Source organism: Mauremys reevesii, linkage group 18 (assembly GCF_016161935.1).
Source record: "Mauremys reevesii isolate NIE-2019 linkage group 18, ASM1616193v1, whole genome shotgun sequence".
Lineage (NCBI taxonomy): Eukaryota > Metazoa > Chordata > Testudines > Geoemydidae > Mauremys > Mauremys reevesii.
In genome coordinates, this window is record NC_052640.1 from 12,968,875 (window position 1) to 13,385,483 (window position 416,609).

At 44.8% G+C, this 416,609-nt stretch overlaps 6 protein-coding genes and 1 non-coding gene across 39 annotated transcripts; all 7 read left to right on the top strand.

Moving 5' to 3' along the window:
* The first annotated feature begins 2,396 nt into the window (after nucleotides 1-2,396).
* On the top strand, nucleotides 2,397-113,211 carry MMP17 (matrix metallopeptidase 17). 2 transcript variants are annotated; one of them, XM_039504439.1, is made up of 10 exons: nucleotides 2,397-2,570; nucleotides 80,742-80,874; nucleotides 84,466-84,592; nucleotides 96,655-96,938; nucleotides 98,768-98,944; nucleotides 99,082-99,181; nucleotides 102,845-102,927; nucleotides 107,806-107,958; nucleotides 110,738-110,995; nucleotides 112,630-113,211. In XM_039504439.1, the coding sequence occupies exons 1-10, from the start codon at nucleotides 2,433-2,435 to the stop codon at nucleotides 112,959-112,961; spliced, it is 1,785 nt and encodes a 594-aa protein (XP_039360373.1). In that variant the 5' UTR covers nucleotides 2,397-2,432; the 3' UTR covers nucleotides 112,962-113,211. The 2 variants fall into 2 exon arrangements, with proteins under 2 accessions (XP_039360373.1, XP_039360374.1); XM_039504440.1 differs by lacking the exon at nucleotides 2,397-2,570 and adding an exon at nucleotides 76,204-76,324.
* Nucleotides 113,212-121,847: 8,636 nt separating this feature from the next.
* On the top strand, nucleotides 121,848-250,988 carry ULK1 (unc-51 like autophagy activating kinase 1). Of its 5 annotated transcripts, XM_039505105.1 has the most exons (30): nucleotides 121,848-122,668; nucleotides 147,544-147,951; nucleotides 148,489-148,587; nucleotides 149,416-149,508; nucleotides 149,598-149,639; nucleotides 170,078-170,110; nucleotides 171,897-171,933; nucleotides 181,232-181,405; nucleotides 184,202-184,275; nucleotides 190,027-190,128; nucleotides 198,626-198,684; nucleotides 203,315-203,397; nucleotides 207,797-207,847; nucleotides 215,151-215,239; nucleotides 217,207-217,369; nucleotides 218,693-218,753; nucleotides 220,148-220,237; nucleotides 224,933-225,058; nucleotides 228,999-229,150; nucleotides 230,511-230,594; nucleotides 231,309-231,571; nucleotides 232,418-232,602; nucleotides 233,560-233,675; nucleotides 234,273-234,416; nucleotides 236,686-236,873; nucleotides 240,728-240,906; nucleotides 241,103-241,221; nucleotides 244,039-244,196; nucleotides 245,202-245,337; nucleotides 247,982-250,988. In XM_039505105.1, exons 3-30 carry the CDS (start codon nucleotides 148,498-148,500, stop codon nucleotides 248,035-248,037), a joined length of 3,147 nt encoding a protein of 1,048 aa, XP_039361039.1. In that variant the 5' UTR covers nucleotides 121,848-122,668; nucleotides 147,544-147,951; nucleotides 148,489-148,497; the 3' UTR covers nucleotides 248,038-250,988. The 5 variants fall into 5 exon arrangements, with proteins under 5 accessions (XP_039361039.1, XP_039361037.1, XP_039361035.1 ...); XM_039505103.1 differs by having other exon boundaries at nucleotides 147,544-148,587; XM_039505101.1 differs by lacking the exon at nucleotides 147,544-147,951.
* Nucleotides 250,989-269,761: 18,773 nt separating this feature from the next.
* PUS1 (pseudouridine synthase 1) lies at nucleotides 269,762-288,232 on the top strand. 7 transcript variants are annotated; one of them, XM_039505525.1, is made up of 7 exons: nucleotides 269,762-269,914; nucleotides 270,184-270,360; nucleotides 271,811-272,029; nucleotides 273,501-273,638; nucleotides 274,619-274,721; nucleotides 274,988-275,685; nucleotides 279,050-279,463. In XM_039505525.1, exons 3-7 carry the CDS (start codon nucleotides 271,820-271,822, stop codon nucleotides 279,098-279,100), a joined length of 1,200 nt encoding a protein of 399 aa, XP_039361459.1. In that variant the 5' UTR covers nucleotides 269,762-269,914; nucleotides 270,184-270,360; nucleotides 271,811-271,819; the 3' UTR covers nucleotides 279,101-279,463. The 7 variants fall into 7 exon arrangements, with proteins under 7 accessions (XP_039361459.1, XP_039361462.1, XP_039361463.1 ...); XM_039505528.1 differs by having other exon boundaries at nucleotides 270,184-270,356; XM_039505529.1 differs by having other exon boundaries at nucleotides 270,184-270,318.
* Nucleotides 288,233-296,272: 8,040 nt separating this feature from the next.
* Nucleotides 296,273-330,952, top strand: LOC120386327 (E1A-binding protein p400-like). Of its 10 annotated transcripts, none has more exons than XM_039505516.1 (29): nucleotides 296,273-296,406; nucleotides 298,753-298,927; nucleotides 299,019-299,155; nucleotides 300,084-300,270; nucleotides 301,823-301,989; nucleotides 302,991-303,160; nucleotides 304,372-304,536; nucleotides 308,094-308,267; nucleotides 309,760-309,830; nucleotides 310,218-310,516; nucleotides 311,170-311,372; nucleotides 311,468-311,637; nucleotides 312,690-312,886; nucleotides 314,198-314,309; nucleotides 315,062-315,205; nucleotides 316,226-316,378; nucleotides 317,154-317,237; nucleotides 317,868-317,996; nucleotides 318,530-318,574; nucleotides 318,664-318,817; nucleotides 319,486-319,730; nucleotides 319,971-320,147; nucleotides 321,359-321,495; nucleotides 324,255-324,333; nucleotides 326,031-326,232; nucleotides 326,412-326,527; nucleotides 328,648-328,831; nucleotides 329,354-329,469; nucleotides 330,077-330,952. In XM_039505516.1, the coding sequence occupies exons 2-29, from the start codon at nucleotides 298,814-298,816 to the stop codon at nucleotides 330,137-330,139; spliced, it is 4,194 nt and encodes a 1,397-aa protein (XP_039361450.1). In that variant the 5' UTR covers nucleotides 296,273-296,406; nucleotides 298,753-298,813; the 3' UTR covers nucleotides 330,140-330,952. The 10 variants fall into 10 exon arrangements, with proteins under 10 accessions (XP_039361450.1, XP_039361446.1, XP_039361449.1 ...); XM_039505512.1 differs by lacking the exon at nucleotides 296,273-296,406 and adding an exon at nucleotides 298,471-298,570 and having other exon boundaries at nucleotides 324,258-324,333; XM_039505515.1 differs by lacking the exon at nucleotides 296,273-296,406 and adding an exon at nucleotides 298,471-298,570 and having other exon boundaries at nucleotides 318,664-318,790.
* On the top strand, nucleotides 312,046-312,183 carry LOC120386533. Its single transcript, XR_005589769.1, has one exon. It is a non-coding gene; the product is annotated as a small nucleolar RNA SNORA49 (small nucleolar RNA).
* A 1,684-nt stretch (nucleotides 330,953-332,636) lies between the features above and the next one.
* On the top strand, nucleotides 332,637-396,859 carry LOC120386326 (E1A-binding protein p400-like). Of its 13 annotated transcripts, none has more exons than XM_039505501.1 (56): nucleotides 332,637-332,770; nucleotides 333,465-333,599; nucleotides 334,177-335,530; nucleotides 337,724-337,834; nucleotides 342,029-342,116; nucleotides 342,521-342,628; nucleotides 343,344-343,732; nucleotides 344,067-344,369; nucleotides 345,120-345,305; nucleotides 347,097-347,237; nucleotides 347,348-347,426; nucleotides 347,689-347,741; nucleotides 348,423-348,480; nucleotides 349,623-349,712; nucleotides 350,771-350,878; nucleotides 351,644-351,837; nucleotides 352,399-352,576; nucleotides 353,917-354,053; nucleotides 354,477-354,646; nucleotides 355,477-355,651; nucleotides 356,236-356,372; nucleotides 357,561-357,747; nucleotides 358,898-359,064; nucleotides 360,916-361,070; nucleotides 361,606-361,842; nucleotides 362,896-363,060; nucleotides 364,138-364,305; nucleotides 368,235-368,329; nucleotides 369,154-369,452; nucleotides 371,164-371,366; nucleotides 371,462-371,631; nucleotides 371,846-372,042; nucleotides 373,315-373,426; nucleotides 374,038-374,181; nucleotides 375,143-375,301; nucleotides 375,575-375,658; nucleotides 376,339-376,473; nucleotides 376,570-376,614; nucleotides 376,705-376,858; nucleotides 377,768-378,009; nucleotides 378,621-378,794; nucleotides 379,026-379,073; nucleotides 379,760-379,896; nucleotides 380,488-380,544; nucleotides 380,647-380,725; nucleotides 381,414-381,617; nucleotides 383,790-383,835; nucleotides 383,937-384,046; nucleotides 385,246-385,450; nucleotides 386,888-387,054; nucleotides 387,472-387,681; nucleotides 388,024-388,219; nucleotides 390,565-390,695; nucleotides 391,319-391,477; nucleotides 392,794-392,871; nucleotides 394,399-396,859. In XM_039505501.1, exons 3-56 carry the CDS (start codon nucleotides 334,211-334,213, stop codon nucleotides 394,669-394,671), a joined length of 9,417 nt encoding a protein of 3,138 aa, XP_039361435.1. In that variant the 5' UTR covers nucleotides 332,637-332,770; nucleotides 333,465-333,599; nucleotides 334,177-334,210; the 3' UTR covers nucleotides 394,672-396,859. The 13 variants fall into 13 exon arrangements, with proteins under 13 accessions (XP_039361435.1, XP_039361438.1, XP_039361441.1 ...); XM_039505504.1 differs by having other exon boundaries at nucleotides 381,414-381,551; XM_039505507.1 differs by having other exon boundaries at nucleotides 369,154-369,329.
* A 1,709-nt stretch (nucleotides 396,860-398,568) lies between these two features.
* On the top strand, nucleotides 398,569-415,133 carry NOC4L (nucleolar complex associated 4 homolog). The gene is made up of 15 exons (XM_039505809.1): nucleotides 398,569-398,738; nucleotides 399,457-399,577; nucleotides 401,365-401,471; nucleotides 401,945-402,052; nucleotides 402,289-402,438; nucleotides 403,065-403,164; nucleotides 403,968-404,002; nucleotides 404,088-404,138; nucleotides 405,541-405,652; nucleotides 406,504-406,564; nucleotides 407,727-407,837; nucleotides 409,256-409,419; nucleotides 410,727-410,809; nucleotides 411,877-411,990; nucleotides 412,709-415,133. Exons 1-15 carry the CDS (start codon nucleotides 398,628-398,630, stop codon nucleotides 412,823-412,825), a joined length of 1,545 nt encoding a protein of 514 aa, XP_039361743.1. The 5' UTR covers nucleotides 398,569-398,627; the 3' UTR covers nucleotides 412,826-415,133.
* Nucleotides 415,134-416,609: the final 1,476 nt, after the last annotated feature.

A 416,609-nucleotide genomic window follows, 5' to 3' on the forward strand; every position in this document is an offset into this window, starting at 1 on the left:
GGCAGGCCCGCGGCATGGGAGTGAATTTCAACCTACAGTTGGCTTGAACAAACTGCAGCAGAGAGAACCAAATGGGCTAGGGTGACCAGATGTCCCGATTTTATAGGGACAGTCTTTTTCTTATATAGGCTCCTATTGCCCCCCCACGCCGTCCTGATTTTTCACATTTGCTGTCTGGTCACCCTAGGGCAGACAGTAGGTGGTGAGAGCCATGGAGCCAGTGGCCTAGGAGGTAGAGAAGATGGGGGCTGGGACACTCGCAAGCTCATCCCCTAACCAAGAACTGAAACGGCAAGTGTCCTCATCAGCCAGAAATGAGGCCTGCAGCCCTGTAAAAATGCTACTGACAGAGAGAGGAACCAAAGAGTGAGGAGATGTTACCTGCCTCCCTGGCTCCACGGTCTATGTCCTTGGATAAGAAATGAAAATGGATGGGAAAGTAGAGGGAGGCGGCTCCAGCAGGCAGGAAACTTTCCATTTACATCAGCGGGCTTTGGCTTGGGCCGTATATTTTGGGTGCCCGATGGTTTTGTAACTGTTCCTCTCACTAAAGAAGGGCAGACCTGAACAGGGCGGGACGTGTGCAGCCATTAGCAGCACTGCAGCCGTTCAGAGCATTGTCTGTGGGTTGTCAGTGCTCAGGGCCCTAATACTGAAGAGTGGAAAAGAAAGCAGATCCTAGGCCAAGAGTGATGCTGAAAAGACCCTTTAAGAGTTTAGCCTGGAGCAAGTATCTCCTGCCCTGCAAGAATTTAAATTATTAAAATTAATTTGTACATGTGCATCAGAAACATGGACGGTTCGTTCTGTCTAGAGAGAGAAAACAGAAGCTGTTAAATCTAAGTGAGAGGCCACCTCGTGTTCTGATTTAAGTTACTCTCCCTCTGGGAGAGTCAAATCCTGTTTCTTCTTTCCTCACCTCTGCACCCCACCCAGACATACCCTCTGTAAACAGCTGGCTTTGGAAATGAACCACTGGGATGTTTGAAAGGTATTGCACAGATCTTCCTTTTCTAGCAGGCTCTTTCCTTTGTATATTCATCTTTTCAGCTGTTGATCCCAAAGGAAAGTCAGCAACATTCTCCTCCTTTTTACAAATGGGAAACTAAGGCACAGAGCAGGGAACTGACTTGCCCAAGGTCACCCACCAGGCCAGTAGCAGAGCCAGGGCTGGAATGCGGGTGGCCTGACTGCCAGCTCGGTACCCTCAGTGCTGGACTATTCCACCTCCCAAGAAATTATATGATTGCTTTTATCTGATAGGTAACAAGGCAACTCATTATTTACTAATAAGCACAGACTCCATGATCAGTGCTGTAGGTGGCATAAAAATAAGACCTACCCAGCACTGAACATTTGCTATCTTGGTGTCTAATCAGATACAGGGATAGATACCGGTTTTATATGGTGCTTCTCTAATCCACCCTCCTTCCTCCATGGAATCTTTGCTCTGCACAATACCCAGTGGGAAAAATGCCCCAAACAAACATTACTTTTCGTTATTACTAGGACAGCACATAGCTGCAGCAACCCAGATTGGGGCCCCACTGCGCTAGGCGCTGCACAAACTCCCAGGAAGACACACTCCTGCCCCAAAGATCTCTCAGACTGCAGAGACAAGACAGACCAAGGAAGAAACAGGTGCACCGACCTATGAAGAGCCTGGGCCCCCGTCCCCTGAGGCCAAGGGCAAGAGAGTTGCAGTGGGCCTGTGATCCCAGGACTTGCCCAAGGTCACACAGGAAGCCTGTATGGGCACCAGGACCTGAACTCAGCTCTCCTCAGCCCTTAACCCCCAGGCAAGTGCAGCCTGATCGCGCCCCGTCCCCCCGAAGTGCGGAGAAGTGGCTAGGGGGAGCCTGCGGGGGTTTCTCTTCGGACTGAGCCCTCAGAGCCGGGGGAGGCGGAGAAGCCGGCCCTGCTCCCGGCCTCGGGGGCTCGCTATTGCCGCGGCTGCACCGAGGCCCGTGCAGGGTCGCAGGAGCCCCGCAGACCCCCCCCCCCCGCCTCCGCGCGCGGGGGCCCCCCGCCGCCCAGCTCCGAGCCCCGCCCTTCCCGGGCGCCGCGCCGCTCCGCCCCTCCTCCCTGCGCGGCGGCGGGGCTCGGGCTGGGGCTGCGGCCAGAGGCGGCGGGCGGCGGAGCAGGCGGGGCGGCGCTGCGCTGCGCTGCGCTGCGCTGCCCCGGGGAGGGAGGCGCGGAGCCGGCGCTGAACCGCGGGGCCCGAAGCAACTTCCCGGAGCCCGGCGGCGGCTGCGCCCGGGCTGGAGAGCGGCGGGAGCCGGGGAAGTTGGAGCCCGCGGAGGAGGAGGAGGAGGCGGCTGCGCGCTCGGATGCCGCCCGCCGCCGCTGTGCCCCCGCAGCTCGCCGGAGCCCGGCCGCGGGAGCGGCAGCGGGAGGCGGCGCAGGACTAGGCGGGAGGGCGGGACGGAGGGATGCTGCTGGGCACCGCGGGCGCCGGGCAGAGCGGGGGGCTTTCCCGGGAGATGTTTCTGACCGTCGCCCTCTGGCTGGCTTGGCAGGAAACCTTCGCGGCGCCGACCCCGACGGCCGCTGACCTGAACCTGGGAGTTGTAAGTTGCCGCCGCGCGGGGTCCCCGTGGTTTCGGGGTGCAGCCTGGGGCGTCCATCCCCCCCAAAGCCCGGCTGGAAGGGGGGAGAGCGGGGATCGGGGCTGGGCTGGGCCAGGGAGGGTGAAACCGCCTCTTGGGAACAGGCTGCTTATTCTCTGGCGCAACCATTGTACCAGGGAGCTGAGACTCGCGTCTGTTTCCCGGGAGGATGGAGCCTGGCGCTGGGGAGGGACCGTGCTTAGCTTGGGGCTGGAGGAGCAGCGCGAAGGGCTCACCATGGCTGCTGGAGCTTGGGGATCAGGGTGCAACTTGCCAGACAAGCTCCTTTGCTGCCTCTCTCCTCAGAAACTGCAAAGGAAGCTGGATTCCCCCCAGCCTTAAATCTGGAAACTGAAATAATCACCTGTTTCCAGTTTCTGCGCCCCGCAGATGTATTAGTCCATTAATATTAGTAGCCCGCAGGGAATTTTGACAGCAAAGTATTGCTAAGATTGACATTGGACTCTCTGGTTCCTTTAGGAGAGGCTGTTCTGGTTTGGGATTAAAATATGTAAATAAACGCCAACCACCAAATGATAATCGTGAAAATATGTATTCTGAGTAGGAAACCCCCCAACAGGCTGAATCTCTGTAGAGACCGCTTATGCTTCTCAATGGATCCTACTACAAATCAGATGCAAACAGAGGATTTGGTTGAAATGATCTATCACAATCCACGCTGGTTTTTGCAGCCAGGCTTCCTGTGCTATGCTCTGTCCCAGGGACTTGCTCGTTTTCCGCGGTACAGCTAGGAACCGAAAGCTCTTTAGTGGCAGGCTGGGAACTGCCCCTGCTTGATCACTGTGCTGGCACTTCCATGGCAACTTAACATTACAGCCTCTAAAGAGGGAGCCAGACTTTTCTCTTGAAGAAAGAAAAGTTTATTGTGCAAGAGGCTAGCCTGGGCTCTGTAAAAGAAAGCACATATCAAAGAAGGAAAAAAGCCACGCGATTGGATTCGGTCCAGGTTGCTGTTAGGAAAGTTAGGACTTAGATCAGGATTCAGTGATAGATCCTGGAATTGGTTTGTACTCTCCAGCTTTAGGCAATTCAGTGACTGCTGTGTCGAGATGCTGCCTCGCTCCTGGGCACTGCGGCCAGGAGGGGGCGAGGGGAACCTTTCAGCATAGCAGTTCTTTCACAAGGATGGTTTAAACAAAACCGTATACCAGGAACTTCGTGATCATTGTTATTTGTTGTAAAGCCAGGAGTTGTGATGGAATCACAATCCAGGCATTACTGGTGGCTACTTCTGAGCACCTGTTTTATGATCCAGAAGGGATTTGTCCACATCGGTTCCTCGGACAAGAGCCACCCAGAAAGCAGGTGTGAAAACAAAGTGCTGCTGCACAATCATTGTGCATTAGCGGTCACCTCTATCCAAGTGCTAAAGCTGAACTGAATATTTAATGTAAGTGTCAGATGGGTGGGTACACTGCATCCCAAGAGAGCTGAATCAAGCATGTTCTGTAAACTAGTCAACCTGATTTTTTCCCCCTTGCTACCGTATGTGTCACATGGAGCTCTTATGAGTTAAACATTGTGAGAGAGAGCTGCTATGCTTAACATGGCTTAATACTTATTATGGCTGCATTTAAACCTCTGAGGTTTACTTGTTTGCAGCTGATCTTGGATTGAAAACCAGCTACAATGTGCATTCAAGAACTCAGATGCCTTGTGTGTACATAGAAATTCACTCTCCTTGAATCAGTGTCTCTGACCCATTAGAATTCATTTAGTGATGCTGCAAGCCAGTGTCTGTGACATTCAGACTGCTTCGTGGCCATGAATTGTGGGATCCCCGCAGACACAGGGTGTGCAGAGATGTGATGTGAGGACAACCCCCTCAGATGGAACAAATTATTGGGTACTACGCTTTTTAAAAACAATCCTCAGTTAAGCAGGGGAACATCCGCTAGATGATCTAAAATGGGTCTCTTTCTGACTTCTCCCCTCCAATGTGTGTGCCGCTCCCGTGGCCAGTTGTGAATGTGCGGCGGATCAGTCTCCCTGGTGTTGCATCACTGATGGAATTAAGCAGAAGTCTGAGTATAAAGACGGCTTTTGTTTATTCCCAGTAATCAGCAGCGAGAAGAAGACAGTTCTTCAGGGGGTTGTCAGGAAAATCCCCCTGTTTGAAGTGGACACTTTAGGAAGATTTATTTGACATCCACTCTGTGCAGCAAATAAGAAATTAAGGGTCTAGGAGGCATTTTGACCAAATATTTGAAAACGAGGAAACATGAAACCATGGCGATAGAAAGCACCACTAACCTTTGACAAATCCCCCCTGCCTCTCCTCCCCCAGCAACTCTGCAGTAAATACAGCACTGTGTCAACAGAGGTGTTCCGTTCCCTCCTCTGCAAATTGTAGCTAAAAAGGCATTTCCAGGCGGACCAAATTGTGAAGCTGAGTGGGATGCTCCAATCTAGTGCTGCTATACAAAACAGGGGCCAGATTAACTTCGGCAAAACCAAAGAGGGCTATAATTCAGAGGCAGAGCTTGCTAGAGTACTGTCCACAGCAGTCTGATATCGAATGATGTTTACTACTGGAATATCCTGCCCTGTGCATGAATCTAGCTTGGTTGCGACGTATTTTTATTATTATTATTATTATTCTCTGTTAGCTAACCTCACAAAGAGAGGGAGGAATGAATGAGGAATTGAAATTGTCCTTCAGTATGAAGAGGTTGTTTCTGAAGTTTGACACTGATCATTTTGACCTGCTCCACCCTTTTAAATATATAAAAAAAGACTGTATCTGATGCAGTGTCTAAAGCACAGTTTATATATTAATTACTCACGGCTCTGTGGTCATTTGACTTGAGATCCTCTGGCATCACACATGCAAAAACGTTACGTATGTCAGAAGTAAAGCGGGTACCAAGATTTTCTTTTACTTCAGGGGCTTTGAATCAGGCACTAAGAGCGAGATGTCTGCAGACCTTGATTCCCACGAAGGCCTGCTTGGTAAACCTGTATGCTAAGGGGGTTGACCTGGAGACTTATTGGAGATCCTGCTGTTTTAACAATTCGGCGCTTGCTGTTAAAAGCCAGCTCCTGGCAGCTGGGCCGTGTTATCATGTGCTGTGGATGCTGGAAAGTCGTCACAGAAGCTGTCTGCTGGGACAAGCTGTGTATCAAGTTGGGCAAAACATGAGTGCCTTTGAACTGGATTGATGTCCAAACAAAGCACGGTTTGCAATATCCAACCTGGCAGTGGGGGCTGCTGCAGCGACCGTGATGTCCCTAGGGTGTGTATCAGGGACCTGCCACAGAGCGACACATTAAACGGGAGTTCCAGCAACGCTGTTAGGTTTGCAGATGCTCCCGAAATCTACAGTCGTGTCCCAAGGGGGCCATCTGTTATGTCGGATGCTCCGCTTTGCAGCTGTCTCATGTGCTGGCTGCTCTACCTTGTCAATGGAAAGAGTTCTCTCTCTTTGCTGTACATTCAGTGTCATCCTGTGTTGTTTCCAGGGAATTTGTTCCAGGGGCAATGTAGACATTTGCATTCATTAACTGAGGCCTCCTCCTCCTCTCCTCCCCCCATCCCCACCAAATGTTCCTTTGTTCCCATGGCAGGCAGGACTCCTGTTTCCTTTGTTCCTGCTTTCCTGCTGAATGACCCTTATGTGGCATAGAGCTCTTCCAACTAGCAGGGCTCTAATGGGCACACAGGTTTCTCTGTGGATGAGCTGAAGAATGGGTAGGGGGAAGGAGAGGGACGGAGTGAACTAGCATTCTGTGCAGTGCATTCCTCCAGCACTGTTTTCAAAGCAAAATCTGCATCAGAGTGCATGGGAAGAAAGGGGCTGGCTCTTTGTCTCTGAAAGGACCCGTCTGACTTCAGAGCTGCTCAGGCAGATCGCACAGCAGCAGCAATTCTGTGGCTGTCACCATCAGACATCATCCTTCCCTTCTTTTGCCAAGCATCTCTCTCCCCGCTGCCTCCCACTGCAGATACAGCCTTTGCCATGCTGCTGCGTTTAAATGCAGGTTAAAGGCGGCAAGGTCTCCATGGCACATTCATTTTACGGCCCAAAGCTCGAGATGGTTAGTCATTAACCCCAAAATAAAACCCACCCCCTAGTACCGAAATAGGCTACGCTATAGTTCATGTTACAAGAAATCAACATCCTCCTGATCTGCTGTTGCTGCTAATGGGAAAGTACATGCAAGTTAGGGCTGCATCCTGAACTGGCAAATCTTCCAGGACAAAACCTCTGGGAGAGCCAAAACAATAATGTGATCTGTCTAACAGCATATGGGGAAGAGCTTTGCTTGCCCTCCCCTACCATTGAAATTCCTGCTTCTCTTTGACAAGTCTTCAGGTCAGACTCTGACAGTGTGACTAGCTGTGATGATTTAGTAGAATAGAAGAGGAATTTCTGAGATCAGGATAAACCCTGTATGCAGAGAATCATTCTTTTGGGAAATCTGGAGATGATCTACTGATCAGGGCAAGACCTGTCCAAATAACATGATGGAGGGGGTGGCAGTGTATTTATTTATTTTATATTATTATTATTTTGAGAGAGAGTGTTCCTGCTTGTTGACTGCCAGTGACAGGGTTGAGTTCTTCATGTCAGCTGACATATTATTTCATTCCAGGTTCCAAGTATTTCTTCAAAGGATGTTAGGTTTCCATGTAAGAACATAGACACTGGCGACATTTTAAGGTACCTCTTGAAGCCAAGGTACAATGCAGACTACATTAGCTTGACAAAGGGTTGGCTGGGAGCTTTCCAGCAGGCCGTCTCCTGTGAAAGCATTTCATCTGGTATTAACACTCTGGCTGGCTAGAACTGCTACTTCCTTTTTAAATTTGAGACCATCCGCCCTCAGATTCTGTAATGCAATTTAGTCCTGTGCTCAGTCGCTATTGTGGGCCCAGCAGTTTGAATTACTGGTGGTAGTTAAGCTAAATTACTCAATATAATGAGACTCTGCTTTTAGTGATGGTTCCAAGCCAGTGCGTGGAGCCGTGGTGTTGGCAGCTTTCCAGCAGTTCTGGTGAAGGGATCTTGATGGGTATTCATTAGACTTGCCCCCTTCCCCGGCTGTCTCTCTCTCTCCTCGAGCATTGAATGTGAAACACCAAGGGCCAAATCTGGAGGCCGTGTGAGAAGTGGTGTAAGTGCTGCCTTGACCAGCTGCACCTAAGGGAGTCAGGGTAGTGTAACTGACACACAGAAGGGGCTGGAGGAGATAGGCACAGTAGGAAAATCAGCCAACAGGAGGTGTAAGTTAAAATAGACCCCACCTGATTCTTCCCAGCACACAGTGCTATTACCTTATGCTTTGCTCTGCCCCCTTTGGATTGTAAGTTCCACCACCATAGGTCCACTTGTGTATGTGTAACTGACACCACCTTACACGTCGCCTCTGAATCTGTCCTCAGGCTCCTTGGAGTCATGGGGTTAAAATCCCATCAGGGTCCAGGCAGTTTTTCCCCAGTGGAGATAAATGGAATTCCATTCCTGCGTGTGTGTGAAGAGGAGACTTTTGGATAAGCCCTCACCAGCCAATGTCCGGCTTGTGTAGTGTGGATAATTCCCTGTCTCTTTTAATAAGAGGTGAGCTTTGCACTGACTTCCATGGCTAACATTTCCTTTTCTTTCTCGGCCCTGCATTACTTGGTGGCTTCATGTCTATGGGTTTGTCCATACACGTGTGTTCACTTTTCCTAACGTGCTTTGGGAAACTGCTGTATCCGTGTCAGTTGTTGTTTTAATTAGAAAGCTATCTGGCTCCTTTGTCATTCTCCCTCATTAAATTGTAATTTAATGTGGAAAGTGAGTGTGTAAAATACAGCACCTTCTGACTCAGCAGATCTCCATCCCCTATCATCAGAGGCAGATCTTGCAGTGCCAGCGCAGCTCAGAGAGAATCCTGTAATACCTTGCACATCATCTACAGTACTGATAACTCCACTCCAGTTAATTACACCTCTGCCAACCCATTAAAGGGTATGGATTTGACACAAGTGTGACTGAGGGTGAAAATGGGATTGCATGGCTGTAACTGAAGTTCCGATTTGGCCTGCAGGTGCTTTATTACTGGTGAGGCTATGTGAGAGTTTGTGCGTCATCAACAAGATGTCTTCTTTATTTCTAGCCTCTTTACAACAGGGACTGGGGTTGTACAGCTTTTGTGGAGAGAGTAATTTGGCCTGCAAAGCCTTTATTTTTGGTGATGCTGCAGGAAATGAAAAGTACCCAGATTGACTCTCAGATTCCTGATTGACTTCACAGGGCTGGCATTAGCAAAAAAAACCCTTACTTGTAAAGTAAGCACATCTGGTGCTCAAGTCACAGAGAGATGGGAAACGTGGGGCACCATGCTGCCATCTGGGTTTAAAAAGTCACTTTTTAGAGTAGAGCTGCACTTAAAAGTGAAAGATTTGGAAGATCAGAAAACAATCCAAGGTCTGGCAGTAACTGTTTTCCTACAAATGCTTTCTTTAATCAAAATCACTTTAAATGGGTAGATTTGGGAGTTTCAGAAGCTCTTCCTGTGCATCTGTCTGTGTGTTCTTTGTCCCAGTTTTTTACGAGGATTGTCTCTGATTTCTGGGTCAGAGAATTAAGAGATTTGATTTTATAGATATATAATTATATATATAAAGAAAAACACACAAAGTTAACCCCAGTGAGAAACAAATGGTTTAGCACAGAAGTGTTGGGATCAGGAGAAGAAACCACTGAAGTCAAGCAGGATTGGAGAGTTTTAAATGAATGTAGTGTGAAATTGTATTTGATGACATTTCTGGTCAGGGAAGAGACCTGGGATGGAAAACAAGAAGTAAATACTGAAGTTCACCAAGGAACGCAGTCTTCAGGTGAGACTCTGACAATTTGACTAGCGGTGATGATTTAGTAGAATAGAAGAGGAATTTCTGAGATTAGGATAAACCCTGTATGCAGAGAATCATTCTTTTGAGAAATCTGGAGATGATCTACTGATCAGGACAAGACCTGTCCAAATAGCATGATTGAGGGGGTGGCAGTATATGTATTTATTTTATATTGTTATTTTTTATTTTATTTTGAGAGAGAGTGTTCCTGCTTGTTGACTGCCAGTGACAGGGTTGAGTTCTTCATATCAGCTGACATATTATTTCATCCTGACAATATTGATCTTTTGCGTACATGAAAGCAATCTTGTCAATGTCATGAGCCTTTTGCTCGAAGGTGATGGACACCTCTGAGTTGTATCAGCTTGTCATGTAGCGAGCCCAGAATGACATCTCCTTTCTGTGTAACTCACGGCCATTGAAGAACATCTGACAACCCAGGCTTTCCATGACGCCACATGCTCAATTTATTCTGCGCTCAGGCGTGTTTTACAAGACCACCTACAGCTGGGACCTAAACAGACCGGTTGCCACAGGAGATGAATTGCTAGTTTGATTAAATGTGGCTGGCTGGCGCTAGCAGATTTCCCCACATGAGGCAATTCTGCAGCTTCTGTTGAAGAAGCAAAAGGGCATTTGCAGGGGCTTGGGCTTTATAGTGAGCAAACGCCACCTGGTATCAAAGGTCGCTGGTGCATAGGGCCCAGGGTGGATCATTCTAACTTCTCTAACATGAAAGCAGCACAGGCCATTTGGTGCAGGAAAGGATTCGGCCTGCTTGCATGGGGTTTAAACACCCTTTCTTGGTCTTACTTTTCTGTTTTACAATAAAGTGGACAGAATGTCCAGCTTCTTCAAGACCCAAATACCCAGGGCTTCCCAAAGTGCAGTGCAAAGACAGGAGACCTGGCTAGCTTCAGCTGAAGGCGTGAGAAAGCACTTGCAACTCCACCTGGAGTTTGGTGAGCTGCAGGTTCTTGGCCCCTCTGAGGATTTTCCCTCTGGTGTATTGGAGGGAGGATTTAATTTCCCAACAGCTGTCAGAGACAGCCTTGCCTGCAGATCAGACCAGACAACTGTGGTTTGATCTCTAGACAGAGAAAGAGGGGTACCCCCTGTTGTGTGGCCAGTCACTTTCAGGGGTCTGAATATCCCATCACTGGAGGATTCATTGTTTCTTACAGAGGATATTTCACCTCGAAGCCCCAGAGATGGCAGGTTGCCGACAGATCAAAAATGAAGTTCAGAGGTTACTGCCACCTCTGGTTTGCTTAATGGACTACATTTCCCGGAGATTCCCAGTGCAGATCTGAGATAATGCTTGGCCCAGAGTGACCAAGAGAACACTCTACCTGCAATGCACTAGGCTGGGGTCTGAATGGGGTAAAGGAAGGGTGGAATAAGATGGGGAGAGGAGAGACGCATGCACATCTCTTGTAAAGGAAGGTGCTGGGCACATTGGTCTGGAAAGTTATGCTCCTTAATAGGCAGCTCCAACTAGCTCCAAAATACAGGCACTGTAATGAATCAGACTCTACTGCTAGCTCTCAAGCTTTCATTGTATAGCTGCCAGTGGATCCCTCCTAAACATCTCGTTCTCCTAAACGTCTCGATCATTCAGGAGTTCGGTCCCTGCCATGGCAGCTGCTTAACAGCACCCATCGGGACCATGCAACCGTTTAGGACAAGATGGACAGCACAGCTACCTCGAACTGGAGGTGGAATGCAGAATGGAATTTCCCAAGCTGTCGTTTAGCCAGGACACTTATGCTATGATTTCCACTCATGCATTAAAGTGACACAGTCGTTGCAGAGTGTCGTGGCTGGTACTCCGTTCCTGAACGCGTACGGTTACTAAAGTGCTTTGGGATCTCTCAGGGTGAACGTTGCTATAGAAGTGTATGTTCTGATCAGTATTATGACGACTAGAGACGGATCCCACTCAAGCCCCCAGACCCAAATACCTTTGAAACATGAGGGCTTGGGGGTGGGATTTGGAGTCTAACTTCCTAGCTTGGTCCTTTCTCTTGACTATTATTGAACATGAGTAAAACAAACTGTGTCCCTGCCTGTGTCATACGAGCAGACGAGCCCCTTTCCCACCAAATCAGCTCCTCTTGTTGAACACTTTCCAGAGCTCCGGGCGGCTGAATACATTCTGCTCTTTAGCCCATGAGTGGCTCGGAACTGGCCATTGCTCTGGGAGAACTCCCATTATTCCTGAAGATAACCGTGATATGCTCTCCCAAAGTTGTGTGTTTGGCTGGGACAGGGAATGGCCAGCTCCCGTAGAGCACTAGAATTGTTACAACATTGTTGTGTTTGCTTTGGGGGTGGGGCCCGATTTTAGTTTTCCTTCAGCACGATTGGTTACAGAATGACAGTGGGTGAGGCACCTCGAGAAGCGTGTTTGCTTCTTTGATAAAGTCTCTGCATTACATTGGCTTTTATTTTTCGTTTGTTCTGTTTTGCTGCTGATTTGTAAATTCCCCACTCCAGACAGTCTGTACCATTCCACCCTTCATGTCGCTGATGCACTTTTTTTTTTTTGTTCAAAAAGCCAAACAGTAAATTGGGTTTGCAAAAGGGAAATCCCTGATAGAGGCGTCTGCGAGTCGACAGCGTGTTTTGTGTAAAAACACAGCTAGAGAGGCTGGTGGGGTTTGTATTTTAGACAGCGTTTTATTAACGCTGCGGCAATTTACATTTCAGACTCCCCCCAGGAGATTTCTGAGATAGACAACAGCCTGGTATTGCTATAATCAGCAATGAAATGCAAACCATCCTCCTCCTTCCCCTTGCTGTGGATACATGTCACACTTCAACCAAAGAATGAGTAACGTGGCTGGTAATTACTCTGTTTAGGCATTTCTGGTACGCCCATCACTGTCGTATCAAGGTTCAATCAGTGTCCCGCATAGTCTAGATAATTTAAAAGTGTGGGTGGCGGGGGAGGGAAGTGCTGTGCCAGTTGAGAGTTCCACGCAACACCCAAGGGGGACGGGCTCTTGGATTAAGGTCTCCAAATACAGAAGTCTAAAGCATCACCTTTCTCCGAATGTGAAATCCTGAGTGCCAAGCATGCTGCTTCAGAGAATGAGAGGAGTCATTCTACATGGAATCCACGTTTCCAGTATCTAGCTGCATCTTCCAGCAAGCACTTAACCTTAGAGGGCCCCTCCCGATGAAAGCATTTGGTTCAGAGGACGGTTCAATCCATCGCTAGACAAGTAGGTAGATTTATACATCTTCTGCGAACCCCAGAACATCTGGCCGGTTCCAGCAGCCTATGCACCAATCAGTCATGTCCCTGGAGCTAGAAAGCTTTCATGGTGTATCATCTCCCTAACCCCAAGTGGGAGATCACGACAATTTATTGTGTATATGAGGATTTAAACGATCAACATATTGCATCTAGACAAAGTGAAACCCAAATGAGAGGCGGTTACTGTACATTCACTTCGCAGGATTATATATCTTGGCTATTGAGACCTTGTTTTCTTCCCCTCCTAAAGTCACAGGAGTGTCTAGGTCTGTTTATGAGATAACAATTGTCTGTTTTGTTGTTTGTTGTGTTTTCATGGTTATTATAGGAGTAATAAAAATTACTCTAAACTAGCAAACTGCAGTTGTTTTTGCGCAAGTCCATGTCTCTTAAAGCATCCAGGGCTGACTTTCAGAAGTATTAAGCACCTTCAGCTAAATCATCAGTCAATGGCAACGGCAGGTGCTCTGCACATCTGAAAGTCAGCCCATCCTACCTTGAACCGTGTTAAGAAAAAATAAAGTTTTGGGGAGCTGCTGCCAAGTTTCTGTTTAGGGCTGATTTCTAAGCACCTGAGAGTAGGCATGTGTAATAGAAACACTGACCTCACTGCGGGATCTGTGGTATCAGTTAACCTGCTGTTGTGAAGAATGATCTTAGGCAAGTGTTACATGTGGCAGGAGGAGAACGAGCAGGAAGAGAGTCAGTTCAAGCTGAGCAGCCCCGGGTCCCTTTCTCTAAAGCGGGCTGGAGAAACCAATACGACACACAAGGGAAACTGACTAAACACGTGACTAACACTGAATCCCTCTTCACAGCGATGTGGCGGAAGAGGGTGTGTGACTCCTAGTCCTGTAGGAGGGCCTGGAATCATGGAAATGGAGGGCTGGAAGGTGACCTCTAGTGCCACCCCCTGTGCTGTGGCAGGACGAAGAAAACGTAGGCCCTCTCTGACAGGTGTTTGTCCAACCTGTTCTTAGAAACCTCCAGGGATGGGGATTCCACAGCCTCCCTTGGAAGCTTGCTGCAGTGCTTAACTACTTTTACAGTTAGAAAGTTTCTCCTAATATTCAACCTAGATCTCGCTTCATGCCGATTAAGCCCATTACTTCTTGTCCTACCTTCAGTGGACATGGAGAACAATTGATCATCGTCCTCTTTATATCAGCCCTTAGCATATTTGAAGACTTTTCAGGTTCCCCCTCCCCAAGTTGTCTCTTCTCAACCTTTTATTTTTGTTGCTCCCTTCTGGACTCACTCCAGTTTGTCCACATCTTTCCTAAAGTGTGGTGCCCAGAGCTGGACACAGCTCTCCAGCTGAGGCCTCACCTGTGCTGAATAAAGCAGGACAATTACCTCCCATATCTTACATCCAACACTCCTGTTAATACAGCCCAGAGTGACATTCGCCTTTTTCGCAACTGCATCACATTGTTGACTGAGGTTCAGTTTGTGATCCACCATAACCTGCAGCTCCATTTCATCAGTACCACCACCCCACCAGTTAGTCCCCATTTTGTGGCTGTGCATTTGATTGTTCCTTCCTAAGAGAAGCGCTGTGAATTTACCTTTATTACTGTACCATTTTGTGTGCATGTCCGTGTGATCTGGATAACTCTTCCCTTTTGGTAATCCAAGCTATGACCCCTGATGCAACGGAGCTGGGCTTCCTGGCACACAGGTGATATGGGCTCCCTGCCCCCAAACCCTTGTGCAGTAGGGGCAGAGATGTGGTGGGAGGGGAATAATCTCACAGTAAGTTTACAGACATGGTTGTTTAACCTTGTGGTAAAGTGATGTCCTTATTAGAGCACCGTTGTGGGAACCTGTGTGCTGATGTCTGGTTTGCATTAAGTATATAGCAAGATTAAACCAGCTGCGTTTACCTTTTGCACACACCAGTCTTGTGTAAATCTGTGCCAACCACTGCCGTCCACATGCTGTGTAAACACCATCTATTATGCTGAGCCATCTCTTTTAGGCTGCACTCCACTGTTTGTCTATTATTTGTGGATGTTGTCTGATCAGGCCCATAGCTCTTCCCAGTTTAAATGTCTCCATGAGTCAATGCTACGTTAGTCCTCTCTCTCTGTGCTCGCTCAGTGGCTGAGGATGCAGTAAATAAACAAAGGTTGCAGGACCACTTGACTTCCACAGCTCCCTCCGTCTGCCTCATCATAACTCTGCCAGGGGGCACAGGGGTTCTCCCTGGGGCCATCAATCCCCATGTCTGCAGATAAGCAGCTCCCTTTGCCTCTCTTTACCCTGCACTGATGCTTTCGAATGACAGCATCAAGAACCTGAACAAGTTTTTGCTTCGTAGCTTGACTGTACGCGGGAACAGGCTGTCTTTTGGCGGCAGCTGTTTGAGCAGGCAATCCCGCTGTAGACTTCTGCCTCTAATGCAGTAGTACCCAGAGGCTCAATAAAGTGTCAGGGCTCCATTGTGCTAGGCTCTCTAAAAGCATATCACAAAATGACTGTTCCTTCCCGAAGAGCTTACACCCCTTAGGCCATGTCTACACTGGGGAGGTTGACCAGCATAACTATTCTGTTATAATTTAGCTATTCTGGAATAGTGTCCACACAGGGAGATATTCCGGAATAGCTATGTCAGTCAGTTTCCCTGTGTAGACAAGGTTTAGGTCCCCCTCCTAACCATCCCTTATGCAGCCACCTCTCAAACACATCTACCTTCCAATGTGACTATTGTACTCTTGACTGCAGAGTGCTCCCTTCACCCACAGGAGGACCCAGCATAACTCTGCTCCCGTGACCATGCTGTGGTCTGTGTTTTACTTTCATGCTCATGTTGTCTCAGTGCAGCCGTGGATGTCAGAATTCTCTTGGGAAATGTAATTGTGTCAAATAAGCAAAGGGTCCCTTTAGCAGAGGATCAGCTGAAACGCTCGGATGCATTTTTACTTCTGTATTGCGTGCACCTTTAAATTCCTGGCATGAAAAGTTTAGTGGTTAGGGACCAGGTTCAGTTCCCTGGTCTTGCACAGACTTCCTGTGTGACCTTAGTCAAGTTATAGATCCTCTCTGTGCCTCAGTTCCCCATCTGTATAATGGGGATAATAGCACTGCCCTACCTCACGTGTAGAGAGAATAAATATATTGAAAGATTGTGAGGTGCTCAGATTTAATGGTAATGGGGCCATTATCTAGGGTAGGTAGAGTTCAGCAGTCATGTTGTTCTGAGAGCTCAGTGCCAGGAGACTTATTCTGTGCTTTCTCCTGGAGATTTAGTTCTTGTATTGTTCTTCCATTAATGGAAGTCAGACTGGGAAAGTATCTCTTTGTGCCTGGTGAAACATAACACACACTCTGTATTTTAGTGGGAGATAATCACATTGTAATGCAATGAATTGCTTTAAAAATAAGCAATGCACTAGCCCTTGAAATAGAAACATACACTTAAGTATCAAGATAACTTTGACTCATTTAGCAGCCAGTGTGGAGCAGAGAAGTGCAAAATGTACAAAAGGCTGCGGAGCAGGACACCTTAAATTAACATGGCAACACGCGGGCCCTGGCTAACAGCTGCGAATAGCATCACAGGCTAGCAGAGGCCTGCCATCTAAGCCGGAGATGTGCCAATTGCTGTGCCATTTGTCCAGGCTTTAATGCCAATGAAGTCCATTGCCCTGGCTCTGTTTTGTGACTTTCATCCCAGCTGTACAGCCATAGTGTGCATTAGGGGGTCGACCATGTGGATTGGACTGGGTTGCCCTGGAAATACATCGCTGTTGGTAGTGCTCAGACAGTTATTCCCATTGCAGGCTCTTTATTCAGAATGAATGAAAGTGTGACGTGAAGGCTCCCGCAGCAGGTAGGGCTTGGCAGAGGGAAAGAACAGCTACTGCTGCAATAAAGTGTAATAAAGCTACTCTGCACCCAAACAAAAAGCGAGAACTGAGTTTTCTTCAACAAAAGGTTCTTCAAACCAATGGTCTCTTGCAGCTTTTTGCCTTGAAAAATGTAGTTTAACTCCTGTGCCATCCCCGTCTGTATACCATATAGAGGCAGCTTGGTTATTTCCAATGGGCTGTGTTCTATGTTCTGTGTCCCCCAACTGGTTAACTATAGACTAAACATTTTCAGAGCATAATCTGCCTTTTGCATACCTGTACTCAAATCCAAATAGGTAAGCCCCTGGTTCGCTCTCTGCCCTGTCCCAGTTCTGAATTAGCCCTTTGGGGTTCTGCCAGGCCAAAGGGCTTTGGATCCATCTCAAGGAAATCTTTGCTGGTTTTGCCTCTGTGTCAAAGGAGGGAAAGCGACTTTCTCCACATTCTTCAAGTGACCTGTGGAACAAATCTCTATTGATGTTATGTTGGTGCCCTCTTGTGGAAACTACAAGGACATCAGGCTAATTCCTCATGTGCAGCTTCATTCATGATCTAAAATCACTGCCTCCATGCCAGGAAGTTTGGGATTGTTGTGCATAAAAGAACCTGTCACCCAAACTCAGATTGGTAAGTGAGATCCGCTCCTGGTGGAATGAGAAAGCAGTCTTTGTTTATCAGGTCTCAAACGCTTTCCCCCTCCTGTTATTGTGCAGCCGTGTGAGCTGGGCTTCCACTCCGTCCTGGTAGGAATCCAGATCTCCCATCACGCAACAGCTCCAGACCTGGCAGCACAAGGTGGAATGGACCTTTGGGAAGAACTGTCCGCGATGGTAATGAGAGGCCTTCGAGGAGTACAGGAATGTTGTACTGTCTCTGTCAAGGCCAATTTTATCTTCATCCTTGGAGACTTTTTGCGTCATTTGGTTTATGCTGGGTGAGAGAAATGGTCTGAGTGCAGATCTGCAGCCAGGGGTCTCTGGGTTCAGATCCCACCTCTGATGTAGGCTCCCTCCGTGATCCCGGACAAGTCGCTAAATCTCTCTTAAGTGGGGGTAGTAATACTTGCCTCCTAGGGGTTTGTAAAGTGCTGTATAAGGGCTCAGTATTGTTAGTTATTCTGCAGTAATCTCAGAGCCAGCCAAATTCCCTCACTCTACTCCTTAGCAAATTGCTTCAGTAGCAGCGCAGCCTCTTTGAATCTCCTCCGTAGCAGTGTATGCTGGTGCTAGATGCACACAGGTATTTTCCCATTGTTATTACTACAGTCAGGGCTATCTTTTCCACACAGACCACCCAACCCTCTCTCCTCTGCAGTAAAGATTCTCTCTGCCTGACACAGTCAAAGTGTCAAGCTAACTGTCTGGCCTGCTCTTGAAAATGCCATTTAATACAACGCATCCCCCTCGGAGTCACCGAGTTAGAGCCCACGGTAATGGAGCGCGAGTTCACTCATTCCTGCATCCTCGGTCCATAATAAAGAGCATGCGCCTCCGTCCTTCCAGTTAGCCAGCAGCCGGCCTTTTTGTCACGCTCTGTGCAAGCTGCCAGGGGAGTATTTCAAGTGTAAAGAACTATAATTAATAGCTGGCACAGTAATCAGCCTTCTGGTGACTGGATATCTTCTGACCCTGCAAGTCAACTGGCTTTTAGCCTCAGTCACATCTGGCTGGCAGACAAAGCTCTGTACCTCAGGGGAAGTGATTCCCTGATTGCCAACTGCCATCACGAACCTCCTCGGTCAACCTCCTTATTCCTCTTTTCATGCTCTCGGATATCTAGGAGAAACGCTGTGTAGCCCTCACCTTTTATCTGATCGCTTGTCTCCTTCCTCTCTCTCAGTAACAGCATGCTCTCGGCTCCAGAAGTGTGTCTAGCTTTGCTCTCTGCATCAACTCCTGTCCCCACAACCCTCCAGAATTAAAGGCTAATGTTTTCTTTCTAGATTCCCCTTCACAGCTCCCATTCAATGCATTAATCTCCTCCTCCTGGAGGAGATGGTGCGGGAGCTACATCTTTGGGTCTATTACGGAGCTTTAAAAAGAACAGGAGTACTCGTGGCACCTTAGAGACTAACAAATTTATTTCAGCATGAGCTTTCGTGAGCTACAGCTCGCTTCTTCGGATGCATAGAATGGAACACACAGACAGGAGATATTTATACCTACAGAGAACATGAAAAGGTGAAAGTATGCATACCAACAGGCAGAGTCTAATCAATTGAGATGAGCTATCATCAGCAGGAGAAAAAAAACACAACAACTTTTGAGTGATAATTAAGATGACCCATAGAAGGTGTGCGGAGAACTTAACATAGGGAAATAGATTCAATTAGTGTAATGACCCAACCATTCCCAGTCTCTGTTTAGGTCTGAGTTACTTGTGTCTAATTTGCATATTAATTCGAGTTCAGCAGTCTCTCTTTGGAGTCTGTTTTTGAAGTTTTTTTGTTGCAAAATTGCCACCTTCAAGTCTGTCACTGAGTGGTTAGAGAGGTTGAAGTGTTCTTCCACTGGTTTTTGAATGTTATGATTCCTGATGTCAGATTTGTGTCCATTTATTCTTTTGCGTAGAGACTGTCCGGTTTGGCCAATGTACATGGCAGAGGGGCATTGCTGGCACATGATGGCATATATCACGTTGGTAGATGTGCAGGTGAATGAGCCCCTGATGGCGTGGCTGATGTGGTTAGGTCCTATGATGGTGTCACTTGAATAGATATGTGGACAGAGCTGGCATTGGGCTTTGTTGCAAGGATAGGTTCCTGGGTTAGTGTTTATGTTGTATGGTGTGCGGTTGCTGGCGAGTATTTGCTTCGGGTTGGGAGGCTGTCTATAAGCGAGGACTGGCCTGTCTCCCAAGATCTGTGAGAGTGAGGGATCATCTTTAAGGATAGGTTGTAGATCTTTGATGATGCGCTGGAGAGGTTTTAGTTGGGGGCTGTAGGTGATGGCTAGTGGCGTTCTGTTATTTTCTTTGTTGGGCCTGTCCTGTAGTAGGTGGCTTCTGGGTACTCTTCTGGCTCTGTCAATCTGTTTTTTCACGTTAGCAGGTGGGTATTGTAGTTTTAAGAATGCTTGATAGAGATCTTGTAGGTGTTTATCTCTGACTGAGGGATTGGAGCAAATACGGTTGTATCTTAGAGCTTGGCTGTAGACAATGGATCGTGTGGTGTGTCCTGGATGGAAGCTGGAGGCATGTAGGTAAGTATAGCGGTCAGTGGGTTTCCGGTATAGGGTGGTGTTTATGTGACCATCGCTTATTAGCACAGTAGTGTCTAGGAAATGGACCGCTTGTGTGGATTGGTCTAGGCTGAGGTTGATGGTGGGATGGAAATTGTTAAAATCACGGTGGAATTCCTCGAGGGCTTCTTTTCCATGAGTCCAGATGATGAAGATGTCATCAATGTAGCGCAAGGAGAGTAGGGGCGTTAGGGAATGAGAGCTAAGGAAGCGTTGTTCTAAGCATAGGGGTTCTCCAGCTTGTCTTCATTCTTCCTGGTCTCTTCTGGAGAGGTGGGTTCTCACAGTAATGTAAACAGAGGGCAGAGGACACTGTACCACTGGTAGAGGGTGCAGCAAGCACTGCCGTCTCCGAGAAAGCAGAAGGGTAATAATTCACAGGAGATCTGGTGTCAAATCCTGGCTCTGTGTGATGTTTGCTGAGTCACTTCATCTCCTGTGCCTCTGTAAAATTAGGGATAATACAATTTCCTTTGTCCATTTAGACAGCAAGCTCTTCAGGGCAGGGATTGCCTCTTATTATAGGTTTGTGCAGTGCCTAGTCTGTCGTCATATGCCCCCCACTGTGGTATTTGAGCACCTTATAATACCCCTGGGAGGTAGGGCAGTTCACAGATAGGGAACTGAAGCACAGAAATACTAAGTGACTGGCCCAAAGTCACTCAAGAAGCCTATGCCAGAGTAGAGAACGGAACCCTATTTTCTTCACTCCTACACTGTTTCCCTAATCACTGGGCCACCCATCCTCATGCTCAAAGAGGTCCTGACATGGGCTGAGGCCTGCCACAATGAAAATACAGTGAAACCCCGCTATAATGTGACCTTTGGGGTCCAAAAAAATCCCATCGCGCTAAATAGCAGGTATAGCAGGGTTTCAAATCAGTCAGGTGGTCCTCAAAACAGTGCATTGAGGTGCACACCTAGTGCCCCTGGTGCCTAGTGTCCAGCAGGGGAGAGAAGCTGTGGCCCCCCGCCTGCCGGGGACAGAGAACTCTGGGGCTGCGGGCGCCAGTGCTCTCTGTCCCCGGCAGGTGCGGGGCCGCGGCTTCCCTCCGGCTAAAAGAGGAGCCGCGGCTTCCCGCCTGCTCGGGACAGAGAACTCCGGGGCTGCGGGCTCCGGTGCTCTCTGTCCCCGGCAGGTGCGAGGCCGCAGCTTCCCTCCAGCTACAAGAGGAGCTGCGGCTCCCAGCCTGCCTGGGACAGAGAACTCCGCAGCTGCGGGCTCTGGTGCTCTCTGTCCCCGGCAGGCACAGGGCCGCGGCTTCCCTCCCGCTTCAAGAGGAGCCAGCAGCCTCGGAATTCTCTGTCTCCAGCAGGTGCGGGGCTGCAGCTTTTCTCCCCTGCCATGGTGTTGGGGACCATTGGTACAGTATCATACTGTACCTTAAAAGGGAGCCAACCTGCGATCGCGTTATATGTGATTTCGTGTTATGACGGGGCGCGTTATGGCGGGGTTTGACTGTAACTTGTCTGTGACCGAGTGCAGGGCGTTAAGAGGTGAACAGGCACTCTGATCACCCCGACACCTGTTTGTTCCCTCAGCAAGCACACATTCATTCCCCCAAAGAAAGCTAATTGGAGTAATAAAAGGTAATTAGCTAATCAGGCCAGTGGGCTGATGAGCCAGTAGCCCATCAGGGCAAGAGTGATAAAGAGGCACAGGAAGGAAGTGCTGGGAAGAGGAGAAGAGAGAGCAAAAGCAAGCAAGCAAATAAGCAGTATTAGCTGAGCCCGGTCTCACAGAGGCCTCAGGGAAGGAAGACCTCTGCTCCTCTCAGGTCCCGAGGAGAGGGCTAAAAGCTATGGTAAATAGTACTGTCGCATGGAACTGTGAAGGTATTGGTGGAGGGCAGGACCGGCTCCAGACCCCAGCGCACCAAGCGCGTGCTTGGGGCGGCGTGCCGCAGGAGGGCGGCAGGCGGCTCCGGTGGACCTCCCGCAGGCGTGCCTGCGGAGGGTCCGCTGGTCCCGCGGCTTCGGTGGAGCATCCGCAGGCGTGCCTGCGGGAGGTCCACCGGAGCCGCGGGACCAGCAACCACCAGAGCACCCCCCGCGGCGTGCCACCCTGCTTGGGGTGGCGCAATTCCTAGAGCCACCCCTGGTGGAGGGAACTCAAATAAATGGCCCAGTGGATACACAGCCAGTGAAGTTTGAGCTGGTTTCTGTGGGGCTAGAAGGCAGGAGTGGACTGTGCCCTGCTACACTGTCATAAGACCTTGTACTCGGATTTGTAGTGAAATTGCTGTTTTAGCAGGGAGCTTGTCTGGGTGCATGGCACTCTGCTGGGAGAGCGACAGGAAACGGCTCTTTACCCAGGCTGCTGCTAGGATGGAAGAAGGAAAGCTACATAGCACTCTCTCCACCTCCAATGGTAGACTTAAACCTAATAGGAAGCTAATTTGCAGCCAACTCCCAGCAAATCACCTGGGGACGTTACAAGGCACTCGAAGCTGTTCAGAGGGCAACCAGGGGAAGGAATCCTATACTGTGGCCTGCTGCAAGTGCAATGCATAACCTCCAGGCCAGGGGAAAGAAGCCCTTCCTCATGTGGGTGACAGAGCAGTCCCCGGGGAGGTACATGAGCCAAAGTGCAGGGAGAGCAGCGCGGAGGGGATCTGCTACATTTGCAAAAATCGGACAGCAGCCATTTATTATAAAGCAGAGTGACTATCCGCCGGAGTGACTGGAAGACTGAAATCATCATCATAACTCATAAACAGAAAGGAAGAGGGAGAAAAATTGTCCAGCAGCAGCATCTGGTCCTCCGCAAGGCAGACAGGTGAAATTAAAGGGGGAAGATGGGAGCCTTTTATTGGGCGAATGTTGCAGTTACAGTGCCAAAGCATTTTAGGTGCCTGCAGGTCACCTGTCCGTGTCGTCATGAAGTAGGGACCCAGGGGTCTGTTGGGCAAATGCACTTCAAGAGCAAAATTGCTTTTCTGTGACGTCCTGGAAGGAGGCGCTCAAGCCATCCAGGGATGATGATAAAAAATGACCCCTTTTTTGGACTGGAGCAAAACAAAGATGCAAGATGTATTGCTTGCTGCCATCACTAAAATGCCTCTTTCATTTCCTTTGGACCAAAATACTAGGGCGGGAATTTCCATCTCACTATTGGCCCCATATTTCACTAGCTGTTTTCCAATGTACGTTTCTTAACAGGACTGCTGCGGGGCTGCCACCTGCTTCTTGGGTTTGGGGGTTGTTTCCCTTTTAAACTGGGTTCAGAGCAGGGAAGTGGTGAGCTGCATTCCAGTCTCAGCTTCCTGAAGCGTTGGCCAGAGGAAGAATATAACAATTGCTATGGAGATTCTTTCAGCCTCATCCAGATGGGGCCTCAGCAAGACAGTTCTTATAGTTCTGTGACCTGATTCTGTGCTGCATCTCTCAGCCTCAAGGCATTTGCTGTAAAGGTGGCTATTATTTGTATCATAGGAACTACTAGAGCTCCCAGTGAGATGTCTCCCGTGCTAGGTGCTGTACAAACACATCATGAAAAACGGCCCCAAAGAGCTAACACGTCAAACAGCCAAGGCAAGGAGAGGACAAAAGGAGAAACAGGCAGGAGATCTTTCAGCCTCCTGGATTCTGCCTGGTGTGGAGTGAAGAGCAGCAGGGCTGCCCCGGGGGGGGCAAGTGGGGCAATTTGCCCCAGGCCCTGGGCCCCACAGGGGCCCCCATGAGAAATAATATTCTATAGTATTGCAACTTTTTTTTTATGGAAGGGGCCCCTGAAATTGCTTTGCCCCAGGCCCCCTGAATCCTCTGGGCAGCCCTGAAGAGCAGCCCAGGTACCACTCTTAACTCAACCTCTACACCGCAGCCCACTGCTCAGAAGAGCCAAGGCGGCTCAAAGAAAGTGAGCTGGATTCTGTGCAGTATTGGGCATCATCAACAGGACTGTATACTCCAGTCTCTGCAAGACCATTGGAGGACTGGATCTCATTGTAGGACAAACGTGGTTGCAGAGGTCTAATTCAGGGAGGGCCTAACTTGGCCTGCAGAGCCTTTACTAAAGTTGCCTGAGCTGCGGATACATGATGCAGGAGGTGTAGCGTGTCATCCACAGCTTTGTCCCTTCTGTTCCTCCTGTGCAGGATTGTTCCACTTGTGCAGAGCCATTAAAATTGGACCAGCATAGGCGACAGCAGAATCTGACCTGCAGAATCTTTATTCCAGGGGATGATAATGCATGAGAAGGCGAGAACCCAGCTTGACTCTCAGAGGCCAGGACAAGTGTGCCCAGCTAACAGTCAGGAAAAAATATACAGCTTTGCTTGTCAACTGAGCTCCGTCAATTCAGAATCTCCTGGAGAGAGACAGTAAATGCGGGATGCTAACAAGCAATGTCAGAGCTGGCCTGCATGATGCGCTTGCTCCAAAGCCCACCGGAGTCATTAGGAAGAGTCTTGTTGACTTCAGTGCACTTAGGTAGAAGTGTACTCTTCAGGCCTGAACCAAAGCTACAGTAGAATTGCAGGCTAGATGCGCCTTTGCTGAGCTCAGAGGTGCAAGAATAACGAGGAGAAGGGAATTTCTACTCTCAGTGAGTCCACAATGTCCAAAAGGCAAAACCAAGCACCGTCCGCTTGAATCTTCTTGGGCCAGAGAACTGCTAGAGTTACGGCACAGCCGGGGGCTGTGGCAGGAGCAAGAACTAATCTTTGAAAGAACAGAGACTGAAGCAGCTGCAGTCCAAAGCTTTAAGAGCTCTCCTGCCATAAATAAATACAGCAACTAAACAACATGCCAGATACTCTGCCCTCGTCTGATGGGACACTAGATACACTAACATAATGGTTTAATACTCTGGAAGAGCTTCAAAGCCCCATAAAGCTAATGCATGCAGGGGGAAGAGGAAGCAGTTGGCTGTTACACTACAAAACAAGATTATAGAAGATGTACAGGGCACTAAACAATAGAGTGGGAAAGTGCTCGAGAATCGAATTACAGTTCATAATATTTTCAATCTGGAAGCACCCGAGGGAAGGGGAGGTCATTGTCTATTGTACAATGGAGGTTGGCTGCACAGGAATGCGGGAGACTTGGAGTCATGCCCCCAGGCGCTAGTCTTGGCTCTGCCACTCACTCACTCTGTGATGCTGGGCACATCACTTAACCTCTCCGTTCGTCAGTTTACTCATACACTAGTAGTGCAGAAGTAATAATATTCATCTCCACTAGGGTTCTTTAAGGGCTAGGGTTAGGGCAGGCAAAGTGCTAAATGACACACATTTCACACACACACAATTGCAGGTGCAAAGGCAAGAGGACAGTGTAGGAGGAAAGCTATTTTCTTCTCTGTATTGTACTCAAGTTCTCCACTAAGCCCCAGTGTCTGCTGGATGCAGGTGGGTGAAATGAAAATAAGATTTCATGATAACCTGGTTACTTGTTCTAGGAAAATGGGTGAGAAATGAGTGTGGATCTGGCAGACCTCTGTGAGCATGGATGTCTTAGGAAGAAGCTCTGTTTGTACCAAAGAACTCTTTCCCCATGCAAGAAAGATGAATCAAGGCCAAATTATATTATCAGCTTATGTTTTACCCCCACCAGTCATGTTCTCAGCCACATGTGTGAAATTATCTTTACTTGTGCACAAATGCTGTGGCCTTTACGGCGTTCATGAAATTAGAAAGCTTTTATTTTTCAAAGCCAGATTTTTTTTGTCAAATCATAGCAGCTAATCCATAAACACATGGAGCTTGTGAATATTTTAGAAACTTCCTTGAGAGTCTGTAGGTTATGCCTCACATCCATCCTCCCCTAGAGTCATTACAGTACAGAAACCACTTTTCATGCTGGCAGAAATGGAATCTGGCGTTTGCTGAGATGAAGCAGCATTTCTGCCTGCAAAAAAATTAAAAGAGGGGGGCAGGTTTTGAAAAAATCCTAATAACTCAATGTGCTGGAGAGTACAAAGGAGAAAAGCTGCAGGTTAACATGCTGCATCCTCGACTTTAAGTGGGTCTCAGTGAATTCCTGGGAGCCAGGAGACTTCCCTTCTGTTCTTGGTTCTGCCACTGACAGTCTGCGTGTCCTTTGGCAAATCAGTCAGCATTGCTGCCTCCATTTTCCCATCTGTAAAATGGGATAACATTACTTCATTTCTGCTGTAAAGTCCTTGGAAGTGGACTGACATATTATTGTTATTTATATTACAAGCTTCTAAAAAGCCCCAGTCAGGATTGGATGCCCATTATGCTAGCCGCTTTTTGGAACATGGGAAGACGTGTTCCTTGCCCAGGAGCCAGGTCAGCAGAAATGTCAATCTGTTTTTCTGAGTGTGGTGCCTGCTGAGAAGTCTTTGCACAACTCACGCTCTACAGGAGCCTCTGTCATGGATCTCCTGATCTCCTTGCATATTAAAGGTGTTCTTGGGTGGTTTGTTCATGGCTTCTATGCAGGGCCGGCTCCAGACCCCAGCGCGCCAAGCGCGTGCTTGGGGCGGCGTGCCGCGAGAGGGCGGCAGGAGGTTCTGGTGGACCTCCCGCAGGCGTGTCTGCGGAGGGTCTGCTGGTCCCGTGGCTTCGGTGGAGCATCCGCAGGCGTGCCTGCGGGAGGTCCACCGGAGCCGCGGGACCAGCGGACCCTCCGCAGGCATGTCTGCAGGAGGTCCACCGGAAACGCGGGACTGGCGACCGCCAGAGCGCCCCCTGCTGCGTGCCGCCCTGCTTGGGGCGCGCAAATCCTAGAGCTGCCCCTGCTTCTATGGAATCCTCTGGCTGTCTTAAGTTGGTTGGTTTGTTCTCCTTCAATCCCTCGTTGCAGACACACACTCGGCTTTCTAGCTGAGGAGGTCTGGAGGGAGGCTTATTTCGGAGGCATAGTTCCACAGTTGGAGAGAGAACTGGTGGGGTGACTCCCTTCTGCAGCAATCCCCACCTGGGGCTTGGAGCTGGGCCCAGCAGTCAGAAACCGCTCTGGCACGGAGTAGCAGAGAGCGCCGTGTCTTGCCACCAGACCACCCTGCTCTTTGGCTATGTCTACGCTACAGACTTCTGCTGTCATCGCTATGTTGGCCAGGGGAGAGGGAGATGGAGTGATGTCTGATCGACATAGCTGTGTCAGCAGAAGCCCTTAATGTAGACTGCAAAACCGCACTTTTACCAGCATCGCTTGTTTTGCCCATGGAGGGTGGTTTTACTCATAGACTTTAAGGTCAGAAGGGACCATCATGATCATCTAGTTTGACCTCCAGCACATTGCAGGCCACAGAACCTCACCCACCCACTCTTGTAATAGACCCCTAACCTCTAGCTGAGTCACCGAAGTCCTCAAATCACAATTTAAAGACGTCAAGTTACAGAGAATGCACCATTTACTCTAGTTTAAACCTTCAAGTGACCGGTGCTGCCCCAGGACAAAGTGCAACTTAGCCATTATAGCTGTGTCCAGACTGGGAGAACTTTGCTGATGATGTATCAGTATTTCTATAGTGGTACTGCACCCCTAATGCGGACATGGCCGTAATCTTTCCTCCTCTCCCCCTACTCACCAGCGCAACCTGCCTATCACCTCCTCCCTTTAATAGCTAGAATGGTGTTTTACCTCTGGTATTCTGTGCTCCACACAGGATTGTCTGCTACCAAAACTTCTCAGTGGACTGGTGGGATTGGCAGTGTCCTCTGATTATTCCCTTTCACTCCCCTGCCCCCGCTTCTCTAGAACTTGTCTCTTGCTGGCCCAGACAGATGCCTTTGTCCAGGCGTTAGAAGCTGTCTGCTTAATTTCTTTGGTGAATTGGCAGCTGTAGGGCCCAGACTGGACAGCTAGGGTGAGGGGAAAAGAAAAGAGGGGAATTGCAATGGCTGCAGCAGCTGGTGGGGGAAGTGAAATAGTTCAAAGGCTCTCTGAAGCGTTATCAGGGCTTTCTCAACAATCTTGCTTCAGCAACTGGCTGTCCCTTCTCAAACACCTTTCGTGGTGCTGCTATCTCAGCTTCATGGCTAAATGTCCTGTGTAAACAGAAGAACAGAGAAGGATAAAGCTCTGGGAGGTATGGAGCAGGGTTTGCCACCTTACTGGCACTGAATATTGATTATAAATATAGCTCCTAAGTTTCTTATGATTAAGGCTACGTTTTAGTCACAGGTATTTTTAGTAAAAGTCATGGACGGGTCACGGGCAGTAAACAAAAATTCATAGCCCGTGACCCGTCCATGACTTTTACTATATACCTCTGACTTAAACTTGGGCTGGGGGCTGCTGGTGCTCTGGGGAGATGGTCTGGGGATGCGGTGGGTGCTGGGGGGGGGTGGCCCAGGACCCCCGTTGGGGCGGGGGGGTTGGCAGGGTTGGCAAGCTCCCTACCTGGCTCCTACCAGCATGTCCCTGCAGCTCCTTGGGGGAGGGGCGGCCAGAGTGGCTCCGTGCGCTGCTCCCTCCACAAGCACCAGCTTTGCAGATCGCATTGGCCAGGAACTGCAGCTGTGGGGAGCAGCGCCTATGGGTACGGGCGGTGTGCGGAGCCTCCTGGTCCCTCTGTTTAGGAGCTCCAGGGACATGTCAGTGGGAGCCAGGGAGCTTCCCCCTCAAGCGCTGCCCTGCATCCCAACTCCCTGCCCTAGCCCTGAGCCCCCTCCCACACACCCAGACTGCAGCTGCTGCTGCTGGCCCAGGGGCTGCCTGGCTCGGGCTGCAGAAGTCACAGAGGTCACGGAATCCGTGACTTCCATGACAGACATGCAGCTTTACTTTCAATATATGTAACCCCTTTGAAGACACTGTTCCTGAAATACCACAGTGAGCATGTAGGGGATTTACACAACACTACAGCAGCAATGGTGGCAAAAGTTCATGTCTCCATTTCCCAGATTACCTGGGTCCAGGGTGAAGAGAGACCCGGCTAGCAACAACCATTCATAAGCCAGAGCTCAGAGAGAAAGGGTTTGGCTTTACTTTTGGGTTGGCTGCGTTTAGGGTGTAGCAGAGAGAAAAGCATGGCAGCCCGGGAGGACCCTTCTCCCCTCCACATTCCTACTCAAGAGAAGACTTTTAACTCCTTTTGGGATGTCTGGCACATTGAACGGTGTCATCACAGCAGAGACCAGAAACCCAATAGGCTAAGGAGAGTCTGTGATGAAGTGGGAGTCTTCTTAATGTTTCCTCTGAATACTGTGGGGGTGCCTCAGTTTCCCCTATGCATTTCTTAAGTCTCCACTGTGCATAAATGGCTGACACTTTGTATCCTGGCTACAAATGGCTGGGGCCCTTCTTCTCTGCAAGGAAATAGCTAAAGGTGAACAAAGAGATCAGGTGACCTCCTGGCCTGGGAAAAAGACAAAGGCCAGAAAGGAGGGGCTGGAGGGAGTCTTTCAGTTTGGAGCTGGCTGGGGATGGGAAGTGAGGGCAGATGGGGTTGTCTGCCTCGCTGGGCCCCAGAATGGACCTGGCTGAGGGGTCCGGTTCTCAGTACCTACAAGCTCTGTTTTAGACCATGTTCCTGTCATCTAATACACCTCTGTGTTACTGGCTGGCTAAAAGTCACGTCCAACTGCGAAGCAAAATGGGGGTGCGTGCAGGACCCTCTGGCTTCCCCAGGACCCCGCCTGGGTGGACTCGCTGTGAGAAGCGCACGGAGGGGCATATGCTGAATGCTCCAAGAAGAAACCCAGGAAGGTGAAGCCGTGTAAGCTTCTTGCCCTGAAGATGGTCTGCTTCAAGGGAGAGGAGGCTCCCCAAAGTCCTAACTGGCTTTGTGGGGAGCAGTTCCGGAGCATCACCCGGGGACTCCGTGACAGAGTCACAGTCAGACTACCAAGAGCCAGCCTAACTGCACATTGGGATCCTGACCAGAGAGCCACAAGAATGATCTGACCATCCTTGGTGTGGATGCTTTGTAAGAAAAAACCCTGTTTAGTTTTTTAAGCCAGCACTGATTTCAGCTCTGCCCCACCCATCAACAACTGAGCCTAAACTCACTATTTGCCTAGGCAGATGCTAGAAGGGACACAGTGTTGTTTGAACTGGTGGTACTTTTGGGAGGCGTGGAGATTATGTACTATCTACCATTTTACGACCCTGGGAATTGCAGTAGATATTTTCTTTTTGTGTGCTCTGACTGACATTTGTCTGGATGTTAAATATTTTCCCAAGGGACAAGCCCTCTGTGTTCTGTGCACTAAGAGGGGTTTCCTTGGGTGGAGACACCAGGCACCTTTATAGGTGAACCCAGGACCCATAACCGTGAGGAGAAAAGGGAAAAGGCTGCAGCCATGTTTCAGGGCTGGGATTACATATTTTTAAATGCCAGCTTCTGGGTCCTTCCTGTTCACTAGGTAACTGTATAAATACTCCCTGAGTCTAAGGAGTGTATTGACCCAGGGCACTTTTATTATTGCATGAGTATTATACTAAAAAGCGCTCTTCTTCCTGTGAGCACTGCCTCCTAGGTGCCCCGGTTTGACTAGTAACTATTCCACACTCCTTGTCTGCATGCCCAGTACAAAGATGGCCACCTTGGATTCTAAGCCACGCTGTCCTTGATTGCAGTAGTAGACAATTCTTTGCATAGTGTCTCTTGCCACCTCCTTGTTGCTTCTTGAGGGCAGCAGTATGGTCCAGGGGATAGGTGATGAGAGTGGGAGTCAAGAGACCTGGCTTCTATTCCTGGCTCTGCGGTGAGACCTTAGGCTCGTTCCTTCATCTCTGTGCCTCAGTTCCTCCATTTCAAAGTTGGGTATGAGCATGTTTCTTTCCCAGCCTGCTCCTTTTCCCTTCTTCCATCACCAGTCTCTTTCTCCCTCCTCCAAGGAACCCATATTCAGTGCAGGGTTTGGTAGCTGTGCAGTAATTAGGGCATTTTGTGACGTCTGATAAGGCCTATATTTAACAGGCTACAATATACTTTATTTACTTACATTGTACGCTCCCCATCTTATTATGACAAATGATAAATAGCAACATTGGTGCCACAGCTTTGAATTCCTTCATTTTCATGCATGTAAATTCTCCACCTAAACAGGCTGTTTGTATTCCCTCATATCAAAGGTTTGTAACACTCACAGAGTATGCATCACTGTATCAATTAAATGTATCTGTTCCCTGCCACAAATGGAACAAAGCAGAGGTCAGTGATAAGACGATGTTTGCAGGTCTCTACGAGTACATTGTTTTTAACATACAGAAATAGCTGTGTTGGAAGAATCAAAAGGCACAGAAAGAACAACTGATGAGATGAGGGATTGGGGAGTGCACGAAACATTCGTCTTTCATTAAGACTTATATTGAGTCTGTTATATAAAATAACTAGAAATATCCCTTCCCCACCATGCTGTCTGTCTCCTCTGAATTGTGTGAACTGCTGCAGAGTCTCTGAGGTGGAGATGTCCCCAGCAGCGTATCTCCCCATGTATTATGGTATGGTGCTGCTGTTTTCCTTTCAACTTAAAGCTTGTTATGCATCTAGATTTTCATATCAGAGAGATGCAGGGAAATTGCTATATGCTCATCATAATAATGGCCTGTGTTGTGTAGCAGCTACTATCCCAAAGGAGCCCAGTGCAGTTTACAAGCATTACGGCACCATTTTCACCCACCACTGGAATGCAACTCCTTCCAGGGTGGAGTTGGGCAGCTGTTCCTAGTACACAGTAGGAGTTTAGGACCGGGAGTGACCAAATGCTGGAGGAGTTGAAGGTGGACAGGTGGAATAGCATGTCCCACACTGGAATTGGGCCAGGAAAGCAGGGCTATTGCTCACCCTCTTGCCAGGAGTGACATGGGGCCTTTATAAATGGAGAATTAAAGACTCCACCCTAGGACATGCCTGACAAACAGCCCCACCAATAGCACGGTGACCCCTGGCACCAGGCTGAGATATCGATTCAACGCTGCCTTAGAAGCAAGAGCGTCGCTTCTGAGTTGCCAGCACCACTCCTGGAAATAGTTTCATGATCAATCAAACTAACTGTTTTAAAATAGCGACTTTTAACGTTCAGCTGCGTTTGATGGAGAAAATTGCTTTGCTCTTTGGAAGAAGAGCTTTCCATTAAACCAACACTCACTCACTCAAGCTAGATGATGGCGTCTCGCTGTTTCGAGGGTTGCAGTGGTCTTTGCTCAGTTATACATCCCCATGGCCCTTTTCGTCTCTCCACCAAAGCTCCTCTTGCAAGAAAGTCATGTGCAGAGGCAAAGGTGCAGATGCTTTTATGGCGCCTCCATTGATCTGTACCTGGTTTTGATGTCTTGACTGGAGGAGGAGGCTCAGAATAGACTAAAAGACCATGTTAATCATAGAATCGTAGAACTGGAAGGGACTTCAAGAGGGCATCTAGTCCAGTCCCCTGCGCTCAAGGCAGGACTAAGTATTATCTAGACCATCCAAGACAGGTGTCATCATGTAATATAACATCCCTGACAGGTGTTAACGTAAGTGTGCTTCTCTATTCTTTTAATGAGGAGGCAGGTGTGTGTCTGTAGCATCAAAGGTCTGCTCACCCTTCCTTAATGGAAGAAAGCGGCACCATTGACAGAGTAAGGACTATGGGGTTGTCTCCCAATTCTTTGTGCTGTTGACATGGATTCTGAACAGGGAGATGCTCATTGTTTGTTTCTAAGAGTTCTATTCCTGACTCTCGGGAGCAAGGCACCCATGAGCCTATGTATGACAGCTCTGTGTCACCTGAGCCCCTCCTGAGGATAGGTGGCCCAGTTGTTGAAGGGTGGGGGGGAGATGGTGCCTGGAATGGGTGAAGAATTCATGAGCTCCCCACCAACCACGTGTCCCTCCGCAGGTTCTTGTACCTTTCCTCACAGGGCAGCATTGACCCCCACTGAGCAGCCCCGGGGGTTCTGAGAAAGAGCACCTGCGTGGGAGGCACTGGGATACTACAGTGATAAGGAGCCATTTAGGAATCTGGCTCTAGGACCAGGATGGGTTCTGGCTCAAGCCCAGCTCCAGCAGGAGACGGCTCTGCCAGTTATTTATTTCTGTTCGAAGAGCAGAATGGTATCTTCCTTCTCCTGTTGGAGCTGCTGCCTTTCCCTCCCACAATGCTTCGGATCCCTTCTGGTGAAATCACATTTTACTGCTGGATTATGGGTGTGCTTAATTTTAATTCCTTGCCCCTGCTGTTCTGAGCCTGCTGCAGGGCAAAGGTCTCTCTCATTACCGTGTGGCTTAGACTCTGGCATGCAGCTGTGCTGCTCTCCCTGCTTTTTCAGGAACCTGCCAGAGCTCTGGGGACTGCCTCCCCATGGCTGTTCTCAGAAATAATTGTCAGGCTATTTACTGCTGACCTACCAATAATCTGTCCTTCCTAATGCAAGCGTATTCAATCGGTGCTCTGTGATCTGCACTGGTTGCCTATGGGCCCTGGGGGAACTTTTAGGTACTGTTTTCAGTGGTGGCTCCAGGCACCAGCGCTCCAAGCATGTGCCTGGGGCGGCAAGCCACGGGGGGCACCCTGCTGGTTGCTGTGAGGGCGGCAGTCAGGCTGCCTTCAGCGGCTTGTCTGTGGGAGGTCCGCCGGTCCTGCGGATTCAGCGGCAATTCGGCGGTGGGTACGCTGAATCCGTGAGACCGGGGACTTCCCGCAGGCGCTCCACCAAAGGCAGCCTGTTTGCCATGCTTGGGGCGGCAAAAAAGCTAGAGCTGCCCCTGATTGTTTTTGACTTATAAAGGCCTAAATGGCCCTGACCTGTCTACCTGAGAGACTAGCACTCTCCCAAGCCATATGACAGCAGCTGAAATCAGCAGAGACACTTGGGCTGGAGTCCCAGTGGTATAAACTGCTGGCAGGGCCTTTTCTATGAGGGATTTGGAATTCATTCCCCATCTTGGTCTGAAGCAGCCTGAATCTGATGTCCTCCAGGGCATGCTGCAAAGCTAATGTGAAAAAAGTGGGAGAAGGGGAACTGATATATATGGGGAATTGATTTGGATTTTTAAGTTGCCTGGCTCACTGCGGGTGGGTTATATTGCACGGTCATTCTGCACTTGAGCTGTACTATTTGCGATGTATTCTGTGTTGAGAGCGCCTAGAAGGCATGGATGGATGCCGTTTTTGAAATGTTTGTATCCATCTGTAATAGCATCTGAGCTGTTGTCTCTTAAGGATCTGCCATGCTGCTCCATTCCCATGAGCACACGTTCTGCGTTTCCAACTTAACTTCTGGTTTTGGTGCATCATGCCAAAGACAACCCACAGATCAAACCAACGCTAGGATAAACTGGCCTGTATGAGTCTGAGATGTGAGGCAGCAAGGTCTGGTTTCCAGAGTGGGAGATTTTTCTGCTGTGGAAAAAAACTAATGACGGTTTACCAGCCCACATACAAAATCTGTTTGTCGTCCCTTCACCGTGATGGTTGGTAATTGAGATTTTACTCACCCAGCACAAAATCTGACTCATTGTGGGTGGGAGAGGTGAGGAGAATTTTCACAAGGCTATTTGTGTTCCATTCGTGACTTACCCACTGACTCACTGGAAGCCTGATCTAATGCGCATTGAAATCCTTTGGAGTGGTTCCCTGTGTGGCCTTCAGGAAAGTCTCCTAACTGCTCTGCTTTGGTTTCCCCATCATTACAGTGGGGATGAGACCGCTCCCAAATGTGTAATAAAGCACTTTCAGCTTCTCAGATGGAAGAATCCATGTAAGAGTTGAAGTATTCATGTTTTTCCAGTGCCTTTGCAGGGTCTGTCAGCATGCAATGATCTAGCACTTCAACCAATGTGGGAGTAAATAGGATGTCAGAGCTGCTAACTCTATACAACACCTAATGGAGCATTCTCCTTTGGCTGACGCGGTAGCAGCCTGTGTTTTATGGAGCAGACGTCTGGGACTTCTCCCTGTGTGGTTAGCCGGTGGCAGTGGTGCCTGGCTTAGCATTGTTGTGCACTGCATAAGAGCTTCCCTGTGAAAAGCTATTTCTCTTTTGCTAACACATAACGTAGGCCCTGAAATATTATGGAGAGGGGCCTCCTAGATGTACTTAAGATAGGTTCAGATTTGCTGTAGATGTAAATGGGTGAAACTCCATTGAGTTGCACCCATTTCCACCAGCAAAGAGCCTGGCTGTTAATTTTAGTAACTCTTGCTTGCTCTGCGTCTCCGGGGCTGCGCATTAGCTTTTCTAGGTGGTATTTCATTCTTAAGGCACAACGATCAGCTATGTGAGCTAAGACTGCGAACAACGATCTGCACAAGGGCTTTGATGTGGAAAACTGGAGAATATTCAAAATAGCGCAGGGAACGAACTACAAGATGAGGGGGCAATTGGAAAGGGGAAGCCAGAGCATTTCCTAGTGGTTCACGTTTTTTGTTTTGTTCGAGCGGCTCCATAAGTCATGACGGGGGATAAAGCAGCAGCTGCTGAGATTCCTCTTAGCTACTTGGTGCTGGCAGGAATGGCACTTCCCTGGACTGGCAAACAGGCATGTGCTGAGAAAAATCCGACTGCTGCCATCAAAGGTTCAGGGAGTGCTGCTATGAATAAGTATTTTCAAGGCTCTGTCACTTATCTGCGCCTTCTAGTCAGGCAATAGATGATTCTTTTTGAGCTGTGGATTCCTAGAGGGGAGCCTAGGCAGAGAGAGAAGCTAATTGATATGAATCGTGCGTCTTGGGCTAAGCCATAGGGAAGTGAGCGCTGTCCAAGAGAGGCACAGAAGGTATTCTCTCACTGGCGCGCTGTTCAGTCCTCCTAGAGTACAGGCTGGATTTCCTCTTCTTCTGTCTTCTCCTTTATGTGCCCAGTTTGTGCCTTGTATGGGGTATGTCTACATGAAAGCTGGGAGCGCTCTTAACCCAGTGCACAAAAATAGCTGCATGGATTATGAGTATGAACCAGAGGGGTGCGAGGGCTTGTATTCAGGCAGCTAGCCCAAGCTGGCCCCGTACTGCAAAGTCCGTGCTGCTGTTTTTAGGGCACTAGCTCAAGCAGAGCTAACACACGTCTGTCTGCCGAGGCTGGCGGGTACACTCCCAGCTGCAGTCTGTGCATACTCTCTGGGAAACTGCTTGCACTGCAGGGAACTTTCCCCTGGCACTTTACTTACCCAGCTGAATTTCAGCTCTGAAATGACAGGAGTCACAGCCGTGACGTATCGTTCCTTTTAAGCTTCAAGACCTGATTTCATCCACAGAGACACCTGGCCCGTGTCTGCAACGGCAGCATCCGATATAGGTTAAGTTGGCATCTCGTAGAATGGTATGTTCTCAATCAGATGTTTTGCAGCTCACCTTTAATTATTGCCATTTATTTGCAGCTCACCTTTAATTATTGCCATTTATTGTGACTTGACACATAAAGCTGCCTCAGGGTCATTTTATTACACACACACTCACACACACACACACACACACACACACACACACACACACACACACACACACACACACACACACACACACACACACACTCACACTCTTTTGTCTTGCTTTTTGTGTTTACGTTCAAAATACAATGTCTTGGCCTCCCTGGTGTTGCTGGAAGACATGAAAGATGATGCGATCGCGACATTGCACTAGACTGAAGCTTTAGCTGCAACGTACTTCTCCCAGATTCCAGCTGTAAAGGGGATATTGAGTCAGACTCTCCGAAAGCTCTCGCTTCCTCTAGTTTAAAAACTTGTTTTAACTCTGCCAAGCAGTTCATTGCTTAGAAGGCCAGAAGTGACCCCTGTGATCAGCTAGTCTGACCTCCTGTATAACACAGCCCATAGAACTTTCCTGAATGAATTCCTCTCTGAAATACAGAAGATCTTTCAGAAGAACATCCAATCTTGATTTATAAATTGCCACCACAACACAATACTCCAATACTTAATTCCCCTCACTGCTAAAAATTTGCATGTTATTTCCAGTCTGAATTTGTCTAGCTTCGACTTACATTGGATCGTGTTAGACCTTTCTCTGCTAGTTTGAAGAGCCCATGATCAAGTATTTGTTCCCCATGTAGGTATTTATAAACTGTGACCAAGTCACCCCTTAATCTGCTCTGTCTTAAACTATACGGATTGAGCTCCTTGAGCCTGTCACTGTAAGGCATATAGAGAAGGCACTACCTGTAAGCACTGTCCACACTTCTACAGCTGATGACTGGGAAAATACAACTCAAGTTTCAGCCTGTTGTGGGTCTTTATCCCTCTCTAGTCCTCGGGGCCCCTCAAAAAACAAACACACGCAGGGGCCTGAGATTCCTTAAATCTGTAGGATACAAAAACAGGCAAGGGAGGGAAAAACATCTTATGGGCAAATCCTTGAGGTTGTCACCATAAAGGAGTAAATCCTTTCCCCATTGATAAGGGATTACCAGAATAGCACTAAACCAACTGTGGGCTCTTGCCAACAGGCCAGTCCTGATTCACTCTTTTCTCGGTGCATGGTTCATACCCACCCAGTCTGCCCTCTGCAAGCACGCCTCACTTCTGCTTAGACCTTTAGTGGCTTTGCGCCAGCCGCGGGAAATGTTTTGTGCCAGCACATGTGACATTTCCAGTTCTGTGGCTCAAACAGACTTCAGCTGTCAATCTAGCACCTTCCCCAGGCACTTACATGATTATTGTTTAAACTCCTTGCTTTGCCTTGGTTGTAATTTGTGTGTTCCGATTTCCACCATTGCTTTCCTTGCTCGCATCAATCATTGCAGGACTGAATAGTCTACAAAATAGCAGCCTGTCTTATTGTAGTTCCTGACCCACACAGAGCTGTGCATGTGCGCTGTGCCAGGAAGGAGGGTGCATGGGCTTAGATTAATTCATATGCTGGGCCTACAGGAAAGTGAACAGCTGGGAAGACTGGTTACAGCACCCCATTGCCCAGAGATTGCAAGGTGTGTAGCTCCTCCTGCTGCCTAGGGCAGGAGATATGTGGAGGATGGGGCTGGAAGGACAGAATTGCAGAAATCACTCTTAGCCCGAAAGAAAAGAGGAGATCCAGAATCTGCCCTGGAGCTGAAACGCAGCCTGCTGTACATCAGGGTCTGGTGTCATATTGCTGGTGTTAGAGACGAGGGGCCAGATCTTCACCTGCTTGATAAGTTGGTGCTGCTCCATTAAAGTCGGTGGAACTATGTTGATTTACACCAGCCGAGGATCAGGTCTGAGATCAGTACTTGTTGTGGCCGTCCTTGATAGGGTAGCGAAACGTCAGTAATAACATCTGTGCTATTCTTGGTATTCCGGGAGTTGTTCCATGGCGTAACCCACCCCGCAGCACTCAGCTCCACCCAGTTCAGTGCAGTGCGTACAGCGGCCATCCAAAGGACTGGCCAAGATCAATTCTCCAAACATGGTCTTGAACTGAAGGTGAAACAAAATTGTCCTGGGTATGATCACTGCAGGTGGGTGGGAGGAGTGGCCAAGAGGTGTGGTTCTCTGTACAGGTTTCAGTGCATTTCTTCATTTGTTTGATTCTTCCTTCCTGGTCTCCATTTGACTGACTCTCTTCCTTGACTGTGTTCGTTTGAGCTCCTGCTATAACTCAGCCCTGAGTGCCCCTGCTCCATGGCCTGTCTGCTATAGAGCTATCTGCCCAGAAGAGCAGGGAAGACTGGGAATGAACGGGGGAGTAGCGTGTGTTCCCAAAACAAAGAGGTTTCATGCTGTTCTCTCTCACCTGCATTGTGTGTCTCTCTATTCCAGACTGACGTGGAACAAAGTACGTTCCTGTGACTTGATTAAAGCAGCTTGCCCCATTGCATGCTGGCGTTTAAACAGAAAATTAGCTTTCCAAGCACTCCTGTTGAGAATAAATAGTCTGTCACGATGTATTTGCTGATAGCTTGAACATGATTGACTGTGACAGCGGAGCAATCTGCATAAACTGTAAATCCAGATCCAGAGAACATCCTTTTCCAAAAGCAACACAACCAAATTTTGTTTACACAGCTGATCATTCCCTCCCCAATACGGCATTCCCACCGGAGCCAGCGTTGGTGGAAGAGCATGGTATGCAACAAACTCCTTGGAAAAGGCATTTGCTCTGCAGATGTGTGTTTGTAGGTCTCAGGAAATAGCACTGCACGTAGCGTTGGAATGACATTTGGCAATAGATCGACACCACTGCAAACTCCAGCCAGTTTTTCTGAGATTCAGGCTTGACACAATATAAACTTGAAATAAAGCTAAATCGTCACAATTAAAAAACCAGCTAAAATGAAATAGCCTGGGATTTTAATACAGAATGAAACACTCCGACCTTCTCTGACCTTACCCCCAACACCTCTTTCTCCACTTGGTTTCCCAGTAGGGAAGACCAACTATTTCCAGTGTCTGCTTGACTCATTGGGCAAATGCTGATGTTTTCCATCTCAAAGAGGATGTCTAGTTTTCATTTGGGAAGTTAGTGGGGAGAGAGGGAAAGGAACCAGCTGGAGGGACTCAAAGAAGCAGAGGAGGAATTCGGGAAGGCATGTGAGATGTTGGGGGAAGGTATCAGGGGAACAGCAGAGGTAAGTCGCTAGGGAAGGCAGGAAGTAGCTGCTGGGTCTGGGATGGAGTCAGGGAAATGGCAAAGGGGAGTTGTGATGGTATTTGGAAATGTAGTGGGAGGCCACAGTGGCGTCTGGAAGGGCCTTGGAAACTGCAGAGGGGTGTCTAAAGTAGTAGTAATTTAAATCTAATGTCACTGCACTTAGCACAGGAGACAGCACTGACTGTAAGGAGTGGTGGTGACCTCCTGGGGTTTGTTTAATGTTGGGTGTGCAGACTCCTAAAGTAACTCTGAATTATTTTTCTGGGCCGCATTGCCTAGAGAAGAGGGAGTCATGGTGCCAGGAGCCCTCAGGGAAAGGGAGGGTGCAAAATTAGGTTCTGTAAACATCCAGCCAAGCCAACGTTCAGGAGACAGCACAAGACTTTCAGAAAGCTGGCTTAGGTCTGGAAACTGTTGTTCTTCCCCTGTGTTGTTCAGTTCTTTTCCAGACAGCTCCCAGTAGTGCTGGCAGTCTGCATTACACATTTTGTAAGCTGCATTACAAGTGGATCCACAATGCCCTTGATAATTCAGCTGAATTTTATAACCTCATGAAACTGGCCAATCAGCCTGATATTTAAAGTTGATTGTATCTGGCTCCTACCATGGATTTTGAAAATATCAGCTTGGCAGCTTCTTTAAATGTTAAAGATCAGGGATACTGTATAGTGCCAAAAAGAAGGCACATGCAGGAGATAATTTGTGCTATGTGTGAACTCGAATGCAGAAATAGGTGGTGTGGAGGGACAGGGATAAAAATGGTGAAACAAGCATATTTCTTTTTCATTCATGTGTGTGGCAAGCAAAGAGTTTTATTTTTTTTCTCTTGCAAGTTTTCATGATGGAAGATCGTAAGTGTTGATTAATTGCTGCAGAAGATACACAGGGTCACAGTTTAAATCTGAACAGTGAGCATCTTTCATACTGAGGGAAGCTTAAATCTCTTGGCTTTGACACCTCAGCAATCCCTCATTGGGATGATTAGAAATGTGGAGATTGGCGCACTGAGAAGCTGGCATTAAAGACGCCTGGAACAGCTCTTTATTCATCCTTGTAAGGGCTCGTCTGGGCACCCAAGTGTCTCATTCGTCCATTCTCCTTTCGTTCGGGTACAGCTGAGAATTGGCTTTTCCACATCAGAGCGGGGAGCGCTTTGGAACCAGATTTCTTTCTTTTGATTAATTTTGAATTGTTTTATGGGCTTTAAGAAAAGGCCAGGCAGAGAACAAGCTGAGGACAAGCAGGAGGGGGAGGGCAGAAAGGAACCGAGAGGGAGAATGGTCCTGTAGTGATAGCGACATGTCGATAATACCGTCTCTGCAATATGCTGTATGTTTGTGGCTGACCTGCAATAGTGTACAATCGGTGGCTGTCGCTACGTGGATATGCACAAGCTGGGATGTGGTGAAGGTACAGGGAACAGTGCTAGCCGTCACGGCCAGATAGAGTTGCAGGCAGCACACCATGTACCCTTTCAAATGGCAGCACAGCCCCTCTTCAGCACACACAGTCCCAGGGGCATTCCCATTAGTCCCAAAGATGCACATGGCCCCGCCTCATCCTCCCACAAAGCAGACCGTGTCTTAAAGCCATACTCTGGCCTTTAATTGTAGCAATCACCTGCTTGTAAAAAGTAACCTCTGTATCTATTCTCCTGAGCGATGCTCTTCCTAGAGTTCTCGCTTCTCTGGTCTAATCTAGAACAGGGGGAAATTCCCACTTAATTACAGCAGCTTTGATTTCGCCAGCCTGCCTTTCCTTTCTTGCTCTCGGATCTTTTACATTCCTGCAGCCAAAGAGAAGTTCGTCCCAAGAGAATAAAACCACTCCCACTCCTCCCAGCCAAGGGTCTCCTCATTCATCCTGCAGGAGAGGAAGGCAGTCAAGGGGATAATACCCATCACTTCATCTGAAGGTCACAAAGGGCTTTGCAAACATTCATTAATTTAGCCTGCCAACACCACCGAGAATAGTAATATTACCTCTTACTGCTGGGTAAACTGCATCACCAAAAATGAGTGAGTGCCAAAGTTCCCACAGCGAGACCTTCTCAGAGCCTCTGATACCATGGTGATGGGCATGGTATAAAAACCTAGCTGCACAGGCACAGGAGTCTTGGCTTCCTGTCCAGCCACTAGGCAATGCTTCCCAAAACTGCCCCTGATGCTGCTCAGAAAAACATACTCCAAACATCATCCTCGCTGTTACGTCTCGATTCTGTCCTTTTGGGTCTGCTCTTATCTCTAGGCTCCCATGTCACTCACGTATCTTAGATTTACTTTCCAAAGAGAACGTGCCCTCGCTCCAAGACAACGCGTGTAAGACAATGACTGCACCGATTGCATTATTGGGCACTTGTTTAAGAAACTACTTTGTGCTGCTTTTTTATATCTGTGTCCAAATGCTTTTAAAAATTCAAGCTCGACCAGAGCCTTTGGTTCAGAGGGTGCTGCTTTGTAAATCTCTCCAAGCGGCGTGGCCGCCGTCATTCCGAGCATCATCGCAGCTTTGCCCCAGCCGGTCTGCTCTGCCTCTGTTTTCTGACCTCCTCTTTCCCCACTGTTAGACACAGGGCTGCTGCGGCTGCTGTCATGAAGGAAAAACACTTTTGTTCTTTAAATCTTTTATAGAGTCGAGGTTTATAAAAAATTGAACACAAGCCTTTAGGGAGCAATCGCTCTGCAAACTGTCCAGCAGACCGGGAGCTTGGGCACATTTGGTTCAGGCAGAGACAGCTGTCGTTGGGAGGATGGCGTTGGCTTTTTCAGCCTGTCACCTCCCGCCGCTTGGACAGCTTTGCACCTGTCTGGTTCTAGAGAGACGGGGCTCCGTGCGACTGACATCTGGCTGGTGTTCATCCAGGAGTAGCCTCTGACGGGTGATCTGCAGGCCTAATTGTCCCTAGCAGATTTTTAATTCCTTTCAGAGCACATTTTTAAGAGGAAAGTTTTTATTTTACAGAGTCTATAAGTTGGGGTCTTGAAGTCAGTGGGAGCTGAGGGCTCTTAGTACCCTGCAGGAGCAAAAACTGGTACCCTCTGACTTTTTAAAAAAAAACCAACCATCTGCTCTGTGTTCAGCCCCCACTGGCCTACAGTGGATCTACATTCGTATCCAGGGAATGACAGTTCATTCCCGCTGCACTGCTGGGCTCAATTCTTTATTTAGGCAAGCGCATAACCCTGAAGAGGGAAGCCCTCTAATTAAGAGGTTCAGCAGCAGCACAAGCTTTCTCGTGCTGCCTCGTTAGCACCTATCTTCCTTTCACCGGGAAGCGGCAGAGGCCCCAGTTCTGCAACCAGCTCCATGTGTGTGGATCTCAGTGCCCAGACAGAGCCCCACTGATGTCCAGGACTCTTGGGGAAGTGCGGCCCAAGAGGTTCTGTTTCTGTGCTTATGCACAGAAGCTGCCAACCAAGATGCAAGCTGTCCTGGGGATTTCTGGGTCCCTGGATCCATCTCCAGGACCTTGCTCTACACTGGAATGTGCCTCTCCCTTCTCTTAAACCCATGGTTTTGTGACTATCCTTTGGCTTGGGAAGGAGTTGTTGTTTTTTAAGACATGAGAAGTCAAACTGATGAGCCGGAAGACTTGCTAGCCACCCCTTCTGTGTCTAGCAAGCGCTGAGCTGGCAGAACAAGAGGCTTATTTCAGCGTGTAGGGAAAGCTGGCTGTTGCTGAGGTGCTGAAATCTCGTCTTGTTTATTGCTTTAGTGCTCCTGTTAGAGGAGAGCAGGGTCTCTGTTTAGAGAAGATTTCCTTCCCCCTATTAGAAATGTCGTTTTGGTGTGGTAGAAAAAAGGGCCTTTGAAGGGGAAACAGAGATTGGTGTGGACATTTCTTCTTCCCAGAGCACCAACCTATTAGAAACATAAGCTGCCGGGGGAAAAAAAAAATTGGGACGACACACCGGATTTTAATTTATCACTGAGTAAGCCTCAAGCAGCGCTAGGCGATTCAGGGTCTGCTGTGTTTGCAGCCAGCAAGCAAAATGGACTCCTTTTGGGAGACAGCTCATCATTAGGCTGATTATATAAATTACTTGGCCAGTATTAAGTCCCTCCTGAACTTGGTCTTGAAGCAGTGAGATGCAAATAGATGCTTAGCCAGCATATCATTGATTACCTACAGCACTTGAAACTACTGCACGTTTAATACCAGCCGTGGATTTTAATATATCCTGTTCCTTACAAAACCAGAATTTGCCTCAGTGCATGTCATTATTTCAGACCCTACAGGAGGCACAATACAGATTATGCAGGAATTGCCATGTCCTGCAGTACAGTATTATCTGTTACACAGACAAGGATGGGGATCGACACCACTGTGACGCTGGCTGACCAGGTCATGTCAGAGTGTATTCAGGTCAATTCACTTGTGTATTAGTATAGATCAGAGTGATTAGTGTTTTGGGTGTTTAAACTTCATAAAACGAATGGGATGTTACATGCATTGTTTTCACTTCTCTGTTTCTGTTGTAATGTAATAGCAAACATTTACATTGTGTGTATCCCTGTAATGAAATAACTCTCCAGACATCAAAGAAGCCTTGGGGAATGCTAAGGAAGGACTTTATCAGAAAAGGTGCTACAGTAATTCCAAAGTAGATGGCCATTGTGTTGATGACCTGAGGTGAGGGGTATTCCTCACGGATTGTCATCACAGGAAAAGCCCATGTGGGTAGAGAGACTTTCTGTGTGAAGATACTATAAATGTGAATTCAAAGAAAGACCCTTTTTCTTTAGGCTGTTTGGATTCTAACAGGACAGAATAACTGAATGAGAAGACAGAGATCCCCAGAGTTACTTTGGGTAGCCCTGAGAGTCTTTTGGGAAACTGACAGATTACTACATCTCTGCTACCATTTCGAATTACTGGCTGACTCACCTGTACATATATTTTACCTGCTTTATCCTCTCAGTAACTTTCATTCTTTTTTTCTTAGGTAATAAACCTATAGTTAGCAACAAAGAGTCCACAGATCCAGATCTTTTTACAGATCCAGACTAACACGGCTACCCCTCTGATACTTGAAACCTATAGTTAGTTTACTATAAAATTGGCTGCTAGCATTGTCTTTGGCGTAAGATCTGGAGTACCAATTGATCTGGGGTAAATGCCTGGTCTCTTGAGACTGAGGGAAACCTGATGTGGTTTGATTTGGGGTTTTAATAACTTTTATCACAAAGTTCAGTTTGTCTGGGTGGTCAGAGAGAGTCAGGAGAGGCTAAGGGGACTGTCTGTGGCTCCATGGTAAGACTGGTATAGTGATCCAGGAATTCACATTTGTTACTGGCTTGGTGAAATCTAATTATAGGCCACATGACCAGTTGGGGGCTCTGCCCTGGTTTTCTGACGGTCTGTCCTGAGATAGGCACTCACAGTTATGAGCCACTCGAGACGGCATGACAGTCGCTAAAGCTTTGTTTCAAAGGGTGAAGATGCTGTTTCCCGCTCTGGATTACTGTACATCTCCCTTACCCTAAGCCCCCATTTCTCCTTGTGTATTTGTACATTTTGCATGTACAGTTCTCCTCACCTTCCAAAGGTTTCAGAAACAGCCAGTGTCCTGCGGAGAAGCATACTGGTAACTGCACGTTGCTTTGCCTTCAGGGATCCTAGTGCACTGGACTAAATTTGTATAAAATAAAAAGTCTTCTAAGTTGGTATTTGTGTGTGTTCTGCTCTGGAATTGCCTGTGTCTTGCCGCTTTCAAGACCCAGTGCAAGATTCATTTGTTTAAGCCGGGCTTCCATGAATGACTCAGAAGCACAAGGGTGAGGAGCCAAAGATATTTTCCTTAGAAGATAGCCACCACGTTTGATTGCACTCAATAGCTTGCCTTAGAGGCCCTGATTCAGCAAAGCGCTGAAGTGTGTGCTTAACTTTAAGTATGTGAATGGAGCCTTTCCTGTTCAGCAAGCACCTGTGCACAAGTTCACGTTCCACTGACCTCAGTGGGTATGTCTATGATGCCAAAAAAAAAAGAAACACGGCGCCGAGTCTCAGAGCCCAGGTCAATTGAGTCAGGCTTGCAGGGCTAAAAATTGCAGTATAGCTGTTCAAGTTCGTGCTGGAGGCTGGACTCTGAGACCCAAACCCCGCTTGGGGTTTCAGAGCCCTGGCTCAAGCCTGAACATCTACAGGGCGTTTTTTAGCCCCACAGCATGAGTCCAGCGAGCCTGAATCAGCTGAGCCGTGCTAGCCACGGTGCTGCCCTGAATCTTATTTCAGTGGGTCGTAAGCACACGTTCAAGTGCTTTGCTGTATCAGGAACAAAATGAGATCTCTTCCACCACTGGGCATATATAATTCCGATCTATAATTTTGTTAATATGGCCCCTACATGCTATGGGAATAGATGCAATAGAAAAACATATAGGGTAGAATCCTAGCCGCATTGAAGTCGGTGGCAGAACTCCCATTAACTTCATTAGGGCCAGGATTTCACTCACAGATTTGTGTTTAAACTCTTACAATCAATACAATTTTCTTGAAGAGAAGAGGTGTGCAGGTGCATGAAAATTGAAGATGCAGTGCTGCATTCATTCAGTGTAATTAGGAGAGCTCACAAACATCATTAGAAACACTGCTAATTAATTAAGCCTAAACTACTCACAGACTCAGAGAACAAGATCTACTTCTCATATGTGAGTAATGGAGACCTCACTTCATAACATTTAGCAATGGGTTCTTCCTGCCGTCTGCCTGCAGTGGGCTGTCGTGCTCAGCAGATGGTGTCAGCAGTCAAGGCCCTCCCTCAATGCCTCTTTTCTCCTACTTGATCCAGATTGACACACTGAAATGACTGGGAGAGGCTTTTGAGACTGAATTTAATGTCCCAAGTGGCAAGAGAAGTTGAGCTGGGATGGTTCTTGGTCAGACCAAATCTGTGTATGTGGCACAGAAATCCAGATGGCAGAGGGGAACCATAATGCCAAATGTGTATTTCCTCTCTCACTTTCCACCCTTCTTACACTGGCCAGACGATAGCCTTATTAAGCAACCAGAAAGTACAGCTATATTCTGCAACAATGGCCTGAAATACGACACCCTACAAGGGTATCCCTGTAGTGTTTGGAGGGCTTGGGGGGAGTGCTGTAGTACTTTCTAAAATAAGGGCAGAATGTTTGTTTTGTCAGCCGCAAGTGGAGCAATACTGGCTGATGGATGTAGAAGGAGCAGGCAAGAGGGGGTGACTAAGAGCTAGTCTACACTACGAATGCTTTGCTGGTATCACTATGCTGGCAGAGTCCTTTAGTGCAAATGAAGCATAAGCTGGGAGAAAATCCTTCCGTTGGCATAATAATACACCTCCCCAAAGAACATTAGCTACACCGACAGAAGCACTCTTCTGCCGGCCTAGCTTTGTCTACACTGGCTGCAGGGGAGAGGAGGGGTTGCCGACATCGGCTAGAGGGTGTGTTTTTTCACACCTCTGACCCGACCACATTTTGTAGTGTAAACCTAGCTTCAGCTGGTGCTCTTCCAGAGAAGCTGCTCATCTGATGCTGTCCCCGGGAAGAGCAAACTGGCCATAACTACTGCTGCCCACGTCATTATTAATTAACTAGTTAAAAAAACAAAGGGAAAAACTGGGACTCTCATGCAAACAAGCTTTCTTGGGTATCTCCTGGACACTCCAGGCTAATGCGATTCTTATTCCTAATTTAATTATTGACTGCCGAGAAGTGTTTCCCATTTCTGCATCTGGTCCCAGCTGGAATCCAGAAGCGCAGAGGTGAGTGGGGAAAATGAAAAGAAGTTTAATCTGCAAACATTTGTTTTTCCTTTAACCCGAGAGCCCCTAGTGACGCTATAGCTTGCAAAAAGAGCTTCCAGTTTCATCTTCCATCACCTCTCAGCAGTGGGAGAATAAATTAAGCTTCTTTAACCTTTTCTCCTAAGGACCAGTAACAAAAGGAATCTTGCTGGAAAGTCCATTTATCACATAACTTTAAAATATGCCTGTGCACATAGGGGTCTAGGCGGTTGCTAATCAGAAGCCTCCAGGGACCCTTGCACCAGATTCCCTCTGCTGCTGCCCCACTGCCTCCCTAACCAGCCATCAATCACTTTTCGTTATCCCATTATGTAGTTCCCTCCTTTTGCCCTGCCAGGCAGTGCTCCACAGGTGACCTTGGGTCATTAGAGTAGGATGTGACCAATCACACAGCAGCTCAGGGAACAGTGGAAACAACACGTTAGGAGAGTTTTTCCTGCTGTCCAACTCAAGTGGGTCTCATCTCTAGCACATTTAAAAGGCTTCGCATACTCTGATATTTGCCTGCAGCTCCATGAAAACTCCCCTCCCCAAGTCTTTTTTATTTTTTGTTTTTTCCTTACAAGAAGGGTGACCGGGTTTTGCAAGTGGGGCACACGGTTCAGTGGGAGAGGTCAGATTGTTGGAAGCACTTCGGTGTTAAATTGATCCAGGTGACAAAAACGTGTCCTCCATTCCTGTTAGCTGCATCTAGGGAAAGCATGCCTGCCCTCCAGGGCCAGATTAGATGTTACTCTTAAGCATTTTACTCTCCAGGAAACAGTAGGTTTATTTTCTTATTTTCTTTGGTTACATCAGTATCTTCACATATGTCGTATTCCACAGCAGCTTGTTTTAATTCTCATTCCCATCAGCAATGTAACCATCACAACTGCCCCCTTCCCTTTTGGGTGCCTAACTCATTTCCCAGCCCATGTGAGCTGCAGGAAATTGCCTGAGAGGGAGCTTAGAACTTGTTCATCAAAAGCTTTGGGAGCTTTCTGAGCAAGCCAGGGGCAAAGACTCGAGTGATCTCCTACTTTCCCAGGAGATCTGGTGGAGGTGTTTGTCATTCTTAGGCCAAAGCTGCATCCAACTCCGCTCTTCTGCCTTTGCTTCTCCTACAGCCGTAGTGATAACACTTGGCATTTGCACAGTGCTCTTCATCCAGAGCTCACAGCACGTGATAAGCCTGGATTCACTGTGGTCTTGCATCTTGCGTCGTCAGCTGCCCTGGGGCAAAATGTGTGGGAAATGCTACCGTTCTGATTTGATACAGGTGACACATGGTGCAAAGTAATGGAGTGTCTGTGCTGCATCCAAGGGGCTTATTGTCCCACCTGGGCCAAACTCTCAGCTGGTGTAAGTCCTTTGGCATCAGTGGAGCTTTGTCAACATTGAATTTGGTCTCTTGTGGGTCAACAGATTCTTGCTTTCTTGGCCTGCTAGCTTAGTGCAGTTTTAAGCTGATTCTCTTGGAATATGGGGCCAAGTTCTGAAAAATTCAGCACCCACAATCAGCGATAGCCTTTCCAAAGAGCTCAGAACTCAACGTACCAAGCCCTTCTGAGTACAGAGCCAGAGAGGTCACAGGGGGAGCTGCTGGGCACTGAATTCTTGCGAAAAACTGGCCCTTACCGTGTTTCCTTGAAGGTCAGTTCACTCATGGCTTCCCTTTTAACCTGCACTTGCTTTAGAGATCCCCGTAACCCATCTCTCCATTTGCAATTTCCTGTTTACATATATCTTCCTTAATCTCTCTCTCCCGCTCCTGCTTCTGTTCTCTGCTGACACTTGGCCTTTCTTATCAAGCTGCCTGTGATGTTCCTTTTCAGTGTATGTGATGCTTTCTTTGCCCCCTCGCTCTTCCTGTTAATCATCTTCCTGGTATGCAGCTTCTTGGCATAAACCGTCTCTTTAAAAGGTTACCTTATGGAGCCTGCCCACAGGAATACCCAGCTGAACCAGTCCTGGGGGGAGCTTCACTGTCACTCCAAACTCTCATAGCCTCAAGACAACTTAAACGCTTCTCTGTACTAAACTGCAACTGCCTGCAATAAAGTCATTTATGACATGAAGTGCACAAAAGTCCATTAAAATAAACCCTGCTGAGCTAGGTGGGCTGGTGTTACTGTGTGCTTCCAGCTGGTGTCTCTTTGTAGTCATTGCTTTTAGTCAGATTGTTCTGGTGCAATTTAATCTGAATACATTTTGTTCTGTTCCTCCCACTACGCCCATCCATCAGGAGAGGATGAGCTGTTCTGTGGCATGCTCGTGCTCCTGGCGAGTGCAGGTGGTGGCTGTGATTCACTCTTGGCTTTGCTGCGCGTGCTGATGTGGAATTGTAGAAACTGTTCACCGGCAGAAGCAAACACTTGCCTCCTTCGTCCCCTTTCAGTGGGTGCAAGTCCCCGATTGGAAATGGTAGCCCTGGGCATTCAGATTCGGGGGGAGATCCTGGCCCCACTGAGATCCATGGGATGTTTGCTGTTGACTTCAGTGGGAACTTCACGCCTGGGATCTGTTTTGCATGCAGCTATTTTCACTCCCATTTCCCACGGAATCCGACATACCAAACCCCTTCTTAGGGCAGAAAGACACAGATTGCAATTTGAGGTGGTTTTCAAAGGAAAGCCTAATTGTCCCCTATGGTGACCAGTGGATCCTGTGACCTCTTATTCACAGAATATCTGGGTTTTTTCCAAATTTCTATTTAATAGTATTTTAAAATTAATCAAAGCATGTGCCCATTCCAGGACAAAATTCTTCAGAGCCTCACCCACACCCTGCTGTGGTGACAACTTATTTAGGTGTCGCACACAAGTGTGTGCATTTTGCATACTAAGCCAAGAATCTAAATTGGAAAAGAAATTGAAGCGTAAATGAGTTAATGAAGGGACATTAAGAAATAAGAGCCTGGCACTCTCTCTGTCCCTGCCTCAATCTTGATGAACACCATTTGTGACACCTCCTTTATTGACCTTGTGCAGAAGAAGCTGTGCTGGGTCAGTGTCCAAGAAGAAATGCTCTTTCCCTAAATGCTTTATTCTGCATCTAGCAGGGGAAAATGTCGCGGTGTCACTGTTCAGAAAGCCTTCAAAGAGGCAGGGACAAATCTCTTATTATTGACAGTGTTGCAAGGTTTGGAAAGAACAAAACTTGAAAGGATTTTGACATTGAATATGGTCCAGATCCTGCTCTCAGTTACACTATTATAAATCCAGTGTAACTCCATTTACATCTGTGTAATTGAGAGTAAAATAAAGTCTTTTAACTTTTGCCTTTCTTTTGCATTGCTATTAGAATGTCTCTTATCACAGATGTCTGTAATACTAAATACAGTCGTGCTTCTTATTCAAGGTCCTTACATGCAGCCCTCCTCATATTCTGATCTGCTCTTTCATTATATAACAGGTCTTCTGCTATACTCATCCGGAAGTCATTTGGGATGCTCTAATGACAGGGAACTTATTTCAGCCTTTTCAGGGAACTCAGTGAATCTAATATTTTGGCTCTGATTTGATTCTTCAGCCTCTCCACTCTATTACTTAACAATTTATTTTCTTTCTGTGATGGCTGCACAGAAACTGTTCACTTGCACATTTTTTTGAACGGACAGTTCCCCTCCCCTCAGCTCCCTCTTATTTGAGTCTTCAGAATAACCAAGGATTCTCAGATGAGGATGCCCCATCCCTATCATATGTGCTCAGATACCCAAGGAGGGATGTGCTAAAAAAACCTAGGTAGAAGTCTGACACCAAAATATGATCATGTTGTTTTGAAGAGGGAAATTATAGGTAAAAAAAAGACCTAATAATATACATCCCAAGAGATAATGTGTCATGGTGTTGTATGTGGTCCCTAACTTTGCACCTGAAAAGCCACATGTATCTGTGAGAACTTGCCATGGTTCACCTGGGGGTCATCCCCAAATAAGAATAGGCGTGGTGATTATTATGGCCTCCTTATATTCCTGAAATGTTCCACCTTATTCATACAGCTTCAGGGAGAGAATCTTTTGGGGCCATCTCCCTTCTTTACATTTGGAAATTATAACTGTTTGTTCATTACTGCATAAACTCCCTCCATTTTAATCAGTTAAATAATTCCTAAGGATGGTTTCAGGAAAAGAAGGTCAGTACAGACACTTAAAAAATACCTCCTCCTAAGACTAAAGTTTAGGAATTTCTCTGGAGCCCATTATTGTTTGCAATGTTGTTGTACCTGTGTTGGTTCCAGGGTATGAGAGAGACAAGGTGAGTGAGGTAAAAATCTTTTATTTGGCCAAGTTCTGATGGTGGAAAGGGACAAGCTTTCGAGCTTCTCGGAGCTCTGTGATGCTGTATGATTAAAGATGACCATTTATATAATTGATATTGCCACTGTTATACAATTGCAAAAAATCTTGCATGCACCGTGTAAGGTGTCTGTGGAAAAGTTACCATCTATTGAGTATGATAATCCTGAATAAATCCATGTATCATCTTTGTATCTAAAGTTATGAATATTGGCTATGTATTTATCTCTCCAACATGTGTTTTGTTCCTGGCTTACCACCCTCCAGATAGTTATCTAGCCCTGATGTAAATCTATGTGTTGATAGCTCATTAAGGACACTCTACTCTCACCATGGGTCATTGAAAAAACTCATGCCATCTCATAGGCCTTTCCTGTGGAAGCCTCAGACAATGAGTAGCCACCCCCTGTGATTCAGCAAAACATGTAAGGACATGGATAAACACATGTGACCCTGGACTCCATCTTCGGCCAGTAACTTTCCGTGCACCTGGGCTGTGGGCTTTGGCACTGTAAATTTCCAGGCATATGGCAAGAAATATAAAAAGACACTTGAGACACCTCCATTTTGCCTCCTCCTGCTCTAATTCTCTGGACTGTGGATTTACAACTAAAAGGAGCATCTTGAACTATGAAATGAGGACCTCCCAATCTTCTGTAAGTTACCAAGAGACTTTTGCAAGCCAGCAGTCTGTCCATCACTGCTACCAACCTGATATAAGGCCTTTGCAATCATTTGTATGTCTATGATCTATGAACCATCTATAACTCTCTTCTTTTATTAATAAATCTTTAGTTATTTTACTAAGGATTGGCTGACAGTATGATATTTGGGTAAGATCTGAGATACATATGGAGCTGAGGATAAGTGTCTGATCCTTTGGGATTAGTAAGAACCTCACATATGGTGAAATAGGTTTTCAGTAATCTCTCACTATCTTAGACTTTGTCATCTGGATGGGTGCCAAGGGCTGGAACGCCTAACGGGGACTGTATTTGACTCCTGGTTAACCAGTGTGGTATTGCAGAAGCTCTTTTGTTACTGGCTTGGTGAATCCAATGCTAGAATAAACCACCAGCTTTGGGGATTGTCTCCTCTATTTCTTGCAGTCTTCCCTGAGTGTGGCCTTCTCAGTATAGTCCATCCCAGGCACTCGGTCAGATTTGGCGTAGTCGACAGGATCCGCATGATCACAGGTCAGTTGGGTTTTGGATCAGAACCCCCACACTAGTCAAATTTGAAATTTGATATGGAGAATTTTGGTGGTTAAAGAATACTAACGACGGGTGAAACATGGTCATGAGCGGAATGTGACTTGAAGCTTAAACAATTATGTAAAGAAAGAAAAATAACTCTTAAAGAGGACATTTCAGATCAGAAAAGAATAGATTTGCTTATAGACGGTGTCCAGAAAGCAGAGTCTTCATCTTCACCTGCCCCAGATACAGCAGAACTGGTCAGAATGCAAGTGGTGAAAGACAAGCAGCATCTTGAGCATGAAGAAAAACTGGCAGAACTTCAAATGAAGGAGGAAAAGGAGGCTGAGCAGGCAGAGGAGAGAGGAAAAAAAATTGCAAATAGAAAATGGCGACTGGCTACCCCTTGAATAAAGCAGCATGCCCTCTGTTATCACATACACTTGGTGCCTAATTCTGCATCAGTAAAGTAAGTAGGTGCCTTAGCATTGATTTCAATGGGCACTGGATCAAATTAAAAACCCGAGAGAGCAGCATGCACCCAGATACTTCAGCCTCTCAAATGAGTGATCAGTAGCAATCAAGGTACATAGAGCCACACCAAGGCACTGCAGCCAACAAGAACAGAATATATATAGGATTTTTTGTACCAGATAAGACCATTGGTTCACTGAGTCTGGTATCTTATCTCTGACAGCAGTCACTGTCTGATGCCTCAAGGTTAAATGTGCTTTCCTCTCCCCACCAATAATGCACCTAATCAATTAGGAAATACTGTTTATGGAAGAAAAATTCCTTCCTGGCCCCTGTCAATAATTAAGCCCTGATGCAAGACAGTTTATTCAATGTCTTTTTTCCCCGTTCCATTATGTTTGTATCTTTTAAAAAAGATATTCTTGATGGTCATAAAATTATCCAGTCCTTTTAAAAAAGTCAATATTTGCTACTTAGTGGAACCATGAGCCTACATACAGGCTGGAAAAGATTCAAACGTTCACTAGTTGAGCTGAAATGCATTCGTCCACAGAGTACTTATGTAATGTTACTGTCCTGGCTTGCAATGAGTTCTGTCTGCAAAGTCTCTCCTCTCCAAGGGTGAATCTGGATTTAAAAAAACATGATTTGATACATTTTCCTTTATTGTTTCATAGGTCTTAGGACTTATGGATTGTCCAAAGTGAAGCAAGGTTTTTGACTGTAACAAAAAAACAAACAAAAAAAAGTCCACATCGCTAAGAGGATTGGTAATGGAGATAGATTCAATTATCTCTTCTAGGTTGTCTATTCAAATCTAGCCCATCTCTGTAGTACAGAACCCGACTGTCTGATAGCTGTTTGGCCAGTATGAAATGGTTTTGGTCTCATTCCGATTCCCACCTCTTTATAAACCCTGCCTACATCTGGCACTGATTGGCAGTCTTAACAGAGTGGCCTACGGTTGCATGTGTCACAAAGTTTGAACTCACTTCTCACTGTCTAGCAGAGTCCCTTCAGCTCAAAGTTGTGGGGGAACCTTGCACTGTTGCCACCATGCGTACTTGCTCTGTAGCTAAATTAGAGGATTTAATTCACCAGGGCTGTCCGTCTGGCTCCATTCATGAGCATTCAGTCCACACATACGCTGTATTTAGGAGAGCGATGAAACAAAGATGAGCACGTGTATTGGCATGCTGTCATGGTAGCAGTGAAACAAGCTACCTGCATTCAGGAGCCAAAGCTACTGATCTGAGCTAGAGATTTTGGCATCATCCTGTGTCCTGGGCATGTGCTGTTCAGCAGCAGGGGCCTCCTGAATCATCCAAAAACAAGGAAGGGGCCTGTTGTCCCATTTCCAAGTTGCCAGAAAGCTGCTTAGGAACCTTCAGCAATTCCCAGACCAATCCTGACTCTCCAGTTTGCACTCTGTGGAATCTGCTGAGGTGCTTTGACCTTTTCCAGCCTGTATGAATTCAGCCCACTGCATCAACATGTGAGAGGAAAAGAGAAGCTGTTGATAATTAAGACTGCAATTTGGTCATGGAGGTCACGGAACTCGCAGATTCTGTGACTCCGTGACTTCAGCCAGCGCCATCTGGGAGCTCCAGGGTCTTCTGCCGCCTGCAGAGGCAGGGAGCTGCGGGATATCTCCCCCACGCCCAATGGCAGGAGCCCCCTGCAGCTCCCAGCCACCACAGGTGGCAGGCGGACCCCCCGCAGCGCCCTGCCACCACAGGCGGCAGGCAGGATCCCCACAGCTCCCCGCCACCATGGGCGGCAGGCGGGATCCCTGCAGCTCCTGGCTACTGCAGGAGGCAGAGTGGACCCCCACAGCTGGGAGCCACCTGTGGAGGGGGCCCCTGGAACTCTCTGCCCACAGCTGCCCAGGTTCCTCATTTTCTCATGGATATTTTTAGTAAAAGTCAGGGACAAGTCATGGGTTTCCATGAATTTTTCATAATTGCCCGTGACCTGTCCATGACTTTTACTAAAAATATCCATGGCAAAATCTTAGCCTTATTGATAATATAAGACAGATGCATTTTAGTTTAAGAGCAAAGGAGGGGAGCCGCAGACTACCCAGATTTCAGCATGACAGCATATCGTTCCTGTGTTGCCTGGTGCCTATCAATTTAATTGCCCTGCTACCATCAGTTCACTCAGTATCAATTGTTACATGGCTGATCACAGTACAATCATTTGCTATTTGTGCCACTGTCCCCTGTGCTTCCTTCATGTTCCATTAGTGCAGCAGTAGCTAATGGACGAAGTGATACCAGTAAAATCTCAAAAGTCCCTGAGAGTCCTAGCTCTGGCTCAGAGCTTACCCTCTGCTTGTTAACCTTGAGACAAGAGTGCCGCCTTTCAAACATCAGTCATGTGTTTCCAGCAAAGCAGTGGGGCTTCCCCCCGCCCCACCTTGCTGGTCAATAAAAAGCATGAAGTAGGAAGGGAAAAAGCCTCCACAGCAAAGATAAAAGCTTTGAGTAGGCCCACAGCCCTGCCTCAGACTGCGATCATGTCCCACATCTCACAAGACTGGCACAGGAAATCCAAGCTAGATCCAGGTGCTATAGAAAGCAGGTTTCCTAGTTCACTAGTTCACCCTCTTCCCCTAGGGTCTGTACCAAATCAATGCCCTGCCTGTCACTGTGCTGCTTGGGGATGCTATCTGTCACAGGAGTTATACCGCAGAGCGTATGCCCTTTTACGGTCATTAAAAATCCCCTGGCTTATTGTGCCAGTGTGCGGGAGCTAAGCCTGATGCTCTAGCTAAATTTTACTTTCGGTGCACCTCTACCCCGATAGAACGCGACCTGATATAACATGAATTTGGATAGAAAACAGTAAAGCAGTGCTCCGGGGGGGGGGGCTGCGCACTCCGGCGGATCAAAGCAAGTTCACTAGAACGCGGTTTCACCTATTACACGGTAAGATTTTTTGGCTCCCGAGGACAGCGTTGTATCGAGGTAGAGGTGTAATTACATGGGCTTGTTAGACAATGAGAGAAGAAAGGGCTGGTGGGAGGGGAATTGTGAAAAAAAAATGGTTTTCACAGCCGGTTGGGCTTCGTCAACATTTTCTGACCAGTTCTAGTAACTACATTCCCTATGTCAAAACTCCCTGCTGGTTTCAACTGGCTGATTCGTTCTCTTTCCAGTCCTGTCCTAGACTGTTTGCTAGCATTGCTGTGTGCCACTGAATGGATGTGACGTGCCATCCAGTATTTCTCCCTAAAAACTGTTACCGTGATTATGAATGAGAGGCAGTGAAAGGGAGTACACAAATAAGAACTTGCTTTAGACTGCCTCATGGGAAGGGTCAGTACAGTGAGCAGATAAAGAAATAACAGGGATTCAATGAGCGGCAATGGGGGATCTGGGTGTAAGCTGGATCCCGCTACACACTAGGAATAAACCAGGTCCTTGGGCTATAGCTCTGGCTAATACTGCTTCTTTAAAGCCAAGTTACAAGTGTCATTACATCAGCTTGAGCAGAGTGGGATTGTTATCTAGCAGGAGTGGAATGTGATTGTCATGGAGAATTGCCCTGCATTACTTAAAGCACCCCAATGAAACGGAAACTAGCAAGTTAAGACTCCCTGATTGAGTCTGGTGTAACTTGGTCTGTGCGAAGGTGAAGTGGGAAACGGAGAGATGGAGAACTGGGAGGAACCTAAGCAATGGTGGCCAGGATCTTGTAGTCAGCAAGAAGAGACGTAGGGCTCCCCCACAATACACAGATTTCTCTGGCGCAGTCTTCTGGTCCTTTTCAGAGGAGGAGGGCACTAGAGAGTTGCTGCTCACTCTCGCCTGCAAGATTGAAACTTTCCGTTCCTCATCAGTTTGGTAAATCATCTGTAAGTTAAGAGGTTTATATGTGAAATTGTCATGTATCCAGAGAGCAGCCAAGCTGCTGACTCGGTGAATGACCTCACCAGAGCTCACAGCTTACCCCCAGCCACGCTCTCTGACTGTGTTATTGTTGGGAAAGACTTATTGACAATCCCTTTATCTCAACACGCTCAATGCAGGCAAACAGGAGACGGTGTGAAGCTGGCCTCCATTCAACTCCATCGCTTCCCATTTACCTAAGATTGATTATCTGGAGCTGAATTTGTGTACTCTCCTTATTCAGCATCCCATTCATCAGAGCTGGCAGGTAGGCCTTGCTTCAGGTGCAGATTTAACTTGGCTCCAGCTATACCAATTCCCTATAAAGTATTCATACCCAGAAGTGTTGCACTATTTCACTTGGTTATCTTGGAGGAGGGGGCGGGGGAAATCCTGGTTCCATTGACTTAAATAAAGGCAGGAGTTCACCCCTGGAGTTTCATTTTAACACAGGAATGAACCATTTACCAGAAGCTCTTGATTTGCTTACTTCTCCCTCCCCCCCCCCCGCCCCGTGTTGTAAAATAGAGCAAACCACAAGATTGTCTAGTAACAGAAAATATTTAGAATGTTATTGTCTAGCTCTCAAAGCCACGGTGAGCAAGTGCCATTATCCCCATTCTACAGATGGGAAAACAGAAGCGTGGAGATGTCAATTGACTTCCCCAGCATCACATCACACAGCAGACTAATGAAAAGCAGGTTTCTTACTCCCCAGTACTTCAGAGGTGAAGGCACCACCGAAGGGATACACAGTAGAAATAAAATAATCTGGGTGTCAGAGCAAGAGCTGTGGAGAGAATGTAAGTCTGTTTCACAGAAGGGTCTGAGTTTGGCAAACTGGTTTGGTTCTCATTTGGAATGAAAACTGAACACTTCAAAATTTTCTGCAAAACAAAAATAATTTTAAAAGTGGTTTTGGAAATGTTTGTGACCTTTTTGAAACATTTCCGAGGTTCCCCGTGCTGCCCGGAGCCCTGCCTAGTGGGGGAACCCAGGTGCAAGGCAGCTCTGGGAGTTCGGTATAGGAACTAATACAGTCCCCAAGGCAGCTGCTTGTCAAATAGGCTGGATGGCAGGCGGGAAAGATCAGGGGGCTGTGAAACATCCCTTTGTTCAGAGTCTGCTTTTTCCTGTGTATGTCGCTCTCAGCTCCCCACCGGTGCTGTACCCAACGCTGCTCTTTCAGCTGGAAGCAGGACTGCTTGCTTGCTGGAAGGTGGTGTGTAGATAAGTGGTTCTCTTTGCTTCTTCCTTACTGTCACTAATCTCTTTTCAGACTCCCCCTGTTTTCTTGGCATTTTCTCCCTGCCCTTTTCCCACAACTCTGCCTATGGACCAGAACCTTGGCCTAAAACCCTTAACGCCCCTTTCAGGTGCACTGATGTTATTCCCCTCGCGTTCCTAAAGCCTGGCTGTCCTGAGTCCAACAGTGGGAGTTGTTTTGAGGGGACAAACCGTGAAGGGTTATTCTTCAGTTTAGCTCCTAATTAGTTGGGAAAAGTTGGTTCGGACCAAACATTTGAAACATTTTGTTCTGAAAATGTCAAAATGAAATGTTTTTTGATTTTTTTTAGAATTTTTTGATTTGTTGGTTGGGGTTTTTTTGGATGAAACTGATACAAATTTGCAAAATGTTTCATTGTTGCCAAATCTGCATTTTTGGCGCAAAAAAAAAAGAAAAGAAAAAAAGTTTCATCTGAAAACTTTCGCCCAGCTCTAATTACGAGTCTCGGATCAGGAGTTCCTGGCTCCCACTGATCTGTTCCCCCATTTCTCTAAGAACTTGCTTCTCTCACAGGTATTTCTCTATTGACCTTCCAAACAGGCTCCGTTAGTCCTTCCCAGTAACAATCTCAGTTATTATCTCACCTAATAAAACTGCCCATTCATGTTCCTGGAGTATCAGGGGTTTTCTGAGCCAGCAGGAAGTATCCTGAAGTGAGACACTCCAGTTTCTAGATCATTGGAAGTAGATTTGATGGCAAATATTAGGTTATTCCAGTCCAGTGCCTTTAGTTGTCATTTTAGAGTAAGTCTGAATCCAATTCTCCAAATGATTCTCTTGGTATTCAGGGCAAGAGACAGCAGGACTGGACAGTTGGCTTCTGGATAGTTAACAAATGGAACATGATTTAGAGAGCCGAAGAGGATAGCAACCCATTCAGGTTGTTGTGGTGCACGTCTGAACCTGATAGTTACTTTGACATTTGCAGTCAAGGGCTTGGCTACACTGGAGAGTTGCAGCGCTGGTGGAGGCTTTACAGCGCTGCAACTTAGTAACTGTCCACACCTGCAAGGCACATCCAGCGCTGCAACTCCCTGGCTGCAGCGCTGGCTGTACACCTGGTCTGCTTGGGGTGTAACGAGTGCAGCGCTGGTGATGCAGCGCTGCTCGTTAAGTGTGGCCACACACCAGCGCTGTTATTGGCCTCCAGGGTATTAGGAGATGTCCCAGAATGCTTTTAACTAAATTACTCTTTGTTTTGTTATGATGCCTCTCTTTGTTTTGTTGTGAACTCGGGGCTCCGGGAGCTGCTTATCTAAAAAACAAACACAGCTCTTGTTTGCTGTGATCAATCTGTAACTGACTGTGAATAATCAATTGAGATAACCCACTACCTTACTGTGAATGAGGCAGGCAGGGGGATGAATGTCTACAACTTAGTGTTTGCTTGAGGAGAGAAACAGCGGGGGGAGGGGGAGAAAGGGAGTCCATTGGAGCAGCTGCTTATCTGGTGTGCAGGCTATTTGCAGTTAAGAGTGAATGAGGGGTCGAGGAAATTTTCAGATTTTGCAAGGCAGGGAGCTGACACACAGTGTAGGCTCCAAAAATCCACTCTCTCTCTCTCCCCCGCTCCCTGTAACACTCCACCCCACCCCCCTCTTTTGAAAAGCACCTTGCTGCCACTTGAATGCTGGGATAGCTGCCCATAATGCACCACTCCCAACAGCGCTGCAAATGCTGCAAATGTGGCCACACTGCAGCGCTGGTAGCTGTGAGTGTGGCCACACACCAGCGCTTTCCCTACACAGCTGTACGAACACAGCTGTAACTCCCAGCGCTGCACATCTGCAAGTGTAGCCAAGCCCTAGACTGTTGACTAGAGCCGATGTCATGAAGCTGGAGGAGTAAAAATACATGGACATTTCTTTCAAAAACCAAACAAACATGATCTGAATTAAATGTATCCAATTTACCAGCTGGATTTGCTGCTCCTCAGTGCTTTTCCATGCATCCTTCTGCATTTCAAATTCTGTTTAGGTAGGAATGCAAAGTACTTCTCTGTTTACTGAGTTCGATTTGTATCATCTGATCAAAAGTTCGCCTGCGGCTTTGCTGAGCAGAATAAACAGCCGGCAAGGGACTGCAGGGTAAATTCCTGGATACACCTGAAACAGCACAACAGCCTTCTTCAGTGGGCACACAGCACCAGCTATCAGGAATGGGAGTCATTGCCCTTATTCTCCCACTACCACTAAAAAACTGAATTCTGGTGGCAAGGAAGGATATGGTTTTAGCAGACCACCAGCCCAAATAAAGATGTGCTTAGCTTTTGTGCTTTCACTGTAAGGGTTGCAGATATAAAAAAACAGTGTGAAAGGAATTGAGGCTGAGGATTAAAGGAATGTTTGCTAGCTTGAAAGTGTAGATTAGTTCTTTTGCAGTACACTGTACTTGTCTGGGAAACTTAATCCCGATATCTGCCAGTCTCTAGATATATATTTACATGTAATACGTATAATAAAGTCTGGCTGTTTGTGTGGAAAGGTGAGGGATGTCCCTAGCTGTCTGACTGCGTCAGCACCAGGGAGGATTCAGTGTTCTTTTCTTCAGCAGAGCTTTCCAAATGTACAGGTTTCATAATCTCTTTATGTCATCATTTGGTACCTGCTTGAGGGAATGGTGATCATTTTGCATGGCTGCTCCTCTTCTCAGCCATACATGTATGGAAACAGGAGGTGGATCGGGGGTGGAGGAATGTGCTCATTTCCTCACCAGTATCAGCTGGAGTTTCCTTCGCTATGTAAAATCACACTCAAAGGACCTAATTCCGAGGGCATTTAACATCAATGATGATAATAGGGTTCAAAAAAGAACTAGATAAATTCATGGAGGATGGGTCCATCAATGGCTGTTAGCCAGGATGGGCAGGGATGGTGTCCCTAGCCTCTGTTTGCCAGAAGCTGGGAATGGGCGACAGGGGATGGATCACTTGATGATTATCTGTTCTGTTCATTCCCCCGGGGCACCTGGCACTGGCCACTGTCAGACGACAGGATACTGGGCTAGAATGACCTTTGGTCTTACCCAGTAGGGCCATTCTTATGTAATTACCTTCTGTAAAAATCTGGATTGCAGTCAGCGGAGCTGCCTGGTGTAAGGAAGATCAGAATTGGGTCCATGAGCTCCTGTGTACCCTGCGACTATATGGATTACAGGCCTGTTGGGACAGAGCCTTCCTTTCTCTTATAAATGTGTGCTGTGCCTAGCGCAATAGGAGCCTGATTTCTGATTGGGGCATCCAGGTGCTACAGGAATACACATAACAATGAAGACTTAGGTGTCTTCTAAGCATGAGGATTCCTATAGATGTGGAATTTGATGCCTGTTTCTAGACGGGCACAGTGGAGAGAGGAGGCCGTTTAAAGGACGCTTCACCCAAGATTTGACCCAGGCTGTTCCTGGCTTGTGAAAAAGGGCCATGGACAGCTGATGTCGCTTCTGACCAAAAAAGCCAACACTTTGTTCAGAGACGGAATCTTCCATTCCTCCTTCAAACACGCAGTCGTCCAACCAACACTGAAGAAACGGATGCTTCAGTACTAGCCAATTGTTGCCAAGTGTCAAACCTCCTATTCCTGAACAAGCTCATAGAGAAGTAGCAAAAGGCCATGCAAGCTCATGTAACGCAAACTAACATTCTTGACCAATCTGGATTTAGGTCAGGGCACTGAAGCCGCGTTAGTGGCACTGATGGATGATCTGCTCCCGTCAATGGATAGAGGACAGACATTCATACTCATCCTGCTGGACTCTTCACAGCATTTGACGCTGTTGACCATGAGATACTGCTGTCTCACCTGAGAGAGGCGGCAGGAGTCCAGGGTAATGGGCTAAAATGGGTTGAGTCCTTTCTGGAAAGATGGTCATAATGAGTGATGATGGGAAACTGCAACTCCACTACTAGACCCCTTACTTCTACTCCTTTTTAACATCTACTAGATGAACTGGTCAACATGGACTCAGGTGCCATCAATATACAAATGACACACAGCTCTACCTATCCTTCACCGCATGCGACCATGCCATTACCACCCAGATGGGCAGTACTTGGATGAGAGCAGCTCATGGATAAAGAACAGCTGGCTGAAGCTGAAGTCAAGCAAAACAGAGGATGCTGATGGGCAGAGGGAAGTATTTTGAGATGTTTGCAGACAAGGTGCAGCCTCCTTTAACTGTGAATTAACACATTCACAGTTAATCAGTTCAGTCTGTAGTCGAGGACTACTTTTGGATTCTTTGCTGATGTTGAGCTCTCACAAAGCAACAGCCGCAAATCATGTTTTTTCTCATTTAGGAGACTCCATCCCATCCCAGCAGATGAAGACCTGGCCTCAGTTATTCATGGCTTCATCACCTCTCTGCTGGATTTGTTTACTAATTGCAGAAGGTTTCATGTCCAGATGTATCACATGGCTCTACAGCCATGAAACCTGCAATTAGTAAACTCCAGCTAGTACAAAACACTGCAGCACATCTCATCAGCAACACAGGCTACTGCGAGCACATCACACCTGGTCTCTACACTGTCTTCCCAAACAATTTTGAAGCAAGTTCAAGGTCTCGGTCCGTATCTTCAAAGCACTCCATGGCTTGGGCACAAGATACCTAAAAGATCATCTAAAGCTCTGGGACAAAGACCATGGTGACTACTTCCCTCCTCTGGTACAGTGGAACTCTCAACAATAAGAGTAAATCTTGTCTGTGCAGGAGACAAAACTTTCTCCAGAGGTTGTCTGAGACTGGAATTAACTCCCCTATGAACTAAGGACCATCACAAACCTCACCACTTTCTGCTCCAAGTGCAAGGAACATTTCTTTGACCTCGCCTCTTCTAATATAAACATATAACAACAAAACCCTACCAAAAGGAGACACTCCGACTGCACACTTATCTCCCTCTGGAGAGAGGACGAGAGAACAAACAATGTGTGATAGATGTGTAGTCACAGAGCTTAATGCACCACAAGAAAGTGCTCAGATACTACAAGATGAGTGACGCATAAAAACCGACATAGGAATAGAATAGAGGCTTAGCAGGTTTGACACCACTATTTGCAGATGTACATGACGCTGGATGATAGGCTACCTGGAAAGTATGTTATGGCACTGCTAACAATAACCAGTAATGGATTTTGAGTCATGAGCATGTGGATCAGCTAATCCAAACCCCACGTGCCTTCCCTTTCCTTTGAAGGGTGAGGCAATATAGAAGGGAAAGGGAATCCCCCCCGGAAATAGACATACTACCTCAGCTATGGGAGTTCTGAACCAAATCCCACTCACCCCCCACCAGACTCCCTGGAAAACCATGACTGAACTCACGGCTTTACTTTTACAGTCCAATCCAGCCCTATTTAGCCTGATCCTGGCCTTAACTGTAACTTCCTTGGTGCTCTAAAATCCACCACCTTCTGAGACAAAAGAAGCCCAGAGGTGCCTGGCAATACTGTCTGTGAGTACGTATGGCCGGCTAGCACTTCAGCTGGAGACTGACTTTGTTTTTGACAATGAAAGTTTAGCTTCTGGAGAATAAGATGGCACCACGAGAGAGGTGCTGGCATGTCGTACTGGTGCATACCAGCTGAATCTAATCCCTGAATGTGGGTAGCTTTAGTACTGAAATGGGAAAAGGCCCTTGAAATGAGGGTCAGTTGAGAAGTGTTGTGGTATTGAGGACTGGGCCTTTAAGGGCTGAGCTTCGCAGACAGAGAGTTTGGGCAGGGTGCTGTGAAGCAGCATCTTAAGCACTGAGTGATCACTCACCTCCACAGGTAGGGTTGTTGTTTTTTTAAACTGTCTTCAGGCAGTCCATGGGATTTGGGAACTGATTTTCCTCTTGCTTACCTGGTGTAAATCAGGAGTAACTCCTCTGAAGTCAATGGGATCACATTAGTGCAAGTCTGGGGTAAGGTGTGGAGGAGGGAGGAGAATGGGGAGGGAGGAGTAAAATGAGAAGGGGCTATAGGCTCTTTGGGACGGGACCATCTTTTTGTTGTGTGTTTGTACAGCACCTAGCACTACGGGGCTCTGGACCCATGACTGCGGCTGCTAGCCACTACCACAGTACAAATCATAATAACGGATAACAAATGGTGGGGGGAGTGGGAAATCTAGGACAACGGAGGAGTTGAAAGTATTAAAAGAAACCCAATTTTCCTTCCACCCGTTTCTCAGCCAGTCTTGTGTCTCTCTCTCCCCACCTGCATTTTAAATGTGAATATTTAATTTAGAACGTCCGTGTAACAGCACTACTGCATTGAGAGTGCGCTTTGTTAACCGGCTAAGGAACACGTCCTGGGCTGAATAAACTGAGGTCAACGGTGGCGGTGGCTACAGGAAATGAAGGCTTCAGTGACTGGTGTTTTGCTTCCATAAAGGAAACCAAGGCGAATCTCTTTAAAACAGGAGTTATTCCTCTGCTGCTTCCCGCTCACTGCAGCTGTCTGTGGCTAGAGCGCGAGGGGCAGGTCAGCCTCTGGCAGCTGACTGGCAGCTTATTAAATTGATACTGAGTATTTCCCTGTTGGAGATGCACTCTTAGCAAAGAGGAGAATAAAGATTCTTCTCAGAAGAAAGGGCTGAGTTACATGCAGCAGCCTGTCTCCCACCGACAGCAGGGAAAAAACAGTCCTTCCAATATCCTTTCAGCTGCTTGGTGGCAGGCAAGGAACATGTTAATTGAGCTTAGAGTGCCCAGATGTCCCGGTTTTATAGAGACAGTCCCGATTTTTGGGTCTTTTTCTTATATAGGCTCCTTTTACCCCCACCCCCGTCCCGATTTTTCACTCTTGCTGTCTGGCCACCCTAATTGAGCTGTACTGGGGCTAATAAATAATGGAATGACTGAAAGAGGGAGGCATCCCTTTGATCAGCAATGCAATAAGGTCAGACCTGCCTCCACTAGCACTTGGAATCATAGACTATCGGGGTTGGAAGGGACCTCAGGAGGTCATCTAGTCCAACCCCTTGCTCAATGCAGGACCAACCCCCAGACTGCACTTGGGATTCCTGGGACGCTTTCTGCTAATAACACAAATAGAGCTGACTGGTCAGGTGTGAAATACCCACAAGCCTTGTCTGCAGTTGGGTTGGAGGTGACACCCACTGGTGCCCAGCCCAGCACCATTACCAACCCCTAGTGTAGACAGACAAAGCCGCTAGAAGCCAGGGTTTGCACGGCAGCAGCTTACCCCTACTTGAAACCAAGTAAGTTGTACCGGTGCAAATCATAGCTTATAGACGATGCTTGCGCTGGCAGTACTGGTGGCTGAAATTGTGACAATTCCCCATAGCAGACAAAGCCCTATGCATTCCAAATCCACAACTTTGAATCCTAATTCCAGGACCTTTCATTCTTCTGGGTTGTTTCAATGAGACATTAAAAGAGTGTGCTCCTGGCTCTGTGTGGCCAGTAAAGTTTCATGGACAGTTCTGATAAAAGGAAAGGGTTTGTCCCAGTGTCCTTGGCTAACACACATACACTCACTCTCTCTCCGCTCTGCCTCCTTTCCCCCTGCTCTGTTGCTTTGTGCCGGCTGGTTGCTGCTCTGCGCCGTACCGCAGTGAACTTATACATATTTCAGTGATGTTGTGTAACTTTATCTTGTTTGTAAAGCCCTCAGGGGTGACAGTGTCTATAAAAAAGTACATTTATTATTATTTAAATTTGCAATTGGGGAAAAAACAAATGAAGTGCTGGTAAAAGCAAATTTTGCATTGTACTGTTCTGATGGTTTGCAGAAATCAGGTACTGTGCATTTTCCCCATGAGTGATTAACATTACAGTCTAGATTTTTTTTTTTCTGTGTTCTGGCTACTTTCTAAAACATTGTTTCAGGCCACAGTTAGGTCACTCCCAGTACGTGATCTCATCAAATAGTGGAGTCTTCCTTAAAACATCAGAGAGATGTCACAGTACCAGGTGCTGATTAGTCATTGCAAATCATTTATTTGACTCATATCTCCTCCCTTTCCCCCTCTGTTGGCAAATTATCCACCAACAGGTCATGATTCAAATGAATGTATTTGCAGTTGTTCTGTGGATCGTTTGTGTGAACTAACATTAACCTATGGATTGTTCACAAAGTGGTTTCCAAAGGTGCTTGTTGCTCATTACTTGCATTGTCTGATCGCTCAGCTGAGTCATATGGTGGTGGTGTTTTCCCTTCACCAGTTACCCACAACATCAATAATCATTCCAAACTCCTATGCCAAATATAGACAGAGCTTTTCCGAAGCACCACGCGAGTCCCATGTCCAGGGTGGCTATTTCGTAGCCCTAACCATTGTGACGCTGTGGCTTTCAGCACATGGTCTTGTGAACAAAAACTCACTCGTTGGGATGTTTGCTGTTAAGAGGTTGTGAATGCCAGTGAGGCCAGTTAGCGGGGTTTTATTCACAGGAGGGCTTGCGAATGTTTTTGCGAAAGTCATGTAGGTCTGGGGCCAACAAACTGGGCCTGATCCTTCACCTAAGGGCCTGATCCTTCATTTCATGCCCAGGAAAACTTCTGGTTCATTTGCTTGTGTTTTGGATCCTCAGTGTTACCACGTCAGTACTTAAAACTAAATGGGATGGTGCAGCTCAGAAGCACTAAGGCCTGATCCAAAAGCTGTTGAAGTCAATGGAAAGACTCCCATTGCCCTTGATGGGCTTTGGATCCGGTCCTAGTAGAGAACACAGTACTAAGAGCTTTGAATTCATGGGTTGTATAGGATTGCCGAGTTCCCAGACACTGGTTCTGTTGTAGGCATGAAGGGGCTCCTGAAAGAGAAACTCTGAGCCATCAGTGCCATCTCATGCATCTGCTTAAATAGCTAGGCCACATATGGGATCGTCATAAAGACTCTTCTGCTTAGCTAGAATGCTACTGAGTGGGGAGGCTGCTGGCATGAGGAGAAGGAAAGAACCCTGGGTTAGTTGCTGAATAGGGTAGGAGAGTGGTCCCCAGCCTCGCTGAGCAATTGTACTAGCCTACCACAGTGGCGCTGTGAGTGGGAGGACAGTGACCTCAGTGCCAGAGGTAAAAACCTCAGCCGCATAGACCAGTGGTTGAGAACCACTGACAGGATGCTGAAGGGCCAGAGAAAGCTTTGCCAGCCCAGATTCTGCTGCAAAGAGGCACCTGATATAAAAGCCTGACTCCCTCCTGGAGGAGGAGACGTCAACTCAATAAATGTTCAAGTAAATAAGGTTAGTGAGTGATTTGCTGTGATACATCGTAGACAGTTCAGCTAATTCCTAAAGCTGGTTTAGTAACCAGAGCTGATGGACCTGGAACTCGTCTCAGCGAGGGTGGGACGGAATAAAGATCAATATGATTGTTCACCATTTGCATTTCCTTCCTTCCCCATTTATTGCAGACAAATCAGCTTTTCAGGTCCAAATTACAGATGGGCAAACTTGTTCAGAGAAAACAAAACCCCCAAACCTCACCCAAATGGTGAACTGTGTTGTTTATTCCCATCGGCAAGGGCTAATTAGCATTTATTTAGTTTAAGATACTGATATTTGCATGCACTGGAACTGGAAGGTAGAAAGTGTTTGGAAGTTCACTGACGAGCCTGTTCTTGTTCTCCAGCCCAATTCTGAATACTTCAGTTAGGTTTGTATATTTCAGTTCGGCATCTAAACCTGTGCTTACCTAGACGAACCAGGCCTTGAGAGAGTCACTCCTGTTGGGCATTGCTGGATAGTTCAGTACTTGAATTCTTGAACTCTCCACATCTGGGGTCACGAGCTCTGCCTTGCTGGGCTTCTGGCTGCAATAAGGGCTTGGAAAGCACCTGTAACTCCCCAGCCAGAGATTTTCCTGATGGGGGTGGGGAATCCCCTGTGGGGGTAGAGTTAACATAACTGTCTTCTCTCTCTCTCAAAGACACACCCCAACATCCATCCGTAGTGGAGATGAGCAGGCAAGGGGCATGGCTGGAGTATGCTGTGCTCCCGCTATGCTTATCTAGGAAGTGTTTCCTGGAGAGCTGTTTCTTTCTGGCACAGTTTACAGCAGCCCCTGGGCTGCTTTAAACTACCCCAGGGCTGGTGCCAAATTGGCCAGAGGATCAGGAAGCCACAACCAGTCCCTCCCCCACCCCTCCGGGCTGTGCCCAGCAGAACTTGGGCAGAGCAGTGACCCGTGGCCTTGGTTTCCAATGAGGCCAATGGAATGTGGTGTTAGGTTTTCAATGTGGGTTCAGTGGGCAATGCTCTGCCCTCGCTTACAGGCCCCCAGATCTGGTTGGCAACGCTGAATTCAGTGGGTACATGGTTCCCCTTCTCAAGCATCTAGTTCTGGCTGCTGTCAGCAACAGCATAGTGGCTTAGATGGACCGTGGGTCTGATTCTGTATTCTTACATGGAGCTGTTACAGGACGCGGAGCTCTTGGTGCAGGGGACAAGTCCTCTCCTTTTCCAGAGGCTCTTTCTCCACTCTCCTTGAATGTAACCCTGGCGCCCACAGATCTAGAATTTGATCCGATGTCCTTTACTGGTGAGTTCAGGGCCTGGCTCAATAAATCTGACATTGTGCTCGAGGGAGTGTGTGGGGAGGAGGGTTAAACTACGAGGTAAGTATGAACCCGTTTGACTGACTTTCAAAATGGTAGTTGGGATGTGGGCCAGCCCTGGACTCCCTGCTCTCAAGAAAGGAGCCCAGGCAGCAGAGAGAGGACGAGGGAGAAGGTCTGCGAGCTAGGGCCACGTCCGCAGTTCTGAGATCACCTGGAAAAGAGACCAGTGTTGATGATGTCTCGTCATTTTCAGTCTTTTTATGGTTGGGAGAGGAGTCACTCTCTCCCCTTCTTTCGTTGCTGCTGCTGGAGCACCCTCTTGTCCCTGGCTGCCCTTGGCGTCCCCTCCCACACGGAGTACATGCAAGGAGATTGCACACTGGCTTGTTGATATAAATGAGGTTTGAATGAGCCTGTCAATTAACCTGAAAATTACAATGATCAGTTACACCAGGCTCAGCCCTGGTGCCAGGAGGTACAGGTGCTGAGAGGTATTCCTGAGACGGGATCCAAACTCTTCTGCCAGCAGTTCCGTACCATATGTTGCTATAGTAATTGCTTATTTTTTTTATTGAATGGAACAATAAAGTGTTGTCTAAATCCCAGCCAATGGCATGAGTGCAAGCTGGGCTGCCAGAAGGCTACACTGATGTATGTGCAGCTTCATTCTTGATGAGAGCATTAAACCCCCTATTTCCTAACAAACAGCTGCCTTTGCAGGCATGAACAGGGAAAGACAAAACTCACTCCGTGTTTGTCATAGCGATGGCTTCCAGAATATACACGGTGACCGTTTAAAGCAGGGGTGGGCAAACTTTTTGGCCCGAGGGCCACATCGGGGTTGCGAAATGGTATGGAGAGCCAGGTAGGGAAGGCTGTGGCCCCCAAACAGCCTGGCCCCTGGCCCCTATCCACCCCCTTCCACTTCCTACCCCCTGACTGCCCCCCTTCAGAACCTCCGACCCAGCCAACCCCCCCTTCCCCTTGTCCCCTAACCGCCCCCTCCTGGGACCCCCCGCCCCTAATTGCCCCCCTGGGACCCTACCCCCTATCCAACCCCCCTGCTCCCAGTTCCCTGACTGCCCCCCTGACCCCTATCCACATCCCCACCCCTGACAGGCCCCCTGGGACTCCCACCCCCCATCGAACCACCCCCTTCCCTGTCCCCTGACCACCCCATCCCGGGACCCCCTGTCCCCCAGCCCCTTTCAGAATGTGGCCTGCGAACATGGGTGGAGGACTCAGGAAGAGCAGGGGCAGCCGTGCAGCCGGAGAGAAGCGGTGGTTTCCCCTTCAAAGTGCTGCTTCTCTCAGGCCGGCCACGCGGCCACCCGGTGCTCCTCCTGAGTCCTCCGGCCTGTGCTCGCGGTTCTCCTGCTGCCCGCACCTCCCACCTGCTCCCCTGAGGCTGTGGGTGAGCCTCCCTCCCTGCCCTACCCCCACCCTCACGGGAGGTGCGCTGGTGCTGATCTGCCCAGCAGCGCAGTGAACTGAGGCTGCAGGGGAGGGGCCAGGGGCAAGCCTCCCAGCCGGGAGCTTGGAGGCCGGGCAGAGTGGTCCCGTGGGCTGGATGTGTCCCACAGGCCGTACTTTGCCCACCTCTGTTTTAAAGTCATGAGCCCAGATTCTCTGTAGCATCCAGGGCAACTGTCAGGGAGCAGATTGCAACTCCCAAATTCCACCTTGGTATAAGCTAGAGCAGCCCCAAGGCTGCTGTAACTTACAACAGCTGTCAGTGGTCCCCAAGAAACTGTCCACCAGCCTGGGGACAGCCAGAGCACAGATTGCCGTGGCCACTTCTCCTTCCCATCCCTGACATTGCCCCTTCCCTGAAGGCTGCAGGAAAGGTGGTATAGGAGCTGGCTCTATGAGTGCTAGGGGCTCTCCCACACGGGGGGGAGGGTTATCTCCAACTGGAGAATTATGAGCAAGGTCTACTCCCTTTCCACAGACAAGGCTAGAGAAGCTGGCCCATACAGCCTGTCACCCAAACAAGCCTGCTAGTGAATTGTTGCAAACACGGCTTCAGGTGAGCGCAGTGCAGTGGGAGCAATTGCCTGGTTTTATACACTTGTGATGCAAGATCAAGCATGTTTATCTGACTGTTTACATAACATCCCATGACTATTTCAGCAGAATGTGCGCTAGGACTTCCCTTTTTAAAAAGCTAAAATGCTGGCCTAAGAAATTACCACTATGACAGCCAGCATTAGGCGTACCGAGGGCTGAGCAGACATTATCCACGGAAACTGCTTTTTGATGGGAAACTGGGGTTTTTGACTAAGAGGACTCTTTCATCGAAAGTCTCTGCTTTCTGTGGGAAATTTACTTTTTGGAGGGGAGGGGGTCAAAATACCCAGTGGCCTGAAAATCAAAATACTTAGGTTTTGGGCTGAAATTTTTCAGTATTTTGAATTTCTGCCAAAATGTAGACGTTTTCTGGCTTTTGCCAAAACTTTCCTCAGGGAGGAAAGAAACATTCAATCCGTTCTAGGTAATCCCCTTCCCCCCACTAAATAGTCTCCCCTCCCTGCCCCCGTAATAATAATACCACCACCCTGAGCTAGCACTTCTTCTCAGTAGATCTCAAAGTGCCTTACAGAGAAGGTCAGCACCATTATCCCCACTTTACAGATGGGGAAAATAACGCTCAGAGAAGCCCAGGGTCAGTAACTCAGTAGCAGAGCCAGGAATGGAAGCCAGGTCTTCCCAGTCTAGTGCACTGCCCACTAGGCTACACTGTCTGCCTTTTTGGGGTGGACATTGTCTATAATTTCTAGTTCAAAGGCATTAAATCCCTTCCTTTCTTTGACTCATTGAGAGAGAAAACTTCCTTCCCCCTTGGAGACCAATTCTCAGCTGACTGTGTGTGTGATGCAGGGTTTTCACCATCTGCCTAAGCATCAGGGACCAATTCTCTGTTGCCTTGCCCCATGTGTAATCATTGACTGCAGTGAAAAGTGGATGTAGAATGTTCCTAATTCGCAACAGTCCTGCTTTATGCCCATTTTGCACTGCTGTAAATCCCTCTTCTAGGTGCAGGGCAACGTAGAATCAGGCCGCAGGTATTGGTCCTGCCCTCAGCAGGATGCAAGAGCTGATGGATGCAGCCCAATCCGATCATGTATGGCAAACCTTGCGTTCCAGTCCCGGCTGCCCACAGCTGCCAGCTAACAAATGAGCAATGCTTCAGTCGCTGTGTTCTCCTTGCCAGTTCTTCACTGATGGGGATGTACCATGTGCAACGGCATCAAAGGATGCTATGTTATACTACGAATGCTGGCACGGGAGCTGCTGTCTTTCAGAATTGTAGGCTATGCCCTTCTGCATCACCACTGTTGTTAACCTAATTGAATGTTTAAAAGGGAAAAAAGAAATCATTAGCAGTTGCATTAATGGCTACACAGAATTCTGTGTGCTGTATTAGCTTGGATTAAACGGCTGTTTGGATTCAAGTGAACTCCTCCAGCATGAGCTAATGGAATTGCTCCTTCAGTTCAGCAGCAGATGCAGCCAAATTCCTGGTCCTAATTCAAGCTGCAGTGTCTCCTCCTAATGAATTAATCAACTGATTATGTGCATATTATATCATATTAGAGAGGTGTGTCAATCTTTGGATGAAAATTATTGGTGCTTGTGTGGCTTGAAAAAACATTACCTCGGGAGAACATGTCCCTTGGGAGAAACACAGCATCATACCCTTTGCTATAATTAATGGGCATTGTTCGTAGGGTCATTTGGTCTCACAAAACTCATTTGAAAAAATTGTTAAGAAAAATCCAAATAACTGAAAGCAATTTCCCTATAATTAAGGGTTTGGGGTTTGTTTGTTTTTTAGCTTCCACTCTTTAACTGTAGCATTGGAGATAAAGTAAATCCTGAATCGGGCATTTGTACTGGACATTTAGGTTGTTGTAGGGTTTGTTTGTTTTTTTTTACTCTTGTTGGCCATTAATCTTTTGAAAGCAAGTATCTGCATTTTCTTCTTCTGTGTTTGAAAAGATAAGGCACTGGTAGCTTTCAGTGCCTTTTAAGGCATTTGTTTTTCATTGTCTTGTTTGCAAGCAGTTTCTTACTGAAATTTTGCTTGGGGAGAGAGAGAGAGCTGTATGAATAAATGATTTTTTAGTTCTCTGGCTGTTTTGAAAAGTAAAAAAATTATATATATTCATTTCAGGTCAACCCGAAACAATTTTTTTTTTCAAAATTTTCAATGAACCAAAAAGTGAAAATAAAATTAATTTAGACTTGTTTCTTATCAAACTGTTGATTTTTTTTAAAATAAAATTGAAGTAAAATTTGAAACAAAATGTCTTTTGGGATCAATAAATCTAAGCATTTGGTTTTGGAAATGTTGAAATGAAACTTCCATTTTTTCAGATTTTTTTTCTAAGTTTTTTCCAACTGGAACAATTTGATGAATTTGACACAAATCAGTGTTTTGGCTGACTTGAATCTGCATTTTTGTCTGAAAAATTTCATCCAGCTCTAGAAAGAGGGGGCAGAGTTAAGGAGATTGGAGAGTCCTAAAGTGCTACTTGTTGTTTGTTTCTTTTCCTATTGCCCTTCTCACCTGGAATCATTTGGAGGAAGGCAGAGGGGGAAGATTATGTTTCAGAGCTTTATTGACTGACATATATATTATATACACATAGAAATAGCACCATAACTGCAATGCATCAAAGGAGAGTTTTATTAACTGCTTAACTGTTGCAGAGAAGAGCAAATACATCAAGCAGACACAAACTGCTGTGCTGCCAGATGTTCTTCACATCCTGATGTTCTTTTGATTTTAATAGCATCCATTTAATGCTTTGGTGTTTGCAGATGCTAGAATAAGCTACCTGTTCAAGGTATCAGCACTGGCAGGTTTTAAGAAGCTTTGGATATCTGGCTTTCAGGAGCATTGTCAAAGCAAATAAATAAATAATTCTGGGAATGAGCATCCTAGGAATGCTATTAAACAGTGGGACTGAGATTGGGATTGGTCATAGATATCTGCTAGTCGAGACGGAGTCTTGTTTGTGTAGCACTGGGGCAGGCTGCTGGATTGTACTTTAAGGATGCTGGTGTGGATTGCATGATTGTTTCTCGTCTTGAAAGTGAGTTCTGTTTCTCATTCTATCCCAGCAAGCAAAATTGTCTTATAAATACGATGGAGGTATGGGAGTACCTGGGTGTTCCAGTCACAAAGGTATTTTTAAAAAGTCCTGAACTCTTTGGTACTCCTTACAAAAGCAAAGCTTCGGTGCTCACGTGCATGTGAGACGAGTGAAAGGCAGCCTTCTCCAGGGAGTGGAATACTTATATATATGTCGTGTTGCTTCCTACATATGCAAACAAGGAACTGAGTCAGCACGCACAGCCTTGATGGTATCCCCTTTAAATGAATCAAAACAACAGGTAGCTTGGTTAATGTTTCAGGGATTCATGCAATAATGTATTAGAGGTGCTGTTTGGTAGAGCTTTTCATAAAATATTAACAAAATGAAGCGTTGAGCCGTAAAACATGTCTCGTCTCAAAGCAGGATGAGTGAAAATATCCATATGATCCCCCAAAGAGTAATTTATCATGCGAGATTGGTAAAGGTAAGTATAAGTACCCAGGCATATTATCTATGGGTACCTCTGCACGTATGGCAGCATGCAGAGTACAGACACTGCATGCCCAGCTAGCATGGGTATAAATAGCAGTGTAGGCATGGCTTAGGTGAATAGTGTCTGACAGGCCTGAAATCCCTACACAGCTTTCTACATGCCCAAGAAAGGGCCTGCAAGGCTAGAACCTGGGACCGTGGGCTGCTGGTGCTTCCACATCACCTCTGGAAGACTCCTTTAAAGCTAGGTTCGGCAGGAAGTACCGCCCGCCAGGGCCTGAGTGGCGGCTCTCACAGCCCACTGATTGGCTGATACTAGTATTTATACTGGGAGCCAGCATGGGGTGGTGTCTGAGCAGCAGCATGGACTGCCTGCCCACTTCTGCTCCAGACCCTGCTTGCTGTAGACCTTAGTCACTGGCTTCTGCCCCTGGTTTGTCTTTGACTTTGCTGTTCAATTGCTGTCTATCACCTGGTGCCCATTTCTGGTGTCCTGACCTGGCTCCACTCTGATCCTGTTATTTGTCTGCCACCTGCAACTTGGTGCCTGACCCTGACTTCCTGGCATTCTGACCCTTGACACCCTCACCTCTACATGGCTATTCTGGCAGGGCAGAGTCCTGCTGCTTCCCCGCTGCAGTGAAAGACTGGCTGTTCCAGAGCCTTTCTCCACTGCCTCCCCACCTGCCAGAGCTTTTCCCTGCAGCGTGTAGCTACTGGGGTAGTGCCTTTACTCTATGCTGATGTAAGTGCAGACACAGCTGATTGTAGGATTGTTCAGAGGGTTTCCCCAAGTGCTTTGCAGGCAGCATATGTACAAGCATCATTTCACACACCTTCATCTTGAAAAGAACCCACTTCTGCAGTGGAAGTTGGCAACTGTTTAACAACTGCACTGTAGTCACATGTAAAAGTTTAGGACAGGAAGTGAAAAAACAATCCCATGTCCAACTCAAACTGCAGATAATCTGTTCCGAGAGCTTTTAAACACAATGTGACAAAGGGTAGGAGCATTACTTGGTCCTTAATGTGCAAGGGCTTAAATTCAAGGGAGTGTCCTCTTCTTCCCTTCCCATCCCCTAGCTGTGCTCAGGGGAAGAACTATACACGGTAGAGGGCAAGGGTCTTGTGCTTCAGACACTGGAGTAGTACTCAGGCAATCTAGGTTCAGTCCTTTGTTCTGTTGCAAATGTCCTGTCTGATATTGGCTAATGTCCTTCTCCCTGAATTAAGTCCCTACCTATGCAATGAGGATAATAATACTTCTCTTGTCAGGTTACATGGACTGTAAGCTCCTCAGGTCAGAGGTTGGCTTTTACCGTGTGTTTCTAGAGCACCAAGCACAATGGGACCCTGACTTTGGTCAAGTCCTCTTGGCATTATTGTAATCATAATCCTACAAGAGGCTGCTTAGGAGACAGAACGGAGAGAAGGTCAGATTCATGATGCAGATGAACATTTGGGTCAGGGAAGAAGATTTTTCTGTTTACTTTTCTGGTTACGCTGGATTGTAATGGCCACCCTCTGACCCTCAAGGATCAATCACAAAACCAAGCAAAACCTTTTTTGGGGCTGTCGGGTGATCCCACCAGGAAAACCACAGCGTTGAGAAATCATCCATAAAACAATAATAATCTTTACATCTGTTTCAAAATGAAGCATCTAATTGTGCTGCAGAGCAAAAGGTAAAAATAAAACTAAAGTATACAAGAAATGGAAGTGCCGTTCTAAACTGAACATTGACTCTACCAAGGGCATTGTGAAGTTTCATGTTTACTGGGATCATCTTTTTGTTCTCTGGTTGCACGTGCCCTAGCACAATGGGGTCCTGCTCCATGACTGGGGCTCCTATGCTAAATGTAATAATATTGTCTGCCCTTATCTTTCAGGTCAAATCAGTTTACAAGTAAAAGGATCTGAGAGTCAAGCAGGGTCTTCCCCTGCCTTGTACATTGAAAAAAAAAATCCTGCAATTGGAGCTTAAACCAGGCTTTGCCCCATCTGACTCTCCCATGTCTGTGCTGATTCTGCAGAACCAACAGAAATAAAAAGTAATGAAAACTTATTTTTAGTTAATAAAATGAGTGGTTCAGACCCTGGCAGCATCCTGGATGCACCCAGGAATCTGTGGAATAACCATAGTCACATTATTAATATAGTCAGTCACCTTTCCAAAAAACCCTGCATTTTAAACTGCGGTTGCTTTAAAACATCTTTCAGTAATGTATTGGTCACCAACCACGGCAGGATATGTAGGGGAAGAATACATTAAATCAAGCCAGTTAAAAATTATAGCATTTTCCTCCACCCTCAAAAAACATACTGAACCTATTGCCACAGAAGTGCTTTATTAAACTGTATCCCAGCAGGAACTGGTATAAAAGACGACACTTCTAAACCAAAACCTGAATCCTGATTCTAATGAAGTACTGTGCTCTGCGGAGGATGGGAAAACAGTCACCTATAAATAAGTAAAGGCTGAAAAACACGGAGGAGGAATTAAAATAAGGGTCCTGCCTTAATTCCATCTTCATTAAAGGTCTGCTGTCAAATACATTTTTAAATATAATGTAGCCTCTCCCACCCCTGCTCCTCATTGTTGATAATGTACCCTTTCAGCTCTTTCCCAATTAATTCCATATTTCCCAATTTGAGGGAAGCATATTTTGTCCTTGCTCCCAGAGCAGAGCGAGGGTGATCGCATTGTGGCAGTGACAGCTGGCTGGGTAGCTGGGATCAATCAGAAAACAGATTGGGATTGTTTAGATAGTTGCCGCTTCCCCAATCAGCCCAGCTTTTAGATCTGCAGCTTTTAAGCCCTTCTTGCCCCTGCCACAGCCCTCTCCTGGGCTGTTTTAAGCCCCAAAGGGCAGGAGTGGGTAACCACCCCGCTACACACCCACAGCCACAAAGTTGTGTGCCCTTTTCTTTGCCTTTCATCTTCCAGTGCATTCTCCAGGAGGGCTACAGGGAAGCTGATTTAGTTAGGTCTGCAGTGTACAAAAGGTTCTGCTACAACTAGAGGATAAATGACACTGTCTCCATGGCTGTGGAGGGAACCAAATTAAACCCCACGGTCCCTGGCAGTCAATGGGCTGACATAGGGCTCCATGTCACAGGCGATTTCTCAGGAGCAATTTGTGTAGCTAATTGCTGTCACCAATGTTTTTCCTATGCAAAGGGACAAATAAAGCAGCAGGAGCAAACACTGATGACAGCATCCAGCCCGGCTTTCAGACCACACTTACCAGCAGATGGGATAAGCGTTAAGTCTGTGGTCTTTGGTAGCTAATACGTTCCTAGCGGTTGAGTTACTTGAATCTGGGAGCTACATTTAAACAATGTGAAAAAAGCAGCATAAGCTATTTTCCCTATTCTAATACTGTGCAATGGCGTTAAAATGAGCCAACTGAAGGCAAGGAAATAACTGACTAGCCAGAGAGAGACCAGGAACCAGAGGCCTGGCTCTTGGAAAGAAATAGCTGCTTTTGCTCTCATAGCAAGCACATGAAAATCTACAAGGGAGTTGTGTAAGTTTGAGCCCACTTAACCCAGTGCATTAATAGGGGCTTGAGAACTCTCTGTCCTTGAAGGGTGTTGGGAAACTGGGTAGCCAAGCATCAGTGGTAAGCAGATATTGACTCACAGCATTAATCTTACCAAAATAAGTTAATGGCATATTGACCAAGGTAAACGCCTAAATCAATGTCAGGCCTTAGTGGCTTGGTAGATCAATATGTCTTTTGATACTGATAAAAAACACACAGGAGTCATGTATTCACAGTAATATAAAGTTCTTCTCTGCAGCTCCTTCTGCATTGACCGGAGACAAGAATGGGAGTAAATGGAAGGCCTCCTTGGAGATGATCAGGCACTGGGCAGAGAGGTGGCGGTTAGGTTTCTTATGGGCCATACTACTCTAGATTATAAAAAATATATGGGCTTGACTCTAAATACATACACTGAGGTCACTGGCAGAGAGATGGCTAAACATAGAGGGAGGGAGATGGGCGTAAACCCATCCACCCTTCCTCTTAAATAAATAAAAATCAGGACTGTCCTCTGAAAATCATGGGCAACTCTGAATGGTTTCGTTCTCCTCCACTGAACAAAGATTGACTTTTTCTTGTGCAGCAAGAGCCGGCGTAGCTGCCACTCATTTATACAATGTTCAGTCTGTGCCCCATTATTACCAACCATTTTCATAGCAAGAACACGGCACAGCTTTGAGAATCGAGTTTTTACATGTAAGCTTGCGGTAGAGGGCTCGTTCATTGCTTCTTGGCATGTGGGCACTAAACTGGTGGCTCTTGGTTTGGTTTTAGTTATTTCTTGGCAATGAGATGGAAGATATGGGGCGGGGGGGGGTTAAGAGCATTTAGTGTTCCTGCAAGATGCCAGAATGGCAGCTCTGAAGTATTCTTTTTGTCCTCCCAATAGGAACAGTACACACAGCCGCCCTGCCAATGGGCTTTAACTCTGTGCTAAAGGTAGCGGCTGAGAGGGGAAAGTCAATTTTCATGGACCATTCAGTTCTTGGTCTTTCTGCTGATCTTGCCAATAATGGGAATTATAGCTGTAATGGAAAGTTCTTCATTAAGAGCCGGACGCAAAGCCCATTGGAGTCAATGGGGGACTTTCCATTGACTTTGGCTCAGGCCCTCGGGAATGTACGAAGACTCCCAAATTCATTTTGCATAGGTGACCAAAGAACCAACCACTTCTGGTCAGGGGAAGGGTTGAACAAGTAGCCTAGACTTGAAAGGCTCCCTGTGCCATTATCAATGGGATATTATATTTTTATAATACACACACAAAGGCCATTGGTCTCCTGGAAATGGCCATTTTAGTGTGGCTCAAATTATTTTTGGCCTAAATCTGTTGAACAGTTTCCCATTCTGTGGCTCTTGATGCCTCAGAAGAAATCTAAACCCCTCTTTCTGTTTATAAACCATGCTGCTCATTTCTCACTTTGGTGACATTCTTGTTCATGTGTCCCTGTAAACTGATTAGGAGAGTTGAGGAGACGCTCTTTCAGTGTGTGTGACAGGATGGTTTCCCCGGAAGCTCATTATAATTTTGTGTCTTCCAGCGTTTCCTCTGTTTAAGCTTTGGGCTCATCGGCTGGGGGTCTTGAGTGATTGCGGCTACTCTGAGAGCTGCCTGGAAATTTAGCTAATTGGTAATCATTTCATAAATTGCCACCTGGTTCCTATTAAGGAGCCTGATCCAACTCCTACTGAAGCCCCCATTGACTCCATTGACTTTAACGAGAGTTGGGTTGGGCCCTAAATCAGATGATGGTGAAGATGAGATATAAAACCGCGTGAGCCTCTAATCTCTCTTCAGTGGAACCCACCAGCTTTGGTTTGCTTGAGTCTCAGTGAACCTCAGTGGCTGGTTTGCTTCTCATGGTTTTAATGATTTGAGGTTCCAAAACTCATCACGAAACTCGGAACAAAACAATTCAAATCCAAGTGAAGTGCATCGAATCCGAAAACACTGGGCTGGCTCCACCCCACCCATGGCTCCCTAGCACCTCCCCACCTGCAGACATTTTCAGGGAGCAGATGAAGGCCCTTGTGCCCATCTTCAATCACTGGAGCCATGCCTTCTCCACATCTGCACTGTTTGGGGCACTAGCCTGCCACTCCCCAAAACCCCAAGATATCTTCCTTGGATGAACTGTCCGTTCCAGGTCCCACGGCTGCCTCTCCACTTTCAATCTACCCTCTTTCCTAGGCTTGAGATGTTCCCTGAGTGCCCTCCTGGTAAGAAAGCCCCAGTTTCCTGGTTATCAGGCAGTGTTTTCTGGGATGTCTCAGGCCCAAGAATAGAATAAGTCAGTAACAAGAAGGCAGTAGCAAGTCCCAGTGGAGTAACTGAGGCCCTGTTGCTAAAGGAAGGGTGAATAGGCAGGCAGGCAGAAGTTTTATCCTGAGGATGTGGAGAGGAATGGGTCTACCTTGCCAATTCTAGCACCATCCAAACACTGTAGAGGAGAGGGTGGGACCCCAGGGAGCCTAACTCCTGCCCCAAAGTCAGTACTATGTAGAGATGAAAAGCGGGTGAGTTCTATTTCGCTCTTTGTTATTCAGCTCCATTAATCCTCAGCAAGTCTCCCCAAACAGGTCTCTGATAACAACCAACAGGTCCAAAGGGAGACTAAAAGATAGCTGCATAGGCTCATTTTTTTATCTGCTGTTGCCATGATCAAAGATAGCTTGCAGCCGGATGGGAAAATTAAATGTCAGCATTGGAATGCATGAAGGTCACTGGATTCCATTACTTAAGTAATGTATACACATCCATTCTGACACATTCATTTGTTAACACGGACCACAAAGTTCAATGAGGAACTCAGGTGTAGACATGTAAATGGGAAAGACATCTCCATGCGGAACCGATGGGACCTTCAGACCCTGTCATTCTATCTTCTCTTATTTCCCCCTTCTCCTTGCTTTACAGGACTGGCTGACTAAATTTGGCTACCTGCCTCCTCCAGGCCCTGTCACAGGACAACTGCAGACCCAGGAAGAGCTTGCAAAAGCCATCACAGCCATGCAGCAGTTTGGAGGCCTAGAAGCAACAGGGATACTAGGTCAGTCGGAAACAAGCACTTTCTTCTTCTGTTTCATTTTGATGATCAGCTGCAGAGATGTCTCTTAATAAGATTGGGGAGGGGGGTGCGTTCTCCTATACCACTGAGTCTGCAGAAGGATAACTGTGCCGGTCCCAGGAAGATCTAATGTGTGTGCAACAACGTACGGCCCAGTTTGCAGTTATAAGGCGTAATTACATGGCTCAGGTGCTTTGTTGCCTTGCGTTTTCAACAACCTGAGGCGGGCAATTATTTCACTAGGCCCACGTGCCCAGGGGGGGTCGTATTGTGCTCAGAATAGCTCTCGGTGTGTTTTAAAAAAAGGAGAGAAACCATCAGAACTGCTGGGTTTTTTGAATCATTGATTACATCATCCAATTGAGGAAAAAATAGCTAATTAATCGCCCAGCTCCGTATGTTGAACTATTCTATTGTTATCCTTCTTTTTGACACAGGGGTGGGGGTGGAAAGATTGTTTCTAAAAGACCGACTCACGGCTGTTCTTTTTGTCTTTTTCTCCTGCTCATTATCCTTGTTTGCATTGAATTATTTTTGAAGACAGCTAGGTTTTTTGGCTTTTCTCTTTGCTAAGAAAGCCAGAGCTATTGTCAGGCTCTCAGCCTCAGCAATTTGCAGCTGCAGAAGGATGGGCTCATGGCTAAACCACGGGGTTTAGGGGTTTGGGATTCTATTCCTGGCGACTCTCTGCATGACTGGAGGCAAGTCCTTAACCTCTTTGCGCCTCGGTTTCCCTTTCTGTGACATTGGATTCGTTAATGCTTGTGAAGCGAGAGCCTCAGAAGGAAGGAATTATAGAATTATGAAAGATTAGTACTGTTGTTGTTTAGATACTGTGACACTGAGCACTCCTGTGTATCCTAGTGTTCTTCCACCAAAGTAGTTGCTCTAGTTAAAAACATAACAAGTCAATTATTTTCTTGCCTTATTTATTCCCACCCAAAGCAGTTCAGAGTCTTACCATAAGGTTCACCACACCTGAGCCCTCCGACAGACTTCTCCCTGAGCTCCAGAGATGAGATCTAGGAAACTGATCCAGCTCCTGTTGAAGTCAATAAAACGACTTCTTTGGAGTTCTGTGGGAGTTGGATCAGACCCCCGAAGTGCAAGTTGGAGTTGTCCAACCCTTTGCAAGTCCAGGTTGGCTGAACCCTACTCTTGCAATGTTGGGACTGGGTCAAGTGCATTCCCATCCAGACAGTTCAATCAGCCCCACGAAGAATTAGCAGTAGGTGAGCATCAAATAATTCCATGGTGAAGTTTGGTCGACATAAGCACACACAAGACCGGGGCTGGGATTTTCAAAGTCGGTTCTGCTTTTCTCTGAATTAATTTGCTTGGCCCTAATAAATCTTCTCAGTGGTTTTCATTTTAAAAAAGAGGGGGTGGGGGGAGTATCATTGTAACCCTCCTCAAGTCTCTTTGTCTCTCCCTGCCTGCCCACAGTTCTTATGCATAGAAGCAACCTGCTGTGGTGAGGTCAGTTTGCTTTCACTGCTTTTATTTAGGAGAGAGTTAGCGAGAACCTGCTAATTAGCAGGCTCTCCTCCTTTGCCAAGTCCAGGCTGTGTCTTGGCAGCTCTCGGCAAGTCCTGCTCTGTGCAGCTGCTTCCCATGTCATTTAAACAGCTCTCTGTCCACGTTTCTTATCTCATCACTGAGATGCTTGCTTTCCATTTTTAATTAAATACATGTAATTATCTTTCTTTCACATCTTATCAGAAACACTGAGAGGCCCGGGAGCAAGGTGGGTTTCTTGGTTTGGGGTTTCTTTGTGTGTGAAATTATGAGCATAGTTTAAAATGGACTTCACAGTCTTTTCCTTGTGAATTGGGGGTTTGTGTTTTGGGATTTTTGTTTTAAATAAAAATATTTAATTTCCCTTTTTTTAAGAATAAAATTGTAAGGCCAGATCTGTAAATTGGTGCGTCCACAGAGTCCTGCTGGTTGAGGAGCCAGCCCTTGACAATTTTATTCCATTCCTAATAAAGAAACTTACTAATGAAGAAAAGAACATTAGTATCTTGCAAATCAATTTCCAGTCCAACACGACTATGGTGTATTTGTATGCAAATACTATCCTGCTTTGCCAGGGGAATGCTGGGAATCCAGATTAAAGAAGAGACTAAGGGCCTGTCTACACAAAGCAGCAATGTGCTCTACGGCGGTGTGATTTCTAAAATGCTGTGAAGTGTTGCGCACTAACTGGTCCACGTAGACCGTGCAGGTGTGAACCAAAAGTTCCCTGGTGCACTTTAACGTAGAATACCGGGAAGAAATGTGCTGTCATCATTCTACCCTGGTGCCGTTTGCCAAAGGGCGTGCATTATGAACAGGGCACCAGGGGCGACAAGGCTCTTGGTTTCCTATTTCCCAGTTTTGAAAATAGTACATAGCCAGTGTTAAGGCCAGGCCTAACCCATGCATTCAAAGAGGCCTCCCATTCCCGATACTTTTTTGTACCTTGCTTGCTAACTGCCTTGCTAACAGCTTGGCTCCCCCCACAACCACCCCCGTAGGTGATTCTTGGGAAAGATAAACCGGTCCTGCAACAGCATTTTTGCTCCAGTTGTGTCATTTTGGAAAATGAGACTTTGTCCTCATTTTGGGACTTGTTAATGATTACTGCTATCCTGTTTAAGGTGGGGTTTTGGGGGGCGGGGTTTAATATCCATAGCATTATAGCAATGCAATCCGCTCTATGATTGGGAACATTCAGTGTCAGCACACACAACTATTCCAGCGTGTGTGTGCGTGTGTGGAGGTGGGACATGGCCTCAGCTGCACATCTGTTCCTAATCAACTACACCTCTACCCCTATATAACGCGGTAAAGCAGTGCTCCGGGGTGGGGGTTGCCCGCTCTGGCGGATCAAAGCAACTTCGATATAACGCGGTTTGACCTATAACGCAGTAAGATTTTTTTGGCTCCCGAGGACTGCGTTATATCAGGGTAGAGGTGTATGAAGAACCTTGTTAATATCAGCCACCCCCTTGCGGGACACATCCCCTCGTCTCTGCTGCCAGGCCGCGTATGGCACTGGATCGATTGTTTGGGGGGAAGAAAATGGCACCCAGTGCGCCGTAGAAGATCTAGAAGTAGAGTCATCAGTGCTATTTTCCCCATATAGTTTCTTTAGGCAAGGGAGAGATTTCCCACTCCCTAACCCAGCCCAGGTTGCTGGGCATTTCCAACCATGTTAAAAGTTACAGTCTGGATCAATACAGTTTTAAAAGCCTACAGCCCTGTGGTGAGCAAAGAGTGAAGATGGAAGAGCATTCCCTTCTAAGTCAGGGAGAGATTGAAATGGCTGCAGGCGTGTTTTAAGGGGAATGTTATCACTGCTGCATTGCCACCGTTTGCCTGATAAGCCCACCGCATTGCACGAAACCGAGGCGTCTGTAATGCTCATTCCCTCCCTCCCCTGTGTTCCCCTCAGTGTCGTAAGGAAAGGAAATTAATATTTTTAACACCCGGTTTCACCCTCTGAAAGCGGAGACGTTAGACCAATTTCCATCACAGTATTTCAAGGCGCTTTTTGTGTGTGTGTGTGTGTTCTTCTTTGAAATCTAGATGAAGCTACACTGGAATTAATGAAGACACCTCGTTGCTCTCTCCCTGATCTTGCTGAGTCAGAGACCAGGAAGAAGCGGCACACTCAGGCTGTGACAAAGTGGAATAAAAGGAACTTATCTTGGAGGTAGGCCTTCATCTTTCACTATTTCAGTGTCACAATGAGGAATCGATCATAGACAGAGCTGAGTTAAATAAGGCTTGCAATGAGGTGGAACATGGCTGTGTTACAATGTGTTCTTTCGCACTCCCAGACCCCATCAAGCCAGGTTTTTAAACTATTTTTCGCACCTGCCCTACTTGCAGTCTCGATTCCCAGTCCTACAGCAAACTGCAGTCGCAAACCCATATCTGATAGGTCTGACCCAGTGAAGTAGCTGGGTTTCTTTAGCCAAGTTATGGCAGTTGGAGCTTATTTGTCTTGAATGCTTTGGGTTCCCGGCTTCCCTTTGTCAGACTCCAGCAGGTTTGGACCTGCGCGGATTCTCCTCCTGGTGGAGAGAGGAGGATGTATGAGCCTTTTTTGGACCCACAGATGATCTTTTCCCCACCCCTTTCTCTCCCTTTTTTAAAAACCATGTGTAACCCACTCAGTGTGGCATTGTGTCTTCCCTCGAGAGGTTGAGGAGCCTGCTATGGCCTTTGTTAATGGAGTCTTTTAGCCAAGGCACCGTTTAGATCCAGAAGTCCCAGGTTCGAGCTTTGCTGTTGATAACCCACCCTGGGGGCATGATATTACACGTATGGGATGCTGTTTACCTGTCTCCCCTGGTGGGGACTGGAAGCCTTGTGAGCCTTTTGGGACCCATGGATGATTTCTTTCTCTTTCCTCCCCCACCCACCTCCTATTCTCTCTCCCCCTCAAAGACTATGGATCATGCTGACTGTTCTTCAAACCATGACCAAAGAGAGCTGGATGCTGCTTTCTCTGGTCATTGATTTGCCTGTAAGGGGTTGCTGCAGAGTCAAACTAGCTGATCCTGCTATCCCAGAAACTCGAGGTCGCAGCTTGTAGAGAACTCCCTGTTAATAAGGTCCAAGCTGAAAGGCACCAAGCCAGATTTAAACTTTGAGTCCACACGTATTAGTGTAATCATTAGCTTTCTGGAGGAAGCCCATTCAGTAATAATGTACCTTGACCCAGCTACTGCAGTTGACAGGTGTTGAAACAGTGGCCTTAGGTGGAAAATTGCTTTATTTTTCAGCATTATCCAATGGGGATCTTATTTTGAGGGGTGATCTAAATAACTAGCATTTAGCTGTTAACTTCAGCATAAAAAGCTCGTGGAGAGATTCTAAGAATGGGACCCTAAGGTGTTGCTATTAATTAGTTCTTAGTGATCAAGTGAAGACCAGTGGGTGGAAGAGTGACCTCTTCTGGTTACCCAGTATAAGAGCCCAGAATCATTTGAGAGCTATCTGTTTAAGAGACTACCTTGCCCCTTAGCAGTTAAGATGAGTGCCTGGGATTCTCTTGATGTCTGTTCCAGACAAAGAAATTCTCTTTGAGATGAATCAGTGGAGCTTTCTGCCTCAGACATTCTGCCAGACTCTCAGGGCCAGACCCTCAGCTGGTGTAAATTATGGAGCTACACCAGAGGTTCTGACTCTGTTTGGTGACCTTCATGGCATGTACCAAAGCATCCTGGTACCATGAGTCACTAGCACTGGGTTAGAGTGGGGAATGTAGAGAGGCAGTGGGCCTAAGTCAACCATTCAGTTGACTTGACCTGTCTGGCACGTGTCCATTTCAGATTCATTATGAGGTTTTGTGATGCATGCGCAAAGGAGTCCATAAAAAGGTGTCACTGGGTGTGTGTCTTGAAATGGTTTAATGTTGGTGATATAAAACTTCCATCTCCTGGCAACTGGGTTAGACTTTTTCTCCTTCTTCTGCTCCTTTCCAGTGGTTTTATGTTCAACGGGGTTGTGTTTTAGGTTTGGAGGTTACCTGATCATGGGAGAAGCTATGGCCACACAGAAATGATTATGTGGTATTTATGCCCAACACTCAAGACTGGCATTAAAATTTACCAGCCCGGGCACAAAATTCACTTGCCTTTTAATGAAAATATGCTCACGCATCCAAAGAAATGGTGAGGCAGGATAAACAGGCCCGTGGGAGTTGTGCGAGGCTGCCCCACGGAGGTGCCTTTGGACTCCCCAGAAAGGGGCATCTGATATATTTTGTGATGATGGAAAAGCAAAGACATCAAGTTTAAATTGTGGAAACAAGATTTGAAGGTGATGCCGGTAAATCATGTCTCTATGTGATTTATTCTCTGGTCCCTCCCCAGGTGCCTCTGTGCAGCCAAACCCAAGCAGTTAGAGGTCTCAGAATAATGGGATAGGTGCTGCATACAACTGTAGGTCCGTACATATGCGTCCTTCCAAGATATAGCCCACATGGTAAATTTCCAGCAGAATAAGACACACAACTCACCCTATTTTCAACAAGATTTTGGCTGGAAAATGTAACCTTACATAGTTACCAAGACACTCAAAAAGTGTAATGCGATCAAGCTTGGAATGAAATAAGTTCGGGATTTATTTCTGATTTTTTCTGTTGAAATGACTTTAAAAACAATATTAACTGGAGCCCTGTTTCCCACAGGATAGCTCGTGTGGATCAGGCAGGGGAACTGGGGGTTGGTCTGTGGGGTAACAGTGCCCTCTGCTGGTGCTAGCCAAAGTTAATTCAAATGTCAATATGGCACAAGAGAGGATAATAGGGGTTCATCATAACTGATAGTAATTAGAGAAAGGAACAGCGTGTGTTATCATCTGCTGCCAGTTTCCTGAAGGATATTCCCCCCTGATTTTCAGCCTAAATGTCCCTTTGTTTAATATCATTTTATTACTTCCAGTTATACCTTTATTGAAGGACAACTCATATAGGGAATTTCCATAAGGAACTGCGATTGTTGCACTCTTCCCATAATGCGTTACGTTTCTATTGCACTTTGCACCAATGCTGCACGGTGAGTTAGTGATCAGTGATGAAAGGACTTGTACTAACTTAAAGGGACTACGTGGGCCCAAAGACTTAAAGGTGTTAACACGACTCTGTTACTGTCTAGCACTGAGCAGGGTGAAACAAGGTTTGAGGGCTGGTATACGCAGACCTTAGCTTGCTTAGTACCATGGCAAGCACACTGCCAAAGTTTGGAGATTTATGGGTTGGGATACGTGAAAGAAAAGGAGCTAAAGCACATTTTAAAGCCTTTAAAACTGAAATGGAATGATTATATAAAACAAACTTAACCAAAACCTATCAATGTTCTTTTTAAAAAAGCTAGCCTTTTACTGCACAGCCTTGCTTGGGGCGGGGAGAAGGGGGCGAGTTTTGTAGCTTAGTTCTGAGATGTGAAGGATGGTGTCATGACCCATGGGTCTCAAACCCAGGCCCATAAGACTGCTGAGAGCAGCCCCACTCCAACACTCCACCAAGCAGGCTGCTGAGACTAGCACTCCTCAGATACACGACACCCAACCCCAGTGGAAGGCTCTGCCCCGAGGTTTGGTTGGCAGAGTCCCAGAGTGGCTGATTGGCCCACTGGCCCTACTTAATCCAACAGCAGGCACAAGAAACCGAACTGGGTTGCACCATGCTGTGGACTGTGTGTGTCCTTGACTTGATGTCCTGGCCTCTGACCCGTGGTTCCCAACCTCCAGTTTGTCACCTGCCTCTGGTTCCCCCCTGGTGGTTCTGATCTCGTGTTTGTCTGCAGCTTCTGACCTGGTATCCTGACCCAGCCAACTCTTGACTCCTGTCTTGCAGCCTCTGGTTCTGACTACTAGGTCTGGCTACCCACCATCCAGCCATGACAGATGGTCACTTTCTCTGCTTTTGACAAACAGAAAAGTGTGAGGGGAGATAGTAAAGACGGGGAAATATGGTTTTTGTTGATATTCTTGAGGTCCTGGGTTGACAGGTCAGCTGCGACAGCAGTTGCTCTGGGTTCTGGCTCATCTCCCAGTCCGGGGTCTGGGACATTATCTGGCTGGTCTGGTCTCTCTCAGGCTGAGCAGAGCTGCATGGGCTGTCTTGTCTCATTGTGCTGGTGCCGTGTGGTAAGTCGTAACAAAAGAGAGATGGAGAGACACAGCATAGGAGGAAAAATAGTGGGGCAGAAAGGAATATGCAAGGGAAGGGGAGACAGAGCAGGATCTTGCGTATCTCTGGCTGGAGTCTTTGCTGGTGTGGTGCTGAGGTCTGGGCTTCATGGTAATACAGTGATTTCCGGGGTCCAAAGGCAAAGTCCCTGAAGTGGTGTGGTGGCCTGACAGCCTTCCTCCTCCTCCAGAAATCCCAGTCAGTCCTTGGCTCCTACTGAAAGAGACGTGATGAGCGGAATAGTCCAGCCTCTCATTATTTAGCCCACCAAGGAGGTCTAATTTTCAACACACCAGTTCATTGATTTCCAACCCCATGCTTCTCTTCATAGATTCCAAGGCCAGAGGAGATCATTGTGATCATCTGCTCTGCGCAGAATGTTCTTTCTTCTGTTTCCTGGGCATGATTGTCACACAGTCCATCAGTTATATCAGCAGGCCTCTTTGTTTGGACTAATTCTGTTTTTCTGTCTCCCTTTTGCACCTTCTTCCTTCAGCATTTATTGTGATGTGTTGTTTGAACATTTTGTAAACTTTTATTCACTTTCCCACAGCTGAGCTCACAATTAGGGTAAATTTGTAGACCTACTCCTTACAATAGGACTCTGAAATCCTCGACCCTGGTTATAATGCTGTGCACTTTGACAGCATCTTGTGACACTTCACAAGTATCCATTGATTAATCCCCAAACACTCCTGTGAGGTAGGCATTATTATCCCTATTAAACAGATGGGAAGACTGAGTCACAGACAGGGAATTGACTTGACCAAAGTGGCACGGCTGGGAATTGAATCTTGATCTCCCTGCTCAGCTCTGACCTTCCTTCTCTCTGGGTGTCAGTGATAACAAAACCATAGTGTTAAAACTTAATAAATGATGTCAAGTATCAGAGGGGTAGCCGTGTTAGTCTGGTTCTGTAGAAGCAGCAAAGAATCCTGTGGCACCTTATAGACTAACAGACGTTTTGCAGCATGAGCTTTCGTGGGTGAATACCCACTTCTTCGGATGAATCCGAAGAAGTGGGTATTCACCCACGAAAGCTCATGCTGCAAAACGTCTGTTAGTCTATAAGGTGCCACAGGATTCTTTGCTGCTTCAATAAATGATGTGTGGCCATGATTTTTATCCTCCTGTAAATACATAATCTCCACCTCCTATTAGCAGACAGCTATCGCAGGCAGTGCAATTCTGAGGGAATGTTGCACTTTTGGACTAATTAAAAGTTATTTTTTAAATTCAATTTTAAATATATTAAAATAGTTCTCCATGTCCACTGAAGGTAAGACAAGAAGCAATGGGCTTCATCTGCAGCAAGGGAAATTCTGGTTAGATATGAGGAAAAACTTTCTAACTGCAAGGGTAGTTAAGATCTGGAATAGGTTGTGGAATCCACATCACTGGAAATTGTTAAGAACGGGTCGGACCAACACCAGTCAGGGATGGTCTAATTTTGCTTGGTCCTGCCTCAGCGCAGGGGGCTGGACTTGGTGGCCTCTTGAGGTCCCTTCCAGCCCTGCATTTCTATGATTCTGCTCAGCTTTGGCTTCCTGTTCCGGGGGGACACCCAAGGAGAGCAGTAATCACCCGGAAACACACTGTTTGTTGCTTCTTCCCCTTTAAATACAGGGCACCTGACAGCAAAGAAAAGCCGCCCAAGCCCAGATCTATACATTTACCAGGCTTTAGCCTGTAGTAGCCGAAATGTCACCCCTACGTTGAACTCGTCCGATCTTTACTTAAGGAGAAGTCCCAGGCGCTGCATCATCAAAGCCGTGCAATCAGGATGCTTCTGACCAGAGCTATGACATCTATAGGAAAGCAGGGGACACATCACAGGGGGGAAAGTCAGAGCCCCCCTGGGTACCCAGAGTCTGAGCCTAATGAAACATCTTCGGAAGGGCTGGGTTAGGCTCGGATCACTTTCTGCTCAAACAGGAGCTGAAAGACGCGGCGCTTGTGGGCTTCTTTTTCTGAGAGATGATTGAACTGGTGGAAATGATCAAAGCCCCCAGCCTTCAAGCTGCTCCGTGGTGCTCTGCACAGGGGCCAGGGCTAAGCCGTGGTGAGCAGCCTGGCTAATCCGTGCTGTATGAAAAGAGACAGTTTTACCAGGGTTTGGGAATAGCCTGCAGCATGTTATTTAGGGGAGAGGGCTGGGGGGACGGAGTGTTCACTCTTAAAATTCAAAATGAAATAGGATTCTCATCTTCAAGATATCGCCATGACCTTTCACCTCTAACGGTGTCTGCCCCAGTTGCTGCTAGCCAGTGATAGTTAAGTCTGGGACTTGTGGAGACCCATAGTTTAGTATTCTTTGCATGCAATTGAATGCACACAGCAGGGTGCATAGTCTGCACAGGCTTCACCCAGTTGCATGTGCAGATGGCCATTTAGGCATATATCTGGTGACTTGCATGCACCGAACAGAGAGGGGTGGAAAGCCAGCTGAGAGGTGTGAAAGGAGAAGAGGGAGGCAGCTCATTACATGAAGAGGCTATTCCAGGAACAGGGGGCAACCTAAAACATCGTAGAATTGCCCAGGAAGTAGGACATAAAGGGGAAAGGAGAGAATGGAGCAGGAGATGGGGAGGAGGGAAGCGACATCGCCCAATGGGAAACAGAACAAGTGTGAGAGAGACTGGAACCTGGAGCAGGGCTGGCCCGGCGGGTTCTTTAGCAGTTTGGTGCAGTAGTAAAAGAAAGAGAAGCAGGCACTGGAAGTAAACAAGGCGGAGTCTGCCAGGAGTAAGCCCCGCCCCCACTGTCTCTCTCACACACCTGCCCACCAGCTCATGTCTCCATCAATAGCAGTTGTTGCCTCTCTTCTTTTCTCTCTCAACGTGCTGGTCTCCTTTAATGCACTTCGTTCAAAATCTCCTCTTTGCTGGGCCATGGCGTTCGAGGCAGCAGGGCCAGAGGCACAATCAAAGGAAGCCGCTACAAGCCCAGCAGCACAGTCCATTAATGTGCTACTTGTTCTCCTGAGTCTTCCTTGTTTTCTCATCCTGACTTTGTTGGCCGAGTTTTGAGCAAGCGCTGAACAGCTGCTGATTTCGCTGCAGCAGCAGTGGGGCACTCTCCAAGGGACGTGCAGATGCATAAGCCAGCTGCTCTGAAGTACCAAATAGAAAGGTGAGGCAGATGCCAGCAAGCTGGAGTGAGTTCTCAGAGGCTGCAGTGCTTTATAGACATCGCACGCCACAGGCAGCACCTGCACAGCCTATCGCTGCACTGTATGAACCCCGTGGAGCAGAGAGTACGTGCCTCTCATGGATGGGACTTCTGCAGGTGCTATAACTTACAAGGAGAAAGATCAGCTTCTGTGGCATGCTTGTCTGCTCTGTGAGATAGCAGTGAGTGAATGCTGGGACAAGGTTTGCAAAGAGCTGTAGTTCAAGTACAAACCCAAATCGCTCTTGGTTTCATCCAGTACAGCTCCTCCTTTCTCAGAATGAATCCAGGGAATCCAATCCCACTTGCCTGGGAAACAGGCGGTAACGTTTTATTTTACCAGTATCTTTTCCCTAGAATCAGTTATCTCCCGTGCTGCTGCTCATTCTGGAGCCAGAGGATGCCTTCTGGTCATCTATTTGTATTAAAGCAAAATAACAAAAGTGACACAGGGATGGTGTGAGGCTGAGATCACTAACCTTTGTGAGGGGCTATGAGATCCTTGGTTGAAAAGTCTATGGAAATGCAAAATATTGATAGCGGTAGTTTGCAGCACTATTGTGAAATATATTGTGTTTACCTCTCTGTACGCACATTGTCCAGCCAACGACCAGGTAGAACACAGTGGAATGAATGTGGCTTGTTGTGCTGCTGTTGCTAAGATGCAGAACTACCGGGGCATTGTACGCTCTACCGAGCATGACCTCTGGGCAGCTGGGAAAGTGTCATTTTCTAGTTTTAGACTATGAGCATATACAGTCTCAATTTACAAAAAACAAACCAACCCACCCAGAATCAATGCTTGTTTATCAGGCAATCCATAGTCTGTTATGTTTGGTGATTACCAACATTTAATTTATTTCTCTCTAGCTTCGGAGTTGCCCAACATGAAGGAGTGTTTCATTAAACAGGAATTGATTTTTCATACTGCACTAATATTCTTTCCCTTTCGCCTTCACATGAATAAAAGAACCCAGGCACCAAAATGATGATTAGAATGGACACCTCCTGACCTCAGGCAGAAATGTGTCAGTCACATTTGGATCTGTTTATTAACTGACTCAGAGACAGACTGACTAAGGGATGGACTGGCTGTGGCACTCTTCAGCTGTAGATCGCTGGTTCAGTTCTGGCCCATGCTACTAGCCCTTGGCAGGCTTTAGACTGAGAGGACTGTCTGGTGGCTCTTGTGAAATGAGTTAGTCGTGTCAGGCTGGCTCTGAGTGGACGTGTCTGCAGCGCACTGGCTGCCACCGTAGCAAATTGGCGTGAGCTGGCAGTATCGTCAGAGAGGCGAGACACACAGCATAGCCAAGGCCTTTAAAAGTGACTAGTGATGTGGGGTACCCAACTTGAAACACCTTAAAGAAGCCTGATTGTGCCAGAGGGCTGAGTACCCAACTTCTGAAAATCAGGCCCTTTCATGTGTCTCAAGTGAGGCATCCCCAAATCCCTGGTCGCTTCCGAAAATCTTGGTCAATGGGAGTTGAACGACCCTCCTGTCCCCGTCGGTGGACATATCTTGTCATCCTGGAGGCATGTGGGCCGCAGATGGAAGCAGCTACAGCCCCTCTGCAATGACTTCACCAATCTAGCCTCCTCATCTTATATTGTCCTTGGATCATTGTCTCTAATCTCTCCACCGCCCCACTACCCATTTCTAAGAAGGGCTGGAGATAGGCCAGAGCCTGTTCAGAGTTATTCAGTTGAATCAACAATGTACTAGTGCATAAATGTAGATGACCATGACTGTAAGAGCTTGTCTACACTGCCTAGCCTTGGCTGGTGTAGCTGTGCCAGCAGAGCCCCCTAGTGGAGATCCTGCATAAGATGGCAGAGAGAGCTTTTCTGCCAGCATGGCTATACTGTCTCCCCGAACGACTTTAGCTATGCCAGCAGAAGCACTCTTCTGTTCACATAGTTGTGTCTACATGGTTTTGGGTTTTTTTGCAGGTACAGATATGTCAACTAGAGGTTGTAATTCTTCAGTGGAGGTCCTGGCAGTTTCCCTAACGTAGCCCCCAGGTGAATAGGTATGATGGGAGTTGCCTGACATGCGCATTAGGATGCTAAATAGTTGCAAGGCAGGAGGAGAACTCAGCTCTCGTGGTGATTGTGACAGTAGAAGAAAGCCTTGCAAATGGATAATGAGTGGGAAAGCAAACCATCAGCTGAATGAAGGGGTGAATATTTACAACACAAAGCCCATTCGGAATTAATTCAGTGACTGCAAATGAATTTTTTAATTGGATCCTTAGAGTTGAGTACAAATGGATAATCTCCTAGTTCGGGAGCCTGTGCGTCCAGAAGATAAGAGATTTACTTGCATTGCCCAAAGTGAAATAGTGTAAGAGTTTGCAATGACCTGTCCCTGGCTATACTGTATGAGCCAGGGGTAGGCAACCTATGGCACGCATGCTGATGGCGGCACACAAGCTGACTTTCAGTGGCACTCACACTGCCCGGGTCCTGGTACTACCGGGGTCCTGGCCACTGGTCCTGGGGGCTCTGCATTTTAATTTAATTTTAAATAAAGCTTCTTAAACATTTTAAAAGCCTTATTTACTTTACATACAACAATAATTTAGTTATATATTATAGACTTATAGAAAGAGACCTTCTAAAAACATTAAAATGTATTACTGGCACGCGAAACCTTAAATTTGAGTGAATAAATGAAGATTTGGCACAGCACTTCTGAAAGGTTGCCGACCCCTGGTATGAGCACTAGGCTTACAGTGTTGGAATGATATTTGTCCCAGCTGTTGTTCCATTCGGTTAAAATTTGAGTTTGCCTCTCATGTCCCCAGGTGTAATATCCCATTTGTATTTAGCATCACTTCTCTCCTGCCCTGTATGCTTACATTACTGTCACACATCACAAGGCATTTCTGTGTGGTAGCTTTCAGCTTGAAGGACTGTCAAGAGGCTGTTACCGGCAAGAATCCTAATAAAATACAGCGTGTTTAGAGCAGGCAAACCTATTCCCTGACTTGTTTGTTTTAAATTGGGATGTAATGGCACATGTCTGTAAGGTTCCTTTTCATTCCCCCCACCCCCATGAGAATACACAATATTTTTTCTGTAGGACAGCAGTAGCCAAGGAAACCCTAAGATTGCCCGGCTGTAAAAGTAGCAGTGGATAATAAAACTCATTCCGCAAGGAATCCCCACCAGTTCATGAAGAAAATCCTATTGTTAATGAATCACTAACCCTAATAATTAAAGGGGCCGTGTGGGTTAGTGAAGAGGGGCACTGAACTGGGAGTCAGGAGACCTGGGTTCAAGTTCTGCCAGTAACCTGCTGTGTGACCGTGAGCAAGTCACTTCACTGCGCTCTGCTCCCACTATTTGTCAGGTACATTTTTCAAAAGGGCCTAAGTGACTTAGGTGCTTTTGAAAATGATACTTAGGCTCCTAAGGCATCTAGGCATTTATGAAAATGTTACCCATCTCGTCTTTTAGACTTTAAGTTCCTTAGGGCAGTGACTGTCATTAACTTCCCCATTGATTTACATGGAGCAGCTTGCAGGATTGGGGTATGTGTATGGTTCTTGGGCGAGGGTGACCAGATGTGGCATTTTAATCGCTAATAACGTGTGTGCCTGCACATAGCTATTTATTCAACTCCCATTGGAAGTGAGAGGGGACTGGCTAGGCCAGTGGCCTGTTGCAGGAAGGAAAACCCCCATGTCCCTTCCTAGCTGGACGAAGGAATAGCTGGAATTTACACAATCGCGCCAGTTTTACATGGTTCCACCAATGTACTGTAAATTGGTGACTGATCAATTATTCACTGTCCCAGCCCCTAGGGTTTGGAACCTGCTCTCCCTAGGTAGCTGTCCCTGGCAGCCTCTTCCCACTATTAGCAACAGGCTGAAAACACATCAGCTCTTCTGTTCATGAGTTTATACCATACCCATCACGGCAGGATCTCTGTGAGAGGTGAATTTTAATCTTACCCCTGTGTTTATACTGTGCAATGGTTTAATAGTGGACGCGGTTCTTTGGCCTGTGTTTATACAAGAGCTCAGGCTAGAGGATTGTGACGATCCCTTCTGGCTTGAAAAATCTATGAGTCTATGAATATTAAATGTTTGTTTTTCTTTCTTGCCCTGACTGCTTTAATTGTTTGTGCAGCTCCCTGGGTGCCTTGGTCGGTGTGCTGGTACCCTAGAGATAAAATCACTATTATTATTGGAGGGCAGAACGTGTCAAAACATTTCCAGCAGAATGATTTTTCCCTTGGACAGTACTGGTTCGATGAAACTTTTGCGCAAAGTATCAATATAGATTAAATTTGACCCCCAAAAATCAAGGCATCTTGTTTCAGTAAGAGCAAAGCATTTCATTTCAACATCATTTCAGATTTTATATTTTGTTAAATTGATTGTATTCTACATTTTTTTTTTTTTGGTTTTGCAGGAAATTTCGGAATTTTCACTTTTGTTCTGCTTTGGGATGAAAGGAAATTTTGCAATGTTCTGCAGAACCGAAATATTGAGTTTGACCAGCTCTACCAAGGGCTATCTGTGAAACACGGCCCCTTGCAGAGTAGTGTTCATTCTTGTATTTTCCATAGGATGTATCTACTGGAGGGGGTAGGGGGAGGGGACGACACAAATTCACACTAAGTTTCCCAGGTCTGACATTCCACCTACAGGTGGGAGAACCAACAATAGAGCTTTGTGTTTGTCAGTGATTGCCAAGCTATGGTCCATGGACCACCAGTCATCTACAGAGCCCTTTCTGGTGGTTTGTAGAATAGACTAAGGATTTGGGAACTAAGAGGAGGATGAGTCCTGGAGAGGATCATGAAACGATCGGCAGAATGAAAGAGCTGGACAGCCACTGATATTGATTGTTATTTTCATATCTTTGGTTTCTCTTTTCTATCCCAGAGTCCGCACCTTCCCCAAAGAATCCCACCTGGGCCATGACACGGTCCGCGCCCTCATGTACTATGCCCTGAAGATCTGGAGTGACATTACCCCGTTGAATTTCCACGAGGTGGCGGGTAACAACGCTGACATACAGATAGACTTCTCCAAAGCGGACCACAATGATGGGTATCCCTTTGACGGGCCTGGCGGAACGGTAGCACACGCTTTCTTCCCCGGAGACCATCATACCGCAGGAGACACTCATTTCGATGATGATGAATATTGGACCTTCCGATCATCAGGTACGTCAGAGTAAGAGAGTGGGAGCAGAACTCATGAACTCCCAGACCCTCCCTTTGTAAGTATTTATGTCTCTGTTATGGGCATCCTTTGGGTTTGGGGGTCCTGTGTACATCCCTCAGGGCCCCAGAGACCTCTGTTCGCTCCCTTATGTCCCCAAAGGCCAGTAACTTGTTTGTCCATCCATGGGTCCAAGTCAGGGAGGAAACTGTGGTAGTATTCTCATTTCTCCTCATAATCCCTCACTTGCCACACCTATATAACCCAGAGTTCCCATCTGCCAGTCCCACAATCCCTGTCTCGCCCCACCCTGCTGCTCTCTGCCATGGGGTCTCTGAACTAGTAAGTGATGAGGTTGGTTGGGCTGCCTTTGAGTTCACAGGACTCCTGAATCCTGCTCCGTGGAGGCTTCAGTGGCAAAGCTGTGAGTTCTGTGGCACCAGTGCTGGCATGCAGAGAACACAGCTGCAATTCAAGCCCTGCTTCCACTAGGGTGACCAGATGTCCCGATTTTATAGGGACAGACCCGCTATTTGGGGCTTTGTCTTATATAGGCGCTTATTACCCCCACCCCCGTCCCGATTTCTTCACACTTGCTGTCTGGTCACCCTAGCTTCCACCCAGTGAGATTTGCAGGGATCTGCTTGCAAAGCCCATCAGCAGCACTCCTACACTATGGAAGAATGAGGAGTAAATAGGAGCCCACTGAAAAATAGCCCTTGCCCACTCACTTCCCCCCTCTGCCTTCCAGTCCTGCTCTCCCAGACAGACTTTGCCTTCAGGTTCACGCCTGCTCTTCCGCTCCCGGCCCCACTAAATGACCAGGGACTTGGATCTCCTCTACTTACTGTCGTCAATGTGCATTTGTGCAAAGTAGACATAAAATGTCACCTGGTCAGAAGGTTGCTTTTCCACCTACTGTGCACAGGTGTCCCCTCCTCTTCCCCCTGCACACTTTTTTGCACTTTACTCCAAACAATTTGTTCACCGGTCTCTTCCTCTTGCCCTGCCCATGCTCAGACTGGGTCATAAAGGCAGCCCTGGGGACACATACACCGACATCCTCCCAATGCACTTGAGCCCCCGGATAAGCTGTGCTGCAAGCTGCGGTGGCGTGGGCAGTTACTGCGGAACCCTTTCGTGCTTTTTCGTAAGGGGAACTGGGCAAACAGCTGAGATTTCAAGACGGCTAGTCAGGCAGGACCATCTGCTGCCTGCATTAGCCACAGGGTGCAGAACCTGATCCGGAACAGCCTCGTCATGTCTGACTCCGCTGCTATACATCTGCTAATAAAGGCAACCTGTGTGGAGCCTGTGACTGTATCTCGTGACAATGAACCTGGGACCCTCCAGTGTCCCTGTCCCAGTACTGAACAAAATCCTTACATTGGCCTTATCTATGCAGGGGCCTCAGAGCTTCAGGGCCGTGCTACGCTAGGTGCAATGCCAAGGCCAACAGTGCAGCGGGTGGGGATATCCAGCTGGCAGCAACACCAGCTCTGGCAGATAGGGCAGTGCTGGCAGTGTGGTATCTGTCAGCTGATGGATATCCCCATCCGCTCACTGTTAGAATTAGACGCAGGTACTTTGGCCCAATGCTGTAGCGAAAGCACTTCCTGTCTGTAAATGTGTAGACCACTGAGGGCCGTCTGATCAGAGACTGCCTCTCCCAGGGAGCTGCCCGCTGATCTCCCATAGACTCTGAGTCTCCGGCTCCAACCATTCGACCTCAGTCCCTCACACTGACACACACGTGCTGAATGCCCACCACTGCCCAAAGTGTGATGAGCACGCAGTGTTATTTTGATGCTGATGATGACTTTATTTTCAGATGCCCATGGGATGGACCTGTTTGCTGTGGCAGTCCATGAGTTTGGCCACGCTATCGGCTTGACTCACATCTCTGCCTTAGAGTCTATCATGAGACCCTATTACCAGGGACCGGTGGGGGATCCCCTGAAGTATGACCTGCCTTACGAAGACAAAGTCAGAATCTGGCAACTGTATGGTTAGTTCATGCCCCCGTGAGTGGGTTTATGCTTCACTTCATCAGCAATGGCTCGCAAAGTCAGCTCTTCTCCGGGATGCACTGTCTAGCTATTGGTGGTGGTGTGCCCTCTAATGCTTCCTTGTCTTTATTCCTAGGAGTCAGGGATTCTGTGTCCCCAACAGCCAAGCCTGAAGTAACCAAAACTGACGACCACCCTGTTCTGCCAGAGCTGCCAGAGAACCGCTCCACTGTGCAGTAAGCAGAAGTGCCACCAATGTCCTTGTGAAGAGTCACCTGAAGCCTGGGTGTCTTCTCAGACCATGGGGTGGATACTTCCCTTCAGCTGTGGTTGAAGCAGGGAGTTAAAGCCAGAAGAAGTGGGCAGAGGGGTGACTCCAATACATGTCCCCTCCCCGCCCAAATCATGGCTAGTTACCAACCATGGGGTTGGGGATTTTCAGATTGGGAAGGGGGAGGGAACCAAAGGAGCGATTTCTACATACAGGGCTCACTCTCATGGGGACCCACTAGATTTCTGAGTGTAGATTCTGAGTCCAACTCTAGAACAGCCTTGTTTGCTTGCTCGGGGTAGATGTGTGAAGTGCAGTGGCTCCTAGCAAGAACCTTTGAAGAATCGTGTGCGGTGCTTTCCCCAAAAGGTGCTAATTCTTCCAGCCTGGGAACCACTGAGGTCCAGTTATTCTGGCCACTGGTGTCCTGTTTGCATTCTTTGTTATTACCAATCTCTGTGTAATGTGCGTCCAGAAGAGTTAAAAGTGGCCCAAGGATAAAACCAGTGTGGGTAAGAAGCTTAATGAGATGTTAATCCAGGACTAGAACATAAATAAGGAATTCAGGGTGTGCTGGGGAATTTTGTAGAAAAGGGAAAAGTGCTGCTTATTAAGGAAAAAGCACAAGATGAATGTCATTCTTCCTGGGTATCCAAACTCTCACCTATGCTTGCGTGTGTGTGGTATTTTTATTTAAAGAGCTGGCTAATTGGCAAAGGCCCAGATCCACAAAGGTAATTCTGCCCCTAACATCCATTGATTTAATGTAAGTTACCCTTTTGGATTTGGGCCAAAGCTTATATTTCATTTTGGATTTTCAGAAAGTGCTGAGCACCGACCATCTGAGAACTGGGGTCCTTTACTTTTGCTCTAGTTGGGTACCCAAAGTCGCTAGTCACACGTGAAAATCTAGGCTTTATTGTGTGTATTTCAAACAAGAGTATCCATGGGGTGGATCCAAATTTGGTCTACTGTGTGTAAAAATATCTTCATGACGTTTTTAATTAAATGAAACCGTTTATTTTATGTATGAAGCATTTCTCTTCAATGTTGGCATCAACACTGGGAGAATCAGATCGTGAAACTCACTGGAAAGAGTATGAAATTGACAAGTCTAGTTTCACACTCTTAAATTGGGGGAAGAGCAGAGCTGTAATGGAAATAACATCAGGGTGAAAAGTCAATTAGACTTTTAAAATTCTTTAATTTTAACGACTGAAGATGTTGCTAAGAACTCAGGCAGAGGTTGTTTTAAAAATATATGGGGCCAGATGCTCAACTGGCGTAAATCAGCATAAATCCATTGACTTCCATGGGGATACACTGAGTTTATAGCAGCTGAGGCTCTAACACAGGATTTTAACTTTGACAAGTGTCTCTTGAATAATGAATAGGCAGAGGAATAGATAATCTATGAGGCAAGACAGCTCTGGGCAGCATATCAGGGGCACGGAAACCTTCTCTCTGCTGGTAAAATCCACTCAGAATTCATGAATTACGATTATGCAGTTGATGCAACCCAGCATGGCCTCAGGGGCTTAGTTATATTTGGAGGGTCCCTTGGATAACTGAAGTGGCATCTTTAGATTTCTGCTTTGTTCCTTAGAAGCAGGGTGATCATTGGAAGCATGCAAGGATATTCTTTTTTTTTTTTTTTTTACCATGAGGATGAGCAAGAGGCTTTCCTGGGAACGGCCTTTCTATGGAGAGTTTCCTGAATGCTGGTAGGGCTGTCAGACTGTGGGGATATGGGGACAATGCTTTATTTAGGATGTGCCCTGCAATGGCATAATTCCATCAATTTACTGACCTGGGTCAGAATCGTGCGGTGGGCTTTTCCTGATAAAGCCCCCGAAAGGTAGGGTGAAAAGTATGAAAGCACGAGGAGGTTCATGCTGAGAGATTTCATCCTCCTCACAGTGTGGGTGGGCTGGGTGCTGTATTAGTCATGTTGACTTAGATACCCTCTGCAAAGCTGTCATCATAATGGGCTCGCAGATTCCGTCTCTCCTGGCATTTAAAGCAAATCCCATGTAATGTTTTGTGTGCATGTGTGCGTGCCATCCTCTAGTGATTGAACCACAGAGAGGATAAGGGACCTACTACTACCAGTGAAGGGAATTTTCCTTCAGGTCAAGTAGTAGAGGTCTATGTTTTCGGAGCTGAAAGACAAGGGTTCTAATCCCAACTCCTCTGGGGCAGGTGTTTTATTTAGCTAGTAACGATGGTGTCAGAAACCCAAAGATTTGTTACATTTCTAGTGGCACAATTGTATCAGTTGCGTTTGTTGCTGTGATGCTTTGAAAGAAGGGAGCTGGTTCTTCCCCTTGGCCACACAGCACTGTATCACTAAGGTGAAGTCTGTTTTATAGAGTCAAAGGGTGCTCAGATACCAGGGTGAAGCCTTGGTTGGGCTCAGACATGTGGCTGGTGTATTATGTAGGGATTGAGAAGTTGAGAAGGACAGTGCCAGCAGTCTGATATGAAGTTCTTCTAAAAGCAAATTAATTAAAAAATTGGAGATATACCTATCTCCTAGAACTGGAAGGGACCTTAACAGGTCATTGAGTCCAGCCCCCTGCCTTCACTAGCAGGACCAAGTACTGATTTTTGCCTCAGATCCCTAAGTGGCCCCCTCAAGGATTAAACTCACAACCCTGGGTTTAGCAGGCCAATGCTCAAACCACTGAGCTATCCCTCCCCCCAATTAGATTCATGCTTCCCTGTCATGAAGAGCAGCTGATCTGTATACGGTTCACAAATCCTTTCTTTGCTCTCTATCAATCATTGTACAAGGGCTTTGTTACTCTTTAAATTCTTCATACCCCCCGTGGCCCCACCTTGTTAAAACAGGATCTCAGCCAGGCCAGTCACTATCTGGGCATTCACCATCTGGACCCCCGACCCCCTTTGTTTGGTTTCTGTTACTCTCTCATGGTGCGGCTGTGACCCCCAGCAGCTCAGAGTCTACGTCCAGAGTTCCTGGTTGCTGAAGTCACTCTTGTCAGCCTGGGTGCTTTTTGTTCAGCGAGTATCTTGCAGTACCCGGGTAGGGGGCCCAGGTGGGCTCTCAGACACACCCCGGTGAAGCTGGAGTAATAGCTTTGCCTGCACTGGAGTTCCTCTGGCTTTCCAGAGGGGCTACAGAGAGCAGAATCTAGCTCCCCGTCTCCTTGGCTCTTGGTGATGATCTCACGTAGAAAGGGAGGGTTGTGTCTGCCATGGATTCGTTTTGTAGAGAAAACGGTCTTAAAGCTACCGTTTGTCCAGGAAAGCTTTTCAGAGCCTCTGCCTTGGAAAATCCCCTGTGCACAAGGCTGGGTTCACAGCAGGGCTGATTTGGGGGTGGGAGCAGGGACCCGCCAAGCATTAGGCCTCTGTGACCTTCTGCATCATTCCTAGTTATAGCCATGTCCCATTGAACCCCTCCATCTCGACAGCCCAGGGCTGCAGATCCCAGGTCTGTGTGCACTGGGGAATTGTCTTCAGCCAGATGAGCCAGTGCAGTGAGTGGGAGGGGAATTGCTGCTTGCCTGGGGGAGCAGTGCCCAGTCCTGGGAAGCTGGAGAGCCCTGCTCCTGGCTGCAGGGGTGGGGCTGCCACTCACATGAGTGCTGTCTTTCTGCAGGCTCAGAAGAGATGTGCCCAACAGGTGCAACACTCACTTTGACGCTGTGGCTCAGATCAGAGGCGAGGCTTTCTTCTTCAAAGGTAAGCAGCTGCTTTCCTTGTAACTGCTTAGGTGACCTTTGCCAAGCCGAAGCTGCACGTAACTCTGCATTATACAGCTGGACTCCATTCATGCAAACTGTTCAGTCTACTCTTCTCTTTGAACCTGGTCTCCAGGAGAGGGATAGCTTTGCCAAGACGTCCGGGGCATGGAGTCAGGGTATTGGTTGCAGCATTAGGTTCACATCCAGTAGTATTGGGTTTGCTCCAGAGCTGCCTGCCAGGGCTTGATTCTCATTCACACTGAGGCCACTTTACACCGTTGGGGCAGCATAAAGGACTCTCAGAACTTTAAGACCCTCTACCTACACCCACCTTCTGGCCCTGCTGGAGCAGTATAAAGAGGCCTTGGTGTAAATGAGATCCGTTAGGATCACCACCTGGCTCGAAACTAGTAGGATAGACATGTTTTTCAAAAAGGATGCAGCAGACGTAGACGAGACCTAGAGACGGGCGTTGGTGACAATGAAACATGTAGAGACTTCCAGATGAGCTTTTGTCGTTCACAGGTGCTTAAAAAAGCCTCCTCCCCCCCACCCAAAAGACAGAAGTTTTGCCGTGGCAAGTGGCTGTGTAAACGGCTCGTTGTCGGCAGGACACTCTCCTGTCGACAACGCAAACCCCGCTCATAGGGAGCAGAAGTATTTTGTCCACAAAAGGGCTGACAAGCAGCATTTACACTGCCTGACTTTTAGTGACACGGCCGTGTAGACAAAGCCTAAACGAGGCCTGCTTGTTTTAGTGAGGAGGTGAATGAGGGTCGTGATAGAGGTATACACAATAGTGAACGGTAAATCAGGCACTTCTGCTTACCCAAGAACGAAGGGGAAATCCGGTGGAGTTAAGAGACAATAAATTTAAACTGACTCATAATTAAACTATGGAATTCACTGCTGCTAGACGCTAAAGAGGCAAAGAATTGAATAGGATTCTAATGAATGATTAGGAATGTATGTAAACTGTAAGAACATCTGCAGTTACACTCATTGGGTGGTAAGGCCCTCAGGACTTCAGCCAATCACCGACTGCCTGGAGCTCAGAAGAAACTTCCATTTCCTTCCCCCTTCATCCTGCCCCCAGTCATGTTTTTGCATAATTGCCCATTATGGGGGTTTTGCACTTTGCTCTGAACCAGCTCTCAGTGGCCACTGTTAGAGACAGGATATCATCAATGTCTGCTATGCCACTATTTGCGCTGTTCAACCAGACTCTCCAGGATTTCAAAGTGCCGAACTGAAACTGGCATTTGCAGTATCAAAGTACAAATCTGGGTCCATCTGAGGATTGAGAGAACAGCCGCAGATCACTCTGACTTTTGTCCTGAATGCCTTCAACTTCCCTTTCCGCCCACGCATCACGTTCCTGGTTCCACATGCTGTGCATGCACCATCATCCAAAGACGACAACAGATGCACAAAATTACAGTACCATCTGGTTCCATGTTTACTGAACAGTTGCTGACAGTGTATCTCCAGGGGTGACAGGCTGTCTAAGAAAATCCTGCCAGTGCCTCCTCAGCTGTACAGAGTCCTTCTCTGCCTGGTCTCCTGGGGGTTTCTTTGCCTTTGAGGTGGAAAGGTCCCCGACTGAGGCCACTGTGATGCAATGCTTCTTCGGCAACCATTTGTCCAGAACTGACTCAACTGATCTCCTAGGGGAGAAGAAAGGCATCTCCTCATTGAGATGATAAACAGAAACCAGGAGAGTTTACAGCATCTCCATTGAAACATGTCACTACCAGGTGGAAGGAGGGAGGGCATCCAAAGAGGGAATGAACAAAAGCATTTGAAGATGCCTGTGTCGCTGAGGCAGCACAAAGCAGAAGATTATGTTCACACCGTGGGGCACTCTCTCTGCAGACGTCTTTTTCTTTCTCACTCCTGCACACAGTTGCTGGCTCCAACAAGGCAGCAAGGAAGAAAGGGAGGTAGGAGAGGAGAACTAGAACAAAAAACCAAAAGAGAAATCCTCCTCATGGTTTGTTTCTGGCATATATTTGTCATGTGTGTGTTTCTTCTGGCGAAGCAAGGGCAGATTTAAAGGGCCAGATCCTTGGCTGGTAGAAATCTGTATAGCTCCATTGGCATCAATTAGCCAGGTCCTCAGCTGGTGTAAATCTCCATAGCTTCAGTGACGTCAATAAGCAGGTCTGGGTAAACTGGCATAACTCCATTGATTTCAATTTACCTTAGCTCAGGATCTGGCTCAAAAGCTATAGATTGGACTGAGGTAATTAATTATCACCTCTTGTTGGGCGGTTCCCAATTCTGAGGCAACAACTTGTCAGAACCGCATACAGAATGCCACCAAACAGTCATGTGAAACCTGAAGTAACACCACATAGGGGGCAGGTTTCTATGCAGTCCCTCCAACTGGTGCAGTTCAAATGCAGAGTGCATCGTCAGTTACCCAGCGTTCCTGTGGACTTTAATGGAATTGCAGAGTTCAGGACTTCTGAAAATCAGACCACTTCGATGTAGGACCCTCACTTTAGGCAGCCCAAGTTTTAACCTTTGGCCCACCTATATAGTGTGTACAGAATGTTGCCAGAGGCATCCAGCGTGCGGAGAGCATTTCACAGCTGGAATCAAAACCACCAAGCATCAGAAAAAGCAGAATCCCTTCACTCACATGAATGGGGACTTACCACGATCTCTATGAATTGAGGGAGGTCAGGAAGGTCCATCTTAACCTTGGTTTTCATGCTTACATTTCAATCTGCCAGGCTTGGGCTGGTCTTACATCAGGCTCTCTCACCATAAATGAAATCATTTCACTCTGTACGCTAATGACCGTTCTTGCCCAGGATGGCCTGGGGATAGTCAGAGTCAGTGCGGTGCTTCTGCAGGCAGACCTGGCCACGGTGAGGTGATAACATGAGCTTCGTGGGCAAATGGGAGCCATTGTATTCAGAATTCACTGCTACCTAAATTGCTACGTTTCTGATGCTCCCGATGGCCTCTTGGAAATCATCTTATTCCTGACTTTGAATTCAGATTGAAAACTGGCTTCTTGCAGCCGCGCACCTGCTGAGTGCATCAATAGGGAAAGAGAGCTGCTAAATAATACAAAGTGGTGGGGTTTCTCCCGTTATGTCAAATTAGCACCGAGTGCTTTTAACTTTCGATGCATTCCTATTAACAAAGCAATTATGCCAACCATATTTCTTCTGAAAACGGTGAAACTCTGGCATATTCCAGTGCAAGCCTAATTTGAGATGCAAAGAACATCTTTATTTAATTACATGTGTTTCCATAAATGTACAACAGCCACACAGTTTGAATACTAGATTTGTAATGATCTTAAAAGAATTTGTAATTACTGCCTTTCCTAACAGTTGAATGTATTATTCAGACATAGATTTCAGTCATATAGAGCAAATAGGCAAAATGCAGCAGAAGAATAAGTATGTGATATAAATCCTTATAATTGTAATTAAAAAATCCCCACGCTGCAGATGTTTAAGTGTTGGAGTTTTGCCTCCTGCATTATTAGGCTAAGATCCAATTTCCATAAAATTTTGAAAGTTGGTGTCACAGTCTGCCTGCTCTGTAGAAATGTTGTTGAATGTCTTGAATACAAATCTGAAAAAACGTCTTGGACCTTGCTCATTTCCCAAGGGGATCCCTGCTATGCTGAAATGGATATGCATAACCTCACAACAATAGCTTCTTGGGAATGGGGTTACTAGAGAGGAGACTGAGGGGAGATAGGGTAGGTAATCAGCCTGCTTCCTCCAGCTCAGAACTCACGCTATAGAGATCCCAGGGGCACATGCATTCATGGAATGTGCTGCAAAACCACAGAAATTCAGGTGGAGAGTTCCAAACGTGCCTAAGGGAATTAAGTACCTAACTCCCATTGAATGGGATTTGGTAATGTAACTGCCTGATGCACCTTTGAATATCCCAGCCTTAAACATGTTCCCCTTCCAGCAAACATTGGTTGGGACGGGAAGGGAAGATCAATGTGATTTCTTGCTGAGCCCCAGTTCCTAGGGCGCAGCTTCGCTGAGGTCGCTGGAGCTGTGCCCTTTTACACCCGCAGAGAATTTGTCTCGTTGTAACATTTTGGGTGAGAAGGAGGCCACCTTCTCAATATGTCTTGGAATGGCGCACAATATACATCAGTTGTGCCTCCTTTTCAGCTCTTCCTTTCTTTCTCTGTATTTTTTCTTTATTCCTCTCACTCCTCCGTTCCTACCCCTTTATAAAAGCAACTGGATTTCAGATCACCTCTTCCTAGTACACAATATGGGTTGGTTGAAGAGGGATGTGCAAAATATTCAAACACTTGGAGGTCAGGGTCATGGCAGAGCAGCAGACAGTCGTAGTCACTGTTTGCTAAAGCAATTGGCGGTGTGGGGAGAGGGAAAAGCTCCAGATACTTCTGTCTCTTCAGAGACTCTCACTTGTTGGGCTAGTCTGTGGTCTGATCTAGCCTGGTTTTAGCTGCCTTTGTACTCTTTGTCTCAGGTGCTCAGTTGCTGGGTAGTACTGATGCTGGTACTGATGCTGAGGCAGCATATTCGGCCCTGGAGGGAAGGAGAGGAAATATCTCCTGTCTCCCTGCAGAATGTTCTCTGGGGCAGCATGGATGCTCTTAGTAAAAGATTCATTTATCAGACAGAAGGACGGTGACTGTAATGCAGAGTCTGGAAGTGGATTTTTCCTTATGGCTCAGTGTCGGGGATATGGGAGCCATCCAAGGGATGGAGAATAAAAGAAAGCAAGTCGTTTCATAGTTTCCACCTTATGTACTTTGTTTTCTACTATCTCCTGACTCCAACCCACAGCTTTTTCCTCCTAGCAAACGGGTGTTATGGCGTGATTCATTAATGTTCAATCTGTATTCATCTAGGCAAGTACTTCTGGAGACTGACTCGCAATAAACACTTGGTCTCCCTCCAGCCAGCTCAGATCCACCGTTTCTGGAGGGGTCTCCCCCTCAACATGGACAGTGTGGACGCGGTGTACGAGAGAACCAATGACCACAAGATCGTGTTCTTCAAAGGTAAAAGCAAAAACATTGTTAAAGGGACCACGCATCTCTTGCTAGTATCTGTGGCTTTAGTATCTAGTAGCTTTAAACTCCCACTAGTCCTGCAGGCAAGGAGGAACTTGGTGTCTTTCAATGGAATTTGCCATGCTGGACAAATAAGCCTCAGTGTGGCAGATGAAATGTGAGGGTCCCAAGCAGGGGCGGCTCCAGGCACCAGCGCAGCAAGCATGTGCCTGGGGTGGCAAGCCACGGGGGGTGGTGTGCCGGTCGCTGTGAGAGTGGCAGTGAGGCAGCCTTCTGCGGCATGCCTGTGGGAGGTCTGCCGGTCCCGCGGTTTTGGCGGTAATTCAGCGGTGGTACGCAAAGGCGCGGGATCAGCAGATCACCCGCAGGAACGCCAACGAATCCATGTGACTGGCAGACCTCCCGCAGAAACGCCACCGAATCCGCGTGACCAGCAGACCTCCTGCAGAAACGCCGCCGAAGGCTGCCTGACTGCCATGCTTGGGGCAGCAAAGAACATAGAGCTGCCCCCGGACCCAAGTGTGTCTGCTGAGGTGTTCCACTGAGCTCCTGGGTCATAAACTGCCATGAACCCACCATTACAAGGCTAATACATATTAGGCTGCTATTAGAGCCACTCAAAAAGCAACAATTATGTTTGGTTTTTAAAAAAAAATGAAAAAAAATCACTTTCTCAAATAGGACCAGCTGGAGTAGCAAACTGCTTTTTTTTCCTTAAACAAGTGCTACAATTCTTAGAATCATAGAATATCAGGATTGAAAGATCTCAGGAGGTCATCTAGTCCAACCCCTTGCTCAAAGCAGGACCAATCCCCAACTAAATCATCCCAGCCAGGGCTTTGTCAAGCCTGACCTTAAAAACTCCTAAGGAAGGAGATTCCACCACCTCCCTAGGTAACCCATTCCAGTGCCTCACCACCCTACTAGTGAAAACGTTTTTCCTAATATCCAACCTAAACCTCCCTGACTGCAACTTGAGACCATTACTCCTTGTTCTGTCATCTGCCACCACTGAGAACAGTCTAGATCCATCCTCTTTGGAACCCCCTTTCAGGTAGTTGAAAGCAGCTATCAAATCCCCCCTCATTCTTCTCTTCTGCTGACTAAATAATCCCAGTTCCCTCAGCCTCTCCTCATAAGTCATGTGCTCCAGCCCCCGCATATTCTTTTTCTTTCCCTTTATACTTAATTGAATGAAGATGGATTTTTAATTCTTCTGTCCTAACAGGGCCTACCCTGAGCATCTTGCATGTGAAACATTCAGTGTTGTTGGAGGCACTTGGAGGAATTTGCTGGCTGTGTGCATCAGGTTATAGTAGCTAAGCTGTAGAAGGGCCCTACGAGTAGTGTTAGCTAAGGGGAGAGCTCTTTCAGCTCAAAGAGTTTGGGAGTTGAAGAGCCAGGATTCTAGCCCTGGTCCCCAGTTGTGTGTGATTTAGCTGAGAACCGTTTCTGTCTGCAGTGCACCGATTCATTACAGTAATTCAGTAAACGATGTTCCACCTTAGTGACTAGGCATTAGGTTCGGTTCACATTTCTGAAGTGTCCTCCATGGAAGAACTAAATGTACCTCAGGCCCGTTCATTCCAGGTATTATGCCTGCTGCCAGTAGTTGCTCTGTTAGTTTGAATTTAACTAATTAGCAGTTTCCCACACTCAAAACTGTGGCTGTGTCTCCATTGTGTAATTACTGCACCCAGCACTGAAACTGGGTCTGTGATGCTTTTAGAGAGCTGGTCTACTGGATAACTCGAAAAGGAGCAGCTGTGCTAAGCTTCTCTCAGTTGGAAATTGCTTTTTGCGTCTCTAATGTCCCACTTTGCGTGTGGTAAATTATTGATTTCGGAAGTGCTGAATCGTAGAGGTGAGGTTGCAGAAATGGATTATCCTCCATAATGGGTCCCACACACACTTCTGCACCCATTAAAGCTTTTAAGGCCTCCCACATACTGCCGAAGCATTATTTTCTCAGATGGAGAAATCCAAAATGGCTGCCATGGACTCCACAAGGACCCTGCCAAACCACACAGCTATTGAAAGAACAATATCAGAGAGGCAAACAATCCATAGGTCCAATTATAGATCCTGGGCCAGATTCACTCCTTTGAGCGCAGGGCTTGCAGTTTGTACCCTCTGTGCACATAGGAGCAGCTGCACTAGAGCATGGTCTGTATGGATTCCCCTGTGGGAGAGCAGCCAAACACTATGGTAATGGAGGCCGTATAAGTACCCAAGATAGATAGATCTCTCGAGACGCCATGTGCCCTTCCTACCACATGTGCAGGTCTTTCAAATCCAACTGAATGAATGCACAGAAACTTGGGGGTGTCGCCTACAAAGTGGTGCGTACGTGCGTTAGTGTTAAAAGTTGAATTACAGACAGAACTTCTCCATTGGCCCTCGAAAGCTCTGTGTGGCTTTTTATTTCTAACAGTTATTGTGTGGAAATCAAAGGGGATGACGGGGTGGGAAATTAAATGGCATAACCGCAGATGACTAGCCTCAGACTATACAGCAGAATCAACATGTCTGTGTCCTGGGACCTAATGCCCCCAGCCGCAAAATAGCAAAGGCTGGCTGTATCCAAGTGGCAGTTTGACACAAACAGCATTTTCCACAAGAAGCAGATTCCTCAGCAGGTTGTTGTTTTTGTAGTTCCCTTTCTGGAGTGCCGTGAAATCGAATCTAGGGATTGTCACAGCAGCAGATCATGGAGTGTCACCTGAAGCAGAATTGATATTTCTACCTGCCTATTTCCTCTCCGCAGGAGACAGATACTGGGTGTTCAAAGACAATAACGTGGAGGAAGGATACCCTCGGCCAATATCGGATTTTGGCTTGCCGCCGGGAGGCATCGACGCTGCTTTTTCCTGGGCCCACAATGACAAGACTTATTTCTTTAAGGACAGTCTCTACTGGCGCTATGATGACCATGAGCGGAGGATGGATCCCGGCTATCCTTCCGAGACCACTTTGTGGAAGGGCATTCCAAGCACGTTAGATGACGCAATGAGATGGTCAGATGGTGAGTCAGTGCTAGCTTAGCAGAGTTCGGTTTGGGGTTTTTTTAACCTAAGGCCTTGTCTTTACTTAAAAATGTTGTGGCTTTAACTAGACCAGCATAGTTAAATTGGAGACAAAACAAAGGCATTAGTGCAGACACAGTTATACTAGCTTATGCCCATGTAGCGTATTCTGTTTCAGTAAAGCAAAATAAGCGATAGCAATATAAAGTGTCTTATCCCAGTGTAGCTGCATCTACAATAGGGCTTTTACCAGCATAACTATTCTGGCAAACAAAAATCAGATCCCTTACCAACATAATTATGTCAGTAAAACTTTTAAAAGTGTAGACTGGACCTAACACGCTATTCCAGCAGTGTTGCACCATTATCACTGGAGTTCTCATGAGACCTTGTGAGTACAGCTGTGAAATCTCACCATGATGCAGTTTTACTCAATGGGAGACAGAGATGTTATCACAGGAATCTTGTGGTCAGTCTTGCAAGTTGTTGCTCAGTAACTGGACAAGGAAGACCTTGGATGGGAGACCTCAGAGGTAAAACTCCAGTAAGATATGTTGAGGACCAGGGGCGGCTCTAGCAATTTTGCTGCCCCAAGCAGGGCGGCACGCCGCGGGGGGCGCTCTGGCGGTTGCCAGTCCCACTGCTCCGGTGGACCTCCTGCAGACGTGCCTGCGGAGGGTCCGCTGGTCCCGCGGCTCCGGTGGAGCATCCGCAGGCACACCTGCGGGAGGTCCACTGGAGCTGCGGACCAGCGGACCCTTTGCAGGCACGCCTGCGGGAGGTCCACCGGAGCCGCCTGCTGCCCTCTCGCCGACCGGCGGAGCGCCCCCCGCAGCATGCCGCCCCAAGCACGCGCTTGGCGTGCTGGGGCCTGGAGCCAGCCCTGTTGAGGACACTCTGCTCTCTGTCAAAACTGTGCTGTATGCATACATTAGTATCAATACCAACCAACGCGCCACATGATATTAAAGGACATGAGGCTTTGGACATAACAATAAACTCCTGATCACTTTGGTCATCTCAGGGCATTTTTGCAAAAGTGGAGCATGTGTTCCAGCATCCTAGACAAATCCCAGGGAAGGTAACTCTGTTCTGCTACCCCCATTCCCCTGGTGCTTTGATAGGATAGGAGATTCTTCGCATGTTTTGCACTGCCAGTCTGGGGTATGTCTAGACTCCGAGCTGAGGGTGACACTCCCAGCTCCAGGAGGCACATCAACGTATAGGCCCTTCTGTCAAGTTAGACATGTGAGGCTTTGCCCATCTTCCTCCCCCACCATAACTGGGCCTTTGGCACCAGGGCTGGTGAGTCCCCCACCCCCCGACTTGGCCACTGTAGTATCATAGGCTAAAAGCCAGCCCTGTAAACAAACAGGTGGCACCATGTCCCTGCCTACTGTGCTGTCGTGAACAAGTGCAAGTGGACAAAAACTCCATTACTCCTGGTGGAGTTGTGCCTGCTCCCGTCAGCTCAGTAACAGGACGTGTGTCACTGCTTGATGTGTAAAGCATGTCTAATAAGTAGCTGTTACTGCTGTGTCCAGCTGGGTGTGCTGCCATGGAGACTAGTGACAGAGAGCCCCTCCCAGAGCTCATGCCTGCTAACCCTGCATGTCTTCCCCCCCACCCCCAGGTGCAACCTATTTCTTCAGGGGCAAGGAGTACTGGAAAGTGTTGGACAATGACCTGGAAGCAGAACCTGGTTACCCTCAGTCCATCGCCAGAGACTGGCTGGTGTGTGGGGACATGCAGTCTGATTCTCCAGACTCGGCAGGGAGCAGCAGGACTGGGGCGCGCTCCAAGCAAGGGCAGCACGACGAGAGCCGTTCGGAAAACGGCTACGAGGTCTGCTCATGCACCTCCTCCTCCTCAGATTCCCTCTCGGCCCGCCTGGCGTTCAGACTCTCAGCAAGCCTTGTGCTAGCAAGTGTGTGGACAGCAGCGGTGGCTTGCGCAGCACTATGACATCCAGTAACATGGACGAGAAGACGTTGCGGTGCTTCAGGGACTGGTGGTGGATAGAATCACACCATGCTACACTGTTACAGCTGAAACAAACATGCCTAGGAACATGGCAGCGAAGGTTTCAAGTTCTCCATGAGAAGTGAACTGGGTTTATTTTTATTTTTTAGTTAAAGATCTAATAATGGACTGTGGGTTCTGCACCTTCTTATCTCCCCAGCCAGCTAAAGAATAAAGACGTTGCTGAATATTAGTTACAGAGGTTCCATAGAGATGTAACACTCAGGTGGAGAAGGCCTGGATACATTGAAAGGCGACTCTGGTTTCATGACAACAGACCAGATAGTGGTGAAACCCCATGGTTATTCCAGGAACAAAAGCAGCCGTGGTGTAAGGCTATGGGAAAGATGAAACAGCTGTGCTGACATTCAGTAATGTAACATGCATCTTGAATGGATGTATGAGATAGAATGGCATCCTGACTGCACTGGCCTTGACTGCAAAGTGGTACATTTCACAAACAAATCTACGCTGCCAGCTGATGTCAAGCTAACTCATGCCAGTCTCTATAGATCAGAAACATATTTGCCTTTATAAAGGACGTGAAGGTCACCTTTGATTCCAGATGTTTAAATGTAAGGGCTTCTCTGTTAAATCTTGGCCATACAAACATAGATACCATGGTCAGCAGCCGGTATCGATCCCCCCTATCTTGACTGCTCGAGCTAGAGTAGCTCTTTCAGCTCTGAGCAAGTAGCAGGCTGTTATAAGCACTGAGTGCAGTCGTTCGGCTGAGATGCAGTTACACACACGAAGCCAGTGTAATCCACAAGCATCTAACTTTTCTGCTCCCGTTAATTCTATTCTAGATGTATTTCATGATCAATCGGTGTATACAAAAATCACATTCGTTTAAGGCTTCCTTTGAAGGATCTGTGAGGGACTAAACTTGGAATTGTGGATACACGCGCTAGTTTTAAATGTATTTTCAAATAGCAGGTTCTGCTTTTTGGATGGCTTCTTATATCAGCCAGACGCCATTATGATACCATCAGTTGTGAATCAATTATTCTATATGCCACTGTCACTGTTTAATTTGGCACCATGAAATACACTAAGGGAGAAGGAAGGGGATTAATTGTTTTAAAGTGGGGATCTTGCTCTGTAAAAATGACATGACAAAATTCCATGTTTGTCTCTCTTTCACTTACAGATCCAGTTTGCTCGGTTCACAGGTAAAAAGATGGTTTTCTAACTGTCCCCAAACTCTACATGGGACCGGAGAGTCAAGCTGGGTTCTCTCTGGCTCCTGGACCAACACTTGTCCCCCTGGCTCAGAGGAAGTGTATTATAGATGTACATATGTGGAGCTCCTATGGTTGGTTGAAATGGTTTAAATTTCACACGTTCCATCAAAAATGTTATTGGAATTTTGAGCCAAAAAAGAGTGAAAGATGTTCAGTGAAATCGTCACAAAACTTCTCTCCCCTCTTTCCCACCCCCCACATACTTTAGACAAACTTTAGAGCTAGCTGAAATTTCTAAGATATGGATGCTTGATTAAGTTTATAAGAATTTGAAGACTGGATGAAATTTCAGAATTCAAAAATAATGATGAAAAGCTTTTCACCATTTTTTCCTTCAGTTTCTTTTACCTGTTCTAGTTGCACCTTACCTCCATGTTGAGATCACGGTTCTCCTTTGAGTGAGTGTGTACTTTGTACATTGCAGTGATAGTGTGTGCACCCAGTGTACTTGAGTTGGGAGGCACGTGTGCTTGTGTACATGCACGCATGCCATCAGTGGAATGTATATGTACACAACACATCTTGAAGGACAACAGTTACTGTACAGGTAAATAACCCCTTCTTCCTGGTGGTGATATGTGAGTGAGAAGGAGCCAGCTTGACTCTCAGATCCAAGGAGAACTTGAAGGGCCACTAGATTTTAAAAAATCCTTTAAACTGTAAACTGAGCAACTTTGGTGTTGAATTACACTGCTTGGAACCCTCTCGCCCTCCAAAATTGTGATCAACTATTTCACTGGGGGAAAGTGGGGGTTGGGACCCAAAACAATGTGATAAAAATTAGAAATTTTCCACTGGCCCTAAGTCTGGAGCCAGTGAAAGACAGTCACCATGGAACCCCGCAATGTCAATTTTCAGAGTAAAACACTTTTAAGGGAGCCATTTTCAAAAGGGTCAAGCCCTGGCCTACCTCTGTTCCCACTGCGATCAACATTGAAAATTGCTCTTGAAAATCCACCTAAGAGCCTCTTCCATGATATTTCCTGGAAGAGACTCTTTATTGAAAAAAACCAAAAAGCAGCACTAGTTTCCTCTAACTTCCAGATTAATTTAAATGATGAAACATCTCTTCCAAAGTCTTTTGGTCATTGGCCTTTCTCTCTCCCCCTTCCCATGTGGATCACGCTGACAAGTAATTCTTCTCTTCATACTAGCCACTATGGTGGCACTGAACGGGCTGGTGTCTTTCGGTGGCCTAACGGGAAGCTGGATAAGGAATCTAAGGGGTGACTCTCACACACTTGGTGCCATTTTGGGGTCAGTGAGTGTGGTGTTAAATGGGTTATATTAACTCTTTCAGGGCTTCAGGGAATGGTGTGGCTTGCGGGGAGCAATGTCCACACAGCTACACCAGATTGTTTAGTTCTTGGTGGTTTTACTGTGGTAAGTCCCTCACCTAAGGCTCTTCAGCAGAGTAGGCAGTCACAGGATAAGAGGGAAGGTCCTCTCACGGATCGGTAACTGATTCAAAGGTAGGAAACAAAGGGTAGGACTAAATGGTCGGTTTTCACAGAGGAGAGGGGTAAATAGCAGGGTCTCCCCAAGAGTCTGTACTGGGACCTGTTACTGTTCAACATATTCATAAATGATCTGGAGAAAAGGGTGAACAATGAGGCGTCAAAGTTTGCAGACGATACAAAGTTACTCAAGGTAGTTCAGTCCAAACCTGACTGTGAAGAGCTAGTAAGGGATCTCACGAAACTGGGTGACTGGGCAACTAACTGGCAGATGAAATTCAATATTGATAAGTGCAAAGTAATAAACAATGGAAAACATATTTTCAACTATCCATACAAAATGATAGGGATCTAAATTAACTGTTACCATTCAAGACAGAGATCTTGGAGTCATTGTGGATAGTTCTCTGAAAACATCCACTTGATGTTCAGTCAAAAAAGCTTGGAAAAGGGATCGATAATAAAACAGAAACTATCATAATGCTGTTATATAAATCCATGGTACACCCACACCTTGAATACTGCATGCAGTTCTGGTCACCCCATTGCAAAAAAGATACATTCAAATTGGAAAAGGTGTTGAGATGGGGAACAGAAATGATTAGAGGGGTGGAACAACTTCCATACAAGACTGGGACTGTTCAGCTCAGAAAAGAGATGAGTGGTGGGGAGAGATGATAGAGGTCTATAAAGTCATCACTGATATGTAGAAAGCGAATAAGTAAGTGCTATTTGCCTCTTCACATAACACACGAACTAAGGGTCACACAATTAAATTAATAGGCTGCAGGTTTGAAACAAGATAAGGAAGTCCTCCTTCACACAACGTACAGTCAACCTGTGAAACTCATTGCTAGGGGATGTTGTGAGGGCCAGAAGTATAACTGAGTTCCAAAAAGCATTAGATAACTTCATGGAGGACAGGTCCATCAGTGGCTATTAGCCAAGTTGGTCAGGGATGCAACCCCATGTTCTGGGTGTCCCTAAGCCTCCAACTGCCAGAAGCATCCGCGACTGGCCATCAGAGACAGGATACTGGGCTACATGGACCATGGATCTGACCCAGTATGACCATTCTTATGTTCTTAAGTCCCTTTCCCTGGGTGTACACTGAGCAGCTGAGGGCACCTAAAGGAACTGAATTAGATCCAGAGCTGGTAAACAATTCCACACCCAAAGAGCTGTCAAAATGGTGGTGCTACTGTAATTCAGCAGCTGTTAATGGACCCTAAAGGTGTGGGTTTGCCAGCAGCTGCTGGTACATGTTATGTTTCTCTGCCCTGCACATGCAGCATCGAGTTTATTAAAAGCCAACACAAAAATCACGCCTCCCCCACCCCTTCTCCCCAAATGCCAGGCCTCGGTTAATAGCATGACACAGGGACTCGGAAGCAGGCTGCAGCATCCATTTGGGCTCATATTGTAACACTTTATCTTTGCAACATTGCTGCTGCTCTGGTCATATCCCAGTCTGGGGCTGCTGCAGAAGGAGAACAAAACAAAAACAAAAACCCCACCTTGTTCAGAACAGACTAGCATGTAATATGGGCTGGAAATCGTCATCGCCAAGCTTGGGAGGCTCTGTGAGGGCTGCTTCTGCTGGAGAACCACAATGAAAGAGGAAGCAGTACTTGACAAGGCTCATTTCCTTCACAGCAGGAGGTTCCTTTGGTTCACTTGAGCCACAGCCCCGAAGCCACTTTGTTTTTTATCTTGCTAGGCACTGATGGGCCATTGGTTTCTAAATTACCAACCACATTTGTTTTGAAAGGGCCAGGCCCATTAGTCTGCACCTCCTGTGATTAGCTGGTGGCTAGTGCTACAGCAAGGTTCATGTGGAGCCTAACTGTATAGAACTGCTGGTGTTTCACCATCACAAAGATCTTAACTTTGCTGGGAGGAGACCTCCTGGTTTGCAGACTTCCTTGAGCTAGCATTGTTATTTTCCCCCTTCCCCCCGCCCTTTGGGGCTGGATGCAAATCCCACTGGAAAATCGATGGGAGTCTTGGATCAGACTCCCATGGAGCTATGTTGGGTGCCTTTTTCTAGAGTGGGAACAGGACACAATTGCATCCGGACAAATTTAAAAAAAAAAGCAAATGGTCACCTTGTGTTTGCCCATCTGCTGTTTGCATTTTTAAATATTCACAGTGATTTGCAAAACGGGACTGTTTTTAGCCATTATAATGCAGTGTGATTTTACGGGACACTGGATGTGAACACGTTTCATGGAAACCTCCTGTTAAACCATTAAATATCCTTTTTAAAAAAAAATGTGTGTGGCGGGTCCCTCCGTCAGGTAAGGTCGTCTCTGAATTGTCATTCCTTAGGAAGGACTTCTGCCCTCAGATGGATTCTGCACCATCTCTCTCTGTGCGGCTGCGCTAAAGCCCCCGGGTTCTCACAGATTCTTCTTCCAGTGATGGTCCCTGTGATGGGTTGCCCCCACCTCTGGGGTGCCACCTGATGTTCTGGGGTACCACTGAACCTGCCTGTTCCACCAGCCTGGGCTCCCTCACCCTCTCCTGCTGAGCCAGGCCCTCACGCCTCCTCCAACACACATGCAGGTAGCAACCTGGTGGGGGGCGGGGGGTGTTCAACCCGTCACAGCGGCGTAGTCGGCAGGACAGTGTAAGGGAGCCCAGGCTGGTGGAACAGGTAGGCTCAGTGGTACCTCAGTACATCAGGTGGCACCTTGGGGGGAAGGACACAGTCCCTCTGTGTATTCCACCCATGTGGTGCCAATGCATGGCATTTCCCTGAGTCTGGAAGTGTTTTCTAGCAGTGTCTGTTGTCCTGCACATGCATAGTGAGTCTCCTCGTGCTCTCAGCTGAGGGTATAAGAGAGAGTGCGGGTGGCTGCCACTCCATTTGTGTCATACTGCCGCATGGCCTGAGTTGGAGCCCCCTGTTCATCTCCCTCTTAGTCTGCTAAGAGGGTTATTCCTGCTTGTAGATATTGTGTAGAGAGTCTTAATAGTTCTAGGGTTTAAGTTGTACAGTAATAGCATAGTGGTAGCACAGACAGAAGTGATGTACCAGCCTGCACCAGGAAAGCCTTACGTAGAGCCTACTGTCACAGTGACTGGCCAAACCCACCAGGCAGTGGACAAGTTCACCTACCTTGGCAGTACACTGTCAGGTGCAGTCACATTGATAATGAAATCAACGGCAGAATTGCCACAGCAAGTGTGGCCTTTGGCAGAGTATGTGCAAATGTGTCGGAGTGCAGGTCGTTGAGGCCACGTTTCTACCCATCATGAAGCTCCACTCTCATTAATGTGATCTTCAAACATGACCACAGGATTATGGAAGATCACTGGAGGCTGGTAATGGGATACTTCTTGGTCACTGGTTCAAATTCAGACAGGGTCAGTGAGGACTGAAAACGGTTACCAGCTGTACAGTAGCTGATGTGAAAGGAGCTAGTGGTCCCAGGCCAGTTCTTCGTGAGCAGATGGCCACAGCACAAAAGTACCATAATTAGCACCCTCATTGGCCGGCAGAGGAGAAGCCAAAATTTCACCCCAAATGAGCAGGGATCTGCACAGAGTGGGGAGCCCTTACGGAGCGGAGCAGAGGCATAGCGATGGGAACGCTATACGGCCACTTTTCCCGTTACATGCATAAATCAAGAATGTCAGGGCTAGATCTGTGTCCCGCACACGTCCCCTGTATATCACTAGAGCGGCCATAATGGGGGGGGGCCTGCAACAATCCAGGGAATTACTCCCCCAGTGCAGGTAGTGCTGTCCTGTGCTGCTCCCTCTCGCCGTCCTGAGTGTAGGGCCATGCTGGGAGTATGGCCACAGTGCTGGGATGACGGTCATTCAGGGCTATAGCGTGTAGATAGAATGCTATTAGGTGGAGACGCTCTGAGGCCTGCCCTATATATGCCAGGGGGGTTGTACTGGCCCCCAGTTCAGGCAGAAGCCAAGCTGCGCAATGATGGTTTAAAACTATCTGGGCACTGGGCTGCACCATCTCTGTGTAAGCTCTCTGGAGGCACAGCCCAGACATCAGTGCTCTCACTCCAGCACCTGCACTATACACTCACGTTAAAACAGGGGGTCTCAAACTGGGGGGCAGGAGGGTCACGAGGTTATTACATGGGAGGGGTGTTGCGAGCTGTCAGCCTCCACCCCCAAACCGCACGTTAGCGCCAGCATTTATAATGGTGTTAAATATATAAAAAAGTGTTTTTAATTGCTAATTGGGGGTTGCCCTCAGAGGGTTGTTTGTGAAAGGGGTCACCAGTACAAAAGTTTGAGAACCACTGCTTTAAAACAAACATTTGGTCATTAAACGATGGGGGCCCTTCACGTCAGATGGACTGGATCCCCTTAAAGCGACGCCCCTTGACAGACGCAAGACGCCTTTAGGGGGTCGTGACTGAGCGGGCCAAAGCTGCCCTTTGGAGTTGGATGCGGCACCGTTATTATTTCTGTGCAAAAGTGCTCGGTGCATTACAAGTCACAAAACGAAGCCAGAGCCTGTCCAGAACAAAGCCGAGGCAATGGCGGGTGGCCAGGGCCGGAAGAAGGAATAACTCAGAGAGTTTTCTCCTTTTTATTTCAGTTCTTTGTTAGATTCACTTCTTGTGAGCCTTGTGGAAGAAGTGAACCTTATAGAGGGACTTGCATGTGGAGGAAGGACTGGGTGAAATCCCCACATGCAGGATTTGCTGGCAGGTAAATAGTACAATGCCATGCTCCTATCTAGGACTTTCTATTTGTAGATAGCCATGTATTTCACACAAATATTAGTAGCTTCATTTTAGAGCTAGGGAAACTGAGGCAATGTTGATTTGCCCTAAGTCACCCAGCAGGCCAGTGTCACAGCTGGGAGTAGAGCCTAGGTCTCCTGAGTCCAAACCCAGTGCCCTGACCATCGCCAGTCAATACGTTCTCCCATTTAATGGCATCTTTTTCAAATGGCAAATACGTCTCTTGATTTAAAATGCATGTTAAAAAAATTCATGCCATTCACAAAAGTGCACTGGAGCCTTAATGAGCCATCTGCCACTAGCTGAGAATGGGATAATTACATGTGGCAGTTTTGAGAATAATTGCACGTTTATCACAGTTTGATGCGGGAACACACCTGGCATCCGATGCCCAGGAATTCTGACTATTTCCTGTAATGCCACATGGGGGCAGCAGAGACAGCATTATGCAGTTAATGACTGCAGTTACTCTGTGGGAAGAAAAAGTCTTTTAACAATATAGAAGTAAGGAGTTGGACTACACAGAGCCTCAAAGGTACTTAGGTGCTTAAGGAGTTAGGCATCTAAATAACTTTGCGGCTCTGGGTCTGAATGCAGTGAACCAAAGAAATGTGTTTGTTTGCAGGAGGGAGTGAAGAAGTGAGGTTTTTTACCCACGAAAGCTTATGCCCAAATAAATCTGTTAGTCTTTAAGGTGCCACTGGACTCCTTGTTTTTGAGGATTTCATAAGGCTTTTTAGCAAGAATTTAACACTGGAAGATGGAGAAAGTATTCATAAGTTCTAATTCTTCCCCAAATTGTTCATCAGGTGCTCTATTGCCTGGGACACCGGGTTGATCTCTGCAAATGAAACCTACCAATTAGAATCATGGAATAATATTTATTTTTCACTATCATGTCAAAATGATTTTTTACTATTAAAAAAACCCAGAGAAACCTACTGTATAATGTATTTGTCCCCTTAGCAATTAGCTGGGTCACAGCCTGGAGCTTTGTGATGTTGGAAATATACCATTTTGGGGAGTTAATTTAGTGTCGCTGTCGCGTGTTCCCAAGTGTTCTAGGAGACAGCGTTATTTAGCCAATGCCCATTCATTTTGGATGGAAGCTGAGAGTCCTAATCCTTTAAGCAGTTTTCAAAACTTCAGCCCACCACACTCTCGTTTAATACAAGAGCTGCTCAAAAGCTTTCATCTCTTATTTGCTTATTTGTCAGCTCAGCTAGCGTCTAACATTGAGGAGCCAATGGATGTAATTGGACCCAGAGAGCTGGGATGAGACTTGTTTTTTTTTAATTTGCCGGTTCAAGTCATGTGACATAGCTCAGTGGTACAAAAGGCTAATGACCCACCCTTCCCAGAGGGCAGTAACTACTGGTCTCTGCTCCAGAGAGCTGGGGGAAGGGCTAGTTATCATGGCAATGTGTTTTAAGAACTTTTATTTCAGTGAAAACCATTTTTTTTTGTCATCTAGTTTAAGAGAAAGTTCCCTTGCATGGTTCTGAGTCCAACTAGCAACTGCCCTGGACTTTAGCTGAGAGCTGGAAGGTGAAAGTGGCTTGGCATAATAGCCCTTGTTAATGGTAGAGGCAGCCAGTCTTTGTCATTGGCTGTGCTGAATGAAATGCAGCCATTTAAGCAAACAACATCAAGGCTAGAAATGAGTTAGGCAGTTAAATTGCTCCCAGCTCTCTAGTCAGAGGTGCCAATGCAACCCAGTGTGGGATGCCACATACCAGAGCCAGCAGGTTTTTGTCTCAGGACTTCAGTCCATTGGGGTTTTCATGGATTTTTGTTGTGCTGAAAAGCTCTTGCCCAGCTTTGCAGACCACCCTGCCCTGTTGAGGTCACAACTTGCTTGGGCCGCCACCCTCTGTTCTCACAGCTGCCCCGGAACCCTCCTTCCTCTTTAAAGTTCTCAGGAAGGGAGCAGTACCCCAGGGGCCTGTACTCTCCCTACAGAGGAGCCTATAAGCCAGCTTCCAGGCCCAGTGCTGCTATTAGGAGCAGGAGACCTCCTGACTGAGGGTGGCAGAAGGGTGCGGGAGGTTTTTCCCCTCCTAGAAGATTCCTTGTAAGCTTGACAAGGGGAGAGGGTCTCCTAGGCAGCTCCCAGGTGACTCCCTGAAGCTCCTAGGATGGGGAGGAGCTGCTGTCTCTCAAGGAGGGACTGGAATAGAAGCATGGGGAGACACCCAGCCGCTCGGAAGACATCAAAGGTAAGGGGGTGAGGTGGTGTATGGGGGAAGGGAAGTCTCTCTTGGGAAAGGCGGGAGAGGGAGTGGAAGCTGGACGATCCTATTGGTGAACCTAGGCCGAGCTTTGGGCTCTCATCAGGGTTCGCTTAGAGTAGGCTACACTCTTTGGGGTGTCTCTTTGTTTGTGGGGTGCCCAGGGCAATGTTTTTGTTAAGTGCCTAGCACCACCAGGTGTTACCATAAAACTATTAATAGAGCTGAGCCCCAAATCCCTTATTTCTGGTTTTCAGACCCCCAACCCACTGTAAACAATGACTTTGCCCTGAAGGTACCTCCCTGAGAGAAGCGAGGACATGCATCTGTTATACCCAGAGAGGGAGGTGTCACAGACTCACAGATCGTGCCCACTCGTGGCCCCGTGTGGTCCATGGGGGGTGCCCCTTCCAGTGTGCCCTTCTCCATGTAAACAATGACTCCCCCTCCCAGCCTAGGCATTAGGTTCATTGCAAACATTTTGCCTGGCCTCAGTGCTGAACAATAGCAGCACAGCATTTTTAATCTTGATCGTGTCCCTTTCTCAACAATGTATGAATTATTAGCTAGTTTTATCAGGACTTGTGCTCGCCCCTGCAAAAACAAGGCTCAGCCTCTTAGAAATAACTGGGTAACGTGGGTTCAGCAAGAGCAAAGTGCCGCACGATGAGACAGCTTTGCTGTAGAGAGGGAAAAAAGAGTTTGCAAACTTTGCCCAGAGTTGCATCAGGGTTCAGGGGTACATGCTGCACAATGTGTGGTAACCTGTGAGCAGCCTTTATCTGATGAAATGCAGACTCCGGGGAAAGCCCTCTCCACTTTGCATATGCCAAAGCAAACATGGCATGAGCTGCAGAAAATAGGTGTGTCCGGGGAAGTTGGAAATGAAAAGGTCTCTCTCGCTTTGATGCAACAAAAGCCTGAAAATCATTTATGCCCAATTCAAAACAAGTGATTTTTGGAAGGGAAACAAAGTTTTGGCAAGTTGTTTTCATGCATGATCCATGCAGAAATGAGTAAAAAGGGAAAGTTTCATGATGAATTTCAGCTAAAGAGCAGAAAAGTAACAAACACCTCAAAGGGGTGGTGGCCGTACTGTGCTTTCATTCACAGGGAGGAAGGGCAGCGTTATCACCAAGCTACAATTCAGGCAGTGACAGTGCTTGTTCCCCTCGGCTAAGATATGTCCTCACCCTGATCTGGAAGAATGAAAAGGAAGTTCAGGCTTCATGATTCTCTCTCTCTTGGGTCTTCTAGCAGGAAATATCACTCTATGCTGGTTGTAGCACTGGGTTTTCCTGATGTGGACACTTGCCCATCAGGACTTGCCCTGAGGCACCAAACTCATTTCACTCGCCATAAACCACTCACAGGCACTTACATGATGATACGTTACGGCCCCTGTTCTAATGTTTGCTGGTCAATGGCACAGTGCTCAGCTGCACTGAAAATGTGCTTGGAAGAACATAAATGTTTGGCAGCAGTGCTACACAACGCAGCTGGCTTTTTCTCTCAAGGCACCAGTGTTCCAGAGGACAACCTCCCACCCTTTGTACCTCCCTGTCTTATAGTGGGGGTGGTAGCCAGAGAATAAGTATTGGCCTGCGGTTAGAGCACAGGCCTGGGAGTCGGGACACCTGTGTTCCATTCCTAATTTTACCACTGACTTGCTCCGTGGCCTCTCTCCTGTCACTTAACTTCTCTTTAACCTCAGTGTGCTTGTCTGTAAAATGGGTTGGGTAAAACTTGCCAACCCATAGTGGGTGCTGTATGCTTTAATGTTTCTGTAGGGGATAAAAGGCGCACTGGGGTCACAAATCCATAGGACCTGTGCTATGCCCCAGCTTTTAAACTTGGAGGAACCCCTTCAGTCTGTCAGACCCACCAGGGGTCCTACTATTCCGTAAGGGTCTGTCACGCAGCCTCAATACCTCCAAGACTGAGCCTCTGGGCTCCAGTTTCACACCTTGAGCTCTGCCCAGTGAGTCCAGCTAAGAGACTCCCAGTCAGAGCCGTGTATGCTCTTCAGGGACCAGTGCATCTCAGCCAGTATTTGCAGTGACTTCAGGCAGCCTTTTTCCAAACAGAGTAGGGTTTATTAGTCAACTGGCACACAGCAGCGGGAAGTCCTTTGGTTAGCACAGAGAACTAAAGGTTACGATACAATCTGTTCTGGCCATGCCACTGTTCCACCCAGCCAAGCTGCTCCGGGCTCCATTCCTGGCCCCCTCCCTCTGTCTTTGTCAGGCCAAGGTGAGAGCCCCAACTCTCTCCAAAGGGAAGCCCTTAGCCCAGCCACCTGACACCTCTCCCCTTTGTTCTCAGGCCGGGGCTTTTGCTTCCCTCCCGCACCAAGAGGTGAGGCAAAACCTCCTCCTCCTGGTTTGTTGGTTGCTAGGTGTGAGCGGCTTGGCTGTTGGGGTTCCTGTCATTGACATGGGGTCGGTTTTAGCCAGTCCTTTAATGACCCATTCATTCCACCCCACACCGCTACATGACACGCCCACCTCATGTCCTTGCTCTGCTCCAATAAACCGGTTAGCACTGGGAAGCAATGCAAAGTACAGAGGGAAACTGAGGCACGCGTAGGCTTCATAAAAATATTACAGAAAATCCCCACTTCCTCACACAGCACGTGAAGGCAAAGCACTGGGCTTTCAAGGGAGGCGGGGGCCCTAATCGTCATGAAATCTGGGCACTTAGATTCCTTTATGAAAATCCTGGCCTAGATGTTTGGAAGCCCATATGTGCCCCCGGCATGCTGGGTCCTGTGATCTCTCACTCCAAGCACTGGCCGCTGAGGAGAGGGCCGTGAGGAATACCTTTCATTTGTCCACCACAGCACTGGAAAATCATTGAAAAAAACGTAAAATCTACACCCCTGCCTATGCCAGGAGAAACACATAAGATTTTACTTGGCTATCACATGGGGGAAGGGAGGGGACGCCATGCCCCAGGTGAGTGGAGTTTTGCAAGGCTAATATGCATCATATACTGAAATGTAAACACCAATCACTGAAACATATGGCTGATGTTTGGTCCCCAGTGGCCACTCTGACTCCAGGAAACAATATCAGCCACTAGACTTTCTTTCTAGCAGCTCCCCATTTCCTTCCCCCACTCCACACCGACGCAGGCTTGTAGCTGCTCTAGGAAGCCTGCCTCGAAATATTTTCATTCTAGCAGCATGAGGCACCAAGGCTGGCATGTTATTCTTAACCCTTGGGTCGAGGAAGGTAGCGGTGATGTAATGGAAAAACGTTGTCATGCTGCATACCCTTACCGTCTGTCATTGCCAGGTTTGAAATATGGCTCATCTGTCAACTTCCCGGGCGTGAGCGGCATGGTCTCTTTCAAAACTTTGTTTCCACAAAGGCGAGTGCCAGCAGAGTCTCTGGTCAGCTGATCGGTCACTGGCATGAGCTGGTTTTCCCTGGCAGCAGAAGGGAACCTTTTCCATCAATTGCAAAGTCCAGGCTGAGTATCCCATACGCGGTCCAGCCAGGAGTCACCACAGGCTTCTATACTTCCCATAAGCACACCACTGCGTCATTCTGCCAGCCACTTTGGTCTGGACAAAATGAAGCGATTGTCGCTGCACTGACTGACGTGTTTACTGCTCCCATATGAGGCCATCCAAGCATAACGTATCTCCTTCCAGGAGAATCTGAAGAATGACTCTTGGGTGGGGATTGCCTTCACAAGTTTCTGCCAGAAGATGTTCAGTGCTCCTAATCCATTGGTGATTCATGCCTTGGCAGGTTCGGCAAGCTGAACTGCCCTGACAAATTTGTGAAGATGCCACCTTACGAGGTTCTAAGAAATAGCACCATTTGTCATGATTGCAAACTGATTATGGGAGACAAGTAGCTTGCTGCTCCCATGTCAAGCTTTGCAAGAATGTTGAGTTTTTATATAACTCCTATGCCTGCCTCGTTTCCAGAGCCACTAAGGACAGTCAAACAAATATTTCCGTATAAATGTCATGGAAACGTATAGTCAGGTGTTTGTCCACTTGTCCTTGTGACAAATGTGTATGTGAACTCTGTCTCAAAGCTTGTTTAGATTAGGCTAGAGTGACGCCGTACCATGCAGGTATGTAAGGTTAAGCTTGTGTGGGTGTGAGCTTGATATTGACAGTGCAGAGAAAGGGCTGATGTCATTTTTCTTATCTGGCTTCCCAAAGAACCTCATTTGAACCCAATTTATTACGCCTGCCCATGGGGTGGCTGTGAAGTACTGCTCCACAAAATGCCTGGAGCAACTGAAACGTTGAAATCAAATCAACTGACTTGCGAAGATAAAGGAAACCTGGCAGCTTTGGTTGCTGTCCTTGTCCCCACCAGAAGAAGCTCCAGTACAGTAGAATGTCCATCTTATTTAGCTATCGCATCCGTCTAGAGTTTGATACGATACACGTCGCCATGGGGTAGAATCGCACATCCTGCTGTCTTTGCCGCTTAGCAGAGAACGGACGTTTTCACCACAGGGAATAAGTGTGTTAGACCCAGTGTCCTGACAAAATTCCCAATCAGGTCATTACATTCTGCTAACAGGAATCCCCCTGCAGGTTCAGCTGGATTCTGTATTGGTTACTTTCCGGCTTTAACTGTTCTGCCATATTGATGGGTAGTGTTAAGTACCTGGTGAGGGTGAAATGAGCCCCCCTTCTCATTGTGAGCAAAGGTGACCTTATCCCAGAGCTAGGATCTAAACCTGGATCCTAAACCCAACTTGTAGGGGAAAGAGAGAGTTCCAGTCCAGTGCTCAGGTTTGGCCTCCTCTCTAGCTGTATGGCATTGAAGCTAGGTTCTGCTTCTACTGAAGATAAGGGATTGTTGCAATTGATTCCAGTGGGATAATGATCGACCAAGTGCTTTGAGATCATTGGATGAAAAATGCTATAGAGGGCCAAGGTAGTAGAATTTATTAAGGAAATAAATTACACATATTAGACTCCACCTCAAAGAAAACTCAATGAGCATGTGGCATCTAAGTAAAGGCAGTGAGTTGGACTGGCATCGATGTGCTGTTGAATAGTTTTTCTTTCCTTCCAAGCAGCATTTATTTAACTAATAATCTGAAGCACAGAATTTTATTTTACTTTTTTTTAACAAGTAGCCAAGCAAGACCCAAAGTTCACCAGTCAATGAAGCAGTGCACCCTGGAGCAGCATGAATTGTAAGATAAAGGATTAGAGCCTGACTTTGTAACCTTGTAATTAATGTAAATCGCAATTTACGTAAATCTGATTAGTTCAGGATGCTCTTGTTATGTCTGGAGTAAAAAGTAATTAAGGGCTCAGAAGTGAAATAGGGGAACAGCATCTCCTTTTCATCAGCAGCTAAATTCAGCGACACAAACGGAAGAGCAGAGTGGCAGCTGGCTGAGAGAGAAAACGACATGCACTGAAGTTCCCCAGCTGAGGCCCATTCTCGCCTAATGTACATGGGGAAAAACCTATGTAGGGGAGAGGCAACTGTGAATCTTAACCCATGGGATTTCCTTTTAATCCTTCCCTGCGGTGGGGCTTACCAGCTTGTGAAGAAGCCAGACATTTACCCTTGGATGTCCTGCAAGCCAGTCAGATTTTTCATGGGCTTTTTTTGTTGCCACAGGGCGCCACTAATGGGACCCAAATAACATGAGATCAGGTCTTATGATGTTATCTTAATTCCTGGGTGGTGGGAAAGGCCAGATCTTGCATTGTGCTTTGTGGACAAGGATTGTCTCCTCCTTGTGTTTGTACAGTGCCTGACACAGTGGAGTCCCAGTGCTGACTGCAGCCTTTAGGGGTCACCCTAATGTAACTGTTTGATGATAATGGGTATGTCTATACTGCAATAAAACACCCCCTGGCTGGCCCATGTCATCTGAATTACACGAAAGGAGTCTCTGATGTCCGAATGGTGGTAAGCCTGGACATTCCTGGAGTAAGACCAGGAGGGCAAAGACTTCAGCTCATTTATTCATGCCAGAGCAATCAGTCAGGGAAGGCAGTTGTAGTGTCTGGTCAAGCTGCCTGCCACATACTCTAGCCACTTCACACAGGATGCATTCTGACCATGCAAGTCATTACATTAGGTGATGTCATACACAGTCCTTCATCCCATGCAAGGTGAGTGCTGCCTAATGATTAGCACAAGGGATGGGGAGTCACAACTCCTGCTACTATTCTTGGCTCTGCCACTGACTCACTGTGTGGCCATAGGCAAGTTACTTCACCTCTACGTGCCTCAATTTCCCTGTGTGTAAAATGGGGATAACGATACGTCCCCACCTAGAGTTTGTTTAATGCAAATTAGACGTGACTCACCGGCTTATGGCTAATTGCAAAAGTGGCTTTCAGCTGGATGGGATGGCAGTGACCCCTGAATTATTGCAGGGGCTTGTTTTTAGTTGTTTTCAAGGCAGCAAACCCCCCCCCTGAGCTGGGAATTTGATTGGCTAGAGTTTTCCTCCTTTGTGCCATTCTCTGTGATAAATGGCCATCCTTCATCCATGCACTGATGAGCATCTGGGACTAGTCACTGAACCCAGCAACCAGCCCTGGCTCTAATCAATAGGATCCTATCAATCCTCCAGCTCTAATGAAAACAAACACAAAGCACTCACATGTACACCACCGAAACCCTGCCAGCAAGAAAGCGGAGTTTCATATTCTCTTTCCATTCAGGCAATAAACGAAGAGCTTAAACAAAGTCTGTTGGTTTTCATTTCACAGTCCCTCTAAGGCAGATAGCCTAGAATTAAGTTAGATTTTAATTGGGGGAAAACAGGATTGTTAGAAAACACTGATCAAAGACGTCAACATTCATTTAGTTTTAAACTATCATAAAACAACATCGGAGCTTCTTGGGTTTAATCGTAGCAGGGCTTCTGTGCTGTGCTTAATGTGTAGCTGCATCTCCCTCCTGCAGCCTCCAGCTCACTGCTGTGATTTGCATCAGGCTAACGTGGAATACAAGTTGTCAGCCTGGATGAAAATATTTCTGCTATAAGGAAACAAAGAGACTACTACTCTGGGTTTCAATTGACCGCGCCCTTCGAAAATACCGCCTCGGTGCTTAAATGGGACGGTGCCAAGTTCCATGGACTTTGGGCAGCTACCTCTCTGAGAGTCCTTTGAAAATTTCGGCTTTAGTGCTTGACATGAATGAATTACACTTCAAATCACTATGTAACGGTAGCAGTTCTCCTCACTTTACATCCCAGTAAATGGCAGCACAGCGGGGTGGAAGGTTAGATTGTGAATGCCTTACTCACATTGGTGAGAAGTTACATGCATGAGTAGCCCCACTGAAATCAAGGGGGTGACTCCTGAGAGTCACAGGGCTCAAAATCTAGCCCTAAATGATTTGCCCCAGGACAGCCAGTGAGTCAATAACAGGGCCAGGCATAGAACCCAGGGGTTTGACTGCCCCCATACCCTAGCCATGTCACATAAATCGCTTGAACTTGTTTTTAATATAGCAGGACACGTACAACAGCAGCCTGGGCAGTGATTCCGATTTTCATGGCATTCCCTAGTAACGATAGCCTGTTAGATCTGGCAACATTCAGGAGCACACGGACAGAGCTTGTTGTAGTTCCTGCACAGCTGAGATTTTCACACCGTTTACGTAAGAGAGCAGCTCTGTGATGTAAGTTAGGCAGCTGTCTGGTATTCTGCTGTCTCATCAATTAAAATGGACCCTGGGCAATTAGATAGTGCAGTCATTAATAGGGCACCTAACAGTATGTATTGTTTCTCTATAGCCATAGCTAAAGCAGCCCACCGTCCTGGAGGCACAGATTCTGCTCTGTCACGCCACTGTCACTGAGAGTGGGCTCTGGCCCAGGTATTTCATACGTGAGGAGGGACTTGCTTTTCCTTGAAAAGAAAACAAACAAAAAAATGCTCCCAAGTAAATACCAGTAATGGCGAGTCATCTCATCCCCTCAGTGATGAGAGGTGATGACTGGGCCTTGGAGCATCCAGCTTGGGAACAGGGAACCATTTCCCCTTCTTGAGGAGAGAGCCCCTTCAGAGGATGAAAGGTCTGGGAGTGAGGCCAGGTGGTCAGCAGAAAAGGAGCTGCTGAATCCCCATAACACTCCTGGCCTTCTGTCAGCATTAACTTGTTGTCTTTTCCCCTGCACGGTTAGCCCTGGGGAGGAAATGGCTCCTGGGAGCTCCTGGCAACATGGCTACTGCAAAAGCCAGGATGATGGGGTGCTAGACAGAGAGGAACTAGGGGAGCAAGGAGTCAAGACAACAGCAGCTCTACCAGGAATCCATGGGTTGAAGATCTGTAAACTCTGCCCAGTTCCATAGGGATGGTAGAGAGCAAACCCTCTTTCCAATGGAAGAATCCAAAGCAGGGCTGGGCAGGAATGGGATTTGCCATTTTGTGGGAATTTCTGTGATTTACAATAATAAGAGATCCTGAAACAGAACAAAGCCAGGCAATTTAGGAATTTCCTGCAAAATGAAGTGTTTGGGGGGGGGGGGAATATAATTGAAACATTTCAGGCTGATTTTCACCTTTCCTTTTTACTTTTTAAAAAGTTTTTATATTACAAAAAAATCCTTTCAAATAGTCACTTTTTTCACAAAGACATTTTATCCGAATGGACATTTTGGAAACACCTAGATTTCAACAAAAACAACATAGTCAAAAAAAACCTGTTTTGGTGAAAAATTCCTGACCAGCTCTAATCCCTAAGAAATGCTGAAAATTTGGACTTGGGAAGTTTCCTTACCAAGAGGCAACAATAACTTGCACAGGAGAACAGTAGGACCGGGTGTTGCTTCATGAGAAGAACCAGATGGCTGTGGGAATTGTTGGTGGCTTTGTCCACTCTCGGTCACTATTCATGCTCAGCCTAGGTCAGTAGTGACTGAAAGGAGTTACTGGCTGGTGGCCATTTGGAAGAGCTCAGTCCAGCTCTGAGTGGACAGGTGTTCACTTCTGAGCTGCAGATTGGCTGTTGTGGCTGAGAAGGCAACCGATGAATACACACGAAGACTCGTATAAGTTTAGCAACGATCCCTCCAGGGCAAGACATGGCGGTGAGGGTAGGAAGCTTTCACAGTACGGAGAATGTGTCACAGACAAGCTAGAGTCCTTCACAAGCCCAATCATTTCTTTACAAATAAATAAATAAATCTTAAGGTTAAAGCAAATCCATTATTACACCGGTTAGCTTTATTAAGTCTCTTTAAAAAGAGCCGGTCAGTAACAGCTCTTGCAATCAGCTCGAGGAGTAGTTAGAAACGTTCTGGAAAACCGCGTGTACAAAGCAAACCCATTACAATGAGCTGCCTGATAAGCCGCATTATGCTTTAATAATGTTAGTGTCTAAACATCAAAGAGGCCTCGGTATCATGGATAATAGTAAATATTAACCAGGTGCGTTATAAGTATGCAAAATAATCCCAGCCCTTGACTTTGCACAGATTCAAAATAAGTATTACGTTGGTTTTAACTGTTGCACGTTGTGGACTTTGAGCGTGTGTCTACATTAGCTTTATTCACCTAAAATTCTCTCTCGTTGCTCCACCAGTGGGAGCTCTAGTGTACAACTGGCATTTTAACCATCATGTTGTCTCTTATCTAAATTTGCTACCACCAATGGGGGTGGGAAATGTAAGCAAAAGAAGTTGAGTGCAGGCAAAGCCTGAGGCCAAAAGAACTGGCAGGGACCTGCTGGAGAAATGTGAGGGGTTGGAAGACCAACCACCGAATATTGCGCAGAACCTTATGAGTCTTGGCGAGAATTCTAAATAATTAACAACCACTACAGTGCGTAGTAATAGACTTACCTGCAAATGGATGATGTCGTGCTGGTTACTCAAGAGAGGCTGATATGTTTCCAGTGTGATGTAGAAAGCATGGGTGCATTTTGTGTCATGGAGGCATATGTACCTGGGATGACTAAATTATATTGTGCTACATAACGTATTGAAATTCCTTTCCCATAAAGTAGATGCAGTTAGGGCCTGATCCAAGCCCCTTTGAAGCCAATGGGCCCTAAGTCACAGAAAATATGTAAAATCTAGCAGACAACTCTCCCATATACGCTATGCTGTGTATGGAAATAATGACTTAACTGTGTACTCTGATTCACAGAAACATTAGCCAAGATGGTCAGGGATGTAACCCCCTGCTTGGGGCAACCCGAAACCTCTGACTGCCAGAAGCCAGGAAAGACAGGGATAGATCGCTCAAAACTGCTCTGTTCTGTTCACTCCCACTGAAGCTCTGGCGTTGGCCACTGTCACAGACAGGATACAGGGCGAGATGGACCATTGGTCTGACCCAGAATGGCAGTTCCTATGTACACTTCCATTATTATAAATCAGTGCAATTTGTTCAAGTCTCTGTATGCACATTCTTCCTAACTAGTTAGTATTAAACCCCTTCTACAGGCCCAATCACACTGTTAAATTTGATTGCCACTTCTGGGGGTGTGCTGTAGCTATCATTTTTAGTAACATCTGTCTTTAAATTATTATTTTATTATTTGCATTTTGATTGTTTCATGTCAATTATAAATATATTTCCAATGTCTGGGTTTATTTAGAGCCAGGAAGGAAAAATATACCTGTACTGGGTACACTACATTAAGTTATATAACGTACAGATATTCTATTCCTATGAAATATACATGGAGTAATTCTCTGTGAGGACTGAATTAATTAAATAAAAAGTAAATATGTTAAATGTGCAAAGATATAATCATCCTCTCTCTTATTCATATATAATTATATGGATAAGAGCTATGTGCATGAGAGACTAAGAAAAAATGAGCATGTGTTTTGAATGGACATTTGTCCTACTCATGTATAATGACATACTCCATGTAAGTTTCATAGGAATAAAATTTCTGTCCAGTATGTAACAATATATGTTAACCAGCACAGGTAGATTTTTCCATCATGGCATTATCAAATCTGTCCTTGAAATATAACGTATGAAATATACATGTAATCACTGTGACATAATCAATTTAAAGTCAGATGTGATACTAAGCACAATAGCGGTCATCAAACAGATCCTCTTCTGGTGTAAACTGATGTAGTTACGTCCATTTAGGTGTGGATCTGGCCTAATATTCAGACTAGGCTCAGCATTCCTCATACACTTTCCCAACCCGATTCCTGGTTTCCTGCACTGTCCACTTGCATCCATCTGTTGTGGAGAAAAAGCAAGCAGGGATTGCACAGCAGGGCACCTGAACTCTCTGGCCCTCTAGCACCCTTGCGAAGTGGCAAATACCAGCACACACGAATGCTGCTAGGCATTTCATGTCTAGAGACCAGGGAGGCGTGTGTGCATGTGTGTGTGTGTGTGTGTGTGTGTGGGCAGTGCCGTAACAAGGGTGAGGCGAGTGAGGCACTTGCCTCGGGCGCACAAAGCTGAGGGGCACAGAAAACGACAAATTAAGTTTTTTCATTCTTATTATTTTATGAAAAATTATAATCCTATAATATGCACATTGCGTCATGACAAATGTACAATGTAAATGGAAAATAACTAGAATACATCCTACAGTAATGATAAAGCATTGGTTCTCAAACTGGGGGGCACAACCCGGTTATGGGGGGGGGGGTAGTGAGCCCCGACCCCGGCGCGCAGCTGCAAGTTGTGAGCCCCGACCCCTGTGTGGAGCTGCGGGGCTAAGAGCCTCGACTGCTGCGCCGGGCTGTGAGCTCCGACCCCAACAGGGATGCGTGGCTGCGAGCCCCGACCCCCCCAGTTCATGATGCACTATGATGCACACCTTATTAGTTGATTTTGTACTCGGCTCTTATGATCTATTATCATTATTATTCTTGCTATTTATGTTTTTTTTTAACAAAGTAACTACTATGAAATTATATGGAGGGGGGAGGGTGCACTTTTATATTCTTGCCTCGGGCGCAGAAATAGCTAGTTACGGCTCTGTGTGTGGGGAGGGGGCGGGGGGCTGGCCAGTGGGAGCACAGCTCAGGAGTGAGAGGGACCAAAAGAGTAGGACAGAAAGATAAACTCTCCACAGGGATGTTCCAATGTCACTGAGATTGCTGCATATCTCCTATAAGGGCTTGGCTGCACTGGCAGTTTACAGTGCTGCAACTTTCTCACTCGGGGCTGTGAAAAACACCCCCCTGTGCGCAGCAAGTCAGACAGTGCGCCAGCGCTGGGAGCTACGCCCCTCGTGGAGGGAGGTTTTTAGAGCTCTCTGCCGTGATTACACCAGCCACGTTAAAGCACTTTGACATTGCCGGTGTAGACTAGTCCTAAGACCCCATCCTTCCTGAGGAGAAGATCACTGTTGTAATATTTGGGCCTATGAATTTACCCTAAATGTGAGCTCCATGGCGGGAAAGGGAATAGAAGTTTGCAGACTGGACAACGGGATGGATCACTCAATAATTGCCCTGTTTTGTCCATTCCCTCTGAAGCGTCTGGCACTGGCCACTGTTGGAAGACAGGATACTGGGCCAGATGGACCTGGGTCTGATGTAGCGTGGCCATTTGTATGTTAATGCGGAAACATGCAAAAGGAAGACAAAAAGACTAAATTAGTCCAAACCAAAAGGCCTTCTGATATAACCCAAGGACTGTATAAAATCATGTCTCATAAACAAGAGAAACCATGAGACCAGCAATCTATGACCCAAAATCAGTGTGTCAGAAATTAAGCCCAACTGGACAAACTAATAAGAGGATGGGCTATTCTGCTACTTCCTTTTGGGGTCCTTAAAAAAAGAAACTTGGGGAGCACTATTGGTGACGAAGGAGGCTATGTTGCTGGCTGACTAAAAGAAGGGAAAGGAGCAAGATTTATGATCATAGCTGCCCCCTGCCATCTTTTGGGATACCGGGATCCACCCTCATGTCATTGGGCCTCTGTTGTCCTGATCTGAAAAATGTCTTGCCAAGAGAGGGACCCAGGAGTTTGTCACTTCCACTGGCTTCAGCTAAATCCCAACTACCAAACCATCACCTGGGATGGGAGACTTTGTCACCCCACCCTCTTCGTGTGTCCTTTTCCTTCCCATCTCTTTCCTATCCCTCTCCTTTTTCCTTCTGTCTAGTAGAAGTCTGGCTTAGCTGGCCAAGACTGTATCTTTTGCAACACTGCTGTGAGCCAGAAAGCCAGCTAAATGCAATGCCCTAAACAACCCGATGCTGGTACAAGTGTGGCAAATCTCGGAGTGGCTGATAAGATGCTGTGCTGTGCCTGTTTTTCCCAGCAGTCAGGTTGCAAGTGAAGGACGCACCAAAAAAACAGACGCTAGGGCTGCATGGTCTGTCTTTGCTGTTCTTTTCTCTCCCTGTTTGTGAGCGTTTGTCTTGTTCTGTCTTCTAGGCAACAGGATTGGACGTTAACAACAGCAGCTCCTGCCCAGCTCAGCTAACTTCTAGGATGGTTATGACCATCTTTAGTAAGAGAATGGTGGGTGGGGGGAAGGTTTCTTTCTAAAAACTCTCCCCAGCTAATGGGGGCAAGGGATGTTGGTAAAATAAAATCATTGCTTTATACTTTCCATTTCAAATGCTTTAACCTCCCCTACCCCCGCCACTTTTCTGTATCTTTAATGAAAGATTAAAAGGATGTTTAATGGTGCGTTTCCCGTGGTACTAAGCAAGCTGAGGTCTGTTTACTAAACCCCAAACCTTGTTTAAACTGTGGAACGTTGGAGAGTGACCTTTAACCCTTTGGGCCCATCTATTCCGTCGAACAAACCTTGCAGAGTTTTCCTGGCTCTCTAGCTCCAGGGGGTTTTTCACAGCACGCTAGGACACCCCTACCCCTTGCCCTTTCCACCCCCTTTCCATTAAATGAAGGAGCAAGTCCATCAGTTAAAGATGAGGAATGGGAAGCAGGACTCCTGGATTCTATTCCTACCTCTTTCTTTGACTTACTGTGTGATCTGAGGCAAATGACCTAACCCAGACCTGCAGAAGCGCTCTGCATAAGCCTGAAAGCTCATCTCTCACCCCAGCAGAAGTTGGTCCACCCATCTTGTGTGTCTAACCTGTGTGTCTCAATTTACCTACCAGCAAAATGGAGACAATAATGGCTGTCGTCCTAATTCATTTTAATTTCAGAGATGCTGTAACGTCTCCATTACTTGGAGTGTTTAAATCAAAACTAGATGTCTTTCTAAAAGACAAGCTCTAATTTAACCATGAGTTATTGGGCTCATTTAGATACTACTGGATGACATTCTCTCTGGCCTGTGCTATGCAGGAGATCAGACTATATGATCCGATTAGTCCTTTCTGGTCTTAAAATCTAATGGGTGACTGTAAAGTCATTGGAGTTCATTGGATGAAAGATGCTCCATTATTTTTTAAACATATTAAGCTTATTAATAAGAATATTTTTCTAACATAAACCATGAGAGCTGCAGGAAGTTATACCAGAGAATCCCATTCTGATGAACTACAGATGAATGTTATCGTTTAAAACCAAAAAGACCTTGTGAAATAAGTTATTTTCGCTTTTACCCACCAATCTGTTATAGTTTTAACTATATCCTCCCCAAACAACCATCACCCCCAGCTTCCTGGAATGGAAACTCCCTAATAGTTTGCCATCAGTTTGTGAACCGAGCCTTTGTGATCACTTAACCAGAAATGTCTGCGATATTTTACATGGGAGATCTCTCATGCATCCGGTGTTTGCACGTGGCCCATTGTCACGTTACCTACAAGAGCACTCAAGCAAGGAGCTGGAAGGCCAGATTGGGGCTGGGTACTGCAAGAAAGGGAGCAAGGAGCCTCCTTACCACCCTGAAGTTCCTGGTGTTGGGGGGCGGGGGGGGGGGGGGAATTTGCTACAACTGAACTTCTTGTGCTCAACTGATGTCAACGGCTGTTCAGGACTGTCTGCTAGGTGCTTATCTGGCCACCATTACCATTGTATCTGAATGTCTCACAAGCCTTATTGTATTTATCCTCACCACACCCTTGAGGTAGGGCAGTGCTATTCTCTCCATTTTAGAGATGGGCAACGGAAGCACAGAGAGACTAAGGGCTTGTCTACATGGGGAAATTTACTGGCATAATTATACTGCTCTTCTATTCTATTCTATTCTATTCTACATAGGTTTTTATACCACACTCATCACCATAGTATCCGATTGCCTTCCAGTAGTGCATTAAGCAATGCTATTATATCTCTGCTATCGCTATCCCAGTATAACTCTTTGCATGGACACTTGTATTCCACAGGAAGTGTGTCCATATGAAGAGTTACACGAAAATTTGTAAATGATTTTTGGATCCTCCGGCATGAAAAGTAGTAGTACATTTAAAAAAAAAAAAAGCTGCTGCTATTGACAGAATTGAGAGTCTTTGCTTTCATTTCATTTTTCTACTTTTGGTTATGTAGATATATATTGCAATTAAGCTTTGAAATAGGGGGAAAAAAAGCTCCACTATTAATCACATCACCTCAGCATAAGGCTATGTAGTAAGTTAATAAACTAATCATCCAATGGGTTTATTTTCTGGCCTTTGTTAGCTTAATTCATGAGTGTCAGACCATTTGGCTAACATTTAAATGTGACTCATGGGAAGCATCCACAGTCCGTGCCTTTCTGAATGATCTTCCAAACCAGTTCTGCCAGTCCTGCAGTCTTCCAAATGTCTGGAAATACATTAACTTAATTGCATCAAACAACATTTTGCAGTGTCAATTAAAAACAAAGTCCTCTGTTGGGCAACAGGAGGGTTGACTTGGCCAGTCAGCAGGGCAAAAAGTGCAGTGTGTGCTCCCACTTGGGAGTGTCAGGACTGGCAATAGCTCTCACAGCACTGCGGTATGTCTACACTTAAAACGCTACAGTGGCACAGCTGTGCTTCTGTAGTATTGAGTGTAGATACCATCTGTGCAGATGGGAGGGATTCTCACACTGGCAAAGGAAATCCACCTCCCCGGGAGGTGGTAGCTAGGCGGATGGAAGAATTCTTCCGTCAGCCTAGTGCTGTTTACACCAGGGGTTAGGTCAGTAGCTACATCTCTCAGCGGAGTAGATTTTTCACACCTCAGAGAGACGTAGCTATAGCGACGTATATGCCTCATGTAGCCCAAGCCAGAGCAAAGAACTCTTTCCAAATACTGTATTCGATGGATATAGCCTCTCTTTTGGGTTGCAATCAGATAATTATTTTCTTAAATGTATTAGCGATTGGAAAGTGTTGGCCACATAAATCTCGGTTCATAGCTTGTTGCATTTGAAACGGAAGCTATTTGGATGTTGTTTTTCCGATGCCTGCTTGGATGAATGTGACTCTTGTCTACCCTGCCCCGCAGTTTGGACTATAGAGATGTGAACAGCAGTGTGCCCCAACGTACTGTGCTGTAACTTCCCCATGTGGATGCTGTTTTAAGAGGATTACATAAATACGAACTAGGAACCTTTTAGTTTGCACTTGCAGCATCCACAAGGGAGAGTTATGGCAGAGCACTTTGATGTATGCTGCTATTCAGACCCCATAGTCCAAACTGCAGGGCAGTGTACTCGAGCCCTTAAAATCAAGTTTATTTATGTTAGTGATATTTTGAGGTCCCAGTCAAGATCAGAGCCTCACAGCATGAGGCACTGTCCATACACAAGTGAGTGACAGTCCCTGCCTTGAAGAACTTGCCATCTAAATAGACAGGACAGATGATGGAGGAGTATTATTATCTCCATTTTACAGATTAGGAATGGAGGCACAAAGAGATTAATTGACTTGCCCAAGGTCACACAGGAAGTCTGGAGCAGAGCATTGACACCAGATCTCCTGAGTCCCAGGCCAGTGCTTTAGCCAGCTTTTACATCTGGGCACTGCCACAATAACACATTCAAATATTCACCTTCCAGGAATATTCTCCAACAGCCACATAAAATGTGCAGTTTCTGCCAGCAAACTCGTTAGCTAGAATATTCATGGGGAAGTGAACAAATATGGGGAATTCATTCAAAAATTCAAACTGAACCTCATGGGCATTTTTTTCTACTTGTTCCTTGCATGAGACTGGCGTGTGCATGTGACCCCCCAGCCTGTGGAGAACACAGTGTTTTAGCTGTCCCTAGTGGACTATCATGAAGTAGGTCTGCAATCTCAATATGTCAAGTACTGGAGTGGCCACTGCTCCCCTTAAGAATCTGTTCCACAGCCTAATGGATCCAATAGTCAGTAGACTTTTTCTGATATTCAACTTAAATATTCCCCTTCTTAATTATGGGCCCATCCACCCCCCTCGGTATGTCCTTGTTTAATGCTAGAAATTCTCTCCCTCCTGGCTATTTTACATTCTTCATAGCCATTTACCTATGCAGAAACTAGGGATGGAAAAGATGTATTGGCTCACTGAATGCCCCAGAGGAACATGGTGAGGGATTGCCTTGTGACACTCAAAATACTGCAGTATTTTGCAGTAATCACCCAAAACACAGCAGTATTGCTATTGTAAACAACAGTGTCTGGGACAATGACTAAAGAATGCTGCTGCGCTTTCTTACATTTAAAAACACCCTTTAGGCAAAGTTGCAATGAATTGTTCACCTACTGCATTGTATACTCCTTATGCAGGGGTAGATTAATATTCAGTGAACCTGGCTAAAGATTCTGGCTTGCTGGCTGTGGACCCCCCCCTTCTCTGAGTACACTAGAAAGGGCAGTCAAATTTCTCAAGACCTATCCTTGTTTTGGCGCTTCTCTTGTGAACGTACTTGGCGTGCAAGGTTTTCCGTGACATTTCTATGAGGAATCTGGTCCTTCATAGTTGGAAAGATAATTGCTGCAAGTGGGGGTCCAAAATGAGATAATGGGGCCCTGATTTTCAGAAGCACTGAACACCTACAGAACCCACTGTTTTCAGTGAGAGCTGTGGGGGCTCAGTACTTCTTAAAATCAGGCCCTAAGGATAGATGGGGATCCTCTGACTTCTGTACAGGATCCTGAAGAAACCCCAAGGACCACAAGAACATCAGGGCCTTTGTGGCTTAATTATTTATTGTTTGATCAATCGGTCTGGTGTTGAAAGGCAGCGGGGAGGAGTTATCAATAACCCTGCAACCTAACCACACCAGGGAATCACCCGTAACAGCTTCCCTTACTCCTCGGGTCTGCCCAGGAGCTACCAGCCTTTGCACTTGTGAAGTAAGGTGGGACTCCACATAACTAGATTGTGAACTCCGTCCTCCATTGACTTGAATGGGGTTACTCACATGAGTAACTGCTCACCAGTGGGAATAAGAGGGTCCCAATCCTGGCCTTAAATAAATAAGTTGAAGACAAAATGTGGAAGCCTGTGAATAACTTAGCCACAGTGGAGGGGGAAGCACTTGGATTTACTAGCACGTGTTTCATGTCCCCCCTCTCCCCATTAACCCGAACTGAGAAGACAAGCCCAAAGCCTGCTGAGTAGGTGGATGACCTTGAAAGCGGACAAGAAAGCCACTGTCACTATGCTCACGTGCACTGACAGTCGGCTGTGTGCACAGCGATCCCTGTCTCCTTCCAGGGACGGAGTGGAAGCACTGCATTCATAACATTCAGAGTGAGATTATCGGCTTAAAACATCTGCCTCGGGGATGTGATCGTCCCCTCTGTAAAAAGCCCAGGTGTCTTGGCTCTACAGTCTGCCTGCAGAAAGGAAGAGGTGGTGGTTGTTTTTAAAAGTTTGGGCCCTCCTGTGGCTTTCTTCTGAAAGTGAGTTGGTGGAAATGAGAGAGAGGAGGTGGGTGAGGTAAGACATTTTATTGGCCCAACTTCTGGCAGTGAGAGAGACAAGCCTTCCTACACAGAGCTCGTCCTCAGGCCTGGGAAATGACACACTTCTCACCGTTGATTTATAGCAGCAGGTATCTGACTGAAAACAAGGCCAGTGCAGACTGCCCTAAGAAGCCTCTCCTGTTTAGAATATCTTCCAGCCTCCATGCAGTGTTTTACTGTCACAAGGCCCCATTTCAGCAGCCATTGGACATGGAAGGAGGTAGTTGTGGTTTCAAGGCCCTCCCAAGCTTCTCTGCAGAACACTCTTGGGGGCTGAGGAACAGTTTGTGCCAATGTTCTGCAACCCTCTCATGAGGAAGGAGACAACCACTGGTCATAGAAGCTTTGTCTAAACGGGTCACCCCACCTCCCACTAGGCAGCTGGGTCTGACATTATCTGGAGCTAAAGAGACGCCCAGGTCAAACATTGACTAGCCCTCCTATGAGCTCTCACACATGAGCTGAAGCATGACGGTCACTATGGCATTTGCCACCCTGCCATGAGGCAATCAGTTATTTTTAAGCTGGCTGCAGCCTGTAACAACATCCCCATGAACACACGGGTCAGCGATGGGGATAGAGCCTGGGACCTTCAGCACAAAAGGCCCTGATCCAGTGCCCACTGAAGTCAGCAGAAAGACTCCCACTGACTTCATTGGGCTTTGGATCAGGCCTCCAAAACCCAGGCCTCAACCATTTGGGCTTAAGGACTGCTATTAACTCTTCCTCACATCTCTGAGATCCCCAACGGGCTTTGCATGGGGATGGGAGGGGACAGTGATTGGCCCCTAAGGATGAAATGGACTCTACTGTATTTATTAGCAACCAGTTCTGAGCAGCCCTGTAATGAAGACAGGTTGGTGACAGACAGGTCTATTCTCCTCAGGAACATATACTGCGCCCTTCCATCAGGAACCTCACAACAAGACCCTCAGATCTGAGGGAAACTGTGTTCATTTCTGCAACATTTAGTCTCAAATTGGCCAGAAAGTTGACTGCTTGAAGTCAAAGCTTTTCACTCTCTCTCCTTTTTATCTGCAGACCTTATAGTAACAATTGGCTATTTGAAGACAGGTTTAGGTACTGTGCATGTTAAGAGTTTTGAACACCAAGCAAAGCCTAGGGCCTGGAGCCTTTGGAAAGCATCTGACTCTGAAATGCAAAAGGAACGCAGGAAACCCTCTGCCAGGACACCTCACTGACTACATAAAAACACTGCCTTCAATAATTCAATAATTGTGTTCGCTGCAGGGGAGGGGGAAATTATACAGCTCAGACCTACCCAAGCCGGCTCATTGATTCGCTAGTTAAATCTGTCCACAGAATTGATCTGTCCACAGCATAAGTAAATCCAGGGTGTATTATATGACGGTGCTGTGGAGGTACACAGGGAGCATAAGCCGCTCTTTTATGTGTAAATAACACTGCGTACCATAACCCTCTAACCACTATTAGAGTAATCAGTACCTGAGAGTAATCAATACCCAAGTTGCTGCAGGCTTAAGTTCACATACTCTGTTCTCTGGTACTGTTATCCCACATTTAAATCAAGATATTTCAGGGGGAAAAAAAAACCTCATTTAGCTGTAGTATGGGGGCCTAATTCTCTACTCTGTTACGCCATTGAAGGCCCTCGAGGGCAGTGGCCAAAAACGGGTGTACCAGAGTCTCGACTCAGGGCCTGTATGTTTAAGATAAAGGCATTTTGCGGGCGTTATGAAATGTTATTTTTTCAGGTCTCAAGAAGGCCATGAACAAACCCTGTACCGACAGCATGCACCACTAAAGCAAGCATACAATGGGAACCTGTTCCCAAAGATCCAGATGCGTTTGCTAATTCAGAACTCTCCAGGAACAACACACGAGATCAGAGAGCAGTGATATGATCTTGTGTGCTCTGGTGTGCAATTCTACTGAAGTCTGGGTTTCATCCTGATATAACTGGGATCAGAATCGAGCCTTATCGACACCTGAGACAGACAAGACTAATACATTTCACTTTCAGGAAGTTATTAATGAAATTCAACATAAAATTGGCTTTCATCCCATTACTTTTAGCTACCCTCCCTTCTACCATTCATTCCTCATCCTTTTTGGTGTTTACAGACTTCAGATATCATAGGCTTTTCTCCCTTCCCTCTGCTAAATTGATGCTCAGTCAAGCTCTGCATATTCATCTTTTTTACTCCTTCCTTATAAATCTGGCAGATGTTCCAGCATTCAGACTTAATACTGGCTTTGTTAACATTTAAATTAGGATTAAAATGAAAATTTGTATTAGGAAGAGACAATAATTTGAGTTCCAATAGTTTCAGGGATGGCAAATCCCCCTGACAGTTTGCTTACTACTGTTCCTAAGGTCAGCCTTCACTGTCTTAAGTTTTGAAGACAAATGCTGGTCATTTAATTTCGATAGATGTTAAGCTCTTAGGGTAGAGACTGCGGCTTGATTTGTGTGCATACAGTGGTTGAGTGCTAGCACAATTTAAATGATAATACCTGGAAACTGTTATCATCAGGTAGGAAACAACGTAATGATTCCCAAGGCTTGTTTTAAAATTAAATCCACTGTTGCTGAGAAGCTACAAAAAAATCAATGTTGCTGGTTCTCTCTCTGGGCTGCATTAAGAAAGCTTTTTCTGAAAGGATTTATCAAACCCAGAGTGAGAAGAGAGAGGCCAATTCAAGTTTAAACCTATTTCAAGAGCACCAGCAAAGACAGACACAAGCGGACACACACAATACAGATTTACTCTAGCCATTAAAACATTTCTTGTCTCCTTTTATATAGCACTTGTATTAGGTTCTTAATTTTCTTTGAAGTGTAACTGTGTATGAGTCTTTTCAATGCACCATAAAACTAAAGACCTAACCGCCTGTGATAAATAGAGATCCTACCATACTTTTTTCAACAGCAGACATGTTAATTGTGATGTGCTGACTAATTTCCAGTTTGGGTAATTTAAAAATTTTCTATGTCGTTTCAAATTGATAAAGAATTCTCCACTTCCTGATTGAAACTTTTGCATCGTGCTTCTGTGCATTGTTAAACTGCTGCTATGTTCTGCAACAGAGGTGGTTTCATTTTAGTGGTAAATGAAGAAATTCCTATCTATATTGTCTGTAAATCACATTGTTGCCAACTCTCATAATTTTATTGGGAGTCTTACGATATTTGTTTGCTTCTTTTAAAGCCTTAGCCGCTGCAATCAAGCAATTGGATATGAATCTCAGTGTGCTTGGTTGCTTGCTTTTTTTCAAGTAAGTTTCTCATGGTGGCAGAGGAGAGCTTAAAAATGTGAACCAAGTGCACTCTACAGATTCAGAAACCAGAAAGCAAATAAAAAGAATCCCAAATGTATTATTATTAAGTAGGGCTGTCAGGCGATTAATCTCACTGTTAAACAATAATGGAATACCATTTATTTAAATATTTTGGATATTTTCTACATTTTCAAATATATTGATTTCAATTACAACACAGAATACAAAGTGTACAGTGCTCACTTTGTATTTATTTTTGATTAAAAGTGTTTGCCTGTAAAAAAACAAAAGAAACAGTATTTTTCAATTCACCTAATACAAGTACTATAGTGTAATTTCTTTATCATTAAAGTTGAACTTACAAATGTAGAATTATGTACAAAAAAACCTGCATTCAAAAATAAAACAATGTAAAATGTTAGAGCCTGCAAGTCCACTCAGTCCTACTTCTTGTTCAGCCTATCGCTCAGACAAACAAGTTTGTTTACATTTGCAGGAGATAATGCTGCCCACTTCTTGTTCACAATGTCACTTGAAAGTGAGAACAGGCATTCTCATGACACTGTTGTAGCTGGCGTCGCAAGATATTTACGTGCCAGATGTGCTAAAGATTCATATGTCCCTTCATGCTTCAATCACCATTTCAGGGGACATGTGCCTATGCTGACGACTGGTTCTACTCAATAACAGTCCAAAGCCATGCGGACCTTCGCATGTTCATTTTCATTATCTGAGTCAAATGCCACCAGCAGAAGGTTGATTTTCTCTTTTGGTGGTTCGGGTTCTGTAGTTTCCGGTTTGGAGTGTTGCTCTTTTAAGACTTCTAAAAGCACACTCCACACTTCGTCCCCCTCCGATTTTGGAAGACACTTCAGATTCTTAAACCTTGGATCCAGTGCTGTAGCTATCTTTAGAAATCTCACATTGGTACCTTCTTTGTGTTTTGTCAAATCTGCAGTGAAAGTGTTCTTAAAATGAACAACATGTGTTGGGTCATCATCTGAGACTACTATAACATGAAATATATGGCAGAATGCATGTAACAGAGCAGGGGACATACAATTCTCCCCCAAGGACTTCAGTCACAAATTTAATTACTGTATTATTTTTTTATCAAGCGTCATCAGCATGGAAGCATGTCCTCTGGAATGGTGGCTGAAGCATGAAGGGGCATATGAATGTTTAGATATTTGGCACATCAATAACGTGCAATGCCAGCTACAAAAGTCCCATGCAAATGCCTTTTCTCACTTTCTGATGACATTGTAAATAAGAAGAGGGCAGTATTATCACCTGCAAATGTAAACAAACTTGTTTGTCTTAGCAATTGGCTGAACAAGAAGTAGGACTGAGTGGTCTTGTAGGCTCCAAAGTTTAATATTGTTTTGGTTTTGAGTGAAGTTATGTAACAAAAAAAAATCTACATCTGTAAATTGCACTTTTATGATAGAGATTGCACTACAGTACTTGTATGAGGTGAACTGAAAAATACTGTCTTTTGTTTATCATTTTTACAGTGAAAATATTTATAATAAAAAATATACACTTTGATTTCAGTTAAAACACAGAATACAATATATACGAAAATGTAGAAAACAGCCAAAATATGTAATTAATTTCAATTGGTATTCTATTGTTTTACAGTGCAATTAAAACTGTGATTAATCGTGATTAATTTTTTTTTGTTAATCACGTGAGTTAACTGCGATTAATCGACAGCCCTATTTTTAAGCCAATCTCATGATTTTGGGGCCTGACTCGTGATTTTGAATGCCTGGGTTTGGCAATCCTGAAATTACTCTGTAACATACATTCTGGCTTGAAGGCTGTATTGGTACAAATCATTACCAAGATTACACTTTAAAATATTATCTTCCCCTTGTAATCCTCATTAAACATTTAATAACTTTCCTGGATGTCCAGAAACACAAGTTATAAATTAAAACCTGGGCTTAGCATATGCTTTCATTTTCTCAGGGATTTATATACAATAAACCACCTGAACTGTCTAGCAGCAGTCGAATTCAGTAGAAAGAATGTCTTTGAATCATATATAGGGCCTGATGCGCCAAGGTACTGAGTGTTCTCAACTTCCACTGACTACATTGGCAGTTGAAGGTGCTCAGCAACATGACTGCATGTTGACACAGGATTCTGAGAACAGTGTTTGCATAATAGCACAAATCTACCCTCAGGAGCAATGCAACCGTCATGTTATCAGCTTGTGTTGTGACAGAATGAAATATCAACTGGACCAATGACCTCTTCATGCACCATCCTTAAAACAGTTACTTATGGAACATTTCTTTATCCCTGAAAGCACATACAAGGCCTTGGAATGACATTGCATCCTCTTTCACAATCAAAATTGAAAGAAGTGTTTGTGGGGTATAATCATGGGATATTATTATTGTGTTTGGAATATGTGTATGATTGTTATTGAGGTTCTGATTATTATTATATAGCACCAAAAGTGTGCCAAGTGTTTTATAGACAACTAAGAGCTGATATCCTGTAATTGATACTGTAGGGGGTAGACCCCTATGCCTTGCCACAGTGAGTAGACACAACTGGCTGAAACTTTTGGGAGGAGGTGTGAATGTTCAAAACTTTCCTGGAGTTAATCCATTTTGAATGATTGAAACATATAATCTGGTTTCATAAACTAATTGGTTCAAATAGCAAAAATCACTGGGGGGAGGGGGGCGGATCTCCTCTGTGTTAGACGGTTGCAAGCAGTAAAACTTGGAGCCACCGATGGAATAGCCTGTGACAAGGTGATCACTGTAGTGTCCATCCTGGTACCAGGCGCATGTGTGCTCTGGCATCCCTGTTCACATGTCTCCTCAGGTGATGTGCTGCTAACTCCCGGAGCTGAATGGAGCAGCGTGCGGCTGTCCTGGGCAGGGTGACTCACAGCTGGCGGCTGCTACGGGCTGTGTCTTTAAATGTGTCAGCTCAGCCCCTTCGCCTTAGGCTGCTGCTGCCGCCGTCTCCGCTCCAACTCCCCCACCGCGCCTGCGCCCCGGCTGCCGGAGCTAGGACTCGCCTCTCGTCTCCTGCGCCCCGGACTCCGCAGATCTTTTGTCTGAGGCTGGGCAGCGGCGGCGGCTCCCCGGATCGCTCCCGGCCAGCGAAGAAGGAGCCGGAGAACCCGTGCAGGGCATCGGATCTCAGGCGCCGGGCGATTCTAGGGGTGACCCTAGCACCGCTGGCTCCTGTATACAAACAAATGGGGGGAGGAAGGCAACTCTTAAGGTGGACTTGCTATTAAGGTGGAAATTTTTTTTAAGGTGGACTTGCTCTTAAGGTGGATTTTTTTAAAGGTGGAATTAATTCTTTTTGTTGTTTTTAAAGCGGACTTGCTCTTGCATCAGCGGCTTTGGGGTGGGAAGGGCTGGGATTTCATCATGGGTAGAGGTTCTTAGCACAAAATCGGCAGGACAACTCCTCTTGATATCACTAGGCTGATAGCAGGGGATGGGAAAGGCCGGTTGTTAGGGAACAGACGTCTCTCCAGGCTCTAACAATGACTAAACCCCAATCCTTCTCCAGGAAAAGGCAGCCCATGGAAGAAGAAGAGGTGGGAGTGAAAAGCCAGATGTTTAGTTGCCGAGAGGTTGATAGAAGAGAGACTTTACTTTTTCAACAAGTCTCCAGCTCCTGATTGTTCTTAAGGAGGGGGGTGGGTGGGTTGTTTTTCGTTTTGTTTGTCATTAATTTTGGTTTTTAAACTCTATCAAATATTATTTACTACCAACCACCTCTCTCGGACATACACTGGAAATGCAAAAGGATAAAGACATGGAGACTGTAGGAAAGTTTGAGTTCAGCAGGAAAGATCTGATCGGACATGGAGCTTTTGCTGTTGTTTTCAAAGGGAGACACAAAGAGGTAAATAGTTTTTTCTCTTTTGTCTGTTTTTTCCACGTCTTAAAGTGGGGAGGGTTTACCCCTCTTTGTCTGTGGTTGTCCCTATGGTTCTGTACTGTTGTCTCAAATTAAGTTAGTCTGTGTATTGTTTTGTTTATTACAAAGCTCCCCAGATAGGTTTGTAGCTAGGTGCCATGTAAATGCATATGCATTATTATATGTTATTGAGGGACACGTATATGAGCAGAACCCTTGAAAAAGTCTTTCTTTGTGGCTGGCCAAAAAAAGAGTTTTACAGTCAGCAACATACGCAGCAGTGAACTATCAATATTGGGTTGTGCTCTGATGTCCCATAGAAACATAATAGATCAAAATAATCTGCCCCCAAACCAGTTCAATTTCTGAAGTGTATTTGTGTTTATTAAATGTATGGCTTTTAGAGGAGGGCTGTTGTGGGTTTTGGGGTTTTTTGGGGATCTGTTACGGTTAAATAAGAGGATACAGTCAATCTGTGGATTTTTCATCATTAAAGCTCAGGATAAGCCCTGGTTCCCAGAATCCATTTATTTGCATTGCTTAAATAAGAGGATAACTGTAGTATAAAGTAATAAGAAAAACCTAAACCTTGGGAGTTTTCTTTTTTGAGCTGACCAGTCTAATTCAGCAAAGGGCAAGTCTGAACAAGTACAGGGTATGTACTGGGATACTGAATTAGGGCCCTTTACCAATGCTCTGTAACCCCTTTGTCAGACATAATTGTAGTCGGGGAGAGACCCTGGTTTCTTAATGCCATTTAATACTGAAATTGACATTTATCTTTTAAACTATGCATACACATTTAACTTTCAGAAACCTGGGCTGGAGGTAGCTGTAAAGTGTATTAACAAGAAAAACCTTGCAAAATCTCAAACGCTGCTGGGGAAGGAAATCAAAATACTTAAGGTAAAGGCAGAAACTACTTTTTCTCTCCGAAGCTCTGTTATATATACGCTGTTATTCCTAGTTTAGCATTCCTGTCTTGTTTTTTCTAGGAACTGAAACATGAAAATATCGTTGCCTTGTATGACTTCCAGGTAATATGTCTGATTACATTGAAGTATTTGAGGGTTGGGGGACATTGGGTAAAAAGTGTAGATCTTAGGATGTTTGGACAGATGTTCCACTTAGAGCCTACTTATATTAGGAAAAGTCTCCCCTTTGTAAGACACGGAAATGTACTAACATGACCAAACAGATCACTTATATTGTATTCCAGATCACAACACTCTGATATAATTGCTGGGGAGGGTGGGGGGGACTTACTTTGCTAATGTCCTTAGATGTTGTGCAGTGACGTTTAATTCATGGTTAATATGTTAATGCGTGTTTCCTGGTGGCATTATAAACACAAAAATACAATCATTCTTTTTGGCACTCCTGCCTTTTTTTTTTTTCTTTTGGAGGGTGCACACACGTTCCCTGTTACACGATAATTTGAACGTATATAGGGTATAGAAGAGGGATGAGGTTGACTTTGTGGGCTATGTTTTGTTCAGTGGATCCTATAAATTGCAGTAGACTTATTTTTAGAAGGTTACTGCTTCCTGTAAAGTTGTTTTTACCCTCCGAGGTCAGCTCTAAGGATCGCTCCTAACAGGCAAGCCCTGATCCTAAGAGACCATTCTGAGGTACTCTGATTATAAAAACCAGCTCTGCTAGGCAGCCCGCCCCCCCTTCTTACTGTTCTTTGGGACAGGTTTTATTGCACACATTATTTATTATTATTTTAGTGACAGTAGATTCTCAATAGATTGGAATCCTTTTGTGTACCTATGCAGTTAGATCCTAGCATGGGAGAAGTCGGAATGTGTATTTCCAGCCTAACCTCTCTTGTTTGGGAATGACAGCTTTAGTTGGTGCAATCAGACCGCGCAGCACCAGGGTTGCTGTTTTTGTTGCTTATCTGTGGTTCAGTATGCTAAGTGATGTCACGTGGCCTGCAGGCCTCCTTGTTTGTTGACATTCGTCCTGCCCTCCTTCATTGGTGCAGCCAGCCTTTTGCATCACTGTGCAACGAGATCCCCAGCTGGGTGGTAGAGGCTGCCAGCAATGCCTTCTGGGAGCTATAGTCTGCATTCCTCACTTGGTATTAGTGCTCTTTTAGGCAGGACTACATTACCCACCATGCATCTTTCTCTGCTGGGAGAGGGGTAGATGCTGCATAGGGGAGGTTGTTCTGGGTCAGGTACAGTACTCGGGAAGGGAAGGGTTTAATGCTTGCATTTTTTTTTAAAGGCAGATGAGCATGGATTTTTCAGACCCTGTTTTCTGGGGGTGGTGTGTGGGAGTTGGGAATAGGATTAGTTCATGGCAGCATGTCTTGTTAGGGTGACCATAAAATCGGGACAGTCCCGATATTTGGGACTTTTTCTTATATAGGCTCTATTTTACACACACACACACACACACACACACACACACACACACACACACACACACACACACACACACACTGATTTTTCACACTTGCTGTCTGATCACCCTTTGTCTTGTGCCAAGAGCCCCACTGTCCTGAGAAGCCTGTTTCTTAAACCTGTACAGGATGTGGAGATGGTTGCAAAAAAGTCTTGCACAGTCACGGTGTGTGTGAGCTCTTTCAGTCTGTAAAGCTGCAGTCTTGGAGATGCAGAGATACTAAAGGAGGCAGAATTGGGGGTCGGGGAGAGGTTGCCACGGGGAAGTGGGATCCCTAATTTTGTGTGTGTGCAGTTCTCCATTTGCACTCCCTGCACCCTAATTACTGGTCCTGCCTCTAAATGTTCATTGCTGCAGTTCTCATTTCCTTACATCATTGCATTGCAGGGTTGACCTCTGTCACCAACATTCAAAATGTTTTTGTTTAGCTCCTGCTCCCCGTAACTTCCTGGTGTGATAGAATGGAGGGGTCCTAAATAAATGTCTTTGAAAGGAGAAATTGGAGTGTGGTGGTTCTGCACCCTGAATGGGAACATTTCTGACTGGTTGTATTTCTCTGAGGGCAAACTTGATTGCTTCATTTTTATTTCCCTATGAAAACAGCCAACTGCAATTACTTGCACTTTTATTTCCCTGAAGCATAAAACTGAAGATACGTTTCCCTTACTTTAGTATTTTTGGCCTTCGCTACTGTGAAGCTATAAATAGTTTTTGCTAGTCTTCCTGTTGCTCTGTGGCTTTTGTTTCAGTTGCATTGTTGTAGTATTATTTTGTTTTTGTTTTTTTAATTATTCCTCCTCTCTGCCACCCATGTCACCAGTGGCTTCTTTAATTCTTACTCCTGTACACTCAAGGAAATGGTTGAGAAAATCACAGAGGGTGTAGGTTAGTGATTGCACCCAAAGCGGATATTTTCGGTGGTTTTTTGCTTGTGAAAATAAAGCCTGATGTAATACTAGATTTCTTCTACAGTAACACTGAGTAACTCCATCAGGCTTGCTTATGCCTATTCCCTGGCGCCGTTATTTACCCCCTCTCCACCTTCAACCCAGAAAACTGCTGCATTCAGTCCTTTTTGCACAGAGCTTTATGATATTGGATCATGAATAATAATAAGAAGTTTACTGGCATGACATTTGACATAGGTGAATATTTAATGATGCATAAGGAGACCGTATCTGGGCTTTTAGGAGCTGTGAGGGGAGTGTCTAACTGTAACTTCATTAAATTGGAATGGGCTCATAAAATGAAAAATATGTTCCAATTATTATGTGCTCAACTATCATTGATGTGCTCAGCATGGTCCAGGGATCCCAGTGAGACAGTCTCTGCACAAGGAGGGGATGGAATTGGGTTTTATCGAGTTTTGCCTTAAACATACTCATTTGTGAGCACGTGCAGAATGATCTGAGCTGCAAACCTGTCCTTGGAGCAATAAACAGTTGGAGAAGTTGGATTTTGGGTTTGCCCTAAATCAAACTATTTCTCCCATTGAATGATCACAGATTCTTAGCCCACCTTTTGGAGAGAGGTGTTTTGGGCACTAGCTCTTGGGAGACCTGGATTCAAGTCCCAGCCTGTCACAAACTTCCTGTGTGACCTTGGGCAAGTTGCTTAGCATCTCGGTGCTCCAGCTCCCTATATGTAAAATGGAGATAACAGCACGTCCTGTTCTCCCAAGAGTGTGGAGGCACTCAGAAAGTACTATAACGAATGCAATATAAATGCGTGGACGGGGAGAAACAGAGAGCGCTTTTACAGTGGAGAAAGTACTGTAGTTTGTCTCAATGATCTTTCAAGACACACAGATTTTTGCTCCTGTTTAAAACCTCTAGGGGAGAGCGTCCCTTTCATTATCTTTCCAAAGCCCACTCATTTTATTGACCACCATTTCCTGGCTCCAGCTGCTTTCAGAAAACTTCGCTTGTGTCTCTGTGCTTAAGCCATGGATAGACCTTTTGTGCTGTTACCCTTTTACCTTTGTCCAATGGAGTTCGAACAGAGGTGCCTAGTGGCGCATCTGGTTTATAGTATATGCTGCCAGTCTGCTGATGTATCCTAAAAGCCTCATCAGATAGGAAATAGAGGTCTTCAGGCACTTTTTAAAGAGGGCAGAACGGGGTGTCACTCCTCAGGGCTGGAGGGAAGGGCAGTCTAAAGAGACAAGGATTTGGAGATAATGATGGCTTAGCGGCATAAGGATCAGGATTGGAAATAACTAGGCTCCTTAGAACCAGGGCTTCGGCCCCCATGTGTGGATCAACTCAACTTCCTCTGTTTGAGGCTAATAAATTGAAATCCATGTAACTTGCTAGATGGGGGAACCTGTGTGATGAGACCTTTGGCCGTGGCTACATTCAAACATTTAAAGCGCTCCCGCAGCAGCGCTTTGAAGTGTGAGTGTGGTCGCGGCGCCAGCGCTGGGGGAGAGCTCTCGCAGCGCTGCAGGTACTCTACCTCCCCGAGGTGATTAGCTTACAGCGCTGGGAGCACGGCTCCCAGCACTGGGGCACGGTTTACACTGGTGCTTTTCAGCGCTGTAACTTGCTGCGCTCAGGGGGGGTGTTTTTTTCACCCCCCTGAGCGAGAAAGTTGCAGCGCTGTAAAGCGCCAGTGTAGCCAAGGCCTTAGAAACTGGGGGGATGAATATTCAGCTGTGGTGAAGGAGCAGTTGAGAGGAATGGGAGTGGTTACGGTGCCTCTGAGTCTGCCTGATCTTGGGAGTGCTCTGTCCTGGGCTGCTTCCTGCCAGCACTAGTTTAAAGTGCCTGCAGGCTGTCGGCGGTGGCTGGGGTCACTAGGACACAGGGAAGCGTGGGTTGTGCCTTGTCCCCTGTGCCAGCTGCTCGGAGCGGTGGTGATGTAGGTGTTGTGCCACCTGAAGGTTTCCCTGTGCTGGGGTGATTTTCCTTGTCAGCAGCTCTGCTGGCTTCAGGGCAGCTTGTGCCGGTAACACAGTGCAAAGTTGCCCTAACATCTGCCCCAATGTCCTATACCCGTCTGGTCTGCATAGACGCTAATGATCTTGTTAAATATCAGGGGGTAGCCGTGTTAGTCCGTATCCACAAAGACAATGAGGAGTCCAGTGGCACCTTAGAGACTAACAGATTTATTTGGGCATAAGCTTTCATAGGTAAAAAATTACTACTTCTTCAGATGATCTTGTCCTTCATTGCAAAGAGAAGGGTTTGCTATATAGATGGAATTACTAATCGCATTCGGGACATACACCTAATCATGCTGTTACTCCCACAGGGGACCTACTTAAGTAAGGGGGTTATTAATATTTTCAGTAATTCGGTGTGTCCATCACTGCAGCATCAGGCACAACACAGGGAAAGCAAATGTAACCCACACACCTCCTGAGTGTGGTGTTCTGTCCCATCTAGTGGCACCAAGACCACTTAGAGAGCGAGATTAATGAGTTTGCTCTACAACCTTAGCTAACAGCCAGTTGGCTTTTAGCGCATGTGGTAGAGGCTCTTGCACTAAGCTCCAGAGGTCCCAGGTTCGATCCCGCCTGCCGACAACCAGGGTCTGTCAGCGTTTCACAAACATCGCCCACTAACTAGGAATTGGAAAAGAGACCCCGCCTTAGTTCTCCACACTACCACAAAGGCTTGGTCGAAAAATTGCACCTCTCATTGGTTTCTGGAAAAGCAAGTATCAGAGGGGTAGCCGTGTTAGTCTGGATCTGTGAAAAGCAACAAAGAGTCCTGTGGCACCTTATAGACTAACAGACGTTTTAGAGCATGAGCTTTCGTGGGTGAATACCCACTTCGTCAGATGCATTCACACCTCAACTGCTAGAAGAGGGCCTCACCCTCCCTGATTGAACTAACCTCGTTATCTCCAGACTGATTCTCGCCTGCATACTTATACCTGCCTCTGGAAATTTCCATTACATGCATCTGACAAAGTGGGTATTCACCCACGAAAGCTTATGCTGGAAAAACAAGGAAATTCCACCACCTGGATCGAAAGAAAAGGAGACACAGAGCTGAGCAGCATCAGCCATACTGATGGCCCTGCAGGACCAAACTTCCTTGCGGGACTCATGCACATTGAACAGACCATGGGGCAACTGGATGAAAGGCTGCATGAGAGAAGGCCATTGGGCTAGATGATCAGATATCCAATGCCAGACTCGGAAAAGGCACAAAGCCAGCAAAGAATGACCTAATTCTCTTCTTCTGGAGCCTGCTTGTCAGGCAGCAATGCCTCACAGTCAGTGGGATCAAAGGCTAAAATTAGTTGGGTGCCTGAATGGTGTCCTTTGCCAGAAGGAGATTGGCAAAGTGTGCAGCTTTGGTGGTTTGCCCGCACCTTGTGTGTGATTTTCCCCCTCTTCCCCCATATAGGCTCTATCCTTTTGACTTGAAAATGGTTTTGTGTGACCTTGTTGTCCTTGGGCTTATTCTCATGCACTACAGGGACCTGCTGCATTGCTCTGGCTCCTTTATGGTGTTGGCAGAGTCCTGTATCACCGGCCAAAAAGCCACCGCTGTGCCTGGCAGCCTCAGATGCCAGCTAACATTGGGTTTTTTGCTCTTGAGGAATTACTTTTTGACATTTGTGTCTCAGGACACAGGACTCCAGTATGCCATTTGAAATCACTAAAAAAAAAAAAATGCTTTGCCTGAGAGGTAGCACTTCTGAGGTCATTCAGGCTCATCGAAACCCTTCTCTTATTCTGTCCCGAAGTGAAGTTGGCATATCGCCTTGTGAGTTGGGTGTCTCATGCAGGCATATCTGGATGGCCAAACAATCTTCTCTGTGCCTCAGTTGTGGATGTTAATGATGGGAATCCCTGCTATGCATGGCCATCATCTCCTTCCACATGCAGGAAATACCCTGTTGACTGAAGCAACAAAGAGTCCTGTGGCACCTTATTGACTAACTGTCAATACCCTGTTCAGGGCTGCCCAGAGGATTCAGGGGGCCTGGGGCAAAGCAATTTCGGGGGCTCTTTCCGTAAAAAAAAGTTGCAATACTATAGAATACTATATTCTCATGGGGCCCCTATGGGGCCTGGCAAATTGCCCCACTTGTGCCCCCCCACCCCCGGGTGGCCCTGACCCTGTTGACCTGAGGATTTGGTCGGGCTTAATTGTGAAAACCTGGTGAAGATTCCATAATCTTGTGGAGGAAGGTCTGAGAGTCTAGGGAATCATCTTTTCTGTATTCAGAGGGGTTTAACTGGTGCGTAGGTAACTGTTTTTTATAATCTCGTGGAACCAACAAAAACAAATAAATAAATGAAAGGTCTCCTAGGTGTCCACACTCTTCTAAAGGCCAAGGAAATCTCTGGCAAATGTTTCCACTAATTATAACCCTCTGAATCGTGAGGTGATATTTTTTAGATGGAGTGGCCTTGTTGCAATTTTGAAATTATGATCACTATGTTTTATTCACCATGTTCTTATAGTCCGGTGACTGGGCCTTCTACCTGTGTTTTCCTCACATGACACTATGTCTCTCACGAGCTGGTGACAGGGAGAGTAAATAGTCTCTGTAGCTTCCTTCTAGAAAAGGCAGCATTACTCAGCCTGTAACGAGAGAGATTAAGGGATGTCTCCAAAGAGTAATCGGAAACTGGAGTGTGGTTGTGTTTTGAACTGGACAGTGAAGCTCCAGTTACTGCTGAGGTGCTGTTTGTTCTGCTGGTGTTTAGGCTGTGTCAGCATTTCCATTATGACAACCTGCACTATGAAATTTTCGTGATTGGACTGTAAAAACATTTAGTCTGAATGGGAAGAGCAGGGCGATTTGGAGTTTAGAGGGCAGCCAGTAGCCTATGTGGTATTAGGGTCCCAGGGATGGAGACAAGAGGGGAGTGAAGACCCTCCCACCCCACCAGCTCGTCTATGGTGCCACCTTGCACCCAAGAGGAAGGGGTTGGAAAAGGAAGCTGTGGTCTGTGGAGAGCAAAGTGCTTGTTACTCCCTGGAGAAGGGTAAGATGGACAGCCCTCAAGGGAGAAGTGGGACCCTATAAAAAGGCTGGGTGTAGAAAGAGATTTTTGTGTCTCATTTATTTTTGTTTGGGTCTTCTGAGAAGATTTGGCCAGTTGATCAAGTGTCCAGCTCACAAATTAACCAAGCAGATCACAAACATTATCCTTATTTTACAGATGGGAGAAACTGAGTCACAGAGTGCCCATAATCATCTGGCAGGCTAGTGACAGAGCTGGAAAAAGAACCCAGGTCTCCTGAATTCCAGTCCATGTATTATCCTCTAGGCCACTCATGCTTGAAATGTCGTGTCTGGACAGTTTGAGCATCTAGCTGCCTTGTAGCCAGTAAAGAAATTAGCATCAAGACAACAGGAGGAATTAAGTCACCTGAGCTAGCATCTTAGTAATCAACTAGACATTAAGTATCACTTGTAGGAAATGAAAGACGCTGAATTTAAAGCCATTATAGATCCTATTTAGCAAAGCATCTTACACCTACAAGAAAGGAAAACCTTCCAGCCTGTTCCAGTCCATTTTTGTATTCCCAGATGATGGTGAGTTAGGGGCTGCTCGTGAGATGAGAAATCACACGGCAGGTATTGAGAGGTGAAGTAGCATGTACACAGAGACAAAAAGATGTAGCGCCAATTTGTAGTTATGTAACCAATAGAGTCTCTAATCCCTTCCTAACTTACATGTCACCAGCAAGTGGGGAATCGTACTGGCTGGAGGCTTTTTCAGGCTGGTCCGAATGTGTTTTCCTGTGAAAATGTAGTCGGCACGTGATATATCTTGTAACGCAGCAGCAGCCAGCAAAGGAACATTGAGACGAGTTATTTCTTCTCTCCCATTCTTTGCTGTTAAACTGCTGGACGTTTCAGGCTCTGCTTCTCTCTGGCTTCTGACTGTTAGTTTTCTCGTATACAAAGGCCCAGACTTGTTCTAAGGGAGAATCTTGTTTCTTTGTTATAATCAGTATTTCACAATGACTTGAAGTACATTTGATTTCCAGAAACAGACATTTGAAAACTATGTAGTAAATAGGCATAAAAAGGGAAATTTACAAAGGCCAGTTAGTCAACCAACTCTCATTGACAGTCCAGTCGGAGTTGGGCAAATGACTCCCAGTAGTGCCAAATGTCTATGATAGATTAGATTAAATTAATTTAGGCCCAAGGTTTAGGATTTGCCATTTAAGACAAAAAAATTTTTACAGGGCCTATTAACAGAACTGTGCTTATGAGATCTATAACCAAACCTTCAAGGAAAACAACTCTTTGTTTGGATTTAAATATACCTCCAGGATATTTGTAATGGAAAGGATTCAGTATTGTGCTAGTGCAGCAGAATCAGAAGGAGAATCTGACCAGTGTCGTCTCACCACCTGATTACCCAGTGCCCTGTACCTTGCGTAGGCACTTACGCCAGTGCCAAATAGGACCAGTTTGACTTGGTAGCATTTTACACATGTTGCCCCAGCGTGAATCACTGCTCCAGGTGGAGAGGAGTGGGCTCGAGCTCTGTGACCTGAGTGATATCCAGAAAGGAAATACAGAATAAATAGAGAAAAGCAAATTAGATTTTCTGGTTTTTAGCATCACTGTTTTGAAAATTTTGCTCTAACACGGGGATTTCAATCTACACATTGCTTGGTTTGAACGGGAGAGATTTCTTTTTACAAATATTGAATGCACCATATTAAGAAACATCTGTTTTTATTAGCAAACAGACAACTCCCTTTCCCGCCCTAATATCAGAGCTTTGGAAAGTCCCAGCTGGTTCAGGGTGCTGCTACTTTTTCCTTAGACAAACTTCCTGCCCTTTCACAGCTGCTGCAATGATTATACCACATGCTCTTGGACATTACTGCCACTGTAATAACTGGCCAGCTGAGGGCACCAACTGGTATAGGTGGCATCTCAGTTAAGCCCCTGACATGATGAAACGTAGCTCCTGCAAGAAGCCACTGTCCCAGGAAGTGGGAGTCTTGAACACACTCTGACCCATGTTTTCTCCTGTAAGCAGTAACTTAACGTCATCTGCATCTCAGCAGGACTATGGGAGCCTGTCAAAGTTTGCCACTTCATCTGTGGGTTCTTGCTGCGACACATTACGCTGGTTTTTTTTTGTTTTGTTCCTGTGGTTTGTGTCATAGAAGTGTCTCCGATGCAGCTTCCAGTGATTGCTTTAGGCCAGTGGTCCCCAACCTTTTTCGTCTGTCGGGCACCAGACGACGAGCCGCGGAGGACCGTGCGGCAGATGGGCATCCGCCGAAATTCCGCCGACAAGCGGCAACGTCAATAGACGTCGCCGCTGAAATGCTGCTGACAAGCTGCATCATCCAGAGGCATCACTGCCAAAATACCGCCAAAAATCAGCGGCATTTCGGCGGCGACACCTCTGGATGACACAGCTTGTTGGCGGCATTTTGGCGGATGCTTGTCCGCCGGCCAGTACGCAGGCGTGCTTAGACGCCCTGGCGGGCACCATGGCACCCGCGGGCACTGCGTTGGGGACCCCTGCTTTAGGCGCTTGTTCCATAAAGGCCCAGGCATGTTCTGAGGGAGGGTCTTGTTTTAATGTTTGGGGCTGACATGAAGTCTTCAGTCACTGAACAAGATTTACTCAGGGCTTGAAATCTCAGGAATTTGTTAGAAGTGCTGCTTAAAATTTCTGTCAGACCAGGGACTGAGTGTCTGTTCAAGGTCTATAGTGCAATGTGAGCCGAGGGTTCAAACTCAGGCTCAGGCCTAACCCCCCTTCCATCTAAACACAAATTGCGCTAACCCACAGCTCAGACCCCAGACACGCTGGAGGAAGAGGGTCTGAGCCTGAGTCCAGCCAGGACCCAGGGTTCAAGCCCTATTGCTTTGCAGTGTAGACACAGCACCACTGGACTTGTGCTGTGGGACTCCATTGAAAGTATCCCACGTGCCAATTTTCTTTGTTCTCTGGACAATCAAGTTTGGTGGACAGTCAAGTTTTCCCACACTGCACTACCAACAAAGGACTAGAGTGGCCACATATTGGGAGGGTGCTAGTGGGTGGTTGGACTCAGGTCTTCATGGTGCAGTGTAGATGCTGGAGCCCCTGGTTGGGACCCAGGGTTCAACAATTCCTAAACTGGGGTTGCAAGAGTGTAGACACTCAAGCCCTATGTTAACAAATCCTGGGTCTGCTAACTCAAGTTCTATTAACCCTGGGCTTACATTGCAGGGTAGATATACCCTTACAGGCTACTAGGGCCTGGAGAAGGCGAGACTCTTGTTTGAAGGGATGGCTACATTTTGGAAGACTTGTGTTGGTCAGAAGATGATGGATGGTCTCCTTCAGGTGAACTGAGGTTTCACCTGGTTGGGGGCCACCAGGAAAGCAGAATGGTGTTGCTTTCATTTGGCTAAGCTGGTTATTATGTCGTCTCGTGAATAATAATTAAATTGACATTATGCTATTTATCTTGAGGGGTTTTCAACCAACATGCAACCAGACACTGAGGACAGCTGCCTAGGGAGTTATTTATATGTGGAGCACTTTCCTTCTTTTCATGAAATCCACTTAGAAACTTGAGAATTGTTTTTCCTATTGACTTCGGGTCACGTTGTCCCATTGTTCTCGCAAGCAGAGAGTACATGGTGTGTGGAAGGGACACCACTGCTTTATACTCCTGCTGATCCCACAGAAGCCCATCTACATGGGTTCCCTGAGATCTGCAGGGGCAAGTGGAGGTGGCACCGTTCCTTTTTCTGATCACCTCCATGCGTCAGGACCTTCCTTCCACCAAGAAGTGTTCTGGGTCCAGCTGTCACTGAGGGAGATGGGAATGTGTGGGGAAAGTGTGGCCGAGAGTCAGCATGGAAGTGTAATGCTGACAGATCCCAGTCGTCGGTGGGTGGGATCGAACCTGGGACCTCTGGAGCTTAGTGCATGAGCCTCTACCGCCTGAGCTTAGAGCCAACCGGCTCTTATCTAAGGCTGTAGATCAGACTCATTTTAACTCTCTCTAAGTGGTCTTGGTGCCACTCGACGGGACAGAACACCCCACCCAGAAGGTGTGTGGGTTACAGAAGCACAACCCCTCTGTGCGGGTGGTTGCAGGAGTCTCACAACCCAATAAGATCTGGCACTTGGTGTAATGCCCTGATTCTTTTGCAAACCAAAGCTCTGGATCTGGATACCCCTGAAGTTTGGATCCGAACTCTTGTACCTTGGTCAAAAGAAGGCTTTTCTAGTTGGCTAGTGTAAGTCTTAATTAGGGCTGAATTTGGAGTATGCTGGGCCTGGATCCACCAAAACACTGGAAAATGCCCTTTTGGATGGCGAGTGGAGTCTGTTATGTGACTTCCAGCTGCTCTCTGCTTTCCACCTCCCACATAAGCTCTTTTGCTTCCTGGAGTATATGCGGTGATATGAGTGTGTCTCCTCCTCCCAGTGTATGACTTCTGCGAGAAGCAGGTGGCAGCCCTCCGCCTCCTGCATGCTTGGTGGTGCATTGCTGGTCCACTCCAGCTGCAGGGCCTGGGTCACAAAGATCCTTCCTGAAACTTGCCCCCTGTTGATATGTCTTTAAAGCTGTGTGTAGGTGCAGTGGCACTGCCATGTTACCATATATCTATCTGTGCAGAGAAAATGTTACATTCTTGTAAACAAGTTAATATTAACTTACTGATTTCTCCGCTTCGTGTCCCCCCCCCCCACACGTTTGTTTGTTTTGCATCTAAATGAACGTTTGCCTTCCCAATAGCTTGTCTAAAAATATTCCTCAGTTCTTTACTGCCAGGGAAATGAAGGAGGTGCCTGGTTAGGAGCAAGGCAGGGGTGGGAGCCATGTGGACCAACGGGTAGCATGGTCACTGTCCATGGTGTTGCCGCATGTTAGGCCAAAAGTCCTGTGAATGTTCTCCAGCTGTGTTTATTTTACAGCTACTTAGAGAAAGGTGGTTATTGATAAGTGCTCCTGCTATTCAGATCAATGTGGCTATTGTCTCTTATCTTGCTTCAGTCCAAATGCTTGCATCAAGACAGAGCAATAACACCAGCCTTCCCTCCTCTTTTTAGAGGGTAGTCTAGTCAGTCCCAGCTCAGAGGGTGGGAGGAGCGAGGTTTAACCATTTAGAGACATTCCCTCCTATCTAAGGATGTAGCAGGTGCAGCTGCCAGGTTCCATTACCCAAAGCAATCCAGCTGGTAACAGGGACCTACATACTAGCTGCAGGCTTTTCAGGCAGCCAAGGGACAGGACCTGCTAAGTGGGGGTTCCTTTCTCTATCCACAGATGATCTAGAATTCGCTCCCATGATCTTCCTGACACTGAGCCAGCTGCTGAGTGGAAGGAGAGAGATGAAGACTATGGGTTTATCTATGCTACAGTTACACCCCTGCGGCTGGCCCATGTCAGGTGACTTGGGCTGGTGGGTCCGCGGGGCTGTAATATTTCAGTGTAGATGCTCGGGCTGGAGCCTGAGCTCTATGACCCTGCCCCCCCTTGCGTCTGCACGGCACTTTCGCAGCCTGACACAGGCCAGCCATGGGTGTTTACCCACATACTCACTGTGTTCCAGAGGCAGCCACGGCACCAGGGTCCACTGATTCCACCAACAAAAGAAAAGGGTGCGGTGTGGTGCAGGGCCCATCCACAGAGAGAGCTGGGGGTGGGGGTAACGTTAGGTGGTGGTGTTTTGTTTTGAAGTTCAGCTTGTATCGAACATTCTTTCCACACACCCATTTAGTAACCCTCAGGCTGGACCCTGAACTATATTGTAGGCTTCTCCTTTTGTTGGTGCAATCAGTGGGCCCTCATGCGAATCTCATTCATAACAGATGGCCTATATATCCCTGGCTATCTTTACTCAGCAGCTGTCTCCAGATAGTTTGGGAGGCCAGGGTAAGCAGCACAATCTGCATCTGTTGTAAGAGGCAGGAGCCTTCACAGCCAGAGGAAAAGCTCCCAAGCCAGGAGGTCATTTGTATCTGGGTTTGTACGTTGGAGCTGATGGGGTGTTGGCTGCACAATCCATCTCCATAAGATTCCTTTCCACACATGAGCGGAAGTATTCCTGTTAGCAAGGCTACCTTCAGCCCTCTGGGCTGACTATGGAACTGTATTTGTCCTGTAAAAGAAACTGTATCAATAGGAAAAGTTTCCAGAAACTATACTTCATGGCCAATAAAGTGACAACCTCTCAGTGACTGTTTTATTAGCTAGACGGTTTTTGATGTGGACAGTGCTTTGTCATTCATCAATTCTAGTCTATGGGAACTGCTTTGTCAAACATTTGGTTATGTACAGTAATCGTAGCTGTTCTGCCTGTGTGTTCTTTTCTAGGCAGAGGTTGGTCGTTCGGGTAATTTCCAGGATAGGTTGTGTCTCCATTTGTTACTGACTCCATCCTGAATAGACTATCTCTGTAAATATAGGTCCCGATCCAAGCCCATTGAAGTCAATGGAAAGGGACTCCTTGACTTCAGTGGAAGTTGGATCGGGTGCTTAATGCTTTTGTGAGGTACCTGATTGACAGCTCTGGAAGCTGAAGTATTCTAGGTCATCTCCACCAGCCTACATAAATATTTTGCTTAGAGGCGTTGTTGTTTTGCAGTGTGAAGGTAGTTTACATTGGAATCCTATCATAAGGTTGTTTTGAACGTGAAGGCCTTTGTAGTCCACATTTAGTGACAACATTCATGTGTGAATTTTACATAGGTGGGGTTGGTGGTGAGATTTGGTCACTACCAGTCTGGGCCAGACTGGTGTAGAATTCTGTAAGCTGTTACTATTTTGGTGGCTTCCATGGAATGATTTTAGAGTCTGTGCACATCTGAGTTGACTGTTGTCCACATTATCAAACCATCCTCATGATGGGCCACTGGTGAGTGTGTGTTACTGGTCCCTGCTCTGTGCCTGATCCACAGAGGATGCGAGTCTGTTAAGGCTCCAGCCACCAGCAGGGATGCCTTGGCTGTCTAGCTCAAACTGTAGCATCTTCTGCTATTAGCTGTGGAGGTCCTGAGTTCAGTCCCTGCTGTGTGAACCAAGATGGCGGCCATCATGCTGGGCATCTCTGAAGAGAGACCAAGGATAAGCTTGGCATCAGTCTGACCTACCCCCTCATTTCCCCACAGTAGTCTTTTCAGGTCAGTGCTGAGACCCATTAATGGCAGATTTTTCTTTCCCTTGACTTCTAGTTTGTGTCTGAGAATGAGGACATTTTAACAATAGGCCCCATACAGCAATCCCTGGTGACTTTCAAGATCTGGACTTTGTAGCTGTCAAATGTTTTTAAATTCCTGATGACAAAGTTTTAATACAGGATTCAAAAGGCATTTACACAAAGGCACTGAGCGTGTGAACTTCCTTGTCCATGCTGCTGCTTTGTATTTCTTTTCTACTCTGTTCAAATTTACTAAGGTCTTTCTATGAAAGGAAAGGTGGGCTGTATATTTTTTCTGGTCTCTTGTTATCACCAGTCCCATACAGACCAGTGGAAATATTGCGTTATTGAATGGAATTGTCATAATTGTAAGAAAAATGACACCTCTACCTTTTGTCTCCTAACCATTGTGTTAAATTTGGCTGTAGGCCAGGCGCCAGGATAGAGACAGGAGAATGATGGCATTATGAGAGCAAACATCCTTGATAGTTTTTTTTTAAAGCAGTGGTATGAGGATTACAAACTAGGTCAGGAAAAACTAATTTTGATATGTCTGCTTCACTTCTGATATGCCACCTTCCAGTCTATCTGGAAGGGGAATTTAAAGGGTCACGATATTGTTAGGCCTTAGATGTTGTAACAAATTGAACCATCCTTGATAGATTCCACAACTGTACAACATTACTTTAAGGATTCCAGCACAGTGCTGGTCTACAGCAACTTCTGCTGCACTGCTTAATTAAAATCCTATTTCCTTAACTATTGGTTTGTCTCTCCCAGTGCATGTGTGTTGGTTTGCAGACAGTAGATTGTCAGTAACTATTTCCCTCCCCTTTCCTTATTTTTAACACCGATTAAAGAGAAACTTCACTGCTAGAGTCTCTAATGGCAGAACTACAAATTGGGCAACAATCCAGGGTGATTCATAGTCCTGCTGAACGCCTTTGGCGGTGTCCCTCTGACACGACACCTGTACGCGTATTGCATGGAAGTGGATTGCAGTCAGTGAGCTGCTGTTGCCTGAGAAGAGGGCAGAAGCGAAGGTGCGGTCTCCATGTACTTTTTCCCTCAACTAGTGGCAAAATTAGCTGCTACTACAGAAACTGGCAAACGCGAGCAAGAGGCCATAAGCAGAGCACCCTCAATGGCTTTTTTTACACTAGCTCTGCAATGGAATAATGACCTGGAATAATATTCTCGGGATTAACATGCAAGTGAATGTTCTGGGCACTTCAGTTTGCCTCAAAGGGCCCATAGCGGTTGGTAGGCCCAAGTCTGGCCTGCCATATTTTTCCTTCTTTTGTTTCTTAATGAACAAAACCCACCTGCACTGGAGGGATGACAAGTGAAAGGAAACTGGTTTCGGTTCTGAACTTCCAAGGGTTTTTGTAAATGAGTTTTAAAGGAGAGATTATTAAGAGTTTTGTTAAACTATCCATCTATTACAATCCCAGTGAGTTTTCCCCGAGCAAACTGTATGACTCTAGTTTGGCGTTGGGGATCTTCAGCATGATACCCCACACCTGCCTGACGTAAATAATGCTGGCTAAAAGTAAGGAAAGCCTCCCGGTGTGTACTTGCAAACCCCCTCTAGATTACTAAATTTCAAATGCAACCCTGCCCCAAGCCCCATTCAGTTTGTTCCCTGACCCCAGACGCAGCCCTACTACAGAGGAGCTGGGAGCTATGCTCACGCAAAATGTTTGCGTCATAAATGGAAGAGTGACACACACAGCACATTTTGGATTATGAATCTGTAGCTTTTTAAAAAATGGGAACGAGGGGAGACAATTTCACTTTCCATCAGAAATGATGAATGATTGCACACAATCTTGGCAGGAATTTTGCATCAAACCTGATCTACAGCAGAAGTGTCATACTGCTTCCTAACGAGGTTGGAAACACACTGACAATGCTGTCGCTGGAGGAGGGACACTGTATCTCTTAATTAGAGCAGCTAGAAGCTTGCTGTCTGACGAGTGACTTTCAGGTATTTCTTTGCTTTTTCTGCCTCCTAGGCTGGAATGGTAAAACCTGAAGCATAAAGGTCACACTCTGTTGCTAGGCAAGTTGATTGGAGTCTTTCTCCTACCTATCCAGGCACTTATATAGCATCTGAGCTGTATTTAAGTGTCATGTATACACACCAACTACCGAACCAAATCCCTTTCTGTTTCATTTCCACTGACTTCAAAACAAATTACAGAGGTGGAAGACCAAACTATACAATAACCTAACAGATCTGTCCCATCCATACTAGCTCCTGTCTCATCAATTATAAGAGGGTTTTGCAAGCATGTATGGTGCTTAACTTGCATAAACTAGAATATGCCTCCATCAGAGGATCTTGGTGTGCTACATTGGTAAAGAATTAATCCTCCCACCACCCTCGCTAGTTAAGTAAGCAGCGTTGTTTTACAGGCAGAGAGATTAAGTCACAAAGAGGTTAAAAGGGCCTTGATTCTTTTTTTTCCAGATGTTCTGATCTCTCACAGTTTCAGCTGAAGTTCATGACTTGCTGGGTGTTCAGCATTTCTGAAAATTGAGTGCTGAGTGACTTGTCTCTGGCTATTCAGGAAGCTTGTGTTACACTGGGAATAATCCCCAGACCTTCTGACACCCGGTCAGTGCTGGAAGCACAGACAGTTTTGAATAGAGTGTGAAAGCAGGTTGGGTTGAAGCGTGCACTTCTTTTAAATGCAGGGGTTGGAATCCAAGCCCTGTCTCTTGCAGTTCTTGTCCTACACAGAAATGCAACAAAGACGCTCTTGAAAGTATCACAGTAAATTGCTCACGGGCCGAACGCAAGAGACCTTTTAAAATTCAGCTTGGCCTGGTAACTGGAGCAGCTGTGAAAGCCGTGAACTGCCAGCCCTTGGGTCTGGGGAGCACTTTGGACCTGGGGAGCTGTTGGAACATACACTGCCAGGGTGCTGATCATTTGCATCCCCTCTTAATGCATTGTTGGGGGAAGGCCGCTTATTTGCATGCTTCTGTTTCTTGGCTTCTTTGCATGCCAGGTAGTTAACGGTCAACAAAAATATATTTAACTCTTGCTTGCAACCCTTGAAACTCTAAATGTCATTTCCACTACACATCTGAACCAGAACTACTAAGAGGTGGGCGAGGCCTTGACAAAAGGAGCTGTTATGACACAGACTTGACAGACTGCAGAGTCCTTTGAGCAGGCAGGGATGAAAAGAGCAATGGGGAGGGGCTGGGGCTGCTTTTAAAGCTTAGATTTTGAGGGGGTGGGGTGAAGATTGATGCCTTTTTGAAGCTGAAGCCCTGCAGAGAGAGGGGAACAGTATAGCAGATGCTGAATGATTTGGTAGCTAAGGTTTTGGTCTGGGACAAGGTAGAGGGGCTTAGTTCCTTGCTCTGCCTCAGATGTCAAAGCACCTCCAGGTAGATAAGTCATTGTTTTCAGTGCCCGGTCTTACTGGAGCTGAAAGTGGCTTTTTGGATGTGGACAGCTATTTCCTCCGCTTGATTTAAGAGAGACCTAGCAAGACCCATTTAAGGAGTCTGTAAATAGACTCCCAGAGGCTGGGAGGGTGCAGAAGAGCCTCTGGCTGATGATTATTTAAGGTAACTTTCAGAAGTGACTTTGGTGCCTAAGGCTAATTGAAAGTCAGTGGGACTGACGCCCCTAAATTAGGCACTTCTGAAAAATGTTACCCTTGAACACACCCACAAATGTTATTAATTTTTCTACAGGTGTCCAGAGCTTAAAATAGGCATGTTTTTAGCAACTGAATGTCCTGTCCCCACCCTGTGCTGTGTCTTGTAATAGTCCTGGACTGTGAGCTCTCAGGGGCAGGGACAGTCTGTGTTTTATTTCTTTGTACAGTTTCTAGCACAATGGAGCTCTGATCGGGGTCCAGAGGCAGTACCTCAATAATCATATGTTAAAGGAGACACAGGAGTGACAAGGAAAAACTAGGGCCATTGTTAAAGAATGAATGTCACATCTACCTTGATAATTGTCCCATTTTTGAAGACCACATTGCTGGTTCCATGGAAGCCTGAGCAGGATTTGAACTCCTCCGGGAATTTGGAAGAGCTTGTGTCTTTGGTTCAGGCTAGGTTGCCTGACTCTGATAGAAAATACTAGTGTACCTACTATTATCATGGTTCTACTGAATCTTTTACTTCCTTCATAATGCCTGTCTGGCTTTTGCTGGGGAAAGGAGGTTGAGAATAACCCATTCATCAGAGGGGTAGTAAGGATAACACCTCTGGCCTACCTGCTCATGGTAATTCCATGTACACCGCTACCTCGATATAACGCCACCCGATAGAACACGAATTTGGATATAACACGGTAAAGCAGTGCTCCGGGGGGGGCTGCGCAGTCCAGTGGATCAAAGCAAGTTCAATATAACACGGTTTCACCTATAATGTGTTAAGATTTTTTTTGTCTCCCAAGGACAGCGTTATATCGAGGTAGAGGTGTAGTTAGGAGTGAGAAGCTGCTAGCACTGAATTACTGTGTAAATAGCTGCTCCCTTCAATGTATTCTTCTAAACAGCCCTCTCCATTCTTAACACTGCTCCATAGGGCCCATACTTGTATGCAGTGTACAAAGCCAAGACGGGGGACCGATGAAGAGGGCATTTTTAAGGCGGGAGAGAGCATTCCAAGGCAGTGCACATACCAAACTTGAGAAGAACAGCTGTCCATTTGGGATTTGATGCCTCACTTGGCTCTCACAAAGTTCCACATTTGGAGAGAACCTTAGCCACATGCTGACATCAAGCGTTTTAATGTGTTGGTGTCTTTAAATATTGCTCTATGCTCATGTTTATTTAGAAATAAGGCAAAAAAGCTACACTGCTAAAGCAAGATTTCGATTTGAACTTGCAATCTGTGTGAACCAGGATTCCCTGGTGCCTTGCTTACATTGTAAGGCCTCAAAGGAAAGTCCAAACACCATCAGCAGTCTGGGAAGTGCTGGTTTTCTGTATGTCCTTGATTACTGAGTCATGTTAGCCAGGATGGGAAATTAGCCAGGATGGGAAAGGAATGGTGTCCCTAGCCTCTGTTTGTCAGAGGGTGGTGATGGACGGCAGGAGAGAGATCACTTGATCATTACCTGTTAGGTTCACTCCTTCTGGGGCATCTGGCATTGGTCACTGTCGGTAGACAGGATACTGGGCTGGATGGACCTTTGGTCTGACCCAGTATGGCCGTTCTTATGTTCTTATGTTGTTTTTAGAATTAAATGTGTCCCAGAATCTTACCTGCATCTTAGCTACTGTTCAGGGGCTGATTCTTTAGTAGCTCCTGGAATCCTTTATCTCCTCCCTGCCCCCCAACTCCTTTAAGATAAATTTTAATTAGAACTGTCTCCAACCAAAAGCCCAAGATTTGAACACTTTGAACTTTGATAGGAGTTTAGATCAACATTTGCGTTCTGACCTCCAACCTCCACAATTGGCAAAACCAAGACTTTTCCTCCAAACACACCTGAGCTGGGGGGTTTGAAATGCAGATCCCAATTCTGTGTCTCAGCACCACCTCCAATTCTGAGCTAAGTGCACGTTTCCTTACCCCTTCCTCTTCCCTAATGTAGGTGCTCCTTGTATGGAAATAGCTGCTGGTAATCCCTGGGAGCCCTAAAGGAGTACCAGGACCAAAGCCGGAAGAAGAGACTTGCATTGTTAAAGGGATACGCTCTCAGAAATGGATAACTTGCTTAACTCTGTGTGAAGTACTTGGCACTTACATAGCGTTTTCATTATCACACGTCATCTTCATGAATTAATCCTCGTAACGCCCATTGCAAGGAAGATATGTGATAGTTTCCCATCTCCGGTTTAGGGATAATGAGGCAGAGATGAGGTTTTACGTCCCAAAACTACTAACTTTTTTCCTTCAGGTGCACAATGGCTTTAACTTTTCTGATCTTCAAATGCTTAAATCTTCTTCTGTTTTTTTCCTTTTCCCCCAGGAAATGGCAAACTCTGTCTACTTGGTTATGGAGGTGAGTTATTCAGATACATTGACAAAGCGGATAGACCTTTTATTTGGATAGAGTTTCCTTGTTTCATGGTCTAGTTGGAGCTCCTCTTGCTATCGAATCTGCAGGTGCACGTCCGTGAGGCTGAAGGGGGTGTGTGAAACACACTAAGTGTGACGGGTTGGATCACGGAAACCCCCTTCGGGCTGCCAACTGATGTGCCAAGACTACTTCTGCCCCTGCTTTCCCTGCCAGCTTGGGACTCCAGCACCCTGTCTTGTTGAGCCAGACACGCCAGTCTGCTTCAGCATAGACCCAGGGTCTGAATCACGTGCCCCAAAGCTGCAGACTTAACTGAAAGCAGCTTAAGAAGTGTTCCTGCCGTTAACACTCAGATTCCCAACTCCCAAGGGGGTCCAAACCCCAAATAAATCCATTTTACCCTGTATAAACTCATAAATTGTTTGCTCTCTATAACACTGATAGAGGTATGCACAGCTGTTTGCCCCCTCCCCCAGGTATTAATACATACTCTGGGTTGATTAATAAGTAAAAAGTGATTTTATTAAATACAGAAAGTAGGATTTAAGTGGTTCAAGTAATAGCAGACAGAACAAAGTGAATTACCAAGCAAAATAAAATAGAATGTGCAAATCTAATGCAGTAAGAAAACTGAATACAGATAAAAACCTTACCTTAGAGGAATTCCAGTAATCTTCCTTTTACAGACTAGTCTCCTTCTCGACTGGCGCCAGCAATCACTCACACCCCCAGTAGTTACTGTCCTTTGTTCCAGTTTCTTTCAGGTATCTTTGCGGGGTGGAGAGGCTCTCTCTTTAGCCAGCTGAAGACAAAATGGAGGGGTCTCCCAGGGGTCTAAATAGACTTTCTCTTGGGGGTGGAGACCCCCTCCTCTCTTATTCAAAGTCCAGCTCCAAGATGGAGTTTTGGAGTCACGTGGGCAAGTCACATGTCCATGCATGACTCAGTTTTTACAGGCAGCAGCCATTGTTTACATGCTACCATTGTTTACATGCTACGTCTTCAGGTAGACTTCTTATGTGGATTGGAGCCTTCCAAGATTCGTTGTCCTTTAAGTGTTTCTTGACTGGGCACTAATTTGCACATTCCTTTCTCAAGAAGTTGACCAAATGCTTTGCTAAGGCTACTTAGAAATCAAGCAAGTACAGGGCCAGTATTCATAACTTGGAATACAACAATGACACGTGCGTACAAATAGTATGAATAGATTCAGTAGATCATAACCTTTGCAGAGAGAGGTTACATGGCATATTTAGCATAAAATATTTTCCAGTTATGTCATATATACATTCATAAGCATATTTCCAGGAAGCCTTATGGGGTGCATCGTCACACTAAGTTCAAGCACAAGAGAGCTCAAGCACTAGGCTGTTTTCAATCTTCCTATTGCTGGAATGCCTGTTTAGCGCAGGCTTGATGGGGAAGACTTTTTATCTTGAAGTTACCACCTACTATTCACTAATGAGCAATTTCATGGAAAGAACAACTTCTCCACACGTTATAGTTGTAGAGCTGCCAAACCTTTATATATATTCTTATGTTCTCTTCAAACTGAGACCTCATTGGCTGTTTCCTTACTAGTGGGGGAGCATAACTGAGTGAGCTTTGAATACTTACTCGTAGTCACTCCCAGGTTCCTTTCCTGATCCCATGATATAAACGTCATTGTGGAGTTCCCATCTTACTTAATTTTGCTTCCTCTATTCTTTAAATTTTTGCCACCCTGCTCAATGCTAACTAAACTTTTGTTGTTCTCTTCTCTTTCCAGTATTGCAATGGTGGTGACCTGGCTGATTACCTGCACAGTAAGTAGACCAAAGGGGAGGACATCCTTTATGTTTCAAAGGAAACATTTTGAATTTTTATTTGTTAGAGTTGATGGAATTTGTGAAAGATAAGAACATAAGAATGACCATACCGGGTCAGACCAATGGTCCATCTAGTCCAGTACCTGTCTTCCAACAGTGGCCAATGCCAGACACCTCAGAGGAAGGAACAGAACAGGGCAATCATCAAGTGATCCATCCCCTGTCATCCAGTCCCAGCATCTGGCACCCAGAGTGTGGTTTTGCATCCCTGACCATCTTGGTTAATAGCCATTGATGAACCTATCCTCCATGAAGTTACCTAATTCTTTTTTGAATCCAGTTATAGTTTTGGCCTTCACGACATCCCCTGGCAATGAATTCCACAGGTTGACTGTGCATTGTGTGAAGAAGTACTTCCTTATGTTTGTTTTAAACCTGCTGCAAATTAATTTCATTGGGTGACCCCTGGTTCTTGTGTTATGTGAAGAGTGCAGAGCTGATCCTTTCCCCTATGAAACAAATACAGCATCATTGCTCTTCTTTTCCCTTTGCCAAGTGCTTCTTCATTGGTGAATGTACATGTGCTTTGCAAATAGTAAGTCCATGGAAGCCAACTAGGATTGCTTGCATGCTCTGCAATTTAGGTGAATAATAACTATTGGGAATGGGCTGCTGTCCGCAGTTACCCTGTTTAATCTATAAGGTCATTGTAATTAGACTGTTTATTTGAATTCCACCAATGACTACAAGCTGCTTTAGGCGCAACTGGCATCTTGCTCATCAGCTGGAAAAAAAAATTGCGAACTTGTTTATACTGATGCCTTGCCTTTGGATAGTGTTTCATCTTCAAGGATCCCAACGAAAGTTGGACGTTTCTTTTTTAAACAAACGTAGGCAAAATGCAGCCACCTCTGGGATGCAACACCCCATGTATTTAACAGCATATGGAACTACTACCCAACAGTACAGGGTCGAAAGTTAAGAACAGTGTGCATCCAATGAAATTTTGAGCCTGCATAGTGTAGAGTGGTGATAAGTACAAACATTTAGAAACTTGTACAGCACAATAGTCAGATGTTTTTGACCTATCTGTGTTAATTAGCTTCAGGATAGTGGTAGCGGCTGTGTGTCCTCTTCTTATTTTCAGCTTAAACTAATGAAACTTGTGATGCAGGGACTAAGACACTGATCTTACAAGCAGCTCTGCCAGTCCAGAGACCCACTGAGCAGCTTGCAGGATCATGGCCTAAATAAACAACATCTAGAACTCAAGGCTCCTATTGAAAGACAGACTGGAATGGAGTCTGAATGAAGAGAAGAGAGCCTGTTTCTTGGATGCTTAACTAGTAGTTTTGCTGGAGCTATGCTGGATTTAAAACTTATTGTCGTTTAAGTATTTTGTTTTTGTCTTGCAGGCTGACTGAAAGATTAAAGCTCTCTGTATTTATTAATGTCTCTTCCTGTGTGGCTTTTGGGTCATTTTTAAACAAACAGTGCCAATCGAGAGTGGCTTCTGCATTTGTTGTTAACGTTATGAGAGGGTATTAAAATAATAGTAATAATAATTTTACTGGAGGCTTTTTATTTTTAAATGAGATGATGACTGGACACTGTGAAAATTGAAGGATTAAAAGATGAATTCACATTTGCCTTGGAGCTAACTTCAGTGTCTCATGAATGATGAATTCAGGACTCATGCTAATGTGCTCCAGCCCATTCATATGAGATAGCATTAGCAAATGGCATTTAACTGTTGATTTTAGTCTATGGAAGGGTATTGGTAGCTGAAGGAATGTAAAGCATCATTTTACTCTTCACATAATTTTTGTAGAGATGAGTCAGAGGGGAGCTAGACTTGCATTTTAATTCTGAGTTTTGCATGCTTGGTGTTAGTTCTGTTGTTATGCTTTCACATCCATTAGGTAATGATGTGCAGAAATGGACCACCTTTCCTGGAGTAGGGACAGTTTCATAAGTGCCAAATTAATGTGTTTGTACTCTGGAGCTTTTTTGCTGAATATAATTGGAATTTTTAATAATGGAGCACTTTAAAAATAGCCAAACCTAAGGCTAGGTCTACACTAAGGGTGGGAGTCGACCAAGATACGCAACTTCAGCTATGCGAATAGCATAGCTGAAGTCGGTGTATCTTAGGTCGATTTACCTGGCCATGAGGACAGTGGCGAGTTGACCGCTGCCGCTCCCCTGTCGACTCCGCTTCCACCTCTCGCTGCGGTGGAGTTCCGGAGTCGACGGCAGAGCGATCGGGGATCGATTTTTATCGCGCCTACACTAGACGCGATAAATCGATCCCCGATAGATCGATCACGACCAGCTGGCCCCGTGCTGCCCAGGATGCCTAGGGCCAGCTCTGTCCGCCATTAGAGAATTTTTTTTTCCGAGAACCCCCTGTAACATTTCATAAACCCCCAGGGGTTCGCGAACCACTGCTCTAGAGGGTAAACCACTGAGCTATGCGTCCATGACTCAGAACCGCGCACGTGTATACAGACACACACCCATTTGAACATTAAGCTTCCAGACGCGGTTTATAGAACATGCTCCTGCTTGTATTGCCACCTGTACGTGCACACCATGGCAGCACAAAAGTGGAGCGCACTATGCAATTAGGTTAGGCTGCTAATTAAACTCATTTGCTTGCTGTCATGACTTGCTTTCTTTAAATCCAAAACTGACGATAATAAGGAGATTGGTAGTCACTTCTAGCAGGTGACATTTAATTTTAGTTGCCATTCAACCTCTTTGTTTTGGGGGCTTTAATGTCCAATGGGCTGCTGGTTGCTGCTTTGATCCCTGGGTTACTCAAAGGTGGTTATGTTAGGCTTTTTCCTTCCCTAAAATTACTTTACAGTTGTGAGGAGCAGCTACCAGGTAAGAATAAATTTAAAGGACGTGTGTAGTCTTGCTTCTGACTCTTAAAATCTAGGCGACAATTATGAATAACAGTGGCTAATAAAACCTAAGTGAGCTGTATGTACCGAAGGGAAAACCTCATCAGGTGAACTCCATATGTTTTAAAAAAAAAACCACTGATCCTTATCAACACCTATTTTTAGAGAATTTTTTACCAGCAGATCCTTTCTCCAAATCACATAGGAGACATCTTTTAGGGATGTATTCAAGCAATGCATTGCTCGTACCTCTGTAGTATCAGCAAACAGAAGTTTCAGATTAGTAGTTTTGCTCTTAAGATTATTCAGGCTGCTTTCGCTTTTTTTTATTTTATTTTATTTATTTTTTTAAACCTCTCTGTCTCCTGCCACCTTCTCCCAAGCTCCTCTGCTTGGTTTGGCATCCAGCCTTCAACGAACTTCCAGAATGAGTTTGCTAACAGGGAAATGAGGCATGGAATGTTCATATCTGTTGCCTCGGCAACATCTGCCTGGGCCCCCGTTCTATATCATGCTGGTTTGCCTGTTCCCTGCGAGGCTGTTTGACTGGGTGTTCTCTTATTGCCCGGTACAGTCACCTGTCATTGTGTGCAGGCCCTTCGCTGCCCTTCTTAGATTTAGAATTTCTTTTTTTTAAAGCTCGTCCCCCTGTTAAACATTTCCGAAAGTTCATGTTTCTTCCAGCGCGTTTCACTGAAGTGCAGAAACCCAAGCAAACTTCTGCTCTCTAGCCTGAATTACCTGCTGGACGGAGCTGTTACTTGACTGCTCTTTAATTGTGGCATCTCTTTTTCCCATCCATTCATGGAGTATTTCGGCCGGTAATTCCTGTTAATGGTAACGTGAGCTACACATGAAAAACCCCTTATCATTGGGAGAATAGGCTTTTAAGCCTACTCATCCATTCTGCCCTCTAATTAAAAATGTTAGGCGATATTTTAATTCTCCATTGCACCCAAAGCAACTCTAATTGTCCATCCCATCATAAAGCAAAAGACGTGTGTGTTTTTTTCAGTGTGAAATGCGTTGGTTTGGTTTTCCCCTCATCTTCAGTCCTATCCCTTGGATATGTGGCCTGCTACGACTGCACAGCTTCCAGTGAACAAGAATTTGATTTCACTGTACGATGCGTCTTTCCTTTTGGCAGTTCTATTGACTTTGTCTTCTGTTGTAGCTCATCTGGTGTCATGTATCGAAGTGAGAGAGTACCGTACAGCTCTATGCTGCCTGGTAGGTTAGCAGAGCAGTGGAAAGTGTCACCCAAGTGATTGGTCTCAACTCAGGAGTAACTGGATGAAATTTTATGGCCTTTGTTATGCAGAATGTCAGACTAGATGATCTAATGGTCTCTTTTGGCCGCCAGCTCTGGGCAGCTATTGGTAGTGAGGCAGGTAGATGGAATAGCCATCTCTGTGAAGAGAATTTCTCACCACAGCAACATATATCCTTTTTTTTTTTTTTTTTTTTTAGATAGACCATGATGTGTGAGAGCATGCGGTTTGAAAGGGGCATGTAATAACTACTGTAGGTTGAATTCTAACGAGTTAGGAAAGCTGCAAGAAGGACGCCCCTGAGCTCTTGGGCACCCCTTTGCAAAAAGGGGGTGAGGCATTTCTCACCCGGGACTGAGAGTGGGGGCCCCCACTGTCGGCCTCCCGGGGCTCCCACTGTCAAAATTGCGGTGGAAGCAATTTCTGCAATATCACAAGTTAAGTAGGGCCTGACCCAGAGCCCACTCAGTCTCATTGACTTTAATGGCCTTGAGGACAGACCCAGCTGATACTCATGGGTAAGATGAGATGTTTCTCTTCCCGCCCCTCCCCCAATCCTAAATATCCTGTCCATAAAGTGTCATGTCTAGTTCAGTATGTCTGTGCTAGGGTCATCTGATACAGGCCCCTGTGTTTGCTCTAGCTCACCTGCAGCCTCAGGGCAGGTAAAGCACTCCTCCCCCGTCCACAGAGTGCTGACCAGGGTGCTTTTAGGTGGTTTCAGCTTTTTCCGGCACTCCGGGAGCTTGGAGCCATGCGGGCCTCTGATTGACCTGCTGTAAATATTTGCTCTGGTCTACTGACCTGTCTAGCAGTCCCTGAGGCAGTCAGCTGAGTGTCTTGTTGCTTGTCGAGCCCACAAAAATAAACGCATGGATATTGTTACTCCTCAGGTGTGGCAGAGCAAGGCTTGTGAAGCCATAACATGGCCTTGCAGGGAACGCAGGTTAGCCACGCTCAGGTTGGGGGGTGCCCAATCCCCATTGCATGTTTTAATGCCTTGCCAGCTATGCCATGGTTAGGGCCCTACCAAATTCAGGGCCATGAAAAACACGTCACGGACCACGAAATCTGGCCTTTTGTGTGCTTTTACCCTACACTGTACAGATTCCACAGAGGAGACCAGCGTTTCTCAAATTGGGGGTCCTGACCCAAAAGGGAGTTGCCGGGGGGTCACAAGGATATGTTAAGGGGGTTGCGGCATTGCCACCCTTACTTCTGTGCTGACTTCAGAGCTGGGCACCCTGTTGGCCAGGTGCCCAGCTCTGAAGGCAGCGCCTCACCAGCACAGACGTAAGGATGGCAATACCATACCATGCCACCCTTACGTCTGCACTGCTGCCTTCAGATCTGGGAGCTCGGAGAGTGGCAGCTGCTGACTGAGTGCCCAGCTCTGCAGGCAGCAGCACAAATGTAAGGGTGGCAATCCCATACCAGGCCATCCTTGCTTCTGTGCTGCTGCTGGTGGCGGCTCTGCCTTCAGAGCTGGGCTCCTGGCCAGCAGCTGCCGCTCTCCAGCTGCCCAGCTCTGAAGGCAGCGCTGCTACCAGCAGCAGCGCAGAAGTAAGGGTAGCTGTACCGCAACCCCCACTACAATAACCTTGTGCCCACCCCGCAACTCCTTTTTGGGTCAGGACCCCTACCATTTACACCATGAAATGTCAGATTAAAATAGCTGAAATCATGAAATTTATGATTTTAAAAATCCCATGACCGTGAAATTGACCAAAATGGACAGTGAATTTGGTAGGGCCCTAGCTATGGTGAAGATGAGCTAATGCTCCCTCTTTTTGCAGGGACACTGGCACAAGTTCCTTGCTCAGGATGAGGGTTTAACAGCAGAGAAATGTTAAAGTGGATCATGCTCTACTTTGCTTGAATGGCCAATGCACTGGACATATCTGCTCTGCTGTATCTTCTCCCTCCCTCTACTTACGGGATACTGCCCTGGAGATCGGCCACCAGCTAACCTCAGCACATGACTGCTCTTCAGAAACCTTCCTGGTGGAACAGGGACAGTCCCAGTTTCCCTGATCTGTTAGCCCAGAAGGGCAAGAAAATCTTGCTAGACAGCTAGCGTGGGGACTAAACCAACTAGCCAGAGGGTAAACAGGGAAGTTACAACTGGGAAGACTACCAACGAGATCCAGAGGCTATGCACTGGCATCAGGCATAGCTGCTGGGAGGTGGGACGTTGCCAGGACTTAGGCCGTGTATTATTTCTGCCTCTGGCTAGTGGGGTTCTGGAGAGCCTTGCTGTACGGGAAAAGGAGCTCTCTTCCCTCCTTCCAGCGACTCCTAAGAGAAGAGTGGAGCCAGCAGTGCAGCAAAAAGGGCCTTTGTCGTTCTACCCCTCCAGAGCCAGCTGGGTGCTGTAGGGCGGGATGGGGGTAAGAAGTAAACGAGAGGTAGGAAAACTCTGTTTTTCTTTTCTCTCGTTTTTGTTTTGTTTTGCTTTTTTTTGCAGTGAGGAAAGCAGCTTTTTTCCTTCGCAGCATTCCCCATATTGCAACACGTTCCCAACTGAGAGCAGCTGCATGAAACTGACTTGACCCTTTTGTTTCGTTGCTGCCCACAGGGTTCTGAGTAGCAGCATCTGTGCAACAGACCTCAGTCTTGTGTCAGTTTTATTCTGCTACTGCTTCGTAGCTTTGCAGAGCGGCAGCAGATGCACTGGAGCAGCCTGGCTGCCAGTTCAAGGCAACAGCCATGCATTGGTTTACATACTTCCCACATTTTGGAGGATATATCTTCACAAGCTTAAGAACTTGGCGCTTAACTTTTGTTTAAGTGAAAGCTTGAATTCTGCACTACTTTCTCCACAATTAGTGGATTTTTGTAAATCCCCGTATTAATCTATTTTTGCCGTGTAAAGCAGTAGAAGACTAGCTCCAGGTTATGTACTCTTAACATGTGCGGGGTGGGGAGATTAGCTGGTAAATTGTGTGGAAACAGCTCAGAGAGGGTAATGCCTTGAAAACAGTTGTGGCTTGCTGGCAGAACTGCAGGTCAGAACAAGACTTTTACAAGACTGTTTAACTGCTAGAGGCAAAGGGTATTTAGCTGAAGGAATCTATGATAGCCTGCTAGCTTGACAGCATAAGTACTGCTGAGTTTAGAGTCCTACTTTTTTTGTTAGGCAGATATTGAGACAGTTGGGCCCATTAGATTTGTGGGTTCAAAATGAATCTTGAAAGAGATTATTTGTGGAGGGGGGAGGGGCTGTCGTACTCTTTTAGTGATGATGGTCCCTGTTCCAAAGGTTCTGGAGCAGATTATTGGGGTCAGTGGTGCCTGTTCAGAAGACCTGATGCTGTGGTTGTAGACATGTTAACCATGACGTCTAATCAGCTAAGGTGTTGGGAAGAAGGATGGTCCAGTGATTAGGACACTAACCTGGCACTTGGGAGACCTGGGTTGAACTCTCAGCTCCACCACAGACGTTCTGTGTGATCCTGGGCAAGTCACCTAGTTTCTTTGGGTCTCTGTTCCCTCATCTGTTAAACTGAGGTAATAGCACAGGATGTTGTGTTCATTAAAGACTGTGAGGTGATCAGATACTGTGGTGATGGGAGCCATATAAAAGTACCATGGATGGATGGATAGATACCACGAGGAACAGTCTATTCAAGAGAATTGGCATACAGGAGAATGTAACCAGTCTTGCTGGACGTACTAGACCTGTCTTTTCGCTGGTGTAAATCAACACGGCTCCATTGAAATGAACGGCGTATTACCCTAGTGTACACCAGGTGCGGCTCTCCCCCTTCATGCTCCTGAGTGTGATGTTAAAGGTGAGGCCGTGCTTTTGATACTGTCAAAATATACTGTCAGGATTACTTGGACTAAAATTTCAAAATGCCTTTGTAACAATTGGTATATTCCATTCACCAAGACTCCACATCAAGAGCAGGTGTCTTGTAAATTCCAGTAGAGTGCTGGCTCATGAGAACAGAATCCAGTGGGGGAAGAGAAGCTCTGCATATCTGTACGTTGGCGTTACATGTCTGAAGCAATGAGCCGCTGGTTGACTGAGTGACATTTTAGGTCTGCTAGTTGTGAGCCTCCCTGTGAAGATTTGGGAGTTGGGATGGGAGTTTGTTTTCTATTCTAAACGCGGTTCAGTCAGCCCACGTTTCATGCTGTTTTAAAGTAAAATATTTAATTTCCTGTGTCGGGCTAAAACTGCTTATGCCCGGCTCTGTGTTTTCTTAAGGATTCCTCCACTTTAGCTGAGAAGGTAGAATAGTGTTTTGATGCTCTTGCCAGTATGGTTTGAGGCCTTACCAGAGAACAGCTGGAGCAACATGAAAATGGAGCCTCCAATAATTACTGGGGCATTTATGAGAGAGATGATTTTATTCAAGTGAAATGTATTTCTTTGAACCTTACTTGTCCTTGAATGTTAGCATCCACCCAGGAAGGTGTCACACAGTCTTGCTATTGAGGCTTGTTCTGTGTTCAGTGGGCCAGATCCCGCCTCTGGTAGGCGTGTCTTACAGATGTGCTTGTAAAGGTGTGGGGAAAGATGGTTCGTAAAATAGCTGGGGTTAATTTTGGATCAGCCTCATTAGATGTGGGGTTCCGTTTAGCTTCTTGATCCTTTCAGTATTTCTTTGTTTTAAAATCAAAAGAAAGCCTGCCTCCCAGGAGAATGCAGTTAGCTGCATGCACATTTATAGAACTTTATTAATTTTTTGAAAAACCTTTTGTTTATGAGAGCTATTTATATTCAGTCTCATCCCTGTTGGTACATAACAGGGCCAGATCCTCCACTGGTGTAAATTGATGTATCTTCACCATAGTCAGTGGAGCTGCCACTGGAGTCAGTGATGTTATGCTGATTTATAGCAGCTGAGGATCTGATGCACGGTTCTTTGCATCATTTGAGATATGGAGGAGAATGCAGTCTAGTCACGAATACTTTAAGGGATGCTCCTCAAGAACCAATTCAGAAAAGCCACATGTAGTTTCTTTCTCACTGAGTAGCTTGAGGGAGCGTTGGAAGTGCTCAATCCAGAGTTATCCTTGTTCATCTCTGTGGAGAAGCTGCCTTCTGCTTTGCTTAGTGATGGCTGGTGTTACAATCATTCTGTCTGTTTTTCCTTCCAGCTATGCGGACACTTAGCGAAGATACCATCAGGCTCTTTCTCCAGCAGATAGCAGGTGCCATGAAAATGCTACACAGCAAAGGTATCATCCACCGGGATTTGAAACCACAGAATATCCTCCTTTCTTATGCTGGAGGCAAGAAGTCAAATCCTAACAACATTCGTATAAAGATTGGTAAGAAACTTTCCTTATATCCTGCTTTTAAGAAACACTTTCCCTGGAATGATCAACATGGCTCTGGAAATGGCTAACTAGCCAGTCCAGACTGCTGCAACTGGATAAGAAACAAATGAACTGATCATAGGGGAATTAGGATTAGTTTTTCACCATTGCAGTGGAATGTCTTGAAAGCTCTCCAGGTCAGATCCTCAGCTGGTATGTATCAGTGTAGTGCTATTGACGTCAGTGGAGCTATGCTAGCTCACACCAACTGAATGTCTGTCCCCCATCCCCCGCCCCCCCTCCACCGTATCCATTTGTTTTGTTTCTTACACTTGTTCCAAAAGAAGCGGATGCTGATTGGCACTGTGCTCCGCTGGATAACTATTGTGGTTAAGTTTTAAATTCTAGTGCATCAGCTGCCTCCACCCAAGCTCCCCATAACGTTTAAATGAAATCATGGGTAGTCGTGTGGATTATATATAGTTTGACTTCCTGGCCTAAGGGTGGGTATTCAGATATGGAGCCTTTCATCTCTCAGGCTCTGTCTAGACTAGGAGAATAGCTAGCACGTTTTTAAACATGACCTAACCTGTTTTAACTAGCAAGTCTTTGTCTTTTATACATGATCTATTTTGCTACTCTAGTGATGACCTGGATCGTTAGTTCTAATCCGTCCCTGGTAGTTAGTGAGTGACAGAGTTCTTATGCTCTGGCTGTTCTGTGACATATGCAAAATGAATTGGGTGGACTCAGTCGAGTTACAAGTTGAGAGGTGTCTTTCTCAGAAAAAACAGTCATTCAGTTTCCTCCCTGGGCAACAGTTGTCTAGACCGTGATATTGATTTGTCCCAACCTTTTAAAACGGAGGTGGGGCATGCTGGCGGAGGGGTGGGGTGGGAATTTTGGTGTCCCAAGACTGTGATCCCTACATCCTTTGTGAACGCTGAGCTCTGATTTAAAAAACAGCACATGCGATGACTGCCATCTTGGCTGACACCAGGGATTGAATCAGAAACCTCCAGAGCTAAAAATGTCAGTTTACAGCTTGAGCTAAAGAACCAGGTTGGATGTGATGGACCCACATTCTCTGTGGATCAAGCACAGAGGGGGACATGTAACATATGCTGATCAACGGGTTGTTCAAACACACCCCAGAAACCCAGTTATTGAATCCAAGGTCTCTCTTAAAGGAGAGCTGTGTAGTCACATCTTGATTCATGGACATTTGTTGGACTGTACTATAAGTTGACCAAGTTGATTCTGACACCAATTAAATTACACCATGCTCGGTTTCAACTCTGTCTTGTGGAGAAAGCGTGAGTGCCTTTTGGCTGAGAAATGAAGTCTGCTGGAGAATGAGGGTCTGCTGCAGGTGTGTGTGAAATTTTGCAGCTGCTCAGCTGTAGCTGAAGCGTTTCTCCAGGATTCAAGCACGGATGGAAAGTAGAAGTGTCTAATGACCCACAGGCATGTAAAAAGGGAGAGCCATCTAAACAGCACTCCTAGCTAATGTGTGCTGCATTAGTCTCAGTTCGTCATACCCTTCACACACACTGCTGTTTAACCACCCCTTTTCCTTAAGGAGGACACTGTGTGGTCCAGGAATGGGACTAGACAGACATAATATCATTCTAATGACAGATGGCAATATAAACAGCCGTGTCAAATATTGCTTGAAATATCTGGTAACCTTAAGCATCATATGATCAGATGCTGAGTAATCTGCAGCTGTAAATACTTTCAGCGCTGATAGACCTTGGCTTTTCTAGGGTGAATCATAGAATATCAGTTTGGAAGGGACCTCAGGAGGTCATCTAGTCCAACCCTCTGCTCAAAGCAGGACCAATCCCCAACTAAATCATCCCAGCCAGGGCTTTGTCAAGCCTGACCTTAAAAACCTCTAAGGAAGGAGATTCCACCACCTCCCTAGGTAACCCATTCCAGGGTTTCACCACCCTCCTAGTGAAAAAGTTTTTCCTAATATCCAACCTAAACCTCCCCCACTGCAACACTCCTTTTTCTGTCATCTGCTGCCATTGAGAACAGTCTAGATCCATCCTCTTTGGAACCCCCTTTCAGGTAGTTGAAAGCAGCTATCAGATCCCCCCTCATTCTTCTCTTCTGCAGACTAAACAATCCCAGTTCCCTCAGCCTCTCCTCATAAGTCATGATACATAAATAGTGCCATGCAGCTTCAAATGAGCATCTTCCAAAGATACAGATGGTGGTGGGTCCCTGCTGATGTTTGTTATGTTGTGGTACAACCCTGCCTCCTGTCCTATGTCATGGAGTGTAACTACCACTTCCCCAAATCTGAAGTAGCAGCAAGTAACAAGGGAAAAGCTATGAAGCTTTGCTGGACCTTCACTGCATTCATAAATCTCGGACTAGATGCTCAGCTAATGTAAAGAGGCATAGCTCCACTGCAGTCAATAGAGGCTTCCCAGTTTCCACCAGCTGAGAATCTGGATTCCACCTGGAAAGAACAAACCATGAACAACAGACACAGGAAAAATAGTGACTGCAGGCACCTTTACATGATTTGGGATTCATTCCTTTTCATGTAAAGTGCTTTTTATAGCTGCATTTTCTCAACCCTTTCTGTTGTATGGAACATGTAATAATAGTGAGAGAAACTTGCGTTAGCTTGGGGATAGAACACAAGTTCTGTATTCAAAATGGAGAACGTCCCTTGTATTGAGGGACTACGGAGAAACAGGAGGGCCCACCCTGGGGGATTGAGGCAACTGAAGAAAGGTTGGTCTTCTCTAGAACTAGTGAATGAACTTCTTTTCTTTGTATTTGTAGCTGATTTTGGATTTGCCCGGTACCTGCAAAGCAACATGATGGCAGCAACGCTGTGTGGCTCCCCTATGTACATGGTGAGTGCACTCTGCTTATGTATCTTTTTGTGGTCAAACCGCTGTATCGTATAGGCTAGCAAAAAGCAGGCCCTTCCTGACATGTGGAACCTGCAATGGTTATTTAGATTATACCAGAGGTCGGCAACCTTTCAGAAGTGCTGTGCCGAGTCTTCATTTATTCACTCTAATTTAAGGTTTCGCGTGCCAGTAATACATTTTAACGTTTTTAGAAGGTCTCTTTCTATAAGCCTATAATATATAACTAAACTATTGTTGTATGTAAAGTAAATAAGATTTTTAAAATGTTTAAGCAGCTTCATTTAAAATTAAATTAAAATGCAGAGCCCCCCAGACCGGTGGCCAGGACCCGGGCAGTGTGAGTGCCACTGAAAATCAGCTTGAGTGCCGCCTTCGGCATGCATGCCATAGGTTGCCTAACTCGGGATTATACCATTCAAAGTGCTGTGCAACCCTTAAGCCTAGTTCTTCCGTTCCTCCTAGACCTCCCCCCAAGACCTGGATTTTGTGTTCTTAAAGCTGTTGTTGTAAGTGGAAACCCTAATGGGAGACTGATAAAGATTCTCCGAGCGGCAAGATGGCAAACATCTATGCTGCTGTGCTGACATCTGCCTTTCAGGCAACCGTTGGTAAATAATAATAGGCTATTGATTGACCCCACTCAGAAATTGCCTCTTTCAGATAGGAAGCAGTGCCCTTCAGCTAAGGCGTTGGGACCTAAAATCCAGTGTTATCCCTTGACTGCAGGCGGAGTAGCAAACATGCAAACTAGGAATAGGAATGACTTTGCAGCCATAAGGCCTTTTCCAAGGTGCTGCCTTGATAAAGAGCCTCTTGGACAAAGTGTCCTCTCTTCCATTGCTCTCTGTTCCCAGTGTTGAGAGACAGTGGCCCTCTGTTTGTAATTCAGCCAGCCCGTTGTGTACCTGGTCTATATCTTGATTGGGCTATATGGATACTTTTTTTTTTCTGGTGTGATACATGAACATAGAATCATAGAAATGCGGGGCTGGAAGGGTCCTTGAGAAGTCATCAAGTCCAGCCCTTGGCACTGTGACAGGACCAAGTAAGTAAACCTAGACCGTCCCTGACAGGTGTTCATCCAGCCTGCTTTTAAAAACCTCTTGATGATGGGGATTCCACAACCTTGGTAGCCTATTCCAGTGGCTAGCTACTCGTACAGTTAAAAAGTTTAATCATTTGTTTCAGTATCTTTCCAGGTATCGAAGTTAGGCTGACTGGTCTGTAATTCCGTGTGTCCTCTTCGTTCTCCCTTTTTAAAGACAGGTACTATGTTTGCCTAGCCCCAGTCTTGTGGGACCTCACCCATCCTCCATGAGTTCCCAAAGATAATTGCTAATGGTTCTGAGATTGCTTCAGCTAGGTCCTTAAGTACCCTCGGATGAATTTAATCAGGCCCTGCCAACTTGAATATATCTAACTTATCTAAATATTCTTTAACCTATTCTTTCCCTTTTTGGGCTTGGATTCCTTCCCCCTTGTTGTTAATATTAATCGTGCTGAGTAATTGTTACCATTAACCTTTTTAGAGAAGACTGTAGCAAAATAGGGATTAAACACCTCAGGATTCTTTGTCGTCGGTTATTAGCTCAGCTTCCTGCCCCCAAGTAGAGGACCTACACTTTCCTTCATCTTTCTCTGGCTCCTGATGTATTGGAAGAATCTTTTTTTATGTCCCTTGCTAGGAGTAATTCATTTTGCGCCTTAGTCTATCTGATTTTATTCCTACATGCATGTGCTATTTGTTTGTTTCTTCTTAGCAATTTGTCCATGTTTTCACTTTTTTGTAGGATTCCTTTTTTATGTTTCAGGTCATTAAAGATCTCCTGATGGAGCCGTATTGCCTCTTACGATTCTTTCTATCTTTCCTTAGTGTCAGGATAGTTTGCAGTGCCTTTGACATTGTCTCCTTGAGAAACTGCCAGCTCTCCTGAACTCCTTTTTCTTTTAGATGTTCTTCCCACAGGATATTTCCTACCAGTTTTTTGAGTTTGTCAAAGTTTGCTTTGTCCTTTATTCTGCCAATCTCGCTCCTTCCTTTCCTTAGAATCATGAAATCTATCATTTCATAATCACTTTCACCCAAATTGCCTTCCACCTGCCTACTTATTATCAATTCCTCCCTGTTAGTCAGAATCAAGTCTAAAATGGCTGTTTCTCTGGTTACTTCCTCCACTTTTCAGAACAAAAAGTTGTGGCCAATACATTCCATGAACTTACTGGAAATTTTGTGTTTTGCCGTATTACTTTTCCAACAGATGACTAGGTAGTTAAGTCTCCCATTACTACCAGATCTTGTGTTTTGGATATTTGTTATTCTAGAAATGCCTCATTTGTCTTCTCCTCCTGATTTGGTAGTTCATAGGATACCTCTATTTATTATTATTACTATCTCCTAGAACTGGAAGGGACCTTGAAAGGTCATCAAGTCCAGCCCCCTGCCTTCACTAGCAGGACCAAGTACTGATTTTGCCCAAGATCTCTAAGTGGCCCCCTCAAGGATTGAACTCTCAACCCTGGGTTTAGCAGGCCAATGCTCAAACTGCTATGCTAAGCTATCCCTCCCCCCTGATCCATACCATGCCGGCACCCCTGTCTTTTACCCTGTTGTCTTTACCAAGAGACTCTCAAATGATCTGCCTCTCACCACTTTCTGGGCCTCAGAACAAGTATATATATTCTTGATGTATAATGAAATACCTCCTCTCTTTTTATACCCTGCCTGCCCTTTCTGATCAAATATCTCCCTCTATACAAGTATTCCAGTCGTGAGACTTATCCCACCAAGTCCTGTGATGCCAGTTAAGTCATAACTGGACTTATGTACGAATACTTCAAGTTCTTCCTGTTTGTTCCCTATACATTTGTGTATAGACATCTCCTCGCTGTCAGTAAGAGTTGTGCCCCATTAGTAGAGGGATACAGTGGGACTGATGGAAGAATTGAAGCCTACAAATCTTGATTAGAAACCTCTCCTGCATCAGGCTGAGCTTCAGAGCAGGCTACTGAGATAGAAGGTGACACCTGCTTTCAAACAAAGGAGACCTTGCTAATATGTGTTTACAGCACACTCCGGAGGAGTTTGTAGGATAGCAGAGAGGCTTGTGACTAGTCAAGAATGTAGGGCTATGTTAGGAAGCTGGCATGATGCCTGCGCCTCACTGCTTTCCAAATCACCCTCGCTGTTGTCACAAGCACTAAAATTAAACTCCAAACTAGAGAGATTTCGGGTTATAAATATCTGGGTATCTGCTCTCGTGACCCATCTCTCAAAGAGAGAGGTGAATTCTCAGCTTTCCATATGTGACCTGAACAATATACCCCTACAGTCTTTAAACCTGCTGCTGAATATATTTCACAGCTTAACCTAATTCTAAAACAATGGCTGTAAATGGAGTCTGCCTGGCTTCTCTTGCGATCCACGTCTACTTCTTGCCTTGGTCAAGCCAGTTGCCTGAAGGATATTTGCTCAGATTGTAACCAGACATGCTAAAAAAAACCCCACCCCACCCACAACCCATAGCGATGAAATGTAAAGTGATAATTGCTTGTTCGTGTGCATGGAGTCAACTGGTATAAAATAACCTCGGTGTATCACTCACACCAGGGCACCAAAATAAAAAACGACCAAACCAGACCTTCGATCTGGTCCGTGTGACTGCTCTGCAAGATGGGTGTGTTTTGATTAAATGAAAAGTCAGTGCTCTTCCATTAATTCAGACTGGGGTTTTCAAAGGTGAGATGGAGAATTAGACCTGGTCTGCACTCCAAAGGTAGGTTGGCTTAACTAAATCGCTCAGGGCCGTGCGATGTAGTGAAGCCTCATTGGTGACACCGCTAGGTCAAGGGAAGAATTATTCTGTTGACCTAGTTTCTGCCTCTGGGAGAGGTGGATTTACTACAGGGATCGAAAAACCCCTTCCGTCACTGTAGTGTCTATGGTGCAGCTGGGCCGCTGCTGTGATTTTTATCATAGATGTTGCCTGAGATGGCCAACTCTCATTGAATTTCAATGTGGTTTAAGTGTCTGCTTTCCTTAAGCTCCTTTTAAACCCCCCAGCCTGAGCCTTCAACCTGGCACAGGACTTGGCTGCATAACACAGTGGCCTTTAGCGCCACTGTGTTTAAAACTGTATCTGTCGGTGCAAACCAAAGCAAGCCTGACTTCCTCTCGCTTTATTGTTGAAGCCAGTTGTTTGCTGACGTGCTGTACATAAGGGTGATGTAACCTCTTTCCTCTTGAGAAACTTTGCTGAACTGTCTATTTTTAGTGACGCTTTTTCTTTTACATTCTCTTGAAAGTAGATCAGATATCTGGCTCACTTTTAAAGTGAGAGGGACTCTTTTTATTTTTTTGTAAGTACTCTGGGAATTCCTTTTGGGTTTAAAAAGTTCCATGTTCTTGATTTAAAGGTGATTTTTTTGGGGGGGAGGTGTGTGAGTGTGTTAAGTTCTGAGTAAAGTGTGTTCGGATTTCTGGGAGGCATTCAGGGGTTTACTCTGCTGCTGTTGTGGGTCCCTGTGTGTGCATGGTGTGTGACATAGCAGGGGTAGCCTCTGCATTCCCTATCCACGTGTCCTCATACATGCACATAGCCAGCCCTGTTTTCTTGCCTTGCCACAGTGGGAGGAATGCTGTGTCAGTATGAGAGTGCAGCAAAGGGGGCTGTGTGTCTGACCCCTCGCGAAATCTGGGTCCTCACCCAGAATGGTTCTGAGCATCCACATCTGCCATTGACAGCTGTTTCCTTGACTCTGTTTGTTTGGTGCTGAGGCAGAGTTAAGCAGCTCTTGTCCGTGCGTTGCTCAGAGTGGGGTGTTTTTGTTTTTTCCCCTCTCCTCCCAATGCCACCCTCAGTCCAAATGGAACAAATCTATTCTTGGCCTTTGCTTGTGGCACAGCTAGAAAACTGATCCCCTTTCAGTCCTGTCTCCTGTGAGCGCTAGAGGAAGTCTCTTTTATAAATATAGTCTCTTTTATAGCTAGCCTGTTCTTCTCCCACCTTCACCTCCACACAGATCCAGAGGCACATTGCATTCTGAGCTATTGATCATTCTGAATCTATGCTATCTTTAGCTTCTGGAGCAAACATGCAGTGAGGAGTGGTGCATTTTGTTCCATACCACAGAGAATGTGGGGAAGCAAGGTGGGGACTGACCTCTTTTTGGATAAACACATGGGCCTGCTTTTGAACTCAAGTCCCATCCACTGACATGACTACTGCCACATGTCACAGCTGCCTGCTTGCATTAGCCTCTTAAGAAATCCCTGGAGCGGGAAGGGCTGAGTTACCTGTACCAACTTGATCCTTTGTTTGTCGTGGCTATAACCGGGAAAGTTGGGACTTGAACTGGAGTGTGTTGCTTTGTTTTAGAAGGGATGCCTGTGCTGTTCTAAAGGGACTCCTTTGTTTGCAAGTTGATTCAATAGAGATCGTAATGCCTGAGAAGGGGATGCACTGTTTTGCCTACAATGCATCAGGCAGAAGTTAAGCGGGCAGTGCCGAAAGTAAAACCATGCCTCAAGTAACCAGATTAGTGTTATGAAACTGCCTCCTTGCTAATATGAACGCAGCACTTTAAAGCAGGGGAAAAAATCTTTAATCCCTTTTCTTTTGTGCAATCTTGGCTCGGTGCTTTTTAAAAAAAAATTAGGGGCTTCTGTTTCTCTGGTAGCTGCCAAGAAAAGAGCCAAGTCTTTTTAAACAAAACTCTACTCTCTCCATGCAGGCCCCAGAAGTCATTATGTCCCAACACTATGATGCTAAAGCTGACCTTTGGAGTATAGGAACCATCATTTACCAGTGTCTGACAGGAAAGGCTCCCTTCCAGGTGAGTGGCTCTATGGCTATTAATGCTTGATGAGTTTCTTGCTGTTTTTCATCCGTTTCACCCACGCCAGGGGTCACATGCAATACTGAGCCCAAGGAACCCAGTCTCCAGTCAAGTCAGCCTGTCTGTCTGTCCATCCCACAGAGCGAGATAAACTCCTTAGTTCTCAAGTCAATGGGATGCTCCCGTCTTTTTCAATGCTGCAAATATGGGTGGAGGCCGATGCTTCTTCTCCAGAGTCTGCCTCAGGGCAGCGGCGGAATTATATCCCCATGTGCGTGTGTTCTTGTGAAAGGCCATCTTTTCAGAAGGTTGTCTTGGACCCTGAAAGCAACGATATCCACAGCAGCTTGCTTTAAAATCATTTTCCCTTTATGACCGTTCACAGGGAATAATATGTTTTGTGTTGGGCTTGAGGGTGTAGGGACAATAAGGAAGATCAACTAATCGGAAGGGAAATATTATGGCTGATTGGTATGACTCTGGTTTGAAACGGTGCATTGTAGCTGGAATAGCCTGGCTTCTGGAGTAGAGTAGGAAGGTCTTTTTGGAGAAGTCTTCTGTGTAAATATTGGTTTTTTTTCAAGGCCAGAAAGGGACCATTATGATCTAGTCTGACCGTTTGCATCTAACCTAGGCCTTAGAAGTCCACCTAACGTGCCCATAACTTCTGGTTAAACTGAAGCCTATCTTTAAGAAAGACACCCATGCTTGATTTAAAGATGTCAAGCGATGAAGAATCTAGCACATCCCTAGGTGAATTGTACCAGTAGTTAATTACCCACACTGTTCACCTTGTTTCCATTCTGAATGTATCTAGCTTCAGTTTTCATTTTTTTCCTCCCAAGCACCGGTTGCTCACATATGGTCATACTCACCTTATTTTGTTCCTCCTATGCTAAACCGCAAGGGTCCATGGTTTCCTCCACCTACCTGTTGAACGCCCCCAATCCTCCCGTTCCATACCCCTTTCCATGGCATTCGTACAGCCTTAAAACCTTTCCTTAGCATGATCGCTGCCTTTCTAGCCGGGGAGGCACTGACAAGGGACTTCCTTTTGGAGCCTATCCATCCGAGTTGATGGGTGCATTGGCAGAGTGATGTGCAATTTGCTTCCTACTTTTCAGAGGATATTTCTACACTCCAGTGTGTGTAGGCATAGCCCCAGAGTGCACAGAAATATGGTATGTACTCAGTCCCTACCTCTGTGGTCAGACTGCTATTTTTAGCAAGGTCTGCCTACATGTGCGGAAACTGCACCTCCCAACTGCAGTGTAGACCTACCCAGAGGCTCAGTGTGTGGGCTCCCATCTCTTTTTAACCCAGGAAGCAAGAGGCCAAGAATCAACCAGGGTTTTCTGCGTATCAATACAGAGTGACGTGGGGACACCTGACATGAAAACTTCAGTTCGTCTCATCAGATATGAATTGATCTGAAGTCTTTTTTGGCTAAACTTTGAAACCCTGATCACTGTTGCAGCGGCCACTGAAATCTGATTCTCCTCCCCTCCTCCAAATCCATCCTAATGACTGACTGACTGAAAATGAAGATAACTAGAAGAAAATTCTGCAGTGACATCAGCCCAGTTTTACGAGCTGCTGGATTGTCTCTGGTTTAGATTCAGAGCTTTCATAATTTAAAGTGAGATCTCGAATATTTATGAAGCTGTGTAACTGGGAAGGATAAGGTGATATACAAGCCTGTTAGAAATCTTACAGGAAGGAGTGGTTGGGTCTGGCAGTAAGCTGAGGCTTTTATTTTGGTGTGGTCTCAGTGCTGAGGGCATGTTTTCCTTTCTAGATGCCGGGGTTATTTTTTCATCTCAGTTTGGGGATCTTCTCTGACAATACTTGCTGGTCTGCCCACCTTGCTCTGTAACGAAAGGGAGCTTTCATCTTCCCTGCGTGTGTAATTTTTGGTTTTACAGTATCTCCTATGGTCTGCATGAAATTTTTGACTGTTTCATAGTTGCTGGTTACATTTTCTTGTTCTTGGTCTCAACAACTTTGTTTAATGGGGAAGGAGGAAGACATAACTGTTAGGAGAAAAGAACAGGAAGATTGTGTGTTTATTTAAAATAAAGCTGTGTGTATATACACACAAAGCTTTGACTCACACACACAAATGAGCTCCTTGCCCACTGTTAAAGTATCTCAAAGCTCCACACAAACTACTGATCTGAATTTCCCTGACTTTGTGGGCCAAAGCAGGCATTGTAGGCATTCTGCGCTCACATGCAACCTTGGGACAGCTGACTTCTGTGAAAAGCCTGTGGTATGACCATTATTATTCAGTGACAAATGCCTTTTTAACTACTTGGAAATTTTCCTGTGACGATATTCTTTTGAGAAAATTGTCATGGAAAATATGTTTCCCAGCCTGCTGTACTCAACTCTGCCAGCCTGGGGCTCGGACTGGGGCTCTGGGTAGGGGGAAGGGCAGAGTCCAAGCTCTTTCTATTGTTCTGCCGTCTTACATATGTGGAGATGAGGCAGCCCCGCAGTGCTGTGTGATCAGCGATCTGGGTAGCTTGCATAGGGAAATAAGGGGTCACCTAACGCCTTGGCATGAGAAGCGACTTCGGAAGATCTTGATTGGAATGAGTGTTTGTCTTTAGTGGGTACATGTTGCACATCTGTCTTGATTTCCTTGCCTCTGTCTTTGGGGGGTTGTGCTTTGGCAACAAAATACTGAGCCCTGTTTTGTTACTACAGTAACCATTACAAATCTGTTTGATCTGGGAGAAAGCAAAGCCCAGTCCAGATGGTCCTCTGAGTATGTGTGTGTGTGTTGAGATTGTGTGTTTACACTTAAGACAGAGGTTACCAACCGCTTTTCCCGGGTTGTAAGTTCTAGGCAAACGAAGCCTGCCTGTGGCAGATGCTGGGAGACCTAGTTAAACGTTAAAGGAGTTTATGTCCTCATTTGCCTCAGTGGAGGCTTTGCAAGAGGTGCTGCAACAGCTGAAGGTCTTGGAGTTGATCATAATCAATTGTGCAAAGAGGCTGGGAGAGTGGGGGGTGCAGGGAATGCAAACGTTGGTAGGTGCGAACTGGACACAGCAGGGTTCGGTTTCGACATTTCTGAGTGGATTGCAGAGCAGCAACATTTGCACAGAGAGGGGAGGTGGCTAGGGTGTCCAGACTCACCTGGACAGATCGGCCAAGGAAAGAAGGTAAAGAGGCAGCTGCATCCCTCCAGCACTCGTAAAGGTGCCTGCTTTCTACTGTCCATCGGAGACCTCTTGGGGTGTGCCTTGAGTGCAGCTTGACATGACCCAGATGCAGAACAGAGACACACTGACTGGACGAGCCTGTTAGTCCAGTGTCCTTCCTCTGGCAATGACCAGTGCCTGATGTTTCAGAGGAATGCAACCCCCTCTTCCTGTCCCAAACCTGGCTGGATCCAGTGTGGGATGGTGGCTGCCCCTCAGCAGTGATCCGTTTCCTGTTGATTTTGCTGTCTCAGAGAGCAAGGTCCCGCGTTTCACCCTTCTGGGTGGAAGTTTGTTTGTCAGCCAAGGTAGCTTATTTAGCCAGTGCCTGGGGAGGAGGACACTTGCACGTCTGGTTAAGATTTTGTTAGATTCCTCAAGCCAAGCCAGAGAATGACTGACTGACTGCCATTTCCCCCAGTGCAATGGAATACGGGATCCATCGTCTCCGACTTCTGCCTGCCTTTCACCTGTCATGAGCATCCATTGCTACATGTGGAGAGGCTCGCAGGTGTGCTCTACACGCAGAAGGTTGTCCTCAGCAAGAAGATGAGTCCTTAAATGTACAATAGACTTCAAGGGACTTGGGTAGATGGATAAGGAGTTAGCACGTCTGGAAAGATTGGGTCCAACTGCCTTGCTTTTCTGCTAGGGAAATGTAACCTGCCAAATCAAGGCAGAAGAGAGTGGGTGGGTTTTTCTTCTTCTTTATTGTAGAAATGAAAATGAACAGCAGCCAGGTCACCTGAGCCAACTTCCCTGACTGGACCATTCCTCTCCCCACCCAACACACACACACCACGTCTGATTGTCAGACCTGGACAGTTGGTAGCGTGACTGTCCAAGGTGTCCCGAGGAGCTGTGTCTATTAAACGTGTCCATAAACAAAACAAGAAGCCTGCCAGAGGGGTGAGATTAAGAGGATGCATAAGCCCTATCGGCACATTTGCAAATGAGGTGGCGGTCCAGAGTCGTGGCTTTTCTGCCTTATGTGACTGAGGGCTTCCACTTTGTGTTCCCTGCTCTTGCTGTTTCATTTGTGTGTGTTACAGTAACATCTAGAAATTCCCACAGAGATCAGAGCCCCTTTGTGCTGCGCCCCGGACAAATACATAGACACAGTCTCTCCCTAAAGACCTTACAGACCGAATAGGCAAGGCAGACTGGGAGGCGGGGAGAACAGGCACAGAGTGGAAGAGATTTGCCTAGAGACACGGCAGGTCATCGGCGGAGCTAGGAATAGAATCCCAAACTCCTGAGTCCCAGTCCGGTGGCTTGTCTGTGAGATTGGGAATGGAGCTCGAACCAGGCACAAGAATTAAAAATCACTCGATTCCTTACGGTCCTGATTTATTTGTAAGACTTGGTCAGGTCATACAGTCTTGATTTAATTTTTCGGAGGAGCAAGTACCACTGATGTTCGATGTTCCTGGGAGTTCCCAGTGCAGGGCACCTCTAAAAATCAGGGTGCAGTTTTGTGGGCGGGGTGGGGGTGTTAGTAGGGAGGTTTAAGGTTTGTGATGCAACTTTTTTAAAGCTTTCGGTGGTACCATCTGCATCCAGCCGATGTAAGATCTTTCCAGGGGAGCCCAGTACCTGGCTATTCATTGTGCCAGGTATTGTCAAGAATCCTCTGTGTGACAGTGGAATGTGCCTATGAGAGAGAGAGAGAGAGGTGTCAGAGAATGGCAATAGTTCAAACACTTAAAAGTGCTGGTCTGCCAGCTCTGAAAGAGTTAAACTGTCTGTGTGTGTGTGTGTGTTCTCGTCCCAGCTAGCTGCTAGATGAAAAATTAATTTCCAAGCCTGATGCACTGAGCCTGCTGTGCTATTCTTTCCCAGTTAATTCTCCTAGATAAGTACTAGGATTATGTGCCATTTATAACAACCATAAGGAATTTACACTGTGAAATGAACCTTCAGTGTAACTGATGAAGGTTTTTAGACCTGGAACTTAAACAAGACTTTTGTTTGGAAAGCAGGCTGGTTTTATAGCCCCAAACTGAGTTAGCCAGGGCCAGTCCTGTATTGTTAGGGATGAGAAATTCCTTTTCTAGACTTGCTGCTGGTTTTTGCAGGATTTGGGGGAACTGTGCTGATTTAAACGCACACCAGAAGCAGCAGGTTGTGGCTAGTCAGCTAGGGGAAGAGAGAGAATGACGCTATAGGCTCACATAGGATGTGGGAGATCCAGATTCAAGTACCTGCTCCAATGACTAATTATTTATACACAGTAGAACAGGAGAGATTGAGAGAGACCTGCTGAAATGTAGGAGACCCAAGTTGAGATCTCTTCTCCATTGAATTGAACCTGGGTGTCTCTCATCCCAGAAGAGTACCCTAACCACTGGGCTAAAGGTGATCTGCCTGCTTCCCTCCCCCAGGGTTTTGTGAATCTAGTCCTCCCTGGTTTTTGCCAAGGTGCCTGAAATCCAAACAAAATGGGTTAGTCGAAATGAAAGGTTCAGACTCTTATTTTTTTAACTTTTGAGTTCGTCACAACTTTTTGGTTTTGGTTTGACCTGAAACAAAACTTATTTTCAGTTTTTTCAGAATTGCCAGCAAATGGAAACAGCCATTATTTGCCCAGCTGTACCTGTGAATTTCTATTCTTGGGGGCGCGGGAAGGGCAGGATATTAGCCCAAAAAAGCATGGGATGGTTAGTGCAGTCAATAGGCTGTTGACATCTGAGTGCTCCCAACAGTGTGCAGCCTTGATGAGCACTGCCTGTGTAGGTCTAGTCTTAGCTTACTCCTGGGAGTGGGGCTGGATGGTTCAGTTGCTTAGTAATGGGGTTACACTAAGGTGAAGGCCTGTCTGGGCCCACTAGTGATCAGAAGTGTTATCTGAGGGGGTTTGGGTGGCCAGTGTGAATAGGTTTGGTAGTGTCAGTCCATTTCCCAGCAGACACATGGTTACATCGTAGTTACCACTGCTGCAGTAAGGACCCTCTTGGGCAGCTTCAGCTAAGAGACCAAGGTTTAGTTGGGCAGGGATTAAACCACCCTTCCACTTCTAGCTGTGCTGCCTCCAGAACAGGTGAGAAGCCATCGCTAAGCCAGTGTGGGGGAAACGTGCAGTAAAACCTGTTCAGAAAATAAATGCGAGACTCCCTTCTCCAAACCTCTCCGTCCAAACGTTTCATCATCCCTAAACTGCCTTTTTACTACATTTTAAAACGGGGGAGTTGTGTTAAAGGGTTTTATTTGTGCTCAGAAAACATGCTCCCAATTAACTTACACTTTAAAGACGTGCTCCTTTGATATACTGCAGCTGTTACTTCTAGGAAGCTTCTGACAAAATGTTTGAAATAGATCAGAGATTCATTGTATGTCTAAAACAATTGAGCTGTTGAACCAGGGAGTGAATAAAGAAGACAGCCAATCCTTGTATCTCTTGCTGACATGAATAAGCACTTAACCTGATCACTGTGGAACTGAATTCCTACTTGTAGGGTTCTGTGAGTGCGTGTGCCCATAGCGCTGCTGCCAGCCTCTTCTGTGCCTTGTGTGCCCTGGCTTGTTTGAAATTGGACAAACAATGAGATGTGAATTGCAGAGCGGGATCCATGTGGGGAAGGGTAAAAAAAAGTGCAGATTTATACTGAAGTAAATCAGATTAGACCACCAGGCTTGGGAACGCCGTCACATGGATTGTCTTCTGCAAAATAGCCACCTCTGCTGAACAGGGGGGTTGCTTAACATTTTTGTGAAACTGGAAAACTGAGCATATCGCTGCGCCCCAGCTTTCTCCTACCTCTTTCCAGGAAATAACGAGGGATAGGCTGCCGCAGAAAGGAAATCTAGGACAGCTTTCTTGTTCCACTGAAGGAGAAGCTCCGCTTCCCTTTAGGAAGCTGTGTGTGTGCATGAGCGCATGTGTGAGCTTAGAAACAATAGCTTTGTCACGAACTCTGATCAGCTGACGTTTTGCAGCCCCCTAAGGGCCAGAAGCCAACTTATCTTCCACTCAGCTTTCGATTTGTCCCAGTAGCCGTCGTTAGCTGAGTTTTCACCTTCAGGCCTGCAGGTGCCGTTTGAAACAGGGGCGGCATGATGTGAAGTGCTGGCTAAACACAATGGCAAAACAACCATGCGACTGCTTGTCCGGCCTCTAAGCGTGCTGCAGCAGTGACCATTCACACCTGTCCATGGTCCGGTTTGTCTGCATTGCCCCCACTGGCTCCTTAAGCATCTTAATTGACCTGAAATGCTTCCAGTTCAGACATGGAACTGGACGGGAGGAAGGGCTCAAGGTCTTTTGGTAAATCTGCCTGGTTCTCTGCTGATCCCCAGGGTCAGGACAAACCGCCTGTGACCTCCCAGTGCCTCCCACCTTTTGCAAACAGTGCATCCTGCAGCAGTGATCGGGCCAGAGCATGACTCTTTCCCTTCTCACTTCCCTGTTCCCCCTCACCTCCATGTCTGTGGTTTGCATGCCAGCCAGCCCCCACTGCATTCCATTAGAGACCATTGGTCTAGGCTGAAAGCTTCTGCACACTACAAAGGCTCTCGGAGCAATTTACAGGTCCTGTGTTATTTAGTTCATAAAAAAAACAAAACAAAAGAGCAACAGCATGAGGAGGCTGTATGGGACTTTGCTTATTTCCTGGAGACTTTATTTTTAACGTTGGACGCTAACCTCTCGTAGTGGGTCGCTTTATTTTTTTAATTCTTGTCTCTCCCAGAATTTGATTTCTTTATGATCATGACCAGAAACTGTCTCCCATCAGTGATAACAGCTGGAGCTTGAGAACTGCTGGCAAAAGACCCTAGGGTCTGGTTGTCTTGCTGTTTCCCTGTTTCTCAAGAGAACTGGAGTTCTCCACTGATGCCTTTCACATCAACAATCTCCCCTGCCCCCTTTTTTTAAGACCCCGAAGCACTAATCCACGTTCTCTGCAGGAGCTGCCATTCATCATTTGGGACTCCTGGCGTCTGCAATTATATAGCCTCCTGGGAGAGGCTATTAGGGCAGCTTAGAACTGAGCTGCAGAACTCATGGAAATGAAGCTGAGCCTTCAGGAAAGGAGAGGAAAATAGAATCAGGTCAGGGACAAAAATACAGGAGGTTGAAATATTGTATTTTCAGGCCACGCCGCAGTCTGGGTATTGCAATCTGTAGGTCTCCTGAAATCAAAACTGCTTTCAGTGCTAGTTCAGCAGGAGGAAAGCAACTGCAGGACACTTCAAAGCAATTGTGAAATAGGTTAAAATTATAATAATTCCCCTCCCTGCGTTATTGCAATCTGCTCTAGACACATTTTCTTTCTTCTCCACAGGCCAGCAGCCCTCAAGATCTTCGTCTCTTCTATGAGAAAAACAAGATGCTGATGCCCAAGTAAGCATTCTTCCAGCATTACTATTTTTTCCCACTTGCTTACTCTGTCTGTATTTACACCTGTCCTCTTGTGCCATCAGCTCATCATGTTGGGGATATGGCTTAAATGTTTGGCCACCTGCCTCTACATTCCTTAACCAGCAGCAGTGTGGTCCAGAGAGTGTCAAGCTGCTGCTAGATTGCCCAAATTGGCGCTGTCTCCTCCACATTACACCCATTTCGCTGCTGCCTGCACCCTAGAACACGCTTGTTATGGAAGCTGCCCTGCTGAATAAAGGCCTTTTGCAAGCGATTTCCAAGGGCCTTGTTCCCTGTGTGCAAGTTGGCCTTCCCCTGTCAGGTACCACCTCCGGGGTTCAAGAGCAGCCATGGTTTCCCCCCTTGCAAGCTCTTCCCAAGACAGCGTCCAATACTGCAGGCTCTCCCAGCAGCTCCAGTCCTGTAACACTCACTGCATGTAGGTTACATACCCAGTTTCCCACGTGCCAGGAAAGCCACTTCCCCAGCCTGTAGCCCTTTCAGAGGGAAACACAGAGGTGAGTGAGTGCCCCTGGCATGTGGAAATTGTTGCGATTCCCAGGCTGTGTGTCAGGAGAACAGCGCTTTCTGTTGGTATGAACTCACTGCTGGAATAATGAAGTCGCTGACTCAGAGTGCTTTTTTTTTTTTTTTTTAAATGGGTGGGAGCTTTTATTTTGATGCTGTGCTCTTAAATGAGAGCCATGCTGTCTCCTCTAGAAACCTGCCTCAGTCTTTCCAGAAATGGACTTAAACCCACGCTCCAGATCCTCTGAACCTTGGGAAAAATTGGATCCCAACTTGGGAAGCTCAAACCCAGGATGACATTTAACTGAGGTGGGGGACAGAAGGAAAGTCACTGCACATAAACTGTCCTGTGGGACCTGACGTCATACCCCGAGCTGCTAGACGGAATTGGTGCAGAGGGTGTATAGTTTAATAGTGTGTATAACTTTGTAGGGCGTGAGTTTGTTGTGTCAGGGTGCGTATGGTTAGCTTACCTCTTAAAGCAGCCACAAAAGGTAGTGCATTGGGAAGTCAAGACATCAAAGCTTTATAAATCCAGAACGATGCACAACGTGCGTGAATTTCTTAGTTTCGCTTTCTTTTCTTGTGACGAAAATGATGTTTGTGATCAAAGTGTTGAACGTTGTGAGCCCTGACCCCTCCTTGTGCTCGGAGCCCAGGGGATCTTGGGAGTCAGAACAGCCTTATGGTGGGAGGAGCCCGTGGCAGAAAGTGAAGCAGATGCGCCCTCCTCGCTCACCCCTAAAAATAAATCCATGTTCCCCTATGAGTCTGTACATTTTTAATGTCTGGGAAATATAATCGCTTCCAGGAAAAGCCTTTTTCCATCAGTAGGGCCATTCTGCCCTGGCAGCATTGTGAATTGCTGAGCGCTCGGAAGGAGGCAGTCAGTGATTAAAAATGAAACCGGGTAATGATACAGTGAGAGACAGAGGTTGGCCATCCTTATTTATCAGCGCTGCATTTGAATTAACAAGGCCCTGCAAAAAACCAGACCCACAGCCTTCCTTGTGTTACCGTTTTTCTTCCAACTCATGGATTTTGAAGAGTGTCTTCATAATGTGTGCCACAGTCTGTGCTGTTTCTTGAGTAAACCTGGATAAAACAGCCTGCTCAGCCTGGCTAGTGAAACCCAAAACCACCCAAGAGCCCTCGCCCTCATCTGCCTGGGCAGTGCCAGGCTCTGGTTACATTCTCCTCGGGGCTAATCAGCCGGGCACACCTGTTCCCCACCCACTGGCATAGTCACCAGAGAAGAAATGTAGTTTGGTTGGAGAGGGGGGAGAAGGCTCATTAAACTCTCAGTAGAAATCTCTGTTCCTCACGAGCTGATATGACTGCGGATGGGTAAAATGCCACTCTGGGGCGGTAAGCTCGCACCAGGCGCAGCAAGCCAGATGGCCTCATTATTTTATTGTAATTTAGTACTGGTCAAAATAACTAACATTCATCACCTGGATTTGCACAGGGAGTTAACAAGCTCTGGGTGGGGTGTGGAGGAGGAATTGTTTTTATTGTTCATGTTAAATCGCTTGGTCTAGGCCTTGGGGAAACAATGCTGTAGGGTAGCCAAGCTTGTAACTTCTGAGAGGCAGGGCATAAGGCGGCAGAGGGGATAGCCACACGTGGAGCTGCGGGGGTGATTCCCCAGGGGAGGAGCCATGCCCACCCGGGCTCTGATCCAGCTAGCACACTGAGAACGGAGCGTAGCCGCAGCAGGGCAAGTGGGGCCGTGCCTAGCATCCTGAACAGGTATGTACTTGGGGCAGCAGCTAGCCCTTCGTGCCACTGCAGCTACGGTCTATTTTTAGCCCACTGCCTCTATCAGAGCTAGCGTGGGCATGTCTCCTCCAGCTCTCAGCTCAAAGTGAGCATGCATTCTGCCATCGGACCTTAGGCATTGCACTTAACCTGCCTGACGTTTTGACTGTAAAACTGCAAAAAAGCTGAACCTTGCTAGAAAAAGGCAGCTGTGTCTTAGAGGAGCTATTTCTGTTACCCATCACCTGTGTGCAATGGATAAATAAATTACCACCGCAGTACTCGGGGACTGCAGTCCATAAGCACTGGCGTATCGTCCAGGGCAACTCTCAAAGCTTTGGTTCTTGGGCTACTTCTATAGTGTGTTTCTAGGGGTACCACTTTCTGACAACTACCTTGAACACCACATCCTCTTGGCTGTGACCACGTGTAGCCTCCGTTTAATATTAGGGTCTCTCTATGCTGCAGTTGTGGGCTGTGATTGCGGCTCGTGTAGAGGTACCTGAGCTAGCTGAATATAGCTAGGTTGGGTCAAGGAGCTGTGAAGTCATGGCAGCATGGGCTTTTACTGCAGGCTTTGCAAGCCTACCCAGGATTCAGGGTAACTACTCGTGGGCTGTGCTGAAGCTCTCTCTGCTGCAGCTTTGCTGGTCCGGGACCTGTGCTGGCTACCTTAAAATTAGATCAGCTGTGCCTACATCTTTTGCAATCAGACCCCGGGATTGCAGCATAAACATATCCTTAGATGCATCCTCTCTGGGGGTCCAGATACCCTGCCCTGGGTAATGTTTTTTGTGCCTGGGAGAGATTGCAAAACACCTCCTTCTGCACAAACAAGGCTGGTGTGATGCTTGCAAAGACTGTTCTAGGAATTGCTGGGTCCGAATTCCTCTGTGAGAGAGGCCCAGGGCTTCGCAGAAAAAATAACTGACTAGTTTCAAAGCCTTCCTAAATAGATCTTGCCTAACGGCTTCTGTTTCACTCTTGCCTGAGCAGGACAGGGTTAATGCTCGCCAGCACTCTCCCCTCTGGCCCCAGCTGCTCTCCTTTCACTTTGTTTTCATTCATATTGACGCTGGGGAGGGGGAAGGTGGAACTAGTGCAGAATTGCCCGGCCGGGGTAAATAGGTATCTGCTCCCCCTGTCAAAGTTAAGCTTGTTGCCTGCCTGTCGTGGGGGGGTCGACCCTGCTCTGTGCGTTCCACGACAGCGGTTGGCTGTGGGCTCTGTGCAGTTACAATCCCTGTGCAGATGGCGCATGGCATTACCTTAGCTGACCCCCACGAGGGGGGAGGCTGTTCGACTGCAGGGATGGTGCTGTGCCCAGCCGTGATAAACAGTGCTAATGCTGACAGAGCCTGGATCTGGCTACATCTCATTTGGAGAGCTCTGCTCTCTCTGGGGGCAGGTCGCAGCCATTATTCCCCAGCGCTGGCCTTCCTAGTCGCCGAGGGAAATCAACAACGCTCTATCCACTCGCGCAAAAGCTGAATTACCTGTTCCCCTCCCTAATACATACAGTGATTCTGTGCTCCTCGCGGTGTGGCTGTGTATCAATAACTTGGCCCCAGGCCTCTAAGCTCAACCCCCACCACCTTGGGGGGTAGCAGGGGTTGATTGATTTGCTTCTGTGTGCTGTGACTGCCCTTAAAAAATGGACACAACACCCCCCCCCCCCCGGGCATTTGCCTTTATCCCACTTTTCTTTTTACTTACTGTGGGGAAATACTGCGTTAATTTTAACTCCTTGTGGGTGGCAAAGGCCCAGATTTTGGGGCACCCACTGTAAATATTATTGAACAGGTAATTTTTTTTAAGGGCGGATGCTGGTCTTATGTAAACATCTGTGTCTTTTTTTAACATAAAAATGTAATGAAATCAGTAGTAAATTGGTAATGCTGATCTCCAGGAACCATTGTGGGTTTTAATAGGAAGCGTCCATCGAATAAAGTGCTCCCTCTTGGTGAGCTGTTTCATTTACTCTGTGATATATGTTGTACATGAAATAGAAACCACTGAGAACCCAACCAGATCACTATAAAATCATTCTCAAAAGCAAGGCTCTGCAGATGCTCATGGAAGAGGTCTTTAAACCTAGAGTAGCCAGAGCTTTAACACTAGCAAAACAGGGGTTTGGGCGTGAGAGCCACTGGGACAAAAATGAAGTGGTTTTCTCATTCAGCTCCTCTGCAATGGACGGGCGTTCTGTTTCTAGCCCAGCAGGTGCGAGGTGATGTTTCTAGTTTGCATTAGCTCATATTTAAGAGCTGTTAAAGGTGTCTGTAAGTTTTAACTTTTGTTTTGAACTCTCTCAAAATCCTAGCATCCCCAGGGAGACATCCAGCCACCTGAGGCAGCTGCTACTGGGTCTTCTGCAGCGCAATCATAAGGACCGCATGGACTTTGGTAAGAGAGTCACCTGGATTGAGACAAAATGAATGCAAATGGTGTCTGTGGTGGCTTCACCTTTTTAGAATCGTTACACTCCAGATCTCTGTGCGTTTGTTGACGCTACATCATGCGGTGGATAGAATACCAGGCAGTTCCAGCTGCCCTAGGGTCAACATGATCCTTGGATTTTATTCCAACTGGATGTACGAACTGCAAAGTTCAGTGCTTACCTCAGTTGACTTTGAACTCTTGCATCAGATTTCCGTTCCCCTTATTGGTGCTGAATGCCACCTGCCTTCCCTCGTGGACACCCACACCCGGCAGTCTGACCTTCAGCTTTTGCAACCTGTTTTGTGTCTGCCAAAATGACATGACAGATGAACATCTGCCTGTGTCCTTGTCACAGTGTGTTACTCCCCCGCTAGTCTGCATGCACCTACTCACCTCCGGTTCCTCTCCTGTGCCCACTGCTACTCACACACCACACGCAATATGTATGATAGGTGATCCATTCTCCCCTCCACCCATGAAGCCAGCACAAGAAACCTCAACCTGTTTATCAGTTCCTTCCCTTGTCAGCAGGGTTTTCACAGAACTGTCCATCTTCCCTTCCCAGGGCTTGTATGGCCTTTCCAGCCCTCACCCTCAGAGTGTCGCCTGGCACTTCCTACTCCCTGCAGATATCTCACCCAGGTTTTGTGCCCGGCTGGCTTGGAGAGCCTGCAGGCTAGGTCCTTCATCACAGGTGCCACTTCCAGCCAATCCTCCTCCTGTGACCTGTGATGCTTATTCCGATCAGGGCTTCACACAGGGCTCCTCGATCCCATTTTTCAGGGGAAAACAAGGCACAGGTACCCAAAGTCCCTGAAAGGGGCCAGCTCCCCTTGTGACAGTTCTGTTTGATCTGTTTCCACCCAGAGCACAGCTGGCAGCTAAACCCTTTTCAACGGGGTAGAAGACAGAAGAAGAAAAACATACCTCAGAGAGGGGTTTGGGCATTATAGAATGCATTCGTACGCAGGGTGGGGAGCAAAGCTATGTTTTCATTGTCACGATGCCAGGAGCCAAATAGATCCATTTCATCTACCAGCCTCTTGGTTCTGGCCCTGTGCAAGCCTGTTTAAGGGGCGTCCCTGAAACTAATTTCCTGGAATAGAAGCCATGTTTCATCTTTGTGCTAAATATGAATGTAGTGTGATGCAAAGTGAATGGCTACCTATGCCTTTGCCTAGCTAGCGGCAGTTGCCCTCGGAATGAAGTGGAATGTGTGGCTAGCCACGTGGGTGCACCTGCTGTACGTGGCTGTGTTTCTGAAATGTTGTTGCTCTTTGTCTAGGCTTCAGATAGAAGTGCTTGATTTTAGAATTGGCCAAGTGGGTTTCCCTGGTGGACAGCATGCTGTCAGCCCTGGTTTGCTGTCTCGGTTGTTCTTGGAGTGGAGCTATTGGTGAAACCTTTTCTTGAATCCCCTGATATCTGGATAAAAGGTGTGAATGGATTAACCGGGACTGAATGTGATTACACCACCCTGGTTATAAAAGTTTGGATGTGGAGCAGGACGCATGGCTTAGAGGAAATGTGTGTTTTCAAAGGAGTGCTAACCAATATTACAGATAGACTGCTCAGAGCCTGTTCAATGGTTGCGTATGGGTCTTCTGTTGAGAGTGGAATTCACCTGGTGCAGTGGGTCTCAACTTTTTCCAGTGACCTCCATGTTACAAAAGAAATTAAGTGGGGGAATCTCCTTCCCATCTAGTGATGAGTTGAATGGCCATAGTTGCCTGCGCCCAGACTGCTTCATGATCCGCTGGGGGTAGTGACCTTCAGCTCTAGAAAGCATGTGTTAGTAGCGTCTAGTGCTGTGGAGACCTGGAGCAATATGCTTAGATTGCATTGGGAATAATAGCCATGACAGTTGCAACAGATTCTACTGGTTTATGGTTGCTGCCTGGTTATTACTGTGTGTGGGTTTTTTTCCCCTTAAGTGACACTCATATAAGATTCACCTCTTTCTGGGGTGGAGTTGCCTATAGTCTGTCCATAAGCCTCCACCAAGCCACTCCTTTATCAGCTGCTTTGCTGTGACTATAATTCACACATCTTGATGCTACTGGCCATGCCAGAATGCTGCCAATCAGTCAGGAGAGAGCCGGGCCATGATTTATTGAGAACAGTGTACGTCTCCGCACCCAGGTCTGATTCTTTGTTCCTCTCCTCGCTGGCCTAGGTCTTCCCTCCCACTGAGAGCGTTTGAGCTGCCTCCCTACCTGTGACAAAACTACCCGACCGTCTTCTCTTTCCAGGCTCTCCTCTCCAATGCCAAGCCTTGGACTCTTCTGTGGGTCTGGAGGCTGTTTTCTGTTGGACACACATGAACTGAATGGGTCCATTGGTGCCTCCCTTTGCCTCTCCGATTTTGGTATTTTAAAAAAAAAATCCCTGTTGCTTTCACAGCAAGTGGATACAAAAGTAGGTATTTTATAAGGGAAGGGCTTACATCGTCTAGTGCTCATAGAATTAGAATATATTTATATTCTGTGTATGGCCAGGATTAAGTGGTGAGGAGCTCTTCTGTGAGGACTGAGGTATATTGTTTCCCCTTTCTCCCTGGGGCGCTCAGTGAGGATCAGTTTGCTGATTTCTGTTAATCCCCCTCGAGGTGTGTGGATGGCCTTGTGAGCATATAGCCCCCCTGCGCCACAGAAGGTTCATGTAACAGCATTATGTGATAGTCTGAACGTCATTTAATTGGCAAGGAGAACAGCAGCTGGGAGGCTTAGAACCTGGTCTCCATGGTTTGGTGCCTCTCTTAATTCCACGATCATTTAAAGGAAAACCACACGAGTCCCAAGTTTGTACGTTTCCTGTTGTTAATTTGGCAGCTGTTTACATCGCCCTAACATTTATAAAATGCTGGATGTTGCAACAGGAAATCCTCGCTGGGAAAACAAGCTGAACCCCCTGTGTTTAGCCAGGTGATCCGTCGTGGGCGGTGACTCAACGCTGCTGAACCCTGAAAGCTAATAGTTGTTGACTCATAGAGGAGGGTGACAGTGTGGGGGCAGAAGAAGGTGAGAAATGGGCGAGTCTAGGAGGGAGGGTTGGAAGTGAGGGGTGGAAAAAGGTACAGAAAGTCTCTGCAGTGAGCTAGAACAGGAGCACTGTGGGGGATCAGAAGGGGTTCTACTGCCATCAGTCAAGAGAGCAGATGCCTGCAGCTGGCATATAGGAAAGCCCAGGGCTCTCTGCTTGTGACCTGAGTGCTGGATGGACAGCCTCGGAAAAGGAAGTTCCTGCCTATCGTGGTTAGATTTTCCAGGCCTTGGGGCCCCCGAGACTGTTTGATTGCAAGTCATGGAGGCCCCAGCTCCCTTCTGGACTGGTTATAATTTGGCGTGATAAGTGTATAGGCTCCTCTACTGTGTAGTGTAGAGGAGAAAAAGCTCCGAGTTGATTTGTTGCTCCTTGATGATGCGCCGATTACCCAGGGATCTCAAGTTATCTCCCTCTTAATTGTTGGGCTACATTAGGTTTTCTCCTGTGTACGGTTAGGTTTTCTTTTGTGTAACAGAAACCTCCTTCACTTATCCCCTAAATCCTGTCCACACTCATCCCAGTTTTCAGCATGTTCCCTGTTCTTCTCCATGGCCTCTTGCAATGGGAGTGATTCCCCATCCCTGGCTGGCATGGCATAGGAGTTCAGTGCAGGTGGGGAGACCATCTTGAACCTAGCATCTGGCGACCCTCCATCATTTTGGTACCCAGAATAACCCCTCCTGCCATTTCTAATGCAGTTAATAGGCTCTGAACATGTGCTCGGGTGCATGCCAGGGTTAAAGCTTGCAATGAAATTTGTCTTACTCTTTTCTCCTGTCTGCACATGACAGTAAGGTCCACTAGAACTGGCTGACTTCCTCCTCCAGTGCCATGGAGAAGGAGTTGCTCTGCGGTGACCTCTTGAGCCCCCAGAAGAATCAGGATAATTCTCCTTTTATTGTGCTTTGGCAAGGCGCATTTTCTCCCCCTTATCACCTGCAATCTCCCTTACTTCCTTTACAAAAGCATCCAATCCAGACATGTCTAATCGTGCCTTTACCCCTCTGATTCTCCAGGAAGCTGACTTAGCATAGGTGAGTGGGAGAAGATCATGCACTGTATTTTCACACCTTGCAACATGCACGCCCCTGTGACTTCCCAGGACACAACAGGCTTCCTTGAACTGGCCCTCCGTCCAGTCCCCAGCCTGTCTCCTTAGAACAATGCTAAGTATAATTGCAGCCTGTGGATAGTCTAACTGGGACAAGCAGACTGTAGATCATAGAATGGAAAAATACCAAATAACTTTCCCAGCTTTGTAAATTGTTTGGACGCATAGCATTTTACTTACACTGAACCGTTATTCCTCTATTTTCAGATGAGTTTTTCCATCACCCTTTCTTGGATGCAAGTGCCTCTATGAAAAAATGTAAGTGTTAATATTTTTATTAAAACTTTAACAAGCCAAGATTTACCTTCCCGTAATCACTAAGCCCCAAAAGAAAGAGCTGTCTTAGTCCTTTTGGTTATTTGAGCATTAACTTGGGCTTCACCACTGCGTTGAGTTCAAGCTCTCTGGATTTTGCATCTGAAATGTATTTGAATCTGCTGAATTATCTTCAAAAGCTGGATTTCCTTGATCTGTTTAAGGCCCTAAAGTGGAAATAAATCTAGCGTGTGTGTGTGTGTGTGTGGATGGCTTTCTTCTTGGAAATGACTGAGCTTACAAACGCTTATGGGTAAACAAGGTTATGCTGCTTATATCTCCCTCTCACCTGTGTGTATAAGACAATTAATAACAGTGGATGGTGGCCAGGATGTACACTAATAGTCTAATTGTGAAAATGCCCCAAGCCATGTATCCATTACCCATTTGTTGGGCTGCACTGAATAGCAGGTACTGGAGAGCAGTGCAGTCTTTTGGACCAAATCCAGGTTTTAGCTCCAGGTTCTTCCAAGTTCTCTTGCTGTAGAGGGGTTTATTTTGGATACTTGTGACTGAAGCCAGTTGAAAAATTGGAAAATGTTTTCCACTGGCAATTCCTCCCCCCTCTCTTTTTTTTTTTTTTTTAAATCAAAATGTTTTGAATCTGTTGCAATTTTCCAACCAGCTTTACTCATCACCTTTTAAATTAAAAGTGGAATTCAGTGTCCAACCCAGAATCACTATCACGGTACTGGGTAATTTTCCCCCCGACCAAGATGCTCCCCCCTCTTATCAGAGCTCTATAAAGAGTGCTCGACCATTGTTTTTACAGAGGACTCTCATTAGGCCTCTTCTTAAGCTCCTGTTTAAATATTGAAGCCAAGACTTTCAGCAGTGGCTGGCGATTTTGGGTGGCCGACCTTGAACTATCTCGAAGGGGCCTGATTTTCAGAGGGCGAGTGCGCGGTACTTTCTGAACGTCAGGCCCCTTTCACGCGTTTCAAGGCGGACTCCCAAAAAACGAGGTGTTGCTTGTCGCTCTTGACAGTCTTGCTCTGGGAACACGTGGCTCCGAGGCAGGAGTTCTGGTTTATCCCTGATACGCATTGTAAACACTCCCCCACCTTAACTGTGTGCTTAGGTGACCGTGCCACGGGCGGGAAAAGATTCTTCTGGTTTAGGGCCACTTACAAGCCAGCCCGGCCCCTTCCGCCAGCTGCACCATCGCCGTGTGGGGTGAGCCCTGCAAAGCGGGGCTGCCCCACAGGCGGGAAAGGACTCTGCTTGCTTAAGGAAACTCCCAAGCCAGCCGGGCCCCCAGCACAAGCCACGCCGCCACTGTCGGGGACAAGCCCTTCCAAGCCTGACCGCCCTGCAGACAAGGAAGGACTCTGCCTACCTAGAGAAGGTCCCAAGCCACGGCCCGCATCTCTCGCCATGCCACCACTCTGGGGGATGAGGCCCTCAGAGTCTGACCTTCCCACAGAAAGGCAACGATTCTTGCAACCCTGGCTTGCCCACCCACCGGCCCAACTCTCATGTCCAGCTGCCTTGTCGCCATGGAGGGCCAGCCCTGTACCGCAGGGAACCCCACGCAAGCAGGAAAGGACTCTCCTGACTTGCCCTCCATTTCCAGCGTCACCCACACCCTCAGAGTGCGGAAAGCAGGCGCACCACCGCAGGCAGGAGAGGGTTCTCCTGGCTCGGCCTTTGACTCCAACTGCACCTAGACTACTGGTGCGGGGCGCTGGCCCTGTACAACGGCCACCTCTGCGGGCAGGTAAGGACCTTCCTTATCTGAAGCTGCCCACCAGCCTGCCTGGTCCCCGCCACTAGACATATGTGTACAGCCTGGGACAGGGAAAGACTGATATTGCTTTAAACAAGGAGAGGGAAGACATTCCTGTCATCGTCCTCAGAGGTCTTGGACTGTGGTCTTTTGTGGGGAGGCCTGTTGTTTGGGTAGATGGCTCTTGCGGCCTGCCCTGGAGGTCTGTACTCTGACAGTTGGCTGTAGTGGATGCACCCAATGGATGGAGGCCTTCAGGAGGTTGAGAGAGTTCATGGGGAGTGTGGCTTGGACTGCTAAGAGTTGAGATGAGGGGGGTTAGCTGTGGGAACTTGGCTCCTTTTGATCCCTGCATAGGGGAGCTCAGGCAGGAAGAGCCAGCTTGCGAGTGGTAGGCCAGGGGCATGGGGCATAATATCGCTGTCACTCGAAGTCTCGTCTGAAGCATGCAGGACATCGTCTGACAGGGATCTTCCTTGGGATCCACGCAGTTTAATGCGAGGTCCGTGCCTAGCACAGTTACACTTTTACTTGCTCAGGGATGAAGCTCCTTGACTTCGGGTGCAGAACACGGATCTTGCTGGGTGCTGCTGCAGGCCTCCTGTTAATCCATCTAGCCATTCCACTCAACATGGGGGCGGGGGAGAGGTCTGAGTAGTTGCATCTGACCTTAGACGGAGAGTATGTCACTCCCAGAATGGATTCATTTGCGAGAAGCCCCATGCCAGGATCATAATGGGAATAATTTTAGAGATAGCCTCTTCCCACTGGAACTGATAAGAAAACTGCCACTGACTTCAACAGAAGCGGGATTGGGTCTCTGCCATTTCCATCTAAGAGTTTAGGACACCTGTAGCCCATAACCTGCTCTGACTTCCAGTTTGTTTCCAAGGAACAATTATTGTTGTGAAATACTTGTATTGGGGTATCAGGTAGGTAGAGCAGGGGTGGCCAACCTGAGCCTGAGAAGGAGCCAGAATTTACCAATGTCCATTGCCAAAGAGCCACAGTAATACGTCAGCAGCCCCCCATCAGCTTCCCCACTCCCGCTCCCAGCACCTCCCACCCACCAGCAGCCCCGCCGATCAGCACCTCCCCCTCCCTTCCCGCACCTCCTGATCAGCTGTTCCGTGGGGTGCAGGAGGCTCAGGGGGAGGAGTGAGGGCACAGCAGGCTCAGGGGAGGGGGTGGGAAGGGGTGGAGTGGGGGCAGGGCCTGTGGCAGAATCAGGGGTTGAGCAGTGAGCACCCCCGACACATTGGAAAGTTGGCGCCTGTAACTCCAGCCCCGGAGTTGGTGCCTATACAAGGAGCCATATATTAACTTCTGAAGCGCCGCACATGGCTCCGGAGCCACAGGTTGGTCACCCCTGAGGCAGAGGCATCAACTAAGATCAAGGCCCTATTGTGGGAGGCGCAGCACTTAGAGACATACACTTAAAGACAGTCCCTGCCCTAAAGGGCTCACAGTTTACACAGCTAAGCCAGACAAAGGGTGGGAGAGGAAACAGGCCTGTGTAGGCGAGGTGATTTGCCCAGGGCCACATGGCAGTCTGCAGCAGCGCTGGGAATGCAACCCAGGCCTCCTGAACCCATCTAATGGCCTCTCCTTTCCAGTTCTGAGGTGTATTTGCCTCCCACATCCATCCTCCTCCATGGTGAGACAAGGGCCCCAAGGCTGTTGGCCTTCAGGGCATGCTGCAAGAGCTATCGACTTGCCACTGGCTTTAGCCTGAGTGGTGGCTTTGGGGCCTTGGCTTTTATTAACTTGTGTTGTGTGTCTTTGTTATTTATTTAACTTGTGGGTTTTGTACCTGTGATGAGAGATGTATCTTAGAAGTGTAAAAATATTAATAAAATTCTAAAATACACCCTTCTAGTGAGAATGTCATTTGTCTGTAGATAGATGTGGCACTGCCTTGGATAGGCGTGTGATATTGGTTACAGTGCATTATCGTAACTGAGCACGAGGAAGCATAATTAAGGCTGTTGTGACCAGTAAATACAATTGCATTAAGTGGGATGTATACTGATCACCATGTTTGGGGTTGGGAAGGAATTTTCCCTCAGGTCAGATTAGCAGAGACCCTGGAGGTTTTTTGCCTTCCTCTGCAGCATGGGACATGGGTCACTTGCAGATTTAAACTAATGTAAACGATGAATTCTCTGTAACTTGAAGTCTTTAAACCATGATTTCAGGACTTCAGTAACTCGGTTAGGGGTCTAATCAGGGGTTGGGTGGGTGAGGTTCTGTGGCCTGCAATGTGAAAGAGGTCAAACTAGATGATCATGATGGTCCCTTATGACCTTAAAGGCTATGAGTCTATAATGTCATCTTTTTTCCCCCCTGTTTATGACTAATGTATAACTTGATGTCTCTTTGAACCTGGCTTTCAAGAGAGATGCCAGGTAGCATGAGCAAATATTATGCATTAATATGATATATAATGCTGGTGAGATGGTTCAATGTCTGGAACAATATGTTCAGTTTAGTACGCTTGACCTGTAGCTCTGATACCAACTTCCTGATCTTACTATGCATACTCACAAAGCAAAGAACAGCAAAATCATCTGTAAATCTAGCTATCTGCACATGTTACAATAGCTACATTTCAAATACAGTATTTTCTGAAACTCAGAGGTTTAAAGAGGAATTTTTACTTACTTCATCTTTTGCTTCTGTACCTTGCAACCTCCAAAATATTGCCTCACCGGGAATTGATGCTGAGGCTTCAGCAGTTAAAAAATAACAATAACAAAACAAGAGAGCTACAGCTGTTTACAAAATTCTGTCCAGCTGGCTTATGTGACAAGTGGATGCCAGATGGAGACTTTTTACACCACGCTTCAGCCCCAAATGACCTTTCAAGACAATTTATAAAGCCCCTGGCAAAATAAAGGTTCTGCTGGAAATCATGGCACCCTAGTGGTTGCAACGGCTTTTACATAGCCCCGGCCCTGCACTAAGAACCATGCAGGGCTGCGCCCACTTGCTTCTCGGAGCAAAACTGTCCCTTTGGGCCGTGCTCCATTTTGGAATCCGTTGGCATGAGAATATTGACGTTGCTACCATCCAGAACTCCATTGTCGGGACAAGCTGGAGAAGATAATTACGAGAGCTAATTCCTTTGTTACCAGGATGCCTGGCAATTTTAGGATTTGAAGTGGGGAACATAACTGGCATTACTATCTTTCTGTCCAGATTCCAGGTGAAAACACCATGTTCCAAAAAGCGTGTTCCTTTTAAATTTTAAATGGAGAGTGAATGCCTTGAGGGCAGAAATCAGGAATGAGTGCATTGCTTTCAAGCGGTTGTGTATTGCTGTCATTACCTGATTGTGCCTTTTTTGGGGGTAAAGGGGGACTCAGACGTATAATTACAGTGGAACCTGACTAATTCACAGAGACTGAAAGCCCCTGTTGTAAGTGACCAGATCTTGTGAGTTAGCCTTCCGATCTTGCAATGAAGTCAATGGGGGGCCCGCATGAAATAATAAAATAACAATCAAGGAGGCTGCGTCCAAAGATGCATTTAGTTCATTTACTTTAGCCGCTGTAATTTAGTTTGAATTCAGCAAAAGTCTTTCTTCCTGCCCTTAGATTTATGGAACACCTGTCCAGTGAAAATAGACAAAAATAGAAGGAAAAGCCCCAAATTCAGCCAAGTTCCCAAATAGTAAATATGATCATCCAAGGGGAAAATAAACAGTAAAGCCGATACGGCAGTCAGTGTACAGTACATGGTGCAGTATATTTTGTAAAAACAATGAAATCTTTGTAGTGGGAGACCTCACTACCGTAATCGTCTTTGAGGCCTCTGCTAAGAGGTGAGGAGGGTTCCCAGTTTCTTTGTGCAGATTTGGCAGCTGCAGTTTTTGTACTTCCTGTCACAGTTTGCAGGCTAAAACTGGGGAGATTCTTTCAGGCTTCTTGTTTTCCAAGACTTTGAGAAGGCGGTTGGGACTGACCTGCAAGCTGTCTACATGTAGGAATCCCAGTGATTTCAAAGGAAGTGCTGCATGGGATTGGGCTCTCCACCTACATGTGAGTTCACCCAGACTTTTTGGTTTGTTCCTCAAGCATAGGGCACGAGAGCCAGCCATGCTATAAGATCTGGGAGGTGGAAATGCATTCTGGGTATTTGATATTTAACTGAGCACCCCAAGCCTCCGACCTTCCTTCCAGAATTCCCATTTTGGGGGATACTTTTCTTTCTCAACAGCGGCAGGGTAGTGTGTTATAACAACACGGCCTACTGGGGGTGCAGTCAAACCCACCCTCCGAATAGACATGGGAGTTACAGAAAAGGAAGCTTTCCTCCCACAGAGATGGCCTGGTATATGGGCTTAACGCTTAGAACCCTGAGGATGAATAGATGACATCCTTGCGGTTCCAATACAAGGGACGGGAGACCCATCTCCTCTCCTCTGCCCCCTGTCGGTGATTCTGCTTTCTTTATGTATCCTCCCTTTATCTCTGGCTGGTGAGGAAGCCTTCCTACCTTCTCTTGGGACACCTCCTTCAGCTCTTGCTCCCTCGCTTTAATCCTCAATCCCAGCCTCGATCATGGAGCCACTTCTTACTGGTATAAGCTGGGGTGGGGGAGTTACAGGCAGGCCAGAGTAAAAGGAGATGTGTATGATGGGAACCATTTTAATTTCTGCCCTGTCAGCAGCCCAAAGGATCCCACCCACCTCTTCTTGCCAGTAGACCATCTCTTCCTCTACCACCCATGCACGCACACAATCACTGAACATTGTCCTAAGGGTTAAAAAAAATGAAGGTATCTCCATGTAGTTACCTGGCTGTTATGTTTATTCTAAGTCCTTCATTGTAATATTTTAACATCGTTAGCCATGAAGCAGTTTTACTTGGAGAAGAAAGCTTTCTTCTCCATAATATCCCCTCAGGGGTAGTCAATTATTTTTTATCAAGGTCCAAATTTCTTACTCAAGTTATAGTCAAGGTCCAGACTCTGGAGAAAATAATTTTTAAAAAGCATAACAATAATTATGCTAATAAGTAAATAAAATGATTTTGGGGTCCGTTCAAAAATGTCTGGCGGTCTGGATTTGACTCCCGGTCTGCCTGTTGACTACCCCTGTGTACATGAAGTCAATATGCCCAGTCCTGTGGATTAATAAAACTAAGGCAAGACTGTGGAGGTGGGAGAGACGAGAAGTGAAATTAGTATCTTCTGGCTTCATGTAAACCATTAAAATACCAAAACATCTCCCAGGTTACTGGGAACGGTCTGACTTAGAGTTGACCAGTAAGGACATTCAGAGCTCAGATGGTATTGTAGGGGTACCATAATAAAGATAACTGATGTCAAATGGTCATGTGGGGGAGGCAAGTTTTTCTCATTTAAACTGGACCAAATGTTGGTTTTTCCTCCATTAAATGGCACCATCTGGCATATGAGACAAACCTGATGGGAAAGAAGACTAGAAAAGCCTTTTCAATCTTTGCATTGTTGGCTGGTCAGAACGTTTTAACAATTTCTTTCTGTTCCCAGCTGCTTCGGTGCCAATGCCTTCTTCTCCAAGCTCAGGCTCTGGTAGCTCCTCCAGCAGCTCTTCCACTTCCCACCTGGCCTCACCTCCAGTAAGTACAACCCGCAGATGTACGGGGGTTTTGTTAACGTTCCTGGCGGTGCCTGGACTGTCTTATCCCCTTCTGTTTCACCGTCTCATTGGATCATACGACATAGGTCCTTTGCTTTCACTTCCTGAGGTTGCTGAAGATTGTAACACCTTAGTAATTCAGTCTGTGCCTGTTGCAAGCTCCTACGCAATATGACTTGGGTTGTGGTCCTAAGTGACTTTCTCTCTCCATGAGGAGTGCTTCAGTTTGTCTTTATCTATTATGCAAAGAGCCTAGAGTGAGCGAGGCTTGCATTAATGACACCAGCTGGTGTCAGTAGAGCTGTGAGACTCCTAAGAACTAGAACAAGCCATTAATTCAGCATCTAGCGCTGGCTGCCAGCTCTCTGCCCTCGAGCCAAGTTTGACAGCACAATCCACCTTCTTTTGCAAGGTGAACCTGCCCAGACGCACGTCCACCAAATCCGTCTGCTCAGACCCAGATCTGCCGCAGTCGGGAGAGTGGATCTGAACTGATGTCTGTCCTTGTTACTTAACCAATAAAACTTTCCTCTGAAGGGCTGAATATTAACCTGCCAGCAAAGTGACATTCCCCCAGCTCACCGAGTGGATATCAGAGACTGTCGGTGAAAGTTGCCTTTTGAACTTCTTTGTGCAGAGGAATATTGGTGGGGTGGGGAAAGAGGGAAATGGTTATGACTTTTCTTGTTCCTTCTTTGCAAGGTTGCTTTCTTATTAGGTATTTTGTTCTTCCTAATGTCCGTGGACCAGGGGCTCTGAACATGCAGGTTACATGCCTCAAGTGGTGTTGTGAGCAGGTGTTATGAGATTATGACGGGGGTGGGGTGGGGTGTGCATTCCTGGTATGGGAAATGTTGGGAACCCCTGCCCTAAGCTAACCCAAGAGTTCTGATGTGCAGGGTGATCTGGAAGAGGGGCTCTTTGCTCCCCATATCCTTTTGACTTCACCGAGTTGGGTCACCGGGGGCAAGAGTCTTGTTCATTTCTCTCCCTCCTGCAATTGTCACCCCTCTTCTCTGGTCATGAGAACTCTAGAACTCATGTCACACTTGGCTAGAGAACGTTGTGGCAGTCTCTCTTGCTCCTGAGCATCAAGAATGCCTAGCCTGCTCTCTGGCTTGAGCAGCACATGAGTGGTACAAATTCCCTGTCAAGCCATTGCGTTAGCAAGAGGTTTCGTATACTGGCCTTGGTCTAGGGACCCAGACATGGTTGATATGCTTCCTGCCTAAGGGATGGCAGAAGGGATCCTTCTCAGCCACTCAAGTTTCCCCGTTCCCATCCTTAGTGTCGATGTCATGGCACTCGTCCCTTCTGGCTGAGGGGAGGGTATGATGCAGCTCTCCTGGAGCCTGTCCTGCCACTGAAAGGACCATTTGGTATTGACTGACCACTGTGAGCTGCTCTTTATTCCCAGGCTTCACCCCCCACTCATTGCATCCCAGCCCCAGTGAAATATATTTGCACAGATCACGGACTCGCTGATGAGCCTACATTCTATAAGCATTCCCCAAATCCAGCTACTGCCGTGGAGTGAGCAGCCGCCTACCAGCAACAAAACTACCCCCTCCCCTCTCTCATCCTTCCACCTCGCATCTGTTCCTGGTTCTCCTTGTATTCCTTCTGTGAAGTGCTGGTGGTTTATCCATCAGGAAAATGTAAGCAAAGAGTGGTGCCTACCTCAAAGAAACTATTCTTATCTTGGGTGCATTTGACGTACCAGTGCCATGTTTTGGTGATCAAAAGAGGCACTGTTCTGACTTGGGTTTAGCTTTGAAAGATGCGGTTCTTTTGCACTCAGTAAAGGAAGCATCCGTTTGTGGCAAGTTGGTAGCCCCCCTTTCTCAGCAGAATTTTGGCTCTGGCTTTGCACAATTTAATTTAGAGAATCTAGCAGAATGATGAACTAGCTGTATTAAAGCCGGTGTTTGTTTGCTTTGCTTTAAGCAGTCCTTAGGAGAGATGCAGCAGCTGCGGGAGAAGGCTCTGGTGTCTCCTGCCCAGGATTCCCCTGGTTTTCTGCATGGGTCTAAGGACTCCGCTGAAAGCAGCAGCAAGAATTCCTCCTGCGACACTGATGACTTTGTGATGGTCCCAGCACAGTTCTCAAGTAAGCCACGCTTGTTTGTAGTGCGTTTAGAGATGGCACAGAAGTGAGGCTGTTTGTACACTGAGGACCACTTCTGGAAAGCCAAAACACTGATAGAGCTGTACATTTTGACTGTAAAGTGGGAATGTTTTGGTTCCCCAGACTGAGGAAACATCTGGCACGCTGATTGCTTTGTAGTACATTCTGTAACTAAATCGCTTCAAAGAAAGGATTTGAGGATAAGGAATCTTTCATGTCTAGGACCTGAATTGAGCACGAGAACTGAAAACCCAAGTGGGGGAGAAGCAATGTAGGCTCATAGGTGAATGTGGTGCTTGCCCAGAAACTGTTCTCATTCCATCCAATCTCAGGCCATCAATTTCATATTGTGGCACAGGATTGTACCCAGAGGCTGGATTTTAGAGTTCAAAAAGTCCCAGCAACAAATTATTTCTTCGTTTACTCAGAAAGTTGGACTTTTTAAAAATTCTGTCATAAAATGTGTGTGTGTGTGTGCGCGTGTGTGTGCTCTGCTCACAAACTTCATGTACGTAGCAGAAGTGTGTTCATATAAACACGTACATAAAGAATAGGACCCCAATTCAGCAATGCACCTAAGAATGTGCTTAAGTCAGCGCCTGTTCAGCAGAGCACTGAAGAACATTCTTACAGTTAAGCATGTGCTTATGGTAATTTGCTGAATTGGGAATGAGGCCCTCCCTTACTCATCACTCTTGCAAACATTTGAACTTTCCTGTAGGCTTGGACGGGAGAATGGGCTCTGCAGTGTGTGTCGGTGCATGTAATTAGACTGTGAGAGAAGAACTCAGCGTTGCTTTTACTCTCCCCAGTAACAGCAGTGGGAGCCGGGTCGTAACGTCTGACACTGTTCATGTTTCCAGCACTTTGGGGGTTTGGCAGGGGCGAGCTCTTCTGTGTATCCAGCTGCCACCTCACGTGGTCAGACTGGAATTTTGCCACTTGGGGCATAGATGTGTTTGAGCCCTACGTGCAAAGCATGCCACTGCGTTTGCAAAGCAGCTAACGGCTTGCACCAAGAGACGTGTGTCTATGCTCCAAAACACCTCTGTCGAGTCTCTTCCCCTTTCCAAAAATACCTCCTTTCAAACCAAATCTGTCAAAGCCTGAGGCTGTGGGGATCAGAACAAAACCAGCTGCTGACTGCACCAGTTCAGTGAAATGGAGATCCTAAAGGCTGCTTGGTATCCAAGTTCCTCTTGCTCTCGGAGAAGCACGAGGTTAAAATCAGTCACTCTGAACATATAAAAGCTTTTAAGGACGTGACCAAGACCTAATCCATTTCTTCACTTTCTTGACACGCAGGTGATATAACTGCTGAGGCAGCAGGAGGGAAACCCGTCCAGGACAGCCTGATGTACAGCGAGTAAGAGCGTTAGCCTGTTAAGCATTAGAATGGTCAGCCTCTGGCACAGACTCTGCATTCAGCTCTGCTGGGCTTGCGGGGATGGAGAAGGGACTTGGCTTCAGAGATGACTCCGTCAGTGACCTTGCTGCAGCTTGCTTCCTGTTTGCACCATAGAGTCTCCTTAAGGAACAATGTGAAGGGCCTGCCTATACAGCAGCCTGGAGCTGTGTTGTCATGGGGCCCCGAGACATGGGCTGTATTTTTAGCATAGAGAAATCCTTATAATTTTTTTGGCCTTCGGGATGGGGAATTTTAGTGACTCGTAGAGAGAGCAGGGAGACCGGGGAACTGCAGTGCTGTCTGATTCCATTCCCAGCAGTATGCCAGCATTCACTGGAAGAGGTTTGGGTTGGAACCCAGCCCAGCTTGCTGGCAGGCCGCTTTTCCATCTGCCAGGCAAAGTTCCCAAACCCTTTTCTCCTGCCCATATGCAAAGCCTTGCTGCAGACTTGCTGTAGCACTAGAATCCATGATGAGGTCAGTAATAGGAAGAACCCAGACCCTTTCCTTCTGTACCCCTCTGCCAGGGAGCATTTTTTTCTAGAGACACGGGGGAGGGAAAAGTCTTTATTCTAAGAAAACTGTGCTAAGAAAACTTGTCCACAGTCCCTCAACTTTGTCTTGAGGAGGTGGTGGTGTGTCTGATCCACTCTGCAGGCCTGGGAGTCAGGAGACCTGTGTGAGCTTCTAGACTTTGCCACTGACTTACTGGATGATCTTGAGCAAGTCTCTCAACCTCCCGATGGCTTGGTTATACCAGCAGTAAAATAGGGGGGTTGGTATCCATACACCTTTGCAAAGCATTTTGAGATCCGTGTTTGCAAGGAGCTGCATAAGGGCTAAAGGCTGACAATTTATTCCTAGACTGATGAATAATGCAGTGGGTTTGCAGCAGATGCTGCTGTTACTATCTTTCTTTTATTGATTTAATCTAACCTCAGTCCACTCTCGACCAAATTCACAGCCTTCCTGATCGTTGGGTTGCAGTTTCACTGGGTTTCTTGGGAGGGAGAAGGAAGAGTGGTAAAACCAGCCTCCAATTCCTCTTATAAAAAAAAAAAACCTCTCTGAGGACCCGATTCTCATTTACACCGAGGCCCATTTAAACTGGGCAGAAATTACATGTCCACCCACATTCAGGGCCCCTGGCCAGGGCAGAACAGTGGAGAGGGGAATGGGTTGCTTCCCACAGGCTGTGCAGGGACGCAGTTAACTTGCATTCAGTCACATGTGAAAGCAACACAAAGCCTTGGGTGGAAAAGCTGGGGTGGGGGAGGGGGAGCGGTCAGGAGCAGGGAAGTGCTGTTGCGTCTTAGGCTCTAACAGAACGGCTTCTCTCTCTCCCTTTCCAGGAGCTCCCTGGTTGCTTCGGCAGGTGTGGAGAGCCAGGCAAGGACGCCATCCCCTTCGCCCCCTTACAACACTTCTCCCAGCCCGGCAGGGTAAGAGGGAAGCTGGTGAGATTGTTCACCCCAAAACCAAGTGTTAGGCCTTGATCTAACTCCTGCGTCTTTCCACCCATGTTAATTTGGGGGTGGGGTCAGAACCTCCCGGTGAGGCTTGGCCTTGAGTTCAAGGGCAGCAGTTGCAACAACAATACAAAAAAAAACCACCAAAAAAACCCACCAGAAAATCTCTGCAGCTTCGGGTTCAGCCCCGTCGTGGGTGTGGAGCCTGAACTCCTCAACGACCTTCTCTCCTCCCAAGAAGGGCAAGAGGAGAAGGAATCTGAGCTTAACCCCCTGTGCTCTGGAGACCAAGGAGCGCCCTCAGCCCCCATCCTGAACTTTACTAATACTACAGTGTGACCCATTCGTGAGACCCCCCTGTGCCCAGCCCACAGAGAATATGAGTGTTACAACTAGAGAACCTGGCTCCTTAGCTCAAGCTATAGCTGCTCATGCTTTTAGCACTGCAGAGCCCTAGTTCAATCCCCAGTGTGCCAGCCAAAGTGGCGACCGTCACAGGAACCCAAAAGCACTGTTTTGGCTGGGACTTTTCCAATACCACCATGTTTTTCGTAGGGCGGGTTATCCATAAAGGGCTCCTCACTTGCATCACCCGTCTGTGTAGCTTATTCCTTGCGATGGCAGTTGGCAACGGGAGTGATTTTTGTTTCTTTGGGGAGCAGGGAAAAAAGGACATTGTATTTAACTAGGGGGAAAGGACCTCGCTGCTCAAGGCAGTGCTGGAACCCACCACAGATGTAGCCTCCTTGCTGTGAAGAGGCTGCGAGATGGAGCTTGTCTGATCTTCTGAGGCCTCAACAGTAGTGTGGCCGTGAGTTGCTGGCCTGGTGGGTAGGTGGCTGAATCTGGGAAGGTTGTCTCCTCATTTGGTCCTCCTGTTGAAGGAGGCAGGTGGGCTGGCTCAGATTTATTGAGTCTGCGTAAGGCCCCAAGCAGCTCTGTGCTCCACACCTGAGATGGGTCACTCCAGCTGTTAGACAGAGCTGTTCTGTTTGTAGTGAGGAACTGCAGTGGGTATTGGTATAACTGCTTGGCTGAGGGGAGCAGCAGGGGTATAGAACCTTCCCCCTTTTGGTCACAGGTTCAAATCCAGCTAGGCCAGTGCTGACAACAGCCCATGTGAAATAAGTTTAGGATCCAGCTGGCCACACACTGAAATCCGGCACCACCAGTGACTCTGCTTGGCTCTATTTGCTCGTAAAGATTGAATGCACATGATTGACTCCCACCCTTCAAGGTGGTGCATTGGCATAAGGAATCTCGCACTGCCTCCGCTCTCTGAGTACAGGGGATGACTTGCGTGTCTGAACCTGTCGACCGGGCACCTCTTACAAGTGGGGAAATTCACCCTGAAAAAACTTAAAATGCTAAAGAAGTCCCAGCCTTGCTTTGTGAAAATGCTCCTCACCCAGAGAGAGCCCACAATTATGTGCCGTTGCTTAAACCCGTATAAACATAGGGAAGAAATACAGCTCAAAGCCTTGCTGACATGATCGGACTAATTGGCAGGCACGTACCACGGCTCAGAGTTTAACTGCATGAGGCTTCTCATGCCGTAACCTGCTAAGCTTTTTAACAGCTTGTTCTTTAACTGATTCGTGTGCAGCCATGGGATCAGGGCTCATTAGAGGATTCGGGCTCGCTCTAAAGAGTGGTGGGTGGAAACGCACGGAAGGTCATTGCAAATGCTGGCTCGCTTTTCGCCCTGCCCTCTCTCCACCAAATCAGGATGCCTGAGTCCCATCGGCGTGGAAGGTGGAAAATCACTTCTAGTTACATGAGGGTCTAACATGTCACTACCCCACTCCCACACACTCATTCCCAATAGCCTGTGTGGAACAGATTCCAAACCCTGCTTGTACAGAGACCCCAAAGAGAAGCCTTCTACCCTTCCAGGAAGGGAAAGAGACCATTGTAATGTAGGATTGGAGCCTCCAGTCCAGTCCAACAAAATGGAGCACCTGAGGGTGCTTCTGAGCTGGTCCCTGCAGGGTGTCTTCACCATACTCAAGAATGGGCTCCGCTGCCCTTTGACTGCGGGATATGGCGCAGGCCTTCAGCGCTTTGCTGCGTGCCATTGGCAGCAGGAGGCAACACTGGCTTTTCACTCTCCCTTCGGCACCACTTCTTAGCAGGCTGGAGCTCTCCCTTTGTTTGTGCCTTCTGTCTTGTAATCAGCATTTCACCTCCCTCTCCCGCCCCTCCCTGCAGCGCTGGACGCAGCCCAAATGGGACAGATAGCAAAGGCTGCTTGAGATTGGCTGGTAGTGGAGTGTTTGCCTCTGGATGTCAGTGTGCTCTCTGGAACTACGCTCCTGAACGTTAACCAGAATGTCACCTGCCCAGGATTAACCCATATTAACAACTAGGCTTTTTTTCAATCACTTCCCCATTGAAGATGTATCCTAAAATTGTGTCTGTGTACCTCTTTGGATGTCTCTCAAAGTGATGGGTTTAATGCCACTTTCTGAGCACTTTTAGTGACAACTAATTAGCTGAACTCTCTTTCCTTCTTGATCTGTTGGGCTCTGAGAATTTCTGGACTGCTGTGGTTTGAAAGCTCTCCAGATATTTCCAATGTCTAATGCATACGAGGCTCAGGTTTAGTTACCAGCTATTTGTTGTCTGGACCGATTGATAAGTTTCCTACACGTCATCTAAATTTGACCTCCTCGTTTACAGCATACATGCGGTATGGAAAAGTGGGCTGGTAGTGGGACTTGATGTACAGTAGCTTTTAAATGAGGCCACTCTTTGACTCAGTAACTTCTCTTCTTTGAAAGATGCCGACCTGGGTTAGAAGTTCAGTCAGGCAACGTGCAAGGTGAAGAGTCCCTCCTTTATCCCTTAAAACCTCAGGTGTTGTTCCCACACACGGCTCTGTTAGCTCCCAGATATCTCCACCAAATCACTGTTCAGTTTATCTTATTGTACCCGTATATCCATATGATATGCCCAGTAAATTCCCCTTACCAAGGTCTCACTGTTCTGCTGACAAACTCCTTGATAGCCTGGACCTTAAATCTATGTCGTCATTCCTGGTTTTTCCCCCACTCTTTTTGCATGCACACGCACTAGGTTGTTGTTATGGGGCTGAGCTTATGGGACATTCCTAGCCTGATTATTCCGCGATGCGAAGCAGTAGTTCGCATAGACTTGATTGGGAAGGCTCAGCATCTCTGAAAACCAGGCTCCGAAGTGATTGTCTTGATTCTGTAGTTGCTTTGTTTTCTGGAGCACTTGTGCTGATGTCCCTGGGAGTTTGGAGAAAATATGAACACACAGAACAGAAGCTAGAACTGCATAGAATTAGCAAACTGCAGATGTTAAGGAGGAGAAGAGGAAAAGCCGGTCACATCTATGTCTTCCTGTTGTGTGAAAGGGTCTTTTTCAGCCCACTGGTGCTGCTCCAGTGGTGAGTGACTTCTTCATGGGCTATGGATCATGTCCTGGAAATCTGCCAGTAAGCTAAAACATATAGACATTGTCACCAGCAACTGCAGAGTATAGCTGGCCTTTGCAAGAAGCGCTTTTGGTCTTTTCTTTTGGCAGCTGTATAAGACAACAGCTCTAGTCTCTCTCTCTTTACTTCTTAGTTTACGTTTCTTCTTCTGCGTGTGTGAAGCATTTCTGCTCTGTGTTATGTACCAGTAGAACTGTTGGCAGTGTAGCCTCTGAGAGGGGGACCCAGATTCCCGCAGGGCAATGATTTCTGTGTCCCAGACTGACGAAGAGAAGACTACAGAAACCTCCGTCGCTGATAAGACCTTTCTATAGCTGTGCAACAGCTACCTATTTGGGGTTGGCTGCAGTGAGTGACACTGCCATGGCAATCAATCCTGGAATTCCCTGAAGACCTAAGGATTTTAGGAAGCCACTTAGTTGAATCACGCAGTGGTGCATTTTCATAGTTTTGTGTCGTATAGTATGCAGGCAAAGAATAATGGAGAAAACTGCCAGCTGAAGGGGATAGGTATTGGAGCTGAGCCGAATAGGCTGTTCGGACATAACTGGAAAGCAGGCTGTAGTTTGCAGGATGAGTCTAAAACACTCCACTCCTCTTGACCTCAGTGGGAATTCTGCTCAGTGTGTATAGCGGAGAGGCCCTGTATAATTTCCTCTCCAGTAGGCCGCCCTCCCCATTCTTAGCTCACTTGCAGACATGCTCATAGTCCCAGAGTTGTGTGCCTGCCTTGGAATGCTGAGACTCATGGAGATGCTGTCTCTTCGGTGATGACGCTGCATGAATCACAAGTATCTTTGGGCAACAAATGACTCTTTGCCAGTGTCCTTTGTGAGCAACGGCTGTTTAGCCTTCGTTCAGTGATGTGCTCCTTGGCCATGGATCTGAGGCTGCTGGAAAGTAGGCTGGTTGCAGCTTGGAATAGCTGAGATCTGATTTTCCTGGCGGGTGTGGTGCATCGTGTGTCTAACACAGCCTGTGGGCGAGAATCGCCCTGAGGAAGGAGAGGCGAGTGGTTTTTGGAGGTTGAGGTGGCCCTTCCTTTAATGGCTTTGAACTCCCTTCCAATACAAACTCGCAACCTGAGGGGAGGAGCGAGGTGGATGTTGCCCTGCAGACAGTCACTTAAGCAAGTTAATAAATCAGATTACGTCATTAAACGCTGTCTCCTCACAAGAGTCTTTATTTCTCTTTGAATTCCACAGCCGGCCAGGCCAGTTTTCCAGCAGCAAGTACGAGCACTCTGTCCCCATCCCGGTCCCAACGCAAATCCACAACTACCGGCGGATCGAACAGAACCTACAGTCTCCCAATCAACACGCTTTGCCACAGTAAGTGCTGAGGTGCGGGGAGGAGGTAATGCCACCTCCTGCTTATTGCAGGAGCCTTCAGATCTGCACTGTATACGTCATAAGAAGGTTTTACCGTCTGATTGGTCTCCATCCCTGTACACAATTTCCTGTTTTGCGGGTCCTCTCCCTGGCAATAGGTGGGCAGCCCAGCATGCCGAGTGCTAACATTATGTTTGTGGCATTTTGACACCAGTAATAGAATCTATTTGTGACAGCATACGTCCCTTCCCCACTGTCAGATCAGTCTCTCTGATGGAACATCCAAGGGAAAATGGTCTGTTTCGCAAATGGCTAAAACTTACAGACATTTTTGGTCAAACTACTGAAAATATGATTGAAACTCATTTTTATTAAAATCTGTTCACACGCTTAGTCACTCCACAAAGCAATGTGTCCTGTGTGACACTTCAATGTTAATGTGATGATGCAACATAATTAGTGCATGAGCAATTCATGCCTGTGAGGTAGAGCGCACATTGGGGAGCCAATCAGGATGAACCGGATATTAGTCTTGGACCATGAGAGTGATGCTTTGCATACTGCATAGATAGATCACACCTCTGAGGAGCACTTGGCTTCTGTCTGTTGAGATTGCCGCACACACACGTTAGTCTTACAGACTTGTCCTGTGGCTTAACCATGGCACTCCCAGTCAAAGGCCAATTGAAAGGAGAGCCATACAAGAAGCATGAGACCTTAAAGAAAGCCCATGTACCAATGGTGGAATACGTTCAAATTATTGACAAGTCGCAGCGTGTAAGCAGCAAGCAAAGAACCAAGTCTCAGCAGACGTATGACTTATTGCCAAGGTGAGTTTTGTGTATGTTTACATTCATTAGGGTTAACTTTCAGCGGGGGTTTGACATTCCTGTCAGACTGGTCTGCCGAGAGGCCTCAACCTGTTTTACAAAGGCCGATAATAGATCATGGTACTATTTGAACAAATTCTTACATTCTGGATAAACCCCTTTCTACTCTTACATGCCCCATATTTCCTGGAGCAGAGTTTGCTGCAGCTGTTGGGAGTTAAGAATGAGAAAAGAATTGACCATCACCCATAATAATTCTTGCTGCCTGCAAAGTCAAGGATCTGGAAAATTGGCAGATATAGAGAATGTACCTGTGATATGGATACCAGGGACTGGAATTGCTGGTTCAGATTCACAAACTATAGTCTACCAGTCTGGGATTAAAGTATCATGTTCATCTGCTTTATTCAGCATGAGTGCAACGATGAGACTAACATAACTTCTGAAATCTAAAGAAAACCCAGAGCATCTTCTAAAAATTATCAGCCTCATGCAGAGCAGCATCCTTGTCTCCAGGAGGCCTTGTGCTCAGCAAATTTGTTTCTTCCTCCATGCAGCAGGTGCAATACACATCCTCCAAGAAGAGAGGGAAAACCTTATCAAGCTAAAAGATGTAGTTGGGACTCAGGTTGCCTATCAAGCATACTTAGGACAGTGACCATAATTCCTTATCAGTCATTTGACCAAATGTCTTAGTTTTAGGCCTGGTCTACACTAGGGACGGGGTTCGATCTAAGGTACGCAAGTTCAGCTACGCGAATAGCGTAGCTGAAGTCGAAGTACCTTAGTTCGAATTACTTACCCGTCCTCACGGCGCAGGATCGACGTCCGCGGCTCCCCCGTCAACTCCACCACCGCCGTTCGTGGTGGTGGAGTTCCGGAGTCGACGGGAGTGCGTTCGGAGTTCGATATATCGCATCTAGATGAGACGCGATATATCGAACTCCGAGAAATCGATTGCTACCCGCCGATATGGCGGGTAGTGAAGACGTACCCTTAGACTCAAATTTGGCTCTCGGCTACTTGCTCACAGATCCCACAGAAGTCAGGGATAGTTGAATGCCAAGTATCGGGGGTGGGGGGAAATTGACCATTTTACCAGATTACCTAGGACCACGTGATGCAGACAGACTAAAAGTTTTAACAGTTACCAGGATAATTTGGCAGTGTGACTGGAAGGTATGTACATCATGAGTGCAGTATGTTTGTGTCCAGATGTGACATGTGGTACTGATAGCCATGTGGTAATTTGCATTTTTCTGTGACCACCTCACCTGTTTTCTGCTGGCTAATTCCATCTCTCTCACGGGGCTGCTTGTCATGTCTCTGAGCAGTTTCAAGCCGCTGTCATTTTTAAACTGTTTCCTTCTTATGGTCCAAAGATGGACTAGCCCCTTTAAAGTTACGCTGAAGCAAGTTCAGGACAGACTGCGTTCAGTCTTGAACCAATGATACTATTGAGATCTGATACCTAATAAACCATATGAAGTACAAACACTTTCTGCATCCCATTGAAGGGTCTAAACATCTTTTCTCTGTGCTAGGCTCTTGTTTCGTGTTTGTGTGCAATACATACTTTTTTTGGGGGGTAGGGGTAGGGGGTGATACATAATTTTATTTCATGCCCAGATAGCATGAGCTATAAATTTGGAACATCCTCACTTATAGAAAAGCTTTTTTAGAGTATTTTTATATGCAGTTTGAGATCCAGGAAAGTACCAATAAATATTTTAAATCTTGTTCCACTTACAGCATTGTTCCTGTAAAGCAGGTGGCATAATAAAATATATAATGGTGTTTCTTAAAGAATGTAATGGCATTTATTTGATATGACCTGGATAGCTTCCTCTTGGCTGCATCATTCACGAGTAAAGTGTATAGTCACACCAATAGAATCTTTATGTCATCGGATTACATATGCCTGCATTCCTGCACCTTAATCTTACAAAGAGAGAAAGTATAGTGTGTATTCCTCATAGTATGATATATTGAGCTGAGTAGTTCTTTCAAATCACTCACCGATCCCTTTCCAAAAAAGCCACCCGTGGGTTGTGACCATCACATATTTTTTTGAAATGACTGACTGAAAATGAAATTTTTCGCAAGAGTTGACTGAGAGTGAAAATAGGGATTCATGTGAGAAAAGGATTTTTATTTTTTTTTGTTATTCGGGGAGCCTGAATGCCATGCCCAATGGCTGCAGAAGGGAATCTTGGTGAAGGAGGTTGCCCTGGTAAAAAGAGTGTGAGTGTGTGTGTGTGATTATTTTTTCCTGGAAAGAAAAAATAGTGTGAGATACCAAAAACAGTATTCCTGTCTCTCTAAAGGATCAAGGTCCTGATGGATCCACTGTACTCTGTTTCCCCTTCTATTTGTTTGCAGGATCTGGGCAATACTTTAGGAGGATGGATCAGTGTCATTTTTACTCTTTAAGGCCGAGGTTTTTTTAAGGGAGTTAGTAGCTCGGACTCTCTTTTGAAAATCTGAGCATAAAATAATTCCTCTGTATGCTCAGTCACTCCAGTTGTAATGGCCACGCACCGCTCTGGGGTGCTTTGTACCCATTCCTGACTTGACTCAAAGCTCTCTGAAGCAGTAACTCATTTGGCACAGCTCACCTATTGTACAACACCATGCGCGCCTAGGGAGCTATCTAATTAAAAGACTGCTGTAACCAGCAGCCCAGCATTGATAGGCAACGACTAGGATAACAAATCACTAGGCGTTTTTTGATAGAGTTATTAAAACAAACTGGTAACATGAAAGATCTGAGTCTCTGGCTTCCAAGGGTGGGGTGGGGTGTGTGTGTGTGTGTGTGTGTGTGTGTGTGACTAAAAATGATGAGAATCCCCTAATGTCCCTTTCAGAGCTAAGCTAACGGGAGCCTTTCTTTCAGCGTGCATTGTAAGCTCCTTGTTCTGTTTGTATGGCACACAGCACAGTGGGGGCCTGGTCCTAGGCACTACTGCAATACAAATAATAAACAATTAATGAAGATCTGGCTTGGTGGAAAGTAGCTGGGGAAGCTCAGATGGCCGGCGATGTTGTTTTCCTTGCCCCTCTTTAGTGGTGTCTTGAATAACCTGTGCATTATTGCTGTTTCCAATAAGGTCTGGCACAGTCCGAAGATCAAGCAGTACAAGCCCTCTTGGGTTTGCTAAAATCGGTGCTTCCCCCCCTTTCTCTGGAGAGCATGGAGCTGTGCCATCCCCCAGACGGTTCTCCTTCGGCGGTGCTAAGCCTTACACCCCGTCCCCACAAGGTAAGGTGCCAGGCAGCAGAGCCCGGCATGTTGCGACCACTGCAAAATCGGGCACCTCATTTTCCTAGAAAAGGAAGATGGCCTAATGGTTACAGTAGGGGGGCGGGGATTGTTGGGTTGTATCCCTGGTCTTGGCACTGACTTGCCTGACAAGTGTGTGTACCTCAGTTTTCCCATCTGTAATACGGGGATAATACCCATTTGCTGCATGAGACGTGAGGTTTGCTTAATGCTTGGGAACCACCTTGCAGTCCTCTGGTGAAAGGCCCCATGCAAGTCAGAATGTTCATGTTACATGTGAAAGCAAGCCAGATGAGTCCGGAATGAAAGGCTTCAACTGCTTCCTTGGGCCCTGCCAATCAGCCTTTCGCATGGTGGAGTGAACAGTGGATCTTCGCTCAGGGCCTGCTTATGAAAAGAACTGACATTCAGCCGCTGCACTGAGTCCTTGTTTGGTCTGTTGTCATGCAGCAGCCTTATCCCGAACGAGGGACAAGAGCAGAGAAACGAAAGAAAGAAGGGCCAGATTTTCAAAAGAACTCGGCAGCTCCCATTGCTGTCAGGGGAGGGCGAGGGTGGATTTCCCCCTTGTTCTCAATGGGACCTGCTGGCTTTTGAGCTCTTTAAAAAATCTGGCCTCAGTTGTGTGTCTTGGGAATCCAGAATCTTTTCCAGTGCTGATTTCAGTTAAAAACGAATTTTACCCCAGAGAGTTGGGTCCCCATCGCAATCGTGATACATTCAGTCTTATCGGTGTTTAGTGTCGTTACTGATTAACGAACAGGGGGTGACGTTCTGGTCTCACTCAAGTCAATGGCAAAACTCTTGTTGACTTCAGTGGGGCCAGTATTTTGGCAAGGTCAATGGAATCCCCAGGGGTAACCTTCTCGGTATCAGATAACCTGACCTAGACACTACAGGGCGATTCAAGGGCAGGGCGTTCGGGGATAAGATTAGCCCTGTTCCGCATGTGTTGTGATATGGAGAACTAGGTAAAGGGGTGGACTTGGATTTTACTAGATCCTTTACATCTCTGAAGTCTCCAATCCCATGTTTACAGGACTCATATAGGTGGGGAGCCAAGGTTTTCCTATTTGATTTCTTTAATTAGACCCCAGAAGTTAGGATGAACTTCTGATCACGCTTCCTAAAACTCTCAGACTCCTTTCTCACATGTTCCCTGGAGCGTTTCAGTCCTTGTATCCTACACCGAGGGAGGAGAAGGGAAGAGGTAGTAGCTGACTAAGTGCTTCTTGCTCTCAGATGAGTCTGTGGCGAAACTTACTTATCTAATGTGGTTGCGGCATCATCTGGGAAAACCTAATACTGTGTAAACCTTTTGATTGTGTTCCCCTTAAAGTCGGAACAATTCCGGAGCAGCCCGGCCAGACTGTTTTCTTCTCCCCACCTGGAGCAGAAACGAGAAGCAGGATCCCTATGCCTGGTATGTCCATATTGTGTTTATCTTCCTCTTCGCTTTCTGCCTCCCTCACATGAATAAGGGGCCGGACACATCAGAAATGTGCTCTCCAAAGGGCTTTGGGTACAATATTGTCCTTCTCTGATGCTTGGCTCAGACAGGAAATGCTTTGTGATGAGAAGCGAATCCTTACCCATTGGCTCCTCCCCCGCCACTCCCCAGCTGTTGCTGTCCTTATACCAGGGTGGCATGAAATTAACATGTTTAAATGGTGCTCACGGGTTGCACATGACACAAACTCTGGCTTGTGTCTTGGAAGTCACTGGTTTGTGCGGTGTGGTTTGTGCGGTGTGGAAGTCCTGAATCCTCCTCCTCCTTACCCCCGTGTTCTCTTAAATCCGCCTTGCTAGTTGCTGGGCCAGACAGCTCTGACAATGTGCAGTGTCCCAGCAGGTGAACTCGAGCAACGACTGCCCCCTCATTTCATGAGCCCCTGGAGTTTAGGCATCCACAGGTCAAAGCCTAAATCAAGCCTGAAAGTTTGGGGACACGTTGCTGAGAACAGAGTCTGGACTTGACCATGTATTGAAGGGTTTGATCTGTAGGTGCCTAGGACAAACTTGCCTCCTCTGCTTTCTTAAGGCTTCCCTGTAGGTCCTAATGTCAAACCAGCTTGCAGAGTTAGAACCAGAGAATGACTGTGTGTATGTGGGGTGGGGGGGTGTTTGGATTCTCTAGGTGCCTCAGTGCCTGAGCACTCTTCCCGAGGGATGGGCTGCCGGCTTCACAGCGCTCCCAACCTGTCAGACTTGCATTCCTGCCGGCAGAAGATCACCAAGCAGCATTCTGACCCTCTCGTTGCTCACTTTGGACACGCTCCCGTCAGCCAGCCCCTGCAGGTTCATGGCTTGCAGCCCTGCCGACAGCTGAGGTCCTCACCAAAGCTGTCTGAATTCATGCAGAGAAGTCCCTTGCCAACTATCTTGGGCTCCCCTACGAAGGTATTCTGTGGATTCTGCCTTGCAGCTCAGTCTGGCGAGTTATTCTGGAGTAACTAACTGTGTTTAGATGAAACTGGTTCGGATTTGCCGCAGCTGGTTAGTTGTTCCTCAAGGGCTGTTTAGTGATCTGTGTCCAATGAGTCAATGCTCCTGTTCCTAGCGGACAGATCTCGCTTGGCATCAGTGTCTGAGCAGTGAGACCAAGGATCTGAGAGGGCCCTGGCAATGAGCTGCCCTATCTCTACAGATTAGGACTGAGGCATAGCAGTGGACTTCTGTGTGGGGCTGAGTTCCACAGTGCGTCTGGGCTTGTAACGCAAGGCTTTGCCCTACAAGCATCCTGAGGGTGGTAGCCATAGAGATGGGAGCCCTGATGTCTGCCTGTGAAGCGGACGCGATAGCTCCCCTTTGGTCTCCACTTGTATCAGAGAGTTCACAGAGTTTAAGGCCAGAAGGGACCACCAAATCCTCCAGGCTGCCCTCCTGTGTATCACAGGCCATTAAACATCACCAAAGTGCTCAGCCCAAGAAGTTGGATTAGACTAGAGCAATTTCAGTCCTCAGGAGACTAAGCTGGTCATGAGCCAAAGGCAGAGACCAGGAGAGATTGAGGTGTCCTCAGTGTCCGAGGTCCCTGCAGTGGAGGGAACAGTCAGGCACAGCTCTGAAGCGGCACGTAACATTCAAAAATGTGTTAGGCAGCTGCCTTTCCTCTGGGGCTGGGGAGGGCCGAGATGTTTTCAGCCCCAGTTTCATGTATACAGCTTCATTTACAAAAACCAAAACTGGCTTGATGAGAATATTTACAAATAACTCACTGAGAAACCCCAACTCTCTCCTTTCTAGGCTATGTCCCCTTTTGAGTTCCCCAAAACTCCCAGCTCCCAGAACCTGCTCACGCTCTTGGCCCAGCAGGGAGTCATGATGGCCCCAACGCGGAACAGGACTCTGCCAGACCTGAAGGAGAAGGGACACTTCCATTGCCAACAGGCTGGCTTGGGCTTGCGGCCTGTGGAAGAGATTAAGGGCAGGTAAGATATCGGCGTGTTCTGTCATAAAGTACGTCGTATTGTGAGGCTTGGTTGGTAGACATGGGGGAAAGGCAATCCCCTGCCCTTTGACCAAGCACTTGCAACTACACTGCATTTTACAGTCATCAGCCAGTATTCACAATAGGCCTGTGTTGCAGGCACATACTAACCCTGACTTTTATAGGCTTCCTAGGCAGAGGCAGGCCATGACCTAAATTCGTAATTTTGGGTGTCCTCATTTTTGGCTGTATAAAGAGGCCTGAGCTGGGATTGGGACCTCAGGCTGGGATCCAGGCTGTCAGTTACACTAGGCTACCACCATTTGCACGAACACGCTGATTGCTCCATTTGGAAATGGTTCCTGCAGTGAGGAGGCCACCGCCCCTTGTAACAAAATACCCAGCTTCCTGAACGGAGATCCCTTTAAAAAACAGCCATCTACCACGGAGGCCATTTCAGGGCCTTCACGCTGCTGTGCTGTCATTAGTCTTCTCTAATTGTCCTCCTGATGCGGGGTGTTCGTGGGGCGAGTTCAGCTCTCTCCTGGGTTCATCCTGAATAGCCCCATATCGAGTGTTGCAGTTCTGTCCGTCCGGGGAGGGGGCAGGGTTTGCTGCAGAGGAAGGAGTGAGGCCTGAAGGAAAGCATTTCTGTGGCAGAGCTCCATCGGTGAATGCTGACAGGAAGGAGAGATCATCGAAAGGAAGGTGTTGATGCAAATAGCTGGGCTACTAGCTGTTCCCTGTCCCAGCCAGAGATGCCCCCACGGCTCTGATATAGCGGAGTAAAGAGCATCGCAGGCTAACAGCTGCTTCAGCGTTGAGCCATTTGCCATGCAATGTGCAGAACAGGTGGGGAGGCGGAATGGCACAGATCAGGGAGTGGAAGTTCACTGAAACCTCAGGCCTTTCTGAAACCATCTTTGTCTTCCTGCATCACATTTAATTTTCTCTCTAGATCTCTGAGCACCGGCCGCCTCACTGACCTGCTTCTCAAGGCTGCCTTTGGGGCTCAGATCTCGGAAGCTGGCAGCAACGACAGCCTGAACAATGAGAAGCCAATGGAGATCACAGGTATGAGGGAAGGCCACGCGGCCTTGGTAGCGTGTCTCAAGTTTGCCCAGTTCTTGCTTTCCAGGGCTTTGTGTGAATGGGAGATCTCCGGTCTCCTTGCCTGGGAGCAGGAACTGACTGCTGTATCTGATATGGGGATAACCATGCTTCTTCCTGTGTAAAGCACTTGGAGACCTCGGGATGAAAAGTGCTGTGGAAGAGCTGGGTATCATTATTACTTATTATCTCAGAGGTCTATTTTATGATGAATATTTTAATGGGAACAATTGAATAAGCATCGAATGCTTTTCAAACATGCCTTCACCCTCGCGGTGTTCCTGGGAGGTAGAGGGACATATGATCTCCACTGTGGCGGAGAGTCGCGTAGGAGGGGGCCCTCCTCTGAGGAGCTGCAGGAGTCGGTAATCTAGTTGGCAGTGAGGCCACGTAACGCCGCCGGTGCTCTTTGGTTGTGCCCTGTTTGTATGCAAGCCTGTGTCATTTCCTTTGTCAGCGGGATGCTTGGAAAGGGAGCAGTGGAATCTGAAACGAGCGGGTGGGAACATCTTGAGGTTGTGAGGAGAGTAAAAGCTGCTCCTTTTCACTCTTCTTCTGTAGCTCCCTCTGCTGCTTATGGAGGAAACCTATACTGTGGGGCTAGAGCTGGGGGCTCTCTGAGCTCTTCCCCAGTGATCTTCACGGTTGGATCCCCTCCCAGTGGGACAACACCGCCACAAACCACTAGGACCAGGATGTTTTCAGGTAATGGCCCTACCTGTCTGTCTGGAAGGTGGTGACGGCAGGCCTTCGTGCCACAGGCTTTGCTTTCTGTTGTTGGAGCACTGGCGGCACAGAACGGTTTAGCAGAATGGCCTGAACGCCATTGAGATTATAACCCTGGCAAATACTAACCCAAGTTATTACTGAAAGCTCTTTCCGTTGCTTTGAGGATGAATATGGATGATCAAGAGAGATGCAAATATTTGTTACTTTATTTCTCTCTCTACTTCAGGAATAGCCTTTTTTAGTACTTTCCTATCAGAACAAATATCCACGTGAGTCAGTTCACCCCCTGTAAATAATGTTGTTCAATAGGAAATGACTGTGTGCTTAATAGTTAACTTGGGGAACTGCTGTGCTCATCATTATGAGTCTGCATTGCTCCATCAAGCTGTACAGTTTAATTAAAGGACTGGCTTTAATACCTGATTAAGGAGACCACCCTGTGAGCCGTCTTTCTTTCTCCCTCAGTCCCTGTCCTAAATGTGGGCTTTTTGGCACTGAGCAGAAAATCCCCAGGATAGCGTGAAAATTGATTATAGAGACCAGAGGGTATGAAGATGAATCATTCCCTAACCTGCTGATAGCGTCCTGTACATCATACATAGGCTCCATTCCCCATTCTCTTCAGAGTCCTCTGGAAAAGATGCCGAGCCACCCCTAAGCGTTTCCAGTGCAAGCCGTGCAGTGGATATTATGACAAGTTCGCTAAGTGTTGCAATTGGATAAGAGTTGAGCTTGAAGAGCTGTGACTGATCTCTATTACCCCTGTTCTGTTAACTACTTCCGGTGTTCTAGCTCATGTACAGAAATGGGACAGCAGGCTGTCATTGCTGGGAGGGAGGGGGCTCGGAGTCAGGGTGACGCAAGCTGAAGCCTTACGCAGCCTCAATGCTTGACAAGTTTGGTGTGCCCATAAATAGGGTCATTAGACAAATACAACAACAGAGCAATTGTATAGGTCAGATTAAGGCTGCTGGAAACAGTGGCCTGCAAATTCAGGGATACCCTGAGTTTGAGATTCCTTTCGTTTGCCTGTTCCATTTGTCTCCCCTCAAAGAGCTGGAAATATTCAGACCTTCTTTGCGGGTCCCTGAAAGCTTTGGGGTGTAGTTCTCAAGCAGGGCGGTAAGGGAAAGAAGGCTGCATACAACTCTGTCATGAGTAACTCAGCAGCAAATTATGTGGCTGAGTCTTCTGAAGACTCTGTAAAGCAGCAGATGGAATCCAGAGGGGAAAGGCCGTGTCTTTTCCAACTGTGATGTTCAGTGACTGTAGGGAATCCCATCTTGGCCGAATTTACATAGCTGGATAGATACGCATTACAGCCTCTGTGTCTCAAAGAGAACATTCCCCATCGACAACATGTGCTGCAATGCGGGTCATGGCGAATATATTTAATTCTCTTATTATAACTGCATGACTTTGGAGGGTCCTTTTGCTATTGATAAATCTTATAGTAAACAATGTATCTGTGGTGCTCTCTGGGCTTGAGTATGATTGGCCCAAGGGGACATGGTTGGTGGTGATCTAGTGGATGGGGCACTGGACTAGGACTCAGGAGATCAGAGTTCAGTTTCTGGCCCAGCCACAGTGTGGAACCCTGGACAGCTTAATCTGCTCCGTACCTCACTTCCCCATCTGTAAAATGGGGGAGGAGAACAGTTCCACCCAAATGAACCAGGAGCCCGGGAAGTGACATGCTGTTGTCCAGAGGGTCAGAACTACTAGACAAGGGCTTCTCTAGCTTTTTTGCCACCCCAAGCACAGCAGGCAGGCTGCCTTCGGCAGCGCGCCTGCGGGAGGTCCCCGGTCCCGCGGATTCGGCGGCACGCCTGTGGGAGGTCTGCCAGTCCCGTGGCTTCCGCGTACCCGCCACCGAATCCATGGGACTGGCGGACCTCCCACAGGCAAGCCACCGAAGGCAGCCTGACTGCCGCCCTCACAGCGACCGGCAGGGCACCCGCTGCGGCTTGCTGCCTCCGGCATGTTCTTGGAGCGCTGGTGCCTGGAGCCGCTGCTGCTACTAGAGATGGCAAAAAACGGGCTCCAAGCTTGTAGCATACACGGTTACGTTGCATGGGATCGACTGCTTTCTTTGTTAGGCATCTAATCAAGAACCCCAATACTCCACTTCCTAGCAAGGTGTCTATGTGGTGGACGGGATTGTACATCATCTAAGCAATGGCTGTGCTGCAGTTCTGCCTGGTATTCGTGTCTAAGTCATTGCCATGTGTCCTTTTCTTCTCAGTGGGTTCGTCAAGCTCTCTGAGTTCAGGAGGCTCATTCAGCAGCAGACACTTGCTGGTGGGAGCTGGTGGGGATGCCATGGAAGCGCCATCTAGTCTCCGGTACGCTCTTGTGGATCCTATTGCAGCTAATCTGGAAGGGGCAGTTACATTTGAGGCACCAGAACTGCCTGAGGAGACGCTCATGGAGGTGAGTTCAGCCTGTGGACTTAAAACAGAAATGCGGGTGGGGGAAGGAGGGTGAATCACCAAAAGCAAGTCCAAAAGGCTAAAATATTGGATATTTGCAGCAGATGGGGTCAGACCCTCAGCAAGGGAGCAAGGCCAGTTTACACCAGATCTGGCCCATAAAGTTCAGTAAGTCAAAAATGCTTTCAGCATATTGGTCCTGTTTGTCTGGGAGGGAACAAAGTTACTGAACTTCTCAGTCCTTGTAGCTGGTTACTGGCGTGACGGAGGGTATAATTTTGCCATTTCTAAAGCTGAAATTGAAGGTTGGAAACTGCACTCAATATTGCACGTTCTTCTTTGACTGAAAATCAGCTGGTTGTGAAGAAAGTCTGGGTTGTTTCTTTTTAAAAGGGGGAAAAAAAAAAGTGTTACTGATGTCTAGCCAGAATCCAGCCAGCGAGCTATTTAATGTATCCCATTACTATCTTCTGCATGCACTGGGGTTTCTGTTAGCGATACAATCTTCGATGAAAGGACCTAAAAGAAAATAAACTAGATGCTTGTGTTGATAGCAAGAGAGAGAGACTCTGAACCAACAAAATAGGCTATTGAACCATCTTTGTCAAGTTGAAAGGCAGCCAGACACCCCCTTTTTCCCACAGTGAATGGAGCTGGAAGCATAGCAAATGCTCCCACCGCCCAAGTGCATTTGATATGTAAGTCAGGTTATCCATTTGCAGTGGAGCTGGGGAGTGAAGGGAAAAACTAAGGCCTGGTTTCATCTTTATTCATAATCTTATGGAAGCTCATCTAGGACTATGGAAGGTTTTTTACAACTAAACCTTGACTCCAATATTAAAAAAATTGTCCTCTGGACAGGGCCGGCTTTAGCAAGTGCGGGACCCGATTCGTACTCACCCAGCGGTGCTCTGGGTCTTCAGCAGCACTTTGGCAGCGGGTCCTTCACTCGCTCCGGGTCTTCGGCGGCACTCAAGGACCCGCCGCCGAAGACCCAGAGCGCCGCTGGGTGAGTAAACATTAAAAAGGCGCCAGCGCGGGGCCCGATTCCAGGGAATCGGGCGAATCGGCCTAAAGCCGACCCTGCCTCTGTATACATGCAGAGACCTGTGCACATTGGCTTAAGAATTAAGATTCGATTGTTCCATTTTAAAAAAATATATTAAAAAAATCAAGTTAGAAAAATGAAACTTGAGCTGTCAGGTGTGCACTGAGTTGGTTTCATCTGCTAAGTTTTCTGCAGAGGCATGGGGCTGAGATTTTAACATGGATGTGATCCATGTTGTGTAGGAGTTAACTGAACTTCCTACCATCTTAAGAGCTCCAGAAGCATGGGAATGTGGCAGCCACTCCTCTTCTGTAGGCCTGAACAGAATCTTCCCAAAGAAATGTCAGCTTGATCTTGTTAATGCTGTGCAGTTCTGCTTCAGATATCTGCAGTGAGTCATTTTGGTTTGGTCCTCGTTTCTGCAGAATTCAGGCTTTAATAATCCATTCACATGTTGCAAAACCTCCCTGGCCCCCAGCTTTTTTGGCTTATTTGTAACCCCTTTTGTGCCCTGTGGATCTGTCCAGAATGCCAACCTGACAACTTTTCCACACAGATGCTTTCTGCTGACGTTTTTACAGCACACTGAAATGTTGGCATTTTGAAACCTATTATTTATCTCAGGTTTCATTGTAAAAAGTAAGTGGATGTTTTTTCTTTGAAAAAGTTCCTTTAGGGGAAAACAAGACAAATTCAGGACTGTATTTAAAAGTCTGATGTGCAGTGCTAAAACAAAGTACATATTGGGGACTGGGGCAGGAGAGATTCTGAATGATTACTGATGGCAGGGCTGGAAAGTTCCATAGGCTCTTTATGGGTAGAGAGAAAGGAAGGTCCACTGAGTAGGGTGCTAACCTGGCTGTTGGGAGACTCAGTTTCAATTCCTGTTCCATCATATGTGACCTTGGGCAAGTCACTTAATCTCTCTGTCCCACAATTCCCCATCTGTAAAATTGAGATAATAGCACTTACCTACTTCACAGGGGTATTGTGAGGGTAAAGACACTAGAGATTTTGAGGTGCTATGGAGGCCATGTACATATGAAACCCATGAACCAAGAAGCTGAACTGATGAGTGAATAAAGAAACCTGTATAATTGGTTGCTCAATATGAGGGATGTATTTCTCCCTTTGATGGCTGCCCATAACTCATAGACTAAAGGGCATTAACCTGCCGCTTTGAGAGAAGGACTGACCCATTGTATGACTAGAGAGACAAGGTGGGTGAGGTAATGTCTTTTTATAGGCCCCTCCCGCACCTTGTCTCTCTAATATCCTGGGACCCACATGACTACGACACTGCATGTATCCATTGAATGCATGACAGACCTGCTAGCTCTTCCGATCGTTTTGATAGAAAATACCAAAAGGAGTTCCACAAGAAATTCCAGCGAGACGTTCTCACAGGTTTTATAGTCACCTCAAAGAGCCAGTCGTTCATAGATTCATATGATTCATAAATTCTAGGACTGGAAGGGACGTCGAGAGGTCATCGAGTCCAGTCCCCTGCCTTCATGGCAGGACCAAATACTGTCTAGACCATCCCGGATAGATATTTATCTAACCTATTCTTAAATATCTCCAGAGATGGAGATTCCGCAACCTCCATGGGCAGTTTATTCCAGTGTTTAACCACCCTGACAGTTAGGAACTTTTTCCTAATGTCCAACCTAAACCTCCCTTGCTGCAGTTTAAGCCCATTGTTTCTTGTTCTATCCTTAGAGGCTAAGGTGGACAAGTTTTCTCCCTCCTCCTTATGACATCCTTTTAGATACCTGAAAACTGCTATCATGTCCCCTCTCAGTCTTCTCTTTTCCAAACTAAAGAAACTCAGTTCTTTCAGCCTTCCTTCATAGGTCATGTTCTCAAGACCTTTAATCATTCTTGTTGCTCTTCTCTGGACCCTCTCCAGTTTCTCCACATCTTTCTTGAAATGTGGTGCCCTGAACTGGACACACTACTGCAGTTGAGGCAGATCCTATGAGTAGTTAGCCTTCAGGCTATACTGGGTGGGGTTTATTCAGTAAAACTCCCCAAGAAATGGGCAAGTGCCCCTCTGAGCTGAGCCCATTGCTGTGAGGTTTCTTCCCCCTGTTAAATGAAGGTGCCTCGTAGCTCAGGGTGCTGGATTGAGAGCCAGGAGGCCAAAGGCCACGGTTCACTCACAGAACAGATGCTCAAGCAGCAGCATGACAAGCTTGCCCTGTCAGCATGCCTCACTCCTGACCTGAAATAAGAAGCAACTCTGGAGACGTTGGTTCCGTGACAGTGTCGACTCAGACTGAAGACTCTAAGGAGTGGGGTGTTGTGTTGTATTGACAGCCTGGTGTGAGGCTGGTATTTGTGGGGTTTACATACGGAGTTCAAGCCAGTTACTTCTGGATGTGCCCAGCTCTGCTCTCAATCACTCCATTGCTTGCCCCAATGACAGTGAGAAGCATTAGGCCCGCAACTCACAGAAACTACCCTCAGCTTCGATGGATTCCTAAGCAGTCACACAGAGAGGGAAAACTCCTGTTGGAAGGTTAGCCTGTTACTGGGAGCCTGGCTTACCAGCTTCTCTGGGGAACTGCTTGTAAACTGGTGGCCTGAAGCTGTGCTCCGTTAATCTGTGAAGGAGGAGGATTGGTGTCTGAGCTTTCATGCCTAGACACAATAACAGCTCCTTGTTAGAATTATATCCTCAGCTTCTGCTTTCATAACCCAGTGATGAGTCCTCTGTGTGCTGGCACTGTTGCCAATGTGTCCCGCGTCCCTCGCACACTGCATCCTACACGTAACCTCGGTGTTGGTGTTTCCTTCTCCAGCAAGAGCACACGGACATCCTGCGCAGCCTGCGCTTCATGCTTGCCTTCGTCCACTACGTGATGGAAATCGCCACCATCAAAGGGAGCACCAGCGAGATGAGCAGCTCGGTGGCCTCTGAGTACCAGCTTCAGGAGAGTGTGGTGGCTGACCAGATCAGCCTTCTCAGCAGGGAATGGAGGTAAGGCCTGAGAAGAAGCCAGGATTCCTTGTCCTTTTCCCAAAACCACCCTGGCTGCTGTGCGTTGCTTCTCTGTGCACACCTGCCTGATGTGTGCATTTGGAAAGCACTCTGGGACACTTATTGTAGAGGTCATGCTATAGATACACCGACCAGCCCATTGACCAGCTTGCACTGAAATGTGCTTCCTTTGCAGCTATGCAGAGCAGCTGGTACTGTACCTGAAAATAGCAGAGCTGCTGTCCTCAGGCCTGCAGACAGCCATAGAACAGATCAAGGCAGGCAAACTGTGCCTCTCCTCCACTGTCAAACAAGGTAAGGGCCCCTGGGCACAAGTACAAGGGACCCGTCTGGAGTGCCGGAGCTGTGGAAAGGAGCTTGGAATGAGGATGTTGTCCCCCACACACACACAGACCCCTCCCACCGCTGCATTGCCCTGAGACTTCAGCAATAAAAGCAGAGTGAGAAGCAGAGTGCTGAGTTCCTCCTGCTAGCCAGTTCCGACCCTCTCTATTACATACTGAGTGCCCCAGGTGAACACACTGCAGGCTGTCTGGGATCACTTGCCTGGATAACCAGCTGCCTCCTCTTTAGAGCTCCTGGAGGAGCAGCTTTTACACATGCATGCACACGCGTGCCCCTTCCCCCATCCACATATATGAGCCATCGCCACTGAACTCGGCTAGTGGCCTCACACTCAAGAGTGAGCGCCACTTTTGCGTGTAGTCAGCCTTCCTCGCACTCCTCTGTGCTGGCAGTTTCCTTACACGCTGCCACCCTCTGCCAGCGCGCAAACGCACCCCCGCTCTGTGCCAGCAGCCTGCCTCGTCTCTCCCCCACCTTCCCCCAAGTATTACATTCCGTTGGCAAAGTTATCCGCCCTCTGCCCGGTGGGGTGGAAGAGGAGCACGTGCGCCTCCTGGCATTGCTGGCATCCTCAGGGATGCTTTTCATACACCTCAAAGAACCTGCTCCTCGCGTGACATTCACTTTATGCAAGAACCCAGGTTCTCGCTTATGCCATTGTATGATTCCTCACTGCCAGTTAGACAGAAAGCATCTGATCTGAATATCTCGGCACGTCTCTATACACAGGTGCTTAATTATACGTGATGGGGGTGCAACTTAATTACATTATTCGTAATGCGTGCTTACTTGGCAAGTTGAGTCATTTCTTGGCAATCGTGACTTTCAAGTGAAAGAAACAAAAACCAGGAAGTAACAATACCCGATGGCAGTGTAGGAAGCCGTTTATTTATCAGTCTGTTATGGCCTTCCATTGGTTCTGACGTGTTGCGCATCTCTGGCCATCCCACAAGACGGCCACTAGTCAGTACAAAGCTGGTGGCTGGGTTTTTGTCTTAGCGTTGGGACGCTATTGGGGGAGTCTTTCAAAGGCACCAAGGGCAATTAGACTCCCATCTCCCATTGGCTGCCATCTAAATGTGCTTTGTGCCTTTGAAAATCCCATCTCTGCATTGGGGGGGGGTGTTGTCAATAACTGCACAGCCTCTCTTTTTGCAGTGGCCAATGCAGGGACGTAGCCACACAATTTCCACCCGTGTAAATGGAAAGTCACGCCGCTACTTCTCCTCCTTGCCACTTAAAACCTTTTCCTGGTCAGTGGCTGAAAGGTTCAGAAAGCCTCTGGGTGCAAAATAGCCTTTGCAGAGCAGTTTCCCCGCAGAGGCCGTAGCGCTCAGCTCTCCCTGCTCAGTGATTCTAGCTGCACTGGGTTTTGTTCAGGTGTTAGGCAGTGGCCAAAGAAAATGCTGCATCAGTAAACCCTGGGGGCTGGAATTTTACTCCGCTCCGTGGATTTTCTGTAACTGTCTCTAACTTCCCCCTTGAAAGGGAAGATGGCAGAGGCTGAAACTTTCCGAGTCCCAAATCCGCTGTATGTTACTGTACATCATACACTGCCTGGTGCCACTCAGGTCATCCACCGGGCTCTCTAAGAACCAAGGGTGAGCTTCTGAGCCTAGTCTCCGAACTCTGAAGTAGAGCATATTCAGGGAGAATTGGAATGAGTTTGCAGAAGCTGTGGCCAGCCACGGCTACAGCTGCCCTTGTAGCCTGAATAACAAATCGTTCTGAGCATTTACAGAGAAGTCTTAACCTCTCTTTTCCCAGGTGCTCGTTAGGTACCTTGCAGATTGTAGCCTCTAGATGTATAGCTGCGCTTTCACCAATAGGCATTGGGCATTAGGCAAGCTATTCCATTCTTCCTTCTCTCTCCACGAAGCACTGCTTAGAATTCAGGGTCTCAAAGTATATGAGGAAGCGAGAGCAGTTTGAAAGACGCTGACACTACTTCGTGATGAACAGTCCCTTTTTAACATGTAAAGTTGAATGTAGGCATTAGGGGGAGACCTTCAAAGGCACCAAGTCCCATTAGGTCTGCAGGCTGACCTGTGTGCCTTTGAAAAAGCTCCTGGTTAGTCGAGGACGTGTATCCAAGCCACTAAAGAGGCTCAGTCTCTCGCTTTGTTGAACGCCCTTTTGGATTGTTATTGCTGGCCACATACAGTAACGTTTACATAAATTCTTCTTGCTCTTCTCCATCACGCAGTCCTGGAGCCTTAAAATCCTGGCTGCCCTGCAGGAAGGGAGGTCAGGTGTCCTTGTACGTTCACCTGGCAGGGCAGCAAAGTGCTGCTCAGCAAATAATTGCTATATCCCTGCTCCACTCCATTGCTTCACCCACTCGTGGCATTGTAGGCTCCATCGGCTTCCATAGGTGAGGCAAGTTTGCATCACGCCACCAGCCATCGGATCAGAGAGGCTCCATTTCTGGAGTGTTTGCTGTTCCCAGTGGCGTGTGAGGCAAAGTGCACACATTGAATTGCCTAAACTTTGTTTCAGCTAAAAGAAACGAAACTAGATCTGGTGGCAGGGGAACTGGATGCATGTATGGGTGTCTCCATATAAGAGCCTTGAAGCTACTGCACGAGGCTAAGTCAAAGCCCACGATAGTGACGGGTATTTCACAGTCTGTATGCTGCTGAACGGCTGAAGCTTTGCTTTAAACAAAGCACCTTTGAGACACTCCTTAAAGATCTGGAGCATGGGGAGTAGGTGAAAGAGGCAAAGCAGGAAGTGGAGACAAACATTTTGTTTCTTTTGCCCTAGTTGTGAAGAAGCTTAACGAACTTTATAAATCCAGCGTGTCGGCCTGCCATTCTCTGAACATGAGACTCCAGAGATTCTTCTTGGATAAACAGAAGCTCATGGATCGGATCAACAGCATCACAGCAGAGAAGCTCATTTTCAGCTACGCCGTGCAGATGGTAAAGATCTCGCAGCCCTAGAGGAGCAGTGTCCAGCATGCATCGTGGCTCAGCATGATTGGTCACAGCTCACATACAGGGTGCTGGCAGGTTGTTTTCACGCCTGGCTCGTTGCGCATTGGAGGGCCGGGAAGGGCCGTTCCGCTGGGTGAATAATGGATTTTTCAGTTGCTGGCAATTCAGAAAAATCAGACAAATGTTTCATTTTGGGGTAAACCAAAACCAAATGTTTAGCGAATTGAAAAATCAGAAAACATTTAGAGTTGAGTCGAATGAAACATTTTGTTTGACCCCAACTTGAAATTCTTCATTTTGATCTGGGACATTTTAACAAAAGCAAAAGAGGACTAGGCACAGAGTGGTGATGGTGCCCTGCTTTTAGCCCAGTGGTTAGGGCACTCACCTGGGATGTGGGAAGACCTAGGATCAATTCCCCTCTCTGCCTGATGTGGAGAAGGGATCTGAACTTGCATCTCCCCCGTTCCAGGAGGAGTACCCAAGCCACTGAGCTATGGGGTATTCTGAGGCAGGCATCTCTCTCTCGGTGAAGCTGTTCCACTTTTTATTTAAAAAAACATTAAATAGTTATGGCAGCAGGAACTTGAATGTGGGTCTCCCACATCCTAGGTGGGTGCTGTAAGCATGGGGCTCTAGGGTCATTCTCACTCTCTTTTGCTGGCCCTGTGGCCATTCGTTGTGGCTCTCAATTGCCACTGTGCTGTCCTCCTCCGGCCGTTTTATAACTCCGGCCCGAAATGAGTTGGTAACGTCAAAACAAAACATTTTCATTTGACACCATCGAGCCATTTCGATTTTTCGGTCCCCTCGAAACTATTCGGCAAACTCGGCACAAAATCGTGGATGGGTTTGGATTGACCAAAATGGTGTTTTGGGGTGAATCGACGATTATGCAGTGGCACCCAGCTCTCAGTGGCGTGATGGTGCAGCCTGAATACTGTCCCTCTGCCTGCTGCACAGAATAACTGGGGGGGCTTCTTCACACAGGTGCAGTCTGCAGCACTGGATGAGATGTTCCATCACAGGGAGGACTGCGCACAGAGGTACCAGAAGGCTCTGCTGCTGATGGAGGGGCTCTTGAACATCATAACGGAGCAGGGGGACATCGAGAACATCAATAAATGTGAGCAGCTGGATGCTCAGTTTCTTACTAGAGCCCTGTGTATTTTTCCATTGGTGGATCCAGAGTCTGTCTCCAGGGTTCCCTCCACCGGGGCTAAGTTTTTGTGGATGCATCAAAAATGTCTTTGTTTGGAATAACTCCTTCAGTGCTCAGCCACCTGCCTCCTGCTTACAGAGCGGCAAGACGCTGCCGTAGGGACCTGCCGCCCCGGCACAGAGATTGCTCGGGCTGTAATGCAGCCTTTTGCTTGTGAAGGAGCTGGCTCAGGGCATGGGCCTGACAGGAGCAAAGGTGTGGGTTTGGGTCCCAGCTGGGACTGTTAGTCTGGTCACTCGGGGAAGCAAACCGGCAGTAGCTGTTGCGTGAAGGTCGCTACCTGACACAATCAGGGCTGCGACAGGTCTTCCGAATGCACGTTGAAGGGTACGTCCCCCGCAGGCAGAGCTGTGATTGCAGCTCATGTCGGTTACACCCAAGCTAGCTTTGATCACGCTAGTGCCGCTAAAAGCAGCAGTAATGACGCAGCAGCCATGCTGTGATCAGACCTCTGACTGCAGTGTAGACACACCCCGTGTCAGCTTGCAAACCCTTTGCCAAATCCTCCCTCCCCTCCATTACCCACGGAGCCCGATAAGGCTGAGACCGTGGCAGGCAGGTTTTGTTCATCAGCAGTCGATGCTGAAACCTGAACTCTGACCTCCTTGCAGCCCCTCCTGATGCACACACCCCACCCCAGTCTTTGTACCCTTCAGAGAACAAACTGGCCCTCTTAGTTTTCCGACCCCAAGACAAACAGACCCCTCCCAGTTAGCACCCTTCCTCTGTCCTTGTGAGCGGACGTTCCATCCCGCTGCTCCAACCCCACGCTGGCCGGAGGGTTGGGTGTCATTCTGAGAGCACTGAGCTCGTGGACACAGAGCCCGTTCTCTCTGCCCTTGGTCAGTATGGCTCAGTTACAGAACCTGCCTCAGCACACCAGGGCAGCGGGGAATGTCTAATCAGCATCATGTCAAAAAGCAAGAGAGTGGGTTAAATTCAGCTCTGGCTGTGCTTTCACCAGAGCTAAATCTGGCAACTTAACTGCAATGGCAAGACCATTATAGCTGGCTTCCCGGCGGGGGAATTGCACAGCCACCAACTACACTCTTCCCCTGGAGGCACAAAAATCACCAGTTAGATTGCACCTGTTCCTCAGCAGGGGCGGTGCCATTGTCGTAATCAGCACCTAGGTGTTCAGTGACGCTCGATACCTTATAGAAGAAGAGAATTCCAGCCCACAAGCAATCAGTCAAATACCAGTAATGATCCAACTTTAATGGTTGATCAGAAGTGTTGTTAAAGGCAGGGGGGGACTGCTGCTTTAGTGCATGGTAGGCACTGACTGGATTATTAAGGAATGCTATGGCGTTGCAGACACTTCTCATCAAGTCTCAAGCGTATCACTTATTCAGAGATGTAGCTCGCTGGCTAATCCACCTGAAAGACACCTCTCCCCAACAGAGATCTAGTCACTAACTTTGTTTTTTAACTGAGGCTATGTCAACACTGTGTCCGTTACAGCGGGAGAAGCTCTCCCACCGACCTAGTGCTGTCTACACTGGCACTTCGGCTGGCATAACTCAATGGTTTTCAACCTGCAGGTTGCAACCCAGGTCAGCACTGCCGACCAGGCCATTAAAAGTCCCGTCGGCGGTACTGCCCAGCTAAGGCAGACTAGTCCCTTCTTGTTCTGACATCGCGCTGTGCCCCAGCAGCAGGTCCGGCTCCTAGGCAGGGGAGCCACAGGGCTCTGTGCTCTGTCCCTCCCCTGAGCACTGGCTCCGCACTTGCCAGGAAAAAAAGTTTGAAAACCGCTGGTATAATTTACGTTGCTCACGGAAGTGGATTATTCGCACCCCTGAGCAATGTAAGTTATACTGAAGTAATTTGTGATGTAGAGAAGTTGGCCCAATAAAAGATATTACCTCACCCCTTGTCTCTGATATCCTGGGACCAACACAGCTACAACAATACTGCATGTCCTTTAACCCAATTTAGTTCACAGCTTCCTAAATAAGACAGTCTCCCTTGCGTGTCTCTTGTTAGAGTGTGCCAGGCTGTATTTTAGATCCAAATGCACAGCCCAGCTGCACACACCTACCGGTATTAATTATTTACATCAGGAATTCAGATACTTGAGCCTGAAGCTTTAGGAATTAATCCCACCTAACTTTGAACTTCCTGCCTCCATAAGGGTCTGATCACAACCTGATTTCTTTGTGTCCCAGATTGGGCCTTGGCAAATATGGTTGAGATCTTGAGCCATCTTCACTACTGGCGTAAACCACTTCATTGATTTAAATAGTTACAACCCCGCTGATTTTAGAGGCAAATTAGGGCCCTTTCTTTCTGAGAACTCAACGTCCCTATAAGGGACAGTGGCCGAAGTACTGTTCTCTGGAGTCTCTAATGATTCCCACTTCTCATGCTCCTCTCTGCATGAGGATGTTTTGAGCCAGGTACTCAGCTGGTGTCAATGGGTGTAATTCCATTGCCTTAGCAGAGCTGCACCCATTAACACTGGCTCAGGTGTCTCCTTATCTTGTTAGCAATGGAGTTGCTCGAGGCCAAGAGACTGATTTCCTGTGTCCTTTCTCTCTGACAGGTAAGATGTGTATTGAACGCCGGTTGTCAGCTCTGTTATCGGGGATCTGTGCGTGATTTTAAAAGTGCTGCTCGCCGCGAACCTCACGCCAGCCGATCACGTTCAGTTTCCGATCGCCTGCCGCAGTGGTGGAGAAGGAGCCTGGCTGCGGGGAACCTGGAAGACAAACTGCTTGATCTTATTTGTAGTCGTCAGGAAGGTTTTCCGCAGCAGGGATTTGGATTCTGTTTTGGGGGACATATGACAGCAGTGATCGCAAGCACTTCCCCACCATATAGACTGGGGGAAGACGGAGGAGAGATTCAGGGTTTTTCCCTTTCTTGGTGGAGGGGGCGAAGGATAGAATTTCCCTTCCTCCCACTTCCACTTCAAAGGACAAGGCTGCTGCCTTGCCCTCCTGCTCAGAGACGGAGTATTTTAGTGCTGCATCCATTGCTGGCGGTGGATGTGCTGAAACCATTAGCAGGAAGTTTCAGGTGAATTGAGAAGGGTGGAATTCCAGGCCAGTCGCATACTTTCCCCATCCCTGCTGATAGCCAAGCACTCAGGAACTTGCTGTTGCCCTGCAGCTGCTCCCTCTCCACGCTCGCCCTTCTTGTGTATGTCCTGCCACGGAGCACTTCCTGTGTGGCGGAGGGGAGTAAGGTGGGGAAGCTGGATCTCTTTTCCTGGAGCGTTGCTGAAGACAGCTGCAACCTTCTGAAAGGCTTCCTGAGCAACGCTGGAACCGCGTCACCGCTGAGGAGGCTCCCCTGTACCAAGCATGAGGAGGCGGGTCACATCCCTACCTGGATGGGGAGCAGCCAAGGACAAGAAAGTTGTGTATATATATTTAAAAACGACTCTAGCATTACAAGAAGCCCCGATGGTTATTCCCCCAGTGGGGTCAGTATCCTAGACCCTTGACTGCACAGCTTGGCATATCAGTACATATCCAACAGGAGGTGGTGCCCATGCTGTCCTCCTCCTTTCAGCTGTTGGTTAGCTAACCCTTTCCCCCACTGCCCCCCCAAAACACTAACTTTGTGACTCAAAGAAGCACTTTACACACTGTGGGAACTTTGACAAGTTGACTTTGCATCACACGGTGACCCTGGAACTTCACGACTGCTGGGAATGCTGTTTTTCTGCTCCTCGTTGTTTTATTGCACTACGTGTGTGTATCTGTATGAATACATATTCCTCGGGGCGAATATGTATCGTTATATCGAGCGTGTGTCACTGTATGTATTTAACTGTACTGTATCTTGTGCATGTGCAGCAAACAGCAGTCACACGGTCCATGTGCTGTTCCCCTCCGTGCCAGGCAAAGCTTACTTGAAATCCTGCAGTACCAAGAGGTTTTTTTATTTAAATGTTCTTTTTAAGGACCGTCAGTACAAAGCTCCATGGTTTTTAAGAGCTCAAGAACAGACATTGAGATCTTAAATATTTTACAACCGAAAATGCATTTTTTTTATTGTTTTGCTGCTTAATTTTTATAAAACAAACCAACCAACCCTTTTAGTGTTCAGTTACCTTCAGCATTTCTTTTTAAGCAACTGTGTAGCCAAACCAGGCCTGTGGGTGTGGGCGGTTGAAGACCTGTTGAGGCTTGGATGCTGCGAGTGTGTGTGTGTGAGGGGAAAACTGGTTGGCTGTGTGTGGGGGGGGGGGAGGGGGGCGTGTTTTAATTTATCAGAGTCATGGCAGTATTTTGTTAGCGCTGAGTGGAAAAAGTAATCTCCGTGGACGAAATGCGAACCTTGGGCTTAGCTTTTGGGATCTAATAACATTTTGCGCATGGTGGTTAAATATTCATTACTTCTCTCTCTCTCTCTCTGCCACTGTAATTTTTTGCACGTTTTTGTAGGACACTCTTTGGAAAAAATATTATGCAAGGAACAACTCTGACGTGTGAACCAGCTTCATCTGTGGTAAGATGGACGCTTCTCGTGGCAGAACACAAAAGCAAATAAACCCCGCCCCTTTCCAGGGGAGTTTGATTACATGATGTGTCACTTCAGTATCAGGCCTTCATTACTTCGTTCATTCACAGCCTGCTGTTGCTGTGGCTATGTGTGCCTGTTCCTAAAATAAAAACAAACCTGTGGCTGGAGATGTTAAACAAGAAGCAGACCACTTCGGAAAGGATCGCCACCAGTCCTGCAATAGGCTATGCTACGAGTGCAGTACGTTAACCTGGATGCAGTGTGGAAACAATAAGCCAGGACAAACTTCCCAGCACACACGTGCTTTTCACACTGAATGCCATGGACACCCCACAAACTTAATCGCTTATTGCCAAGTATTAGTCAGTTGCATCCCAGGATTCGTGTGTATGCCACAGGTGTACCGATCCGATCCGTATACATGACAAGCTCAGCACTAACCTTCCAGCTGTACTTAATTACTTGAATGTATCAAATTTGTCCACATTCAACGTATATAAATATATATTGCTCCAAAAAAAAGTGGTTTACAGATCTTCAACCAATATATAAATAAATATGTGTGTGTGTGTGTACATATTATATATATTTTCTCAATACTTGAAACTTAGCCACTGTGCTTGGATTTAAAAAATAAATAAACAACGAGAAAAAGACAAAACAAAAAAGACAGATGATTTCTTTTGCCATCACTTTGGTGACTTTATTTGTTATCTAAATGCATGTAGCGTGAATCCAACTTTTTTTTGGTAAAAAATAGTATTTATTGCTTTGTAGACAATAAGGAATGCAAAAAAGAAAAGAAAATTTGAAATTGCTAGTCTAGTCGATTCACTATCGTCATGGGTTTGTTACTTGTTGCAGCGTTTGTACGTAGCGTCTTAAATAGATTTCAAGAAACCTCAGTCTAATACCACGTATCTTCAGGTTTGTGAGAAAGTGTATAATGTTATTCTTTAAAAGGTAATGCTCGATTGTCAACTTTTTTTTTAATTTGTGTTTTGTGTGTCTTTTTTGTTTTTCGCTTTAAATTGTATAACACCGGTTTAAGAAAATAAAACTGATTTGAAATTGTCCATGATTGCGTATGTGCTCTCCAGTATCACTTCGTTGGTAGCATTAATGCTAATAATACCTCGCTGTTATTGAACACGTCTCATCGGTAGAACTCAAAGTGGAGGTCAGTGTCAGTTTACAGCTGAGGAATCCCTGTGATAAGCAGATGATAGCTAGATCCCACCAGTCCTGCAAGCACTTAAACATGGGCTTAACTTTATGCATATGAGTAGTCCTGGTGGACTAAAGATTCCCCCCAGGCTTAAGTATTTGCAGCATTGGGATCCTGGAGCACCTTGAGGCTAACGTTATGTGTCGTGGTTCAGAGGCCTGAGGGCAGGTTAGAAGCACATAGTCAGGTGATGTCCCAAATACTAGGGTTGTGTGTAGTGATTTATGTTTTGAACGTTTTTTTAAGAAATGTGGGTTTTGGTCGTTTAAAAAACTTTATTTCATTGATATGGTAACAAATTCCCTTGATCTACCAGCTTTTCTATTCCGGGTGTCTGGCTTAGACTGGGGTTTTTGTTGTTGGTTTTGGGGGGTGGGGAGCAGAGGGAATTTCAGCCAAAAAGGTTCCACTGTTTCCAAGAAAAATTAATTGTCCTGCCCATGTTAAAACCACCTCTGGCGACATTTCCTTTGAGAGGCTCTAGTTCCCCCATCCTGTGGAGCAGGGTCCTGACATTTGGCAGGGGGTAGCCTTTGTGCCAGGGGTGTGCCTCTTGCCTTTCCCATGAAAATCTGCCCACATTTGGCCAAGCTATGAGCTTTTTGAAAAATTGCAGCTTGCACGTGCTCAGTAGAGACTTGCTAGAGCTTTGCAGCTAAATTCATGGACGGTTCCATCCATACTGGTCCTGCTCCAGCCCAGGGCTGAGCAGAACTTCCCTGTAGTTGGAGCTCTGAGCTGCTGCAAGGCCAAGCACCAGAACTGAGAGCAGGGAGTCTGTGTCTCCTCTGTTCTAAATGAACACATGGAGGAGGACGCTGCCTGATTTGAATGCAGAGAGAGGATGGGGAGACAGGAAGGCAGGGAGAATAGATTGGGACAAGGAGTTTGGTGGGAGGAGATACAAATGAGGCTGGCAGAGTGGGTGGGCGAGAAACTGAAGTTGGGGTGTGGGAGACTGGAACTGGCTGGGCAAGGAGGCTGGGAACATGGAGCTGGGAGGAGAATGATGGGGAGTCCTGACGGGTGAGAATAGACCTTGCCGTGTAAAGAGATGGGGACTGAGATGAGAATCTTGAGGAGTAGAGATTGGGATTTGCTACTGGAGAATTGGAGTGGGATGAGGAGCCAGGGGTATGGAACGGGGACAAGAAAGGATGGGGTAGGAGGGGGTCACACTTGGAAGGAACGGGTAAAAAAGTCTGTGCCAGTGGAGCACGCTCCTGTCCAGACCCCAGAACACAATCCAAGATTCCTGAGTCTCACCATTCCTCTGCTGTTGGCAAGTCTCTGGGAACCCCAGCAGCAAAGTGTGTTCTCCATCTCCTTCTCGTGCCGGCCCTTATCGGGAATGAGAACGTCAGTTACTCTGTTAGCTCCAGTGTGGTAGAGCTAAACTTTCCACCCCTGCTGATGACCCACGTGGGTGTCCCTCGGCGGCCACATCAAGAAATTCCTGGGTTTTTTCCAGTTTGCTTTTTTAAAAAGTTGGAAAATGACACACAACGGTCTATTAAAAGAATCTTATTAAATTGCAGAGTTAAGCACTCAGAGCTAGGAAATGCCATCGGGGCAAATGAAGGTTGCACCGGCATCTTTAATTCTGGCACTTCCCAATTTTTTGAATGTTTGGCTTTGCAACCTTACTCTGTAACCTAGTTCTTTGTGTGGGCTGTGGTACATAGAAACTATGGGAACAGTTTGATGAAATGTAATTCCAGAATATGCTGGTTCATCAAAGCTGAAACATACGTGCCTGTGTATGTATGAGCAAGAGCGCGCATGTCTGATTCTCAATCTTTCATTCTGCAGTCAGATGCTTAGAGCACGTGCCTGAGATGCGAGAGACCCTGGTTCAAGTCCCTGCTCTGCCTGATTTAGAGAGCTCTGTGGTGGAAAAATGTTGCTGCAGACCCACACTTGAACCTGTCTCTCCGACATACGCGGTGAGTGACCCAACCACTTGGCTAGTCTGGATCCCTGAATTTTTTAATGAAAAAACACCAAAGGGGCTACTTTAAACCTTGAAATTCTCCGTGGAGCACAATTACTGTTTTCCAGCCAGCCCTGCTTAATGCTATCCGTTCCATCTCCCACCCCCGCCTTTCCCACCGAAGGGAATTTGATTCATACGGCTCTCGCTGAGAACATTTTTTCCTCGAAATGCTGCTATCGAGTAAGTTATCGTCTACGCTGACTCGTTCGGGGACTGGCTTTTCTCAGCAGAATTGCCCCGGGTGCAGGATGGTCTTGAGAGCATGTAGTTCAGCAGTTCTCAAACTGCGGGTTGCAACCCTGTTTTAATGGGGTCGCCAGGGCTGGTGTTAGACTTGCTGGGGCCCGGGACTGAAGCCCGAGTGCCACCACCTGGTCCGAAGCCCAAGCCTGGGGCCAAAGTCCAAGGGCTTCCACCCTGGGTGGCAGGGCTCAGGTTACAGGCCCCCCTCCTGGGTTGTGTAGTAATTCTTATTGTCAGAAGGGGGTCGTGGAGCAATGACGGTTGAGAACTCTTGGTGTAGCTTAAAGAGATGGGGGGAAAAAGTCCTCTTGGCACAGCTTTGACAAGCATTTTGTAAGTGTGCCCGGTCAGCCTTCCACGATCCCGGCCAAAACAAAGCTCATGTAAACATTGAAATATCAGTTGGCTTAGCTGCTCTATACATTGCTGCCTAGTGTGTAGAGCCTGAGGCACGCTCGGAAGCCATGTATTTATTTTGAATGGATATAAAACCTTGCTCTGTGGGATAGCTGAGATGTGCATCAACTCCCTGTGGTATGGTCAGAGCACGAATTAGAGGAGTTGTAACAGTATGTAGCAGAGTCTTTGCATGCTGGAAAGTACCACGGGCTGGGGCGGGGCTTTTCTTTTGAAGCTGCCCTTTGGGGAGTTAAAGGACTGTGGGAAAAACTTCTAGCCGAGCAAACTTCAGAGAAGAACCATGTAAACAGCGCTTTACACAGTAGGTTGACAACTTTCTGCTGAGTCCATGGGACTCTGTGCATAGGCAGCAAACCACAGGGGAAGGGGATGAACACAAGGGAAACCAGTGCTCTCCTCTGTTTTATAAAAGTGTTAAAAATGTGCTTGAGGGGCCCGTGGATTTTGGTGACACTAGTGTAAATTGCACCCCCTTTCAGGCCATCATGAGCTATTTTAGAGCTGTTGCTTTTTTAGTCTAAAAACTTAAGCCAAGACATTTCTCCAGCAAATTTGGCTTTGCTCCCATCTTATATTTCTTAGCTGGTAAACACGTCTGTAAAAACATGTTCAGTCCACTGTCGAAGTTCAAAGGGAGGGTGGTGCCAGCGAGGAAGTGCTCAAGAGGTGGGCGTTTGAAAACCCAGACGCTGCAAAGCTCAAGTGTTCCAACTTTAGCTACATGCACAAATCCCTTCTTCTCTTTAAGCTCCATTTTTTTAAAATGGGGAGTTAATTCAATCAAAGCACATTTTAACCACACAGCACCTACTTCAAACTGCCATCGAAAAGTGATAGTCCTCCGCCTTCCCCTTCAACCATGCTTTGTGGCTAGTTTTATAGTGAGCTGACCTTAGAAGCGTACTGTTTAGGTCTGTGCTGATTGATGGCGCTCTTGGAACTGATCAGACTTAGTAGCTGAAGAACTCTGAACGACTGATGGATTTTGTGGTGGGGACCCGGAGGGGTGGTTCGGGCGGGTCGCAGGAGATTGTGCAGCAGAATGGCTAATGGGCTAAAATGGATTTTGTGGGCAGAGAATGAACACCATTCAGACAAACCCCACTGCTTGGATTTTAATGGACTCTGTGTGCGTTAAATATACTGCCGTGAATGGAGTGTGGACGATAGGTGCTGGCTTGACAGCCCTGGAAGTTAGCGTCTGTCATTCTCCAGCTGGGGATGGCGTGTGTAGCAGGAGGGGAAAACGTACTGTAGTGTTGTGAGGCAGTCTCCCTTCGGGGCTGAACTGAAATCTCTCGGGTTAGTGTATGCACGTCAGAGCAGGGATTGTCACTGTCTCCTTACTGTGTGTGGGTCCAGCGCCCAGCACAACCGTCCTCCTGACCTGACTAGGGCCTTTGGGCTCTACTGTAGTACAAATATGTATGGCTACTGTTCCTCACACGATCCAGCAAATATTAGAAACGAGGCTATCACAGTGAACCCCTCCAACATCTAGCAGCTCAGCGCCCAGCTGGTGGATTTGCTGTGCTGAATTCATCACTTGCTTCAGTGGGGTTGCAGCAGGGATGAATGTGGGACTGAAAGTTGGGTGTGGGCTGAGTGCTGGCCTGAGAACCAGGCCCTCCTGGGAGTTTCAAATACTAGTTTTGCTCCAGGCTCTGTCTGTACCCTGAGGCCTGTAACTTCACCTCTGTGAGACTCACTTTCTCCATCTGTAAAATGGGTTGCTTGGAGGCTTAATTAAGGGATCTTGGGTAAGTATCTCTAATTGTGAAGCATGGAAAGATCCCCTGGAGTTACAGTAGCTCCAGTTGGAAGAAAAACTGGGTCAGTCAGGAGTCTTAAAGTTCCTAACACTTGGCATTAGGAAGGTGAAACTTTCTCATTCCATTTTTTTAATATTTATGCTAAACTAGTGGGTTATGAACATCTGACTCAAAAGGCCTTTTAGCTCTAAATATTCATCACTTTAATGCCACTGAACTCGTTTTATTCACACATGGCTTGTTTTGTAGCCCTCATTTAAAAAGTAAAGTAAATCCATTTACTCATGTCTGAATATCAGTGACATCATCGCAGACTTTTCAGAAGCCTTCCGGATCCATCGCTGACTTGGAGCTCTCAGCCCCTGACCTTCCAATGATCAGCTCCACACCATCCATCCATCTTCTCGCTGCCCAGCCCCAGCTATGATGATCCTCCACCATTCCTTCCATAATAACTTTCTCAAGGTTAAAAAAACAATCACGCCAAGGCTGAAGATTTGAAATATTGAAACTTCCACTATTGTAGTCTATATTAAAAAAAAAAAAAAGCTTTTATTGACTGATTTTCTCTTATGATAGGAGTCATATTTTAGTGCAAAGGGGTAGAGTTAAGGTTAAGTGTACAGCCTTAATACGAACGTTTCTGACTTCAGTACTTGCTTGCTATTAATACTGGTTTTTGTAAGCATGGAGTTACAAGTATATTAAAATATTTGCATTGTGGCATATGTATTACTATTAAAAATAAAATAGCCACACCTGTAACATTTCATGTATAGTTCCTGTGGCTCTTTAATCAGCTGTGCCTCGTTTCCAGATGAGACCGGACAGGCTGCCTTTGTAGATCAAATGTGTCACCTAGAGGGAGCACTCGACTTGAAATGGTCTCTTAAAGCTTTAACGCATCCAAGTTAATGAAAGGAGAAGACATTAAACTTGAAAGTCCCACGGAGAGGCATGTGCCACAAGTTTACAACCTACCCCTAGCCTTCCATGCAGAGCTTGAGGCCATTAAACGGGTCAGCCATTAATCTGTGTAATCATTTGGCATTTTTCTCTCAAAGATGGCAGCAGCTCCCTTACTGTCTAGCCCACATACAGCTGCTGAGCAGGGCTTCTGCTTGTCACTTCTTGGACATCTGGTCTCCTCCTTATGGGCAGGGGATTTGGGACATCACTCCAGTCAGGCCTTTGCTGCAAAGCCAGCGTGGGGCATATCTTTCTCAGCAGGATGTGCCATAGAATGCTGTATTACCGCCTCCCTAACTAGCGTGTGTTGAGTCCTGTGTAACCAGCAGCACTCCACTACTGGCTGTGTGATTCTGAGCCGTAACAGTCGGGCACAGGATAGGAGAAAGTGGCTTGGAGGGTAGTACGTGATTCACGTAGGAGCAGGCTGCGCCGGATCAGCTGTCTGGGCATTGCAGTTGAAAACAGCACGTATAGTCCTCAAGTCAGGCTAATTCTCTGGGCTGCTGGGCTGTTAGGTTTGACAAGGATGCATGTTTCAGAGTGAAGGCTTAACTGTGCATATCAGCGATGGGCCCATGCCACACATTCAGTTCTGGGTGAGCAGTTCCCGAGTTCCAGGGTGTTAGGCCCACCTCCCACATATTGGCACATGTATGGATTAGACTGATTATACTGGCTGGAAGTACAAATATGGAGCCGTTGCTTCAGACCAGATCTGCCATCCCTATTGTTCAGCCCAAAAGAAAAGGACAGGGCTTAAATTCCACTAATCTTAGAGGGCCAAAGTATCAAAGGAAGGTGTAAGAAGGTGCATGTGGCTATTAAACTGGAAACGCCCCCAACCTTTGCAATGTAAATGGGCGTTTGTAGGTGCAAACGATGTAGTTTTGTGTACAAAGGGTCCATCAGATGTACAGCCTCTCCAGCGTGCTCCTAGAAAGGAGGATTGGGTGAGTGCACCAGAAATGCCCATCAGCAATATTTTGACCTGTTGATTGCAGGGATCTCCCTATATTTTTAATGTAATTTTTTTCTTTTTTCCAATGAGCAGAATTTTGTCCCTATTATTTGTATTACAGTAGTGCATAGAGAACTGAGCGCCGTTGTGCTGGATAGAGCTGGCTGGAAAATTTGGCAACAATTTTCCATTGAAAAAACAATTGTGTCAGAATAAATGTGTTGATTGTGACAATTTTTTTGATGGGGGGAAAAGTGAAAATGTTTTGTTTCAACAGTGTTGATTTGATTCATTTCTATTTTTATGTTCTACTCCAATTAATGTAAATATTGTTATGCATTTAATATTGTGTATATGGGACATATTTAACATTTTAATATGGAAAAATGAAATCAAAACAACTCTGTATTGATTTTGTAAGTGAAATTAAGTGATATTGTCAATAATTTTTTTTCCAAATTTTCTGTTTGTAGAAAATGTTGCATTTCTATTCCAAATTGGACCTATTCTTTTTTAAATACAGGAATTTCTTGTGGAAGGGAACTTCTGGTACTTGATCAGCTCTAGTGTTATGTGCTGCAATATACAAGTTCAATTAAACTAAACCCCGGTAAGTCTGGTTTAAGCCCAAATAAGAGTGTCGACTTTAGCTTTTTGCAGCGGTTTAGAATCAGGCTATATGTTAAACTGGTGCACCCCTGCATGCAGGCAAACTCCCCCCAGCTAATGTCTAGCCCGCTTAGATAAGAGAGCTGTACTTCCCACTGCCAGAGTGTGTTAACTTCCCCAGGATGCAAACTTTCTCTCTGATAACATGAAGTCAAGACAAAGCTTAAACACTTTGGGTTTGTCTACTCTGCAAAGAAAAACCCATGGCGCTGAATCTCAGAGCGCTGGTCAATTAACTCAGGCTTGCAGGGCTAAAAATAGCAGTGTCGCCATTCCCACTTGGGCTGGAGCCCGGGCTCTGAGACCTTCCCCACTTGCTGGGTTTCAGAACCTGGGCCTCCAGTCCAAGCCCAAACGTCTACACTGCTATTTTTAGCCCCACAGCCCCAGCCCTGCAACTCTGAGTCAACTGACCCGGGCTCAGTCTCAGCGCTGAGGGTTTTGCTTTGCAGTGTAGCCAGACCCTTTGACAAGAATATATAAAATCTCTCCCTACATCCCCAGTTGGGCCCCGATCAGCCAAGTTCTTAAGCACATGCCTAAGTCCATCTCTACTTAGTACATTGTTTAAGTCTCTTCCCCTCCCCCCCCAACCCCTGCCATTTGAAGTCTACGGGACTTAAAGTTAGGTCCATGTTTATGTTGTTTGCTGAATCAGTGTCTGTTTCCTTTGACATTTAAAAAAAATCTGCCTTCTATATTTGTGAATTGGAGTATTGTGGATGTTTGATCTTTTAATTTTTCCTGGACAATTAGCCGTTAAAGGTCATGCAGTATAAAAGAAAGGTAATTATCCCTGGATTTAGTATAAGTCTCTGATGTGAGCTATGATCTTGATATACCAAGTTGTTAACCATCCGTGTATAGAGATTGCACAAGCAAAATAATTTTGGGGGGGGCGGGGAGGGGTAGAATTGCAATAATGCACAAGGAAGAACTCAGCTACCAAAAGTCATTCCTTTCAAAAAGTGAAGTGGTTATGGTTAAAGTGTGGGTAAAGTGGTAAATTTCCACAGCCTCTCCTTACTCCAGGACTAGGGGCGCTGCAGTAGGAGTAATCCCCTTGATCTCACATTAAAATGCATTTTAAACATTAAAAACACTGTCCCCTGAAAAACTCCAAATGGACAAACTGAAGAGGCCGGTGCTAAAGCAGAGAAGCCAGAGTCCACTCCTTGAAGTGTGAGGTTGGGGTGGGGAGGGAACTTCACAACAAACTTGTAACCTTTATACAGTCTTTAAAAATCAAATAAATAATATTTCTCTGGCCAAATAAGATTAGAGCAAATTGCAGAAGCAAATAATTCGTTCCCTTCCACTGCTCTTCAGTTCACCCTGTCTGATGCATGATAAGTGGTTAGTAAGATTTCAGCCTTCTATTATCTAATTAAAATTAAGGCCTGTGAGGTGGCATGGGTTGCTGAGACCTGTCTGGCAGAGGTGGCAGGGCTGTTTGGCTGGGTCCTCCATACAGTAGGAACAGATGGGCAAGGAGGTGATGGGAATGTGCTGTGTTTGCATCCATTCTGAAGTGGAGCAGGGCTCCCACCTCAAAACAGTGAGTTCAGGATGCAGTGAACATGGGCTGAGTTTAGATGCCTGCTGTGGAGATTCTCTAAGGCCAACAAGGGAAAAGCTCCTATTCTCTGCCCCTTGTACCATTCTGTAGCCTCTGCTCCAGCTTTTGGGCATGTGTAGGTTTGTGCCCCTGCTGCTTCCGGCTGGAGGGGCCAGGGGGACTGTATAGTGGGAGATCAATAGGCTCTGCTTCCCCAAGCCCTACTGCATGGTGGTTCTCAGGGGGACCCTGTGAAATTGGACTTTCTGATGCAATGCGGGTGCTCATCCCCCTATCCGGCTACCAGTCCTCTATGTAGCGGAACCACGGCCATGAGGCCTTCTAGCATCGGGAATGGATTTGTCTCAGTGAAACTCATGAGCTGCCTCCCTTCATCTCCATGCGGTAACCAAAGCTTCCCTGTCTTGGTTTTATCCCCTCAACACTGCAATGAAGGGCTTTCCATTGCCCATCTAGCAACTCCCCCGATCTAAGAAAATCAAACCTTAACAAGTAGGAGCGACGGGATTTCTCTGCTGCCTCTGGTGGCCTTAGTCACTCCCTGTCTCTGGGCAATGTTATAAAGCACGTCTGTCTCAAAGTTACTCCTGCAGTTCAATTGCCGAGCTGTTGCGTTGCACCAGACTGCATCAAGAGGCAGGTAATTGCAAATAATTTTCACAGGAAGTGATGCATCCAGAGCCATCTAAAGAGAGAGAGGGACACACACACACACACCATAACCACATCCTTTTTTTTGTTTTTTTTTCAAGTGGTGGTGTCACTGTGTTGATCCCAGGCTATGTGAGGAAACAAGGTAGGTGTAATATCTTTTATTGGACCAACTTCTGTTTCCTGCCCAGATCTGAAGAAGAGCTTGGTGAAGCTTGAAAGCTTTTACTGCACCTTCCACCAAGAGAAGTTGGTCCAGTAAAAGATATCAGAGGGGTAGCCGTGTTAGTCTGACTCTGTAAAAAGCAACAAAGAGTCCTGTGGCACCTTATAGACTAACAGACGTATTGGAGCATGAGCTGTCGAGGGTGAATGCTTCTGACAAAGTGAATATTCACCCACAAAAGCTCATGCTCCAATACGTCTGTTAGTCTATAAGGTGCCACAGGACTCTGTCGCTTTTTACAGTAAAAGATATTACCTCACCCACTTTGTCTCTTTTTTTTCAGTCACATTCTGATCTCTTCCGTTGTAAAAGAGCACCACCTGCTGGTTCCCATCCTTGTTTTAGATTGGATTCAGGCTCATTACACAATTGCTACAGTATCCACTTCTGGACCCACTGATTGTGAGATGTATGTCTGTGTACCGGTGTGGGACTCACCCCTGCAGCGCCTCCTGCTGGTCTCTCAGGGAATTAGCTTGTCCAGCCTCCGGAGCGCCCTCTGCAGGCCAGTGTCCCGCTGCTGCTGGCCCCCATGGCCCTCCCAGGACCTGGTGCCCCTTGTCTTTGGGGTGCTGCCCCCTGGCAATAACCCCACAGTCTCAGGGTCTCCCCACCCAGGGGAACCCCCAAGCCTCTATTCCCACCTTGCCTCAGTCATGGGCTACTGCCCGTCGTCATCTAGACCCCCTGGACTCACTGGGGCAGACTGCAATGTAAAAGCCACTCATCATAGGCAAGGGGTTCAGACCTGCTGCCTTCCTCTGCCACCCAGTACCTCTATGGGACTTGGACCAGGCCGCGCAGCCTGGGGAGTTGCCAGCCTGGAGCTCCCCTGCTCCTCCGGCTTTCCCCAGCCCTGCTGCACTCCCAGTACCCTTTGCTACCAACAGCCAGGCCCTGCTCCCTCCAAGACCAGAGAGAGGTACTCTAGCTCCAAGCTAGCAGCCTTTTATAAGGACCTGCTGTGCTCTGTTTGGGGCATGGCCCCAGCTGTGCCTGCTTTCCTAAGCAGCCTGGGCTTTTCCTTACGGGCCCAGCCCTCTCCCAGGCTAGGAGCGGGTGACCACCCCGCTACACTCTTTCTGCCAAAACATTGTATCTGATATTTTGGGTGATATCCCCAAATTAGATGAGTCCTGGGCTAGTGGGGGAAAAGCAATCCAAATAGGCACCCACTATTAATATTGGGATGTTAAAGGGAAAAAACATTTCTAACAGAAAAAAATCTCAAGTTACCTCTAAATTTTTTAAGTTCAATCCAGCAGCTCACCAGCTATGCTCTTGCTCCCAAGAACTGACCTTGGCAGCTTAAAATAACTAATGCTTCATGGTTACGCAGCTAATGTGCTGAGACAACTACCTTTCATGCTGTCCACTATTGTCTCCTGGAGCTCCCGTCTGTCTGTATCCAGCAGCTGTTTCTTGTCCTGTACTGAGTCTGTCAGCTCTTTGGGGCCAGGGACTGTCTTTTCATTCTGTGTTTGTACAGCACCTAGCACATTCGGGTCTTGGCCCAAGACTGGGGCTCCCACATGCTACAGTTATATAAATAATGCAGTTGAAGGCATTGCAACACTAGTAGGTGGGCAATGAATGAGGATATGGCAGGTGCCTGGTCTCTAAAATACGGCAACCTTTTAAGCACAGTGACCATTTCCATTAGAGGGAGCCGGTGTGAGGGTCAGTTCAAGTCTGGAAATTGGAGAGTAAGAGAATGCAAAGCAGTGAGAGGGAGCCTGAGCTGGGGAACTCCAGGCCTTCTCTGAGGGTACCCTGGGAGCCAACAAGAAACCCGGAAATAAGGCATAGAGCAGAAAGTACCAATGTCTAGTGAAAAGCCAAGACCAACAGAAGGGACAGTAGGCAAAGTAACTATTACGGTAAATACTGAGAACAGCATGTGGGCTTGCTTTCAAGACTGCTCTGATTAGCTGCAACATCTTATACAGCAAAATATGTACAGATCAGTACAAGAACATACGGATTCTCAGAACAGCGCCTTAGACAATCCTTTTCTGTATCTTTTCCGTATCTCAGGTTAGTGAATGGTGTTGATATCTCAGTGGGAAATTTTGTGCCATTAGTTTTTGGACTGGGCCCAATGGACTGAGACAGAGGACCCTGCCTCTCGGCACTGAAAGGAGCTGGGAATGGGAGATTTCCAGTGTGCTAAGGTAAGTTGTGTTTTATTTTTAAATTGTTAATTTAGTACCTATTTGCTGTTTAACCTTAAACCCCCAACCCTCACATTATACAACACAACTGGCAAGATGGTTGTTTCCTGATTAATTATGATTATAGTTAAGCCTTTAAAAAATTTATTCTCTCTTCTCTGTAATTAGAGGGTGTGACCAGCGTGTCTCATTCACTGCATTGCAGTTTTCCTCAGAGAGGCATGACTGGCCTCAATCGACAGCTATTTGTAGCGGTCAGATGTCCACACCACAAAACATCATCACAACTGGCCCCTTCCCATTTTCACCCTTAAAAGAGGTAGCCCTCCTGCAGGGCTGAGGCACGTTGGCTTGGGGAGGAGCTTTCATCATCACTGGCTGTGCTGTACCTGTTTCATATTTAGACCCTCTGTATAACCAAATCTGCTCCATAACTTCCCCGTAATTTTGACCACAGCATCATACAAAGTTGCCACAGCCCCGTGTCACTTCCCTGGCAGAGCAATGCAAAGCTAACCATCAGTCACAGTCCGTAATGTCATGTTGCAATAATGCACACCCCACTGGGAATCCCTGCACTCCTGCCCCTGCCCCACTACTCCTCATTCTGCAGAAGTGAGAGCGCAAACCTTTTGATTTGCAGCCCCAGCAGTAGGGACTGTGGAGCCAGTGCAGAGGGCAAGTGAACCATTAACTTCAGACATGTTCAGTGAAAAGCATGAATATGGGTGGGAGGAAAAAAAACAGTGTTGTCAGAAAGATTAATTAGCACTGTGGCAGCTGAGCTCTGCAGTGCCTTTGAGTAGCAATATCCAGGTAAACCTTCTGAGAGTCCCCACTGCAGAGACCACTGGCCCAATCCTGCGTCCATTAAAGTCAATAGTAAAACTCCCTTTAGACTTAAAAAAAAAAAAAAAAGACTAAGCCCACTGGACAGAGGCAGTCTGCTTGCCTGGGGTGCAGGTGGGAGCAAATTTAGCTCAGACAGAGTTCGGTATTCCTGCTTCGTATAGTGACCACAAGCAGAGCACAGGCCCAGAGCATGCCCGCCTGTTGCAGCATGCCTTTTCTCTGGTAGCTAGTGCTATGGGCAATAAGGTTTTAACGCTTGCTAGATCCATTAGACATCAGTGTCATGCAAGCTACCCACTGTTGTCTGAGATAAGGCAGCAGTTCAAATTCTGCTCTCGTTTACATTCCCAGTGCGGGGCTGAGGGCAGAATTTGGTGCACAGGATTGTATGCTGTAGCAGGGCTGGCTCCAGGCACCAGCGCAGGAAGCAGGTGCTTGGGGCAGCCAATGGTAAGGGGCTCCACATCTGGGTCTTTAGTGGCAATTTGGTGGCGGGTCCCTTGGTCCCTCTTGGAGGGAAGGACCAGCCGCCGAATTGCTGCCGAAGAATGAAGCGGCGCAGTAGAGCTGCCACCGATCGCGGCTTTTTTTTCCTTCGCTGCTTGGGGCAGCAAAAACAGCTGGAGCCAGCCCTGTGCTGGAGGCAGACGATACAGTACTTGTGACTAGGATGAGTTGAGTAATTCGTTCAGGAGGATGCACCCAGGGATTTTTCTCAGTGAGATTTTCAAGGGCTTGTGTGAACTAAGTTCTTTTATAAACTGAATCTGAGAGAGCGAGGAATGACACTGACTACATTTAAGGAGCTTTTTCGCACTAGAAAAATAATCCATATGCACTAACCTCTCCCTCTGCTCCCATTGAGAAAGTCTAAGCTATTTGTCATGCTGTGCTGAATTGCTGTTTGACATGGGTGTAAATGTCCCATAGTCCCTGGATTCACTTGAATCCATAGAAAGGTTTTAGGAGGTTGATTTCATAACTGAGTGAACTTGAGAGTAGCAATTACAGTTCAGGGCAGGCAGATGCACCATTCAGCACACTTGAATGTTATCATTCCTACTAAACATACATGAAACATTATGCTGTTCTCATAAAAACAGCAGGGAACTTTATGATTTCCTGTACTGACTCCAATTTAGTTTTGGCTACGCAGCAGAAATGCATGTACAGGGAATTAAACCTTTCATTAATTTAATTCCCAAAGATGCTAGGTAAGAGCTAGCTGTGTACTGCATATCAAATCCAAGCTACTGCACTGATTCTATGGCTGCATAGACGTCTTGATCATCACCAACAATCAAATGTGGGATGACAAGCCACCTCCACCACCTACTGCAATATTAAAGCGTCTATCCTTTGGGGAGGCAGGAGGGGCAGGGGCACTTCCCAACTCTACCACAGACTTACTGTGTGATCTTGGGCAAGTCACTTAAGCTCCTTGTGCCTCAGTTCCCCTGTTAAAAATCATCCAAATAGCCCCTTCCCCCACCCACAACAGAAACAGGAAAACGAACGATCCTTCCTTCAGCGGTTTTGTCTGTTTGGTTTGCAAACTCCTTGGGGTTAGATGTGTTCTCTTACTATGTATTTGTGCCACATGTAGCAATAACGGGGCCTTAATCTAAATTGGGGCCTCTAGGCATTACCACAGGGATAACACCACTAATGGTGTTTTGATACTACAGAGATGGGCTCTATAGAAAACCCCGAGATAGACAGATTTTCTTAAATCCATGGGGCTGAGGCTGGGAAAAGAGGCCTCTGTGAACTGCAAATGGATTAGGAGAGGACCCTGCAACTATCAATTGCAGGGGGGGAGCCAAATGGATGTTTGCCCATGAACCTGTGAATGGGAGGGTAAATAGGCCCATGTGCCGGTACTTGGCCATGAGACAATAGTCTATTAGAGTGAGGCTGACTCCATGAAATAAAAAATGTTTTGAGAAGCCCTGGTCCAAGCAATGTATAAATTGCTATTAATGGTTCCATTGGCAGTGGATCTGCTTCATCTTATTTTGACAGGCTGGCTTTTATCACTTCTCTAAACAAAGTGTGGCTGGGATCAGGTGATCCCATCCCGTGTTGCCTCTGAAATAAGTCAGATGTGTTGGTCCTGAAAGGGACTTGCTGTATTTCTTTCCCTTATTAGCAGAAACAAGTCCATGGTTGATAATCTGGCCTGCTTGTAAGTGCCAACCATCCCCGTTTCCAACCGAATAAACAGACATTGCTGTTGATGCCAATCTGTAGACACGTCTTACCGATATGGAAAGAAACGAGAGTCCCATTCATGTGGTTCTGCCCTATAAAAGCAGTGGTTCTCAACCAAGGGTACGCATACCCCTCCGAGTACACAAAGGTCTTCCAGGGGTGCATCAACTCATCTAGATATTTGCTTAGTTTTACAACCAGCTACATATAAAGCACTAGCGAAGTCAGTACAAATTAAAATTTCATACAATGACTTGTTCATACTGCTCTGTATGCTATACAGTGAAATGTAAGTACAATATTTATATTCCAATCGATTTATTTTATAATTATATGGTAAAAACGAGAAAGTAAACAATTGTTCAGTAATAGCGTGCTGGGACGCTTTTATATTTTTATGTCTGATTTTGTAAGCAAATAGTTTTTAAGTGAGGTGAAACTTGGGGTACATAAGACAAATCAGACTCCTGAAAGGGGTTCAGTAGTCTGGAAAGTTTGAGAGCCACTGATATAAAGCACAGAGACTCGGAGCATGAGAAAGCAATTTCCAGATGCACTTTGCTTTTCAGGAGGTTCATGCTGGTGCCTGATAAGGTGACACCTTACCGTATAATTGTCAAATCAATATAGATAAAGTTTGCTGCAGAATACGCTGCCAGATAGTTTGTGTAAAGAATGATAAGATAGGTGGGGAAAACAAAACATGCAGAGTGCCAAGTAGATGGGGGCAAAAAAATTTTGATCCAAACTTTTTTTCAGCAAAAATGCAGATTTGGTGACACCAACAGATTTTGAAATTGTGTGTTAATTTTACCAAATTGTTTCCATTAGAAATTAACCCCTAAAATTTCCCCCCAAATTCAAAATGTTTAATTTTGATATTTTTGTAACAAAACTTTTGATTGTTTTGATTCAAAATGTTTTGTTTAGACATTTCCTTTAATTTTATTTTGAAAATATTTAAAAAAATTATAAAATGCTCTAAATTGAAATGAAACATTTTGTTTCAAGTCAAATGAAGCATTTCATTTGACCTGAAATGAAGTGTTTTCAATTCACCAAAAGTTTAAAAAAAATCTCCATTTACCGTTCAGTCTGAAATGATTTGTTTTTAATTTTTTCAGCATCACCAGCAAACCAAAAAATCCATTATTTGCCCAGTGCTATCCCCCTGGACAGCGATGGCATTTGAGCAGCGAGCAATACATTATCAGACTGCAGGTTCTTGGGTGATATATTAAGCTAATACATCATCAGACCCACAGTGCTGTCCTGCTCTGATAATATATTAATGTAACATGTCATTGTAGGGGCAGCTCTCTGATGATGTATTATCAGCTGCGGCAGCACCAGCTGTTGCCTCCCATTCCACTGACACATTGTCCATTAGGCAAAGCTCTGCAGGCTGTGCAGTAAATTTAGACTTTTGTGGGTGAGTTCTAATCCCAACTCTGGCATTGATGCTGTCTGTGACTTTGGGTAAATTGCTTTATCTGCCTCTGTTTCCCCATCCCTAAAACAAGGATAGTAATAATACTTACTACCTCCTAGCAGGAGGGCTGGAACAATTTGTATAGTGGGGGTGTAGTGAGCCATTGAATCAAACTCTAAACCCTGTATGTGATGGAAACCACTTCAAGCCTGGGGGTGCCTCACAGAGATACAGCAAGGATTAAAATACTCCTCAGGAAAATCTTGCATGACCAATTAATTCAGGAGAAAAAGTGAGCTCTTTTCTCACTACTCCCTGACTACAGGCATGACATTCTCCTTCACTTCCTATTGTCACCACCCTATTACTCAAGGAGAAAGGCCTGATTTTGCTAGGAAGGCCATGTTCCCGGAGGCATGTAAACACATACTTAAATCCATCCTTATTCTATAAGGGCCTGATTCAAAGCCCACTGCTGTCAATGGAAAAGCGTCCAGGGGCTTTAATTATAACTCCAAAATCAGTGGACCTTAAGCGTGTGCTTAAGTGCTTTGCTGAATAGGGATGGATTTAAACATGGGCTTAAACGCTTTGCTGAATCATGTTCTTAATTAATGGTGAAACAATGATTTGAACAAAAATCCACTTTAAATAAAAACAAATATCAGCAAAGAAAAAAGCTTAGTAAATAGAGCTATTTAAAACTATGCCTGGGAAGGTCACATATTTGTCAACAGAGAGAGCAGGGAAGGGTTTGAGGAGCGAGTCAAAGGCAGTGAAAAAGCGTTCGGGATTGCGGGTGTAGGATGAAATTTTGTTGGAAAAGTAGGATTAACTAGAAAGACGACAGAACTGAAGGAGGAGAGAGTGAGTTAAAAGTCAGCCTGGTCGTGGGATTTCCATCAGAGGAGAGAGTGCAGTGTGACAGCAGCAGCAGAGGAAGGGGAGGTGGGGGGTGAGCTAGGACAGGGGTTGGCAGCCTGGACCTTGTGGAGAAAGGGGCAAAAGAATCCAGGAGGAGAGTGAAACATGAAGAGAAGCAACAACCCTATCAATGGAAGAAAGGGGAGAGAGGGGCTGAAGGCAGACCAGAAGTCATGAGCACTGTTGGAACAGGAATCATGGAAAGGCCCAGGCATGGGGATGGGTGTGCAGGGGGAGGTTGACAGGTGATGCTGAAAGAGACCAGCTGATGGTTGGAGAAGGGGAACTCAGCAACAGCGAGAGCTAGCCCAAGTCAAGTGAATGGCTGTTTTGGAGAGTTGAACCAGGGCTGCAGGTCGAATGGAAAGGTAAGGAAGCATGCGGCGAAGGGGTCAGGTGGAGGCTGAAGTCACTGAGGATGAGTGAGGAGAGGAAGAGAGGTGTAAGCTGAGAGGAAGGCTGAGGGGGAGGAGTTGGGTGGATGGTGGATGACAGCCCCATGGAAGGGGAGAGAGATGCTGGGCGCACTCAGAAAAGGAGAGATCCAGGAGGTGGAGGGATGAAATAGGATGAGATGGTGGAGGTGTGGGAGCTGTTTAGAGATGGAGGGGGCATTCCAGAGCCAGCCAGAGCAGGGGAGGAGGGAGGCAGGTGTGAGGCTGAGAAGGGGCAGGGGCAGGAGGGGGGCAGGTGTGAGGTTGAGAAGGGGTGGGGGCAGGAGGGAGACATGTGAGGTTGAGCAGGGCAGCACACCAGGGGTGGAGATCTGGATGAGGGGCAGGAGGGGGGCAGATGTGAGGTGGGGCAGGGGCAGGTATGAGGTTGAGAAGGGGGGGCAGTGACCGAGAAGGGCAGCACAGGAGGGGTGGAGATCTGGATGTGGGGCAGGGGCAGGTGTGAGGCTGAACAGGGCAGCACAGGAGGGGTGGAGATCTGGATGTGGGGCAGGGGCAGGTGTGAGGCTGAACAGGGCAGCACAGGAGGGGTGGAGATCTGGATGTGGGGCAGGGGCGGGTGTGAGGCTGAACAGGGCAGCACACCAGGGGTGGAGATCTGGATGTGGTGGAGATCTGGCTGTGGGGCAGGAGGGAAGGCGAGGGCCAGACTTGGAGCAGATGTCCCCAGAGGTGAGGGGGTGGAGATGGAGCCTCGATGCCTGGGGGCAGGGGTGACTGAACCAAGCCTCGCTCGCTACATTGTCAGAGCTCAGCTCAGCTCCCCGCGCCCCGCAGGGCTGGAGAACCCGGACTCCGAGCACCGCAGCGGGCTCCTGTCCGCAGGGGCCCGGCCACAGGGGATCCCGCAGCGCGCAGCGCCAGGGGAGGGCGGAGCCCGGCGGGAGCCCGCGCTGCGCTCCCTGCCGCAGGCGGCCCGGTCCCCCCGGGGGCTGGGGCAGGGAGCAGGGCGCGGGCGCCCCCGCAGCACGCCCTGGCCCGCTGCCGGAAAGGCGGGAGGGCAGCGAGCCGGGCCACGGCGCTTAGCCCCGCCCAGCCTGTGCCCCGCCCCCGCGCCTAGCGCTCGCCTCGCGCGGTCCCGCCCCTCGCTCCTCCCAGCGCCAGGGCCGCCCGCCCGCTCGCGCGCCGCCGCTGAGTGCTAGGAAGAGTGTCCTCACCCGGCGCCCGTAGGGGATCCCGGCCCGGGGGCTGTGCCCACGTGGTGCCGGCCGCCGAGCCCCAGCCTGGCAAGAGCCGCGTAAGTGGCCGCGGCTACTGCAGCCCCGGCGGCTCGTGCCGCCCTTGCTGTGGGCGGGGCCTATGCCTGGGCGGTGGTTACTTCTCCGGGCGATGGTCCGGGGCCTCTCGGCGAGAGCGACCTGCGGCGGCGGCGGGCGGCCGAAGAGAGCGCCCGGCGTATGTACCCGGGGCGGGCTCGCGTGGCCCCCGGGCTTCTCCGGGCGCGGGAAGGAGACCGGGAGGGGGAAAGGGCCTGATCCTGATCGTGCAGCGTCCTTCCTTTTACAGGGCCAGGTCCTCAGGGCGTCCGCGTGTGGACAAAGCCTCACCCGGGGCCGGGTGTCCAGTCCTGGGCGGCAGGTATCGGGAGAAAGGGGGAGAAATTGGAGCCAGTCCCGAGGAGAACAACACAAAGGATGAAAGGTCTAGGATACATGACCTAGGAGGGAAGAGTGAGGAAGGCAGGTTTGTTTCGTTTGGAGAGAAGACGGTACATAAAATGCTAGAACAGGGAGGGTGAAAAATTGTTCTTGTTAATCTCTGAGGATAGGACAAGAAGCGATGGGCTTAAATTTCAGCAAGGCCGGTTTAGGTTGGACATTAGGGAAAACTTCCCGTCAGGGTGTTTAAGCACTTGCACAAATTGCCTAGGGAGTTTGCAGGAGCTCCATCATTGGCAGTTTTTAAGAACAGGTTAGACAAACACCTCTCAGGGATGGTCAGGTTGTTAGGTGTTCCTGCCTTGAGTGCAGGGGACTGGTTTAGGTGACGGTCTTGAGGTCCCTTCCAGTCCTACATTTCAGTGATTCTGTGTCTCTTATGCACTTCCTGGCCTCACTCGCTCAAGGTTGCCATTCTCAAGCATTCTGTATTAGATAATGTATGCTGTGGCATATGCCATCACTAAGGCTATGTTTTAGTCACAGGTATTTTTAGTAAAAGTCAGGTGCAGGTGGCGACCTGGGACCCCGCTGGTGCTGGGCGTGTGTGTGTGTGTAGTGGGGCCGGCAGCCTCCTTACCTGGCTCTGCGCCTCCCCAGAAGTGGGGACATCCTCCTCACTCAGCTCTTAGGTGGAGGCGTGGCCAAGCAGCTAGCTCTGTGTGTGCTGCCTCAGCCCAGAGCGCTGGCTTCGTAGCTCCCATTGGCCGCCCGGCTGACTGAAACTTTGTACTAGAGTGTGGCCTAGTGGAGTGAGACAATAGAGGGGGGGATCCAGGAGAAAGCTGGGATCCTTCCTGGCCCTGTCAGTGGCTTGTTGGGTGACCTTGGGCAAGTCCCTTCCCATACACCTTAGTTTCCTGATATGTAAAATGGGGCTAAAGATGCTTGTAAAGTGATTTGTGTTTGGATGAAAAGCACTTTCAAAGAGCTGGGAATTACTGTTAGTTCATTTATAAACAGGGGGAGCACGTTGGGCACCTTGCTCAAGGAACAGCTGTGTACCAACAGCTGTGCAATCCTGTTTCGACTAATGTTGGACAAGAGAGTGAGAACATGACCAAATTGCAAAATGCTGGCACAGGCTTGGTCTACTCTATGCTTAAAAATTAGGTCGACATAGCTACGTTGATCAGGGGTGAGAAAAAAAAGTAGCTACCGTAGCTCGGGGGATAGGGGCATGGGTGATCCTACATTGACAGAAAAATCCCTTCCATGGGAGTAGGCTTAATCTATGCTACGGGGTTATACCAAGGTAGCTATCCCAGTGTAGTCTCCATAGTGTAGACATAGCCTAAGTGGAAATGTTCTTAAATTACTTTCCCCACAGTTTCTCCAACTCGCAACCAAAAAGACTAAACTGCGGCCCAAGTGCTGGGTGTGATACGTTCGCTGTTTGTTTTTTCCACTGATGGAGATGCCATTTTGTTGTTCCACTCCTTGCTGAAGCCCGCTTCCTGCTCTGTCCCTTTCAGTGGTTTGCAATGGCTGGGGAGATGAGAGCAATGGCTGCCAGTCAGGCAAAAAGACTGAAGAGCAGCAATGAGGAGACAGAAAACCAAGAGGAAAATGGACACCAAGACAAAAGATTCAAGAAAAGCCAAGAGGACGTGGAGGATCAGAACAAAAAATTTCCCAAAAGGAAGATTGTGCTGTTGATGGCATATTCTGGGAAAGGCTACCATGGGATGCAAGTATGTGGTTAGGCAATAAATGCTATTCAACCTCTTGCGTTTGGGGTGCATATCTGTCTGCATCAATATGCCCAAAGTGGTGCAGTAGCTGAAATGAGGGGAGGGAGGTGGTAGCCAAGGACGAGCAGTTGTAGGCTCCAAAGATCCAGGAGGCTGGGGCACACATCGCTCAACCTCAGATTCAGATGTGTTAGTGCCATTCAGAGAACGTGATTTATGTTATGCTAGCAGCCGGTCCACACCAGCTTTCCCACCAGTACAGATCCTGGTAGAACTGGACTGGGCTTGTAACAATGATGGGAGATTTTAAAAAAAAACCTTGCTGTAGATAGTCCTCCTGTGTGGACTGAAAACACCATGCTGTGGCTCCACCAGTTCAGTTAATGATCCTAGTGCTATCTTATAACTTCCCTGCTACCTTTCCATTGAGCTCTCTGGTTGAGGCTCTGCAGTTGTGGCTGTTTCACTGGCTCCTGGATTTTCCCAGCCTTGCTCATTTCACTTCTAAAATGTGTTTGGCCGCTGTCGGAAGACAGGATACAAGCATCTGTGGGCTAGATGGATCTTTGGTCTGACCCAGTATGGCCGTTCTTATGTTTAGATGTGTACAAGCAAAAATGGGCATAAGCATTACACTCCTGAATGTGTCCTCTAGTGTAGATGGGTATTCAATGTATCATTGAAAAACACACAGCACAAGGCCCCAAAACATGGCAGATTACATTTCTGCCTCTTTCTGTTGCATTTTTAGAACGTTTCTATACTGGGGATACTTGCCCTAATGCGGCCCCAGGGTTTTGATGTGCTGCACTGGAGTGGCTTACTTCAGTTTGGAAACAGGCTAACCTGCCCAGCTGAAGCTAAATTACACTGTCAGGGTGGGTTTGCGCTGGTGTAGCATCAGTATAACAACACTGCTACAAAGTGTCTCCAGGATAGACAAGCCCACAGTACATGGCTGCTCTCTTAACCAAGCTGTGCAGAAAGCGACTTTTTCCAATGCAATAGTAGCAGCAAAGTTGTAGGCCTTAGATTTATACAATCTAAGAATGTATAAATCTAATTTTATGAATACAGTGTCCCAGAATTCCAGTGTGCTGGCTTTGGAGTGACGGTAGCTGTACTGGAATAACATTACCTTGGGTACTGTGTTGCAGACCCACAGGTTGGTCACTTGTGGTGATCGCCACACAAATCCAGTCTGGGCAGGGGTTGAGGAATCATCTGAAATCACTTCCATCTGTTACCAGCTACATTTTCAGTATTTCTTTTGCTATTGTATCTCTCATTCATGACTCCAGGTAAAATAATTGGTGGGGTTTGCTAGAGAGGGGCAGTGCTGTTTGTTTTGTGAAGAGATAACTTTGAGAATTAATTTGCACTCCAATGGTTATTGGGTTCTGGGTAACGATGGATCTTCAAAGAAAGTATTAATTATAGTTTTCTTCCTCTATTTTATCTTTCTCTTCAGCGAAACGTGGGGTCCTCGCAGTTCAAGACGATTGAGGATGACTTAGTATCTGCCCTCGTTCGGTCAGGGTGCATCCCAGAAAACCACGGTGAAGATATGAAAAAAATGTCCTTTCAGAGGTGTGCGCGAACAGACAAGGTGTTGAAGCTCTTTCTTCTGTGCTCTAACAGACGCTAGTAGCACTGAGATTGTTGTGATTGTCTCTGATCATGTGCATTTTGGATCACAGATGAGAAATAAGATCACTTTTATAACGTGGGGTTCTCATTTGATAGTGAATATGCAATTATACTAAAGATAAAATATTTGTAATGTGTACCCTTATCTTCTACTAAATTAAAGTATAAATAAATACTAATTAGCAAATACCAGGGTAGTGACTAGATATGTTATATTTGTAAAGCTGCCACTTAATCCTCTCAGTTGTGACCTCTGCGTTTCCACTTTAACTGTGTTCGTCCATTTGTTACTTCTTCCTCCCAACCCATTCCTGCCCTGTTTGTTCCATCCTGTTTGCTATATTAGGAATTTTTGTGTTGGGGACTGGTTTTGTTCTTTGACTATGCCTAGCACAACAGGGGCCCTAATTTGTAACTGAGATTCATAGATGCTCCCATGATGTACAAGCTTGCATACAGCACGAGTTTGGTTTTGTATGAGTCAAATACAGTGAAATAGCACAGAGGAGAGTGTCAATATCATATATTTGCAACCTTATCCCTTCCTTCACACTAACCAAACTACCCTGCTAGCCTATGAGTGTGCAGATGATTTTGTGGCTGAAGCACAGAGTTGGGAGATCTGGAATTAATTCCTGTGCTACAGTAGGCTTCTATGTGACTCCTGGAAAATCCTTTAAACTCTTATTCTCTGTTATCTCAGTTTTACAAGTGGGGAAAAATACCATCTTAGGTTTGCAGTGGTGCTGAATTTGCTGATGTGTCTTTCTGTATGGTTCTGACTTTATGGTTCTTCACTTCAGTTTGCAATGGCCGATAACAGCAAAGAAATGAACCGAGAATGTGAACAGACTATCCATTTAAAATTTTTGTTCTGATACAGTTCTTTCACTATGGCACAATTACCAATGTGTGTTCTCGTTGTTTTTGTTTTCATAGGGCGTGTCTGCCGCTGGACAGATTGTGTCACTGAAGATCTGGCTGATAGATGACGTTTTAGAAAAGATCAATAACTGTCTTCCTTCTCATATCAGAATTCTGGGTAAGAATAATGGAAAAAGTGGGTATCCCAGCAGTGTGCACGAACACTGATTTTAATTTAAAGAGGAATTCTTTACCATGGAGCTGTACCATTCAGATCACCCCCCTCCCCAAATATTTCAATGTGAAAAGGTTTGGTTCCTCCTGCGCCACTCCCTCCCCCCCCTTTCTATTTTATATAGGTTCTTCTTGGTGGGTGGGGATTGTAATGTGGCTGAAATTTGGCTGATTCAAAAGTTTTGTTAACAATGTCATTTTTAAAATGAGGACTGAAAAGAGTCACTGGGGGATTCAGCTCCAAGAACAAATGTGATGCCAGAACCTACTTCTACATGATCCCAACATTTGCCTTTGCCCATAAAGACCATGATATCCAAGGTGAAACTTACCGACTGAGCAAAGAGACGCTTGAGAAAGTCAACAAGCTTCTTGCTTGCTACAAAGGGACCCATAACTTCCACAACTTCACCTCTCAGAAGGGACCCAAAGACCCCAGTGCCAAACGGTACATCATGGAGATGTACTGTGAAGAGCCCTTTGTGAGGGAAGGCATGGAATTTGCAGTGATAAAAGTGAAAGGACAGAGTTTTATGATGCACCAGATAAGGAAGATGATCGGTTTGGTGATAGCTGTAGTGAAAGGCTATGCACCGGAGTCCATCATGGAGCGCAGCTGGGGAGAGGAAAAGGTGGATGTCCCCAAAGCTCCAGGGCTTGGGCTGGTCTTGGAAAAGGTGCACTTTGAAAAGTACAATAGACGCTTTGGAAATGACGGTTTACATGAGCCACTGGAATGGACGGAGGAGGAGGAGAAGATCGCTGTTTTCAAAGAGCAACATATCTATCCCACTATTATCAACACGGAAAGGGAGGAGCAATCCATGTTGAATTGGCTGAGCACCCTCTCCATCCATGACTTCAATGCCACTTCTTCAGGGGTACAAGTCAATGATAGAAACTCAAAGGTAATGCTTGAAACTTATCTTTTTAGAGTTCTATGATACTGTCAATTTAAAAAATAATTGCTCTTCTTCCTGAATACTTTTACCTGCTGTCGCTACACTACCTAACATAATTGTCACTTAAAGAGACTAGACTAAAATAATCATATCCAAATATCGAGAAATACATGTGTATATACAACGGCATTTTGTGTATTAGTCCCTTTCACTGTTTTTTGTTACCTTTGCGCATGGTACGTGGATAAAGGAAGAAATATTTTAAAGTGCAGAAAGATGTGATTGCTAAACCACATAAATTTGGGTTGGAAGCCAGGAACAAATGTTACTATCTGTAACTACCTTGAACTCAAGAGAGACTAGATTTCAAGTTGGTAGGTCCTTTTAAATACCAATTTGCATGGAGAAGTCTTATTATTTATCTACGTTTTTGTTTTGTTTAATGGTCTATTCATTTGCAAAGAAGCTTAAACTGAGAGGAAACTACATTTAGTTACTCTGCACCCAATCATGCAAAGTAATGCACATTGGAAAGCACAATCTCAACTATACATATATAATGATGGGGTCTAAATTAGCTGTTACCACTCAAGAAAGAGATCTTGGAGTCATTGTGGATAGTTCTCTGAAAACATCCACTCAGTGTGCAGCAGCAATCAAAAAGGTGACTAGAATGCTGGGAATAATTAAGTGGTAGCTAATAGGACCGAAAAGATCATGTTGCCTCTGTATAAATCCATGGTTCACCCACATAGAATCATACTGTGTGCAGATGTGGTCGCTCCATCTCAGAAAAGATATATTGGAATTGGAAAAGGGCAACAAAAATGATTAGGGGTATGGAACGGCGTCCGTGTGAGAGATTAATAAGACTGGGACTTTTCAGCTTGGAAAAGAGACGGCTAAGGAGAGAGATGATTGAGGCCTATAAAATCATGACTGGTATAGAGAAAGTAGATAAGGAAGTGTTGTTTACTACTTCTCATAACTCAAGAACTAGTGGTCACCAAATGAAATTAATAGGCAGCAGATTTAAAACAAAGAAAAGGAAGTATTTCTTCACACAATGCACAGTCAACCTGTGGAATTCCTTGCCAGAGGATGTTGTGAAGGTCAAGACCATAATAGGGTTCAAAAAAGAACTAGATAAATTCATGGAGGATAGGTTCATCAATGGCTATTAGCCAGGATGGGCAGGAATGGTGTCCCTAGCCTCTGTTTGCCAGAAGCTGGGAATGAGCAACAGGGGATGGATCACTTTGATTATCTGTTCTGTTCATTCCCTCTTGGGCACCAGGCACTGGCCACTGTTGGAAGACAGGATACTGGGCTAGATGGACCTTTGGTCTGACCCAGTAGGGCCATTCTTATGTTCTAACCCACCAGGAGCCCAAAACTCCCACTGAGCTTAATAGGAAGTTGTAGGATCAAACTTTTAGTGCATGGAACTGCTATTGATTTGAATAGGTATAACTAGGAGACATGGGATATAGTATTAAGAAAGGAAATTTGTAGACTGAAATTCAGATCTTCCTGACAGATATGTTGGGCTGTGGAATAGTCTCCCAAGGGACTAGTGGAAACATTGTTTTCTTGGGACCTGTTAAAACTAAGCTGGCGACTGTACTAGAAAAACAACTCAATGGAATCCTGATGTATTTTTTTTTTAATGAATGTTTCCCAGCACATCTGAAAACTTGGAGTGGTGATTGAATAATCTTTAGTTAACAGGAGTTCTTTAAAGTAGGGTCTCAATATGTAGGGAACAATCCGGCACTGACAAGGATCGGACTAGGTCTCTTCCACCTCTTAACCTTTTATTATTTGTTTTGGTGTGAGACAGAATTCTAATATTGAAATTAAAATCCACAGCCTGGGTGAACGGCACGAATAAGGACAACTAGAGATTTGTCAGGGTTATTTTTGTACTTCTGGTAATTGTTTTGCTGCGATGGTGCTGATGTAGATACACTGCATGGACACACTGTTGTAACTGGATGTAAAATGCTTATAACACATGCCACCTTCATTTTGTTTAATGTGAGCCAGAAAGGTACAAAGAATTCTCTCCTGCCTCCAGTGCTGTTTTGATGATGATAAAGGCTCACTGATGACATGTTAAAGAAGCACTGAGCTGCTGGGTTAGCAGAAGCTGTGTGTGCTTGTAACCAATAAACTCAAACAAATACAACAATTAGGTTCACAGTTGTCACAGGCTGGCTGGGAACAGATAAATAAGGAGTTTTGTGATAGATTTCATAATAAAAGGTTTTTAGCCTATTTTCACTGTAGCATGTTGTGCTAGTTTTGCAGTTGGATACATTTACAGCCTTTTACTTTATAATAGAAATGGCCAGTTCCCTTTCAAAGCTACATACAGCTGTTTGCATTTGTTTTTAAATCAACAGTTGGAAATCCACCACCCTAAGCCATACCATGATCATCACTGACACTGCTTTTCTTTCTTATAACTGCACTCTGACTTTGTGCTAAGAAAACACTGTAGAACCTCTAACTTTATTCAGTCAGATTGGCTTGTTCTTTAAAGGGACAATGTCAGTTTAGAATTCAGACTTTAAATCAGTTTCCTTATATGTGTTACTAATAGCCCCTTAGATTGTTACTGTACAACTGAACACTTTTTTTTTTTTAAACTTACTTTTTTGGCACTTGCATAAGGCCCTATTTCTCTATGACAATTTGGACCTAAATTTCCCAGAGATTCTGGAGCGCTCTGTGGAAATTCTCAGTTTTGTAACTGCTTCAAGAAATGTGGAGGTTTTGGTTGACTTAAATATGAAAAGGAAGAATACACTTGGTACAGGAGCCCTGTGTCATTCATTGTGTTTTTAAATGAAGTTTTAAAACTTCTGCATTTCGTGCTCTGTCTGCATTTTCAGTTTTCAGTATGCTGCAGATTGTCGTCATTCAGTTTCACACTTCACTGAACAGAGTTCTTCAGCAATTGCTTAGAACTTATACATCATTAATAGAATTGTTTACTGAAAGAATAAAATCATGCTTGTGTTGGCTCTGTTGTGCTGACAGGAATAACAATTCTGGCATTATTATTTGGCATCTAAACTGACCTGACAGCGTGCCTGTAAGGTATTGTTTTCACGGGGCTATATGGAACTGGATTCTTCCATTTAACTATCTGCCATAAGAAGTAAAAGACGGTATTTTCCCTCTCCCCCTCCCCCCCCTTTAAAATTTCAAATGATGTAACTAGAGTTGGGTGCAAGTCATGAAGTTTGGATCCAGATTCACATTTCCCTAGACTTTGGAGCAGTTTCGATTCAGTCTTTTGATTTGGGTGTATAATAAGCTGATGACAAACCATTATTTTGTTTTCCATTCTCCTTTGCAGAGCAACGATCTTGAAGGCAGTGATGGTTGTGACGATGACTCTGACTTTTGAGTCAGTAAATAGCAGGAGCTGGGATCTTTGCTGCTTGTGATTCAGTTTGGGTAGAACTAAGTGGCCTTTCTAACTCCAGCAATCCAGTAAAGCAGAGGTTTTCTTGCATGCTGAAAACAAGTAGTCACAGAAGCCCAAAAGGAACTGGGGGGGAATAATGCAGCAGTGACCCTGAAAGTGACTGCGTACACCACTAACTGATGCATTGGAATGTGGAATACTTGAAAACTAAAATAACAAAAAATGTACTTTATAAAGGAATCTTGTTGTGCAGGAATTGTTTTCATTATGTAATTTGAATTGTTTTTATTACAGTAAAAGTGCTTATATGATACATACAGATATTTAAACATGTGTAATCTCCACATAAGGCAAGTGCAAAACATTTTAAAATAGATTTTTCTGTTTTCATTTTATAGATTGAAGACCTCTATGTACTACTTTAAAAACCTCTTTAGTTTACAGAATTTCTTCATCTATAGCTGCAGTGATTTCCAAAACTTGAGACTTTTGTTTTTTGCACACTATCTATGACTTTCATATGCAATTTGTTTGGGATCAGAAATCTGTTATACTGGTGGCCACGGATTCTCTGGCTAGAGAGAGACTTAACTTTCTTTGCCAACTTTAAGCTTGAGAAACTGTTCCTTTCATGAATGAGATCTAATTTTGGAAAGTGAGCTGGTATGGGTGTATCAGGGGATACATTGATCTTTTTATTTTAAAGATGTTACTAACAGTAGATGGTTCCAATGTGTTCTTATACTTGGACAATGCCAGAACATTGATTTATAGTTGCCTATGTATGGAGAGTATCTCCAGACCAGGTAATTGTTTCACAAACCCTTTAATTAAGGTTTGTTAAACCACTTTGAACATGTAAAGTACGAAACCTTAGAGGGGGTTCAGTACTGCCTGTGGTAGATCGCCAGTTATATCGCCGTTGGTTTGCCAGCCCTTGTACTTGCTAGGTAGCTCTCTGCTGCATTTTGGCCTAAATGTGTAAAATGTAAGGTTCACATTTTCAGTAGGCTTCAACCTAGCAATACAAATCCTCATTATTCATCTGCCCATTCAGATGGGGGATTGTGTGTACTGTCGAGTAGGTGTGCAGATATACGCACATGGTTTCAGAGGTTGCGGCTGAAAATTTGGCCCATTTTCCCTTAGATCTGTGTGCAGAAGAAGAGGAGAATATGCCCCTAACTTAGAGTTTAGAGGGGAAAATATGAAGTAGCAGTTGTGCAAGCTTCCTGCAAGCCTCATACTTATGAAGCCAGCTGGTGCCTTAGGAATGGGATGCCTAAAGGCATCTCTACATTACAGGGACTATAAGGCATAGCTACAGCACCATAGCTATGGTAGCATAGCACCATAGTGTAGATAGAGCATGCTTCTGTCAGTCTAGCTGCATCTACACCAGGAGTTAGGTCAACATAGTTACAGCACTCGGGTGCAGATTTTTCACACCCCTGATCACCATAGCTATGTCAACCTGCATTTTAAGCAAGGACCAGGCCTAGGAAACATGTTGATTGAGCCCTTTCCAGATAGACTTCACCAGGTGGGCCTCAAAGGAGGCTCAGCTGTATAAATTAAAGCTCCCTTCCTGGGCAGGACCCTGGGGGAGGGCAGTGGTGTTGGTGGCAGTGGATGTAAATTGTCTACTGGCACAGCAGCCCCTGTGGGTTTGACACCCAAACTACAGCACCTGTGAATGTGAATTAAGCCTATGGTCTCCACTGAATGTAATACTGTTCTCTCTTTGAAGGGCTCTCTCCTCTGTTCAGTTCTGTGAAACGTGTTAAATGGCTTCTGTCTAAGGCCTCTGGACTTTACTATTCTGTCAGAGTAGTTTGTCCTTTTATCTTTATTAATAAGTTGCTGCAGATATTATGCTCTTATGTTTCTTAATGTTTTAATTAGGGGTTTTATTTTTATCCCCAGAAGGTCTTGATCCATATTTAGTCTCGTAGGTAAAGGCAGGATTGTGAGGGGTATGTCTGTGTGTGCCTTCAGGAGATGCTCTCTTCCCCTAGATTTTCTTGTACATCCCTCAATATTTTGTATAACTTAAATCATCTCTTCCCCCTCTCTATTTTCTTTTTAAATCAACCTCAAACTGTGAGCAAAGTTTGGGTCATTCTTAATAAAATAACTATGGGAATATTGTCAACTCAATGGGAACTTTCATTTGTAACCTTTAGAGGAAACTGCCCTAGATCATTAAAATTGAACATTTTAAATGTATTTGTTCTGTGTGTGCTCTTTGTTTACTTTGTGCCCTTCACTTACCCTGGAGAGGCTGCTCTCAGTTCCAGTTCTGGGTTCCAATTCACCGGCACAGTACTGCTGGGTCTGGGTTGCAGATTCCACACAGGAATGTTTGCTTTCAAATCAAACAAACACGTTTTTTCATTGGGATACTTTTTCGAATTTAATATAAAGATTCCTGGAGATAGTTGTAGGTTTTTATAAAATCTGCTTTTAGCACATATACACTAGAAGGATTTTTTTTGTTGCTTTAACTATGCGAGTACAGTTCAGGTAGCAAGCTTCCCCGAACTGCAGTGTGGATTTGGTTGTTTATGCCAGTATCTTAAGCAATGTCTAAACTACAGAGTCTGTGCCAGCATATCCCCCTATTTAAGGTGCAGATTTTCCACCAACATATTAAAACAATGCACTCTTTTGTGCCAAAGCACTCTTTTGTAAGCATAGTTCTATCGACAATGGAGGTTCTGCAGGCCTAGCTATGTTGCCCAGAGCTTTGTGAATTTTTCTCAGCCCTAGTAGACATAACTATACTGCCAGGACTTTGTAGTGTAGACCAAGTCATACTGTGGTTTGTGAAGTGAAATAGAATCATAGGACTGGAAGGGACCTTGAGAGGTCATCTAGTTCAGTCCCCTGCACTCATGGCACTGGCATCTAGACCATAAGTGATGTTCCCTTTCATACTGGATAACTGAGAATACACTAAGGCTTGAACTCAAACTATAATGGTTTAAAAAAAAAACACCCCAAACTTATAGTTATACCAATATAACTCTTCATGTACAGACCAGGCCTTCTACAATTAAAACCTTGGTACACACTTGTCCGGGCAGCTGCCTGTGTCCATGGGTACATCTATACTAGAAAAATAAGCAGCACCGTTACAGCTGTGTTGCCGTAGCTGTCCACCTCTCCAAGAGATGGTAGCTAGGTCCATGGAAGAATTCTCCTATCGACTTAGTGGTAGGGTTAGGACTGGGGTGTAGGCTTAATTACTTGCACAGTGCATGAATTTGTTCACAGCCCTGAGCAATGCAGTTAAGCTGGTCCAACGTTGTAGCACAGACCAGCCAGGTGTAATAAGTCTGGCCCAGCTCATGTTGCAAAGGAGCATGAGTCAGACCCCCACAACGAAGATGATTTAAAGAAAAGAGAGATAGCGTTTCTTATTTACCTCATGTGCCTGCAGGTGCGTCCTGTTGTTAACCTTTCCCCCACTGCCCCAAGCTGGGCCAGAAACTGACTTGTTTTTAAACATGAAAGTGGTGATTCTTCCATAGCAAGTGACACCAGGAGCTGGGGCTTTCGGACATGCACCACTTCCCCCCAGCCAGAAGGCAACACGGGGGGAGTTGGCAGCCCTGTCCCATTGGAACTGGGCCCTGGAGAGGTGCAGGAGCCCTAGCAGCTTCTGTAGCAAGGTGAGGGTTGTCCCCCGCCTCTTGTCTGACAACAGCGCCCCCTGGTGCGCGCAGAGCAGAGGAGAAATGAACCCTCGCTGTTCTGTCCCTGCTGCGTGCCCGTAGCGGAGTCCTCCGCCATTTTCTCTGCTGCGCACCCTCCCCCCCGCGGCCTCCGCTTGTGGACGGTCCCTGCTCGACAGCCTCGCTCTTCCTGGTGAGTCATTGCGCCGGAGCCCGCAGTGGTACAGCCCACCCGGCATTTCCCCCCCTCCAGGGTGAACTGGCAGTGGTATCGCCCGGGACGTCTCTGAGCCGGGCGGAAGGGCCTCTGGGAGTGGGGGCTAGGCCGGAGACACTCCCCCGGCGGGGCGGGGTCGAGGGGGGGTGTTCAGAGGCGAGAAGGTCCCCGAGGGGGCGGAGGAGAAGCTTGGAGGGGGCGGGGCGGGGCTCGCTCGCCCCGGAGTTTGGAGGGGACGAGGCGGAGCGCTCATGGTTGAGGGGGAGAAGCTCGGAGGGGGCGGAGCTCACTCGGATGAGGGGAGGCTCGGATGAGTGGGGAGAAGCTCGGATGAAGGGGAGAAGCTCGGAGGGGCGGGGCTCGCTCGGATGAAGGGAGAAGCTCGGAGGGGCGGGGCTCGCTCGGCTGAAGGGGGAGAAGCTCGGAGGGCGGGGCTCGCTCGGATGAAGGGGGAGAAGCTCGGAGGCGGAGCTCGCACGGTTGAGGGGGCCTCGCTCGGATGTAGGGGAGAAGCTCGGAGGGGCGGGGCTCGCTCGGCTGAAGGGGAGAGTCTCGGAGGGCGGGGCCTCGCTCGGCTGAAGGGGGAGAAGCTCGGAGGGGCGGGCCTCGCTCGGCTGAAGGGGAGAAGCTCGGAGGGGGCGGGGCTCGCTCGGCTGAAGGGGGAGAGTCTCGGAGGGGCGGGGCTCGCTCGGCTGAAGGGGGGAGAAGCTCGGAGGGGGCGGGGCTCGCTCGGATGAGGGGGGAAGAAGCTCGGAGGGGGAGGGGCTCGCTCGGCTGAAGGGGGAAGAAGCTCGGAGGGGGCGGGGCTCGCTCGGATGAGGGGGGAGAAGCTCGGAGGGGGCGGGGCTCGCTCGGATGAGGGGGGAGAAGCTCGGAGGGGAGTTTGCTACGGGGGGTGAGGGGCAGGCTCTTGCGGGGAGGGGAAGATGCTGCCGCCAGGTCCCGGTGGACGGCAGCCCGGTGCCTTCTGTCGCTGATCATCAGTGGCTGGCCCTGGGCGGCCGGGCTGGCGGCCCCCGAGGCCCTGGCTGAGCAGGGACCGTGTCATGCAGCTGCCAGCGCTGTGGTGGGTGCAGCTCCGTGCTGCCATTATCCGGGGCGGGGGGCGACCTGTCCCCTTGCACTGCCCCGGAAGCTTGCTGCCTCCACTCAGGTGTCTTTGCCTTTCTGGGGTTTAAGGCAGAACAGGCTGCTTGACTCTCCGTGCTCCTTAACCACCGGTTTGTTAAAAACCCCGCAGAACACGGGTTGAGTTACAGTTTGGTGCTGCATGGCCCCATCTGGCTGGTTTTTAGGGCCCTGGAAGTTGCGAGGGGAGTCCTGAAAATCTGGGACATCGTTTGATACAAGACACACTGGGCAGCCTTACTTCAGACCTGGATATATATAGTAAGAACATTTCCTGCTTGGCTCTTGCTTTGAAATTGTTGCCGCTTCCAGGGTTGATGCTAGAAGAAGCATCAGATAGACTGACAAGCACAGAATGACACAGAATCCTAAATATTTAACTTGCAATAGAAGACTAAAAGCAAGGAAACAAGATTCCTAGTCCACACATGGCCTAAGCAGGTACCCAAATGAGGAATATATGGTGTATACTGGATACAAGTATGTTTTACTTTAACTAGGAACTTCCTTGCTTTTATGGATATTAGTTACTGTGTTAGTGTTGTTTCCCTATGGACTTAGTTATCTCTATTGTTAAGGTAAATTGGGTGTGCAGAGAAATATAGGCGCTACCTATCAGATCTGTTTTGATGTATGATATCTATGTTGCTGTGCTGCTTCCCTCTATTCCCTGCCCTTAAGCAACATATCCTCTGGAAGCCTGCCTGCACCGCAGTTTCCAAATATAGCTATTTATAATGAGTTGAATTCCAGTAGCTGGGCAGAATGGGAACATGACACTGCAGTTGGACCAGTAGCTCTAGGAATCCAGCAGATAATGTTTATCCCATTGCTAATCCCAAATCCAACATTGTCAAGTTTTCAGTTTAGCCCTCTGCAAAGGAGGTTTGAACATGGATCTCTAGCACATATTCCAGTTATTTTGCCATTGCTCCAACAAGTCCAGTCTCAAAGCCCTACACAGTCCAGCTCTTTTCTGGTGCAGTCATTGCCAAATGTTTAGGTAGACATTCCAGATCCTAGCTTTGGTATGTAACACCAAGATTTGTAAATGTTGGTGTGTTTGGGAGATTAATCAGTCTGAGGCCTTCAAATTGTGGACTTTTTTTGTGTATCAGGAAAGCTCAAGCAGGGGAACAACTTCCATATTCTGGAGCAACTGCTGTTGTATGGGAATGCAGGCTTTTGACAACCTCATTCATAGATTGTTTCATTCAGTATTTTGGACCTGTATCTAGTGAAGCAAACATTGTCAGTGACTCGCCCATGTCATATGAAAACTACTAATTTGCCAACATGAATCAATATTAGTATCCAAGGGCAGCTTCTAACAGCATCAAGTGCTTCAAGGAAGGTAATTGAGCAGACCCATTGTATATGATAGGACATCAAGTGGATTAAAAATGAGCTAAAAGAGGCACGGTGAAAATGCTGAGGTTGGGTCTCCTGAAGGAGAAGGGGAGAAGTTCTGAGGAGGCTGTCTTGGAGGGGCGAGGGAGAAGCTCTTGAGTTTGGGGGAGGGGGAAAAAGCCAGGTGTCGGTGGCCAGCCTGGTGCTTTCTGTAGCTGATCTTCAGTGGCAACCTCTGGGCTGGCAGTGCAAGGACTAGCAGGCAGGCCCATGGGGCCACTGAGGCCCTCCTGACCATCGCCTCCTTCTTGAGCTACTCTTGCACAGGATTTGTTTAACCTTGTTTGCTTCATTACATTCTTGTTCTTAATTATGTCACTTAGCTATGTTCTTATTTAGATTGCAGCCCTTTTGTGATCCGAAGCAAGTTTTGTAATCACGCAGTGTCCACTGCTGGTAATTTAAAGCCTAGTTAATTTCAAAACTGAATTGTTTTCCTTCCTTTCCAAAGTTATTCACTAGTTTATCTCGTTTTGATGTTTTAGAAAGTTGTCATACAATATCAGAAATACAAATGGCTTAATTCTCTTTGTCACCTGTATAGGCTCTGACTCATTTTCTCTTTTCTTTCTCTCTTTGTTACACCTCTCTCAGCCACTTTCTGCTATATTGCTACACCTCAGTCACGATCCCTAGCATCAATACAAGCTATGGTTGAGGTGCTTGTTGTTTATAAACTGTTATGGGTTTCCATCATGGGAAGCTTTGTAATTCTTAAATTCTTATATATTAGGAAGGAAGTTTTAAAAAACCCTTTCGATCTGAGTTGAACTTAATACAAGGGTTCCAATTGTGAGAGGCCTTCATAATTGCACATACTTCCACTGTGATAGAAATCTGTTAGAAACAATACATGGTTCACAGCAAAATATGCTTTTTCCTCTTATGATTTCAGTAAAACAGCTGTATAATGGAGTATTATCAATAAAATGGTGCATAGTTCTGAGGAATTTTAAAAGGATAATTTATTTTCTTTTGTCAAAATATTTTCTCCTCGGGAAAGATTGTGACAGAAAAAGGTAGATGGAGATATATTCTTGCAACTGTCCACCTATCTTCAGATACAAGTTAGAAATTGTTTTTCATCTTAGCAGCAACTATTTCAAATGCTGTTTTAAACTTCTAACTTATGTATCATCCCAAGATTTTTCCCTTCATTGAATTTGATATGTTATAGAAGAATTCACTACTTTTGACTGCATCTCTCATCAATTAAAAACAATAAAACTTTGCCACTAAAATTGCATAGCTAGTTTTGATAACAGTACAGCACACAACTTAGTTCCTCTTGGTTTGTTGTTAATTTTGTCTAATTTATTTACCTCTGGACTGTGCACTGTTTGGGTTTCCCTTGTCCTTGCATTTTAAGGGTGGATTTTGTGTCCTGCTTGTTGCTGTACAGTTTTCAGAACAGATCATACCTAGAATTTGTTCAAGTGATGCAGCTATGAGTGTCCATTACAGAACTAAAGTAAAGATTAAGAGTTATGATCTACCTGTAAATTGCTGCGTGCCCTCAATTTCCTTTTAAATCAGTGGGACTTGAGGTGTTCCATTGTAGAAATGGGCCACTGTTGTTAATGAGGCCACTCTAGTAAGTAAGGGTTTTGGTATTGGGCCCACTGTACTACCGTAAAAATGACCAGAGTGATTCCGGTGAGAAGGAGTGTCTGGAAAAAAAAATGACTGACTGTGAAAACACAGTTATAATGGAAGTTTGTGGCTGCAGAAGTTCCTCTTCAACAGCTAATGCCAATGATACAAGGTAAAAGTTTTAGAATAAAACTGATATACCCACTTCTGATACCAAAGATTTATAGTAAATGTTTAATAATGCAAATGCCCATGACTAGTCTAGTTTTACCTTTCTAATTAAAGATAATTGCTTACATTATTTTTTCTCTAATTGGAACATTACACCTAATACCAATTAATCTAACATAAAAATCCTCTGGGGTAAATTCCTGGTAACCTTGATGAGAGTTGCACATCTCATTCTCAGAGCACTGGGTTGGATATTTTACCCCTCTGTGTCTAATTTGCTGTTTTTCTTAATTGTTGTTTTATTGAAGTTGTGCCTTTGATCATTTGATACTCTGACTAATATGAAATTGATTGCCTGGTTCACACCTCTTTATCTTGCATGTTCATAAACAGAAAATTAGTTTATCATCAGCTTAAAGAGCAGCATTGCTATACAGCACACTTTAAAACACTGATTGCTTTGCAGCTTGTTAGCTGTAGTTTTTCGGTACGTAATTATATTATAGTGATGGTGTCCTGTGATAAAGCAACTTGGTTAACAAAAATCTCCGTGTTTTCCCTTTTGCTATCTTAATATTTCAGTAGCTAAATTAGCAGAACGTCAACCCTTAAAACTGATATGTTGGATTTTCTTTTGCTTTGCAGGTAGAATGCCTTCCACTCTTCAAACAGTGCAACTTGCAGGACAGAAACAAAGCCAACAACAGTAAAATAATACATCCAAGCATCTGTCTCTGGAAAGTGTGGCAACCTGCTGACGTCTTCACAGTGGCTTTCCCAGCTTCATTGTAGCTTTCACAGCACAACCACCTGTCGGAGAGTTTCCAGAACAGCTTCAGAAAATGGAGTCCCAGGCACAAAGTATTTCCATCACTTCTGCTCCATATAGCCAGCTCATGACATCTCTTCAACAGCAGGTACAGCTAGCACTCCATATCCAGAGGCAGGTGCCACTGTTACCTCTTCCTGTGTTGGAACTGGTATTCTGATTAAAACTTTTTTTATACACGCATTGTCTTGTATGAAATGTTTAGAAAGTGTGGTTTTGTGTGTTATGCTCTGGGAAATGCATGCAGGTTTTCCTCTATTATGTTGTTTGTTTAGCACAACTGGGTAGTTCTGTTTGACTGTGATAGAGAGAGAATCCTAGGAACAAAGACATAATGTTGTAATCTTTTTGTCTAGTTCTGGGTCTCTTACCATGTCAAGTTTGAAGGTAGGCTAAACTCTGTTTCATAGCCTTTCTGCTACTGTATTCTCTTAAGGATTTTTGGCCCGAGGGCCACATCTGGGTGGGGAAATTGCATGCAGGGCCATGAATGTAGGGCTAGGGCAGGGGGTTGGGGTATGGGAGGGGTGTGGTGTGCAGGAGGGGGCTCAGGGCAGGGGGTTGGGGTGCAGGAGGGGTTCGGGGTGAGGTCTCCAACCCGGCTCCGCTTACACTGAGTGACTCTGGGGTGGCGGTGGCATGTATTAGGGCTAAGGCAGGCTCCCTGCCTGCCCTGCGCCGCTCCCAGAAGCGGCTGGCACTACGTCCCTGTGGTCCCGGGGAAGGGGGGGGCGCAAGCTGCCCTTACCTGCGGGTACCTCCCTCAAAGCACCCACTGGCCGCAGTTCCCTGCTAATGGAAGCTGCGAGAGGCGATGTCTGCAGGCGACGGCAGTGCGCGGAGCCCTCTGCACGCCCCCCCTTCCCCCCCCGTGGCCGCAGGGACGTGGTGCTGGCTGCTTCTGGGGGAGAGGCGCATGGCCAGGGCAGGCAATTCCTCCCCCCATGCCACGGGCCTGGCAATCCCGTGGGCTGTAGTTTGCACACCCCTGAACTATACACTGAAGAGACTAATAGAGTAGTCCTTTGTTGAAAAGGAAAGCAGTATTATGAATCTACTCAGTTTTGCATAGAGTTTCATGAAGTTTTGCATAAGAGTCTTATGCAGATCCTTTGCACTGGTGTGAATTTCACTCAGCATGTAGATATCATGCACCCACCTGCATACTACAGCAAGATGTGCTTTATAAATTCTGATAGAGTATTATATTTAACTTGAGTGAGCGACATCATTCCTTTTCTAGAAAGGAAATGTTTTAAAAAGATGTTCTTGGAGGAAAAGAACTTGGGCCTCATGATATCAATTATGCAGGAGACATCATTGAGACATTTATCGTTTTTATCTCTAGTAAGAAAAGGCATGAAAAGGTTTGATAGACACTCCTCCAAGGAAATAGAATCTGTTCCATATAATGATATCCGAGAGGTGGTATAACCCGTTTTGTAATCAGAAATGCAATTAAACAAAAGAAATTATTTTGAATTTTCTCTTACCCAGTGTGTGAGCAGTGAGAGGGAAGAAATCCCAAACAGTAGTTGTATAAGTTGTGTATGCACAAGAGCCAACTACCAAAATGCTTAAAAAGAATCCAGCAAATTGTGCAAGTTCAATCTTTGGCACTACCTTTGCAAAGCTTCCATCCATGAAATGATAGGATAAATGGGGGAGCTCCACATGTAGTTTTCTGCTCTCTGTTTAAATGTTGTTCATCAAATTATTCGCTACTTGGTTCTCAGAATAAAGGAGGATGGAATGGAAATCGTATCTGATCCAGCCATCATAGAATGTCAGGGATCTCAGGAGGTCATCTAGTCCAACCCCTTGCTCAAAGCAGGACAAATCCCCAGAGAGATTTTTGCCCCCGTTTCCCTAAATGGCCCCCTCAAGGATTGAGCTGACAACCCTGGGTTTAGCAGGCCAATGCTCAAACCACTGAGCTATCCCTCTCCTCAATAATCATTAGTCAGATGTGTAGGCTTTGAAAATTCTTTTTTAAAATGTGATATAGACTCATAGACTTTATGGTCAGAAGGGACCATTATGATCATCTAGTCTGACCTCCTTCATTGGGGGGAAAAAACTTCTGTACTGATAATTATTTTCACCTTTTCAAAACATCTATTCTGAAGTGTTCGAGAGAGCACCACTCCATCCTGAGTTCCTCTCCATTTGAGGATTTATGCAAACAATGTTACTGAACAGTTATTCATATTCTTTTTTAAACAAAGTGTGATGTAAAATGTATGAAGTGTTTCTGCAGATGGAGTGATACTTTCTTTCCATCATTCATTTCAGTCAAAAAATCATGTCTTCTTTCTGTGACCATCCTTTTTTGTTTATGCAGCAAGAGAACTAAGTATAGTTTTGCATATTTTTAAGGAAAACCAAGTGCATCAACGAATAGCAGACCTCAGGAAAGAAGGTTTATGGTCCCTAAGGCGATTGCCCAAACTTCAAGAGGCTGCAAGATCCAAATCTCACCAGGATTTTCTACTGGAAGAAATGCAATGGATGGCAACCGATTTTGTTCAAGAGAGAAGGTGGAAAACAGCAACTGCTAAGATGGTAATATGGATATGATTCTTTCTAACACACAGCATGGAAGAATGAGCAGCATTCTCATGGTTAGAACCTGGATACTGAGAGTCAGAATGCAAGAGTTTTATTTCTGGCTCTGCCACTGACATTGGGCCATTTTCAATCTCCCCGAGCAAAACAAGCATATTTGTAAACTTGTAATATTTGTGTAAAGCACTTCATAAAACACTTATATTTTCAGAGAATTCTAAAGTTCTAAAAGTAGTGACCTTTTGTCTTCAGTATAGGAACTTAGGTCTCTCATCAGCACTGGTGCTAGGTGATTATATATTGGGGCACTAGGTTATTCTGGCATCCTGTATTGTAGGTGAAGTGAATGTAGATTAGAACATAAGAAATCTCTTCTCTGTGTCTTGAATTATCTTTCATTTAAATGATGAAAGTCTGCAAAGACAGTTCAGTCCATGAGCATTTAAATTATTGAGCATTATTCTCTCCTCACCAAGAGATCAGTTAATGGTTGCCTATAATTATATGTTAGGGTATGTCTACACTGCAAAGAAAAGCCCGCAACACTGAGTGTCAGAGCCCAAGTCAGTTGACTTTGGCTTGCAGAGCTCAGTCTCCTGGACTAAAAATAGCAGCATAGATGTTGCATCTCAGACTGGAGCCAGGCTCTGGATCCGGGCAAGTGGGGAGAATTACACCCTCTCCATCCCCCAGGTTTTCACCAGGCTGCCGGGGCTCCAGCCTGAACCTGAATGTCTATACTGCTGTTTTTAGCCCTACAGCCCAAACTCCATGAACCCAAGTCAATGTCCTGGGCTCTGAGACTTGGCGATGGGGTTTTTCTTTATGGTATAAACAGACCCTTAGAGTGTGTGTATTCCTGGCGTGCTTTGCTTAAAGTAGGCCTAGGGTTTTTTTAGTGGTATATCTTTTCAGGATATATTTTGTTTTCTTCTCCAGTGTGAGGCACAAAGTGAGAAGCATAGAGCTAGTTGGTGTTACACTTTAAAACAAAACTAATGCTTTTGTCCAGCTGATCAGAAATGCGGTGCGCTATCATGAAGATAAGAGACTTCATAAGGAGAGAAGCATGAAAGCAGAACAAAATCGACTGAGGCGCATTGCTGCTTCTACTGCTAGAGAAATTGAACATTTCTGGTCCAGCATTAAACAGGTAAATGTATTGTGAAAGTATAAATGCAAAAATGTTTAAAGAGGTACAGTGGTGCTATTGAAAAGTTATTAGGTCATCTCCTCAAATGTGGCTGGTTTGTTTGCTTTGTCCTGCACTGGCAAAGTAGTATGGTGCAGGGATGATCTTGCAGTGTACTAGAGGCAAGGTCTCATGTAGTGTTGGGGAAAAGGGGCATGGTTGAGACACTGTCTTAGGCCAGGCAGATCCTGGGCTGCATGTTTGGCCCCCTATAAACATTAAAACGTGACATAATTTGGATCATTCCTTAAGCAGCTTTAATGCAGAGCAAGGGGGCTGGCATGCATAAAACAGCATCAGGATCTGGGCAGTGTCGAGGAGAACTTTAAAGCCATTTTGGCACTCCTCCCCATTAATTGAACTCTGCATTATGGCCATAGCTGAGGATCTGGCCCAATATTATTGTTGTTTCTAATGTGCCTATCACTGTAATATCTGGTTATTCTTCAAGATTAAAGATTCATTAGTTTTCTGGAAGGAAGAGCCACCCTTGCCTCAGGATCTCATTTAAAAATCAGTATCTGTAAAATTTTGGCGTTCCACACTGGTTTAAAATCTTCTATATTTGAAGGCTTCTTAAGATGACAAAAAGCAGCAGTTAAGTGACCTGATTGGAAGGAGGAGTGCATGTAAAGGGTGCCTGTCCTGTTGATGAAGGATTATAAGGAAATTCATAGTTCTCTTTAAGATTAAATGCATTTAACTTCATTAATGTTTATTGCTTTCCTTTCACCTCACACTTCCTTTTCTAGGTGGTAGAATTAAAACTGCAAGTAGAAGAAGAAAGAATGAAAAAAACCTCAAATGTACAAGAAATTTCAAAAAGAGGTACATGGCTGTTGTTTTATCAAGATGTTTTTCAGAAGATTCTCACAAGATGGAAATGGTGAAAGGCCATCAAAATACAATTTAAAAACAAATGTCTTGGTCATAGTTTTGTATCCTTATTAACTTTTATCTTTCCCAGTTTAACTAGAACTTTACTTGTGCTGCTTTTAGAATAGATATATTTGAACATAATACCCAGAAGTACTAAAGCTCTCACTGAGAGTTCATTAGCCTGCTAATGTTGCTAAACTCTTGTTCCTATGTGGGTTTAATTTGGCACATCTCATGGTTTTCTGAGAGACGGGATGCACTAATACCGCGCCCCCTCCCGCTTCAGTGGAGTTGTACTTGCTTATGCCAGAGCTGAATTTGGCCCGAGAATTAAATTTGAACATTAATTAAAGCTACAGGGCTCATTGATTTTAGTTCTTCATGCTTTTTTATAACTTTTTCCTTGGCACATAATCATGAATGATCTCATACATTCTTGAAGAAATTGATTTAAAAAATGAAGAAACGTTGAATAATTTTCAATAAGATGTGCTTTATGTTAATCAATATAAAAACGGTGTCTAATGTGGTGTTATCTTTCAGGTCAAGATACGAGAATTCAGGTAACTACTGTTAAATCAGAATGAATTAGTGAGCTTACTTATTTTATTTGTGTTAATTTTACAGTCCTGAAATGAGTGCTAATTACAGTGAGATGATTTTTTGTTTTCATGTGGTCAGCGTAAGACATGCAGATAGTTAATGGTGGTTGTTTTTAGTTCATTGTTAAAAATCTAACTTAGTCTCGGTAAAAACATGCTTAAACCTCAGTCTGAAAACTAGATGCATTAGTATAGTATCCTGTCCCCGGACGGTTTCATTTAAATCTCAGTATGGACTTTAGAGGTGTATAGTTGTCCAGATTAATGCCTGTGTTTGTGGGATTGGGGCCTTGTACTATTGTATAATTATATTTGAGAGGGAGTCTGGGCAGGGAGGGAAAGTAGCATGTGGATTGTCTTTGAAAGCTTTGAAATGGTCATATGGAATTACAACTGCTTACTGATTATTTTGCATCTTGCATGTTGAAGGTTTGGGATTTATAATTTGTGTAAAATAAACTCTATTTTCTATTGTTTAGGATTCAGCAATATCTGGGAGAAAAAGAAAAGCAACCACATTGCTTACTGATCATGAAGGTCGGTCTGTTTTTTCTTTTTTTCAGTTGTAGTTATAGGGTTTGCTGTGAAGCTATCTGTAAGAATTAATTAAATTAGAAATTTAAGAACATAAACTCTATCGCTTAAAGACAAAATTGCCCCAATTGTATGTATTTTTTTGAAATGGGGCTTACAAAGCCTAATGATTGTTTAATCATATGCATGTTCCTTTAGTCTTAAATTTTGAAGAAGCTTTTAAGGAAACACATTGTGGAGCATGGAAATAATTAGTAAGGAATATCTTCTGCTAAAATGCCCTTATGATTAAGGGTGTAAGAAAATCCTGGGCCACTCCCTTGTTTTGCGAACTGCATCTTTTAGCAGACAAAACAAGTTTTTAAAGTTGTCACAAATTTCAGCGCCTCCAGCCCTGCAGCTGGCTCTGTGTGCCTCTACTCCCTGCCAACAAAGAGAACAGTCTGGTTTGAAATGGCATCCCTATGTTTCAACCCTGTGCATCAGGTTGCCACACCACTTGCTTAAATTTGGTCTGGCTGCCTGTTCACCATGTCAAGCCAAGCTGTTCTCCTTGTTGGACAGGCAGGGAACAGAGATGCCTAGAGCCAGCTGCGAAGAGTTTAGCTCCTGTTGCTGGCAGCAGCGTCCAGGGACTGGCAGTGCTGAAATGAACCCCTGGCAGCCTGGCCCGGTAGGGACCTGCACTGTGAGGGGAGGGATTGAAAGGGGGAGTTTGTGCTGCCATTACTGGGGCAGGGTTGCTCGGTCTGTGCGCTCCTGCCTGCTCCATGCTGCAATGGAAATTCCTTTCCAGTCTCCCCATGATGGGGTGGAGCAAGCCTGGATATGGGGCAAAGTTGCGTTTTTAGTGTGACCACACCAAAATTGCAGCTTTAACAAACTGTGGCCACAACTTTTGAACAAAAATATCACAACTTTCTTACAGCCTTACTTATGATGTGAAAAGCAGCTTATCTTTAATTTCATTTAGGGGAAAGTGGGTGAAATTCACCTATTCCTTATTCAGTAATAAATCTGACACACATCATTTTAAAATGACAGTTCTCAGCCTTCTTGGCTATCTTTGGAGCTATTACAACTCCAACACAACTGTAAATGCATATCATGTCCATTAATGACAGTAATGCTGACCTAAGTTGCATTACATGAGGGGCAAATTTGGCTCATTGCTGGTAGAAAATTCTTAGAGATTAAATGACAAGAAGTGACTTTGTAACTGTAAACAGAGAAATTAAATTGCTAGCCTTTTGTACTCACAATATCACTAATGCTTGGTTTTAGACATAGATGAAGAGAATGCTGAAGTGCAAAATTCTGAAAAAGAAAACATGGCTCATCAAATTGAGTTGACTGATTTAGCCAAAGAAGGTAGGAAGATTGTTTGTTTGTTTGTTTATCAAATGTGGGTTCAATGTGTAGGAGGGTTTTTTTCTTTTGTAAAAAGTCTTTCTAGCATTGGTATCTTTCCAGCATGTATATTGTAGGAGGCCTTTTTATAAGATAATACTGATCTCCTGAAATATACTTGATCTGGAGAAATGTCAAATTTATTTTTATATGAAAAAATCTGTGTGTGTGTGTGTATGTATGTATTGTCCCAGTCCAGAATTCTTATATCCCAATGGTTAGCACAGCTGAAATGTACATTTTTGAATGGCATGTCTGTATATTGCATCAGTTGTTACTGAAACACGCATCACAGGTCCAGGAAACTTCATGAATTTTATTACTTTTGTTCAGAAATGGAAGACTCTGTAAGTGAGAGAGCGAGCCCTCTGAAGGAAGTAGTATTCATAGAGTCACTCCTCAGAATTGATCAGCATGAGGGTACAGAGAAAACAAGTGCTGCAATGAAACACATGAGAGACATAGTAGAGGTTGCTGCTGCTGCAGAAGTGCTGTTACCTAAAGATAGTGCTCAAATCACAACGGCAGTAGAAGGCGATACTCCATCCCTGTTGTATGGGACTCTTAGAGCGTATCAGAAGATTGGGCTGGACTGGTTAGTGAAGTTATATAAGAAGAATCTCAATGGTATTCTGGGAGATGAGGCAGGACTTGGCAAAACTACGCAAGTCATTGCCTTTTTCACACACCTGGCTTGTAATGAAGGTATGAAGTGAGTTTTTTAATTTTTACTGTAAACCCATATACATAATGTCTTCATTGTCAAATATATGTCTAAAGGATAAAAAATAGTTTTAATCAGTTCCACTCATGAAAATTAAGGTAGAATAAATAAAGACTTCTGACTAAGCTTTTTCTGTTTGTGCATCAGTTTTTAATGAATTGTGAAGCCATGTGCATTTTTCTCTAATACATGTTGTATTTGTACCTCCTTGTAGGTAATTGGGGTCCTCATCTTGTTGTTGTACAGAGCCGTAACATACTAAAGTGGGAGATTGAACTGAAACACTGGTGTCCTGAGTTGAAACTTCTGTGTATTGGCAGCCAAAGAGAACTTATAGAAAACAAACAGGTACTGTAAGAAATCCATGCCCAAAACGTGTTGTTTACAGTAGCATAAACATGCCAAAAGAGGCAGCAAATTATGACCAAGAAACAAATCTCAGAAGTGTCTGGATAGCTAATTAATGTAGCCTGTTCGACAGGGGGTCTTTCCATTGAGCTCAGTGGCTAGAAACACTACAATAATATGCAGATTTATAGGAAGCAGTTTGGAAAGAGTCGATTGTAAAGAGAGAGAAAAGATTTCTTAATGACTATCTGCTACCTCAAGAGAAAACACTTTGTATCTACAAGTTGTTTCCTGCTCCCTGGTTAATCCAATAATGTATCCAATTATCACTATATATGTTTTACAAAACTTAAAAGAACATGTATCATTGTGAGTTAAATTAATGATCAAGAAATGAAAACACTACAATCCACAATCTTCTAAATATAGCTATGCAGCAACTTATTCTGAGATTTATATTCTAAAATCACAGAATGGCAAATTTATTCTAATACTTTAGTCTTTGAGTAGATGATTTTGGAATTATTGATCCTCATTATAGATGAGTGGTGCCTCTTGATGTAGGTGGGTAGAAGCTTTAATTCAGATACCCTTCTATAAGGTGGTCTTACATCTGCATTCTTGTTCTCTGATTATGCAGCAGTCTCCTTTCAGAGAGAGCGTGTGTGAAAGTGAGTGAGCAAAAGAGCACTAATCATGGTTTGCTTGCGACCTGCACTTCATAGTTACCAACAGGAGCTGCTTTACAGTGGCCAGCTGATGATGGTCTGCTTTCTTTTTAGGTTTCAAAGTTTACCAACTTTATGTGCAAAACAAATAATAGAGATTTCTCTCATTCTTATTATTGGAAACTTTCACAGTAAGGGATGTTGAACATCTATCTGCCAAGAGCATTCTGGTTGTGCCATATGAGGCTTTTTGCAAAAGTCCCTTTGGGCCTTCTGTGGGGCTGTTGTCCATCTTTTTTAGTTGCTGTTGTTTGACTTCACTTCCTTTTCAAGTCGGAGGTCCTTCATAGCAGGAAGTATTTTTGACTTTGTGTAGTTTTCCCATCCTCTCTGATGCTTTTATACTCCACAGAATTCACATACTCATTTTGTCTTAGCTTCATGCAGTGCCAGAGCAGGAGACAGTTAATGAAATCGCAGGTCATGACAGTTGTATGTCTCTTTACCTTTTGCATCTTTGTTGACTTTTTCTTTCAGTCATGTAGTTAAAATTATTTGTGCTTTTGTGTTTCTAAATAGGTTCCTTAGTTTGCATTTCCCAAAAATATCAAGTCTGTGGTTACTCAAGTGGCTAGCAACTTTTGCAGTCAAGTAGATAGTCCTTGTGGCCCTTGTTGGTGGAATTTGCCTAAAGATTTTCACTTGGCTTTACAAAATATCAGTTACTTGGCAGATTTCACTCCTATCAATAGTATTCACTTTAATATCTTTATTTTTAATCTCTTAAAAATATTCCAATACTTTAGTTCTTATTTAAACTAAAGGCTTGCTTTTGTATAATCAGAGCCTTGCAATTTCAGCAAGTGATTTGAAAACATAATTTAAATGGGGGACTTCTTACTATCAGGAGTTTTTGGCTGGCTAGGAAGCTAGTTGTTTTTAACTTGTTTTAGCATTGCGTACAGAAGCAACTTTTGCTGAACAGAGAAAAACAGCCTCCATTAATAATGTCCAAGATTATATATGATTTTCAAGGTTAGGCAGAAAATTATGCCCAGGCACTGACACGTTAAAAATGACTGTTATTTATTAATCAGTATTTATCTAGTCATATTGATTATATTTTATATTATTGTGTTCCCAATAACTTAGCCACAGTCTAAAATTAAATAAGGCTGTGTCAGCTGATTTCAGTACACTCTTTGAATGTAAAACTTTGCACATAATATATTTGAATCCCAAAAGGAGACCCACTCACCAATCTTTATTCTTCATTCCAATAAAAAAGAGAATAAAGATGAAATCTTTAAGATTTGTATGTTGCAGGAGTTGATGAAACCCAATAGCTTTAATGTATGTATCACCTCATACAAGCAACTGTTTAAAGGCCACCAAACCTTGAGGAAAATGCGATGGAGGTACCTAGTTGTAGATGACATGCAGAAAATTAAAAATCTGACTGAGAAGCACTGGGAGGCACTCTTTCATCTCCAGAGGTCTGGAACATTAATAAACTCTTTCCTCTTGCATGTCTCTATCCATTATTTTGTTCACAAAATAACTGTTGTTTAAAACTTTATTTTTTCTTGTAATTTGTTTGCTATGGAAATTACTCTTTTTTTAAATTATTAAATTCATTTTTAATGCTAGAGTTGCATCTTTTTCTTATTGTTCACAGCCAGCATCGTTTGCTCCTGATAGACACTCCTTTGCCCAATGCCTTGAGGGAGTTGTGGACCATGCTGCATTTTCTAATTCCAGGAATTTCCATCCCTTACCTGGATTTCCTGGTGAAAGCAGCCAATGAGGGGACCCAAGATTATTGCCATAAAGTGGCTACAAGATTGCACAAAGTATGTCCACCTTTAAGATACTCTTTTAATCCTATTGTGAGTTGCCACAGGTAGATAATCACTTAATTATTACTTGCCTTTATTCTTTTAGATAATTCAACCATTTATTTTGCGAAGATCCAAAAGACATGTTGAAAAACAATTACCAAAGAAATATGAATATGTGCTGAAATGTCATCTTTCTAATCGGCAGAAGGCTATGTATGAAGATGTGCTATTACAACCAAGGTAAAGCAAACAAACAGTGAATCATAATGTTGCCTTTATTAGAGTGAGAGAATATTCAGGTTTTCTTACTGCAAATAGGAATGGAGATTGGTGGCAAGGAAGATTCTTTTGATGTGAACCATCCAACCTAAACCTTGTGACTAAAGGACATGTCGTAATTACAGTATGTTATCTGCTTACTAAATGCAATAATCATTTAGTTTAACATTAATTTACTTCTGTCTTTTATGTTCAAAATCACAAATGTTAAATATATTTTTAATAAACAGGTTGTTCGTGAGCAGGAAAGCGTAAATTCAATTTAACAAGGAAAACAGATGAGTTACATATTATTACAGACAGTGGGATGATACGTAAAGTTTCCCATAAGCATAATATGTGCATACATACCACACCTCATATCTAGATTAAGTTCTCAAGTGATTTTAATAGCTGAAAGATATACTAATAACTAGCATAAATAATATTTGAATATTTGTCTAAATTGCTGTTCTTTTCTGCAGTGAACTTTTCAAGTTCTGACTCTCAAGAAATTGAGATATTTGGTCAGGTATTAAAATCTAAGGTCTCATCTTGCGAACACTTACATACATTCATAAATTCTGTCATGTTAATAGTTCCATTTAAGGCAATAGGACTATTTGAGAGAGTGAAGTTATGCTAATGCTTAAGTGTTTGCAGGATCAGGACCTAAGCAGTTAAAGTTCTGCTAGCTTTGCATAGACTTGAGAGGAATTGTGAAAAAGATCTTCCATAAAACTTTCCAGAAGTTTATGATCTTACAGTAACTCTAGAATCAGCAATTAATGAACATGCCACCACCTCTATTATCTGTGGAATGGTTCAGAGAGCTAGAAAGGCTAGGCTACTGGAAACTAACTTTTCTAAATCTAATTTTCATTTAAATTTATTTTCATTTAATGAATAGAATCCAAGAAACTCTTAAAAATGGAAACTTTGTCAGTGTCCTTCATGTTCTGATGCAGCTCCAAAGGATCTGTAATCATCCTGATCTGATAAAACCCAGGCTTTCTGGCTCCTCCTATGTATCAGAGACACTGGAATATACAGCTGCTTCTCTAGTACTAAAGGTACTAGAACGGGACCTTTGGAAGGTTAGTGGAAAAGTTAATGTTAAAAATAATCCTTGTGTGCTTGGTTTGACACTTGAGATTGTTTTTCAAATCTAGCTGGAGATATTAAGTGTGTGCGCCCGAGTGCCTGCGCCCTGACTGCCCTAATCACTATACTATGGAATATTTTCATGTGGGCTCCTTCAGTCTCTTATTGAAGTTATTTCACTTTAATTAAATAGATGAATAATTAAATATTCATTGGGCCCAAGATAGTTAGAATGATTCTGTAGCCTAGTGGTTAGGCCACTCACCTGAGAGGTGGCAGATCCCTGTTCAAATCCCTTCTTCTGCTCAACAAAAGGGGAGACTTGAACTGGGGATTTCCCATATCCTGGGTGAGCACCCTATCCACGTGCCTAAAGGTTATAAGGAAGGTGTGTCATTCCCCTTCTCTCCCCGGCTGTTTTGTTTTGGGCCCAGTCAGACAAATGCGTATCTTGCTCCTGGTTCGTGGATTGCTCACAGAGATAGGCACCTCCCTGCAGCCTCAATTTAGGAGCCTGAGTCCAAGAGAATGATGGGGCTTACCATACACCCCTTTGGTTGGCATTTCCAATTGGCTAGTTTAAGTGGCCCAGCTGCCTAGCCTGCTGGCTTTGTGGATCACAGTCAAAGGCGCCTATTTCTCCTTGTTAATTGTTTGGGTGCCTTAGGCGCCTAACTCAGGCTTTGTGGATAGTAGTGTTGTTCCTGTGACCTTCTAGGTGCCTAGAAGTTAGCTGCCGTGCTGCGACGTTGGGTGGTGGAACACCTTAGTCCCTTTGTGGGTCCCCTCTTAAGTTTTTATTGAGTAGTGAGTATAGATTCTCACATTCCAGTGAACCTAAAGAGAAAATGGGCATTGTCTGCTTGTTTGTTCACTTCCAAAATGGCCAATTGACCTGAGACTGATGTACTCAAAAGAAATTAACTCTGTGGTAGGCCAGACCATTTCTACATACCTACTAGCATTATTTTCTGTTTTTTAAAGCTATATTAAAAGTGTCAATATATATCATTATAATAAGAAAGTGGCACGGGAAAAGCACAGAATAAAAACCATATGTATCTTTGGGTTGTAAGCAGTTACAAAATTTAAAATATCAAGCCTGATGGAGAATTGGGAAGGGCCAAAAGCCTATGGAGGAACTGGAGTAGATGATAAAAGACAAAAAAGGAGAGGGATTGAGACCTGAGTTACCATGTTAGGAAGAGGGGAAGACAAGAAACCAATTAGGGAAGACAGATGCTTTGAACACACATTACATTTAATTGAATGTTTTAAATGAAGACTGCTATCCTATCCCTGACTTTTTTTTGGTGACCTGAGCCGATCACTCTTTTTTGTCTTATTCTGCCAGAATCTTTTAAAGTAACTGCTTTACGTAAAACCATGTGATGCTTGATCTTTCTTCTTTTCCTTGCTTTGTCTTCCTACTGTTTCTTATCACACTTGATCTCTAAAAAATACAAAGAACCTGGTATTTCTTAATTTTCTGGTTAGGAATTGTTAGAATTTTTCTCAATACTTTTTATTTTAAATTAAAACTAGGATTCAGACACTTGTCTCTTTGATCTGATTGGGGTGGAAAACAAAATGACTGACTATGAGGCACAAGTGCTACCAAAACAAAAGGTGACTAGAAAGCTTATTGAAGAGATCTACAGCTCCCCTCATCCTTCACCCAGACCCAACCCAGTGAAGCTCAAACCAAGCAGGTACACGCGGTTTTGGAAATGCCAGTCAAAAAGGGAACAGTATTGGGGGAGAGGTTCAGAACTGTCACAGTTTGACTCTCTGTCTCTTTCTCCCAAACTGACAGCTACTTGAGATGATATGTTTGTCCCCTGAAGGAAAGGGGGCTGTCTTTTGCTACTTATCAACTTTGTTTGTAACCTACAAGGGTACATCTACACAGGGATAAAAGACGTGCAGCATGGCTGCACCTGGCCCAGGTCAGCTGACTTGAACTCACGGGGCTTGGACTGTGGGGCTAAAAAATCGCCATGTAGACATTTAGGCTCAGATGAGCTCTGGCTTGTGGATGACTGTAAGAGTATCCTATGCTGATTGTATTAGACATCTGTGTCATTGGAGGAACCTTAACAATTGAAAGGGCGGCTAAATTAATATACAGAAAGTTTCACATCATTCTGGTGACAGGCAGTCCTATTCTCAGTGGAGAAATACACACTAAGCTTAATTACAGATTATTCTGGAGACTGCTCTGTAGGTGCTCAAAGCATGTGAGATTACAGGGCTCCCTGTCCCACGTGCCCCTGAGCTGCAGCCAGCCATGACTGAGACCATGTGCTCTGTAAAGCACAGATATTGGTCCTTGCTAACACCTCTGTGGCAGTTGGGAGCAGGAGAAGTGAAACACTCCAAAAGAGGTGGGAAGGATGCAGGCCCATGACCCTGATATCCCTCCATACCAGCCTATGGAGCTGAGTGGGTACCTGGGGTATACTGCACCTTCTGAAGTGGTGTAGCAGAGAATGTGCTTCCTCTGCATGCTGGTAAACTCTGGGAGAAAGAGTCAGATTCCTTCCTAGTGTGCTCTGTGGGGCTCCTTTAACCTCTAAGCCACTATAAAGAATAATTGGGCCTTTAACTTGAGTTTTGTATTTGGATGAAAGGGTTAATAGCATTTCTTATTAATTCCTGATATACCTTTTCTGTGTGTGTGTGGTTTTGTTTTGTTTTTTAATATATCTAGGTTATTTCAACCAGTGGAATATGGACAGAAACCTGAAGGTAGGATTGTAGATTTCCCAACTCCTCCATCATGGCATACAGGGAATACAGTAACGGTTATGGAAACACATCATGGGAAAAGACAAAGAAGATTGCCTCTTGCCACATTTTCAGCAAATTGTAATAAGAAAGGTTTGATCTGTATACCAACGCACTGTTGTTACTTTCTTTTCTCTCCAGAGCTTTTTCAGCACAAAGTAAATATTCCTTGTAGCTTGAGAACTATCCGTATCCCTTTCTTAAATGTAGCTTGCTCAGGTTCTCTAGCCTGAATTCTCTCTCAAAGTCAAAACAGATAATTCATTTTTTTCTTCTATGAGGAGATTAATGTTGCTTTGCAAACTTGGAAATTTTAATGTTTGGGGATCTCTGGGGATTCCATGGATTTTCATCTTGATTAAATCAATTCCACATATTTCCCCTGCCATCCTTAGTGTCAGACATGTATCAACCTTTTACTGTCTCTCTACATAGGCTAACTAGACTTGCCGTTCTTGGTCTTACTCTCTGTCGTAGTAACCAGTAGAGTTGCTGAACACTGACTTGTATCATGTGACACAGCCTTCTGAAACCTTGACCCGTTTTAGGTGACTGAGAGCTGGAACTAAAGTCCTGCTTGTTACACCTTTATTAAATTCTCTACATGTTGATGGTTAACCTATTTCTGATGTAGGTCTGTGTAGTTACATAAATAGAAATCTGTTTGGAAAGTATCCATAGTCCAGTATTGAGTAGGACTGGAGATAGAGTAGAAGACCCTGTAAAATAATAATAATCAGATTCCATCTAAAAGCTTACTTAGTCAGCAAGAAAACAAATCTTGAATCGAAACAGAAGTTGGAGATGGAGAAGACCTATTAGATAATTTAGTCAATTTCCTAAGTACACTTACTGCCTAAAATATATCAAGCCATATTTTTTAAAGCCCTGCACAATATGGGAGAAATTTAAAATGCATGTGCACATTATTGCAAATACTACTTACAGTGCAAATGTGGAGTGTGTCCACACAGCTGTTGCCCTGTTGTTCCTGACTGTCTCTGTCAATCATTTAGATGTGGCTTCATGCCTAGCAAACTATTAGAGTTTATTTGCAACTTCTGAGGAGGGAAAGAAAACACTGAATTGTACTGAAGAAGCTATGATTGCAATAGGGAACCTCTACAGTAGCTCATGGCAAAGTGCAGCTCATGACCCAAATGTGGAGTTTGGCTGATCTGCTTTCCTATCTGGAAATGTGACACACAATGCATGTGTAGGGTCAGTCCCCAAGTTTTGGGGTGTTGAAAGAGAAACATCTCAATTTAAATGCTGTGCACCTTTTTCCCTTCTGTTTTTACCAGGTGACAAGATAGTAAAACTAAGCCAGCTGGCCTCCACAGCGGGAGCACAAGGCAAAACTATTCAGCCAAACATGCCTGTAACACTGCAGTTTAAAGGGAAAACATTTACTTTATCTTATGGCCAACTCTGCCAGCTTACTGGAGGGCGTCTTCGGCAACTTCAAGGTACTGTACTGTTCAGCTTCAAGCAATTGCTTTTGCTAAGCCTATTGGAGCAAAACATCTGGCTGTTTATTGAAAATCTTGGTTTATAATCTTTTTTGGAGAAGAGAACATCTCTGCATATATGTTTGCACAGTGCCTACCTGGCACAACAGGATCCCAATCCTTTATTACATAAAAAGTATTATATTAAAATGTATTTATAGCTTTTATAAATGGTTATTTTAATTGCAATAATGGACAGATTTGTATTCTCTTTAACTTGCAAAATTCTACTGGCCCGCTTACTTCAATGATGGATGGGTAAAATTAATACCCTATTACTATTATAAATCATCATGGCAGAAAGGAAAGGAGGCCTGTAACACTTGTGCTGGGATTGTGTCAAAATTGTCAGGTCTTTTTTTGCAAAGCTGTTTGAGCTCTTGTTGCAAAATTATAATTGGGAGGCATTGAGAGCTGTGGACTGAAAGGTAGAATTCCTAGGTTCTACTCCCACCTCTGGTACTCACCTTGTTTTATCATGGATAACGTAAACAGTTTGTAAATGGGCAGAGACAAGTGATCTTAACTGAGTACTTTCTTCAGTTTCAAAGACCATATTTCAGTTCAATTGAAATAGCAAAGTTCCTTAAGCCCCAACAATTCACTTTAAGAGGTGGTCTTGGGGTAGGTGAATAATGAATACTGAGAATCTTAAATTCAAATTAAATCACACTATTTCTCTCTGTCTACCATTGTTATGGTAAGCCGCCTCCTCCAAAAGTACAGTCTAAATAATCTGGTGTTTAACAAGAGAAGTTGTTAGTACCTTACATTACAATAGCATTTCAACACACATTAAAATTATTACAAGAACAATTTAAGTCCAATCCCTTGGCAATGCTTTTGCAAACATCATTTTACCAGCGGTGCTGATGGCTTGGTAATTTTATTGTGTTGCAGAAGCAGTGCTGAACTGGAAGGTTACTGCTTGATACTGTGTGCTGCTTTGTCCACTTGCTTGAATGACATGAACAGACAGTGCTGAGATGAGAGTGCTGAGATCTGGTATCTCATTTCAGGGAGATTTATTTCTTTCTCTTTCTGTAGTTTCACTAAATACAAACCTCTTTCAGAGTGTTGGCAGGATCCAAATATCAGCTGTTATCACTTTTTTTTTTTTAAATTGGTTCAGTACCTTCACGGGATGCTCTTGGGAGCATCTTCAGCTTGTGAACACCCAATCTACTAATGCACATGCTGCAGGATTGTAAGGTTTCAACTTTACGGTCATTGCTTTTGTCTTTGTGCTTTCCTTAAAGTTAAATGAATGTATATAAAAGAAATCAGTTTAAATCAAAATATTTCAAGAATTCTTTGTGTGGGTTTAAAACTGAAGTTTTTTCCTCTTTGAAAAGAAGAGAGGGGTTATAAGAGGCTCTTGCCTTAGGCTTTGTGGCCTTGATAAACTAGGAGCTACACATCACAACTCTTGGTTGTTAATAGCTTCACCCACAATTTACAATTATAGACTCCTACCAATCACACTATTCAAGGTAAAAATCACAATAAGTAACATTTAGATGTATCTGTCTAACATAAATACAATAAAACAATATAGAATAACTAGGCAAAATAAAATTGTAAAGCTGCATTCCAGAACTTGTGCCATCAGCCCTTGAGGTGATTAGTACAGATGTATGGCCAAAGAGGTGGTACACCTGTACCCCGATATAACGCCACCCAATATAACATGAATTTGGATATAATGCGGTAAAGCCGCGCTCCGGGGCGGCGGGGCTTCCGGCTGCGGCAGATCAAAACAGGTTCGATATAGTGCAGTTTCACCTATAATGTGGTAAGATTTTTTTGGCTATCGAGGTAGAGGTGTATTTTCCTTGAAGCTTTTCATATTTGTCACTTACTGGGAGAAAGCAAAGATTTCTTAAGAGTTTTTCAGATAGTCTGGACATTTCATTTAATAAAATAAGCAGCCAAAAACACAAACACGTGAGTTACGCTTCACGTTCCATGGGCGACCTCTACTGGAATACTGTAAAGAATGGGAAAACATGCCTTACGGTGATGGACTCAAAGAGCTCAATCTGTTTTGTTTAACAAAAAGAGGATTACTGGTGACTTGATTTCAGTCTATAGGTACCTAAATTGGGAACAAAACTTCTATGAACTCTTCAGTCTAGCAGACAGGTATAACAAGATCCAGTGTCTTAGAAGCTGAAGCTTAACAAATTGAGCCTGGAAATAAGGTGCAATTTTTTAACAGTGAGGGTAATTAACTATTAGAATAATTTATCAAAGGTTATGGTGGATTCTCTATCACTGGCTATTTTTAGATCAAGATTAGAAATTTTTTAAAAAGATGTACTCTAGTTCAAACAAGAATTAATTCAGGAAAGTCCTTTGGAGATCAGACTAGATGATCACAAATGTCCTTTCTGGCTTTGTAATCTCTGAATCTATATGTATGAAAGAAATTGTCTCTCCTAAAATTCAGTAAAGACATGTTTCTAAAATTATTGTAAATTTTATAGTTGTACTAATAACCATTTTTGCATTGGTACTGAGGTTTATGCACCACAGGGACACTAAGGGGAGTTGTAAGGCACAAATAACATTTGTAATGTGATTAGAAATCCTTAGATGAAACACACTATGGAAGTCCAAGTGTTAATAAGAGTAATGTGGAAAGGAGAAAGCGTTTGATACTTAAATCAGTGACAGACTTGTTAGAACTAATTTACTGTATATAGTTCAAGTTTTAGAGAGCTGATGAGTCCTGGAAATCAACATATACAATATAGGAATGAGGGCTTTTTTTTTTTTTTTTTGGAATTTGAGTTCAGGTACTCCACACTCCTAAAAAGACTTCAGAAAAAGATTTAAATCTATACCCCAGAGTGGGAAGTTAATTGGAAAACCTAACCTCAATGATATATCTTTGACAGAGTTAAAGAAAGGGAAAGCTTTCAGGGAGGGGAAGAGTGATAACAATGCATATGCTGTCTTCTAGGGGTCTTTTTGGTGGGAATGGGGAACTGAAATTTATAACTTGTCTTTAAAAAAACAACAGCTTAAACCTAAAATTATTCTGGCCCAGAAGCAGATATGCATATTACTCTGCAGAAGGAGTTTCTGGAGGACCATTACTTCCAAGATGTATATTGAGGCAGTAAAATGTGTGAGCAGTGGGGAAAGTTGGCTTTGTGGGGGTTATACTATTGGAAGAAATAGCTCACCTTTTTTAGGCCAGATGAAGAAATTGCAGGAATCCATTAAGGTGTCTGATACCTGTCTGGTATTTAGAGTGATTGCTCTCTTGCGGACAGATTTTCATTGCATTCACTCTTACATAATTATTCATCAGGACCAGGGAGGGGAAACTTACGCACAGGACGTTTGTGAGGCATAAAAAACATTTATAGGAAAAATGACGAGGTGTCATTATACTGCTCTAATTGTATGGTTTAATTTTTTTATTGCATGAAGTGGCAAATAGGTGTAGAATAGATTTGCCATTTCCAGAATTTACTCATTAAATTGTGCATTTACCGTTGCAGGAAGTGTTCTTCACATTGTTTCAGTGCCAGACTTGCGGGATTTGCAATCTCAGTGGCCAGTTGCCTTGTTACCCCTCTATCGTGCTGGGGCTGGGACTGTTCAAGATACTGGCTTCCCAAAGCATTTAAAGCATCAAGCAGATGTGCCAACGTCTACAATAGTAACGCAGCAAAGTAAGTAACTCTTTCGCCAGATAGCATACGGGAATCACTTGTTTCAGCAGAATACTATTTATTCAGTTTGGAATACGGCTAAAGTATTAATATTGAGTCCTGACACTTCTAGTCAGAAACAAAGAAAGAAATTTAGTTTATGACTGATAACATCTGACATCTTTGGGGAGTGTTGCATGGGTCTACAGACTTTTTGTCATCTGTTTGAGTACCTATAAGTACCTACCATACACCTTAGATCTCATTTTCTGGTTCTGGAGACAAAGGAAAGGAAAATCCATCTATATAAAACTGCCAGTAGCTACATAATCTGGATGTTGTTGAAGTGTAACAGTTGATGTAAATTCAGATAAGGAGCTCGGTCAGAAGATGGCACCATGCCTTTCTGTTAGGTATATAATACATCTGTTCATACTAGACTATATTTTTGTACAGTATAATTGATCATCAGTTGTCTGAGTCTGCAGTGCAATGTAATGGAATACTATGGAACTGTCTAGTTGATCAATCTAAATGGACACTGTTGACAAGCAAAATGTTCCATTAATCTGAAAAATATATTTATTTAAAAATAAACACAGCCCTTGTAAATAAAGTTGGGATGCATGTACATCATACTGTTCTTGAACTCCGCCTCACAGCTCCATTCATAAGAGCTGGAAAATATTAAGAGTTGACAGATGTGCTTTCTGAAACAGGCAGAGAATGGGATCCTTGTTACTTTTTAAATAGCAAACTCTTCAGCAGAGCAGAACAGGTTCATGGTATATGAAACATATATGTTTTTGTAATGGTGTGACTTATGCATTCTGAGCCTTGCTGTAATTTTGGTGAGATGCCCAGCTGAGCAGCTGGAATTTTAACTATTAGTACGCATTTTGGAAAAATATATATTTTTAAATCTTTAATGCTTGCTCCTAAAAGTTTTTGAACTATTCAAAATGTCAGTTTGTTTCAAAAAGACTTAAGTTTTGTCTTCAAAAATTGACCAAAGGGGATTACAGTGAATGATGCATGCAAGTATTTAGTATAGTTGGATATATTTTGACCACACCTAATTAATATATTATCTATGAGAGACTGGTCTTCTGTTGCTAATCAGACTTCTAATAGGCAAGAAAATATAACTCTGCCTTGTAATACAAGATAAGTAATATTTCTTTTTTCAGTCCATTTAAAATTGAAATATAGTTTTTCCTTCAGATTATGCCCAAGAGTATTATTTCTTTTGTTTTATTAAAGCCACCAGTTACTCCCTCTGTATTATTAGAGATCTGTTATGTTCTTTGTGAAATCTGTCAAGCCTTCTGGGATCTTTGAATGAAAGATGGTATATACATATCAGTCTTTTTCTCTTTGCTGATGTGTGGCGTTTTTAGAGAGCAGTAGATCCCTATATCAGAATATCATTTGTATCCATCAAATGAAATTTTATATCGGCTATGAAATAAATACCTTCTTTTTGTCTGTTTGTTTTCTGGAAAAAATGCAGTTACCAATTTGGCAGTGGATGATCCAGAAACTGAATCAAAATCTGTATCTACCCTAGAATGTCCAACCCAGGTATAATACTAGATATGGTGGAAGGGAGGGAGGGAAGGGGTGTGTGTGTGTGTGTCTACCAAGTAGAACAGTGTGTTAACAAAGCATGCAGAATATACCTCCTGCTGTAATTCACATATTGTGTAAGGTAGCAGAAAAGTTGGCATGACATGGGAAAACTAATTTTGTTGATTGCTTTAAAATGTCCTATCCCAACACCTATATTTTCATTATCCTTGTACAATTCTTTACTGCATTTTGTTTGTTACCTAATCTTACCACACTTTCATTATTGGAATTCACACTTAAGGTAAAGTTTTTCTTGCATGACTTATGTTTGTGTGTTCTTTTGTTTACATAAGCTATATCTAGTCAAAGTGTATTAATAACAGAATTTCATTATAAAAGACAGCGTTTGAGGACAGGAACAGGCACCTAAAAGAGCGCCTGGACAGAATATTTTCTGGAAATGAGCGACGTTGTTCCAGAGTCCCATTGTATGGCAGAGACTTGTTGGGAATTTGTTCTTTGATTGGTGAAAAAAAGATTCCTCGGCAGAGTTCTACCAGGGACAACAAATGGATGTGGGCTGGTTTTGTGAACTGTTGCCTTTCGTCAAGTGCCTCACAAGGCCAAAATGATCCATTGCAAGCCCTGATCCTGACATCCGATCAGCGACAGGAATCCCTAAAGGATTATATTAATAGGTAATTGTAGTTTAATATAAAACTGACACATCTATATTTTATCTGGTAGTAAAATCTGGGATTTTCTGAAGGCATTCCTCTCAGCTGTCCTATTAATAGACTTATTTACATTTGTCTTACACAAACTTTACCACAAAGCTTTCCCTTCTGTAAAATATATATATATTACAACTGTAGAATCATGAAAACAATTTTTTTTGCTAAAGAAAGTAAATCTGTTACATCAAGTTTCCTGCACTATTTCTTCTTTCCCTCATGTTTAATTACACATGCATCCGACGAAGTGGGTATTCACCCACGGAAGCTCATGCTCCAAAACGTCTGTTAGTCTATAAGGTGCCACAGGACTCTTTGCTGCTTTCGTGTTTAGTTGTTCTCCTGTGCTGTCTACATTTTGTATCCTGGCAGGTAAGAAGATACTATAGTTGTAAATTGCATGGTAATCCCAGGTTATCTACAAATATTAAACATTTTACATCCACAAAAAAACAACAACCCCATACAGACATATGAGGCTGATGATTGGATGAGGTATTATGTTGGCAGACACTTAATATTTTAATACTGGTTTTGAATATTTAGCTCAGTGTTCCATATAGACTGTGGATTTTTTAGCAGCTCAGGCTATATTAAAGTTTTGCTTCATTTTACAGCACTCTCTGTGTGCTGCCGGCAGCAGTTGCTGCTCCCGCATATTTGCGTGTCGGAAATCCTCCCCCTTCATATAGGCATGGAATGAAAATTTTCAAGCAGAATCTTAAAGAGCAGGCAGCTCCCTATTTACATCACCTACAACAGATTACAACTCCACGCTTACTACAGTTCCCTGACCGCCGACTGGTGCAGTTTGATTCAGGTAAAGGAGAATGGGTGGCAATATTATACAGACCTCTTTTCTCTGACACTTGAATGCTGCATGAAAACCTTTATATTATTCTCTTTCAAAAACAGGCAAATTGGAAGCTCTTGCTGTCTTGCTTCAGAAGTTGAAATCTAAAGGACACCGTGCGCTGATTCTAACGCAGATGATTCTAATGTTAGATATATTGGAGCTGTTCTTAAATGTCCGTTTTCTCACCTACATAAGAATTGATGAAAATGTCAACTGTGAGCAATATCTGGTGAGAGAGGCCTCTTAACATCTGTTTATTACTAATTCATATAACTGGAGGAAGAAAGCCCAAGTGGAGATTTATACGACAGCACTCTGTTTTTAAAAACAAAGTCTTCCTATTTGGCAGTGCCATAGGCCTATTATGTATTTGGCTAGAACAACTAAGTGGTAGTAGCACAGAAAACACATTTTGTAAAAACAGATCAATTAAATTGCTAGGTCTCAAGGAAGAGAGGAAGTTGCCAAGACCGCATATCCTGAGTTGTCCTGCTTCATGATTATTTCTTGTAGAGAGCCTTAAATCATTTTATCCAGAGATGAACAGTAGCTCTTATGTTTTAATAATATTCGTGACTTAATGCTTGTGATTATACTGTCTGTAAATGCACGGTGAGTGTTTTTAAGTTTGTTGTCTTTTCCTCAGCCTTACTCCAGGGGCTTTTTTGCCTGTATAGTGCCCTGGCATTGCCTGAGGATAAATTAAAAATATGCTCATATCCCTCCCCAGTAGGACTCTGCATTTCCTTTGGGGTCTACAATTTGAGCAAACATTAACCTCCATAACATAGTTAGTTCTTCTTTCTCATTTTTCATCTCGTGTATATATATCACTGTGCTTTAAGCCAGATACAGAGTAAAACATCAAGAAAAATATTTTGCCTTAAAGCAGCATAGCAATCAGTACTGGGGGGATTCAATTTAGCAAATAAAAAGAGAAATCAAGAAGAAAGTATGCATAATGTAACAACAAAAGAAGATATTTGTGATGTGTTCTATAGAGGATAAATGGAATGACTGCATAGACCTGTAGTATTTAAATTGGTCAACTAAAGCCTGATTCTAAAACATTTCAGAATAGTATGTAAATTAAATTTAGGATTATTTATTTGTGTCAGTTTATAAGACATTCACAGTCTTTTTGTTAACACTTTTGACCTAGATCACAGAAATAAAAAAGTTAGAAGTTTAAGATCTTGTTCTTAAGATGCAGTAAAAACCTAGTTCAAAGATTTCATGTACAACAATTTGGAGTTGTAACACTCACTTTTTCCCATTTAGGAGCTGATAAAAAGATTCAACAGAGATAAGCGAATCTTCTGTGCCATTCTTTCCTCCCACAGTCCTTCCATGAGTGGCAGTCACATAGAGGCAAACACTGTTGTGTTCTGTGACACTGATTTAGATCCACTGATGCATGCAAAAGCTCAGGAATGGTGTGATACAATTGGGAGAAACAAAGACATCCACATATACAGGTGACACTAGTATTTAGAAACCAGTGTATCTGCTGTAAAACTGAAAAGGGGGAAAATACTTAGACTGGCCAAAGTGCTCCTAGCAATGGCTTTGGGGTGGGGTTTTCAAAAGTGCTCAATGTTGGCTGAACTCTGCTTCTACTAAAATCAGTTCCACTATAAAACATTTGCATTCTGATGTTGGGATATTCTCCATCTGAAGACTTTTTTCCCCCCTTAAGACTAACGGGAAACTTAAAACCTTGTTCTTTTCCATCATTATATCTCTGTCTTCCTCTTCCATTTTTCTGTTCTCATATTCTAAATCATCTATATTTCTCAGTATTCTGTTCTGACTGTTACGGTTAATATGCCTGACAACCTCTTGATGGTGATGGGCAATAAATGTCCTGGCTGACTGAAGTCTATTGGTAGCTTTTGAAACCATTGACCAGCAGGTGTTGGTGATCATGAGGCTCTAGTCTCACAGATTCATAGACTTACCACTGGAAGGGATCATCAGGATAATCTAGTCTGATCTCCTGCACATTACAGAACCTCACCCACCCACTCCTGTAATAGGCCCGTGACCTCTGGCTGAGTTTGTGAAGTTCTCAAATCTTGATTTAAAGACTTCAAGATACAGAAGCTGTTCCAAAACTTCACTCCTTTGATGGTTAGAAACCTTCATCTAATTTCAAGCCTAAACTTGTGGATAGCCAGTTTATATCCATTTGTTCTTGTGCCAACATTGGCCTTTATCTTAAATAACTCCCTCTTTCCTTCTTGTGTTGATCCCTCTGATGTATTTATAGAGAGCAGTCATCTCCCGACACTACTAGTGATGGAGGGCTTCTCTTAGGTGACTCTGCTCATTCCTGAACAGAGGGCTAAGCATATGGACACTTGCTTAGCTTCTATGAAGTGCCACGTATAGTAGTTGTAGCCTGACAGTTGCCCTTCTAAATGTTTGAAGCTATTGAGGGAGATCAACAGGAGGTATAGATTGTGGACTTTTTCATACTGGGGATATGCATTGCAAGTATTTTTATGCTTTGAAGTTATTTTTACATAAAGTTGTTTTTTATTCCAAACTTTGTCCTGTATTTTTAAAATAACTGTGTTTTGAAAGTGATATTTGAACTTGTAAAAGAACTTTGAAGTTTTGCTTGAAAAAATCAAGGTCTCTAATGAAAATGCGTAACAGGCCCTGAACTAAATTTGTGCTGCTAGACACTGCTATAATATAAAGAAAGTTAGCTGTTAAATGCTTTAATTTCAGAAGAACATGTTTTTAATGTTGCTGTATTTACTGGGTGTTTTGTTCCACAGGCTTGTAAGTGGTAATTCCATAGAGGAGATGCTGTTGAAAAATGGCACTAAATGTTTGATTAAAGAAGTAGCCACTCAGGGAAATAACTATCCTATGACATTTTTAACACAGGTACTTCAAAATGTTTAAGCATGTGAATAGTACTATTGAAGATGCTTGAAAATTAAAGCTAAGTGCATATTTGAGAGCCTTACTGGATTGGCATCAGAGTGCTCAACACCTTGCAGCATTGCTGTCTTAAAGAGCAGCCTTTTGCCTGGGGCTAGTAATATCTTTCATAAGCACATAAAATTAAACTATTATTTTAACAGTACATTTTGTGCCCGCATAGGAAATTTTCATGATGATTTTACAAGGCTAGTTTAAAAGCTACATCGATTTGGTCTGTAGCACTTAGTAACTATTAAATGAATGTAGAAACATTCCTTTACATTTAAAGTAAAATTTCATCCAGAAGAATTTTTCAGATTTGTGTGGGGTGATTTTTTTAAAAATTAATTTCCTGGTGGTACACTATTAGGCTAAATGAAAATAAGTTGTTTCAGCAATGACTCCCATTTCCCACTGTGGACAAGATGGGCTGTAGAAAGAAATAGGATAACTCTTTTATGTCCTCTGCATTCCATAAGGCAAGACCTGTCATATGATACCATTGTCAAGACAGGTCAAGTTGAGAATGACTTTAAGATCATCTTGTATTATGTGTTAAGAATTTTCATAGGTAATAGGTAATGCCATTATAATTCTCCCTTCACGGATAAACTGTTTACTGAAAGAACCAAGAATGTGGATTTAAGATAAAATCAGCCATTTCAAATTTTCTAATTATAATTGGGAATCTAAAACACCTTTTTGACTTTCAGCAAACTGCCCAGGAGTTATCTGAAGTCCATTCTTCGTTAGAGGACCTTGATTTCAGAGTCAAAGCTGGGGAGTTTGTGGTACTTTCTGAGAAACTTTCTCTGGCAGAAACAATTTCGTCCAAAGTTGCACGACTTTTTGCAGAGGTAAGAGAGAGGAACAGAAATACTAATAGCCTGACTTCATTTCCACTGAAGTGTTTTTGTTATTAGACAGGTTACTTGTACCCCAATATTTTAACTTTTGCATAGTATCAAGAATGAAAAAAGTTTAATTTAGACATAATCGCTCAGGGATCAGTATGATGTCTTGGCATCATTCATGTGCATACAGATTCTGCCCAGATTTGCTGAAAAACTTGCTTAGATTCTTCTTTGGGGTGCACTGTGGCAGAGTTTTGGGGTAAAGCAAAAGTTTTATTGTTTTGGCATCAAAACCATGTAAATTCAGTGGGTTTTGCAGGGCTGTAACATGAAATCATATGAAAGTCAGTGATTTGGGCTGAAGTTTTTTGCCTGAAACACAAAACAAAACTTGGGATATAAATTCCACATGAATCACACCTAGAAAAGATTGTGGTCAACAAAATCATAACTTAAATACTATAATGATATATGCCTGAGTGTTACACACAGATCTATTGGTAATCCTTGTAAGATTAAATTTAAAGAATGAACTAAATGGTTACAGCAAGCACTCCAGAGAATAAGGCTTTGGAACTGTTCATTCTGTAGCATGCCATAGATTTGTATTACTAAAATCTGATCCCAATTCTTGGTTGAAGTAAACTCTAACCATCATAGACATTTTTTTTTCTTTGATGGATGAGGGCACATCCTATGTTCTCATTTTGTTTAGCACATCTGCTAAAAAATTGTGTGGTGATTTTTGAAATCTGAGGTAATAAAGAAAATAGAGAGGTCAATGATGAGAAAACTACCATTATTGTTTGTGCACATCACCAGTTCTTTATTTCCACAGTTGTGCTATTGCCCTATTCCTAGCTTTGTTCATTGAATCAAATGAAAAATGGCTTTATATTCAGCTAAGATTCTCATAAGTGTGTTTACTTTTCTAAAATTGAGAGTAAAGTCCAATTCCAGTGTAACCTTTTACTACAATCACACTGGTTTTTTTTCTTACAATGTTTTTAATATTTTCTAAAGGCTCTTAGCGTTGAACAGAGAAAAGAGGATCTTGGAAAATATGCACAAGAGGCAAGAATTGAGTCAAGAACTGAAGTAACTTCAGAGTTACGCTGTCCAAGAAGTATTAAGGCTCCGTCACAGTTAAAGGAATTGGATGACATTATGGATCTGGTAGAATTATGTCTCTTATTTTTATATCTAACCTTTGGAAACATTTTGAAAATAGCTTCCTGTGTGGTAATGAAACAGAATTTTATTGAAATACCCCAACATCACCTCACTGGCATCAAACAGCAATTAATTGCAAAGCCTTGGGTGATTGGCATAACTAGCTCAGACTGTCTATTGGGTCATCAACACAAACTTTTCAATCAGCAAGTTTTCGCTTGAGAGAGTCAGTGCTCTGGGGTAAAAGTAAATGGTTTTACATAACCAGAAAGCAACCCCAGCTTGGGTTACAGCCCAGCACTTTCCCAGATGTATGTGCAACCCTCTATCCTCTTCCTAATGATCAAGTTAGCTATTTTTAGAGTTTCTTCTATTTCCTTAGTCTGATTAGACCTTCGTATCCCATCCCTGCCTCCTTGTTGCTCTACGGACACCCTGTGCAGGGACTAAACAGAGAGTTAATATCCTGCTTACTGGAAAGCAATTAAGACTTCTTTACAGTGTTCAGGTGGTATTATCTTCCTTTTTCTGATGGCAAAATGGAGACCAAGACATTCTGGCCTGTCCCCGGCCTTACTGTGAGTCAGTAACAGAGCTAGGATTAGAACTTGGGAATTTCTGGCCCTCAGGCCTATGTTCTGACCATCAGACCATGCTACTTTTTTGTGTGTCAGAAATAAAGAATGCTCTTTTTCCTAAATAACTGGTAAAATAGGTTTGTATTTTAATTATAAACCTAAATAACTAGCAGTATTTGAAAATGTGTTTTCCTAAACAGCTGACGCCAATTGAAAAGTATGCTTTGAATTACTTGGAATTATTTCATGACTACAATGATCAGGGAAAGCAGAAAGTCAATGAGGTAAGGAAATACATTTTGCTACTGGCAATATACCATTAAAAAATGGTAACCAGTATCGCCGAGGCTTTCGTGACAGCCCTTTGTGCAGCTGCGGCGCAATACAGACGATGACGCACATTGTCAATGAATGCCTGCTGACTAGGTTCAGCAATGGCCTAGAACTGCAGCACACCACTAAAGATGCCATTGGCTAGACGACTATGCACACACTAAATAAATACATTAGAAAAATACTACTGGAACTCTTGTCACTGAAGCTTTGTTCAAAATGGTTGTGCTTAACATTACATTTTAAAAAACCCCAACACTAAATAGGACAAAAAAGACTTAGTGAGCATTTATCCCTTGTTAAAATAAGTTTTGTGTATATGGATGGAGTGGTAGGTTTGTTTCTGTGTCCTGGCATTTCCTGTCTTACTCCATGAGAATTCAGGTTGATCTTAGTGGTACAAAGAGTTTACTATGTTGTCATGTCAATAAATGCTTCCATTCCTTAGTTATCATATCCACATATGTGGCAATCCACTTCTAAATATCATTTAATTGTTTGTGAAAAGCTAGGCAGTTACTTTCTGAGATTTGCAATGGTGTAAGGCTTAATTTAATTTTACTGAATTTCCTTGTTGAAAGGAGTCGAAAACTGCAAACAGAGAGTGGGAAGTCAATCATATCAAGAAGCTGAAGGAAAAGGAAGATAAAATGCAGTGGGAAGAGGAGGAAGAGCTCCTAACCTACACTAGGCAAGATGCATATAACATGGTAATTTCAAAGTAACCGTAGTCCTTGCCTGTCATGAAATTATGTTTTTGTGATGATCAGTGGTGCATTTAAGGGTGAGTTGGTGGTACCTATCACACTGGCTCCCACCTTGTACCCTTTAACTCTCGTTTGGAGTCTTGTCCACAGAAGTGACTCTAATCTTTCCTAATTGATGGTTTCTGTTTGGGGGAAAAAACAGCAAGTCTATAGGCTGATTTGTCTTGACATCTGGCATTGTTGGCAATGCAAAGCAAAAAATGGGAGGTCAAGGGAGATTAGGGATGAGGCTTGAGAGGAGGCAGAGGAGAAGCAGGTGGAAATGAAAGCACTGATGCGGCTGGGAGTGATAGTGTGCTGCACTTGAAGCTGATCTGCTTCATTAATGCACTTACATTTACTCCAGAATTAAATATAACTTATTTACTATAGTTATTGTAAATATACCTATTCATTGTTAGCTGCTTGTTTGTATATGTTGAGATCTCTTCACTGGTATCATTGGTATCATTAAGAGTTGTATCTTTCCTGTACAGGAATATGTCTATGAAGACCCAGATGGGCAAATAGAAAGAATGCCAGTAAGTCAGGTTTATTTCCTCTTCAAAAAAAGTTACTATCTGCAGTTAGTTAACTAATCATGATGATATATAATCTGTTTTTTTTTCAGATTTGGACTCCCCTTATTCTGCCTCCAGATCACAATAACGTCTACATTGATTCTGTCACGTGTCTGATGTATGATTCCACACCAATTTCAGAGTCTAAGCTGCCCCCTTTGTATGCCAGGAAGGAGAGTAAGCAATTCAGAATGGATCCATCTGGTAGCCTTTCCTTATTTATTTCATTGTAAATAAAATGGAAAATTTCACAAACTCAAGTGGCCAAATTTTAAAAAACATATATATGTTCACACCTAAAGAATAGGAGTTTTGTATACTATTTCTCTAAGCAAATTAGGTTTTCTTTTATTGATGTGAATGATTTTGAGTGCTGATTTAGAGACAGGGTGGAGTGCCTTTTGAAAATTGGGTGCCAGAAGTCTTAAGCTTAATTTAATTCATTCAGTTCTATTTCTATTTCAGAGAATAAACAGGGACTGAGCTGTGAAACCTGTTATTCTCCCTCTTGCCCCCACCCCCAATTAGGCTTATTTCCTGTCTTGAGAATCACATTCAGTACATTATCTAAGCTACAGTAAAAACAAAAATGAAAAAGTATAGTAGCTGTGGCTTAGTAATATTTAAAGGAAGTCATAGCTATTATGATTGAAGAGGTAAGTTAGAAATCACTGGTCTTATTAAATTTATTCATAGCTGACAATAAAATGAAGGTAGACCCCTTTTTACATGCAAGACACAGTATTGTGAACAGTTCTCTAGTAGAGCCAGATGACTGGTATAGTCATTTTTTTGTTATGGATTTTTTGCTTTAACAAAGTTCCATCCATCCTTTCACTGAAAAGATCCTCTCTTTCCACTGATAACTGCAGGCAGGAGGAATAAACATCGTCATGGAGAAGTGGCTGTTCCTCAGTCACTTTTTCACCGAGTGACTCCAAGAATGTTGAAAATGCGTCGAAAGGGTAACAAGCAGAAGACCATCCTGCTGAAACAGCAAACATATTTTGCAAAACCTTCGCCTGCTGTTGTCAAACCAGCTGCTGAGGCTGGACGGGCAGCAGCTGGACAAGACAATCCTGAGTGGCTGATCAGTGAAGACTGGGCGCTGCTACAAGTAATAAAGTCCTTCTGTTTCATTATTGGGCTTTTTTTGAGTTTTTTTAATTTTTGCTTTTAACTATAGTTTGTTTATTGGCTTCAGAAATAACTTTTCTCTGATTTTCTCTCTACAAAGTTATTTTCAGCATCTGTGAAATCTAATTAATTTGGTGACACCCCCTCCCACAAAACATTTACTTTACACTTTGTAGTATTAGTAGTGACATCCTGAGTCTTATACCTTCTTCTTTTCCAGGCAGTGAAGACTCAGTTACTGGAGCGTCCTTCAAATCTTGCCATTATGTCACCAGTGCACACACCCAATTGGGATCTTGTTAGTGACCTTGTTAACTCCTGTAACCAAGTTTATCGCTCACCAAAACACTGCCAAAATCGATATGAAAATGTTGTTATTCCAAGAGAGGAAGGAAAGGTGAGTTTAAATTGAATTGTGCATTCCTTTAACACACTAGGGGCACCAATTTATTCAGTTTGCATTGTAGACTGTACAGCATTTTTCTTGATCTACTGAAAAGCTGCCCTAGTGTTCAGCAAGCATATACTGTAAAACTCTGTTTACCATGGTCTATTGGCAAGCATTATACACATTTCTCACACTAGACAATCAATACTGAGTATGTTTAATATAGCACATTAAATAAATTTACAAAATGTATTCCGCTAGTACTGGACAACATTTTACATGCCTACTTTGACTGACTAGTTTGAATAGAATACAGTGGTGTAACAGAGTACAGAATATATAGATTAACAAAATAAATGATTGTGAATACATCTGATATTAAGGAAGAAATTAAAAAATCTGAATTAACGTTCATACTATGGTGTAGATTATAACTTTCCCTTATCGTCTGGGTACTTAAATTTGATCCAAGCAAAGGTGGTTCAAGCTTCACCAAAGCCTGATTCTCTGTCACTAATTACGGATTGAAACGGACATCCTGGAATAAAATGAGAATAATTTATAGAGAAGAGCAGACTGATTTTAGTGTTTCAGTTAAACAAGTTACAGCACAGTAGTAAATTCTGTTTGAATATGTCTTAATTAGAGCTAAACGAATAATTTATTTTACATTTAGTAGTCAAACCAAGTTGAGTTATATGAGACAGAGAGACAGACAATGCACACACCTATTATTATAAAAACATTTCTTGAGTCCTTAGAGTGAGAGATGAACCACAGATATGAGCTTATTATTTATGCAAATATGTTTCTCTCCCCAGAAAAAGAGAGAAACAAGGTCTGATCATTGGAAACAAAACTCATATGTGTTATTCCTTGCTCTGACACTGATTTGATGAATAACCTTATACAAGTCACTTCATTTCTTTGACTCAGTTTTCTATCTGTAAAATTAGGAAATTACATGGTGTTCTCAGGTTTAACTGACATTTCCAAAATTCCCTGATGGTGAAAAGCACTATAGAAGCGACTATTTAATAACTGATTAGTTTGTAAACTTTAAAACAAAAATGACAAGGCAGTTATTTCTTTTTAGTATCTTCAAGTGGCAAAAAATTGAATTAGAATGTGTCAAAGTCCGTTTTAATGTAAACCATAATTTTTGAGATATTACAGTGGTGACTTACGGCATTTATCATCTGATGCTATTTTTATTTCAGAACATCAGTAGTCACCCTGTTTGTACCAGGCAAATCTATGCTGAAGATCAGAATGCTGCACACACCCAACTTTACATGAGTCGCTTTGATTTAATGAAAAAGATAGCAAGAAAAAGAAGTCCCTCAGTTAAACCGCTGTATGTTTACTTAAAGCCCATATCATTTACATGTTTTAAATCTGATAAAAATGATGTTGCGAATGTGAGAGAGAGAGAGAGAGAGTGTGTGTGTGAGAGAGATGCAAACACACAGACAATTCCATTATACTTGTCAAAGGTGTTCTGATTCCACAGATATTCTTGTGAATTTCAGTTTTGGCATGATCACCTTCCTGAAGAATCCAAATCATGCTTCAGTACTTGCAGTACTCACATTACTTGTTGTAATGTCTCAATTGCATCGCCAGCTAGCTGTATGAATGGTGAGGTGGGCATGCCCCACTGATCAGTTATCTCCCTTATGCCCCTCTTAATCCCAGCAATATGGTTACCATCCTTTTGAGTAATGAGAACTACATAAAACTCTGCAACTGTGATCCCACCTTAAGAGTGACTCTTTAAAAATGGCATTGTGAAATTCATTGATTTGTCCATTTTTTAGAACCGACAACCTGCTAACTTACAATAAGCTTTTAGAGTCAAACTGGGTTCTTTACATGTCATGCATCATGTCCAGTAAGGTGGTCTGCAGATGAAATTGTGCCCTCTACCACACCTGTGCCATCCCATTGTGGTGTAATGGGGGTTGCTCTAACCTTACTGAGGCCAAACTCTGAACTATGGGGTACAACAGGTATAACTGAGGACAATGTAGAACAACAGTGAAAGGGGAAGTTGGAAGTTTTGTTAGATGGGTCAGGACGACTGGGTCTTTTGGCACATGCAGAAGTATGAGAGGCAATTTTAAGCCTGTGGGATAAGCACTATAGTTTGGTTCAGCTAAAATGATCAGCAATGAAATAATTGACAGTTTAAACACCAACACAGTTATCTTCATATTTAAAGGTTATTGATATAAACTGAGCACTTCACACATCTAGCTACTCTGAAACGGATAACTAGCCATCAGAACTAGCCAGGCAAGGACTGGAGTGCATGTTGCATCTGTTGAAAGGGTGGCAGAACTGGTGTGTGTGTGTGTGCGTGTGTGCGCAGTGTGTGTGTGTGTGCGCAGTGTGTGCAGTGTGTTTTGGGTCAGACAGAATTCCTTCCAAGGATTTCCAGTACAACAGGGTGCCTCTGCACACACTATAGCATGACTGTTACTTGAGAGCCACAGTCCTATGACTTTTGCTCATCAAGAGAGGAGGAAGTCTGAATTGCTGTAAAACAAGGTTATTGGAGAAACCTCATTGTTCCATCCAGGCTGTATTTTGGCAACCTGAATCAGTTATTTTTAGGACATCCAAAAACAATGGCTGCTTTTCACTTTTATGTTTGATAGGAAGGGAGAGTGGGAAGATGATGGGCAAGATACAGATCAGGATTAGGATGTAAATCTGAACGCCAGTCCTTATCTAATTTGCTGTCTAGTTTCTCTTTTGAACCTTGTAGACATCAAACAAAGGCCTAGTCTTCACACAGATGCATCAAGTTAACTAAAGGTGTGATTTTTAAAAAAAAATAAATCAGTTTAATTAAATCAATGTAACTTTGTGTATGGACACTCTTAAGGCATGTCTAGACAAACAATGTGTGGCAAGCTGGTGTGTAAATCTATATTGCTCCAGCCTGCTGTGCACTGACTGCTTGGTCCCTGCACTCTAGATGATTCCTAGTATATTTCACCTATTGCTGTTTCAAACCGCAGTGTATAAAGCGCACCAGGGAACGTCTAGCATGCATCAATAGGATAAGCAGCAGGGTCACACCAAGAGTTAGGCCTGGTCTACACTAAAGAGTTAGGTCGACCCAGCTGTATTGCTCAGAGTTGTGAAAAATCCACACCCCTGAGCTGTGTAGTTAAACTGACCTAACCCCCACCATAGCCAGCGGTAGCTTGATGGAAGAATTTTTCCATCAATTTAGCTGCAGTCTCTCTGGGAGAGTGGGGTGGATTACTTATGCTGATGGGAGAACCCTTCCCGGTGGCATCAGTAATGTATACACTGAAGCACAACAGCAGCAACTGCTATGCCACTGTAGCGTTTTCAGTATAGACAAGCCCTTAGTGTGCAACAGGCTGGCATGCTGTAGTTTTACACCCCAGCTTGCCGCACACTAACTGTTCATCTAGACAGGCTCTTAGGTAGATTTTAAACCTCTTTTATATAGGTTCAGGGTAAGGTAAACTAATGTAACCAGTTTTAAACCAATAGAGCAGTGGTGCCCAAACTTTTCAGGGTAATGCCCCCCCTTACCCGTGTCTGCGTCCCCCTAGAACCAGGAGGAGGGGAACATGGATGGGGTAAAGGGGTCGCAGCTGGGGGTGAGTCTGGGGCCAGGACTGGGGCCGGGGCCGGATGCAGAGCTGCAGTCGGGGGCCATTGCTGAGGATGGAGCCAGAGCTGAGAGTGGAGCAGGGCTGGGTAGTGCTCCCTCCCCACCCACTGTGGGGGCTGGCCTGGCCCCATCCCCCACGAATATTCCTCTGGGCCCCCCTACGGGGGCGCACCCCGCAGTCTGGGGGCCTCTGCAATAGAGTATGTCTGCTTGTGTTTGCACTGCCTTAACTAAACTAGTGTAACTAAACTTGTGCAAGTGTACAGATAACCCCAAAGTCTAGGGCCCAGAAATGATAGAATTAAGTAATAAAGGGAGAGAGGACCTAATTCTCAGTTCTCAGATCTTTTCTTATTCACAAGCTATTAGTTATGATGCAACATTTTCTGTTCCTGGAGGTTTTTATAGAACTTTTTAAAAATCAACTATTTAAACTATATCATATTTACTTCCAGTAGAAATAACGATGACAAGCCATCCTCCAGGATTCAGGCTGCATTCTGCTGTACAGTGTCTATGTCAAAAGAGCAAAAGGTATATTCACTCTCTAGAAGTTTACTTTGTGTAATGTCATCATGTGCCTTATGTATGTATTATCTGTACAAGTAACATTTAAATGGGTTGAAGAAAATTAATATTTTTCATGGACGTTTCAAAATCATTCTATATCAGTGTAGAGTATTTAAACCCCATTTGCCAGTAAATCAAAGCTGTCAGCATTTCTTCTACCTATGTTAATTCCAGATCCATTTCTTTTTCAGACTTCGTAGCTTTTAAAATGCCCACAAAATGATACCAGATCAGAAGCAGAAAGGCACCATGTTGTATTGCAATATTTTTATGAAGTCATTCATACTCCTCTGACCCAATTTTTGGTGCATACAGCTAATGGCCCATTTCAGGATATATCTTTTGCAGGCTTTAGCAGGAGAAAACAGGATTTTTAAAGTGAAGAGCTGTAACAAACAAATAACACTATAATGCAAAAGGAAAAAAGGTAGCAACAATTAATATTTCCCCCCGCCTCCTATTGTTTTAGGCTTTAATTGAACAGCAGACAGGCCCACAGCGGTGTGCTTGCCAGCTCTAAATTCAGCAGCTAGCTGTACAGCAAGCAGAAGCCCAGCTTCAGCCACAGTCAGTAAAGACTGTGATAGCCAACCTGGCAGGATTAGTTAAAAAGCTGAAATTTGGATATTTCCACTCAATATTCATATGTGCAGAGATATGTATTCTTCTAGGTCCTGGTCCTGCAACTGGATTAGCAAGCCTTGATCCCTGTGGCCTTGGAGTTCAGTTGACTTTAGTGAAGCACCACATAGTTGCAGGAGTCTGCACTAGCAAATCTGATTGCAGGATTGGGCCCTTTGTGTGGTGTTGCATGAGCAGGTTGGGCGAGAAAGGTTCATTTGTCTTCACTTAAACTGATAATGCTGATGATGCTCTAAACTCAGATCAAATCAGTTAGATGTGCAGACGTGCCTATTGGATCATCCAATCTAGTCCCTTGTGAGGTTTTAATCTCCACCAGTCAGGGATACCTCCAACATGATGGGAAAAGAGAAAGTGAATGAAACACTAATGTTAATTTAAAAACATTTACTTTATAAAACCCTTTAAAAGTAGTTATTAGACACAGACCATGAACAGTGCTCTTTAAGTGAAAATCTCAGATCTATGAAACAGTATGGAAGCAATCCATTCTTACTGTGTGTGTAGCAATATCATTTTGAAAAAGCTTTGAAATGCTCAGCTAATTGTTCACAGCCTATCAGAGTACACGGTCTTGAGTTCTCTAAAATCCCCATGGTTGGAAATGGTGTGCATTCTTTTAGTTAACATTTGGCAGGGTCAGTCACAGGCCACCTACACTAGAAAATTAACATTTTTCCATTGAAAATTCTAATAAATATTGTCCTTCGCTTCTGAACTCCTAAATATTACAGCCTTACTGTTCAAGGATGTTAATTGGTGTCAAATAATTAATATGGACAAGATTCCTGGGTCTTTATCCCAGGCTAGATTTTATTATATGGAAAATGTCATTCAGCACAAAGAACAGATCAAATGTACTTATTTATTTATTCATTCATACTTGTTCACTGTGTCTATCTCAGGCTCTAGGCACATATGTCAAACATCATGCTTTGTATTGTGTATTTTAAAAAAACACCTCGTAGTCTAGAATAAATTGACCATGATACTTTGTTACTTTGTGTAACGCTTTCTAGGCTTCGGGAGGTACAAGTACAGCTCAGGTGGTACTTGGGCAGCAACAAACAGCTGCAGTACCCACTGCTCCAAGAGAATTAGTGACTGTAATATCTACTCAGGGTTCTCAAGCAGGAATGTCTGTGGCAGCATCATCGATACTAACCACCGGTCTGACAACATGGCAGACCCAAACGCCCTTAATGGCTCAGGTTATGTCAGGTAACCTCCTGGTTTTTTTCACTTTTTATTTCATATTCTGCTGCTGATAATAAAACCCCTAGAAACTTGCATTGTAAGCGTTATTCATTTGGAAATTATTAAGTAAAAGAAGATGGGAGGTGAAGAATGTCAGTTTACATTCTGATGAGAGATTGTCTTCTATATTTTTCCTTTTACAGCCAAGCCAACAGGAGTTCAGCTTTCTAGTAAAACAGTTACACCTGTCCATTTCCAACTTCCTGGGCAGCAGGAGACAGAAGCAGTTGAGGTGCAAGTCCCACGGATTCAGTCCCAGGTACACACTTGACTACAAGCTAGGAGTGCGATTCCTGGGCTTGTACACATACTCATGAGCTCTCACTGAGCTAGTGTGATTGTAAATAGCAGTGTAGCTGCAGTAGCACTGGTAGCAGCAGTGGAGACACAGCTTAGCTGAGTGCATGTACATAAGTAGGGGAATCAGGCCCTTAGCTTGTGTAGATGTACCCTTAATCTCCAGTCCAAATAAAGTGTAGGAAAACTCTCACAAGGAAGGAATGTTTTAAGAAAAACATCAGAGGGTAGCCGTGTTAGTTTGTATCCACAAAAACAACAAGGAGTCCGGTGGCACCTTTAAAGACTAAGCGATTCATTTGGACATAAGCTTTTGTGGTGCCCATGAAAGCTTATGCCCAAATAAATCTGTTAGTCTTTAAGGTGCCACCAGACTCCTTGTTTTTAAGAAACAGTCCTTTTCTTAGGGTACGTCCAGACTACCTGCCGTATCGGCGGGTAGCGATCGATTTTTTGGGGATCGATATATTGCGTTTCATCTAGACGCGATATATCGATCCCCGAACGCACTCCTGTCGACTCCGGAACTCCATCGGAGCGAGCGGCGGTAGCGGAGTCGACACAGGGAGCCATGGACGTCGATCCCACGCTGTGAGGACCCGAGGTAAATTGATCTAAGATACTTCGACTTCAGCTATGCTATTCACGTAGTTGAAGTTGCGTATCTTAGATCAATACCCCCCCAGTGTAGACGAGCCCTTAGTATTTCTTCACCAACAGAAAAGGAATGGGGGGGGGGATTTTTGTTGTACTGTTTGTTGTTTATATGGTTTTAAACCACGAGCATTTATGCCAGTTCGATGCTTCTGGTGACCAGATTTTCAAGACCCCCTCCCGCCCAATCGTGATTTTTGCCTGAAAGGAGGTTTTGTTCTTCCCTGGCTGAGCTTCTGAGAATGCCCATTGATTACTTTAATCTGCCCTCCTTTGCCTGCTTTCATGATGTGTCTACATAATGAATGTGATGCTTCTAAGTTCATCAACATTTCTTCCTACTTAGTCAGAAGGTTCACTGTTGACTGGCATTACACACTTTCTTTCAGTAAGTCCTCTGCTGTTCAGAAAACAGTACTTTCCCACTTCATCTGAAGAGGTACAGTGTTTCAGTATAGCTTATTAAGTGTGCTCTAATGGTCAGAACAGGAGACAGATGCCCAGATTCCTTAGGTTCTCTTCGTAACTCAGCCCCTCACTGTGGTATCTGGGGCAAGTCACCAGAGCAATTTAGAATCTCAGATTACTTATTTACCTTTAAGCAAGTGGATGTGAGTATTAACTGTAAAGAGCTTTGAGAACTTCTGATGGAAGGCACTATAGAAGTGCAAAGTATTTTTTATAATTAACAAATTAAATAGGATATAGAACCATAATTGAATGAAATCTTTATCTCAGAACCTGGAAAGCTTTGCACAAATCATATATGCAGCAGAAAAAAAAAAGTTACTAAGGCTTTGGCTACACTTGGCAGCGCTTTGAAGCGCTAAGTGTAGTCAAAGCGCCAGCGCTGGGAGAAAACTCTCCCAGCGCGGTCCGTACTCCACCTCCCTGTGGGGAATAACGGACAGCGCTGGGAGCGCGGCTCCCAGCGCTGGGGCTTTGACTACACTGGCACTTTGTAGCACCGCAATTTGCAGCGCTGCAGCAGGGTGTGAAAACACACCATCTGCAGCGCTGCATTTTCACACCCTGCTGCAGCGCTGCAAATTTGTAAGTGTAGCCAAGCCCTCTAGAAGCAACTAATCATCTTATGGAATAGAAATTGCAATTGACTTGTCAGCGAGAGCTGCAACACTAGCAGCTCACTGCAGTCACAGCATTTGGGCCTGGAGCAGCCCTCACTCTTACTGTGACTGGCACCACTGTTACAAACCTCAAGTGTACCATATTTAAAAAAGAAGAAAGGTCCCAAACACAACAGAGCTAGGTGTTAAAATTATTCCAGTGGATTAGATATAACTTTTATATTCAGTTTCTGAACATGTAATTGTCATGTTGCAAAGATCTAATGAAAAACCACTAACCTTCTTTGTCTGTACATGATCCTGATTCCTTACTGCTTAGACTCTTGTTTCTGCTTCCCAGCTTCAAGCACAAGGACAGATCCAGGTCCAAATACCTCAGGCAGCACAAGTTCCTCAGGAAAATCTTCCAGTGGTGTCTGTTCCACCACCAATTGTACCATTTGCAGGAGTTGAAACACTCCCTTTTACTGAGATCTCTGTCACTGAGATTAGCGTCGCTACTGGGTATCCACCGAAAGCAGCAGGTACAAAGAAATCTCACTCAGAGGCAATCTTATGAATTTATTCCAATTTATTAAATTAATTGGACTTCAGAACCACTTTGACACTTAAATTTTAAAGGTTTTTAAATGAGGTTACTAAATTTATAGCATAGACTAATATTTTTCCTACTTTTTGGGTGCTTTTAGAAGACTCTCATTGAAAGCACCCTTCTAAACAATATATTTGGTTGCAACATAACTTTGTAACTTGTAGTAATATCCATGATGCACAATAATTGATTGTCCTTCCATTTATTTTTATATGTCTAGAATGTGTCTAATTTTGCATACTGGAATTTGTAGGCAAGACTAGAAAAATGTCCTGTTTGCCGTTGGAAGTGCACTTTTGTGAAATCCTCTCTGAAACTAAATTTTGTATCACAATAATGTGTATGGTTAGATAGAAATATAATATGAACAGTTAGACATTTTTATGATATTCTTAGAAGAAATGTTACATTCTAAATAGTAACATTTGCACCTTATTTTACTGCTGATTTGAAGGAGCCCAGACATTAGATGTACATGTCCATCAGTTTCCAAAACTTACACATCAAGAAACTCAGCAACAGAGCCATTCATTCCCAGATTGTTCAAGGCCAAGCTACTGTGTAGAAAAGGTAAGCGGCTTTGTTTGCTGTCTCATTCAAGTTATATGTGCTTTTCGGTGGTGTTTTGACAGTTTTGCATGACTACTTTTTTTTCTCATCGGTAGGCCAGACACTAGAGATGATCTCCTTTAAGTGACCTGCTAAGGATTTTTTTTAAAATTGGGTTTTCCAAGGTTCTGCTGTCAGCTCTGCCACTGATCAGTTCTGTAACCTGGAGCAAATCAATCTTTCTATTCCTATCTGTAAAATGAAAGCACTACTTACCTCACAGGCGTTTTCTGAGAATTAACGTTTGTAAGGTGATTTTTTTTTAAATGCCCAGATAGCTGCTACATAAAGGCAAAATATTATCTTTATTAACTCCAGGAATCCCAGTCTCATTTCTCCCATTTTATAAATGGCAAAACTAATTACCGAGAAATTAAGTGATTTGCCCAAAACCACTCAGTAAATCAGTATCAGGTTTTGGAATAGCATTTCATTCTCCTGACTTCCAGTCATGTTCTTAGTCTCAGGCTTCTCGAGAGTTTCTGCCATTTCTTACTTTTGTTTTACATTTTTGACTGTGTAAAATGTACAATCAGCTAGTAACTTATCTTCATCATCTATAATTTAGGTTCAGGCACAGTCACAGACTGCGGCAGTGTCCCAGTCACCACCTGCTGGTCACCATGCCTGAATGATTTCTGCAGCAATGGCTACAGCTCAGGTGATCCCCCAGAAGTCAGTAGAGGAACAGGTCCTGACAATAATCCCGCTCCAAACACTGACTCCAGGTGTACAGAACTCAGCAGCCTCAACCAAAATTAGCAAGTAAAAGTGCACATGAGGTTACCTACTTTAATACTGTGAAAGCATCTATGAAACCTTGAACTAATTATTACATTAGAATAAGCAGAAAAGTACAGTATTTTGTTTGCTAAACTATGACAATAAAATCTGCAGGTTGTCCACATTTTATTTTCCAAATGAAGACTGAGCACTTTTTTACAGACATAAATGCAAGAGAAGTTATTACTGAAATCTGAAAAAAGAAAAATGTATTCAACATTGAAAATATATTAATTGTAATGCACAGATAAAAGGTCTGTTAAAATGAAATACTTTCTGCTGACAGAAAATGACCATCCTTCTGTACCGAAGCAGCGAATGACTAAATTACTGAGACAGAGGTGTAATCAACATGTTCATCATTGTGCTAGGCTATTGTCTCCAGAGCAATATCGAATAATAGTCAGTTCTTCTTTAAACAGAACTACATTTTACTAGTGGAGTGTTGCACTAAATGGAATGCATAACAATGAAAACTGCTGACTTTTGTTAGATCTACTATAACTGAATAGCTGTCCTGTTAGGTGTATGGAAACAAAATGCAAACTGTAAATATTTAGATGAATCTTTAGCACTGTAAAGTAGGAATTCAGTGAACACTGACATACTGCCTAAACTGAGTGTAAGCTGAACAATAAAGTGTCCTTTCTTTTCATATTAATTGCTTTCTTTCTGTCCTGTTTCTTTGTGCATGTCCAGGGGTGAAAGTAACTTAAAGGACTTACCAGTAAGCCGGAGTCCTGAGCGGGGGCGTGGCCTCAACCGGAAGAGGCGATTTAAAGGCTCTGGGGCTCAGGGGCAAATTAAAGGGAACAGGCTCCGGCCGTCGCTACCTGTAGCAGCAGCAGGACTCAGGAGGTGCTTCAAAGGGCCCGGGGCTTCCCACAGTGGCAGGCACACTGTGCCCTTTAAATCCCCGCCTGAGCCTGGCTCTGGCAGCGCTTTAAAGGGCCCAGTGCTCCTGCCACTGCGGGGACCCCTGGACCTTTTAAAGTGCCATCAGAGCCCCGCTGCAGGAGCTCTGGCAGCACCTTAAAGGGCAGGGGGCTCCCCGCAGGAGCTGGAGCCCCGGGCCTTTTAAATCTCCGCTGGAGCCCTGCTGCTGCTACCAGTGGTTGGCATACCTCAGGATTGAGCCCGAGTCAGCTGTTTAACTTGGCCAAAAAATTGCTCAATCAAAATGTGGAATAAAAAAATCTCAACCCAGGTGCAAATTTCAGCTCCACTTCTCTGAATCCCAGACTTAAATTTATTTTATTCCAGTTTGCTACTAGACATAAGCAGCTGACTACTAGAACATAATGGCACAGCTAGTGAAATGAATATTGGAATTTTGAAGTATCAGAGGGGTAGCTGTGTTAGTGTGGATCTGTAAAAGCAGCAGTCTCCCCTGTGGTACCTTATAGACTAACGGACGTATTGGAGCATGAGCTTTCGTGGGTGAATACCCACTTCGTCAGATGCGTGGGTATTCACCCACAAAAGCTCATGCTCCAATATGTCTTAGTCTATAAGGTGCCACAGAACTCTTTGCTGGAATTTTGAAGTAAAGAAGGTTGTCTGTATGATCATTTACAGGCTCTTTTGGCCCTCAGCTATTCCACAGCATTGCTGGTGAGGGCTTAAAGTCTAGGAGAGTTTATGGGTGCACAGTTTTTTTGTGCAAATTTCCAAACCAGATTGTTAGGTCTTCACTTTTAGCAACCGTGCTATCACCATGTACTCTATTATGAGATTAATAATGCAAAAAAAAAGTTACCCAAAGAAAGCTCTTAACTGCTTTCTTTCTTTTTTAAAAAGAGGAAATTATGCTAGTCCTTTTAAAAAGGAATTAATTTACCATTCTGAAGTTCTCTAAGTGCAATTGGCTGTTGAAAGTGGCAACAACTACACAAATGCATACTAAGCACTTCCCAAAGGCTTTATCACAACAAACCATAACACACCTTTTGTATATCTAAATATATCTATACTGGAGACAGTAATTTCTCAAAAGGGACATTTTAGTCTATTCACAACTCCACTGCTTTAGGGGATTCCTTCTTTCTCCTCCCCCCCCCCCTTTTTTTTTTTTTTTTTAGGGAGCCATACCCGTTTAAATAAAGCACAGGACGGTGAACACACAACGATACTGACATATCGACGGAGCAGGGCGGAAGGGAGCTCGGGACCCACTTACCCCAGGAGCCGGGGCCGCACTTTCCACCCCCCCCCCCCACGGAAGCTGGGGACCGTCACCGGGGCTGGGGAGGGGGGGACACATCCGCTACCCCGCCGCTTACCCCTAGCGCAATCCGGCGGCTCCCGCTGTTTGGTTCGAGCCATTGCGCATACTCAGTGAGGGAGTCGGTACAGGAACGGAATTCGCGGTTTGTCTCCTATCAGCGCCCGTAGCGGATGTCTCTCCCCCCTCCCCTCCCGGTGACGGTCCCCAGCTTCCTGTGAGGAGGGAATGGAAAGTGCGGCCCCGGCTCCTGGGGTAAGTGGGTCCCCACCGCGGGTGCCGGAGCGGGGGGTGCCGGGCTCCCCTCCGCCCTGCTCCGTCCGCAGAGCCGAGCAGGCCCGAGGCCGGGCCCCGGCTCCGGGGCACCCGTCCCACGCGCGGGGGGAGGCTGCGGAGCGGGCCTTGGTCTCTGCTCCGCGCCGCGCCGCGCAGGGGGCACCCGGGAGCCTGCCCCGCCGCTCGGGGCCGGGGAGGAGGGTTCCTGGGAACTGCCGTGGCCGTTAGGAGTTAAGTGCGAAGGAAATTCACCCCGCCCATGGCTCCCCGCGGAGCAGCATCCTCCCGCTTCGCCCTGGCTGCCGCTGCTGCGAGCGGGGTGTGTGAGAACCCACGCGCGGGCTCGGCGAGGCTCGGGGACACCCAGGACCGGTCTCTGCGGACACATCTGGGGTTCTGGACGGGCGTGGGGCCACATGCAACTGGTTAAAATTAGGAGTTCTGGCCAATCAGGATTCACTTGCCCGAAGTAATTCCTGTTACAGGAGCACCGCTAACGCACATACTTCAAAGGGTAATCGCCCTTCCCGCTTTCCAGCCAGGAGGTTAATAGTGGGGTGTGCTGATGAGGTCTCATTATCAAGGGCTGATTATGCATTTTCAGTTATTTGTAGAGTGCCATAGGTGATTAGTGTTTGACAGACAAATTAATATAACAACTCCTTGTTCCTAGGAGTTTAGATTTAAAATAGCCAGCAGCCATGACAAGAAATGGGGAGTGAAGAGGTATGGCATACTATAGACCCACAGATTTGTATGCAATGAAGTATTAGAAATGGAACTGCAGTTTTCAAAATAAATGAGCAAGGTAGGTTTTTTAAAATATTAGCTTTCTTTTGATTCTCCTGCTAATTTGCAGTCCCCAGTCTTTGGCGATCGGTCTCCCTGTCAGTGCACGTTAGTGAGATTGTACTACACTAGAATGCCAAATAACTTGAAAACCAGAACATTTTTCACTTTAGAGAATGTTGTTGAGCCAGAACATATGTTTTAAAAATGGAGCCTACATTTCTTGTGGATATTCCACAGCAAATGGAAGGAGAAAGCAGTCTTTTAACTTTGATCTCAGCTTGATTGGTCAAAAGAGGAACATATCACTCGTAATACCATCTTGCTGTGGGTTATTCCAGAATGTCTTAGTGGGCTAGAGAAGTGTATCAGAGGTTTAGATAGTAAATATATTTGTGGTGTTTGTGTTTCAGACCATCCATATTTTGAATAATTGCATGAAGGTTACTGTTTTAATTAACTATAAAGGTAGAATGTGTTCCTAATTTTGAGGCAGAAAAACTTCTAAATTCGTACTCAAATGTATATCTTCTAACATTCAGTTACCAAAAAAATCTTTACCTTCACTAAATTTCTGTTTTTATGTATTTCTTTAGAATTTACTTTAAAAAAAAAACAAAAAAGGTGAAAATGCACCATGGCAACGGTCCTCAGAATGCTCAGCGTCAGCTCCAGAGGTCCAGATCCTTCACAGGTAGTGAGGGAGAAGAGCAGCAGACAAACTTACCGCAATCCCCTGCAACTTCATTTGCTCCTTCTGCAAGCCCATCTGCACCACAGTCCCCCAGTTACCAAATACAGCAATTTATAATGAGTAGAAGTCCAGTAGCTGGGCAGAATGTGAACATCACACTGCAGAATGTTGGACCAGTAGCATCAGGAAACCAACAGATAACACTTACCCCTTTGCCAATACCAAATCCAACATCACCAAATTTTCAGTTTAGCCCTCAGCAAAGGAGGTTTGAGCATGGATCTCCATCGTATATTCAAGTTACTTCACCATTGCCCCAGCAGGTTCAGTCTCAAAGCCCTACGCAACCCAGTCCTGTACCAGTGCAGTCACTACCAAATGTTCGGGCAGGCACTCCAGGTTCTGGCTTGGGTATGTGCAGCCAGAGCCCTACTAGAGGATTTGTAGATGCTAGTTTGCTTGTGCGACAGATCAGTCTGAGCCCTTCAAATGGTGGACACTTTGTATATCAAGAAGGATCTGGAATTGCACAAATTGCTCAAGGAACTACAGCACAGGTACAAATTCCATCTTCTGGGGCACCTGCAACTGTACGAGAACGCAGGCTTTCACAACCTCATTCACAGACTGGTGGCACCATTCATCATCTTGGACCTCAAAGTCCTGTAGCTAGTGGAGCAAATATGCAACCTTTGACTAGCCCAGGTCATATTACAACTACTAACTTGCCACCGCAAATCAGCAATATTATTCAAGGGCAGCTCATGCAGCAGCAGCAAGCACTTCAAGGGCAGCAGTTGAGCAGACCCATAGGATTTGAAAGGGCTTCTGGTGGATTAATAGCTGGAGTTGGAGGACCACCTGCTTTTGGAATGACATCACCACCCCCTCCTACAAGCCCTTCACGAGCCACTATACCACAGGGTCTGTCTAATCTTCCTCTTACTCCTACGGTAAGTACAGGAGTGAAAAAACAACCTAAAAAATTGGAGGAGATTCCACCTGCCACCCAAGAAGCTGCTCAGATGAGAAAGCAGTGTTTGGATCATCACCACAAACAGATGGAGATTCTGAGGGAGACTTTTAAGGAATATTTGATTGAACTATTTTTCTTGCAACATCTTCAAGGGAATATGATGGACTTCTTAGCTTTTAAGAAGAAACACTGTGTTCCATTACAAGCATACCTTAGGCAAAATGACTTGGACCTTGAGGAGGAGGAAGAGGAAGAACAATCTGAGGTTATCAATGATGAGGTAAGAAATCTATTGTTTAATAGTTTGGAATAAAACGCTAAATGAAATTGTGGCAATTGGATACTAGAGTATTAGATTATACCTTAAATTATACCTTAGAAATACCTTAAATTTTATTTCTGATTAAAGTAATAGAGCAGACTTTTTAATGATGATTCTGAGTGAATTGTAATTTTGCTATGTGAAGATTAAAACTGCAGGTTGGTTTGAGCATGCAATTGGAAGCATGTATTTTAAGAACAGAGGTAATTTTATAGAGGGGAAAAGAATTAGGGCTTGGAAGGAAAATACACTTGTTGACTCACTGATCAAGTTCATGTCAATATTCAAGGCTCCCCACCCCCCGCCCCTCCCGCCAATAGTTAAACTCTATCCTAAACCCACAGAAGATTGGAATTGTTGCTGGAAGCATGTTCGCTTACCAAAAATGATTATGTATCATAGAGTAATTTTAATGTATAAGTTATCATCATGTAATACCTACATTCAAAAAAAGAATGAGATGAAAAACAACCTTAACTTGAGACTTGGGTTTTCTCCAAAGAATTTATAGTTTGTGCATAAAAATTTTTTTTTACTTTTTTAATTAAACAAAATATTAAAGTTCTTTGAATGAATTCCATGCTTAATAATGGCAAGTGACTTGAACCAAATATGGGAACCAAATATGATGTGCAACTTTTCCTGAATAGTTATATCAGTGCATTTTAATTCTGATCTGCGATATCCCCTCTTTTCCATTTTGATGGCCTATCTTGAGCAGAGTCTGACAGTTGTCTAGCAAGTAGTGGTGATGTCATGTTTGGCACAATGAGTGAATTGATACCACTTGAAACTCTTAAATACCCTTTTACAAATTATGTATTGAAAATAGGGAAGGGTACGTATTTGCCAGTTTGCAAAAAGATTCCATTCAAAAAGACTTAAGTATGTTTACAATTTCTATAACAGTTCCATATATCTTCAATGAAAAGTTGATGAACCTTTAAACTAAAGGATTACTAGTGACCCCAGCTTTGGTTTGAATTTGCAGGTGGGTCAGAAGTTGTAGCATAATGTGTAGCATTTAGTATGTTTGATGGGAGAAGAAATTTAACTGCGACTAAGATCAGAAACCAATAATCTTGAAGAAATAATTTGTTTCTGCACACAGTAGCTTAAATTGTGGTAATAGGATGTCTTTTTATTTATTTATTTTTTATTATTATTATTATTATTATTTTAATCTGCAATGGGTGTCCATGAATTATTCCTTGTGGTTTGAATTTTATTGTCAAATTGTTTGCCTGTTCTTGTTGGTCTATTTATTTGTCACTAGCTGAAATGGCCAGGTATGTTGAGCTCTGTTGTACAAATTCAGGGGCAAATCCTCACCTGATAAATTGACATAGGTCCACTGAAGTCACTAGAGCTTTGACAGTGTACACCAGCTGAGGATCTGCCACTCTGTTTTTTTGGGTTCAAGTTTGCTCACTCTTTTTTTAGTTCTAAGGCATAGTTTAACTTATACAGACAGTTACATTTATGTTATATGTGAACAGCTAATTGCTCGTGAAAGTCGTAATCATTTTAACTATTGTAGGATTTTGCAAGCGGTGCCAATAAACTTGTTTGACTGTTCTAACAAATTAAGATAGCTTTTGCAAATCAAGGCACCTTTTGAGTATGTTCTTTCTTTGTATTTTTGGTCTTCCTCTCTTTTATTTCCCCCCCCTCTTTATCACCTTCTGCTAAAGCAATGCACCTCATCCCTTGCCTGGAAGGGCTGATCACTTTGGAAATTAATGGGGGAGAGAGAATGGTGGCTATGCTCATTGCTTAAATAAATGTTCAGCTCTCTTGAGTTCAGACTGTCTGTCATGCTAATTTGTTGTCAACTAGGAACTGAGATAATTAAATTTAACCCACACTGTTACTTAATCTGGATTTAAGACAGTTTTTCAGTGGTGAGAGTCATTGTAGGTAGTCTGTCCCTCACTCACTCTGTTCTGCTATTAAATGTGAAACAGAACTCTTCAAAAATTGTCTATATTCAAACCAAACTGCACTGATGGTCATTTAGTTATAATCCCCTCTTCAGTGAGGCACCATCAGTACAGTGTAAAACAAGTGTGTTGATCAGTTTTAAGAACTTTTAAAAAGAAAATGATTCTCCCTTTTTTTCCCCCCCTCCCCCAAAATATTTTCTCTCAGGTAAAGGTTGTGACAGGAAAGGATGGGCAGACTGGTACTCCTGTTGCTATAGCAACCCAGCTTCCTCCAAATGTTTCTGCTGCTTTTTCATCCCAGCAGCAACCGTTTCAGGTACTTTTCAATGGTTCTAAAATGTAGTCTCATCCCAGATTTTTTTTCTTCATTCAGATTTGATATTTCTTAGCAGAATTCGTATTTTCCCAAGAGCCCATCCGTTGTCATCTAAAACAAACAAAAATAACTTTAAATCTTGAAACGCATGAATGTTTATTGGGTGTTGAGGAAGTTAAATCTATCTTGTCTCAAAGTTGCTGGCTTTTTTCATCAACTTTCAGTTTGAATGTTTTTCACTTTGGTTTGTTTGTTGTTTGTTTCCCTAAAGCATTTGGTTCATTTGTGCATTCTGCATAGTAGTAGTTTGGATTTCTCTGTGTGTGGCTTTGTAACTGTGGATTTCTTTTCAATTTCTTTTCTTTTCTTCTTGATCGATTGAAGGTTTTTGTATATGTCTGCAGAAGGTATTAGATTTTCTTTGCTTGCTATAGATTGTATGATGCATTTTGTCTACCAAAAAAAACTTCAAAATGAGAGACATCATAAGTTACCTCACTTTCACTAGATTTATCATGGCTATCAGGTAGAAGAAATAAAAGTGTTTAGAGGGTCCCATTTTAGACAGAAGTTTGTTTTTGGATGGGAGCACATTGAAGAAGGTATCTAAAGAGAGGAATGACACCTATAAAGAGAACTAATTATATGGATCAATGGAGATGCACTTTTAACACAGGCTAGCTTGTGTGTACATCACTGCTCTCTGCTGGGTATTTCAGACCTACTTCAGTGTATCCAGCTGTTGCCCTCTTGCAATTGGCCCACAAAGGATAAGCCCTAATTCTGTAGTTGAAATATTCTCTTTGAGCTCAAATGCTGTGCACTTCTATTTTGGTGAAGATGATCTTTAACAGCAAACTGTACTTGATGGGCTATATATCTTGCCTTACCTTACAACTTGTGCAACCCCACTAACTTCATTCAGATTGCCCTGGGGCTTTAAGTCAAGACAGTATTATTGACTGTATTCACAAATATAATTAATAGTATGTACATTTAAAAAAAAATTAAATTGTTTAGCGAAGATGTGCTTGTTTACAGTGCTTTTTAATGTGGCCAGTAATTACGTAGGTTTGAAAAGTTTTTGAAAGTTACTCATATATCATCTTTTGTTCAATCCATTTAAAATATATGCATTTGAAAACATTCTATCAATTGACTTTGTATAGCACTTGTGGATGTCAGTAAGCTCTGACCATACTAATGACATCATAGTTTCCATAGGAACTAAGTTACTTCAAAATGAAAATAGCAGATACACTAAAAATATACAAAGTGCTGTGAGTAATATGATTATTCCCAAGCTTTTAGCAGAAAAACGATAGTACACCTCACACCTTACATCTTCTCTCTGTTGCTATTTATAAAACATAGTAGGTATCTTGATCAGTTCTGTCATTGAATTTGGAGTGTTTTAAGTACAGTAAGTTAAGATTATTATGGTGGACATCCTGCCTGATAACCATATAGTACCCAGAACTTTTCGTTATTTTTAAGAAGATTCAGAACAATTTATTTTCTAGTGCCAGTGGTGTACAGTTGCATTTCATATAAAACATAGTGTTTGCACTCAAAAGCTTATGTTCTAAATTCAGTAAAAATAATGCAAATAAGTTGGAGGCATTCAGATACTAAATATCAGTCCAGAAACCTAAAACAAATAGACCTGGAAATCGAAGCCGGGAGCAGTCAGGCAGTAGTAGAAGGCAGGTGAAATACATGGGTTTAGAGTGGGCTTTGGAGGAGGAGGGTTGCTTAAGTTGTTGCTCAGAAAGACATTTGGTACAAATAGTGTCTGAGTTGGATATGTTAATTAATTCTGTGCAATTCTACGGTTGTATAAAAAGTGTGCATTGTTTATTATAACACATTATTTGAAATCAGTCCTATTGTACACATCTTAAATGTATCATACTTTGCCAAACTTAACTGTTTGGGCCAGGTGTCTGCTTCAGACTAAAACTTCTTTGAAAGTTTTTCATATTGAATGTTGCACAACATTATTATGTATGTTAATATAAATAAAAGTAGTGAATTAAAAAGGAAACAATGAAGGCAGACAGGTAATCCTTAATCATTTGAGTACCATACTGGATGACCATATATGCCATAGAGTTCTGGGCAGTGTCCACCGTGTTTACCTAAAAATTCTTAACTCGGATGAACATCATAATACCATAAACATACCACTAGTGGTCATAAATGTCCATCTATTATTCCTAGACTTGGACAGAGTCTTCATATGTGAGGTTGAGCAAAATACATGCTATAGTACTTCAGTACAATGGGATGCTATGCATGTAAAGTGTGTGTGTGTGTGTGTGTGTGTTAGTTTATACTGCACAATAGGTCACTGAAGATTTTTGGATACCTACAATTTATTTCAATATCGTTTTGTGTTCACTTTCTTGTGCTTTATTTAAATTGATATGGCTTTCTATAAAAAAAAAAAAGAGGGGAGGGAGGAGAAAGGAGGAATCCCTTAGAGCATTGGAGTTGTGAATAGACTAAATGTACCATTTGAGAAATTACTGTCTTCAGTATAGATATATTTAGATATACAAAAGGTGTGTTATGATTTGTTGTGATAAAACCTTTGGGAACTGCTTAGTATGCATTTGTGTAGTTGTTGCCACTTTCAACAGCCAGTTGCACTTAGAGAACTTCAGAATGGTAAATTAATTCCTTTTTAAGGACTAGCATAATTTCCTTTCTTTAAAGAAAGAAAGAAAGAAAGCAGTTAAGAGCTTTCTTTGGGTAACCTTAATTTTTTGCATCGTTAATCTCATAATAATGTGGTGATAGCACGGTTGCTAAAAGTGAAGACCTAACAATCTGGTTTGGAAATTTGCACAAAAAAACTGCACTCATAAACTCTCCTAGACTTTAAGCCCTCACCAGCAATGCTGTGGAATAGCTGAGGGCCAAAAGAGCATGCAAATGATCATACAGACAAGCTGCTTTACTTCAAAATTCCAATATTCATTTCACTAGCTGTGCCATTGTGTTCTAGTAGTCAGCTGCTTATGTCTAGTAGCAAGCTGTAATAAAATAAATGTAAGTCTGGGATCCAGAGAAGTGGAGCTGAAATTTGCACCTGGGTTGAGATTTTTTTATTCCACATTTTGATTCTGAGCAATTTTTTGGCCAAGTTAAACAGCTGACTTGTGGGGCTCAATCCTGAGGCATGCCAACCCCCAGCTTCTGTGGAAGCCCACAATGATGTTGGTGGCCCCTTGGTAAGCTTAAACTCTCTTCAAGATCCAAATTAACTTCATTCATATGCAGAATTAAAGTTAGCCCTTCATACTGAATTTTTTTTAAAAATAAATAAATTGTCTTTATTATATTTTACCATATTTGCTGGTTACTGATACTAGTAGTATGCAAGGGCTGTTCTCCCAATCTAACTTGCCATATATTTAATTCTGTAGTGAGGTAAAAATATTCAGTTTTTGACTGTTTTTTTTAATGCAATAACCATGTGATGATACATTCACTTAGGCCTGGTCTACACTGGGGTGTGGGGGGGAAGGAACGATCTAGGATATGCAATTTCAGCTCATGGCGGGGGATCAGTGGCCGCAGGTCCCCCATCAACTCCGCTTCCGCCTCTCGCCCTCGTGGAGTTCCCGAGTCGACGGCAGAGCGTTCAGGAATGGATTTTTCGCTTCTAGACGAGATGCAATAAATCGATCCCCGATAGATCGATCACTACCCGCTGATCTGGCGGGTAGTGTGGACATACCCCTTGTTGTAACGTCATTGCAGCATCAGGCAGATGGCGGAAGGAGAGAGGTCTTGTATAAATGTAAATCCTTAATAGCAAAAGGAACCCAGAAAAATAATGGCCAAGTATATTTCTTCTCCCACCCCATATCCTAGTTTTAATAGCACTTTCCTTGAAACACAAAATTTATAACACACATAACTGATTTTCTCTTCTTAGTTAACATAATTATACTTGAAAGCTGAATGAAAGATGCTCAGGATCACTTTATATAGCTTTGTTATAGGAGTATTTAAAAATTGCCGGAAGATACTGAACAAGTCTTACTTTTTAGAGTATACAATCATTTTGAAGAGCTAATAATACAAGTAGGTTTTCTTTGGATTCACTGTAACGTCATGTGTTGTTGTAAGGGAAACTGATGAGGTAGCTGAACTTTTATGATTTTTGGTTTTTTTTAATAGCAAACGCACACAGGGACTCCAGTAACGGGGACTGTGAATACCATAGAAATTGAAGCTTTTAAGAGACAGCAAGCACTTACTCCAGCAGGTATGTTCTTCTTCAACAATTTAATTTTATTTGGAAGGAAAATAGAAGATCCACTACTGCATAATTATTGAAATGTAGCTTTGCCTCACCCTGGCAATTGCCAGATCCTTTGGCCTATTTGTTGTGACTGGTATGGTGCAGTGTGTTCCACCTACAACAAATGGGACTGGATTTGATAAGTGTAGAAATACTAACAAGTCTGTCATTTGGCTGAGGAAAGTGAAGTTGGCCACCTTGAAATATAAAGGAACTCTGCCCTTGGTGCATATACCTCATGAATGCTACACATGTGTAGTAGAGTTGTAGCTTTCTGAGCTAATATTGAAACCATGTGTAGTACTTTTGCTTTGTAAACTGAAACCATTCCATTATACCATGCCATAAATGGAATTTGAATATCACAGATTCGTCTAAGAGACCACGAATTGAAGTGGGCCGTCATGGGATGGTTTTTCAGCATCCAGGTGTGGCTTCAGGAGTTCCTCTACAACAACTAATGCCAACGGCACAAGGTACTGTCACCACATGCCAATTGCAAATTAATTTAACAAGGAGATGTAAGTAATGGGACTAGAAACTTAGGCTCTTAGTCTTCTGAGATCCTAGTTCCACCATAGACTTCTCCTTGTAAATTAATTCTTGGTATGCAATGCCTGGTTTGTTTAAGGAGCTGAGTGATGTGCTCCAGTGGTGCATGTGGGCATGGAAGTATGTCTCACGTTCTGGTGCAAAATGGTTAGCTTAGGAGCTCTGGATCTAAACTAAGGGTTTGTGAAAAAAGTAGCTCCTACTTTGCCATATATGTGATAAATGTTGTTTGTACTTCATTGCTGGTGTTAGTTCACTGACGGTCATTTTTGGTCTAAGTGTGTTAATGTACAGCATCCTCTGTATACAACATTCAATGACTTTTGAGCGCCTGCTAACTCATAAATAGTTGAAAAAACAATTAGGAAACCCAGAAGGCAATTTAGTAAAGATAATGCATTTTATTGTAATTGATTCTTATTCAAAAATTGCTAGCTGGGTTCCTTTGCATGATAGATTGTTTATTGTAATGGTGATTTATTTTTGTGATTGTGATGTGGTATTTTCAAAGTGATGGTATCTTATCACCAAGTAAGTAACAAGTCAAAACGTGTTGGCTGTCTAACCATTTTCTGGTTAAAGTAGTAAAAAACACTGACACTTAAAATTCATCTGTGCTGATTTCCTCTTGCTTTGCAGGTGGAATGCCTCCAACTCCTCAAGCAGTACAGCTCACTGGACAGAAACAAAGCCAGCAACAGTATGACCCATCCAAAGGTCCTCCTGTGCAGAATGCAGCAAGTTTACACACTCCTCCACCTCAACTGCCGGGAAGGCTGCAACCTGCTAATGTCCCCATAACGTCTCTCCCCGCTGCATTGCAGCTTTCACAGCAACAGCCACAGATAGTAGAGTCTCCAGCCCAGCCCCAGATTCAGGTGAAGACCCAGCCCCAAAGTGTACCCATCACTTCTGCTCCACATAGCCAGCTCCCAACACCACTTCAACAGCAGGTACAGCCAGCACTCCATATACAAGGACAGACACCAACACAAGTGTCCCAGCCGCAAGCTGCAATACAGCAACAGGTATATAAATATAAATGTTTGCCTAATATGAAAAGCTTACTCCTAAAACAACTCTTGTTGCAATAACTGGGAGAATGACAGCAGTCTGTTCTTCTAAATATGTGACAGATGTTAAATGGCTGAAATTTTTAAACTCTGCAAGACAAAATAAACTTATGTAGATGTAGCTTGTTGAGTAAAGCATTTGTAAAGCATTTTAAATGTAGTATATGGCTGAGGAGTGAAAACATTTTCTAGTGGATTAAAGTTTGGTCAGCATTTGGCCAGCTAACACATTCTTCTGTAATGCAGTGTTAGATAGTATCTGATTATAAAGTTCCTTATCTCTCCACAGACTGTGACGCTGACACGACCATCTGCAGATGCTGCCCAAACTTCTCAGCGTCTTACGGCAAATTCATTGCCACCTACCTCCTCTATTCCACCAGCAGCTCTCTCAGGCACAGCACCGCTTTCTTCGTATCCAGTACAGACAAACAGAACCTCTCCAGCAACTAACAAATCACTGTCTCCTATTGCATCAAAACCCCCAGGCTTAGCCGTAACTACAGCACCTAAAACACAGAGCCCAGCTCAGAATGCAGCAGTGTTACCGCAGGATAGCTCTCAAGACAAGCTTGCTGAGCAAGTAAAACTGGTAAGATATTTTATTTCAGAAACTAAAGACCACTAACATGAAGAAAGGTTACATTGTTGAGCTGTTAATACACACAGGAGAGTTCCAATTTTTATTTCTCGCATTTTTTGGTTGTTCTATTTTATGCACTTCCAAAGAAGCTGGAGATAAAACTGCTTATGAAAGCAGTCTCCTTTGCTACATGCATTTTTCTTTTTTGTATTTCCGTAATATTGATCACACCTGATCCCTCAAGATGTGCTGTTGTGGTAAGATAACTTTTCTAGTAAAATTGAGCCTGGTCATTTGCCTCTTTAACAGGACCCTTGTAGATTTTGTTTCTCCTAACAGCTAAGGAGGATTTGTAGTGAAATAGTCTTATCCTTTCTTATATTTTCCTTATATAGTAAAGCTCTGATTTCAGTAAAAAAGGATAGTTCAGTGTAGTTTCCGTAGGTCTTGTAAGTTGATTGCTATTCTTTCATACGAAGTGTCTGTCTGTCTTGTACTATTGTAATTCTTATTACAATTGAATCTCATTTAGTCTGTTAATTTTGGCACGTCAGTGCTATGTGCAGACTTGATTTGTTTCCCATGGTGTAGCATTAAATTTAAATGTAAAATTTGTTTATGATATTGGGACTTTAGAACACTGTTTTTTTTTTTATTCAGCTACTATCATAGCTACAGCCGGACAGAGGTATCTGTCATTGAAATGTATTTGTACATGACATATTTGTGGAGGGATTTATTTTTGTTGTTTTTTTGTAGGAAAATCAAATCCATCAACGAATAGCAGAGCTGAGGAAGGAAGGCTTGTGGTCCCTGAGACGATTGCCGAAACTCCAGGAGGCCCCGAGACCCAAATCTCACTGGGATTATCTACTAGAAGAAATGCAATGGATGGCAACTGATTTTGCTCAAGAGAGAAGGTGGAAGATGGTTACTGCTAAGAAGGTACTTTGAAATATGTTTTTGAAGAGAAATAACTGGTCTTGCTGTCAGCCATCTTTGTAACAATGTTATTGAAACACGTACGTTGTCTAGCTATAGTAAAATCCTTATGTTTTTAGATGGAAGGGAGTACCAGGAGTGTAAAGTATTGGCATTTCACCTAAATAATTGGCCTGATTTTCAGAAGTGTTGAGCACCTAGCATCTGCCATTGACTTTAGTGGCAAATGCTGCGTTCTCAGCAGCTCTGAAAAACAGACCACTCATTTAGGTGCATGAGTAAGGATTTAGGATCCTAACGTTAGGCAAGTTTGAAAATTGTGGCCATAGTGCATGTGTCTCACATCAGTCACTCCCTCCCATCCAAAAATAAATATATAGCACTTTTATTACAAATAGGTATATGTATTCTTTTGGGTGGTTAATACTTTGTTCAGTTCTGATCAACCCATCTCATAAAAAATATAGCAGAAATTGAAGGAATTCAGAGACAGCAATGAAAATGAGGCATGAAGAGGTTTCTATATGAGGAGAGTGACACAACTTTTAATTTAGTTAGGAGATTAATGAGAGGGAACCAGAATGAATGGTATAAAATAATAAATAGTACAGAGTAGGTAAAACAGGTACTACTGTTTATCTGTACTCATAATACAAAAGTAAGGGAATTGTCGATACTGAAAGATAAATTTGAAACTGATAAGGAAATGCATTAGTTATATATATATTTTAAAAGTATGCGTCAGCCTTTAGAACATGCTGCCAGAAGATATTTTTGAATAGAAGCATTTAGTAAAAGTTTAAAAAAAATAAATAAATTAGACACTTCTACGGAAGAGAACATCCAAAATTGTGACCATTTTTGGTAAGTGCTTTTTTTTTTCTTTTCTTTTCTCTTTTTAAAGGACTGTAACCCTTAACACCTCAGTACATAAATCAACCACTAAGCGTGTGTACACATCAAAGAAAACCTGTGGCTGGCTGGCGCCAGCCAACTTGTGCTGATGCTACAAGGATGTTTCGTTGCTGAGTAGACTTCTGGGCGTGGGCTGGAGCCTGAGCTCTGGGGTCCTCCTACCCCCAGAAGTCTACACAGCAGTGAAACAGCCCCACAGCCCAAGCCCTGTGATCCTGAGTTGGCTGGCACGGACCAACCGCGAATTTTTCTTTGCTGTGTTAGGTATAACCTCAGTGCCTGGGGATAGGAAGAAACTTCCTGTCAGGGAATGTTATTCCATGATTATCCATTGTGTTGATTCTTGAACCTTCCTTTGAAGCATCTAGTGCTGGCCTCTTTTGGGGTCAAGATATAGGATTATTAAGGACCACTGGTTTAATTCAGTATGTCATTTCCTATTCTGTATTTTAAATTGTTGTGAATTCAGATCCCTTCTCCTTACAGGCGATATCCTAACGCAGTGCACCACTTACCTTGTTGTTCAAAAATTTTAGATTATTTTAGTTTATATTTGAAATACTTATTTCACAAGGAAATTCTAAAGTATGTCTTATAAATTATTCCAGTAACCCATTAGGACTTAATTTTGCATTAGTAAAGTAGCCTTAATGTAAATAAGACCATAATCTAATAGACTTTTCTGTCTTTTTTGATTTCATACCAGTTACTTTTCTGACATAGAAAGATTATAGAAATATTGAAGATTAATTACACCATAGGTGCACTGAAACTATGCTACAGTTAACATCTGGTTGATGGGTAAAAAGTCCAATTTTAAGAAATATGGTGATGAATATTTTGAGGAAACCTCATTCAGAATGTAATGATTTTTATTAGATGGTGAGAACTGTGGCTCGCTACCATGAGGAAAAGAAACTTAATGAAGAGAGAGCCAGAAAAGAGGAACAAAACAAGTTAAGGCGCATTGCTGCCTCAATTGCTAGAGAAATAGAATACTTCTGGTCAAATATTGAACAGGTAAACTGTCCACTTCCTTAAAAAAAAAATGTGTGACTGCAAGATTGTTTTAAAGTCTTTTTAAAATCTAGAGGCTCTAATCACATTTTTGTTGCAATTTTATATATTAGGTTGTTGAAATAAAACTGCAAATTGAATTTCAAGAGAAAAGGAAAAAAGCATTGAATTTAAGGAAAAGTTCAAATAAAGGTAATTGTGTTTCAGTTTATTAAAACTGGGGTATAAATTCATGGCCCACTCTACAGTTTTTACATATTTGCGCCCACTTAGTCAAGTATGAGGTCTCATCTTTTTGACAGTAGAAATACAAATTGTGAATCATGGTATTTATTGTGTTTTACTGTTAGACCTTATTTATCTTGATGGTTTTTTCTCATGGATGCAATTAAATGTTAACATAAGAAACACAAAGTTGCTGAGTGACTGTTGGATGTCTGTAATAATTTTCCAGGGAAAGATACAAAACCTACAGAAGACATTTCATTGGAAAAAGAAAGTGAGGTGGTAAGTCTCTCTTTTACTTGTTACTTAGAGTCTCAGATTTATTCTAAATATTACTGCTTCTTATGAAATAACACTTTTTTTTTTGTCTGTTTCAAATAAACATTAAAGCTGCTCTTTTAGACTAACACACAAACTGACACTAAACAGTTTTTTGGAAGTTTAATTCTGAGTTTTTGGCCATAAACAATTCATCATTGTGGGTGCAGGGGGGAAAACACAGTATGTTGTTAGGAACCATAAACCTTTGACATTTGAATGTTCTGAATTTTGTGTGTGTCTGAGATTGATAATATAATACCTTTTGAAAAGAGAGTTAATGTTTATCCAGGAACCTATAAGGGCTTTGAAGTGGCCATTCTAGTGTTTAGGGATGAAAAAGATGTTTGGACGTTTTTAAAGGGTGTATTATTTACCCAGTTACACATACAGGCTCTGATCCTACAAAGTGATCTCTGTAGCTGGACCTTTATATCTGCATAGAGTCCCATTGACATCAGTGGAATTCCACTCATGTGGATGCCTTTGATTGACTTTGGTCAACTTATTATACAAATATTAGTATGGATAGCTAGATTTAAAGAGGAACTGGATGGAGATTTAGCCTCCTCCTGTCCTAGAAGTCGTGTTTATATATTGGCTTTATATTCCCTGGGTTTGAACATTTAAATTATTTAATGCTAGGGTTCACTGTCATCTGGAAGGAAAAGAAAGGCAAGCACATCCTTGACTGATGAGGAAGGTTAGTTGCTTTTTAAAATTCTGTCTACGGTGCTTGGTGCATTTGTCTTTGGAAGTGTGGGTATGTATTTTATATATTTAAAAACTGAACACTAATTTTCAATCTGCTGATCCAGATACCCTGCATTTTTGCAACATACTTGCCAACCTTATCCACTTTGCTGCAAAGATTAAATAGCAGAGTGAGGGAAGGTACTTCAGTGAGGTTTTATTACCAAGACTTCACTCTTGTTACCTATTATACCCAATCCCTCCCTAAATGCCCAAGGAAAGAGATGAATAAAAAATTTGTGGTATTGGCTTCTTCCGTTGTGTGCTCCTTATTTGTAAAAATACCAGCTGAACTGAGCTACAGTTTTCACTTTAAGAACAAAATAATATTAATAAAGAGACCTTTTTAGAAGCATGGATGCTGGTATTGCTAGAACTTGGGAGTGGAAGAAAATCTTCTCTTCTGGGTCAGTATATCTGATTATAATTTTATCTCCTCCTCCTCTTCCCAGCCTCCAGGGCGATTGCTATACTGGATCAGACTAGTGATTCATCTAGTTCAATATCCGGTTTGACAGCATACAGACTGCTTGAGAGGAAAAACTCCGGCAGTTGTGGGATAACCTGGCCCCAGGGAAAGTTTCCTACTAACACTCAAAAGTTCAAGGTTGACTTATGCCGTGAAGCATGAAGGATTCTATCCCTTCCAAACCTCTTTTGTTAAAAAGAAGGTAGTATCGTAATCCTGGATATTCTTGTTGTTCATATAAATATCTAATCCTTTTTGGAATCCTGCTAAGGTTCTCAGTGATATCCGGTTATAGTGAGATTCAGAGATACCTGAATAGTGACTTGCATAGCTTCTTGAGCTGATGAGATCTTTTGAACCTGTACACCTCAGTAGATCACAGATACGAAGGAATGGAGATGCTGCAATCTGTATGACCACTATCCAAAGTTCAGCAATTATACCGAGACGAGGCTAGCTTAATGACCGTTCTCTCTCGCAAAATTCCACTGTGATATCCAATGCCTTTGACTTGGGAACAATCTCCAAAGCAGGCTTAAACTGGCAGATCTATCAGTCATATTCTGATTTTTTTTATAGTTGTGTAACTAAGCTGCCTTTATAAATGTGTGTTTTGGTGATAGTTGAAGATGAAGAGGAGACAATTGAAGAGCAGGAGGCTAAAGAAGGAAATATAAACCATCAAACCGAACTTTCTAACTTAGCCAAAGAAGGTAGGTATGTGGATTGCCTGTGGACACAAGTTTGCTACATATTGGTGGGGTTTGGAGTAAAATGTGAAAATGTATAGTAGTTACTATGTTTTACAAATATGGTAGCCATCAAATGAATGTTTTTCTGAATGCATTCAACTTTCAAATCATGTCTAGTTTGTATTCCTGTGTGTGTTTTTTGTTGTTCTTAATAGTGGACTGTGATGAATGTTAGTGTTTATGGAGTGGTATGTATAATGATTAGCTAATTCTTGAGTAATTTGGTTTGAAAAAGAGTTTGTGTAAATGTTTTTATTTAGATGTTGCTCCTATACAAACTCTTCACTATAAAAGGGTCTCATCCAAATCTCCAAGTGCCCTTGATATACACTGAAAACACAAGCGCATTGGAGATGCAAATTAAAAATTGACTAACATGGCAGCACTTCTCCTCCTTCTTCGCAGCTACCATGATCACTGGTCATGTGAGCAATGCTGCTTAAAACCCTCCACAGCACTTTCCCATTAGATAGAAATTCCACCAGCCTCAGTTGCCTTGGCTCTTCACCAGTGCCTGCTCAACCAGAATAGCTTTTTAGCAAGTCTGGAAGGCTAGCAGCTTTGGTCTATTTCAGATCTTGACAAGCTAAGCATTAGAGGGAAAGGGGCCTTTCCAGAGGACACTGTGCCAGTAACCACCTCCCTTTTGTAAAACTGTTCAGAGCAGGTGCATTTTGCTGCTGCGCAAAGTACCCCACAGAGATTTCCAATGTACTTCAGTTTTGATATCTAACAAGCCTGCTGTTTTTTTAGTGCTGTGATTCTCCTAAGCAGTAACTGATTATCAGATTATATAGTGGGTTTGTATTGTGGTAAGAACCTTCTGGGTTGAGCCTACTGACTTTAAAAGTGTCTCTTTGCTTCCATCTGTTAATTATCTTTAAAGTCAATTTCTCAGTTGAGTACTGTGTGGATTACAACATATATCAAAGTATCCTTAACTATTAAAAAGTAATGTTATGATAACTGCTAGTTTTTAGTACTAATATCCTTGTATTTGTTCTTTTAAAAACCTTCAGCTGAATTGCCTTTGGATGACTTAGTAAAGATGTATGAAGGTGCCTTTTCAGAGAATTTTCACTGGCCCCAGCCTAAACATGACAACAAAGAGGACACCAGTGAAGAAGGTAAATTTATTTTTATTTTATTTTTGTTAGAAGAAATTACTAACATTCATTTTGAAATCAATTGATTGTTCAATGGGCTCATTTTATCAAGATGGTTCATGCTATGGGAGAACAAACATAAAGTAAGTCACATCTGAAATTAATAAAAAGTACAATACTGGTGTCTATGGGATTGTATGAAAGGAGGAATTGTCTTGTGGTTAAAGATCTGGAAAGGTGCTTGGGAACCGTGGGTTATATTCCAGGCACTGCAAAATATTTTCTATATGATCTTGTACAAAGCATTTAATCTCTGTATATCAGTTCCCAATGTGTAAAATGAGGATAATACTTCCTAACCTACCTAACAGGAGTGTTGTGTGGATAGATCCAGTAACATTTGAAGATGGTCAGAAACTATAGTGAGGGTAGCCATAGAAAAGCTTATAAATGAAGTATATAGGGTTGCATGCAGAGTGGTTACTTTTCTTATCATTATGTGTCATAGATATCATTGGTCACAGAATTAGGCATTCTGGGTTCAGTTTTAGGAAATTGGGAAATGTCAGAGAATTTCTTAGAGGGAGTGTAAAAACGTATTTCTGTGCCAATGGCCCCTACAAGATAGTTAATGTGAGCATTCAGAACATGGCGCTGTGCTTAACTTGATTTTCATTTTCACTTGGCTAAACAGAAGATAATAGAAACAGTTAAAACAATTTAGTAACTTACTTCTGATGTTTTATGTCTGTGTGTAAAATAATCATCAACTTACATCTTATGTAGAATTGGAAGACCATACAAGAGACCAGGAAAGCCTTCAGAAGGACGTGGTACTCATAGATTCACTTCTCAGCATTGATCAACATAAGAGTGTAGAGAGAACAAATGCTGCAAAGAAACACACAAAAGACATAACAGAAGTTGCTGCAGCTGCGGAAGCACTGTTACCTAAAGGGAGTGCTCGTATCTTGACCGCGGTAAAGCTTCTCATTTTCCATTACAGCATGTGTTTGTGCATAAAGATTATTTTTTAAAAGTGTAGCTTTAAAACTGTAAATACATAAAGGAATGTCTTTTGTTGTTCGCCTTTTAGCCAATATAATATTGGATGCAGCCTTGTACCCTGACTTACTGAGGGGAATAGGAATTGAAAGTATTGGGATTCCATTCACCATTCTTCCAATGACTGGATCTTGGTCATAGGCAATTCACTTAATTCCTCATTACTCAGTTTCTCCATCTGTAAAAGTGTATAGTACTTCATAGAGAGTGTTGTGAGGCTTAATTAATTATGGGTGGGTCAGGATCTTCTAAAAGGAATGCTAGAAGTAGAAAGCAAGTAGGATTGCTGTTTCCTCAAGAAATTTTGCACCATTTTTAATAGATTTTATTTTTTTAACAATCAATGAATAGTAAAATATCTTCATAATTGTGGCATTAGAGAAGGCAATGTTTGTTTACTTGCTTCCTTGAACTTAATCATACTCAAACCTTTGATCAAAAGCAGCAACGTAAATACATATATTCTTTTGGCACAGGTAAAATATAATACTCCATCTTTATTGTATGGGACTCTCAGAGAGTATCAGAAGATTGGGCTGGACTGGTTAGCAAAGCTATATAAAAAGAATCTGAATGGTATTCTGGCAGATGAGGCTGGGCTTGGCAAAACTGTGCAAGTCATTGCCTTTTTTGCACACCTGGCTTGTAATGAAGGTAAGCTAATTCTGCTGTTTCATGCAACTTTAATTTAAGGTATACCGGCACTACCATTATAAATCACTCTTTTGCCTGTTTACAGCTGTCCTGCAAATTTCTTGAAACTTTGCCGACAATTGTGGTGAATCCTTTTAAGAATATTGGCAAAAAGCTAGTAGTTTTAGTCACTTCTTGAGTAGCTACTAGAAGTGCTGTTCTCAAGCACTCTTAAACTATCTCCTTTTTTTTAAGAAAAATGGTCAAGATACTCAAAACACTCATCAGTGTTTGATAATAAGCTGCATTGTGTTATATAAGGGATTGTTGTTTCCTGGCTTCCTCTAAAATCTGTGTCTTTGTTTGCTGTGGTTTGCAAGAGGTAGTATTTATCTCCAGAAGTGGTGAAGGATGAGGTATTTATAAAGCTCTTTTGATGCCTGATTAAAGGTGCTGCAGAGCTGCAAACTGTTATCTGTACTTTAATACATATTACTTACAAACCAAAAAGGATGCTAACTTCCCAAAGATTGCATCTGACATGTGCTGACCACATACCTCAGATCTGCACAAGTCATTTCTAATATAGCTGCAATCTGGGTTTTTCAATTATAATCTGTGTTTTTTGTTTTAAGAAGTGCTGACACGTCCCAGTTGAAAAACTGTTGGGTTCATCGGGGCAGAACTGTATATGCAGCACACCTAGTGTTTTGGCAGCAAAACGCACTATTCAGATACACTGAAGGTGGCTCAGGTATTAGATTAGTTTTGCTGCTGTTGATAAAGGGGACGAGGAGGGGATAGGAGCCAGCTGCCAGCAACACCAGAAGCTAGTAGCAGAAGCTGACAAATAAATGTACTCTGGACAAAATGAGAGAGAGAGATAAACAGAGATTCAATCTTACATCATCTCTTTGATTCTATGGGTTCAAATCAGACTTTGGTAGCATATGGACAAGGACAATTATTTTAGTAAAAACCTATTTATATTGGAATATAACATTCAGGTGCCTTCGTGTTTTAAGTGGACAGTTTTAGCAGTTGACAGCCTGCCGTTCAATCTAACATTGGCCTTGGATTTTGGGGGCCAAATTTGTAAAAAGTCTCCAGTTTAACAGTATTTAAAAAAATATATATATATTGTATAATGAACAAATGACTCAGTTCACTCAACCATTGATAAACAATTGCAGTTACAGAACTGCAACCTTGAATTACAGTTTTGTATTCTCTCAGACTAGTTAACAGTTGTCAATACAGTTTTTTTGTTTTTTTTAACTTTAAAAGTAGAAGGGAGAAAATGAGTTTTCAATATTTATCCCATGTCTGTATTGTCCTTTGCTGTATTTTTCCTCCTGTAGGTAATTGGGGTCCTCATCTTGTTGTTGTACGAAGTTGTAACATACTGAAGTGGGAGCTTGAATTGAAACGTTGGTGCCCTGGATTGAAAATTCTTCTGTACTTTGGCAGTCAAAGAGAACTTAGAGCAAAGAGACAGGTATTCTGTTTTGCAGGGTTTATTTTTACTGATGAGACTAGATCACTGTGTAGGTACACAGATTTATGCAGCTTGTTCTTGTTGAGTTATAACAAGAAGTGAACAATGAAATAGTGTAATGTGGGCTTCTTGCATTTACCAAGAGCTTCTCATCCATAAGTCTCTTTGAAAATGCACGTGATGCAATAGGGTGTCCTAAGTATTGAACAATACATGCAGCACCCTTACTCACTTCCTGGACCCCTACTGTAGTTTGAAGACCAGAATTAGCTTATAAATCATTTGGGATGCATTTTTTTAATAGCTGTAAAGTGGATAGCATGCAATCATAATCACTGGAATTCTGCCATTACTTTTCTATCCTACTAGTATTAACAGTTGGAGATTGCTTGTATGGATCATTATTTATTTTGTTTTTTGTAGGAATGGATGGAACCCAACAGCTTTAATGTATGTATCACTTCGTACAAGCAACTGTTTAAAGGCAACTATGCCTTCATGAAAATGCGATGGAAGTACCTAGTCGTAGATGAAATGCAGCAAATTAAAAACATGACTGAGAAGCACTGGGAGGCACTCTTCAATCTCCGAAGGTGTGGAGCATATCAACAATTTTGCCTTCGTGTTGCTTTTAGATCAGTTTTTCTGTTCACAAATTCAAGAATTCTGTTCCAGAATTATGTAGAACTAATTTTTCTATCTGCCTGGGTTCCTACATGGATAGTATGTTAGTTGCACACTGTAGAGTTCCCTTTACTTGAGCAATCAAGGTTCAGAGACTTGCTCAGCACCAAATGGTACCACTTCACATAGCGCTATAACTGCTCTGTTCTGGACCTTGACTTGCTCAAGCAGAAATATTTCCTATGATTTTTTTTTATATTGTGTAAATGAACAACTAGTTTGATGGATAACTGCTTTATTTTGGATGATTCACTAATTTTGCATGAAAGTTCCAATGAGTGTGTCAGAAGGCTTAAGTTAATAACATTTTTTTTAAAAATTATTTTTATTAAAAGACTCAAGCAGATAGAAAGCTCTGTAGTTTAATGTTATAACTATAAAGATAACTGTCCTAAATGTTAATATAACACCGATACATTTTGTCTTTAATTTCCGATTTAATAATTAGCATTATGTCTTAACCGTTCTGTCTGTGACTTTCAGGCAAACTGAAGATGCAAATGTTGTTGGACGCAATATTTAGGGAAAATGTAGAGTTAGTTTTATTTTTTTGTTAATTTGGTTTATTGTGGGTACTTGGTGTTGTATGCTATGGGGTTGCTGGGTTTTTGTTTTTAATTTATTGTGTTTTAAGTATTTGTCAGATACCCAGAGTGTTAGATATGTCTCTCATTATTTTATTAAAAACTATTTAACTGTTGAACCTCATTACTGAGTTTCTTTTTCTTATTGTTCACAGCCAGCATCGTTTGCTCCTGATAGACACACCTTTGCATAATACTTTGATGGAGTTGTGGACCATGGTGCATTTTCTAATTCCAGGAATTTCCAGATCTTATCTGGATTTCCCGGTGAAGGCAGCCAATGAGGAGAATCAGGATTATTGCCATAAACTTGTTATAAGATTACACAGAGTATGTCATTTAATTATTTTCTCGTTTTTACTTCAGTATCCAAAACACAGTTGACTCAGGCATGGAGGGTTCAGATTGATGAATTCTCTGCCTTTTCTTAACATTTGGATCAGCTGATACAGGAACTCCTCCTATAAGCATTGTGTTATACCATGATCAAAGCATTGTGTCTTATGTGGAACACTGGGCCTAAAGTCTGGAGCCCAGAATTTATGCAGCAGGGATCTTCCCAAGCCACCTGCTCCTGGGAATCCAGTACAGTCATTAGTAAAACCGTAAGAAAGCTTGTAGGGTGGGTTTTGATTTATGCGCCTGCCCCCGACACAGTAAGGGCTAAAAGTGTCTTTAACAAAAAGCAAAACAAAACCAAAAGCTTAGATTTTGGAGCACCTTTATGCAAAAATTTAAAAAAACCAACAAGCAGCAATTTTGCAGCCAGTTTTGTAGTAGCATAATTGCATTATACACAAATGGCTCCATAACTGCTGTTTGTGTGTGCATTATATCTGGTAATCTTAGCTTCAAGTTGTCAACGTATCTTTAATGTGAAGGAAGAGTATTTAATAGATTATGAAATTTTTCAGATGATTCAACCATTTATTTTGCGAAGATCAAAGAGAGATGTTGAAAAGCAACTAACAAAAAAATATGAACATGTGCTAAAGTGTCGTCTTTCTAATCGACAAAAGGCTATGTATGAAGATGTCATATTGCAGCCAGGGTAAGAAATTCAAATAGCAAAGTAAAAACTGTTATGATTCTACTCTTTGGATACAGAGAGTAAAAAACTACTTATGTCCTGGGTGGTTGCATTTAATATTTTTCCTAACCTTTTCATCATGACCAAAGAATATGACATAACTACCCTGAAACTACTAACGTTAGAGCCAAATGATATGATGGGCTTTGAAAAAAGCAATTATTTACCTCTGGAAGCCTAAAATCAATGATGGTCAGTTAAAAGCTGTTTTGGAATAATTCTTATCCTCTGTGGATGCTTCTTCAAACCACAAAGCCACCAGAGCTGGGGGTGCGAGCTCCAGGATGGGGCTGGAAATGAGGAGTTCAGGATGCAGGGAGGGGCTCTGGTCTAGGGCGGTGGGGGATGAGGGCTCCAGCTGGGGATGCGGGCTGTGGGATGGGGCTGGGGGTGAGGAGTTTGGGGTGTAGGAGTGTGCTCTGGGCTGGGACCCAGGGGTTTGGAGAGCGGGAGGGGGATATGGTTTGGGGCGCGGAGGGAGGCTCAGGAGTGCAGGGTCCAGGCAGTGCTTACCTCAAGTGGCTCCCAGAAGCAGTGGCACATCCTCTCTCCGGCTCCTACGCAGAGGCACAGCCAGGCAGCTCTGCTGTGCGCTGCCCCGTCTGCAGGCGCCGCCCCTGCAGTTCCCGGCCCATGGGAGCTGTGGGGGCGATGCTTGGGGTGGGGGCATCATGCGGAGCGGAGCCCCCTGGCTGCCCCTACTCGTAGGAGCCAGGGTGGGAGCCATGCCGCTGCTTCTGGGAGCCAGGCAGACCGTTCTCTGACCCTGCTCCCTGGCTGGAGTGCCGGAGCGGGGCAAGCCCCAGGTCCTGCTCCCCAGCGGGAGCTTGAGGACCAGATTAACTTGCAGGCCATAGTTTGCCCACTCGTGGTTTAGACTGTTTGTGACGTTAGGCGGTGTCCTTCGTTCCTCAGTTTCATGATAATTCCAAAATCACATTCACATATTTTGAAATGATATTGTGTTATACTAAATATTCCTGGAACATATCTCCATTAAAAACCTAAGTATGTATTAAGATTGCTAAGTAACACATTACACTTCAGATTCTAGCCCTGTAAGTTCAATGACGTCTCCTTCAGGCTTTATAAAAACTATGCTTAAACTGAGAAATGTACGATATATATATATATATTTTTATTCGATAGAACCCAGGAAGCTCTTAAAAGTGGACATTTTGTCAGTGTCCTTTACGTTCTGATGCAACTGCAAAGGATTTGTAATCACCCTGACCTGATAAATCCCAGGCTTTCCAGCTCCTCGTATGTATCAGAGGCACTAGAATATGGAACTGCTTCTTTGGTACTAAAAGCACTAGAACGGGATCTTTGGGAGGTGAGTGGAAAAGTGAACTGTTTAAAAATCGTCCTTGCAGAAAGTTGGTGGTTAGTGAACACAGCATCAGCCTCTCATTCATGGGACTGTGCTGCAAGCCCAACTATAGATTATAAGTGGAATGAATTTGCTATTCAGAGTCCACCACCTAACTGAACACGTTTACTACATTTCTCTTTCTCCCTGCCGTATGAGTTTTAAGAAATGGTTGAGTAAGAAGTTTGCATTCATGTTCCAGCTGCCCGAAGAGAAATTGGCTTCATTTTGCATTACTGTTAGGTATTTCTTGTCTTCAGGAGCTTCCTATGCCCAAAAATACACTCTTAAATGAGAAGAAAATCTGGATAGGCTGTAGCAGTATATTTAATTACAGGGTTCCAAGTAATTTTCCTGCTTTCAGGATTTATAATAGCCAAGGGACAGTATGACTTTCTTTTTTTAACACAAGGGTGAGAACTTTCTGATTCAATGCACTATTGTTCTTGTGTTAGCACATGGTGATGTTTGGGATGGCTTATTGCCAAAGAAGTAATGTCGCTCTAGATGAGCAAGGGAAAACAACCTCTTCACCTTAAGAAAGCAGGCTAAAAGGTGAAGGCATGGTCCCTTTGGCTGGGTTTGTTGCTGTCTTTAATGCGTATGTACTATGCCTACGTAATGATGGGCATGTTAAAAAGACAGTTGAACATTTTTTCCACAGTTAAAAATCTGTGTATGCCCTGTAGTCTAATTTTATATTTACAAACTGTATTTTCTGGTATTTAGCTCAGTTGATTATATTTGAAATATCAGGAAAACTGCAACTCTGTTTTATCTAAGTCCTGATTTAACTAACTCTAGCCGTTTAATTCCTCTCCTGGCCAATTTAACACTAAAGATGGGACTGTCAGCTGTAGTTATGGCCAAAAAAATACCTGGAGATTTGACATTTTCAGTTTAACTTTTATTAGCTAAAAAAAAAATACTGATTTCTCTCCCCCTCTTCCCCTCCCACCCCCAAAATATATGCTGTAAATGAGAGAAGCCAGCAATGTTATTTTCACTTTAAAGAGCCCAAAGATGAGAGTCTAGTTATTCTGTATCATTTAGGCTGAACTTTATTATTTTTATGTGCTGACTTGTAAACCTTATTGTTTCACAATAACCCTAGGATACAGACATGTGTCTTTTTGATCTGATTGGGGTAGAAAATAAAATGACTCACTACGAAGCACAAGTGCTGCCAAAACAAAAGGTGACCAGAAAGCTTATTGAAGAGATTTACAGCTCCCCTCATCATCCAGCCAGACCCAACCCAGTGAAGCTCAAACCAAGCAGGTACACCCAACTTCATATGAAAATGCTCTTGCATTGAGCTAGAATTTTTAAAAAAGGAATGCAATTCATCTTAAACTTGTCAGAAGTCATCTGTCACTGAGTTCTACCTGTATCTAGTTTATAAGTTCATTGTATTTTCAAAATGTTACCCATGAAACTGAACGTTAGATTTTAAGATCCCTTCTGGTAATGCATTACATTCGTCAGACCACATCATACTCTGTATTTTGTTAGTATTGTATGGCACGCTTTCAGCTTGTTAGCCCTCAAAACTAGGATTTTGGTTTAGTAAAGCACATTTAGGGTGCTATAAACTGATAATAGGGGGGTTAGTTTAGCAGACTTGGGCACTAGATCAACAACCAAACATCATTATGACATGACACACTTTCACAACAAGCATGTAATATGGAGCTGCTTTGTGAAACACAAGACACAGGCTACGTCTGTGCTGTGCTGCATTGTTGGCTGTGGAGATGTGAATTGCAGAGGGCACCAAAATGTCGCAGCCTAACGGCCTTCTGTGGGTGATGCTGGCACAACTAAAAGGTACCTCGTTTGTGTTAATGTATGTTAACGCTAGGTAGGTACCTTTTTACTTTGTGCCAACAGCATCCATGTGAGGCAGTTACAGCGCAACATTTTATCACGTTCTGCAATTCACACTCCCATAGTCCTCAGTGCAGCACAGTGTAGACAAGCCTTGAGATCCACTTTGAGTCAATCTATAGAGTAGCTGAATTTTTACTTTGGCTAGTGTGGTGTTATGGTTCACACTAATATAGAAGTAAATAGCCTTTGATTCTAGGAATCCTAGAATACTGAAAGCAAATCTTGCAGAATTAGTGAATGTTTTGCAGGTAGTTCTTCAGGCATTTAGCTGTGTCCGCAGTAGCATAGGAACAAACAGTGGTATGCTTTCTAACAGTATTTCTCTTGTAAGGAACCAATGTACTGAAGAATCTGGAAGTTGTAGAGGTTCTCTTTCTTGAGATGCCATAGGAGGGTGTCCCACTTCCCTTTGAAAATTCTGAGGACCTCCTTCTTTCTCCTGCTTTCTGCCCTGATTCTTGCAGCCCATCATAGTAGTTTTAATTTGTCTGCATGTGTACTACACAAGTATATACTGGAACCTATCACTTGGAGTTGCTGTTGAAAGAAATGTGGCAGTGCATCCCCTTGTACAGATTTTGCAGCACTTCTGCATACATGTAGGTTTTCTAGTATGTAATAACAAGACTTGCAAACTTTATCAGATATCTACCAGCCAGAGTCTGGTATCAAATATGATTAGACAAGAGACTGATCAGTGAAGGCAGAAGTGAGATGCTGTTGAGTTCTGTTCAGATGCTCCCTTGCAGATGCAAACATCTGCAAAGAAGGAACTTCCCCTCTTCTCTTCCGTCCTTCTCCTTAGCTGTGTAGAGTGGCAGGATATCTTTGTTCCTTTCCTCCTTATGACTTCTCCTTTCCTCATACAACTCCACACCTATGTGGTGCAGGTCATAGCTTTCCCAAGCAACAGTGTCAGCGATTTCTAGTTGGTTTCACTGCTGTCCATAAGGTTTTTGAATAGTAGTAAGTGAAGCCAATCCAATTCTTTTTCAGTGTCATGCTGTTGGAAAAGCTGTGAGCAGCAGCAGAGGCAATGGGACTGTTGGTCTGCAGATTCAAGAAATCAGCATTGCATCAGTGGAAACTTTTTTTTTTTTTTTTTTTTTAAAGGAAGGCTTAAATTTAGCAGGCTTTGATGGGGCTTGGTCTCCCTGTTCCCCTGGGAAAGCTGAGTGGATTTTTAAAGGCCTGGTTAATAATTTTCTCTTAAGCTTTTATTTTGTGTGTACTTTGCAGGTTGTTTCAGCCAGTTCAGTATGGGCAGAAGCCTGAGGGCAGGACTGTAGTTTTTCCAAGTACTCAAGTGCAGCGGACAGTGACCACAGCAACAGTAACTCAGCAGGGACAAGTGCGAGGAAGATCACCCATTGCTACAGTATCTGCGAATCAGGGTAAGAAAGGTATTGCTACCTTAATTAATACCTCTGAAATTACTGATGTGCTAGTTTGTTAATAGTACTCTTCTTTCCTTTAGCTTGGTGGTCTAGATTACTAATGGCTTTTAAAAAAAAGTTAAAATAAAAACAAACTAATAGCCAGTAAATTTCCTCCACTAGTTGCTACAGTGTGACCTACCATTGTAGTGCAAAGCTAATCTCGTGTAGCCTAACTGGTAATGCATGAAATAAACTGTGACACAATTGGTATTTAAACCCCCAATTGTATATAATGTTCTGTTGAATTTAGGGATTTACAGTGCTTTTGTGTATATTTACTTAGTCTTTTAAAAAATGCTTACCAATTTATATACTGTTGTAAAAATAGGATGGAGTGATAGGTATGGGTAGAAATCCCAGTCTGTAAGGAAAAGCCATTCCTTTAGCCATTTTAATATCCTGTTGGAAGGTTTCTTTTTAATGCAGGTTGTTTAAAACAATGGAGTTAAAACCTCTAACAACTTGCACAAACAAACCTTATTGATTGCAGCTGCAGCAGCACAGTTTCAGACAACTCAGGCTTCTACCAGTGCTCCAAGACACCAGCCAGCAGCGACCTTCACCACAGCAACTAGCACAGCCAATCCTGTGAAACAGCGGGGTCAGACCACTGCACAGGCCTCACAGCTAGGCCAGACCCAGCCACAGGCCCCCTCGCACACCATCCAACAAAGTGTGCTGCCTCAGAGGCTGGTACTGACCTCTCAGGCCCAGGCACGGTTGCCTAGTAAGTGGCCTCCCCTTTCAAGGTTTCTCCCACCTTTTTACTACAATGAGGTTAAGTTACTAGGCACCCTAAAATGTGTACAGAATCTTTGTGTTTTTTTTTCACTCTTCTGATTAGCCTTGCTCACTACGCTGCTTATGACCAAGGAAAATCAAAAATTGGATAAGAAACAATAGAATTGCTGTGGACATACATTAGTGGTGTCAACTTAATCTCCTATTTCTGCATGTTTCCTCTGCTGGCAAGACTTCCTTCAGACCAAATGTTTTAGCTCTATCCTAATTATTCTTTTCATATTAAACACTAATCCATCTGCTTAAAGACCTCTCTCGCAGAGACAAAAGTCACAACTGTTAGGCAGAGAATAGCAGTGAGGCTTTGCTTTTAGGTTGTATGTGCCCTGCCTATTAGCATGTATATAGAATACTGAGCACTGATGTATTAATTTTCTCTTTGGGGTAATGCACTGCCTTTACAAAAGCTAAGTTTCATGCCACCATTTTGTAACTATACTTGATGCTTTCTGCTTGTAAACTTTCTGCATTTAAATCAGAAAAATCTTGATGCTTATAATTTTAGAGCTTTTTGACTTGTCTAAAAGTGCAGTTCACTTGATATAAATCTTGCTTATGCAGCACATTTTAATCTTCAAGCTTTTTAAAATGTGTTTTTTCTCATTTTATTTTGAGTGACTATTTTGTCTCTTTTTTTAAACCTTTCTTAGTGCTCTTGAAAAGGCAGTGGAGATCACTTTAATATGTATACTTATTCTGTTATAAAGTGTCACATGAGTTTTCAGGTAGCTCTTACACTTTTTGCTACTAAAAGTGAAAGGATAACTTCTCAAATGTTGATGTTTAATTTTAAATGATCGGTTTTTTCCAGTCTGTCCAACAAATACAGAAAGCAATACCTGCTGAACTTTTATATGACACTTTTGAAGCACTTTATATAATTATGCATGGAAGGCGCTTCAGCACCAGTTTACTAACCAACATTTAGAATTCTGGGAAGAGAAGGGCATTCATTAATGTATGTTTCCCTCCTTAACAGGTGGTGAGGTAGTAAAAATAGCCCACCTGGCCTCCATAGCATCAGCACAAGGCAGAATCGCACAGCCAGAGACACCTGTAACACTGCAGTTTCAAGGGAATAAATTTACTTTATCACACAGCCAACTCCGCCAGCTGACGGCAGGGCAGCCTCTGCAGCTGCAAGGTACTCTTCTGTCCAGCTTCAATCAGTGGGTTTTCTAATGCTGATAAACTAGATCATTGGGACTGGGAAGGCTTTCCTTGTTGCTGTATTTTAAGCATATTAAAAAAGAAGGTGTTTTTTTTCCCATTGATAATACCATTTGTTGTCTGTTCTCTGTGTGTGCTGTGAGGGGCAGCAAGGTAGTTCTCTCTAGAAAAAATATACACCTGTTAGAGGAAATGTGGTTACAGCATTTTTATAAATTTTATTTGAATATTTCATTCATGAATATATTCTTATATGTATATTGTGCAAATAAAGTAAAATAATGCTTTAATTAAAAATTAAATACACAGTCGTGTGGAGCAAAATTCAAGTAATCTTTAACCTTGTTTCTGCAACATTACTTTTTAACCTCTCCATAATAAGCTAATGTGTGTCTATTTTAACCCAGCCACTGCCATGTGCAGAGTACATGGCATACAATATTCTTGCTCTGAAACAGCCCCTCTTGGCTCTGGTTATGGAGGGTCTGTGGTTTGTGAACTCCCAAATTCGGGGGAAATTTGCTTAGCTGCAAAAGAAGAGGCTTTAATTAGACCCATGAAGTAGATGTAATTGGGGAGGGAAGGTGATGGGCTTTTTCTAGTTTTAGAATGATTTAACATATGAGGATATTTCTATATGTAACTTTGAGAAAATGTAGGTGGCTGTCCTTACAGCAGAAAATCTTAAATTTTGAATCCAGTAAGTAAATTAGATGTACAGCAAAATTAAAATATTGTATATTTGGGGAAAGATATTACATAATTGGGAGTAAATTTAAAAACAAATACTTACATAGATTCCTGATACCTTTGCTGCCTTTTCCTTCTGGTGTGTAAGGAAATGAGGTAATTTTAAGAACTTCCTTTGATTAGTTTCAGATGAATAATTCTTGCATTAGATGAACAGTACTTTTGTGTTCATTCACTTTGAACCAGATATTCCCAGTAGGGTATGCCTTACCTGTTGGCGGTAATACGCCCTGCTGGAGAAGACTCTTAGCTCTTCTCTCTTTTGCACTGACTAATTTTTTCATTTAACTCAAAATTGCAGGAAGTGTTCTTCAAATTGTTTCGGCTCCAGGCCAGCAGTACTTGCGGCCTCAGGGCCCAGTTGTCATGCAGACAGTCTCTCAAGCAGGAACTGTTCAAAATGCTCTGAATGCATTGGGAAACCAGCACCAAGCAGGTGTGCCAACTTCTACAGCAGTAACGCAGCAAGGTAAGTGCTCTGTCGTGAAGTTATGTCTCCAGTTTGACATTACCTAGCAACATTGCTTTTTATGTATTTCAAGTTGCTTATTAATTGGTACCAGGTAATTGTCATTGTTAATTTAGAAACATGCACTAGCTAACTGATTGAGCTATTTTGTTCTGTTTAAGTGGTGGGGATTGAGTTACCTAAACTGGAAACGAACACAAATCTTTAAACCAAAACAGAATGGAAAAAATGCATGCTTCAGAGAGGTTGAGGCTGCACTGTATATTCAAAATTTCTCTTTTCAAGCTGTCTCTAAAACCAAATTGCCCTGGATAGTAAAATGTAAGTTTTAAAATATTTGCCACTTTTCAAAGTAGAATCTAGATGATTATTTTTTACTACAGCAGATGCTCTTAATAGCAATCCTGATATTAGCAACTTCCAGTTAGTAGCAACATTTTGCTAGGAGCCAGTGCCGTCCCATTGACTTTAATGGATTTAGATATTGGGAACAGGCATGCTGCTTTATTAACTTTTTTGGGGAAGAAAGGCCCCGGCTGCATGCAGGTTTCTGCAGTGTGGAAGCCCCTGCTGGAGTCCAGGTGCTGCAGGCTGGGAGGGGAGGTTGTGGGCAGGGCAGCAATGGGGAAGGAGGTTGTAGCCTGGATGTCTGGTCTTTCCTCAGGCACTGGGGGCCCATGGAGCTACACAGCACCTCTTCCTGTGCTTGTAGGGCTGTGCCGAGCTTGGCACAAATCAGCACTTCTTTCCCTGGCTGCCACCCCATGTGCCGGGGTAAGGCACAGCCGCGAGAGTCCATGGAGAGACACCATGCAGCTCCATGGGCCTCCATCACCCCTGGTCCCCATGGAAAGTCCTGTTGTTTGGGCTATAGCTTCCATTCCCAGCCCGTAGTGCTGGGACTCCCGCAGGGGCTCACCAGCTGGGTGGGAACGTGTGCACACCAGCAGCCCTTTATCTCCCATGTGGGTCCCAGCTGCAGTCAGGTTTACAATACTGTAGTCAGGGAAGGAAATGCTGGGACATGTGGAGCACTGGCCAGAGGCAGATTTGAAGGACTGCAGCCAGAGAAAGCATGTCCCAGTGCTTCCTTCCCTGGCTGCAGCCCCACAAACCTGCCTTCCACTTATTGACAGCTTCCAGATAATGGCAACTTTTTTTTACTGGGAACTGAGAGGTTGCTAATAAGTGGGATCTATTGTATATTATGAGGGCGTTGGGTAGTCTTTTATGTGCGTCCTCTTTCCAGTAGTGACTTCACTAACTGATCTTTTTTTCTGTACTTGCCTTTTCTAGTTGACCTTTTGTTTTCCGGGCTCTGCCCCCTTGTACATGCATGTCAGGTGTTTGGCAGCCTTGTTTATAAACACGATCAAGAGGAACGGGAGGAACAACAGAGCACTGGGTGTCTAGGGGGTACCTGTGCCATTTTGACTTTAAGACAAAACAGCAATTTACTAACTGACAAGAAATGCAGTTATTGGGATTTGTCCATTAGAAATGCTGTTTGCCATAGTCACCTCCTAATTGAAGGTCACCTGCAAAATAATAATTAAAAAGTCCATTTACTGATCCATTTTTCATGCACTAAGATGGCTGTGAGGTTCAGATTCTGACTTTTTCTTTTTTGTGGAACTTTTGTGGGGAGAGAGGAGGTAGGGAATGTCCAGTCTTAGGTTGGAAGGTGGTATAGCTTAATGTTTCATCCTCCAGCTGTGATACCACGTTTCAGTGTCACTAATATTCCTAAAGTCCTCCAAGAAAAACAGGTAATTCTCAGGGCCTTATATTTCCAAAGTAAAAACCCTAAACATTCTAGTTGTTTAAGATGAGAGAAGAGTCCCTCTGAAACTACTGAGGCTACTTTTATGTATTATAAAGGTAAAATAAAGAATGTCTTTCGTGATTCATCTTTTAAGCACAGTAAAAAAAATATTTTGGGAGTACCTGTTTTGACTTTCAAGACTTTGATTTAAATGCTGAATGAATGCCATTATTGCAAATGATGGGAATAATTGCTTAGTTTGTGTCTGTATATTGCAAACTTGCATGTATGCTGGAAGCTCAGAGTAGCTTGTTTGCTTAATGTAAAAATGTGGAAACATGAAGATATCCTCTCTTTTCTTCTTACAGTTGATTATTCCTCTTAACTGTATAATATATTTGCCACAGATTGTGCTAATTAAGTCCAATTGTTCATTAGTGTATCAATTCAACCCCGAAATGCAGTGTCATATTGAGTAGCAGGGAGTTTGTACTAATTTTCTACTGAGAGCATTCAGTGCTGGTGAACAGCGTGTGGTAGGAAACTATACATCTTGCCTAGAAATCAAGAAGAATACAGTGTTGCCACTGTGTGAACACTATCCTTGACATTGTATGTAGTTTTATTTACATTATTGTTATTGTGTAATATTCTAGTAGCTGGTTTAGCTGTTCTGGAAAGAACTTGCAAACAACTGCATTCATACACATGCTGCAAGATGATTCAAAGGTGTTGTACAAAAAGATGTATTAGGTGCATTTTTAATTATATAAATGTTGTGTTTCATTGTATGAATACTGAATTGATATATTTTTGGAAAGAAGATCTAAATTACTATGAGATCCCTAAGATTATGACAGCATCGCTTTATCTCGCAGGACACTCATCCTTTGTTTTTTTTTAAAAATCGGATAGTTATTGAATTGTCAGACTAATACAATAATGTTGCAAATGGCACACACACAAGATCATGAAAGCACCAGGTCTTTGCGTAAGCAAAGCAAATCCCAGACAATGGCATTGCTTAGAAATGTTGATTGTACACCTGCTTAATCAAATTTCAGAAAGACGAAAACACCCTCCTGACGTTTGAACACATTTAGTGTTCCTTTACAGGACAGTCATTTTTTGTGATTCAGAATATGTAGGGAAAGGGAAGGAACACAGACAAATAATTACATCAATATTGGCAATATATTAATACATGCTTCATGTAGAGCCAAGTTATTATGGCACAGGTACTTGTTGTGACCTTAGGTTTGCCATCACATTTAAACATCTCTCTGCTGCTTAAATCCTGCAAAAGCAATACACTGCAGATACTAGGTGGTAAATGTACAAAAAGAATTGCCTGAATATAAAATCCTAACAGCAGTACCGGCTTTTCATGTCGCTCTTACGTGAACAAATAAATACACAGGGGAAAAAATACAGAAAAGACTTACCAAAACCATCATTAAAAAAATAAGATGGTTGCGAATACTTGACAATCCTGTAAGGTGAGACTCAAAACTAGGTTTTTTAATCACAATAGAATAATTTGATATACCACACTTATAATCACATGCACTAGTAAGAGAAGATAAATCCAAGTCCTAGTAATGGACAAAAATTAAGGTTATTCAGTACAAGCCCAGTCCAGCTGACTGTAAATCAATTTCTCCTCCTCCTCTGTATTATCTTGTAAACTTAACAACTTTTCCCTTCAGATCAGTCCTGTGGACAAATGAGACCTTCTCACTAAAGGAAAAGCAAGCTAATTGAGCAAAGCGATAGGCAAAAAGCAAAGCATTTTTTTCCCCAAGAGAGCTTTAAATGGACAAAACTCTTGCAGTATGTATACTGAAGTAGAAGCATAAACAGATTAATTTCTGACAGAAATGAGAATAACCAGGATATGCAACTTTTCACCTCTGTCACTGGTCCTAATCCAACTTGTCTTGCTAGTATGTGATGGCTGTTCAGTGGTCCTTTTGTTCTGCCTTGGGGGCTTTGGGTTTTTTTTCTTTTTCTTTTTTTTTTTTTTTAGCAGTTGGTATAAACAGCTGTCAGCTCTTTGAATTCTGACAAGATCGGTACATTGTTGAAATATTATATTGCTTTAAGGACTGCGTGTTAGATACATATCTGCAGATATAAATATAAACACTTGGTTTATCTTTAGTTTGTATTCCAGGCAGAGCTGCAGTTACTAACTTAACATCAGGTGACACGGGGCCAACATTAAAACCTGCACCTACCCATGGTGGACAATCACAGGTACTTGCAATTATTTTGCAGCATAAACAAAACTTCTCAGAATTAATATTTTATCAATTCCAAGAGTATGGGAATAAAATTTACAAACTAAATAAATACAGCTGGAATATATAGCAGTTTTAATTTATAGGGTAGGCAAAACAATTTCTTTCAGTGTTTCAGATTTTGTTTAAACTTTTGAATTTAAAACAGGCTAGGAATTATTAATGAAAATGTATTTTGGTACGTAAAGCTCCACAGCAGTGAATGGATTGCTTATGCGTATTGGCAGACAGGATATTACATAGTAAATAGATCATAAGTATGGAGAAACAGTTATGAGAACAATCAAATTCCCTGTATGTTCTTAACATGGAGGAAGCTTAGAAATAGATGACTTTTAAAAAATTCTTTTAAAGGTAAGAAATTTTTAGGAAAACCCATAAAAATATGGGGAGACAGCAAACTTTTATGCAACTTTTGGAGAAGCCTTCCATAGGATGAATCTGAGGAAATTCATACATTTATTGGAGTGTTCCATATAAATTAACAAAATATTTTTTTATGAAACTTTAAATTAACAAAAGCAAGAAAATTCAAAGTTATGATGGAAGTGAGCCTTTTAACTAGAGATTAATTTAATTGTGCTCTTCGAATTGTACATTAAATTTTAATTCTCTAGCAGTTGGACCCAAGTCACTTTACCAGTTTGGCAAGTGAATGATATAAAACATCATTTATCTCTACTATGTTGTTTTAATGTTTACAGCTTTGTTCTAAAGTAACATGCTCTTGTCATCCTCATTATAAGCAGCACATTTTTTCCTCACTTTTTCTTGGTAAAGGAATCATTTGAAGAAAAGAACAGGCTTCTGAAGGAGCGCCTTGACAGAATATTTTCTGGCAATGAGCGCCGTTGTTCCAGAGCTCCAGTGTATGGCAGAGACTTGTTGGGAATTTGCTCTTTGATTGGTGAAAGAAAGGTCCCGCAACACTGTTCCGCTGGGGACAACAAATGGAGGTGGGCTGGCTTTGTGAACTGTTACCTTTCTTTGAGTGCCTCTGAAGGCCCAAGTAATCCACTGCAAGACTTGATCCTGACATCAGATCAGCAGCAGGAATCCCTAAAGGATGTTGTTAATAGGTAATTTGTGGATTTCATGATTATGGATTACTCATTTCTAAGAGTTCTTTTCAAACATCTGTAAAACTGCCTTTTCTTGTTCATAGCTTGTTCATTTTAGGCCATTTAACATTGCAGTAGCAGATATGCATTACAGTAACCACTACATTTTTCTTAATGGCTGAATTTAGAATCTTTTGTTGTTTATAATTGTCACTGTCTCCTATATGTCTGAGTGTCTTCTGTGTTTCAATTAAGATATAAGAAGAATTTCTCAACATATGAGCTTTCAGATTGCTCTCTAGAGCAGGGGTCGGCAACCTTTCAGAAGTGGTGTGCCGAGTCTTCATTTATTCACTCTAATTTAAGGTTTCACGTGCCAGGAATACATGTTAATGTTTTTAGAAGGTCTCTGTTTATAAGTCTATAATATATAACTAAACTATTGTTGTATGTAAAGTAGATAAGGTTTATAAAATGTTTAAGAAGCTTTATTTAAAATTAAATTAAAATGCAGAGCCCCCCGGACCGGTGGCCAGGACCCGGGCAGTGTGAGTGCCACTGAAAATCAGCTCGCGTGCCGTCTTTGGCACGTGTGCCTTAGGTTGCCTACCCCTGATCTAGAGCAAAATAGGTACAGTTTTCTTCAAAACCCACAGTGCAAAGGAATTTGTTAGAGAATTTCAAACTTCTTTTGACTTGCTTACAGTAGGGTTTGTACAGGTTGTGCTGTTTCTTAGCAATGTCTGAGCTGCCATTCTTTGGCACAATGGAGGATTGATTTATGCGTGGACTGTCAAGTCTCTTCTTTGGAGAGCAATTGACCCATTGCCACTGCCAGGAAAAATGCTAGTTTCAATCTCCTGTTCATGGAATAAACATCTGTTTTTTTCTTACTGTTATTTTAGGGGAGTTGTGGTATTGCCATCCTTACTGCTGCCTGCAGAGCTGGGCGGCCAGAGAGTGGTGGCTGCTGACTAAGTGCCCAGCTCTGCAGGCAGCAGTGCAGAAGTAAGGCAGCAATACCGTACCATGCCATCCTGACTTCTGCACTGCTGCTGGTGACAGCGCTGCCTTCAGAGGTGGGCTCCTGCCCAGCAACCGCCACTCTCCAGATACCCAGCTCTGAAGGCAGCGCCACCGCCAGCAGCAGCGCAGAAGTAATGGTAGCAGTACCGCAACCCCTCTCTACAAAAATCTTGTGACACCCCCCCTCTCCCCCCAACTCCTTTTTGGGTCAGGATTCCTACAATTACAACACCATGAAATTTCAGATTTAAATAGTTGAAATTATTAAATTTACTATTTTTAAAATCCTATGACTCTGAAATTGACCAAAATGGACCGTGAATTTGGTAGGGCCCTACTCATGAAATATTGAGTAGAAATTAATATTTAGATTTGTAGACCCTGATCCTGCAAACAGTCTGAGTACTCATGGGAGTAAAGTTCTCAGTCCAGAGGCTCAAGGCTTTAATCCTTTATTGTTTTATTGCAAAATATTATTTTGTAGCCATTATCCAGATTGGTCCACAAAAACTAATTAAAACATTTTACTCTTTGAGACACCTGTAATATTTAGTAAGACACACAAAGAATTGCGAGGCCATCTAGGTAATGGTGTAAGAATGGGATTACCCTGCGATGATGAAAGGTGATTGCTAGAATTGATCACTTAAAAGTGCAGTTTCTTCGCCTCCTGCCTATTGAAATAGTTCTGCTGCATTTTCAGGACTCGCTGTGTGTTACCAGCTGCAGTTGCTGCTCCCCCGTGTTTGTATGTAGCAAAACCTCCCCCTTCATATAATCATAAGATGAAAGTCTTCAAGCACAATCTTAAGGAGAAGGCAACTCCATATTTACATCAGCTGCACCAGATTACAACTCCATGCTTACTACAGTTCCCTGACCTCCGACTGGTGCAGTATGATTCAGGTAAAGGAGAACCTGTATTTCACAGATCTGCTTCCTCTGGCAACAATTGAATGCTGTGTATAAAGTCTTTATAATCTCTTCTCCCTAAAACATAGGAAAGTTGGAAGCTCTTGCTGTCTTGCTTCAGAAGCTGAAAGCCGAGGGACGCCGTGTGCTGATTTTGTCACAGATGATTCTAATGTTAGATATACTGGAGCTGTTCTTGAACTTCCATTTTCTCACATTTGTCAGAATTGATGAATATGCTAACCATGAGCAACGTCAGGTAAGGTCACTTTATCTGTTAACCACAGATATAGTTGTGATATACTTCTAAATTTTAATTTTGAGCACTGATACATGAAGAGGAAATGTGCTTTGTCATTTCAAAATGAATGAGAAATCTGGATTTTGTTCACTTTTCATTCCATCAGAGTGAGTGTAATCTTATTTCAGTACTGGTTTATGATTCTGCTTACCAATTTTCCCCCCCGCTCTAGGAACTGATGAAAAGTTTCAACAGAGACAAGCGCATTTTCTGTGCCATCCTTTCCTCTCACAGTCGTTCCACAGGTGTCAATCTTGTGGAGGCAGACACTGTTGTATTCTATGACAATGATTTAAACCCAGTGATGGATGCAAAGGCTCAGGAATGGTGCGACAGAATTGGGAGATGCAAAGACATCCACATATACAGGTGACTGTTAGACAGAGCAGCCTTTTCTATAGCACGCTCTAATTTAAAATTAAAACTTAAAACAGGAAACATTGCTTCTATGTGATTTAAAATTCAGATGGAAAAAAAGCTTAATTTTTCAGCTAATTAAGGAAGTCAACCAAAATACTAACTAATATTTGTTTGGTGTCTTGTAATTGTGTTGGTCCCAGGATATGAGAGACACAAGGTATGTGAGGTAATATCTTTTATTGGACCAACTTCTGTTGGTGGAAGCTTTTGAGCTTCATAGAGCCCTTCTTCAGGTTTGGTGAAGGTAACCATTGTGTCTGAGTTCAATACATATAGGGACAGATTGTTAAGCATAAGAGGTTCACACATTTTATAGAAGACCACTTAAAATGAAGTGCCAACATTTCTGTGAAGTTCAAAAGTTTTTCCCTTCCACCAAAGGAGGTTGGTCCAATTAAAGATATTACTTCACCTACCTTTCTCTCTAATTAACAATATAGTCTGTTTAAAAAACAATAGATTTTTTGAAACACTTATACTGAAGTCTTTTGTAGTATGGAAAATTCAAGTTAACAATCTGCTAAATCACTTTTGATTTTTTCTAGATGAATTACTATCCTTTGTATGTTAATTTGATCACTAATAGAAAGTTTTATAATGGATGTGTTTAGGTTCCCCTCAGGGAAAATGTTACAGTAAGATAGGTCTGAGGGGAAAAAATCATAAATAGCAATGTAAATAAATAAATAAATAGCTCAATGGTAGAAACTCCTAGTAGTATAGATTCTTTCTCTGTTTATTATTAAATTATGTTTCACAAAGGATGTTGTTTTTTTGTTATTTCTAAATAATGACAGTTTTATTAATGATAGCCCACCCTTTGTGATAAATCTAAGACAAAGTAAACATGATGTCAAGGGCTTGTCTAGGTCTAGACCAGGATAAAAGGTGTGTCCTTAAACTGTGTTAGCTAGTATGTTTTAACTAGCATGTTTTACAACTATAGTGTGTTTTTAACGTGTGTTAGCCTGCAGGGGGTGTCTAGGCTTCACCTCAACCGGCTTATGTGTAAAATACAACTTAGTCTGTCTACACTAGAGTTTTAAAATATGTTAGATAAAATGTGCCCGCTAACACTGTTTAAGAATACACATTTTATCCTCCACTAGACAAAGCCCTACAAGTTCAGCTTTATTGTTCATGGTGGCGGCTAAAATTCTTCTTTGATTTCTGGAAACCATGGTGAGAATGGTATAACAAATTCTATGTCATTTTTTCTAGGCTTGTAAGTGGTAATTCTGTGGAAGAGAAGCTTCTGAAAAATGGCACTAAGGATTTGATCCGAGAAGTAGCTGCTCAGGGAAATGACTATTCCATGGCCTTTTTAACACAGGTACTTTTCTATTAAGATTTTTTCATTTTTTCCCCCCGAAGAGATTTCTCGTAATTGATATGACATATGGATCATAAAGCCAGAGGATTAGTAGAAATGTATTTATATGGGTATTTGAGTTAAGCAATCAGTAAGTCTAATATATGTCTCGTTAATACACTGTTCTTAAGATATATTTGGGCCACCTAGTGGTCTGATAATATACTACTGTGCTCAAGAGCTGGGTTTGATTTCAGCCTGGTCTCTTACCCATTGCTTTAATTCTGTGGAGCTTGAAAGGGTAGACGTGGCAATATATAGCTTTGAAAATGAGCATATAAAGTGCAGGCATGGGAAATGTGAACTGTGGGCCCTTCAGAACTCCCTTACAGTACACTTAGTATACAAAGTACACTTATCCTTCTCCACCCTCCTCTGGCAGAAGTGTACTGAAGAGAAAGGAAAATCTTTCCAGAAATATTGTTAGAAAAGTTAAAGGTTCATTTTTCTCTCTTAACTAACATCCTACTTATAAGTTCCATTTGCCACCAAGTTAACTCTGAATAACATGAGAAATTGAATAATCTTGAAGAACTTAATGTACTTTTTTTTCCCTCTGCCTTTCCACCAAGCAAACTATCCAGGAGCTGTTTGAGGTTCATTCTCCTATGGAGGATTCTGGTTTTAGAGTGAAAGCAGAGGAATTTGTGGTACTTTCTCAGGAGCCCTCTCCAGCAGAAACAATCTCACCCAAGGTTGCAAGACCTTTTATAGAGGTAATTGCATAACAAATTTGTCTTAATGGGCATCAGAGGACGAGAGGAGAAAGTACAACAGTATGAGTTGAGTCTGAAATGTCTGCCTTAACTTTTTGAATTCTCACTTTTGAATTCTATTGTTTAGCTTTTTTGTATGAGATTTTCTTCTGTTTTAGCAAAGTTTATAAAACATACATAGCTGAGTATTCCGTTGGAGCTGTTTGGTCTCTTTGCTGAATACATATGTAAATATTTATTGTAAAAATATGCATCATGCGTATGGCTTTTTTGTTTGTTTGTTTGTTTTTAACATATTCAGAATGTAATCAGTAGAATTTCCCTACCCAACCTGTGTGCATGATGTGCAATAACACTAATGGGAGATGAACACATGCACGGAGAGCAGAAATACCAAAGTATTCCGTTTAATATCCCTCTGCAAAAGTAATTCTTAATTCTCCCTCTACCTCTACCTTTTTATAATAGTGTGGCTTTTTATTTCACCAATTTCTTCAAGGTACTAGAGCAATTGGCCTGTACAATAAATTAATTGCTTGTTGTCCTCTAAGTTTGAAACCAACTGGTATCTTGAATTATAGGAGTAAGAAAGCCTGTTTATTAATGGTTGAAAGTAATTTTTGGAAATATTTAATTTTTGTAATGCCGTTATCGTGTGTGGTGTAGGGAGGGCAAGTTTAATGGCGAAGTAGACAGGGTGTATATTTGTGTAGTTTTGATTCAAAATAATTGATATTGGATGTGGGTGGGGCTGTGCCACTATGACAGTACTGAACACTTCTATTGTGAAAGCATGTACTTGTGTAAATTTGTGGCTTTATTTACAATCTTCAGATTGCTCGAAAGCTGATTGAAGTTCATGAAAATCTTTCCGTCGACTTCAGTGGGCTTTGCGTCAACCCTCTGAAGCATATGTTTGTAAAGCTATATTGTATCTTTCAAAACCTCTATTTTTTTAAAGGCTCTCAACAGCATTGAACAAGAAGATGAAGAGCCAAACAAACGTGTACAAGAAGCAGGAGCAGAATCAAGCATAGAACCTTTAATTTCAGAACTGTATGAGCCAAAGTACAATGAAGAGCCCTCGCAGTTGCAGGAGTTAGTTGCTGTTGTGGATCAGGTACCATGACTTTCCATAAACATTTTCTTAAAACAATTGGGAATGTTTAGTTCAAAAACTTCAACTTTCTGCACTCTGACCTTAGAGCAGCTTTTCTTTCTAAGAGCCTGATACTGCTCCTGTTGAAATCAGTGGCAAAACTCCAGCTGACTTCCATGGGGCATTACACCTTAAACAAAGGACGTTTATTTTAAATGACAGCTTTGGTAACCACTGTTTGCATTGTAACTTTGTTATCCTCAGCAATAACTGTCTTCTAATGTATTCCTTTAGCTTACTCCAATTGAGAAGTATGCTTTGAATTATTTGGAGCTCTTCCATGTTTCCATTGATGAGAGTAAACCAAGAATAAGTGAGGTAAGAGATCAATGAATACACATTCTCGTATACTTCTGCAGTTCATACCAGCAGAGATACGTCTTCAGTATGAGTGAAAACTCCTCCGAAGATACTATTATGAGCCTTAGCACCATAGTAGCTAAGCACCTCACAAACATTATTGAATTTTTCCTCCCAAGACCCCTTAGAGGTAGGCAAGTATTATTCTCATTTTACAAATGGGAAACTAAGACCAGGACATTCACATGGCCACGGTCCTGCAAACACTCATGTATACGTATCACTTGAAGCATAGGAATAGTCCCATTGACTGCAAAGGGATTGCTTATTTGAATAATGTTGAGCACATGCATAAATTGCAGGACTGGGGCACAACTATCTTGCTCAAGGTCACATGGGATGTCTGACAGAGCCAAGTAATGAACCCCAGATCTGAGCTTATTTATTCGCAGGCTAACCCAAATGATCCTTTTAAACATCACTGGGGAGCAGAAAACCCCTTATTAAATTTTCGTTAAAGAAATGTTGTTTAAAAAAATGCAGGTTATAATGTTTAAAAAGTGCTCTACCTGAAAATTAGAAATTTCAAAAGAATTTGCCCATTTCCCAAAATGCAAGTTGACATTGTCACTATAAAGATTTTAGTCCATCGGCTAGTACTGTATAGAGTTTTATAAATGGACTGAGTTGTCACTTAGGTGGAATTGAAAGCTGCAAAAAAAGCATGGGAATTTTATCACATGAAGGAACTGAAAGAAAAGGAGGAAAAAATGCTTTGGGAAGAAGAAGAGGAGGAGCTACTTACCTACACTCGGGAGGATGCATACAACAAGGTAATGACTTAGAGATTGTTGTGTTACTTAATAGCTATTCATTCTTGGTGTTATGCAGTGAGTTCACTGAACTATTGTCTCTCTTTGCTTTTATAGGAATATGTCTATGAAGGCCCAGATGGACAAACGGAAATAATGCCTGTAAGTTATTTAGGCTTTAATCTCTTTGAAGAGAAGAAATCTGTAGTTAGTTAACAAATCATAATGACATGTATACTATGTTTTGTGCAGCTTTGGACTCCCCCTACCCCACCTCAGGATGACAATGACATCTACATCGATTCTGTTATGTGTCTGATGTATGATACCAACCCAATTCCAGAGTCTAAGTTGCCCCCAGTGTACGTCAGGAAAGAGCGTAAACGACACAAAACGGATCCATCTGGTAAATATTTGGTTAAAAAAAGTTCTGAGACTTAGCAGCAGAAGGTAAAATTAAATTTTACATAGTGTCGTCTAACAGCTTGCCCCACATAATCGGTCTCCAAAAAAATCAAAGGGTCTGATCATGCAGTTTTTACAGACAGGTTTGAAGTGTCTGAAAGTTTTGTCTGTTTTATAGCTGCAGAATCAATTTCAAAACAGGATGGTCATGAACTATATAACTCGCCTGTAACAGTGTCTTTTGCCACTCATACATTGGGGCTTATTGTTTATTTTAAGATAATTTTTTACTTTGTCTTCCTTTTTACTGTAAACAATTACAATGTCTCATTTCTAAACCTGTTCTTTTAATATAGTAATTAGGCCAAAGTTAATTTGCAATATGCTTAGCTGTTTAAATCATATCACATTATTTATAACGTGAACAATTACAAAAACCAGTGATTTAGTTAAACCAGTGATACTCAGACAGGCTTGCAAGCCGCAAGTGTCTCTTTAATGTGTCTCCTGCAGCTTTTGCATCGCATGATATTAAAACGCTGTGTGATTTAATTATTAACCGGTCAGAATGCTTTTACTGTGTTGTTAATGAATTAAGTTATCAACTTGCAATAAGTTATTAACTTATTTGCTGTGACAATAAATATAATATAGTACCATAGTAAATGAAACAATGAATTCACACTACTATGGCTCTTTTGGGTAATGTTGATCACGGATTTGGCTCTTGAACCACTGAGGTTTGAGTATCACTGAGTTAAACAATACTTTTTAATAGGTAGCCTTTGGTTTAACCTACAGCCATTTGTTTTACTCGCAGCCAGATAGTTACTACTGATTTGTATGTGTTGCTTGCCTTAACAAAATGCCCTCTTTTACGATCTCACTGAAGATGGCATCACTTTTCTAGCTGCAGGTAGAAAGAAGAAGCAGCGCCATGGAGAGGCTGTTATTCCTCCTCGATCACTTTTTGACCGAGCCACTCCGGGGATGTTGAAAATGCGACGAGAGGGCAAAGAACAGAAGAAGAACATACTGTTGAAACAGCAAACACAATTTGCAAAGCCTTTGCCAACTCTTGTCAAACCAGCTGCTGAGGCTGGACAGGACAATCCTGAGTGGTTGATTAGTGAAGACTGGGCACTACTACAGGTAAGATGAACCCTCTGCTTTCCAGTCTCGTTATTTTGCTATAATATAGTTACTAACTTCGGACGTGGCTATTTTCTGACTTTATCCCTGCAATGTTATTTCTAGTTTCTAGGGGCTAGACTGGCACTTTGCAGTCTGTTCTGAGTCAGGGGCTGCTACAGGAAATGATCAGGGACCAAACCTGTGACTGTCTGTCTGTCACAGTTCCGTGCCTGTTTTCCCTTTGCTCCACAAAGGAAGTAAGCTGCACCAGCCCTTTTCCTGCCCATCTTCCCGTACATGCCAGATCAGTTGTGCTGGCTGAGGCATTAGAGAATGCAGCTGAAATTCTGTACATCTGTGTGGGAGGGAGAAGCTTCCGTCAGATGCTTCATGTTGTAACCAATATTGTGACAAGCTTGTGCAGGGGGGTAAGAGCACCTTATACTTGATTATTCCTCTGCACAGGAGTGCAGACTGGTTCTCTAAAAGGGTCTTTTGAGGTTAGCCTGAGAATAAGATTTCTTTATGATTAAATTAATGGCCTGACAACACATACAGAAAACATTTAGTTTAGAAGTGTGTGATGGTTTTATTTGTCACCCTGAATTTTGTACCTTTTGATTTTCCAGGCAGTGAAGCAATTACTGGAACTTCCTTTAAACCTTGCTGTCATGTCACCGGCGCACACACCCAATTGGGATCTTGTTAGTGATGTTGTTAACTCATGTAGCCGAGTCTATCGCTCACCAAAACAATGCCGAAACCGATATGAAAATGTCATTATTCCAAGAGAAGAAGGAAAAGTGAGTTTGTTGAATGGTGCATCCTTTTGAATTTCAGTTTGTAGTGTTCTTTTTCTGAACTCTGTAAACACATTTTTCTTAAATATTTCAGCAGTATAACTGAATAACTTTTAAAAGTATGTAAGAGTATCCTTATTAGGATTTTCACTTATTTTGTGATTGACTTTGAAAAGAAAAAGCACCTGAACAAAATCTGCCACAAAAGATCTAACTTTCCTTTTTGCCTTACAGCTAATGTACGAAGCTAATCCTAAAAAGAAGACAAAAAGCATTTATAAGGTGTGTATTGGAATTCTTTCCAAATCAAATCTAGACGCTGTGGTATTTAGCATCAGTAGAGATGGACAAATGATTCACAGAAGATCTATATTGAGTATTTCTTGAATAGTGAAACAGCAGTTAAAATTCTGACTCTCTTTTCGGATTTCAGCACCTGTAATTAGGAGCTAAATTGTAAATCTCACACACAGTTTTGTTGTTTCAGCTTAATCACTAGTGAGTATTTGTCCACTTCACAAAAACACCACGTAGTTCATCATGATTATCATCATAGTACTTAACGTTTATAATAGCACATTTCATATAAGAATTTAAGTGATTTAGAATTAATGAATTAATCTTAAAAAACACTTGCGTAGTATAGTATTATCCCCATGTTACAGATGCAGAGACTGAGTCACAAAGCTAAGTGACTTCCTCCAAACCATACAGCAAGTTACATGACAGAACTGGGAGTAGATCCAGAAGTTCTGACTTTGTCCTGTTTTCTGACTAGTAGTCAGGCTTGTCTCTCATTTGCAGTCGCTGCTCAGGAGAAGCCAAGTACTGGAATTAAAAAGGGTGTTGGAGAGTAACATAGCTTTGTTAGGAGAACTGTGCTGTGGTAATTTTACAGTACTTGTATGCGCTATGCATGGCTAGGTTTTTTTTAAATGTAAAGGTTTTTTGTTTGTTTTTATTTTTAGACCAAAAATAGTCGTCCGCTTCGTACCAATCAGATCTATGCCCAAGATGAAGGTGCAACCCACACTCAGCTTTATACTAATCATTTTGAGATGATGAAAATGATTGCAGGAAAGAGAAGTCCACCAATCAAACCCCTGTAAGTAAGCTAAACGAGGATATTTCCTATTTCACTGTATACTAAAGGTGCCCCCAGCCTTTTAAATATAATTATATTCTCAACCACTGTCCCAGCCAAGGACCTTTTTACTTTCTCATGTTTGTGATGCAAACGTGCTCACATGCTTTTCTGCTTAGCTGTTTGTCTCTCTGTTCTTGAACTCTTCCCCTTTCCCCTATTGTCCTGTGGCTGTGAGGATGAAACTGATATCTGTTCTTATGTGGGTTAATTTTAGGTCTTTTTTTGGGCAGGCGGTGGCAGGGGGGCAGAGAATACCATTTAAGAGAAGTCTCCACCATACAGCACATGTTTTTTTGCCTAAGCTACAAAAATCCTGAACTCATAGTAATATCTTATGCTTATTTGTGTGGTACCTGCCAGCTACATTTATTTAACGTTTGCTGTAAAAGTCTATCTTAATGCATCCATCCAGGTATGAGCATTAGTGCTGCTGGGAATGCCTGAGAAACATCATCAGAAATGCAAAGCGTTACCTTACAAACCATATAAAATTAAATGTTTCTGCTCAGGTTTTTTTCTCTCCAGTAATGTAATTTTGGTTAATTTCAGACTTGGCATGAATCCTTTCCAGAAGAATCCAAAGCATGCTTCTGTGCTTGCAGAAAGGTGGGTAGTCACTGTGTCTTAAAGGGTTTAAAAATGGCTTAAAAACTGGGATTTTCTTTTAAAATGTTCATTTCTAAATTCTTTTACTGCTTTTATTTCTAGTGGAATCAACTATGATAAGCCACTTCCTCCAATTCAGGTTGCATCCCTCCGAGCAGAGCGTATTGCTAAAGAGAAAAAGGTACATCCTATATCTCAATTATATGAACTGACTGCAGTAAAAGCAATCAGGTGTGATGCCCTTCCATCCTGTGCCTGAACTTACCAACATTGTGTCTGTTTGCTATGAGTGGGTAGTTGTAATTTGTGGTCGTTAAACCCATATTACTTCCTTTTACTTTTGAGCTCAGTCTTTTCCTGTTCGATATCCTGCTGCAGCAGTAGCTCACTAATTTCTGTATTCTAAATAATGACAAAATAAAATTGCACTAGAAAATGAATAATGGGACTGTGACATGAGCTGACTTCTAAGGGAAGTTTGCCACTATAGTGGCCTGCACATGCAGTGTTCCAGTCTTCTCTTTAGTTGAGTTTGAACATCAAATTCTTGAACAGGAAGTTTCCTATTGGCCTATCTTAACGTAATAGTATTCACAAGCACCTAGGACTCTCTTTTTTTTTTTTTGAGACACACTCAAAAAGCAACCTACTTCCTCATTTTATTGTTATTCATTCTGTAGCCCCCATTCATATTTTATCCAGTAAGAGCTGCCCTGCTTCATCAGCTAATGTAAGGGCAGACTATAGAGAGCATACCTGGACATCGGTTACTAAGCATGTGGGTGGCTAACTCCTGACTGAGCATGGAAGGTTTGTTATATGTGCTGTTTTGAAGAATTTACTAAACATATTTCCTTTAAATTTCGCAGGCTTTGGCTGAACAGCAGAGGGCACAGCAGCAGACAGGCCCACAGCCTCAGCAGCAACAGCAAGCTGGCCAGCAGCAAACTCAGCAATCAGCTGTACAGCAAGCACAAGCTCAGCCTCAACCACAGACTCAAGCACAGGTAGTTCAGCAGCCACAGGCAGTGGTACAGACTGCAGTAACTACTGTGGCCAACACAGCAGTATTGGTAAGAAGGGAAGCCTTGCCGCTTCTGAAGCAGCGACTTCAGTTCACTTATTAGGATTCCTTGGAGAATTCAGACTAGGATTGAGAGAGTAGGCTGTGGTATTCTCTAATGTGAAAATGTCATCAACAAGGATCTCAGCCAGTACAACTACCTCTTCATCTCAGAAATCTGAGCAGATACTGGCATGATACATGAAAAAAAATCATCCAAATAATTTGGGGATTAGAGAGGCAAATAAACTTCTCTGTAGTTTAAAAAAAAAAAAAAATCCATCTACCTGTGGAGATGTTTTATCTGGCGGAATATGGCACAGTGCAGTTCAAGAGATGCATTTTCTTTGTGGAACTCTTGTTCCTTTGCTCAGTCAGTCATGTGAAACTTCTTAGGATGACTTAGGGTCTTTCTCCTCAAGATCACCATTCAAGTGTCAGAGTCCCTGGAGAATCACATGATGAAATTGTAGGCTTTCTAGTGCTGCCTCTTTCTTCAGCCCATCTGTTTGCTGGGTCAAAAGGAAGATGAGAGAAGAAACTCATTTATGACTGTTACAACCTATTGTATGTGACAGGTCTTAGTTACAGACCAGTTGATATATGTTAATCTATAGAGACTGTAGACCAGATTTGTTCCCATTGATGTAAGAAGTTGACACCAAGCAGTAATTTTGCCAAGAGATTCTGTTAAGCAGCCCAAAACCAAAAGGTTGTGTGAAACAACATACACTCTTGGATGGGAGGTAGGGGCTGGGGAGGAGAGAGAAGAACTGGTATAACACACCGTGACCCTGATCCTGCAATTGGCTCCCTGAACACAGGCCCATGATATGTCCTCTTAATTCAGTGGGGCTCTGAACGAGCTCTTGAGCTTGTGCCAGTGGAACTGATAATAGGATTAGGACTGATGTTTCGAAGGCTTCAGATCTTGTGTGTTATAGTTAAGGCTAAGATTATGTCACAGAGGTCACTGAAAGTCACAGAATCTGTGACTTCCAGTGACCTCTGTCACACTGGGGCCTCCGCAACTTACCAGCTGCCACCACTGGCAGGGGTCCACCCTGCAGTGTCTCAGCCTTCGTGAGCAACTGCCCCCCCCCCCCCCCAGCTTCCAGTTGCAGGGATAGGTGCGGAAACTATGGGTGCGGGGGGTGCTGCAGCACCGTAAGGTCTTATGTGGGGCTCTGCTCCCAGCCCCGCACACCGAGTCCTGGTCCCATGACTCTGCTTTTGGCCCCGTACACAGCCTCTGGCCCTGTACTCGAGGGTCCTGGCCGCCGGTCCCGCCTCCAGCTGTGGCCCCAGCCTCAGCCCCCTTACCCCTGTCCGGGACTCCCCCCAACCCTCCACCCCCTCAGTAGACACAGCCCTGCTCCCGGCCCCAGCTTGGGAGGGGTGGAGGAGGGATATGGACAGGTATAAGGGAACTGGCTTTCAGCACCCCCACTATTAAAAATGTTTCGGTGCCGCTGGTGGCAGCAGCAGAGGGATCCTGGAGCTGCTTCGCGGCCGTGGGTGGGGGTCCCCCCACAACTCCCACCTGCTGCCACCGGCGGCAGAGGGACCCTGGAGCTGCTCAGCAGGCGGTGGGCCCCTACCCCCCACCCCCAGCTGGAAGCGGCAGAGGGACCTCGGAGCTGCTCAGCTGCTGGTGTGGGGGCCCTCCCACAGTTCCCCAGCCTCTGCCTCTGGAAGGGCCTTGCCTCCCCCTGCTGCTCCCAGCCACTGGGCAATGGGGTCCTTACAGCTCTCAGCCACTGCCCATTTTGTCAGGAATGTTTCTAGTAAAAGTCAGGGACAGGTCACAACTTCTGTGATTTCTTGTTTATTGCCCGTAACCTATCCATGACTTTTATTAAATATATCCATGACAAAATCATAGCCTTAGTTATAGTATGCATACAGTGCTGATTTAATTTCATTAGAAAAGAATCAAAGTACCACAGCTCTGGGAGAGAAATGAATATATGCATATATAGCTGTACATGTGCTACATGGTGAACTTAGACATAAGTATCTATGCACTTTATTATAATATTTTTAAATAAATTTAGGCAGCTATCTCATTCTCACGATAGGGCAGCTATATTATGTTAAACAGAAAAGTAGTTTTAAAGACTTGCACTAAGTTGTTTTCCAGTTTTTCTCTGAAACATTATTCAAATTGTCTTCTAAACAGGCTGGCACAATCAAAACAGCAGTCACTGGGACAAGTATACAGACTGGTAAGATGTTTTAGTAAAGCACTGGGGCTGGATGAAGAAATACAGGAATACTTTTTTTTTTTTTGGTATTAGTCTCATGTTTTTCTTGGGTTTACTTTCAGCTACTGTGAGTGGGAATGTTATAGTGAATACAGTTGCTGGAGTCCCTGCTGCTACCTTTCAGCCTATTAATAAACGTCTGGCTTCACCAGTTATACCTGGGACACTGACAGTGAGTAAATTTAAGTAGTTGTACTGTAATTTAATTATTTTTACTTGCTGATTGTAGCAGCACAATCAGTTTCTAACATTTAATTTTTTCTTAGTTTTATGTATATAACTCTGCCCATAGCTAACTTCATTTAGTCTGGTATATTCTTACCAGTCTGTATATTGTCCAAAGAAGAGAATGATGCAGCTAATGGAAATGTGTTGCATAACAAATATTGTTATAAATGAGACACGGATACACAGAATAATAGAAATTAAACAGGGAAAAGCCTTCTTAGATCATTCAGCCTTTACCTCTGCCAGTCCATCTCTGATCAGTGATTCTTTTTTTTGAAATACACACAAACAAATCAATGTTGATAAATGCGAAGTAATTGGAAAAGGTTCAGAAAAGGGCAACAAAAATTATTGGGATAGGGAACAGCTTCTGTATGAGGAGAGATTAATAACACTGGGACTTTTCAGCTTGGAAAAGAGACGACTAAGGGGGGATATGATTGAGGTCTATAAAACAATGACTGGTAGGAAGTGTTATTTACTCTTTCTCATAACACAAGTAGTAGTGGTCACCAAATGAAATTAATAGGCAGCAGGTTTAAAACAAACAAAAGGAAGTATTTCTTCACACAACGCACAGTCAACCTGTGGAACTCTTTGTCAGAGGATGTTGTGAAGGCCAAAACTATAACAGGGTTCAAAAAAGAACTCGATGAGTTCCTGGAGGATAAGTTCATCAATGGCTATTAGCCAGCATGGGCAGGGATGTTTTCCCTAGCCTCTTTTTGCCAGAAGCTGGGAATGGGCGACAGGGGATGGATCACTTGATGATTACCTGTTCTGTTCATTCCCTCTGGGACAGCTGGCATTGGCCACTGTTGGAAGACAGGATACTAGGTTAGATGGACCTTTGGTCTGACCCAGTATGGCTGTTCTTATGTTCTTATAAACAAGACATCTAAAACTGATGAGTGCAAATGGGGGGAAATTCACACTTGAGTATTATAGTTAAGGGCTTTCAGTTCAGAAAACTGAGAATGAGGTGACTGGGCAATTATTAGATAGACTGGAAAGGTATGTACATATTTGCCTTTATTTATGACATTTGTATCTTAAAAATATGTCCTCTGTTTCCAGAAGGTTCTATGGTTTTAAATGTAAGTTGAAAGTAGTGAAGAATAATGTTTTTTTTTCTTTCCTTAGACTTCAGGAGGTACTTCTTCTGCTCAAGTGGTACATACTCAGCAGCGAACAGCAGCAGCACCTGCTGCATCAACAGAATTGGTGACCATAGCATCTACCCAGGGTGTTCGAGCAGTAACATCTGTGACAGCATCAGCCGTGGTAACGACCAACCTAACGCCAGTACAGACCCAGGCGAGATCCCTAGTGACTCAAGTTACGCCAGGTAATAATTGTGTGGTGATTCTTTCCTAGTGTACTTTAAGTGCCTAAACTTCCTGTAGCTTACTTGACCGTCTCAGCCTCAGAATATTGGAGTCAGACTTCACCAGCAGTGTCCTCGTTAAACACTGCTTAAAACTTTTAACCTTCTTATCCTTAGTGCCAGAAATCACATTTTCTTCCATTAAGTTTTACTAAGTGCAGAATAGAGAAAATACACTAATTGGTTCCTAGGCACTACCTTAATCAACATGCATAATAATTATATGCAAATACAGCAAATTCAGCTTCATTGATTGCTTTTGATCATACCCCATTTTCAAGAAAGGAAAGTATTTATTTGCTCTGTTTATGTAATCAAGAAAAACTATTTGCAGTCTGTGCTCATTTAGTCTTAGTTTGAGCTAGCCTTTATTGTTTTATGCCCCTTGTAATAAACAGCATAAGCTTACAAAGCAAAGAAAATAGGGTCCTCTCTCTCTATAGTTTTCAGTGTCATATAAGTAGTTGGATGAAGTGTGTGTGTGTGTGTGAGATTGATTGATTGATTTCCAGTTTACCCCAGAGTTTATACTAAATAGTATTAAGCAATGTTGTGGCACAACATCTTCATTAGACTTCTACCTATAGTTTATTCAGACATTACATTAAGACAGAGTGAGTATTGTTAGAGGAAGTATAGTGTAATGATTAGAATAGGGGACTCATTCTAGGACTCCTGGGTTCTAATCTGATCTCTTATGTACTGTTCAGTTCTATTCTGATCTCTTATTCTGATCCACTCTGTACTTTGGTTTACACATCCATAAAATGAAGATGCCTCACAGGGAGAGGGAGGGCTGTTGTGAGTCTTGTGAAGTTTGTGAAGCTGTTGAGACCTTAAAATGAAAGATGTTACGTGAAAAGTACTAGTGCAAAATTGCATGTATTTTAACATTTGTAAGTAGATGTTTGTTTTTTCTGAATTAATCCAGGAGCCAGGTAACTCTAAACTGTTTAAGAGGATTTTAACATAATCTTTTGTCAGCAGGGTCTGGGGTTAGCTATCATTTACCTGCTAATATGAGATCTCTAGCAGCCAACACTGTACGGACATTAATGACTGATACAGAAATAAAGTTGTGTATAAAGCAATAAATTGGTGTAAAACGATGGATGTTAATCTGAGTCTTCTAAATGGGTTTGTTTAGCAGTAGAGTCACACAGATTAGTTATACTTTTTGTTTTGCTAACAATGATCCTATTGCATTCCTGCTTATGTAGTTCATTTGGGCCTCCCTACCTAGTGTGTTTCCTTTAATCTAATCTTGAATCTCTCCTCAGAATTAGTGTAGCAAATAAGGACAGGTTTAGCTATTGTACTAGAACTTTTTAAGTGAAGTTGATTAAATTAATCAAATGTTGGAACTTTCTCTTCAGAGCTTTTTTGCTTTATTTGCAGCTACACCAACAGTTCAACTCTCTAGCAAAACAATCACACCTGCTCAATTCCAGCTTCTCAGGCAGCAGCAGCAGCAGCAGGCCACTCAGGTGCAGGTTCCACAGATTCAGACCCAGTCTCCAGCCCAGTCTCCAGCCCAAATAAAAACTGTAGGGAAGTTATCACAGGTGAGGGAAACATTCCTAAGATGATATGAATGCTGTTCTTTCCTGTTTCTTTAAACACATATCAGTGATGTTGTCTGCAGTGACCTATGTTCTCATACTAGACAGAAAACAGGAGTTCTCTCTTAAATTCACTGCCAGTGATACTAAAATTCCATGGAAACACAGAGCAGGCTAACTGGTTCAAGTTTGTTAAGTACTTCCATGAAGTAAAACGGTAAACAAGCACTAGGTATTTGTTCTCTGGAGATCCACAGTGTACAAGAACTACATTCTTAGTTTCATTGATCAAAACTGGCAGGAGAACTCCCATAGCTTAAAGTTTCAAAGTCTGCTCCCACTGGGGGGGGTGGGGGGGTGTATCCACCATTCCTAAACCAATAATGAAATTGAAAACAATAAAAATGTTTATACTTTCAGGAGCAGCTGATCAAGTTGCAGAAGCAGAAATTGCAGCTTCCTCAGCAGCAAGCAACACAGCAGCAGACACAGCCAGGGGCCCAACAACAGACAACACAAGTACAAGTGCAACAGCAGCAGCAAGCTCAACAACTTACTGCTGTCACAGCACCACGGCCTGGAGCAGTACTTACAGGCACCACTGTGACAAACCTGCAGGTTGCTCGTCTTGTAAGTTGCCCTACACTCAGTTAAAAATGCACTTAAACAGCTAGTTCTGCACTGATTAAAATGAATGAGATGTTGTGTCTGAATCTAGCACCTGATTCTCTTGTACACTGAGGCCCTTTTACACTGCTCTGGCAGCCTTAAGGGGACGTAAAGTGAATGTAAATGTAGTTGAAGTCCACTTTAAGGTTGCTTTACGTTGTTAGAGCAGTGTAAAGGGGTCTTTAGTGTAAATGAGAATCAGGCCCTTAGTTTCTGAACATACAGTTATCATCTTGCAATGACCTAATTAAATACACCAAATATTCTTTGTCTGTACAATAATCCTAATTTCTTGCTGCTTAGACTCGTGTTCCTGCTTCCCAGCTTCAAGCACAAGGACAAATCCAGGCCCAAACACCTCAGGCAGCACAAGTTACTTTGGCAAAGCCTCCAGTGGTGTCTGTTCCAGCTGCTGTTGTGTCATCTGCAGGAGTTACAACTCTCCCTGTTACGGTTGCTGGGATTAGCGTTGCTATTGGGCAGCCACAGAAAGCAGCAGGTACTTAATTATGCTTCTTGAAATACAGTGTACTTTAAAGTTGTGCTGTAAAAAAATTCTGTGGCACCTCAAATAATGTCCAATACAAGATGCTTTCTCCTTCTCATTACAAGACTTAAAAGGACACAGTTTGAAATTCAGTCTACTTTAAAAATGAGTTAAAAACGTTTCAAGTACTAGATTTGCCCTGACAGTTTGTGCTTCTGCAGTCACATCTGGCTATTTTTAAACTGTTTTCTCTCTCTCCTGGTGCACTGTGGAGAAATAATACAAATCCGAAAAAATTGTCTATGTGCAGAGGGCCTCATTTGAAACCCATTGAAGTTAATGGAAAGACTCCCATTAACTTCAGCCGGATGAGGCCAAGATTTTCTGTCAAGTGCACAAAATTAACCACGGGGACAGAGACAAGCAAATGTAACCTTTCAGTTACAGTAATCTTGGGTGTTACTTTTAACAATCGTAGGTAAGGAATTTTCAGACAGAAGTATGATTTCCTTTTTAAATTATAGAATCCTAGAAGTAAGGGGCTGGAAGAAACTTAAAGAAGTCATCAAGTCCATTCCCTGTACTGAGCCAGGATCAAGTAAATGCTAGACCATTCCTGACAGGTGTTTGTCCAATTTGTTCTTAAAAACCTCCAGTGATGAGGATTCCTCAGCCTCCCTTGGAAGCCTGTTCTAGACTTAACTACCCTTTATAGTTAGAAAGTTTTTCCTAAATCTCTCTTGCTGCAGATTAAGCCATTGCTTCTTGTCCTACCTTCAGTGGGCATGGACACCAATTGAACACAGTCCTCTCTATAGCAGCCCTGAACATATATTTGAAGACTGTTATCAGGTCTTCTTTTTCAAGACTAAGTATGCCCAGTTTTTTTTAACCTTTCCTCCTAGGCCAGGTTTTGTAGTCCATTTATCATTTTTGTTGCTCTCCTCTGAACATTCTCCAATTTGTCCACTTACTTTCCTAAAGTGTGGGGCCCAGAGTTGGACACAGTACTCCAGCTGAGGCCTCACCAATGCCAGTAGAGCAGGGCCCAATTTCCTCTCGCATCTTGCATATGATAATCCTATTAATACACCCCAGAATGATATTTGCCTTTTGAAACTGCATCACATGTTGACTCATTCAATTTGGAATCCACTGTACACCCAGATCCTTTTAAAAGTCAATGCCCCACCCTTTTTAACAAAAAACAGTGGAAGTGTATTGAACATTATTTACCCTACACAGTACTGAAATGACAGATACCGCCTAGCCAGATATTTCCCATTTTGTAGTGGTCCATTCGATTTTTTGCTTCCTAAGTGAAGTACTTTGCACTTATATTTACTGAAGTTAAGGGTATCCCTCTAAGACAGTGTTTCTCAAACTGGGGTCGCCGCTTGTGTAGGGAAAGCACCTGGCGGGCTGGGCCGGTTTGTTTACCCGCCCTGTCCGCAGATCAGGCCAATCGCGGCTCCCACTGGCCGCAGTTCGCCGCTGCAGGCCAATGGAAGCTGCTGGAAGCGGCGGCCAGTATGTCCCTCGGCCCGCGCTGCTTCCAGCAGCTCTCATTGGCCTGGAGCAGCGAATCGCAGCTAGTGGAAGCCACGATCGGCCGGACCTGCAGAGGGGGCAGGTAAACAAACTGGCCCACCCCGCCAGGGGCTTTCCCTACACAAGCGGCGACCCCAGTTTGAGAAACACTGATCTAAGAATAGGTAGTGAACAGGTTTTCTGTATAAAACCATAGTAATCACACAATCTCTAAGAAGGAATAGTTTTTTAATTAAGAATAGAGTTAAAAGCCATTTGAGTAGCAAACTGAGATTCAGTTAACTGTTATTTCTGTATCAGATATTCGTTTCAGAACAGTGTCTAATAGTCTAATACAGTATGTAAAAAATTATTCGAACGGTATTATAGTACTAATGCAGTGAAATTTTGCTTAATCCTGCCTTCAGATACAATGGCATATACTACCACATCTATTATAAAATCAGTGATGGTCATGGCACACACATGCTTCATAGCTCATTTCACAGAATATGCTTATAATGTTCACTTTTGAAGGGCAAGATAGATTCTATTGCTTAAAAGACTGCCTCATGTTTACTGTCTCTTACTGCACTCACAGCTGGAGAGAAAGGCACTGTTAGGGCTTGATCCTGCAAAGACTTTTGCTTAACTTTAAATGCGTGAGAAGTCTTGTTGAATTCAATGGGATAACTTATGTGCTTAAAGTTTAGCATGTGCATAAATCTCTGTACACTATGATCAGTGAGATTTAAGCACTCAAACACACTTAGCAGAAGGCTAAGATGAAGACTCCTCTTTTTTCTTTTTCTTTTTTTTATTTGCAGGAGGACAGACAGTGATGGCACAGCCACTGCATGTCCAACAGCTGCTAAAACTCAAGCATCATCCAACAGCACAGCAACAGAAAGCCATCCAGCCCCAGGTCGCACAAGGTCAAGCTACTGTACAGCAAAAGGTATTTCCTTTGTTTACTGTTTCTCTGCCTTGTTGTGACAGCATCTGTGGCTGAAGTCTTCCAGTTACTGACTTTCCTAGATTATTCATAGACTTTCATAACTCAAATTGTGGTGAGTGGGACTGAAGGATACATATATTCCCATGAGACTGATTTATGACACAACAGTTCTGGTAGAGAATGCACTTTTATTATAAGCCTCTGTCTTTAGGCACTTAATCATTTTCCTAAAAAATAATTCTTTGGTTTGATAAAAAAATAAAAGTGTGGAGGTTAATATAGCCAAATATGGAAAAGTGCTGAATTTTCACCAGTTATATTTTCCACATGTTTTTTGCACAATAATATAAAACTGACTTCTTCATGAAACTTCAAACTTAACATGGACTTCGTCAAAGTGACTTTGTTACAAGTTAGAGTTTGCAGATTCTTGCATAAAGTTCTGAAATTTTATAGCGTTTTCAGAAATGTTTTCTCTTCTGTGTGCATAGGCTTTTCACCAGTACTCATTTGCTGGATATTAACTCTGAAATGATCTCCAGTTACTGTAGCAAAGTGATTAGCAATATATTTGTTCTTCAGAAGTATGCTGTACTCACTGCTTCCTAATTTTTCTGCTCCAGATAAATGCTCAAGTTACTGTCCAAACCCCACCGCCGACTTCACAGCAACAGAAAGTTACCTACAGTACACAGCCAACCCTTAAAACCCAATACATGACAACTCCAATTTCCCAGGCCCAAAAACCCAGTGGAACCCAGCAAGTGCAAGCACAGATACAGGTACTGGGGTCCAATTTCTCCCCTTGAAGTTAATACTGCGTGACTAGAAAGTAGCAAAGGCCACAGTCTTACTGCAGTAGAGTCAGGTTACAGTTTTATTAACTGCTGGCTTCAATACCAGTTACATGTTCTTAAAAATTGACTGTAGTTGTAAAACTCCCTGGGTGGGATTGCAACCTGGTAGTCTGCCGTGGGTTATGTCTAGTACCCAGGAGCGGGTTATGTCTAGTACCCAGGAGCGGATCAGAGAAAGTTGTGACTTGGAGAGTCATGATTCCTCCCCCACACCTTCATTGCTTTTGGGGAGGAATAAGTTACATCACCCTTTTTGTGGAGCAGTGTACTCCCCACTGCTCACCCACCAAGCCGTTCTCACCAATGATTGGAAGAGGCGGAGTAGAGCCCCGGCTCTACTCCCATTTGCCATCACCTCCCTGCCAACCTGTTTGCAATGGCAGGGCCGGCTCCAGGGTTTTTGCTGCCCTAAGCAGGAAAAATAAAAGCCCCGATCGCGATCTGCAGCTCTACCGCCACCGCTTCAGTCTTCAGTGGCAATTTGGCGGCTGGTCCTTCGCTCTGAGAGGGACTGAGGGACCTGCCGCCGAATTGCCGCCGAAGACCCGGATGTGCCGCCCCTCACCGTTGGCTGCCCCAAGCAGCTGCTTGCTGGGCTGGTGCCTGGAGCCGGCCCTGTGCAATGGGGAGACAAGGTGGGTGAGGTGATCTCTTTTATTGGACCAACTTCTGTTGGTGAGAGATCCGCTTTCGAGCTCTTCTAAGAAGTTGGTCCAATAAAAGATATTACCTCCCCCGCCTCGTCTAATATTCTGGGACCGACTCGGCTACATCAACACTGCATACAGTGGGGAGTAGCAGGCAGGTGGCTCCTGCTCTCCTCTGGGCAGCTAACTCACTGTTTAACCAGGGCAAGCAAGGAGATTAAAGAGGGGAAGTAAGGGCTGTGACAGTCCAACCCTTTGGAATTACTAACCTTGCTGTAGTTTTTCAATGGCTTAGCAACAGTCTCTCACATATAAGTTGTAGATTGAAAATTTGGCCCCAAAAGGTTTCTTCAGTGCAATAGTCTAAAGCTTTTTATGAAAAAAGAACACCACCCAAGTGCAGAGTTCCACACTACCCAGTCGAATGCGAAGGACAATTAGTTAATAGCATATTTTAAATAATGCTGTGGCTTGATAATAGCCAGAATAGAGTAAACCCATCATAAGGCTTTTACGACATGTATAGAGAAAATAAATACAAGATATTCGTCATTTTTCTTTAATAAGCATCTTTTCTATTTCACACTACTAAAGGTTGCAAAGCTTCCACAGGTGGTCCAGCAACAGGCGACTGTTGCCAATATTCAGCAGATGGTTTCAGTTTCCCAACAGGTAAGGGTCACTCAGGCTGAACGCAACAGAAGATACACAATCTATTGCAGGTTTTCTTATTTGGAGAAATGTATTTTTCTTTCCCATGTACAGTATGTAATATTTGTAAAATACCTAGTATTTTCGTTGCCTTTCCTAAAAATTAAAATGGTGTCCCTAGCCTCTGTTTGTCAGAAGCTGGGAATGGGTGACAGGGGATGGATCACTTGATGGTTACCTGTTTTTCCTCTGGGAGACCTGGCATTGGTCACTGTCGGACAGGATGCTGGGCTAGGTGGACCTTTGAGCTGACTCAGTATGCCATTCTTATGTTCTTATGTTAAGATGGAGTCACTGGGCACGTGATCAACTACTTTATATTTCTTTTTATCATTACTCTTGATGAGCCTAAACAGGCTTCTCTTATTTCATCTGGAGCTAAAGAGAGCTTCTAAAAGTTGTGCTTGTCATCATGATGTGTAACCAAAGATAATGATGGATAGGAAGAGAATTGAGCTAATGGCAGCCAACTCAGTGATTGTTCTATTTAAAGCATAGGGGGAAATAATAGAATTACAAGCTTGTTTGTTACTTTGTAGTGGCCAAGGTTGTGCTAGGTGCTTCACAGAAAACAAAGAAATATTCAGAGCAACACAAAATGGGATGGGGCAAGGATGAGGCAGACAAAGAGGAAACTAAACACTAAGGCCTTGTCTACACTACGAGGGGAGATCAATCTAAGTTACACAACTTCAGCTACATGAATAACGTAGGTGAAGTCGACATACTTAGATCTACTTACCGCGGGATCCACATTACGCTATGTCGACGGGAGACTCTTCCATCGACTCCCCTTGTGCTTTTCGTTCAGGTGGAGTACAGGAGTCGACGAGAGAGCGATCTGCGGTTGATTTAGCGGGTCTTCACTAGACCTGCTAAATTGACCGCCGATGCCTCAATCGCCATGCGTTGATCCCCCAGTAAGTGTAAACAAGCACTGAGTAGCTGAGAGCCTTTATTTCAAACAGTTTAAAGTCAACTTTCAGAACATTAGCAATAAACATGTCTTACTCTTTTTCAACAGACATAAACATTAAGGGTGATCAGTGCTGACCTAAGTCTGCTCCTTAGACAGTTAGGCCAGTGCTAAACACTTCTGAAAATACTACCTTGAATATTTTTACAGTTCACAATGGATGGGTTTCCTCTTTGACTGACAGGGCACTTGCTGAACCTCTCACAGTGAGACTTGGGCGTTCTGCTGAAGTGTCACTTCTCCCCCTCATTCTGCCTCCGATGAAGGCAGTGACAGTTGAAGTTGCTCCTCCATTTTCATTCATGTGATCTCAAAATGGATAGACAAGCAGGAGAACATTGAAAACCTTGCTGCAGTGGCCACAGCTATCTACTGTGATTGGTTCACCTGCCTGTCAGTCAGAAGTAAGAACATCCAACCAAGTAAACTGCTGTACTGTGGTGCAGAATACTAATGAACTCTATATTTAATGCTGAACCATGTTTTATCTCCTGTCACCTAAATATTTTTAGGTTCAGGCTCAGCCCCAAACTGTGACACTGTCTCAGACGACTGCAGGTCAACAACAGGTCCAAGTGATTCCAGCAACAACTGCTACAGCTCAAGTGGTCCAGCAGAAACTTATACAGCAGCAAGTTGTGACAACAGCATCTCCCCAAATTCAGGCCCCAGGTGTACAGAACCCAGCCCAGGCACCAGCAACGTCTGAAGCCCAAAACCAGCAAGCAAAAGTGCAAATGAGGACACCTACTGTCAGATTGAAGGCACCCACCAAACCTAGTTGAACTAATGATTAAATTGAAATAAGCATGGACGTACCGCATTTCATGTTTGCTAAGCCATGGCAACGCGGGCAGGTTCTCTGCAGATCCCCATCCAAATGAAGATAAATTCCTTTCATTTTTTAACAGAAGGATTTTGGCGGTTAACATGGAAACTCTCTCTCTCTCAAAACCACCCCCAAAAAACACACTTCAGAAAATGCTCATAAAGTTCATACAAGGCGCATTCTGCCCCAACATAAAGATCTTATTTTCTGTGCTTGTTCAAACCATACAATGCAAATGTTATTTACATTTAATTTCTGTCCAGCTTTACAAAAAATGGTGATATCCCTTAAATGTTGGTAAAATTCATCCATGTAATATATTGTATAACTGCCAATAAGAATATGCAGTCCTCTGCTGTAATGTGTATGAGCGTTTAATATCCATTGCAAAGCCATACCAAGAACTAAGTGTGACTAGTGTAGCAGAGTGCTTTCCACCTGGCTGTGAAAGCTGCATGTGGTTCTCACTTGAGGTGATCATCCCTCAGAAGAATCAATTATATTTGACGTTCTCCTGCAGAGTTTAGCCAATAAATGTGAAAATTTGTAAGTATCTGTAATTAAAAAGAAAAGAACCATGTTTCATCCTCCATTTTTGTAAGTCTTTTAAAATGTTTGTTAGTAGTTTTGTGTACAGTTTATTGAAGCACCCAACCTGTGCGCTCACTCTCATACTTCACTTTAAAATAATGGATATTCTAGGCATGTGCTGAATACTGTATTGATAGTAGATGTGTATTAAAGTGTACCCCATTTTTTGTAAAAGAATTGTTTAATTGGTTTCTCTAAACAAATGGCCCTTAGTTGTTTCCAAATCGGAAAATCGTGAACAGATGGAGTTTAATACATCAGTTTAATTCTGCTTTTGCAACATGTTTAAATGTTCAGTACTTTCTACTCATCTTTCAGCTTGGGGGAGTGGGGAATAGAAAATTTAAATTAAGACTAATTCTTCAATTGTGTAAAGAATAAGATCTAACTTTTGTGCTATTCTTTTACTAAAGCTAATGATGAATGTATGTTCAGGTTGGTATTTTGGATGCCTCTTCCTCCACATCAGTTTGCCTTATTGTTGTCAAACAAACGGGGAAAAAGCTGCATAGAACTGGGGGGGGGGGGGAATGCTGCAAAAGCCTGTTTGACAGCACTAGGAGAGGGTTCAGAAAACTCTTGGATGAATAGATTTGTTTTACTTTGGCCACAAAACCGCATGAAACAGACATGAAATTCAGTGAAAATGGTAATATACCATTTCTGAAAATTGCTTTTTTTAAACAAAGATTCCCCCCCCCCATTCTGTAATCGTTTCAATATTTTAGGAGGGGAGTCTAATTAAAGAAAAAGCATATGTGTATCTTTTGTTCTGATTTCTATAGATATAGAGTTATTGGTATCAAACAGTAGCACAAATGGCTTTAAGTGAATTCATAAGGAGCTCCTCTGTTTTAAGTAGGAAATGTCTCATTCAGTTAAGATCCAGAATATAAACACGGGGGTCAGGCAGAGTTCTTGATTTTTTTATTTTTTATTTTTAAATCTCATTACTACTTTTCTCCTGCATCTTACTATTTTTCCTGGACCCTCAGGTTGTAGTTTTTTGTTTTGTTTTGACCAAGTTTGTACATGAGCAAACTAGTGAACAATTTTTAGATTCCCCTGATTTCACCTGAGCCTAGGGCCATTAGCTAATCTCTATTAGCACATCTGCAACACAGACTAATAAAGCTGGCAGTGGAATCCTTAAAATGCAGGGACAACTGGATAACTGACAGCAGGTACCGTATATTTTGCTCATCTAAAAGTACTGCCTAGAAGTTGTAAGCCCCACTTTTACTTTCAAGTGTTCAGCTCTTATGTACTTGAAAGTTGAGTGGGAGGGGGAACACTTGCAACAGTGGGTGGAAAACTGCTGCCTATCAATGTGCTGGTCTGATTCAGTGTCTAAAGAGGCAATTTTGTTTTTATTGTTAAGGTCAGTTAATGAAGATGAAAATCAGATTTTTTTTGTCACTCTCCCAAGGTGTTAGAAAGTCAATCTACCTGTAAATACTTTATGAACATAAATATTTGTACTTGATCAGTAGGATTGTAAGGAATAGTGATGTATCCTACCTGAAGGTGTAATAAAATGTACATTTTTATAACATATCTGTCATTTCAGTACTGTGTAGGGTAAATAATGTTCAATACACTTCCACTGTTTTTTGTTAAAAAGGGTGGGGCAATTGGCTTTTAAAAGTTTCTGTAACTAACACTGACTGCTAGTAATTTGCTCTTGTAGTGGAAAAGTCACTTTGGGCCATGGATTTGTCTGTTTTTATAAATGTTAATTCGCCCTGGCAGAATTAATACATGTGAAATAAACACTAATGCTATCCCAGAATTCCTGTTCAGCCACTCTGCACATCAGTTTGCACTCTACTGCTCTTGCCTCAGGTGACCCGCTCTTCCTGTGCTTGCTGCAGCCAGGTGTGAGTGCAATCAGTTATCAGTTTACAGGTTACAGGTACCATGCCTCCCAGGACCTCATCAGTGTTTGGGGTGAGGCGTCTGTAGCAGCCCAGCAGTGCAGCAGAAGGACAGGCAGAGGAGTGTACCGTACCGCGGCTTTTTTTTTTTGGGTGGAAATGTTTCTGGAGGAGAGGGGGGGTATGATGCATGCATGGCAGGCGTCTAGATGTGGAATAGCCCGTTGATGTGGTGCCTGCGCAGGTTTATAGGCAGCCACCTTTCCCCAGCATCAGGCTCTTACCACCACCAGCTGCCTCCAACACCCATGCAGTATATGCACCCTGAAGTGCAGGATTCATTAAACAGCAATCCAGACTTGTGTTGTATGTTGTGTGTGTGTCTGTCTGTCAAGGAGTTTTTTTTTTTTTTTAAAAAAAACAATTCTTGGCTTTGAAAACAGTATTTATATTATATGATAGAAGAAGACACCTTAGCCAAAAAAGAAAAGAGCACTGCAAATCATATTATTATATGGAATAATAGAATAAGCAGTGCAGCAGTGCAATTCACATGCAAGGCAGCAACACATTTGGCTGTTTTTTTCCTCCTCTTCTTCTTCCTCAAGGCATCATCCCTTCCTTGAAGCTGCTGGGCCTCTCTCTCTAGCCCTGCTCTCTGCTGTGCATATTCAGCCTCCAGGGACTTGAACCTCGGTGGTCCATGCCTCACTGATGTTTTCACCTTCCCTTCACAAATATTATGGAGGGCAGCCTGTAGTTGAACGGATCAGTGGTGGCATTTCCATCCCCTACTGTGATCTTCCTGTCTGGGAAAAAGTCCCTGCCTGCATCTTCCTGAACAGGCCACTGTTCAGGCCAGCCGTGTAAATGTCAATGAAACGCCCGCGGTGATCCAAAGCGCCTGGAGAACCAGCGCCTAAACCATTTGTGCAAAGCCATCCACAATGTCCTGCGTTCGCAGCCACTGCTCGTCATCCCAGACTTCCAGACAAATCCATATTGATATCATCGTCGGACAAACGTGTTGTGCTGGTGACACTCATCAGCAGAGTCCTCAGCAGATCGGGCTCCATTTAATACTTATAATCCCACTCGGGATGTTTACAGGCACAGTGAGGATTGACTGCAGGAGCTGGGGCTTTCAAGACAAAAACTATCCTCAGACTCATGACAAAATCATGAGTGTTTGCAGCACTGCAGCTGTGATGGGAGCTGCTGCCCCCTGGCCCTGGTTCCGGGGGTGCACGGGGGTGGGGGCGGCTGCCATGTGCCGCGGGGTGTGCGAGATGCACGGGGGGCGGTGCTGCGCTGCGCTGGCCGCGGCCCGCCTTAGCTCGGGGCGGGGACTCGGCTCCGCCGGGCTGCGCCTCTTCTCGCTGCCGCCAGGGGTCGGGCCGGGCCGGGCCGGCTGCTCCGTCCGCACACGTGGGGTGGCCCAGCCATGGCGCAGCCCGGGCAGAGCGCGGCCGCCGCGCTGGCCTCCAGCCTGGAGTCGGTGCTGCGGAGCCGGGGCAGCGCCAACCGCGTCTTCGAGATCCTGGAGCTGCTGCAGGCGAGCGGGGCCGCGGGCGGTAGCGGGGGTCCGGGGCGCCGGGGTTCGTAGCGGTGGGGGCAGGGTTCGGGGAGCTGGGGCAGGGGACGGGGTTCGGTAGCGGGGCCTGGGGCTGGGGCAGGGGTGCAGTAGCGGGGAGGAGCTGGGGCGGGGGACCAGAGGTCGGTAGCGGGCTGGGGAAGGAGGAGCTGGGGCAGGGGACTGGGGAAGGGAAGGGATCTGGGTCTGGAGGTTGGTGGGGAGCTGGGGCAGGGGACCGGGGTCGGTAGCGGGGAGGAGCTGGGGCAGGGGACTGGGGGAAGGGAAGGAAAGGGGTCTGGGTCTGGAGATTGGTGGGGCAGGGGACTGGGCGTCAGTAGCAATGGAGGGACAGTGAGGGGATCTGAGGGTGGTTGCAGTGGTGGCGGGGTCTGTGGTAAGGGAGAGTGGGGGACTGATTGGGGTGGGCTGGAGGTGAGGGGCAGTTGTGGGGGCAGGGCTAGGAGTCAGTGGCAATGGGGGCAGGGGCTGGTGGGGGTGGCAGTGGGGGGTTTGGGTGGTGGCAATGGGGGTGATGTTGGAGGCATGGGGGGGCCTTTGCAGACAGCCATGCCAGGGGGTTCCTGTGGACAAGCTTGGTCAGCCCCGATAGGAAGGTTTCCTGCTGTCTTCGCCTCCCCTTTGAGCCCCCATCTGTCTCCCTGCGGACCAGCTCTCTGACCTTGCTTCTCTCCCTCAGGTGGACGAGGAGGACGTCGTCCTTTGTGCCATCAGAACCTGCAGCCGGCTGTTCGGGGCGCTGCTGGAGCGGGGGGAGCTGTTCGTAGGCCAGCTGCCGGAAGAAGAGACCCCTCTTGCAGGTAAGCGAGTGGCTGTTTGCTTGCTCTCTGCAGCTCTTTGTAAACCCCGGCCACGTGCTTATGTGACCCCAGTTCCTGGCATTATCCCGTAGCGGCCTTGACAATTCACACTTTCATCAGAACAGGTTAAATCTCCCAACAGCCCTGAGGGCGAGAGGGGCTGGTAAAGCCTGATTTACATAAATGTCTTGTACCAGTTTAACTAGGGAATGTCTACACTACACAGCCTATGCTGGCTTAGCCCCGTAGTGTAGATGCAGCTTGCGGTGCAGGAAACATCACCTCTCCAGCAGCACTAGCTGCGTCAACAAAGGGTTGGTTGGCAGAACTGTGCTGGTTAGGAATGTGTTTTTTTTCACACCCCTGACTTGACAATTATATTGGTATAGCTATGTTAAGTGTAGACCAAGCCTTAAAAATGAAAGTCGTTAAACCAGTGCAACTCTCTAGTGTGGACATGGTCCTACCACACTGATATCAGCCCTAGCCTAACTGCATTCATTATGGGGGGGGGGGGGGCTGCACTGATTTAACAAGGTCTGTTTCTAAATCGCCATAGTGAAATCAGTACCAGATATCAGTAAAGAATGAGTCCTATAGGGCTTGGCTACACTTGCGAGTTAGAGTGCATTAAAGCAGCCCTAGGCACCCTAACTCCTGAGGTGTCCACACTGGCAAGGCACGTAGAGCTCCTGGACTCTGCAGCGGGAGCGCTCCTGGTAATCCACCTCCAGGAGACGCATAAAGCTTACTGCACCTTGACTGAAATGCCCAGATGTCAGTGTGGACGAGGTGTTGCATTACTGCGCTGTGATTGGCCTCTGGAACGTCCCATAATCCCGTAAGTCAAGTGGCCAGTCTTCTCATTGTTTTGAAATCGGCTGCAGGCATGCGGATATCCCCTTTCAGAGCGCTGTTTCTGACAGCCGGCATGCTTATTTGGTCTGAGACAAAGCAAACCATTAGTGTGGAATGCTGCTGTTGTGAGTGTGTGTGTGTGTGTGGGGGGAGGGAAGTTTGCTACTGTCTGAACTTACAAGACAGCGTGTTGACATGCTCTCAGCCCCCCAAAACACACTGTCTCTCCCCCCATACACACAACACGCTCCATCCTCCTCCCCCATTTGAAAAGCAGTTGCAGCCGCATGCACACTGGGATAGCTACCACAATGCACTGCTCTTTGTGGCCACACCAGTGTGCTTGCAGCTGACAGTGTAAACGCACGGCAGCATTTTCCCTGCTGCAGTCTCCGAAGGTTGGTTTAACTCCCAGCACTCTACATCTGCAAGTGTAGCCAAGCCCTTAGTCACCATATGGAAAGGATGAGCTTGTAACAAAAGCACCTGACTTGGAGCCAGGAGATCTGGATTCTGTTCTCTGGTCTGCCACAGACTTTCCTGTGTGACCTTGGGCAAGTCACGTCACCTATCTGCACTGCAGCTTGCCAACTAAAATGGGGATAAGGCCTCCTTATCCTGCAGCGTAGATCGAGGCTTAACATTAATGCACTTTGGGAGCCTCAGATAGAAGATGCCAGAGATTCATGTTTTACAAATGGATAAATTGAGGCCTATGGGGGTTGTAACTTTTCTAAGATCACTGATTGAGTTAGTTCCTGAACAAAGGCCGGAACACGCCTCGTAATGCCTGTTACCAGCTGTAACCCTTAGACTGCTTCCCTCCCTGAGCAGGACTGTCAGAAACCACATTAACTTCTCTGATTTGCTCCATTTCAGTCATGCCCTTGGGCATTCAGAAGCCTCTCTCTTTCTATTTTGCCCTTCAGATAACTACAATGCAGAAGACAAATACAAAATATGGATGAGGCATCGTTATAACAGTTGTGTCAACTGCTTGGTGGAGCTGATGGGCCATGAGGCTTTTCAGGTCAAGGTAAGTTTTGTTAGTTTAATAATATGTTGCCTTGTGCTGGGTGTCCCTTCCAGAATTTGCAAAATAGGTAGGGACAATACTTAGATGGGATGCTTTTGAGGTGAACACGCAGGAAGATATTTGCTCCAATAGGTGACTCCCCAGGAACCTGCTGCCTGCCGCTTCCTGCAGCGCCCATTCGCCGGGAATGGTGAACCGCGGCCACTGCGAGCTGTTGGGGCCCGTGCCTACAGACGGTCAACATCAGCAAAATGTCGCATGGCCCGCAATCAGATTACCCTGATGGGCCGCAGGTGGCCCACCGCTGTCATAAAGACTCTTGCCTTCCTCCCTCAAATAGCACCTCCAATGCTGTCATATATAGCTGAGATTTCTGTTGTTGTCCTGTCATCATATTCATCCTGACTAGAGTGAGCATCTCTAAGATTTATTGTGGGTTTTATTTTAAAATCTTTCTTTTGTCTCCTTTAAAGGAATTATCACTCGCTACCCTCATGAAGTTTGTTGAGTTGGAAGGGAAATACCCTTTGGTCAAAGCAGAATGGAAGGGGAGTTTCAGTTTCCCTCGTGAGCTTTTAAAAGTGAGTGGCAAAACTTAAAAGTAGTTGATGTCAACTATTCTCTGTCATGCACAGAACCTAGACATTGGGAACATATGTTCATCCTCGGACTCCATAGAAGACTAGGCACTGACTTTCTGATGTTTTCTGAGATAACAGAGGTCTGGGGTAGCTCATGGCTAACAAAAATATCTCTGTTAGTGTTTGTGTATAATAGATATTGACATGCTATTTTTTTTTTCAAAACCCTTTGCTAGTTAGTTGTGGAGAACTTAATCCCTTGTGAAGAGGACTCTTCGCTCCTGATTTCACGTTTCCAAGAATACCTGGAGTATGATGACATTCGGTACTTTGTGATGAAGGCTGTCGCTGAAAATATTGGGCAAGTCATGCAGAAGACAAAAGAGGTGCTTTGAATATTACAGTTGAAGTGGGTTTGGGTACCCCTCAGTTTGGAAGCTGCAGCTTGTAGGCGAAGTGAGTGTCTGGGATTCTCCAGCCATACCTGGAATGCCCTTCATGGTCCCAGAGAGAGATGTGTGCTCTTTTGTGTGCCATGAGCTCTTTCCTATTTTATTTGTATGCCAGGTTTACAGAACGCTGTCCTCAATTTTAACTAGGCATGTTTTTCTGGATTCCTTTGCAAAACCTCCTTGATTGGGTACTGCGTTCTGATTTAGCCAAACCTGAGCAATCTGGAGGGCTCAGATAGAAAGTTTTGATTTTTGCTTCATTCTCTAGTGGGCAAACACGGTCGGTTTGTTTTTTCTATCAGCAGCCAAGTTTTTGTTTTGTAAAACAAGGGTTAATTCAGACTCAGGTTTTATATTAGACAAACCAGGAAAATTTAAGACTGGGAGAGTTTGTAAGAATGATTCTAATGTTGATTTGTCTCTGATTCTAACATCCAGAGCTTTGTTTTAATGTGTTTTTCTAATTAAATGCTGTCATTGCAGGTAAAACGGACTAATGTTCAAGTCACTGATCCTTTGTGCAACTCTTACTTATGCATGTGCTTTCCCTCCCTCCCCAGGTTCCGCTTCCAGTTTACCAACAGAATGTATTTTCCCTCATTTCATCGATTAGCATGCCAAGCCAAGAGAACGAGGTGGTCAATTTCATGGTAAAGCAAGGTTAGTGGTTTTTGTAGTGTTGCTATTAGCTTCATGTGATGGCGTATGAGTAGAGGGGGAAAGCATGCTTAGGAGTGTTTGCTTGTTAGAACTCACTAATGTGATTAGAATGACACCAAATGTAACAAAATCCAACTTCTGCAATGCAGAACTTTAAAAAGAAGTATCGTACACGCTCATGACAGTGTATTTAAAAAAGAAAACATTCTACAGTCCTTTTTTAAAACTGCTTTTGAGGTTCTACCCTCTTCTGCTGCCCTGGATCACCTTTTATGGAGGCATCATCTCCAGCTGCTAATAGAGAGTCATGCTCTTGAGGAAAGACAAACCATGGTGTGAGAGCGCCTTTATAAAGCTTTGAAACATCCAAACCTGCTTAATTGTGCGAAGTGTCCATGGTTGGTTATGGTCACTTTAATTGGCATTTATTCCTCCTTCCCATCCATCACACTTCAACCAAGATGGTCTGGGCAAGCCTAGATTCTCATTAGCTCAGAAGTTTAAAGAAGTTTGTTCTTTGTATATTTTTGATCAAACTGCAATGACATGAGAAAAACATGCCTTGTTTAACTCCTCTGTGTTTAAATCTGCATAAGAACAATTTGATTAGTGCTGTCTGAAGTGAAAAGCTTTTCAAATAGCCACAGCTCCATGTAGATTCAGCCTGAAATAAAACTGAACTCAGGCATGCTTGGCTCACTGTAATAATTATAGTGTAGCTATTTAAAAAGGGCCAGTGGAAAGGTGTCGTTTTTTTGGTCATTTCAGGTTAACTATTTGTCTTGCTTTTTTTCCTTAAACAGCTAACCAGGAAGAATGGAAGGTATCAAAGCTAAAGGTAACACTTCATTTGATAATTGGCAGAGTTGAACTCAGTATGTTCATCAGTATGTTTAGCTCAGTGTTTGCATTTTTGTCTTCAGGAGCATAAGCGGGCTTTTGAAAGGATGTGGCTTGGCTTTCTTAAACACAAGGTGAGTGTGAGCTGGCCTTTAATCTAGCCTCCTCTAACTCTTGCTACTATTGCGGTCCTGCAATTTTCTCAAATCATCCACGCAACTTAACACTCTTGGTGTTAAGGCTGATTCCCCACTTTGGCACTTCGAGTGCAGAAGTTGGGGACCCACAGGGATTTTAAAAATTAATACTGGCCACTCCAGGCTTGTATTAAACACCCAAGGTTACAGCTTTTTTCTGACACTGGCTTGGTAAACGCTGCCACCACCCAAATGCAAAAAAGGAAGGAACACTTGGGAATGTCTCCCTGTGGGGTACCCTCAAGCCCTTTAACACCTCCCCCACCTCCCCACGGGAAGATCTGAGAAGGAAAACAAGGAAATTAGTGGTTGTTACCAGCTAATCAAACAACATGCGCGAACTCTTAGAACACCAAAAATCCAACCCTGTTCTTAAACAAGATATATTTTATTAAAAACAAAAAGGAAGAAGATACATTTGGAACTTAGGCTTTTGCTAGATTTTAAAAGAGCAATTCTAAAAATTAAGCACCCAAAATAGCTTTCTTAGGGGTTCAGCTTAAAGGTTACAAGCAAACAAAAGCATCTGGGGTTAGCACAGGAGATTCACAAGCCAAAATAAAGAAATAAACCTGATTGCATCTCTCTAAACATTCCCTGTCCCAATGAATCCTTTCAGGTATGGAAGATGATTTTTCATACACGGTTTAAACTTTACACCGCATTTTTGCTGCCCTCTGTTCCCCTGTTTCACGGAGAACCACAACGGACACAAAGGGAAAGCTTCTTTCCTGATTTTAAAAAGTTCTAGCCTTCCCATTGGCTCTTTTGGTCAGGTGCCCACTCCCTTTTCTTTTACCTGGGGGGCTTTTTAACCCTTTACAGGTAAAGCAAGCAGAGAACAGCCGCCAAGAGGGATTTTGCAGCTAACTGGCTGGCTTGGTGTCCATAAGAGGGAGCTGCCACCACCTTCATTTATCACATGCCCCCCAAATCCCAGCTGGTGTTGGTGTGAACAGGTGCCCTGGGTGACTGGATAACCATCTCTGTCGCATAGCTCCACCTACCCACTCAAAAACCCACAATGTTTTACATTTCCTTAATATCAGCCCCTATAGAGTTCATCTCCCTGTTTGATATCTACGCCCTTAAAATAACGGAAGCCAGCTCTCCTCTCCTACTATGGGTGTTGACCCGGCAGTCACTCTGTGAGAACAGAGCTTCATTGATTTCACAGGGGGTCTCTGCAGGCACAGGATCGGGACCTTTGTCTCTGAACTATGCTATATCTGTCTAGCCCTTTCCAGTTTTCTTCCTGGGTCAACCCTTCTAGCCTTTAATTAGGTGTTGTTTCTCTTCTCTGCAACAAGTGTTTAATGGGATGTTTCCACCTTCACAGCTACCCACCGGCCTTTACAAAAAGGTTCTTGTAATTTTGCACGACTCTATCCTGCCTCACCTGAATGAACCCACCCTTATGATTGACTTCCTGACAGTCGCCTATGACATAGGTGGGTAAAGAAATACACTTCTGTGAATCTTGGGGAATGACAAAGGGCCATGGTATTACTGTGTCTGTCTTTATAGTATGGCATGGGTGGGCTGAGAAAGCTGCATCCCCTCTGCCTTTTGGGGGGGGGCGATTTAAAGAAGTACCCGTCTGGCTGATTCAGTAGAGGTGTGTTGCTTTTGGCTGGAAGGGGGGAAACAGCCTTGAAGAAAGCAGGGAAAATAGATAAAACTTCAGGATCGTGGAGGGTGAGGTAAAGAGAAATAAACCAAATTGGTTGCCAGTACCTGTTTGGGGTTCTGAGAAATAACTTTTTATTCCCGTCCTTTGTACGTAAGGAGATTCTGCTCAGAGCTTTAGATGAGGCGTGTACCAGAAAGATCTCTTAAACCATAGAGTTCAACCAGTGCTGTTGCGAAACAAGCTAAGCTTCCACCGTGGCTGTGTTTAAATGTAAGATGCACCACTTTCTTGCGGAACTGTTAATTCCAAGGCAATATCTTTGTCTCCAGATATTGCCCTCGTGGGGGGGATTAGGCCAGCGTTACTGTGCCTCTTTCAGCTCCTCTCACTTTGTGCATGTATCCTTTTAACTAGAGCTAAAATCACTCAGTAGCAAAAAGCTCTTTAAGAGATTTGTGAGTCTCTGGTAGCCTTTAGTTGAATTCACATCCCTTGAATTTTACAGCCAGTCATTACATTGGGGGGTTTCACATGGGTTAATTGCTGCAGTTTCGAGTGCTCTGAATTTTGTGTCCCTTGGGGGTCCGTTTCCGTTAATGTTTGCTACAGAGACCCGTGATGACCTGTCAGCTTTGCTAGATCTTACTATCCCACTTTGCTCTTTTATAGGTGGAGCAATCAGTCTTCTAGCCTTGAATGGGTTATTTGTTCTGATTCATCAGCATAACCTGTAAGTAAAAAGAACATCATCTTGTTTAAAGGGACAAGTGTTTTGTTTGAGTAGAGTTTTGCAGTTCCTTCTTTATATATAAATGGGACTGACATGGATTCCCCAGTTCCCTGTGCTCTAAAATTCCCTCATTAGAAAGCAAAGTACTGCAGGGTTCTGCAGTAGGGTTCATCCCACTGGGGGTTGGGCTTGTTTGATAATCTGGGCCTTACTATAAATGCCTAAATGGAAACTGAACCCCTCTGAACATGTGAGTGCAGAGCCCTTGAAAATCTAGCCCCACTTGTGCAAAGCACTGCACTTTTCATAAGGACGCTGCAGGATTTAGGGCTGTTACTAGAGAATATTGCAATGTGTTTTCATAAGGCGGGGGTCACACCCTTGAAGCTGGTTGTAGCTCGCCTCAGAGAGATCTGGGACACATTTTCCAGCGGGTAGTGAAGCAGTACTCATTGAGCAGGTTTGAGCTGAAAAGCTCCCAGTTGTGACTTCATCCCTGAGAGAGGGAGAAAAGGAGGCGAGATGCTTGTGTGTGTTGTAGGATGGGGTGAATTTGCTCTTTCTCTATGGTTCTAAATCACCCCTGAATAGGCACCAGCCCTTCTGCCAACCTCTCCCCACCCGCAACCTGCTCCACGAATGAGTTCACTTTGCTTTTTGAGGCGTCCTTTGTTCCACGACTTCTTTCTCTTTCCACATCTGAGCCTTGGTGACTTTGGCCATCTCAGTCCACTTCCCTGGTCCCCGTTGCAAAACCCACCATTGTCTTGTCAGCAGTTTGGGCAGGGGGTGAATGGGCATGAAGACTTAATTGCCCCTATAGGAAAAGGTGAAGTCATGTTTGTGGCGGGTGGGAGCTTTCATTGCCTCTGTCAGTGATCCTGAGCCTCTGTCATCAATGGGAGCTTTGCCGTTGACTTCAGTGGAGGTCGCTCAAGCCAGCGAGAACTCCAGGCGCCAAAGCTGTCTGCAAAAGCACAAAACTCAAAAAAAAAGTTTTTTGGTGGCTGGGGAGAGGAACCTCCATCTGGCAGCTCAGTTGAACGAGGCCAGATGAGGGTGCCCTAGAGAAGGGACTTTAGGGTATAAGGAATGCCACAGCGTGCCTCCAGGTCACTTACAAATCAAGAATTTGCACATATCTGTTTGCTTTTTCTAACAGGGAATACCCCGACTTTTACAAAAAGCTGTACAGCCTCTTAGACCCCTCCATATACCACGTGAAGTACCGAGCCCGGTTTTTCCATTTAGCGGATTTATTTTTGTCTTCATCGTAAGTACCTTTTTGATAATATTTGCCCAGTTATTCCCGCCCTGTGTTTCTGTCCAACCAGAGACTGCCCTTGAACAGTCCCCTGTGCTCGCTGACTAAACGCATTTTGCTGTGTCTGTAGGATCAGATTCTTGTTAGCCTCATGTAGGAAACTGGGCTTGAGAATGTGACTTAGTCTTGTTCCCTCATTTTGCAGTTGCAGAATTTTTGAAGATTTGTCATGTGCCTGAATAGATGAAAAGGGTAAAAGTGCAGTTGTGTATCTGAATGTTATCTGCAGTCCCTTATGTGCTTGTGCTGCTCTTCAGTTCAGCTGGCTGCTGTTTTAAACCAGTAGCTGGAAATGGTGAGCAAATACCATTCTCTCGATGGCTTTAGTAGCAAGCGTGCAATTCAAGAGTGACGTGCAGAGCACTTGCAAGGTTTTGCAGGCGGTAAAGCCATTGAGAAGTTGCCGGCCTTTCATACAAAGGGTTCAACAGCCTGTCTTAACACTGTCAGTTGAGTGCATGGAAGGAAGAAGCTAGATAAACAATCTGCTAATTTGAGGCTATATGTCTATCACTCTTCTGCACTGATGACATACACCAAGAATAACATAGTTTGTGATTTACCACTAGAAAATCAGTATGAATTTCTCTGTGTATTAGGCCACAAGACTGAGTAGCTGTAACTCATCATCCTTAATCCTAGCTCTCCTGTCCTAGAGGAAGTGCCTAGATTGGCTGATGGGTGAGGTAAAATGGAATTGGTTAGTAAAAATAAGGAAAACTGTCATATACGCTTATCAGGCATTGCAGACGGGTTTGGTCTTCACTGACAATTGGAACACTCACCTTAGTCCTAAAGATATTTCATAAATGTATCACCATGGCCTGCGTACCAATTACACGCAGGCACACACACACAACTTCATTTAAAGAACATTATTGAGGTTACAAAGTCAAGCACTCACAAAGTAACAAATGCCTGTACCAATTATCACATACAAAGCTACGAGTCAGTCTCTGCTGGAAATGTCCATAAAGAGATGCCACAGATGCAGATCAAAAGATTGGGGAGCGGGGGAGATGACACACAAGAGTTTTATGGGACATCAGGGAAATTTGAGATTCTAGGCATGGAGCACAAACGGCGGTGGATGGCAACGTGGTGCACGACTCATTGACTTTCACGGGGACTTGGGTGCCAGGCTCCAATTAAAAGAAGCTAAAAGGAAAGGTTAAATTTTTTGCTTGTAGCATCTTTACATTGGACAGTCCAAGAAGGTCACATCAGCATGAAGATGTGCTGTCAGTGACTGCCTGTGTTGTGTCTGGATCAGATTTTTAGGAGCCACGTGCTGCAGAGTTGTCTGCTAGACGCTAGCTAAGGCTTTGACACTTGCGTATCTTCTTGGTCTCTCTTGTTTCCAATAGGCACTTGCCAGCATACCTGGTGGCAGCGTTCATAAAGCGCCTCTCTAGGTTGGCCCTCACCGCTCCGCCCCAGGCTTTGCTCATGGTCATTCCCTTCATCTGCAATCTTTTCCGGAGGCACCCAGCTTGCAAGGTTCTTGTGCACAAACCCAGCGGACCTGAAGGTAATAGGGGAACGGAGAGGGGGCTTGCAGCGCTCTACCACGCGTTCACAAAGGGGCCGGTCCACCAGCTGGGGAAGGTGAAATCCCATCTCCGGATCCCTTCCTGGGTTTTATTAACACAGATTCAGAGTAGTCTCTGTGTCCCTTGTTTGTCTCCAGGATTTCACAGTCCTCATGGCCCATCTGTCAAAGCTCCCCAGTCCTCTCCACCCAGCTGTTGCTCCTTGCTGGTGTCTTCCTCTCAGGCATTCCCACCCAGTAGGGGCACAGAGTTCCTGCTAGGTCCTTCTCTGATGCTAGGACTCCCTATCTGTTCCTCTGCCTTAGAGGCAGGCAGCCCTGTTTGAGAACGTCTGCAGGGCTAATGACTAGAGGCAGGCGTGTGGCCCTGCTATGACAGCTCCCAGCTTGAGTAGGCTCAGGGACTGATACATCCACGCACCCAATGGCACCGTGGTGCTAAAATGTGTATTTAAAAAGAACCAATAAATCTAGAAACCAAAGGCTTCTGGAGCAGGGCGTGGCAAGTAGATCCCTTGTGCTGAGATCTAGCTGCTAAACCTGCCATTCTCTAGGTGTCCAGCTAACTAAATGCTTTCAGAGGATGGATATGTGGGTGCCCAACTGGTGCTTTTTGATGCCCACGTTGAGATGCTTCAAAGGGCCTGATTTTCAGAGGGTGGCTGCTTGGCAGTTTCTGGACATCAGGTTTCAAATTGGCCACACAAAATCACTAGTCACTCGAAAATGTTTGAGTCTGTAGGTGTTTTGAGTTGTTTTAATCTATTTCTTGGATGGCCTGGGGCAGACTTTATTGTGCTCAATATAAAGAATGACAATTTATTTTGGATATGAATAAATATGCTCAGTGTTTCCTTAGTTCCCAGCATTTCTTCCACCAGGTTGGCTTAACAGCCTCCAGTGTCTTTATTGCCTTTTCCGTGACCTGGTTGATGATGGTTTTGAACATGAGTGACAAGCTGGGGCTGTGTGAGACTCCTGTCTTAGCTTCAAACCATTCTGGCATCTTGCCTCCAGTTCTCACAGTCACCTCCTGCACTTGTTACAATTCAGCAGAGTTAGCCACGGTTTGGAGTGCAGGCAGCCCTGAGGTCTGCCAGGTCACATCAGTGCAGGCTTATTCTTCAACCGCAGGCGTGTCAGATATGGTTTCTTATCCCAGTCTAGCTGTGCCTGTTGCGCTCTGTTTCTGCCATGTGTCCCTGATGGTGCGTGTATCCCCATACAGGGAAGCTATTAGTTGTGCATTATAGATGTTCCTATTAATGTCTCTCTTTCTCTCTCAGATCTGTCAGAAGATCCCTACATTATGGACGAGGAAGAGCCATCCGAAAGCAGGGCTTTGGAGAGCTCGCTGTGGGAGCTACAGGTAAGTCCTCCAGTAACCTGACTGGTGCAGGACATAGAGCCCCCCTCTTGCCCCCCTTCTTTGCTTACTTCTCGCCCTCAAACCTCCCCCCCACACCCTCCTTTTCGCTGCATTCCTTTACAATAGGAGGTGTCACTTAAAGAAACATGGTTGGAAATGAGCTGACTTCCTGGCCAGTGTCCTACTTGCCTCTTGCCCCTCGGTTCCAATTGTAATGCAGATGATTTCACATGCACGCGAGCTGGGCTGTAGTTCTGTGGCGGAAATGACCCCTAAGTGCCAGTCCGTCTGGCCACCCAACCGGAAGCACGCAGTTAGCTGCAGAGGATGGTACTGAGAGCAGCAAATATCCTGCACTGAATAAGCAAGACATTAGGGCCAGGGTAAAAATGATCCCACTAAAAACCCATGTGGAGTTTAATTGGGACCAATCCAGTTGGGTTCTGTGGAACTGAAAATCTGTAGCAGATTATCCCCTTTCCCCCTTTCTTTGAATCCTCCTGTGGGATTCTCTAGCCAGGCGGAATGTATTAAATTCTGTGTGGTGGCTCTAAAACTCTACAGCGAGGTTATCATGTCCGGTTTCAATTCCGTGGGGCTTTTGCATAAGGGAGGAAGCCTGCAGGAAACTGTGTTTGCGGGAGCCTGACCTTGGTTGTGATGGACACAGGCAGTGCCCTGTAGTTCTCTCCAGTCAGTCCCTGCCTATGCTAACCAGTGTCCCTACGCAGGGTCTCCCTGGATTAAGGGGCTGCTGACCGCGTGGCAGGTGGCAGGAGGCTGGATTTCTAGGTGCGCCGCATCGATGCTGAAGGTGGGAAGAGCAGCAAACCTATCACTGTTGCTCAGGCAGTAAGGCCCCTATCTGCTATGGTACTTGGGTGCCTAACTCCCCTGGGCATTAGGCACCTAAATACCTTTGAGGATGTGGGCCTTAGTCAGACTAAACTGGTGCTGTAACTGATCAGCAGAGGTTCAGATGCCAGCAGTGGGGGTGGGGAAGCCCGATGGACTCGTCTTGCCCTCCCCCGATTATAGAACGTACCTAGTTCTCCTTGGTGCTTCAGACCCTTCAGAGCCACTATCACCCTGATGTGGCCCAAGCCGCTGCCGTTGTGAACCAGTCGCTGTCTGAACTAGAGGACGACGTATCGGAGCTCCTGGAGCTATCTGCCTACGAGGTAGGGTTGTTCGCTGGGTGTGTGTTTAACACTAGTAATGGATGGGGGCTCGGGTGAGATCACGTCCTGCAGGGGCTAGCCGGGGGCTGCTCAGCTGCAGCACCTGCTGTCCAGGTGGAGCTGGTAGCCAGGCTCGGCGAGGCACTAAGCTCTGCTCTGCCTGCCTGGTGGGAGGGACGTAGGAGTGGGAGGCTGTGACAGCAGCAGGGCCTGATTACACCAGCCAACTTGTTGCTAGTTTAATACTCATTTTGCCAGCTCTAGTCTGTCTCGGAGAAATCCCAGCTGTCAAAATATTTCCCCCTGCCACCGTCTCCTATTGGAGAGCGCTGCTGCAGCCGCAGTGAGGCAGCAGAGCTCTGAGCCCCGGCCCCTTGCTAGGGCTTGAGTGCCTGGGCCTTTGCGCTGGGGGTGAATTTTGCCTTCCATGCATTGCTTAGTGCTGCCTTCACCTTGTTCCTTGTGTGATGGGATAAAGGGTGCAGCTCCCTTAAACCGCCGTCTGTTTCTGTGCTGTCTCCTTTAAAAACGGTTTCTTTTTTCCCCTGTTGTCACATAACTAAAAAGGCCTCGAGAATCCCTGGCTTTCCCCTTTCCTGCTCTGGGTGTGGGGATAAATGTCTGGCCTTGCGTGACTGGAATTTGTATTGCCAAAAAAATCCCCTTTTGCTACAGAGTTCTAATGAAACCCAAATTGCATTTGCCTTTGTTTAAATAGCTTTTCGATAGAGAGCTAAAGAAAAAAGCCACCAGCGTGCCCCTGGAGTTTGAACAAGTGAGAGGATTGTTTGGCAAGAAGGACGATCTCTTTGCAGAGCATTTTGCGCTGGAGTGATGCTGCCTTTCTGTAATACACGTTTCTGTATGACTGACTCTGACTGTGGAAGACACACCCAGCTGATTCATGAGTATTTCCATTGAGGTTTGGCTGTGAAATCCAAGCTGATGATTGGACTAGTTGAGATGTTCCTGTGATCTTCATCTGCCTCCACAAATGGTCTGGTCCTCCTCCTCCTTCCTAACAGATTCCTTGTTTCTCACTAGCCTCCCTTTTGCATTTTATCTTCACCTCCTGCCTGGGGTCAGAAAGCATCTCCCCATAATTGTTCACTGCTGGGTTCTTGCACCTTCCTATGAAGTGTCTGGTGTGGGTTATTGTTGTTGATTGGATATGGGGCTGGATGGACCTGATCTACTCTGGCAGTGCACTCCTCACATTGGCATCTGGGTGCGTGGAGGTGAGGGGAGTGGGGGCCTTCTGAGTGCATTAGGCCTGGGTCCTCCCCGGGTTTCACTCCAGAGATGGCCCCACTCTTGTAATGGAGGACTTGGTCCTGCTGCAGGCGATCTCAATATATGGCTTGTAAAGTGGTGTCAGGTGAATGACGCTACAGCCATTATCGTCTACATATATTTGACAAACTTCAGCTGGTAAGAAACTAGTTTAATCGGAGAAGTATTATAAACTTCTACAGGTACTGGGTTTTGGCTCCTGCATGCAGAGGCTGGAAGAACGGACTCGATTTCCCAAAGCAGCTGTTCACACACGACACCAACTAACTCCATCTACTATGGTGGCGATGGGACCAAATTCTTGCATACACTTCAGTCACTTGGTACAAAGTTACCTTAGCAGAACATTACCACAGGCTAAATCTCTCCTGCTTTGAACATGTGCATACTCTTGGGGATTACTGTGGCTAAATTTCCGGTCAAACTGCAGTGGGAGGCCATGCTGATCCTGGGTATTATCTCCCGAGTGCTGAGAGTTGGTTAAACATAGTTCCACTTACAACTTGGAGGAAGAGGAATGTAGCCAGTGGAAGCCAGTCAGAAGTTAAATAGAGTCTTTCCACTGTTTGATGAAGCTAGGTGAATAGTTTGGTAAAGTCCCAGACTTGGATTTCCAGAAGTGATACAGAAATTTCCTTTGCTGTTGACTTGTGCTTGACTCTTGAAAGATGTTGAGTGCGCAGCTGGAGATCCAGCTATGCGCATGCTTAAGTTAAGCATGTGAGTACTGTCTTTGAAATCAGTGGGTTCCAATGGTAATTAACAAGTTGCTCTTGTTCAGTTAATTTTTAGCTCTGTCTTGCAACAATTTGAACAGAAAATGTTTCTCCATCTCCTGCAAGAAGCAGGTAGAAGGTGGGAGAGACCTAATTTTGACAAGGGGTGGAAGGACAGAGGTAGAAATCTCCGCAGGGTCCTGCATAAGTTGGGACAGAATACATCCTATGATAGTGTCCTCTAACTGACCAGCTTTACGTGTTCTCCAAGCTAAGTGTGGAACAAGTAGCAAATTACCAAGGGCCACATACAAGGAATTGAATAGATAATTCTGTCAGTGGCTATGGGAGATGTGATCCTAGTTCCCAGAGTGCAGTGTCGAACCCATCTCCTGGGGTTGTTTGCTCTCCAGTACCTCTGCTGTTAAACTTCTAAAGGATTTGGCTGGGATATTCAGGGGATCTTTAGGGAATTAGGTGCTGAACTCCAGTTGAATTTCAGTAGGAGCTGGGCACCTGACTTGCTTAGGGAGCTCCCACCTTCATTATTGGCTTCTCACATGCAAAGGCAAGAGTGTGGTCTCAGCCGGTCTCCTTGCCCTCTGCTCCCTGTCTTCTGATATCAGTGGAAGGGTGATGCAGTGCTTGTGACAATAGCCAGTGACTTGGGAGTTCTGAGTTCAAGCCCCCACTGTGGCTTTCTTCCTTATCTGTAAAGGGGGGTGATAGCACTGCCCTACCTCACAGGGGTGTTGTGAGGATCAGTACATTAAAAATTGTGAGGTGCCCAGACACAACAGTCAGGGGAGCCATGTAAGGACCTAAGATGTTCTTGAATAAACTTGTGTCGGATTTTTAACCTGAGGTCTCCTCGATATGTTTGCCTGAAATGTGTAACCTTTGCTACCCTGCCTCAGTGTTACCGACCACTATTAAAATGAGACCTTGCTGCGGAGTCTGACCCCTTGTCTCTCACCCCCAGCTGCCTTCACCCGGACTTTGCCCGGACTGGTGTGCACATGAAGATATGAAGCGTGGTGCAGTCGTTTGAATTTCACTGCAGAGCTAATTCTGGGCTTCTCCTGTTAGATCTTGTGATGGATTAGAGAGGGTCCCTAGTTTCAAATCATGACTAGAAGAAGGAGTTGCCAGATGCACAAGCATTGGGTGAGAATACATGAAAGTGTAGCCATTATTTGTAATACAACTTCTGTCACTTCAAACCCTGGAGGGTGCAAGGAAAACAGATTGTATCCTCATCCCCAAATGGTTCGCTTCTCATTCATTCTGTGTAAGATTAGAAACCTGCAGGTGTTCTATGTGCATAACATTTAGGCATGGTTGACACATGGGGGCGGGGCGGGGTTATGTTGATATCCCAAGTGTGGATTTAAAGGTGCCTCAAACCAATATGACGCATTCCCTTTCTTGTGCAGGAATGAGCTGTACCACTCTAAGTACAGTTCTAGCCATAAAACTGTGTCTGTAGTAGAGGGGGGTTGTATGTTTGCACAGTGGGGCCTGGTCCATGACTAGTGCTCTTAGGCCAGGGGTGGGCAAACTTTTTGGCCTGAGGGCCACTTCGTGGTTGCAAAACTATGGAGGGTGGGGTAGGGAAGGCTGTGCCCCCCAAACAGCCTGGCCCCCGCCCTCTATCGACCCCCTTCCACTTCCTGCCCCTGACCTCCCCCCTCAGAACTCCCGACCCATTCAACCCCCCGGCTCCTTGTCCTGGGACCACCGCCCCCCAGGACCGCATCTGCATCCAACCCCACCCTGTCTCCTGACTGCCTCAACCCCTATCCACACCCCTGCCCCCTGACAGGACTCCCATGCCTCAACCCCTATCCACACCCCTGCCCCCTGACAGGACTCCCACGCCTCAACCCCTATCCACACCCCTGCCCCCTGACAGGACTCCCATGCCTATCCAACCCCCACTGCTCCCCATCCCCTGACCTTCCTGGGGCTCCCTCCCTGAACCTCCACCCCATCCAACTGCCCCCTGGGACTCCCTGCTCCTTATCCAACCCGACCCCTGGCTCCCGGCCCCTTTACCATGCCACACAGCCCGGACGGAGCTCACAGCCCGGCCCGAGTCAGCCGTGCTGCCCAGCAGGAGCGGTGGGCCAGAGCGCAGGTGCAGCGAGGTGAGGCTGTGCGGGGGGAGGGACATCAGGGGAAGGGCTGGGGGCTCAAGGACCGGGCTTATGGTCCTGCGGGCTGGATGTGGCCTGTGGGCCATGGTTTCCCCATCTCTGTCTTAGGCGCTATGGTGTGTAATACACATAGGTTATATTGCTACAACTGTTTGGTGTAGACAAGGCCTTAGTGTCACCACAGGTTGGGCTGTCAGGGTGCTGATACCCATTCCTACTAGCAAAGGAACACCCGGTATTTCATGAGATGAAAATGCCTGGGCGTGGGAAGGGAAGCAGAGTTTTTCTTACCAATCAGATTGACACCATCAGTATTCAGAGGGTTGTATGGGAGGAGGGGTGCGCATGTGCGCAGGGAAATGTGTGACCGGAATCCCCAAGGATCTGCTTGGGACAAGTAGATGCCCTTGGGCTAGGGGGATATTCCTCCCCGGGTAGGGGCACTGCTGAA

Bases quoted from the DNA above. Each gene is read 5' to 3' on its own strand.
- MMP17 (XM_039504439.1), top strand. From the start codon at position 2,433: ATGCTGCTGGGCACCGCGGGCGCCGGGCAGAGCGGGGGGCTTTCCCGG. The intron at 80,875-84,465 runs GTCAGTCGGAAA...TTTGAAATCTAG, and splicing joins AGAAGCAACAGGGATACTAG to ATGAAGCTACACTGGAATTA. The intron at 99,182-102,844 runs GTAAGCAGAAGT...GTCTTTCTGCAG, and splicing joins GAGAACCGCTCCACTGTGCA to GCTCAGAAGAGATGTGCCCA.
- ULK1 (XM_039505101.1), top strand. From the start codon at position 122,588: ATGGGGAGGAGCTGCTGTCTCTCAAGGAGGGACTGGAATAGAAGCATG. The intron at 231,572-232,417 runs GTATTCTGTGGA...TCTCCTTTCTAG, and splicing joins TCTTGGGCTCCCCTACGAAG to GCTATGTCCCCTTTTGAGTT. The intron at 234,417-236,685 runs GTAATGGCCCTA...TTTTCTTCTCAG, and splicing joins TAGGACCAGGATGTTTTCAG to TGGGTTCGTCAAGCTCTCTG.
- PUS1 (XM_039505530.1), top strand. From the start codon at position 269,977: ATGCCTGGGCGGTGGTTACTTCTCCGGGCGATGGTCCGGGGCCTCTCG. The intron at 274,722-274,987 runs GTAAGAATAATG...TTTTAAAATGAG, and splicing joins TTCTCATATCAGAATTCTGG to GACTGAAAAGAGTCACTGGG. The intron at 275,686-287,965 runs GTAATGCTTGAA...TTTGCTTTGCAG, and splicing joins TCAATGATAGAAACTCAAAG to GTAGAATGCCTTCCACTCTT.
- LOC120386327 (XM_039505512.1), top strand. From the start codon at position 298,482: ATGCGATGGAGGTACCTAGTTGTAGATGACATGCAGAAAATTAAAAAT. The intron at 298,571-298,752 runs GTCTGGAACATT...TATTGTTCACAG, and splicing joins GCACTCTTTCATCTCCAGAG to CCAGCATCGTTTGCTCCTGA. The intron at 328,832-329,353 runs GTACAAAGAAAT...GCTGATTTGAAG, and splicing joins GTATCCACCGAAAGCAGCAG to GAGCCCAGACATTAGATGTA.
- LOC120386326 (XM_039505501.1), top strand. From the start codon at position 334,211: ATGCACCATGGCAACGGTCCTCAGAATGCTCAGCGTCAGCTCCAGAGG. The intron at 371,632-371,845 runs GTAAGGTCACTT...CCCCCGCTCTAG, and splicing joins CTAACCATGAGCAACGTCAG to GAACTGATGAAAAGTTTCAA. The intron at 383,836-383,936 runs GTAAGATGTTTT...GTTTACTTTCAG, and splicing joins TGGGACAAGTATACAGACTG to CTACTGTGAGTGGGAATGTT.
- NOC4L (XM_039505809.1), top strand. From the start codon at position 398,628: ATGGCGCAGCCCGGGCAGAGCGCGGCCGCCGCGCTGGCCTCCAGCCTG. The intron at 399,578-401,364 runs GTAAGCGAGTGG...TTTGCCCTTCAG, and splicing joins AGAAGAGACCCCTCTTGCAG to ATAACTACAATGCAGAAGAC. The intron at 402,053-402,288 runs GTGAGTGGCAAA...ACCCTTTGCTAG, and splicing joins TCCCTCGTGAGCTTTTAAAA to TTAGTTGTGGAGAACTTAAT.